At 51.0% G+C, this 447,626-nt stretch overlaps 5 protein-coding genes and 1 non-coding gene across 28 annotated transcripts; 3 read left to right on the top strand and 3 right to left on the bottom strand.

The window, feature by feature from the left end:
* Window positions 1–5,124: 5,124 nt before the first annotated feature.
* LOC121459744 (actin filament-associated protein 1) lies at window positions 5,125–121,384 on the bottom strand. 2 transcript variants are annotated; one of them, XM_041669726.1, is made up of 18 exons: window positions 121,256–121,384; window positions 77,574–77,705; window positions 77,129–77,223; window positions 68,943–69,051; window positions 64,369–64,580; window positions 61,693–61,872; window positions 49,337–49,438; window positions 48,713–48,794; window positions 42,581–42,730; window positions 35,794–36,005; window positions 31,450–31,595; window positions 23,713–23,830; window positions 20,648–20,914; window positions 18,585–18,699; window positions 14,765–14,929; window positions 13,208–13,398; window positions 11,710–11,874; window positions 5,125–9,267 (listed from the first exon to the last, which is right to left on the bottom strand). In XM_041669726.1, the coding sequence occupies exons 2-18, from the start codon at window positions 77,701–77,703 to the stop codon at window positions 9,241–9,243; spliced, it is 2,466 nt and encodes an 821-aa protein (XP_041525660.1). In that variant the 5' UTR covers window positions 77,704–77,705; window positions 121,256–121,384; the 3' UTR covers window positions 5,125–9,240. The 2 variants fall into 2 exon arrangements, with proteins under 2 accessions (XP_041525660.1, XP_041525661.1); XM_041669727.1 differs by lacking the exon at window positions 20,648–20,914.
* Window positions 121,385–129,650: 8,266 nt separating this feature from the next.
* Trnak-cuu lies at window positions 129,651–129,723 on the top strand. The gene has a single exon. It is a non-coding gene; the product is annotated as a tRNA-Lys (tRNA).
* A 3,552-nt stretch (window positions 129,724–133,275) lies between these two features.
* LOC121459804 (actin-binding LIM protein 2) lies at window positions 133,276–257,220 on the bottom strand. Of its 19 annotated transcripts, none has more exons than XM_041669809.1 (23): window positions 257,061–257,220; window positions 216,421–216,564; window positions 212,149–212,332; window positions 206,537–206,652; window positions 203,479–203,605; window positions 200,838–200,931; window positions 190,308–190,395; window positions 187,756–187,814; window positions 183,831–183,887; window positions 182,342–182,419; window positions 179,727–179,876; window positions 176,935–176,967; window positions 175,379–175,499; window positions 173,644–173,742; window positions 168,368–168,469; window positions 167,006–167,059; window positions 159,252–159,304; window positions 158,528–158,666; window positions 150,566–150,627; window positions 144,815–144,869; window positions 143,401–143,408; window positions 143,130–143,210; window positions 133,276–134,932 (listed from the first exon to the last, which is right to left on the bottom strand). In XM_041669809.1, exons 1-23 carry the CDS (start codon window positions 257,068–257,070, stop codon window positions 134,819–134,821), a joined length of 2,028 nt encoding a protein of 675 aa, XP_041525743.1. In that variant the 5' UTR covers window positions 257,071–257,220; the 3' UTR covers window positions 133,276–134,818. The 19 variants fall into 19 exon arrangements, with proteins under 19 accessions (XP_041525743.1, XP_041525742.1, XP_041525747.1 ...); XM_041669808.1 differs by lacking the exon at window positions 257,061–257,220 and adding an exon at window positions 228,934–229,022; XM_041669813.1 differs by lacking the exons at window positions 173,644–173,742; window positions 257,061–257,220 and adding an exon at window positions 228,934–229,023.
* A 15,786-nt stretch (window positions 257,221–273,006) lies between these two features.
* LOC121459210 (SH3 domain and tetratricopeptide repeat-containing protein 1-like) lies at window positions 273,007–316,073 on the top strand. Of its 3 annotated transcripts, XM_041668724.1 has the most exons (19): window positions 273,053–273,068; window positions 277,913–278,079; window positions 288,550–288,771; window positions 290,869–290,943; window positions 293,580–293,707; window positions 294,160–294,265; window positions 295,331–295,477; window positions 296,051–296,261; window positions 296,720–296,796; window positions 297,532–297,727; window positions 300,916–301,049; window positions 302,188–302,229; window positions 304,463–306,142; window positions 309,025–309,205; window positions 310,720–310,870; window positions 312,178–312,300; window positions 312,828–312,978; window positions 313,906–314,102; window positions 315,761–316,073. In XM_041668724.1, exons 3-19 carry the CDS (start codon window positions 288,597–288,599, stop codon window positions 316,016–316,018), a joined length of 4,032 nt encoding a protein of 1,343 aa, XP_041524658.1. In that variant the 5' UTR covers window positions 273,053–273,068; window positions 277,913–278,079; window positions 288,550–288,596; the 3' UTR covers window positions 316,019–316,073. The 3 variants fall into 3 exon arrangements, with proteins under 3 accessions (XP_041524657.1, XP_041524658.1, XP_041524659.1); XM_041668723.1 differs by lacking the exon at window positions 277,913–278,079 and having other exon boundaries at window positions 273,007–273,068; XM_041668725.1 differs by lacking the exons at window positions 273,053–273,068; window positions 277,913–278,079; window positions 288,550–288,771 and adding an exon at window positions 283,233–283,311.
* A 20,038-nt stretch (window positions 316,074–336,111) lies between these two features.
* LOC121459434 (serine protease HTRA3) lies at window positions 336,112–365,044 on the top strand. Of its 2 annotated transcripts, XM_041669197.1 has the most exons (9): window positions 336,112–336,626; window positions 345,682–345,781; window positions 348,375–348,597; window positions 350,635–350,829; window positions 351,364–351,396; window positions 352,817–352,931; window positions 361,628–361,676; window positions 362,986–363,081; window positions 363,998–365,044. In XM_041669197.1, exons 1-9 carry the CDS (start codon window positions 336,224–336,226, stop codon window positions 364,161–364,163), a joined length of 1,380 nt encoding a protein of 459 aa, XP_041525131.1. In that variant the 5' UTR covers window positions 336,112–336,223; the 3' UTR covers window positions 364,164–365,044. The 2 variants fall into 2 exon arrangements, with proteins under 2 accessions (XP_041525131.1, XP_041525132.1); XM_041669198.1 differs by lacking the exons at window positions 361,628–361,676; window positions 362,986–363,081; window positions 363,998–365,044 and adding an exon at window positions 354,313–355,008.
* Window positions 365,045–410,095: 45,051 nt separating this feature from the next.
* On the bottom strand, window positions 410,096–442,942 carry LOC121459393 (peroxisomal acyl-coenzyme A oxidase 3-like). The gene is made up of 18 exons (XM_041669096.1): window positions 442,816–442,942; window positions 436,709–436,864; window positions 436,143–436,376; window positions 435,773–435,847; window positions 435,268–435,357; window positions 433,670–433,813; window positions 431,105–431,193; window positions 426,446–426,542; window positions 424,402–424,584; window positions 422,833–422,955; window positions 421,387–421,507; window positions 419,379–419,501; window positions 418,741–418,854; window positions 417,125–417,240; window positions 415,846–416,020; window positions 415,174–415,241; window positions 414,451–414,537; window positions 410,096–411,950 (listed from the first exon to the last, which is right to left on the bottom strand). The coding sequence occupies exons 2-18, from the start codon at window positions 436,850–436,852 to the stop codon at window positions 411,831–411,833; spliced, it is 2,103 nt and encodes a 700-aa protein (XP_041525030.1). The 5' UTR covers window positions 436,853–436,864; window positions 442,816–442,942; the 3' UTR covers window positions 410,096–411,830.
* Between the last annotated feature and the right edge of the window lie 4,684 nt (window positions 442,943–447,626).

Below are 447,626 nucleotides of genomic sequence, written 5' to 3'. Positions count from 1 at the left end.
AGGCAAGAAGGACTGGTTCATAGATGTTGTGCAAAAAAAACCATGGTGTTTGTATGTTCCTAATTACATTTTCCTTTCCTTGAATTCTTCATTGGCTGAGTTCTTCAGGGGAATATAATCTTCAATGGTCTTGCATAATCCCTGCCCAAACTCCCCATTCCTCTGAGTCCCAAGATTCCCCATTTCTGCTCCATCACATATCTGCATGTAACTTTTCAACCCTAGGATAAACTGAGAGAGCCAAGGCAAGCAGGCACCAGTTGCAAGCTAAGGAAGACAGGGGCCTAGTGCTTCTTCTAACTGCAATTCTCTGATGTGCACTATACACACCCCATTCTTTTCTTTTCTTTTTTTTTTTTTTTTAATTTTTGAGACAGGGTTTCTCCGTAGCTTTTTGGTTCCTGTCCTGGAACTAGATCTTGTAGACCAGGCTGGCCTCGAACTCAGAGATCCGCCTGCCTCTGCCTCCCGAGTGCTGGGACTAAAGGCATGTGCTACCACTGCCCAGCTACACACCCCATTCTTAAAATGGGCCGTAAGAATCTATTTCTTACTTTTGTGGGCCCAGGAGAGGTAAGGGGTGGAAGGGAGAGGGAGCCCTGGTCATGGACGAGGTCAGAAAAGGGAAATGGTCCCTCAGACCCTCAGGTCACTCAAGGTCAATGGGGAAGCTAGGAAAGGAAGTCATAAACAGCTGAAGTGTGGCGCTCCGCTAAAGATTTGCTGATTGGGTGCAGCGGCGGGTACTGGGTGGAGACCATCCTAACCATGGTATTCTGATTGGGTGCAGCGGCGGGTACTGGGTGGAGACCATCCTAACCATGGTATTCTGATTGGGTGCAGCGGCGGGTACTGGGTGGAGACCATCCTAACCATAGTATTCTGATTGGGTGCAGCGGCGGGTACTGGGTGGAGACCATCCTAACCATGGTATTCTGATTGGGTGCAGCGGCGGGTACTGGGTGGAGACCATCCTAACCATGGTATTCTGATTGGGTGCAGTGGCGGGTACTGGGTGGAGACCATCCTAACCATGGTATTCTGATTGGGTGCAATGGCAGGTACTGGGTAGAGATCATCCTAACCATGGTATTCTGATTGGGTGCAGTGGCGGGTACTGGGTGGAGACCATCCTAACCATGGTATTCCGATTGGGTGCAGTGGCAGGTACTGGGTAGAGATCATCCTAACCATGGTATTCTGATTGGGTGCAATGGCAGGTATATGTCTTAAGGTTACTGAAAGGCTGGAGATCTGGACTCTACATCTTCCTCCTGTTAAGTCTGGAAGTTTTGATTAGATCACATGGCTAACACAGAAGGAAGCATTTGCTTCATGTTATGGCATCTCCTGCACCACCTGTCAGCTATAAAGCCAGAGTGCAGCTTCCACATAAAGGAATAAAAAGGCAAGATGGCCAGGACACCCACAGACAAGCGCCATCAAGGATCTCTGCATTTGACATCAGGGACCACCTGTCAGCTATAAAGCCAGAGTGCAGCTTCCACATAAAGGAATAAAAAGGCAAGATGGCCAGGACACCCACAGACAAGCGCCATCAAGGATCTCTGCATTTGACATCAGGGACAACCAGAGATGCTGCCATAATATAGAAGTGTCCCTGGACCATGCAGGATCAGGGCTAAGCACTGGCTGAAGTGACTCAGCCTTGGTTCTAGGCTGCAGGAGACAGGCTGTGGTAACGGACTGTGGGTTTCCAGTCTGTGTGGGCTAAGTGCTCCCTCTCTCCCAGTGTGTCAGGAAGCAGGAGTCCAGCGGCCTCTGGACCCTCCTCAAGATACACAAAGAAAGCTTGGAGTGAGTCCGTGGAGCTCATGGCTGCAGCCTGAAGTTGTCCTGTCAAGAGCTGACTGAGAACAGGGCAGCAGGGTTGGTGGGACTTGAACTCTGTGGAGCGCTGATGGGAAGGTGTGTGGGACTGGGTTTCTGTCCAGGGTGGCATGCTTATAAAGGAAAAAACTGGTTTTTAAAAGTAGAAAATATGGATATAGCATTGTGCAGAAAGCAAGCAAGAACCTTCAGGGGCTCTCTTGCTGGCTAAGGGGAAGTCAAACACCACTGATGTAACAGGAGGAGCAGGTCCTTTTGTTTTGTCCTGGCAGCCCACCAGCTTATACCCGAAATAATCACACAGAAATTGTATTAATTAAATCATTACCTGGCCCATTATCTCTAACCTCTTATTGGCTAACTCTCACATGAGTTTAACCCATCTCCATTAATGTGTATAGCCACTTGACAGTGGCTTACCAGCATGAGTCTAACCAGCATCTGTCTCCGGTAGGAGAACCAAGGTGTCTGCCTGTCTTTCCTTCTTCCCAGCATTCAGTTCAGTCTACTCCACCTAAGTTCTGCCATATCAAAAGGTCAAGGCAGTTTCTTTATTCAACCAATGAAAGCAACACATAGACAAAAGGACCTCCTACACCACACTGGTGGAGAGCAAGGAGCAGGAAGGGCTGCAAGCACCATGCACTCAATGGTATATTGAGTCCATCTCAAGACTCTCAGAGGAGACGCCACCTGCATCAAGGCTCTGCTGCAGCCTGGCTGGGGTCTGCTGGTCCCACCACCTCACAGGCTTTGTCATCTGTTGTCAACTGAGCATAACAATGTCCCCAGTAGAGGTCTCTTCAGCAGTGGAGGTAGAAGCTGAGAGTTCATGTCCCAGAAGCAAGGCCTCTGCATCTCAAGGGCAGGTCTCATCTGCAACCATTGTGAGCCCTGTAAGCCCGCTATAGGAACAGACTGTGATCTCACAGCTGTGGGTGGGTGTATGATGTGAGGTTCCCCTCTGTATGCTGTGAATATGTTTTATTACCATTAGTTAATAAAGAAGCTGCTTTAGCCTATGGCAGGGCAGAACAGAGCTAGGCAGGGAAAACTAAACAATGCAGTGAGAAAGACAGTAGAGTCAGGGAGATGCCATGTAGTAGCCAAAGGAGAAGGATGTCAGAATCTTACTGGTAAGTCACAGATTCATGGTGATACATAGATTAATAGAAATGGAACAATTTAAGATGTAAGAGTTAGCTAATAAGAAGCCTGAGCTAATAGGCCTAACAGTGTTGCAATTGATATAGTTCCTGTGTGATTATTCAGGTCTGAGTGGCCGGGAATGAAAGAGAAGTCTCTGCTTACAGGTGTACAGTGCGTGGGACACTGGGATACACCTCTGCAGGTCCCTTTGCAGGCTGTGATCTGAAATTGGCCCAGAGACAATCTAAGGTAAGCCTAAAAGATATGTAGCAAAGGGGATATGAGCCTCCCTCGTGGGTGTAGATTTAGGCGTGGTTTTTCTGAGCCTCTAATTTCCATTTTCAATTTTTCCTGACATGGCCCTGGGACTGGCCTGTCTCACTAGACCCCCTAACTTGCTCCTTGGAGACCCAATCAGCAGAATGTCTCATGTGTAGCAGTCAGTATCACATCTGGTAGAATGCTGAGACAAACATCCGCTAGAGGCAGTAGGCCATGACTCTGGACTGGTGAGTCTGCACATGGACATTTAATTGGCATTTCTAGAGGCAGACTGGACCTGGAGCGAGCCATTCTGTAGGCCAGCCAGACTCCCAGAGGGAAGGTTAGCACCCCAGGAAGGAGATGCCCAGTTCTACTCTGATTGGTGCTTCTTGGGAAGGTTTATTAAGGGTATTTGTGAGGGTGCTCTCCATGCTCCTGAACAGCTTGGGCACCCACCTCCAGCTCAAGAGGAATGCACACCTGTCCCCGCACACTGAGTTTTTATCCCAGCTGTGCCTCGCCCCTCAGGTTTTGACTCTCCAGTCTCTTCCCATGAAGAGAGAACCAGTTTTTTTTTTTTTTTAACAGTCTTATAAAACTGACATCTGTCGCAAACTTCCTGAGTCACAGACATCTGATAATCTCCTCTGTTTCCTGTGGGGGCTCCTGACGTGCATCTCTGATAAGCTCTGTGTCATTGGGTTACAGACCATACCCCAGAGCCAGAGTGCCCTGGGGGCCTCTGTGGCCCAGCACTCAGTCACCCTCTCAGTTTTAAACACTGAAGAGTCCCTTCATTCTCCAGCAGCACACCAGGACTCCAAACCCTGAGGGCTCGCTTACAAACAGGCTCAAAGACTCAGTGGCCAGCCCTGGACAAGGGAGGGTGGGCCCTACCTTCTCAGAGCTCGTAGAGCTCCAGGAACCCCCACAGACTGAATGCCCGTGGGGAATACTGTGTTCTCGCAGCCACCCTGGAGCCTGGGTCCTATCTCCAGATCCAGTGCAGTAAGACCCTCCATCACCTGTGATAAATGGCTGGGATTCACCCAATGCCATGAGTGGGTTGAGTGGGCCTCTGGGTTTGCCCATGTCCCGAACACCACCACATCTCTCACCACAGTCCCCAGGTGCTTGGACCCAATGGCTCTGGATCCAGATGTCAAGCCTGGTAGTAGGTCCTAGACTTAGCTCCTGCCTGTGGCCACCATGCTCCCCACTGGGCATTTCCTCCACAGTGTCGCTCAAGTTACTGACTACAGCCCCTGAGGCAGGCGGGGCCTCCCTGGGTTGGTTCCCACATCTGTTCTGCTCTCTGCCCACTAGCCAGCCATCAGCTGACAGGGTACCTGTGGAGGCCCCGAGAAGCCTGTAAGGCACCCTACTCCTCTCTACAGGACCTTTGACCATCTCCCCAAATCCTCCACAGCCCACCCCAGCCCTCCCCTCACCACCTGTCTCCTTGTCCCACACTGGGCAGCAAGCAGCTACTGCCCAGCTTACATAATCCCTACACCTCTCAGAACTCTACAAAGGGATTTTAAAGTTAGTCACCTCACCTAAGATTCCCTACATCTCTATGGAACCTCCACTGGAAGAGTACACCTGTGTTCTGCGGGCTCCCCGAAAGCAGTTTCCAGTTCAGGGGACTGGTTTCTGTTCCCAGCACTTGGCACAGAGCCGGGAGGTAAGGAGGTAGTGATAGTGTCTACTGAGTTAAATACTCAGGTCCACAGACCAAACTACTCAAAAGTATGCCCAAGGATCCTCTAAAGCAGAGGGATTTCTCATGTACAGCCCCTCCCACCTGTCTGGTGGCCTCTGATGTCCCCGGAAATGACGACTCAGGCAACTCTGGACGTCTTGGGCTGCACTGTGAGCCACGGTCAGGAGGACATGAGGCTGGGCCGCACAGCACAACTTTATTAAAACACAAACGAGTCCCGCCAATGGGCGTCAGTCGATGGGTACATACTTACAACAGTAGAAAAATCAGTTTGTAAAGCAGAAAAGTTGGATGAAGTGACTACAAAATGAGGGAAATGGGCTGAAAACTAGGGTTCTTTTCATTGCAAGTCTCTCTGCATAAAAATTTTTACTTTCTGAATTAAATACATTGAGCTGAACAATCAAAATATATTTACAGTCATTTCAAATGGGCTACCAACATAGTTAACTAAAAAAAAAAAACACTTTCTCTTTGCTTTGCCTGTGTCTTCCCAAGATTATTTTAAATATGACTTTAGTTTTTTTAAAAAATACAATAAGGAAATAATTACATTCATAACGTGAAAACATTTTACAACTTGGAGCCACGAGCAGTTCATTTGAAATACCTAGAATGTAAAAACGGGTTAAAATGGAAAGCAAACCATTGTTAGAAAATCAATTAAAAACATTATCACATTAGAAACACCTTTGGTCCCTAAGAAGTATGAATTGAAGACTCCACTTTGAAAGGATAATCCAATCTGGTGTGTGGGAAGTAGAGGTTTCCAAAGCCAGTACAGTTCCCAGCTACTGGCAAAGGGTGTCCCTTAAAAAGAAGGAGCGGGCTTCCCACACCAGTGACGTGGCCACACATGGCTTCAGCCTCTTCCCGGGGCTGAGCAGTATGTAGACAGCACAGGAGTGTTCTTGTTATCTTCAGTCTATTTCACAGTAGAAAACCTGCCCTCTGGTGTGGCTAGTAGTACGTCAGTGGGGACAGGACCCAGACATTCAGTTAATTTAAAAATATGTCATGGATTTGAAATGTTTCTGGTTTAAAATGACTTTAGAAGAAGGAAGGAGAGGAGGAGGAAGATGGCAGTCAATCATTTTGATGTGGCCACACCCAGGGAATGGACCTTGGAGGTATCCTGTGTGCTGGTGAGGTTGGGTGTGGGTGGAGGACTCACATGGCTCAGGTATCCCCAGAGGGTGGCACAGGGTGGTTATCAACAGCAGGGGAGGCTTGTCCCTTGTCTTTGGGAGGAGAGATCAGGGGCACTCCTGCTGCTGCCTGCATGTGAATTATAACTGGGGAACTGCCAGCCCCACACAGTGGGTGCTAAGCCTTCCTTAGTGGCCTAGGGGCCTGGGATATTGCTTTTCAAAGTGGGTTTTCCAAAAGTGCCAGTTCTCCAGTCCTTCAGTGTGGGCTTAGTGACAAAGAAACAGCCAAGAACAAACTGGGAAAGTGGCTGAATGAGGGGGATAGCTGGGCGAGGCAGCACCCAGTACCAAGGCATGCATAGGGAAGAGACAAGATACTGGCACGAGGCAGGAGAGCAGCAAGGATTCTGGGAGATTCTGAGTGCAGCGGGTCCATACCCAGCTCACAGGTCATCCTGGCTGACCCATGCTCACCCTTGAAGAACACTGGTACATGAGACTGTGCGAGAGTGAGTGTTCGCACCCGTGCCCCAGCCAGGGACCACAGCAAGCCCACAGGCCAGCGTGATGTTTGTATACAAAGGGATAGTGAACAGACACAAAAGTGGAGGGGACTATGAAAGCTGGTGACATCTTGCCAAACTGTGACAAAAGTAGACCCCAAGAAACACTATGGCCTTGGACAAAGAGGGATCCCAAAAGGTGGGGCACCTCCCATGGTCCAGAGGACCCAACAGCTCACAGAAGGAGGATGGCTCGGCCCTCTGCCCACCTGGTTCCACATGAAGCAGACCTATGCCATGGTTGGCTGGGGTCATGCCTGTGGCTCTGGGAGGGTCACAGAATGAGAGCACTGAGCATCCTGACCGGATGTCTCATGGGTGTCCAATATGTACATATATAAATTAAAACTATATTTATTGAACATATACAAATAAATAACTTATTTTGAAGCAAATGCTTTAAACTATCTTTCTGACCAAATCTAAGAACATTAAGGGGAATACAGGACAGCAGAACCCTGTGTTGGGAGCTTTGCCTTCCCTGGGACCTACTTTAGATGGCTCAGTGGAACTTACAGGATCCATGAGGGTAGAGTGAATTACAAGCCTAGGTTTCTCAGCACAAGACATAAACACCAGGACCTGGAGCTACTGTGTTCATCAGGACAAACCCATCTGGCATATTTGCTGGACATGGGGCTCTCCTAACATCCCCGCACCATTACAGACGTCCTTCTATGCTGGCCAGAACTGGATGTTAAGTTGGGCGTGTTCTCCTTGTTTTGGTAACAATCAGAGCCTGGCACAACTTTACTGGCAAAGCAGGCTGCCATCAGAGTGGCCAAAAGCACTGCTCTGAGACCCACAGGCAACAGATTATGGCAGGTCAAACTCTTTCCTCTCAGAGCACCAATGTCATGAGACGTGAAAAGGTCACAGCTCCCTGTGATGACCCAAGGGCTCCCATAGTTGCTGCTCGTGAAAAGGCTACATCCCTCTTCCTGGTCCTTCTCCACAGTTCCCTGGCAGAAACTAGTCCACACAGAATCCTAACTGCCCCGTGGAGGAAGGCACAAGAGTGAAGCACCGTAGGACAGTTGAGGAGGGAGGACCTCTAGCTGAGCAGCTTAGACGTCTGATGTGGTGTCCCTGTCCACTGGTGACCACCTTGCTGCTCTTTGGTGACTCTAAGACAGCTGCATCAGGGCTGAAGCACAGAGCATAGACCCTAACCATGAAGGCTGCCCAGAGACCAAGTCCAACCTCTACAGAGTGCCTGGGAAACTTTCCTCCTGTGTGTGCTGAGGACATTCTGCACTGGAGTGGGAAGGCTTGCCTCCGACATCACATCACCAGGTTCTTAGTCTCGGGAATAAGCCCATTGCCTGTGTATAATTGGCCCCGAATTAGTCTGCGGGGATGGCTAACTCCCCCTCACTGCCTTCAACTTCCCATGGTGGAAAGGTCTGGACAGTATCCTGGAAGCCCAAAAAGCCAGTTTGACTCTCAGACCCCTAGGATAGAGAGGCTAGACCCATCCGTGAGCTATAGGCTGGGCATATTGAGCAAATGAACTATCCAAGAAACAGTGCACAGAGGTAGGCACGGGAGGGGAGGAGACCCACCTAGTCAGAACCTGGGCACAGGAGGGCACCTGTGAGCCATGGCTTCAACTATAAAGGGGAGGGAGGTGCTCTGGAAGGATCTGTCTCTGTTCAAAGGTGGTCAAGACTTGACTATGGGTTCTTGAACCTGCTCTGTTTCCAAAGGAAGCTCCAGCCCAGACTGTTAGATCTACAGGCAGACGGTGACCAGTATACCTCTTGGGCTGAGGAGTTCCTGCCCGGCAGTAGGGGAGGCAGGGGTCTCAGGTCAAGGCGAAGGGGCAACTGCTAGCCAAGGACTGAAAAGCTCAGTGCTGCCTCTCAAAATACATCATAAAATGGGAAACAGGGCCTCTGAAAAGTCCCTAAAATCTAAGCTTATCATGTGATAAAAAGGGACATTTTCTTTAAAAGAAAACATTAGCAAAAAGAATGACTTTTCCATCCTGGTAACAAAAGTGTCTGCCCCCAAATAAAACCAAACCTTAAAAATCACTTCTCAGCACTATTCCTCATGGCTTTACCTCCAGTGACAAGGGGACAGGTGGAGGGGGGTGCTGCAGAGACACAAGGAGTTCATGCTACTGTAGAGCAGGACTCTCTGGCAAACAGGATGATGTATGGACTCTGGCCGCACATGGGAAAGGCTTGGGCCACTCTATCTCCCAGGGGCACATGGTCCATGGCTGCAAGCTAGGGTTGAGCTGAGAGCCTCAGAACCATACCTGCCCCGTCTGCCAGAGGGTACTTCAAAACAACTTGTCAACCCCTTTTGTTTCTGCTTTCTAACAAGCAAATCTGGACACCAAAGTCTTAAAGTAAATTTTCCTAAAGGGCACCGTCATACAGTAGAGAGCGTGCACGCACGCTGGCCAAGGGTCAGCGTCAGACTCAGTCCAAACTTCTGAAGTCATGCTCAGGCCACTTTGGGAGGCACACGGATGAGGCTGGTGGCAGTACGCAGTCTCTGTCTGGGTGCGGCTGGACTCCCTCTATGTCCCATTCTTCAGCTCCCACTCCTGGAGAAGAGAGGTGTGTGAGTACAGGTGATTTGATCCTGGCCACCACAAGCCACCATGGCCCTACACAGTGTGGGGGCTCAGTCACAAACAACAGAATGCAGGTTCCCCCTGAACAAAATAATTGTACAGTACATGCACTTCTGTATAGCCAGTCAGAGATAAACACAATCCAAGTACCTGGCAGGGGCAAATAGGGAATTGTGGCCTCTGGACACGGGACACTCATCAAGCTGAACAAGGAAGGGAGTAATGACTCCTGGTACATCATGGATCTCCAGGATACCATGTACTTAAGGACTTCATAGGACCTGAGTCTAGTTATGTGCAAGTTCAAGGTAGTCAGGTTCATAGAGACAAAAAGTACCATGGTGGGTACCAGAGGCATGGGAAGAAGACAGTGTTGGTCTATTGGGGACAAAGTCTAGGAAGATGAAGTTCTGGAGGTGATGCCAATGAGACACACACTTGGAAATGTTCAATAGATCAGGACAGCTTTGCTTATTTTACCAAAAGAAAGTGAAAGTTGGAAAGTGTGGATGGATGGGTGGGTGGATGAGTGGGTGAATGGATGTGAGGATGGGTGGGTGGATGGATGGGTGAGTGGATGGGTGGATGGGTGGGTGGGTGGGTAGATGGATGGATGGGTGGGTAAATAGATGGGTGGATGGGTGGGTGAGTAGATGGATGGATGGGTGGGTGAATAGATGGGTGGATGGGTGGGTGAGTAGATGGATAGATAGATAGATAGATAGATAGATAGATAGATAGATAGATAGATAGATGGGTGGGTGGATGGGTAGGTGAATGGATGGGTGGATGGGTGGGTGAATGGATGAATGGGTAGGAGGAGTGGACACAGTAGCTACCAGGGGTGGCAGCAGCCCCTAAATGCTATCCTTAGACACGGTTCTCTCAGCACCTATTCTCAGTCACCATGGAGATATTTGGGGAGATTGAGATGGGAAATCTGGCCAGGCATATCCCTCTAAAGAACCGAGCCACCAGCCAAGCCTGCAGTACCCCATCCCCCACACTCCACCCCCTTGTGCGTATTTCTGTTTTTGCCAATAGCTCCATTAGGGTTCTTATTTCTGCCAATGCGGTGCCATTAGTCATTAATTACACTTGAACTCTTGATTCTAGAAAAAGCCAAGAGACTTTTCAAACTAGTCAGTATGTCCCCAATCTGACCTCATGTCCAGTGGGGCCCCTCAGACACTAGGGGCATCCTGCTCAAGTCCACTCATGAGGCTGTGTGAGAGACTAGCCACAGTGACAAGAGCATCCACACCTCCCATCTGTGCACTGGCAGCAGCTGGGACCAGAAGCAGTGACCTCCCTCCTATGTGGATTGGCACTGGCTGGAGGTGGCTGTGTCTCACTCTGGCAGTCATAGATTTCATCTTTGTCATCAGAAGGGGATAAGGCTGAAAAGCCTGAGCCAAGGAATCATTTATTTTTATTTTTTACAGCATGGTTTGACTTCTCCCCACCTTCTCTGATGGTAAAGAAACTGGGAGGGGAATCGCACAGCTCCAGTCTAACATGGCTCAGGCAAAGTGGTCCTCTGCAAAGGAGAAGATGGCTATAGACTAAGAAGGCCTGAGGGATGCTCAGGGAAGCCACTGGAATGCCAGCTCAGTAACCTTCCCCAACTAAGGCTCCCCATGGAGCCTTCTAGAAAGCGTGCTTGCTGGGGAAGCACACACACTGAGAGGTCGGGCAAGCACAGTTCCTACCACCATTCCAGGACACCCTAAGAACATAGCACAGTCCTCGCCCTGCATGCAATCTGTCCTGCTGAAAGCAAAATGCTTCTTACTCCTGAGCAAGGGGCTCAGGCTGCTGAAGGACACATTGATGCCAGCTGTGATATCTTGAGACTCACAGGGCTCATGCTCAGTCTCTTCCGTCTTCAGAACAGAGGGACACTATCTGGACTCATGTCCCACCCCCAGGCCAACTCAGTTCAACCTACAACTGCTTCCGTCACCATGGATGAGAAGTGCTGGCTCTGGTCATCTGGAAATTATACTTTGAGAATCCCTACGATTTAATCATGGCAAAGGTTGTTGGTGGCTCCTCTCCCTAACTGCAGGAGAGGAGGGACGCTGGCTGATGGCCAGGGTGCTGGGGACAGCCTAGAAAGAGAAATACCTTTCTGGCTTTTATCTTTCTTCTTTGGAGAATCACAGCATGTAAGTGCTGGAAAGGACATTGTGGTCACTCAGCCCAGTCTGTGCTGCCCAAAGGAGGACAAGCCCAAAAGGATAGAGCCTGTCCACTTCTGAGGTGACCTGAAGCTCTGGGGGTTCCGGCTTGGTGGTTGTCTTTGAACCCCAGTCCCTAAGGATGCATGTGGGAACTGGAAGAGGCTGAGTACCAAGTGCAGTGGGGTTCACTTTGAGCTCAGGAATCTGGCTCAGCAGGGAGGCTCACCTTGGCCTTCTGCAGCACGTGCCCACGGCAAGGGGAGTTGCCTGAGGATGGTTGGCTCTTCTTCAGGACGGCTGCACTGTTCACAGGCAGGGGCCCCTCAGCATCACTCGTATCACAGCTGGAAATGGGAGAGTTTTCCAGAGTCCGATGCCGAAACACAGGAGACTGTTAATAAGAGGAGAGCCCTGTGTGAGGGGTGGTTCTCAACCACTGGTATTTCTCAGAGAAAACAGTTTGGTAAAGAAGAAATTGATTTGGAAATGGACAAAACTAGGAAGGTCCACCACAGACAGTGCCTGAGCACCTTTTGACAATGCATTTAATGGGGAAAAAAAAGCTGAGGCCAAGGGATGGAAAACTAAGAGGCAGGGTTCTGGGCCCACACTACTGCCCTCACCACCTCTCGCTTATCCATCCACATGGTGCTTCTTCCTAAGTTTGCAAATGCTTCCTGGAGTTGCCTGTTACCAAAAGGGTCAGGCCTTGTTGTAGAAGCTGCCAGGACCAGACAGCATTAGCTTGGGGTTCACAGGCAATGAGTGACCCCCAAATGGCACTGAGGGTCTGTGACCATTCTCACTTTTTCATATGCTGAAGAGAAATTTCTGGAAAGCTTAAAATGAATCAGCTTATCTCTTCAGTTAACTTGGACCTGGCTTTGGCTTGCTGGCTCTTCTACATAGGATTGCAAACTGTCCTTTGGGAAAGCATGGCACCGGGGAGACCATGTTATCATCACACAACACAGAACACCGAAAACACACTTGGGACATGCAGGATGTCGGCCCAGAACTCCTGTGAAGGCTACTGACTGGGGCACTCCCAGCTCAATGTATGGATAACATAGATCTTTCTTTGGACATCTTCAGAGGCAGCACTGACTCTGGGTGGAGGTGCTGTGCAAAGAGGGTGTCCTAGGGTGGCCAGGCAGTAGCTGTCTACAGCGGAAGCACCTGTAACACGCTACTCTTCTGAGGAAGAGGGCTGGTTATAATCACACAGAATGCTGCCACCAGTGCTAGGGGTGATGACAACCACAGTGCATAGTGACACAGGAGAAGGCAGAGCATGGCCCACCCAGTTCTGAGCCTCTGAGGCTAGGCTTACTCCTGGTCAGGGGACAGTGGGGACAAGAGAAAGTCTCAGTGGCAGTGTCAGCTGAGGACAAGGAGCCATGACTAAAGGTAAGGGCTCCAACTTGACAGGTGGCACTCTCATTCATGCCCCAGATTGAGGGGCAGAGACCGTGTTACTGTCACCGTGGCTTCTAGAGACCTGGTGGCATTGTCAGGGAGTGCCATGGGAATGAGTTCCTGCCTAGCAAGCTGGCATCAAGTCAGAACTAACCATGCAAAAGAAAGCCATGTCCTCCGCCTTTAAAGACTCTGGTGAACATAGAGGTCAGTGTCTCCACACACTGGGCACCACCCATGGTAGTGAGGAAACTGCCTGAGAGACCATGGGGCACTTCCCTGTGCTGTGCCTTCAGAACACTTACCTGTGGACTTGATGTCCCTGACCTGGGCTCAATAGCCAGTCCTAATGTGACGCCCCCGGCCAGGGCCTTCTTCAGGCTCTCCTTGACCTCGGTCAGCTCCAGCTCCAGGCTGACCCGCTCGGCCTCCCTCTGTTTGCACTCCTCCTCCAGCCTCTTCAGCTTGTCCTCCAGGGCCACCTGGGTCTTCCTGCCTGAAATCCCAGGGACACATGGTCACCTCACAGAGGAGCTGACATAGCTGAGTTCTGCCAGGTCTTGCCCACAGCCTGATCTCACTCAGAAGCCTGAAGGACCTTCCTGACACTCACTCAGAGGGCATGGTGTCCAAAGGGGCCCCTGACTGGGCAGCTGAATAAGGAGGTCTCAAATTCTACCAGTTGCATGTGGGCTACTGCACCTGCTGCTGTGGTTGGAAAACATAGCCCATGTCTCTGTAGGCCTCCACATACATTTCTCCAGGGCTTGCCAGCTAACTTATTTATTTGAAATTTGATGCAGTGACCAGCTGGGCAGAAAATGCACAGAGATGGACACTGAAGAAAACCAAGTCAGCGAGGTGGGCAAACCACAGGGCACAGGGAGCCTGGCCTCTGAGAGACACAGCTGGGGCCTTTCTGCATCTCTGTCCTGTGCTTTGACACAGGAAGTAGAGGAGCTGATCAACATGCACCACGCTCCCTTATGTCATAGACTTGGCTTTCCATGTCTCTCAGATAGTCTGATGTTGACACCCCGCCCAACCTGGTCCCACAGACTATCCTAATGGGCCCATCTGTACCTCCTTTCTTGGTCTCTGCTCCCAAAATTACTTCCCCAAACAGCCATAATTTGGAAAGAGTTCAACTCTGGTTAAGTAGGATGGGCAGATGTACCAGCCTCAGCCTGCACTGAAGCCTTCTGGAAGCCAGGGTCCCCTCTGGGCTTCCCCACCTGCTGGCATCTCCCTTCTCAGCTGGTAGAAGCTAAATCTGAAAAGTCAGTTGTGCCTCTGTCGGGGGGGGGGGGAGTGGTACAAGGGAAGATGGGAGGTCTGGTGAGGAAGGCACAGCCTGGGCCTGGGTACCACTCATCCCCAGACGTGACTACCCTGAGAGCTGTACCTTGCTCGCTGTCCCTCTTTCAGGATCACTAATACAGTCATTTCCCTGATCCCTAAAACCAGGTACAGCCTTGCTCTCCCAGGCCTTTCTAAGAATAGAGAGTTGCTTCTTCCTAGGCAAAGCTCTATGAGAACTTTCCAGCCCAGTGGCTGCTTCCTCCACGGAAGAAACACTGAGTCAGACAAGGGAAAAAAAAACCTGCCAACCTTCTTGGCCCTTAGCAGCTGAGGTTGAAATTGCTGGCATCTCACTAGGGCAGGTCACAGTTCCTGCCTATGATGGAACTCTTCAGCCAACTCTGTGCTGCCCTGGGCTCCCTACAAGGCCAGCACCCCAGGAGGGCAATATTACCTTGTGGCGCAAAGGTCTAAAGGTGAGCTGGATGAACTCTAGAGCTCCAGGGGACACAGGCACATGGACCATCAGAGCTTCCCACTCCCACTCCCACCACACACACCTGCATTCACTTCAATGGCGGCCCTCAGGTCCTTCCTCTCTTTCCGGAGCTGTGCTAGCCTGTTCCGCAGGGCCTCTTTCCTCTTCAGCAGCTCCTCCTCTTTGGACTGTAACAGCTTGGCATCTGCTTCCACCCGGTTCTTACCGTATTTGTACTGGTCAGCATCTAAATAAGGAGTACCAAGAGTTAGCGCATCCAGAGGGGTCAGACTGCCAAGGTCTGTTGCTTAGCGCTCTACCACAGAGCTGCTCCTGGCTGGTCTTGAGGAGAAAGGGGGGTTACGAGCAGGGACTCTACGTGCCTCAATTCCTCTAATACTTTGATCTGCACATTTACAAATGGAGAGGAATACTGGGGACTCCCTCTAAGGCTCCTCCCTCCAAGTGCTCCTCCCCTCAGCTTTCAAATAATTGTCAATAAGGCTCAGAGCAATGATTCTGGAACCTGGCCAGGCAGTGACCTGGACAGTTTTAACTGTCAGCCCAACACAGTCTACAATCATCTGGGAACAACATCTTAACGAGGTATTATCTGGATCAGCTTGGCCAATGGCCGTGTCTGTAAGGAAGTGTCTTGATTATTAGCTGAGATGGGAAGACACACCCCCAATGTGCGTGGCACCATATCACGAACTGGGCCCTGGAATGTGTGAGAGTGGAGGAAGCTGGCTGTGTACATGACCTCACGCAGATAGCCATGCATTTATTCTCTCTGCGTTTGAATCTGAGTGTGAGGTGCCTTGACTTTTCCACAGTAACACACTGTAACCTGTAACTGCAAGCCCGAAATTGTTTCTGTGTATTCGTTACAGCAAAAGAAATGAAACTAGAACAGCATATCTGTTATGGTCAAAAATAACCTCTATTGGGACTGGAGGGATGGCTCAGTGGTTAAGGGCACTGGCTGCTCTTCTAGAGAACCAGAGTTCGAGACCCAGCACCCACATGGCAGCTCACAGTCATCTGTAACTCTGGTTCCAGGGGTATTCAAGACCCTCTTCTGCTCTCCTTGGTCTCCAGGCATACACAGGGTGCACAGATAAACATGTAGGCAAAACACACAAAGTAAAATAGATTTTAAAAATATGTTCTAGAGTTTCTGTAGTTCTCCCTATGTGGATAGCCTCCCTGTTCCCACTTCTGTTTTACAAGAACGCCTCGCCCTGGCTGGAGGAAAGACATCTCCTTGGCCTGAGATTCTGATAGGGAGGGCGTCTCTGCTGAATGAAAAGACAGAGAGGCAGTCCATGGTGCTTGGAGACCTACTATTCAAAGGGCAATCTTGGAGTCCTGTGACCTAGGACAAACCTGTGCCTGTTTCTCCTCCTGTGAAATGGGATAAGAGCAGGTCATTCATGGGCGGCTGTAAGAGTTCAATTAATATTTACAAAGCACTTAACGTAGCTCCCCAGATGAATGCTTTATAAATAGCTGCTATAGTTAATGAATGAATGAATGAAAAATGAATGAGAGAATAAGTAAAAGATTCGGGGGAAAACCAGCAACCTGGCTGCCAGCACATAGCCGTTCACACGGCGCTGAACTCAGGCCCCACACTCCCACAGTCTGGCCTACAATACAGTTCCGGGCTACTGTGTGTTGTTGTGGGGAACTTAAAGCAGCCCAATAGGAATTTAGGGAAAGCCTCTCTGGAAAAGATGCTGAGGGGCTGGAGAACCTAGCATGACTGGCCAGAGCCTGCTGTGAGGCTTCCAGCATCTCTAGTCACAGTATCACTCACCAGATCTGGGGGCTGCACTCCCCCTGCCCCTCTGTCACCGTCCATCTACAGGTCTGTCTGTTTCAGAGTAGAAGCCATAGAGGGACAAGGGCTGTTTTGCAAGTCTTTAAAAGTAGATGCATTTCCCTAACACGGATAACTGTGTGTGAAGATGCCTGGCATGGAGCAGACACTCACAGGCAGCCCCCATGACAGCTAGAGATGACTGGCTCGCCAGCGGCTTTGCTCATACAGTACCTGCCCTGAGCTGGCTCTACCATAATTGACCACTTTCGTAGAGATTTGGGCATTTCCTATGTCTGGTCGACATCCCTTCCCTCACCAAAAAGACCCCCCCTAGACTGACATTGCCAGACTCACAACGCAAGGATAACCACTGTGTCTCGTGAAACCAAGGCACTTCCAGGAAATTCTGTGCCAAACTGTACAAACTCCCCTGTCTACACCAATACATCTCCCAACAAACCTACAGATGACAGCTTATAAATTTCCCCGCCGTGTAGTCCCCATGCAATCAACTATACAACCATAATGCAATCGGCTGAACTCGGCAAAAGCATGGGATGCAATTATTTTTCCCTTTTGTTTCCATTAGATGTCACCAAAGTTAATAAAACATTCCCTACTGAAGGTCCCACTAGATACTGGGACAAATCATCCATAAAATAAAGCAAGCAGAGCACTATGAGAATCGCCTGGCTGAAGGAGCCCGCGTGGGATTCAGATCTTGCTTAACAAGGCATTTTAGGCCGACTCATCCCTCTAGCTCCTGCACCTCCCTGAACAAACAACACTAAGAACAAGAGCATAAATACACCCAAGGCATCGGGGAATGAAATTACAAAGAGAGGGCCAAGGAAGTCTGCGACAATGAGGAGATAGCCCGACAGGCTCCTGACCTGCCTGCTTGAAATGCGGAGTTGAAAGCCGAGGCATAGACAAGCTCCTGTCAAGAATGCAAAGGTTCCCTGGGGCGGAAGCAACCAAGTGTTGCTCAAGTCCCATGGCTCATCCATGCTTTGACTATGGAAAAGGATAGCCTCTCTGTGCCCTTGTTCTGACTCTGAAGCAGATACCAGCATGGGCAGGGCTAAGGCCTTTTCTCTCCCGCACCAGGTGGGTGTGGAGGACTCCAGGTGAAGGTAGCTAGTTATCTACACTATCCCTGAGGCTGGTCTACCGAATGCATGGCTGCAGACTGGAATGCTCAGACAGGAATCCCGGATGGCATTGACTGGCCATGATTTGGCATGGACACTTTCCCTGCTTGGCTCAGACTGATGGAGGAGCTCCAGGACCAGCAGAGCCCCTTGCAGTCCCTAGGCCTGCGTTTTAAAGCTAGCATGATCTTCTCCTCATATCCCCAGCAACAAGCAGGGTGTCCTGAATAAACACATCCCACAAGCAGGCTGGCTGAATGGCTGACCACCCAATGCAATGAGGGCAGGGCAAACACAAACTCAAGAAGCTAGCACACTCAACTTTAGCTGCAGATGAAGGAGAGCTGCTGAATCCCAGGCAGGCTGTGTCTCCCTCTGTTTGGTCTATACAGTCGGCTCTGAAGTCGGAAGGCCTGGTCTGCTGTGAGACCTCTGGCTGTCCTGTTCTACTCGGGGGTACTTCCCTCACTGCACAATGGGGTGCATGGCACCTATCCTGGCGACACAGCTATCAGAGGTCAGCAGGGATGGAAGGTGCTGGTTGCTGTGACAGGTCACTTTGCTTTCGGTGCCCAGCACCTCCCTTTCCTCTGAATCAGCCCAGTGTTCAGCCACCTGCACGTCTGACAGATGAAGCGGCTGCCTTCAATTTATGTGACTTTGTCACTGGTGTTCTAGGGACACAAACAGAAGTCTCCTGGACCAAAGTCCCAGTGTCTCATGGTTGAATGTCATACCAAAAAGCCAAGCAACATTCACAGAGGCTGGGTTAGAGATCCTGGCCAGTGAGAGGGGGAAGCACATTACCCTACCTCCCAGCACACCCTCAAGCTCAGTATCTGCTACAGAAGTAGCCCAGCCAGCCTCAAGTTGACCAACTGCACCAAAGCAGGAAGCAAGGAGCCAGAAGGGGAACTCACTTGATGCTGTCCGTTTCACGCCACCTGCAGAATCCACTTTTTTTTGCTGGCTGCTTGGAACCTTCCCCTTTACGGAAATCCCATTAGATGCCACTGGAGGTTTTTTGCTCTTCAACTGTTGAAACACACAGAGAAAATTAAAAACAATCAAGCTAAAGCACCCTTTTACCTAAAGTTACTTCTTTTAGTCTTTGACTCTTAAGTGCAACCGACTAGCATGGTCAGAGGGCAAAGGAAACCAACTCAGTTTCCAGTCAACGGGCTTCTGTGATGCCCCTATGGGAAACTCCCAGCAATGAAGGCTGGACACCCAGGGCTACCAGAAAGTCTGTCTGCAATGGGAAGGATGCTATGTTTCTGCTGGGGCCTCAAGTTTTGGATAGAGAGCAGCTCTGAGTGACCATGCGCAGGTGTGCAGCAGAACCTTTGAGAGCCTGAGACACTGTGTCTAGCTAGAGCTAAGTTGTTTTTCCATTATTGGGCTATTTTTAGAGAAAGGGTCTGGCTGTGCAGGGAGGTTCTTGCCCTTAACTGAGCGATGCAATAATGGGGTACATAACCTCCTTTCAGATCACTGATGAATCATCTGAGGAAGGCTGCAAGAGACAAATATATCATAAATATATACAAGCCTTAGCCAGCTACAGGCTTAAAAAATTCAACAGTCCCTGCCGACTCTTCAAGGCACAGCTTCACACGCGGCAGGCAACACTGCATGCTGGGCAGTGAACTCGAGAGAGAGGAAACTTGACACCCAGGTGCTGTCATCCCCAACTCTCACTGCCTGCTTCTCCTTCCATTGGAGGTACAGTGTGGGGCTGCATACTGATCTAGCTGCAATTCTGGCTTGTCATTTAGGGGACCCTGAGCCTGCCCTTCAAAACTTCCCGAACCTCTGGTTGCTCGCTTAAAAATGTAAAGACACTGGCATCTTTCTAGGACTCCTGATGATACTGCACAGCCATGCACAAGATGGCAACCAGGAGTTCTCTGAGTGCATAGCCTCATCACCAACAGGTTCCCAAAGGAATGACCAGCCTGTTTGGAACAGAGACTAGGCTGGGTAACAGTGGGAGTGCCATGCCATGCATCATGTGATTCCTGACTAGTGAGAGGACACTCCACATGCACAGGTGGCATATTTACCGAGCTAACCAAAGACAGCTATGATACCAGCAAACCGACAGATACATAGGTAGGACTCATTGGCCAGAACTGGGCGGGGATCCTGATGACACTGGCAGAGGCCGGTGGAGTTCACACTGGTCACCCAGCGGCTCACACCCCTCTAACTCCTGGAGTCAGACTCTCCAGGGATAACATCTGAATATTTGTGCTACCACAGCAAGATCTCCGTGTCGGTTCAGACAAAGCAGTGTCTGGAGTGCAATAGTGAGTCACCACTACATGGACGCCTAGACCTTGCCTGGTGTCTGCTATTTTCTCAAAACTGAATGGAACGGACCGTGGAAAGCCTAGCCTCTTGCTTTACGTTCCCAGAGTGTGAGGCCGAGAGGACTCCAGGCAGAGCATACAGAATGCTTAGGTTAAAAATTGATGAAGGCAGTTCATATGTCTGCTCTGAAAGGCTGATGCATGTCACAGAGCATGGGCAAACAAGGGTTCAGTCAGAGCCCTGTCACACAGGTACAGGAGGGCACACGTCATTGTCTCCCAGACAACACACTGGCTCTCAGCGTGGTGCGGGCCATGTTTACAGACAGGAACTAACCACTCCCTGTGGGCAACCATTGCTCACTTATACACAAGGTAGAATATTCTAGAGAAACCTGCCATTCCAGAACCTTCTGGAAAGTTGCATGGCCTCTTTTCATAATCTTTGACGTAATTCTCAAAGTGCATTGGGGAATCCTCCAGGAGCAGAGGTGGGTGAGCCAGGAAAACTGGGAGCTGGTCCCAAATGGCTCTCCAGTCCCTCCGTGGCTAACTGTGAAGTAGGCTATGGCTGAAGACTGTAACATTTTGGTGTGTGGGAGGAGGTGAGTATATGGTCACTGCAGGTCCACTGGTGATGTCGGGGAGTTCGGGAACGCAATCTGTACCTGGGAGTGTGGCCCGAGAGACGCCCTCCCCACAGAAGAGGTGTTAGTGACAGGTGGGGAGCAGGGTGGGCTGCAGGAGGTGGGGGATTTGTAGTGGTTAGAGGACAGCCTGTCAGCAGGTGGCCGAGATGCCCTCCGGTCAGCAGGAGAGGAGCGAGCAAAGATAGTTGGTGATGGCAAGTTATCGTAGAGGCCCGCGTTATCATAAAGCACCTCTTCCGCCAGGCCTCTGCTCCCACAGCCAGGAAAGCCGCCATCCGCGTCCCACTGCAACACATACAGCCAGATGAGGACAGAGAAGATCAGCACAGTGAGATGTTAGCAGCCCCCCAAAGCTCTGCATGGCCAGTCACTCATACACACACAGGTCAGGCACAACCCCCACAACCACGGGCTGCTTCATAAGGGCCCCTTTGCCTTCGGAGTCATAAGAAAGGTTTCTCTGTCCTTAAATTGTTCGCAGAGTCAGTTGAAGAGTACTGAGCTGGCATTGCTAGCCCTAGAGACATGGAGTTTGGAAGTTCCCTGATGCACAGGAAATAAGGTCAGGGAGTTGGACAGCACCTGGAGCTCTTTGCCGCACGGGAAGGCACGTGAGATCACGATCAAGGGCCCTGGCGCTTGTTGTGGTTCGGACACACTGGTTTATCTATCACTTACTCCACTTAGCAAGCAGGGGAAATGGAGCCAAAGGCAGCTCACACAGCTGGGGAAAGGCAGAGCTGGGCAAATCAGGCTGCTGGAGGAATGTGACAGACATCAAGAACACCCTGAGTTCATCCGTGCTGCCTTGTGGCCGACAAATTCACCATCAAGGTCAGCGTGGTCTAAGTTCCACAGTTGAGCACCTGAGAAAGATTGCCATTGCCAAAAAAGCCTGCTGAAGACAGAGTCATGTAACCGTAGAATGCAGGGTGCTTCCGACTTGGATGGAACAATGGCATTACGCTAGCAGAGGAGCTGAACAGAGTTAACAGTTCAAAGCCATGTCTCAGGACACGGACTCCAGAGCACTGGCAGGAACCTATAAAGAAAGCCCAAACTCTTAACTACTGCCAGATCCCCCCAGGCTTTAAAGGTCTTTGTAAATTGCCCTGTATTATAAAAGGAAATATTAATTCATATATTCTGCCCATTTCAGCCTGTTTTTTTATGTTCTCCTGCAGCGCTCCTTCTTGCCAGACTATAATTACAGCCCTTTGTTATAAAAATAGGAAAGGCCTAAAATCCCAGGGCGGGGGTGTCCTCTGCAGCCACATCAGTGTCTATTTCTGTGACGCTGGGGACAAGCGCACAACCTAACACAACGTAGAAAAGCCAGGGTGGAGCGCTGCAGTGACAGCCCCACAGATATGCAACGGTCTATACTTGACTCTCATTTTCCTAAAATAGCAGGGATCAAGTCATGTGGAATACTTAGTAAACAGTGACGAAATCCCACAGAAGTTTCTAGAATAAAAGTGACTGTGTGCAGAGCCCTTCCCTCGCAAAGAATCAAAGGGAGTGCAGAATGAGCTGAACTTTTACAGGGGAAACAGTACTGACACTCTGGGCATTTGGTCATAAAGTGTGGACTTTATGGAACCCGGAAATGAAGCTTCCAAAATGCAGTCATGTAGTAACAGAGGCCTGCGCACAGGACAGGCTGAGGAAACCTGAGCAGGGATGCCATGTGGAAACAAAAGGGCAAGACGCACGCACACACACACACACACACACACACACGCGCACACACGGCATATGTCTCAGCTCCTAGGGCCCAGTGCATGTATGTAGGGAAGATTCCTCAGCACGGAGCTGTTTCTTTCCACATCAAACCATGGGTGAGCCAGGGAAGAAGCACTGAGGGTACATGAGCCAGCATGGTGTCTGAACTGCCAAGGGGACCCGGACATATGAGCATGGCATGATTCATCAAGTCCCTGCAATACCTTGCTCACCTCCTGTGTGTGTGTGTGTGTGTGTGTGTGTGTGTGTGTGTGTGTGTGTGTGTGTGGTGTGGCTGTGTGGAGGCCTTGTCTAGAAGGCAAGGCCTGCAGAAGGCTGCTGAGGCCACAGGCTGGGAATGGCAGCATACCTTTGAGATTAGATACCCTAGATTCTGGAGTACAGGAGCAGGTCCCACACAATGGTGCTGGGGCTACACGGATACAGGGAGGCCACAGAGACCAGGCCTCACCTTGAAAATTGTGCAATAGCAAGAATAGGGGAAGGGGCTGGGGACCATGATGACACACAGGGTGGGCTGAGAGCCCTGCTCACAGTGCTCACCAGACATCACTGTCCACAGGGCTACAGGGCCACAGAACAGAGGTCACCGGGAGGACTCCCAGTGCACAAAGGAGCCTGGCTCCTGCCATCAGAATATTGGGGAAAGAACAAAGTCGGGAACAGGAAGGACGCAAATTTAAAAGAAGGTTGAGAAACTCTTAAGAAATACCGGCTCCTCTTAGAACAAGTTTCTCACACACGCTCTCCCACACCTGCTCACTGCACAGGCAGGCACGGGTCAGGCCAACAGAGGTACACAGTGCCCAACCACCAGCCAAATAATAGAGGCCCAGCAGGGATCTGCTCATGATCTGGAAACATTGGACAAAACAGGGAAAAATAAAAACTAAGGCTAAATGGACATACTTGAGGCCTGCTTGACAGCGAAGCTGCCACACAGCATCCCCGCATTCGTGTGTGAGTGCTCCACGCCAGCACGCCTGCAGCCGCTCCAGGCCTCTGTCTGATGGCAGGGTGGCGGCTGCAGCCGTGCTGGGTGTAACTAGTCAGAGTAACGTAGACTGTTGTGTCTGACTGACGCCAGCTGTAAAACTGAACATTCTTCCAGCTCCGTCTATTTATTTTAACTTAAGTCGCCGGCTTCCATCTTGGGTGACGAGCTGTATGTGATGACGAGCTGTCCACTAGGGATCACGTGACCTGCTGTTCACGTCAGAGACCAGGGTTTGGGGGAGCAGTGGTATAATTCTCCATCTCAGTTCACTAGAATGGAAAACTAGGCACTCCAGGACAGAAGTAACTAGCAATTTGCCTTCTAACAAAAGGACACTCACCGAGCCGTTGACACAGGGAACGTCGTCATAGTGTAATGCTGTCCCGCTGGGGTGGGCGTAGCCATTGGAGATGCTCCCCAGGTATGGGCTCGTGGACACTGCCCGCCTGTTCATAAAGCTGAGAGGGAGAAATCATGGACATGCGAGTTAATCAGCAGGGCCTCTGTGAACCTTGATGCAACCAAAGGCCATGCCAGGGTCAGAGGCAGAACCCTTAGGACCTTAGGCAGATGCATATGTCATCTTCAAGGGACTGGGGACAATCCTCACCCAGAGCCAAGACAGGCTCCAGCACAGACAATGAACACCATGTATGGGGATACACAGCGGCATCTACAAGTGGAGCGGCCCAGACAGGTACTAATATCTTAACCACAGCCAGGGAAAGCATACACCCAGGGAGGGCACAGCAGCTCTTTCTGACGGGCTGGTCCTCTCACAGCAATGAACCAGTTTCAACCTGTCTATAGAGACTGGCCACTCCCAAAGGCAGGGGGCAGCATGGCCTCCGCCACTCCCTGGCCTGCTGTGGGACGTTCGTGGCTGCACAGCAAGCCCTCACTGAGCTCTGGCAGCCACACAGCATACTTCAGCTGCTCCCTGAGCTTCTGGAGGCCCAGAGAGCAGCCATGCTGAGGCCTCAGAATCCCGTGCTGCTGTGATGCGTGTGACATACATGCCTGGGTCTTGGTTCCCTAAAACCTTGGGATTTCCATTGATAATGGGAGCCAGCCGCCTTTGCCCATCCCATCCCTGGAAAGCCTGACGGATTTGGGGGTGGGGTGCGAGTGGATAAGGAAACAGCCTTATGATCAGAGCCAGGGACTTTCAGCTCTGAGAGGACAGGGTGGAAGAGCTCCTGGATGGGAGACACCAGGAAGGCACCATACCCAGAGGAGCAAACCCAGGAGGAAGCTGTATCCAGGCACGGGGTTCACAAGGGAGGGCACTAGATCCAGGGAAAGTGCCGCACGCAGGGAATCACCAGACCTAGAGAAGGCGTGTACCCAAGGAAGGTGCCACATCCAGGGAGGGCACTGTACCCAGGGAAGAGGTGGCAGCTCTTGTACCTCTCCTACCCAAGAGCTCCATGCTGGTGGACTCCTAACACTCCAGTGACATGGCAAACAAAGCACTTCCTAGGGTCTAAGAAGAGTCTGTGGGGTGTAAGAACCTCAAGTTAACATCTGCTCTTTAACGAGAATGGATTTGTGAGTGGGTCCTGGGGACAGAGCTTTTGATCTTCAGGGCCTGACACTGTGTCCTGGTGGACATTTCAGAATTGTCCTTCAGTGGGCCCCTGTTGGAGTCCACAGAGAACTGGGATGCCACCTGATATGAGAAGAGCCCGTACCTGGCAGCCAGAGGTGGAGAGCAAGAGTCTGCATGTAAAGAGAAAGGACTGTTTTCCTCTCCTCTGCAGGCACGCTCCCCAGAGAGCCAGACAGAGCACATTGGTCCTCCATCTGCCACCACCCAGAGGCATCAAAAGTCACCAAGAAAAGTCAAGCGAAGCACGGTGTAGGGCAGGCTGTATTCACCAGACTCCAGCTCCCCCCCATCCCCCTCCTTCCCAGGCTGTGTGGTGTCAGGACTGCTGGGAGGAGGGGAGGCTGCTCAGTTCCTCAAGTGTTCTACCACCCCAGTGTCCAGAGCACAATGAGGAGAGATGGGCCAGCCTCTCAGGAAGCTGTGCTTGTTTCTGGAGAACTGTGAAAACCCAGGAAGAAAGAACCAAGGCAGCATTTTCTCCTAAGTGGGAAACTAAAATCACACAAAGTTAACAAAAATGCATTTCTACCCAAACTTTGTTTCTCGAGGAAAGGAGCTTGGGGCAGCACAGCCAGCCACCTGTGTTGTGCTGCACACCCTAATGGCCACACTCTCACAGTGCACTGCTGCCCCCTGCTGGAAGAAGGTGGCAAGCATGGCTCCTCTGGCAGATGGAACAACTTAAGACTTCTTAGCTTATGAACAGTGATATAATTATTCTGCACTTAATCTACGTCAAATTAAGTGTAGGAAAGCTAAAGTCACAGGAAGGAGAAAACGCAAAAAGGAAAGGCTGACTAGCCGCTTAGGAGTTCCTGAATGTTTCACATACAAGTTTAAGGGGTGGATGGAAAGACTCAGTTGAGGGCTGTCTTGGGGGAAGGCTGGGAGTGAGGTAAACAGAAGCATGGCAGGACCCCCGGCGTGCCTGCACCCGTTAGTGCCGAGCATAGCCACTGCTGAGCACTCAGCGCTGCATGTGAACTCACACGCTGTTTTCCCTCCCCAGCAGGGCCCTCATCTTTGCTCCGCAATGTCAGGCTGCCCAGGGCTCATACTTATGCACAGATATCAGGAAGTATCAAGGACAGTCAGAAGAGCACAGGGTACCCTAACTGGGCACACTTCCACTTCCTTCAATGGGGATGCCCAAAGGACTTAAAGAGCATATACACACACTTCCTCATTGGTAGAGGCCTTCTCCACTGCCAGAGAAGCCTAAGGTTTACAGAGAGAGGCACAGGGCCGTAAGAGAACTCCTGCAGAGCCAAGAGTAAGCAGAGGGGCAACGATCCCCTCTAGCAATCTTTCCACAATGACTGACAGCCAAGTGTGTAAGTGGGAAAGAGCTGAGTTTACAACATACGAGCATCCCAGGGAACCTGTATGTAAACGCAGAGACCTGCAGGGACCTGAAGATGGTGGCTCTCTCAGACTGGCCCGCTTTAGTCAGACAGAAACATCTTTACCATCACATTCTTCTGAACCTGTGATGGGCAACACCTGTGAGCCGTGCAGGGGAAACCAAGGCACTGCCTTCTGTCACCTGACTCATGGTCTCTGGTCAGCTTCAGGACCTGTCCTCAGTGTCCAGCACCATCCACACTGTTACATGCCAATCTCCCAGGGGAGTCCTGTATGGTTTTTTTTCCTGTTTCCTGTTCCTTTTCAGAACATTATTGCCTTCCTTCCTTCAGGCAGGCACAATGGCTGATAATTCTCCTAATCATCTGGCGAAGAATCACCACACGGCTGCCAAGTTATAAAAGGCGAAAAATTAACGTAATCCCGGACTCTCTATCGCTTTGGCAAGTGGCCGCATTGTGAAGGCTGTTCCCTTGTTCAGTCTCCTCTCTCTTAAGTTTTTTGGCAATTCTTGGCTAGAAAACTAAAACATGAAAATTAACTTTATTGCTAGCTAACATCCCTAAAAAGATTCTAATGAGCTTTAAAGAAAAGATTCCTAAGCTAAGTTCATACGCTTTTTAAATGAAGAGTGTTTGATACAGCAACCTGCATTCCTTTCTCCAGGCTGTGGCCACCCCTCATTTGGTTTAGATTAAAACCCTGCTCAGTTATAAAGGAAAAGCTGGGTTTCTCCTGAATGTGCTGGTCTGTTTGCTGATTAGAGTCAACAGCAAGTGAGTTTTCCTTTGGGGATTTTAGTAACGTCCACATAAGTACAGATAACAACTATTAATATTTCAAGCTGGAGATCTCACAGTATGAGGCTCCCCACTTAAGTTCCTGCCTTGACTTCAGTGATGGACTGTAATATGAAACTATAAGCCTAAATAAACTCTTTCCTCCTCAAGCTGTGTTTGGCCATCATATTTTATCATAAAAACCCTAAGGTGTGTCTATACTCTGTTTCAAAAACTGGATTATTTGTTTTCTTAATGTTCAGATTTTTTTAGATCTATGCATATTCTAGATACTAAGCCTTTTGTCAGATGTTTAACTGGTGATGTCCCCTCCCCAATTCTATAGGCTGCCATGTTGCTAGAATGAGGGTGTCCTTAGCTGTACAATTTTTTTTTCATTTAAAATTTCTACAGGAGTCACAAACTTGCAAGGGACCAGAGGGGAGGTGGGGCTATCCCAAGGAAGGGAAAATAGGATATAGAGTTATAAAGGGGAACGAGAATAGGAGAATTAAATGAGGAGGGACAAGATAGGGCAGGGGATAAGAGGGAAAATGGGAGGGACAACTAACACTGAAGGCCTTTTAAAGGCCATTTGGAAACCTACTATAGTAGAAGCATCCTAAAATATATAAAAGGGATTTAAGCGGAGATACCATATAATGGGGGAGACAATGCACCAACTAGACATCTCATGCTACCAAGGAAAAGCCCCAGTTGCAGAAATGGGTTACATATTATTGAGTCATTGACCCAAGGGATCTCATAGCCACCCAAATGTTACAGGCTATTGCCAGTGATTTTGGTTATCTCCTCAACCTGATGGTAAGATCCTATTGCTGCAGATACCATTTCCTTATCCCATCAAACCCTCAAAAATTAGAGCTAGTGCCCAAAGAGAAGTTTCACCACTACTATCTACTATTCATAGTGCTGGAAGGTACTATACACACTATAGGAGGAGAAAAATAATCATTACTCTAACCCAGCTATAAACCCCATTGACCTATAACAGAAATTTGCATACTGGTGCAACAGTGGCATAAACTGACATTAAGGCCCACTCTAAGATGGAACGCATACCTACTAAAGTAGACTAAGAACCTAAGAGTGAACAGGTCCTAGGGGAAACCTGCAACAGTTATTCTGTTGAAAACATATAGCAATAAAATGATTCCTAATGAACTATTGCTAAACCCAAAGATCAGCGCATTGCTCAGCCCTCATCAGAGAGACCGCTTCTTACAGTAGATGGCAATTGACACAGATATGTACTACTGGACAATGTATAGAGAGTGAGAGACTTGGGACCACTCAGTCCTAAATGGGATGTTTTTATCAAACGCCCCTCAAGGTTTAGGGATATATGAAGAAGAGGAGACAGAAATATTGTAAGAGCCAGAGATGGTGGATGATTTCAGGGAAGCAGTTCTTCCAGACAGAACAGAATGTATGTATGAGCTCACAGAGACTGTGGCAGCACACACAAGATCTGCACAGGTTTAAATCAGACAAAATATCAGCATGGTAGAAAAGTAGACACAGGGCTCCCCCGTGAACCAAGAAGTTATTTGTACCAGGTGTGGTGGCACACACCTTTAATTTCAGCACTCAGTTAGCAGAGGCAGATAGGTCTCTGTGAGTATGAGACCAGCCTGGTCTATGTAGTGAGTTTCAGGGCAGCTAGAGCTATGTAAAGGGTCCCTGTTTCAATACCCCCATCCCAAAAGGAAGCTATCTGCAGTTGATTCCTGCTAAGAAAGGGAAAATCCATTTTCTTCAATAGAGTGTCACCAGGCGTACCAACCACATTCTCTAGCTGGCCCCATGCCTAGGAGTAGTTGTCAACACAAAAAGGATCCAGGTGTATCTGTGTGTGTATACTGTTTTGGTTATGATTTGGTAGTTTTTGTCTTTGGGGCTTTGTTTTGTTTTCTTGGTTTTATAATTTTGTTTCAAGAGAGAAATAACAAAGTTGAGTAGGTGTGGGTTGAAAGATCTTGGAGGAGTTGTGGAAGAAGAAAAAGTACAATCAAAATATACTGCATGAAAATATTTTTTAAATACTTTTTAAATGTAAAAAGAAGAGGTCAGAAACAGGAACTGATCTATGTGTCTGGGTGCATTTGGACACATCACAACTGGCCCAGGATGCTTTATTCAGACTTCCTAGCATTAAGGGACTCGTGACTGGGTCCAACTCTTCTGTGAAGAGTTCCTGCCCACTAGCTATTGAATTTAAAAGAAAATGTGAGAAGTGTACTCATTTTAAAACAACTGTCACGGGTTTATCATATTTTATCGCAGCGAATACATATTTGTATACATATGCATTTATGTTTGCATTTATGTATACATTTACACATATAGATCTCTGTGTGTGTATGTATGTATGATGCTTTTCCAACATAAATAAATTATTAAAGAAGGGGACATTGGTTTTCAGGTCTATAAATGTCTCTCTGAGTTCGGCAGCTGGGTCCCAGTCTTGCCTCTGCACCCACTGGCCACACTCTGCTCTTTGGGAGAGATACGTGAGAGAACACAGCCTCACAGGGATGGGATGCTGGGAGGTAGGAACAACTCACAGCTTCTCGTGTGGCTGTGGACAGTCTTCAATGCTACCCCATAATTTAAAGAGTGGCCGTCTCTTGGTGACCGGTTGTCAGATGCTCTGTATACTGACATGGAGGTAACAGGCTGACACTCTCCTAGGGAACAGCCCTCATCCTGTCACATGACCACTGTGTACATCAGAGTGGCCCCCCTCTGTGATCCCGCCCCTGTGAGCTGGGGAACCTTTGAGCTCCCAGGACTGGTATAAATGTAGAAACCACCCTCTGAGCAAGCTGCCCTTTGATGGCACCAGAGTTACTAATTGCTTTCCTACAGCCACAGGGGCAATGGGTCCAGTCTAAGGTTATGTATGTCTAAGAGGCCCAAAGTCTACCAGTTTACCTATTTTTTTTTTAAGATGTGGTCTCATGTATTCCAGGACAGTCTTCAACTCCCTCTGTAACCAAGGATGACCTTGAACTACAGATCTTCCTGCCTCCACCTACCACATTAGAGGAGTGCACCAATTTATGTGGTGCCGGGATTAAACTCAGAGCCTTGGGCAAGCTTAGGCAAGTACTATACCAACTGGGCTGCATCCCTAGCCCATTGCTTGTCTTTCAAGGTTAAAAAAACAAAACAAAACAAGAAATTTGGTAATGGCAACCATGGAACTCGTGAGCAACCTGCTGCCTGGGAGTCCTCCTTTTATCCACTGTGCAGTTCTGTGTCTCTGGCCACGTGGGGCTCACTGTGGTGATCACTCAGATCACCAGAGCAACTGAGTCCGCCTAGCAAAGGCTACCCCAAATGCATCCAGGATTCTCTACTGTCACCACCTGAGGGGGACATATGCCAGGGGCACAGTGCTGTGGAGAAGCCTGTTCATCACCACAGCCTGGACAACAAATCACATGTCAAAACATCACAGAAGGAGAACACACCTCAGGTGAGTATGGAAAAAGCCACGATCTTGTGGAACAGCTGGGGATGCTGAATGCCCAGTGATACTGAAGGCCAGCATGGACTGAGGATCCCACAGAAACTGCTGCTCCAAACCCCTCATTATTATTGTGATCAACAAGTGTTCTGGCTCAAACGTATGCTTTGCACAAAGTAGCATTATTTGTCACCACATAAATTTAGAAAGTGCCAAACCCACAGATTTAAGATCTTGGGCTTTGTTGGGCAGTGGTGGCCTGTGCCTTTAATCCCAGGACTTGGGAAGCAGAGGCAGGTAAATCTCTGAGTTTGAGGCCAATGTGGCAGAGAGAGTTCTAGCATGGCCAGGGCTACACAGAGAAACCCTGCCTCAAGAAAAAAAAAAGAAAGAAAGAAAAGAAAAACAAAAATAATCTTGGGCATTATTTCAGCAACACATAGAATCCTTTCTGTTTTCTAGAAGGCCCCTGCCACAAAGAAGATGGCAACAGCTACCCAGCTGCCCACAGAACAAAATCAGGACTATGACCTGTTGGTGCAAATAAAAACAGACACAGCTCCTTATTGTCTCTGACTACAAGGGCAGAGCTAAGTGACTGTAATGGACTGTCTGCCCCAGGAAGCCAGTGCTACCATCTTCAGAGAAGTTTGACAAACCTACTCTAGCAGAAATCCCACCAACATCAGAGCCACCAGGGCCAACACCCCACCAAGGAAAAGTCTTCAGGTGTGCTCTGGTCTGCACGCTCACCTGACACCTATTGTCAAACAGTAGAAGAATGTTGCTAGTTCAGACCTTCCACAAGCTATGCAGGAGTCTTACCAAAAGGTCTGTTTGGCCGTCTGTATAACATTTGCTGACATCTCCACGTCTATGTAGTCATAGTGCAGGGCTCCTGGGTCTGTTGAAGATCCCGTCTCTGCCAGTAAGATGCCAATCCATCTGCCCATGTCTTCAGAAGATGATGCCTGCCATGGGGAAAAAAAGCATGATTCATTTAACCAAAGAAAAAGAGGTGTGACAGGAAGGGAAAGAAAACATGGAGAGACACCATGTAGCTGCTGAAGGAGAAAGATGCCCAGAACCTTTACTGGTAAGCTGAAGCCTCATGGTGATATACAGATGAATAGAAATGGGTTAACTTAAAAAAAAAAAAAGGCTAGCTATGAATACACCTAAGTCATTGACCAAACAGTGTTGTAATTAATATAGTTTCTGTGTAATTATTTGTGTCTGGGCAGCTGGGAAATGAAAGAGCAGTCTCCATTTCCAAAATGGTGTGCCAATGTGAGTCAACTACTTCCACATAAAACCTGAGAGAACTTGGGAAGGAATTCTAGACACAAAAGAACAGAAATAAGCATGGTTTCTTGGTAGCAGCATTTTCTCAGGTGAACTCTGATTGCTAGAAGAAAGCAGAGGCATGATTCCTATAAAAGATAGCTTCCTGACTCATCATTAGCAGCAAAAAGTGTGTGGCTCCTTTAAGAGCTGGCTTTCTGGTTTGTGTTGGTGTGGTTATGAAGCACTTAAACGGGGTCTGTGAGCAGTGTGATACAAATTGCTTAATGGTGACATAGATCCACTGCATCCCTGGAGCTGGGGCAGTGAGCACGGGCTAAATCTCACCTGGGAGCATTTGCTAGTTTTTTTTTTAGATTTTTGTATTTTATGTATATGAATGTTTTTGCTTACATGTATGCACATGAGCCATGTGTGTGCATGGTACCCAAGGAGACCAGAAGATGGCATTGAATCCCCCAGAAATGGAGTTTCAGATGGTTATGAGCTGAAAAATCAAACCTGAGGATACGCCTCAGAGTGTGTTCAAAGACTGAGGGTGCATAGCAAATAAAGGAATACCATCAGGGGCTGAGGCCCCCTGAAATTACTACACACACAGGTAAATGGATAGTTACTGAGATGTGTGTAAGGAGAACTTTTCTAAGTAGAAGGAATTGAGGAATGAATGTCATCACTCAGCCACCGTCATCAGCAGAGGGACTGCTGCAGGCCAGTCTCCAGTGCTGACATAAGATAGTCTCAAGGGCTCTGTTCACATGACAGAGGGGGCATGAGGAGGCTTTCAGCCTGGAAAGGGCCCAAGGTGTCTACGGGGGTTTATGTGGGAAATGTCTCCCAGAGTCTCAGGCAGTTGAGCACTCCGGAGACCCCAGTTGGAGGCAGTGTTTGGGGAGGTTTAGATGCTGCAGCCTGGATGGAAGATGAGAAAGTATGATACTGGGGGCAGGCTTTGAAAGACAAAAGCCTCATAAACTTCCGGTTTGTTCTCTCTGCTTCATGTTTATGGTAAAGGAGGTGAACGCATAGTTTTCTGCTCCAATCATGCTGCTTGCTGCCATCCCTCTCCCCACATGGTGGGCTCTTGCTGCTCTGGAACTCTAAACCCAAACAAGCTTTTTCTTCTGTAAGGTGCCTTGGTCATGGTGTTTTATCAGAACAATAGAAAAGTATTCCGTGTTCCAATGAATCACATCACTAGGGAATACATGACACCTCCCTACAGGACACACTATACGTGATGCCACTTCCACCTGGCTCCTGCAAGGGTGCCAGGATAGCCCAACATCAGAAGGAGAAGGAACATTCCAAAGGAAGGATCTTCTATAATATAAAAGGGTCTGTGCCCTGAGGAGTATCAGTAGTATGAACTGGATGGCGTCACTGAGAAGCTTGGAGGATAAATAGCCACACGGTTTTCATGTATACATCAGGTACTAGGACTGTGCTAGCATAACTGGAAAATTCAGATTAAGACCTAGGCATCATGGGAGAGCATGGCACCAGTATTAACTTCCATTCTTGCCATCACTGTGGTTCTAGCAAAGTGGTGTCCCTTGCTTTTGTTTTTATTTTTATTTTTACAAACACACATTGAATTATTTAAGAGTAGAAGGGGGAGGAAATCCACAAAAGTGTGTGGAAATCTGTGTGTTGGCACATCAGGAAACACCACAGTGGGGGAAAACGAAGCCCTTCTTTGTACTGGTTCTGTAAGTCCAAAAGCATCTATAGATTAAAGTTAAAATCTCCAGCCTTCCTTGCTGGCCCACGGCACGACCACCAGTAAGGCTTGGGAACAGAACCCAGGTCACCTCAGCCCCACAGCCCTGTGTATGAGCACTGTGTCCCCTCAGGCCCACAGCCCTGTGCGTGAGCACTGTGTCACCTCAGGCCCACAGCCCTGTGTGTGAGCACTAAGTCACCTCAGCCCACAGCCCTGTGTGTGAGCACTGTGTCCCCTCAGCCCCACAGCCCTGTGTATGAGCACTGCGTCCCCTCAGCCCCACAGCCCTGTGTGTGAGCACTGTGTCACCTCAGCCCCACAGCCCTGTGCGTGAGCACTGTGTCACCTCAGCCCCACAGCCCTGTGTGTGAGCCCTGTGTCCCCTCAGCCCCACAGCCCTGTGTGTGAGCACTGTGTCCCCTCAGCCCCACAGCCCTGTGTGTGAGCACTAAGTCACCTCAGCCCCACAGCCCTGTGTGTGAGCACTGTGTCCCCTCAGCCCCACAGCCCTGTGTGTGAGCACTGCGATCCCTCAGCTCACAGTCTACAGCCCTGTGTGTGAGCACTGTGTCCCCTCAGCCCCACAGCCCTGTGTGTGAGCCCTGTGTCCCCTCAGCCCCACAGCCCTGTGTGTGAGCCCTGTGTCCCCTCAGCCCCACAGCCCTGTGTGTGAGCCCTGTGTCCCCTCAGCCCCACAGCCCCGTGTGTGAGCACTGTGTCACCTCAGCCCACAGCCCTGTGTGTGAGCACTGTGTCCCCTCAGCCCCACAGCCCTGTGTGTGAGCACTGTGTCACCTCAGCCCCACAGCCCTGTGTGTGAGCACTGTGTCACCTCAGCCCCACAGCCCTGTGTGTGAGCACTGTGTCACCTCAGCCCCACAGCCCCGTGTGTGAGCACTGTGTCCCCTCAGCCCCACAGCCCTGTGCGTGAGCACTGTGTCACCTCAGCCCCACAGCCCTGTGCGTGAGCACTGTGTCCCCTCAGTTCTGTAGAAACAGTTGATGACTTGGAAGACACCAGTTCAACAAGCTCTTTCTTGTCCTTCAGGAGAATGAGTTCACTCTCCATTACACTGGAGAAATAAACAAGCACCCGCTAGGGCTGCAGATATTCTGAAGCCATGGAACTTTCTTCTCTTTGTGGACTCAGTACTAAGCACCCCCACAGAGGTAACTCACACCCACTCCACTCTGGGCTCCTCTCTTTGGTTGGACACCCAGTCCAATTTTCATCCTCCTGTGTCAGCCCCTGCCTCCTCTCCCCTGGGACGCGGTTTGTTACACAGCAGCCACCAGGGGGCTCAGTCATCTTCTTGGTTCCCCGTGAAAACAAAATAACGAAACAAAAACTTACCATGAAAGCAAGTCTGGAAATAAGTACCACATTTAGAAATTCAAGACCTCGTTGACTGCCTGACTGGCACCTTGACCCTGGGCAGAGTCCCACACCCACACCACAGCCATTGAAGGTTTTGCTCTCCATGTGACAGACAGCCCACATGTCAGCCCACTGTTTCATGCCTAACATAGTCTCACTTCCGCTGACCTCATGGCATGAACGCACTGACATATACCCTGGGAAGCAAACAATCTTGACATCTGTGAATGCATGATGTGTGTGCGTATCTTAGTCATAACAAGGATAAAGGGGCGGGGAATAGGAAAAACAAGTCTGGATTCATGGCAGGTAGAAAATAACAAGACGGAAGACTGGTGAATTAGTTCTCCAAAAGCAGTCAAGTAGCCAGGCAGTGGTGCAGTGGTGGCACACTCCTTTAATCACAGCACTCAGGAGGTAGAGGCAGGTGGATTCCTGAGTTCGAGGCCAGCCTAGTCTACAAAGTGAGTTCCAGAACAGCAAGGACTACATGGAGAAACCCTGCCTTGAAAAACCAAAAAGAAGAAGAGGAGAACAATGAGAAGGAGAGAGGAGCCAGGCATCCTGTGCAATCCCTGACTCTCTCAAAGAGAAACCCAGAACAAAAAAGTACAAAACAGAATGGACCAAAGGAGGGAAGGGGCTGGATCAAAATGAGACCCTGCAGGGAGCCAGGATCTTCTGTAAAGGACCAAATCATGGTGGTGTTGGGAGAGCCTATGCACACATCTCTGAACAGAGGCCCCAGAGAATCCCTTACCTCTAACACGGCCACCTCCTGTCCATTGCGAAGCAGCCGGAAGGTCAGCGGGTGCTTGGAATCCAAGCCCGGAATCACTTCACAGCCACGTAGAGGGATGGAGACAATGTGGGTCTTCAGGTCGGCCCTGTCCTTATGGAAAATGAGCTTGCTGTCTTTCACTCGACACCAGCGCTCCCGCCAGCGGCTGTTGGAGAGCACATTTAGGTACCCTGCGGAGAGAGGATGCCACAGCTCAGTCTCCTGAGCAAGCCAAGGTACCAGTGAGCCCTGCCCATGTCCCTCGTCTGTGGTCTCTTTCAGACCAGGGAAGTGCCATGAAACACATGCTCACGCCCCAGGTTTTAAGTGTTACTAAAGAGAGAAGAACCATTATTAGACAGCCAGCTCTCCACAGCACCTGGAAGCGTTTCACTGGTGCAGAGCCATTTCGTGTGTAAGAACCAGTTTCAGGGGCTTGGTGTTTACATGGAAACCTGGAAATCACCTTGAGATAGTGACCGTGGATATGCGATGGCTAGAAGGCAATGGGTGGACTGACAGCTGCTTGCATGCAACGAAAGAGAAATCGCATGCAAACGATCTAACTGCAAACACTGTAAGCAGAGCATGGAAGACAGAGAAATAGAAGTATCTGAAGATGAAAATTCTCCAGGAAGTGGGAGGCCTGGGGAGTGGTGAGCTCCCCAGCGCTGGATGTGTTCCAGCAAGTGACGGAACGTGGCTGGTATGAGCTCCCCACCCACGGGCCTGAGGCCTCCTCCTGGTCTCTGTGTTCCAGTCCCCACATGTGGAAGCGAGGGCTTCATCTCCTGGGGAAACTAACACAGATGAAGCCGGACTGCCTGAGTCTGGGTCTGTGTGATGGTGTTCCTGGCATTACAGGCATGATAGTATCTTTAGTGTATCATATAGAGATGTGATGTCACACATGACAGAATTACAGGGAGAATTATCCCCGAAAAGAGAAAAATCATCAAACACAGGAAAATGAGAATTTGGGGCCATCACAAAGCACATTATTTTAGAAAGACTGAGACATGAGTTGGAGGGTCCACGGTGACTGTGGCCCCAGGGGCAGTGGCTGTTATGGCCTCCAACTGTTCCACACTGCAGATACCAACACTCAGAGATTAGGAAGGGATTAAACAGCAGGAAAGGGCAAGCAGCAGGTGAAAGGGAAGGAGGTGAAGAACACTGGGTGTCACTCAGCTGCTCTCAGCTCTTGCACATCGACACTCACATGTTCGGTGCCAGGCAAAGTTCTGTACATCTCTAATGAGGATTCTCTAGATACTGCTCAATGACTAACCAAATCTGCCAAGAGTGGTCCTCACCTAGGCATGGGTCTCCTGCACACACACACCCTAAAGTGCACCTCGTGGTGAACAAAGTTACTATTCGCATGCTAGTCGATGACTGTGAGGTCACAGACACAGGGACAGAAGCCTGTGGGCTCCAGAGCAGGGACTTGCTGCTCTCTTGTGTTCAGGCAGCTTTTAAACTTGTTCTCCAAGGGCTACCCGGGAAGGAGGAGGCACCCTCAGGTGTGGGGTGTCCTACCAGAGGCCACAGTCAGACCCGATACCTCCATAAAAGCAGAGGAGACAGAGAAGGAAGGAAGGTTATTTCCAGTACAGCTGCAGGTCTCCCTGGATCTTCAGCCTGTAGAACATTGCACTGATCCTGCTCTTTTTAATGTGTCGATGGAACTGCTCAGGTTTGCTATTATTTTAGAAGGAAAGCCCGGCATTAAAATGCAGTCGGATGAACATCTTAGCGGAACTGTAGCTCTCGGTGTTCTGACCACTACCTACAGCAATCAATCATGCCGAAAGTCATACGCTGGACTTCTGAGTAGATGTCACCTGTGTCAACAGAGCCTAAGTGTTTTCTGAGCACAAGTCCACAAACAGGATGGCAGGAAGCCCTCGAGTAACTTGATATACTCTGTAGGCAAGGCTCACACATGCATGAACTGTTTAACCACTGTTAAAGCGTCGCCCTCCCTGGGAGTGACAGCACATGCCTGTGATCCCAGCAAGCAGCAGGGAGGGTTGGGGAGGCCAGCCTGGGCTATATAATAAGACAACAACAACAACTAACCAATGTGGGTGTACATGAATATATTTCCAGCACTGACGAGGAAGATGTAGGAAGACATGAGTTCAAAATTAACCTGGATGGCACAGGAAACCCTACCTTAAAAAACAAACTAACCAACAATCACTAATTTAGGGCATCATGGGCTTCAGGAGGCTGCCAAATATGGAAAGTAGAAAGGACATGACTTGTGCAGGTCTGCAGGGCCAGCAGCTGAGCTGCTCTTGGCTGGGCCTATGCAAGGAGTAGAAGACACACAAGTATGGAAACCCCAGTGACTACACTGTAGAGAGCCTCAGACACCAGCCAGGGCAGGTAGCCTCAGACACCAGCTGGGGCAGGTGGCCTCAGACACCAGCCTGGGCAGATAGCCCTGGACACCGGGCCAGGCAGATAGCCTCAGACACCAGCCGGGGCAGATAGTCTCAGACAGCAGCAGGGGCAGATAGCCTCTGATAGCAGCCTGGGCAGATAGCCCTGGACACCAGGCCAGGCAGATAGCCTCGGACACTAAAGCAGGCAGGTAGCCTTAGCCAGTGCAGGCTGGACAGAAGTTACTAGGACACTGTGTCAATAGTGAGAATAGCATAGAGAGACTAGTGCACACCTGGGAACTCAGCAGCAACACCCCTGAACTGCCCACGACTCTGATTTAGGGCTCACAGCTGCGAGCTGCTTCCCCACGTGCACAGCTGTCGCGGGACACCGCCCACCATCGGCACAGACAGCGGCACTGGTTCTGCCGTGCTCTGTCTCCAGACAATCTGGCCACAGTCACCAGATGCTGTAGCTTTCTCAGCGTTTCAGCCACAGAGGAATGATTGCATGAGACAGGTCCTCCCCTAATTTAGACCATGACTTCATGGGACATTACCATATTTTAATACATTCTCAGGATTTAGGTTTCAAAGAGAGGGAGAGAGAGAAAGTAAGTTTCCCTGGATAACAGGCCTGACTCACATCAACAGGAAGCTCTCAGACATGTCCGTGTTTCTGTTTGTCAGCTGGCCTCTGTGGTATCCCACTTACTCAAAAAGGGGGTTCCCAAGTTTTGTTTTCTTGGGGAGGAAGCACGGAGATGAGCGAGAGCAGGCAGAGAATGGCGGAGCTCCCCGGGCAGGAATCTGGACTCAAAGAGTGAGTGCCACACTAGGTACCAACACCAGGGCCTTGCCAGCTCTTCAAGGGGATCAGTCAGATCTTCAGGCTGAAGCAGAAATCCGCCACAAGAGGGTACCAGAGTGCAGCCAGGACCTGAAGGCCTGCACTTCAGACTGGCATAGAAGTTGGGGGCTTCAGGGAACTATAACCCAAGCTTTACATAAACAATTACATGAGGGGTTTATTGTTTGATTTGATTCATTGTTTTTTGTTTGTTGGGTTTTTGTTTGTTTGTTTGTTTGTTTTGTTTGTTTGCTTTTGGTTTTTGGTTTTCAGAGACAAGGTTTGTCTTGGCTGTCCTAGAACACACTCTGTGGACCAGGCTGATCTCAAACTCACTGAGTTACACCTACCTCTGCCATCTGAGTGCTGGAATTAAAGGCATGCACCACCACCACCTGGCTTGACTTTTGTTTTTAATCGCACTCATATTAGAGTAAGGTGCCAATATAACTTTAAAACGGGGTAATTTCAGTTTAATATTTTGAGATTCTTTCTACTCCAAATTCTACAGAAAGCAAGGCAAGACTAAACAAGGTTCCATTAGGATTACAAAGCTAACTCTACAGGCTGAGATTCCACATTTTTTCCACCTGACCCTGGGCAGGGCTGGTGTATGGATGTGTTCAGTGGACTTCAAGACACAGCAGGTGAAGAAATGGACAATGACAGTAAGTGACATAGGTGCTGGGACTACACCGCTCACCTCCACTGACGTAGGTGCTGGGACTACACCGCTCACCTCCACTCTCACCAAAACCAGGACATTGCTGGAGCCCACGTCCCTGGTAAGCAGCCCAAATTTCCAAAGCAATGGCTTTACTACCATGTGCTGGGCCCCATGCTGGGTGATGGGGACACAGCAGAGCAGTGTCTGAATCTAGTAATGCAGTGGGAGGCTTGGACAAGACTAAGATCCCAGGGAGGTAGCAAGAGAAAGTCTCTATGTTTGTGCCCAGAACGGTGTGACTAGTGTCAGGTGCCTGTGCTGGGTTGACAGAAAGGAGGAGAACTGGAAGGAGCTCACACTTCAAGGTCTCACAGCTTGGCTTATAAAAGAACAAGAACCCCAGAACTACATCAGCCCATGGATGGCCTGATGAAAAGCACTTTGGTGTGGAGTCTTGGTGCATGTCTAGGGTACACTACCTGGAGGGCTATGGGAAGAGCTGCCCAGAACAACACTAATGCATCCATCAAAGGTCTCTCAGGAGGACAGAGGCAGAACCTGGGGTAGCCCAGCTGCATCTGCAGGTCTGCTCCCCAGTCCATGAAAACCCTGCAAGAGCACCCAGAAGGCCACAGCACCCCACCCACCATATCAACTGCAATCAGTTTACAGACAAGCACCGAGCTCGACCCAGTAACTCCAGGGAATTTTTTCTGCCTGCTCAGCTGCTCTGCCCTCCTGGCCCATCAGCTTAGCGCTGTCTCCCAGCAGCTGCAGGGGCTCAGCTTGGCAGGGTCAGTCCTCTGGGCCTGAGTCCAGCACCTTTCCTCTGCCCAGAGCCCTGCAGCTGCACCAAGGGGCTGAAAATGGCCATTGTTCCCTGTTCCCCTAGAGACACTTCCCCTGATCTGGCAAAGAGCTGCTTGGCAATTTTAGAGTTGTGTGGCAGAAGCCAGAGCTGTGTGCGGCAGATGCCTCGGGCCCCTGAGCGCAGGATCACCCAGACTCTGGAGAAAGTGACCAGCATAGAGATGAGGCACTGTGTGGCAGCAGCAGTGGCAACAGAGCGGCTTCTGGGGAGGCCTGCAAGGCTGTGCTCTTCTGATAGGACGTGAGTGACAGCAAGTCAGGAAAGGTTTCTGGGGGTGGAGGTCACCCATTCTGTTTTCATTGAGGTCACCCATTCTGTTTTCATTGAGCCCTGAGTCTCGGGGCAAGTCATGCCTCTCTCTGAGCCTCAGTGTTCTCTTTTACAAGAGGAGGATCCACAGCCTCACTTTCGTGCCTTGTTAATGCACAACCATTACTCCTAAAGGCATCTTTACCTCTAGTCAGGCCTTTAATCCCAGAACTCAGGAGAGGGAGACAGGCAGATCTCTGTAAGTTCAAGGCCAGCCTGGATTACATGACGTAACCAGGTCTCAAAAAAAAAAAAAAATTTCTATTTCTTCTACTTAGTAGTTGAAAAAAAAAAAAAACAGAAGCAAAATTCACTTTAACTCCTGACTTCGATCATCACAAGAGCTGATAACAAAAGCAGGGAGCAAGACTATGTCCCCAGGAGCCCCAGGAAAATGGAGGCTGGCCAGGAGTAGTGTGGCAGTATCCCCAGACCCTCCCCACTCTGTCACTGTCCTGTCCAGTTAACTTTACTGAGGCCAAATTCTCTCCTCATAGAAGGGAACGTGATGTGAAAGCTATCATCACCAGCTGCCCTGATTCTGTCCTCCTGTCCACAACAGCACTTGATGAGAGACAATCTAGGAATCTGGGGTGCACCGGGCTCCTGGGACCTGCAGAGGCTATGATTGTTTCCTGACTCTGTCCCAAGGGTGCTCAAAGGGTGCAGACAGGGCTGTAAACAGAGTGACTCTGAATGAAGGAATTACGCAAATGCAGATGGGAAGTAGAGTCTGCAACAGGAATACACAAGGACAGTTCCATCCCATTCTTGTGTTTACTTTTGTTTTTCTGATAGAGGGTCTTGCCATATAGCCCTGGCTGGTTAGTGCTCACTATACAACCTTACTGGCAGCAACCTGTATGCTTCTGCCTCCCTAGTACTAGGATAATAGGAATGTACCCCATGCCAAGATCTCTTTCTTCTAAAGAAAGGAAAGGACCTAATGGTAGAACACTAGCCTAGGACATCTCTAATACTGTAAATCAAAACAAAATCAAAAGACAAACACCTCTCTTTGCACTTACGAAGTTTTCCTTCTTGAAGGAACTCCACAATTCTCCTCAATGTGGTGGCTGGGGCCATTACAGTGATGTTGCTTCTGCTCTCATGGAGGCTGTACTCGATGGCCTGGCCACAGCCTGTCTTAGGTGCTTTGACAGATGGCGCCCTCCACCCCCATGCTTTCCCCAGGCAGCCACCTCTGGCTGCTACACAAACATTCTTTTGGTTTGCTTCCCTGTTTGGTTCCTCTCTTTAGCTCCTGGCCCAGAGGCCATGGTGGGCAGGACTGGCTTGGTTGCTGCTGTACACCGCATGCCTTACCGAATCCCTGACAAAGCAGCTCTCCCCACCCCCACAAACGGATGGAAGACAGACCGTGGGATGGACAGCTGTCTCCGGATCTACAACTTAAGTCTGAGCGAAGGAGACTCAGCCTGCCTTGTGCCTGTGTCCTAGTCTGGAAACACTGGAGTGGAACCGGGGAAGGTGTTATCATACAACAGAGAATGTAGTTTTTAACCTTGAAAGAACCGGGGAGAGCATTGCAAACCCCTGAAGATTCTTCCACTACTAAAAACTGAAAGTGCTTTTTGTAATTCAGAGGGCCCCAGAGCACACCCAGGGAGAGTCTGCTGCTGCTTTGCTGCCAGCACATGGCGGGGTCTTACCACAGGTGGGCACGTCCTCCTCCGCTGATGAGGTCTGCTCATCTGTGGATGGCTTCTTCTTCCCCAGACCGATGATCTTGGTGATTTTCTTCCCAGTGACCTTGGATACAGTCCCCTTGGCATCTGACTTGGAGGTTTTCTTCCTCTTCACTGTCAACACAAAAATGTGTCTTAACCATTCATATGCCGTGGGAAAATCACAGCCTTAACCACCAAGGCATTTCTTCCCCACAAACTGTTACTAATCGTGCATGAGCATCTGTGATGCTGGGGGTTCAGATGCTGGGGTCCCTCAGGAAGCCTGTAACTCCAGGGAGGATCAGGTATGTACATATGTGCACACACACATGTGTGCATTATCAGACACACGTGATGTACTGAAGGCAACAAAGGATGGCAAATAATGGCAAGAACCACGTGGAGATGGAAATGACTGGGAGAATGGCTGCGTGGTCAGACAGAGCCTGCCCAGGGCAGACTTTTGGCTGACTGCTCAGACATAGGGAATGAGTTCTGTCTGTCCCAGAGGGAGCAATGGCCAGGCAGGAAGATAGGCTGACACACACTGTCAGTGTGGGAAAGATGGCGTGGCCCAAGAAACCAAGGGAAGCTGGTGTCATTTCAGCAGTGACCTGGCTGACAAGGGGCAGGTCTCCAAGGAGGGAAGGGAAAAGTGGGTCCTCATTAGGGGTCTCTCTTGTCTATTTTAGACACTTCTCTGAGCTTCCGTGTCCAGAGCTCTCAGACTGGAGGTCTACTTTTCAGACCCCCATCTCTCATTTGACCAGGGCAGTGATGGCTAACACCTATCAATAAGTAAATCTAGAAACATTTTGTACAAAAAGAATTTTTGACTTCCCCAGCAAAACCAGAAGACCTGGAAATCCCGGCTTTGACATGCATCATCTTGGGGCAGAGTCCATGCAGCTGACAATGGCTCCAAGTTCTAACACAGGGCAATTCTCATCTCTCCACCCCAGGGAAGCTGACTGCCAACTGGTGTCCCGTATCTGCTCCTACTCGGCCATGTGGACAGCCCTCTCCCACCCTCAGACACGAATCCAGCTGAATCCCAGGGACGTGGCGCAAAGAAGTAAAAATGGATGTGGAAGGACACGCTCAGAGTTGAGGGACCGGATCCTTCTACTCAAGAGCAGCTCTGGGCAAAGGCTTGTCAGCCCGTCTAATCTCGTATGGGTGCCATGTGCTAGAGCCAGGGTGCAAGCCTCTTTCCCAGGGGTCTCCTCCACTGGGACACAGCCTCCCTGGGGTGCAGTTCTGCATCAAGACCAATACAGCATCACCTCACTCCCTACACACCCCGAGTACAACCCTTCAACCGTTTGTGGCAACCTCTTAAGCAACACAAACCCTTTTAGAAGGCGATGGGTAAGTAGTCTCCTTTTCCAAGAATGACTGAACCCCAGCATATCACATGGAATCATTTCAGACACAGAACATCCAGAGACGTGCGATACGCTATGGAATAATTCCAACTCCTCCTCTAAACAAGCGTGCTCACTTGCAAGCATCCCTCCCCATCCCTCCTCATTTCCACCTTCACTGCCTCCCTCCCCTAAGACCAGTGGGTGAATCCCTGCCTCTTCTCTGGTGTAAAAGCAAGTAGCAGTGTCTAAGGGAAAAGCTGCGATACTGTCTATAAGACGAAGCCATGAAGAATTTGGGGACAAACAATATTCTATACTGAATGTCCCTGCCATGGCCCCATAATTCTGACTCCAAGAGTATTTAGATATGGGAGTCCTAAGAAAGAAGGTTAGATGAGGTCACATGGTGTGAATGACTGATCCCCAAAGTAGTGTCCTTTTATAGACTTCACAGAATACCTGAAGACACGAGCCAGGAAGAAAGGTCCCCATGGACCTTCCCTGACTCTGGCCTTGATCCTGAGCCTCTGCAAAACCCTAGCCTGCAGTATGTGTTCTTACAAACAGACATTTTAAAACAGATTAAGGTCTCCTGAGATCTTGGGCAAAGTGAAGGGTCCATGTATCCCCTTTTCCATGCTCTTACACGCATTTACTTACAGAGTACTGAGAACCTATCCAACGCCTCGGTGGGAAGACCCAGCGCTTCCTACTCTACCAGACAGCAACCCAGGGCAGAGATCTGGGTCATTTCTACATCAGCCCACCCAAGCCACAGGGAGTGGAAGTGACAGTGTTTGGCTCCATCAGTGGCTTTCCAGGAACCTGTAGATGAGCTTCACTGTGTCCTACTCCCAGGCAAGGGGGAAGTGAGGAGACCAGAGACACTCTTCCCAAGGCTCTACCCTGAGGTAAACTTCCTACTCAGGCAACAGGACTCAGAAAGAACAGGATTCAGAGACTCAACATAACTGAGACCAGCTCCTGCCAGCAAAGTGCTTGCTGGACTCCAACCCCTAAGGCAGAGAATGATCACATCCTAGGTCATCCTTGGAAAAAAGGTCCCTTTTAGAGACATGACAGAAAAGCCACCATGGACACTTTGTGGCTATTCAGTGGGGTAAGGGGTAGCATTTAACATATTACCACATTCAAAAGTCAATAGAGAACTCTCAACACAGTGAGGTTACATGGCAGAACAGTGGAAGGGCTCAAAGAGCATAGATGACCAAGACCCTAGTGACAGACAGAAAGAGAACATTAATCGCTCAGTGTGTAAATGCCACAAATCTAGGCAGCCCACTTTCTCCTACAGAGATGGAAATGAAACTATTTTCTATCTAGTCTAAGGGAGGTAGGGGAGGGAGAGGTGACATCATCAGACCCCTGGTTCAACAGGTCCACCCACAGACACCCCGTTGAGGACTGTGTCTCAAAGGACACAGCACTGGGTGTGGGCAGCCTAGTCTAGGACTTTGATCATTTCCCCCACATCTGCTATAGGATAGTCACTGACTCCTCAGTGTTCATCTAGAATGAAGAAATGGGCATCTCTGAGCAGAGTTATTGCTTTGATTGCTGCCTTCTTTGGTGAGACCACAGTGTGTAGACAGCATGGAGGAGCTCGGGCTTCCTCTCCGTGACCACCACACGATCCATCACAAAGGGGACAAGCTAAAGAAAGCTTGACTCACATTTTCCCAATGCAAAGTAGAGAGAATAGTAAGGATCAAGAACAAGGGTAAGGGGGCTTAGGGTGCATCTGGACCATGAAGTTCTCTGACGAGCAACTATAATATGCAAAGCATAGGGTCAAACAAGAGGAAGATGTTTGAGCCAGGTCATCCGGCCAATTCCCAAACACAGAAAGCTGAGGACAAGAGGGTCTGGAGAGACCACGTGGCAGTTGAGAGTGTGTACTCCTCTCACAGAGGACCTGAGTTTGGATCCCAGCACTGACGTCGGGTGCCTCAACCTCTAACTCCAGAGATGCAAAGCCATCTTCTGGCCTCCAAGGGCACCTGCATGCACATGTGCATATTCTCTCACATAAATAATAAATCATTTTCTTTTTAAAGAGTGAACAGGAGATTCCTAGGGACAGATACAAAACCTACACGCACAGCCAATAGACACATTACTCCATAGACCCTAGTCACACAGGTTCATGGGGACTGGGGGACATGAAGCAAGAAAACTGACCTATTGGCTGAGCTGCTGCACCTCGGTAGTGAAACAGTAACTGGTGTGTGGCACCTCTGACGGCCCAGCTTGGGAGGCTGCGGCAGGAAGACTGTTTGAGTCCATGAGGCTGAGATTAGCCTGGACAAAGAGACAATCTCCCAACAACAACAACAACAACAAAAATTAGAGCCAAAAAGAAAGAAAGGAGCCAAACAGCAAAGCAGGAGCCACTGAGTATCCTACCTCTGGGAGAAGTTAAAGATAGCTTCCCACACTGAGGTCTTCATTACATATAACATAACTGGTACTAGCTCTTAGAGGGCAGGACTAAAATTACATCCGGACCAGACTGCATTGGAAAACCACAATGAAGAAACAGACAGTGTGACCTTCCGGAGTGAACTGTCACTGTCTGGGCTCCAGAGTTCTCAGAGCTGGGACACTGCTGGTGTGGCACATGATTCATTCCCAGGTAGGAGCCCTCCTCAAGGAGCCACACTGAGGAGAGCCCAGGCACCCTAAGCAAGGTCTCAGGTCCATAGAGGTCTGGATTCCCCAACAGACCCTCAAATGGCACCCATCACTTCAGCACATACTCAGGAAAAAATGTCCAGCCATGCAGATGGGGGACAACCTTTAGGAAACAGATATTTCATAAATGACTCGCAGGAAGAGCATGTGCAGAGCCTCCAAAAGCTCAAGAGCAGACGACCCTATAGGAATATGGGCAAAGGATCCGAGGCGACACCACACCAGAGAGATGCACAAGAACATTAGGCTGCTCACCGCTGGAGAGGCCACAGCTGCACACCACCATCTGCCGTACCAGAGAAAGGCTGCAGGCAATCTCAGGAGGGACAGCGATCCCAGGAGAATGTGGAGCCTCGCAGCCCCACTTCTGGACAGGTTCTTGGGAGACATGGATTTACATGTCCACACAAAGTCCTACCTGGGAGTCAGAATGTACTCACTGTCCCCACATGCCATGCCCGTGTGGAGTCAGAATACCCCCACAGTTCCCATAAATCCTGCCTGGGAGTCAGAATGTACTCACTGTCCCACCGTCCCCATATATTCTACCTGAAAGTCAGAACATTTTCACTGTGCTCATATTTTGTTCGTGCTTTAACAGATAAAGCTTGCCTGAAGATAAGAGTATGGAGCTAGCCACATGAGTTAGCCAGGCAGTGGTGGCACACACCTTTAATCCCAGCACTGTGGAGGCAGAAGCAGACAGATCTCTGTGAGTTCAAGACCACCCCGGGCTTCATGAGATTGAATCAGTCTAAAAGGGAAACAGAGCTCATGTGTTTGATCCCAGCACGAGGGAGGCAGAGAGAGGAGCCATACGGCTGAGCGGAAAGAGGACGATAAGGTGGGAGGACACAGGAGCTCAGAGCATTCAATCGGATAACTTATAGAGACAGGATTCCCCGTTTGGTCTGAGGATTCCATAGAGGTAAGAACTAGTGGCTGGCTGCTCTGCTTCTCTGATCTTTCAGCTTTTACCCCCAATATCTGACTCCAGATTTTTATTTTTAAGACCAATTAGAATTTGCACTCCACCATACAGTTCTGTATGTTCCACCTGGGAGTCAGTATATCCCACAAGTCACTGTATGTTCTTAGGAGCATTCACCTCCACAGGGAACGCTGTGCAGCAGCTCTCACACTGAGATATGGGAAAGAGACCCCAAAGATACACCCTGACCCCAAGTGAAAGCAGGAAAACAGGGAAGGAGGAGGCAGAGGCGACAGAGAGTGCAAAGGAACACCGGGGTGACAGAAATGCTCTCTTGACTATGTTACTTGCTGTAGCAATCCCAAGAATGGTTAAGTCAAAGCTGGTGTGTTTTACTGAAAGTCATCTGTATTGCTAAAAAGTCCATTAAAAACAAGAGACTTTACCCCCTGCACATCCATGTTCATAGCAGTTCTGTTCTCAGTAGCTGAGGGTCAGAAGCAACACAAGTACCACCGGTGGACAGCAAGATGCAGTCCACATAATGGAATATTATTCAGCCTTGAAAAGGAAGGAAAGACTCTCACTATAATACAATATAGACAAACCTTGAAGACATCATCTGGGTGAAATAAGGCAGTTGTAAAAGGGTAGGTACCACAGGATTCCACTCGCATGAGACCCCCAGTTTGTGGAATCCACAGAGATGGAAAGTTGAATGATGATTGCTGGGACTGGGGAAGAGGTGAGGGACTTGGGTTTAATGCAAACAAGTTTTTTATTTGTGAAGACAGAAAGTTCCAGATATGGACACAGGTGATGGCTACACAGTACTCTGTGTATGTTTAATGACCACAGGAAACTTTAAAATGTTGGAAAATTATGAATTCTGTGGTATATGTATTTCCCATAGCTTGACAATAATTTAGATACAGGTAGGATGAGAGAGAAAGGCTCTGGACTGTTGCAAATCAAAAGTCCTCCCTTGTGTTCTTGGGAACAGAGGGTGTGATGTCTGCATGGCTGAAGCACAAAGACTTCCCACACAGTCACACTTTTGGAGCTCAGATATTCTTGGCACATGTGTTAGAATCTCACCTTGCTCTTTTCCATTGCATGTGGTGACTCCATTTTCCACGATACCTTCTCCGTCGGAGCTGGGCCTCTCTGAAGACAATTTCTATAAGGACACAAGGATCACGTTATTCCCACCGTGGTCATGCAGACCTGGTGAGGTATGGTGGAAAGTGAACATTATCTCAAACGTTAAAGGACACATGGACCAAATTCTCAACACTCTGTAGACAGCACACCAGCACAGACCTACTGAGTGCTAGAGTTGGGCACACTGCATCCGGACCTCATTTAAGAGCAACGGATGAACCACGTCATTCACTCCTTTAAGTCCACATCTTCATCCTTCATTGGTAATACAACAAACCACAGAGTCTGTGAGATGATTCCTGATCAGTCCAGAGCAGAATTACAGACATGCCCACTGAAGTGCCACCGTTCTTGTAGAATGCTATTAAAACTAGCAATTATGAATGAAAGGATTGCGGTCTGAGGGGGCAGACACAAGGGATATCCTGGCTAACCAATACACTGCACATATGTATTGAGATGTCTCACCAATTCCTCATAAATACATACAATTCACATACACAGAAAATAAAAACCACTAACAAAACCAAAAGCTTCCTGAAAGCTGACATCTCTCACCTTCTCCAGTTCAGCCTTGTTCACAGGGGCACTGGCGCTGGGTGGTGGAGAACACTCTGGATCCACAGGGCCGCTGCAGCCACTGTAGGCTTCTTTGATCACCTGTGGGAGCGAGACACAGTATGAGCCTGCCCAGAGGCAAGGGGACCCAAGTGATGGACTGAGTCCTGTGTGGGCAGGTAGAGGTCTACAGTGTGGCAGGGGAACTCGAGGGTTCAACAGCACCTGGTGTTTGAACTCTGGAATTGTCCATTGATTCACGCATTTGCTCCCCAAATCACCTGTCCAGTCCTGGCACGACACTAACTGGGAAATGGAAGGAAAATATACTCCAGGTTCTCTCTGGAAGGCCCCTCCCACAGCACTGAGATGTCGTCATAAGCAATGAGGGTCAAAAGTGAGGGGCTGGAAAGGTCCTCAGCATTTAAGAATATGTACTGCTCCTGAAGAGGAGTTGGGTTTGGGTCCTTGCACCTGCCAGGCAATCCACAACTACTTGTAATTCCAGCTGCAGGGGATTTGACACCTTCTGACCTTCTCCAGCGCCTACACTCATATACACATAATTAAAAATAAAAACAATTTTTTTAAAAAAAAGAAGAGTATATCCAACAAACTAAAGAACTACAAGAACAAAGCATGATCCTTACACGAGAAGGTGTTGGCTACCTTAGAGTAAGAGGATTTGGGGACCATCCCAGGATGACACACAAGCTGTAATGATGTAGGAGTGTCTTCTGTCTATGTGTTGCTTTCATTGGTTGAATAAAAAAGCCGCCTTGGCATTTTAATAGGCCAGCCCTTAGGTGGGTGGAGTAGACAGAACAGAATTCTGGGAGGAAGAAGGCAGTGAGGCAGACACCATGGCTCTCCTCTCTGAGAGGGATGCCAGTTAGACTCATCCCGGTAAACCACAGTCAAGTGGCAATACAGATTATTAGAAATGGGTTGAATCAATATGGAAAAGCTAGCCAATAAGAGGTTAGAACTAACGGGCCAGGCAGTGTTTAAATGAATATAGTTTCTGTGTTATTATTTCGGGTAAAGCTAGCCAGGTGGTGGGAAGCAGCCCGCTGCTCCTCGTTACTACACTATAAGCTGAGTATCACAAGGCTTTGGCCATGTGAGCTGACAGGAAAGCTCCTGGGTGCAGAGGCCCTGCAGGAGGGAAAAGGGGTTTAAGGAGCCCCCTTCGGCCTGGGGAGGAGACAGTGGTAAAGAATGGGTGGTGGATGCAGGGGTCCAGGGCATGCCCCCTTCGGGCCTGGGGAGGAGGCTGAACTTGATCAGTGGGAGGAGAGATGGAAGGACCGCCATGCGAGGACAAAGGGCTCCAGAGCCGGCATGAATGACTCTGCTGCCTGGCTTTCACCTTGGCACAATAGTGAACTGTTCTGAGCCTGAACAGCCTCCTCTAAGGAGCGTTAATGTTCTAGATGCTTCCATTCTTCCAAATTCATGTTGAAGATTAAACCCCACAGCAGCAGCCTGGAATGGGGGAGGTTTTAGAAGGCAGCAGGGTCAGGACTGTGAAGGCCTTAGGCCTCAGAGAAGAGCATCCAAGCCTTCGCAATAGGACACAGCAACTAAGAACCATCTATGAAGCAGAGTACACAACCTCTCTGGTCCCCCAGTTTCCCAGCACCTGGATCATGGACTTCCCACCCCTACAACTATGACAGATAAATTCCTGTTTATGAATTGCAAGTATCTTGCTATGGACTAAAACCCTGAGATGCTACTTTAAACTGTCAGTTTGACACAAGGTAGAGTTGCTGGGGATGGAATCTTATGGAGGGATTGTCTAGATCAGGGGGGCCTGTCTAGGCAGATTGTTCCCATTCCATTCACTGAAGTGGGGTGCTCCACCCATTGTGGGTGGCACTATTCCTTAAATTTGGGTCCTGGACTTTGTAAGTATAGAAAGGGGCCTGAGCACAGTGAGCAGCAGCCATTCCTTTACACTGCTGTGGGGGTGATGTGAGCATCTACTTCAGGTTGCCTCGACTTCCCTGCAATGATGAACCTGGAAGCTAAAATAAGTCCTTCCAGCCCTGAGTGGCTTTTATCAGAAATAAAGACATTACAGACCAAGTCCCACAGACAATGCCCCAAACACAGTGTGTGTGAGTTCTTGTGGGAAGGAAGGAGCATCACACAGGAGAAAAAGAAAAACCGGTACAGGGAACATGGGTGAGCACTGTGAAGGAACTGAGATGAGGGAAGGGCAGTGACAGTACAGGGGACAGCGAGTCTGCGGGGTGACAGCGAGTCTGCGGGGTGACAGCGAGGATGCAGAGTGACAGCGAGTCTGCAGGGTGACAGCGAGTCTGCGGGGTGACAGCGAGGCTGCGGGGTGACAGCGAGGCTGCAGTGACAGCGAGGCTGCGGGGGTGACAGCGAGGCTGCGGGTGACAGCGAGGCTGCGGGGTGACAGCGAGGCTGCAGTGACAGCGAGGCTGCGGGGGTGACAGCGAGGCTGCAGTGACAGCGAGGCTGCAGGTGACAGCGAGTCTGCGGGGTGACAGCGAGTCTGCGGGGGTGACAGCGAGTCTGCGGGGTGACAGCGAGGCTGCGGGTGACAGCGAGGCTGTGGGGTGACAGCGAGGCTGCAGTGACAGCGAGGCTGCGGGGTGACAGCAAGGCTGCGGGGGTGACAGCGAGTCTGCGGGGGTGACAGCGAGGCTGCGGGGTGACAGCGAGTCTGTGGGGTGACAGCGATGCTGCGGGGTGACAGCGAGGCTGCGGGGTGACAGCGAGGCTGCGGGTGACAGCGAGGCTGTGGGGTGACAGCGAGGCTGCAGTGACAGCGAGTCTGCGGGGTGACAGCGAGGCTGCGGGGTGCTGCGGGGTGACAGCGAGGCTGCGGAGTTACAGCGAGGCTGCGGGGTGACAGCGAGTCTGCGGGGTGACAGCGAGGCTGCAGTGACAGCGAGGCTGCAGTGACAGCGAGGCTGCAGTGACAGCAAGGCTACGGGGTGACAGTGAGGCTGCAGGGTGACAGCGAGGCTGCAGTGACAGCGAGGCTGCGGGGTGACAGCGAGGCTGCGGGGGTGACAGCGAGGCTGCAGTGACAGCGAGGCTGTGGGGTGCTGCGGGGTGACAGCGAGGCTGCAGTGACAGCGAGGCTGCGGGGTGACAGCGAGGCTGCAGTGACAGCGAGGCTGCAGGGTGACAGCGAGGCTGCGGGGTGACAGCGAGGCTGCAGTGACAGCGAGGCTGCGGAGTGGCAGTGACTCCAGTAACCTCAGCTTGTAATTGTAGCGTTAACTAAGGAAATTGGCTGCAATTATACAAACAACCCTGAAATTGATGAGTTCTTCATTCTCACCAAAGCCTGCACCCCAGAGGCTACTAAGGCATGGCCTGGCAAAGCCCTATTGTCTTCTTTTCTCTTTGTTTTTCTCTGCCCACAGGAGAAGCATGTGGCAGCATGTTTCACCTATTCTTACCAGTCCTAGTGGAGGAAAGTGCTGTGTTTGCACATGCATCTGCCTATCCGTGTGCTCATGTGTGTCTGTCTGGATGCCTCTCCGTGTGTGTGTGTGTCTGTGTGTCTGCCTGTCTGTGCACACATGTGTGTCTGTCTGGATGCCTCTCCATGTGTGTGTGTGTGTGTGTGTGTGTGTGTGTGTGTGTGTGTGTGTGTCTGCCTGTCTGTGCACACATGTGTGTCTGTCTGGATGCCTCTCCGTGTGTGTGTGTGTGTGTGTGTGTGTGTGTGTATCTGCCTGTCTGTGCATACATGTGTGTCTGTCTGGATGCCTCTCCGTGTGTGTGTGTGTGTGTGTGTGTGTGTGTGTGTGTCTGCCTGTCTGTGCACATGTGTGTGTCTGTCTGGATATCTCTCCATGTGTGTGTGTGTGTGTGTGTGTGTATCTGCCTGTCTGCGCACACATGTGTGTCTGTCTGTATGCCTCTCCATGTGTTTGTGTGTCTGCCTGTCTGTTTGTGCAAGTGTGCCAATCTGACTCTGTGTTTGCTTTGCCTGCCTATGTTCTATGTGACTCTGTCTGTGGAACTCTCTACGTGCCTGCAGGCCCGTGTGACTCCGTGTGTGCTGTCCCCTGGAGGAGATGTGCATTCTCTTGACTCCATACAGCTCATCCCCCAGAAGGCAGCCTCCTCTCTCGTCTAGGCCTCCTGCTCCAGCCCCCTGCTATAGGCTGTCTTAAATGTATCCAGAGGCCATATGTGACAGAGGCCAGTAGGAGGAAATTGTTAGGTCACTGACTTGAAGGGGATAGTGTGCCCCTCACCTCCACCCACTACTCTCTTCCTAACTGTCCCAAAGTAAGCAGCTTCCTCTACCATTGGCTCTTGCCATGACTGTTGACCCTGCCATAAGCCTGAATGCAATGGAGCCAACTAACAATGGACTGAAACACTGAGCTTGCACTCCTTCAAAGTGTTTCACTCAGACATTTTGTCACAGTAGCAGAAAATGGACTGAAACACTCCCCCATAACCCTAGCTGTCCTGGAGCTCACTATGCAGGCCAGGCTGGCCTTGAACTCATAGAAATCTGCCTGCCTCTGCCTCCTAAATTGGGATTAAGGGTTATGTGCCACTATGCCTAGCAGCAAAAAAACTTTGAAAGTCTTATTAGAAGGAAAAATATGCAAATAAGGAAAAATGAAACTTGAGATTTTTCTATATTTTTTTAACTGAACCAAGGAAAAACATGAACAGAATAGAGACTGTCACTAAAGCGAAAACCATGTGGTAAAGTCCACTAGTCCTTTGCCCCAGAGTCAAAATAGAAAAGCATAGGAAAAGAAAACCCAGCTGGCATATGCACACTTCAACCTCTTTCTTCCAGACAGGCTGAGCCCTCCTAAGGAAGATGATGACACCTGGCTATCAACGCTGGTTCATGACAACGTCTTCCCAAGCTCCCAAGAGTCCACCTCACACACTCGAAACACTTGGAGTGCCAGTGACTCCCTTCTCTCCCAGCTAGAACTCAGGTCCCTTGTGGAGCAGAGCCATGTGACACACAGTGCTGGGATGGGTACGGGACATCCACCTGGGGCAGGCCAAGAGCACAGAAGGCGCCTTGGCACTGTGAGACGCTGTCTTCTCCTAGCTCCAGACCAACCTGTCCAGACCACAGAGAAAGCACCTGAGAGAAGGTAAGCATGGTGGCTCTTGTTCCCACAGGGTCCCCACCAGTGAGAGAAGTCCAGCTGCTTCATTCACTGTCCTCAGCATCTTCAAAAGGCACCTGTGGGGTCCCCTCCAAAATGACAAATGAGGCTCTGCCACTCAGGGTACTTAGAGACTTCTTAGCATGTGTCTATGCTGCCACTCAGGGTACTTAGAGACTTCTTAGCGTGTGTCTATGCTGCCACTCAGGGTACTTACAGACTTCTTAGCATGTGTCTATGCTGCCACTCAGGGTACTTAGAGACTTCTTAGCGTGTGTCTATGCAAAGGAGGTATGAGAAGTTCACCGTGTACTTAAGAGAACGGGATACGAATTGGAAAATCACAGCTCCTCCACACAACAAAATACTCTGTGGTGATTTTGTTTGCTTTTAACTCAAGCCCTCCACCCCAGAAGCACAACCTCTGCACATTTTTATGGAAACCTGATCATGCTGCTTCTGGGAATGCTGGCTCTTGTCTTGTGTTTGACCTCTGCACAGAGGCTCCTATCTGCATTCTCTACCATGCATGTACATTTATGTATCAGATAGGCACACACACACACACACACACACACACACACACACACTCAGGCTTCTGGCAAGCACTGTGGATGATGGATGTAACAGGCAGATAGGATACATGGCTCTGGTGATGCTTTTTGCAGAAGAGTGAGCAATATCCTGTGCTGGTCAAATGCTGCCTTGTGTTTATCAGACTTTGTAAAAGCAAGGACTTTCCAACCGTTATATTAAACCGATTTCTAAATGTCTCAGAACAAGCTTTGATAACAGTAGTTTTGGGTGATGAGATACTTGTCTTTGGTTATAAAACAATTCCTAGTAGAGAGTGGAAAACCGTTTCCATAGGGACTCACAGTGACAGAGAGGTCACTCAGTAGGAGAATGTCCTTAGAACATGTGAGGCACAGACTCAATGCCCAGGTAGGAGCCTGGGACCCTAAGTTGTGCTCTTGGGGCCTTTGCAATGTCTTGGGTCAGTGAAGGTAATATTGGGCCAGTCAGGGTTACTTGCCAAGACATAGTCTTAAAAAACAAAAGAATTTAAAAAAATAAAATAATAAGCAAATAAAGTTGAAAATAAGTCTTATTGGAAAAGTTTATTTATTACATAACTGAAAGAACTGAGACAATGAAGAAAGCACACGGTATTTCAACTTTACCACACAGAACAGCACATAAAACCACCATCCTCACCCTGACAACACAGAACAAATTAGAGAAACCAAAAAACCCAAAACCAAAAACACAGTCATAGTACTTTTCAAAGCCATCTGAGCATAGGGCTACCAAGAAGGCACAGTGAAGGAAACCCTAAAGATGAAGGGGTCTTGGAGAAAAGAGGCTCCCCGCAGCTGCCCTCCTGGCTGGCAGTAGATAGGGGAAGGGGAGAGCAGGGTAAGCCAACCAAACTCAACTGCCCAGGGCCTGCAGGAGCCAGTTCTCACCCTTCCCATCTTCCCTGAGAGGGTGAGGAGGGTCCAAAAGGTAGCCAGGGAGGAGGCACATGCTAACAAAGCAGCTTCATTCAGTGCAAGGTGCCTGCTTTGCCAAGGAATTCCAGATGCACAGCGAGTGTTCACCAGGACGGTTCCAGCTTCCAAAGTCACAAGCTGAGGCTGAGCTTGAAGCAGACAGGCTTTAGGTCTGGCAGGCTAGACTTAAAGAGATCCACAGGGTGCTCCAGAAAGCTGGCCACTTGTCCACAGCACACGAGAGACCTCAGTCCCCTTGCCAGTTCTCTAGTCCCCAGCCATGCCCTTGTGAACACCCAGCACTCATTCTGAAGGCAAGAGCGGCACGAAGCAAAGCAACATGGCCCCAACTCTACTGTGCCCAAGAGACTCACAGGACTCCATGCAACTCTGGGGAAATGGCAGAGGGCAGTCTCTGCGGTGTCCTTCCACTCACTCCAAAGCCTATACAGACTCCTCTTCAGAAGCAATCCCAGAGATGGCCCCAGTGTTGGAATGAGCAGACACTAAAATAGCTATGACAGAAATGCTGAAGCAGCCCATGAAGTGGAGGGTGGCGCACAGACAGATGGGACTTCAGACAGACGTGATATATAGAGAAAGATGGGAAAGTGCTGGAATGGAAGCTAGCATCCATGTTGACACGTGCATGAGGACACAGTGGGCCAGAAGCTTCCAAAACAGTGTGGACAGACGATGAGGAGCACACAGCTGGAGGGCCACAGGGGTGAGGAGCTGCTGCAGCACAGGGAACCCCAAGTCTGTGGGAGTACCCAATGAGAGAATGCATATAATGGAGCTGCCAAAGGAGGGGAGACAGGGCAGACATCCGTGGATAGGACAATGACCCAGCTGCTTCAAAGCTAATGAAAGACAGCAACCTTTGGACAAATGACAAAGACCAGGAAGGCTGACTCTCTGCACAATACCGCAGGGAGGGTCACCTGCTGGAAGTCCAAGAACAAAGCAACTTTAAAGACCCCAGAGGCAGTGGCATCAAACATGGGAACAATGGCTGTGGACAGGGTTGGTTTCTCGGGAAGAAGAACAAGATAGTGGCTTTCACACTACCTGGAAATCCATTTTCAGAAGGCCTGCACTGTAGGAAATAAGCTTTCAAACATTTTTGATTTAATTAAAAAAAATTCCTTTGTGTGCGCCTATGTGTGTTTATACGCACATGAGTGCAGATGGCCATGGAGGCCAGATGTGTCATATCCCCCTGGAACTGGAGTTACAGGCAGCTGTGAGTCACCTGGTATAGGTGCTTCAAACTGAACTTGGGTCTTCTGCAAGAGCAGTATGTGTTTTAACCACGGAGTTATCCTTCCGGCCCTTCCCACATTAAAACAAAACACCAAGTTCTTTGGGGCAAAGGGAAATGACACAAGATGGAGACTCATATCTAAGAATGAATGAAGAGGCCAGGCGTATACGCCACTGTTTCCCTTTGTCCCCTTCTCGGGTGGGAGAACCAGGAGATCATGGTTCTAGGCACAAAACAGAAGTTCCCAGAGAAGAGAGAGTTAAGCAGGGGAGGGATGTCTCAATCCTATCCGCACAGGGCAGCATTTGAGGCCTTTGAAAGATACAAAAAAATAAAAAAAAGGAAGAAGAAAGGAAGAAAGAAAGAAAGAAAGAAAGAAAAGATCTTTAGGCTCCCAACAAATCTGAATTATTCAGAATCTTGTTTTTAAAACCTCTATCACCTGTGGCTCAGCCAATAGGTAAAGGCACCTAGAGCATAAACCTGACAGCCAGATTCAATCCCAGGATCCCACAGTGGACGAGAAGTTACTGTGGTCCTTTGACCTTCAGCATGCACACCACAGCACGTGCGCGCGCGCGCACACACACACACAAATAATAATAACAATAATAATAATGGTTCTGATAAGGAGCTGATCTAATGTTGGATCTGGAAGAAACTAGACTATCTTAGGATCTGCTAGGCTGGACAATTAAAATCCTATGACGGAAACCCCTTTATTGCTTGACTTTCATTGTTTTATTGGCATATATTACTATTTATATGTAATAGATTTTTACCATAGTCACCTGTTGCCCTCTCTTCCCCTATCCGACGTCCCTTCTCTTTCTAACTAGCCCCTCTCCTTCCATATCTTTTTTTCTTGTGTCCTAATGAACATAATCAGGGTTAGCCACAGAAAGATGCACAGTAACTTACACAGGGACTGTCATGGTATCGGTGGTATCAGCGGTATCAGTGGTACCGCTGGAGAAGGCATCCCTTCTGCCCCAGGTAGCCATCAACTGCTTAGAGAGCCTCAGAAAACCAGCATGGCATCACACCCTCCCCACTGGCAGACCTCACCTAGAAATCCTCACGGAGAAGCAGGGCCTTGTGAGCCCCTCCACCCCCCTCTAGATCTTCCACTTCCCACCCCCTCTCTTCCACAATGTTCCCCAAATTTGAGGGGGTGATCCAGACACCCCATTGGAGCTGAGTGCTCCACAGTCATTTTGACTTCCATTTTGAGGACTTCTTAGGCTCTGGTACTGCAGAAATAATAGCACAAATGTTAAGGAGAGTAATCAATTCAAACTTTTCTGAAAACGATTATCTGCCTTGTATTATTTACTTCGCATGTAAGAAATGCACTAAAATTAAAATTCCTGCAATTAGCTTCCATTCATGAGTGGAGCTCTCACGCTATAATTAGTTAAGCACCTCGGCTTGGAAGCAGCTCACGCGCAGGGAAGGAGAAGTCAAGGTTATCTCGGTCCATCAGCATCTTGGAAGCGCGCTGTTTCACTTCTCTGTTTGCCAGCTCCTCGAGGACTCAGAGTGACTGCATGTGCTGCACTCAGAAAGGAGCTCAGCAGGCTGAGTGTCTAAGGCTGCAGGGTCGAGGGTGAGTAAGGACCGTTCACAGTTCAGGATGGTCCTACCAAGCTTTCCATAGGGAACAGTGAGCACCAGCCATGACAGCCAGGAAAGAAACTCAGAGAAAGAAACAGTCACCAGAAGCTTCTCACTCCACAACTGCCCTTGCTCCTTCAGTGAACAGACAGGCTAAGACCACGGGAAAAGGAAAAAAAGACAAGGGTGAGATGTCGGTCACTCGGTCAAACCAGAAAGCCCATCAGGCACCTGGATGGATCCCTGCAGAACAGGACAGCATGTGGCCTGAGACCCAACTTCTCCATTGTCAAATCAAACCACCAATAGTGGCCAGGAGATTCGGAGACCATGAGTGTCTGGGACAGTAAGTCTGAGGACCCAGATAAAGAAGCTGGGTGCAGCCTTGTGTGCTTTTCACGGCAGCGCTGTGGGGACAGTGAGATGGTTCCCCGAGGCTCGCTGATCAGCCAGGCTAACCTCTGTGAGTTCTAGGCCACGCAAGTGGGAGGTCCTGTCTCAGAAAACCAAGATGGATGGTACCTGAGGAATGTCATCTGAGCTTGTCCTCTGGCTTTCAAATGCACACGTCTCATACATCACTCACACTACACACACACACACACGCACACACGCACACACACGCACACACACACACGTACACACGCACACACGCACACATGCACACACACACACACACGCACACATGCACACAGAGGCAGCATGAGTCAATGAGATGGAGAACCCTCTGTAAACCCGGAAGGCTCCGAAGCTCCAGCAGCATGGTGAAGCTCTCAGTCTGGAGGCTACACAAACCCCCAGGAGAGATTCCTGAGCCTGAGGCTTGCAGGAGGGGAACATAGAAAAAAAAAAAACTCTCCCCAACTGCCTGGGTGTCACAAATTTCAGGAAAGTCACAGTCACTGTTGACAGAGTGAAACAGGCCATCTCTGTGTGATTATTTGGGCAGCCAACCAAGCATCTTCATGGGTCTGGAATCTGTGTGCTCCTAGGAACCATGGGGAATCGAGGTTCGTGGTTCCCCAGATATGGTGTGTGTTCATCTTCATTGTCAATTGCCAGGTTTTAGAGTCACCTGAGACACAACTGTGGGCATGTGTTTGGAGATGTTTCCAGATGGATTAATGAAGAGAGAAGACTCACTCTAAATGTGGGTGGTACCATCCCATGGGCTGGAGGCCTCTGGCCAAATAAAAAGGGAAAAGTGAACTGAGCACCAGCAGCCCTCTCTGCTATACCACCAAGATGGACAACAATGTCAGCTGTGAGCAGAGGCAAGCCCTTCCTTCCTTAAGTCGCATTTGTCATGGTTTGTCACAGCAGTGAGGGAAAGGGGTCTTTAAATTGCATGTCAGAGGAACCATGGTCATAGATGTCCAAGCACATGTCACCTCCTTCCAACCCTGTCCTCACCACATGCCATGATGAACTAAAACCTTGGGAAGACAGACATGCCCAGCTTCTTCCTAATGGCACGAGGAGCAGCTGCCATTACAGAATCACTGCCCAGGGCCATGGAACGTGGAAACTCAAAGGGATCACGGAATTGTATTTGCTTTAAAGGGGTGGTTTATGGTTATATGAGAAGTTCCCAATATTGCTGCTGTAAGTATTATTTCAAGATATTCTCTTCGCAAATACCATGACCAGTATGGGCATAGAACAGATACAATAGACAAGAGAACAAGTTCCAAGTTCCTGCAAGGCCAGGGTACGAGCTACCATGTCCATCTCCTTCAGAAGTAAAAACCAGACCAGCGTTTTAAGAGAAATTTAAAACTATAAAAGAGACTTTCCAAATTGAAAAAGAAACAGGTAGAAATCCCAGGGCTTAAAACTATGGACAATGCCCTAAGCTCCAACACAACACAGCCATGGTAGGAGGCACAGCATTTAAACTGCCATGAAGCTGTGGGGCAGAGCCCTCACGGGCTGGGTTAGTGCCATCAGTACAGCCCAAAAGAGGCTGCAGGTGGCCTCTCTCTTGAGGACAGAAAGAAGGTCTCATCAGAGGCCAAAGCCACAGCCACCTTGACTTACACTTTCGAGCCTCCAAAGCCCAGCAATAAACTACTGCTGTTTCAGGCCGCCCTACCTGGGGCATTTCAGCAGGGCAGCCTGAGCAGAATAAGACAGGTTCTGAGACCAAAATTAAAACGCAGCAGCAGAGGGACCAGACAGATCAGAAACAAGGAAAGTAAACTGGACAAGACCAAGAAATAAGTCAGACCAAAAGAGAATGAGGGACATAAAGAAGCCAGAGAGTACAAAGAAGGTCCCTCATTTAAATGTCATTTCTGGGAATGGCAGATGAATCAAAGCAATACTAAAAACAACAGCAGCAGGACAGATGGACAGCCTCCTAGGATGGACAGCCTCCTGCAGGTGGGAGTCAGGAGAGTGAGATTCTACCAATGAGTTCACTATCAAAAAACAAAACAAGGAATAGCTCTGTTGTTAAAGGCTGAGACTCACAACCAAAACTTCAAACACAAAGATGGCTTATTGGGTAAAGACATTTACTACAACTTAGGTTCAATCCCGGAGACCCACATGGGCAGAACAAAAAACCAGCTTTCACAAGCTGTCCTCTGCTCTCCGTATGCACGCCATGCCGTGTGTGTGTGCATGTGTGTGTGTGCACACTCACCCTGTGTGTGTTCGTGTGTGTGTACAAGATTAAAATGTAATTTAATTTTTTTTAAAAAAAGGCAAAACTCCCAGGTGAATCTATCTGTGTTTTTAACTAATTATCTATCAAATGAACTAGAGCCCATGAAGAGGTCTGGAAGTAAAAGGGGCTCGGTGTCATGGCAGCTGGCCTACCTTCAGCCACTGCTCAGCCTGCTCCTTGCTCTGGACGGCGAGAACCAGTGGGTCGGTGCCTTGCTGGGTGATTTTCAGCTCATGCTTCTTCTTCTTGCTGTCTCTCGGAATATAGGTGATGCTGCAGCCTTGAAGCGGCAGCTCCATCTGGGGCTGCTGGTCCTTGGAACTTTTATAGCACTGCAGGAAACACAACAGACCAATTAATGCAATGAGGACACGCTACCAGAAACAATGATGAAAGTCAGCACAACCAAACCTGCAGTGCTGGCCAGGGTTCAGGAGGCAATGGGACAGAAGGATGACGCAGCAGCCAGCTGGCAGGTGTAACATGGACAATCCGCTGCCTACCCACTCCTCCTGCATCTGGCACACACAGGTGTGTGTTCATTCAGCTGAGGTCTATGAAGCATCTAGGCCATTACTGAGAAGACATTGATCTGGCCCGTGTTCTATATATTAAAGCATCTTCATAAAATCACACTTATTTTTATGTGAATATGAGATTATATATAAAAAGACTATTAGATCTATTGCAACTGCAGAGACCTACTATGGGCAGCTACTGCAATGACGAAGATGCTTAGAGCTGGAGCCATGGCTCAGCCCTGAAGAACTCACACTGCCCTTGTTGAGAACCTAAGCTTGGTTCCCAACATCAGTTGGCTCACAACCACCTGTTACTCTAGAACTGTCTAGAGATCCTGGAAGAGGCAAGCCCAGGCTTCCTCCAGACAAGACTCTTCCAGGGCTGCCACTAAGAGCCTGAGGAAGGGTGAACAGGCAAGACTCGGTTCAAGTGAATTGCATGGGGAGCCCACAGGCCCTGGAGCTGGAAGGCCATACTGGGTGTGCCCTGAGAGGCTGACCTTGACTCTCTCAGCACTAGATACTGGCAGGCCCTGGAGAAGAAGGGTGACTTGGTCTCAGAGTCCCCTCAATGGAGGCAGCTCTCCCAGGGCTATCCATCAGCTATGGAATGGGTGCTTCAGTCTTGGGCAACTGCCTGGGTGGGTGCAAATTTGTCTGGTCATGGAAATAAAGGCCTAGAGATGGAGTCGATAAGGTTGGTAGCAGAGGTTCTTGGGACAGGATGGTCACAGGAGGCCAGGCAGGATGCTCAAGGAAGAAAAAGCGAGCTTTCTCTCACCTGAATAGTAAAGTCATGGTTTATTTATGAAGGAAAATAACACACATACACACACACACACACCACCACCACCACCACCACCACCACCACCAACAACAACAACAACAACAACAACAACAACAACAACAACTTTAAGTCAAGTGTGGGAGTGCTTGCCTATAATCTATCTCATCGTTCAGGAGATGGAAGAGGGAGGACTGAGAGCTCAAGGCTAGCCCAGGCTACATAATGAGTTTGAGGTTGACCTGAACTACATAGCAAGACTCTGTCAAAACAAAGCCAAAATCAAATAAAAAGCCAAGTTTCATCTTGCATTTTATCTCGCATGGTGTCCTCATTTTCTATTTATTTCTTCGACAATTAAGCTGTAGAAGTTATAACCATCATGGGGCAGAGAGAGGATCTCAGAGGAGGTCAAATTGCAGAAAAAAAGCAGGGGAGGAGGAAAACAGCAAATGGGTGTGGGACAGGGACCAGGAACCTGGGCCCCAAAACGCTGACCCTGCATCAGCCCTGAGGCTGCCTACATGGGGAATGCAACTTCTCTTTCACATGAGAGCTGAATTCATTTGAAAATGTTTTATATAGCATGTCACCATCTTGCAGCTATTGCATCAGATTATAAATAAGGGCTGTGTTAATATTTTCATGCTTTAAAATCCCCAATGGCATCATTTTTGGCATATCCTATGTTTGGAAGAAATTCAGGCCACACATGTGGAAAAAATATGCACTTTGTTTTAAAAAGCTGAGCAAAAACATGAAGCACATACCCTGCCCTCAGAGCCTACGCAAGTAAGACACCCATAATTCACCATGGTCTCTGTTACAGTGTTATCTGCTCCACTAAATGTGCGGAAACAGAAACTCAGATTTTCTGCTTTAATGACTCACTTTTGAGCAATTGCTTCCTGAGATTAATTTGAAGACAAAAGGCAAAAACCGTGCAGTAAAGCCCCTGACCTAGTGACCAGTCATGGTTTCTAAAGGAAGGGGGGGAGGGGGGGGAGGGTTGCAGGAACGCAGTCTCCAAGGCTGCTCTTTCTTGGAGATCCCTAGGGGACAGCACGTGTGGCCAGAGTTCTGTGCCTTCCCCACCCTGCTTCTGGACTTACTCCACCTTCCTGTTTGCCTCAAAAACAAAACAAAAGGAAAAACTTCTTTTGGCTTTCCAAAAGAATGTCCTTTCCCTCTGCCTTCCCCTAGGCGCCTCCACAGGCTCCAGGCCTCTGCTGTGACCTGGCTGGGAGGAATTTACTGACTCACTACAAATGAGAAAGTCTATCTTGCAGCTTCTGGCAAGTCTCAACACTGCTCATTTCCACTGACACAAGCCACAGGCCCAGCGGGATGGGAAGGACTTGGGTGTGGGGCAACCATGAGCCCTCCCTGCAGAGGTGCCAGCCTGGCTGGGCTGGGCCCTGCCCCTGGTGCTTGCCTCCCCTGTGGTAGCATCTGCATGCACCAGCTGCCATCCTGTACTTCAGGAAATACTGTCAATGGCACAGCCCCGCTGGGCTCCTCACCAGCAGCTTGGTGTCCTTGATGACACAGAGTAGCTTGGTCCACTGGCCAAACCGTTTCTTGCGCAGCAGGAAGGCGCAGATCTTGGCGTCTTTAACCAGGTCCATAGAGGCCTCCTCCGAAGGCCACTGGTGCCTGGTTTTCTTCCCTTTTCCGTCTTCTTCCTCTTCATCATACGACTCATAGGAACTGCTCATGGCATCAGAGTCATAATCTATAGGAGAAAAGGGCAGAGGTGAGGGGCAGACCTCACAACTCACCTCACGTGGACACATTTCCAACGCCTGTGAACTCCAGTGAGACGAATTTTCTCCCTGAGAATGAAAACTCCAAGACCCAGACAGTGGAAACTCAAGAAAATGCTTCAAATGCAATCACTAAACATGGAGATTTATTTTTAAAATCTCTAGACTTTCACATAGACAGGATGATGTCATGCTGATGGCAGCATTAGCTACACTCTGCTTCGGGTGGCCACTCGGGAACCTTGTCCATATAGGGTCTCTACTCTTTATCTGGCCTGTATTAAATATGCCCCAAGTCTGCCTGCTGACACTTCTACCCACAGACCCAGAACACTCAGGATCCACCAGAGGGTCACCTTGGAGCTGGGGTGGGATTTGTCCCATCTTTCTGACAGCATGCCCTTCACACAAGGACACATCAGCTCAGATTACAGTTTCTCCACACACCTCCTGCTCTCTCTTCCCTTGGGCTCTCTGCATAGACCACAAGCCGCCCCCATCTCCTCTCTCTCTGCTGACATAACGTGTGCTCATGTACTAGTATGGAGCTCAAAGTTTCTCCCAGAGAACACTCCTTGATATCAAAGGCCACATCATGGGCTCAAGGGTGATTCTCTGGTACTCGTGTGCTGAGGTCTGCAGGCTAACATGGCTGCATATGGAGATAGGGTTTTGGGGTTATACTTAAGATAAAATCTATTACCAAGTGGCTACGACCATACATGTGGAGTCCTAATTCCATGGGAGTGGTGAGAGAGGAGGGCAAGGGAAAGAGGGGAGGGAGAAGCGAGAAAGACAGAAAGAGGGACACTATCAAGACAGGACTGAGGACACAGCCAGAAGGATCTGAGATAGATCACCTGTACGATAAACTAAGAATTTCAGCATCCCACCCTCCAGGGACTGAGGTGATCTGTGGCAGCAGCCTGAACAGGCCAATGTAACACCCGACATAACACCAACATAACCATGAGACCCTTGTGACACCGCACACAGCCTAGCAGACTCCTCACGGTGCACACAGTCAGCCGTCCAGGTCAGGCTGTGAGCCTGGGGAAGTGAGACCATCTTGTCGCATGTGACAGCTAGGTGCACAGTCAGAGGTTCAAGCACACGTGCAGATCCTTCAGAGGGACAGTCGCACACTCAGGCCTGAGGTAGGCTGGGGTAGAAGTGGTACACATACACATCACCTGGGGAGTGGTAGCAGGCCCGAGTGTAGGGAAGGGACTATAAAGAGGATGCGAGACCACATGGTCTGAGAAGTGCCAAGGATACAGAAAGGAGGGTTTCAGTTTGTACACAACAGGCACAGAATGATAAACAGACCAGTTACCCCTGCTACCCTCAGAGCAGCAGCCTTTCTCTTTCATCTCTCCCCTCCTACACACCAGCTCCCAATGTCTGCATCTGCCCAACACCCCCTCTTTACATGGTGGCCATGTAAAGGAACATATCAATCTTCATTTTTATTAAAATTAAGGAATTAAGCCTTGAACACCCTCCCCCATTTTTACATACAGTTCAATGGCCCAAAGCCTACGACTGTGTGGGCATTGTACAGCAGGGCAGAGACAGAACATGGTCTCTGTCCCCAGTATGATGGAGGAGAGAATACCGCCTAGAGAGGCCCATGCTGTCAGATACAGGGAACTAAGAGTCAGATATATCAGACATTGGGAGAACAAGATTGTCACCCAGCCCCCGGAGAAGCTCCTGGTAGTCAGCCAGAAGTCTGAGGAAAGTGCCAGAAGCAAATGCACCCTGGGAAACAGCACAGTTTCCAGAGCATGTGGCTACTTGGTGTTGGCAATGGTGTGGAAGCCCTTGAGCAGCACGGGGCCGGTGGCGGTGGGCAGGACTGTTAGTCTGTGCTGCAACCCACCCTAGGAGCCTCACAAAGACAATTTGCTTTAGGGCGGAGTGTTGGGTGAACATGGACATTTAAAAAGTTTTAAGCAATTATTCTGCTTATTTATTGTGGAGACCCATATGCCATGGTACACATGTGGAGGTCTGAATTGGGGAATTCATTCTCTCTTTCCGCCATGTGGGTCCTGGGGATCAAACTCAGGTCATCAGATTGGAGGGCAGGTACCCTCCGTCAACCTTTTTATACTCTTTTCAATAAGTAAGTATATAACAATGAAAGGAGTTTTAGAGATGAGCGTAGGAACATAGGGTGTCACAGCTTGAAGCAGAATCAAGAGGAGGTAGAGGCATAAGAGGTCACACAGTCTTGCATGGGCCAATCAAGACCAGCAGTGGACACGGCCAGGCTTCTAGTCAAGAAGAATCATTCTCACACGTGTTGAAGAGCATGGGGTTCTCAGGGTTCACCTCAATTCCTAGAGCACCAGAGCTCAGCAAACATGCAGAGAACAGACAGTGGGTACTAGGAGATAGGTAAGTCAGCTCTGAGTGAAAGCCGGCTGAGCTCACTCGCTCAACCTGGGGCAGCACAGGAGGAGGCGAGCAGGGCTTCCTCTTCCTGATGACCAGCCCACCAGACTGGCCCAGTAGACTTCCCCAGGACTGTTCCCCTGCTATGGCATGTATGGGGTCACTCCCTCAAGAACCTCTGTAAGGCCTTCCTAACACTCCTTCTCTAATGGAATCGCAGCAGACACAGGCTCAGCCACCTGCCTCCCAGTCCCTACTTTACAGGAAAAGCACAGCCCCTGTGCCTCCCTGCTGAGGCCACATCACAAGTCACTGGTAACACTGAGGTGAGACACTTGCTCAAAGGGACACAGGATGACTCTGGTCACTGCGGCTTCCCCTGGTTTGCGGGCTCTGCTGTTGCACTGTCTTCTGGTACTGGCAGCACAAGTGTTTTGTCACAGCAACCTAGGAAGGGCTTCCCTACAGCACAGGCTACAGGCAGCTTCTCAGGGCAAAACTCCACAGGCCTCCAGGCAAAAGAACACTTTGTCTGTAGCATCCAAGGTGTGGAAGGCAGGGAGGTGGGGAAGGCTGGGAAATGCCCTCATAGAAGAAAGAAGTCCAAGACAGGAAAAACTTCCCTTTCATGTCTGCCAATAAACCTAGTGTCATCACAGTGGATGCTCAGAATCACCTGAATACATTCTGTCAAATTTTTTTATTTTCTATTTATTTATTAATTGGTTGGTTGCTGTTGTTTTGTTTTGTTTTTGAGACAGGGTTTCTCTGTAATCTCCCTGGCTGTCCTGGAACTCACTGTAGAACAGGCTGGCCTTGAACTCACGGAGATCCACCTGCCTCTGCCTCCTCCGTGCTGGGATTAAAGGTGTGTAGGTCACCACACCCTGTACCAAGCACTTTTTTTAAATAAAGGAGAAACTACAGCCTGTAAACTTCCAGGTGCCGGAGTCTACAGTAACCACCCTGCAGATCAGAGCAACCCTCTGGTTTCCAGGAGCGCCCAGTGGTCATGGTGTACACAGTGCAGGGGCAAGGGTCTGGGCTGGATGGAAAGGCACTTGTCCTCAGGCGGCACCCAGGCTGCTCTTGCGCTGGCTGCTTTCCCTTCCTGAGCCCCCAGCACTGTCACTGTCCGACATCTCAGTACATGCTGCTTTACTGAAACGTATCACCAAAGAAGAAAGGAAGAGAAAAGTGCCAAGTTTCTATGCAGCAGAGGCTTCAGGTAAGGTCACATGATTTCACAGGAAGACAGAAGAGGGGAGAAAACACGGCATGGCCTATTAATGCTCTGGAGACCTCACGACCCCAATCAGTAACCACTCTTTTTCCTACATAATCCATCTGTTCCCTGAGCACACACTGAGATGCTCCACCCAGCACCCTGCTGAGAGGGCACTAGTACCTGACACTCAGAGGAGAGGACAGCATTAGTAATGACACCTGAATTCCAGGGGTGTTAGAGAAGGTGCCAGTGTGCGTCTGGGTTTAAAAGGAAGACTACTGAGGTCGGCATCAGGAGCCTGAGGACCATGACTTCAACAAAAATTGTCCAGTAAAACCTGCTCGATTCATCACAAAAGAAGAGCCTGCACCCAACAGGCAGCCTGGGAGAAACCTCGGCCTGCAGGGCTGTGCTTTGTGAGGACCAAAAGAGGCCAGGGTGGGGCACAAAGGAATGTGCCACAGAACCGCTTCTCTCCCAACCTCAGGGAACCTCGTCAGCCCACACCTGGCTCTGTGGCACAAGGCACCTCTGAGCCTGACTAACCACAAGCTATATTCATTGCCTTCCTTAGGTCCCAGATCTATCGCGCCCACATTTCTGTGGTGATGTTTAACCCTGTCTCCTCCACGCCCAGTGCCTTGGCTCACCACCACTCCTGTGAATGAAGGGACCACCCTGGCGGGTGGCTGCCACTCACTTGAGGTGATGTATTCTGGAGCTTTTCCAGGACTCAACGGCACGGCTTCCTCATAGTAACCCTCTGGCAGAGAGGACGTTGGTAATGGCGGAGGCCCGCTGTCAGGAGGCTGAGGGCGAAAGGAAAACCATGCTGGATTAGGATGGCTGCTGAAAGCGATCCAGTATCTCCTCTAGAGAGAAGTTCAAGGTCACCAGGACCTGCACCACTTTTCCTCCTCATGTCCATCCCCCAGCCTCACCCTGGCTGGTCACAGATCACTCAGCTTCCACCAGTACCTGAAGGGAGTCCCACCTTCACCAGAGCACATTTCACCTGACTACTACTGGCACACAGTAAGCCATCAGAAGCCTGCCCCCAAATCCATCTTGGCTGACTGACACTTGCCCTCTCCAGCTGAGACAGGATCTATGTATTCCTCTTCACCCTCATAATGCCTGCCAGACACTCCATGGCTGAGTGCCCCCACAGACAGCACCAAACACAGAGGAAGTGTGTGCCCATTCCCAGGGCTCCTCTCAGGTTGGGCAATGGGGCGAAAGCAGTGCGGGTCCTGAAGCACCCCCCACCTGCCACTCTCTGGAGGCAGCGTCTGTTCTTTACTTAAACCATCCCATCAGAATTCCCTACGAGCTCTGGCTGTTCCACTATCCGCACCACAACTTTAGACCATCGAAGAGCTAGGAGTTTCTTAGCCCAAACCAGATCCTACCAGCCTGCAAGATGCACCCCAGATCCTCTCTTCCCGAACTTTCCCAGTCACTAATCCATGCCAGCCCCTTCTCTGCACATCCATGGGACACTGCTGATCCTCGCTCTTGTTGGTCCTTCTACCAAGAGAAAAAGACAGACGGAAAGAGGTCTGGTTGTCCAGGAACCATGCTCCCTGCCTGGCAATGCACTCCAGCTTGGCTGTTCACAGGTCCCAGAGGTCAGCCTGGACGGGAGCCCTGCAGGAATGCTACTGATTCGCCTCACGCTATGCGGACGCAGAGAGCAAGGCCTAGAATCTAAAGCATGCTGCTCAGAACCAGACTTGCTCCTGCCTTAGTTGGGTTTCCAGACACCCTGGCATCTGTTAAAGACCTTTTCTAACATTGCCCCTCCTCTGTGCAAAGCTGATTCACACTATCTATGTTCTGTGAACAATCAAGAAGTGGCAAGCTCCCTCCAGCTCGGACACCGCTCCACTGACATCATGGGCTTTGTTTTTATTCTTAGGTAAACCCTCCAGAATGTGACTCCATCACTTTCCACTAACTCTTAGTCTAAAAAATCCTTTGTGAGTGACTAATGGCTACTGCACACCCACCCTACCTCCTCCTCCTGCAGCTGGAGAGAGGAGTGATTCCCAGTTTGGCTAGCAGAATACTATTACCCAGCCACTTAGGCTTGTTCCCTGCAGAAACACCTCCAATCCCTCCTACCCCTACCTTGCTCCCTGGGTGGTCACCATCCTGCCATCTACCTACAAGCTAAAGGGCCACCTTTGTAGGCAGCTATCACTCACTGGAGGGGATTACTTCAGAGCTGTCCCAGGGCCCATGCTGGCTCACCCAAAGTCTTCCTGTCCTCCCTAGGGGACTGACCTAAGAAGGGTCCTGACATGCTGTGCTTGGCATTGGGTGAAGCTAGACATTCAGCCTGGAATACTGCAGCTGCTTCGCGCATGAGAAGGCAGGGACTCCACCTTCCTCTGAGCGTGGTCAAACCAACTGCTCATACCCCGGACTGTCTCAAAGAGCTGAGACAAACTGATGTTGGTGTGCAAACAGGTCAGACCTCCCTTCAAGGAGTGTGAGTAGGAAGGTGAGAAAGGCCGGTGTGTACTAGGTGGGGTGTGTGAACAGATGCAAACAAGCCATCGAGGTCACAGCCGTCAGAGACACACTTTAGATCTCACTGTCCCACCTCTAGAAACGCAACAGGAAGATCCTATGAGCCAGTGAGAAATAAAACGAGCTAAGAAGTTCAACAAACATTTCTGGAAAAATCTAAACAACCATCAAAGGAAGAATTCTGGCCAGTGAGATGGTCCAGCACATAAGCACACTTGGAAGGTGCCTTGGTTTGCTTCCTGTTGCATGATAAACACCATCGCCAAAAGCAGCTTAGGGAGAACAGAGCTTATTTCATTTGAAGCCTACAGTTCATCATGAAGAGAGGACAGAGCAGGAACCTGGAGACAGGAACTGATGCAGAGGCCATGGAGGAATGCTAATTACTGGCTTGTTCCTCATGGCTTGCTCAGTTTGCTTCCTTAAACTTCCCAGGGCCACCTGTCCAGGGGTGGCACCATCTGCAGAGGGTTGGAAATCTTCAACATCAATCATCAATCAGGAAAAAGGCTTAAAGGCTTGCCTACAATCTGATCTTATGGAGGCATTTTCTCAATTGAGGTTCCCTTTCCCAGATGACCACAACTTATGTCAAGTTAACCTAAATAAATAAATAAATAACAAGACAACAACAAAAACCCTAACCAGTACACTGTGCAAGCCTCAAAAGGCAAGTATGATGCCGGAAGCCCCAGAGGAAGGAGAGGACTTGCCCTCTGACCACCCAAGCATTCTGTGGCACTTTTACCACGTTCACACACAAACAATAATAATAGAGTATCTTTTCAGAAGGAATGATGCTTAGATGCACTTCCACACAACGCAGTGTGGCTAGGAGTCACTGAGCTGACAAACCCCATCAGCACTGATGAGTGGAAGAATATGGTGGCTCTGACCTCTTTCTAGATTTCTTGAGTGTTTCTCGTTAAGAAACACAAAGGCAGGTGGCTGCTCACCTAAAGTGCTAACACAAAGTTGCCTTTCTTACATGTGTCTGCATAGCTTACGTTTTTAATATAAATCTTAGCACTTTTGGCTATGTTTTTTCTGTCTTTTTTAAAATAAAATTTTTATTTGTTTATTTTATATCCTGGCTACAGTTTCCCCTCCCTCCTGTCCTCCCAGTGCCTTCCCCCCAGCACCACTCTGTTCCCACTCCGCAGTCCATTTCCCCTCTGCTTCTGTTTAGGAAAGGGCCATGTTGGATATCAACAAAACATGGCATATTGAGTTGCAGTAAGACTAAGCACCTCCCCAAGTATTAAAACTGGGCAAGGTGACCTAGTATGAGGAGTAGGGTCCCGAAAGCCAGTAAAAGAGTCAGAGGTAGTTATTCCCACTGTTAGGAGTCCAAATTATTTCATTTTCAATTATGTGTGTGTGTAAACATACATGTACCTTTGTGTGTCATGAATGTCAGTGCCTGCAGAGGGCAGAAGAGGGCATGGGACTTTGGCGCTAGAATTAGTGGTAGATGTAAGCCCCTCAGTATTCACCATCCAGATGTTGAGCAGAGAAGGGTGGGGGAGGGAGGAACTGAACCATCACACTAGGGCTGCCATGACAATAATGGACTAAACCTCTGAGCTGTACATAAGCCCCAATTAAATATTCCCCTTTATAAGAGTTGTTATGGTCATGGTGTCTCTTCACAGCAACAGAAACCCTAAAAAAACGAGCCTATGGGGGGACATTCTCATCCAGATCACAGAACCCTGCTGACCCAGCGGTGTTGTGAGGAGCAGAAGCAAAAACAGATCATCACAGAACTGACACAGGCAGCAGCCAGCACCAACACACATGGGGAATCCCTTTCCAGAGAAGTGCCTGCCCACCCAAACCTCTCAGCACTCGCAGCAAACCAAGCACAGCTAGTTAAAGAGCTGCACACCTCAGTGAGAAACAAATCCAAGAGCTGTCCAGAAAGCCCAGCTCTTCAAGGAGCTGGCTCTATTACGCTTATGTCTGCTTTGGTTTACTGTAGTTTCCCTGATGTGAGGCACTGGAATACATTCCAACTTTGCTGCACATTACATGTGTGCTCACTTGGCTTGAGAAGTCCCCACCCTCACATGGCAAGCTCAGGAGAACACCCAAGAACTCCCAGGAGCACTTGCACTGGCTGCTGAAGCATATCCATCCGGCAGAAGTCTGCAGTTCGCACGGCCTGCCCACAGTGGGCTGCAGGCATGTTTACTTGGAGGCAATTTGAGAACAAACGGACATTCCCTTGGCTTCTGAGAGCAGCATCTATGTTACAATGCTGACCCTTGGCTGGCATTAGGAAGCAAGTAATAAATAAAGGAAAGGAAGAAGCTGGGTGTAGTGGCACATACTTTTGATCCCAGCACTGGGGATGCAGAGACAGGCACAATTCTGCGAGTTTTTTTTTTCTTTTTTTTTCCTCAAGATAGGGTTTCTCTGTAGCTTTGGAGCCTATCCTGGAACTAGCTCATGTAGACCAGGCTGGCCTCAAACTCACAGAGATCCTCGTGCCTCTGCCTCCTGAGTGTTGGGATTAAAGGTGTGCGATACCACTGCCTGGCTTCAGATTTCTGTGAGTTTGAGTTCTAGGATAGCCAGGGCTACATAGTGAGAGCCTGTTTGAAAAGGAAGGGAGGGAGGATGGAGAGGGAGAGAGGAAAGAAAGAAGAAAACATAAGCTATATGCCATCTTCAAATGCTTTAATTTTAATTTACTTGAAAAACAGCAAGAGATGGTAACTGCAGAAAGCTGGCATATTAGGATGTCCCAAAGGACCAGAATTCTTATTTAAGTAGTCTTAAGTAGTAATGAACTTTGCTTCTGTTGTTGTGGTAAAATATCCTACTAGAGAACAACATGGAGAAGAATGGGTTTTCATTTGGCTTCAATTCCAGGTTCCAGTCCATCACTGGGAAAGTTGAAGTCACCTGGATGCTGCTTCTTTATGAGCATTACAACCATACATAGATCCTTCATCAAATTATCTCTCGATTGGCCCCTGCTTCTCTCTGAAACAGCCAGAGCCTCCACTGCCCACCTAACTCTTCACCACCTGCCAACCTCCCACAAGAAAGGCCCCATCAGCTCTGAGCATCCAATGGCTTTCCAGCTGAAGATTCCAGTGTTCCAGATTATTCCCTCAAAACAACATGCTCATTTTATCACAGCAACAGGTATTGATAGCAACAGGCAGAAAGCAGTATCCAACGTTACACGCCACAACAGGCAGAAGGCGATATCCAACATTACACACCACAAAAAGGCAAAAACCAGGGCACTATAGCAGTTTACGACATGGGAAAGGATTCTAACTGGTATAACTCACACACTATGCTGGGATTTATGTTCTTTTTTCCCCCTCAATGATCAGGACACATAAGCCAGAGAAACCCTTTCCCCACTACAACAGAAAGCAAACAAGGACAGACATCATGTTTCTCCTGATAAACTCACAGCTCCTGCCCATCAGCCTGCCAAGCACTGTGGCCGCCTCTGAACATTGCCCACCCAAGCCCCAGCATCTACCCACTTACACGTACTACACAGTTCTGGGTACATCTGGCTCACTCTTGGGTCTGTGCCCTCATCTGGGATCCCCTCTGCCCCATACGGTCTCCTTCCCATTGTATCCTTACCTCACAAGAGGCAAACTCTCCACAAAGTCAGTCTGTCAAGATTAGTGAGCTTGCCGAAAGCTAGCCCAAGGCAAACTGAACTGAGTTTACTGACAGACAAACTCAATTTTCACTAAACACCCTAAGAAAGGCATGTTGGAGTGTGTCTGTGAGCCCAGCATTGGGAAGCAGAGGCAGAAGGATTACAAATTCCAGTCCAGCCTGTTATAGACAGTGAATCCCAAGTCTTCCTGGGCTACAGACAGGGACCTATCTTTCAAAACCCCTCATAAAAATGTCCTAGAGTGTCTTAGCCAAGCCCTGAACTGTCATGGGTTGACACAGACATCATCCAGTTCTGCAAATGACCAGACTGATGGCCACACGATGCTAAACACTCATGGCCAGCAGACTCTTCTCTAAAGTATGTACCAAACTGTCATTGGGTGAACTGGATTGGAGGGGAAGTCCACAGAAACGCCATGGCTCAAAGTACTGACCCATCAGTGAGAACACTTCTTCTGAAACTGGCACCCAAAGGACTCCGTCCCTCCAGGAAGCCCATGGGACATGCAGTCCAGGTCAGAGCTGGACACTGCACAGGAGGAGTCATGCAGCCCCTACAGCCTCCGCCATTCTCCTGCCTGCGTCTAGGTGCACACTTTTCCCCCACAATTCTAAAATGCTCCCCAAGACACAACGTGTGACGATGGAAAGGAAGGCACGGTACGTGGGCCTGCCACAGAGTGAGTGCCACAGGCTCAAGACAAGTCTAAAGCAGAACATTTAAGCCAGAAAACAGTGGACCACTGATTTCCATCCAGCTTATATTTTGGAGAAACAAATTACCAGTAAAAAATACTAATGTTGTTGAATGAATTACTTTTGGTATATGAGTTCATGTAGCTAAAAATAGTAAATGACATAATAATAATAATAATAATAATAACAACAACAACAACAACAGAAAGTTTCTACAACAGGAAAGGAAAAGAAAGCAATAATTAAAAATAAGTTTATGGACCAGCAAGACGGCTCCACAGGTGAAGACAATACCCTCAAGCCTGATGACCAGAATTAGATCCCACATCCTGGATGGAGGAAAATGACTCCTGCAAGTTGCCCTCTGACCTCCATACCCACCCCCATGGCACACAGACGTGCTGGAGCCTATTAAGGGAACAGGTCCAAGCCTGGCAGGCTCCTCCCACCTGTGGCCCTTGGCCCATAACAGTTTCTGCTTTTCCTGCTTATCAAGTGATCTGAATAAGTCACATATCCTCAAAAACCTTCTCCAAAAAATTGGTAGTCACAGCCCTCACATGCCATAGAGCAGTGGCTCTCAACCTTCCTCATGCTGTGACCCTTTAAGATACTTTCTCATGTTGGGGTGACCCCCAAGCATAAAATTATTTTTCTACTTCATAACCGTAATTTTGATACTGTTAATGAACCATAATGCAAATTGTCTGTGTTTTCCAATGGTTTTAGGCGACCCCTGTGAAAGGGGCATCCCTTTGGGGGTTGAACAACCCACAGGTTGAGAACCACTGCTCTAAAGTGCTTTGAGAGTTTTAAGAAGCCTCACCAAGAGGGATTACATGAAATAACAGTTATCCCTTCATCTTTGGTTACCACATTCTTCCACCTTAGTTGTCTATAGCCAATCAAAAGCATTGTGTACAAAGTTCTGTAAATAACCACTAAGTTTTAAATCCCTTTTACTAGCGTACATGGTTATAATTACTGTTTATTAGTAGTATTCGTTATTGCCGTTAACATCTCACTCTGCCTAACCATAAGTTAAGCTTTTCAAATGTCTGTATAAACAGAAGTAAAGCCAGAGAAAGGAACAGCATTGTACAAGGGGCATCATGGGTCATAGCATGAGGAACAAACATGGCCGTGGAGACAGACAAGACATGATCCTGCATCTTCTGGTTCAGACCCTGCCAGAAAAAAAAAATAGATGACCTAGCCAGGCAGTAGTGGTGCACACCTTTAATTCCAGCACTCAGGCGGCAGAGGCAGGCGAATCTCTGTGAGTTTGAGGCCAGCCTGTTCTACAGGGTTCCAGGACAGTCAGAAAAGCACAAAGAAACCCTGTCTTAACCTCTATGCACCCCATAAAAACGTATGATAATCCCACACCTGACACAGCAAATGTAGAAAGAAGCAACCAAGTGACCACTTTGCCATCATTTGCTTGAAAGTCAAATTCCCCTGATTCAGCAAGCTGCAGAATATAAAGATACAGAAAGAGCTGAAGGGAGATGGCAATGGCATATGAGGACATCCCCAGTTTGGAAAAAATATATAGCAAAAAAGAGAGTCTAAACCCATTTGAAATACATAAACTCAACTGAGTGTACATTTTTGGAATGTGCACATTTTTTTTCTTGGGGGAAAAAGCAAGATTTCACCCTGGAGTACAGCAATGAATGTCAGAGGTCACACAGAAAGAGGGTGGAGTCCTTGGGCTCTCCAGGCATGGTTCTGCCTGCTGCGTCTTCTGATTCCCCTTCATCTGTCTTAACAGATCTCTAAGAACCTGTGCTTCCAGGGTTCTACAAAGAAACAAGAGCTCCTTCTCTAATCAGCAGCTACAGGACCCTGGGAACATACTCCGAAGAGCACCTCAGGCACAGAAAAGCCTTTCGCCTTCCGGCTTCCATCACAGGCCTGACAGGTACATGAGCAACCCAGGCCTCGGGGGCAGTGTGGATGGTGGGTAGGATGTCAACTCACCAGCCATGGCTGAGGGATCTCAGGCAGAGGCATCTGGGGAGGTGCTGGCAGGCTGTTGGTCTCTGCCTTCTGAGCATGGTCCTTCACTTCAAAGCCTGTAGGGATTAACAAAACCACAGATGCGGGTGAGGAGGAGGACACCAACAGTAGCCTTTCCTGAGCCCTCTAGAGAACGGTGCAAACATTTATTCTCTCTGGTCCTTTACAGTAATCCTACAAGGGGGCATCATAGTTCTCCATGTAACCGTGAAGGGTCTGCCTGTGACCAGGCCAGACAGAGAGGAAGGGGAGGGAGAGGTGGTGCAGAAGAATTTATGAAGTGGGTAGTGTCAGAGGATAAACGAAGGAAGAGAACAAATGAATACCCTTTAGAAACACGGAGGAATTAACAAGGGTTCGGAAGCCTAGGACTGGACCAAGGACACCGGCAGCCTGCAAGACTCACCCTTGGATGATGACTGTATTCGCAGCAGGATGTTGGTGAGCACGGCCTTTTTCTCTCTGACAGTTGACGTGAGGTACTCATGGTCCAGGAGCTCCAGAAAGAGACGAAGTTCAACTATTAATTCTTCCATTGCTGGAAAGAAAGGAGAGAGGAGGAAGGGCTCCTTAGGCTGAGGGTTTGCAGGTGTCATCCAGAGTGTGCGCTTCTCCCCATTGTCTCTCCTTCAGTCTGATCACCAGATGAAGCATTCTAGCACGAGAAGTGAGCTTGCTCAGCCAGGCCCACTGCAAACTCACGATCCTCTCACACAGTCCACTCATGGCTCCTTCACCCTCACTTCGAGGCAGCAAAGCTCAACTGGAGAAGAGCCAGAGCCAAAGTCAACAAATGGAGCAGCCCCAGAGTAGACATTATTCCATGTCAGTGCCTGATGCTGAATTTCAGTGCACAGAAAGAGACCAGAGTTCAAAACGTCAGTTTTCAAGTAGCCATCAGCACACAGGTTTCAACATGCAGCCCCAACTTGCTCTGCTGAGCTGCTTCCATCACCAGGACGACAGGGATGCTATACACACTACAGCAAGGATACTAGGTGTCAGGGCAGCAAAAGTTCAAGTTCGGGTGGTGAACCCCCCCCCCCATGCCAAGTCCTTCCAGCTAAAATGCTGGCAGACATTGACATTTTGCACAAGACTGGAATGCAGGGTTGTATCAGCAACTTCTAACTGATTATGTGAGCTCTAGGGCATTCCAAAACCCTTTGCAGGGTTGGCAGGCCCACAGGAGTTTCACAACTGTAAGACCCTATCTTCCTGCTGCTACAATGACAGGGCAAATAAACATAAGGGTGAAACTGCATGCATACACATGTCAAGCACTGACACGCAGCCTCAAGAACTGGCACAAAGCTTCAAGTGCTAGCACCTAAGCTCAAGTACTGGAACCTAGCCGCAAGCACTGGCACTAAGCTTCAAATGCTGGCACCTAGCCTCAAGCACCGGGCATCTAGCCTCATTAATGGCATGGTGTTCTTCACAGCTGGTGAAGGGCACTCTTAAAATATCCTTGACACTACTCAGGTAGTAAAAACCATTGCTTGTATCAAGTCTCAACCCTTGAGACTGGCCCGTTCCCCTGCTGTGGCTCAGGAAGCCCTTCTGGAGATGGCAGCATGCTGGTCTGGAGAAGAAACGACAGAGCCTGGAGCCACCTGTGTTACCTGACTTGAACAAATAACGGGCCAGCTACAACTATTCATTCACACTTTCTTTTCGTCTCAGCCACTAGCTGAAGCCTCCTGGGTGCTAGGCAGGCACTGAGCCACCCCCAGGTCTACCCAGCCAGCACTTCGCAGACGCCTCTCACAAACAAGCTAACTGCACTCATCACTTCTGAGGAATCAGTTGATAGTTGGTTTTTTCTTTTTTTTCAATGACCTTTTTGAGGTTCCATTAGGAATTTGGAGTCTGTGTCAGCCACCGTGAATGTGACAACCCCCAAGACTTTTTCTAATAAGGTTGGAGTGACTCTGAGAAACAGAGCATGTAGGTACCGCACAATGTCACCTGCACAGCTCGGGTACTGTACAGCAAGTGTGGGCGACAGACAACCTGAAATGTAGTGACCTCACAACATCTCCTGTGGTCTAGAGCCAGATAGCATCAGAAACTCCAGTCACCAAGCTTACGGTGCAAAGAGAGCCGTCACCATTTTCTGTCAAGGTCACTGAACGCCCTCCCCCCCCCCCTTCCTGGCTATCTAGTCAATCGAGGTTACTTCCATCATTAAGATGTCTTCCCCTCAGTCTGAATATAGATGAGAATCCAGCTGTCTTCCACTGAGCCCAATGTCAAGCACACCAGCAAACAGAGTGAACAATGTCTCTTTCTGCTTGCCTTGTTCTAGTAAATGAAGATATTTTTCCTAAACCTATCTGCTATGTGTTAATATGTGTTGTTGACTAGTGTTTAATGAATTAACAAGTATCTTTAAACTGCTAGCTATGGACCAGTGACCTAGCACAGTGGGCAAAGCCTCATCACCTGCTGAGACCCAGCTTATTCTTTGCTTACCTCTAGAATCCTAAAGCACAGTCCATACAGAAAGCACTGCAGGGACGGCATAGGGCAGCCACTGACAGCTCTTAGGGAAAAGGCAAGCTGTGCCTACTCAAGTCACTGTAAGGACCCTTGGCATCTTGTTCAGCTCTCAGTAAGTACTGGATATGTCTGGGTTGTCTATAAGACACCAGGGCAGAGGGGGCACAGTACTTTACAGGGACAACAGTCAGGTCTCACAGCAAAGGGAGACTGGGCTGGAAGAGTCGGGGGGCACAGTTGAAGCAAGGCCCCACTCTGACCTGGAGAGGCTGTCTGTGCACAGCAGTGAGAAGCTTGGACAATTGAGAGGTAACTCCTGGGCAAACACTGAGAATGCCTTTCTTAGAACACAGATGCTAAACACTTGCACACCTGACCACATGGCCTGCCTGGCTCACTAGGAAAGGCAACGGTTCTAGGGGGTCAGGGGGATGAGAGTGCCCATGCTTGTTGGGGCCACCTGTTGCAGTCCTGAGACAGCACAGCCTCACCATCTAGAGGTAGGAGGAGAGTCCTGGCCAAAGCCACTCAGATCCAAATAGGAGCCCAACCAAGGGTTACAGCAGGCACACTGGGAGGGGCCCTTCCAATCTTCCTTTCCTACCTTGACACTGAATTCTGCTCTCTGAAAAAGAGACATTAACTCTTTCGAGATAGCATTCAAAGAACCCTGTCACCACAACACGGAAGGTATGCCACCACAGTAACGTCCCTCAAGACCAACCCTCCCACTAAGCTTTGCTCAGCACTGTACAAATCGTTCTCCAAGACAGCGTCTGTTGGTAAGATGTTCAGCTTGCCAGTCCTAGCTCGCTTTCTATTGTGAGCAACACCATGACCAAAAGCATGGAGAGGAAAGGGTTTATTTTATCTTATGCCTTTCAGTCCATCACCAAGGGAAACCAAGGCAAGAACTGAAGAGAAACCATGGAGGAACACTGCTTACAGGCTCTCTCTCTCTCTTTCTCTCTCTCTCTCTAGCTTACTCAGCTACTTTTCTTATACAGCCCAGGTTCACTTGCCAAGGAATGGAAACCCCCACCTTGCATAAATAGCCCTACCTAGGAATGGCACCTCCCATGGTGGACTGGGCCCTCCCACCTCAAGTAGCAATTAAGGAAATGCATCATAGACTCAGTCAAGGGCCAATCTGATCTGAGCAATTAATTCTTCAGTTGAGAGTGTTTCGAGGACTGAAAGCCTTGCTCAAGGCTGCAGTCCACTCTTCCTGCTGGACCCTGGCCCGAGGACTGCACACACACTAACTAGTGGTCTCCTAAGACCTGAGCATTTTTCAAGCTCTTTCCTCAAGGGTCCCTCGTGATCTTATCATCTCCAAAACAGGTGGCAGAGATAAGATTAAAAGCAGCCTGTGACTGGCCTGTGGCACAGGCTGAGGAGGCTCTGCAGAGTGAGACACTTTGTCAGACAATCCAGTCCTGAAACCCAGCGCCCTATGCTAGATGAAATGGCAGTCACTGAACACAGACGGGGGCCAGGGATTTAAGAACTGCCAAACTCCCCACAAAAATTCCCCCCAAAATACCCTCATTCCAGTCTACTTGACACTGTACCAAGGGGCTCATAGTCTGTCTCTTCCCCAAGGCAGGGGGAGATGTGAGCCAGGAGCCTCAGGGAGCCTCTCTTTGCAGGAATGTCTAGCATGATGGCTGACTGGTACCTGCTCTGTGTGCTAGGTCAATTCCCTAGTGAATTTCTCATCTCCTTGACAGGCAGGGTCCCTGAGATGTGTCTTAAAGAGAAAATTGCCGAGGGAAAAATATGCTATCCCTTAATAGCAACTGTGGCTTCTGTGAAATCTTTAGAACTGAAGAGAAGCGTGGCAGGAGGCCAACTGGGACACAGCCCTTCCCTTGGGCAGTTCACACCTGGCAGGGCCTCTTCTGCTGAAGCGCATTCTCAGCGTGTGCTGAAGGGACCCAGCTCTCCAGTGGCAGGGAAGGGAAGCAGCCACCACCCGAGTGTGGCCAAGCATATTTTCCCTTATAGGGTTACAGTTCAGACTCCTCCAACAGCTTCTTCCAAACATTTCCCCAGGCCTCAGCATAATCTAAGGAGGCTGCTTACAGGTTGGCCTTGAGCTCCAAGTAGTAGCGGCCGAGCTTTAAGTTTCCCTTGGCTGGAAGACAGCATCTGATGATCTTTAATAATTGAGATGACAGCCATCTGAATGCCTGAGTGATTGTGGACGAGAGTCACTAAACCTCTTTCCTTTCCGTTCGCTAATCTGTAATGTCGGAATCTCAAGAGTCAGCTGCCCAGCCATGCTGGCTGGGAAGATCCCAGAGGCTGCTGGGAAGATCCTCAGTCCAGATACTGTTGGGAATGGAACCTGAAGCTCTCCTTAGCTCGTGTGTGAACAGAACCATGACAATGTGCTCAGCTTCGGGTAGATGCTGCAATAATTTTGGCCCTATCATCCATGTTGGAAGAAAGTCTATTTGTAGGAGCATGGTTATGGCTCTGGGCATTGTCCTTGGCGGGTGAGCAAGTTAGATCCAGGTCAGACAAAGTTCCCAAGGACTGGTGTGAAAATCCCCAGGACCCAGCCTTTCCAGGAAGTATTATAATTCTTAAGAGAAGTCCTAAGAGACAATACCCTTCCACTGGTTTGTAGAAAACTAAGACAGCCAGGATCTGAATGTGATTTCTGCTCACTATAGTGCAAGTCAGCTCACAGTAGCACAGGGGAGGACTGTCTGATTCATATGGAGAGGCACACGGAGCTCACAGGTCACTCAGGGGAGTGCAGACACGACATGGGAAGCATGGTATCCCCACCCCGCTTACATCTGTCCAGTTTAATCCACTCAGTTTAATTAACTAGTTCTCAAACACTATGCTCACAAGGTTGTATTCAAAATTGAAAGACCAACCAGATGCAGTCCTGGGTATCCACGCTCCCACAGTCCAGAGCCAAGCACAGCACAGGGAACCATAGCACCAGGAACAGGAGTGGCAGAGGGTTTAGAAAAAGTGGTTTTGATTTCTCTCCATTTTGAAAAGATAATTCCAGAATGAGGACTGAGGCTGTGCAGTGCTGGTGAAAGGTTAGAATGTGAATAGGCACAGCCAGATGAGGGGCGAGGTAACTACTGAGAGCGACCTAAGGACAGAACGGAGTGCTATGCTGCTTTTCATTTCCGTTTTCATGCATGTGCATGCTTGCATGTATGTGGGCACACATGTCTGGGCACATGTACATGTATGGTTTATGGAGGTTGATGTTCATTCTTATCCTTGATCTCTCTTCCAACTTATTCATGGAGGCAGGATCTGTTAATCAGATCAGGATCTTACTCATCTTATCTCTCTAGCTATATACTCTGAGCACCCGTTCTCTGTCTTCCCAGGCTAGAACAAAAGATGGCTGCCACACACATCCAGACTTTACGTGGGTTCTGGGGATCCAAACTCAGGTTCTCATGTTTGTGGGGCAAGAGCTTTAACCACTGAGCCATCTCCACAGCATGGGAAGGGCATATTTATGCTCTATTCGTTATAAGAAAATGTGACCATTACAGAACTAGAAACTCACTGCAAAGATGTCTGGGTACCAAAGCAAGGTGGACAGTATACAATCCCATACACTCAAGTGAAGAAACAAGCAAACATCACACACACACACTCACACACACACACACACACACACACACACAGAGAGAGAGAGAGAGAGAGAGAGAGAGAGAGAGAGAGAGAGTCAGAATTGTGACTACTATAATAAAGCAAGTGGGCCAGAATGTTTTGTGTCATCATCTTTGGCTAACACTGTTATAGTTGGATTTATTGTTATACTATTTGTTCCCATGCAATTAAAAACAGTTATTAATTTCAGGAAAACTTTGATTTAATGGGAAAACTTTGAATTTCCAAAAACAAAGTTATGACCATAAGAATTAAGTTGTTCACTATAAAGTGTTTATACTATGAGTCACCTAAGTGCACCAAGAACTTCAAATCAAATCACTCAGATCAGTCAAGGATCTCTTGTAGACTCTCTCCCACAGCCTAAGTAAGCTCAGGTCCCATCTAATCTCGCATGGTCACTCAGTGGGTCCTGAGCCCCCGTCTTTCCAGGATCAGCAAAGAAGGAACATAACAGACCAGGCAGTGGACCGAGACAAGATGGGGAGGGCATCAGTTACAGATTCCCTAAGAGATGAGCCAGAAAACGGGCATTGTGAACCACAGCACGCAGGGAATACGGATCTCCTCTAGTGAACCCTGTCAGTCATAGCAAAGCCCCCACAACCTCTCCCATCTGCACATCACTTCAGCAAAGACTAAAGAGGGAAACGTAAAACACCTAGGAGAAAACATTTAGAATTTTACAGTAGCCTCAGATTTCCAAGAACACCAAAAGTATCAAAATATATTTAAAAAACAAAATTTTTGAAAAAAAAACATTTTTTTTCAAATGAGAGACCACATAGAAGAGACGTGCCTGACAAAGTGTTTCCGCCACTACACTGAACACCAAGCACGTACAAAGGCAAACAGTCCAGCAATGAGCAGGCCAAGGAGTGAGACATTTTTCCATTAAAGCTGCAAAAGGCCTCTGAGTGTGTAGGAAGGTGCTGCAGTCCCTCATCGCAAATGCACAAACCAAATCACCGTGTATTCCTATAGTTACCAGCCAACTAAAGTTTAAATGACAGAAACACATTCCCCCAGTGGGGACAGGGAATCTTTCTTACTCCACTCCTAACCCTCAGAGGACAGTGTGACAGCATCCTAAAGTTAAAGATGCCCCCACTTGTGCCCAGGAACCCATGCCCAGGGACTTACACAAGACACATTACTGTACACATTCACACAACAATGTTGGCAACTTTATCCAAAACAGCCAAAAACCAAGTCCAACCTAAAGGACAATTAACAAGGCCCAAGGCCTCGTTAAACTACATTCAGTCCAGAATTACCCTCAGCAATAAAAAAAAAAAAAAAGTACACACATAAAACCCAGGTAAATAAACCAGGCGGTGGTGATGCACTTGGGAGGCAGAGACAGGTGGATCTCTGTGAGCTTGAGACCAGCTTGGTCTGTGAAATGAGTTTAAGGACAGACAAGGTTAAAGAGAAACCCTGATTCAAAAAACCCACAAAATACATAATACATCTACATACATACATACATATGTACATACATAAAACCCAGTTAAATCTCTCAAAAGAGCTACATGAAGGGAACACCCACCCATAAAATGAAATCCCAGTAAACACAATCCCAGACTCAGCCACTGCACCTGGCCACAGAGCCAGTCAGGGCTTCCCAGACCTAGGTGTAGGAGGTTGGCCAGGTGACTCCAGGGCTGATGATGAGTTCTGAACTCAGACTGAGGTTCTGTGAGCAGCAGAGATCTGGAGAAACCCAACAGGCCAAGGTATCCAGGTAAAACAGGAAACACTGTCCTATCTGGTAATATGAGATCTGCATAAATATAATTTTAAGAAAGGGCTACTGGCTGACAGCAATAAATGGATTAGGAACAGGGATGGGGAGCTTAGTTGGCTTCCCACAGGAAGAAGGCAGGCTCTGCTGCAGGTACCAGAGGGAGAAAACACACACTCAAACACAAAGGAAAGCATGGAGCCAAAAAAAGAGGAGTGAGTGGACTTTCTCATCTTGTGGGTGAGGAAAACGAGTTTTAAGAGAGGCAAAGAGCTCGCACAGATTGAAAGAACAGAAACCATCAGGTCATACCAGTTCTGTCTTCATCCAAAGATTCCAAGACCCTGATGAAATGCAGCTGGCCTCGTAGGGGAAGAGGCAGGAATGCACAAAGCATTGGCCCACGGGGCACAACATTTGGAGAGAGGCATGACTGCCTAGCCTGGGCATGGTGCATGGTACAAAGGTCAGGTGTTAGGGAATGACATCCTTTGTGGTTCTCTCGAATCCCATTGACAAGCTTCCTTCACAGTAACAAGGCTTCTAAGTCACAGGGACAACCAGGAGGTGTGTCCTATGCACACCGCTCTGGTTGTAACTAAGCAGACACGATCGCCTAGGGATGAAAGCCATGTGCAAAGGCACAAGGCCCAACACAATACATAAAGATTACTCACACTCAATATCCCTGCAAGGACAGGGCACACGGGCACAATCGACCTGGCACCACCTCTAAACAGAGGAACAATCACACCGAAAGCCACTCAGGAGAAAGAAACAAACAACCATGCACCCTGCAAGCCTGTGCCACAGCCACTGAACTAAGCCCATACTACAGCTGGCACCACCTGACCACGGGGACAGCAGGCTCTACGCAGGAGGGACACTGGCTGGCAACTTCCACAGACCTTCTGCTGCCTCCAAGGGAGACATCCAGATCCATGAGGACCTCCAGACAGCTAACCAGTTCTAGCCTGATCATGTGACTCTTCACTGCTTTATTAAATAAAAAGCCTACCCTAATTGAGTTCTTAAAGCTACAACTTTGGGGACTGGCGAGATGGCTCAGCGAGTATAGGCATCTGTCACCAGGCTTAACGACCTAAGTTCCATCCCCAGGACCCAAATGTGGAGGTCGGAAACTAACTGCTGTGAGTTGTCCCGTTCTCCTCACACATATGCAGCACACACACCCCTCCCGCTCACACGCACAGAAAATAAACGAATAAAAATACAGTTCACAAAAACTACAACAGAGGACGCGAGGGATACAGTGGAAGCAGAGTCTTCCAGAACCCTGAGACAGCATCCTGCTAAGCAAGCCTCTGTCACCTCAAACTCCCTCTACTATTTCCTGCCACATTTCCTGCACCCACCCCAGTCAGCCTTCCAGTTCAGAAGGCGGGAGAGGGCCACACAGTACTCTCTAGATGACAGAAGGAGAGAAGGCACAATCACAGCCCAGGAAGGCCTCCACATCGTCTCACAGACACCTTCCACAACCCAGGAAAACAAACGCATCAAGGGGTCACAAGGTCTGCCAGTAACGCCACAGGAGGTGACAGGACACAGGCTTTCTCTAATATATCTGACGAGGACACGCCTCTTTGCACTTTTTTGCCCTGATTTTGAGGGATGTTTAAGGGTGCAAGGATCAGCGATGGATAGAGGACGACTCACACTCCCTGTCTTTGCAGGAAGAGGGGAGATGAGCCTAAAGGCCCTGGCAACCCCTTCTATCTATCAATGACACCCGATCGTGTTGGGAAAACACCAGCTGCCTCCTGAGCTCTGTGCGGGCTCAATCACACTTCCACAGTAGGAAAGCCAAGGCAAAGGCATGGGCAGCACAACCCCTAAGAAGGGCAGACCTGCAGCAGAAGATAAGGGACCTTCCGAGTGCCACCTCCCCCTCCGTTCCACACCCACCCAGTCAGCGGAATATTCCACCAATCTCAGAACTGCTGGGTTTTCTGCAAACCAGGAAAAGAGCCTATACCACATCAAAGTTCCCTGCATATGTTCTGGGTTCACGGAAATAAACTCCGAAAGGGAAGGCCTGAAACCCAAGACAAAGCACATTATCCTAACACCGTGGAAGCACTGGGAAGGGGGCACAGAAGCAAAGAGAAACGCGGCCCCACGAGGCACTGGGAAGCGTGGCCAGTGATACCAAAGTCCACCCTCATATCCCTCAGGAGCTTTCTCACTGGCCCCTGCAGCTCAGCTGTCCACAGAGACTGCAGTTGAGCTCCTGCATCCTTCCGGCCCTTTCATTGGTCATCAGAAGGTGCTGAGCCCAGGGGCTGTGTCATCAGCTCTCTTCTGAGAACCAGAAGGAAGAGCCTGGGGCTCCTGACAGCAGGCGTGAGACAGCCTTAAAGCTCCAAGGAGGATGGGCCATGGCTCTCCTGGGAGTGGAGGCTGAAAGCTGGCATCTGTCTCTCCTCCTGGATCCCAGGCAGATGGCTTTCCCCCCTGAGTGTGGGAACAGGAGGCAGGGCGGTGGGCACCTCGCTCTGGGTAACATATGCCAGGGTGTTAATGGAAGCAAATTAGAGGCAAGGCTTGTCTCATGGCTGTGCTTCAGGGACTGGAGCTACTGCATTCGCAGGATGGGTGAAAGCCAGGTTCCTCTGGGATGTGAAACTCCGGGCCCTGGAAGTCCTGCTTACAGCTCTTTGGACGTAGCCTCGAGTGTACTCTGTAAAGCTGGGGTGGCCAGAGGCTTGACTGCGGACATTATTTTGTTAAATGTCCTATGTGTAGAGCTTGGCGCTGTCTTTCGACACAAACCAGGCCTTCAGAAAATCCTGGCAACTGCCACTTTCATTCCCGGTATAATCTTCTACGCAAAAGGAAGTTTATCAAGAGTTCCTCTCCACCCACAAAGAGCAGGTGGAAAGATTAAAGAGAGATAACATGCAGCCTGCCCTCTCCACAGTCACCAGCCAGTGCTCACTGGACCATTGCTCTGGCTGCCCCTCAGAACTCACATTAGTGCCCTGTGTGCTTTACAAGGAAGCTATTCCTCCAAACATGGCTCCTTTCTAACAGGAAGGAATTGTGATGCAAAGACAGCACCACTTCAAAAGACAGGAAACTTCATAAAGTAGCCAGGCTCAACAGTGTTAGGAACATCAGTAACATATATACTATACTAATACAGATGCAACACACACACGTGTACGCGCACACACACACACCATATGCACGTGCGTTCAATACCATCTACACAATGCTGCTTCCCAGGTGTTTGCCTCAGTTTAGACCCCTGCCCTGGATTCCAGCTATTTGCAAGAACCTTCTGTGGAGGACTCAGGCATAACCACTGTGGAATGCGGTGGCAATGACTAATCACAGGTGTGAGACACCCTGGGCAGCCTGGGGCGGTGATAAAGCATTACAGAAATAGGGCCTCCAAGGGATTAGGAACTATAGGAAAAGCAGAACTTTCAAGCAAGATGCTGCCTGGTTACTCAGAGCAGGAAGTCAGTCGGTGACTGAGGCTTACCTTCACTGAGGCAAAGCAGAGCTCGGGCAGCCCAGGCCATTATCCACCCACCATCCCAACCAAAACCAGACAAGTCTCCCTAGGCACCCCTTCCAAATGCAGTCCTCCTGGCCCTTCACCATTGCCCTAAACTGGCCCACCATCTGTCTATCCCCCTCCCCACCCACATCTCTCTCTCCTCCCTCCCTCCCTCCCTCCCTCCCTCCTTTCCCCTTCTCTCAGGTCGCTCTTGCAAATGTCCTCTTTTCCTCTCACCTCTGCACTCTGGCTTCACACTCAAATACCTAAGAAAATACACACACAGAGAAAGGGCCATGTTTGGGGACCCTGGGTGAAGGGCAAACAGAAAAACCTTTGTACTCCTTTTGAGACCTTTCCAAATGTCTGAATTATGTCAAAATAAACAAAGAGGGGGAAACCCACCACCCCTCTTCATGAACCATCCTCTTCTCTCCTGGCCAGGGACTCTTCCCATTAAGACCATCCATTTTTTTCCCCATGAAACACTAAGAAGTCTTCATCTCTCACTACAGTTTGGGTAAGGTTCAAGGGTGGTCCCGGGGGCTCATGTATTAGGAACTCTGCCCTCTGCATGGCTGAGCAAATGGACCTTTATGAAGTGGAGCACAGAGAAGGTTATTTCTGGCTCCTCCATGGTCGTTCTTTGGCTTCCAGTCTCATCCAAGTTATCCTACATGTTCCCTGATGCCGTTTGCTGGGAATTCAAGGCCACCTGATCACCAGCTTTCCGCCACAATACTGTGAGCGGAGGAAACTCCATAAAGGATCCAGGCATGACAGTGTCAGCAATATGAGGAGACACCACACACACATTTTAGGGATATATCCCCCACAGTTTGTCCCTTGCATAGTCTCAATTTCACAGTAATAAAATACACAGAAATGGAGACATTCTAGGGAACATTTAGAGTACTTTGATGCTGGGATAGAGGGTGGAGCATGCTGAGAAGATGTGAACATTCCCCTGGACCCAAAGTCTCATGAGCAAGGTCACACTACAACAGGTTCACAGGTACCACCTGATAACTAGTGTCTGAGAGGGGATGGCATTTCACCAGTCACTTATGCATCACAGAAAATGCACTACAGCAAACCAGAATTTTCCTGTTTGAAAAGGACGGGAACAAAAATCATCTTTTTTCCAAGAAAGACAGACATTGAAAAGGCCTTTATTCTACAGCACAAGACCTCATTTTTATCAATGGACTGCAAACTAATGAGCCTCTGCCTCTTCTGAAACCCCAGATAAGTGTGTGGTGGCTTCTGCTCATCCATCTGGACCCCCACAGGATCTAAGAACAGACAGCAGAAGCTGGACTAAGGAGTAGGTAACTGGGCCTAGCAAACTTAGTACTAGGAGGGGGTGGTGGGTGAGTGAGAGACTTGAAACAAGATGGAAAATAGGTTTCAACCAGCACAAAATACTAGCCGATTGTGGGCATCTGAGAGACTGGGATCTCAAGGGAAAACAAAGGGAGTCTATCTAGGGGAGCCAAGCTCAAGAATTCATCGTTAACTCTGTGATTAATAACCAATATGGCAGTGGTGGTGCACATCTTTAATCCCTGCACTTGAGAGGCAGAGCCAGGCAGATCTCTGTGAGCTTGAGGCCAGCCTGGTCTTCAGAGAGAGTTCTGGAACAGTCAGAGCTATATAGAAAAATCTTGCCTCAAAGATAGATAGATAGATAGATAGGCAGACAGATGATCGATGGATAGATAGATAGATAGATAGGCAGACAGATGATCGATGGATAGATAGATAGATAGGCAAAGGCTACGCGGAGAAGCCCTGTCTCAAAAAACCAAATCAATCAATCAATCAATCAATCAATCACTACTGTGGCAAAAAGCCTCAGATGTGTTTCGCTCTCAATGACTGTAATGATCTTCACACTCACATGCCTCCCTTCAGACCAGGCAACAGTGATGACCCAGAAATCTATTTGGCTGGGAACTTAGCCATCTCTAACAAAGTAACACTGAATAAGTCTTGCAGGAATAACATTCTCAGTGACTCCAATTATTACTAAGCCATAAAAACCTGCAATTAGAGAGAAGCATGAGACAACAGCCACATACCCAGAATGCACCCATCCTGCTCCCCATGACAACTGTTTATTGGCAAATGGTCTTTCCTGTCCAAAATGTTCATTCTTTTTCAGAGCCTGAAACTGAATGTTGAAATGACCAAGGCTAGCAAATAAAGATGGAACGTGCAGATTCCAGGAGCAGGCTGGAGAGGGGTGGTGAGGACTGCACATGGAGGCGGTCTCCACGGGAAGAAGACAGCTGTCACCAACTGCCACTGGCCCCTTTCCTTGACCCTACCCATGCCAGCCTAAAAAGCGCCAAGTGTGCATACCCCCCAAACAAATGGCTTCTGAAACAAGACCTTCAACCAACAGGGACCAGAGCCCAACTCCTAAGAGCCACTGAAAACCTGGGAAAGCCAGGAGCTGCGGTCTCCATCCCAGCTGCCATAAGCTGGCAATGGTGTAAGGGTTCACTGAAGCACAGGAGTGGATGGCAGGGGCACATGGCACAGCAGCCAGGAGGAGCATGGGCCACAGGCAGAGAAAGGGCTAAGCAACAGGTTGGATCAGAAGCCAAGAACACCACCGGCGCCTCTGGGGAGTTCGTGTCTCTACGCCCAGCTCTGCTTTCGTCAGACAAGAGCTTTGCCTGTGTTAAGCCTTGCAGGCTCCTCTGCTGGGAGTCCATCCCGGACCTTAGCAATGCCCTCCCCCGTGATAGCGAAAGTATGCTCTTCACAGTGAGAATAGCTCCAGAGAGGAATGCAGTGTGAGGCCTGCTGCGAGGAAGAGGCTGGAAGCCAGCTCACAAGGTGGACTGACAAGGAAACACACAGAGTGTGCCCAGTAGGGAGAAGGAAAACTAATAAAGCTAAGGGGCCTGCTACACCCCAACTTCTCTAAGTTAAACTGTATCACATGCCTACACTTTCCACCAGGACACTCTGACCAGGCCATCACTGGCTCCGTTATTTTCAGCTCCCATTTGTACAACCACACGCCATCCTCTCTCTGTCATTCCACAGTCTCAGCTGCAGAAAAGCTCCTACTGGAGTCAGAGTCATGCGCCATGATGCCACCTGGGTGTGAGGGAGGAGGTAGGAAGGGGATGAGAAGTGCCAGCCAGGGCAGACCCTGGGGTCAGGGAAAGCTGCTTTATCCCAGCCAGGCAGCATGCCAAACATGCCCTCCCCATGGGCCCCTGGGTGGCTAGACTGGATGAGCAAGAATGTTCCTGCAAGTTCTGTCATTTTCCTAGATACAGTGGGACAATTAAGACTGGAACTCTGAAATCTCAAAATGCTCCCAAATCCTAAACTTTCTAACTGATGCAGCTCCACTGTTCAGTTCTGGATCAGGAATGTTTGACCAGTGAAGTCAAAATCTGAAACCAAACCGCTATAATCTGAGGCCCCAACCACTTCAGTTAAGAGAGGCTCGACCTATAAAGAGGCAAATTCTGAACTCAACATAAACAAAGACAAAGCTCTTCTGAGGCACCATCATTCCCCAGCCTCTCACATCCCAGCATCCTGGAGATGCTGCAGCAGAACCCACCTTCTCATTCCCATCAAAATCCACCTAGCTGGGAGTGGAGACATGACCCAGTAGTTGAGAGTACCTTCTGCTCTTGCAGAGGACCCAAGTTTGGCTCCCAGCATCCACATCAGGTGGCTCATAACTGATTATAACTGCAGCTCCAGAGGATCTGATGCTCCTTTAGCTTCTGCAGGCTTTGTGCACACATAAACACACACACACACACACACACACACACACACACACATACACACACAAACTACTATGTTGGTCATTAAAAAAAACCACCTCAACCTTACTTATATACTTAAAAAAAAAACAAGCTTTTAAAAAAGAATACAGAGGATCTTTGGAAAGCTCTATTTCTAAAACTTGGGGTAGAATAAGTAAAATTTTCATGATTCCAAGAAAATCAACAATGCATCTTGACTGGCTGTAAAAAGAGCCATCTTTCTGAGCCAGGCATGAACGAGAACCCAGCTGGTTGGGGACAGATGATAATCAATTCTCAGCGGGCTCTTGGTCCCAGCTCACAGAGCGATGGGTGGAAGGAGAAAGCTATCAATGACCAGGCACCTGGCCACTTACTCGCCACACCATCTGCTTCTCCCCATGCAAATTTCAAATGAATGTGCCCTGTCACGAGACAGAGCAAGGGCTGCATCTGTCTTTCCAGTCCCACACAATGGTGACTAACAGATTCAAGTTGCACCTTAAACGGGAGCCTAACAAACCTTGATTCTAAACCAAGAATAAACAGAAACTCAAATCGATTTTTCCCCTTTTCTAAAGTTGTCATTTCCAATACTCCTTCTGTGTTTTATCTGTTGATAATATGTAGAGGAAGAGTTGAAGGGCCTTGAAAATGACTGAATTCTCGAGACCCAGGCCATGTGGACACTTCTAGCATGAGGGTTTCTTTCCCCATTTATGGTGCACAGTACAGTGTCCCCTCATTGCTACACAGAGGAAGGCCAGGAGCTCACCACACAGGGAAGTGTGGGAAAGCCAAGCAGCTGAGAAGCTTCAGGGGCCAGGGACGTGGCTCTTGGTATAGTGCCTCTGCTTAGCATCACATAGACTGGGTTCAATCCCAGCACGACAGGGCAGAAGTGCACCCATGTGACCTGCAGCAAAACTGTGCCTTGGCTGCCACTTCTCTATGAGTACAGAGACCTCCACCCACTACTGCAGGCTGTGACTCCCATGCTATACCATGTCGCAGGTGACCCACATCTTCCTCTCTGCAGCTGTTGTCTCTAGATTTCTACCCTAGGGTCACACCTTGAAGCTAAGCACCTGAGGAGAGTCAGTCACCCACAGTGACCTGAGGGGCCTCAACTTATTACAGTCCCTGATCACATGACAGCACCTGCCAAGAACGGACAGAAAAGTCAAGCCTTGCCCGGTCCATTCAGGAAGTCATTCAACAAATGGTTACGTGTTCTCTGTGCCAGGCAGTGACTATATAGTGAGAAATTTTTCCTTTTTTCTTGTTTTGTTTTGTTTTTTTGTTTGTTTTTCAAGACGAGGTTTCTCTGTGCTGCCCTGGAACACACTCTGTGGACTAAGCTGGTCTCAAACTCCGAGATTCTCCTGCCTCTGCCTCCTGAGTGCTGGGATTAAAAGTGTGTACCACCACTTCCCAGCCTGAGAAATCTCTTTTTCAAATAGAGACAGATCAACCAAAACACAGGAGCCGGCAAAGGCTACCGAGAAATACAAAGAGGAAAAAAGTCCCTGCCCTGTAGCTGTAATGGATGTTAACATGGAATGAAAACAGAGGCTACCAAGGGGGGATGGAGCTCAGCAGTTAACTGCAAGAACTGCTCTTGCAGAGGACCTGGAGCCAGTTCCTAATACCCACATCTAGCCCATCAGAACTGCCTGTAACTCCAGCTCCAGAGGAGATCCGATGCCTCCGACCTTCACAAGCACCTGCACGCTCATACACACACACACACTTTAAAATGATTTAAATGATCATATTTCTTTTTAAAGGAAGACACTGAAAGCTCACTCCTGAAGTCTGTAAGAAGACACCTTTCTCCCCTCCATCTTGCACTCCCCACAACCAGTCCAAAAGGTTGGGGAGACATCACATTTTCTGTTTAAAGACAGCTCGAGTTTCGGATGTCTGATAGGCATACTTCTGCCCTTTTAGGATGAGGCTCTGTAAACCATCTGGTCAATGACAGAATGTCATTTTTTTAAAAGAGGAAACTTTAAATGCAGGCAAGTGTGCATGTTTATTTAAGTGCTTTGTGCTCGCACACGAGCAGACTGCGCTAACAGATTTCTCCGTATTTGGCTGACTTTGCCGGTTGCCATAAACAGGCTTCTGCATCTTTTCTTAATTGTTTATAAATAGCGCCAACATCCGAGAATGTAAATCAAGGCAAGCTGTGCCTACACTTGGCGCGGCTGTGATGGTGGTACATGACAACTGCCAAACCCGGGAGAGGCAATCCACAGCCTGCGGCGGATGCCACAAAGCTGCCTTGCATTCCTACGACAGCCAAGGAGACAGAAGCAACTTGCTCCCCACAAAGATAGATGATTCCTTTGTTCGGCAGACAGACACTTGCTGGCCCCGCGTTGGTCTGCCCTGTCACACCCAGTGATATTCCATGTAGTCTGCATCTTGGAATCCCCCACAGGAACGTAAAAGCACTGCCGAGTCCATCTTACGGACACAAGGAATGGAGAATTGGATACCCTGCCCAAGACGTCAGGCCAGAAATCTAATCTGCAGCAAAGGCTAAGCCCCAAACACCTTCCTGATCCATCACACTGCCAAGATGAGATCCAAGTCCCTTCCAGGAGCAAGTCTAGGGACACCCTCCTAGTTTGCTTTTTGTTTCTGGTAATGAGCAACATGATCAAGGCTACCTGGGTGGGAAAGAGTCTATTTCAGCTCACAGATCACAGTCCACCATCAGGGAAACCAGAGCAGGAGCTCAAAGCAAACAGTGAAGCAGAGGCCATGGAGGAACACTGCCCAGTGGCTTGCTCCCCTGGGCTCACTCAGCCTGCTCTCTTATACATCCCAGGCCCACCAGGCTGGGCACCTCTCACAGTGGGCTGGACCCGCCCACATCAATTAACAATCCAGAAAGTGCTTTGTAGACAAGCCACAGGGACCCTCTTCCCAGATCCCAGATGTGTCATGGTGACCCCCGAGATTAGCTATTGCAGGGGCACTATGTGAGTCACAAAGACCAGCCAGAGTTCTGTTCCTCTGAGGACGCTGAGATAATCACCCCTGCTAGCACTCGCCATGCCAGGCCCAGCACTGCATCCTGCTCCATTCTCACCATGATTCTATGGCAGTGTTGTGTTTCATCCCCATTTCCTGGTGAGAAAACAGAGGCCCACGCAGAAAGGAAGTTATCCGTGAACACCAGTCAGGATCTTTTAACGAGCACTCAAAAGCAAATATTCCTTTAGTTACAAATGTTAACCAGACATAAAAGTAACAAGCAGCAGGGTCTGGAGGGATGGCTCATGGTAAGAGAACTGACTGCTCTTCCAGAGGACCAAGGATCAATTCCCAGCATCCACATGATGCTTCACAACTTCCTGTAATTCCAGTTCCCAGGATCTGACATCATCTTTTGGCCTGCAAGGGCACAGGGCATGCAAGTGGTGTACCAACATACCCAAGGGCAAAGCTCCCATACACAAAAATAAAACAAATAAGAATAATCTTTAAGAAGTAACACTATAGTAACAACAAAAATTTAAAAAGTATACAAATAGTGGCACTGCCCTTTCCCTATAACCTCTACCCACCACGCCCTGCTGAGTTTTCCTCAGGAGCCTTTCTGGGCATCTGGAAATAACTACACACACCTAAGCAAAGAGGATCCCTACATGACCTGCGCTCTGCTCACTGCCTCCTGCCTCCTTCAGTCCCGGAACAACGCAGAAAGATGAGGCTCCATGCCAGTGGCCCTTCCTCCCATCACTCACGGGGCTGCAAATGTTCGGCCCTGTTTCCCTACAGCATCTAGAAGCAATGGTTATCTGCGTCATCCAGATTCCTCCACAGGGAAGGATATGCTGTCCTGAAGAGCCATGCTGGGCAAAGCCATCGACTTCCTGTCCTGAGTAAAGACAGGTTGCCCATGGGTTAGTTAACACACTCGTGGGAACACAGTGTCCTAGACATAACTGCAGGCTCAGGCTCTGCCAGGCCCATAGCCCAGACAACAGTTATCTCTGCCCCAGCTGCTTCCTCCTGCCTTCACTTCCCGGCATCGATCCCTTCATCACCTGAAGACTCCACTTATGACAGCCTTTCTCCTCCATGAAACATCCTTAACACCCTTCATTCCTCTCTGTCTCCCCACTACCATTTCCTGAGCTCTGATTGTAATTATGCAAGATTAGAGGGTTCTTTGTACATCACACACACACACACACACACACACACACACAAGCACACACACACATGCACACACACAGAGTAAAGTGCACACACAGAGAGTAAAGACATCTCAAAGAGGGGAGCATAACATCTCAGCAAGCAGCCAATGTGTTAGCGGGTGTGCTGGGGTGCCTTTTTCAAGGCCACCCTAAGGTCACCCAGGACAGTGATCCACAGAGACCCCTGGTGAGTCAGGCTAAGACTCTTTACAATGAAGAGACTCACTGCAAAATCAGCAGAGGGTAGGTACAGAGTATGCTCAGGAAACCAGGAGCAAACTTCTGGACTCTTCTCACAGGGGAATCACACAGGACATACCTAAGTCTCTCCAGCAGTAAGCTGTGACAGCACACATAAGATATTCCAGCAGGACCAGCAGTGACTCGGAGTTCAGGGCTATCACTGGGGGCAGCTCACACTGGTGCCCTCTACACAGCTTGTACCAAAACTCCAGACTTCCCAAAAGAAAGCAAGTGTGGGTGAAAACTACATTGTCTACACAGCCAGCAGAGGCCCAGGGAATCCCCTCCCTCCAGTCAGATCAGGCACCATCCCCAATACAGGTTTTGAGACACAGCCAGCGGCCCAGAAGCCCCCCCCACACACACACAAACAGAGAGAGAGAGAGAGAGAGAGAGAGAGAGACCTTGCCTAGATGGGGTTTGCTGCTATGAGGTCTCTCCATTGCTCTCCTCAGGACCCTGGCACTCATGTCTGTTTGTACCTACAAGCCCTGTCTTCTTTACCTCATCTGTTTCCAGCCTTCCCTCAGTGGGTCTTCCTTAAGAACTAAGAAATGGTGAGCCAATTCTCAAATTTTTTTTCACACAGGAAAAATATTGAAATTCTGGTATTCAAAAACAATAAAAAGACATCAGAGAAATACAGAAAGGAAGAAGGCAAAACAAGAATGTCAGAGAAGAAATCAAAGCGTCACCCGGGATGGAAGAGGTGCAAGGACAGGTGAGCAGTGTAAACTCACCGAGGCTTCCAATCTTCCAAAGAAAAAACACTAGGATTCCATGGCGGGGGGGGGGGGGGGCCTTTCAATGACACACAGACCTCCACGCGTGGGACCTAAGGAGCCCGTCACAATTCCAGCTGCCAGCAGGACTCATCTTCATTAAATCCTCTGTATCTAAGACCACAGCCCTTTCTACCTGTACTTCTGACAACCTGCATTAGAAAACAGGATTTCAGGTGGCGTTCAAGTTCGGGAGAGAGGTGCATGGAGCTGGAGTGTGGAAGCCCAGAGTTCCAGCCATGAATCCATGCTCACAGCTAATCTTCTTATCCATGAAAGGGAGGAAAACACTGCCTGTCTCACAGCCGCAAGGGTCATATGAAGAAAGGGGGTGCATAAATTCTATCAGATAACGGAAAGTTGTCAGTATTAGAAACCACTCACGAAACCTTTCAGCAGTGCCTACCACGTGCTGAGTAATTGGGTCAGGCCTCAGACACACAGGGGACTGGAAGACCTAAGGGTCCCAAGCCCGGCTGTACCTTAGAGTATCAGTGAGGAAGGAATGACAGGTGAGGAGGAGGCTGTTTCAGTAGTTGAGACAGCTGGGGCCAGAAGCCTGGGTCTGAATCCCAGAACTACCACTTGAGAGTTCTATGACACCAGCGTTGATAACAATTAACTTAGCATTTGAGAACAGCCAGGCGGAGGGTTTTGTATGTTCCCAGCACCAAGAAATGGTATGTCCGTGGTGACAGCCCAGTTGTCATGCAGATCTGAATATTATACACACATGCTGCAATGTCACCTTGTTACACACGCACCTACAATTACCATGTGTCCATAACAAATAAAATGGAAGGCCTGGTGTGGTGGGACATGTTTGTGACCCCAGAACGTGAGAGGTAGAGGCAGGAGGATGGAGTTCAAGGGCAGCCTCAGCTTCTTAGCATGTTAGAGGCCAAACTAGACCACATGACACCTTGTCCTAAAAACGTCAAAATAAATGAAGACATAATTGTTTAAAAAGCGTTCTGTGGCCTTGGGCAAGGTCTCTAACTGTGTCATGCCCTCTGCTCCATACCTGTAAAGCAGGGCTAATGACAGTAGGGCTTGGTTCTCACGGCCTAGGATGACATTAAATCAGTTAAAACATCACAGTGGGGGGCTCAATTGCACCTGAAACATCTTCAAAAGCACAAGCAGGTTTAGAATTTTCCAGAATGAAAAGTACAAAGCACTGTCACAGACATTATCTTTTTGACCTTTGGAACACCTCCCTAAGACAGCAAGCACAACAAAGACAGAGGGCCTCCAGACCCCAGGACTTACCAGCAAGGAGGGAGTTACCTCCTCTCTCCACACTCAAGTCTCACACTGAAAGAAATGGCAACCCGAACTCGGAATAATAACCTAGAACCACCAGCCCACAGAACAAAACCACTCATTCACAGCCCTAAGACGCCTCTCTCTCCTGGACTGCCAAGGTCGGAATCCAAGGCTGGGAGCCTGGAGCACCATGCTCGACGGCTGGCAGGTCCATCTTTCGCAAGATCGTCCCATAAAATTAGTGTCACACTTTTCAAAAAGACAGTGTGATTTTTATAGAACCAACCACTCCACTTGGAAGGAAGGTCTAATAAAACCACAGAAGGAAAGCACACTCGCACAACGACAAATGAAGTTCATCTGTCACAGGCTCAAGTCCGAAAGCCCTCTGGGCACACAGCTGCTCTTCCGGGCTGAAACTGAATTGCAAGGGACAAACAGATAGACTTATTGGAAGAGATTTAAAAATGAAAATGCCCCATGTAAAAATTCCTTTAACTTGGATTTTTGGTTTTGGTTTGGTTTGGTTTTTTCTGGGTTGAATGTCATAGCTGGCTCCTAACACAGCACATACTCGTGAGATGTACACAGTGGTGGGACCAAGCCAGGCACTTCAGCAATGCAAATGACTGCAGCAATACAAGACACTTCACAAGGGAGGGCTGAATAGGCATGGATCACTCAGGTACAATCCCAACTCACAGGATCACTGCTTACAGCAGTGGCTCTCAACCCGTAGGTCATGGCCTCCCTTTGGGTCAAACTACCCATTCCCAGGGGTCATATACCAGATATCCTGCATACCAGATATTTACATTATGATAGATAACAGTAGTAAAATTACAGTTATGAAGTAGTAACTAAGTAACTTTATAGTTGGGGAATCACCACAACATGAGGAACTGTATTAAAGGGCTGTAGCATTAGGAAGGTTGAGAACCACTGGTTTATAGCAATAACAGACTTGACTCTAAGAATCTGGGACCCTAGAAATTTCAGGCCAAATTTTAGCCCTATTCCAAGCTCCACCAGTACCCTAGGCCAGCAGCTTCTGTAAGCCACAGGCAAACCATGTAGAAAGGAGGAGCAGTCTGCCCTTCTCACAGGACTCTTGGGGCAGAAGATAAGATCTTAAGTTTTAACCGTTTGTAAGAAATCACCATTGCCATTAATAGCAACAGGGTGAGATGACATCAGAGCAGTATCCTCCCCAGCAAAGGAAAGTGGCGTGGAACCATGCACGTAGCCAAACGTGGTGGTCCACAAGAGGCCTGGATGACGCTAACGCCCACCTCCCATTGCCTCACGCCTCCACGCGGTCACTCAGAAAAGAGGGGTTCCACAGAAGAGGCATCTTTTTCTGATGGTTTTGATGCTGTAAGAGGTAAATGGCTGTGGCACATTTTCAACACGGGGTGCACTTAGAGTTCATCAGAGCCACAGACAAGCAGGAGGTGCTGTGTCCCTCCCCGCTGGCTGGAGGATGATTGTCTCGAGACTCTGAGGATGGAAAGGTACAACTGACTGAGCCCAGGATCAGAGAAGTCTTGAGTCCCATGTTACTCATAAGGTAAGGCTGTGTCCCCAGCCAACAGGATGGAGAATCTGGGAATCGGGCATGTGCTGCCCATGGAAGAAGAGCCAGGACTGGCGTCATATCAGCACACTGGCCATGTTTGCCCTCTCTCAGCTGATGTCTCTTTCTGTGTTAGAGACTGATTTATTTTCATGAGTCTTTTAAATTTGTTATAATCTAATTTCCCACAATGTCACCCAATCTTACCACACAGTGAAACAATTAGATTTTTTTTTCCCCAGTAAATGCTTTAGTTAGCCTGTGTACATGCTCCCAGCAAAGGTCAAAAAACTCTCCAATGTCACAAAATGGCATTTAATTTCCTGAGCACAACCCAGAGAAATACAGGGCTGGAATCCTCAACACATCTTTAAAACAAACACACACACACACACACACACACACACAGCAACTGCACTTCCTATGCACTGCACCGGGTCTAAGCTGCCACAGCGCCTCTCCTTTCCAGACCACCCTGTTGTTCAACTGTCCTCTTCATAACACTCTTAACTGACACCAGGAACCTTAGAACAGCTGCATACCCACCATGCAACAGACCATCAGCACCTGCTTCTGGCTCACTGAAGATGCTCTTGCCCTAATGTGGGCCGCCAAATTCAGGAAGTAAATACAGAAAACAGTTCTCTGGCTATCTTGTCCTTTATCCTGATAGACACGAGTCTCAGTCAAAATAAAACAGGAACACAGAGAAGGCTGGAAAGATGGCTCAATACTAAAGAGCACTTGCCCTCTTGCAGAGGTGTAGTCAGAGACTGATGTTCGTCTTCTGACTGCTCAGACCCGAAATAATCACACAGAAACTGTATTAAAACACTGCTCGGCCTATTAGCTCAGGCTTCTTATTAACTATCTCTTACATCTTAAATTAACCCATTCCTATTATTTTGAATTTTACCACGAGACTTGTGGTTTACCGGTGGGCATCTCTCTCCTTCGGCAGCTACATGGCATCTCTCTGACTCCGCCTTCTTTCCTCCTCTGTCTCTGCTTGAAATTCCCACTTTGCTCTATTCTGCACTGCTGTAGGCCTAAAGCAGCTTCTTTATTAGCCAATGGTAATAAAATATATTCACAGCATACAGAGGGGAATCCCACATCCCAGAGGGCTCAGACACACATCAATCATCAATCAAGAAAATGTACTCCAGACTTGTGTATAGGCAAATCTTATTGTGGTATTGTTCCAACTAGGAGTCCCTCTCCCCAAATGACTTGAACTTGTGGTCAAGTTAATATGAAATACAGGAACACCTGATACACAAATGGTATACTTGCATACATGTGGCAGACATTCACACATAAAATATGAGTAAATAATTAAAGTGTCAGAGGAGCTGGAAAGGCAGCTCAACGATTAAGAGATCTTGCTGTTCTTACAGAGGACTTTGGTTGGTTCCAAGCTCTCACGTGATGGCTCACAACCACCTTAACTCGAGTTCTAGTTCATTCTTCTGACCTCCAGAAGCACCAGGCACATATGTGTACATACATGCAGGTAGATATTCATACACATAAAAATAAGTAAACCTTTTTAAAATTGAAGAATGAAAGGAGCCTTACAAATCACATACTCAGCCTCCCATCTACAGCTGAGCATCAATGCCCATGTAATAAAGGAACAGCCTGGCTTCAGGATAGAGTCAAACTCAGCAGTGAGGTACCAGACTGTGGCTTGGAACATGTGCCAGGACACTACACTACTTCTAATGAAGGAGGAAAAGGGTGAGCACAGACCATCCCTCTCATGCCACCGTCATTCAGCAGGTCACATGGCACCTGTGGAAAGACCTGTGCTTCCCAAACACTGCACCTGGCTGCATTTTATCACTGTAGATTTTACAGTATCACTTGAGGCTTTCCTTTACTCTGCTAGAACATGAAGTCAGATGTGTGCAGAGTATATAATACATACTGGTGTACTGGTGGTTGCTAGGTGCTGGGGACTCAACACTGACAAGAACAACAATCCCTGTTCAAGAAGAGGTGGTAGGCTAGAAAGGAATAAAAGGGAAAGAGGCCAATGAGAGAGTTAATAGAATGAGGGGGTGGGGCTGGATGAGGAGCACCCACCTGTGCTGGGCAGCACCTAGAGAATACCATTGAAGGGCTGCAAGGAAGCATGTCCCTGAAGTAGCTGAGGATGCTGCTGTCAGTTGGCTCCCGTGGTTCCAGGAATCATGGCTGTGATGGTTTGACTAGGAACGACCGCCAGAGGCTCATAGATTTGTATGCTTGGTCATTAGAGAGTAGTGCCACTTGATAGGGATTAGGAGGTGTGGCTTTGTTCGAGCAGGTGTAGCCTTGCTGGAGGGTTTTGACCCCGAGGGTGGGTTTTGAAGTTTCTAATGCTCAAGCCAGTCCCAGTGTCTCTCCTTCTTCCTGATATCCAATCAGATGTAGAGCTCTCAGATGCCTCTCCAGCACCGCATATGCCTGTGTGCTGCCATGCTTCCCGCCATGATGATAATAGACAAAAACCTCTGAAACTGTAAACCCGCCCCCATTCAATATTTTCCTTTCTAAGAGTTGCCATGCAGTGGTGGCACATGCCTTTAATCCCAGCACTCAGGAGGCAGGTGGATCTCTGTGAGTTCAAAGCCAGCCTGGTCTACAGAGCGAGTTCCAGGACAGGCTCCAAAGCCACACAGAGAAACCCTGTCTCAACCCCCTCCCCACAACACAAAAAAAGAGTTGCATGGTCATGGTGTCTCTTCACAGAAATAGAACATCAACTAAGAAAATGGTCATGGAACTCACAGCATAGCGTTCAGGAGAAGAAAGCAAAGCAATGGACCAAACAGCAGGCTGCCCATTCACGGAGGTTAAAATCAGCTTTTCATAGCAATGGCCCAACTATAAAAATCCTTTGGATATATTCATTTGAAATTTAAGTATCCCAGGACACAATATTTTAGTAGTAAATTAATGCTACCAGTTAAAATCTAAAATAAAATATGTGTGGTTCAAGAGCTAAGAGTGTGCTGTCGTTGACAAGTTTATTTCCTCTGACCTGTTTGGTTTTATTGCCAACTTGACACAACCTAAAGACACCTAGCAAGAAGGAATCTCATTTGATTGCCTCAATACAATTGGTTTATTGCTGCGTCTGTGAGAGGCTGTCTTGATTCATGATAGATATGGGAGACCCAGCACAGCATGGGTAGCACCATCCCTAGGCATGTGTGTCTGGGCTGTGTAAGAAAGACAGCTGATTGTGAGCCAGCCAGGAGCTAGGAGGCAGCATTCCTCCATGCCTTCTGTTCTAGGTCCTGCCCTGACTTCCTGCTATGATGGGTTTTAACCTGGAAGCATCAGCCAAACAAATGCCTTTCCTCCTCAGGTTGCTTTTGCTCGTGGTGTTCATCACAGCAACAGAAAGAAAACTAAAACCAATTCTCAATATTTATGTTGGAATATGACAAGGATGACGAGGGTGGTGGGGCCATGATACCATCAGTCACTGAGTGCTTCCAGGGCTGGCACTGAGCTGAGTCGTTTATATACATTTGCATAGAAAACCTCAGACAGTCCTGTTGGGCAACAACAGCTCGATATCCATTTCATAGGGGAAGCCAATTAGGTGTAGATAAACTTAAACATAGGCCTAAAATTACACAGCATTTGGTGAGGCTGAGGACCAGCCCTTGGCTAAGGAAGTACTGCTGTTTCTGAAACATCCCACACAGTCCTGTGGAGACAAGAGTGCAGTAAACACCTGCTGAGTACTTCATACTCGAGGCTATCCTGCACCATTGAAATGGTACGGTGGGCCTGCGAAACTAACTATCCACTTTCTCCTCCATGGAGAGAGGGGAGAAGGGTCAGAACAGAGTGAAGGTCAATGAGTACGCTTGTGGAAGATTCCAATAGAATGGAGTGGCAAGCTGTTCCCATGTTGTCTGCATGATGTTGGCATGATTTGAAAGAAGGCACAGCTGGAGAGAGGTAGCATCAGCAGCGCTGTCTACCGGCGACAGCAGTCCACCTCAGACCAAGGTCCTCAGCCTCTGTTGTACAACTGCTCCCTACACTCCGCACACAAAGATCCTACCTCAGTTGGCCTGGTATATAAACAAGAGTGCTTTTCCCAGAAACCCCAGAGGCAGTCAGGGTTGCAAGCCCTTGTCCCAGGCGCTCACACACTTGGCCCAGCTCAACATACTCATTGAGATTCTGAACACTAGAGAATGACTCAGACAAGGCAGCCTCTACCCTTGACAACACAGGAGTGTTTGCTCTCTTCTTTTGGATAAAGAAACTAAGATCTCCGATTTATGCCAAGCCAAACCAAATAAACTCACAGGTGAAGAGAAATTTGGGTGTAGACTTCTACACAAAATACTTCCTGTTTCTCCCTGCCAGAAGCCTAGGGACTAACTGAGCCCGGGGAATTCTGAGAGGAATTCTGAGAGGAAATTCATGTCTGAACCACATGCATTCATGTGCAGCTGCCTACACATACCCCAAAGCACACCAACGGTTCAGATCTCCCCTTTTAAAAAGAGGGGAGATGGAGGCCACAGCAGCACAAAACAAGACAGCTCTGCTTGGTCTACTCCCTCGGTGTCACTGCTGGCTCTGCTCTGAGCCCCGGGGACTGAGAAAGAAGGGCACAAAACAGAAAGTTGAGGATACTGTAGCTGCAGAATCCCCCTCAGAACAGAGAGGTTATTAAAGAAATTCCAGCCACCAACCAAGAAAGTAAGTGAAGAGCTGTTACTTTGTCCATTCTTAGGAGATGGAAAAGGAAGTAGAAACACACACACACACACACACACACACACACACGCACATACACACACGCGAGCTGAGAGAACATTTGTTTCACACCTGCATGTGTTTCGCAATTAGCAATTCAAGCCTTCATTTTGCAAACCTTGCAAGTTCTCCTGCATCGCTGATCTTTCTAGAGGTCCTTTGCTGTCAGGGACTGTAATGGATGGTGCTTGGGTTGGCTAAGACATGTATTAATATAAGAAGAGAGGGCTCCGGTATCTCCCTGGATGCCACCTCACCCCACCCCCTGCCCCCTGTGTTCCTTTCATTGTCTCAGCCTCTTGGCTGACCCGGCATTCCCCAGAAAGCCAACAAGCTGGCAGCCCTGTCACTGGCTGCTCTGAAGCCACAAAAGCCAGAAAGCACTGAGCCGACGGGATCCATCTGCCTCTCACAGTGTTCTACTTGTCATGCGGGTCACTCTGTGAACAGACTGGCTGAGGAAGGCTTTGGCGGGTTACCAAAAACTGACTCCTCTCTCTCCTGTCCTCCTTCTTAGGAGTGGAGACTGCCTGGAGGGCAGGGAGCTGAGAGGGCTGTTTTCTGAAGGGCACGGTGTGCATCCCTGCCCCTCCCCACTGAAGACATCCCACCACATGCAGGCAGGAGCTTGTGCCTCCTTCCCACAGCTGCACCGTGGGGCAGGTGTCTTAGCTTAGTGCAGCTTGCCGTGAAGACCTAAGTGGGCTGCCTCAGGCTGGACCTCACCCAGGGGGTCACAGGCATGACCACACTGTACCTTTCAGGTCTTCAGGTAGAATTACAGATGAGCCTTCTTCACGTTCTAGAAATGTTGTTGACACAGCTGTATTCCCCAGAGGCTGTGGAGCAGTATCACGGCGTATCTCACCTGCTCTCCCTGGGACCTCGCGGGACACACTGCTTCATCAGCTCCAGGTTCATTGAGAATAGAACCAAGAGGATGGGTAATAGCTCAGCAGTTCAGAGCACTTCCTGCTCTTGGAGAAGACCCAACTTCAGTTCCCAGCACCCACTAGTGATGCCTCATAGTGCTTGGAACTCCAGCTCCATGGGGACCCAACACCCTCTCCTTACCTCTGAAAACATTGCGTTCAGATGCAATGCATACACACACACACACACACACACACACACACACACGTTAAAAATAACTTTAAAAATAAAAACACCAAATGCACAAAAATTCAGTAAGTTTCCCAAAAACACCCCCTCTTATTAGAAGCAAGACATAAAGGATCTTTTGACTCCAGAGCCAGGACTTCAGCCAGTGTGGCACACAATCCCTGTGGGGCTGGGAGTCTTCCCTGACCTTAAGACTGCAAACAGAAATCTCTCACAAGTCTTCCAGCTTCCTCACAGAAAGCAACTTATGGATTGCCGGCGCTATCTGGAAAGCGCATAGGCCACTTTCCAAGGTTCCTTTAGCTGTGACTTAGACAGATCATTCTAATGCAGTGGGGAGAGAGGCGTGAGAAGGATTGCCTAGGGAGAGGGACAGTGACGCCAACTGTCACAGCTACATGCGTCCCTGAGAAAGGTGTGCTTGAGGAAAGGTGACATGAAGTCCCATCAAACACAGATATGAAAAGGGGTAGAAAGGACAATGAGTCCCTGGCCGAGAGGTGAAAAGCACATACTGGTCTTACCGGGGACCCGAGTTCAGGTCCCAGCACCCATGCCATGCAGCTCATAACCACCTACAACTCCAGCGCCAGACGATCTGACAGCTCTGGCCTCCTCAGACAACACCTACACTCATGTGCACACACGCACTCAGATGTATGCACGTGCACACACACGCATAATTAAAATGAATGACAAAGGCTTGAAAGACTGGAAAACTCAACTCATCTCTCATCCACCATGCACGTGGACCACGGTTGTTTGGTCTCGTCATTACCCTTGAATGGCATCCTGATGCCTCCGGAATAAAACGACGACATGTAACGTATATATACACGAACGGGTTTGGAGTGACCACGTTTTCTGTTCTCAGAGATAAATGTCCTCAAGTGCAACTGCCCATTCATACAACTCCCGGTTTAGCTTCTGAGAGACTGCCAACACGTCTTTGGAGGACCGCCCCACTTTTCTTTCCCACCAGCCCCTTTGACCCAGCTTCACACAGCATTTGCTCTTACTATTTTTTTTCTATTTTTTATTTTAGTGATTTCTTTTCTTTTTTCTTTTTTTTTTTTTTGGTTTTTTTCGAGACAGGGTTTCTCTGTGGCTTTAGAGCCTATCCTGATACTCTTGTAGACTAGGCTGTCCTTGAACTCACAGAGATCCTCCTGCCTCTGCCTCCAGAGTGCTGGGATTAATGACGTGCCACCACCACTGCCCAACTATTTTAGTGATTTCTAACTGTGGACAGGTTTGTTGCTGTGATTTGGGGTTTTTTCTGCAGTTTTAAACCCAGAGAGCCTCACACATACTAGGCAAGGACTCTCCCTCTGAGATAGACAGATCCCCAGCCCATGCTGGCTGTCTTTTGTATACTTATTGGTTACCTGCACATACTCTTTGGTGAACCACCTCTCCATTTTGTTTTTTAACATTTTCTAGTTAAATGGTTTCACTGTTGAATTTAGAGAGTTCTTTATGTGCTATATATACTAATCCTCTATCCAATACATTATTTGCAATTTTTTCTTCCCAGATGTATCTGCCCTTGTAGTCCCTTAACAAGCATGTGCATTTATCAGGGTTTAATTTCCCACTTAACACACAGAAGCCATCACTATGAGCTGCTTCCAGAGGGTGTGTCTCTGCATTACAAACTGTGCAGCTGAACCCTGAGCATTCGTTCAGGTCTTCACACTTTCTGCAGACAGAGTGGCTCAGTGTCAACACTGCAGAAGGAAAGGTCAGTGGAGGCAGTGACCGGTGCACAACTATCTAGTGTGATGTGCATATTTCACTTCAGCCTGCCTCCAAACGCTGGCTACCTGTCAGCCGTATGGATGAAAGAGGCCGCTGGGGATCAGATTTCACCCTGCTGTGTCTACTGTGTCACTTGCTGACCATGGAAGTTCCTTTACCCACAAGGGTACACTGCCTCATTGCTATCAGGATAAATGCCACTTGCCTCAGGTGGACTAAAAGCCTGGCAGGGAGAATGACAAGGCAGGGTGAGTATAGAAATCAGTGTCTCAACTGGAGCCACATAGAAGCTTCCTCGGGTTCTCTTTAGATAATCAGCAAAGAGAATACAAAATAGCCAAATTGTCGTTTGATTTTTAACTTGAGAATTTTTTTTCAAAACAGGGTTTCTCTGTGAAACAATCCTGGCTGTCCTGGAATTCACTCTGTAGACTAGGCTGGCCTCGAACTCACAGAGATCTGTCTGCCTCTGCCCCGCTCCCCCCCGCCCCCGCCGCCCTTGGATTAAAGGCATGCACTACCACCACCTGGCAGGGGAAAAAAAATGTTTTTTAAAGCATGGGAAGAGATGGTTTTGGAGGAGAGAGAGTGGACTGAAAGACACCTCACAACACTCATCCTCCTCACTACCAACTTCACCTACCTGGGCCATCTCTTTGACAGTGTGTAAAAAATCAGCAACACCTTGACATAAGAAATGTGGATTAGACAGGAGAGCTGTAGATAATTTCCCCCAAGAATCTACAGCACAAAAGTGACCCATGGAGCTGGCTCCAGTTCCTATAAAATACTCAGGCAAAAACTGATGTCATACATTTCATACGGGGGCAGTGGCCACTAGTGCAGGCCTAATATTTCAGAAAGACTTCTCAGAGCTGGGGAGCCCCAGGCACTGGTCCCCCTGCACTGACAGGTTTCTCAAACCCAGTGTCTACTTATCAGAAGTGCATTTTCAGGTCTGTACCTAATGTTTTTAAAATTTTCTCTAAATCTGAAATTCTCTTACAGGAAAAAAAAATGTTTGCACTCTAGAAGAGACAAGAGGGAACAGCTCATTCAGTGTGCTTTCCACTCAAGCAGGACACAGCTCCATCTCCAGCAAAAACGTGAAGATTCGGGCGACGGTGCTCTCTTACAATCCCAGCACTTGGGGATAGAGACAGGAGGATCTCTGGGGCTTGAAGGCCAGACAGCCTGGCCAAATCAGTGAGCTCCAGGTTCAATGAGGGACTTTATCTCTGAAAATAAATTGGACGACTCCTGAGAAACACCAGGGGTTGACCTCTGGTGTTCACATGTGCATGTGCGCGCACACACACACACAAATCCACAAATACATACACAATAAATAAATGAAAAAATCTAAGAGGAATTAAACTCAACAGTTATTGTCCATCGGGGCAATATGTCAATTTCACAGTAGTATTCAGGAGGTGCACAAACTCTGAAATTATAAGACAAACTCAGGTCCTAGTCTAACACGTACTATGAGACCCATCAAATTATTGTATTATCTAATTTTCCCAACTGAAAAATATCAAAGAATAAAACATTTGACCAGGGAAGAGGAAACAGGCAGTCACACATTATGAGAACAAAACAGAACCTGATAAAGGAAATCCATGTGTGCCAATCAAAAATTGTGCATGTGTGCATCCTTTGATTTCACACCTAGGAATTCAATCTACGGACATAGCCATGAAAATCCACGAGAACTACAAACAACACAGAACAGCTTGTTATCCCAGAAGAATGGGAATGACCTTTCCAGGATGGTCCAAGAAGACAGTGCAACTCTACAGTACACTATGAATGAACACACTCATCTATGGACGCTCAGCTGAATGCAGCCTTCTGGATGCATTCAAAAGGAAGTAGCAAAGGTTCCAGAGCAGCCAAGAAAAGGCCCTGAGAATACTGCTGCACTGCTTAGAGTCAAGGCATTGGCTTTATCATAGCTACAAAATCTAATACTGCCTCACAGGCAGAGCAACGCACTAGTCAAGATCAGGGGAAAGTGCTGTTGAAAGGGGCACTGTTGAAGGATGCGCTCAGAGGCAGCTCTGACTGGGACATCGCAGAGCCATGCGGAAAGACAGCTCTTGAAGGAGTGAATGGTGGGAAAGGATGAATGGGCAGAAACAGCACATGCCAGGACAGGGACACTGCAAAAAGCACAGGACACTAAGTGCTTTAGAAAAAGGTTGATGCTACCAGCTTGATTATGAGTGGATGAGGGTAACTAACTGGGAGTTAACTAACTGAACGCCAGCTGGGAGTCTGCACCCAGATTATGAGCCTTAAAGCAGACTTGAGATTCTACCCAGCACCTTAACAGTGGAAGAGACTGATGGATGCTAGACACACCACACACACACACACACACAAATCAAGCCATGTATGACTGTAGATCACTAATGGGAAAAGAGAAGACGGGAAGCTGTCTGATGCAGAGAGCCTGGTTTCACTCTGCCATCTTTATAGACAAAAGAATGTAATGCTGTATCTATTTTTAGGGCACTATCAATATTCTCGAACTCTGTCTATATCCGTCTGCCAGCTGCCACACAAACTCTCACACTCAGGGTGGCTGAACAACAGAAATCTATTTCGCGGTGTCAGGAAGCTGAGGTATTCAAGATCTGGCTCCTGGTGAGGCCACTCTTTCTGCCCTGAAGACAGACATCTTTCTCATGTGTCAAGGATGGAGGCGATAATGCTGTCTGTGTCGCTTGCCATCAGGGAACTGACCTCATCAGAAACCCCTCTCCACCTCATCTAGACCTTGATTAGCAGAGCCCCCACCTGCTAGTGACATCCATCACACTGGTGTTAGGGATTCGGCCTTAGCATGGGGATAGGCACAAGGTCCAGTCCCCGCCTTTCAATAATGCCTAAAATAGCAAAACAAAAGGAGCAAAACAGAAAAATGTGTCTGTAAGTGAACAACACACTGATTCCTTTATTATCTGACGACATACAAGGGCCAATCTATGATAAATGTCTATGATAAACGTCTATGCTAAGAAGAGTTGGAATCAGATAAATGAGAGTCAGTCTGGCATGGTGGTGCACACCCACTATACCCCCACTCGGGAAGCAGAGACAGGAATAGCAGGAATAAGGCCAGGTTGGCCTACATAATGAGTTAGAGATCAACCTGGGCTCTACAAGACCCTGACTCAAACAAAAAAAGGAAGTTGGTCATAAACCCATGTAACTCTCAGTCACACGATTGCCTTCTCACCACGTCAGAGTGTCTGTGTTCTTTTTGAAAATTATTGTATTTTCATTTTATGTGTATGAACGCTTTGCCTGTGTAGCAATTTGAATGAGAAATGTCTCCATCAACAGTCTTGGGCATTTGAACACGTGGTCCCCAGTTGGTGGCACTGTGTGGGAGCATTGAGGGGAACAGGCTTGCTGGAGGAAGTATGTCATTGAAGGCCGACTTTGAGATCTAAAGTCTTCACATGTGACTTCACGCTTGCAGCTGAGGTAAGGGAGTGAACTCTCAGCCTCCTACTCCAGCCACCATGCCCGCCACTTGCTTCCAGGCTTCCCTACTATAATGGACTCTTAGCCCTCTGGAAACCTAAATCCAAATAAAGGCCTGCTTCTATAGCATTGGTTCTCAACCTGTGAGTCACGACCCCTTTGGGGTTGAAGGACCCTTTCACAGGGATTACCAATCAGATATCCTCCCTATCAGATATTTACATTACGATTCATAACAGTGGCAAAAGTACAGTTATGAAGTAGCAATGAAAATAACTTTATGGTTGGGAGTCAACACAACACAAGGGACTGTATGAAAGGTCGCAGGATTAGGAAGGTTGAGAACCACTGTTCTCTCAATTGCCTTGTTCATGGTGCTCTATCACAGCAATAGAAAAGTACCAAAACTGTCTGCATTGTTAGTCTGTGCATCACGTTTGTGTCCCGTACTAGCAGGGACCAGAAGAGGATTTTGGGTACCCTAGAAGTAGAGTTACAGATGGTTGTGAGCCACCATCTGCATGCTGGGAACTAAATTCCATCCTCTGCAACAGCAGCAAGTGCTCTTAACCACTGAGCCATCTCTTCAGTCCCATGAACACTGTGTTCTCTTTCCAGCATCACTGAATCCCAGGCTGCACACATCAGGAAGAACCCTTCAGAGCCACAAACTTCACAGAAACCTTTGAACCAACAACAAAGGTCACAGAAGGAACTGCAATGAGGAGGTGACCATACTAAGGCTATATTTAAAATGTAGACATTTTACATGCATATTACAAAATAAAATAGCTCTTAAAGAATCTAACTACATCTTTGAGACCAGGATAGTATGTATGCATGTGCCTGTGTGTATATGTATAACCACATTTCTCAAGGACTATAGGAGTTTCGAAATTTTTGTTTAATCTCAGCACTTGGGAGGCAGAGACAGGCAGATCTCTGTGAGTTCAAGGCCAGCCTGGTCACAAAGCTTCACGTCACAAGTTCCATGACAGCCAGGACTGTTATACAGAGAAACCCTGTCTCAAAAAACAAACAAACAAAAAAAAAACCATAATAAAAACTTTATACAAGGATCTAGAGAGAAAAAGTTGGGAAATTCTTCCTGAAAAGGAATACACACAATGGCTCCCAGGGCACAGCGACCTCCCTGTTATTCCCAAACATCTATAGCAGGTGAGCTCAAGCTTGGCAAGCCCATTGTTGGGCTCTATTGGAGGTTCCCTCATGGAGGCTGACCGGTTACAACACTGGCCATTGCTGATTAGCTCAGCCTCTAGCCCCACGCTCCCCAGAGGCTGGGGGTGGGGCTGAGATTCTCCACCCTCATCCTGCCCTGAAGCTCCTGGCAGCCAGCCCCAAGCCTGAAGCCGCCTCTATCCTGTCATCTCACGGTTATGCAATCCTATGGCTCCAGTAATGCCAAGGTCCTTGGATGCTTTGGGTACTGAGACCGAGTATTAGAAGGGAAGATGTTCCTATCCCCTCCATCGCTCTGAACCAAGAATCGAAACAAGAACCAAGTCTGCATTTCTTACTCCGTAGAACTATCACAAGACTATACTTAGGAGGGTGGAGGGCAAAGAAGTAGAGAGTTGGGGGCAAGGGGGTGATCCAAATCCTCCCCTTCCACAATCACACCCTCACATGCTCTCCCTCTCTCTTCCTGCTCCCACTTCCTGCTTCTGTCCCTCTCCTCTCTCCCTCTCCCCCTGTTTCTCTCCCCTCTCCCCTCTCTCCCTCCCCTTCTCTGCTAAAACATTCAAAGTGATGGCCCCTAGGGATCAGAGCTGGGGTGGACAAGGGTAGGGTTGACTGCTATGTTTTTGTTTTAAGCTTTGAAGAACTTTTGACTCTTAAAACTGTGTGCTTGTGTAACTGTGTTTAAAATGGGTATTTAATGTTTAAACAAAAATCTGAGACTTGACCGACAAGACGATAGTACTAAGTGCGCATTCCTAAACTTTAGGGAGCCCAGCCACTTTGAAGACATGTGGAAAGCTGTAAATCCTCTCCCAGGAGAAACACACCCACACGCAAAACATTCGCACAGGAGTTCAGGGCATTCCTAAGTCCACCAAACTCGGAATCGATCTTAAACTTAAAAGTTTGGGGCTCTTTTTACTCTATTTTCTTCTGAAAGAGGTGAGGGTGAGACTCAGGGCATTGTGCACCCTAGACAAACACTCCACTGCTGAGCTACACCCCAACCCAGATTCCAGTTGATTATGGTTCCTCATAAAATTCCTTTCAGAGCAGAGCTGTCCTTTGCTACACAGGGATGGGGGCAGGCAGGGAATTGGACTTAAATGAGAAACCATCACAAAGGGCCATGCTTGGTCTTACACTCACTTGGTGGTCCTCTCGAGTGGCCCCTTGCCCGCCCCTTGCCCAGAGACACGTTGACTCCCCATTAAGGAGACCCAGGCATTATCTACTGGGCTTCCCTTGCGTCTTGAAACAGTGGATGTACCGACCCTTAGAGCGTGACTGACAGCTGAGATGGCTAGGCTGAGTTCATTCCAGAAAGAAGGGGTCCTCCCTCTAACCCTCGGGAAGGCAAGGTCCCAAATTCCCCACCTGGGTGTTTCTTCCACCAACAGAATCTCTCTAAGGACTTCTTGGCAAAACTCTAAGCTCAGCAGGCCACATCGGTGATCCAAAACAAACCCGAGCTGTAGATGGCTGATCTGTCTCTGATACTGTAAACCTCCACAGAAAGTCAGAACAATATGCCTTTGTTTTCGAAACAGGGTTTCTCCCCATGCAACCTGGCCTGAAACTCTCAATGTAGCCCAGGCAGGCCTGGAACATGACATCCTGCTCTGCCTCCAGGGTAAAAGGGTTTGCTACAAAAGCCTGACAGCCTGAGTTTGGTCCTCAGATCCTAGCACGGAAAGGGCAAACCTACTCCTGAATGTTGTCCTCTGGCTTTCATATTCCAGCACGTGTGCACATGCGCACACACACTACACACACACTCATATGTACAAACACAACGGAATCTCTGTGTCCCTGACAATTTGTTTAAAGTGTTGGTGCCTCAGTTTACACGTCTGTGAATGGACAGTAACAAAGTAACCTCACAGGATGCTGCAGTCAGAGGACCAGGTGACTTCAGTGGGCAGAATGACTAACCACCATAAACACCCATGCCCAAACCCTAGAACCTGTGGCTGTCACAATACATAACAAACTGACTCTTCCTGTGTAATCTAGGTGGTCAATCTCAACACATCAGCCTTCAGATCAACATTGGAAGTTTCTCTGGGTAGAAGAACAATATGCATAAGGGATATCACACATCTTTGACAGGAGGCCACAGTCTGATCTGAGGGTCACATGTGGCAAAGGAAGGGAGGAAGGGAGGGAGGGAGGGAGAGAGGGAGGGAGGAAAGAAGGAAGGAAGGAAGGAAGGAAGAAAGGGAGGGAAGGAGGGGAGGGGAGGGAGGGAGGAAGGGAGGAAGGGAGGAAGAGAGAGCTTTTCAGAGGGAATGATGGTCTGACTGATGGGGAAATGGAAACATACACCTATGGCTGTAAGAAACGTTTAATGGCCAATGACACATTGAGCCGGGAAGCAACTCTCTTCTAGAGCTGAGCATCGCTACCCTGACAGTTTGCGCTCGGGAACAGTGTGAGATGGAGTGTGTGTTCGTTGATGCGGTTAACTTTGTGGCCGTCAGAGCAGCAATAGGAAACTAAAAAAGAACATCAGCTGTGAGAGAATTAGAGTAGCCAGCAGTGTGGCGTTCAGTGACTTCCTTAAAGCTAGAGGCAGGGCTGGGGGCTAGGATTTCACGTAATAGCAAAGAACTTGCCTAGCAAGCCCAACCTCCTGGGTTCAGTTTCAGTGACACACACACACGCACGCACGCACGCACACACATATGTGTCATGTGCACACACACACCACAAAAGGCAGGGATGGCCACATTCCACCCAAAACAACAAATCTTGGCCTTCCTTACAGTCACCAATTTCTGGAATTCTGATTTGCCTAGGACACTACAACCTTTAAGTTTCCCAGAATGCACTGCCTTTCCTTTACCCTGCAAGTCCAGCAATACCAGTGTTCCCGGGAAATTGAAGCATCAACCCCCATAGGAAAGAATGGCTGTGCTCAGCTGGAGCACAAGTCTGCTCTCCTGCTGGACTGGGCCTGCTTCTTCCTGTCTGAGTCACTGGTCACAGTGCTGAGCCACAGCACTGTGCCTCCCCACACCACAGAAATTCTGTGTGTCTGTCGATGCCTCATAGGACAGTGCATGCTAGCATTCGCATTTTTGGACAGAAATTCTTTGAAGCCCACTGCTGAGTTTGCGAGCCTCTCTGTTCTCCTGTTAGAACACTAGAGCAACAAAAGTATTCATTAGAAGCTGGTGAAGAAATGTGGACAAGCTGACAGCTGGGACTGGGACACTGTACACCTTCCAAGAAGTCTTGGGGAGAGAATGGCCCAATCAAACCTCGTGTTACAAGAGCTGGACCCAGCCTGACACTTGCTCCTCACTAGTGGGACACTGAGTTGTAACAAGTGGCTGCTTTCCTGGCCTTGGCCTCTGACTGCCTTGACCTTTGCCTTCCCCAGTCTCCATGAAGGTCCCTTAGGAGCCAAAACATCAAGAAAAAAATCAGTCATTAAAAGGAGCAGCTTGTAAACCGGGTGGTGGTGGCACTCGGGAGGCAGAGGCAGGTGGATCTCTGAGTTCAAGACCAGCCTGTTCTACAGAGTGAGTTCCAGGACAGCAAGGGCTACACAGAGAAAACCTGTGTCAAGTAAACAAAAACAAAAAGGAATGTGCTTGTGGCCCTGAACTATTACAGAAACCATCAAAAGTTCAGTCTCTCTCAGTCTCTCTCTCTCTGTCTCTGTCTCTCTCTCTCTCTCTCTCTCTCTCTCTCACACACACACACACACACACTTGTTTTCACATGAACCACATAACCAAACTGCAATTAGAACTTGACGATTTCCCCAAAATGTCTCTCAAATGGTACCCATGATTCAGGATTTAAAACAGTGCTAAGGAAAGTTTCCTGACACCATATCCTGGACACTGCGTGTCTATAGAAAAACAGAGGAACTCGAGCCTTGATGCAGCATTCTCTTATAACTTTGGCAACATAGTATTTTAAAACTTAAAAAAAAATCCTCTATCTTGTAGTTGCAGTGGATCTTCCAAACAATCTCCTTGTTTTTGTTGGTTGGTTGCTTGTTTTTAAGCTATTGCTAAGACCTAATGCGCTTGCACAGATTAAGGAACTGAAGCTGAGAGAACCTGACTTAAAAAGCCTTGTTAGGGCTGAAATATAACTCAGGTCCCCTCCTGAAGAACGACAGAAAGCTATCCTTAATGCCACTGACATCTACATCCTGTCAACACACAGGAAGGTTCTGGGACCAACTGCAATAACAGACACAGGAACCTAATGATGGAAAAGGTAACCCAGGAAACCCTGGGTGGTAGAGACAGCACAGACCTAGACATACAGTCTGAGAAAAGCCACTCCTCCACTGTTATGGATCACAGAGGTATCAAACTCCAGAAAAAGGGGAAGTGACATCATGGTTTAAACCCTCCTGGCAGTCCCAGAACTATCCCAGACACTGTGGGGACAGATGGTCCCTAACCAACATGATGTGTTTGGTGATGGGTGAACACGGGCAAGAGGACCATACTGAGACTGTCCAAATCTAACTCTGCCCCTGTGCAGTCTCTCCACAGAGAGCCCTGTCGCTCCATCTGGACAGAAATCAACGTGGCTACAAACGAAAAGTACTCATCACAGTGAGCCTGAGGGGGCTAGGGTCAAGTTAAATATTTAAAAAGAAAGAAAGAAAACCGCAGAGAAAAATCCAGCGGACTTTAAAGACGCCTTATAAAGTAGACTTCCCCTGCACAGCAAGTCATGTGGAGTACTGAGGAGACAAAAGAGATTCAAGCTGAAAGGGGGATATATCCTGAGTAAATGTTGCAGTGAGGAGCATCACCCGTGGATGGAATTGCCATCATTATTTTCAATCCCTGTCATTATTGAAGTAGCTGAGAGAACTGTGTCCTTTCTATAGACAGACACCAGGCACTACACAGCGAATTCTCACCTCACCACATAGGCACACAAACTAGCATTGAAGGGTTGGTTTCTCCTCCGGAACTTCTCTTCCTAACCCTAAATGTCTGGTGACTCTTTTACATACAAATAAGATCAAATAAGACTTTCAACGTTTAGACAGAGCCCAAGATATCTACTCAGGGAACTCTCAAAGTTCCATTTGCTTCAGAGTCTCCCAGATAAAATCTCAGCTATAAACTGGGACCTGGATATGCACACAGTTGGCAGGCTTCGTGTGACAACAGACCAGCAGATGCTCTTGAAAACAGATCCACACCCAACGACTTCATTAAGGGGGAAATATGATACAATGAGGATGCAAACAAAACACAATTATAAAGGGCTTGCAAAGGGCTGGAGTGATGCCTTGGGGATAAGAGTGGTATGATGACTGAGGGGCAGCTCATGGTCAACAGTGCTGGCTGCTCTTGCAGGGGATTGGTTCCCAGCACCCACATCAGGAGGCTCACATTGGCTTGCAACCCCAGAACCAGGGGATCTGACACCCTCTTCTGACCTCTGACACCATTCCAGCGTGTGCACACACATACACACATATAGAGGGAGGTGTAAATCTTCAAAAAGGTCAAAAATTTAATTTTAATTTTTAAAAAAGTATGCAAGACAACACCTAAAAGTGCAAGCTCCCATCACAGACACCCAACATTTAAAAAAAAATTGTTACTTAATGTTTATGGGTGTTTTGCCTCCATGTGTGTGTGCACCACATGTACGCAGTGCCCATGGAGGCCAGAGACAGTGTTGGATACCCTAGATCTAGACCGTATGGGTGTAAGAACTCAAACCTAGATCCTTTGCAAAGCAGCCAGTACCCCTGACTCTGAGCCTTCCCTTGGCCCTTGAGCAGCCTTTGTTTAAAAAAACAAAAAACTGAGAAGCAAGGAAGTAACTTGTTCTTTAGACTACATTTTTCAAATATCTTCTGTATTTATACCTTTGCCACAGGCCAACTTCCCTCTGCTATATTTGGTTAGAAGAATGAAGGGTTTAAGGGCCAAGAATGTTCTTTAAAATTGTCTAGTTTAAGACCCTCAAAGGTGAGAAGGCTAAAACACAGAGAAGAAACTACCCAGGAACAGACAGTTAATCAACTTCAGGGCCAAAATTAGACTCAATAAACTCTGTTCAAGTACTCTACACCATAAAACACCCCAGTCAGGCAGGAAAAAAAAAATTAAATGGCTTTGGAGAGTCAAGGCTTTGTAGCTTTAAAACAACATGAAAATACCTGGATTTGTGGTGTAGACAAAGGACCTCTCATTTACCCTACCTCCTGCCTGCTCCGGGCTCAGAATGGGTCTGTGTCTATCACAGCATTTTTCAAGCTATGTCAGGTAACCACGTTTGGCCCAAACTCACAATGTCCCTTTAATTCACAGGGTAGGTCCTGAAGGACACAACTAATTCAGGAGGTCTCTGGGAGAAAGTACTGAGAGACAAAGGTTGGCAAGAGCTAAGCACCCAGAGGTGAGCTGCTGGAAGGCCAGAGACTAAGTGTGGATTTATAACGAGGCCACGATGGCTAGAAGCTTGGTTTTCTTTGCATCCCTGCTATTAGACATGGGCTATCTTTTAGAACAAATTGCATGTTGCTTATTGAAACTCCTTGCTCCAACTGCCGCCTGCCCTCTCCTCTCCTCTTCTCTCCTCCCCTCCCCTCCCCTCCCCTCCCCTTCCCTCCCCTCCCCTCCCCTCCTCTCCTCTCCTCTCCTCTCCTCTCCTCTCCAGAAAACCACTATCCTGATTTCAACACACACACACACACCACCACCACCACCACCACCACCACCACCACCACCACCATCATCATCATCATCCCTGAGATATGACAAGTGAATTTTAAAAGGATCCATCGGTAACCAATGAATGGCTTCCACTTCAGTTAGTAACTGAGGAGAGCCCAGCCCGAGGGGCAGCATCATCAGGTCCCCTCCCTAGACCTCACCCCAGGGCTGCCTTCATAAATCTGATCTCCAACTGTAACTGCTTTGGCTTGGTTCCCTGGGTGTGGATTTTCTTGATTCAAATGCACTCTGCAGCCCGCCAAGTTCTTGGGAGAGTTTCCTCCACTTGCCAGGCGCTGGCTGGGAGCTACAAAGTCAACTCTGGCTTTCCAGATTTTTTTTTTTTTCCAACGGAAGAAATCAAGAAACAGAGGGCAAAAAAGGCTTCCGTCCCTCCAATCAGCACGGCTCCTGGGTAAGAAACTCCATGGCTGAACTGCAGCTCCCAGCACAGTGACAGCCCCATGCTCCCCAGGGACCAGCAGGGTGAAGGGCACAGATCGGATCGTGGGCAGGCTACTTTGGGAGCACGCGCAGCGTGTTCCTTCCTCCCTCCCTTCCTCACCCCCCTCCCCACGGCGCTTCAGCTCACTGGGCAAGGACAATACCAATACATTGAAGAACGGGTGGCAGTGGTCCTCTTCAGGCCAACTGCGCCCAGCACGCACAAGGCTTGGCTCACATCACCGAAACACCAGTGTCCAATGTGCACCCAAAGCGGGGGCTGGGACTGGCAAAGCCTGGGTTGACAAGCCATGGGACACAGGAAAGACCCACACACACTAGCGGGGGGGACCAGAATCCCACGCGTGCATGTCCACGCTGTCACCCTCAGTAACACACGAACTCAGTAGTATCAATACAGGACAGAAACAGCCTTTCCACCCGCGAGCTTCCCCACACACAAAGTCCACGCAGTTACCTCCGGAGCCACCCACCACATAGGGGACTAGGAAGGAAAGGCCTCACACAAGGGTTCCTCCCAAGTCCCTCTCAGTGACAGTCAACCAGTTACAGATAAGAGGAAGGGCCAAAAGAGCCCACTCGTAGGGTGACCAGGACCTGGAGGCGCAGAGCCCTGGTGCCACCCGGCAGCGAGACAATACCAGGGCGCACGGACTCGCGAATGCTCGGGTCCATCTGCGCTGGTCCCTTCGGGGTCCCCGTCCCTCCAAAGCACAAGGCGGCAGCCACAATCCCTGCAGCGCTTCGGTCTGACCCGCTTCGGTCGACTGCCGAGCCAGGGACCACAGTCCAGTCTAGCGACTGCCCCAGAAAGTCCAAAGACGTGGTCTGCCCTTTGGCTATCCGATGCCAGGATCTATGCCCAATCCCTGGAAAACCACTCCTGCCCGCCAACTCTCTCCAACCTTGTCTGAGAATCTTGCAGAGCCTCGGGGACCCTACCTAGCCTTGGGGACTCACACAGTGACCCTACTTAGCCCCGGAGACCCTATCTAGTCCTCTATAGGGACCCTGCTCTCTCCGGGGAGACTCTGCCCTGTCAGGAGTCCATTGTCAGCCCTGTCTAGCACCCTGAAGAACCTCGGGGACCCTACCCTGCCCGGTCCTATCTGGAGACCCTGCCCGGCCTGGATACCCTGCCTGAAGACCTTGCCGGGGGACATCGTGGGACACCTGGACCCTTTTGGGTTCAAAGCCGCCGCCGCCTCACCTCAGGATCTAGTGGCTCGTGCACTCAGGGCGTCCGAGAGGAGCGCAGCCCGCGGAGAGACAGCTGCCTCAACAATGGAGCCCGGGGCGGGGCCCTGCGCTGCTCAGTGCTCGCCTCCCTTTCAGGGCCCGGCGCAGAGACAGCCGGTGTTGAGCTGTGGCCGGAGGACTCTGCGCAAGCGCGACAGGCCCCGCCCTTCACCAGAGTCCCGCCCCCCATAGCCTCAGGAACCGCCCTCTAGCCAATGGAGAGGGAGCTACGCAGAGGGGGCGGGGCCTGGAGGAACAAAGAGAGGTTGGGCGGGGCCGCGGGTCGGGGCCAGCGTCCGGGACCCTTCGCTGACCTGATTTAGCCGCTGGGCTCAGCGCCCACGTGGACTCGACTCAGCTGCGTCCAGTGCTCATCCCAAACCTAGAATTCTGGTTTCTAAAGCTGAGAGCCAGAGACCGACCTGTTTGGCAGAAAAGGAAACAGGCTCAAGGAGCAAGATCTCTTGTCATCCGTATTTCGATCCTCAAAAGTCTTGTCCGTCTTCTAATCACTCAGCAAACATTTACAAGCGTGTCTGTATCATTAAGAGCGGAAGGAAAGTGAATTTGGGTCCTCCCTTTAGGAGTTGTGCCAAGCAGGTCCGTTTCTCTGCCGCACTTTAAGAGCCCAATGTTAGTCTCGTCCCTTTCCTTCAGAGCTTTGGGTTTTGCAATCTCTCGCCAGGCATGACCCCTCCCCACCTATCATCCCCATTTATCCACGTCTTTCAAAATCCGCGCACGCCTTAGAGGATTCTTCTGGAAAGTATCCCTACAGCATCTCGGGTTCCCTTCTATCTCACCACCTGCCTCTCCTCCCCTCCAGGATTTCCCCTCTGCCCCACAGGGCAGGGCTACCAGGGCTGGAGCCAGCATCCTTCTCCCGGTATAAATACACTGACCAGGAACCTCTTCTACACACATAGTCACTGCAGGATCCAATCCAGCCAGCGGTGACCTCCACTAGATACCAGTTGAACTGCACAAAATTCACAAACTCCTTACTACCAAAACAGCTTCCACAGACAGTTCAGTCTGGCACACCTTGGGGAGCCGCCTCTCAGCACACGAGAGTCCAGACAGAGCCTCATACTCCGCCAATCAACAGGTGATCTGCTTGCCCAGGCACTGTGGCCTCTTGATCCAGCCCATTCTGAGAGAAGAGAAATTATCCTCAGGCATGGGTTTGATTAGTGTGATGGTAGGTGCTAATTGTCAACTTTTTGTGACAACCTATGAAGGGTTATTTCATCTCTGGGTGTACCTGTACAGAGAAATTCCCTAGATTCGGTTGAGGTGGGAAGACCGGCACTAAATGTGGGTAGCACCACTCACTGGGCCTGGTCACCGTTTGTATAAAGGAGCTGTCTGAGCTCAGGTATGATGTGACCAGATGCCTCCGGAAAAATAGCTAAGACACTTGGGGACAGCCTCCTGCAATAAGGGCCTGGACTGGGACAGAGCAGCAAAGTACATCATGCCCAAGACTGGGGGCAGCTATGTTTGGGAAAACAGAGGGGGTGGATAAAGGGAGTCAAAGAAGAGAGGGGGAGGGGACAAAGGGGTTAGAGAGGGCAGAGTGAGAAAGACTACAGTTGAGGTGGCTGTGACGGTCTAGAACGTTTTAAGAGCGGAAATTTCTACAGCCAGCCAACCCACTCTGTGTTACTCTATCATCCTGGCATCAAGAGGTGTCCTGTCCTCCAGTAGCTTCAGTCTGCCTTGTGTGAGCAGACAGGAATTCAGGGAGGGTTGAGGGGTGGCTGGTTCAGGCTGGAGTCAGGAAAGGGCTGGCTGCAAAGGAGTCCTCCAGAATGTCACACACTCTTCTGTCTGGAGTTCAAGCAGTGCAAACCAAGTTTTAGAACTAGTTTATCTAAGGTGACAGGTGGGGTTGACATCTGTATGGATTTCTGGCCGTCTTACTCCACAGCAATAAGATGGAGATGTGGACAGTGCCTCAGGCTCCAGACAAAAGTGCAGATATTTCCTTCGAGAGTGTATCACAGCTCATACAAAATGCCTTTACTTACTTCTTTTTGAGCCCTCTGCACTGACTCTAGTCTGTGCTGTACTGAGGCATTAATCTTTGTCCTGGCTCTGGGATCAGGTCACCTCTTTCTCCTTCATGCTTGGGCTTCCTCCTTCGCAACCGAGCAAGGGACAAGAAGGCCCCTTCCATGCATGTGCCTTGGCTTCTCTGAGGATCACTATGCCTTCTGTTAAACTCTCCATCCTTCCTCTGTTAAACTCTCCATCCTTCCTCTGTTAAGCTCTCCATCCTTCCTCTGTTAAGCTCTCCATCCTTCCTCTGTTAAACTCTCCATCCTTCCTCTGTTAAGCTCTCCATCCTTTCTCTGTTAAGCTCTCCATCCTTCCTCTGTTAAGCTCTCCATCCTTCCTCTGTTAAACTCTCCATCCTTCCTCTGTTAAACTCTCCATCCTTCCAAACACACATTTGGCCAAGGTTGACCTGGCATTAGTGGGTGAGCTATGTATGCTTCTTGACCAATACCCAGACCCTTGTACTAACTAGTAGTTTACTTATGGCTGTTCCACCACCACCCATCCCTAACGACGGCCACCACGTGCACCTGTCTGTGTTGCTGACTTTGATCCTGTGTGGAAGGTAGACAAGAGGGCCAGGAACAGCGGTGATAGAGGTGTGAGCTGAGCCACCGTGGCCAGCTTAGTTTCTTGAAGATAGCTTTGTCAGTTCTGATTCTTTTCAGATTCCAATGCAAATTGTCATTCTCTAATTACATTTCACATGACACCACCCCAAATCCAACAGGACTCCTGAGAACGATAGCAAAGTCATGGCATCATGCTCCAGTGTTCCAGGGAACAATGCAACAAATGGCTGTTTGTCTAATTCAAGCAATATGTGTGTGCTGTGTTCATTTATACAATTCCTTTTTTTTTAGAGTTTAAGGATTCCTCCAGGGGCTAGAGGGATGGCTCAGTGGTTAAGAATGCTTACTGTTCTAACAAAGGATCAGAGTTCAGAGTTCAATTGTGGTATTTTACAAACACCTGTAACTCCATCTGGGTGCTTCTCAACCTTTCTAATGCTACGACCCTTTAATACAGTTCCTCATATTGTGAGACCCCCAACCATAAAGTTATTTCATTTTTACTTTGTAACTGTAATTTTGCTACTGTTGTGGATCTTAATGTAAATATCCAAAACTCAGGATTTCTGATATGTGATCCCTAAAGGGGTTGGGGTCCAGACCCACAGATTGAGAACCACTGCTCCAGCTCCAAGGGCTCCGATGCCCCCTTCTGGATTCCATGAGTACCTGCACAGATGCACACATAAACAAAAGCTTTCCTAGCTAATACAACAGTCTATAGAGACGTTTATGAGATATACATGACTTGAAATCCCAACACTGAGGAAGCAAAAGTAGGAGGATTCCCAGTACTCACTGGTCAGCTGACTCAGTCTAATCAGTGAGTACCAGGATACTGAGAGACTTTGTCTCTACAACAACAAAAACAAAGGCAAGGCTGCAGAGAGATGAAAGAGTGGTTAAGAAAACCAGCTAGTCACTCTTGCAGAGGACCCAGGTTTGGTTACCAGCACCTACAAAGCTGCTCATAACCATCTGTAACTCCAGTGCCTTGTGATCAATGCCTCTTCTGACCTCCACAGGCGCCAGCATGCACACGCTGCACAGACATACATGCAAATACAACATCAACACTAATAAAGGTAAGTAAATCTCTTTTTACAAAATTAAATAATGACATCCAAAGTTGACCTCTGGCCGCCACACATGCACAGCCGCACCCACACTCACACATGTGTGCATGCATACACACAACATGTCACTTTGAGGGGCCTCTGTCATTCCTGAAGCCTGGTTCAGCCATGGGTGCCCAGTGACACACCAACCTCCCCACTCCGTTGGTCAGAGGTGTCCTTGTGCTGGGAACAGGCTTCCCAATTGGGACAGGACCAGGCAGTCCAACTCAGTCCTTTAACAAACAGGAGAACGGATTTCCCCGCCCCAGAATTCTGTCTGCTTTGGGAGGACAAGCCTAGCTTCTGGAAGGATTCACAACCGATGTAATTTGCCCAAATGGAGTGAAGGTGACCTATGGGCTTTCTTCACCTTTGAGGGACATCCAGGGAACCTGAAAGGTCAGAAGAGCTGACCCAAGCTGGGAGCAGGGCTGACCCCGAGCAGCCCTCAGAGGCCAACACATGGGGATGGGAGTACTCACTGCCGAGAGGCTCGGAGGGAAGGCAGAGTCAGCGGCTTTGGAAGGAGGCAGGGAAGGATGAGGCTGGGGTCAAGACCATGAGGCCATCTACCTAATAGAGGCATGGCTGTAAGAAGCCTCAGAGATGCTTGTTGTCCTCTGGGACTTGGGTCATCTCAGGTCTTATAAAATCACACGACAACACAGGCTCAGGACTCCACGGCAGGGTTTCCTGGAAGGAATGTCATTCGCCACCCAGAACACAGACACCACCCTCTTTAGGCGTGCCCATCTGTCCCTATAACTGCCTCACCCAGTTCACCTACTGATAGGAAATGAGGGCTCCTTCCTGTGCATCTTGGAAGATGTGACCTTGCAGGACACAGCCAGCTCTTCCTACCACCTGCTATGCAGGCAAATGAGGATTTTCTTCTAGCGAGAGACATAAAGATCCAGCAGCCATAGCCAGCCTACGGGGGCCCACAGGACCAACTCTGCTCAGGAGGGGACAGGCATCACTCCCAGACATTCAGCTAGGTACCCCTGGGAGTGTGCATGGTGCCTTTCTCAGGTCGCTGTGAGGGCCCCATTTCCCCTGAGAGGGAATGAGGAGCCGGCAAGCCACATGGCATGGCAGGCTAAGCCAGACCACACCCTAGTCCTTGAGATACAGACTTTAGGTGAACTAACAGGCTCACCGAGTTCCACCCAGGTGGGATTGGGTCCAGCTTTGAGGTGAGGATAGGTGGCTATCTTTGAAGACTGTTCTGTACTAAAGCAATTAGGCCATATCCTCCAGTTCAGTGGTCCCAAGACGCTGGACATGGAGATGCGTCTTAGTTTGATTTCTATTTTTATGATAAAACCCCATGACCCAAAGCAACTTGGGGAAGAAAGGGCTTAGTGGTTTGTATATCCTGATCACAGCCCATCACTGAGGGAGTCAGGGCAGGAGCAAGAAACTTGGAGGCAGGAACTGAAACACAGACCACGGAGGAAGGCGCTTACTGGCTTGCTCCCCAGGGCTTATTCAGTTAATTTTTTATGTACTTCAGGACCACCTATCCAGGGATGGCACCACCCACAGGGAGGGTCCTCCTGTGTCCATCAATAATCAAGAAAATGACCAATAGGCTTTGCCTACTTGCCGGTTGTATAGAGACATTTCCTCAGCTGAAGTTTCCTCTTTCCAGAATGACTCTCCCTTGTGTCACCTTGACAGAAATCTATCCAGCACGTGGTGGGTTGGCACCCAGGAAATGAACAAGCAGCCTCCATCTACAGTGGGTGCACTGGGGACCCTAGTAGGTATTGTCCCTGGTACATCTTCCACCTAAAGTGTCTTTTCCCTGCTGACTTAACAACAGCGGGCTCTGTTAGAGCACAGGCAGGCCAAACACTCAGGATGGCCCCTGGCTTGTGGTTTGGCTCTCCAAGCTTCTCCAGTTCTGTACCCTTGCCTACTCCACTCCTTCTTTCCTGACTACCCTCCCTCCACCATGGCCTCTGCAAGTCGTGGCTGCTGGCTAGATAACCCTTACTCTTGGGGCTTCCTGACATCCAAGGGAATGTCTGCCCGGGTGGACAGATCTCTAAGTTGAATAACATATCATTGCACCGAGTCATCTGGGGAGTCCTCTCTGCAGATAGCTCAGGGGCCGTCCTAAGTCCCATCTCTCTTGGGAAGGACAGGAGGTCCCAAGGCAGAGCATAGTGCCTACAGGGGTGCTGGATGAGGTAGGGATTTGAAGTGTCTGGGCTGTTCTGTTCAGAGGAGTCAGGTCTGCACAGAGGACAGATGGGCAGTCATCCCACAGCAGAGAACTGGGGAACTAGCTCTTGTAGAACAGACTGGCCTCGAATCTCAAAGATCTGCCTGCTTCTGCCTCCTGAGTACTGGGATTAAAGGCATGCACCACCACAGCCCACTAAATTGGGCTTCTTCTAATGAAGACCCACACCAACAGCCTCTGAAGGCACCAGTGGGAAAGAGAACTCAGAACTCGCACTATCTCAGCTGTGGATGAATCATGCTCTCCTTATCTCTGACTCTCTTCCCATCTTGGACCCAGACTGCCTGAGCTGAAGCCCCCTCTTTGTGGGAGTCATGTGATCAGCTCTAGCCAATGAGCTGTGACTAGAGACACCAAGAGCCTGCTGTGGACTTTCCATGCTCTCTTCCTGTCCTGGTGGTGTCTGAAGTTCTGTGCTCAGATTTAAGAATCTTGCCATAGGCAGCTGCCCTGGGTAGAGGGGTATAAAGGAGATTATGCAGGCTCTGATGTCTCCCTGTCTCATCTATCCTGGGGATTCCCAACATAGGTCCTGGTTAGTTCCAATTGAAAAGGTTGGAGCTAGGCAGACTTGGCCTCAGGCCTTAGGTATGACAGGATGACATTGTGAAATGTATATTTTGCTTTGTCTGTTTCCTTGGAATCTTGGATTTTTTTCTTTTGGTGTTTTGAGACAGGGTTTCTCTGTGTAACAGCCCTGACTGTCCTGAAACTCACTCTGTAGACCAAGCCAGTCTCGAACTCACAGAGATTCTCCTGCCTCTGCCTCCTAAGTGCTGGGATTAAAGGCGTGAGCCACTACCACCTGGTTTGTTGTTGTTCTTGTTGTTGTTTTTGAGGCTTATGATTAGGGTTGGTGGCTGAGGGCTACTGGACAGCTTCGACACAGGGTCAGTCACTGGAGAAAAGCAAGGGAGGGTAAGAGGCTCAGGACTGCTAACCCACTCCCAGGGAGCAGAGTGGCAGCCATTGCCCATGGCTATGATGTAAACAGCTGTGTGTAGGTAGCAAAGCCACAAACCAAAAAGGACCAGGTGTGGAAGCTGCCAACCAGTCAAGCCCAAAGAAGTATTCAGAGGTAGCACGCCTTGCCCTGTGCCTCTCCTCAGCTATGCCCTGACCCAGACAAGGTCCCTGACAGTACACCAGCAACACAAATGAGTTCCCGAGTCCGTGGTACCTCCCCAGTGAAAGACTTAAAGGGTCATGGGGAGGGAGAGATCATAGGAAGCCAGCCTGTGAGACAGAAGCAAGGAGAGCCACTGGTATGAGACAGAGCCCTCAGCTCATGGAACAGTGTTGGATCAGGGTTGCCCAGTAAATCTCTGGCAGGACTTGGGAGGCTGGTGGATTTTTGCTAATGGGTAAGAAGCCCTCTATGCTTTCTGGTGAGCAGAGGTCATGGGATTATAGTCTGCCAACTGTTGCAGGGGCAAATATGCTTTTGTTTTGCCTTTGAGGGTAAAAAGGTCTCACATAGTCCAGGCTGGCCTAAACTTCTTTCTGATCTTGCTGCCTGGCATTACTAGCACGAAGCATCATGTCTGGATGATGAGGGTCCTTGGGATTCAGGGACCCAGAGTTCTGATGGCAGCTGTCACCATTGCTAAAGGATGAGGGCCTCATCACACATCCTCACATCTGGAACAGACAGTACACTATGGATCCTGTCAAAGGACCAGCTGTGCAAATAGTTACATCTAAACGGGAACGGCAGGAGCCCTGACCTAGTGAGGACAGTGGCACTGGGGCTGCCCAGCCACAAGTCACATGGGACTACTTAGCTTCACACGGATTGCCATTTAAAATTAAATCACAATGGTCATATTTCATATTGATACGTGGCAGGCCAGATAGCATGACTCTAGAATGCTCCCATCATCACACAGAGGAATGGGGCCCATGCTGGTCTAGCATCACCACTCTTTGTGACAGTTTAGAGTAGGCATGGGAGGTGGTTGAGTGCCAACCTGGTCAGAAAACATCCTAGGACAGTCGTTATGTGTGTCCGGCTAGTGATGTGCAAGTCTGTGCCTGCAGTCTTAGAGCTAGATAAAGGGGCAATCAGTGAACTGATGAAGCACCTCCAGGGGTGCGGGAGCTCCAAAAAGTGCTGGAGCTGCAAAAATGAGGGCCTATGTTTCATCCCAGCACCCACATTTAAAACAAAACATAAAACAAACAAACAAACAAACAAAAAATCAGAAAAGGCAATATTGCTGTAATTCCAGCACTGGGGAGGCAGGGACAAGAAGATCCCCAGTGCTCACTAGCCAATCATTGTAGCCTAAGCAGTGAGCTCCAGGTCCTTGTAGTAATAAGGGCGGCGGGGCTGGGTCCCCAGCACCCCAGCCGCCCGCCCGGCTAGCTCAGTCGGTAGAGCATGGGACTCTTAATCCCAGGGTCGTGGGTTCGAGCCCCACGTTGGGCGCCATGCCCCGCTCCCGGGATGAAGCTCCGACCCAGGATGGACATAGGCTAGAATCTTCCTGGTAAGCGCACCTTGGGGTGCCATACATAGATGATTAGAAATGGGCTAAATTAATATGTGAGAATTAGCCTAGAAGAGAATGGGCCAAGCAGTGTTTAAATGAATACAGTTTGTGTGTTGTTATTTCGGGGCATAAGCTAAGCTAGCCGTGCGGGCGGCTGGGGTGCTGGAGTGACAGCTCTCCTCTTGGGAGCAGACGCCTCAGGGAGACGCCATACTCCCAGCTCCCAGACAGACACACACCATGAAGCTCGACCCAGGATGGACTAGGCTAGAATCTTCCAGGTAAGACCGGTGCTCACCGATTATTAGAGATGGGTTGATCGGGATATCAGAATTAGCCAGTAAGGGCTAGGGCTAAAGGGCCAAGCAGTGATTAAATAAATACAGTGTCCGTGTAATTATTTCGGGGCATAACCTAGCCGAGCAGGCGGCCGGGGTGCCGGGGACGCAGCCCCGCCGCCCTTATTACTACAGGTCCTGGTGAGAAATTCTGTCTCAAAAAACAAGGTGGAGAATTTGGGCTCAGTACTGCAAACCTGGTCAGGAGCCCTTGTCTGGGGAGGTCCTGTGGGAACCCTGCTGCTGTTGTTTTGTGAAAGGGGCATAGCATTGAGCTGCCTTCTAAATAGCCATGTTTATAACCATGGATTAATGCTGCTCTCAGCCTGCACCAGAGAAGCTCTTCTTTGTAGTGGGCTACCGTTAGTGCAGAGACTCAGACTGATTGCTCAGCTATACACAGGACATCAATGTGACCTCCTCTAAGGCTCTGGGAACATTGTGGGGGAAAGAGCAGAAAGAATGTAAGAGTCAGGATGGGAGGAGCACTAAGAAATGGTGTCTTCTGGACATGTAGTGGCCACTGCAACCATAGGCTCATGGCAGTGCTGGCTGTGTGAGATTTACAGAAGTCTGAGTCCATCACCATTCCAGCATGGATGGGGAGGTATTCTTTTGCCCTACCCCTCCCTGAGTAGCTAGAGGCAATTAATGATTGCTGCAGGTGTGTGTGTGTGTGTGTGTGTGTGAGAGAGAGAGAGAGAGAGAGAGATTCCTCAGTGAGTGGTGTAGCCATTGGCAAGTTGCTCCTACTCAAGTAAATACCCACCACACATATTCCCATCTCTACAGAGAGCAATGCAAGCAACACTAATTAAATATGGTAGAGAGCGCGTGTGCACGTGCACACACGCGTGCGTGCGCGTACACACACACACACACACACACACAGATATAAAGTAGAAACAGAAAGGTGGTTCCACTGGTAAGAGCACTTGCCACTGAGTCTAATGCCCTGAGGTCAATCCCAGGGCCCCCCATATTGGAAGGAGACAACTCCCCCAAGTTGTCCTTTATTCTCCATGCATGCAATTAGCATGTGTACCTCCCTCAGCATAGAAATTTATATTAAAAATTTAAATTCATTTTAAAATTTAAATTAATTTTAATTTATTAATAATTATATGTATTTATAATTGACATTAATAATTAATGTTAATTAGATTAAAATTTATAATAAAAAGTTATGAAGGTCAGTGAGGGACTTAGTGGTGGACAGTTGAGATTTGGCAGGAAGAAGAGGACATGAGAGGGAAACACATTATATGAATGTGCATGTGTGTGTGTGTGTGTGTGTGTGTGTGTGTGTGCATGCGCTTGTGCATGCCCATGTAACTGAGGAATAATAAATACAATTCTTAAAAATAACAAGATAGAGAGCAACCAGGAAACACTCCCAATGTCAACCTCTGGTCTCCACAACCAGGTCGTACCTGTATATTCATACACACACGCACACACAAGACTGTGGTACACACAGAAAGGTATGAGGAAGGTACTTGAGGAATCTGGGGCAGGCTGGTGACTTTGAGCCATTTCTAAGAGGAGCTGGGAAGAAGAGCAGGGCTTCCCTGGGAGAGAAACCAGTGTGCAAGACACAGCCATGCTACCCAGAAAGTGCAGGATAAGCAGAACGTGTTATGACATTCAGCTGCCCAGTAGGGACAGGAATGCCCAGGGACACTGAGGCTGGAGCCAGGCCTCAAGGCTGCTAGCCATTTGGCACTACTAGATTGCTGTTCAAAGGTTTTGCTCTTGATTGTGAGGTGACAATAGGGCACTTGGAAAATGAGTGGTAAGTGTTGTATGGACCACAATTCCTAAGACAGAAAGGCATACACCTGCACCCAGAGGTCTTTATCATACTGCCACCATACTTTCCTTGGCTCATCCAGTGACAGCAGTCCCCAAGGAGAGACACAGACAATTCTTGAAAGGTGGAATTGCCAAGACTCACTGAGGAAACAAGATGGTGATATTTTGTTTGTGTTATAACAAATGAAACTTGCCTGAGTGTAGAGCGAGCCACGAGTTAGCCATAGAGGCTGGGCAGTGGTGGCACACACCTTTAATCCCAGCACTTGGGAGGCAAAAGCAGATGGATGTCTGTGAGTTCAAGGCCACCTTGGGCTACAATAGATGGATCCAGTCTCAAAGAGAAACAGAAGCAGTGGTGGTTCACACATTTAGTTCCGATACTTGGGAATCACGTGCCTTCAATCCCAACACTTGGGAGGTGGAGACAGGAGTGAAATGGCTGGGGGGAAAGAGGAGTATAAGGCGGGAGAAGACAGGAGCTCAGGATTCACTCTGAGGTTTCGTAGGTAGGGCAGACAGTCTGAGGACTTGTAGAGATAGGATACCCTTTGGTCTGAGGATTTCCTAGAGGTTCTTAACTAGTTCTTAACTTGTGGCTGGCTGCTCTGCTTCTCTGATCTTTCAGCTTTCACCCCCTACTATCTGACTCCAGGTTTTTTTTATTATTAAAACCAATTAGAATTCACACTACAGAACCAACCATGAATGTACCAGCTTCTTGCTTGAATAGCAGCAGACCGCGGTACTGCTTAACACAGCAAGCATGGAAAAAAAAAAAAAAAACACCAAGATCATCAGAATTGTCATTACTGGTAAAAGATTAGAGAGTGTGACACATTTACCCCAGGGTGCCATCAGTACTCCTAAAGACCCCTGCTGACCTTTTCTTTCCTTCCAGCCTTTCCCCCAGCCCCGTGCTCAGCCATTTCCAAACACCAAAGCTTTCAGAATTTATGTCACCGTTCACAGCCTCAGCATCTTACAGCGCTGTTCCGTCCTGTTATGCTGCCGAGACCCTCCATCTTTCAAGACTGATCCCCAGCACCTTCTCTATAAAAGCATGACCTGACATCAGGGAGCACATTGGGGGCCCCTTTGGACCTTTACCACGGAACAGCAGTTAGTACCTTATCCTGCCTAGGGTAGGCAGATGACCCTGTTAGCACGATGTTGGCTCCCTAGGCTGACCAAGCCAGAGCTCCAGCCCTCATGGCCACCTCTGGATGGAACAGGAGTCCCTCCCAGGTGGCCCGTCCTGCTCCATGAACACACCCCCTGCCCATGCCTCTGAAACCAAGCATGCTTGAACACATTTTATCCTTTCACAAGTTACAGTGTGTCACCGTTTATTTTCCCAGGTGTCCAGGAATCAGACATGACATGACACCTCATGAGTGAGGAGGTGGGGTTTTCCAGTTGTGCTGGTCCGGACTGCTAAGTGGCAGGAAGCAGATTAAGTACCAAAAGTTCCCCTCCATGGCCCAGCCATGCTGGTGAGAACTCCAGCAGGAAACAAGACTCAACGTGTCCTGGGATGTGAGAATGTGCGAAGGACAGCCCAGAAGAGGGGACAGCTAGAGTCACTCAGGACCACAGTGTCCACACACCCTGTGGCTGGCATGTTCTTTTATGTCTGTCACCAGGGTCCTAGTTAGCTCCCACTTATGGACACCCAGGTTGGAAGAAGCGTCACCTCTACTCATCTCTCCTGCAGGACTCAGTGCCTGTGTCGGGGCTGCGTGGGACAGCATGGCTCCTGAACATGTGTGTTTTATGTTGTGGGGGCTACAGTGAGTGTCTTTACCGAGAAGACTGGTCAGGTTCCTGTGAGACAAGGCCACGGTGGGGAAACCTTTATTCCAGGGCTTTGGCCATCAGGGGGCGCTCTTCTCTTTGAGATTTAGGAAAACGACGGTGAGGAAAAAGGAGACGTACACTTCACAGATATTTACAAACGGCACTACTGAGCAAGTCTGTCTTTGAGGCGGTCTGTGTGATACATACAAAGGAGCAGGGACGAAGGGAAACAGATGGGCTCCTGCCTCTGAGGAACGCGGAGGACGGGAAGCACAGAGGCCTGCACAGAGGCCTGCACAGTGGGGGTGTAAGGCGGAGGCGATCCTCTTCAGAGGGACCGTAAAACTAAACTCTGCATATATGTCTTCTTATGTGTAAGGAAGCGATACTTTTTAATAAAATAAAAACTTCTGTGGAACTTGAAAGATATCATTTAGGCAACTAAGGGGGTGATTTTGGAAGGGCACAGTACACAGAGCACTAGTCGGGGGCACCCTGTCAGGTCGACATTCATTCCCCAGAAAAGATCCATCACAATAATGGCAAAACATCACAGTCCCACTGCCTCTCGGACATGGGCCTGGCTCCCCTGCCTCAGCCCGCCTGCATCCTGGTCATGCTCTGAGGAGTGTCACGCTTACCAGCCCTGCTGTGTCAGGGTCTGGCACTGGCGAGCCTTTCACCCGCCTCCTGTACACATCTTTGCCCAAGTGCCTAGCACAGGCGTGGGCACACCACACACCAGGGCACTGGAAAGGTGCTGGGGTGGCCGAATGCTCTGGCCCATCTCCTACGATAGCTGGCTGTGGCATTGCCCTGATCTCAGGTTGTGGCAGGAAGGAGCGAGTCAAGCTGGCACCTGGCCCTAAACTACAGGGGGTGCATCCTTGCTGCAGAAGGTACCATGCCTGCTGGATGCTCCTCGGGGCCTGGCCCCACCCGGCCTCCCTCAGGCACCCCGCCTGCCTCACTGACACAGAGAAGCAGAGGAAAAGTGCAGGAGGGGGATCTGGGAGAGGGGCAGTGGGGTCCTTCGGCTCTGCCCCCCAACAGGCTCCTGGAAAGACGCTGGCGGCTGTCAGAAGAGCAGGGCTTTCTTCTTGAGGTCATTCCTCTTCCACAGGGCCAGGCGGTCAAACTCTTCGATGCTCATCCCAAACACTTCTTGGAACTCCTCAGGTGACAGGTGTCTCTTCAGACAAGGGAAAACAGGGACAGTCAGTGAGTGGTGCTTGAAACTGGACTTGAGAAGAAGTTGCCTACGTTCTGAGAAACACTGGCTTCTCACCTGGACCTCTGTTGTAAAGGCAGCGCGGAGGCCTGGCCCCTTTGCATTCTGTGCCTGTCCTTTGGGTCCAGTTCCTACTTAGTTCTGTGCACAGGCTTAACCATGCAAGGCTACCCAGCCTATCTATGACCCTTGAGGACGATCAGTGCAAAGATAAGAGCTGAGGCTTCTAGGACAGTGTTTACTGTGTCCCACTCCAGACAGAAAAGGAGCCTGAATGTCTCCAGTCCTTGTTCTTAGCCTAGAGTTACCTTGGATTCCAGGAATAACAGAGACTCACAAACACATCCCCATGATAAAATCACACAGTCTCCCAACCCCAAAATTGCCTCACGGGAACCTTCTTGTCCCTCAAGCGAGAAGGACTTCTGACCACCTGGCAGAACCAGAAGTGACACAGTGACCAAGCAGGCCACTGCTGGACCAGGACTGAGCATGTCCGCTCCCCTCTCATCCTGGTCCGGTCCTCCAGCTGCTCCAGATCTACAGCTAGATCACGTCAGTGCCCGGGATGGCTGGAAGGCTTGCTCTCCATCTTCCCAAGGCAGCTGCAAACTGACCTTTGTCTCACTCCACCGCTGAGCGGTCATGCTAGGGCCAGCGGCCAAGTCTGGCCCATCATGACTGCAGGCTCTGCAGCTTTTGTCCTAGAAATCTGCATACAGCTTTGCAGCAGCAAGCCTGCCAGGCCAGCTCCCTGTGGCTCTTCCGTGGAGCAGGGCTGCTACTGAGGATGAGTGATCTCGTTGGCATGTCCAGGGCTTCTTTGCAGCGAAAGAAACAAAGCCCAGAGGGCAGTCTTGGTAGGGATACACAGGGACTGGCATGGGGCTGCCATAGCACCCTTGACTACCGATTCCCACGGACAAAAGTTCCCTGTGGCCAAGTTCAATAGCCATGCCCTGCAACAGGACTCCTGCCTGCTCAGAGCCTTTGGGCTGTAGACTCCTATAGGCTGACTCATTGACCGCTTTCTTTAATTGGGATCGCGACTATTAAGGCAGTATATTCTGTTCTACTCCCATCTCCCAGCTGAGAAAGCCAAAGGGTATGTGCTGGCTAGTCTTATGTCAGCTTAACACAAGCTGAAGTCATCTAAGAGGAGGGACCTCAATTAAGAAAATCCATCGGAGGCCGGGCGGTGGTGGCGCACGCCTTTAATCCCAGCACTCTGGAGGCAGAAGCAGGCAGATCTCTGTGAGTTCAAGACCAGCCTGGTCTACAAGTGCTAGTTCCAGGACAGGCTCCAAAGCCACAGAGAAACCCTGTCTCGAAAAACAAAATAAAAAAAAAAAAAAAGAAAATCCACTGGGTGGTGGTGGCACATGCCTTTAATCCCAGCACTCGGGAGGCAGAGGCAGGCAGATCTGAAGCCTGCAGAACATTTTCTTAATTAGTGATCAGTGGGGGAGGGGGGAGGGCCCAGCCCATTGTGGGTGGTGCCATCTCTGGACTGGTGGTCCTGGGTTCTACAAGAAAGCTGGTTGAGCAAGCCATGGTGAACAATTCAATATGCAACTCTTCTCCATGGCCTCCATAGCTCCTGCCTCCAGGTTCCTGCCCTGCTTGAGTTCCTGTCCTGACTTCCTCTGATGATAAACAGAGAATGGAAGTGTAAGCCAGATAAACCCTCTCCTCCCCCAAGTTGCTTTTAGTCACGGTGTTCCATCGCAGCAACAAAGCCCCTACCTAAGACAGGTGACCATGCAGCAAGAAGTCAAGCTGGGCCCAGGCCATGGCCCAAACCCTCCCTCGCCTTGGCTCTGACATGTGGTGCCAAACCAGTCATTCTGAGTCACTGAGCCCGACTCCTGAGCTGGGGTGTGCGAGGCTAAAAAATGTCAGCACCTCCGTGGGGCTTTGAGAGGAAGTCTGAACACCTGCACCATGGCCCCCCCTCCTGATGTTTTGGGGATTGGGTGGGTAGAGTCAGAGCTGATCAGCATTTAGTATTAGGACCAGCTGTGACTGTGTGCATGGGTTCTGGCTTTGCTCATGGTGGTCCCCAATAGTAAGAACAATCCTGATAGATCCCCATATTATAATGTGGGCTGTCCCTTGAGCACTCCTGGTTCGTTATTCTCACAGCTGCCTCACACACCAGGCTGAGGAGTCACTTCTCAGCCGAGTTTGGAGGTGCACACCTGTAAGGCTACCATTTGGGAAGTGTAGGCCGAGGGTCAGGAGTTTAATGTCATCCTCTAGTTCAAGGCCAGTCTGGGTCGAGACCCCATTTCACTACCCACACACCCTTCTAAGAAAATAGAGGAAAAGAAAAAAAAAACCACTTCATGTTCCTTGAGGCACACTCAAGTGACCTAAGATAATCCCCTAGGCCCCTCTCTTCCCCTCAGCTCAGCAGGGAGAAAGGAGGGAAGCTGGAGATAGGATAGGGTAGCAAGAAAGCAAGAGGGAGTAGGCCTGGCTAGGACAGTCTCCTGCCAACTTCTTTCCCCAGCAGGACCTCTTGACTGTTATGGGAAAGAAGGGGGCAGGTCCTCAACAAAGTAATGGAGTGAGGGATAACAGCTCTCCTGCCCGAAGCAGACACCCAGAACAGAGATAGGGACTCCCACGGTCCTCAAGTGCCCACCTTCACTGCATTCATCCCAAGGGTCAAACGCAGAAATAAGCCAACTTTTGACAGTGGGAAAATAAGATGCAGTGCAGTATCATTAAACCCAGAATAACATGAAGCTATAGGCCTCAAAAACATCAGGCCAAGTGCGAAGAGCCAAATGTACCGCACATGGCATGACTCCGCTGAATGAAATGTCCAGAGCAGGCCTGGAAGAAACAGAAGTGGATTGCTGGGGGCAGGGTGTGGATGAGAAGGGTGGGTGCCTTGACTGATGAAGGGCGTGGGGGTTTCCTTTCTGGGGGATGAAAACATTCTGGACCCAGATGGCGATGATGGTTGTGAAACTGGAAGGGTGCAGATGCATGAGTTGCACACTTCAAAATGCTAAAAGCAGCGGATTTTGCCACAATTAAAAAAATGTTGGCAAAAAAAGAGTACAGTTTCCACCACTTTAAAGCAAAGACACCAAAGGTCGTTGTAATGATCAAGAGCAAAAAATGATGAGAGATGGGTGTGGGGACACACGTGGGCAATCTCAGCGTTTGGTAAACTGAGGCAGAAGGATAAGGAGTTTAAGGCCAGCTTTGGCTATATAGCAAGTTCAAGGACAGGCTGCACTCTAGGGGATCTTGTCTCAGAATGGGCTAGAAAATGCTGTAATCTCTGAAAAGCATAAAAACCAAATCTTGTTACTGAAATTGTGTTGCGTGCTCTGAGTTTTAGAAACCCGGGAGTGGGTGATCTAGAAGACAGGCCTGGAGTCACACACATGCACACAGCCACGTTCACAGCCTCCACCAAGCCTCCCAGAGGTGGAAAGGAAACATGTGCCTGGTGAGACCAGGGTGACTTGATGGGCTGAGAAGGTCACTTCTAGACCACCAAGATGTAGAAGATACTGTGTTGTCTTACCAGAGCACATTGAGGCCTGCTCCCACTCCTCTGACTTACTGGAGGAGGCTCTCAGAGAGGCCAAGGGCACTAAGAGGAAAGGGTGCCTGGTGGGCTGGGATGAGACCAGTTTAAGAGGACCACCAGAGGTGGAAGTGCTGGGGAGCTGGCTTGAGGTTTTGGTCCCTGGTTTTGTTGGTTGTTGTTTGAGACAAGGCCTCACTGTGCAATCAATCCAGGCAAGAACTGAGCTTACTATGTAGTAAGGGCTCGCTTCAAACTCCTGTCATATTCTGTGGGATGCTCCCTGCACAGCCCAGGAGAGCTGGTTACAAGTGAGAGCATGGAAGGGACACACATATGATGGCTGGTATTGAGAAGGTGCATTGACTGGAGTGGTGAGGGTGGCAAGACAGCTGGCGGGGAAAGACCTTAGGCCAGTGGCCCTCGCCCCACCACATCCCCAGTTCCTGAGGTATTTGCTCATCTTGGAGGGGACTAGGACTTGATTGCCCAAGTTCTGTTGAGTTCCAGAGTGTGGGTAAGAATCAGAAGAGTTAGTGCCTGGCAGAGGATCTATTGTGTGTCTCCTGGTCTAGGGCCTCTGGTTCTCTAAGTGCCCTCTCTTGGAGGAAGAACTATGAGGTATAGCTAACTACAGGGACCCATGGAGCTGTTTTAGCTCAGCTTTTCCCTGGCCCCTGGCTCCTCAGGTGCTGCCAGTGCCAAGGACTCCAAGCTTCTTCCATAGCTACAAGAAGGGAGACCCTCTTGGTGCCTTCCAGAGAACGGGCCAGTCTCACTTCTGGGGGATATTGTTGTGTGGTAGGAAGTCCTAGGGCCTTCAGCACCTTTCTCCCTGGGTCACCAGCAACATCTCCAATTTCTCTAGGCCTTGACTCAAATGTCAGCTCTTCCTGAGGTAAGGGTGCCTGAATTGTGGTACCCAAGGTCACACAGAGTTCCCTGCACCAAAGTCCAGCTAACCTGGTTGACTCGGCTCCAGAAGGGCACTAGGTCTCTGCTCCTCAGGGGGACACATGTGTGACTGTTGTCCTCTAGCGCCCCTTCTGTCACCTGCCTCTGTCACCAGCTCCACAGTGAGCTCCCTGGCAGCTGGCATCCACAAGAGCCCCTGCCTAAGTCTATCTGTCCTCTCACACAGTCCTCAAGTGCTTCTCCGCCTGGATCAGGAAGAACCTAGGGGCCTGACCTGAGGACTCTGAACTTCTCATGGTCACCCTTGGCCATCAGGGTTCAAGGTGCTCTGTCCTCATCATACTGAATGGACAAGTTTGAGCAGGGAAAGGACACGTGAACCTCGGGGTCCTCGCTTCCTAGGTGGAGTTACCCTGGGATTATTGCACCAACAAACACAGGCAGTTAGCCTAAGGGTATGTGAGGACCAGCAGGGAAAACCCAGACCCTCTGCAGCAGCCTCTTCCTAGTCAGCAGACCCTGGGGGCCCACAGAAAGAACTCACAACCCCAACCCAGGAGCCACCCACCGTTGAGTGGCACATCAACGTGGCCACATAACCTTAGCTGCAGACAGGAGCCCCTCCAGCACCTCACCCGCCTTTCTTGATATACATTGTATATACCAATTCTTCTAAGCCCCAGGGCTGGGGGTTTGATCAAACATCGACTATATGTTACTGCAAAGGTGTTGGGGAGGCATGGTTATCATCCAGTTACTCTCTATGAGAAAATGGTTGCCCTAGAAAATGTGGTTGGGGCTCAGCCAATGTGTTGAAAGCTGTAAGAACCACAAAGGAGAGGAAGTAAGCTCAGCCTCTTGAGTTGCCACATCTCAGAAGTCCCAGGCCCAGGATTTGTGAAGCTCTCCTCTGAGCATGTGCCTTGGCATGTGTTCCGCACCTGCACATGTATGTTTGTATATGTCTGTGTGTTTGTGTGCATGTATATGAATGCATGTTTCTAAGGTATATGTCTCAATCTTTATAGTTGTGAGAAAATATAATGAGAAAAACAAGTTGAAGACAGGTTTGTTTGGCAATTCATCTACATACTGTAATTGATCTAGAAGATCCGCTAGCAGAGCGGCTACAAGTGCTGAATCCCATCTCCGCCTCTTGGGTACCATGGCCCTGGAAGCCATCTGGGTGCCTCGTGATGTTGTGAAAGAAGTGTTAAAATATGCCATGTGCTTGGAATGCAGCCGACCACACAGAAGGGACAGCAGCATTATCTGCCATGCTTAGCCATGTTCATGCTGTCTACGTCTGCCAATCAGGGCACTACGAAAGCACTTTTCTCCCCCAGCTGACTACACAGCCCTCCGTCCATGTACAGAGTCGTATACAACACTACTTCTTCCTGTTTCCGGAAATCATCATTTTGGACCACATCCATGGCCCTTCTCCATGGCAATCTAGGTATATGCAGGGGTATCACTCAGTTTAGAAGACGGGAGGCACACAGGTGGACACCTGCAGCTTAGCACTGTAGATGCTCAATTAAGTATCTCTGCGCCTTCATTTAAATGCTTACAACTGTCCAGCTGTGAGTGGCAACTCTATCCTAAGGGCCCTTCAGGAAGCCAGCCTTCCTGTGACTTCTTGGCCAGATGGGGGCAGAATCCCATGGACTGGCACAGAAAAGGTCTGTGTCAAATCTCAGGGGAGAAGCAGGTGTTCAACTGAGTATATAGTGAGTGAGCCTTCTTTACCTGAAAGACAACTCAGTTACTGTCTGAGTCATGTGAGAGAGATTTGTGGAAGCTTGTCCGCTCTGAAGAGATAGCAATGGGGACTTCCAGAAGGCGTTTCCCCTTCCCATTCCTCTTTTTGGCTTTATGGATCTTTACAAGTTATAATTTGGCTTCAGTTATAAAACTAAAGCTCTCTCCCATGGGGTGGGAGTGGGGGGAGTCTGTTACTGTAAAAGAACCCCACCACACCCCTTCCAGGGCCACATCCCTGTCCCCAAGCTGATGAGGAAGAAAAGACAGATGTGCCCGCCCCACTCTGGTAACTGCTCCAATTCCTGGGGCTGGCTGAGCTTGAAGGGGAAGTTAGCTAAGAGTCATACTCTTGGGTGTGTTCACCTGGATATGAAAGGTTTAATCCCCTCCCTAGGCTACAGTTGGCTTCAGCAAATACACAAGCAAAGCAGAAGTCACCTGAGACACACCCCAGCCCTACAGGGAACAGGGAGCCCTGGCAGGCTCTCAAGAGACTGGAGGAGCTACTACTGATGTCATCTGAGCTCCGAGCATCATCTAAGGGTGAAGAATTTAGTCCAAGAACCCTCAGTAAGTTACCCACAAGGACACACCTTTTAAGGAGCCAAGACACAAATCAAATAGGATCCCTATAGGCTGACCCTGATCCTGACCCATGAACTGCCAATGACCAGCTGCACTCCTTTATACAGTTAGCAGTACTCTTGGCCATGACCCCATCACCAACAAGCCCAGCTTCATCCAGAGAGCAAGACGTCCCACTGTGGACCATTGAAGCCAATGTCATAACTGACACCCAGGCAAGAACTCGTGAAGCCCACTCTCCAAGACCATAGGCAGAAACCTGCCCTTTAGAATCCTCCAGGCTCTCCGTACCCTGCCAATCTCATACAGCTTCCTAACCAACCTAGCTGTTGGCCCTTCCCATGAATGATATGCCCATCAAAATACACAAAAATGTTCCCGGGGCCTTTCTTGTTTGCAGTGAGCTCTGGCTCCAGGTTCCTTGGCTGGTATGATGGACATGTACCATGTGGACTGGCTGCTCTGAGTGACTACTTATTGGCGATCTTGCTGTGTTTTGCTATGCTGTCTTGTCCCCTCCCTGACCCTCCCTGCAGTGGACACTTGTCACCTGCCTGTTGCCCAGCAGCCTCTTTCCATCTCAGATGGCAGGTCTCAGTTTCTTCCAGGAACAACCTGGGTCTCCCCAGCTCAGGTGACACCAGCTGCCCCCTTAACTCCAGGTAAGCTGGTTGCTCAGGCCATGATATGCCCTGGGTAGAACTGGTTGGGTTAAGGGTGGGGTGGGGCAATGACTACCCAGAGGCTCAGTGCGGGTTGTATGAAGACAGATGAGAGAGAGATGGAGCTTAAGCTCTGGAGGGAGCTGGTGTAGAAGGAGCACAGCCACTGGATATGCAAATACTCTCAGTCCTAGATCCAGCGATACCCAAAAGGGCCCTTCAGTCACATGAATTCATTGCTTTCCAGTGTAAGTCACTATGGGTCAAGTACCCATTGGTCGAAGGGGGCACCACCTCCCCATGCAGCAGCCAGGTCACCTCATCTCTTTTCTGTTGCCCCCTCCCTGTGCGGAGGAACTACTGTTTGCCAGGGCCCGGGGAAAGGGCTCCAAAAAACCTCAGACTACACAATGACACAAAGCCACTCTGGGTTTTCATCATAAGTAGAGGTGAAGGCTCAAGGGCACATGACTGGCCAGCCGAGGAAAGCCAGTACGCCGCTACAATACTGTCCCTGCCAGGGTCACATCCCACAGGCTCTGAACAGCCACTTTACTCACACTGCCCTGTGCTGTCACCACGGTAGCACCATCTCCTGGTGTTTACGTGTGTGGGAATCTGATCTCATGGCCGAGCTCTATAGAGTCTCAACAGATACCTCCCTACCTTGCCTTACCTCCAGCCTCGTCCGGTCCACATCTTTGGGCAGTTTCACCCGGATTCGGTTGGTTACGATGAGGGAGTCATATGGGTATATCTGCCGGGAAGACACCACAGGGTTATCTCAGAGGCAAGAACCCCTGGGCTGGCCAAAAGGCAAACTAGTATACATACGTGTGTGGGTTGTGGACATACACATCTCATAGAGAAAATGCAACAAAAAGGAACTTTTAACCTGGGCAGGTACAGCGCGGTGGGTGAGGTCAGTAGTGCAGGAGGCCCCTTACCTTGTACTCTGTAAGAAAAGAGCAGAGACCACAGGACTGGTTTAGGAACAAAACATCCATGCCCGGGATGGGAGCAATCTTCTTCCTGGGCAGCCCCCACCCCCAGTTAGCTGGCCTATGCTTGGTCTTTGGTCTCCTGAACAGACTTCATGGGTCTTTCTCTGTTCTTGGACTTCAAGTTAGGGGCCAAAGGTCTCCCACAGAATACTGAGAGCAGGAGGCATGGCCAGGAGGCTGGAGGCCATACTGGAAGCTGGGTAGTGGCACTGTGCTCCTAGGCTGGGAGGTGTCTTTCCTAGTGTTCTGGGTTACTCTGAGAAAGACACCTATCTCAGTTTACCCAGCCGTGCAGTGGGTTCTCGAGGGAAAACTTTCTGAGGGGTGTTGTGGAGTCTGACATCTTAACCAATATGCATCCCATCACCCCAGTCCCTCCCCCTATTTTTTTAACGAGGTCTCACTGAATCTAGGCTAGCTTTGAACTTACTATATAACTGAGGGTGACCTTGAACTCCCGATTCCCCTGACTTCCTATCCCAAGTGCTGGGATTACAGTATGCACCATCCCGTGTGGTTTATGTGGGGCTGGGGAGAAAATCCAGAGTTGTACGTGTGTGAGGCAAGCACTCTACCACCCCAGCCACACCCTAGTCCCTCTTCATCATACTTTGTTTATTATTATAAACCGCCAAGCACTCTACACTCCCTCTGATAACATTTTTCTTTAGACTTAAGGTATCATCTTATAGAAGTTAAAGCGGAGCAGATGGCAGAAGCTCCATAGACACAGGAAGGGCCTCGAGAATCTTGGCTTCAAACCACTCTGAAAGGAAGATGCCTGTATGAGGCAGGCCCTTGGTCCTCCCACTTGGAACTCTGAAGTCCCGGATCTGAGGCTGGGGACTGGGACAAGCACTTTAAGGGCAAGCTGTGATGCCCTGGCGCTGCCATCTGTATATGAACTGGTATTCAAGAGCAGGGTTCTGCCAGCATTCCAGAAGGTAACAAGGAGGTGAGCATGGCCAGGTGCATGGCCCTGCTCAGAGTTGGGAGAGGAGCCATTACTGGCTGCCACATGACCTGGACCACTTGCACACATACCAGCAGACTCAGTGGACAAAGACCAGAAAAGGGGTTTGACCTACACTGTTCAGCTCAGACCCTGGAAGCTGCTTGCTTGGGACTCTGGGCCCTACTCCAAGAGATTCATAGAACCTAAAGAGCCATGACAGACCCCTGCAGCACAGGATAAGAGAGCTGAAGGATCAACAGGGATCCCCAGGGGATCCTTCTTCCATGGTGCAGAGCCTTCTGCCAGCAGGTCCCGGAGGGATAGTCTCGGAATGAGACTGGTAGACATGTGCTAGTGATTCTGGCCTAGACAGAGACCCACAGGGGTCCCCACTGTGTGTACCTCGCGTGCCCCAGCTGGCATCCGGGTCTGCTCCACAAGGGGCCAGGTTGGCATTCTGGAAGAGAGAAAGAGAGAGAGAGGCCGGCAAGAGGCAGGTTGCAGGGGGCAGGCAGCAGGGGGCTCAGAGACATCCCCAGTGCTTCCAGGGTCCTCAAACTGCTGGAGGAGAAGGGTGTTTGGCAGGTTAGGTGACAGACAGATGGTAAAGGTGAGCTTTGGAAAGAGAGTACCCATGCTCTAGGGAGACCCAAGAGTCATCACAATCCCACTGTGCCTACAAGACAGCAAAGGGGCACTTGCTGGCCACTTCTTCCTGGGGGCTATGCATCATCCATACTCTATTCCCAGAGTCCCCAGTGCCATGCCTAGCTACACAGCCCAGACTGCCAATGTCCATGCCCCTCAAAGCTCCAAGACAAGAGGGGCCTCTGCCTCTCTGCAGAAACCATAGGCATTCCCACAACTCTGGGATCATCAAGGATTCTGGTGTCCAGAAGTCCCTGGTACCCTGGACAAAGTGGCCTTGTTCTGACATTAATACCCAAGAAGTGACATTCTTGGGGGTAGGGGCTGTTACCTGCTGTCATTAATAAACTGTCATGTAAGCAGCATTGTGGTCGTTGAAGCTCTTTCTTTCTCTTCCGTCCACTTGGAAAATGCATCTGTACACGCTACCTCTGTCTATAGAGGTCCGCCACTGTAGAGTGCACCACCTGCAGCACCGCAGCACTGCAGCACCTATGTCTTGACTGACTCCTGCCCCACCATACCTGCCGTCTGTACCAAAACTGCGGGCTGAGCTGAGCTCCCTGAAGAATGCCTGACATTACCCCAGGCCCCAGCTCAGTCCAGGGGTTGAAACAGGGTCAGGGCTGCTGGGCAGAGTTTTTGAAACCAGGCTCAGGGATTGCATTTCAGCAGAGCACTGCAGGTAGAGGCACCGTGTGCTCCACCTACAGATACAGTTACAAGAGAAGCTGCTTCTGATGGCCCTTACGGCAGACGACAAGCTGGGGGGCAAGCTGGGAGCGGGCTACACATCCCAGAGGATGTGGAAGTAGAGGGACCCTGCACGCTAAAATCCTTCATCTGAAACAGAGAAACAGAGGCCCAGAGATATGACATTACCTTCTTCCTGCCTCAGAGCTGGATCCAGCAGGCTATAACTGGTGAGAGGGTGAGTGTCGGTAACAGAGGGTTGGAGCAGGCCTTTATTTAAAATCTTGATATGTGGTTTATCATGGACTTTTGGACATGGATTTGGATATTCTCTCTCTCTCTCTCTCTCTCTCTCTCTCTCTCTCTCTCGTTTTGTTTGTTGAGATGTCTTGGCTGGTCTGGAACTCTCTATGTACACCAGGCTGGTCTCAAACTCATAGAGCCCTCCCTATCTCTGCCTCCCCAGTGCTGAGATTAAAGGTGTGCCTTTAATCCCTACCAAGTCCAGTGGATTTGGGTCTAACACCACTGTAGTAACATGTGATGTACTTCAATGATTCCATCCTTGGGTTCAACTGTAATTTGCCTCTCTGGGTTTTAAGCCCTGCATCCTTAGCCAGGGGTCTTTGCATGAGTCGATAACTCTCCATGACCTCTCACCATTTACCCTTAGAAGTTTTTAAAAACAGCTCTTGGGAACATTGTCTCGGCCTCAGACTAGCACCTTAGGCACACCTGTCCATCAGAGAGCCTCTTGGCAAGTGAGGCCAGTCTGCCTGGTCTACCTTTGCAGCCACAGATTGACTGACACTGAGGATGAATGCTGCCACCTGGTGTTTGGAATCTTGTATCACAAGCAGTTGACCACCCAGGCCAATACCTCCAAGTTAGAACAAACAAGCTTCCTCAAGCCTTCTAGGTCTGAGGAAAGAGAGGAAAGATAGGAAGTGGGTCATCCTGCAAATTGAGGAACAGGAATCTTGGTCTAGAGCATAAAGAATGGAATCTATGCCCCGTGTGGCTCTACAGAGCACTCAGCGCAAGCAAGTCTTGGGCTAACCTGTATGTGTGGACCAGCAACAGAGAAACGCCCAAGACTGTACTGCCTGGTCCCACCCTGGTTAACTGTTCTGTGTTCTCAATGAGATACCTGGACTTTTAAAGGTGACGTGCTATTTGTCTTCCCCAACGGGGCACTTACCAGCTCAACTGACACATTCTCCTATCTTACTGCACCCTACAAAGTGGGAAAACACCCTCAGGCTTCCCAGACAAGGCTCAGAGAGGTCAAGCAACCTTGCTGAATTCACACAGAAAATGCACAGGACTGTAGGGGGATGAGTCCATGTGTTTTGCTTTCCTGAGACTACACTATAACCGCTAGTAGGAATGAGATCATAGCCGCCCACACTGGCGGCTGTGATTTTCCTGCTAAAGCCACGTAGGAATGAACTGTCTGACTCAGCAGATGCTGGTGCAGAAGAGGGCACGAGGGTTTGCTTTGAAGTCCTGACTCATGTGGAAACCATGCTACAGAGCTCGGGAAAAGATCTGACAGCTGGATCTGTTCTCATAATCACTCAGATATAAGAACCACCCCCTCCACCCTGGTGAGTTCTAGGAAATAAAAGCTCTGAAAGTTACATAACTTGCCTCAAGACGGCTGGGAGTTCGGGGCTGTCTAATTCAAACACACATGCTCTTTCCAAGACCACAGCTGAAGATCTATAGTCACATAACAGCCCAGCCCCCACCATGCCTCTCTCAGAGACAGGTCTTACAGAGCCCAGGTTAGCTTTGAACTCACTAACTATAGAGCTGAAGATGGCTTTAAATTCTGGTCCTCTTGTCTCTACCTCCTGACAGATACTTTAAAAATATAAAGTTAAATAGTTTGAGACAGAGTCTCACCATGTAGCCTTGAATATCCTGGAATTTTCTATACAGACCAGGCTGGCCTCTCACCCACTGCCTCTGACTCCCAAGTGCTGGGATTAAAGGTGTGTTTGGGAGACTCTCGTTTACTAGACCTATGTTTTATTTTAAGAACATGCAAAGCGCCTGTTGGCCTTGCCTGTGATTGCTGTGCTGTTTGGTACATTTACGTTTCTGAGATCTGCCATGGTTCAGTAAGCCCGGGAGGCTGGCACTCTCCGCATCTCTGCTCCCTCTTCATGTATCGTTTGTTTGAAGCTTAACTTCAGTTTGCCGTAGCATCTCTACTCCTGCCTCCCATCTGTGATTTTAGCATCTCTTTCTTCTCATTTCTAACGAAAAACACATTTTCAGTGTGTATCTTATAATGGCATGCTATAATACTATTTTTCTAACCAATCTGACAGCCTGGGTTTTTGGTTTGTTTGTTTTTTGTTTTTGTTTTATGCTGTAATCTAATGTCTTCACAGGTAACACCAGCATTTCTCCAAGTGGGGTTTCTTCCAGGGATCAGCCACAAGGACCTTCAGGTGCTCAGTCACCGTTATCTTACTGATGAGCCAGGTGGCACATGTCAATCATTTCTGCATCATTCACAGGAGAACCTGCAGCAGGCAGCTGCTAGCCTGCTGGACTATGAGCATCGTCTCCTGCGGTAGGTTTGGGCATCAGGACATTCTCATGACTCTCGCCATGTACAATGCTAGGGGTCACTAGGTCTGTGACAAACTCCTCTCAGATCAAGACTCAGGAGGACTTCTGCCCCTTCAGATGAGGGAAACTATAAAAGTCATGATCACAGCTACCCAGCCCTCACTACCGGGACACATGGGTGATGCTTTGGCAGCTTTTCTCAGATACTGTCATTTGTTTTCGATAGAATGTTCTCTGGGGGCCTCCATCTCTTGAATTTTGGTCTCACTGAATCTGTGCGTTGACTTAGACTGCTTCCCCCCCCCCCTCCCACACACACACACAAATCCTTTCTGATAGCAAAGCACCCAGTGCATGATTCTGGGGCACTGCGGGTCACCGGCAAATGTCATTGGGCAAGCACTGCAGGAACTCCAGAGAGAGGGTCCAGACTTGAACTGCCGGGCATGGCTATAAAAGGCTGCTCAGGTGAGTGAACAGCCAGACTTCTGCTGAAGAGACGGGGGAGCACACACGAGTATTAGAAGGAGTGAGAATGAGCAGGAGCAGGAGCAGGGGACAAAGGATCCCAGGGCCAAGTGGAAAGTCTTGTGAGGATGGACTCCACCTTTGAGGCTCTCAGCATTAAAGCCCAGGGCGCTCAGATCTGCCCACTCTCTATCCTATGTTCACATAAGGCCTGCCTCATGGTACTGCAGTGAGTTAAGATGATGTTCACAGTAGTTCCGGAAAGAAGATGGATCCACAAGGATCCAGACCACCTATTTACAAGTGGAGTAGGAGGAGCCAGTAGAGAACATGACCTCTGCAGACAAAGTTCATCGTTGCCACAGGCAGGCTGAGACTCTCCCAGGGGGTCGTCTTTTATGTGTTCTCACAGAGGGTTGACTTGAGACAGGCTGGGCATGCAGACAGTCTAGTGTCCTTCCTTCCCTCTGTTCACCAAGCAAACCCCAGAACTTTGCTTGAGCAGAGGGACATATTAGCTAGATCAAGCCAGGTCACTGGCACCTGAGGGCCCCTTGCTTAGAGAGCAACTGTTCCAGATAAAAAGAGAACATTCTAGAAAGACAGACAGGGCTCCCACGGCCCCTAGAGACCTGACTCTGAGTGGAAGGTTTGACATCTGGTGTCAGAGGAGTCCTGTGTGGTTTCTAGCCCTCTGCTGTCCCTGTGGAAAATAAATTCCATTGGAGAGAACTCAACGAAGCAGGCAACATGCAAGGTCCATTCCAGAACAGGAAGAGAGGTTAATGGGAGGAGAAGCCATGATCCTTTAGATTCCATCCATGCAGAGGCATCTGTATGGGGGACACCCTGAGGCTGGGTCTTGGACAGAAACACAGTAAATCAGAGCCTGATAAGATGGAGGAAAACAACAGCTAGTACCAAAGGATGCCTGCAGCCTCTGGAGATGCCTCCCTGGTCTTGGGAGTGTCCCATAGCCTTAGAGAGAAGCATATTTCAGACAGCTGGCCCTGAGTTTACATTTTGATAAGACCACGCCAGCACCACACACACACACCTATTTGATTCTCTTGATAAGTGAATTGTCTTAATTTATATACAAACTTCCTGACACTAGGCAAAGCTCCCTGGGTGATGGAGGTTCTCCTGGAGCTGTATGCCTATGTGAGGCCTGGGGGTTCTGGATCATTAGGACACCCCAGCTCTTCTCAGAGATCTTCTTTGAGAGCCAACATGGTTATAGGCGTCTCATGAAGGGCACCGGACCAGGGCACATGCCAGGCTCTCTTTGGGGTGGCAGGCTGAAGGTCTCCCGCACTTGCATTCATGGGTCTTGAAATTAGAAAGGCAATAAAGGACATGTTCCTAGTGACCACACGTTAGTGACATGGGATGGTTATGGCGCCATGGGCACAGAAACACTCTAACATTCCAGATTTGACTGGATTCAGCCACTAGAGAAGGAGGTGAGGCTGAAGAGCATCTCAAAGCAGTCCTAGTCACTCTGGGTGACCTATATCTCCCCCTGGCTTCCGGGGCACAGCAGAGAGAAGCCAGAGTATGGCCAGGTGCATCTTGTCACTCTTGATGAGGAAAAGGCTCCGGTGGCAGCACCTGGGGCAGAGCGTCAGGCAAAGGCAGATGGGCAAGCAGGATTCCTGTCTTTTTTGGCTGTCACAAAGCCATGGGGACAAGTGCAGGTAGGCAGCAAGTGATGGTTAGTGCCCCACAGGTGGGGAGGGTCCAAGTACCTACCCGGAGGTCCAGGCCATCCTTCCTGGGTCCTGGGAGAGTGTCGGGTTTGGAATAAGGGAAGCCTGTAACAGACACAGCACAGCCTTGTCACGCACTCAGCCCAGCCAGGCAAGGGCAGGACCCATGACTCTTCCAATAGAGATAGGACTAGGCGGCTGAGAATAAGCAGAGGCCCCTAAAGATAATCTGCCTGCCTTATTTGTGACCTTCTAGCCCCAAAACACGGGGGGGGGCATCTGAACCAATTATTAACACCAGAAACATTATTGAAATGGGGCCCAGCCCAGCTGGTACCCAACTTCAGGAAAAACCTCAGTATCACACCACCCAGGCCTAGCTCTTTACCCAGATTCAGACATCCTATGCTAGGTATGACTGTGGCCACCCTGCACTTTGACGGCCACCACAGGCCACCACTAGTCAAATGGGGCTGGGGATCTTTGAGGTTGGTGAATCTCAAATCCAAATAGTGATTCCTAGATTCTCTTTAAATGAAATGAGCCAGGCAGAGACACAGGGGCCCTTGATCCTCGCTAGCATGAAGCCAAATGTCATGGGAGCTCCCAGGAAGCCAGGGAAGGGGCAGGGGGGCTATGGGCCACACCCCCACAACATTCACACTGAAGTGTCCACTGAGGACTGACGTCAGCACCAAGGACAAAACTGCCACCTGTCCTGTCTGCCCTGCTGCTGAGCATGCCAGGTTAGGCATTACCTCGAGGTGTCCTGTGGGCTCAGAGACCCTCCTCCCAAGGGACCCACTGAGGAAAGTCAGGAGCCTATGACAGCTGAAGGGGCTAGATGTCGCTCTCCTCCAAGAGGAGGGTAGCAGCAATGAAGAACTTGTCTGTTGTGTGGATTCTCGCACAGATTCAGATCTGCTCAGACCCTACTGTATCAGAAGCCTATGATTCTGCAAGCCCCCCAGGCCCTTTGGATGAACAATAACAGCAAATGTCTCAACTGTGTTTCTGGCCCTCTAGTCAGGCACTGCACATGGCCTTCCCATGGCTCAATATTCAACCTCTCCCATGCAGTGGCAACCTTCTTTCCATAGGCCACATGTGTCTCCCACCTCCCTAACAACTGCCTTAGACAGGGCTGAGCAATTTTTAAAAATCATTTCAGTTTTAATTATGTGTATGTGGGTGGGAGGGGGGAAAGGGTATGAGCATGTTCAGTGCTGGTACCCATGGGTCAGAAGAGGAGGTCAGAGGCCCTGGAGATGGAGTTATGGGTATTTGTGGGTTGCTCAGTGTGGGTCCTGGCACCTGAGCTCTGCCCCCTGCAAGAGAACAACGCTCTTACTGAGCCATCTCTCCAGCCCTGGTCATACTTTTCCCATTAAGTTGGAAAGATGGGGGTGAAGAGATGGTGCAGGGTTTGATTCCCAGCACCCCATGGTGGCTCCCAACCCTTTTCTGGCCTTTGTGGGCACTGTGTGCACATTAGTGCACAGACGTACATACAGGGAAAACATTCATACACATAAAGCAATTTTTTTAAAGAAAGAAACTTGAGAAGGGGATTGGTGGCCGTGCCACCCCACCCTCTATGCCTAGACTTTTTCTCTTTCTGAGCTTTTGAGCCCGTGCATCTGTCATCTTCTTTCTGGAGAAGGCCCCTTAGTCGCTCTTTAAGGTAACAACTTCTCTCAGCTTTCCCCCACCTGAGAAGGTCCCTGTGCCTTCCATCCCGAAGTACATTCCCACTGAATGTAGAACTCACAGGCCTCCCGTTGGCACAGGAAGACACGCCACTCGCTTCAGGTCCCCGTTGTTTCCACATGGAGTCAGCTGCCACCAACTAGAGCTTCCTGTAGATGACATCGCTCTCCTCGCTGTGGACTTTCAAGATTTTTTTTTCTAAACCTTAGTGTTCAGAAGTTTAGAAGAACGTCTTGGTATGGACTTTTCTGATTGATCTTCTCTGGGGTTCACTTGGTCACATGACCTTGCCAGTCACATGACTTCTGCCAAGTCTGCCATGTTTTCAGCCATTGTCGCTTTTAATGTTTCTAACACATTCTTTTTTTTTGTTTGTTTGTTTGTTTTTGTTTTTGTTTTTCGAGATAGGGTTTCTCTGTAGCTTTGGTGCCTGTCCCGGAACTAGCTCTTGTAGACCAGGCTGGCCTAGAACTCCCAGAGATCTGCCTGCCTCTGCCTCCTGAGTGCTGGGATTAAAGGCATGCGCCACCACCGCCCGGCTTCTAACCCATTCTTTCTCCCCTTCAGGGAATTCACAGACATGAGCACTATTTCCAAGATCCCTGGTGCTTGCTTTCCTTCTCTCCGTTGTCCACACCAGAACGAAGATCCTGATGCCCACTGTGGGAATCAGTTATTCTGTCCCTGTACCCACACAACAGGTTTTTCATTATTTTACTTTTCAGTTCAATGCCAATTCCCAGTTGAATCCTTTTTGAAGTAATTTGTGTTTCTTCCATGAGATCTTTTCTCTATTCCAATTTTGACACAGCTGCTGACTGGAGCATCTCTATGACTGATGTCGTAGAATCCCTGTCAGATGATGTCAACACCAGTTCTCACCAGTGTTCTGGTCTGGGGACTCTTTCTCATTCCAATACTAACGCCACGGTTCTGGGTGCTGCAAATCATCTTTTGATTGAATCCTGGATATTCAGTTGCTGTGACAGGAGGTGGGATCTTGGGTAGTCTTACATTTTGGCACACCATGGTTCTGTTGGGTCCAGTGCGCGGGGACAGGCACTCAGACTGATTCCCATGATCATTGTTTTTCAGAGTGATTCATACACTACTCCATTCTTCTCGACTTGCCTGGGCTTGCTGGTGCCCACCACGATCACTGATAGAGCTCCCTGTCTGTTTGCCCCACCAGCTGGGAGGCAGAAGATGCTAGTGATAAACTCTGGACCTCCTCCCTGCAGGCTCCATCCCCATCCCATGACACTGCAGGGGTTGCCAGCCTCCTCCTCCTTCCCATCCTGTGGCTGCTTGCTCTGCTATAGTCCCCTTCTTTCAGGTATACTTAGCAGCGAAAGCTAGACAGGTGTGTCTACCACAGGTGTTCCTGTCGTCTGAGTTGCTATCTAGGTCTTGTCACATTCAATCTCTCTGAGGGAGGGATTGGCTAGTGTGTGATTTTTAAAGGTCCCAGAGTCCCATGTACAACAGATGTATTTAAAATCCCTTCACACATTCAGAGTGCCATCTCCATGCTCAAGAGCCTCTATGCCTTGGACACAAGGGAACTGAGGCCTAGGCAGATCAAATGACCTGTATAAAGATCAAATGACCCTTGTAGACCTTCTAGAGACCTGCATATCTGATATGGTCAGAAGCCTTCAAGAGTGTGTAACCAAATGTGGATATGACTGAGAAGTGGCTGTGCACAAGAAGGGACAGTTACAGAGGACAGAGGACCCCCAATGAATTCCCGCAGTGTGCTCGTGATCCTAGGTTATATCAGGCCCTTTAGGCACTGGACACCCTGCTAACTCCTGGGCTAGGCCCAGGCTTAGCCTAACCACGTACTCCTACACCAGCTCTCAGGCCACCCACAGCCACTCTAAAGCATGCCGCTGACTGTTCTTGAAGCTGGCTCTGTTCCTGGCTCTGTCCTCCTCCAGAGTGGCTCACAAGAGGTCAGGAAACCACTGAAGACTCAAGACATAACTGAGAGCCATAGGGTGTGTTCCCGGTGCAGTGGGAACTCACAACACTGGAGAACATTCTTCTGACAAATGACCAGCAAGCCACAGCAGGCCACCATGCCTTTGTTGGGGTTCAGTACATGACTGCCATTGCCTGCTCTGTGCCGGGTAGCTCCTCTCAGCTCTGGACAGCAGCACTCAATGGCCCTGAGCACGTGCGATTTAGGCTGTAGAAGCAGACGCTGGTGGAAAAGGCTTGAGCTGGCAGCTGCAGGCTCGCTGCAGCCTGGCATGTGAGTCTGAGTGTTCCACCTGGACGTCCTCATAGGACTGCACACCCAGGTGCCAGCCCCTCATCCTGCAGGTCTCCAGATCATTCTTGTTATTACATATAAGGAAATTTCATACCATGGAGGCTTGCCAGGGACCCAAGGTCACTCAAGTGTGCCTTGCTAGGGCTCTACCTGCTGGGCCCAGATACAGGTTCAGGGCTCTGTGTCCATTCCTCTTGGGGTTTCCTGGATGTATTAGTTGCCTTCAGTTCTTTCCTGAAAGCCATGCCTGCTCCCATCTTGTGTCTGGCTAGTCCCTCTCACACTATACCATTGTGTCTGTCTTCCTAGAGCTCTGCAGAAGTCAATCTCCAAACCTTCACATATGCTATGCATTGCCCAGATACCTCGCTAATGCAGATGCTGGCAGCCATCACCTTCTATTCATCTAGGTCCTAGCTCAAGGGAGAAAGCTAAAGTCCTCTGGGGCTGTCATTGCACAGAGTGGGGTGGGGGCTGGTAGCAATGACATGGTCACATGGTTTGCTAGCTCTGCCTCTACCCTCAGCTGGATCATCCCTTCCCAAGCATTTGTTGCTTTCAGGACCACATCTTGAGGCCTGCTGGACAGTGGCCTCCTCCCCAAGGACTTCCTATATTCCCATGACACATTTCCCAGCATGCCCTAGCAGTCGGCTTACATATGCCATCTGACTCGCCCCACCTCACTGCAATGCCACAGGACAGGAGGCCTTTTCTGTTTCAGGCCCTGCTCTGGTTCCGCACCTAGAACAGGGCTGGGACATAGAAAGTATTCAAGGTCTGTGTGCTCTGTGCCTGAACTACTCCTGCTCATCTGGACCCTGATTTGGCACTGGAAATGCCAAAGATCTTCCAGTTTTGATATCTGTGGACTCTGCCACCTAGGGGTGTCAGCCACAGCTCTACCACCAGGCGCTTGGCCTTCCCCCTCAGTACTCCAAAGAGACTGACAGGTCATAAGGAGCCTGCTCTGCATATCACAGGCAAGGGAATTTGGGGCAGCTTTCTCACCGAGAACTCTGCGGGGGGGGGGGGTCAAAGGGACAGAGAAAGTCTGGCCTACCCACTCTTCCTCCCTCCCTCCCTCCCTTCCTTCCTTCCTTCCTTCCTTCCTTCTGAGAAGAAGAGAGTCACAGAAACCTGTCCTGTAGCTGGCTGCTGCTGACTGGTTGAGAGGGAGGACAGTGAGCTAAGAAGCAGAGACTGGAACATTTCATCATTCCACGCTCTACAGGGGCCTCATGTTGGAGGGCACAGAGGTGACGGCAACGGTGAAGGCACAGGCCAGTCTGGGGTGAAGTGGCCTCTGCTGAGGTCTTCCCTGTACTTCCTGGATGCTAAGTCAAAGAGACTCATTTGTCTCCAAGCCCCAAGGCCACCCCGAACCCACTCCTCCCACCTTCCTCTCAACTTGGTGATGTAAAAGAAGGGTTTACTCTCTGGAAACTTTGGGGCCTTGCTAGGGACCACAGAAACCCTCTGGCAGTGTCTTCTACAGCCCAGGTACTTGAATTAAACCACTATCATGCCTGTGTCTGTGTGTGCACATTTGTATTCACATCTGTGTGTAAGAGACCACAAAAGAGAGGATAGGACAAGAAAGGTCATGAATGTGGGACCCAGAGGACATGTGTCCACAGGGTACAAGCTACGGAGGAGACTGGGGGCTTAGAGTCTCTCTGTAAGGCCTTCAATCCCTCTTCTTATGAGAAAAGCCAACCTTGTCCCCCTTTGTGCAGACACAAGACATTAAAGAGCACTTGCAGAGAGCCAGGAAGTTCCCGCATAGGATACAGAAGGAATGCAAGCACATCTCTAATAAAACACATGCCCGTTGATAGGGCAGTAGAGCCTGGCAGAGAACTGCTGCCCTGTGGGACTGTACAGCACCGCTGGGATGGAGGTAAAGGCACAGGTGCAATGCTAGACCCTGTGGGCTTCCTGCTCAAGAAATCTGAAGTCAGGACATCAGGGGGACGCAGAGGCAGGAGGATATAGCCATGGCTGTTGGCACATAACAGGTGGCATGGGACCAAGCACAGGTGGCTGGGTTCCCACAGGCCAGGTGTCCACATAACACCTACTTCCTGTCCACACCATTCGTGTTGGCTTGCTGCAGGGATTCAGCAGAGGAATGGGATGGCAGGCAAGTCCTTGTCACTGTGGGAGTGACCAGCGAAGACACCTGGAACAGCTTGCCTCACAGAGACAACCCCACTCAAAAGTGCCCAGGATGAACACTCTCATTCTGGCATCTGCAGATGAGAAAGTACTACAGGGGGTGGAGGGCACATGCACGGGCCGCACAGCATAGTGAGAGCAGAAGCGGGATCCTGAGAGGATCTGTAGCTGGGCTTCTTCCCACACTGCATCCCTGCTCCCTCAGTCTGAGCCACAGGCAGTCCATACATTCCAGTGGGAACTGCTGAGGGCACAGGCTGGCCAACACAGGGAGAGTCTGGGTGAGGTCATAGGAATGGACCAGGGCACTTCCCTAACAGAGCAAAGACCAGAAACTGAAAAGCACCATCCTGAAATACCAATATAAATTTTTGGCCCCCAGCTAATGCCTAGATGCCAAGACACCACATGGGGCAGTGAGAGCTAAGGGCAGCCCTATGCCCTGCTCTGTGGAGGGGCCTCCACTACTCAAGTACCACAAAGCATTCGTGCACAGCCACAGGAGGACAGCATCTGGGGCAGGGACTCTTGGGACAGAGGGCTAAGGGAGGGTATGTGGCCACTCCAGTAGGCCCAGGCAGGCACGTGGGATCTCCACCCTCCTCTCATCATGCCTTCAGCTAGCTCTTCCCCTAAAAGAACCTACAGGAGGACCCAGACCTATGGGACCCTCCCATGTTCACATCAGCCTGTGTGAACAGTCTGAGATCCTGAGGGAACAACAGTCCCATTGCCCATTAGTCACAGTGTCCGACTGGCTGCATCTCCACTCCTTTCTCTGCTGCAGGGCACCTCCGGTATGCAGTGGTCAGAGAGTGCCATCCATGGTCAGGAGGGATGGTGGGTGGGGACAGCCCGATTGTTCACTGATGGCCAGCCAAAGCCCTCTTGCACGCCCAGGGCCTAATGAGTCAGCATCACTGCTCTGGTCTCTCTCACAATCAGTCATCAGAGAGCCCAGATTACACTCAGAGTTGGTGCCACCATGACGCCAGGTGCTTGTTCCGCTTTTTCACACCACGGAGATTCTCATGATCTCCATTTCCAACCCTAGCCACAGAAAACAAGCCACCCCCACCCCTACTCACACACACACACACACACACACACACACACACACACCCGCCCCACGCCCCACTCAGCAGATACCAGAGACTGCTTCTGGGAGAACCTGAGTCTGCCTGCAATCCTGTGCTGGCTCTGTCTGCCTGTGACCTACAGCATCTCCAGTGAACAATGCAATGGGCAATTACTCCATTCTTGAGAATCACCCCAAGCCAGACTTCACAACACCCCCAAGGCTTGCTGTTGCCTGAGATGTCAGGCCATATCTCCTAGAATCTCCAAGTGCCTTGCTCAGGATGTCATAGGGACCAGGACAGTGCCTTGTACCAGTTCCAGGTCTGAACTCGCCCCCTGACCATGACCACACCAGCCCCCACCCACCCAGGGAAAGAGGCTCTGAGTGCTGTTCTCTTTGCTTTCTTGCCAGCTCGGAGAAAGCCACGAGGGGGCACTGTGAGCACACTAGTTAGCTGCGTCACTGCAGAGGTGGTGGGTGAGGCCAGGGCTCAGATCTTTCTTTAGCTGGCTTGATTCACATTTGATCGCTCTTTGGCTGATTATGGTTTTAATTTTTATTTTTGAGACAGAGTCCCCCTATGCAACTCAGACCGGTCTCAAACTCACAGCAATCCTTCTGCCCCATTCTAGGATTACGTGCTTTCTCTTGGTATTAGTGTTTTCAGGGAGGAAAGCTGATGAGATTTGGGGGCCCACTCAGTAGGGGCCCTTGGCTGGCAGTGTCCAGTGCACATCAGAGGAGCCACTCACGTGAGTAGAGGCTATCCCCAGGCATCCTCGGCAGAGGCTCCCGCTCAGCCCCGCTGCTGAGGGACAGAGATTGGCTGTCCAGGTCTGGAGAATTTGTTCTGGTGTCTGCATCCCCTTTGAGGAGCAGCCAGGTAGTCTTCTGCAGAGGAACAGAAGGTTATGGGAACACTGAAGTCATCGGCCATGGTGAACATACCTCACCAGAACCTTCTAGTAGCTTCTGTACATCTGCCTCACAAGCTGATCCCCGCTGCTTTTAATACCAGCCTTGCTATTAAGGGTGTCTCGTTCATACACTCTGCAAGTTCGTCAAGCAGCTGGAGAAATGGCCAAATGCTGCCCACAGCCTGCTGCTGTGATGCCCCTGCCCTCACATCCTCTCTAGCCGTTTTCACAGCATGACCACATCAAAGAAGTATACCAGTAAGGTCTCCTACCTTCTACTCTCTGGCCATTTATAAAAAGCACCCACCAAGCTGTTCTAGAACCTCATGTCAAATACACCAGAGTGTCCTGGGTTTGTTTCTCCTCAGTCCCACAGCCATGACCTGGCTGCACGGCAGAGCCAGGACACTAGCAGAGAGTGTGCTCATATTGAGTGCAGGAGGAGGCGGGTGGGGGCTCCCACCCTGGGCCTCCCAGGACCCCAGGGGCAGAGGTAGAGGACTGGAGCTCCAGCCAGAGGGGCCGTCCCACCCTGCAGGAGCGTGGCCCACCGCATTACCTTCCTGCTGTCCTGATCAAAAGTGCTGTCCTCCACCTCCAATCGCCTGGTGGCTGGAAGGGAAAAAATCCGTTTGTAAAGGCAGCTCACCATGTTTGTCCTGGGGGCCCTGCTTTACATCATGCTCCAAAGTCAAAGAAAACCAAGGAAAAGGACAACAGAATGAACGCCTTTCTCAGACCAGGATGCACTTGAGCTACCTCCTCAGGGACAGGGCCCAGAAGGTGGGAGTGTCCCGAGCAAAGTGACACCTCTTCGCAGTTCCAGCCACACCTCCAACCAGGAGAAATGGAGTCACATTTTCAGACGAAGTCACATTTTCACTTGGATTTGATAAGTATACCTTTTGACCTTGTGAGGGAGACCCTGAAGGGACAGAGGTCTCAGTCTCAGAGCCCTTGGTGCCAGCCACAGCTGCGTGCTTCTTGGGTATCACCGCTTCTTTCTCAACATGAACTCTTCAAAACTGGAATTTGGCCCATCTCACAGATGGTGAGACTGAGGTTCAGGGAGGTGACTTGCTCTGAGGTCATGAGCCAGCATGGGTTGAGGGGAGGGGGCTGAGAGTGACATGAACTCAGATAGTCAAAGTCCGAAGTCTCCCCCTGCCTGTTCCATTGAGCTACCTTCTGCCTGCCCAGCCCTGAACTCTGCCACTGGGAGGAGTCCACAAGAAACAGCCAAGAACACCAGTACACCTGGAGATGAGCCCACTTGGAGCAAGAGTTCACACCCTCATGACAGCCAAGAGGTTCTGGGCAGCATTCTGTCATCCCACTGGGCTGACCCTTTCCCAGGAGTAAACAGAGAAACCATGCAAGGCATGCTGGTATGTTCCAGGACCTGCCAAGACCTACCCCAACCCTGTGCACACAGCAGTGGCTGGAAGCCCAGGGGGTCCTCCCCAGCTAGGGCTCAGCTCAGGGAGGAGAGCAGGCGGGCTTCTTACCTGCAGCCTGCGGTGGGCTCAGCCCTGCCCGTCTCTTGGAGCGCCCTGCCTCCTGCACCACCAAGGACAAAACTGACACCAGGTCAGAGAGCTTGGACATTGGGGACTGGGCTACAGGACCTTGACAAGATAGGGCCAAAATTGTAAACTGAGTACTTCCATCCTAGATATCAGGACTCTGTGTCTCCCCGCCCCGCGCTGCCTGTCTCTTCCAGGGAGAGACCTTTTTTGGGGGGTGAAAACAAACCCTCTGCTTTTTCCACATACAGGAGCGAATTAACCACAGACCTGCTGGGGAGGTTACATAGAGGGACGCAGAGGGGTGAGCAGCATGACTCCTGTGACTCGATGGCTGTCACCGATCGTGGCTAACACACCAGCACTGACTCTCAGCAGCTGGCCAAGGGCACAGGGACAAACAAGCTATGGCCACTCCAAGAACTGATTTTTATGCCCCCACCATCTGTGCCAGAGACTCCAGGCGAGGGGCTCTTCAGGGTGTGAGATCCCACCCCAGCAACCCAGGCCGTGGGCTTTCAAGATTCCATATAGCCACGGGTAACACACTAGCCAACACGCTACAGCGTAGTGCTACGCAGGGCGCCAGGATGCTCCTCCGCTTGCTGAGAATGTTGTGTGGAGACTTGACAAGGGTCCTCTGTAAACACCACAAGCTGTGACAGATGTGTAGTGTGTCGGGCCAGAGCCAAATCCACCAAGTATTTTGCACTGTCTGTAGGTTGCTTCTATAACAACTCAGAGCCTCAGTTTCCTGATCTGTAAAATGGGAAAATGCCACTCTACCTTCTCCAATTCACAAGAATCAGGTGAGATGGTGTCTGAGAATACAAAGGCTGGTTTACAGCTTTGCAAGGCTAGGACTAGGCCAGAGGTCAACCCTGAAGGTAATCTGAAGGCAGCTCTTCCCTCCTTCCTCCTCTAATCCAGTTAAATCTGAACACTCTCATGTGATACACATGTGTCCCTCTGGCTGCCCATCTGTTCACTTCTGTCTACTCTCTTATCCTTCCACCCACCTGCTCACCTACCTACCCACCCAGACACTAATCCATGCTTCTGCTCGCGTATCTATACCTATCCACTAAGGCAGCCATCAGTTATCCAATTTATCCATCCATCCATCCATCCATCCATTCATCCATCCATCCACTAAGCTATGTATGTATGTATGTATATATGTATGTATTTATGTATCTATCTATCTATCTATCTATCTATCATCTATCTATCTATCTATCTATCTATCATCTATCTATCTATCTATCTATCATCTAACTATTCATCTATCATCAATACCCACCAAGCATCCTCCATCCATCCACCATGCACTAATCTACCCACCTATTTATGAATCCATCTCCCACACACCCATCCACTAAGCCATGCACCTACAACTATCTTCTATCCATCATGCATCCACTATCCAGCTCCCCCATCCCTGTATCCACAGCTCTCCAGTTATTCACCCCCACTCACCCATGCATACCCCTCTTTGTCTTCTTCTCCATTTCTTTGTTCACTGATGCATACATTCATCCACGCTGCCCTGACCTTATTATATCGGGCCTCTGTCACCTAGTCCTTCAGCCTCACCCCTGCGCCTGCCCTGTCCTGAGCATGAACACAAAACAGACATGATGTTTTTCAGCTTCAGCTGACTGACTTCATTCTCCCTGCAAGGTGTAGACATTATAGGGACTTGCCTTCGCTCACAGGACCTGCACACAAATCTGCCTCTCCACTGAGCAACCCATAGGAGATGCTCAAGGTCACAGCACATCTGATGTGCCTGGGGCCTCCTGGAGTGTCTTAAACACTGACCTCCAACACAACAGGGGACGCAGAAAGCAGATGGATGCACACAGCCCAGAGCTTCCATGGAAGCCACACAGCTTGCCTTTGGTGGCACCTACACTTCTATAGCTCTGGCTTCCAGGGGGCCATTGACTGTGCTCAGAGGCAGTCTGTGGCCATCAGACAGTCTCAGCTCTGGTCTCTCCTGAAACTCTGTCTGCCATCAGTACAGAGCCATCCCTCTCAAGCTCAGTGAGTGTCTACACACACGTTGATAGCTGGGCCCTAGTCACACCTGGTTGGTACTATCACTAGTAGGTGGTGTTTCTGTACACATGGGGAGGGGAAGGGAGGGGAGAGGCTCTGGGGCTTGGTGTCTCTCCTCAGGTCTCAGGGTTCCAGAAGGGAGGTCTTGCTTCTCTACTCAGGTCCAGACTGGGTTTCTGAGAACGAGACCCATGAGCAAGACTTCTCTTACCTTGCCCAACACATATCAAGCATCAACCTGTACAGTTTACATTGCTTTGGAATTATATTAGAGAGAATGACCGTGTTCACATGTGTGTGCATGTGTGTGTGTGTGTGTGTGTGTGTGTATGCATGCACACACACTGGGAGCAACTCTACAGATTTTCAGCTTCGTAGGGCAAGGATGTACTTGATCATATGATCTCAGGGCAATTTTATGGACTCTGCTTCACAGGGCAGGCTATGTTTCTCCATCCCTATGGTTCCAGCACTGAAGTAGAGCCAGACACATAGTGGATGCTCAAAAACCACGCCTCAGATAAATTAGTGAAAGCTTCTGGCATCCCTAGGCACTGGTCTTCTTTCTATGAAGTTGAGGGAATGGCATCTGTGTGCTGACTGCTACCAGAACTGACAGTAGCATCAGAGGAAGAGCTACAGAGCTGGCAACTCTACCTGCTGGCTTCTCTCTCACCCAGTGTCCCTCTTCCAGAGAAAGAGGCTCATCGTGTCCCCCAGACCACACAGAGGAGCTTCTCTGAGGCCCACAGGCCTGTGTCAAAGTGCTCTCTGGAATGACTGATTTCCTACACTCCTGTCCCATGTCCCTCAAGAACTTCTGCTAGGCATGCCCCACTGGGTACCAGATTTCTAATGCTCTTTATGGGCACAGAGCTACCTGATACCTGGTCTTTCATCATATCTCAGAAGACAACCCCAAACCAATGTGAGACTCAATCTTCCAGGGAAGAAACCCCAGAAAGTCACAGCAAGCCCTTATTCCCATCTTCAACCAGGGACCAAAGAACTGGGAACAGACGGGTACTACTCGGATGGTGACCCTGAGAACATGGGTGGCCAGGTCCCCTCCCCCACTCACTCATGTCTGTCCCAGGCTCATAATTGCTTAGAAATCAAATGTGAACCCGGTGAAATAGCAGTTCCATCCTGGACCTGGACAGCCAAACTGTCTAGGAAGTCTTTGAGGAAGAACCATTTGTCTTAGACAGTCGTAATGGTCACTGTACACTGTCAACCTCTGAGGACCCAGAATCACCTTGGAAGTGAACCTCCAGCCTCATCTACAAGGAATCGCTAGCTTCGGGGTATTCCCTTTGGGGAAGGAAGGGTGGTGTTGATTACGTTAACTGAGCGGGAAGACCCACACTAAACGTGGGTGACCATTCTCTTAGCTGTGTAGGAAAGAGGAGTCTAGCTAACACTGTCCTTCAACACGCTCTGCTTCCTGGTGGTGCCCGTGCTGTGACTAGGTGCTTCCCGCCACTGTGACCTCTCTACTGCGAGGAGTGGCACTCCTGAACCAGGAGCTGGAAAGAACCCCTCTTACTTTCATTGCTTTTGTCAGGCTATCTTATCACAGCAGCAGGAAAACAAACTCAACAGTCTAAAAGCAGATGTCTTCTTTCCTCCGAGAGACCGCCTCTGGAGAGCCCCTTCTGTCAAGCAGCTCTGCCATTTTCAGAAACTGCCTGAAAGCTCTGAGGCACAAGCCTAATTCCATTTCTGAGGAAATGAACCCTGAGGAAAGAAGCATTTCTCTTTGCTAAGTAGCTGGATGTGAACGGCTGTATTTTCACCCATAACTGCCTCCCCAAGGTGACAAGGTTGGATGTTGTACCTGTATGCAGGCATGTGTATATGTATGCAGCTGTGTGAATGCAGGTATATGTGTGCACACAGGTGTGCATGTGTGTGTAGGTGAGTTTTCATGTGAGTGTGTATAAGTGTGTGTGTACAGGCATGTGTGAATACAGGCATATGTGTGCACACAGGTATGTATGTGTGTGCAGGCAAGTGTGCATGCAAGTGTATGTGTGTGCACACACATGTGCAGGTATGTGTGTTTGCAGGCATGAGATTCCACTTTCACATGGCAACACAAGCAGTCCACAGCTTCTCTTGAGCTGCAGACCATCCTGAAGCTTCTGACTCAAGCAGCTGCCAAGACCCTGTGCCTCCTCCTGCCTGACAGGCACTACAAGCTGATCCTTGCGATGCCTGGTGGTATGGGGGGGGGGCTCCTTATCTTTTGCCCCTGCTTACTCCATTTTTATCACTTCCTACTTTCTTTCATCTCTTCTCTTCCTTTTTAAAGCCAGTAAACACTAAGCAAGTAAAACTTAACTCTTATAGAAATACAGTCAGTTCCCAAAATGCCAAAAAAAAAAAAAAAAGACAACTGCAGCTGATTGGGTCAGAAGTCAGCTGCACAGTCATGAGTGCTTCATGGACTCAAAAGCATCTTGCCTTCCACCCCAAGTGTCACCTCCACCCAGTGGGCACAGAGGCCCAGCTATCCTCATGGCTCTCAGAGCAGGACTGAGACTCTGGCATCAGAGAACACTACTATAACCAGCAGTGACCATGTCCAGTGACTTCAGAGTTGTACACTGTGAGCCAGTGCATCTGGGGGAAAGGCTTGGCTGCTTGCAACATGTTAAATATAGGATCTTAAGCTAATGGAACAGTCTTGTGATTCACTGTCATCTTGCAGGGGGTGTTTCAAGCTGGAGTGAGGATTAAAATACCGCTGCTCATGCCTAGATCAGGCTCCAGAGCTCCTCAGGGAAGGCTTGTGGTCAAGTTGCCTTGATGGAGCAAGCACTTGGAGGGGGTAGAACGGTGAGCAATCATGCTCACGCGCGCACACACACACACGTACACACACACATACACAGGTAGGCATGCACAGGGCATGCATCCAATGTCCTACCTGTAATCAGGGGTGGGGAGGCCTTATGAATACCAATGATCTCAGTGCATGAACTGGAAACCAAAGGCACCCCTGCACATCTGTATTTCCCAGGGGTCTTTAAGGAGCTTCATACTGCTAAAGCTCTCTAGTCACTTGCAGTTTGCACAGCTCACTGCATTCTGCATGAGTTTGCATTGCCGAATGCCTGGCCAAGGTGGTGCATGCCAAGATCTGCTTCTTTACAAAATCAGCGTACAGAATCCTGGACTTGGGTAACTAACTGTGTGGTTCCTTCACCCTGGAGTGGCCTGCAGACAGTGTCTTACGTCTAGACTACAAGGCTGGTGCCTGGGAACTGGGAACCTGATCTCCCCCAGGGGCTCAGGTAAAAGATTTGAACCCTAACACTCTGACTCAGTCTGACCCTATCAGACACAGTTGGTCAATTACATAAAGTGACTTTCTAAGGCGAGGTGCCAAGGCCAGCTCTGCCTGGACCATGGGTATTAACCACACAGTCTTAGTGCCTAGTGGTGGTGCAGAGGTAGCAATGGTTAATCAAGGCCCATAAACCAATCTTTTTCCCTGGGCTCTGGGTGGTACAGAACCCATGGTCCTCCTCCAAGGCTGTCCAGCATAGTGCTGCAGGGGTCACCTAATGGGTGTTCCTTTCTTTGGTTGGACCTTTTTCCCCGCTTTTAAGACTAGAGTTCTCTTCTTGGTAAACGGTGTCATAGTCTAACTGTCTCCACCCATCTCTTGGGGAGATATGTGCTCTCTGCTCGGATTCTGGAAACCAGGGCTTCAGTTTCCCTCTGTGAGGAGGAAAGACATAGCACAGGGCCTCTCTCCACACTGAGGAATAAAACCCAACACAGTAGGCCTCCAATAAGCTGGCTACCGCTTGTTAGTATGGGAAAGGGGTGCTTTCCTTGGCCATATCTGAAAAAGAACTGTCCATGCGGGAATCTCTCTTCCCTTGCATCTTAGTGATGACATAACAGTCCCCATGCTGTGCGGAGCCCTTTACAGTTTAGAACTGTCTCTACCCTCATGGTTCTGTGAGCAACTCATACCCAACACCATACGGATGAAGGGGCAAAGGGGCAGGAATGGTGGTGAGGAGGTGGAGGACACAGTGGGAAAGGAGTCTAGTTTGCAGATGAGGAAACTGAGGCTCATGGTGTTGAGGTGACCTGCCCCGCTCACCCAGAAATGCCAGTTCTCACTCTTCTAGAGTCCTGCTCCAAGGCCCAAGCAATCTTTTCCTTGCACTTCTGTCCCAGGTATGTTCATGTGGAGAAGATGTGGGGGTCAGAGGGATAGAGACACCCTTGCTACCAACCATCTCTAGCTCCTACACAATGCAAGGAACCCTATCAGCTGAGGGCAAGGCATCCTCTTCTGTCACAGATATTCCCAAAAGATGGGGCCTAAAGCCTCCCTAAATTGCAGCTGGTTCCAAGTCACTATTTTTCAAAGATCAGGCCTGAGTCAGGGCATGGGTGAGAAGCCCCCCAGTTCCTCACCATCTTGACTGGTAGCATCAAAAACACAAAATAAAGGTTCTTAGTTCTAGCAGCTGCACCGCAGCCCCAGGTGCCATGCATTAGCCTCTCCACATGTCTCCTCTTCTGTGAAAAGCGACCTCCCAGGCCCCTACTAGTGAGCATGCATTTAACGTTCAGCCAGCAGGGCCTCCCCAAGCCTCAGATCAGGACACAGCAAAGGGAGCATTCAGAAGCAAGAGGGTGCAACAGGCATGCAGGCAAAGCACGGCAGCAGAGCCCGACAGACCAACCATACCGTGCTGTTTGTAGATAGGGGGTTTCCTATAGATGTTATCTTTTACGCCAGTGTCTGGGAAGAAGAAGGAAAGAGAAGGAAAGAATGTGAGGGGAAGCAGGGAAGCAGCTGCAATGCTCTCCACCCTAGGGCTTCTGTCGGCTCCTGGCTCACCCAGCCTGGAATCACCCGCCAAGTTCACAAACAGAAAGCAGGCTAGGCTGAAGCCCCACACCTCCACCAAGCATCCCCTACTCTAGACACCACCTCATATGGGAAGGGGACAAGGAGAGAGGTGGACAGAGAAGGAGGCAAGCAAGAACCTTGGGGTGCTGGGGGAGCCCCTTTTCTCCACCTCGATCCAGAACAGAAAACGTTTTCTCAATATTTATGAGACTTGGAGAAAACCCAAACATGTCAGTTTGAGGGGACATGCAAACCCATTGCATTAGGGTTTTTTATTGTTTGGGGATAGAACCTTTTTGTTTTGATTATTATTTTTTTATTTTATTGATTTTTATTGATTTCTATATTTTTATCTGCTCCCCTCCCTGCCTCTCCCCTCCCCCTTCAACCCTCCTCCAAGGTTCCCATGATCCCAATTTACTCAGGAGATCTTGTCTTTTTCTACTTCCCATGTAGACTAGATCTATATAAGTCTCTCTTAGTGTCCCCATTGCTGTCTAAGTTCTCTGGGATTGTGGTTTGTAGGCTGGTTTTCTTTGCTTTATGTTTAAAAACCACCTATGAGTTAGTACATGTGATAATTGTCTTTCTGTTTCTGGGTTACCTCATCCAAAATAATGTTTTCTAGCTCCATCCATTTTTCTGCAAAATTCAAGCTGTCATTATTTTCTGTTGTGTAGTACTCCACTGTGTAAATGTAACCACATTTTATTATTTTTTCTAAAGATTTATCTATTATGTATACAGTATTCTGTTTGCATGTCTGCCTGCAGGCCAGAAGAGGGCACCAAATCTCATTACAAATGGTTGTGAGCCACCATGTGGTTGCTGGGAATTGAACTCAGGACCTTTGGAAGAGCAGGCAAAGCTCTTAACCACTGAGCTATTTTTTCAAGACAGGATTTCTCTGTATAACAGCTCTGGCTGTCCTAGAACATGTTTTGTAGACCAGGCTTGCCTAGAACTCAGATTAAAGGTGTGTACCACCACCAGGCAGAATCTTGTTTTCTAGTTCAGGTTGGCCTTGAACTTGTGCTGCTCCTGCCTCTGCCTTCTCAGTGCTGAACAACTGGTATGCACCACTACACCCTACTCCACGGAGTAACTTCTAAGGAAGCTTGGTGTTTGGGGATGCTCTGACAACTTTGGTGTGGCCACAATGGTGCATGAAGAACCAACAAGCACACAGGGACCTACCTGGGATGTGGAAGTGGCGTGGCGCCTGCTGATAGGTAGAGGAAGGAGGCCTGCTGTCGGAGAGCACCGAGAGACTTGGGGTGCTACGGCCACTTTCGCTGCCTCCAGACGGAAGAGCAGAGGCAGCAGGTGAGGGGCAAGAAAGCAAAGCAGACGGTTTCAGGCAAAAAGAGTTGATCTGCAGTGAACCCCCTCTCTCCTGCCTGAAGGAAGCCCACACCAGAGTCTTCCAGCGTGGGCTCTATGACTTCTGTCCCAATCTGCAGTGTACCTGGCCCCAAGAGGTGGAAGGGACAAAGGGGCAGTGATTGAAGGGCCAACCTCGTGTTAGTGTGTGGGTGGTGGGCAGAGCCCAGGATCCTGGGGTGTGAACACACACACACAGGCTCGCAGTTCCTGCCTCCCTGATGTAGCTTAGGCAGGAAGGTCCTGACTGCTTTGAGATCCCATCAATTAACTGTGAGAAGGGGACTAAGGTGTAGAAATGGGTCAAAAAGCATCCCTTACAAACACTTTGCCCATGTAGGAAACTGGGGAGTCAACATCCATCAACTTCCACAGTCCTTGATACAGGCTGTTTCTGACAAGCAAAATGAGCATCAGGCTACTCTGCTGCCTCCAAGTTCTGCCTCAGCAGGAGCTATGTTTTGTGTTTTGTGAAGGAGGCCAGATGATCAAATCACCCATCAGACACCTGAGTGGATGCCCCACCTCCCGCCAATGCAGAATGCGATGGATAGAACACGGTGGCACTGGACACGTGATGAGGAGCATGGCTCACAGCAGGACACCCCACGGCACAAAATGTTCCCTTCCTTTAGACGTGGGAAACTCTGCAGGGCTGTGCCTGATTGCCTGGCTAAGAAAGGGGTCTCTGGATGCAAGAACCATGCCTTTGAATGGCAAGATCAAGCAGCTGGATCCTAACACCAATGGACAGAAGCCAGGCCTGAGTAGACTGGAGACAACAGGAGCATCACAGACAGGCAGGGAGGGCCTGGCTGCAGGAGGGCCCAGTAAGTGGCCACCAAAGAAGACTAGTGATTCCTACTCTGGGCGTTTTCTCCTACCTGAGCATGGCCACTTAATTCACCTGCAAACACCAATGAGGATTTGGAGAAGTCAAAAGATTTTATTCTAGAACTGTATGGAGCCTTCTGTCTGGCTGCATCCACTGAGCTTCTGTTCTTCCTGGTAATAGCAGGGGTCTCACCCCAGGAAGATTGGAACCACAGTCTCCTATGCATGACACCATGACTCCACATGTCACTTAAGTTATGACAAACACGGCGGCTTTGAAAACACAACTGTAAGCCATCCACCCTGGCTAAAGACTGTCCCTACTGGATGGCATCCCTGGGCTGAGCCTCTGTGGCTTGGCCCTGTTGAGTCTAGAACCTCACATGACCAGGCCTTTCTTTCTTTTATCTAGACTTCATGGTCACTTCTGTTACCCTCGCCCAGCTGACGGAGGATTCTAAAATGTTCCAACATCCCTGCCCACTCCAGAGCTTGACCTTTATATAGTTCAATGTTCCCTGAAATGGTAGCTGAGGTTCATACATGTGGGTGCACTCACTGATGTGGGGGCTACAGTTTCTCAGTTGATCAGAGAGGCCAAGACCAAGGGAGCTGAGGCACAGTGTGGTAGCCCTGATGATCCACAAGGACCCTGTCACATTTACTAAAGTAGCTTTCAATACCAGCCACCTTGGTCTCTGCCTGGGACACTACCACTGAGCCTTCTCTGCCCTTTGTCTGACCTGCAAGGCCCTTCCCAGGCTCCATACTGTCTAGACCTTCCTGGTTCAGACTCAGGATCTGGCTGACAAAACCCTCAGGAGGGCAAGGCCACCACAGGCCTTTCTCTTTTCCGAAAACATGCTCCCTGTCTCATGTAACTGAGAAAACATCCTGCTGACCTCAACCCCATAGACCTGCCTGGAGCTCTGCTGTGGGCTTTCATGGTGTGCCCACACAGTGGGCACCATCTCTGTCACCTCCTGAGAAGGGCAAGGACTATGCTATGTGAGGTGGGCACACTGACTACTGGAAACCAACTTTCCCACTGGATCTCTGTGAGGAGGTCGCCGGGACCCTAATGTCACACAAGGACAGGCATGGAGGTTCCTTTGTCCAGGCTCATGCCTCTTTTTGAAGGTTTCATATCCAGGGTGTTTCTGACACCTCCGGTGGAAGGGGCCTGTACAGGACTGGGAAGCCCAGGTTCTGGTGTGGCCTATGACTTCTTTCAGTTTTAAGTCAATGTTTTACTTTGAAATGGTTTTAGATGGTTCTAGAAGATGCCACCCCTCCAGGACCTGGAACCACTGTGTCCTGTTAACTATACTCTATTTGAGTTTCACCCACTTTCACTTGAGATCTCTCTGTCTCAGCACCCGCCTAGGTCATCACACTATACCCGTGGTCACACTTTGACTTCTCCTAGCTGTGACCAGCATCCCTTGTCACAGATCCTGACTTCCTAGAACACTGGCAGGGGAGGGTGCTACAGAATGTCCCTCACCTGGGACAGAGAAAAAGAGGAGTTATAGATTTAGGGGGAAAGCACAGAGGTAGCATGTCATCCTTGTCACATCTCCCCCAGCGCACAGAACCTGGAGCTGGAGCTAAGGGCCGGGGCCTGGAAGTGATGCAGTTTGAGATCTTAGTCTGCACTCAGCTAAGTGGAGGGGTCCTATCTACCTCCACAGATTCTGTGCAGAACTCGTCCCCCATCTTATTTCAGTATAGATTTGTGGACATTGCATCATCTATGAGTCCAATCACTCATCATCTATTTTCTTGCTCCAACTATGGTTGCTATGGCTGCAGTTGATTCTGGCCTTAAAGATGCTGCAGCTGACTCTAGCCTGGATGCCATTACAGCTGGCTCTGGCCCTGAAGATGTTATAGTTGGCTATGGCCAAGATGCTGCCATTGTCTCTGGTTGAACTTTCCCAAAGTCACATTGGAGCAAGACTAGTTCACAGCATGTGCCAGGACCCTTTGACGACCATGGCCAAGGCATGTGCAGTTTCTACTTGGAGTCTCCTTGAGGCATCTACCATACATCCTGAGGTTGAGAGATCAAAGCTTAGAGACCTGTTTTAGAGCTGAAGGAGGGAGCCATTAGCAGAATGAGAAACGCCTCCTGGGCATAGTGAATGCTGGGGTTTGGGCCTGAGGCTCTGCCCCTAAGTTCTTCTGCTTCCCTTCCTTTGCCTGCCACTAGGGCTGTGGAAGTGCTTCCCGTCAGTTCCCAGAAAAGTGCCATCAGCAGCATGTGTCCCCTTGCCAACCTACACCTCCTGTCCTTACAGCCTGTCCCTTATCAAGCAAGAGTCAGGATGAAACCTTATACCACCCCAACCAAGGTCTGAAATTCCCACTAATGCGCTGATAACTTTCACCAGTCCTTCACCCGCTGCAGGTCTGGGGCAGTGAGGCCCTAGGCACTGAGACACAGCAGGAGGGGATGATGTCTGGGTTGAGTGGACGGTGGAAAGAGGGCAGATCAGGAGAGAGCTGGCACAGGAAGGCGTGTCTACCTGGGGCCCTCACCCAGCATCAGACAGTGTGGTGTTTCTACTGTGTCCCAAATACTGCAGAGCACCCATGGGGAAAGGAATTCTCCAGACCCTGGGCAGATGCCACACCTGTGGCTGTGTCCTGTAGACAGGGATAAGCTGCATGCCCAGAGGCTAGGAACAGGATGTTCCCCCATGAAGATCTCAGGGTCTGTAACTCATTTATCTCCTCAAGGAATGTTCTGGAAAGACACTGGAGAGCCCAAGGTCACAGCCTAACAAGGAAATCAATTTGAGGACAGAGTTGTGGGTTCCTGTTTCACTCCACTAAGAGGAGCAGCAATGACCAATGTCTAGCATGTGCCCTTGTCTTTGGTCACAGTCTGACCAGGAATCCAGATGTATAACAGACCTACCAAAGGCAGGGCCACGCAGATGGGAGGAAAACTGTCCAGCGCCATTGAGCAAAGGGAAAAAAGACACTCCCCAGAGCCGTCAGGCTCCCTCCAGGTCCCGGGAGCACCCCTCACTCTGAGACTCCCACAGACATATGATACGTGTGTATCAAGGCCCCAGAAACCACTCTACTGCTCTAGGGATGTGCCATCTGGGGCTGTACATCTTCACTGGAGACTCAACCCCTGCTAGAGACTGGGATGTGTGGAGAGCCCATGAAGGAGCAAGGAAGACATGATAGTGCCAAGGGCTCTTCTCAGTGGGGCCAGGGGTGAGAATAAAGATGAAGGAGAAGGGGCTGTTTACTGACTGCCAGTGACAGGACTTAGCTGTCAGCTGCTCCTGTGCCCCATGGAATGGAGCTTTCCATGGGTACCATTTTATGACTGTGAGAGACAGGGAACTTAATATATCGCCCAGGTACTCTTGAGAAAATCATTGCGATGTTTTCTAAGTCCCCAGATGTCATTTGCCAGTGCCTTTATCAGCTGGGCTGTGTAACAAAACTCGCAGTTCAGGGTCTACATCCATTTCAGTCTCTCATTTCTCATGATCAAAGCCCAGGAGTGGGTTTTGGTGTTGTTATTGTTTGTTTTATTTTGGTGGTATTTCATCCTGGCTTGTTGACCATCTCTCCACTGATGCCCAGGGCCTCCTTCTTACAAGGTCACCAGTCCCAGCAGATGAGATCCCACCTTGAGGCCTCACCCTACCTCTATGCTGCTTTCACTGTGTTTCTTCAAACACTGCTACATGGAGTCTTGGCCATCAATATGTGAACTTGGGGTCTACATAACTCAATTCTTAGAGTGGAGGAAAATACAAGGGTGTCCACTCTCCCCATGGAAGTCACATATATGGGTCTACAGAACATGGATCATGGCTGATTCTGCATTCTGGAAAGAGCCTGGGGTTAGAGTCCCCTGGGTTGAGTCCTGGGACAGCCACCAGGGGTCTGAGGCTGGGGACATCACCACCTCTCACTTCTCAGCTCCTGCTCCTGAAGGCTGATGCTATCGGATGCACTCCACCACATAGAGTTGATGGGGAAACGTGTATAATGTCTCTAGTGGGGCCCTAAGCGTGCAGCAAGATGTTCATTGACATGCTCTCTCCAGCTTCACTTTCAGTGACAAATCAACCCTGCTCTCCTTCCAGGAACATGGACACACTGACGAAATAGAGCCAGACACACACAACACAGGAAGAACACAGGCATGAGACACAGGGCTCTGGAAGCCATGCGGAGACATGGGACGAGCACCCCCCGCTGTGCACTGCACGCCTTACCTCGGAAGTAGGGGATGTAATGATGTCTGAACACGGATGTAGGGCTTGGGTGTTGGGACAGGGACAGACAGCTACTGGTACCAACACTCACAGTACCAGCTGCGGGCAACAGAGAGCAGTCAGTAACCCTGGGCTCCTCCACCCCAGAGCCACCAACTTGTCCTAGTCCCCACTTGGCCAGGGACATTGTCCCTCTGCTCTCCTGGAGCACCTGAAGAGGGTCACCCAGCAGGCTGTGGGCCATTTTTCTCCAGGTGGGGTCAGGAGATGCTGCCTCTGGGACACAGGGTAGCAGCCAGGGCTTGGGACACAGCCTCTGGTCCTGCCTGTGGCTCACTTTGGGGTGTCCTTGATATCAAGAACAATGGGAGGGCAGCTTCCAAAGGTCAGGGAGTGATCTGTCACCAGCATCCTCATGGCACTAGCCAGCTCAAATAGAAAGCTTGGCCCTGTAGGCTTTACCCCTGACCAAGCACTTAGCAGTTAGGCAGCCCTCTTGGGGATGCGAAGTCAGAGGTCAAGTCACAAGGAGCCTTAGGGGAAGGGCTATCCACACACCTACTATCTGTTCATTTTCTCATTCACTCACATATCTCCATTCATTTACTCAATCATCCACTCATTCATTCATTCACTCACTCACTCAGTCGCTCAATTCTCCCACTTATACATACACTAACCATCATTAACTCACTCATTCACTCACTGACTAACCCGTTAACTCACTCACTCATTCCCTCACTCAGTTGCTCATCCACAACCCACTCATTCATTCATTCACTCACTCATTCATTGACTCATTCTCATTCACACACTTATCCACCAGCCCAGCCACTCAGACACTCACTCACTCACTCTCCCATACACACTCACTCACCCTCACTCCTCACACTTGCTAAGCAGGAAGGACCAGATGTATTGCAAGGAACCGATGACAATGATTGCAAACAATTAAGTTGATTTTTCCACCGAATTTTCAAAACTAGGAGCTATGGCCCATAGGTGTGAAAATGGGTCATGCGCGGCTGGAAAGGGAAGAAGCAGGCTGGAAAAATCCCTCCAAAAGGCATCGCTTTTGTGCATGGCCCCTGTAGCTTCCACATGCCAGCTCAAAGCTGAGGAAGACAATACAAATTGAGGGGTGGGGTGGGTGGGTGGGGATGAGGCAATAGGATCGGAGGCCCTGTGCAGGGCTCTGTCCCAGCTTGGAAGGTCATAGCAGTCTATTGCCAGCCTCTTTATTAGGATGGCTGTCTGCAGGGTTAGTGAGTGATAGGTACAGCATTAGACACCCTGCCTGGCTGGTGGTGTAGCCACTGACTTTGACTCCTCAGATCAAGTCCTTCCAAACTCCTATGGGCTCACAACAGGCTGTGACTCGGTGTCCTGCCTCATGTGCTATTCCACATTCTGACTGTTCTGTTACTACCCCCAGAACCAAACTCTCATTGCTCCGTGTGGGCCCCAGGGCAGGATGTTTCTCAGGATGTGCACTGTGGATTTAGACAGCTTCTCCAGCCCCAGGGTGACCAGCTGCCTCATGGCTACCTGCTCCTAGGCATAGGGAAATCCTTTTCCTTATGGCTAAGTGACTCTCTATTAACCACACACTGGCTCCCGCCACCCCCAACTCAGCCACTTTTCTCAGTGAATAAAGCAGCTACTTTCTATCTGCAAACTCATTGAGAAGTACAGCCTCGTCAGGGGTCAAGGGAAGCAGGGTGGGGATAAATACCTGGGCGACTGTAGTGCTGGGGTGACCGTGATGTTGGGGTGTAGTGCCCGAGGCTGACGGAGCCAGCAGAGCTGGGGCTGGAGGTCCGGCACTGCTTGTAGGACCGATCATCCTGATCCCCCTGGGTGGGAAGACAGCGTGGGAGCACCTGGGTCAGAAGCGCTGCTTGCCTTTCATCTGCCCCACCGTATTTGCCCTCTAGATCCCAAGGGCAGAAACAACGCAGCCCGCAAACAGGGGCTCAGAGCACAGACAGAGCACATCCGGACAGCGAGGTAGGTCTGAGCCCTAACAAGCCCCCTTGGCCTGATCATGGGACCATTAGACATCCACCCTTCTTGTCCATCTGACCCTCTGGAATGGGGTGAAAGGACCCTACCTGCATTCTCCCTGTCCCATTCCCTCCCTCTTAACCATCCCCAGAACTCTGGACTTTTGGAACTGGTTGAGAACACACTGAAATGCTCCCTGTGTGTGAGGGAGGACCTAGATGTTCTGAGGCACCTTCTGAGGTGGGAGGGTACCCTCTGGGGCTCAGAAGCCAGACAACAAGGCCCACAAGCGCTGATGACACAACCCCTATCTCAGCAGGAAGAGGAGCTTCCGAGAGCAGCCAGAGCAGGCGACAGCAGCATGAGATGGCATGGCACCATGGTTCGAGGATCAGACTGCCCATCCCTCAGCAATGAAGTCTGGTGGCCTGGGTCATGCCAGCCCTCCTAGCCTCATCTCAACCCCAGATACCCCACAGCACCATGGTCCCCACAATGGCCCAGGTATGGTTTCTAAGAAAACAGGCTGAGGAGGTCATGGAGGGACAGGCAGGGGCTCTTGCCGTAGATCCTGCTTCTAAAGCTACAAGAAGTAAAAAGTATTCCTCAGTCTGAGATGACAAGAAAATCCTCACTCTTGGGATCAGCTCTCTGGGCTGGAATGGGACACTCCCCAAGGATAGGGAAGGTAGGAAAAAATAGCCCAGTTATTTGACATCTAGGCTCCAGTTTCCCCATTGGAAGCTATCTCTGGGAGATTCTCTGGGCTAAAGGAATTAGGTATAAAATGATGGTAGCCATGTCCAGCACAGAGAGAGGACTCAAAAGTGTGCTGTGCCACTATGCCCTCCCCATGGACTCTGTCACATGGCTGAGGGTCTGAGAGGCCACAATCTGCCCCACTGCTTCCGAGGCAAGAAGAAGCCCTGCAGTGCTATTGAGCCTATTTGACAGCACAGCTCTCAGAGAGTGCTCAGCCACAAGGTCCTGGAACTTCCTGTATATCTAGTTGGGGGGGATAGAAGTGGACCTCAGCTCACCCAAGGAAGTCATGACCCAGGCCAGGGGCTGCCAGGAGACACCACATCCCCTGTGTTGGTAAAGACCTGTCTGCACACACAAGGGGGAGCATGCAGATGAGATGCGATTATAAAAACAACCAGCAGGGGGCCCCGGTGAGGCATGGCTAGGGCCCTGTGGCCCTCAGGGTGCCATGCTGGTCATCTCTATAACCCTGCAGTTGGTAGCACCATGAGCACACGGGACACAGGCATAGGAGGTTACCTCAGTCGGCGTTGGTGAAAGCAACTGAGGCGACTGTGGACACAACAGAGCCGTCTGTTAGTGCGCTGTGCCAGGGGTTGCTTTGGGGTAAGAGGGCTGTTTGGTAACCACAGGCAACATAGGCACCCACATTCAGTGACCTGTGACGCTAGCTAAGAAAGAGCTCCACCACAAGAGATGGCTTGGTGCTGCTTGGCCCAGCGCCTTCCTCTACTCAGCCCACCTGATCCCATTCTTATTCTCCACAGAGACCACGAGTTCAGAAACAAAGCAGTTGGTGGTTGAGGGACCACTCTGGTAATACCCACTGGGCTCGACTCTTATTTTCTCTGGAGAGGACAGATGGGTGGGGGACAGCAGAAAGAGGGTGACTAGGGCCATGGGCTGGGAGAGAGCAAGGAGACAGAGGCTCAGAGAGGATGCTCCAGTCCTGATGTTTCTAGCCAATGGCTCCTCTCCGCTAGAAGGATAGCTCTTCCACCTCATTCAGGACACTCGGAGAGCAGGGGCCAGAGCCAGCTTTCCTGGGCCCCTGTGAGTCCTAGCTGAGCCTCACTTGGTCATGGTTTTCTTAGGTACAATTGGGAAAAATAATTCCCAGGGGCTGGGCAAGATACAGGGGCAGAAATGAAAACTCTGCTCTTGAGAAAGGTCCACAGGGATGAGGCAATGAGGCCATAATGAGCCACTGGGTATTCTGTATATAATCTACCCTACAAGAGCCTGAGGTTTTCTATGTTATGTTGCCCACAACACACCATCCCGGGCCTTGGGAGGAAGTGGCATTTTAGTGGGAGCACCCCTTCCTTCCCCAGGACAGCCTGGTACCGACATCTGCTAAAGCAGGTCTCACAGGCAGGATAGGCAGAAGGTACGAGCTTGTCGCCAAGCAGATACTGGAGAGGGTAACTCCTGAATCACATAAAGACTCTCCCAGGCGGTCCCACTGCCCTCTGAGGGACAGACCCTTAAGTCAGGACTACCTGTGGGTCACATGGATCTTGCTATGTAGTCTCAGATGCTGAAAGAAACCTCAGAGGTCTCCAGACCGTGTCCACAACTCTATGCCACACACAAGCGGCAACACTGTGTGACCCAGGGATATAGGACAAGGTTGTCAACAGTCTGTGGTCCTGTATATCACCACTGCCCACTAAATCCCTCCCACCAGGGCTTCCTGAAGCCAGTGCAGGATGCCAATGCTCCACTTAGGGAGAGCCCTGGTGGCATTCTGAAGCTGACCACAGTGGGACCTGAAGCCAGCTCTGAGGCCTGACTTCCATGTCCCTGAGGATCAGCCAAGGAAACAGTCAGTGCATGGTCTGTAGGGGAAAGCTTTGGATCTCATGGTCTGTAGGGGGGAAAGCTTTGGATCTCATGGTCTGTAGGGGGGAGGCTTTGAATCTCATAGTCTGTAGGGGGGAAGCTTTGGATCTCATGGTCTGTAGGGGGGAAAGCTTTGGATCTCATGGTCTGTAGGGGGGAAGCTTTGAATCTCATGGTCTGTAGGGGGGAAGCTTTGGATCTCATGGTCTGTAGGGGGGAAGCTTTGGATCTCATGGTCTGTAGGGGGGAAGCTTTGGATCTCATGGTCTATAGGGGGAAAGCTTTGGATCTCAGAGGGACACAGACAAGTTGCTTGGTCTCTGAGCCTCTTCAGTTCCCTGCTGCTCAAAGGCAGGATGTGGGATGTTGACATCCACATCCAGCTCAGGCACACGGTGGGCGGCACAGTAGCCATAAGGCCCGTGAACTCCCTCCTCAGACATGCACACCTGGATGGCCACCTGCCAGTCCCTTTGTTCTTCTCCGTCTCTGAGTGGCCCTCAGAGCCTGCAGGCTTGTCTGGAAGCTATGACCTATGCAGGGCCAAGCTGGGCAACTCAACACTATGAGATATGTACAATGCCCCAGGTCTTGGCTTTTACTCCCTGAGAGGCTTTGCTGAAGCCACAGAAAGGAGTCAAAGGAGCACATATTAGGAATAACCATTTTTCTGCCCCAGGTGGGCATCTTTTCTTTCTTTCTTTCTTTCTTTCTTTCTTTTTTTTTTTTGGTTTTTCGAGACAGGGTTTCTCTGTGGCTTTGGAGCCTGTCTTGGAACTAGCTCTGTAGACCAGGCTGGTCTCGAACTCACAGAGATCTGCCTGCCTCTGCCTCCCGAGTGGGTGGGCATCTTTTCTGAGCTCCACACACAGCCAAAAACACTCTAAGACCTCCTGACAGAAAGAAAATGAGACTCAGTAAGAGCTGCAGCACTCAATGGAAACAGGCAGCCTAAATAAGACATCACCAATCGATACTGTCTACTTTCAGACATCAACAATGGATGCTGCCTACTTTCAGGTATCACCAATAGTTGCTGCCTACTTTAAGACATCACCAATAGATGCTGTCTACTTTCACCAATGCCGGGAATCATGACCCATATTGTTCAACCAGCCTAGAGATGAACTCAAGGAGCCCACAGAAGAAGAGCTAGCCTGGGAATGTGGGCTCAAGCCCATATGGTCCAGAGAGGGAAAATGACATAGAGCACGTGTCATGAAAGCACTTAGTAGCCAGGAAAATGCAGACATTTTCAGAGTGTGCTTCCTTTACCTCAACTCTGCTCACCTCCAATCCACTCTCAGCCTCACTTCCCTGAGGGGGGCGTGGTTAGTTAGGAGTGCCTTAAATAAGATGGGCGTGTTATCTGGGGACAAAGAAGCTGAGAGCAGTGGCCATGACTAAACTCTGTCCACAAGAGCCAGCATCGGGGGAAGCATGCAACACATGGTGATGATCCATACCTCGCCATAGCTCTGCCTGTCCCCAATGGCCGAGTGGCTAATGTAGGGTGAATAGGAGATCATGTCGGGCCGGTCAATGTTATAGATTGCTTTGTTTTTGGGAAGAGCAGCCAAGTCCCTGTAGTCCAGGATCTCATCGCCAAGCTTCGCCTGATGGGAGAGAGAGCAGAGGAGCGGACACTGATGTCACAGGCCAGGACAGAGCAACTTCACAGCCAGCAGTGATGACGGTCCAGCAAGGTCTGAGCATACCCAGCCCCCAGGAAAGGTGGGACAGGGATGCAAGGCCCAGGACCTAATCACAGGAATAGCCTCGGGATCAGACACTGAGGTTGTTCATTATGCCCATAATGTGTTGATGAACCCATAATGTGCCTGACAAGGAGACTCAGGCTATGACCGAAAACCACCCATGGTACAGGTATACAGCACAAACATATATCACAGATGTACATGCACACAATCCACAGCTCACATCAATGCACACACAGGTATGCCTACACACATCAGGACACACAGAGAATGTGCCTCTCCGAGGTGATGAGGGCATGCACAACAACTAAAACTGCACCCACTCCCCTGTGATAACACACACCTGCCGGTTCACAACACATCCACATACTGGCATACCTACTTGCACACCAGGACTGACTCCCACAAAGTTTCACATGTGTGTGTGACACATACACGTGGCCACCTCTGCACTCATTCTCATTCTCTCTTCCCTCTTCTTAGCAGTTTTGAGCAGGTACAGAAACGGCAGCAAGATGTCTGCTCAGCATTTGACAGGGTGCTGGGACCCGGCCCACATGTGTTCACTGACTGTGAGATGTTGTGAGCCGCCATGCTGGCTCAGATGAGATTCATGTGGCTGCTGTTGTGCCTGCTTATTCCTTCCTTCCTGCCATCTTGGACAGTGAGTGTCCCACTGTGCCCATGCTCTCTGTGTGGTCCCACATATCTGTTCTGGTCCTAGGAGCACCTCCACTCTCTCCAGTCCCCAGCCTGGCTCTGGGCTGGTCCCTCCTTGCTCAGGTTCCATTTCTGCATCAGTCTTTGCCAGATCTCCTCTGCTGGGAGTCTGAGACAAAGCCTCAACAGCCACAGCGGACACTGAGCTGCATCAGTGACAGAAAGTCACAGCTCCCTGTGGTGGGGACACTCAGAGTGCTCCCACTTACAAGAGTCCAACGCTCAGAGAGGTTGGATAATTTTCCCAGAGTCACTCACCTAAGAAGGCATGGCAGCTGAATGATTCTAGAACACTTCCCCCATTGGTACTCCCCGTTGGAACAACTCTCTCAAACCGCAGCTGCATCAAGTGGCTCTCCTGATACCCCCAGGCATCTCTACCTCAGGCCACCCACATCTTTGTCTTTCCAGAACCTATCAGGCCCTCCAGAGCCCAGCAGCCCTCACCCATCTCTAGGAAGCCTTTCTGACTACTAGACTCACTCCAGGGCGCCCTGGGGACATTTGGCAGAGAGAGTCTTGCACTTAGCCTTGCACTATGACTGAAGGCCTAATGCTTCACATCTCTGACCATTCTTCTGGAGGCCAGGGCAGGTCTTGAAATACCTGAGGTCAAATGTTAAGCCAGGGCTTATGATCACCATGGACCATCCCATTGGGATGTTCTAGCTGTTTGGACGAATGGAGCTCAGGGGATCTTTCCCTGACCATCAGTTGATCTTGGTCTCCTCTGCCCCCATTCTATACATCCTGCCCCTTGGCTCCTGTAGTTTCCATCCTTCATCTGAGAGCTGTGCACATGCTATTCCCACTCATGGAGGTCTCACTTCCATTCAGGTCAGAGGGCTGACCTTCTGTGGACTGCATGTCCTCTCCTACATCCCCAGGTCAGGACTAGAGTTGTCTAGGACTCCACCAGCTTAGTCACATTTTGTCTAAAGCTGAGCAATCAGGCATCTGCACAGACTGGGTGGTGGGGTTGAATTCATCCCAGCTTACAAATGAGCTTTCAGAGGCCCACAGGGGACACACCTTGCCTCCGATGCACAGCCAGGCACTGGCTGAGACTCAGCACAAGTGTCCTTCCAGGGTTCTAGAACCCTCTCCCTCCACACTGGGGTCACAGTGACCCTGCACGGCATATTTGTCTCCTGCCCATCATGAGGCCTTTGATTCTCACCTGCCACGTGGCCCCTTGGCCCACCAAGGTCTGTCTGGTGCTATTTTACAATACCTTTCTCTTGGAGAGTTGGGCAGGAGCCTTCTGTGCACACGCGTGGACCTGCATAGCAGCTTATAGGCCCACATACCCTTCCTTCACATGACCTTGGCTGACTACCTAGAGACCAGCCATTGCCCGCCTGCAGGATGATAACCACAGCTATGCTCCATGCTTCCCTCTCATCACCAATCAGTTGAGGACAAATTCCTAGCAGCCTTGCTAGGCCACACAGGTGTGTCCAGGCCTCAGGGTTCAAGTCATTCTCCAGCTCTCTACCCATTTTCCCCCAAGGTAGTGCTGGGTGTCCAGCCTCACCCTTGGAGCCCACAGAGACCATCTTCAGCAGACTGCAGTCTCCACAGAACTGGCCCAGTCGTGACCCCACCACCACCCCACGGCACTCTCCATGGCCCTCACTTACGTAGATCACACGGCTTGGGGACCCCGACGTGCTTGATGCGGGCACGGAGACAATGCTCTCTGAGGAAGTCCTGGTTTCCTAGAACAGAATTGTACAGGTTGACCTGGAGCCACGCTGTTGGGCACCTTCTGGAGGCATCTCCAGGATATGGACAGGAATGACAGTGAGCTCGGCAGGTGGAATTTTCCCCCTTTTGTAGGTTGAGGGAAGTCTTGGAACAAATGCACAGGCTTGGAAGAACAACTGAAGACTACAATAAACACAGCAGGCCATTAGTGAAGATAAGGTCTCTACAACCCGTCACTCATGAAAAGCTCAGAATGCCCCAAGGGATGCTGGGGTGAGGTTATCATGTCTCTGAGGATGAAGGCAGGTGGGCATGTCTAACAACCATGGCATGCACCATCTCCATGATGTATGGAACCTCTGCTATTTTCCAATGCTTAGTTCCTCTCCTTGGACAAATGTCAGTCCTCCAGCCACACCCAGCAGTCACACCCTCCCCTCTGCTGACCCAGCCCTCAGGCCATCTCAGCTACTCCTTCCTCCCTTACCTAGGCTCAGCTCTGCCAGTACCAGGTGATGCGTGATGTCACTGCATAACCAGCTTCCTCCCAGTCTCTGCCCTTGACAGTGCCCAACCCTCCTTACATGCCCTCCTCCCCTCCCCTCCGTATCGCTAGCTCTAGCTCCTCCTTCCCCTCCCTCATACAGATCCCCTGAATGCCCCACACCTGGCTTTCATCCTTACAGGCAAGGCCTGTGCCCCTGGCCACTCTAGACCCCTTCTCCTGGTCTAGTTCCTTGCATGCCCGTTCTCGTGCCTCTTGCTCGTCTCATCTAAGAAGAACATATTTCCACCAGGTGTCCCTACCTCTCAGAAGATGAGAGCTCTGACCCCTCTGCCCTGGGTCTCATGTCCTCCCCTGCATATCTTCAGTGACCCACACCACCACCACCCCCCCTCACTTTTCCTCAGGAGGCTCTTTTTTTTTTCCCCCTCCGGAGTCTGCCATGCTCCTCTCCTGAGGCGGTTGACATCTGTCAAGGCCCTCATTGGTTTTCTTAAATTTCCCATGTTGAGGCCCTTTCCTGGAACCTCAGAGTGTGACCGTGTGGAGATGGGGGTCCTCGTAGAGGTCACAAAGGTAAAATGGGTCACTGGGTGGATCTAAGCCAATCTGCTTGGAGTCATCCTAAAAAGAGTTCAGAACATGAACGCACACACAAGCACGTAAGAAAACAAGATGCTGCCACCAACCCCAATCAGAGAGGCCTCAGGAGGAGCCAGCCGGCCGGCCATCACCTGCAGCTTTGATCCCTGCCACAGGGAGGCAGGGAATGTGTTGAAACCTCCAGGCTAGAGGAACCAAGCCTGACCTGGAGGAGGCCTCCCCTCCTGAGCTCCTCCTACACTTAGCATGACACCAGCAGGGACAGGCAGACACCAGGACCAGATGGGCCACACAAGGCAGCAGGGAGCACAAACCTGTGAGGCACAGGGCAGGGTGCCCGGGCAGGGCTGGCTGCAAACAGAGCTGTGCATCTAGAAGGGAGAGAGGAGGGATGGCGTGAAGCTTGCTCTTCGGATCCTGCCATCCCCTCTGCAGCTCCTGCGCTCTGGACCCCTCAGCACTGAGCTCTGCCTCCCCTCGGGGCCCTTGATTTCTCAGCACCTCAGCTCGGGAATACACTGACAGGTACCCCTCCCTGGTACCACAGCTTTCGAGGCTGACGGGAATGGGATCGCCTCATGGCACTGACTGTCCAGTCCTTAGTCACCACATACCTCAGAACTGCTCCATGCAGTGGCCCTCTCATGCCTGTAATTGGTGCCTGTAAGACGGGGCCTGCTCTTCTAGTGAGGAGAGGCCAAGTGGGTACTGTGCTCCACCGACCCTGGATGATGCCTGCCTGGCCCCTTCTCTGGAAAGTGGCAAGATGCCCAGAAAGGGGCCCGCTATTCCTGGCGTGCACTGCAGACCAATGTGGCATTCAGAGCATTGTCCCTTGGTCATGCCAGGGGAATATCTGAGCCAGCTCCACAGAGCTGGCAGAAATGACCGCTGCCAGCTCTCTTTGTGCCATGGGATCCAGCCACTCTGAGCAGAGATGATGAGAGCCCTCCTTAGACTCAGTGCCTAGCTCTGTGGGGGAGAGCAGAGGCCAGAACCTGACTCACCATCAGCAGAGGAGATAGGGAGAAGAGCTGGGGTGACTGTCACCAGGGTGAGAAGATGGGTATTATCCCACCCTCCACCATTCCTAACCTGTTCTGTTCCACAAAGACCCACAGTGAACTTCAGTGCCATGTTTCCCACCTGGCCTTGTGGCACTGCCTTGTTCCCACCCACAGAGGTAAGAATAGGACCTGTAACTGGTAGGAAGTCCATGAGCCTCATTCACTGCCCTCTCCCCAGTTCCAGGTATAGAAAAAAACACATGGTGGGTGCCAGATGCTGTGCTAAGGATGTCTTGATACCTGTGGGCATTGGGTGCTGTGCTGAGGATGCCATGATACTTGTGTGATGGAGAAAGGTCATTGACTAATAAAGGAACTGCCCTGGCCCATTTTATTGGTTAGAAGATAGGTGGGAGGAGAAAACAGAACAGGATACTGGGAGGAAGAGGAAGTGAGCTCAGAGACTTGACAGCTCTCCTCTAGGGAGCAGACGCCTGAGAGAGACGCCATGCCCCGCTCCCGGCATGAAGCTCCGACCCAGGATGGACTAGGCTAGAATCTTCCCGGTAAGACCGGTTCTCACAGATTATTAGAGATGGGTTGATCGGGATGTGAGAATTAGCCTGTAAGTGCTAGAGCTAAAGGGCCAAGCAGTGCTTAAAAGAATACAGTGTCCGTGTAATTATTTCGGGGCATAAGCTAGCCGGGCAGGCGGCTGGGGTGTTGGGGACGCAGCCCCGCCGCCGCTCCTATTACTACACTTGTGGGCATTGGATGCTATGCCAAGGACGCCATAATACCTGTGGGTTCTGGGTGCTGGGTGCTGTGCTAAAGATGCCACAATGCCTGTGGATCTGGGCAGTCATGACTACATCTCCCAATGTCCCCTGCACGTATTCTAGATGCTCAGGACCCTGTAAACAGTGGTTCTTGTCCACAACATCTTCCTTGCCTGAGTAGAGGAGGGACAGCGACACAGTTGGAGTGGCTTTCCAAACAGCAAGGAAGACCCATATTTCTTCCTGCTGGCCTGGCCCTGCATGGATAGACCAATCAGGAGCCAGGGTCTTAAAGGAGAATGAGTCCCCTGAGTGTCCTAGAGATGTCCCTAGAGATGTGACTATTAAGCCCAAGACAGGGAATCCATTTCTTGTCACTGGGTAGAAAGTAGGCTCTGCCTCCACTCAGTGGCAGATTTCAAGAGTCAATAACATAGGTGCCACCTTCATGCTGTGTTTCTCAGGAATAGTTTTCATAAGTCAGTCAGGCCTGCCTGGCTTCCCTTAATCGAGGGCAGCTCACACGCAGAGCAACAGAGTGCAGGAGTCTGACCCCTTCATCCTCAGGTCAGACCAGACATCGGCCAGTCCTGGGAAGCCCAGGCTGAATACCTGACAAGAAGTCAGCTTGTCTTAGGCTGCCCAGGCTCTGCCCCAAATGTTGACTGAAGGAGACAGCCTTCATATTAAGCTACTCACTTCTGTACAGACCAGAGAGCCCGGGATGTAGGGCCCACCTGCACAGGCCCAGGAAAACAAGGCTCCCTTATTCCCTGGTCTGGCAGCATCCATCCCTCAGGGCCTTCCATCTGTCCAGATATCACAGAAAATGAGGAAGGCTGTTGTCGCCTGCAGCTGGTATCGGGCAGGGCCATCCTACCCTACCTGGTCCTTGAAGCTGACTGTGGGAAGGGAGAAGAACAGGGTACCAGCTCTCTTTCCTAGCTCAGTCTCTGGTCAGGTCATTTCCCTGAGCACACGCATGCGTGAGAGTATATCTGGGGCCTCTGGGCAGGTCAGACTCCCTCTTCTGCTGAGTGGTTGGGCAGCACAGGGGACCCTGCAGGCAAGATGGTGTCAGGGTCTATGGTCACATCTCCACAGACCGTGACTGAGGGCGAGGATGCCCTAAGTGGCAGATGCATAGTTTGCAGAGAGCATCAGCACTGACGGAAACAGAGCATACAGTGTGCATTACTCATTGGCCTCCTACCTGGAAAGCCACAGCAAAGACTTAATAGGATGTCAGCGCAATGAGGCAGGAGGATGCACAGTCACAGGGGGGTGGGGAGGTGGGGAGGTGCGGGGGTGGTTATGAGCTCCTCACAGCCAAAGGCAGAGCTGCTGAGAGGATCCTGGACAGCGCCCTGCTAGCCACTGCCTCCCTGTGTTCCTCCCTGTTCTGTGTATCCCCCTGCTTCTGTTACAGCCAATCTTCCTCTCCCTTCTCCCCCATCATTTCCTTCTCCTGGGTTTTTCTTCTTCCTCCTCCCACCCCCCTTCCCTCTTCCCCTCCTCTTTCTGCCCTGCACCTTAACCACCCTGGAAATCACTGCTGCTCTTCTCCCAGGGCCTGGGTTTGAGCTCTCGAGCACCCTCTGAATGCCGCGCTTCCTTCCCACCCAGCGTGGCTGTTGTCTCTCCATAATCCTGGTGCCTGGCACACAGTAGGGCATCTATGGTGCTCAGGGCCCACGCCTTCTTAGAGGCTGACCTTTGCTCTCAGCCTCTAGGAGGCCATAGTTAACCTCATCTCAGCAGCAGCTGGGTTCAGGGAGGGCTGACCACACCTGATCATCTCAGGGTATGGGTGACCACGTCGGCAAGACCAACCTGTGCCCTAGGACAAGAGCCTCGGGTTGCAGGGGCTCAATGGATCTGATATGTGGGCTCGAAGAGTCACCCTCCTCCCTTGCTGGAGCCCCGGTGAAATCTCGAGCATGGAGCTTGCCTGGTTGGCGTGCTCTATGTGCCCTGTCCTGCATCTGTGCGGGAGGGTGAAATGCCTGTCTCCACAAGGAGAAGACAGAGGTTCTGCTTTGGGACTTGCTGTGTATTTGTATTCTGACCAATCTACCCTCAAGAACTTGCTCTATGGCAGGCAGGCCAGCTATCAGTGAGGGTGTAGGACCTGTTAAGCCCAGGCACAGTTTGAGCCCACAAATGTTCTGATGGCCATAGGGACTATTAGGGCTCTCCTAAATTGTCATGACCATCTGTGTTCACTGACTAGACAAGAAAGTCAGCAGGGCTGGGCCATCTGGTGTCCCTGGGACCCCATTAGACCTACATGATGGCTCATTGACCTATATGATCCCCTACCTTGTGGCCCTCTGTCCCCTGAGCCTGGCTGTCCTGCGATGTCTTGGAGACCTGGCTGAGAAGCATGAGTAGGCTGGCCTGCTCTAACCTGCATATGGAGAACACACCAGGAAGCCACAAATCTCACCAACCTTGCTCTTGTCTTCAGTCCTGGCTGCTTGCCGACATGCCGGGTGCCAGATAGAGGAGCCTGTGGGTAGATTCCCAGAGGAAGAGGTCAAAGAGCAGTTCTGGGTGCGGTGCCCACGCATGACTACCTGCTCAATACCCTTCAGACAGGCTCCACACCTCCTCTCCATGACACTGAGAGCAGCTTGGCTCATGTGGGGTAACGGCATGAGGGAAAGCAGAGAACTTCCCAATGTGGTCCGATTAGTTTTGTGGGCAGCAACACGGGTTCCAGGGAGCCTGGGCACACTGCCCAGCCTAAGCTAGCCAGACGGGTATTCTTGGAGGTAGCATCAAGTACAGAGGCAGGGGTAGGGAAGAAGCTCTCATGGCTGGGATACCATGAAAGTCATAGCACCACATTTGCCAGAGCTCTCTCTGGTCACAGCACCAACAACCTGCCAGAGACCACCTTCATGGAGAGAGTAGCTATGAGGAGCCAAACAGAAGACCTCAGAGTGGCTGGGAATGGTGGGGGCCCTACATAAGGCCCTGGCCATAGTCTTCAGCTCCCCAGAGAGCACAAAGAAGTGCCACTAGCCTGGTCAGACCTTCACTGCAGTGTGGAAAACCCATGCCTGAGAGGGAAGCCTGGACTCTGTGCCCACAGAAAGCCCTGGCAGGTCCCACTGCATTGGCTCAACATCCCAGACTCATGAAGGGGATCTTTGTTTCCAGAGATAAGGACACCTTCATGTGAGCACGTGTCCCAAGCCACTATGCCAGTGAGCCGTGCTTGGCATCGGCTGGCCCTCTAAGGGCTCCATTTACATCCACAGCGAGGCCTATGCAGAGGGCCTCCCACAGAGCAGCCACGGTGGCTGGCCTGACTCTCAGGATCTCCCTTGGGAACAACAGGCGACAGTAGGGATGAGACTGTCACATCTGACATCATCCCCAGTCAGGGAATGCCTCAGAAAAGGGAGGCCTGTCTCACACACAGATTGGAATGCCTCTCTGTGGTTACTCAGCATCAGTCTATAGACAGAACACAACAGATGCAGCTGCTACCAGCTCCGTCCCTGTCCCAGGACCCCAGGAGAAAGAGCAAGTTGCCAAAGAGATGAAATACAAACAAGGCCACAGATCGTGCCCACCCTATTGCTGGCCCCTGGCCCCCCAGTCATTCCAGTGTCCCATGGTCAGGTGATCTGAGATGAAATCAATCCCCTCAAGCCTCCCGTGTCTGTCTCTCCTGCTAGCCCTGGGCAGGGGTTGAGGGGTGAGCTCTCTCCTCTTGCTGCATTCAGTCTGGTGAGGACCAGATCACCAGGCTGAGCCAATCCTCTGCCACCTTCCATTTGAATGTAGGCTCCTGGTGGGCTCTCTGCTTTCCTAGTCACCTATTCACCCTGCAGCTCCAGCCTCTCGTCGTGGCCAAGCCAAACCCACACCTCCTCCAAGCAGCACTCCCAGCCTTCTCTGCTGGTGTATCTGGGATGTCTTGGCCTCACAGCCACTCCCTCTGACTAACAGCCCTGGAGGGTAGGCTGACCAAGCTCTTGCACCAGGCCCTGACTGAACATCTTAACCTAAATGATGTCATTCCCAGTAGAGTTTTGAGATGAAACTATGGTGCTTCTTTGACTTTCCAAGAGACGGGACCAGAAGGGAACAGACGTAACCTCCCTCTCAGGCCTGAAAGACTGGCGACCTCTTAAGCACCTGTGTGACCTGGAGCCACCTTCAGTTGGTTGCTCTGTCCCCCATACTGCCTCAGGGGGGTCAGTGACCTGGCAATGCTGTCACCTCTCTGCCACTCCTGCCATTTGTGGCTTCATTGTGTCTATACCACCATGCCCTCTGCTCGGCTGTGGGCCGCTCAACCTATTTTAGGGAATGAAACATTGGATGGGTCTAAAGTGAGACATAGCCAAGAAGGGGCTAAGCTCCACTGTTGTTTTCCATTTTGACACTTATCATTGTAATTTATTTTTATTTTATTGGTATTGGGGGGGTTGCCATGGCACATGTGACGTATGTGAAGGTCAGAGGGCACATTCCAACAGCCAGTTCTCTCTGTCCACCTTTACTTGGGTTCCAGGGGTGGAACTCAGGCCATCAGGTTTGTGCAGTCAGGGGCTCCAGCCATGAAGCCACCTCACTGTCCCTATCAATATGAGTTTTAATGGTGTGTGGGTAGGGTTCTAGGGAACACATCGGAAGGCTCCTTTCTCCAAATTTCCCTTTGCCAATGTTGTGAAGACGGCTCCTTTCCACCCTGCAGGAAGGAAACCTGGTCTTGCTGCAGTGTAGAAGGGGCACCAAAAGGCTCAGGTAGGGCACAACTAAAGTCTTTGAGTCCTTGTGTGCGATGAGGCCTGAGGGGCAGCGGTGGGACCTCGTGGCCTACTCTTTGGCAGCCTGATCTTACTCACTCGGGTTCACTGACATCCTCGATGGCAGTGTGGCTGACTCGAGATCAGAGTCAGTGTGTGATATGCCAGCTCCCAGCAGCACTGTGGGAGTTTTTCACCCCGAGCATAGCGTGCAATAGGCACATCCGAATGCTTACCTTGCAGGTACATCTCCTCGCCCTCTGAGAACATCTGGCCGCACCTGACGCATAGCGCACAGGAAGGGTGGTAGTGCTTCTCCCCGGCCTGGGCAAAGCACAAAGCAGGTAAGTGTTGCCACTGCGGTGGGTGCCCAGGGGGCTATAGCATGCAGGGTGGGTGTCCATTCTGTGCACACATCTGAGGAAGTGAGCACATCAAAGGCCCAGAAGCCTCTGAGATCAAAGATCTGCACAAGCTAGGGCGTATCCAGGGCCTGTTCAGAAGCTGGGAGACCTAGCTCCGCCTGCCTGATCCTTGATCTCTGGAGACCAGATGTGCAGTCAAGCACCCCTGGGTGTGACTGTGGACAGGTCAATATAAAAGGAGGGTCTGGTCCCTTTACCTCTGCATGGCCTAGGGGACAAGAAGTGGAAGCAAGGATTGGAGGGTGGGAAGGGGCAACTTCATTTCTCCAGTGATGGGAACAGGGAGCATAGATTAGGGTTTTGGGGTTTTAAGGGGGTTGTTTTGTTTTGTATCTCTGTACTCCTCAATTCTCTCAATTGGCACTTTCTAGTTTAGTAATTCTTTAAAAACCATTAAATTAGATTACAAATTTTAATCCTAAAACAAATAGATTACACTAATTGTAATTTCTTGCCTCTGGTTTACTTCTACATGGTGCCAAAAAGAGACCTAAAGTGCTGTTGCCACCATTCTCAGCAGTGAGCGCTGCTCCCAGGGTGTGGCAGGTGGGCCTACCGCTAGATGTGAAAGATGAAGCCATGTCTCACAGCAGCCTAAAACGGGAAGAGGCTCCACACCCGCTTCTGAACTTGAATCTTAATTGGCACCTTCCTGAATAAGAAAGGGGGGGGGGCGCTAAGAGCACCTTACCTCACTCGCTACCTCTGCCTGTTTTCCCTTGGAAAAACTAGGCCAAGGCCCCTGCTTATGGGAAAGGAGAATCAAGACTCTCTCCCGTGTGGGCCTTGCCAGCTGCTCTGCACTTCCTCCTGGCAATCAGCTCAGCTCCTTCCATCCACGCTCATGTCTCGGGCCAAAGGATCTTCAAGGCAGAGAAGAGAGACCCCCCAACCATGGTGGCTGACCCCAGTCAAGGCCCCTGCTCATGTTAACTCTGCCACCCGGGTTCCTCTGGACCTCCCAGCCTCACCAAATGGCCTTTTTGCTCCCAAAGCCACCTCCTTCATAGGAGTCTTCCTGATCCCCCTAATCTTATCCCTTCTGACCCTCACAACTTGGCGAATATCCAGGCTTTTTCTTCCCAGAACACACTGGGCTTTTCTGGCAGGGGCTGGTGCCTGGGCCCTTCCAGGACTGAACTGCTTCATGGGCAGTAGCCATACCCAGGGCCAACCTGAATGACAGGGTAAGGGTCCAGGTCATTTTGGTGATTACAATAGAGAACAGTGAGTGGGCAGGGGAATGCTGTGTTTTGAGTTCTGAGCAAAGGTTGAAAACCACTCTGTAATTTTAGAAAAGTCAGCTGATAGCCAAAGTTGATGTTCCCTAGTTCATGACCTTCCTTCCTTCCCCCTGCTCCCCACAAGTCCTCCCAGCAGGCCTGTGACAGCCCCAGGGTAAGCAAGCCCTGTGTCCACTTATGAATTTAAAGAGACATAGAACACTGATGGAAAGAGTTTCTGAGACACTAGGTTCAGGGCTGGAGAGATGGTTCAGTGGTTAAGAGAGTTTGCTGATCTTCCAGAGGACCTGAGTTCGGTTCCCAGCACCTATGCTGAACAGCTCACAATTACCTGTAACTCCAGCTCCAGATTATCCTATGTCCTCTTTAGGCATGCCACACATGTGACATACATGGAGATATAAACACATTGGGGAAATAGAGGGAAAGAGAGAGACAAAGCGACAGAGAGAGACAGACGGGATTTCTCTCTGTAACAGTTGCTGCCATCCATGTGACTTGCCACACTGCGCGTGCACACACACACACACACACACACACACACACACACTACTCAGTTCCACACATACTAGGGGTTCAGTTCCTTTATATAATACACTGTGGGTGCATTTCAGCCTTCACTGTCATAAAAGGCAGAGGGAGACTTGAGCAGGGCCATTTGGTGGGCAGACACAGCAGAGCTGGGATAGAAGCCCAGCAGGCCCCAAGTGCACACATTTCAGACTGGGCCTCCCAATCCTACCTCAAAGTCCTCGACTCCAGGGTGCAGATCACATATTCACATGTCCCCTCAACCCTCATGCCCTGAACAAAGACAGAGAGGAAGCAGACAGTCTGAACAGTAGAGAAGAACAGCCAGCACAGAGGAGCTGGACCCAGATTTATCGGGTCTGTTTGAGAGGGTGGTGACTGTCCTGGGGTGACTGGAAAAAGTCCACAGAGGCTGGGTGTGTTTGTGGGCATAGCTTGTATAGTGGAAGTGTGTCCAGGTGCACATGGCCGCTCCTCTCTGCATGTAAGTGTGCATATGGACACTCAAGTCTAAGAGTTTCATAAACAGACAGAGGACCTAACTACAAGATCCAAAACAGCACAACTGTCAAGAGAAAAGCTCGCACAGAGCCCTTATTAGCCTGGATGAAGACTTAGATTGGACAACCAAACCATAAACAAAAGAAGGACAATCGGAAAGCAGACTTCAGCAAGACCTGCCAAAAGCTCCCGTTCAGCAAAGGGCGCAGGAGGAGGCTAAGAAGACAAGCGGATGAAGGGGAGGATAGCTTTGCAAGACATAGATTCAGTAAGGGCATGGGATCCAGAATATGTAAAGAACCATTGCCATTCAATGATACACCACCCAGAGAAGAAAGGAACAGCCCTTTTTGCCTGTGGATGATGCTGAGGAAGTGTTATTGAGAGTTCTCGTCTCCCTGCTGCCAGATCCAAGTCAGGCTCCTAAAGAACCTGAACAGATATGGAAGCAAGCTCTTATGGGAGGGTGGGGCTTTAAACCATCTCTGAATATCTGAGGAACCACAGAGAACACTCACTGCCACAGGGCAGGAGGCGGATGAAGCCATGAATGAAAGGCCACATAATGTGCCTAAAAGAACAGTGAAACCAAAGGCAGCTGAGAGAACATCCTCAAAGACTAGGTGCCCACTTAACCATGGGAAGGAGCTTTCCTTCTATGACCACAGCCAAACACACCCTGGCCACTTCTGTCCTTACAGCTGTCAGTCCTGCCATAACCTGCCAGCCATCACCCTGCCCACCACTGAGGAAAGCCACCTAGAGATTCTTTTAGTACAGCCAGGGGAAGTAAAGCGATTGGAACCGTGATGGCAGCAGGAGAAAGGACAGCATTGTTCATTACCTCGGAGGACCACAGCTCTGTGGATGAGGCTCTCGTTCAGAAATGCCATACTGTGAGCAGCCATCTTGAGAGTGGCTGCCACGCAGGGAAGAGAGAAGGTTGGGAAGTGAACCCTGTTCACACCTGAGATGTCCAGTACTTCCTGTAGACCCACATGGTTTTGGAAACTCTGGTGGTGGTTGTGGAGGCAGTTTGGGTGGCGATGACCACCTTGGTCATGAAGGAAATGACAGGGACCATTGTATTGGTGGATATAGTGGCAGTGTTGATGATTCTAATGAGTTTGGTAATGATGGTGGTTTCGGGAGAGGTAGTCCTGGTTCCTCTGGAGAAGGCAGAGGCTATGGTAATGGCGGATGGGGCTATGGTGAGATGGCTATGACAGCTTTAACAATGGGGGACAGGAAGGAAGTGTTGCAATGGCAATAGAGGCAACTGTGTAGGTGGTGACACCTATGGAGGTGGAAATCACAAAACTCAATCTTCAGACTTTGGACCCATGAAGGACTCTGGAGGCAGGAGCTCTGGCCCTGTGGTGTGGAGGTTCCTAACACTCTGCCAAACCATGAAACCAAGGTGGCTGCAATGGGCCCCAGCAGCTGCAGTGCTACCGAAGAGGCAGAAGGTTCTAACCATTGTCCAGAAACAAAGTCTAGCTGGCCAGGAAGGCTAGAGATGTGACAGGGAACAAGACTGTGAACTCAGGACAGTACCTGTGACGGGTTGTGTAACAGGGTGTTTGCTTCTGTTCTGGGGGGAAGCATGTAGCTCTCAACAAACTGTTTTTGTTTGTTTGGTTGGTTTGGTCTGGTATTTTGAGACAGGGTTTCTTTGTGTAGCCCTTGCTGTCCTAGAGCTAGCTCTGTAGACCAGGCTGGTTTCGAACTCACAGAGATCCACATGCCTCTGCCTCCCAAGTGCTGGGATTAAAGGTGTGTGCCACCACCGCTGGCCTCCAAGTGTTTTAACGTCAGGTTTTTTCACTCAGTCAGTTGATTGACAAGTGTACTGGTTTGATCATGACACCAATTAGGTATGTCTTTAAAAAACAGAAGAAACTGGATCTCTTAAGAGCTTAGGAGGGCTTGCTGTGCTTCCAGAGGGGCTGAGTTCAGATCCTAACACCCATGTAACAAGCCGAGCATGGTTTCATGTACTCCTCTGGCCTCTGAGTGCAGGGGCACACAGCCACACACCTCTGCACATGTATGTAAATACACATGGGTGGGGGTGGGGCAACTTGGTTAGCCACTTCTCCAAAAATGATAAGAAAGTGATGGAGCAGAAAAGATGGTCAATGTCACACATCACTGCCATAGGGACTTGCTAACCAGCTCCTGACCTGAGCAGACAAGGTGTCTCATACCCAGCAGAGCAGCTGTACGTGTACAAGAACAATCAAGACCATGGGAAGCCTGTGGGGAATTGGATCCACTCATGGTACAAACTAGAAATCCACTGCATGGTGTCTAAGAAAGAGCAAAGACTCCTATGCCCAGTTCGCAGCAACATGGCACACGCTGGTCCTAAGCTCACACATGCCCTGTGAAGGAGGCAGTGCGGCACATCCATCCATAGGATGCTGTGTCTTAGACAGGAGGAGGTACCCACAGGTGCCACAGTGTGGACAGCCTAGAGGAGCCAGTCATGTAAGGTCAACTGTGTGACTCAGAAACACCCAGAACTGGCTAATCCACAGAAGCAGCCAGGGGCCAGAGGTGACCTTGCCTTGGCTCTTTGACTTGTGAGGACACTCAGGTACGTCAACCTCCCCCCCTTCTCTTGCTGCTGCTGCTACAAACAAAGGGAGCACAAAAGGCCAGTGGAGGTGACAGAGTCAAAGTATCTTTGCTGTTGCTGTCACAGTCCACGGTCACTGTGTTTCCCTTACAGTGAGGGGTCTTGTAGTCATCTATCCAAGCAGGGTTTCCCAGGAAGACCAAAGCATCAAGAGAAGGTTGCTTCAGCACTGAACGTCTGTGTCACTACCTCTGCATCCCCAGCCGGCAGATGGACTAACCCCTTGCCTATTTGGGGCTCAAGATGGCTCAGATTTGAACAGTGCATCAGAAGCCCAAAATGTTTTGGCAACGTGTGGTTTTAGAAAAATAGCTTATGCCTCCCAACAAGCAACTGTCATCTTTAGCAAAACAGACCAAGGCAGGCTATGGAGATGTGAGTAGCTCACAAGGGCACGAAGCTCCTACAGCCCCAGGAGGGCCAGGCCAGTAGACAGGGCTCCAAGGATTGTCCCCAGTAGCCCTGCAGAAAGGGTCAGTGGCACTAAAGTTGGGTAGAAGCCTCATGCCTTGAGACACTGCCTCTTCTCTGCAGGGTGGAGCAAGGGACAATTCCTCACATGGGCAGCAGAAATACGGATCTTCCTAACCGAGCCTCACATATCCGAAGCCAGTACCTTCTTCCTCAGACGCAACTTGATAAAGCAAGTTGTCTAGGGACCTGGACATGCCTCCTTCTGCCCCTGGGTTTTCCTTTGATTTCTCCAGGAAAGCAGAGCTGGACCTTCAGGTGGCTGCTCGGAGCCCAGGGCATTCCTCAGTCAGTCTCAAAAGTATATTTGCCTTTATTCTTGTTTATTTTTGAAATGTTGGGTTTGAACTCATAGTCTTACCTTTGCTGGGCAACTGAACTATATCTCAGCTTTTGGTCTGTAGAGACAGTCTCACTTTGCAGCATGGCTAGCCTTGAACTCGCAAATCCCCTGCCTCTGCCTCCTGAATACTAGAATTCCAGGTGGGTGCCACCTGGCTTGCAAATTCCTTGTGAATCTCCAAGACTGAATCCAGATTTTAAAAGTCCTAATTGCATGAGGAAATGAAATTTAGAAGGCAAAGAATCAAGGCCCAGAGCAGGCGCCAGGCAGCCCAGGAGTGCCTGATGGCTGCAGTTGTACTGAGTTCCCAGGGCTCTTCCACCTGAGTCCTTGTGGGAACCACTTGCTCCCAAAAGAAGAGCCAAGTTAGCACATGCCCAGCAAAGCCTCAGAGGTCTGGAGTCCCTTCCCAGACTCTGTCTCTGTCCCAGCGCTTAACCCCCTTACCACACCCTTAGCTCCTCACTTCTCAGGATCTGTTACCAACATATTACTCCCGCCCCGGGTTCCCCTGTCTCCACCTCCCATCTTGATCCTCACCATCATCGCCACTTAAGATGCCATCTTGGGAAGCCATGCCATATACCTACACAACCACCCTTAAGGCCCACCCAGGGACACATCCATGAAAGGTGCTCTGAGAGGGAACACAGGCCCACAGTCAAGTGTAAGTGCTCCTCGGGCACAGAGAGTTCTGCCAAACACACATGGGAACAGGTGAGGATCCCAGGCTACAGTGGTGCACACACTCATGTCTGTATGTGTGCTTGTGTGCCTATTCGTGTTGTCCATCTGTACATACGTGTCTATGTCTCTGTGTCTGTGTGCTTGCATGTGGCATGCTGTGTGTCTGTGCTTTCCTGTGTCTCCGGGTATTGTACCCATGTGTAAGTCTATGGGTTGCTTCTCTCTCTCTCTCTCTCTCTCTCTCTCTCTCTCTCTCTCTCTGCGTGTGTGTGTGTGTGTGTGTGTGTGTGTGTGTGTGTAAGTGAAGCACAAAAATCTCATTTCTAACCAGTGGATAGCTTAGGTGTCAGCATTCACTTAGGAGTGGTTTTATCGTTTGTTTTACATAAGTCTCTTGAATACACTTCTAAAATAAGCACACTGGTTACTGATTTTAGGGGCTTGAGATGTAATCTTCATTGCCTGTCTTCAGCTTTCAAATGCTCCCAACTATTTGAAAACACAGTTTCTCTGCCAGTAGTAAAGAGCACATGCGTATAGAGTGGCAAGGAACGTGTTCATGGGAATACAGAAGTGGGCAATGGAAAGCAACATTCCACATCACAGGAGATGCATATGGAAACAGACAAGCTTGTGTGGGTCCCTGACCCAGGCCAGAGCAGGACAGGCCTCGTCTCCTCACCATCCTTCATGGCAGGGACCCCGTTACCTCATGTTTGTGGGGCAAGCCTCCAGCTCACAGTGGAACACAGTGAGCCCCATAGAAATTAATGCCAGGAATGGAGAAGGAAAGAAAAGGGAGATGGGGGAGGGAAGAAGAAGTGAGGAAGGAATTAATTAGTGGTCTCAGTGGGGCCTGGGCTTCATGTTGCCATGGTGATAGCCATCGGTATAAAACAGCACTGAAAGTGGGGTCCACACCACGGTGTCATCAGGGTTAATAGAGTGGGGCCAAGTTATACCCCCATACCATGCTCATCCCCACCTTTGCAGAAAGAAGAAATAGGGCTTACAAGAGGGCTCGTTAAGGACTAGGCTCTGAGCCCTGCAAGGGATACACGCTCCTTCCACACCTTTCTCCTATACCCAGCTCCAAAGGACTCACTAAGGACATGCCTCATGAACCCTCCAGCAAACTGCCGCTCTCTGAGTGTTGACTTCAGCCACTCAGGTCTCTGCCTGTCAGCCAAGTGTGAGCTCTGCCTCCTCGCCCACATGCCACATCTGTTCTTACCTGTCCATCTCTGCTAATGCCCCATGAGCCCACATGGCGCAGGCTCCTCAGAACCGCTGCCAGTGATGGGAGCGACAGAGGACAAGAAGAGGGAGGAGTACCCTCCATCACCAGGAACGCACATTTTCCAGGCAGTACTGCTTGCACCAAGAGCTTAAGATGGCACTGTGCCTACCTCACACAGTCACAGCACAAATGGGGCTGTTGTGGAGGAGCACAGGAGGCTGCCACGTGGGCATCACAGAGAGGACAGCTGGGGGCTGAAAATGGTCTTGGGGTCAAGAGGAACCACAGGCACCTCCAGCAGCCCACCCATCTGGCTCAGCACAGCTCCTGCCAGCTCTGCCAGGCTTCCTACCTGCACAGGGTCTGTCCCCAGCCCTTCTCAGTGCACGAGCCCTGAGGGTGCCACCCTCGCCTTCAGCCAGCCTTCATATGCTTGTCCTTTTTTTCTTTCTTCCAATAAGTCCCTTGTTCTTGCAGCTCCCCAAGAGCCCGGTGTCACCAGCCGGGCGCCAGCCTGCCTGGCCCAGCCTCAGGCGGTGCCACTGCAGCGCTGCTCCCTTCTGCAGAGCTGGCTGTCTCCACCCGCAGCTCCCACCTCACACCCGCCAGGAGGATGCTCAGAGCTGTGCTGAGTCCGCGGCACAACGGCTCAGTCATGCCACCTCCAGTAACTACCACCACCACCACCGCAGCACACTCGCCCCCAGAAAAAGCAAAACCAAAGCATGCAATCCCTGGAAGCACTTTTCTCCTCCTCCGTGGGCTATAGAGGAAAACCAGGACTGCCCAGATCCTACCAGCTAGGGGAGCCCCTTTCCACAGTCCAGAGAGAGTACACAACAGTACTTCACAGCACCTAGTCCCTACTTCTGCACTTGGCTCAGAGACACAATAAGGGTGCTCACTCTACAGATGTGGTCATGTGCTTGCTCTCACCATGCAGGAGGAACACCAATGGCCTCACAAGGATGTCCCTCCCATGCATTATCCTGGGGCAACTCAGAGCTGAGGTATGGGACATGGCACATGTCAAAACACAAACCTCACCAACTCACTCTCAGCCCATCTCTCAGCACTGGGCCAGGTCTGCCCACCTAAACTAGCTTTTCTAGGTGAGTTTGCTGGGCTCTGCTATTAATTGAGTTGGGTTCCCAAACTGTGCTTTTAGTAGCAACAACAACGGCACAGCCAGACCCCAGATGCACCCACATCAGCCCACAAGGTCATGACTTGGTGAGACAAGATTAGGTTGCTATGCCCCTCAAGGTCTGTTCTCGGGCAGAGGTCAGGAGATTTAGGGCAGCCTTTGTCCAAATGAGGCTCTGCTGGGGGATTCCCCACACCTGGCTGAGCCTTAGAGACTTCTTCATTTCTGAGAAGGACAGCTGTAAGGTCAGCCAGGTGCACAGGTGCCAAGGTATTTGGGAGAGACAGGAGCCCTGGATCCATAAGAGAAGACAGGAATGATTTCCTGAGCTTGAGGTCTTCTGTGGGAGGGCAAAGTGCAGGCTTCGGTGCACTATGGGAAGGGACACTGAGAGTCAGGGAGGCCAGGTGTCCTGTCGAAGGGAAGCAAAACCACACAGTGATCACAGTCACAACCATCTCAGGGGCTGACGCTGGCAGATGCTCTTTTTAACAGGAGCCACTTAGGCTGTTTTAAAAAAAAACTCCCTGGACACAGAACTCAGGAGCAGGGAGAAGGAGGATCAGGAGTTCAATGTCAGCCTCAACCATGCAAGTTCAAGGCCAGCCTTGGGCTACATGAGACCATGATTCAAAAAAAGTTAAAATAAAAAATAATGAAAACAAAAGTCATCAGGGATGGACTTCCTATTCAGGGAGAGAAACAGGGAAGGATCCTAGGCAGAGTGAAACTCCTGAGTCCGTGGGAGGAAAAGGCAGGGCAGTGGTCAATGGGCATGGGACCAGGCAGTGGGATGGTCTTTTGTCCTCAGCCATGATTTGCCTGTATGATTACCAGCTGTGCTCCCCACACAGGGCAAGACTCACAGGACCCACAGGAGACAAAAGTCACAATCTTACTACACAACCCACTCAAACAACTTGAAGACCTCAGTGCAGAGGCAAGTGAGGTTTATGATAAAGAGGCAGAGCAGCCAGCCTGCCTCGGGGCTAGGGAAAGGAAGAGCCTTATGCCAGAGCCAGGTCGGCCAAGGGTGAGGTGGGAGAGGACCAGAAGACTCTAACCAAAAAGCAAGTAATTTATAGTGACTGCCACAAACTGTGCAAGTGTTTGCAGTTTTGATTCAGCATCCATGTTTCTGTGGACTTATCTGAACGAGAGTACAGAGATTGCTAGCATGAACTGAGCCTTGGGAAAAGATGTTCACTGTAGCCTTATTTACCAAGTAAATCAGAGTATGCCGTGTTTAACGAGGGGACCAACCTAGCACGTCTCAGGTCCCATGTGAGGAGGTGTGTGACACATGTTGGCCCGTGCATACATCTGAGTGAGCTGTGTCAGGCTATGGAAAAGAAGTGGGTCACAAGAGACACACACGGCGTGGCACCATTAGCAAGAATCTGTACGGAGAGGGAGGGGCTTGGATTATGCCAAGGGTTCCGGGCACAGGGAAGGGACAGCTAAAGGATTCGGGGCTCTTTCTGAGATGACTTAGCTCTTAGACAGCGCCAGCCCCGGCCGTGGGCTTCTCACCTCCAGCACGCGGCCTGTGATGTACTTCTCACAGCCGTCGCAGCGGATGCCAAACTTAGTGTGGTAATCAGCCTCACAGTAGGGCAGCCCATCCCTGCAATGAGACAGGCAGTCAGCACGACACGGGGTCACCCACTTTGTCCCCAACACGCAACAAAATTCGTAAGAGAACACGGAGGCCAGGCAGCTTCCTCCTGCTCCCAGGGACAATTCCTGGACAGGTATTTACCACCTGCTTTGCCAACTCATGGGAAATATGAAAAGATGAGACTGCCTCCTGCCTGTGTCTTCATGTGTGGCTGTACGATGGCAGCAGGAGTCAGTGCAGAGGTAGACTGTTCTAGAAGCTGTGCTCAGGAGAATGGCCAACTCTCCCGTGATGGGCTAGCCATCAGCCCACTGTCATGGGAAGACAGTGCAGACAGGCTATCCCCCAGCTTACCTATCCTCTTTCCCCAGCACTGTGAGCCTAGCAATAGATGAAGGGCCACAAAAGCAGGAGAGAGGGCTCGGAGAAGGGAATGATGAGGGAGGCATGGAGGATGTAGGTGGGACCTTTATCACTCCACTTAGGACGGGAAAGAGTTCCTGGGAGGAGATATAAAAACAGCCTTGGACTCAAATGCCACGTTCCAAGTGTGCCACTCAACATGTCTGAACCTCAGCCCCTCCCACTAAAACAGGATAAATGAGAGCGAAGTCTTCATAGGAGAAGGAGATGCTGGGGGTTGGCTTAAGAAAGCACTGTCAATGTCCGAGACTACTGCTGTTGCTAGCTGCGGCTGTCTTCAGCCACGGGCCACAGCTCACCAGGAGTTAGTGTGGAGGTGACAGGAGGGAGACACCTGCATACCCACTGGAGCTGCAACTATGGTGAACTCTACCTAGATTTCTGCAGCCATGACAAGCAGGCATCTTTGGGCTGTTGGGGTTTAGACTGGGTGCCACACTCCTTCCCTTAATACTGGGACCCTCGCAAGACCCCAGGGTAAGTGCTGCAGGGCTGGGTGCCCCCCTGTGACTGTCCTCCATTGATCCCAGGAGAGAGGACACAGACCTAGAGACCCCACAAGTTCATATATCTACAGCAAACCCAGGAAGTTCTTAGATTCCATCTCCATGGCAACACCAGTGTGCTCTCCCCCTCAGTTCTGGGATGGCTCTGGAGGCTGCTAAGTAACATGCTGGTGTGGGTGAGCCACCAACGCCCTGTGTGGGGTGGTACCTGATGGGGCAATTCTGCCATTTTCTTCAGAGTCCTGCACACCAGGCTCTGTCCGCCTGAGTCACACCCCACAGTATGACTGTGATGGAGGCTGGGGGACTCGGGCTTCGCAGACCCATCTGTCTGAGTGGAAGCCCACTTTGGCTTGGGAGCATCACTTTAGGCAATGTTTCATTTTGTGATCAATGGGTCACATGGTATTCTAACCAGGAACACAGAGGGGTCCCTGGTACTCTATTCATCCCCGTGTGACAGAGTATACTGTCGATCTGGGTGCCAGCATGAACACAGTGGCCTCTAGGACTCTGTACATGTCCTCCTGAACATTTGTATATATGCATATGTATGCATGCACATACATGTACATATGGGTGTGCACAAACGTGCATGTTTCTGTGCATTATTTGCACTGTGTGCATACATGTGTATTTGTGTATGCGTGTATATGCATACATGTGAGCATGTGTGTACATGCATGTGCGCATGCATATGTGCACACACACTCCACTCTATGCAATCTTACCAGGGGACCTTTTCTACCTAATCAATGCCTATATGGATTCCAATTTTGGAGCATGGAGGAGGACATTCCTGTGCTAGGGGCACTCTTTCAATCACCACCCAGCTCACTTCACCTGCACTTTCTGCCTCACCTCCCTGATTCCAGGGTTAAAATATATTCCAGTTTAGCTAAGCAGTGGTGGCACATGCCTTTAAGTCCAGCACTCAGGAGACAGAGACAGGTGGATCTCTGTGAGTTCAAGGTCAGCCTGGTCTAATGAGAGAGTTCCAGAACAGGCTCCAAAGCTACAGAGAAATCCAGTAGCTTTGGAAAAGCCAGTGTGTGTGTGTGTGTGTGTGTGTGTGTGTGTGTGTGTGTCCCAGCTCAAGACATGATTCCATGGCCTCTGGCAAATGCTGCCTCCTCCCCAGGCAGGCTCACCCCCTAACAGCATGCTGGGAGAGTACTGAGCCAATGGGTAGAGGATATCCCAGAGTCCATCTCTGCAGATCAGAACATGTGCCTGTAAGCTCCCATGTTCCCATGGGGACAGCCAGACTCATGAGTCCTTGCAGCTAGCATCTATCAGTTGTTCTGTGCTCTGCAGGTCATCCAGTGCCAGGAATGTCCAGGCACCAAGCAGGTGGTAACATCCTGGAACATAGGCAGGTGTTCTATGAGGCAGAGCTGGCAGCCCCATTCCTCTGCTTCGAGCCACAAGTCAGAGCTGGAGCTGCAAACCACTTCAGCATGGCTCCTAGTGAGGAAAAGGAAGGCGGCAGGGACCAGAGCAAGTCCCAGCCTTGGCTCTTTACCCAGGAGCAGGACTAATCAACCCACCAGGACTAGGCGCCCTGCTCCACCTGCAGCATTTGGCAAGGCCTTTCTGGGTTGTCTCTGTCTGCCACACTTACTTGCTGATGTACTCTGCATTGAGGAGTTTCCCACAAGTCTTGCACTTGAAGCAGCCCAGGTGCCAATGCTTGTCCAAAGCCACCAGGGCCTGGCCATTCTTGATTTCTAAGCCACAGCCCCCACAACCTGAAATAGAGAACAAACAGACTTACTGCAAGGCCCAGCAACCCCTCAGAATCTTAGGCCCCACACAATCACCCAGAACAGCCCTGGGGGACAGGTACAGACACAGAGGTGTGCTAAAAGGACCCTGTCTCACCGTTCCAGGGAGCCCTTGCACAGCTCGTGGTGAGGCTTGATCCTGTGTATGAGGAGCGCTGACACTAGGCAGCCTGGGCTGGAGAGTGGGTAAACCAAGGCGGAGATGAAGCTGGCTTTCTAAAAGATGGGATCCATCATAGTGCAGAACCATATCCTCACACCAGGGTGTGCTGAGTCTAGGCTGGCCTGGGCTTGGGGCAGCCTGCTTGGTTATGCACTGGCAGCTCCTGGTACAGGAACTTCCCACCCTTTGCTAGAGGCAGAATGTTGAACTTACACATAATATGTGCAATCTCACCAGAGGGACATGACCTCCCCGGAGAGATCTGAACCCCAGTCTTTCTTGTCACTCCTACTCCTGGCCCCACTTCCCCACCTTTCTGGCTTTCCCTCCTGGAGAGCTGAGTCTCAGCCTTCGCCTCCACTCCCCGCTCATCTCACCCGCCTGGAGCCCCCTCCTAGGGATTCCCTTTGCTCCACAATCCCCAGATCCTCCTCTGGCTATGAGGCCCCTGCATTTGGAATTCTCTTTCCTTCTACTCTCTGTGCTGTCCCCTCATCAGCTGGGAACTATCCCAGGCCCAGATGGCTTCTTTGGTGCCTGCCCTACTCATCTCTGCTTACTCTCTCCAAACCCCACCTCCACCCCTGCCACAAAGACCAGTCATTCTTCATGGTGCCAGTGTCTTGGTCTGAAGCTCTGATCAGGAGGCTGCCTGATGCCTCTGCCCTCCCACTGTGCCCACATAATGCTGAGGGCTCTGGGCCTCGGGTCCTGGCTCTACTTTGCTGAGCAAACTGGTCCCTCCATACAGGGAACTGCTGTAACAGGGTCTCTGCCACTCACTGAAGGATGTGTGGGCTCCTAGCAAAGTGGAACAGGCAGGGAGTGTAGGGAGAGTACGCAGGGGTGACTGTGGGGACATGTGCATCCTGCCTGCATGTATCTGTGCAAGGATGTGGTGGTATTTTTTATTATTTTTGGCTTTTTTGAGACAGGGTTTCTCTGTGCAGTCTTGGATGTCCTGGAACTCACTCTGTACACCAGGCTGCCTCAAACTCAGAGATCCACCTTCCTCAGCCTCCCGAGTCCTGGGATTAAAGGCGTGTGCCACCACTGCCTGGCTTATGTATGGGTATATTATGTGCTGTGTGCAGCCTGTGTGGGCACAACTGCTTCTTAATTTCCAGGGCTGGGAGCCAGGACCCCTGGGACACTGAAGTCTTGTCTCAGAATAGGCACAGCCTTTGCTCTTCTGTACAACCCCCCCCCCACCACAGCCTTAATGTTCTTTTAACCAGTGCTATCTGGAGCACACAAACACTGTACTCACTGGCAGTAACGACAAGGAAGATATCGGCACGTGCTCAGTACACACACACTTCGGGCTTTTGCTTGTTGACATAGGGTAGTCCATGCTGGACTCAAACTCATTATGTAGTTGAGGGTGACTTTGAACTCTTGATCTTCCTGCCTCCACCATGCTAGTTCTGGGATTACAGAGACACTCAGTTGTTCAGCGTTTTATGTGGTGGTAGGCCGCATTTTGTGAGCACCAAGCCAGTGGCTCCCAGGCAGGGATGATTCATTCCCAGAGGACTTTTAACAAGATCTGGAGACCCTTTTGATGGCTCCAATAGGGGCAGGCCTCTGTGTGTGCAATGTGGGATTGGAGGAGATGCTAGGCCTCTTGCCTAGCTCTGCACAGAGGCTACCCCAGAGAAAATGGCCCCAAATATCCATAGTGCTGGGACTGAGCAGCTTCTCTGGGTACACACAACAGCTGGCCTATGGGTGACACCACACCAGACAGAAGACATGCCTCCTGCAAAGGTGTCAGAGACCATCTCCAGGTGAGGCTCCTGACACCCAGGCACTAACTGCCTCCCAGCTGCTACGTAACCGCTGCCAAGTCACTTGTGTATCCCAAGGCAAGAGTGATGTTCTTTAGGGCTAATGATAGCTCTGACCCACAGAGAGCAAAGGCAAGCACAGGTTCCGGGTGTAAAGACTGTACCTAATGAATGAGGAAAGGCAGGTACAGACGACATCTACCAGAGAGCCTGGCTCTGCTCTAACGGTTAGTCCTGTGGCCAGAGCTGGGGCTGCGGCAGAGGTCCCAGGAATGACTGCCACTCTGTTGCCACCAACCCACCTGGTACTCCAGAGTAGGGAGTGGAGGACTATCTGGGTTCCTCTGCCTGGGATTCTGTGTCTCTGGGCCACCATAAAGCTGCTCTCAACAACCTCCCCCATGCCTGTCCCTGAAAGGTTTTAAGGAGTGTTGTCATGGGAACACAGTGCCTACTGTTGATGCCTCTGGTGCCCTGGCAGCCCTGCATGGCTCTGCCAGTGGCAGAGCAGTTCTGTGACAGAGACTGCCTATCTGCCAGTCATAGGACATCCTTAGCAATCGACGAGAGATCTACAGGGTTTCCCAGAGATATCTGTCTCCCACCCTGTACACTGCATATGGCTTGGCCATCAAGGTGGGCCAGGTCTTGTGCCGGCACCAAAAGGGAAGGATAGAGAGGAGACTGGGAAGGCTTCCTGGGGGAGGATGCCTAGCACTAGGTGACAGCAGAAGGGATGTGGAATGGAAAACCTGAGGAGGCTGTGATGGGCACAGCCTGTGCAGAGGTTCAGTGGCAGGAACAGGGAGATTACCTGCTGGGTCCCCGTTGTTCAGTGCTCTGTTACTGTGCTGGTCCCATAACGTCAGGCTCAGCCACTCCCCCATCCCCCCCACTCTTTCAGCTTAGCACCCCACCATACAGAGGCCTAGCCACACTTACTCCGGAGGCCTTGGGCCAGGTGAGCACTACTGCCCAGCGTCGTGGGCGGGGAACACTTCTGGCACACACACTCCTTTCCATTGAAGGTCACACGATCCCCGGGAGGAAATGGCAACCTGAAATGAAAGTGAACATCCTGTTGGCACCTCCGGTCTTTCTCTCTCGGTGTCACTCCTGACTCAGCAGATGGTCCTCTTTCTGGGAGATCAAGAACTTGACAGACTAGACTGGGCCCAGGTCCCAGCCTTGCTGGCTGGTCCTGCAACCTCCTCATCCTTTGGCTGACCTGGGTTCCCCACAGCTCATGGATGCCGGCACTTGTTGCCTGCCAGTGCTGTGGTCTGAAAGCTACCATGATGCATCTCCCCAGGTACAGGGGGACTTTAGGACTGAGTAGGAGTCACTGACAGTCTCTAATATGCTAAGACATACTCCAGCTGTTCAGCTTCAATACATTACACAGCCTCTCTGTGTTCCCCTTTCTCACCTGCAAGAGAAGACTAACGACACGCATCACAGGCTTGTCATCTGTAGTAATAAGAGCAGCAGGGCTGCGTCCCCGGCACCCGGCCGCCCACATGGCTAGGAGCTGCGCTGGGCTGCGTTCCCACCCAGCTCCACAAGGCTAGCTTTACCCGAAATAATTACACGGACACTGTATTCTTTTAAACACTGCTTGGCCCATTTCTATCTAGCCTCTTCTAGGCTAACTCTCGCACCTGGACTAGCCCATTTCTAATATTCTATGTAGCACAGCTAGGTGCGCTTACCGGGAAGATTCTAGCCTACGTCCATCCTGGGTCGGAGCTTCATCGCGTGCGTCTGCCTGGGAGAGGGGAGGATGGCGTCTCTCTCTGAGGCGTCTTACCTCACTTCCTCTTCCTCCCAGCATTCTGTTCTGTTTACTCCACCCACCTATGTTCTAAGCTATGAGCCCAAGCAGTTTGTTTATTACTTAACCAATGAAATCAACAGATTGATATATGGCACTCCCACATCAGCCATCCATTCAGACATCCATGGTGGAACGGGCTAGCCTAGACTCCAGGGCTGTGAACACCCAGTGGCCATTTCCCTACAAGCTCGAATTACTTAACAGAGATTATTCTAGAAAATGTTCTCAGTATAATCAGCGCCATCGTGCCATGGAACATCTGGCCAGTGTAAAATGTCCCCGGGGCTCTCATCTGCTACCCCACTTCCCATATCCCAGACAACAGAGCCATCCATTCGAGCCTTTTGTTCAGGGCCACACTGCCATGATCTGCCCATGTTGCCATTCCTCATGTCAACAGTTTGTTCTTTTTCAGGGCTGAGTATTACTCCAGCACATCTGTCCAAAGGCATCTATCTGGGTTGTTACCACTTGGAATTACCGACACCTGCCTCGTGGGACTTCCTTTTCCAGAGTGGAATTCCTGGTCACCTACTACGTGATTCTGTCTCTAAGGAAACTGCATCACTTCACGTCTCAGCCCTTGCCGTGTGGCCTGGCTGTCATAGCTCTTGCTATTACCCACCATTCTTTGTATCTATGCCAGCAGGCACAGCTGCCATTTTACAGTTGTTTTGGTCAATGTCCCCACTAGCTAATGGTGTAAATGAGGTGTGTTTTCTGTATCTTTTGGTCATTTGCATATGTTCTTTGGTGAAGCATCTGTTAAACCCTTCGGCTCCTTCTGGATGTTTCCTTTGGATTGTAGAAGTTCTTTACATATTTGGCCTATATAGGTTACTTCCTCGTTGCTATGACAAAATGTCCAAAAAAAAAAACATCTTGAGAGGAAGGATTTATTGCTCCATGTTTTATAGATTTTATGTTTTTGTCTGCTCTGACATAGAACTTCAGTCTATTGCCGAGGCTAGCCTCCTACTGCAAGCTCCTTTGAGATTCTGCTAATATCTTCCCTCCAGCCTGCAAAACCATCACCCTGTAGCAGGGCAGGCCTGCTGGGGTCAAGTTCACTTAGCTCTTGTGTGTCCAATAAAGACTTTTGTCTCTGTCTCTTTTTATGGTGCATATTTATTGATGCTCAGTATTCTCATGCCTCAGTGTATAACCCAATGGAGTTAGTGTGCCCAGGGCTGGGACACCATCATCACAATTGATTTCAGAACATTTCAATCACCATTTTTATCAACAAGGTCAGTCAACTCTGGGTCAGGTTAATCATCCTGCAGAATGGCCTCGGGCTGAGTCTGGCCTTCTTCAGGAGGACTTTGGCTAAACACAGCACGGGTGGATCTCATTTTCCTGTTGGTGCTTACAAACATCGTCTGTCTCCCATGTGATGGGGGAGGTCCTTCTGTCTATGTGTTGCTCTTATTGGTTAATGAATAAAGAAACTGCCTTGGCCTGTTGATAAGGAAGAAGTTAGGTAGGTGGGAAAAACTGGCTGAATGCTGAAAGAAGGAAGGTGGAAGGAGAGATGCCATGGATCCACCACCAGAGATGGACATGCTGAAACTTTGCTGGTAGGCCACACCTTGTGGTGATATACAGATTAATAGAAATGGGTTAAATTAAGATGTAAGAGTTAGCCAATAAGAAGCTGTAGCTAATGGGCCAAGCAGTGTTTTAATTAATACAGTTTCTGTGTGATTATTTCAGATCTAAGCTAGCTGGGACAAACAGCCCTCCTTCCTACAGATTGGCACCTAACATGGGCCCCTCCCTGCAACACTCATTCTCTTCCACAGACATGGTGTTTTATTTTATTTTTGGGGTGGGGGGTTCTGTGTGGCAGTTATATTTTTCCCGGTGTTTTTAGACTTTTTTTCTTGCATATCTTTAGCAGTGTGGCTGTGATGTCTCAATGAATTCTCACATAGGGTTGACTGAATATCAGGTTACTCTCCTTTTAGAGTCTCTGAGATTTGCGGGCTATAGGCTTCTAGATTTCATCAAATCTAGACAATTTTCAACCAATATTCCATAAGGACTGGTTTTTGTCTCCAATCAGGCAGACAGACAGGTAGACCAATAGAGAGGCAGACAGTGGCTCTATACCTACTCCTCTGTGCGCCAGTGTGAAAGTTTCTACTGCCATTTTTGGGCTTCTATTAATTTTTTGCATGTGGCTGATCACATCAGGAGCAGCATGTTTGGCTTCTAGATGGCCAGAAGTTTATTTCTGTACCACCATAGCTCTCCCACTCTGGGCACAGTCTCTGTTCAACAGCAACAGAGTGGACATGACTGTCCCCATGTCTGCATCTGCTGATATCAACCCTGGTAGTCTCCACAAACCTTTCTTCATGTTTGGATCGTCGTCTATCTGGGGTCTACACTTCTGAGTAAACACTGGATATGATAGAATTTATGCAGTTGGATGCAGGGTTCTCACACCTTCCTGGAAGGAGGGAGGACTGCCAGTCTTTAGGGACATCTCAAGGAGGCTCACCCTTCATCTGTGAGTGCATAACAGCCTCTGCTCCAGGGTGGACCACCCCGGCAGTGCCCAGCAAGGACCGTCCACTGTGCTTAGAACTCAGTGCCACTGGGAACTGTGTACAGCACAGCAGCCTGGCCATCCCTCACCCCACTGATGGCTCATGTTGACTGTCAGCTTGACTGGATTGAGAAATATCTGGCAGGCATTACACGACCTCTGGGTCTATCTGAGAGTGTTTCTAGGAAGGAAATCCATCTTGAATGTGGGCAGCACCAGCAACATTACGCATCCATCTAGTGTGGCAAAGTCTTCTGAAACCATAATGGGCAGGGTAGGGCAGAGAAGGGCAGGGCTCTTCCTTTTAAAGCATTTCACATGGGCATTTGTTGCCATGGAGTGAAGGCCTCTTGATGGTGATGTGGCTGACGTGACTAGGTGTTTGGCCTGAGACTCACATTCTCTCCCCTTGTCTCATACATCCTGCCAATACCACCTTTCCATTCGTCATCTCGCCCTGGCCAGGAAACACCTCGCTCTGTTCTCTGTGGTCCCCCGGAGTCAGCCTCCAGCAGGAAGCAGGACTGTGGCCCCAGCTCCGTGTGTGCTTGCTGAAGGCCAACTCTGTGTGGTGTCTAGTCTGGCTATGTGCAGTATCAGAGCCCCACCCTACCCTACACCCTGAACGGTGCTGCCAGTTGTCACTTGTGCTTTGGTAGATTGCCCAAGGTGGGCTCTCAGGGTGCGCATGGAAACCATTAAGGTATTTCTGGAGACCTCTGACCCAACCACACTAGAGAGCACACTGCAACTCTTCCACGGGAAATGTCCCCCACTGAGCTTCCTCCCCGATGTCTCCTGGTCAAAGGCTCCGTTCTGGCGTTGGGTACATGCTGTGACTATAGCTGAGTGCTTCGAAAGGACATAGGAAACACCACCCAGGCTGGACACAGCAACACTGGGAACAGCCAAGCACACTCTGCTCCTCACCCTGACCCGTGTTTGCTAGCCAGGGGCCTTTCCTGAGGGCAGGGGAGGGAGGTACAGGGACCCCAGAAAGGCTGCCATTGGTCAGAAGGCATGCCAGGGTGGCATCCAGACTCTCCATGGGGAGTCCACTTGCTCTATGCCAGGTACCAGGGACCAGAATCGGGTCTCCCAGGCCCTGCCGTCTCCCAGCTACCTGTGACAAGATCGTACCATGGTGTTGGGCAAGACACAGCTATGAACCAGAATGGGTCAGCATGCAGAGAGACAGGACAGAGGAAGAAAGAAGGGACCTACTGGGTGTGAGGGAAGAAGAAGGGAGAGGAGGAGGAAGGAGCTACCATACTCCTGCTTCCGGATGGAGACTGACTCTGAGGGACCATGGAGCTACTTATAGGGCCTGCTTCCCCTTCTGGAGGCGTCTAAGAGGCTGAGGTTCCAGGGCCAGAGTCAATGCCTGTGGAGCCCTGGGCCCAGCACCCATGGGCTGAATGGATGATGGAAAGAGGCAATGGCAGGAATTAGGAATAACAGGCTGAGAAGCTGGGGTCTTTCAGGATCAGGAGCCTGGGACAGGGAGGGGGAGTCCAGGGATGCTGGGAACAGGTGGCAGTGGTGTGGATCAGGCAGAGAGCAGTCATTTGTGGGGTTCAGAGCCAGGACGGTGGCTGGGTGGGTTTGAGGAAGGTACTGTGTGAGACTTCTGGGGATAGGGCCATGCCATCTGCAGGCAGGGACATAGGAAGTAGGGCCTTGGCCTGTGGGAGTGGGTGCACAGGGACAGACTGCCATCTGGGTAGGCGTGGCAGGAAGCAATGTAGACAGGAGTGGAGCTGAGACCAAGGCCAAGGGTGAGCTAGGGAGAGCCACCTTGGAGACCAGGGGTAAGAGGGTTTACCGTGGGGTTGGATGGAGGCAGCTGAGTCCTGCCAGGAGTCAAAAGATGGTGGAGCACAAGAGGGCAAGGCCCAGGGTAGGCCCAGGTGAGGGCAGTAAGGGTTGTGGTGGGATTGAGCCTGGGAAACTTGAAGACCCAGAGGAAGTGAACAGAGATGGTGTGCAAAGACCAGCCCTTGCTTCTGCTCACAGCCAGCTCTCTCTTGAACCTGCTCTGGATGACCCCAAACAAACCGCTGTACCTCCCCGTGCCTGATGTGGGAAGATGGAGTGGAGCCAGGGCTTGGGCCAGAAGGAAGGGGCAGAGGTCGCCAGGGCAGAGGCTAGGCCACCTACCTGCACACAGCACACACAAAGCAGTCAGGGTGATAGGTCTTGCCAAGTGCTGACACCACTTCCCCTTCAATGAAGCGGTCACAGCTGAAGCAACGAGTGCCATAGAGCCGCTGGTAGTCACGTGTGCAGATGTGTTCACCCTGTCGTACGAAGAAGCCACCCTCGGCCAGGTCACAGCCACAAGCTGGGGAGAAGATCAAAGGCTGGATTAGCAGACTGACCAACTCACGTTTCAGGGCCAGCAGATCTGACCCCACCTGTTACAAGGTCCTACAAATCCAAATGCCTAAGGTTACCCAGGATGGTACTCCAGGGACAGACACAGGCTTCGCTGCTAGCCTAGAGTCGTGTGTGTTTTTCTTGTAGAAGTTTCCAGAAATAGGCACTGAGGAACTGAGGGCAGGACCAGCTTCCCACCATTTCTAGGGCGTGAAGAGGCTCTTTGGCCTCTAAGACCTTGTGAGCCCCTTCAAGCTGCTTCAGTGTTAGAATGGGTGAGCAGGTGTGTGCGTGTATGTATGCACACGGCAGAGAGAGAGAGGGAGAGAGAGAGGCTGCTCTGGGTTGTCAGTGAGAAGACAGCTGAGCCCATACGTGGTCCCCTAGTCCACAGAGAAACTTCCCAGTGCCTCCCCCTGGTATCTAGTTCTCACAGGTCTCAGCCCCTGGCCCCTGTAACATAGCAAGGCCAGATCCAGAGCAGAAGGAAAACCCACAGGCTCACTGTGAGCCTCTAGTCTCTTGTCTGGACACACAACTCCCGGGAGCGGAGACTGTTGAGCCTAGTGGAGGAGCAGAGAAGACTGCGGGCTGTGGACCGAAGTATCTACTCTGGGACTGCTGGTGAGCAACAGCTGGCAGGCCCCAGGTCAATTTCTGGGGACACAGTGTGCTCCTCACTCACACTCTCCAGCCCCAGAAGCACACGCGAGTGAGCCATTCAGCATCTCAGATAGAATAGCCTAGAAGTTGTCACAACAATGCCATTTGCCGAAACACGGCTCCTGGTACAAAACAAGAGGGACCTTCCATGTCATGTACATGCATGTACATTCCTTACAGCCTATGGCGGCTAGATGCCAGCCTGGAGCCATGCTGGATTCCTTCTCCACACCCAGTCTGGGAATGAAACCCAAGGTTTAATCTTGTCCCACTATAGATCAAACAAATGTTCTTCTGTGAGAACAGGCCACGGGGTTGACAGATTTGCACAGGATTATACCGCTGTGCCTTGGAGACAGACAGTCACAAGTATTCAAGGTGCTGACTCTAGGCTGTGTCTGCTTGCCACAGCTGTGCCAACACTGGTCAGCCCTTGAAAGAGGAATGCGTGCAGAGACATAGAGCCGAGAGAGTCACACTATAACATAGGGAGACAGACAGGCATGCCCCATGCCCTGCAAGACTCCGCTGGCTCCTGGCCCTGCTGCCTCAGCTGCCTCCTGGTTTCTGGCTGCTCTGAGGATCCCAAGGTCACCCCAAGGCAGTGACATCCAAGACCTCTGCTCCTAAAAATAAAAAGTCCAAGTTCACCAGTAACTCAAGTCCCTCGTCGAGACAATGCGCCTCTATCATATTACAGTTAGAGAAGGATCAAGTTAGCAGAGGCCTGGAGGGAGTGGGGAGGTGTTCATTTTTGAGGGACACGAGGGTTGGCAGCAGCTGATGGGAGGGCAGGGTCAGGGTCACTTCTTGGAATTCGTTCTTTCTTGTGTGTAATTCGTATGTCTTTGTGTGTCTATGGAGGCCAGCGGACAACGCTGGACGTCTTCCTCGGCCGCTCTCCATGTTTTCTTTTGAAACAGGGGCTCTCAGATTCAGCTGCGCTGGCTGCCTGGTGAGCTCCAGGGAATCCTCCTGCCTCTGCCTACTCACCAGTGCCGGGCTAAGCCGATGCACACTCACACCTAGCGTTTTCTGCAGGTTCTGGGGTTCTGCATCCAGGCTGTAGATAGTGGCTGCTGCTCTCTGTAGGAAAGTCCCCCAGAGCGGACATGACCTTTTCTCTGGGGATGGGTGGTTTGGAACTGTGTGAGATGACAGAATAGGCTGGCCCTCCAGCCCCCGACTCACACCCGTTCTGTGGAGTCTGCGGCGCAGGCTTTCCTGGCCATGCTGGGAGTGAGGTGCCCATGTGATCGCTTTTTTTTCTCAAGCAGCCCCAGTCACAGTCCTGGGGTGGCTATCACAAAGGATTCTGGAGTTTTTTATCATGTGTGACAGTGGGGAAGGGGCTAGAAAGATGGGGTGTCATTGTGAGAAAGCATCAGGGATGCCCATGACGCCCTCAAACCTGGTGGCTCTTGGGACACCACTGAGAGCCATTGCTGGTGCCCTAGGATGAGGCCTCTGAAGGCTGGTGTCTGGCTCAGCTGAAGGCAGATCCCTCAGGGTCCCAGAATGAGACCCAGTAAGAGCTAGCCCAGGCTGTTTCCCGTCACTACCCCACAGGCCATGTTTCTCCTGTGGAGGCTGACCATCCAAAACTGACAGCACCAGGGGTGTTTTGGGGGTGGCCCCTTCTGCAGAAGATTCTCTTTTCAACACCAGGACTTACTTTATACGCTGTAGCTGGGCCAGGGGACCAGAGTGGAGCGGGTAGTGCTCCTCAAACAGAAGCCCAGGCACCTCTATAGGCTCAGGGGCCAGAGAGGACCTGGAATCAAACCCCTAGATGCTCCTAGTTCTACATCCTTTCTCTAAGGTCAGTCACCAGCCTCTCTCCCTTCCCCCACACACAGCTGTCTTGGTGGGGTCACCTCCCATCTAGGGCAGCTTTATTCTTGTCTGGCAAATTTCTATCTTCAAGGTACAGCCAAATGTACCTCCTCAATGGACTCCTTTCTGGAAGCCTCTGGACGCTCCCTATAGACCTCTATGTCCCAAGGATTTGACTACTATTCTTTCTACCCTCACTGAAGGTCACCATGATGAAGGCAGTGTCAGTCTCCAGACAGCCATGGAAATCATCACTGCCAAGTCAGAGGGCACGGGCATAGTACTTGCCCAAATTGCAGGGATGCATCCGTGGGCTCCAAAACACTATCCCTTTAACACTACCAGCTCTGTGAGACTATACGCCATGTCCAGTACTGCACCCTGTGAGTACTTTTTCTCACATTTCTTAGATGTTGGGGGGAGGTGTGCTTAGTCCCCAGCATGCACATGAAATGCAGGGCAGAGGAGAAGGTTTCAAACACAGACAGGTGTGCTAGAAAAGCTGCACACACAGGCACACCCACTGGAGAGGCCACGCACACAGGTGTACCCTCTGGAGAGGCCGTGTACACAGGCACACCCTCTGGAGAGGCCACGCACACAGGTGCACCCTCTGGAGAGGCCGTGTACACAGACACACACGCTGGAGAGGCCATGCACACAGACACACACGCTGGAGAGGCCATGCACACAGACACACATGCTGGAGAGGCCGCACACACAGGCACACCCGCTGGAGAGGCTGTGTACACAGGTACACCCTCTGGAGAGGCCGTGTACACAGGCACACCCTCTGGAGAGGCCGCACACACAGACACACACGCTGGAGAGGCCGTGCACACAGGCACACTCTCTGGAGAGGCTTCACACACAGGCACATCTACTGAAGAGGCCACACACACAGGCACACCTGCTGGAGAGGCCCTGCACACAGGCACACCTGCTGAAGAGGCCCTGCACACAGGCACACATGCTGGAGAGGCCCTGCACACACAGACACACATGCTGGAGAGGCCCTGCACACAGGCACACCTGCTGGAGGGTCTGCACACAGACACACATGCTGGAGAGGCCGCACACACAGCTTCAGGCCCTCTTCTTATCTTCTTGATATTATTTAAGTTTACTGTTTTTTTAGGCTACTTTTTATAAGCAAGGAAAAATGAGTGACTTTCATTTAGAACGTTAACAGGGCCACTGCAGGAGGGAGGCAGCATCAGTGCAGCAATCCCCCCTGAACACTGCTTGCTACAGATTTTGCACAGCCAGCAAAGGACGCTGGCACTCTGTGCAGTGCCCCAGTGGCTCCAGGATTGGCATCTCTGATTCTGGGCTAGCTTCATGCCTCCACCCCTGCAGACCCAGAGTCTCCCTATCTCCCTGGGAGTACTCCTTTGTCACACTAGACAGTATTCTGGAAAGACACAGGCTCAGGACTCTACAGATGCTCAGGTGTGGCCAGAGAGCTTTCCAGACTCAGAAAGCGAGAAGGGTGGCTGGGAAGCCCAGTTAGGGGTACTCTATGGCCAAGCACAAGGCCAAGTACACACTCACCTTTGCACACGAAGCACCTAATGTGGAAGTACTTGTTCTGCACGCGCAGCACCTCGCCCTTGCACACATTCCCACAGGTGCTGCACAGGATTGCCGTGCTGGCTGGCTTCTCCAGAGGGTCATGAGCAGCCTGGGGCTGCGATACTGCAGGGAGAAAGGAGCCAGGTTAAAATGAGGGACACTCAGCACAGGGAGAGCAAACAGGAGGCCTCCTGGCATGCCCTCACCCTCAGCACTGGGCCCACATAGCATGAGGTGAATGGTCATCCCCTCCTTCCCTCTGGGGTTAAGTGACATTCAAGTTGTATGACAGGTGACAGTTCTGAGGGCCAAGATCATTTGGTAAACCCACTGTGGGCTCTGTGGCTCCTCTACTTAGGGAGTTGTCGTATCCATACGGCTGCATACTTATCTATGATGTCCCAACATATCTCTGTGCACTCCTGGAGTAGCAAGGCAACCATTGTTCCCTCTGGAAGAGCAACTAACCCTTGTTATATTCATCCAGTACAATGTCGACACCCAGAGTCTCAGAGGGACATCACCAACCAGACATCTCAGTGGCCCTGCAGCCCTGGGACCCTTTAGCCTCTTCTTCAGACAGCTGCATCCCTCTGAGAAATGGTCCCACATTTCCTTCGGGTCCCAAAACACCAGACTAAACATTGTCAATAACCCGCAAGAGTCAACCACAGTCAGGTAGGCAGTTGAAGGAGGCATTGAAGACCACCAGTTCAAGAGCCAGGGTTGTGGTCCTAAGACCAGGCACATCCAGGCACCAGGAATGACCCTGTGGCCTACTAAAGCACCTGCAGATGCCAGCACATGGGATGCTGGGCCATGGTATGGAAGCCTCACGTCTGCCACTCAGCAGCCCTGTAACAGGGAAGTATCCAGGAGACTCTCAAGTTTTTACACTAAAGCAAAACTGAGTTTACTAGAAGAACTAAAGAGCCACAGGTCCCAGGTTGCCATACAGGGATCATGTGGGTCTGTGGCCAGAAGGAAGGGACTACCAGGCCCTGGCCTAGAGAGGCCACACACTCGGTTGATGCATAGACTTGCCACTCCAGCAATGGACCCAGATGTATATTGGGACATTATGGCCGTGTATGGGACATGGGGTCTCTGAAGTTCAGACAGGGAGTGAAGAGGCCAAGGAAAGGCCATTGGCTGTCCAGCATGGCCTAATATCATCAATGGACATTTCCTGGGTAGTCAGTTGACACATGATTAAGAAAGAGGTCAGAGAGACACAGTGTAGCTAGTCTTAGGGAGGAAGGACCATGAGCCATGAGAGCTGGCATCTTCAGAAACCAGCAAAGGTGACGTGAGGGTTCCACATGCAGCTATGGAAGGAACAGCCACAGCCTCAATTTCAGCCCAGCAAACCTGCCCAGCTTCAGTCCTCCAGTGCTGTTCACCTTCATTATTGCAGTCACAGGACACACACACACAGTGACAGTGATAGAGGGGACAGAGTGGAGCACACTAGCCATCTGCCCCTCTCCCCTTGCAATGGGCAGGACCTACCACTTGCAACAGCGGTCCACAAGAGTAATCTTAACCAGCTACTGTCTGAACCATCAAGCTGAGAACAATGTAGAGCCATGCCCAGGGACTACAGATGCAGGGTGGGGATCCATGGCCTATAGCCACGAGCCAGAGAACCCGGCTCCTTCCACCACACAACCCTGTGCCATAGCCAGCCATGCAGAAGGCAGGTGTTATCTCTAGTGACATCCTGGCAGCTAAACCACACCTTTGCAGCATGATCCAACAAGCCCAAAATGGGATTGCTCACCTACAGGGGCTGCCTGACCTCTGCCTCTGTCTCCCACCTAGGACTGGCCATAGAAGCCCCTAACCTGTCACTCAGACATCTATCTCGAGGTGCCACTTCAGCTTACCCAGGCCAATAGCTTCTGGGGGTTCTCTTCACCCTCCCTCTTCCACAGTACTTTTCCCACCTCTGTGACCTATGCTAGTCTGAAGACCTCAGTAACAGTGGTGGCCCCTCAGCAGCAGCATGATGCAGCCCACAGCCTTTGCTGTCACAGGCAGCTGGTCTCTATGCCCACATCCTCCCAGCCAGCACCTTGACCTGGCCATGGTGGAACTTCCATGACACTTGCCCCCTCTCCCTTCACTACTGAACTGGATCAGAAATATCTGCCCATACTATAGAAAGCTGGCAGGAGGCCAGAGAGCCAGGGCCTCTGACTCAGCGGGACTTTGAGAGACTCGTGTTGCCAGGGCTTTTGGCTATGTCAATGCTCACAGCTGTGCATGGCTGGTCCAGGGGGGGTCATCCGTGTGAGTCACTCTAGTCCTGTGTGGCTCAGAGATACAGGGTGGGGCAGTGCTCCAGAACGTTTATGCCCTCCCAGTTTGGGACACAAAGGACAATGGGCAGCATCTTCTCTTGATCAGACAAGGCCGGGATTATATGGCCTGAATCTGGCTCAAAGCCAAGGTGAGCAAGAAGTCATCTTCAGATTTTGGGGTCCCATAAGCCGTGGGGTGAGCTGGTCTGGGATACAGTCTCAGCTCTGCCTCTTGTGGGGTGTGACTTTGAGAGAGTTCTTGTCCATCCTACTCCACTCACCCCCAGCTCCCCACCCCCGCCTTTCCATCTGTCCTGCACATCCACCCACCCTCTGACTTCGATCTGTCCTTCCATCTGTCCTTTCCAACCACCCACCCTCTGCTCACATCCCTGGTCCTGGGGGAAACCAGGATCAAGGGCAGAAGGATTTGCTTAGCAACCAGCCCAGCAAACACTGATGTTTTCCATAACAATGACCACCATGTATTCAGGACTATGTGGGGGCTGGGTGTGGCTCAGAAGCACAGCACTTGCCTAGCCTGCAAAGACCCTGAATTCCATCCCCAGCACCAGTTCCTAAGTTACTGGAAATGCATCTGGTTTGAGGGTAGAGCTATATTAAGAGTGTGGATTTGCTGGCCCGATCCCACTCTGCCCACTAGAGCTGCCTGGAGCTGTGGATCTGGTAGTGGTGCTGCCCTCTGGTGGTTAGAAGGAGAGCTGAGCTAGGCCAAGAGAGGAATGCCAGGAAAAGCCTGCTAAGCATCCCTCTAGACTAGTGAACTGGTTGCAGATTTGACGTGCACATCTTTTGCCCCTAGTAGTATTCAGCCCTAGAACCTGATGCAGTTGTGGACTAGCAAGGTCAAGTGTACCCACGGAGAGGTAATAGCAAGCCTGCCCGTCCTGCTTGCTTCCTTCTCATTCCACCCTGTCAGTGCTTCTCAGAGTAGCAGGCAGAATCAGGCCATCTCCAGCTACTTGTGGACAACAAGACAGTCAGACAGATAGGAGGACATCAGGCAAGAAGAGTCTCCGACTGTCCCGTGCGGCATTGGGCATCTATGAGGGGAGGGGGAGACAATGACAGGGAGCTGAATGCTGGCAGAGGAGGAGTACTCAGGATGCAGGGATTTGGTGTGGTTCATCCAGTGACCCTAAAACCACGAAGCAAAGCTGAACAAGCTGTCCTTGAAGGTCAAAGACAGCCTGGCAACCAGGGGCACATAACTGTTAAGAAAAAGCAATCTTTTCAACTAATAAACTACCCGAACAAAGCCAACAAAGACCTAGGCGCCTCTGAGGCAGACATCTCTGTCCTTGCTTGGCTTGGGCTGGGCAGGGCACAGATTCCCCCTTCCCTGGCTCCAGGCCAGATGCTGTGAAGTCAGTCACCAGAGAACACAACAGTGTAACTTGTAGCCTTCTTTTCAGCACCCTCCTGAGGGGTCTGTTTAGCCCTCCTGACACCCCTGTGAAGCCAACATGGTGCTTACCTCACAAGCAAGAAACTTGAGGCCAAAAGCAGCTGAATAGGACATGGTCAGCCATGCCAAGACTTGGAAAGACCAATCAGGAGGGGGCAGGGAGGCAATCCTGAGGCTCATAAGAGGGCCAATAATCCAGGGGACCCAGAATTTTCAAATGTCTTTGGTGAGTCCAAATCATCCCATAGCTGTTTATCCCAGTGACTTTGGCTGGATACATGGCTGGGACCTGACTATGTCTGTCCCATCAGAGGGCCTCTCTCTGGGCTGCATTTGAGAGAGCAGGCATCACTCAAGGCCTGAAACCCTACATCTTGTTCCAACTTGGGAGGAAGGGGCTTCGCAGGACAGAAGGCTTGCTCCCTCCCAGGAGGCTGATCTGGGGCCTAGAATCAGTAGAGCCGAGGAATGAAACCCTTGAGCATCTTGGTCCGAGGTGAAGCATCCTGGCATCTCCCAAAGGAGCAGCTGATAAGGCACCCACACTCCCAGCTTCATCAGACACCAGCTTCATTTCTAGGCATCTATGCTCACTTTTCAGGGCCTGTCAATCTCCAGCGTCCCCTGCCAACCCCAGCTCTAGTTCACAGAATCACAGCTGGTGGTTTCTTCTGGGCTTCCTAGTCATTCCTGGATATGCACGGGCTCCTTAGAGCCTGAGCTGAAGGCCTCTGGGTCTCCACCTCCGCCTTAAGAGCAAACCCCTGTGCCCCTGCCTCTAGAAAGTTCTCCAGGATTTCCCCAGGCTGGCAGGCCTTCACACCTGACTGCAGGCACCTGGGCATGGCATCTGCATGCTAGAGGGTCACTGCCATCTGTCTGTCAACTGCCCCAGACAGGGAAGGCCTTGGAAGGAGTCAAGTGACTCAAAGCCTATCATGATGGACTTGCGGGATTGAGATGAGGCAGAAATCTCTTGTATGCCTCCAGCAGGGCAGCAGAGAAACCCCTGGGCATAGAAGGTGACTTAGCATTAAGCAGAACTGGATGCTGATCCCTGAGGAGCTACGGAGGGACCGTAAACACATGTCACCAAGGGAAAGCAGCCAATCTGGAAATGCTGCAGCCCATGATTTCCACCACAGTTTTCTGGAAAAGGCAAACCTGGCAACAGTTGGTAAGTGACTGCCGGGTGAGGTGGCGCACGCCTCTAATGCAAGCACTTGAGGCACACTCAGCCAGAGCTCTGTGAGTTCAAGGCCAACATGGTCTCTAGAGCCGGTTTAGGGTTGGGAGAGGGGAATGAACTGGGAAACTCTAAGAGCAGCCTGATAACACTGGAAAGGTGGAGGCATGTCATAGTATCTGTCTAAATCCACAGGACCTACAAAACGAGCATGGAACCTAATTCAGTCACAGACATGTTAATGGTGTATGTCAATGCTGTCCCAGAGGTCCTAATGCACATATTACAGCATTGCAAGATGTGACAACATGGAAAAGCCATGCTGGGAACTCTGCCCTTTCTGTCAATTGCAAGGAAATGCTACACCCAAGGCCTAAATACAAGTGTGCAAGATTGTTGCTCCGTAATTTCTAGATCGACTCTAATAGGTGGTTAACAACCTCTTACTGTGATAATAACAAGAAGTGTCAACTCAAGTGGTAGGGATCAGTCACACCAGGCTGTGACTACTTATACTTAAGCCCTGTGACAATGAACCCCCAGCGCCAGGGAGCCTTGTCAGAGTAAAAAGAACAGGTTATGGAGACCGTCAACTTTAACTCTATCTGTGAGGACAGCACCCACAGGACTTCACTGCAACTCACACCTCTTATCCCCACAGCTAGACTCCAGCTGGGCACCTGCCCTAGAGCCTGGAGAAGCCGAGAAAGAGTCGGCTGAATGATATTGGAGAAATGGCCAGACTCTCAAAGCCTGTTTGTATAAACCTGCAAATTGGGGCTAGTCTGAAGAATTCTGAAGGTCACACTGAGGTAGAGAAGCGCCCTGTGGTGTCTGACAGAGGTGGCATCTGGGGACAAAGCTCCCTCCTGGGCTCAGAGGCCAAGATGCTATAGGCTGGGTCAGGAAGGGATTACAGAAAAGGGAAACTATCTCTTAAGGGATCGCAATGCCTGCAACAGGGCCCACACACAGTCCTTGAAAGGCTAAGTGGATATTCTAGGTTCTCAAAGTCCTGCAGTCCCTCCTCATCAAACCTGGGGCGGCACCATGTGTCACATGTATATATGTTATCTCCAGCTTCTCCCATGGGATCCCGAGCAAGGATGCTGTCAAAAAGCTCTGCCTTGCCGTTCCCATTGCCCAGTCACCGGCCCATCCTTCAGTGATACCAGTCATCGGGAACTCTGCAAACTCTGCCAACTTCCCTGTGTAAGTCATGCCTGCAGGGCCAGTGCCGTGACCCTAAGGACATTAACAGTTCCCCTTTTCCTTCCTTAATTTTCCTGATCAACACTTCAGACCTTATCCAGTGCAATGAACCATACTGGACCTTGGAAGACCAGTATGGTCCAGCGAGCAAGGCAAAAGGTCCTGGTCCTGGACACGCTCCAGTGTGGACCCCACCTCACCATAAATGGCCAGCCACCTCCTATAGAAGAGGCTGGGTGTGGTCCCACCTAGGAGAATGACTCAGTGTGGGTCTGAGGCTGGTCTGGAAATCACTGGCAGAGATAGATGTGCCAGCGGGACACCACATACACACATGGCAGGAGGGGCTACATCAGGCACATGAGCTGTGGGGCAGCCAAACTCCTGTTTGACCTGGATGGCCAAGCACTAGCCGTGCTGAAATCCCTGAGTCTTTTCAACACTTTATTCCCTTGCATGGCCTGACTCCCATACTGTGTTCCATCCTTGCCTAAGCACCAGTGGTCCCTGGACCCTTGAAGAGGGGCCCGGACCTGGCTAGAAGTCAGAAGCCCAGGTTGATTATACTTTCTATTTTCTAGGGTAGGAGGAGAGGTAGAAAAGGCGGGTCAGCCAAAGCGAGGGTTGTTAATGGCTGTCACACTCTAGCGGCCAAGGGAGCTCTGGAGAGTCTTTCAGCTGCTGCTGAAACACAAACGGCTGCTCTGGGGTTCCTGAGTGTTCTTTGTTCTAAAGATACGAAGCGAGGTTTTTGTGACCAGGCATTTCTCGGTCCCGTGGCTCTGGTTTATCCACAGAGAGGGGTGTAATGTCTAAGTCCCTCTCCCTTTCAGGTGGTTCTGTGACAATGAGCTGGGAGGACGCTCTAGGTGGAAAGCCGATATCACAGTGTGGTGAACCCACGGTAGGCAGGAGAGCCTCTAAAAGTGACATGGGATGGAGGCTCGGGCTGGGAAGTACCTTCTGGGACAGGAGAAACCACACTTTGCATGCTGGCCTGGATCCCTGTGGGTGGTTGTCAACTGATCTGTCTGTGTCCCACTTCTGCCACTCATGCCCTTCCAGGGGCACATGGTGTCAACCAGTGTCTCAGGGCTGTGAAGACTCTGAAGGAGCCCTGAACACACCAAAATCCACGACAACCTGCAGAGGACAGCTTCATCTGTGTTGCAGGACATGAACAACACGCTATCATTGGGTGTAGATGCCCAGGGACAGGGTGGGAAGAGTACAGGGTCTCTGGTGGTTGTAACAAATCCCCCAGGTTGTAAGGGACAGAGGAAGCCCGGAGTATGTGAGGTCCTGAATGAATATGTATTGTTAACATAGGTATAGCCATGTCAGGTGCCAAAGTACCATCCGTGGGAAAAGGGCAGAGCCTTCCCTCCTGGCTCAAGTGAAAATGTTTTTGTTTTTGTTTTCTTTTAAACACTGCTTGGCCCATTATATCTAGCCTTTTCTCGGCTAACTCTCGCACCTGGACTAGCCCATTTCTAATAATCTGTGTAGCCCACGAGCTGGCTTACCAGGAATGATCTTAACCTGCGTCTGCCTGGAGTGGGAGAATCTCAAGTGAAAATGTTGATAAATGTGTGCAGAAAATGTCCACCAGGGGGCTGGAGAGATGGCTCAGTGGTTAAGAGCATTGCCTGCTCTTCCAAAGGTCCTGAGTTCAATTCCCAGCAACCACATGGTAGCTCACAACCATCTGTAAAGACGTCTGGCGCCCTCAACTGGCCTTCAGGCAAACAGACAGAATATTGTATACATAATAAATAAATAAATATTTAAAAAAAAAATGTCCACCATAGCTTTCTCTCCCCTAGATGCTTACAGCTCGGAAACTGTTCCCTATAGCGACTGCTCCTGTTGAGATTAGCTGAAGTCCCCATTACTTGTTCACCTCTCTATAATAACCCTGTTGCTTGGTTCATCCGTGGGCAATAAACCCACTTCTCTGTTCAACTCTATATAATAACCATGCTGAGTTTCTGGGGTGCTGAGCCTTCTCCATGAGAAAGCCCGGTCCACCTAAACCCAGCATTTCTGTCTGTCTGTGGGTCTGCCTTTTCTTCAAGTCAAGTCACTGGGAACTGTGCAGGACTGCACCAGGGGCATTGTGGCTGGGTACGACCCTAAGACGCCTGGATGAGCAAACATAAGACCTAGGTGCTGCTTTCTTGAAAAGGGGGTTTTGCTCCCCAGAATCATCCTCAGCAGCCCCATCCCTTGTCCACAGCAGCCACACTCAGGCCAGCCTCCTGCAGCAGATCCTCCACCTTCACACACCATGGAGTGACATACAGATGACACCATCTACCCAGGCTCACCCAACAGCCCTGCTGCAGAGGCTCTCCCCACCTGCCCACACCCAGATCTCAGACTCTAGCCTCCAGAGCTATGTTTCTGAAGTCACCCCGTCTGTGGCGTCTTTTGGCAGAGCTACAGAAATCTTAAACACCAACGTTGTAAGTGACAGAGTCAATAGTACCCTTGTGATCCATCCATTGCCATTCATTATGGAATGTCCACACGACAGTGGCTATACAGGGCTGGCCCATAACGGGGGGTTGATAGAAAGAAACAACTGAGATGGTCTCCTCCAGAGGCAAGGTCTGGGAAGAACACAGCTGAGAAGCAGCCTCAGCTGCTCCATCTGGCCATGGCTCCCAGGGAACACTAGCTTCAGCCCTATCTCTTGCAGCCTCAAGCAGCGGTCAACATCGTCAGCCACCATAACCTGCAGGATGGCATTTCATTGCCAGACAATTCAGCCTCTCAGGACCAAGGGCATCTGCTCTCACAGTGGCCTGCAGATCAGGGACATGTGGCCATCTGCCCCCACCCAGATCATCAGTGTCCAAGCCATGCAGAAGGCCTGTTGTGGCTTCTGCCCAGTGTGTCCCCATGTCACACCACCTTGTGCTTCAGCAGCAGAAGCAGCAGCAGCAGCAACTGCCCACACAGACTTCTCAAATCTAATAGGAAACAGGAAGTGCATCTGGGGCAATCAATCACCTCCTCACAACTGGTCCAGTCCTGGGTCATTCTGCCACAACCTAACTCAGGGATGCCAATATTTGATTAAACCGGCTCTGTTTCCCCGGATGGGCTCCTTCTCGAGTGGGAACCTGACAATAGGTATATCCTGGCTATAACTTAGCTGCTCCCAACTCCCCACCAGGCCTCTGGAGATAGGTGGCTAGCAGATAGCACCCAGTCTGGTGGGTGCAGTAGACCAGCTGTAAGCCTTCATGCAGCCCAAATGGTCCTGAAAGTCTTGGCCCTGAGTTCAACACAAAGCGATGAGGGGATAAGTGGCCCCAACTCAGGGCGCCCCTGAATCAGTAGCCCTAAAATGATCAGCTCAGGGCTGGAGAGGCAGCTCAGCCGGTTTAGTGCTCGCTCAGCTAAAATGCACGAAGCCTGGGTTTGGCCCCCAGCGCTGTATAAATTGGGTGTGGTGGCAAGCTCCTGTAAATCCTAGTCCTCAAGAGCATCTAGGTCATCTTCCAGTACACGGCAAGTCTGAGGTCAGCCTGGTCTATGTGAGAACTGATGTAGAAACAAATAAATGCACTGGATTGGAGCAGACTGGTCATCACCGGCACGGGCTCATTCAGGTCATGAGATGACACCCAAGTTTCAAATGTGCCTGCTGGGTGTGAGCACACACTTGGCACTCAGTTTGGCTTGCCACCAACTAGTGTCACCTATAGGTCATCTAAGGGATCTAAGGCTTAGAGGGTGCTGTAACCTACAAGGCCATACAGTTTGAGACAAACAGGCAGGGATGGGCCTTGATGCTCCCCTGAAGGCTGGTTCCCTAGCCCTCTGACTCCTTCCCCTTGACTTCTTGGCTCTTCTAGTGTCCTCTTCAGTGGGTCCAAGGAAGGCTGGTGTTGGGAAGGCATTTCCTGAGCAACTAATTAAAGCTGAGATCGGAACTGCTGGCTGGGAACCTGGAAAGCTGACCTATAACCGGGCTGAGGTTCTGACAGGCCATGCCTAAGAAGTAGGCTTCCGGGCAACTTGAGCATGCCAACAGGGTCCAGTCACAGAGCACGAGGTTAATAAAGGGTGGACAAGGGTACACCAACACGCCGTCACGGCATGCCAGCTTGACCAGTCCTGGCCAGGCCAGTTTCCGGAGACATGGAGACAAAAATATCTTGTAATTACATGAGTTCACTGTTGTTAGAGACCCAAAGAGAAGCAAGGGTTGAAGGACATGACAGTCCCCAGTGCCCTGTGCTGTTGGTGGCCATTCTGATTCTAGGTGCCATAGTAAGGTGAGACTACACAGTGATATCCTCTCCTAGTGTGGAAGCCACACCTGTCCTGGGAGGCCCTATCTTCACAATCAATGTCCAGAGTGCCTACAGAGCTCTAAGGAAGGGATTTATTCAGCTCAAGGTGCTTCGAGACATGGTTGCTTTCACCTCCAACCCTGGGAGGCTCCAACCCCTTATTTCCGACATTCTAGTGGAGGTTGGGTGCTGCTTCATTTTGATTGGCCTGTGCCTGGTTGGTGCTGTTAAATACAGTTAGAGGTCTGCATTGGAGACAAAGGCTTCTCCGCCTAGTTTTGAGCTGGCTACCAGCTGTGAGCGCTTTGAGAGCTTCCTGTCACACCTGTGACCGGTGGCTCCCCTGTCACCCTCCGAGTGGCACCATGGCTGCTTCACAGGGCTCTTCGCAGCACCAAGGGCTTCAGCGCTGACGAAGCCTGATTTCTCTGGGTTTCCCTCCATGGTTCATGCTCTTGGAGTCATTTCTAAGAAACTGTCGCCCAATCCAAGATAATGAATATTTATCTTATTTTTTTAATCTTAGCCTTTGCATTTCAGCTCTTTCTATAACTTTCCATAAATAGAATGGCCTCTCCCCTGCGCTGAGTGTCTCAGCAGATGCCGGCTCTCTGTAGTCTCCTCCCAGCTTCTTCTTCTGAGGAGCGGTGGTGTGGTTTGCAGTTGTCCCAGGGTGGGATGTGGTGCTGTGTTCTTGCTATTGCTGTCTGCTCATTGTGATGGGTAAGCTGAATGTATCCGCTCCCCACAGAGAAGACAGTCATTTAGGAAATGGACATGGTCACATGTCCCCAGCTCCAGCATCCGCAGTATATTCAGAATAGCATGGAAGCAGGGTACTAAGAACCAGCCACCAGGCCCAATCCAGCCAAACTGAGGCCAGGAGTGAGCACTCCTTCCTTGGACCATCTGGTGGAGTAGCCACTGATTTTTCTTTTGGGAGTGCAATATTATGCAAAATAGCTTTATGTTAACTTGGCATAAGCTAGAGTTATCTGAAAGGAGGGAATCTCAATTGAGAAAATGCCTCCATAAGATCTGGCTGTAAGGCATTTTCTTAATTAGTAGTTGATGGGGGAACAAGGATATGGGTTAGGGTCCTTGCTGTTGGAAAGACCCTACAGATCAGGGTCAGGCAGAGATGCCAGAGAAGGATGCCTGGATCCTACTCCCTAGAGATCTGCTAGGCACTGTGCCTGGTTCTCATAGGAGGGTGGGAGCATTGTTAATAGAGGCACAAGCCTGGCCAGAGATGGCTACCCTGAAGCCTGCACAACTGCAGGCCATTTCAGACCTCTATTCTGGGTCCAGTTCCTTTCCAATCTCCCCTTCTCTCTGGGCCCCCAGACCTGTCCCACCATGCTCACCCTGAAGGCCTTCCTACCAACACACAACCCTCTAGACTTAATGCCTTAATCTCAGAGGCATGACATCCCCATACCAGGAGAAAGGACGTTCCTATTATAATCCCTATTGACTGGCTTCCTTGGTGTAACTGTCAATGCAGTGGGGCCTGTTTACTACAGAACAGTCACAGTGGCCTTGACCCTTTCTCCCATATACTAGTTATCCTTTCACCAGCTGTGACCACCACAGTACTTCCAGACACCGTTAAATGTGTCCTGGGGAACAGCAAGACCCCTTAGATAACCACCACTTTAAAGAAAAGAAAGACTGATGGAGACAGAGGTTGGGGAAGGAGGGAGCAGGCACAGAGAACCCACAGCCCAGCAACTCCACCCCAAACATAGGTCAGAGGGGCTGGCCTTCCTTCCTGTGAGCCCCAGTTTCTTCATCTATAAAAAGGGGTCACCCACCTCCTCCCACACACTGTGAAAGTCCCCCGAGCCTATATATGATTGACATGATTGACACCTATAGGTGTTGGCTTTCACCATAACCACGAGACAACGAGCTGGATAGCACTCCCTTCACTCAGACTCCACCCTCCGAGCTCAACCATGGGTCTCAAGATCATTCTTTCTCGCTAGAAGCTGAGTCTTCCTCCCTGGCTGACTGGAGTGAACACACAGCTATTCTGAGCTTTACCTGACCCTCCTCCAGGCATCCCCATGGAGCGGCCTCCTCCGGAAGTGCCAGTAGCGCTCCTTCCAAGCCTAGGCCCAGCAATGTGGAGACTTCAGGTGGCATCTGGGAGAGTGGAGAGCCTCTAAGGCATTTGTGGCTGACACATCTCCCAATCACATGCCAGAGAGTCACGTGGCAACTACCACCCCCAAGGCCAAGGCAGGGCAAAGCCAAGCTCTTCCTGGAACACTGAAATAGCATCCTGCCACACTGCTGCTCCAGAGATGCACCTGTTTTTCAGTATCCGGAAAGGGAACTCTGACAAGGCACTGGCCGGGTGGCATAACTGCTAGCCCCTGGGTTTGTGCCAAGGACAGTGAGTTTACAACCCCTCAGGGCTCTAGGTAGAGGGGGTCACAGCCTGTATCAGTGTTCCCAGATGCCTTAACAGCACCACCAAGGGGCACAAATAAATGTTTACAGCCCTGCTTTCCAGAGCTGTTGGACTATTAAGAGACAGGGAATGCCAAGTGGGAAGAGAGATAACCTAGGCATAGTGAGCCTGGCCTCTGGTGCCCTGTATATGGAAATGCCAAGTGGAAAGAGTGACAGTCTGGGCATGCTGAGGTCAGTGCCCTGTGGGCAGGCTATCCCGGGGATGCTACAGGCTAAGCTCAGCCTGCCCATCCTGCCCACATGCCTGGTGCTCACTGAGAAAGGGAATGCATAGGGGACCGTGATCTCTACATCTGGTACTCATTTCTACACTCTGTCTGCATCTCCCCTATCATAGGAATAACTGCCATGGCCGGTGGCCTCAGGGACAGGAACAGGGACACAGAGAGGGGAAGGAGGCAAAGATTGTCACAGGTGACCTTCCTGTGGAGTCTGGCTCTGGGAATCAGTGATGCCCACACATGGGGTACAGATGAGCTCCTGAAGGAGGGTCTGTGAGGAAAGAGATGGAGAGGAGAGAAAGAAATCCCAGCCTTAGAGTTGAGTCCTGGCAGGGGGTGGAGTTATGTGTCTGCATCCTGCCCCATGCACCTTGTGTTGGAGAGAACAGGGTCCTCTGGAAGGTGGACCTCAGCTCTAGCTTTCTGAGTGGCACAAAAGACGGTGTGACATAGACCCAGGAGCATCCTTAAGCCTCCCGTGTGCTGAAGCACCTTGTCTCTGCTCACCAGTGGGGTGATGGGGCCCCAGGAGTTAACAGTGACTGCCTCATCGGCCACCATGCCTTCCCCACCAGTCATAGCACACAGTCTCCCTGCTTGTCCATTCTCAATTGTGTGACTGGGCAAGAGAAGCCCCACCTCCAGCCAATTGGCTTAAGCTAATGTGAAATCTGAATACTCCACTCTGAGGGTTAAGTTTGCTTGAGGGATGAGGGAACGTTGGCCTGGGCTTTGGGGAAGAATACTCCCCTGCCCCAGGTCCTCCAGGATATGCCCCATTTTCTTCCTGAGGCTTTGGGATGAGGATGTGAGGGAGATGTGCTGAGACACTATTCCTGCACTCCATGGAACCTTCTGTGCTAATGCAGAAGGTCTCAGAGAGACAGAACTTCTCTCCTCACATCTCTAAGCCCGGAGGGTGGAGTGAGGGGCCTCAGCCTCTTGCACTATGTCCTCCGTCATTGGCTAGTGGCTTTCAAACTGCTCACACAAATGGACCTGCACACTGCAAACAGCGCGCGCGCATGCGCGCGCGCGCACACACACACACACACACACACACACACACACACACACACACGTATATTTACCTGCAGTGGGTAGAGTTCAGCACTCTAGAACCCACAGCCTCTCACTATTAGGAGTGTTTTCCTGTCCTGTGACTCTGTACAAGCAAGTTCATGTGGTTGGTCTGGACCATGGCTCATGGGCAGAAGTGACCATGTGACCCATTCCCCTTCCAAGCCTGAGCAAGCAAGTCTGGTCACTCCTGCTATGCCTCTGTGACTGTGGCAGGACACATGAGGCAGCCTGTGGGCCTAGGAGGATGGTGAGAGAAGGAACAGAGGTCCCACACACCCAGCAAGAGCAGCTCTCCAGCCCACTGCACACCCTCACAAGTGGTAAGAATTCACCGTTGGGGCTAGAGAAATGTCTCGTCAGTTTAGAGCACTGGCTGTTCTTACAGATTACCTGGGTTGAGTTCCCAGCACCCAATAGTAGCTCAAAACCATCTGTAACTCTAGTTTCAGGGGATCTAAGCCTCTCTTCTGACTTCTGTGGGCACCAGACATCTACATGGTGCATATACATACATACTACATGCAAGCGAAACACTCATACACACAAAGTAAATAAGTCTCTTTTTTAAAAAAGAATTTGTTGTCAATGAATGCCTGTGACCTTGGACTGTTCTGCTGTAGGTATATCAGTGTCCTGGGTCACCTGAGACAAATCATTGCTGACTAGGTACTAAGTATAACAGTTCTAGGGATCAGAGGCCAAGTGAGGGGTCACCGGGAAGTTCAGGAGTAGGTAGGACCAGGCTTCTCTGGACATTCAAGGGGAGATTCCATCCTTGCCTCTCCAAGCTGCTATGATTGCCTGACTCCCATCTCAGCCTCTGGGGTGATTTTCCTTCCTTATGGAGCTGTCTGTACTCTCCCCTTTCTTGTAACTGTCTGTGACAGCACTTGGGGGGAGGGCTCTGTCACATGATCCTGGGCAGTCTCCTGTCTCAGCGTTCTTACCCACCTGTGATTCTCCTGTTTTCCAACTAAGATGACAATTGCAGGTTGCAGGGCTGGTTGGCTTGTTTGTTTGTTGGCTTGTTTGTTTGTTTGTTTGTTTTCCCAGCCTCCCATACTTAGTAATGGTTTGACTAATGCGATATTAAGTGTGTGCCGGTTCCCCTCAAAGCCACACTTGTCCTTATTGTGAGAGATGTGCTCTGCTGTTTCCTATTCAGTTCAACTTCTTATGTAAAGCCTGCTGCTGCGCGACCCACTAAACTGATTTCATGCCAGAGAATGGGTCGCCACCTGCAGTGCAGAACATTCTATCCCAACCCCCACAGCTGGCCTGGCAGGGTGGGGGCCACAGCCTGAAGAGCAAGATTTCAAGGGAAGAAGTGAGCCATTTACAAAAACCCACAGTAGAGCCTCCACCCCACTCCATCCCACCAGGACACTTTACCTACTCTCCATACTTGGCTTCATGCCAGAGTCCACGACTGCTGCCTGTACCCTACCAGCACATAGGTACCAGCTCAGACCCACAGGAGCCTGAGTTTCTGAGAGAGAAGCGTTTGCTGAAGGAAGCAAAGGCTTCGGTATCATGGTGTAGCTATCCAACTCATCTCTCTCTCTCTCTCTCTCTCTCTCTCTCTCTCTCTCTCTCTCGCACGTGCACGCTCTACTGATGGGCTGGGAAGTGTCCCACCCTAAGAATCCCTTATTTGCATTTTCACACAGCCCACCACAACCTGACGCCCAGTGTCGTGACTTCCACTGACTTCGGAAGTACACCTGAACTCAGGATATTTGCATATGCATAACGGGATGGAGGGGACCCTGGCCTAGACTTCAGATTCATTTGCCTTGCGTCGCTCTTCTGCAGTCTGAAGGTAACTTGACATCATATTTTAAATAATTTTGTGCACAAAAATGAAGGTGCATGCTGTGGAATTTTCCATTTGTGGCATCGAGCAGGAACACCAAAAGTTCAGGGTTTGGAGCATTTGAGTTTTGTATTTTCAGCTGAGGCATCCTCCAACTAGGCTAACAGCTTCACCTTTTTTTTTTTTCCTGGAACTAGCTCTTCTAGACCAGGCTGGCCTCACACTCACAGAGATCCGCCTGCCTCTGCCTCCTGAGTGCTGGGATTAAAGGTGTTCACTACCACTGTCTGGCTACATCTTCACTTTTGAACGTGGCTTAAAACAAGTAAATTCAGGTACCAGAAACACGACACCACAGAGATTTTTCAATGTGTCTTTAAAGTATATAAGACATCAATGGCTCTTTATGGACAAACACACTCGGGATCGGAGGAGCCTGAGACTTTGCCTAGGCTCTGGTAAGGAATGTCAGCCCTCTCTTAAGGCCTGGACCCCCGTCAACCTCCCTGGGAGACCCACATACTCTCAAAGCCAGGGAACAGTTCACTGCTGTCTTCTCAATCACCGCAGCAAACCCACTGCCTCAGCTCTGCCATTTCATTCTCTTACCCAGCACCCTATGACCTTTTCTTGGGGCCTATCTGCCCACATGTAGATCAGGGATGTGTCCCACTTGGGTTGCAGGAGGCTGAGGAGATGTGCCGGGGCGTGGCTGACCCTCAGGGCAAGCCTCTTCTGTCAGTTCCTGTCTATATCCAGGCCAACTGGCACAACGTCCCGTGAATAACAGGCATTGATTCCCCCACAGCTCCAGAGAGCAAAGGCACCAACTTGATGAATGCCAGGCCCGCATCTCCTCTGTGACCTAGGGAGGGCCTTTCCCCATTTCCTTCCGGCCTTGTTGGTCACAGGCCATCGGACTGTCCTTGGCCTGTGGCTGTACCACTCCCATGGCCATACCATGACCTCCTGGCTTTCCTCTTCTAGGGACAACAGTCAGACTAGATGGGGCCACCCTATGTCAAGAACTCATATTGACTGGATGTCTACAGCGGGGCAGAAGCTGGCAATCAGGGAAGCCTCTGGAGTGTGCCCCACCCCCTAGCATCCTTCTTCCTGCTTTCATCAAGGTGACCTTCAGGCTTGGATCAACCAGGGCCAGAGATCAGAGATCAGTACCTGCAGCACTCTCTCCTCACACTTTACTGCCACCACTGACCTCAATCCCTGCCCTCCTGACCTGGGTCCCCTGTACAAATGGCCATCTTTGGATATTCATGAGCCCTCCCAGAACAAGAGGAAACCCCTGATCTCTGCATTTTGAGAACTCAGCATGGACAGAGCCCTCCCTCAGTCCCACCCCCTTGCCTGTCCCCATGCTCCTTTGCTGTGTATGCCCTGGAAGTCAACCCACCTGTGCTCCTCCTCACCTCAACCAATGCCACTGCGGGACAGTGTGCCACACAACTCCCCTTTAGAGTAATGCCCAGGGCCCCTAAGGAACTCATAGATCTTAGCCACAGTGGAATAGAGCCCTGAACCTGGACAGTGGAGCTCCTCAGGCAGATGTCCTCCTCTATGTCCTGCTCTCAGCAATGCAGGGAGGGCCTGTGGAGCTAGGCATGGTACTACAGACAAGGTGTCCATAGTCTCATCTTACATGTCACTCATAGGCTAAGGACGTGGCAGGTGATAGACACGTAAGTAACCTGCTAGGCTGACTATGGTCAGTACAGTGTGGAGAGGGGAGGAGGTGAGCTCCCGGCTGCCTGAAGGCACGGAATACAAGAGGCAGAGGACCTCTCTAGGGAACGACAGTCACATCAACCTTCAAATGATAACAAGAAGCTGAAGAAGGCAAGGGCAGATGCTACAGCCCTGTAGCCAGGAGACAGCAGAGGCAGGAGGAGCCCAGGGGAGCCTTGAATGCAGGATAAAGGGGTCTCTTGTCTGTTTGGTAGGTGGTCAAGGTATTAAATGAGTAACATCTGAAGGGCTAGGGTCTACGCTTCCCCTTCCAAGGGCCTTTCTCTACCACACCCTGTTTCTGAGTCCAGCAACAGCTGCCCCAGGCAGGAAGCCATCACCCTGCTGCCCCCCAGCACACACCCTTCCCAGTCCATCAGCCAGGCTAAAACCAGAAGGGATTCCTCTCCCTGTGTGACAAGATGCAGTCCACTCAGCAGCTGCCATGACAACAAAGTCCACACTCCAGCTCCTTCTTGAATCAACAGGGCCATGACAAGCAACTGGACAAAAGGCAAACCAGGAATAGACGGGAAATCCACAGGCACAGGCCTCCGGGATCCCAGCACTAGGACACTGACACCTTCCTCTCTTCAGACCAGTGTCCTGCCTGGTCAGAGCATGGATGAAGCCCACAGGCCACTAGCTGCTGCACACAAAGTACACGTAGGCAGGTTCCAATGGGATCAGGCATCACAGAGCCCTGGCATCAGCTCAGACGCCAGTGCCCAGCAAGCCCCTGGGTGTGGAAAAGGGGCCTTGTGCCCCTTTCTGTGTAGGTATTCACTGGGATACTCTTGGTGAAGGCAGTTTGGCAGAAGGGATTGGACCATCCCACCTACAGGAATGTCCTTCCTCTTCTATCTCAGGGTGCATGCTGAGCCCTGCGAGGGAATTTTCACGGCAGCCAACACAAGCCTACAGACTCAGCCCAACCTGATGCCTCTAGCAAACAGATCTTGATTCTTCAAGCACATCAGAAACGTTAGGCAAAAGCAAAAGAACAGAAGGTAAAGATCATTCTAGAATAAAGGACAGAGGAAGGAGAAACATGACAGACAGACAGCCATGGTGTGGAGCCTAACAGGGACCTCCAAGGAAAGGAGGGGAAGAGGTCCAGGACACCGTGAGCAACCTGTCCTGAGATGGAGCTCACTCTCCAGTTAATAAATAGTTAATAATACCAAGGTGGTAGAAGCTGCCTGTGGCCCAGTGGATCATGGGGACCCTACTCTGCAAAGAATTGATGCATTTCTCATGGGACTGACTGCCATGACACCAGACCATCCATGTGACCAGATGCTAATGCAGTTGTCCAGCTCCTGGCTTTCTTTCTGCTTTGCCACCATGCAGTGACACAGCTGGACCCTCACCAGGTGCCAGCACAATGCCTCCTGAATTTCCTGCCACCGAAGCCATGAGCCAAATGAGATGTGCTGAGCAGAAGAGCAAACGTAACAAGACATCAGCAGCTAGTGTGCCCAATGAGATGGCTTACAGGGTGTTTGCCTTAATTTATTTTTACAATTTCTCTGCAATTTTTCTTTCCAAAAGCACATATTTTATATAAAAAAAAAAAGCGGGTAGAAAGTTGATGAAGCAGAAGCTAATTCTGCCAGAGAGAAGATAGAGCTCGCTTGCTCGCCCTTCAAAGACCTCTGCAAAAACACAGACAGCACAGAGCACAGAACTGGCTTCACAGCTGTGCGAACCTACCCCTTGCCTCAGTTTCCCCATCTGTCATAGAACTGGAAAATCCATTTTGTAGTCTAACTTCCTCATTGTCCGTCTACCTCTGGCACCTTCACCACACACAGCCAATCAATCATCTGTCTGTCTTAGCCACCCACCCCAACACACAGACAGACAGACATACAGACACACAGAGGCACACACACAGACAAACAGACGTACACAGATAGACAGACACAAAGACACATACACATAGAGAGAGATAGACACACATATATAGACACACAGACACACACAGAGACAGACATATAGACAGTCACACACGAAGAGACATACACACACACACACGACAACAACAATGCTTCCCACCTATGAGTTCTAAAGTAGGACTGAGTGGTATAGGTACCTGGCTCAACCTAGTGTAGGGTGAGGAGCAGAAACAGCCAGTCCGAATGAACTAGCATGTGGTTAGAGTATGGAGGAAGCACACCATGGGCTGCTGGGCGGGAAATGCGATAAGGGTGAGGTCGGCTCTAAAGGGAAGCAAGTGTCCCCTGAACCCAGTGCCCACCCCAGAGGCTGGTACCTAGGTACCAATTAGCTTCTGATTTGTCAGCTGCAGATTGGACACTGGGACACACAGTCAGATGTGGAAAGGCAAACACAGTTCCACTGTTCATCCCAGTGGAACAGTATCAAGTCTCAAAAGGAAGGGCATTCTGACACGTTAGCACTTGTGTGAACCCTGAGGACACAGGCTAAGTCACCAAAGGACAAGAATTGTGTGATTCTCAGATAAGAATCCCAGTGGGAAGAACTCACACAGATAGAAAGAAGACTGCTGAGGGCCAGGCCAAGATGGGAAAGAGCGGGCTAGTCTCTGGAGGATCTCACGATGCATGCCTGGACCTAACTGTATAGACCAGACTAGCCTGTAACTCACAGATAATCAACTGAGTGCTGGAATTAAAGGCATGTACAACCACACCCAATGGATTTCCGTTGCATAAGATGGAAAATTCTGGAGGTGGGAGGTAATGATGTTTATATTGACAGTGTACTGAGTACCCCTGAATACTCTAAAATGGTTCAGTGGGTGTTGCTGTGCTGTATCCATGATTTAAAAACAAGCAAGCATAGGACTTCCCACAGCCACCCTCTATACCTGGGGTAGTGGATGGCGACTGGCAGGGCTAACTAGAGAGAAGAATCATGCCACCCTGAGGCAGGTCTGTGGGTCAGCAATCCATCGTCCCCCAGAGTCTCTAGATTGGCAGATAATACAGTGGCTGTGGACTCTGACAACAACGTCCACTCTCCAAGCCATGAAGGTGCCAGGGACAGAACATGTGGGGAAGTGGCACAGAGTGCTTGCTCCCAAGCCGCTTAGTCACAATGCAGGGCACCGAGCAGCATGGCCATGGATCCATCTTGATTTTCAAGAGCCAGCAGCTAGTTTCCCAGCTCAAGTGCCAGCCACCCCAGGCTGCAAAGTGCTCAGTTGTCTCCCTGAGGCTGGCACACTGAGGCTGGCCATTGAGCCATTGCAGTGAACATCTCTCCATCCATTTGTTGGGAACCTGTACCCAAGGTGACTGTGGGGTGGAGGCCTTGAGTGGTAATGAAGTAAGAGCAGAGCCCTTAGGATGAGATCAATGTCCTCATGAAAGACACCTAGAGAGCTCGGTAAGAGGGCACCAGGCAGAAATGCAGTGTGCCCTCACCTTGGCCTTGGAGCTCTGGCCTATGCGTGGGGAGAATCCATGTTGAGCCTCCAGGCCCTCCTGGAGCCTGGCACTGCATTCCCAGATGTGTGCACGCCTGGCCCAGAGCTGTGCAACCATGCAGTTTCTGGAAAGTAATGGAGCCCCACCATGACTCAGAGGCTGAAGAATCAGGGAATCCAGAACTGGCGGAGGCATCCCCTTTCCAGGTGCGCCTGGTTAAAGTGAGTAGACAAAGAGGCCATGAAACAGAGCCTGGACAGACAGACAGACAGCCTGTGTCATCTGAGACAGAACAGCAAGGGGCAGCCAACAGCTGAGCCCTCCATACCCCACTTCCAGCACCCTCTCAGAAGAGCACAGCAGGGAGCTACCAGATGGGGCGTCATGAGGGGGTGGGTGACAGGGACAGGAAGGGAAGGCTACCCAAGACAGGGAACAGCCTGTGCAAAGGCGTGGCTGTGAGAAGGAAGAGAGGCCTGGGCGGAAATCTCCACAACTGAGCAAAGTGCGGCCAGGGAATGTGAGGTGGCAGGGAGGTCAAGGAGGGGAAGCCATAAGTCAGCCCTTAGCCAGGCTACTGTGAGCCTGCCACCCCCAGAAACAGTCCCACCAAGTGTCCAATAGTGCAGGTACTACAGAAATCAACATGGCAGTCCCCCAAACACCTAAGCACCACGGGTTCCCTGGGTGGCGTCCCCCACTAGGCTCACTGTCACAAGGTAGCCGCCCTAGCAGTCGCTATCCAGTGTCCGTCATCATGAACAAACACAGTGTCTGTCCAAACTGTGAACGCACCATCCATAGGAAGGACAGTCAAATGTAACAGCACTTGCCTGTAATCTCGGCACTCGGCGACTGAGGCAGGAAGATTGTATCTTTCAGACCAGTTTGAGCTACATAGCAAGACTCTGCCACAGAGAGAAAAAGGAAAAAAGGGGGGAGGGGGGAGGAAGGACATTTTTTCACCTTCTAGAACATGGACAAAGCTGGAGGACATTGTATTGGTTAAATAAGTTAGTGTTGAGATATAAATACAGGAGGAATCCATTTGAAGGAGACCCCAAAGGTACACATCGAGTACATAGAGACAGAACAGGGAATGCTGGGAGAGGTGGGGGCGGGGGCGAGGTCAGTGAGGACAGAGTTTTGCATGCAAGAGTTCTGGAAATGGACAAATTACTAATGGCAATTATAATTATTAATTACTAATTACAACTGGTCTCTTAAATGTGGTTTAAATAAACCTTACATTGTAAATATTTTACAATAAAAATCAAATCAAACAACTCACCAAAACAAAAGCTGCTCTCTACCTGAAGACAGGAGAGACTCTGGCTGAGCCACAGCAGGGCCCAGAAAGTAGAGTTGTTCTCAATGGGGACAGACTTGTCATGGAAGGAGGTTGGATGCTGGTAGAGGCTCAGGAAATGGGACTCAGAGGAAAGCAGGCAAGGTACCCAACCCGGGGGGAGGTTCAGAGACCCCTAAGAGAAGCTGAAGGAAGCAGACTGTGGCCACAGTCATTCCTGGGTGGCCAAAGGACCACCTGCTCTTTCCAAAACAAACCTTCCTCTTGCATGCCTTGCCCCTCCTCCCTTGCCCTGTGCTGATATTAAAGATGAAAAGGAAACCTTGAGAACATGCAGGTAAGGGCACAGCCACAGCACAGGTCAGCCCCCTCAGGGACAAAGTCACTCGGGACAACAGAGGGGACACCCAGATTTCCCACCCTCCAGGGTCAAGGGCAGGGGAATGGCAGCCAAGAGATGCTTTGGAAGCTGAAAAAAACAAAACAACAGCAAAAAACAAAGCACAGAGGAGGCCTGGGCAAGTGGACAGTGTCTTTAGAAACCCCACAACGAACAGCAGAGCCAGCGGCCCTGCTTGACCCCAAGCTCAGACAATGTCACCTCCTCTGGGCCTCCCCCTGCCTAGCCTGGCCCTGTTCACACAAGCCACTTGAGTCCTGGCAGACCAGATGTCACCAAGCATCAGCAGGTGGTGAAAAGGGCCCGGCCCTTGGGCCTCCGATCCAGCTTTACCTCTCTCCAGCCATGTGGCCGTGGCTCTCTCTTCCCTGCACGGTTCTGAGGATGCTCTGCAAAGTCTAATGAGTCTCCAATTTCGAACTGCTCTGAGATGTGTGCAGCCCTGTGCGGATGGAAGCTGTAATCATGGATCATAAACCCACAGGCCCAGGCCCGAGGCTCGACCTGCTTTAATTGATGGTTTCTTCCTGATCAGAGAACCACAGCCTCCCTGCAGAGTTCAGAGCTCGCCCTGCAATTCATTTCTGCCCACCAGAGTTCATGGGCACCTGGGGAGATGGCTCTTGCCAGACACACACACAAGCACATTGATTTGGGTCAGGCGGCAGATATCTGAACGACCCAGTCTTCCTTAATAGAGAAGAAGGCTTGTGCAGTGCCAGGCTCTGGCTCTTGGCCTGCGAGTTGGGGAGGCAGAGGTAGCTGGCCTCTCCCCTCAGCCCTGAGCTGCAGCCCCCAGGACAAGGTGGCCTTTGGGAAACAGGCTCTGTTCCCACCCGACTCTACAGAATTGAAAGCAAAGACTGGCGGCTCCAGGGTCTCCATGCAATTCAAGCTCCTCCCAGCATCTCTGGCTCTCATGTGGTTCTGGACACTGTGGTCGCCTGTCCTTAGCCAGGAACTCCCCCAGGGCAGGGACCCTGTGTCCTGTCACCACTGCCATATGCCCTACCTGGGGACAACACAGAGGGCCCCCAATGCCAGGGAGAGCACTAGTGGTGTTTACGATGACTTTCCACCTCTGGGTGTGGAAGGCGTATGTCCTGGTCACCAGACCTCACAATCGCCCTCAGTGGTCCTGATCCTGAAGGACCAAGCCTTGGAGCCATGGCTTCTACAGCCTCGGCAGCTTGGTTCATTTCCCAGGGTGCTTGCAGAGGCTGCAGCATTTGTGACTGGCTGTTGGCTCCTGGCAACTCCAGGGCATGGCTGTGGTCACATCATGGACAGGGAAGGGACCCTTGCCCATGACAAGTCATGTAGCCCTGGGCTCATGGTTCCTTGCCCCAGCATGCCCCTCAATTAGAGCTGTGGAGCCCCTGGCCCACAGCAGAGTCAGCTGGAGTGGCCCTCAACAACACTCAGGGCTGGGAAGAGACATAGCATGTGGCCTCGGTACCTGCTTCCCTCCCATCTGTAATGACAAATGCCCAGGTCCTCCCTTAATCACACCAGCTCCTAGTACTGTCCTCCTTCCCTCCCATCTTAAACACGATGCCACCACAGCGGTCCTTGTGGCAGGAGGGGCAGGGCTTGTGGAACATGGAGGTTCTGGACAGGCCAGCTGTACCAGCACAGCTCAGGGGACCAGGAATCTGCATTACTGGTGCTCAGGTCATTTGGCTTCTCATTATCTTCCTCACCTCCCCATGCTTCAGGGCTGGGGACCTCCCTAGACACAGCTTCTCAGGACCGGAGAAGTGCAGTGCCCAGCAAGGCAAAGACAGACGAGGAGCTCACAAGGACAACGGCACAAATGAAGCTATTCCACGACATCCTCCTGCAAGGGTGCCCTTCTCTCACTCTTTTGCCTGTCAAGCTTCTATTTGATTGTATACCACCCCCTCCAGGCAGCATGCCAGGATTTCATTGAGATAAGTCTCCACCCACAGCCTCCTTGAGAAGTTCTTTCTCACCATGTATAGTCAACATATTGTCTGTCTTCCTCAGTGGCTGGGAGCTTCTGGGGGAGGAACGGCATCACAGACAACTCTGGCCAGGGGTTGACACAGAAGTGACTCTACCAGCTTATCTACAGCCACTGTACTATACTGGCTGTGTTAGGGACCAATTGCCTAAAGGACACTGTGGGGGGAGGGGGCTACCTTGTCAGAAGGCAAGATCTGGAAGACATGCCTGCTGGTATCTGTCCCATCAGCAAGTGTCATGTCCTTCTCAGGCCCATGGATGGCAGACTCAGTTTAAGGGGAGCTGCTAGACATCAGAGAACCAGCTGACTGCCCACCTCAGAGAAATGCCCTGCTAGCTTAAGCTGCCCCTGGTCCCAGATCTGAGCAGAGCCCTAGTGAGACACACTGAGCCTCAGGGTGTGTAGGGAATTTGGGGTCAGAAAGAGGAGGGGCCTACCTGAGAGCAGACCACCAATGGGAGAGAAACCCCAGAGCCCCTGACATGGGACAAAAATCACCCCCAGACTCTAACTTAGGGTTAGATATAGTTTCTACGGTGCCAGCCAAGGGGACACAGGTCCCATTTCAAGTAAAAGTAAAGACTCACCTTTCCACAGTATGTATCAGCACCACAACACACCAGCACCACACACACCAGCACCACACACCAGCACCACACACCGACACCACACACCGGCACCACACACCGGCACCACACACCGGCACCACACACCGGCACCACACACCACACACCAGCACCACAGCACCAGCACCACACACCGGCACCACACACCGGCACCACACACCGGTACCACACACCAACACCACACACCAACACCACACACACCGGCACCACACACCGGCACCACACACCGGCACCACACACCGGCACCACACACACCGGCACCACACACCGGCACCACACACCGGCACCACACACCGGCACCACACACACCGGCACCACACACCAGCACCACACACACCGGCACCACACACCGGCACCACACACCAGCACCACACACACCGGCACCACACACCAGCACCACACACCCCGGCACCACACACACCGGCACCACACACCGGCACCACACACCGGCACCACACACCGGCACCACACACACCGGCACCACACACCGGCACCACACACACCAGCACCACACACCAGCACCACACACACCAGCACCACACACACTAATACAACACACCAGCACCACAACGGCTGAAGAACAGGCGCCCCCACCCCTGAGCACTGGCTCTGTCTGTGGAAGGGGCTGGAGAGAGGAAGGAGTCTGTACAGAAGGATAGCCCAATGCTGAGTGTCACTGGGAAGGTTCCTCCCTGACTCTGTGTCCTCCTATAAAATGGGTGACACCTCAGGGAGGTGAGGTCATGGCTCTGGTATCCATGACCCCTATGCCACCAGCTCACAGGCAGTTTGCTCCACCCATGAGAGGGACACTGTTAGTTACCTTAAATCTGCTACCCAGACCGTATTCCCCATTTTATTCCATCTGAGACCTCAGCGCACAGAATGGTGCTACCCGTGTTCAGAGTGGGTCTTCCCCCTGCCCATCAGTAAACCCAATCTAGAAACTCCCTCCCAGATATGCCCCCAGGTGTGCCCCCTGGGTGATTCTAGGCTCTGCCACATCAGCGGTCAATATCAGCCATTACAGACGGTTTCTATCACACACAGGGCTGCCTCCTCCACCGGCATTAGAGTTGGAAAAGCACTATAGGAGGGAGACGCACGTTCTTGGCCTGCAGATCTGATCCCCACTGCCCAGCCCTACCTGCCACATGACCTTAGGCAGGCGACACTTCCTGTCCACCTAGAGCACAATACTAGCAAATGGGAGTGGTGGCTTCACACCACTTGGCTCTGCGAAGGTTGGAGGTTGCGCCTGCACACGTCCCCCAGTGTACCCAGGGCCTTCGGGTGCTATAACGACACAGGCATCGATTGCTATGAGATAAAACAGTGGCTCCCTGAGGATCCGCCCAGTCAGCGGCCAGGGTTCTGAGGTTGCCACGCCCAGGGTATATTTAGCTCTCTGCTGAGGCCCTGCCAGGTGTGAGCATTCCATCTGACCAAGGGCACAGAACTTCAGAACGGCAGCAAATTTCTCATCAACAGCGGGGAATTCGCTCCCGCTCAGAAATCTCTCTTTCATTTATAACAGTGGATGAAATCATCACTAGAGATCACATCACACATGCACTGGGGTCCCTGGGCTGGCCACATGCCAGGTGTCACTCAGAGTCCTTGACTGCAGTGAGTGAATAATGCCCGGGATGGAAAGGCCAACAGCTGCCTTGGACTTCAGGGGAACATCCTTGAGACCAGTCTGGGCAAAGCCGTCAGTCACACGGAGTTAGAGGTAAAGGAAAGGTTGCCATAATGCCGTCATCTAGTGATGGATTCTCCTCTAAAGTGCTTGTTTTAAACGTCTAAGACACCACTGTGTACAAATGTATATCCTCAATTTTGCCTCTACCACCGGCCATGACTCTAACCTCATTATCATTTTAACGAGTGCATAACATCCCGCCCTTGTTCAAAAGTTCTCAGAGCTGTCCAGAGATTCCTGGCAGAGACAAGAACCTCTTGGGGCTCTAGCAAGCTCAAGACCATTTTGCTACGAAGACTAGAATGTTCTGGCCATTTGTTGATTTGGACACAACGGTGGTTTGAATCAGAATGGCCCCCCTAGAGTCATAGGGACTGGAACTCTTGGGAGCTGGCCTTGTTAGAGTACTTGTGACTTGCTGGAGGAGTTGTGTCACTAGGGGGTGGTCTTTGAGGTCTCAGAAGCTCCAGTCAGGGACAGTGGCTCACTGTCTCTTCCTGCTGCCTGGATATCCAGATGCAGAACTCTCAGCTTTCTCTCCAGCACCATGTCTGCCTGTATACCATCATGGCTTCCCACCATGATGATAGTGGACTAAACCTCTGAACCTGAAGGAGGGCCTAATTTAATGTTTTCCTTTATATGAGTTGCCGTGGTCATCGGGCGGTGGTGGCAGCGCACACCTTTAATCCCAGCACTCAGGAGGCAGAGGCAGAGATATCTCTGTGAGTTCAATGCAAGCCTGGTCTACAGAGTGAGTTCCAGAAAAGGCTCCACAGCTACACACACAGGGAAACCTTGTCTCGAAAAAAAAAAAGCAAACAAAAAGAGCTGCAGTGGTTAAGGTGTCTTCACAGCAATAAACTAACAAAACACATACTGAGTGTTCTCAAAAGGTGCATGTGTTGAAGGTTTGATCCCCAGGTGATCCCATGGAAAGGCAGAATCCTTCCAAGGAGAGACCTAGAAGAAGGTCCTTGGGTCACTAAGATTAAGCCCCTGTCTTCATCTCTTGTCCTATTGATGTGATGGAACACCTTATAAAAGCAACTCAAGTAGTTTCATTCACACATTAAAGTCTAGTCCATCGGGGGGTGGGGGGGGGAGGCTGCAGCTCAAGGCTGCTGGCCACATCGCATCCACAATTAGCAAACTGCGAGATATGAATGATCGATCATAGGGTCAGTGATCAGTCACTTTCTCCAATTTATACTGTCCAGACCCTCCCTGTCTAAGGTGGGTCTTCCCATACCCTCCAGCACAGATGACCCCCACAGTCCCATCTCCCTGGGGATTTCAGACAATTAATAGTAACTGGCATGGCCTTGGAAGCAGACAGTGAGGTCCCAACCTCTCTGCTTCCTCTTGCTGTTTCACTCTTAGACACATGTCCCACCATCACCATGGACAACCTATCAGGTGTCTAAAAGCAACGGACCTGCCCAGTGAGGGACCAGTATCTCTAAAACTCCAGATCCAAATAGGTACTTTCTCTTCATAAGTTAAACATCCTCGGACCTATTGTGAGAGCAACAGAAAACTAACAGAAAATTGTCTAAGAGGTCGAGTCATGGACTGTGGCTGTACCTAAGGAGGGGGATGAGTGTATGGGCTGAGGAAGAAGTTTGGAAGCCTCTGGAGGAATGGGCTAGAGGAGACCTGGGAAGCTGTTGGAGGAGCTTAGGGGGACCATCCTGGGGAGCTTAGAAGACCAGATGCTATAGTGCACAGTGGAGTCTCTGCTGAGGATTCAGACGGAATCGGAATTCTACCCGGAACCAGGTGAGATATCTCTCTTGCTATAGCTCAGCAAAGAATATGGCTGTATTTTTCAGTACCCTGACAGCATGTATGAGGAAAAGCAAGAAAAGAACAGGCTAGTTTATCTGACAGAAACCATGTCATAGCAACACGACACCACACTTTGGCATGGGCATCACTAGCTGTAGTGTGGTAACTGCAGGCTGTGTTTAGCTAGATTAGCAAGAAGAATGAGGAGCAAAGAGGAGCAGAGCAGAAAGATTTGGAAACTTCAGCTGGACCAGAAGGAGCCTGTATAAAGTTTTAGCTGATAGATATGACTCCTACAGGGCTCCTGAGGTCCTGAGGGACAGGGGAGTGATCACAGAGGCACTACGGTTAAAGAAACCAGAGACATAGAAGGCAAATCTGTCTTAGAGAACTTCCAGAACAGAATTCTTTCCTGAAAGAGCACCAGGGTGCTCTGTGTGCCCCAGCCCTAAGTTGGACCGACAAGGCATCCAGAAGTCACCTCAGCAGTTGTGGTCCAAGCCAGCTCTGACACAACCCCCACCTCACAGATCTTGGACAAGCCACAGGATGCTGGTTTCACAGGGGTGCACAATATGGGGTTATGGATCATAATGGCTTTCACTGGCATGACAGAGGAAGGCCCAGAAAGTCAGGCCAGTGCTACAGGACTGGAATTCCTAACAGCCTCTGAAAGAGTCCTGCATAGAACCATAAAGTGAAACTGTAGCCTGTGGTGTCCACAGTCCAGGACCTTACGGATGAAGAGATGCTGACGAAAGCTGCAGGTAGCACAGAAACCCATCAGAGAGAGGCCCTGGGTGCTACAGCCAGCAAGCCAGAGTGCCAGGGCTGCCTAAACCCTATGCACCCTTCTGCAGTGCACCTCAGATGCTGGCCATGCAGAGTTAGAATTTCATGTCTGTACTGTTGCGTTCTAGTCTTGTTTGGGGCCAATAACTTCTATTTTTGTATTCCTCAATTTTAAATAACAATGTTTGCCTCAGAAAGTACAATTTTCTTTTTAAAAAATTTCCAGGGGCTCACAGCTTAGAATATTTGAGTCTCAGAAACTTTAAACTTGGACTTTTTAATTTTTTGTTTTCCTGGTTTTTTGTCTTTGTTTTTGTTTTGTTTTCTTTTCAAGACAGGGTTTCTCTGTGTGGCCCTGGCTGTCCTGGAATTCACCCTGTAAATCAGGCTGGCCTTGAGCTCAGAGATCCACCTCTCGGCCTCTGCTTCCAGAGTGCTGGGATTAAAGGCGTGTGCCACTGCTGCCTGGTTGAATTTAGGCTTTTTGTTTGGTAGATTTTGTTGTTATTATTTTGAATTTGGACAAGAAGCACTGGGACAGATGAGACAGGCTGGGTCTTGGGAACAGAGGGACGTTGTCTGAACCCCGAGGTGGACATGAGGCTTTGCATCATGCAGGGATGCAGTTTGCTTTGGGGTTTGGAGGGTTGTTTTTCCCCCTAAGGCCCCAGTGAGGAAGGCTAGGTTTTCAGGTGGCACTATTGAGAGGTGGTGGCAGAATCTTTAGGGAATGTGGCCAAGGGAAGTTCCAGGCCACAGAGAGAGTGTCCTCAAAGCACGCAGTGGGGCACCAGCCTCTTCATTATCCTCTTTTGCTTTCCTGCCACAAGATGAGAAGAATTACTCTGCCATGTGCCCCCACCATTGTGCCCACACCCTACCAGAGGCCCCAAATCCCTGGGACTCCCGTGGAGGGGAGCTCATAGAAGCATTTTCTGTTTATCAGTGATGCCATGGGTCCTTTCTGGTGGTGACAGAAGCTGACAGTCACCTTCACTGTCTCCTGACTGTAGTGGCCACATGTGTGCTATCACAACCAACTGATCACAGAACCAGACATCAGAGTCTGGTCACCATCTGTGAAGCTGGGTGCTAAGGAGATTCACAAATCTGAAGAGTGACTTGGCACTCACTAACTATGCTCACGGGTTCGCGCGAGAGCCATGTATTACACTTTTAATTTAAAGGTTTTAAAAAATTCTGCATTTTAATTTCTAGCTCAGCAAATATCCTTAAGTGCAACCCACATAAAAGCACTTCAGGGTCCTCAGCAACGCTGGGCCCTGGAGCACCGGAAGCCTGAGAGATGCTGCTGGCATGGACCTTGGCCTTCATGGCCTGTGATTTCTGCCTGGGTGGACAGTAGATGACATCACCCTCCCTCTGTTGTGGCTTCTGATGCCCAGCCCCCAACCATACTCACAGCCACTCCTAGGCAGCACCTCCTGAGGCAGCACTTAAGGCTCAGTATGTTTCCCTAACTGCTTCCAAAGAGAAAGCCCTGTCTACCAGGTATGCACGTGGCAAGCTCAAGGCACACGGGGTTTTTAGATTTCGTGAACTAAGAGACAGATTCTTCCCCCTACGAGAAGTCATCCTCACACTCAGACTCTACCTACGACAGGAGGAGATGCATCCACCCCAGCCACAGACTGTTGCAGAACCTGTATTGACTGATGGTCTCCAAAAGATGTCATTTTCCTCCTCAAAATACCTGGAAATATTGTACTCATGTGGATAATGGTGGTTTTGTGGTTTGGATAAGATGCCATGAAGTTAAAATCGATGTCACTCAGGATTATCCAGGTGATATAACACCTGTCCTTATAAGAAGGAAGCCGGGGGAATTTACACACGCAGGTCACCATGGGAAGATGGAGGAGAGGGTTGCAGGCCCTGGCTTTAGGGACTGAAGTGATGAGGCTACGAGTCATGGAATGGAGATGGTCACCAAATCAGGAAGAGACAAGCTCTGACTATCCTAGGGACTGTGGGCAGCACAGCTACACCTGAAGTAGCTCCTGGCCTCCCAAGTCACGGGTGGACACACCTGTGTTATTCTGCTCGTTCCATATGGCTCCCAGGGACATCTAACAGCCAGGCACTGCCTGGACCTTGGCTCTAGGTTACAGTTTCCAGGTGACCAGGACCAGCAGGGAAGGCCCTGGTTTTAGGTCACCTCCCCTCACCATGAGCATCAAGAGCCAACCAGATCCCACATCTGAGAGATCAGCAGGACAGAGCTAGGCCCTAAGTCAGGGGTTTAGGGATGAGAGATAAGAGTCTCTGCAGCTCTGCTCCACCCTACCCTGAGAACACAGAACCACGGTGAAGAATCTCATCTGGTGTCTATCCTCAAAGGTGCCAAGGACACATAAGCCCCATGGGGGTGTTGGGAGGGCTTCCTGGCAGAGTGATGTTCAAATGGGCATTTAGGAGTGTGCAGGAGTTGAACTCCATCAAAGCAAGATTCCCCCATAGGGGAAACGGTTTGGGGTGGCTGCAAAAGAGGACTTGAGGGGCAGCAAGGCTGATTCTTCTGAGACATCTGCCCTGTTGGCTTTCCACATCCCATGGCTCATGACCCTTCCTCCACATTTGGAGCCAGCTGCCCGGAAGCTCCCCTCCTGGCTCTGCTTTGGTTATCACTTTTCCATCTCTTCTGACCTGCCTCGCACCAATGAAGACCCACCCAGGTAACCCAGAATCACGTCCCCACGGCGAGGTCCTCATTTAGTCACATCTGAACACTCCCTCTGCCCATGCAAAGCTGACACAGTGACAACTTCCAGGAATTAGGACAGAAGGCCCCTGGGAGCCAGTATCCAGCCCTCACATCATCTGAGAAGCGTATCAGAGAGTGTCAGTAGCAGCCCTGGGTTGCACAGCAGCCAGGACCTGACCTGAGTCTTCAGCAGGGAACTTCACAGGTTCAAAGGCAAGGAGGGAGGTGACAATGTGATAGAGTTGAGGGCTCCGTGGTCATGTGGAGCTGGAGCAGGCCAGAACTTGAGTGGAAAAGCAGCAGAGTCCAGCTTAATGGTTGGAGGGGCAGGGAGAAGGTGAACAGGACCAGCAGTAAGGACAAAAGAACTCATGTATGAAGGTTTCCAGAACATTTGGAACAGCTCTGAGCTTGAATAGGGGCAGACTTTGATTCCTGGAACTAAGGAAGCCTCAACCAGGCTGAGCTAGACCCACCTGGCTCTGCCAGAAACACTAGGTGGTAGCAGCCTCAAGGTGACTCCTCCCCTTTCCTCTTCCTCTTTCCCCTGTATCTTTCTCTTCCTTCTCTCCCTCTTCCTTCTCCATTTCTACCCCTTCCCTCTCTCCTCTTCTTCCCTCTCCCTTTTCTTCCTTCTTCCTCTCCCTTTTCCTCCTTTGTGTCTTCTCTCATCTCCCTTAACTCTCTGACCTGTCTCTTCCCCGTCATCCCTTCTCCCAGCATACTGTCCTGCACCCAGCAGGGGCACCTTCCTTCACTTTGGGGAGTTTTACTCGCCCCACACAAGACAGTGTGGGGTTTAAGCTCTCCCAACCAACCCTGTTCCTAGAGAAGTCACCGTTGAGGAGAAAGACCCCAGCTTCTTCATGGGGCTGTGAGAATATTACTATGTTCCCAGTGGGCTGCAGAAGAGTCAAGCCCATCTTCCCTCCTGATGCCCATCTGGAGGTCCCCTTCTGCCTCTCCCCCAACATTTTCTCCCTCTGGCCTCCCAGGGTCCCCTGCTAGTTAACACCTTCTTTCTGTACCCACTCAGAACATAAGGCAAGGCCATTAAAGACAAAGGACTGGAAAGTCACAAGTAATCTTGGTGACAGTGAAGGCAGTATTTGGGACTCTGCTTTTGTGCCTACTAAAGCACTAAAGCGGGAGTGGGGGACACAGGCTTGAAGGTGTCATTTTCCATGACAGATCTCGCAGACACTGAAACCCCAGAGAATCCGTTTTCTGAGAGACAGAGGAGCCAAGTCCAAGGCAGGACCCAGCTGCACCCACTCAGTCTTCCTCCAGGACAGGTGTCAAGGAGCCACCCCCCTACCAGGAACACTCTAAGAGGCTCAGAGGCTCTGGGAAAGAGTCTGAGGCCTGCCTTGCCCTAGGACAGACTCCTGCAGGCACAGTAGCTTCTATTCCAGCGTACTGACTGACATCACACTGCTGCCTCCCTGTCCCTTCCTGCTCCTGGGTGTGAAGATACCAAGGCCCGAAAAGCTCAACTCAGGAGATATGACTCACGCAGCACACGGGCCTCTGAGGACACAGCAGAGGCATCGCCTAGGCACTCCCTAGAGATCAGAGGTGTAAACAGATCCGAGCGGTGCTGGGCTAGCGGGCAGTCAAAGGAAAGACACGAAACATAGTGGCTTAGGAGGTAAGCTGATTTCAGAGGACGACTTCGGGTGTCCCCAAACAGTGCAGGGTGTTTCCGGTGTCCCTACACTCCTGCTCACAAGTATCCCCCAAAGCTGGTGCTAATTCTGCTCATAGGTGGGCAAACTGAGGCAAAGGGCAATTGGAAGAGAATACCTAACACGGAGGCCTGGAACTCCACTGTGCCTTGGGCCCCTATGCTCTCCACTGAGTACAAACTACCCTTGGATGGGGGACTCTTCAGCCATGGAGCAGATGGCATGAGACCCTCTGCTAGCACCCACATGATGCCTGCCTGGGACACACCTACTCACCATCAGCCAAAGCCCCCAGGCAGAGAGCTTCAGGGGCCAGTCCCTGTGCTGAGCCTAACAGCGAAAATAAGGGTCTTAGAATGAAAACCCACCGGCCACCTGCCTTAATCCTTCCTACGGAGCCAAATGGCAGTTACTATACATGCAAGTCAGGAGCCTCTTCCCGGTCAAGCTGTTAGTCCTTCCACATCAGAACCCTAAACAAATTGTGAAGGCCAAAATACTTCCCCAGAAAGGAGCCTGGCAACATCAGATGAGGAAGACTGACAGGCACAGTCACCTGAAATGATGCCGGCCTCAGAAGTTGACTTCCTGGCCAGGTGTACTCCAAGGGGCCCTTGTTCCTACACACAGGTAAGCTAAGTCACATGGAGGGGCAATTACTTGCCCAAAGTTGCACAAAGGGAGACCCTGGCAGGACAGGGCTGTGGGAACCAGAGGAGAAGTAGGCATTGTGACTACCCGCTTCAAATGGATAGTGGACTCTGGAGGGCCAAGGCCCTGAATGTATGCTGGTGGTATCTGAGGCAGGTGTCAGAGCTGTATATTCAAGGGACCAGGAGTTGAGATGACCTATAGGGAGGCATGTGAGCTGTGCATGGTAAGATCCCTCTCTGGTGGCCAGAGCTGTCGAAGTGTGGATCAATGAACCTAGGGGAAACTTCACAGAAAGCAGAGAAGGCTGCTGGAGATGTGTACTGGCAAACCCCATTCCTGGGAAGCTGGAGCAAGGCTCCCTGGCTCAGGTGAGAAGACAGGTACACAAATCCCTCTAAGAAGCTCTGAGGTAATGCCCCAAGGTCGGACCTGTGCACACAAAGCTCTTATTCACATTGCCAAGCAACAGAAACTGCCCCAGCTCATGGCAGAGCATACAGGTGGAGGAGGACCAGACACTATCCACTCCATCTGAGACACAGGGCAGCTGGGGCTGTGGCAGGCCCCTTGTAGCTCAAATTGCAGCCCATCCACTACCAATCCTGTGATCCCAGGTAACTACTGGGACCTATAAGGCCTCAGTTTCCCTCTGTGTGAGGGAACCCCAGCACTAGGCCTGTGAGGTACAAGGAGGATACAAGAGAAAGCAGATCCCCAGTCTGGCCCGAGGCCCTGAGGAAGTGCCCAGTGAGCACGGCTGCTGAGGTGACAGACAAGCCCATCCGTCCTGCCTGGGTGCTGTGGATACCCTAGAAGCCCCGAGCTGTGTGGTGGTGGAAACATTCCTGGAGTAAACAGAGATGAGGCGCTCCAGTTACTCCGCCAGGGACCAGCAGCCATGAAGCTCTACGCAGTAACTTGGTTGAAGCCCAGCAAGCTTGAAACAGCCAAGAAGCCCCCATCACAGCACATGATAGTAACCAAGTCCAAGTGACCAAGAGCTGACACTGCCTCTCACACTGTTTTCCTGCCATTGCTGTTTTACCTGCTCCTTGAGGCTCTGCCAGGCAGCTGGTAATGGTACTGAGTATCTAGCACCTTCAGTCCCCCAAGACCCTGATATACGATTGGGGAAATACAACAGAGGCAAGGAGCCTGCCCAGAAGGCAGGTCTTACCCACCTCCGATGAGGCTGGCATGGCCACAGGAAAGCACAGGAGGGGTATAAGAAGCCTGTGCAGAGGACAACCACAGAGTCTAGAGTAGGTGAGCATGGGGCCAGCATCCCTGAGGCCCAACAGCTGCCAGTGTCAGCCACTGTGGCCTGGCCTAGCCCTGAGAATAGGCCATGGTCCCTTTTAAAGGGTTAGTGACAGGAAAGGGCCTTCCTCAGACCTGACCCTGCTCCATCTCACCAATTCAGAGCTCTTCAGCATAGGGCAGGTAGTTTAGGAACATTCAAAGGGTCAGGGGACACTCCCTTTCCTGGGATATCAGAATGGGTTTCCCAAGAGTTCATCAACTTCAAACCTGATTCTAGAAAATACTAAACTACTTCATTAGCAGGAACTTAATTTGGGGTAGCTAGTTTACGAACTAACCTTGATCATCACAGGGGGCGGGGGGAGGTCAGAGCTTGAGAATACAGAGCATATGGAAGCGAAAAGTGCCAGTCTGTGATCCTCAGAGTCCTGGACAAATGTGACTCCGGACACATTTCAGGGTTGCAAGGGGTGGGGGTTCATCTCTGTTGCACCTTACCCACCGTGGGGTTGTTAGGGGAGATGGAACATAGTGTGTCTACCTGTGCTTAGCTCCACCCAGCCAAGGACAATGAGATGCCCCTCTGTGCTCTGTGCAAAAGGCAGTGACTCCTACAGAGTGAACAGCCGTTTCCCTGCAATCGTGGGTTTCCAAACCCATGTGCACTATTCCCAGAACCAAAGCAACACTGCTTCCTGCTCTTGAGTCTACATAACGTCACAAAGAGGAGCTGGGCAGTGAGTAGCTGTCAGACGCCGCCTCAGACACGCTGGCAATTCTCCTTCTCAGCCTTTCCTCCTTGTGTGGGAGAGTTGAGATCACATGCGATGTGCAGTTTCACCGTCCACTGTTTCTTTTTATTTTTTTTATTTATCTGTGCAATTGTTTTGTCTGCAAGTATGCTTGTGCACCCCCTGTGTACCTAGTGTCTGAGGAGGCCAGAAGGGAACATCAGATTTCCCTGGAGCTGAAGTCACAGAAGGTTGTGAGCCACTATGTGGGTGATGGGAATCAAACCCTTGTCCTCTGGAAGAGCAGCCAGTGTTAAGCCACCTCTCCAGCTCCCCTCTGCTGTTTCTTAATGAAATTGGCTTCCTTAAACATTTTTCCGCTAATGCTGAGAGATCATCAGGTCCATTGTTCATGCCTCCCACACCCACTTAGGATACGAGTTTCAAGAAACTGGTAGTTTCCTCATGGTTTTGTTTGCTGCAAAGTCTCGGAGCCTGGAGCAGTGAAGGCACACGGTAGGCACCTAGTAAATATTTCCAGGATTAAGGCATGATATCTGGCATTCTTCGTTCACCACCGTGGCTGGTGACCTGTTCTGCTATGTTAGTGGTGCCCAGGCAGACAGCTTGTGGCCACATGCTGCCCGCTCCTGGAATAGGAGGAGTGAATGCCACATTCCAAGTGTGTTAGATGGTTGTATCAAATACTCTCCTTGGTCCTAGAAGGGTACCTGTCCGTCTCCAGTCCTCATTGCCCCATGTGGGGGTGGGTATATCCGGAGCATCCTCAGGTCCCTTCCAGCTGCCTACACAGCATCCATGGGAGTAAAAGGTAGCTGAACCAGGCGCCCAGGACTCCACCTGTTGTGAACTGAATTTACATAGTATGGTCCTGACCACAACGCCTTAGTCTGTGGCTGTATGGGGGGATGAGGCTTTGACAGAGGTCACCAAGACAAAACTAGGTCACCCTTGTACCCTCATCCAACCAGCATGGTGTCCTCAGAAGAGGAGGAGAGAGGACACAGACACACAGAGGGACAACTCCGTAAGGACGTAGGGAGGGGATGCTGTCTACAAGCCAAGAAGAGAGAAATCAGTCTGTTGATGCCTTGATCTTTGTTGTTTGGGCTCCAGCAACATCCAAAAATAACTTTCTCCATAAAGCCCCTGGTCTGTGGCACCTAGTTACAGAATCAAATACATAGAGACACAGAAACAGACTTACAGACACACAGATAGACACACAGACACACACACACACACGGTATATACATTTATTTTTCTCAGCTTAGTTAGGCCTATAGTTACCCCCAGGGACATGTAGGTTTAACAAGTACACAGGCCTTACTCAAGACCCAGTGCCTGTTGGCAGAGCCAGCACAGGGTTCATCAGGTCTGAACCAGTTCAGATGCCTTCCCGGCCTCCTTATCCCACTGTGGTCACATGTGTTCCAATGCAAAGAAGCAACCTCTGCTCCCAATACCACCTTCCAGTCTCATCGTCTGAGGGCTATCACTGCACACACAGCTATAGAGATACCTCCAAAAGTTGGTAAAATCAAGGCACAGAGAGCTTCATGACTAATGTCTTGATCTGGATCAAGACCTGACTGCCATGGAACATCATCTCCTTGTACCTTGTTGCAGTGTTCTGTAAGCCTTTCCCTGGCCACTTGAGACCAACAGGCAAACACAGCCAGGGTGGCATCCACAGGCCTCAGTGCCCCACCAGAACCAGCACAAAGCAGCACTTTGCCGTCAGACCCCAGCAGCGCCCACTCTGTCCTCACCACAACTGGGAAGGCACCTAGCCCAGGAGGCTGTACGGGATACCAGGCGCACCATCACCTGCCTGTCTGGGCATGGTCAGGACCAGTATCACTCCATGACACCTGTCTGTGCCAGGTTCCAGAATGATGCCAGCCTTTCCCAGGGAGGCACAGGGGAGTCTTTCCCTGTTGACAGTGAATGTTTCTGAGCTGCCGGATGTACACTGCAGCCACACACTGGAACCTCAGCGCCTCTGTCCACTCTCCTCCACTGTAAATGTACCGTGTGTGTCATAGGCTCGCCAGAGCCAAGACATGAGAGACAGGTGAGCCAGACAATACTTGAGCTCCATTTCCAAAAGGAACCCAGGTCACCCAGCAATGACAACGACCGTCCACACTCCTGAGGGGCTGCTGTGTGCAGAGATTTCTCGCGTAGAGGGTAACCGAAGTTCCAGATGAGCAGGCCAAGACTGGGAAGACGCCCCAGTGCCAGGATCACCAGACACAGACCACAGTTCAAAACCCAGTCTCCTTGCCATAACAACCAGTCTTCCTCCCCTGGGGACAAAAACTACAAATGCAGGGAGTGGGCACCTGTGCTTCCTCTGAGGGCTCCTGATTACAGGAGGACGAGAAGTATCAATTATGGTCTGGAAACATGAAATTACCCTACGTGCACCCAGCCATTATCCCCACCACCATTAGATAAATGTCTGGAGGCCTTGCCAAGTCTGGGGATGGCCGCCCCATACGCCCCCAGGTAACAGGTTGGCTATCTCAGCAGGGCTCCCTCTTCCCATGCCACTCGCTCTTAGTTACTCTCAACACCCACTGCAGAAGTTCCTCCTTCCTTGGCTAGGAGGGAGAGGGGACAGTTTTCCGGGAGGAGGGATTCCAGGTTGAAAGCCTACAGTCAGCAGCCCCCAAGCTCCTTCCCTCCCTGCCCACTTTCTCCCAGAGGAAGTAGCTGGACATATTGCTTTATGCAATGTAGCCAAGGGCCATACTGCTGTCAGTAGCAACTTGGGCTTGGGGGAAGCGTCCTGGAATCAAGGTGCCCTGGGTTCAAATCTCTATCATTTGCCAGAGCTCAAGTCATCAAAGTCTGGCCATAGCTCCTGGAAATGGAGGCCTGCCCCTCTCTGCTAGGAAATGAAAGGATCAGCCCTTCCCACAGCCTCACTCATAAGGCTCAGATGGGTGCACCCTGAGGTGATGTGCAGACACTCCCGCGTCTGAGTCAAAGCCTTCCAGCTCTAGATCTCAGTTTCTCTCTGAGCACAGGCACCGCTGGTCTGAGCACAGGCACCGCTGGGCTGCAGGGATGTGGGATTTTCCAGCATCGCACAGAGGCTGTCAGATCCCTGTGGGTGGATGCAGCGGGAGAGGCAGGGCTGAGACACTCAGGACTGAGGGGCTGGAAGGACATCGCGCGCAGACAGTGCCGAGACTGACACACAAACAGGCTCCGGCACTCAGATCTGCAGCAGCGAACCTGGAGCGCTCAGGGTCTGCCAGACGCCACCACCCAGGCTCTGCGGGAACCGCGCAAGGGCGGAGTCCCCTGCTGCACAGCTCCGCCTGTCATCACACCTCTCTCCACGGTTAGGACTGCGATGACCCAGGGCCCCTTAATGGCACCCACGTCCCTTAACTGAAGCAACCTGGAACCCCCCCACAGAGAAGCAAGGAGTGGCGCCTGCCAGACATCTCTGCGCAGCTACCCTAGCTGGCACGGTGGGAAGGGTTTCTGGCGCACGCCACGGAACTCCGCAACCCGGCTCAGGGAGAGCGACTGAAGGCCGGGCTTTCGGGGCTGCACATCCTGGAGCAAAAGTTGGGTGGAGCCGCTGTACTCAGGGCACTGCAGTGCAGGTGCAGCCTGATTGCCACCCAGTCCTCGAGACCCTGCCAGGACTGCAGCTTGGAACCCACGGATCCCCAGTCGCAGCACTCACCTGCACTCATGTCAGCGGCAGCTCCTAGTAGGGCGGTCCCCGCTCTGCGACAGCCCGACAACTGGGCCCGCAGGTGCGGCGCTCACAGGATCCTTGGCGCTCCTGTGGCCAGAGGCTCAAAGCACAGTACCCTCAGCCCGCAGCGCCACCGCAGCTCGGGGCTCCCGTCCCGCCCCTAGCCCCGCCCCTCAACTAGGCCCCGCCCCTTGGCGAGTCGCGGGAGGGTCGCACCCTGGGAAGTGTAGGCGCCTCGCCCCCGCAGCCCGTCTGCGTGCCACCGCGGTTAGATGTGAGGACTACAAGTCCCAGTAGGCTATGCGGTCCGCGCAGGCGCAGACTGTCGGTAACGCAGGTGCCCTCCAGCACCTGCTTCTGGAGCTCTGCAGAGCTGTCAACACGGTCTAAAGGACAAGACTATGGCTCATTTCAGTACCGGGAGCGCGAAGAGGGAGGCGCAGGGAAAAAGGATCTTGGAGTAACTCTTCTGGAGTGATGGAAGGTCTCGGAACCATATCTTCTCTTCCTTCCCAGTACACAGAAAGGGGGAACTGAGGTGGGGCAGGGGGAGCGGGCCGGGGAAGCAGACCAGGAGCAGTATTTAATGACACACACCCCCAAGGCGGAGGTTCTAACGGGTTGGGATTCCTGCGCAGGTGTACGGACTCCTTGGGTAAGCGGTTGGCCACCTCGCCTTACGCCCAGACGTCGCTCTTACGGCTCGGCTGACGCTGGGTGATGCACACTGAGAAGACTCTGGCACATCCTACTCTCTAGCCATCCTGCCACAGGGTGACCGATACCCTTGTGACGTCAGGCGTCCAGAGGAGAGCAGGGCGTGAAAACAGACTGAAAGGAGAGCCTGCATAGGGAGGCACAGGTGGATTCTGCCGTGCGCTGGCGGTGACAACAGGTGGGCACAAGAGCTTGAGAGGAGACGGACTAGAGAGAAGCGAGAGCACGGATGCATAAAGCTCAGGGTGGGAGCATGCAGGATGTGGCACTGAATGGAGAGGCACAGGCCGGGGCATTTGGCCCGGATTAGGGCTGTTCAAAGTAATACTGAGACAGAAACAGAAATGCCTCCCCGGCGATCAGTATCATCCATCTATTTCAAAGGGGACCAGGAGGCCAGAGGCTCTGGTGAAACCTTGAGGGGAGCTGCACATTCCTCCACATCCTGTAAACCAGCAGACCCTGCTGGCAGCTGTGCTTCAGCAACAGGTGCCCACCAAGAGCACAAAGAGCGGGACTGACTCTGGGATCTTTTGCCCAGAAAACCAAATCACCCAGGAAGTTGCTAACTAAGGTAGGGCTGGCCCAGCAGCAACTTATTCATGCGCAGAATTCTGTAGGGCTGGATTTGACTTGTAGCAAATCAGTCGATTTGAATAGATTAAATTTAGACCTTTGTTCTGCGTCTGCAGGGTTATGACCCATGGATGATCCAGTCACTTGCTTTCTCTCAGTACCTCAGTTTCTTCACCTTTTAAGTCACAATACCCTTGGCTTAAATTAGTAATACAGAGAAAACTGTTCAAAGCTACTAGCCTAGAGCCAATACTGAATAAACAATAGTCAAGATGACAGTAAATGTGGGGTCAATGTGGGCTCATCACCCTCCCTCAAAGGATGGGCCAATTTCACTGGGGTCCATTCATGATTTCAGTCAACAATGACTTGGGAAAATCAAGTCCCATGATTCACTGTTACCAAGTCCCACTGCTGCTGTTTGAGTAGCCAGCCTGGAGAGGGCACCAAAGGCTTCAAAGAGGGCACAGGAAGCTCTCCACACCCTTAACAGCCGGACCAAGACCCTCCCACTGACCATTGAGACTCAGGGGTGTTGTAGGGAGGCCACTTGTTTGTCCTGGCCGCCCAGAACCAAAATAACCACTCAGAAACTATATTATTTAAAACACTGCTTGGCCCATTAGTTCTAACTTCTTATTGGCTAACTCTTACATCTTAGTTTAACCCATTCCTAGTAATCCGTGTATCGCCACGAGGTTGTGGCTTACCAGGTAAAGTTCTGGGTGTCTGTGTCTGGTGGGGCTACATGGCTTCTCTCTGACTCTGCCTCCTTTCTCCCAGCATTCAGCTTAGTTTTACCACCTAGCTCTGTTCCGCTATAGCTCTGCTATAGGCCTAAAGCCGTTCCTTTATTTATCAATGGTAATCACAACATACAGAAGGAATCCCACATCACCTCCCCTTTTCTGTTTAAATAAAAAGAAAGGTTTTAACTTTAACATAGTAAAATTACATAACCCATTTCTATTAATCTGTGCATTGCCACATGGCTGTGGTTTACCGGCTAAAGTTTCAACCAGCATCTGTCTCTGGTGGTTCCATGGTATCTCTCTGTCTCTGTCATTCATTCTCCTGGCATTCAGTTTCGTTTTCCTCACCTTGCTAAGTTCTGCCCTGCAGTCCAAAGCAGTTTCTTTATTTATTAATGGTAATCACAGCATACAGAAGAAAACCCCGCATCACAGGGGCAGATGCAGATCAGATGTGGGAGACACATTCTTGAATATCCAGCCTCCAGAACCATGAGACCTCTATTTTTAATAAACTACCTGTCTCGGGTGTGTTGTCACAGCAACAGAAGATGGACTAAGATAAGTCAGTCTCTCTTTCTGGAAAACCCTAGAGGGAGTGGAGCTTTTCTAGGCACCAGGGGAGGGATGGGTGTGGTCCAACCCCTGGGACTGCAGGCAACTTCAGATGCATCATTGGCCCGTGCCCTTCCAGGGAGGATCTGTCTGTACACCACTGCCTCTCATGGGATTTGCCTTCTTTGGGATTAGAAAACATTAGAAGACAAGAGCATCGACAATCTCCCTGTGTTCTGACTCACAGTTCTCCTAACTTGGAACTTGGGCTCTGGGGCAATCTCTTGTGTTATCAGTCCTATGTTAGAGCTGCTACAATATTCAAAGTCATGCCCAAAGCCAGCAAAGAAAGAGATGAGGTACACAGGAGACAGGACAAGATTGTCAGAGCCCCCAGTGGGCCATAAGGACATCCAAGGGTGCTATGTCACTCCTACCTTTAGGAGAATAGCCTAACCACTGATTATGGAATGTAGATTAGCACAGGACGAGGCACAGAACAAATAGACAGGTCCTGGCCTGTGGCCTGAGTATCATGAGTTCTGAGTATCATGAGCCAGTCACTGCTTTCTCTTGGGCAACAGGTTATCAACTTGAGTGTGTTCCTAGAAACATGAAGATAAAAGACAAGAGAAACAAATGAAGTTGATGCTCACATCTGAATCCGACAGTGCAGCTAACGAGCTCAGCCTGTCCTGCTATGTCTTGTAGGAAGTTTCTTAATGGTTGGGACCTCCTGAGACACATGGGCTGTAACTACAGTGAGGGCTCTTTCTTTTTCCATAAGTGCCCAGAGGACAAGCCCAGGTCCCTGCCATGCTGCATGGCCTTTGCATTGCTTCCAGGTGAAGAGCATTTGTCTTGGAAGTAATCACTTCCCTTTATTTAGACAGGGGGTCCCTGTTGGAGAAGGTCACTTGTTGGTTCCCAGCTGCCCAGCTAGCTTAGACCCGAAATAATCACACAGAAACTGTATTAATTAAATCACTGCTTGGTCCATTAGCTCTAGCTTCTTATTGGCTAACTTATATTAATTTAACCCATTTCTGTTAATCTGTATATCACCACATAGCTGTGGCTTACTGAGTAAAGTTCCCAGCATCTATCCCCTATCCCTAGTGGCTCCATGGCTTCTCTCTGACTCTGCCTCCTTTCTCCCAGCATTCAACTTAGTTTTCCCTGCCTAGCTCTGTTCCCCTATAGCTCTCCTATAGGTCCAAAGCAGTTTCTTTATTCATTAACCAATAAAAGCAACACATAGACAGAAGGCCCTCCCACCACCAGGTCCTCCACCAGGAAAGTAGGTGGAGCCCCCAGTGTCAGCCTCATGGAGACAACAGGTAGGATGACGGCCGATGTGTGGAAAGTTAAGACAGGAGAGCTGAGTCTGTTCATAGGGCAGAGGGGCCCCTTTGTCAGCCAGAGTTGGATGAACCACACATGGGGCCTTGGCTCAGGGCATAAAAATGGAGGATGAATGTAAAACTGTACCTGAGGGGCCAAACCAGAGAAGGAAGTTACAGCCAGGGCTGTTGTGCCTCTGTGCCAAACCCTGCAATTTAGTTACATTGTCTCAAGGGTCCTATCATCACCATTTTACAGACAGAGAACTGAGGCATTCGCTATTACTAAGTGCAGCCATTAGAATGTATCCAGACCTTTTGGAGAAGAGTGAGCCATGGGTCATCTGGTAATGTGCCCTCCAGAACCTGTCACTGCCTACAAAGAATGTAAGAATCTAAGAGTCACACGTGGAGTGAATGGTCAAAATGGGTCCTGTCTCACTGGCCCATACCTTCTGCTCTATCTCTGTCTGACAGGAATGTCCACCCTTCTTGAAAGCATGGGCTAACTCTTTGGGCTTTCTCTTTGTAACAGCCTCTCCTGAGCCCTGCTAAGTCAGGGCCCTCCACAACCAGGGCCATTCACGGCCATATCACTTCCAAGCCTCAACTTCTCTATCCTACCTGACTCCATCCCCAGCATCAGAACTGCCAGGTGACTTTAAACCTTCCTCATCTTAGTGTCCATGGTGCTCCTCCTGGTTTCTAAAGACTCTGGGGGTCACTAGCCCAGAGGAAAAGGGCCCGCTGAGCTGAGGGGTCAATGAGTGCCCCACAATGCCTCTCCATTGACACCCCCGACTCCATAAAAGAAGAGGCCAGAGCTATTAAGCCCATTTCATCCTCTTGGTCCTCTCCCGGGGTCTGAGGAAATTTCCCTTAAGGTGAGCCTGGGGGAGGTGACTCAAGGCAGCAAGGCTCACATGGGACCTGGTCTAGAAAGATGTGGGTCTGAAAATGTCACAGTGCTGAGTTCCTGCCTGTAAGGGAGCCATGGCAGAGCTAGACCTGCTCTCCAGCCTAAGCTGTGCTCCCCACATGGAGCGGAAGCATTGATCTGTTTCTCAGCCCAGGAGAGAAACAAATGAAATAGGCTGTCACTGTGGGCCTTTCCAACCACTCAATAATTTAAAGCCATGCCGTGTGAAACCAGGAGGAGGCCAGCAGCCAACTCGCTGCTCTGCTCTGCTCTGCTCTGCTCTGCTCTCACCGTGGCAGTCTCTATAACCTGGAGGTGGTGGTGCACACCTTTAATCCCAGCACTTGAGCGGCAGAGGCAGGTGGATCTCTGAGTTCTGAAACTCAGCCTGATCTACACAGTAAATTCCAGGACAGCCAAGGCTGCGCAGAGATACCACGTCTTGAAAAACAAAACAAAAAGCAATGTCCACACTTGAGCAGACAGCTGAAGCCAGCCTCGGCTCACCCGAGTTCTTCCTGGTGGGCAGAAAAAGGGAAGGATGCAGGATGCTGGCCGTCAGCTCGGACTGTCTCCACTGCTGCTGACATGAAGTGATGTGTAAATACAACAGCGTGTCTTCCATGACTGAGTCATCATGGCACACGGTTGCCCTGAGAGCCAGAAAGAGGCACAGCGTAAGGTTACATCTGAGAAATGGCACACACGAGGCACACTGTGAGCCACTGGATGGACTGGACTCATGCTGCAGAAGCAGAGGAGTGGGGAGCACGTGACAGAGAGGGTGCATAGCAAGCCCTGGATGAGCTGGCAATGAGGGCTGTATGACAAACACCACAGGCTGTGCTGAAGGCGCCTTGAACCCTTTAGAAATGTGTCTTCTCCCAAACCTGAAAGATGGAAGTTTGAAAGAGAGAGGGGAGGAAGGAAGGGAAGTGGGGAAAATGTATAGCTCAATTAAAAAAAGAAAAGGAATAGAAAAAAAAAAGATGGAATTCAAGGTCGGGTGGCTGGAAGGTTGCCCTTTCTGAGGATTCTTTGTTCAGGGCCCCTCTCCATGGCATATCAGGAGCACCCCCTCCTCTCCATGCTCTCCTCTTCCTCTGCATCTCCATCACATTTCCCCTTCTCCTAGGATGCTGCTGGGCTGGGTTGAGGCCCATCCTGGTCACCTCATCTTAACTCTGCCATCCTCAACAACCTTGTCCCATGTTGTGATGGCTAATACAGATGGTCAGCTTGAAAGAGTCTAAACCACCTTGGCACCTCGGCCCTGTGCACGAGAAGGAGTCGGTAACAGTGTGACTGAGGGAGGAAGAGCCAGCCAGACTGTGGGCAGTGCTGCAACAAGAAATGGAGAGGCAGCCCTGCACCGACAGTCATTTCTCTCTACTTCCTGGAGGTCGACACAGCTGACCAGCTGCTTCAAGCTCCTACTCCAAACCTTTCTCCCACTAGAGGTTGTATTTCTTAAACTGTGAGCCACCATACAGCTGCCTCCCTTACGTTGCTGCTTGGGGGTGGGGACAGGTGGATGCACAAGTGCATATGGGGGTCAGAGGACACCCTCGGATGCCAATCTTAAGGTGTCAGTCCTCCTTTTCTGACAGTATCTCTTGTCGCCCTAGAGCAGTGGTTCTCAGCCTTGCTAATGCTGCAACCCTTTAATACAGTTCCTCACATTGTGGTGACACCCCCAACCAAAAAATTGCCTTTGCTACTACTTTATAACTGTAATTTTGTGGTTACAAACCTTAATGTAAATATCTGTGTTTTCTGATGGTCTCAGGTGGCCCCTGTGAAAGGGTCATTTGACCCCCAAAGGGGGGCACGACCCACAGGTTGAGAACCACTGAGCTAAAAACTGTCATTGTCCTGACCCATGAGCCTCTGGGGGTCCACCTGTCCCCATCTCCCATCGCACCATCGCTGGCATTCCAGGCACACACCACCATAGCCAGCTTTTTACATGGATGCCAGAGGTGTAAACTCAGCTCCTCATCTTCTGAGACAAGCACTTTGCTGATGGAATCATCCCCCCAGCTCTTGGGTTGCTTCAATTGGCTATACTTGTCACGGCAATAAGAGAGTCACTAATGTCATGCAGACTTTCAGTGTGTGGACTTTGGGGAGCCACAAGTCAGACACGATTCAGCTCACAGCCATGCCAACATGAGAGGGCTTACTTCCTGAGGGATCATGGGATGGGGCACACAGGCCATCCTGGGTGGGGAGCCAACTCTGGTCCTGACCTGAATTATGGAGAAAGAACAAACACTAGGCTATGAGGGAGGGGACTACAGGTAGCCCAGAAAGTGTGTCTACATTGAATCCTGGTAAAAACCTTCAGATTGAGGGCTCACCACAAGGACAACACCTGCCCTGAAGCACTGCAGAGTCGCTAAGGCAAGGTTTCTCAGCCTGTGGGTCTTGACCCATTGGGTGCCCAACAACCCTTGCACAGGGGTTGCCTAAGACCATCAGAAAACACAGATATTTACATTGTGATGAATCACAATAGTAACAGTAGCAAAATTACAGTTAGGAAGTAACATTGAAAACAATTATATGGTTGGGGTCAGCACAACATGAGGAACTATACAAAGGTGGCAGCACTGGGAAGGTTGGGAACCACTACTCCAAGGCTTTGAGTAGGGAGAACCTGACCAGCTCTGATGAAGAAATGTTGTCCATCAGGGCTGGAGAGATGGCTCAGCAGTTAAGAGCACTGACTGCTCTTCCAGAAGTCCCAAGTTCAATTCCCAGCAACCACATGGTGGCTCACAACTATCTGTAATGAGATCTGGTGCCCTCTTCTGGCCCAAAGGCAGACATAGAGGCAGAACACTGTATATGCATAATAAATAAATCTTTTTTAAAAAAATAGAAAAAGAAAAGAAATGTTGCCCCTCTGCGAAGCAGGCAGAGCAGAGGCCAGCGTGGGAGGGAGGGGCACATAACTCAACCTAACATATGAGACATCCAGTCTCAGGCTCCACAAGGAACTCCGTGGTCCCACAAGAACTGTGGATGCTGCCCTGGGAAGGGTTAGGCAGGTGTACAGGCTTCTGCGGCAGGAGGAAGCAAGTGAGAACAGAACTAGGTCACCAGAACCAGATCCCCAAGGTCAGAATCCCCTGGACTCTGCCAGACACATGTCCCATTTACCAGCGGTATACCTACTCAATGACAATGAGGACACACAGCTCAGTGGCGTCTTAGAAGACAGCTGTCCCTGGCAGAGAGATCAGTTCTCGTCCTGGGACCTGAGAAGGACCTGTCTGAGTAGAGCCTGTTTGGTGTCACTGAGCAACTTCAAGCCTATGGTCACTTGTCACCCATCACAGGCTTGCAACCAATGGCTTTTAGGTGAAACAAGAGTCCCCCTCATTCACTTAGAAAATGGGTCTCAGAGGACATGTGTTGTGGAACACGGAGAAGCTGACCCTCAGCCCTTTCCTGCAGACTTTGCACTAGGCTTCACAGGTCCAGCTCCTTCTCCTAACATACCATGACATCCTCGTGATGAGTCCACCTGCCCCATAGTTTCATCAAGGCTATGAACAAGGTCAGTGACACCACTGGGCCATCTCCACCAGGATTATTTTTTACAGATATGTACTTGGTGTCCATCGGATTAAGACCATTGCTGTGGGGTTTACATTTGATACTCAAGACTTGTGTCAACTACTCTTGCCAGGTCCAGATAGGAAAGCCAGCAGGCTTCACCCACAGCCACGACCAATGCAATGTATGTCTCACGGGGAGGCTCCGTCTCCTAGCCTTTTTTTCCTTCCTGTCCCTTTATGCTGCTGAACACAGAAGTTTGGGGTTTACTCTGGGTCCCCAAAGTGTTATATATGTATACATATGTATAGCTTTATTATTAATATTTTTTAAAGTGTGTGTGTCAGTATGGTGCGTATGAATGCAGGTACCCAGGAAGACAAGAGGCATTAGATCCACTCTGGAGCTGGAGTTACAGGTGGCTATACACTGACCAGCATGGGCGCTGGGAGCCAAACTCAGATCCTCTTCCCGATCAGCATGTGCTCTTATTTGCTGTGCCATCTCTGTTTTAACAGTGTGCATACAGCAAAGAAAAACAGCGTTTTAATATCAATAAATAAAAACACTTTAAAACTTTAAATAAAAATTACACATAATTTTACAGGAAAATATGTGATGTCATCCACTTCCAGGGATTCTTGCTGAAGCTTCTCTAATAGAAGAACAAGCAAGACCCCAAGTTTATTTGCTGTACTCCCCTCTGGTGGGAGACTGCTCCACTGCTGCCTGCTGTCATGGAGCACCCTAGCATCTCAGAGGGAAGCCTCTGTCCTCACCCTACATAGGAACAGAACGGAAGGGACAGTTTCCTGCCGGGTTACTTGCCCATTCTGAGGTCTTGGTGCCTGGGTGTTCCTAGCTTGTGACCATTGTGTGATTAGGCTTTAGGATGGGAAGGGGACTGCTTGAGTCTCTTCTAATCTCCTGGCTGGTTACCTAGTTACCTGACTCCCAGTTCCTCTCTTTCTGGTGGTACCCCACCCAGCACACAGTTGACTCAACAGTAAGTCAACCCTGTGTCTAGCTCAGATGGTTCTGGATGGTCACAGGATGAACCCAGGCCATGAAGACAGAGCTAGACTTCATCAGCCATTACCCAGGGTCCCCTAGACACAAGTCTATCCAGGAGGGCGGACGACCCAAGCCTGGCAACTCTGAGGCCAGCTAGTTAAGTAAAAGATGATTTTGGTGATGCCCCCCTGGTCAGATTCAGGGCATCCTAGAAGAGTGAACCCAAAGCGCCCCTGGATCAAGTCAGTCCTGAGATCTACCTCTGAACTTCTAGGACCAATGCCAATGGAGACCTTTCTGTTTGAGTCATGTGAACTTGAACTTTGTTTGCCGTGAAACCCAACCTAAGCACATAGATGATCAGGTTTTTATACCACTGGAATGAATAAATGCCACCCAGCGTAAGCATCCTTGGCATGGCCTCTATCCAATGGCTTGAGGTTTGCTTTTGCCTAAGTGTGGAACATTCCACGGTCCCCCACCCTCTTGTTTGTTCCCTCTTCTGACAGACATACACAGGGAAGTCCCGGGACTCTGGGTGACGTGACCCCTCTCTAGAACTAGTAGGAAAGATGAGAGGTTCTGCTCCAGTTGGGGTTCAGAGAGAACAAAAGGCAGCAAGTGCCAGACAGCATTCCCAGCCCCCACTACCAAGGAAGAAAAGGAGGACATACCCATGATAGGATAATACCCAGACTCCAGTTTCTCACCCCCACCCCAGTTTTACAAACCTCACTGAGCCCGCGTAATCGTCCCTTCATTGCTAATATACTCAGCAATATTGCCTATGCATCATAGTAGACTTCTATTTTGCAGCGAAGAAGGTGTAACTTTTATCTCGGACCAGGACATCCATTTGTCTTCCCACCTCCCCATCGCTGGGAAACTGCGGCTATTGGAAACAGCCAGGTGGTGGTGGAGCATGCCTTTAAACCCAGCACTCCAGCACTCTGCCTCTTCCGAGGCAGGTGGATCTCTGTGAGTTCAAGGCCAGCCTGGTCTACAGAGCAAGTTCCAGGAAAGCCAAAGAAACTCTGTCTTAGAAAAAGAATATATATATCTGCAAAATTCTTTCACTTTCCTTTTATTTCCTTATTTATTTGTTTTGTATACACGTGTGACTGTGCATATGGGTGAAGCAGTCAGGGACAACTTGAAGGAGTTAACTCTCTCCTTTCACCATATAAATCCCAGGACCTGAACTAGGACCTGAACTCAGGTTGCCAGGCTTGGTTGCCGCCTTTACAAGCTAAGACATCTCACAGGCCCATCCTGCTTCTAGCTCTCTCCTTCTAAGCCCATCCCTGGGGGAAATGGGAAGCAGGAGTCTGTGTGGCAGATAAAGAGTGATCTCACCTCTCAGAGAACAAACTAGGGGCTTTCTTGCAAGAAGAGATAGGCAGACACTAGAGGGCGCTGCAATTCGCCTTTTAATCAAGGCAACCCGCCCTTTGTGAGGGACTCCCAGGGTCCTGATATCCCATTCGAGCCTCATTCTTCTCATCTTTAAAAGGGGGCATGACCCTTGCACCTGGCAAGTCAGCTATGAGATCTGCACGAGCGGGTACTGAGGAAACGCCCCCTGTACCTGTGAATGACAGACTACAGCCTCCAGTGCCCCTGTCAGGAGGAAGGGGAAGTAGCTGGAAGCTTTGCATGCTCCCCTACCTGTCCCTATTCGGAACATGGCACAGGGGCCTGACAACTGGGTCGGTCCTAACGCTGTCACAAATGATCCAGTCCTTAGACCAGGGCTGTTATCTAAACCTAAAACTCGACCACGACCAGTGGAGCCTGTTGGAGAGGGGGTGAGCGGATTTTATTGTTGCGGGGATAGGTGAATGACAGTGCTGTATAAAGTAGAAACACTGGGTACCGCGTCACACGTCTGTACTCTATGTGTTTAGGAGGCAGAGGCTTCCTTGAGCCTAGGAGTTCAAGGCTAATCTGGGCAATATAATGATACTCTGTCTCTAAAAGTGAGACAGTGAAAAACTCTTTCAAGAAAACAAAACAAAACCTTGCATGTACACTTTTTTTCTTTTTTTCTTTTTTTTCCTGTTTATTTATTTATTAAAGATTTCTGTCTCTTCCCCGCCACCTCCTCCCATTTCCCTCCCCCTCCCCCAATCAAGTTCCCCTCCCTTGTCAGCCCATAGAGCTATCAGGGTTCCCTGCCCTGTGGGAAGTCCAAGGACCACCCACCTCCATCCAGGTCTAGTAAGGTGAGCATCCAAACTACCTAGGCTCCCACAAAGCCAGTACGTGCAGTAGGATCAAAAACCCATTGCCATTGTTCTTGAGTTCTCAGTAGTCCTCATTGTCCGCTATGTTCAGCGAGTCCAGTTTTATCCCAAGTTTTTTCAGACCCAGGCCAGCTGGCCTTGGTGAGACATCCCCATTGTCTGAGTGTGTGGGTGCACCCCTCGCGGTCTCTCAGTACTAGGGAAGTTTACTGGTTTATATAGTGAGTTGGAGACTAGCTGGGGTTGTGTAGACTATCTCAACGAAGCCAGAGAGAGAAGGGTTCTCTGTATGCTGGATTGAGGGGTCCCATATACTACTTATAATCCTTCACTGACCCTGTATCCTGTCCCCTTTGCACAGGCGAGCAAATAGCAGGCCCAAGGGAGGGAACTTTCAGGCCACGTGACTATGGGTGCTGGCACTGGGATCCAGCAGCCGGGACCACCACACACTGCAGAGACACAGTAAAAAGAAAGCTGCTCTGCCAGATCATTCTGGATTCTGGAATGTTCTAGACAGCAATGTCTTTTGCCAAAGCTGTGGCCTGCCCACCCATCTTGCAGGGTCTGTGCTTGCCCATTCCTGCTTCCTTTTAAGAAACTGCTCTTACAGTTTCTTAAATGGGACACTGCTTCAGATCCAGTAGCAGTAGTGACTTTGACCATTGCTGTCCAGGACAGCGGTGCCCACACAGCCCCTCAGAGTCCAAGGCCAGGAGCAGAGGCACAGCCAGCAGGCCTAAGGGGAGGGAACCACCATTCCCTGTAAATTGCAATGTGCCCTGCCCCCTCCCTCTCCTGTTTCTTGCCCCACCTAACCTGTGGGCGGGCTTCCTGGGTCACGTAAGTGGCATTTAGGAGTGGTTGTATGACCATGACCAGAGGAAGTTTCCTGATCCCTCACAGCCTGCCCCCCACCACCTAATCGTGGGTGAGATAAGTAAGAGCACGAAGTTGGGGAGCTGTGGGGCCTTGACAGAAAGCTCCTTAGAGACAGGGCTGGAGTCTTCACAAGGAAGGCTTGATTGACTGATAGGTGGCATCAGGGCAGCCTAGGACTTCCTGAGAAGCTAGACTGGAAAAAGCAAAAATCCAGCAGGCCACAGGCAGGGGACAGGAAAACAGGCCTGACCCACCTCAGTCGGGAGTACTCAGGCTCAGAGATGGTGAGGGCCCTTACTGAGGTCACATAGTCCAAACGCAGTGCCAGGAATATACATGAGATGAGAACTGGTATTGGGAGAGGCAGCCTGAAGTTAGGCCTCTGACTGAGACTCTGTTCTTGCTTCATCAAGCAGCCTGTCTCCATCCCTAGACCTCTATCAAGGCCACCCTCACACACACACACACACACACACACACACACACACACACACACACACACGCGCGCGCGTGAGGAGGTCAGAGGACAACTTGAAGGGGTCACTTCTGAGACTTGTCCCCGATCCCTTTTAGCCTAGTGCCCGTTTGTCTTCCAGGTTTCCACCGGGAAGAAGTGGCAAGCCAGAACAGGATCATCCTCTTTAGACTGGGACACTAAACACTAAATCTGAGCAGCATCGATGTCCCTTAGAGAAACAGATGTTGTTCTGACTAGAGATGGGGAAACAAAGATGGTTGGGGGAGGAACTTTTATTATAGCCATAAAGGAATCAGTAATGCAGGTGTTTACAATATAGGCAGGGGAGGGGGATCCACCTCAGGTTGGTGACAACATCTGAAAATCTTTCCTGAGGAGCAGCATGAACAAGTGGGGTGTCCTGACAAGTACTTTGGTGGTAAAAACTGGACAAGAAAAAAATGGAGCTTTGCTTTACTTGTTTTTTGTTTATGTGTTTGTTTGTTTAAGACAAGGTCTCTCTGCAGAGCCCTACCTGTTCTGAAGAAGTTCAGGCTGGCCTTGAACTCATAGAAATCCATCCGCCCCTGGCAAAGGTGTGTGCCATCACTCCAGCTCTTGGCTCCAGATGTCCAATATGTTCTTTAAAGGCTAAGACATTGACTTTAGGACGTGTGCGATCGATCCATGTTTGAAATGAAGTCAGGCTCCACAGAGCCGGTCCTCATCGGCAGGTTATGTTGGGATTCTGTGCACTGGTTCTCCCTGTGAATTCCGAGCTCAGACAAGTTAGCCTGAAGGAGGTGAGTGTGGTGCAAGGGCTGCTGTCAGAAGCTCATAGGCAGAAGCAGAGAAGGGGCAGCTCATGGTGTGCCCCCTTAGGTGTGGCCTGGGGACAAGGTAGGGAGCAACTACCTGATGCTGCCACAGTCTGGAAGGTAAAGAGGGCACCTACTAGTGCCAGGAGTTCCAGAGGGTTCTGGCAGAAGCTTACTTAGAGAGCTTTAGGCCCAGTCTCTCCCATTGCACTCAACTAAACTGAAAGAGGTACCTGTCACCCTGCCTCGGAGCTGGGAGGGAAGGTGTGGGCCCTGTGAGGAGACCAGTCAGTTCAGGGAGGCAGAGCACTGAGCCTCTAAGTGTAAATGAGCCTTCTGGTCCTGCCCTGTGGGGTCAGGGGATTCATGGGAGCTGTTTGCTCTGTTGCAGTCCCCGCACCCCATTTGGGACCTTCCAGGATGGCATTCCCTCAAAGCAATTCCACTGCTAGAGTCAATCTGTGAGCCTGGAAAAGGGACAGCTTTGCAGACCTTGTTGATCAGGGGATACCCAGACTGAAGGCACAAGGGAGGCACCCGGCAAGCCTGGTGACACAAGCCTTTGGAGAGGTGGGGCGCAGGTTGGATTAACCTTTTCTAAGACCCCAGGCCTGGCCACTCTGCTAATGCTCTCCAGGACCACCAGTTTCTACCAGTTCACTAGGGGCATAGGGGGAGGGGATGATCTCCCAGCCACACAAGTTCTGCCATACCTGTCTATGCTAGGTGTCAGCCAGCAGCAGCCCTGCCTGGGTGGTGACAGATAGGTGTGAGAGAGGTCACCAACGCGCACTACAGAGCTGGAACACTCATGGCGAGGGTTGGCAGAATCCCAGGGCCTGGAGCAGCCTTGGAACCACAGGCATGCACACAAAGAATAGAGCAGAGAAGGAGGCAAGGCCTGGACAGAGGAACGGAGCCAGGGTCCCCTGAGGACATGGTATCATCATGGACCAGAGATTTGAGAGCAGGTCCCTTGTACATCCTAAAAAATTGCAAAGAGAATTGCCACACAGCTAGGTCCATTGGCACAGGTAAAAAAACAAAACAAAACAAAACCAAAAAAAAAAAAACTGAGTGGCCAGTTCCTGACAAACCCTAAGCCTGGCTGGCGTCAGGTGTTTCCTGCCTCCCTGCTGAGCTGGCTCTTCCCCCCCCCCCCCTACAAACAACAGTAAATAGAGAGTCAGAATCCGCAGGATGACTGATAAAAAACACAAGGGTGGGGGGGGGGGGATGTGCAAGCTCGTGCAAGCCCACACGTGAGTGGCGAGAGGCCAAATCCTCTGTGTACACTAACTCGTCCATTGCCCCGTGCTAAAATTCCTTGGGTTCTTTCATTCTGAATGGGAAGAAAGAGAAGCCCAGAAAGGTTGAAACACACACACACATTCTTGGCGTCACCCAGTCAGTCAGGAGACAGCAGCCTCACCTTGGCGGCTAGGGGGCCCTAGCGGGCAGGGTTACAGCCACCTGTTGATAACAGGAGTCATATTTAGAGCGGAGATTCACAGACTCACTTGCTGACAAGGATCATTTAGCAACTCTTAAAAAGAACCCAAGTTTGTCACCCTCACGAAGCAAGTGTAGGGGCCAGGACCTAACTTTAGGGACATCCACATTTGGGAATAGTTTCTCTAGACGTCACTTGGGGATCTACCCATCTTTGCTGTTGCTTTGCTGGCTCTACACGGGGCCTGGAGGCATACAGTAAGTGCTCTTCCAGTGCTGGCCAACTCCCGTGTCAGTCATCTCAGCCCCACCTGGTGAAAGTGAGCTAGACAACAGGGTCCTAGCACAGCAGTTCCTCTGTGAGCTGTCCTACTGCCCTGCCACTACTCTCTGTTGTCTGGGCTCCTCTCATACCCCTCCCCCCAGGTCTCCGCAGAGCTCCTAAACAGCTCCTCCACCCAGCAAGGGAATGCTGACCAAGAACTGACAGCTGATAAGGAGGAGGAAGGTCAAAAGAGGCTGGCCCTTTTCCAGCAGGGCGGGCCCAGCCGGCTGATGACTCAGGTTGCCTGATTGGAGACCAGTGGCCTGGGCAGGGCCTCCTGAGGACTGAGACTGTCATCCAGTGCAGGTAAAGGACCTGAAGGCTTCCTAGCCACCCCCTCCTCCTTGGCAGCATCTGCTCTCCAGGCAGGGTAAGTTCTAGAGGGTTCTGCTGGGTCTGCCCTGGGGACGGGGGGGGGGGGGTCTACAATCTGCTCACCTGTGAGAAAAGGTAAGGGCTATAGAGGGGGTGCTAGGGTGGGCAGCACTTGAACAGGTCAGGTCTGGTCTGGAGCAGCAGGGAGGACAGGTTCCAGGTGGCTGTGGTCAAGAAGAGGGACACTAGTGTCCTCCAGTCTGAAAAGTGTGTGGAACTGGGCCCTGTCAGGGTTGAAGTCAGGTCTGAGGTAGAGGGTGTGGTCTTCCCACACTACTCAGAGCCAGACTGGACCAGTGCCTTGTGGAGTAGCAAAGTCCCCGTGGTCTGGGGCCACACGTGTTGGGTGAGTGTCTTTGGGCAGCTCCACTCCTCTGAGCACCAGTCCCCTCATCTAGCCACTGAGGGTGTACTTCTGGGTGCCCAGACAGTGTCTGCATGTGGCCAGTGACCACTGTTGCTACTGTACAGTACCAGGCATGCTGTAGACAAGCAGGAGTCCTGCAGAGTCTGCGATCTGACGGCAGGATGCTGGCCACCTTTTAATGTTTCCCACCTGCTGGACACCAGCACCAAAGGCCAGGGACCCTGTGCTGTTCTCCCAAACTCCTCCATTCTCAACCCAGCACAGGCCTCTCCTCCCCAGGGGCTAAAGTTGCTGCCAGCTACCAGCCCCTGGGAACAGCAGGGCTCTGACATCCTCCCATCCCCCTCCCCTCTCAGGCCAGGAATGAAAGGTAGTACCGCTGAGTGAGTCTGTTGGCCCTTGGATTTTAAGGCTGCCCCGGCCTGGTGAGTGTCTGTACTTTGTTCTGAAGCTCAGAAGGCCAGCTCAGGCCCTAGAGAAAGGGGTAGGCCTCCTGAGAATCTGTTTGTCCCTGGGTGCCATAAACCCAGGAATGTCTCCTTCTTGCCCCCCAGGGCGCCTTTGTAACCTGTGTGTGTGCATTGTAGTAGAGGCATGGCCCCAGCAGAACTTTGTTCATGGTGAAGGGTGTGTCTCTGCCCTCCAGAAACCCAACAGGGCTGAGGCTCACAATTCCACAAATTTGGAACAAGATGCCATTTCAAAAGCCTGCCTTATTTTCCCTGGTGCTTCAGGACTGTAGGAGAATCCTAGTTTCTGTAGTGAACAGCAAGAGAAGGTGTGGCCCAAAGTCCTGTGCAGGTGCTGCTGTAGGAGGGCTGGGGTGTGACCTTCATCAGGATCCCATCCCCTGTGCCATCTCTGAGCCTCAGTCATTTGCCGTCCAAGTGTGTCTAGCCTTGTCCTCTGGTGGGGATTTAGAGACTTCAGTATTCGGAATGTGTCAGATGAAGGCAGGGTGAGAGTCCTGAACAGCCCTCTGTCCCCTCTGTTGGTGCCTCGTGTCAGGGTAGTGCAGGGATGTTAGCCTTTCTACAGCTGTGATAAACACCAGGACCAAAAGCAGCTGGTGTGGGGAAGGCTTTCTTCAGCTTACAGTTTGTAGTCCACCATGCAGGGAAGCCAAGGCAGGGACCTGAAAGCCAAAACTGAAGCCGAGGCCTTGGAGGAGTGCTGCTTTATCTTTTGTTTGTTTCAAGACAGGTTCTCATTATGTAGCTCTGACTGTCCTGGGACTCACTGTGTAGACCAGGTTGGCCCCAAACTCAGAGATCCACCTGCCTCTACCTGCTGAGTGCTGGGATTAAAGACCTGCCTGGTCTGCTTTTTCTTTCTTTAGACAGAATCTCACCATGTGCTCTAGCTGACCTGGAACTCATTATGTAGATCAGGTTGGCCTAAAATTCACAGAGATCCACCTGCCTCTGCCTCCCAAGGGCTGGGATTAAAATGTGTATGTCACCATGCCTAACCAGTTTGCTTTCTTATATATCATGTGACCACCTGCCAAAACCATCCACATTAATCATTTATCAAGAAAATGGTCCACAGAGGAGCCTACAGGCCAATCTTATAGAGGTATTTTCTCCATTGAGGTTCCTTCTTCCCAGCTGGCCCTAGCTTATGTTAGACAAACAAGTAACCAACACAAGGGGTTATCCACTCAGGATCTAGTGCAGATGTTAATACAGCTGGAGGCCTCTCCACATTCAAATCCCTGAATGTATTATTCTGTCCCAGAACCACTCTCCCGGCTTCAGTTTTAATAAGATCCACCATGCACTAGTAACCCATGGAATTATTTTTGTTTGTTTGTTTGTTTTGCCTATGTTTGTTTGTTTTGCTTACACGTCTTGGAGTGTCCCCCTGTCCCCCTGATTGTGTCTCCACTGAGGTCCGTTCTTTGTTCTGTGCTGGTCAGTGTCTCCTGAGAACACCAAGGGTGTCACGCCCATCTTCACAATGTCATCAGATGGTTTCACTCCAAAGTCCCCTGAACTCCCCTGTGACACCCTCTCTGCGGGCCCCATGCATCCTAGGAACCTGGTTTCTTTTCACCTGCAGAGGAACGGAGTGTGCTCTAGTGCCCAGGTGGCATGAGGTTGCTCCTGCCTCGCTTCCTGCCCAATGTGTCTCCAGAGCATACTTCGTGGGCATGCAGGGAAAGTCCTGGCTTTTGATCATTGCACTTGCTATGCAGTGTGGGAGGGAGTGTGACTTATCTGACACCAGGCTATTTCCAAGGTGCTGGGTGTTGTAAACAGCTGGGTTGGTTGGCACCTGTCCCCACACCGGAGGCAGCAATCTGAACAGGAGAATCCAGGAATGAGGCTGCTGGCCAAAGGTGACTGCAATTGTGATTGCAAGTCTTGGTGACCTAGTGGTGCTCTGATCTGGGCTACCTGCCAAGGATGTGGTGACGGATGTCAGTGCTGCTGATCTAACCTTGGCAGTGACAAAGGGGGCCTTGTCAGGGGCCAGTCAACATCTTGTCAAGTTTTAAGGTAATAGATAGGAATGGGGGAAGTCAGCCCTCTTTGGACTACCGTTGCTCAAATGTAGGTGTCTGGTGAGATCTGTTACCCAACTGTTTCTTGTCCCCACTGTCGTCCCCTCGGGGGTAAAGGAGGACTGGGACCATCACTGCAGATGTGTCTCACCATGGCGTGAGCTTGCCTCCACCTCCCTCCTCTGTCAGGTCCACTTAGGACTCGTCCACCTTGAGTATCACGCGGCCCAGCACTCTACACCCATGCAGCCTCCAAGACCCGCTCAAGAATCAACCAACTGAGTTCTAAAAGTCTTCCCTGACTGCAGAGCAGAGTGAATGCCCGCCCCACGTGTCCTCCTACCCCGTTCCACATACACAGTAGGATTTGCCTGGGTTTGTGGGATTGGGTGATGGGATCCCAGGACCCTGATGTTGGTTCTGACCCTGGCCCCTTGCTTTGCTGGTCATGAGTCTGTATGATAGGATTGCTCTGGTCCCCTCTAAACTGTCCTGGGGAGGTCACCATGTATGGTACACTTAGGGAGTAATTGTCAGGTTTCTTGTAGTCGGGGTAGGAGAGTAACATGTTTGTGGAATGCACTGAGTGGCCTATGTCGTGTCCCCTCCCCACCACCCCGTTTACCTACTGTCTGTGGTAGTTTGAATGCGTTTGGCCCACAGAAGCTCTAGGGAGTGGAGGAGGCTGGACGACACACACCTTTAATCCAGACCTTGAGGCTGGAGGGCACACCTTTAATCTTGGCCACACCTTCTGTTGAAAGTGTGTCACTGTAGGGTTGGGCTTCGAGGTCCTTTTCTTCCCTCAGTGTGACAGTCAACTTCCTGATGTCTGCCAGATGCAGCACCCTGGGCTCCAGGAGCATGTCTGCCTCCACACTGCCATGCTCCCCTTCATGATCGTAATGGGCGGAGCCTCTGAACTGTAAGCAAGACACTCTCAACTAAATGTTTTCTTTAAAAGAGTTGCTGTGGCCAATGGCATTTCTTCGCAGCAATAGTAACCCCAAGACACGGTCTCAATAACTTTTCTATTGCTGTTAAAAGACATCATGACCAAGGCAAATTCCAAATGAAAGCATTTAACTGGGACTTGCTTCCAGTATCAGAGGATAAATCAGTGACAATCACGGCAGGGAACCTGGGGGCAAAGAGGCTGGCGTGGCACTGGAGCAGTAGCTGAGAGCTTACGTACTGATCCAGGGCAGGGGCAGCTTGACACAGGCCTTGGTGTGGGCTTTTGAAACCTAAAAGTCCCCCACCCATGACACACCTCCTCCAAGGCCACACACCTCCTAATCCTGCCTAAACAGTCCACCCACTAGGAACCAAACATTCAAATATATACCTGTGGTCAGGCAGTGGTGGTGCACACCTTTAAACCCAGCACTCGGTAGGCAGAGGTAGGCAGATCTCTGAATTGGAGGCCAGTCTGGACTTCAGGGTGAGTTACAGGGCAGCCAGGCCACACAGAGAAACCTTATCTCCAAAAAACAAACAAACAAACAAAAACAAAACAAAAAATCAAATATATAAGCCTAAAGAAACCATTCTCATTCAAAGCACCATGCTTAGCTAGATTTAGGGCCATTATCTTATACCTTGTGTATTAGTCGGGGTTCTCAAGAGGGACAGAACGAACAGAATGAACATAAATTTTGTCAACATATAAAGAGAATTTATTAGAATGGTTTACCATCTGTAGTTCAGCTACTTCAACAATGTTTGGAGGTAGTTTTTCAGTCCACGAGGCTGGATGTCTCAAGTGGTCTTCAGTATATGCTGGACTCCTAAAGGCTTCAAATCCAGTGAGGGAACGGGCTTGCCAGAGTGGGCAAGAGCAGGCGAAAAGAACAAGCTTCCTTCTTCCACCTCCTTTACAGAGGCTGCCAGCAGAAGGTGTGGCACACATGAAAGGTGGGTCTTCCCAGGTTAAAAATAAATCTTTTTTTTTTTTTTTAAGAAAAAGAAAAATCCTTCACAGGTGTGCTCAGCCACCTGGGTTTTAGCTCATTGCGGCTGTGGCGAACTGACAGCCAAGAACAGATATCACGCGTTGAGCTGTCCTCCACCTGCTGCCTCATTTTCTTGCTCAAATTGTTCTAGCTGCATCCACTGGGACCTTTTCAAGTGAGTACCGTGTCCTCTTGGCATAGTCATATCACAGTGGGCACCTATTGAGCCACCAATAATTCATTCACCCATCTATCTGTCTGTCTGTCTGTCTGTCTATTAGTCTGCCTGCATTCCGGCCTATTATCTGCTTACCTACCTATCCGTGGTTGATTCATCAGTCCATCAGTCCACCAATTGTATTCTCTTGCCTCTTGGCACCTCCAGCCATTCCGTGACCATATGGAAATGCATTCAGTCACATTTCCTGAGCCCCAGCTGTCTGGGCATTCCACATCCAGGCCATTTCCACCCATCTACAGCCAAGATTTAGTCACTGGCCTATTGCCTGTCCTGTCCCAGTGCTGGGGGAGGAGCTATTTTATTTGTCTGGCCCCGATAGCTATCATTGCCACTTGACCGTGAACTCTTGTGGGTGGCTCGGCCACATCTCTGATGCTCAGCACTGGTCCGTCTCTACTCTTACCCGGCTGAACTATCATGAGTAGAGATAACAGCTTCCTTTGTGCCCCTGCTTCTTCATACCTAGCAGGTGCTGAGCCAGGCAGACCTGGAGGCTGAATTTGAGGTAGCTATCCAGAGGACTCATCTGAACTGTCAACTCCAGAACCTGCTCTTCTTCAGTCACCTCTGAGGAGAGTTGTGTATGGGGGTGAACAGTGGGAGATAGGTGTCTGTCTCCAGGTTGTCTTTTGTGTACGAATAGTATGAATAGAGGCGAAGGGCAAGCCCCTTCCTTTAGCAGACGAGAAGAGACCCCACAGTACACACCTGGCTTGGCATCAGAGCAGTGATCCCTCTGGTCACTCCTCCATTACATCACTTGGGAAACATCACAGCTGGGCTCCGGGGTTGTGAAGGGTGCAGGTGTGACTGTCACCTTGGGGCTTCCTGCTCAGAGCAGGCAGGGAGGGCTTGCCTGCGGATGCCCCTCTGTCTCTCCAGGGCCATACATGATGTTCCACAGGAGGCGGGAGGGAAATATAGGAGCCAAGCCTGATTCCAGGCTCCAGGTAAGCAGTCCCCTCGCACTTAGCTGGCACAAGAGCAGGACAAAGGAGGACTGGGTACATGCAGTTTGCTTGGTTGGAGAGATCAGGGAGGGGGCCTTTGGCATCCACAGCTGATGTTGAGCTTGCAGCTGAAGCAAAGGTAGCTTGGGGTGTGTGGTGTGGCAGGCACACCAACAGCACTAGAGGTTTAGCTAGGAGTGAAGAAATGGAAAGCGGCTGAGAGAGCAAGTGGGTCTGTGTGTGCCTCCGTAACAACCGAAGTGGGTCTGTGGTGTGCCTCCGTAACAACCGCAGTGGGTCTGTGTGTGCCTCCGTAACAACCGAAGTGGGTCTGTGTGTGCCTCTGTAACAACCGAAGTGGGTCTGTGTGTGCCTCCGTAACAACCGAAGTGGGTCTGTGGTGTGCCTCCGTAACAACCGAAGTGGGTCTGTATGTGCCTCCCTAACAATCGAAGTGGGTCTGTGTGTGCCTCCGTAACAACCGCAGTGGGTCTGTGTGTGCCTCCGTAACAACCGAAGTGGGTCTGTGTGTGCCTCCGTAACAACCGAAGTGGGTCTGTGTGTGCCTCTGTAACAACCGAAGTGGGTCTGTGTGTGCCTCCGTAACAACCGCAGTGGGTCTGTGTGTGCCTCCGTAACAACCGAAGTGGCCTCAGAGCTGTTGCCCCCATTTTAAGCCTGTGGCTGATGTTGGGGGGCAGGGCTGCAGAAATCCCTGCTTCAAGTCCTCCTGCCCACCTTAGAGGGCAGTAATACGGCCTGGGGACCTCAGTTTCCGGAAAGAACTCTTAGCTGATATAATTTTGTTTCTCACAGAGGTGCATGGGAAGTGTGTGCTTAGACTGGTTGATGTTTGCAGGACACTGCAGAGACACAAACTGGGTTCAGGGCTAGGCAGCTTTGACACAGGGAGAATCAGGCTAGGGTGCATCCCCAAGGCTGTACCCGTATGTAGACAGAGCTGATCTCTAAGAATTAGCCTGGAAATGAAAATATATTGAAGTCCCTCTTTCCTGTGCAAGGGGCTGAGGGTGACTCTCTTCACAAGCCTCAGTTTCCCCGTGTGCAGTCCTGAAGGATGTCAACTGCTGCCTTGTCACCCAAAAGTCTTCCTTTAGAACCACAAGAAAACAGATGGTTTACTGTCCTCTGTGTGACTGCGTCCACCCTCCCAGAGTAGAGAAAGCTTGCATTCCTGTATTCTACACAAGTCAGCTGCTCGCACCATCTCTTAGCCCCATCTCATGTCCTAACAGGGATTCCCCCGCACTGAGGCTTTGCATGCCCAGTCTGTCACAGGGGCCTAAGTGAGCCACTGGTATTCAGGACAGCATGACCCTATCTGCCTCAAGGCCTCAACAGAGCAGTCCACAGACCACACTCATAGGCCAGACCTGGTCCCCTGCTGTGAAAAGTGGTGGTGGAGAATGGTCATGCCTATCCTTGGCTACTTCTCTAATGCCCCATTATGATGGCAGAATTATAACAGACGTGACGGTCAGCAAAGCTAAACACATTTCTTCTCTGGGCCTTAAAGTATGCTTGTCTTCATGTTCTCTAATGGTCTTTGAGGCTCTGCTGGAGGCCTCTGCTCTACTGAGCTCAACATTTTTATAGTCCGTTACAGATTAACCGCAGGGCAGGGCGGCTAGCCTCTCCTAGCTGCCCGTGTTAGGGAGTGGGTTGCTTCCAGAGGCTTAGTCCTCTGGGATATACTTGGGCTTAAGTGGTTTTCAGAGCTCACCTGTCCTCTTGGAGACCCCTCACAATAATACATCTTTGCCTAGTTTCCCTCCAGAGTTTGGCTTAGAATCTTCCACTTCCAGGAAGTCCTGCTTCTGTTGTCTGCCTTACCTGCCCTCCAAGTCAGTCATGGCATCCTGGTATCAGAGTTGATACAGTGGGCCACCATGGTTTTGGGGCTTCAAGCCATAGCTGGATCCTGGTGGGCAGATGTGGACTCTCTCATTGGTAGAGCCTGGAGCAGAAGAACCTTGCAATGGTACACTTGTCTCGAAAGAAGCCTTTGAGTGTGCCACACAAGGGGATACTATGCAGAGGGTGTGGAATTAGAGCCTCAGAGTATGTTTGGGGAGAACAAGGACACTAGGTGAGAGGGCCAGGAACTTTCCTTTGTCCCCACTGTGGTTTAATGGCACCATGGCCTCCCCGGGATGGCTCTGTCCCCTGTCTTAGATGCATCCTGCTCTTTCATTTAATAGTCACAGGACAGTCCAAAATAGTAGCTGTGCCTATGACTTCATTAAATGTGTGCCTCATTGGCCTGGGTGGGCAGGGAGAGCCTGCCTCAGAAGGCGAGCTTCTGTCAGCGAGACCTCCCTGAGGAGGATAACATACCTTCCCCGTAGCTCCATCTGTGACTTCCCCTCCTGGGGCAGGTGAGGAAATGAGAAGAGCTGGGACAAGAGGTGCGACGGGTGAGGAGCAACTGGCTATGGGTCACTCTCGTGCCTAATGTATCTCAGTAGCGCCGAGGAAGTTATGTGATGAAGAGGGACGAGAAGTGGGGCCACTGCTGTTTGGCTTGGCTTTTAAAGCATGAGCCTGGGATGCTCTGGAAACCTCATCTCTCAGGGTAGGGCCTGATTTTTGGGGTTCCTAGGAATAGGGCCTGCTGCCTCTGTCTAGACATAGATACCAAAGAGTGAGGGGGTAAGGGAGAAAAGACCCTGGTTCCAGTGCTTGCCTATATTGAAGAACCCTGGGAAAGATACCTCTCTATTTGATATCAAACCTGTTGGGGTCACTGGGATGACAGTTGCACTGGGCTGTCACAAAGTCCCTTGGTGTGATCTACCCAAGGGATCAGCATCATGGCAATGACAACTTGAACATGCTACAGCCATGTCATGGATCAGAACTGTGGGAGCCGAGTGCCCCCCCCAACTCTACTTTTTGCAAAGGGGAAACTGAGGCTCAGGAAAGTGACAGGTTCTTCTGGAGGGATCTCAAGAGAGGCAGACTGGGGTTTGAGTGGCCCTCTGGAAGCCAGAGCTATGTGGTTTTGGTTTGTACCTCATAACTTGAGGATGGCCCTACTGAAGAGCCCTGGATCAGAAAGATGGTTCCCCTACTGGATGGCCCCGGAGTGCCCTGCACACACTGGGGGAGTCTCTCAGAAAATCCCCCTGGCCTTGGGCCAAGAGAGCAGCTTCTGAGACAAACAGGATACTGGTTTGGGCGCAGTGGGGACAATAGCCGGGAGAGGAAATACTTCCAGACCCATGTATGGGTGTGGGCTTGCAGGGACCTCTACTGACACAGCTTTCAGAAAAACAGGCCTAGTGGGAGGCTAGCATCCCATGGGTCTATGTTCTCTGGAGAGAGATGTGAAGCATAGTGTACCTACATCCTCAGAACCCCTCACAAATGGAGACAGGCAGGGGGGAGAGACCCACAGTACCTAGCCAGTGTGGCAGGCAGACCAGCCCCATCTTTCAGGGTGGGCTCTGCATGGGCCTGAGGTCATAGGGAAGTTCTCAGGATAGACTTCAGCCTGTGGGAAAGGGAAAGTGTCTACCCGCTCAGGCCGGTTCCAAGGCTGTAGTACCTGCAAGCTGAAAAGGAGGCTGGCCCGTTCCAGAATGGACCCGTTGGAATCAGAGGGCTGAGATGGTGCCAGGGGCAGAGTGAGAAGCAGGGCATGTGTATTTCGTGCAATATGCATGCAAACATATGTGTGAGGCCTGCGTACCCACACACATGTCTCTGAGGCCACCCACATATCTGCATGCATGTGTACGCATGTGTGTAGCAGGGAAAAGGGAACAGAGAGCTGGACTGGGGTTAGCAGGGCCTTAGGGCCGGCTTCCGGTGGACTTCCCCAATCTCAGCATTGAGGGTGTCCCCAGCCTTCACCACAGAGCACAAGGCTGGCAGTGAGCAGGCAGTGACAGGGCCTGGCTCTGGTCCACAAGGAGCTAATGATCAACCGGTCAGTGGAGAGCTTGGAGTACTCAGCCCGCCTTGGGTCTCCAGGCCCCTAGGCTCAGGGAGGAAGCAGGGCAGGAAACAGGGGGGCGGTGGCAGTACTGATCAGTCAGCCAGCCGGCTGTGGGCGGCCCCTGCCTGTCCAGGCCAGCTGGAGACAGACAGCCTGTGGGCCGGCCAGTCAGCAAGGAGCTGAGCCAGACGTGGCCACCTGGCACCTGCGTCCCTGAGCCTGGAAGGCGGTTCTCTGAGGAACCAAGTGCAGGTAAGGGGGGCTCCGGAAAGGGACATGGATTTTGTGAGTTGGCTGTGATTGGTAGAGCCAGGCTTTGCCACAACTGTATCTAAGAATAGTATTCAACCTTCCTCTTTCTTCTGGCTTGTTTAGGGTTGGGCTGTGCCAGAACCCTGCCAGGGAGCTGTTAGAGACTGGCACTCAGCACCCCAGGGTTCTTCTGCTAGACTGTCAAGATTGCTCAGATGAGACCAACAGCTAATTGTGACCTGGCCCTTGCGAATGTGTCCTTGAGGTCGGGACAAGACATGGGATTCAAAAGCCAGTGGGCCCCAGTATTGAACTCTAGTTTTTGTTCATTGCAGCCCATGACAAGAACGCCCATGCTAGTGTGGAGCTTGTGGCACCCCTGTGTCTGTGACCGGGCCACTGTGAGGTCACTCTGGGTCTCTATGTTAACCAATGAAATGCATATCTTGGCTAGGGTTACTGACTACTGTCTCTGGAGACCTCATAGGAGCAGCCTGTTTTAGGGCTCTAGCACTCCAGGGCTCCAGGACCTGTGCTCGGGGTGAGGGACCAGACTCCCGCCACCTGACTTACAGTCCCCTGCTTTTGGGACTGTGGCTGGGCCAAACCTTGTGTTCCACATCTGTGGCATGGGTGGAGTGAGGGTCATCCTCCTGGCTGAGGTAAAGGTGAAGCCTGAGGAGGGTGCTGAAAGGTGCCACCTTTACATGACCGTCACTAGGTTGCTGGTTTCACGGAACTTTTTGCAGCAGGCGGGATGCCAGTGTCTTAAGTGTGTGGAGTCACAGATGCCACGATGTGGGTGTGTGAAGCCCATTTCCCAGGAGAGAAACCTTCAGGCTGTCACCGTGTTTATGGCTGCCATAACAGACTGTGACAGAAATTGTTCTCTTAGGGTTTGAAGGCCAGGAGTCAGAGACAAGGAAGGGTACAGCCTCCAGAGCTCCCAATGCAAGGTCCTTCCTGCTTCTTCCAGACTCTGCTTGTGCCTGAGTGGCTCCTGCCTCTGTCATGTGCCCTCCTCGTCTGTGTGCCCTGGTCTTTGTAGACCCCAGGCACCAGGCAGAGGCTCACTCTAATCTGGCATGACCACCTATCTGTTGAGACCATTCTAATCCAACATCCAACAGGACTGAGGGTAGCTTCATCTGAAACCACCTGTTTCCAACCAAGTCCCCACCCTGTGGAGAACACTGCCACCTCCAGGCAAAGTCTCAATAGTCCTGCAAAGCCTAGTTTCAGGAAGTCCATTGATGGGTCTCCGGCCAGATCTTTTGAGACACAGGCAGGGCCAACCATAGAGGCTCCTCCGTCTAGCCTACAGTACTGATGCCGGCTGTAAGCCAGCGTGCTGTCTGCCTGCTTGATGTTCCTAACACCCTGAGTGGGTGTTTTCGTTCTCATTTTACGGGTCGGTAAACTGAGGCATAGAACATTTCCCCCACTGAGATTGGTCCTAGGTCTCTGTGTTCCAGCAGTAAACTAGGTGGGCGTTGGAGGTCAGAGCCTGCGGTGATGGACCTGGGGTCACCTCATGCTTCTGCCGCCTGGGCAGAAAGCAAAGGCTGGAAGGAGACTCCATACACCACTTTTAGTCACTTGAACCCAGCACGTGTACTTTTGAGGCTTTTGGACACCATCTGGGGCTGGGCTGGCTGGACTCCGGGTTGCTTCTCTTGCTGGAGCAGGCCAAGCAAGCCTGTGGAGATCTGTGTAGGGAGGAGGTGGCTCCACATTTGCAGACAGGGCCCACGTCCTCTTTGGGGCTCTTATGCCCCACTGTGATTGCAGTTTGGGGGCCTTCAATGAGTAGGTGGAAGTTCCCTCAGCTGGGAGTCCCATTTCTTGAGAAACACTTCAAGCCCAGTCCCAGGTCTGTGTGAGACCCCTGAGTGCCTCCCTGACCCAGGAATGAAAAGTTTAGTGGGCATCGGTCAGCTTCTGTAGTGACACTGGCCAGCCTGGAGGTAGGGACACCTGAAGGTCTAAGTGGCAGAGAGAGAAGACTAAGAACACTGGGGTGGGACATGGTGAGTTGTGGGGGGCAGTGATTGGAAGCCACAGACCCTATAGACCAGGGCCTCACTCAAGAGACTGGATCAAATACTTGGTTGAGGGCCCCGTTGTGTTACACCAGAGGGGATCAGAAGTCACCTACACCTTGGGCATGTACCTATCCTCACAGACCTGGGCAAGAAAGACTGTGGGCCTCTGCGGTGGTAGGAACCAGGGTGACAGTTTGGTAAACTAAGGCAGGGAAGGACACAAGTCCAGGCTCAGGCTGGTCTTAGGTTGTGGAGGGGGTCAGGCTGATAGGGCCAGTGCCTGAAGGATGGCCTGGAGGATCTCAGGCATGACCAGCTGGGACCGTGCCTTAGGACAGGGGACAGGAGGGCAGACTTGGTCTGTAATTCTGTCCCTGTGCTGTGAAGCTGTGAACTGGGCCATGCCAGGATCCTGGGGCCTGAAGTTGTTTGTTTGTTTGTTTTCCTTTGTGATTGAATGTTGAGGTAAACAGGTGTCTGTAGGGATCCAGGGTCCTCTTGGTACCCTTGGTATGAGATATCTCTTTCCTATCTGCATATCTCAGATCTTAGCCTTCAGGCATAGTTGGAGAATGAGAAGGATTTGTCCGCAAATAAACCTATTGGATACCATGAAAGGCAGGTGCTGGATGGGTAGGTCAGGGGCTCACTGAGGCCACTTCTCCTAGGGACCCAAGTCTCCTCCCTGTGAATCTCTCTCCTTTTCCAGCTGCCTACCCCCAAGGTTAGGTGACCACCTGCAGCTGACACTCCTTGCTATGTGACTGACTACCCAGCTGCTCACAGGCCTGGCACAGGTTAGGGGGCAGCAGTGTTTATTGCAACAACAGAATGGGGATCCTGCCACCCTTGATCTGTAGAAGGGAAGATGCCATGAGTTAGGCCAGGGCCAGTCCTCATGGTGCCAGCAGTGCCCATGGGGACTTGCATTGACTCCTCCCATTCCTGATTCAGCCATCTAGGGTTCTGTCACTCTGTGCCGAATCCCTGCTGGGGTCTCTGTGGGCAACTCCCAGGGAAAGTTCTCCCTCCCCCACAAGATGGCCAGCCTCCTGAACGCTACAGGGAGCAGCAGGTAGAAGGCTCTTGGGCTCACAGTCAGTATCAGTGAAGGGAGTTACAGATTCCTCCCCACCACTAGAAATGGGCATCACTCAGGTGGTGGTGGTACACACCTTTAATCCCAGCACTTGGGAGGCAGAGGTAGGTGGATCTCTGTGAGTTTGAGACCAATCAGGTCTACAAATTTAGCTCCAGGGCAGCTAGGACTATTACACAGAGAAACCCTGTCTCAAATAAAAAAAAAGTTTGTGCACAGTTTCAGCCTCAGTTTCCCCATTTGTAAAGTGGAAGTTCCATGGGCCTTGGCCCCAGGCAGTAGATGACTGGTAAGTAGGTGTGTAGCCTATGTCTCTAAACCTCCTAAAGCTAAGCCTGGCTGGCTGGCCTGGTTCCATGTGCTTGGGCAGTTCTTGGGGAGGGAGCAGGAACCAGGCCAGGCAGTCCTGATGTACCTAATGTACAATGAGTCTCATAAAGGTTCTGTTGCCCTATTTTGGGGGGAAGACCGGTCACAGCACCCCTGGCTTTTCTACTCCAGCCTCTCCTCTCCACTACACCCTACACCCTGCACAAGCACACACACACACACACACACACACACACACACAAAAAACCAGGCATGGCAGCAAACCCCTTAGTCCTGGGTAAAAGTTTGCTGGCACCTCTGCTTTCTGCATCGTAGGCCTGGGCTCCTGCCCATCCTAGTCCTGTGACCTATATCCTAGATCTGAAAGGAGCCCAGATGCCCCACTTCCCTGTCTACCTCTGCTGGGGGAGTTCCCCATCACAGATCAGTAGGCATGGGCCATTCATGGTAGCAGTTGGTGGCACATGTGGGCTCTGGTCGCACTCTGCCAGCTGGGTTTCTGGATCTGTATCTGGGTATCCCATGCCCAGTATGGGGTAAGAAAGGGTAGGGTCAGACTGTGGACTCAGTAAGAGGGTGCCCCCATGACTGTTCTGTCTACAGAGATGAAAGCTTCCGACCCTCGGCAGATACTCTGTCCTGAAGTGAGAGAGGCCTGTAGGCTGGAGTGTTCTGAACGACATTCAACCAACCTCTGCATAGGGCCCTTTGTCCTTTCTGAGGGTGTTGTGGCTAGCCCTGTCACAATTACCAAAGCTGAGAGTCTAGCCTGTGCTCCATAGCCCTGCCTGTGGCCCCTTCCATTCACTCACCTGCATCTGGTGCTCTGTGCCCTCTGATGGATGATAGAACCATTCAGGAACATGGCTGTCCCGTTACATTGTTCTTCTATCACTTCTGACACCAGGGAAGAGTGAGGCACAGTGACAGGTCCTGGGGTCACCAGTAATACTGAGGTCATGGGGTCTGGAACCCCATAGCCTACAAAACCGAGATCCCTTCTCTCCCCTTCCCTCCCTTCTCTCTCCTTTCCACCCCTCCCTCCCCTTTTCTCCCTTCTTTCCCTCTTTGCCTATCTCTGAGCTGATTCCCTCACCCCTAGCTAGATGGGGTGTGTGATCATCCCATTGAAAACCAGCATCCACAGGTGTCTGATGGAGGCCTGGGCTCATTCCTGTCCCCACAGCATCCTGTACATGTGTTGAGTCATCTACAAGGATGTCTGAGCAGCTGTCTCAGGTCGGACACTGAGCCATTTCTCAGGGACCTCCTGGAGAGCAAGAAGGGAGATACCCAGCACCCCACCAAACCTGTCTTGTCAGATGAGGTGCCTTTGATTTGATGTCCTTGTTGGTGCCCGGTTCTGAGGAAGCCTAATTCAGCTGTCTGACTGAGCTTGGGAGGAAGTTGTCAAGTGGAGCTCTGAAAAGTTGCTTGGGGGATTCACTAGGTGAAGGGTCTGGGTTCTCTGGTCAAAAATATCAGCCTCTGCACAAAGGCCCCACCATTGTAAAAAACATGGCAGACATGAGGGTCTGAAGAGGTGGGTGAGATGGCCTGAGGTGTAGGAAGAGCATGCAGAAACTTATGGGTCTGGTCCCCAGATCAGGCTGTGGGGTCACCTGTGGCAAACAAAGCTCACTGCCGGATCTTGGAGGTGCTGGGCACCCTGTATTGCCAGTCTTCTCTTCTCTTGACCTGCCTCTAACCACAACATCCTGTCACTAAGAGACCTGTCATCTGACCACTGTCCTCTCTTCACAGAAGGCCAACAACATGCCCAGCTCTTAGCCTTGAGGCCACTGTGTGTCATGAGGAGCTCCAGAGAGGAGGAGGTGACTGCTGAGCTATTCACCATGGGACGGGGCCCCGAGGAGCCTCCAAGAGGCTGTAGCCATGGGGACAAGATCCACAGTGTATGCGTGAGCATGCCCACTGGTCAAGAGAGAGCAGGGCCTGAGGAGGCTGAGGCAAGAGTCAAAGGTGGTGAGTACAGCTGCTGATGCCCATCTTATCCTCCTGTCCATTTGTCTACTGCATGTACTTCTGACTCCTCCATGCTGACAGAGCTGAGTGGGTACCCTGGTACTACTCACTGGGCCCACTGGGTTCAGTAAAGAAGGCCAGGCTTCTGAGCTGGGTGCAGTGCAGCTAGGCCCAGTGAGTCCTTTGCTGACCAGGGGCCTCTCTAAGAGCCTCAGTGATAGCAAAGTTGCCCTGGAGCCAACTTGCTCATCTAGAGAATGTTCTAGAAATACTCATGATGGACTGACTAGTCTATGCAATGCTATCCTGCTTTGTCCTCATTGGCTCCCTGCATTACTCAGAGTGGAGTGCCCTCCCATACGGCAAACCAAGGCTCAGGCTCTATAGTGACCAGGGCCAAGCCAGGACTGAAGTCTTTTCCTGAGGCTTGGTTTGTGCCACCTGCTGTGTGGCTACCCAGACACAGCTGGGCACTACAATGAGGAAGCCAGAGGGGCCACATCCCAGGAGGGCTCATTCTTATCATGGCTGTCCACAGGGTACTGCTAGACTTGGGCCTCAGTTTCCCCCACCTGAAAAACTTGAGAGGCAACCTTAGCAACCCCATGGGCCCCATCACTGCTGTCCTTGGGCCCTGACAGAGAAGAGAGAGGAAGAGGACCGGCCCTCCCATTTCTCAAGCTTCCTCATGCTGTATGACTGTTACTTGCTCAGCTGTCCGGTCTTTGGCCTCTAGAGCTAGCCAAATGCTACCTTCTAAGTCACTCCAGGTTGACACAAGAATGAATGACATACCAAGAGAAGGGAGCCCTAACCTCCCAGGCAGGCCTGGTGTGCAGAGGCTGGGTACCTGCTGATTGTAGACCTGCCATTTGGGCCTTCTGCCCCTGGGTGAGGAGGAGGAGGAGGAGCCTGGTGGTCTGGTACTGACTCAAAAACAGGAAATGGTCCTCCCAGGAAGGGAGGGTTGGCTGGGCTGGGGCCTGGGGAACCCACAGCTTGCCATGGCTCTCCTTTTCCTGGGCAGGAAAGCAAAAGGGAACATGCAGATAAGCAGGGAAGTCCTGAGGGTCACCCCCAGGCCACCCAGGGAGAGACTACCAGCTTGGGAAGCATTGTGGGCCATGTGGCCAGAAACTTCCCCTCGGGAGGCTGCTCTGTGGGTCCCAGAGATTGAACGCAAGTTGTCAGGCTCAGTAGCAAGCACCTTTGCCAGCAGGGACATCTTGCCTGCCCCTCTCCATGGTTAGGATACCTGCCACGCACACAGGTATAAGCTTTTGTGTAGACCCGATTCTTCATTTCTTTTGAGTGGACGCTTAGAAATTGGAATTACTGGGTTGTAAAGTAAACCCTAACATTGCGGCCACCACCATCACCACTACCACCACCATCACGACACACACACACACACACACACACACACACACACACACACACACACTGTGGCATCAGAATGGCTGTAACCAGGCTCATTCAGTGACTTCTCTCTTGAGGACCACTGGCAGCAAGGCTACGCAGTGGATAGGACATCCTCAGTTCTGAGTCCTGGAAGGGTGGGGGCGGAGCAGCAGAAGTCACAAGAAACAGAGTAAGCGACTCTGGTCTCCTCCCGTGAATGTTTCCAATGTGGCATTTCTCCGTGTTCACTGCTTCTCGCTCCGAGGGTATATATAGACATGACAATTTTTCTAAATTGTTTGAGAGCAAATTTTAGACATGCTGCCGTTGCATCTGGAAAGACATCTGGTAAGGGGGACAGAGTCAGAGATCTGAACTTGGAGAGTGGTCAGAGCCATGAGGTGTGAACGGTGTCCTGAAGCTGCAGGGGGTAAGACTGCATGGAGCTGCATATACCAACCGATGGCACCTTAATTCACTCTGAGGCCCTTATCGGGTTCCAGAGCATGCTGGGTCAGGACCTGTTTCTTGCGGCATGCTACCAGGCTCACAGCTTACCCCCTTTGGGGGGTTTTATGAGGCATGCCAGGTGACTGATGAGAAAGGAGTCCAGTGGGTGCCAAGCCTTCTTTCTGAAGGACCGGGTTGTTTGGAGAATCTCTTGCCCCTCTAATCACCTTGTCTGGTATGTTGCAGATGCAGCTCCTCCCCCCAGCATGGCTGAGCTGGCTGCTGAAACCCGTCCCCGCCAAATGGCAGCATATCCCACAGGTGAGCATCAGGGCCTGGGTCTCACAATAGACCAGATCTGTGGTCTGTGTCAACAGCAGCACAGAGGTAGGTTGGTAGAGTGGGTGGACCTTCTGCTCACCATGGTTGGCTGGCTCATTGCTTTGAATCTAGGGAAGCAAGTCACAGTGGGGGCACTTGTCAGGAAAGAGCACTTGTCCCATGGTTGGGAATTGAAAGAGAGAGGAGACTGTTTTTGCAATCTCCCTGCCTTCTTCAGTGACTCCCACTCAGCCCCAATTTCTTTGTTTTGGTTTCGTTTCTTTCTTTCTTTCTTTCTTTTTTTTTTTTTTTTTTTTTTTTGGTTTTTCGAGACAGGGTTTCGCTGTCCCTTTTTGAAGCTGTCCTGGAACTCGCTCTTGTAGACCAGGCTGGCCTCAAACTCTCAAGAGATCCTGCCTCTGCCTCCCGAGTGCTGGGATTAAAGGTGTGTGCCACCACACCCAGCTGGTTTTGTTTTTTGAGACAGGGTAGCCTCAAACTCAAGGTAATCCTCCTGCTTTAGCCTTCTGTGTGCCAGGATTATAGGCATGAGTCACCACACCCAGCTTTGGCCCTCCCCTTGAAAGCCAGCCCCACCACCTCCTAACACCAAAAGCTAAGGACTAAGACTTCAACACAGGGCATTGGGGAGGGATCATTCCACGTCACCAGGTAAGCAAGTGTAGAGAGTCTCAGGAGCACGCCAAAATCCACCCAGCCACCTTAACATTATCTGGAACAAGGCAAATGCAGGTTCCTGCTTCAGGATGCTAAGGATAGATAGGCCTTCGAACCTAAGCCTCTCCACACAAGAAAGGCTGGAAGGTCAGGGTCAGCCTGTGCTTGCCTCTGCACCCTTACACTAGCATCTACTGAGGACAGTTGGGGAGCACTGCATATAGCATTGGGCTAAGGAAGTTCCCTTTGGAGCCTCTCCGTTATCTCCAGTTGTGGGAGGCCTGAGCACCCGGCTCTGCAATTGAACTTTCTCTTTTGCTGTTATCCCCATCTTCCTCAGAGTCCCCCTTTGGGGTGCTTAGTGCTGCCCGCAGTCGCTTGGGGTGCATGAACCACTGGGCAATTGCAAATGCAGAGCCTGCCCTTGCAGGGAAGAGGGAGTTCAAAAGCGCTCACAGCTCAGGTTCCTTGTGAAACGTGAGATTCCGGAGCAGTGCTTCTCAGTCTTCCTAACGTCTTTACCCTTTCATACAGTCCTTCATGGTGTCATGACCCCCAACCACAAAATCATTTTGTTGCTACTTCCTAAGTGTATTTTTGCCACTGTGGTGAATTGTAATGTAAATACCTGATCGGGGGGGGGGGGTGTGATATACAATCCCAAAGGGGTCGCGACCCACAGGTTGAGAACCACTGTTCCAGACGCTTCCACACTTCTCAGACTCTGGACCTTCACCACTTGGGGTGAGAATATTGACATCAGAATCCCCAGGCCAGAAGATGCAGGCAGATGCTCTGGACTATCCCAAGGACGTGGGAACCAGCATCTCTCCTTCCTTCCCTCACACTCCTCTCCCACACCCCAGTATCCTCCGTGGAGAGAACGGCCCCTGAGAAGGCTGCTGCAAGTGACCTTGAGGGTCAGGGGGCCAGTTTGATTAGCATTTCCAAACACTGGGACAGATAAATTGGCTGCCCGGGAGCCTGGATTCTGGGGTGAGGCATTAGAGGAAATGACAGCAGAGGAAGGTCTAGCCCAGGTTAGGCACAGGGCACCGCAGGAAAAAGAGCTGAGACAGGGCGGAGGATGCTTTGACGTCTTGAAGCAGCAGAGAGGATCACACAGGGCCAACAGATTTTATTTTGGGGACAGGGTGGAGACGCTAATCACACGGGCAGCTTGCATTCAAAGTTACTGTGCTAGATGAAAAGGCTGCCACCTCAGCCACATTGAGACACTCTCAAGAGCCCTGAAACCCAAATGGTTGGCGGCCACTGCACGTAACATGCAGACAAACGGGGTATTCATCATGAAGAAAGACCCACTGGATTGTGCTACTCTACAGTTCTGGGAGCCAGGCCAGGTCATAGTACACAAGGTTCTGGATGTGTGGCTATCAGAACACCGTCTGAGAGAGGCCCGGGAGAGCTGGCTGCAGCTCAGCTGTCCCTTCCCAGCCAAGGCATCTTAAGGGTGGGGACTCTTGGTAGATTGGTAAAGGTGGGGGCGGGGCCCTTCTGAAGATGGGAAAGAGCCAGTATGGAGGCTTCAGAGTGCCTGGCATGCCCACAGTGGTTTGAGTTGGGCTCACTTCTGCAGCTGGGTTGTGGGAGTGGGAGGATGAAGGTAACAGTTACTAAGGGACCCTGGCTGAATGGGTACTCTTTGCTGGCCCACGGGAAGGATGGAACATGAATCCCCTTCTTCCTGTGCAGGGTAGGCACAGCTAGGGAAACCAGGACTGGAGAGGAAAATGGTGGCCCAGGGCCCTGTTCCCTACTTGAGGACACAGACAAAGAGTTGAGAGAATAAGGCTGAAGAGGAAACAGTCACTCGGGCCTTTACAGGCATTGTGGAGTTTGTTGTATTATAGACTCCTGCTGAGGGGTGGAAGCTGTGGGGAGCATTTCCCCCATCAGACCAGATAAGCTGCCTGAACCACTTTCTGCTCCTTCAGATCTGACCCTGCAGTTGTTGGCCGTAAGGCGGAAGAGTGGACTGCGGAGCCCCAGCCTGCAGCAGGCCCTGAGGAGCCGGCTCCGCCTGCTGGAGAATGACAGCCGGGAAGTGGCTCGTGTGCTCGGCGTGAGTCAACCCAGGGGCCTAGGGAGCAAGTCAGGACAGAAGAGGAAGGTGACAGAGTTGAAGAGTCACTCAGGACAGTGAGGGACAGCACTGGGCTGTGTGTCACCATCGCAGACTTGGGGTAGAATCATGGCCCATGTGAAGGCAGCTCCTTTAGCTACACGCTGGAAATTCTTAGACTTTTGTCTTCAGTAAGACGCTATATCACATAACCGCCTTCGCGCCCCTAGTACAGCCCTGGCCCTCCAGCTGCTCAACAAACTGTACCTCTGGGCTGCTGGCTCCAGGATTTGGATCCCAACTGACCACTTACAATAGGAAGTAGAGGACAGCCATAACGAGTTTTTGAAGTGTAAGGGAATGAATCCCGCACTTGCCATCCCAACCAGGGCCATGCACGTGTCCTCTGAGGCCACGGGGGACATTGTCACTCACTGTCTCTTCCTCTTAAGGAATTGTCAGCCAGGTTGCTGTCCATCCACAGTGACCAGGATCGGATCGTGGTGACGTTTAAGACTTTTGAAGAAATATGGAAGTTTTCCACCTACCACGCTCTTGGTAAGGCACAGTGGGCATCCACAGTGGGTTGTAGAGCCCCCTTTGGAGAAACCTAGCATTACATGTGGGACTCAGCTTTGGGGTCCCTCCCTGCATTTCTCAGAGGGAGGCTGGATGCACGCACCCAAGGACACCCTGGTACAGGCCTGTCTAATCGATAGCCCATGGACTATGTGCTGTCCAGGAAGGTTCAAATGTGAGCCAACACAGACTCATAAATTGACTTAAAACATGAGTTTTTGACTGGGTAGTGGTGCACACCCTTTAATCCCAGCAGAGTCAGGCAAACGGCCGAGTTCAAGGTCAACCTGGTCTATAGAGCCAGCTCCATCCAGAACAACCAGGGCTACATAGAGAAACCCTGTCTAGAAAAACAAAAAGCATGAGATTTAAAAAAAAAAATCAATTGTACAATTGTTTCCCAGTGTGGTTTTTAGGACTTTGTGGATGACAACGATGTATTCACACCTACAATCTCTGTGGATTCACTATTTCTCAGCCCTCCAGGCAGGCAGGGAGGAGTCACCAGAAGCTGCTGCATTGTTCAGTCTCGTATCAGTCAGCTTGGCCTTTGGATACTCTCTAGGTACCAGTCAGGGACTTTGCCATCCAGAAAACAGTAGCCTGTTTAGTTCCTGTCCTCTGTGTCCGCCAACATTTGTAAATGAAGGGTTCTCTCAGCATTTGCCCTGACTTTATAAAGGGAGTGAGGCCAGGCCTCCCAGCTAAACAGTCCTTGATAACAGGATGGATGGTCCCTATGCGGGCAGTGACACCCAGCATCCCACAGGCCTGCACATGATTGATGGAAGTGGGCATGGAGGACACTGGCATCACAGTGTGCAGAGCACTGCACTCTTGGTATCTCTGAACCCCAAGACACAAGGCCATATGAAGTAGTGAGTGAGTGGGCAGGTGTAACCCTAACAGCCCAGATAGTAAGATAGAGACCCACAGAATCTGGAGAAGAACCGTCTATCAGGGTCCTCTCTGGGTCTGGTATTTGAGGTCTTGGGGTTCTCTGCCCCTCCTGGAGCCTGTTGATAGTCAAACCTGGTCTTGCAGGCTTCACGCACCACTGCCTGGAGAACCTGCTGGTGGACCAGACCTTTTGGTTGCTCTCACCCAGTGAGGAGGAGGAGACGGCCATTCTCATGTATGTAAGCAAGGATGCCTTGAAGCAGACACACAAGAGCCTCCTCGCCCAGGAAGGTGGGCAGCAACGGTGACCATGGTTAGATCTCACGGGGCTGGGGACACTGTGGGGGATAGCTCTAGACACAGAGTGTCATGGGTGGGAGGCATGATGTAGCATAAGGTGCCCTAGACACTGTCACTGGTTAACAAAACTGTATGTGACTCTCAAAGAGGTGAGGGGTAAAGAGAATGGAGAGGAAGGGTTTTTGTCTATAACCCGGTGCTCTGAGCTTGTTGGCCTTATAGAAAAAGGGTCTTGAGTCCCCAGGAAGGAATCTCAGGGCTGCTTTTCTTTCCTGGCCATGGGTGTACACCAAGATGAGGCCAGGCTCCTTGGTGACATCGAAGCGCAATCCCATGTCTGTCCCTGAGTCTGAGCATGCCTCACAGTGTCAGTGGAGGTGAGGTTGGGACCTCCTTTGGGCCTCCACAGATGGGTATCCTGGGAAGAAGAGGGTGCAGTGGGCTCCTGTAGGGTCCCTGCCCTTACTGTGGGTCTCCTTGAAGTTAGGGCTGGCAGCTTTCCTGTTTGACAGAGCCATGACTGCCCCACTGGTCACCCTGTTGACCATGTCTGTCCTTTCAAAGGGCCCTTCTTTGTTCTGTGTCCTGACCACCGTGTGAGAATGACGCTGGGACCTCAGGGTGCAAGGAAGGGCTCCCAGGCCCTCAGGCGGACTTCGGGGGTCCCTCTGGGAGTGGCCATCCTGGAGACAGACTCATCTTCCCCCACGCCCAGCACATCCTCCAAGGCAGAAGCAGCAGAGGCCGAGCCAGAGCCCTTGACTCCATTCCACCAGTAGGTACCAAGCTCAAATCTCCATCCTGAGACCTTGGAACAGAGGAGGGGCTGCAGGAATCAGCTAAGATTTTTGGAGAAACTGAGGCCCAAGGTGGGGGCAGTTTGACCAGGCCACAGAGCAAATAGGATCCAGGAGTCGAAATCCAGATCCTTGCCTGGGCTGTGGGCCTTCAAATTGCTGGCCCCGGTTGCTCCAGGAGAGTGGCAGGGCACATGTTTTGCCAGGGGAGGAGGGTAGGGGGATCTTCATGGCTCATGGTAACAGGGGCGGCAGTGCCCCCTAGGGTGAGGCACCCAGCCTGGTAGCACCACACATACCAGCCGCACACCTGGCAGGTATGTGGAAGGGGCGGGATCCTTGTGCATCCTGAAGGGCTGCTATTCCTTGAGCATTCTATAGGGCACACCTGTCCCCAGTTTGAGACCACGGCACAGACCTCTTCTCCCCACTCCAGGTGGACTCTCAGGGTCCCATGGGATCCTGTCGATGAATCCATGGATAGACCGGGGACGCCTGAGGCCCAGCTGATGGGTGAGTATTAGACTTCCCTCCCGGCGGGAGAGGTGGCAGAAGACGGCAGGGACTAGTATTTTGGAAGTTTCTGTGTTTGTTCTGAGTGTTCCCTAAGTCAGAAGAGGACATCCTTTCTACAATACTCAGAATTAGCTAAAGCTCAGAGAAGTTTAGGGCCCAACTAAATTGCCCAGCTCTTCAGGAAATGTGTTGGGACTCTTCTCACACCCCGCAGAGCCAGGAATGTGAACTCATAGGATACCCCATTGAGACTGATTCATTGGAAGATCCTAGGCTTGGCTGACTGGTTGGCCTACAATCTGTGGGTCAGGATGGAGGGTGGATAAGTTTTCTGGCCCTGTCCTGGGTCTTCCTCATGAGGAACTGGTCCTTCAGGCTGCCCTTGGGGTGGGGATGGCAACAGATTTCTCTTCCCCTTGTGGAGCCTGCTGGTGTTGGATGGTTCCTGTGCCTGCTGCGTGCACACAGTCTGAGCTGCGTAAGGCCGAGTCCTATTCCTGAAGGCTGGTGGCCTAGGGCTGAATTCACCAGTGTCTCAGCCTTGGTGGCCCATCTGGTATGAGGATCAAATGGCCCCTCTGAAGACCACAGAGAGACCCAGCTCCTCAGACCTCAGGAGACAGGCTTCATTTCACACACCTCTGGCCAAGTTATGGACACCAACAGACTCCTGAGGGCTACCCTGTCTGTCCACAGGGCCTCAGCTCTGACCACATGGCCTTCTCCCTTCAGGATTTGGCCTGGCCTCTGCGGTAGCTGACTTCCAGGGCTCAGGGCCCGAAGAGATGTCCTTCTGTGTCGGTGATGTCATCGAGATCATCGGTGCCCAGGTGCCTGGCCTGCCCTGGTGTGTGGGCCGGCACGTGGCCTCTGGCCAGGTGGGCTTTGTGAGGACTGGCCTCGTCAGCATACAGGGCCCGGCATCTGAGTGAGTGGCAGAGGTCCCTTTCCTGAACCCCACACTGCTCCTACGGGGATGCTGCCACCTTCCATTAACCTCTCAGGAGCCACCTGGGCACTGTCCTGGGCAGCTCCTCCCCCTCCTCCACTGAACCTTATCAGCCCGTCCAGGCTGCCACCAGGGGGTCCTGTGTGACTGTCCAGGTGTCCATTCACAGTGTCAGCTCTACATGCTTTGGTGAAAAGTGTCCACTTGCTAGGTATAACCCCCTCACTGGGAGCATGCGGTGCAGCTGCTGAGCCGCTGTGGCTCTGGGGAGTGGTGAGTGAGTCTTCCTGCTGAGCCCAGTGCCCCCCCCCCCAGTGTGGGCCTCCCTGGCTTCTGACTGGATTCTTCAAGTTCCCAGTGACTCCTCAGCCAAGTCTGTTTCCTCCTCTGAGACACTTGCTACTATCTGTCTCAGCTTTGCTGGTGACAGACACAAAGACCCAATTCCCAAGGTTGCCTTCCCAGCTTCCAGGGGTACAGGCATTTTGAGGGTTCTCCATGTCCCCTCTTCAACACAAAGCCCTGTGAAGCTTCTGGACCTGGTTTCCATGGCCTCAGAGTCCTCTTGCCATCAGCTCAGCTCTGAACAGATGTGGGTAACCCTTCGCTGTCACCTGGTTCCCCGGGGGCCCTGCCAGCCTGTAATCCCATTCCTATTCATTAACCCCTGGCCCTGTTCTGTCTGCTTGCATCTGCTCCAGCCGAGGGGACCTCCAGAGGAGTGCTCTGGTCATTTCTGGATGAACTCTGTATAGATTTGGACAGTGGTGGGTGGGGAGTGACCGGGGAGTGTCCAGTGAGCCCAGCTGAGCCTACTGTTGGTCAGTTCCTGGTTTCCCCTGGACGTGGCCTGGTTAAGACCTCAGTTGAAGAGCCTAGAAATACAGGTGTATGCAGAGAACCTGTCCTCTGCTCCTGTCCCTTCTATAGCCATGCTTCCCTCAAACTGGACATGTTTCAATGGCCCTTTTGCCAATGGATCCCATAGCCGACTCTCAGATGCAGTTTCTAAGGCTGCTGCCATCCTTATGAGTCCCCTCCCTTCTAGCCCCTGATTTAAAGTGTCCCTGTCAGTCAGAGCGGGCAGACACTGGCTGGACCTGTGTACTGGTCATACTTAGAGCCGCATTTTCCAGCACCCCATCAGAAGGTCAGCACGCATGCGGAATAGGGACATAGCCTATCTATGCCCCATTGGGTGACCTCCACAGACTCTGCACCCATCTCCAGGGACAGAGAACTCTGGGCTCTCCCCTTCTGAGTTGTGCAGTGTTGCTTTATATGATAACCTCATTAGCTCAGGTGGTCCTTGGTCTCTCAATACAGAGATGGTGCGGCTCTCCAGGCAATGCATCCTCTGTCCCTGGCCTCTTGGCAGATGTGGGATCCTAGTGGCTTTGGTGGTTCTGGGCTGGAAGAGCTGGGTTCTGATCCATTTTCCCCTGTCTCCCTGGAGCTTTGGGGATGTTGGCATTATCTTTCACAGCAAGGGACTGTATCCACTTCTCTGTCACTCAAATATTTTCTGGCATTTCTCCTGCCTTAAACCTGGGGGCTCCCACCTTGGGAACAGCCCAGAGGTTCTTCTTTTTTTTCTCTCTTGATGTAATCTGAGACAGAGAAGGTAGGAGCAGACAGCAACATCCATCCCTTACCAGCTCATGGCTGAAGCCAGCTTCTCATCTTGGTTGCTTCGTCTCCTCTCTCTCTCTCTCTCTCTCTCTCTCTCCCCCTCCCCCTTCCATTTGTCTCCAGACCATCTGAGAATGAGTTTTGCAAGTCACAGACCTTTACCCCTTTGCAGTACTTGGCTCTTAAAGCCAGGATCTCAAGTATAAGCCCAGGGTGAGTGTCAAAACTCAAAAAATTCACATCTCCACCTGTTCACATCCTGTTTACAGCCAAAGATGACCGCCGAGAGTGGCTCACACTCCCTGTGTCACCTGCCTCGCTTTTCCCCACAGCCTTCAGAGGCCCAAGGAGGCCAAGGGCTGGGCTGGGCTGGGCTGTGGTTTCCTTGGTCTATAGAAGGTGCATTTTAAAGTTTCACATTCCCCTGCTAACTTAGTCCTACAGGCAAAATACCTCCCTCCCTCGCTTTTCCCTTTGTCCCTCTGTCCCTTTCTGTGTCCTCTTCCTGGCTTCATGGCCACATGAGCCCCGTCCTTGTGTTAGGTACTGTGGGAAGAGTGGTGGCTTCACAGGGAACGGTTCAAGTGGGGCTTATGAATCTACCCAGGCACTCACCTTCCCAGGACCTTTATAATCTAAATCTCTTTTAAAAAATGAGAGATTATTTTATTTTATGTGTGTGAGTGTTTTGCCTGTGTGTATGTCAGTCTATGCACCAAATGGGTGTTTGAACAGAAGCGAGCATCAGATCCCCTGGAACTGGAGTTATTTATAGATGGTTGTGTCTAGGAGCCAAACTCAGAGATCCTCTACAAGAGTAGCAAGTACTCTTAATTTCTGAGCTGTTTCTCCTGTTCACTTAGTCTTTCTTAATCTTGGACCTAACAAGGGTCCTCTTGGGTTTTGTTGTTGTTTGTTTGTTTGTTGCCGAGACAGGGTTCCTCTGTGCAACCCTAACTGTCCTGGAACTCATGCTGTTGACTAAGTTGGCCTCGAACTCAGAGATCCTCCTGCCTCTGCCTCCCAAGTGCTGGGATTAAAGGCCACCACCACCAGGCAGGAAGGCTTTGTGTATATTTGGTGTCTCCACTGTGGTTGAGTGGGCCCAGCAGTTAAATGAGGGAGAAGAAATGGGTCTTACTGTGAAATTTTGACTTTTGTTTTTAAAAAAAAATAAAACAAAAACAAACAAACAAAAACACCCTCCCAAGTTTAGCTGTAGAGATACATGGCTGCTGATCCTGTTTCCTGGATCTGGACAGCTCCATCCTACAAAGAAAACACAGCTCCCAGGGGGCAGTGTCCTCAGTGAGGTAGGAAATGCAGTGGAGTGAAGCCATCTGGCTCTTACAGGTGCTCAGCTGACCGCTGGCTCTGTTCCAGAGTCCTGGAATGACAGTAAACTCAGTTAACCTGAAGGCGAGCCTGAAGGCGAGCGACTCCATTGGCCAGGCTCCTTCTGCCCACTCTCCCGGGGGCCTCCTGGACTTTGAATTTGTTCTTCTAATTGTGGATTTTTTTTTCTGTCTCTCTAGTCTGGAAAGTGCACTTTTCCTTAGTGAGGAAGAAAGATCATTCTTCCGCAGAGAGGGCCATTTCTCAGATGAGGATGCTCGGCGGCTCCTGAGCAGAACATCTGGCACAGATGTGTGTACCACATGCAGCCTGGGTAGGTGCAGGGAGTGTGTGGTACCTCTGTTCTCTCTGTGAGCTGGGGAGGCATAAAGATTGTTCTGAGTCAGATTAACCTGGAGTCGTCCCAGGGCAGATTCCTGGAAGAGCAGGAACTTCTCTGAAGGGTGTGGTCCAAATGCTTTGCAGCTGGGTGGAGTCCAGTGGTCTGGTTAAGGCCACATGTGATGGTTACACTCTACCTTGCTAGGGCTGGGTTCATGTACCCAAGAGAGCTAGGTGCCTTAATCCCAAGAGAGCTGGATGCTGGTTGGATGCTTCTGGCTCTTTCTAAGCTCCCTGGGGGTTCTCTCCTCCCCTCCCTTTCCAACTACACCACCTCTCTTGGGACGTCCTCAAAGAAGCAGTGAAAGTCTACCAGGGAGCAGAGAAAGGCAAGCCAAGAATGTGCCCTCAGGGCTGGGTGCGGGCAACCCAGAAGGCAGTCCTGAGGCCCTAGCTGCAGAGGAAACCTATCTCCACTGTCAACAGGCACCAGGTGACACACCTGAACCCTTAGTTTCTGAGGGTAGGACAGCCTGGGGACCCCATTGTGATCTGACCAGAACCCTTACCAGCACATGGGGTTGGCTCCTCTGCCAGTGCCCGTCAGATTCCTTTTACCCAGCTCTAGACAGAATTGGCTCCAAGGTTGTTGAATCCCAGGGCCAGAACTACTAAAGGCTCTCCGCTAGACAAGCCTCAAAGTTTTGTCTGATGTTATAACTTCCTGGTTTTTATATGTTTTCTTCAGATCTTTTCCTTATTTTGTTGCTATAGCAATCCAGCAGGCAGTTAGTGCCAACCCAAGGAGGTAGGAATGAGGCTCCAGTGCCACCTGGGTGAAGAGCAATCAGCAGAGGAGAGACCCAGCCCAGTTTGTTCCGCAGCTGTCTGTGCCCCTCTTGTCATGGAGCTGACAAGGATCCCAGGCACCCTCAGTAGGATGTGTGGGAATGGGGACACCAGGGCTAGACATGTGCTCCATCGTTGCCTGGAAACATCTGAGAACATGGATTCTCTGGCCCTGGCCATTGTAGGCGCTAGTGACTGGAGAGCTTGCATTCACCTGGCCGCATGAGGCAGGATGCAGGGTGCAGGCGGAGGAGTGACTGCTTCTCTTTTCCCTTTCCTAGACTGGTTAGAAGAAGCTGAGGGTGAGCATCTGGAGCAACGAGGTAGGTACCGCCCTGCGGCTCAGGTTCCTCCACTCATGGCTGAGTCTACCAGGTGTGAACACAGGGCAGAGGCAGCAGTATGGGGGCACCATGGGCACTCAGCACCAATGCCATGCCTCTGCAGGATGTGGGGGATGTGGAATGGGTGCCCTGGAGCTCCTCTGTTGCACCTGTGGAAACCTTGGGGACCCAGATCTCTTCCTGTAGATGCATGGCCTCATCAGGACCTCCCAAGAAGGCTGGGCATCCCTCTCACCTTGTTCCAGCCCATGCTGCTGTGGGTTCCTTTTCAAGACCAGATGCAGTCACCCAGATTTTCCACTGAGGGCCCATTGGTTAGGGGTTGAAGAGAAAGTCCCCCACAACTTAACCTTGGAGGTCCCTCCCTCTTGGGGCCCATTCCGGAATGCCCTTCCCATCGCTCCTCTGCAGCCATCTTTTTCCCTAGAGGGTCTAAACAGAGGATCTAGAATTGTGAGCCCCTCAGGGTCCTGGGATTTTCCCCAGCAATGGACCCATCTAAGCTTAAGTGGGATTCAAGCAAGAGGGCCAGGAGGAGCCTGGCACTGATGGGATGGGCCCCAGGCTTCCTGCTCTGGGCTCAGCGAGCAGAGGCAGGTGAGGATGGAGCAGCTTTCTCCCAGGTAGCCCGTCCTCTGCCCAGGATAACCAATCTGATAGTCTCAGGTCTGTTATAAGGCTTTACAGAATAGTAAAGAGATAGATTTAAATAAAAATTTTAGATAGTGGTCTCAGGCTGGTCTCAAACACACTATGGAGCAAAAGAGAAACTTGAATACTTTTTCTTCCTCCTGCTTCCCAAGTGCCGGAATCGTAAGTGGGCACTACCACGCTTGACTTCAGATTGTGTGAGCATATTTTTATAAAAGATTTATTTATTTTTTATTTCTTTTTTGTGTCTAAGTGTTTGTTTGCATGTGTGTATACACCAGACATGTGTTCCTGGAGCCTATGGAGGACAGAAAAGGGCATTGGACTCCCCACTCTAACTGGAATTAAAGATGGTTATGAGATGACATGTGTGCAGGGAACCAAGCCTCTGGAGGAGCCGCAGGTGCTCTTAACTACGGAGCCGTCTTTCCAGCCCATGTTTTGAGCATATTTTAACTTTCAAACTTGAGAGCAAAGAGGCTCTTTTATCCCAGTAGAGGAGCTCCAGAGCCTTTGTTCATTCATTTCCTTCCAAATAACTCTGTGTTAAGCTTGTGTTTTCCCAGGAGAAACAAGTGTCTGCTCTGGCCCATGGAGGGGTGTGACTTTGGATCTGAGCCCATCTGAGGCCAAGGTCCTGCTAGCAGGTGGTAGTAGATTGTGCTCAATGGCCAATCTGTGACCCTTCCCTGGGGTCATTCCCCAAGGAGACTGTCCCTTTCTCGCTCTCTTTTTTTGTTTGTTTGTTTTGATTTTTCAAGACAGGGTTTCTCTGTGTAGTTTTGGCTGTCTTGGAACTCACTCTGTAGATCAGGATAGCCTTGAACTCAAGAGACCAGCCTGTCTCTGCCTCCTGAGTGCTGGGAGCAAAGGTGTGTGCCACCACCACACCACCACCCAGTTGACTGAGTGGTACAACTGAGGCCAGTAACCACAGCATCCCTATCCTCATTGTCATTGGTTTTGTCTACCTTCTCGTGTGTGTGTGTGTGTGTGTGTGTGTGTGTGTGTGTGTGTGTGTATTGTTGAGTATTGAACCCAGGCCACATGCATTCTGGATACACTGTTTGTCACTGAGCTATGACCCCTACAGCCTGGTTAACTTTGCCTATTTTATATGGCAGCCTTTGAGCCCATGCGGATTAGTTGTGCCAAGGGCTGTCAGAGATTTCATAGCTTCTAGAGTCTGAGGGATCTGCAGAATCACACACCTATGACTGGACTCTTGCTGTGGGCCAGGTGTTTAGGTAGCTTTCCTTTCTTTCTAAAGAGAAACCGTCTACAATTCACCCCTGTGCTCTGACGAGCAGGGCCTCTGAAAACTCTGCTGTCCAAGAGCAGGTCAAAGAGAGGGGGCTGCTGGGTAGGAAAGCTGACAAGAGCCAGCAGGACTGGCCCTGATCCAGCCTCCAGTGCTCTGGAATCCGGGTGGGACAGTGTCATCCAGAATCTGCAGCTAGGGGAATAGTGGGTGGGGCAGAGATGGAGGATGTCACACAGGTCAAGTTAGGACTCAAATTAGGCTTAAAACTAATCCAACTGCACCTTCTGTGACTTCTAGAAATGACTCTGCCTCGCCTGAACCCAGAACCACATGAGACGCTGCACATGGTAAAGGACATTCTAGAACGGTGCAAGGCTTGCCCCGACCACCCTGAAGACCCAATAGCCCAGAGCCTGGAAGCAGTGTCCAGCAGAGTGAGTTCAGCTGACAGTGAGGAGCCCCCCTTCTGCCTGGATCCTGAAGATGACTGGACAGATCCTGAGCCTCTGGACTCACTGCTGCAGGTCCTGAATGCCCCTGGTTACGAAGCCCACTTCCGGGGCCTGTATGACATCTCACTTCCCTGGCTGAGCACTGTCCTCTGTAGCTTTGACGATGAAGAGGAGTTGGCTGGACGCTTGGCACAGGCCCGAGGAGTTGCCAAGAAAGTCAATTTGGGCATGGCCTTGGCCAGGCTCTGCCTCCTGCTGGGGCGACTGTGTGCCCGGAAACTGAAGCTATCCCAGGCCCGGGTGTACTTTGAAGAAGCCCTGGGAGCTCTAGAGGGCAGTTTTGGGGACCTCTTCCTGGTGGCAGCAGTGTATACCAGCCTGGCTACTGTGTACCTAAAGCAGAAGAACGGGGAGAAGTGTTTACAGGTGGCACCCAAAGCCGCAGCCCTTCTCCTCGGGACACCGGGCCACGTGTGTAACACAGATGCCGAGCTCCTGAAGTACACACTGCGCAGGGCCATCTGTGGCCTCAGCCCGCAGGCCGAAGCCCGGGCCTGCTTCTTGCTGGCCAGGCACTACACCCACCTCAAGCAGCCTGAGGAGGCACTGCCCTACCTGGAGAGACTGCTTCGCCTCAACAGGGATGTGGGGACCCCACAGGCCTCATGGCCTGAGGACTGTTACCTGCTTCTGGCAGACATCTATGGCAGGAAGTGCCTGCCCCACCTGGCACTGAGCTGCATCAGGGTGTCCTCACTGCGGACTAGGTGCTCTTTGGCCGGCTCCTTGAGGAGCGTGGACCTGGTACTCCAGAATGCTCCTGGGCCAAACAGCCAAAGGAGGGCAAGCCACCACCTCCCCTCCCAGATTGCTTACTACCTCAGGCAGGCGTTGGCCTCTCTCACTCCGGGCATAGGACAGGCACTGTGTGGACCTCTATATGCCAGTCTAGCTCAGCTGTACAGCCACCATCAGCAGCACAGCCAGGCCATTGCCTTCATGTCTCAGGCTGCAGAAGCTGACACTGCAGCTGGGATCCACGCTGTCGTGGACCGCTTGGTGGCACTTGCCTGGTTGCACATGCTTTGTGGGAAGAGCGTAATAGCCATGGACATCCTGAAATCCATTTCAGATGCAGCCGTGGCCAACAAGGCCCAGGAGTGTGTGATGACCAACATGGTAGCCATGGCTCTGAAGAGGACGGGCAGGACCCGACCGGCTGCTGAAGGCTACTTCCGAGCTCTGCACATGGCCTACGGCCAGGGCCACCTGCAGAGCCAGGCAGTAGTCCTGGCTAACTTTGGGGCCTTGTGCCTACAAGCTGGTGCCCGCAGCTTGGCACAACACTACCTGCGGGAGGCTGTGGGGCTCTTCTCCCAGCTGCCCAGTGGTGTGTGTGGCCGGGACTTCACCCAGGTTCTCCTGTGGTTGGGCCAACTATGCACCCGCCGGGCCCTCTCTCAGCAGGCCAAGTGCTACTACGAGTGGGCCTTTCTGGTGGCTGTGGAAATGGACCATCTGGAGAGTAAGTACCACCCTTGTCCCCTCTTCACACCTCCTGGGGTCTGCGTGTCGTTCCTTATTCAGAGTTCCCTGGGGTGGGAGGCAGAGGACAGAGGCTATTTGTCCTCCAGGTAGTAGAAACCTGAAGATGTTCGCCACCATCATTGATGCAGCCTCTTCCTGTGCTGGGCTAGGTATAATGACATAGGGAGTGAGCCGAAAGTACCTTGCTCTAAGGACTCCACACCCTTGCCCCAGCACCGGAATAGAGGTTACCTTAGACAGAACACTGAGCTAACACAAGCCTGGGGTTCTGTGAACCAGACCTCCAGGTACATTGTCTGCAGCCCTGAACACCTCCCATGGCCTCTTCCTAGAAGTCATCAGAACCTTACAACAGATCAAATTCACCCACAGGGACCTTGTACAGGTGTGATCCCAGCCCCATCACAAGTGAGACCATGTTGTTCTTGCTGGGGTCTGGAGATGAACAGAAAATCGATGGCCGGGTAAGAATAGCCATAGAGAGAGTGATCCATATGCTCACAGGCAGCTCTACTCCAGCCTGTGGCTGGCTGATGTTTCTTTGGTCTGAGACCAGAGGACTGAGGAAAGGTTAGCCAAGCAGGGAGAACTGGGTAAGGCACAGGGTGACTGAATCCATGCACTTTGCAGTATTGAATGGGAAGCCTTGGCTGGGGTGCTAAGCATGTACCATGAACCCCAGCCCGTGGTTTGCCCCTTTACTAAGAGGACTGGAGAGCCATCAAGTGCAACTGAACACTCGCTGTGACTGTGGGGAAGACAGAATAAGTGAATCTGCCTGGAGTCTGTTCTCCAGCAGAGACCTAACCCACACTTGAGGTCTTACGGACACAGTCATGTAGAGGGAACAAAGGAGGAAAGCAGGGTCCAATAGGTAAGGAATTGGCAGGACAGATTCTGGTATGAAAGGGACCCAGGGAAGTCTCAGGTTACATCCTTCCTCTGTGGGCCGACTTCCACAGCCTCAACAACACGGCCACAGAGCCACCAACCCATCCTGCCAGGCCTCCCCAGATACCCCTCAAACTTGGACAGCGGCAGCAGAGGGCCTAGCAGTATGTGTCCCTCCTCCCCTGGGAGGCTGAGGGATAATGCCGGGGCCACAGGCCAGGTCATCGTTGAGCCAGTGTTGGTGCAGTGCGTCTTTCTGGAAAGTGTTCTGGTGTGTTGATGGGCAGTGGTTCACGGCAGTCTGTCCTTTCACAAGACTGTCAGCAGCGTGCACCCTCTTTTCTGGTTTTAGAAATTTGCAGCCTCTTTTTCTTGGTCAGGCTGGCGAAAGGTTTATGATTCTGTCGAGGTTTTCAAAGCATCAGACTTTGGCTTTGCGAGTTTCCTCCACCGCTGGCCTGCTCTCACCAGCATCACATCTGCTACGTATTAGCTCAGTAGGGTGGGAGTGGAGGTTTGAGGGTTTTCCTCCTCCCTCCCCCTTCTCCCTTCTCTTCTCCCTGTCTCCCTGTACCCCTTCTTTCCTTTCCCTTCCTCCCTTCTCACCTTCACCTTCTCCCCACTTCTCCCCCTCCCTCCCACCTCCATCAAAAGCATTCACAGCTATAAGTTTCCCCCTCAGCTCTGCTTTTCAACATCCTTTAACTTTCTATTTTATTATTATTATTATTATTATTATTATTATTATTATTATTATATTGTATGGGTGTTTTGTTTCATATATGAAATGTGTAGCTCATGTGTGCCTGGTACCCCAAAGGGTATCAGGTGCCCTGGCACTAGAGTTACAGGTGTTTGTGAGGCACCATATGGATGCTAGGAATCAGCCCAGGTCTTCTGCAAGAGAAACCAATGCTCTTGACCGTTGAGCCAAGTCTCCACCCCAATCATCCCTTAAACTTCTATGCTTTTCTTTCCCTGTGTCTCTTCCTTTAATCTCTGGCTATTCAGGCATGGGCAGATTACTTTCACATATCTGTGAACTCACCAAATTTTCTGATGTTATTGATTTGTTTGTCTGTCTGTTCAGCGGGACTGGGAACCATCCTAGGGCCCCATGCATGCTAGACCAATGCTCTGTAACCTTTCTGTATTCCCAGCCTTCTTTTGCCTTTTACAAAAGATGAGGTCTCACTAAGTCGCCCAGCCTGGCCCTGAACTTCTTTTGTAGTTCAGCTTTGTTGCTGTGCAGCTGAAGAACACCTTCCTTATGACTTCCATCCTTTTGCATTTACTGAAGCTTGGCCAGTGTGTGTCTTTAGAGACTGCTTCATGAGCCCTTAAGAAGCCCTTGAGGTCAGGCTGGCTTATGGCTTAGGCCTTCTGCCTCAGTGTTGATTTCCGGGTTGTCTTCACAGCTGGGGATGCCACATGGCTCCCAGCCCCTCCCTGGCTTTGGGATAGCCCAAAGAGCCATGGCTTGGAGCCTGGCCTCCTGAATGAAGCACAGGCTTGTGGGTCCTGGGCTAGGCTAAATCTATTATTCTTGTGGCAGGCTCCAGGCAGGATGCTGGCTGTGGACTATCCATGTGTCCAGTTGTATTGAGCTGCTATTTCCCTGGTCGCTAGGCTAGGGTGGAGGTGGGGAGAATGCGGTGAGACAGACAAAAGGTGTGGACCAGGGCAAGCACCTGGACAGGGAGGACCCTTCCCTGGATTGGCTGGAATGGCCAGCACTATCTGCAAGCTTCCCTGGTATGTCAACTAATGGCAACATCGTGGCATGCTATTCTACAGACTACATAGCCTGGCTCTGGGCTCAGTATTCTTCTTTTTGAGGACCTGACTCATGAAGTAAAGCAGAGGCAGTCATACACTGGGACCTTTAACCCTTCCATACACAGGCCCTGGGGTGCCTCCGAGGGGATGGAGCCAGGAGAGTGACATCCTGTCTCTGTCCCCGCCTAGGTCAGTTACAGGCTGTGCAAAAGCTGTGCCACTTCTACAGCAAGGTCATGCCCAACGAGGTGCGATGTGTCATCTACCATGAGTTCCAGCTGGCACTGGCGCGCAGGACGGCTGACAAGGTGCTGGAGGGTCAGCTCCTGGAGGCCATCAGCCAGCTCTACCTGTCTCTGGGCACCGAGCGGTAAGAGCACCAGCGTTGGGACACAAGGCCTGGGGGAGCTCCCCTGCCAGGAACCAGCCACATCCCAACCCCTCAGGGCCGGTATCATTCCACTCATGACATCCGAATCCCAGCATAGGCTTCTCTGGTGAGGGACTAGCCCTCCTACCCGCCTGTCCCCACTTTCTCAGTTACACAAGGGTCCCCGATACAGGCATTTCGAAGCCACCCATGCTATGGTTGCTGCTGTGAGCTGACCTCCACTCGCCCCTGGTCTTTAGTTGTCATTCTGGGGCCAGAGCAGCTGGGTGTCATTCACCTGCCAGACATATGGTGGTGGCCACATGTTCTTCAGGCTTCTCACCATAGAGGGCAGAGCCAACTTCCCTGGAGCCGGATCTCGGGGTCATGTTTAAGGTGTGACCAACATTGAAGTTCTGGGTAGCCTGAAAGCTGGCAAAATCCTCAACAGACACCTCCTCTAAGGCAGGGATACTGAAGGAGGGAAGAGCCCGAGATGCTCCTGTCCCAACATATAACTCACAGCAGGAGCAGCGGGCTAGCGGCCTAGAGCAACCCTTCTGGAGTATGGCCCTGGACTGCTATCCATCTCCCTGGGAGCTTGTTGGAGGTGCTGAGCCCAGGCCAGGCCTCAGGTCAGAAACTCAGAGCAGGGACAGTGACTGCTGAGAGCATCCTCTGTGCCACTGCCGTGTGTACAGTTTGAGAAACCCAGCCTAAGATGTGAATTCTGCCCTATGCCAATGTCTCCCTAGTACCAGAAAAGAAAGAGGCTGTGTCTTAGTTAGGGTTTGTTTATTTTTATTTTATGTGCATTGGCATTTTGCCATGGGTGCCAGGTTTCTTGGAACTGGAGTTACAGTTGTGAGCTGCCACGTGGGTGCTGGGAATTGAACCCCGGGCCCTCTGGAAGAGAAGTTCGTGCTCTTAACGTCTGAGTCATCTCTCCAGCCCCTAAAACACCATGACTACAAGCAACTTGAAGGGGAGAGGGTTTATTTCCATTTATACTTCCATATCATAGCCCCTCACTGAGAAGTCAGGGCAAGAACTCAAAACAGGGCAGGAAGCTGGAGGCAGGAGCTGATGCAGAGGCCATGGAAGGTGCTGCTTACCTGCTTTCTCCTAGAGCCAGAACCACCAGCCCAGGGATGGCACCACCCGCCATGGTCTGGGCCCTCACACATCAGTCATCAATCAAGAAAGCATGTTGCTGGCTTGCTCACAGGCTAGCCTGGCGGGGACATACTCTCAAGTGAGATTCCTGTTTCCTAATGACTGGCTTCTGTCAAGTTGCTATACAATTAGCCATTACAGACTGGATTCAGCCTGTGTATAGGGTTACTTACACAAAGCTGCCTGTCTTCCCTCTGAAGAATTCCCCTTGTCTTTCCATGCTGTGTTGGGGTGCCTGGGGCAGGACAGGATGCTCCCTACAGAGGATCCCCTCAGGTCCTGACCTTCCAGACCATTCTGGAGGCAGATTCTATTCTGACGCCTGTGTCTGACCCCAGGGCCTACAAGTCTGCTCTGGATTACACCAAACGGAGCCTGGGGATTTTCATTGACCTGCAGCAGAAGGAGAAGGAGGCGCGTGCCTGGCTGCAGGCCGGCAAGATCTACTATATCCTGCGCCAGAATGAGCTGGTGGATTTGTACATCCAGGTGCGCTCAGGGCCATCAGGGTGCACTGGCTTGCTCGTCACCACCTACCCCACCTAACTACCACTCATCTACCCCCAACCACCTGTCTACCCACCTAACTACCCATCTCACCCACCATCTACCTGCCTAACTACCCACTCATGGATACCCATCTACCCACTCACCTACCCATTTACCTGTCCACCAACCCACCCATCCACCTGTCTGCTCATCCACCTACCCATCCACAATCAATCATATATCCACCCATCTACCCTCTCAACCTACCCATTTACTCACCCATTCATCCATCTCCCTGTCCCTCACTCCTTGCCCACCCATCCACCTGTCTACCCATCTGTTCACTCATCTGTCCATCTGCTCATCCATCACTGTTGAGTACCTACGGGATCCCAGGGCCCACTCTGGCTCCCTCAGTCTCCTTCAATGCCCAGACTATCTGACAACCATCTGAGCTCCCTGGGCAGAGGGCGGGCTCCTCACAGTACCCATCTTTGGCAGTACATAGCAAGTGCTCAGTGTGTATAAGGATGCTGTGTCTGCGCTGCACAGAAGGACTTGCTTCAGTAGCTCATGGTCCATTTACTTCAAAACATGTTTATCATAGAAGCTGTGATGCTTCCCAAACACAGTGTGATCTGTACAGATAAGGAGCACAGGGGCAGCACTGTTCACGGAGGATCTAGAATCAAGGAAGGAGCCCAGGGCTCAGAGGGTCCCTGGGCTGTGGCTGGTAGCTGCTTGGAGAGGGCCGGCTGAGCCTGAAGGCAAACAGCTTTGAGTCAGGGTGGTGAGCTAGCGCCACCTGCTGGAAGAGAATACTAAGGTCCAACCTAGAAGCTAGAGAGTGAGTAGATTTAGTCTCATCACTGAGCAGGTGTTTGTTGGGCATCGTCAATGCACCAGGCATTGCAGGAATCCCTGGACACAGCAGGGAAGCCGCAGCCTCAGGCCCTGTCTTGTGGCACTGATGGGCGAGAAGGTGGGCATGGATGGGTTAGGAAGAAGCAGGATGTGGTGGCAGCCACAGGCAATGTAGGGGCAGGGAACTGTGATTCCAACATGGTGGGCAGGCCAGAGTCCAGGTCTCAGTTGTTCTATGCTCACCTGGGCAGCCCACACCTGCTGGACTCTTGGGCTACAGCTGAATCGACACTTCCTGGCTCTCGGGTCCTGAAGGTTGCTCTTCTCAGAGCCACAAACACACAGAGACTGAAAGACTGGCGCCTCCAAGTGTGAGGCCGCCCATCTTGGAGGCATGACCACCCCAGGTGGTACTATCTCCAGAGAACTTCTGGTTCTTACAGGTGGCACAGAACGCAGCCCTGTGTACTGGGGACCCCAAGCTGGGGCTGGAGCTGTTTGAGGCAGCTGGGGACATCTTCTTCAATGGCTCCTGGGAGCGGGAAAAAGCTGTATCTTTCTACCGGGTGAGTGGCCACCATACGCTTCCCACCTGGAGATAGAGAGTGGCGGTGTAGTTAGCTTTCCTAGAGTGATCTTTGAGTCCTCTGTAAAGCACAGTATATGCCTCATGCTAATATCTGAAGCAGCCCTGGTTGGGTAATCCTGTCTCCTTACAGATGCAGAAGCTGGGCTTCGAGAGGCCTAGGCATGTGTAAAAGGCCACATAGGGTGCCAGGAAAGACATGGCTTCTCCTCTGTCCTCATGGCTCACAGTGTACAGCTGACTCTGAGCTCACATGTCATGCATTTTAGTAAAGTACTTGATTGTCCCGCTTAAGCCCTGTCTCCTGGGCAGAGAGGCGCAGGCTGTGCTGAGGCTGAAGGTGTAGTTGACTAGTAACATCCCAGCCTGAGGTCTCAGGACAGAACCATCCTCGGTCCCATGAAAAGACCACACAGTGGAGGATGGTGGCAGTTCCTTGCACACATGTGGGCCCAGGAGGTATTGCATGGTGGGCACTGCAGAAACCTAATCTCAATATGTGGACAGGACCGGGCGCTGCCCCTGGCTGTGACCGTAGGGGACCAAGAGGCAGAGCTGCGCCTGTGTAACAAGCTGGTGGCCCTTCTGTCTGCATTGGAGGCACCCCAGGAGGGCCTGGAGTTCGCCCATGAGGCCCTAGGACTCAGCATCACCCTAGGTGAGTCCCCAGCCCCGTGCCCTGCCCTGCACTCCATCCTGTCCCAGGACAGTGAGCAGAGCAGACATTGCTCGGCATCTCCCATCTTCTGCGCAGGCTGGCTGAGGCCCACGGCAGCTCTGCTGAGCTGGCAGGATCTAGCCCTGGCCGAGCACAGAGCAGGCAAGGACATAAGGGCAAGAGAGCTCTGAGGCTTTCTCCTCTTGCTGCACCAAATGCTGGCCAGCTGCCTTCCACACAGGTGGACTTGTATATGCTGTCCTCTCCCATGTCCCTTCCCCCCTCTCCTGTCCTCACCTGTCTGCAACCTGTTGCTTAGTGCTAGGCTTCCTTCTCCCCAACACTGAGCCACTGACTGGGTGTCTGTGCTCCTCCCAGGAGGGAGCCCCGAGTGAGGCCTCAGGCCTGCAGGAGGAATGCAGCTGAACTCAGAGCACTGAGTATGGGCTTCATGAAGTGGCACTCGAGCCCACCCACGCAGGTTCCCTGTCTGCAAGGCTAAGCCTGGGGCTCTAAGCATGGCTCCCTAAAGTGCCAGACTGTGCTGAGCATATAAGGCAGCAGCCACAGCCAGTCACTGAGCCCTGTGCCTGAGAATGCATAGATCATGGACGGGCCTAACTGAAGGCACCCCCTCTCCCCAGGCAACTCCATGTAGACACAAAAGGGGGCATGTGAGCCTGAAGCTTTGCCAGATATGGAAACAGAAAGGGATCTACTGTCATTAGTTCACTTTACAGCTGACAAAATGAGTCTGGGGACAGGGAAGACGTAGCTAGAGCAGCCTGGTTCAAGGCTGTGAGTGTACACAGCTGCCGTGATGTGCTGTTGCATTTACACGCATGCTCCCCCACCCCTGACTGGCTCATGCCATGCCTGCCCCACTGGGCAGTGTCCTCACCCCTGCCCCTCCACCTGCATCCCCAGGTGACCGCCTGAATGAGCGCGTGGCCTACCACCGGCTGGCCACCCTGCACCACCGGCTGGGCCACGGAGAGCTGGCTGAGCACTTCTTCCTCAAGGCTCTGTCACTCTGCAACTCACCCCTGGAATTCGACGAGGAGACCCTGTACTATGTGAAGGTGTACCTGGTGCTGGGTGACATCATCTTCTATGACCTGAAGGTGGGCAAGAAGGGGCCCCACCTGGGGTCGAGACCTTGCTCTCCTGAGTGTGAGGTCTGCACTTACAGTCATTGCCGCCCAGCAATGGCCTCGCGTCCTCAGGGAGCAAGCCCCGGCTGTGAGAAACCAGCAAGGTCAGGATATAGCGCTAGTTTCTTGTGCTGGTCAGGCTTGGCCTTCTCAAGTTACAAGAAAAGGATACAGGGTTACCCTATACCAGTAGTGGAAAAGGAGTTAGGGTGCCTCCTGGATGTGGTGACCCCCCAAAAAAACATAAAGGGACAAGGACATTTATGAGCATTGGCCCCTGAGATTCACATTGCAGAATCCAACCCACATCCTGATGCCTCTTCCAGGAAGCCTAGCTGAGTACCAGCCTTTCCCCACAAGTCCTTATTGAATTCTGTGGCATTTTCAGTCCTTGTCATCTGCCTCACAGTGAAGGAAATTGAGATTCCAGAAGGGGTATACCGATCACAGGCTCCCTTTCTGAGTCTTTGCTAGTCACAGCTCCAGGTACATGTGTGAATCTGAGCTGCCACACATATGTGCAGACACACATGCTCCAACTCTTCCTGCTTAGCTGGGTGCCCTTTCCTCCAGAGCTTCTCTTCCCCCTGAGATGCAGTACCCCCATGCTTCCTCCTGTCCCAGCGATAGCCAGGAAGGAGTGGGCCATGTATGGAGCCCAGGGTGAGGAGTGCCCACCACCGTATATGGCCCACTCTGCTCTGTTCTCAGGTACTGGCTCTGTGGGCCTGGTGCAAGAGGAGATATTGGTAGATCTTGGACTTTTTTGCCAGCCAAGGGGACTGTCACAAATGCTGAACAAGGGGAGGCAGACTGGGTGGGGTCTCAGGAAGCCCTTCAGTTCACTCTTTTGGAGACCTCCGAAAGAAGTTAGGGTAATGGGAGACTCCTGGGGTGGGTCCAGAGGGAGTTTGCATCCTATTGGGATGCTGAGTTTGAGGCAACGATGCTCTTGATCTGGGAGAGGGGTGTATTATACCTCATCTTAGTTCCCAGGGAAATAGGCCACTTGTACAAACACTCTGGGGCCAGGAAACCCCCAGAGTCAGGGAGGCTCTGAAGTCCCAGGGGATCCACCTCCCTCAAGGAAGGTACCATACAACCCTCTGGAATGACTAGGGGCGAGGCACAGTAAGATCCAGGCAGCCAGGAGGCTCAGGAGAGAAGCAGAAGCCATGACAAGTCAAGGCCTGAGGTTCTGCAATCCTGGAGGAAGGAGGAAGCTCCAGAAAAGGGGCACAGATGTGTGCACAAGGTGGACCTGAGGGGCAGCCATAAAGCTGTTCCTGGTCTCCTGGATTGCTGGGGTAGGATAGACCTGCTGCTGCTCTGAGCTAGCCCCCAAGCTGGTGTGCCCTTTGCTGGGACAGTTTTTAAAAAATGATGTTCAAAGACAAGGACCAGAAAACTCTAGCCCTGTTGGAAAGAGGCTAAGTTATGATTGTGATGGGAAAAGATGGGATGCCCTCATAGCACCCTGATTTGGCCTATGGGTCAACCATTTTGGGTGGGTGTACCCTGGTGTAGTGTAGCCCTTGGGGGTTGCTCCAGGTACCCTCCCCACTCACCGCCCCCCCACCCCATGGCAGCGAGTCAGCTAAATCCCAGTCAAACACATCTATCTGCAGGATCCCTTTGATGCAGCTGGGTACTACCAGCTGGCACTGGCAGCGGCTGTGGACCTGGGCCACAAGAAAGCTCAGCTGAAGATTTACACACGCTTGGCCACCATCTACCACCACTTCCTCATGGACCGGGAGATGTCCCTCTTCTTCTACCAAAAAGCAAGGACCTTTGCCTCAGAACTGAACCTCCGCAGGACCAACCTGGTGCCCCAGCGCTTCTGTGGCCTGGCATCCTGGCTGGCCCCTGGCTACTCATCCTGACAACCTGAGAAAGACTTGTACAAGAGGACTTTATTTTTCGGGTGTGGGTGACTTATTTGGGGGGTGGGGTGCTGAAGAAAGGACCAAACAGTAGTAAATATCTTTCAGCAACTGCAGTATCTTCAAGGTGTGTGCTATGTGTCCCAGTGGGTGTGTAGGCACTACCCCCTCCCAGCTCTCTGACCCATTTTTCTGGACCCACTCTGCAGCCTGTGCCCACCTTGTCTCCAGTGAGGACTGAGCCCAGCAGGTGTTTTCAAGGCCTCCTGCTGGCTCTCTTGTGGTGTGGCCTTTGCTAGTCACTTACCTCAATCTCTGTTCCCTTGTCTATAAAAAGGTAAGGTCATGATTGTCCCTTGGCAGGGCCTAAGGTGGCCTTGTCTCCCTCTCTGCTTGCTCATGCATCTGACACAAGCTTGCGTCTTTCATCCTCCCAAGTTAAGGTCATGATGGCCCCTTTTGACAGTGGGAGATATGGGGAACCCAGAATATCCATGTCACAGCAGGTAGGAACTGAACCTCAGAGCCAAGTACAGGGACCACTCTGCCTGCCTACAGGGACGTGGACCCTTTGACCTCCAGAGCAGCTTGTGGACATCACCACCTCTGGTGATGTCAGGAGAGCCATGGGCCATAGGAGGAAGATTCTCCCTGCTCAGTGTCCCTTGGACCAGGCTTGTCTGGCCTGCAGAGTGCTGCCATTTGCTGCCTGAGAATGGCCTCATGGCCACGCTTCCTGCCATTGCCTGCTCCCCTCTGGCCTCTGCTGTCACCTAGTCCCTGAGACCTGGTGTCCCTCGAGTCTCTAGCCCAGGCAAGGTGCTTCAGACAGTTTCTTTACTAAGCATGGACACCAGGGCACGGGAAGGTTGGAAGTGGTCGGAAATGCTCCAAGCCCATGGCTTCCGGTGGTGTTGACAGTGTCACTGTCCTGCAGCCCCCCTGTGTCCCACAACACTATACTCTCCCTCAAATCTCTCTTTAAGACGAACACTGCAGGCAGGAACTGGGGTGTCCACTCTGAACAACTTTGCTGAAAACCAAGGAGAATTATCCACTTTTCAAAGGCTGAAACAGATGATCCTCCCTGTCTCCCCACCAGGGAGCAGCAGAGAACCTTCCAGAATCAGTTCCTCCCTCACCCAAGCCCCTTAACCGGTTGTGGACAGGATAGTCCCATTTCTGAGTGGGCTGGGCCACAGGAGGAGAGGAGGTAACCTTCTTGAAGATGAAAGGTAATAGTGACCCACTCTAGGCTCAGCCAGAGTCGTGGTAAATAAGACCACTTGGCTGAGGTCAGACCCTGCCTGCTGTTCAGCAAGGAGTCGTCCACAGCCTGGGGGTCCTCAGTTGCCAGCTGTCTCTCTTTGAGCCCAGGTTGGTCAGCCCTGAAACAAAGTGGCTGCCTTGGGGCTGAGGTGAGACTTGGGTAGCAGCGTGCTCAGGAGATTTAGGGTGTTCCCTGAGCTGGCCCTCCACAGAGCTGTTTCCTATTATGATGCTCATGATCCCAGGATACCCCCAACAGCCATACCATGCTATACCAAGGCTGAGTGACACTGGCCACTGTCCTAACCTCTCAGACCTTCTGTCTCATCATCTGCAACCAAAGAAGCCCTGCTTTGAGTTTCTCTGCATGATAAGGAGATTCAACACGGGCCCAGAGCAGGCTGCAGAATCTCTGCCGAGGCAGGAGTGGAGGATGGATGCTGAGGCTCTCAGGCTCCACGTAGGCCTGATGCACCCCTTAGAGCTCTTCCATCAGCTTGGGTCTAGGATATCCTGTGGCCTGAGGAAGGCTGCAGCAGCCAGCAGGCCCATTGCCCATGGTTCAGACTTAGATGGAGCCTAGTGTCTGCTAAGTCTATCCAGACACCTTCCTTCACACATGGCCTGACTTTGAGGCCATGGGGCTGTGTCCACTCTTTTGGGAGCACAGTCACTCTCTGCACCAGCTTTGTTCAAGGTAGAAAGATGCAGGCATTGAGGAAACCGAGAAGGCATGAGGGCAGGATCACCAGGACCCCCTGTGTGATTGGACCAGAGTTTCGGGTTGCTTTGCTGTGCAAAATGGCCTTCCCCACCCACTGTGGCATCTCTGCAAAGCCAGTCCTCCTGTCCAGACTCAGGTTGACAGCTTCCGTGTCCTAGGGAGGCAGGAATTCTAGGCTGATATCTATAGAGAGCAGGGGCATTGGCTCTTGGAGATCGAGGATGCCTCTATGACCCTGTCAGCAGGGTGAGAGCATCTCTGTGGGGACTCATCAACCTGGGAGTGGGGACTTCCAGATATGTCTGAGGACAGACACAGGTTCGCCCTAGGAGGAGGGCAGTGGGTGTGGATTCCTCACCCATGTTTCCCTGTTCCCAGAACCTCCATAGCTCCCTCGCCTGCCTCAGGAGGCCGGGAAAAGTACCGCTAAGTAATGAACTCACACTAGATACCCACTTCTAGACCAGAGGCCAGGATAAAGGCTCCACCAAGCGGTCATCATTCAGTAATGACTAGGCACACCCATTCCCAGCATGGCCCGTCTTGGGGCCAAGTGAGGCTGTACTAGCCCTGATCTCAACGGTTCACTCTGGAGGTGTGGATTCCCTTCCCCCATAGGGCATGGGGATCAGGGGCTCTGTGGGAACAGCTAGAGCAAGCACTGGAGAGGACTCAGTTCCATGTTGGCTTTCAGCCATGACAATGCAGCCACCTGAACTGAGAGTCCTACCACTGCCAGCAGGGGGCATCAGAGAAAACCACTTAAACCAAAGCGTGTACAGGGTCCTGGAGCAGTCATCCCCACCTCCCAGAAATGCCACCTCGGGGACCATGGCATCAGCACATAGGCCTTTGGGGTACAGCAACATTCAATCCACATAGCTCTGAGTAAGTCAGCCTCCCCTAGGTCCTGGTCCATCTCAGGAGCTCCGAGGCCCATCTCAGACATGATCATAGGAACCATGTGAGGGTGTGAACCTCGATGATTGTGTCACTTGTATTTTACTGCTTTTGCTTCAACAGAGGTCACCACACGTGGCAAACATTCTACCCACCATTCATGCTCCCCGTGAGCAGCTCACACTCACGGACTTATGGGCTCCTGCTTACCCGACATGACCCCATGCCGATAGCTCCTTCACAAGCTTTCCCTGCCATGCACCCCTCTTGTTGTTTAGTCTCTTCTCCCTGAACACCCCAAGAGTCGCAATCATAAGAGGCTGTGTGATCCCATCCCCCTGGCACTTTCCTCTCACTGCGATGCTACAGTCGGGTCTCATGTACTACCTGTGATGACCAGCTCAGGATGGCTCAGAAGAGCGCGATTCTTGCAGAAGCAATCTGTCAGGAGGTCAGGAGGCTCCCAGAGGCAGGAGATTGAGGTGAAAGTTCCAGCCTTCTGGAGAACTGGCAGGAAATGACGCTAAGCCTCCAGGGAGGCTGTTTGGAGGATTCTCCACGGGGCTGTCTTCTTCCCTGAAGTCCAGTGGCTGCTCTCCAGGCCGTAGGTCTGGGGTACATGAACGTGATCTATATTTTCTGAGAGGCTTAGAAGAGCCACCTAGGTTGGATTTCTGCCAGAGCAGAGCCCGCAGGCTGCTTGTGTCAACTGACATGGTGACAACTGAACTTTTCTAAATTCCAGCCTCAAACTTCTGAGGTGGGTAGCTGGAGGCGCTGCACTGTGGGGGTGAGGGGTGTCCCAGAGATGGTGGTGAACAGGCCCCGGGAGCTGAGGCTAGCAGGGAGGTGGCTGGGAAGGGCAGAATACCCCAGCGCAGCTCCCGTGTCACCTGCTTAGCAAACCTGAGCAGCAGGGCATGGGAGTGCGGAGCACACCAGCTCTGGGGACTCCAGTCACTTCTGCTGACTGTACCATTCCAGTCCACATTCTTCCAGTCACACCCGTGTTCAGTGTGCGGGGAGTGGGGGTGTCTCCCTGTTCCTCACTCCAGCAAGAACACAGAAAGCCAGTCAAGGCCACCTAGGAGTCTGCCTTGCTCCAAAAGCACAGATTTGTTTGCAAGGTTTTTGTTGTTACTCCAGGGTCACTCTCGCTCTCTGATGGGGTGACTCCAAGCAGAGAGGCAGAAGGAGGATGTTAAGTCAGGAATCCAGAAGTGGGGCAGGGGAGAAGCAGAGGAGCTAGGGTTTCAGAAGCTTGTCTGCAAGGTGAGGGGTGGGCTGCGGATCACAGTGGGGGATGGAGCAAGGCTTGGAGGGGTCACTCCCCTTGCAGAAGTCCTAGGGTCCTACAGGTCCCAGGCACAGGCAATAATGTCTGAAAACATTTCCCTTTGGTCAATGCTTCGAGGCATCCCCTCTCTCTTCACCCCTGCACCTTGAACTTCTGTATGCCCACCATCCCACATAGCCAGGATCCACAGAGTCATGGGGGTGCCACTGTGCCCCCTGTGTGCCCCCAGGGTCTTTCCCCCTAATCTGACATTTCCACAGAGGGACCCCTCTGGCCCTAAGTACTGCTGTACTCTTGTGAGTGGCTGGGTGGATTTCTCAGCTCCCTCCTCTGTGACTTCAGAAAGACCCGGGAGCAATGCTTCACTGGGTGGTTCTGAGGACCCAGACAAGCAGGGTTGCTTGCAACTGGCAGCTCCCAGATCCCCCACAAAGTCACCAGATCCCTGCCTGATGGAATGGGGCCAACGTGGATGAGGTCAGGATCAGAGTACGTATTGAGACCCAAATAGATCAGACAAGGGAACCCAAAAGGACTCAGGTCCTTTCTGTGAGTCACCAGCTCAGATGATTGGTGCAGAAGGGAGGGACAAACTAAATGCTGTCCGAGAAGTTATCCGGCAAACTCCTATGCTCCCTCCTCTGGGCAAGCCCAACTCTAATGTCCCATCTTCTGCACAGCCTGCTCTGGCTCCAGCAGTCAGGGACTCTCTCTCTCTCTCTCTCTCTCTCTCTCTCTCTCTCTCTCTCTCTCACACACACACACACACACACACACAGTCAAAGTGCTTCCAACTTCTCGGGCAGTGTAAACATATAACTTTTTAGTTCTGTGCCATCAGCCTCCTCAGTCCCTTCTATAATGGACACTGAGACTGGGCAAGAGTGAGGAATCCCCAGTCACATAGCTGCGGTTGCCCAGCCTACCCTAAACTTCCCACACCAGAGGGGCCAGCCCACCGCTTCTCACCAGCAGCCAGTCATAGCTGGAGTCCTGGGCTGCCACTTAGAGAACCCCCCAAGTTCTGATGCCCAAGTTTCGTGTGGCCTCCTCTGCCCCTGCAAGTTATCCTAAAAGGTGGCTCACACCAATGGTTGACCTGAGCTGCTCAGGCTCCTCGGTCAACTTCCTGCTGTCTAGCTAAGGTTGTCAAAAGGAACAGGGCACAGGTACGTGTGGGTGGTGGGGCGGGGCAGTTCTCTTCCTCCTCAGTACTCCCCTCATTGTGCAGGCCCTCTGTTGCCCTTCCCCACCTAGGCCTGCTTCTTTTCTCTGTTTAAGTGCTCACACTGATACACTGTGTGGGAAGCCCATCTTGCCTACTGTGGTCATTGTGACCTGGCTCTGTGGTCGGCATGGCTGAGAGACAACAGGCCCTGGCTTCTGTCTGTCTGTGGGGCAACGGCAAGGTGCAGTGGACAAGGCTTTCTGTGTCCCATACCCTTTACCCTTTAGGCCTGCTCCGGCCGTAAGTACCCCTTCCTAAGACCCCTTGCCTTAAGGGTCAGGATTTAGATCTCTATCCTTTAGCCCCATAACCAGGGTCTTCCATTTTGAATCTTGTTGCCAGGATCAATTCCTTCTGACCAGTCATGGTATCCTCATGAACACTTGCTGTTCTCTCTCCCTGACACACGGGCAGGAGGAGATCCCCATCCTCCATAATGCTTCCCACACAGTCACAAGCTCTCCAGGCCGGCCGGCCAATACACCCTTGACTACCTCTGAATGACCAGACTCCCTATCTGTGGCCAGGGGGGGTCACCTTCCTTTCTGACCCTTTGGTTACTCGGCTGTGAGATCCCAGTCTGTGAACAGAATTGTGTTCCAAGAGTATACGGTGCTCTCTGGGGGCTCCAGACAGGCCAGGCCTGTGTGTCACTATGTAGCAGGTCAGGGAGCAGTTCCCAGTCTGGTCACACAGCCCAGTTTCAGGCCAGAGTTCCTGATCTAGAGTAGAGCAGAGTGACTGAAGTGCTGCGCCATGTGGAAAACATGACGCCTTCCATGCAGACGGACAACAGGACAGAGGGCAGTAGACATCTACCTGGACCCTGAGCCACAGAAGAAGTTGAAGTTCAGTGAGGACTTAAAACGTATTGGACATTTGGAAGTTTCCCTCCTCCCTGGCCATCCCAGCTCCTCAGTGCTGTTCACACGGCCCCAGGACTCAGGATGTGACTGAGGGAGCCAGGGGCAAATGGATGGAGGCAGAAGCAGGCAGAGAAGTCCAGACTGCGCCAGTAACTCCTGGCTGACAATGAGTCTCAGGGCGTGCCTGTGGAGTGGGCTGCAAGGAGGGATTGATCAAGCCGGCTGCCAGATGGGAGGGTTTGGAGCGTGAGCAAAGGCTGGCCAGGGGTCACTGAGGGAGGATGAGAGTCATGCTGACGGAGTAGCAGGACTTTCTCTGGCTTTCGATCCTCTATCCCTGCCCATGGCCTGAGTGTGTCTGTCCAGCACCATGAATAGGAGTAGAGAGATGAAATGGCAGGTACCCCCATTCAAGACAACATTCCAATGGTGACGATCAAGACGGCCCCTTCAGGAAGCAAATAGACTGTGAGGAATGGGGGGGGGGGTACAAGATTGTCCGTTCACTGACTAGAGACACCCCCTCCTCATTTGCTCTAGCCAGGGAGCTGCCTCCCTGTAGTTCTCTTGCTGAGCTTAGACTGGGACGGCCCTGGGCTGGGCTGGACAAACACCAGGCAAGCGTCCCCTGTCCTTCCCCCACGGTTCTAGTTCCAGCCATGGACTACGGCCTCAGGCTCCGCTGCCCTGAGATCCTTAGCCTTGGGGCACACAGCCCCCTGCTCAGGTGTTTGTGTCATCCGCCCACCAGGTGGCAGCCACACAGACTCCACTGCCCGCCTATCTTTCCTATCCCTGAGGTAGCTTCCGCCTTCAAATCAGGACCACTTTGACTTTTTATCTTGAAGTAGTTGTAGATTTGCAAAACAGGTTAGACAGATCCTGCAAGCCTTTCTCCCAGCATCCCTCAAGATCACAGGCTCTGTAACCTGTAGGGACACCAGGGTGGCAGCCTTGCACTACTGCCTGTGACTCCATGTTATCACGTTTCAGTAGATTCCTGTACCCGCCACAGCTAAGAGACACATCTGGCAGCCACATGCCTCCAGCCTCCCTGGCAGACTTCATGCTTTTACCACCATTTCAAGCTATGCAATGAGATGACATACATGCTTCTCTCACTGAATCCTTACGTCCATCGCAGGCTTTGTGGGGACCAGTGATGCTCTTCTTCCCGTTGACGACAGCGTGGTCTGTGGCATGCTGGGGACAGACCATAGCCGCTTCAGCATTAATTTGGCACAATTGGCAAGTCTTTGGCAGTTGCAATGAATGTGCTGTGGGTCACCCTGTCCCAACTGTCATGCGGACAAGTCTTTCGATCGAATGGCTGGGATTCAGCAAACAGTCTGAGAAGCCCACGAACCATTCTCCACCATGGCAGCTCCACTTTAGGTTCTCTGAAAGGATTTTGTTTGTGATTGTGATGTGCATGCATGTTTGTACGTGTGTAGGCGTGTGTGTAAATGTACACATGTACATGTGTGCATGTGTGTATGCGTGTGAGTGTGCATGCGTGTGAAGGTCAGAAGTTGCTGTCAAGTGTCTTCTTTAGTCACTCTGTTTACTGAGTCAGAGCCTCTTCCCTGGATCTGGGACTGGCTGATTGAGCTGGTCTCTCCAGACAGCTTGCTCCAGGCACTAGCTGTCCCGCCCCACCATCTCCACATCAGGAGCACTGGGACTGCAGGTAGGCACCTTGCCTCTCTGGTCTTTTATGTGGGCACTGGGGCTCCATTCTGCAGCCCTCACACTTACACAACAAGCACTTTACCTACCGGATCATCTTCCAGACGCTCCTAGGAGGATTTTGACAAAAGCCAAAATGAGAAGAAAAACAAAACTGGTCCTTGCTTTCGGGTAACATTAGATGTAATTTTTTTGCTCCTTGTATCTCTAGCTCTGAATCATCCAACTTCTGGAAAATGAAAATACATTTTGCACTATATATTTTGTAATCAGAAAGAAGCAATTCTCTAAAAAGCACGTGATAAGACGGGCAGATTCTCAAGGAATCAAGCTTTTGTTTCATTTTTATTGTTTTTTATTGCATTATACATTTTTCTCTACTCCTCTCCTTCCCTCCCCTCTCCCTGTCTACTCTCGCCCATGACCCCCACGCTCTCAATTTACTCAGGAGATCTTGTCTTTTTCTCCTTCCTATTTGGATCTATGTACGTCTCTCTTAGGGTCCTTTTTGTTGTCTAGATTTGCTGAGGTTGTGGATCGTAGGCTGGTTTTCTTTGCTTTATGTCTAAAAGTCACTTATGAATGAGTACATATTATATTGTCTTTTTAGGTCTGGGTTACCTCACTCAATGTGGTTTTTTTCTAAATCCATCCATTTGTCTGCAAATTTCAAGGTGTCATTATTTTTTACCACTGAGTAATCCATTGTATAACACATCACATTATTTTTATCTATTCTTTGGTTGAGGGGCATCTAAGGTTGTTCCCAGGTTCTCGCTATTATAAATAATGCTATTATAAACATAGTTGAGCACATGTCCTTGTGGTATGACTGAGTATCCTTTGGGTATACACCCAAAAGTGGTATTGCTGGGTCTTGAGGGAGGTTGTTTCCTAATTTTCTGAGAAATTGCCATAGTGATTTCCAAAGCAACTGTACAAGTTTGCACTCCCACCTGCAGTGTAGGAGTAGTCCTCTTACCCCACATCCTCTCCAGCATAAGCTGTCATCAGTGTTTTTGATCTTGACCATTCTTACAGGTGTAAGATGGAATCTCAGAGCTGTTTTGATTTGCATTTCTCTGATGACTAAGGATGTTGAACATTTCCGTAGGTGTCTTTCAGGCATTTGAGATTCCTCAGTTGAGAGTTCTTTGTACTCCATTTTTTATTGGATTATTTGTTCTTTTGATGTCAAGTGTCTTGAATTCTTTTGTGTATTTTGGAGATCAATCCTCTGTCCCATGGTTGGTGAAGATCTTTTCCCATTCTGAAGGCTGTCATTTTGTCTTGTTGACTAGGTCCTTTGCTTTACAGAAGCTTCTCAGTTTCAGGAGGTCCAATTTATTAACTGTTGCTCTCAGTGTCTATAATATTGGGGAAATCAAACTTTTTAAGACAAAGGCTTTGTAGGTCTGTGAGTCAATCCATGAACACTCACACACACCATCCTGTAGGACCCCTCCCCCGACCCTTGTGAAGGACCCTTTCCTTGACCTTTTTTGTTGGACTCTTTCCCTATTCCTTTCCAAGATAAAGTGTCCCCTTTCCTAGTCCCCCATTGGGTACAAAACCTCCTTCCCCCTTTTGCAGGGGCTAACACTGCCCAAGAGAGCAGTTCTGTCCCTGAGGAAGGATGATGTCATCACAAAGGTATTTCCTGAGCACCTAGGGACAGTCGGGGGAGCCTGTGTCGCTGAGATGACATGGATGGAGATGAAAAGCCCTATCCTGTCCTCCACTCTTGGGAGGCTGACTTCATCTCCACTGCACAGTCGAGGTGCTAACAGTTTGGATGGTGGCATCACTTGCTTTAATGCTCAGTCTGGTGGTGACATGGCTGAGACTTGGGGGTGGTCTGTGAGCCCAGGTGTAAGACACTTTGCAAAGTTGACAACTCTGAATGTAGACCAGAAAACATGCCCCTATTTACCCTGGGTGTTTACAGTGGTGCTCGATAAATGTTCTCCGGGGAACCCATATTGTCTGACTCTGTTAACAGTGTCCTGCCTGAAGACAGGGAGATTCTGGGGATCATGGCAGAAGGGGCCAGGACCAGGTGTGTGAGGCCCATGAAGCCAGAGCAGACAGTAGTTAGCACGCTGAGCCCTGAGACCCTGACCCTCCAGCCCTGTGATTTGTGTGTCTTGTTAAGTCATCTCAGCATCTTGGATTTTCCACCTGCACAGGTGGGGTCGGCTTCTAGGCACCGCCTGAGCTGCTCAGCTGCATAATCAACCAGAAGGGAGGTTTCTCCTACAGTCTCAATGACTTGAGACCCTCCCGCCCACTATCTCTCTGAACAGGTGCCCTGGAGTATGTGTGTATGGGGCAGGGGTAGGTTTGTTCTCTGGGCCATCCAGGCATCTATGTGACCTATCCCACAGTACCGATGACTGACCACTCTGCATCTCCATAGAGACAGCCGGTGTGTACTGTGATTCCCCCCACTAAGGGAAAGGGCCTGCTGTGGAGAGAGCCCACAAGCCACAGCAGAGCTGCAGGCCAAGCTGTCTCTCGCGCGGATCTGTGAGGTGATCACCATCGTGTGGCTGAAGGTCTGCTTAGGGTCACAGTCCAGTGCTCTGTCCACCACAGCCAACTTCAGTTCAGCTATTGTGCGAGCGGCACAACGAGGCACTGATGCCTGGGGTCCCTACTGCCCGTCCTTCCCACCATGTCCCAGCTGGCAGAGTCCCTGCTGTCCCAAGGGCCGAGACCTGGTAGCCAGTGTTGGGTTCCTCCCTATTTGATAGGGTCACATGTGTGTCACATAGGAAGCCCTCTTCTTTAGCCCTCCCACTATCACCTCCCCCACCACACACACAAACAGCACTCAGAGCAACAGGAAATAAGGCCAGTGTGGATGACAGTTTCCAGATGCCACAGGGAGAGGAGCCTCCATTCAGCACTCACACCCCAACTCACCAGTGTTCACCCCTCTCAGGGGCCACCACTCTGCCTGCCACACAAAGGGCTCAGCCTTGACTGTTCTATGTGGCCCAGACAAGCCGTAAAGCAGTGTGTCTTGAGTTCTGAGAATCACCGGGGAACATGCCATCGGAGGGAGGGTTGCAAAGACGAACAAGTAAAACAAAGATTCCCTGATGGGGGGCTATGGTGGCTAGAACAGTGTGCTGGACGTACTTGGCCTGACTTTTTCAGGGGAGCCCAGGACCATGTGGGTCCAGAGGGAATGCCTGTCTCATTTAAGGAGTCACTACCAAGTCCAAACACATGAAGATGGAGAAGAATCCCAAGTTATGGCAGTGAAGAAGGTGTCACGCAAGAGCAAAGGCCACGGAGCTAAGAACAGCACAGATTCCTGGAGGACTCTCATAGAGCCAGGAAGTAGAGAACTAGATCCTGGGGAGCCATAGCAGACACAGAGAGAGGGGACAGACCTGAGTTACAGTTCCCAGAAGGCTTCAGGCTTGACCAGAGCATGAGCCAGTCATGGGGACCTTAGTCTAGGCTTGTGGGAAGGAGATGCCTCAAAGATGAAGTCACTTGCTGCCAGTGCTGTGTCTGCACATAGCTATTGTGAGGGCCCCACAGTGACCCCAGTCAGAGTCCCGCAGGCAAGGGGCCCTCTCTGACAGGGCAGCCACAGCAGATGTGTGGCTGGAGCTTCCTGCCCACTGAACAGGAAAATTACAGGCCGGGGCTGACGGGGACCAGACCCTGCTGCTGCCGGTGCAGTCTGCTGGCAGGAGCAGTTGGCCCTTGCGCCACAGCCTATGGAGTTTGTCACTGACCACATCATGCTAGGGCGCATAGGGTCAATGGGGCACTGGGTCTGAAACTCCAAGTGCCACCAAGATGTCCCTGGGGATAACTGTGGTAGCAGCACTCCTGTGACTACTCTGAGTGTCTATTCCACACAGCATGCGAACTCAGTTGACTGAACACACATAGGTTCACACTCCAGCCCCAGCCACCCTACAAGTTTCACTGGAGTCTCTTGTCAGCTCTGCCTCTCCCCACCTGGCCCAGTCTCACAGTCAGCCTCAGAGTGCGGGCCAGATGGTACACCTTCTCAACATGCCCCTGTCACCCTCTTCCAGGAAAAGTAGGCATTCAGCCAATGCTCCATGGGCTTAGCATGGGGCTGTTCACCCTCCTCCTCCCCTCACAAAAGAAAAAAAAAAACCCTGGCTAGGCCTGAGAAGAATCCTGCAGCCACTTGGGACAAGCCTGCCCAACCCTTGGCTTTGGGGTAGGAGTGTGAGTCCTGGGAGCCAGCGTGGCCCTCCACTGACCCTCAGTGAAGCAGAGGCTCCACCTCTTTGTCCTCAGTTCCCTATGTTCTGGCCTGCAGAATAAAGCAAGCAGGGCAGGGCAGGGCAGGGCAGGGCAGGGGGGTGTCAAGTCCATTCCCCCTCTCCCTGACACAAGCAGTGCACACCTCTGACCGCTGAGTGACTGTGGGCAGAGGCCTCAGGTACAGCAAGCTTTGCCCACTCTGAGCTCCCACTTCAGCTTCTGGCTCCACAGACTCAGGTCTGGGTTGGACTTTGACCATTGTCACTGGGCATGCGAGAGGCCCAGCACGCTGGCAGGGGCAGAAGAAGGAAGAGTCACAAGCTGAGTAGAGCAGCGCATGCGAAGGAGGGGGAAAGGAAGGGAGGGGAGGAGGCAGATGACATCATCCACACTGGGACATTGTAACCCAACATGTGAGAGCGCCTAAGTTTTACCGAAGAGAGGCATGCTTGGTTCACAGTTCTGGAGGCTAGAGCATCAGAAATGTGGCGGTGGTGTTTGACGGTGTCTGCCGAGGCCTTGTGCTATGTAGTGGTGCAGCACCGGGTATGATGTGGTGAGACAGAGGAAACTGCTGGCTCAGGACTCGCTTCCATTCGGAAGGCCACTAATGCCATCTGAGGGTCCCATCCCCGTGACAGCATCTATTCCTGGTCACCTCTCAAAGGCCCAGCCTCCTCATCCAATCTGACTTTAGGGATGACGTTTCTGACTGGTGACGTTTAGAAGGGCAGTCAGAATGCTGCAAAAGGACCGAGCAAATGCAGTAATGAGCTGGCCATCTCGTGGTCAGCACAGAGACATCTTTCTTTGGGTCACTGGTTCAACTTTTGTGAAACTCTACAATTACCCCAGAATGAAAATCCCAGAACACAGTGGCATCACTGGGGAAGGTGCAGTGGGGGGCAACAGGGGTTGCACACAGCCTTTGGATGTGGCGGAGAAGATGAGGCGGCTTGGGGAGAGGACAGCCACGTAGCATGGCCAGCACCAGCTCTCCCATCCCAGGAGAGGCGGTGGTGTGAAGGCTGCAACTTCTGCAGCCACATAGAGCAGGTGTGGGAGGGGTCAGGGCTGAGGCAGAAGGGTCTGGGGGAAGATGAGTCTCTGAATGACACCAGTGAATCAGAGGACAGAGGTGGATGTGTGTTCAGAATGGGGAGAGTTGGAGACCCGTGGTGCTGGCCAAACAGCTCTCTCGGCTTCTGTTTCCTATCTGAGGGCATGTGCAGCCCCGTATTCTCTCCACCATTGCAGGTATGGGAGCAACTGCAGTCCATCACCAGGCAGGTGGGGTGGGTTGTGCACACACGGGAACACTATCGGGCCCCAAAGCGGGGAAATCTGTCATAGGTAACAATATAGAAGAACCTAGACAACTGATCTGGGCACAGGAGGGCAAGGATAGTGTGATGTCACTCATAGGGGATCTAAGAAAGCTGGTGTCACTGCAGCAGAGAACAGAAGATGCTCACAGGGCCCAGGGAAGGGGAGGCAGGGAACGAAACACTGCTGGTCAAAGGACCCAGTGTTCAGACAGACAGAAGGTGTGGTCCTGAGACCTTCCACCCTGGGAATCATAGCCAGCAGTAGCTTCCAAATGCCCAGCTGTGGTTTCCAAGGTCTTATCAGAAAACAACGGGGAATGAGGCAATGACTATGTTAACACACCATTCACCCGGAAGGAAGCATTGCCTGTACGCTGCAGTGAACAGTGGTGGTTTGCTGATCAAACACAGGACTAAGCCTGGCACGTTGGCTCACACCTATAACCGCACGGCCCCTGAAGCACAAGCACTGCCAAGCTTGAGGCCAGCCTGTGACTCAATAATAATAATAATAATAATAATTTCTTTTTTAACTGCTATCTTCCCTGCTCAGTTGGCTGCTGACAGATCTGGGAATGCAAGTAGAGTTCAGTTGTGTGCCCACGGGTAAGTGTACCAATACACAGCACCCCATGGTCGCATAGACGGCCTTTGTCAAACTCAGTGGGTCATGGGACAAAAAGACATGAATGTGGAAAAGGGAGCTGTAGGAGGAGGGAGGTTGAGAGGGGTGGAAGAGCGATAAGGGAGGATGGGGCTAAAAGTAATCGGAATGCATCATATTAATATACGAAATTGTCAGAACAAATTTAACTAGTAGAAAATTAACAAGATCAACACTGAAAATAATGATTTTTAAATAAAGGGCATATAGGCCAGGGAGAAAGTAATGTGGTCAGGCCCCAGCTGAGCAGCCCCGGAGAGTGGGGCTTTAGAGGGATAAAGGAGCAGAGAGGTTGCCACGGAATGATGCTGAGAGGAAGGCAGTAGACAGGCTGTCAGGCTGGTGACCACTGGCAATTGGTGGCTCCTCCTTGCCTGTCCTGTAGCAGTGATTTGGGAAGGCAGATAGAGAGCAACTGCTCAGAGTTCTCCAGAGTGGAAGGGAGAGGAGGAGAGAGAAGAGAACTTGCAAGAACTTGCTAGAAGCCTACACACTGAAGTCTGAGCCACCCAAGGAAGGATGAACATAGGCTGTCTGGGAACCCAGGGTCAAAGTGGAGGAGGGACAGGACAGGCCTGGAGCATCCCAGAAGTGAACCTATTAGAACAGGTATAGAGGGACAGGGAGCAGGTGGCAGGAAGCAGAGAAGGAGCCAAGACCACCCAGTGGGAAAAGAATAATGTCAGCTCAAGGGCGCTGGAGAAGCCAGATGTCTGCATACAAACAAATGAGGCCAGGCCCCTTACCTCACTTCACACAACCTTGTTCAAGACGAATGGCGAACCCAAAAGCAAGAACTAAAGCCAGGATGCCTCTAAAGACACCGAAGAGAGACGTTGTGATCATGGCTGAAAAAATGACAAGGCTCAACAGATAGCTCAAAGCTCTCCTGAGTGCTGGGAATAAATGCCCGTGTCACCACACTTACCAATGAATATGCAGAGACATCTCTGCCAGACAGAGACACAAGTGACCAAGGACACACAGAAGACATGTGATATTGCCCGCTCCTTGGAAAACATAAATCAAAACCATGGGGAGACCCCACGTCACAGCTACTAGAATGGCAACAGAAGTTTTTTGTTTATAAAACTTTTTTCCATAAAAAAGTCTTTTTTTTTTAAATGGAAAATACCAAAAGTCGTTGAGGGTTTGGAGTAAATGCAGCTTTGTGGTTTTGGGTGGAAAGTGGTACCGATATGGAAAAGCCTAGTGCTCCTTAAACGGCCAAGCATGACACCACTACAAGGCTTAGTCATTCTGTTCCTAGGTATACTCTCGAGAGACTCAAGACTATATGCTCACGTAAGACTTCAGACAGGAATGTTCATGACAGCATTTTTTTTTCATGATAACTGAAAAGTGAGGGGAAAATCCATGCGTTGGCAGAAGACTGTACAAACATGTGTGGTCTAACCATGCAATGGAATATTATCTAGTCATGCTAAGGGAGAGAGAAGACTGATTCATGCTGCCGTGCTGATGAACCTTGACTCGTGATGTTCAGGGAGAGGAGGCAGACGGAAGACCACAACTCATATGATCCTATTCATGGGGGAAGCACAGAGCAGCTAACTTCACAGAGATGAAAATGTTCTAAAACTCATTGTAATGATAGATGTATATTTCTATGAAGATGGCAAAAACTGATCAGCCACACACTTTAAAAGGGGGAGTTGTATATGCAAGTAGGTAGATGTGTTTCAAGGGTTAAATGCTTAACCAGGGATGGGATTAGAGAAATGGGGGAAAGGATGGATGGGGAGGGTTAACCAAAACTAAGAAGATATGTGAAATCCATATGGAAATTCACCACACTAAAAGCTCATCTTTAAAAGCCGGGCGTTGGTGGTGCACGCCTTTAATCCCAGCACTCGGGAGGCAGAGGCAGGTGGATCTCTGTGAGTTCTAGGCCAGCCTGGTCTACAAGAGCTAGTTCCAGGACAGGAACCAAAAGCTACGGAGAAACCCTGTCTCAAAAAAACAAAAACAAAAAAAAAAACACCTCATCTTTAAAAATGCTCTTTTTTTAAATAAAATATTTATTATGTATATAGTATTCTGGGCACCAGATCTCATTATAGATGGGTGTGATCCATCATGTGGTTGCTGGGAATTGAACTCAGGACCTCCGGAACAGCAGTCAGTTCCTTAACCTCTGAGCCATCTCTCCAGCCCTAAAAATGCTCTTAAATAAATTCAAATGGAGGTACCCTGCATAGGTGGACAATGGTGCTCCTAGAAGACACAGATTATTAAATTAAAATCTCAGTGACAGATATGGGATGCCTCCCTATGAGCTGTTAGTCAGGGAGGCTGCAGAGGCTCCCCAAACAGCATGGGCTGTTGCCATTGTTCTTGACTTCCCACCATAACCAAATGATAAGACCCTATTGCTGGAGACACCACACACACTGGGCATAGGATACAAAAAAATAAACCTGGAACTGACTAGAAAACTTCCTCCTTGCTGTCTAGTTTTCAGAATGCTACAGGGTACTGTGCAGACTGCTGGGGGAGGAGAGACATTGGTGGTCTTACCCCTGCAACCACCCCTGCATGCTGCAATACTGACCTGTCAGACAAGGTGTGCCCACAGGCACAATATCGGCACGACTATTATGGGATTTACCAGCTGTTTCTGATAGAATCTGAAGCCTGTTCCATAAGAAGGAATTCAGGCCTGATACTGCAAACTTGATCAAAAGTCCTTGGCTGAGGCATTCATAGACCCTCGGTTGTTTTGCTGAATGGACATATTGTAAAACTTCCTTCTAAATATTTTTATATTTATAACCATAGGTTAGTGCAGCTCTCACCTTAATCGTAGGAGCTTCTTTTTGCGGTGGGCAGCAGTTCATATAGAGACTCATAATAATGAACCAGCCTGCCTCCATTTTAGGTTTGAAAGCCCTCTTACAGTAAAGACAAACTAGGCTCATTCCTATGTATGATTAAACCTGATCGTCAAGGATTGGGCTATGTCCCACATGTAACTTTAACTACAAATGATTCTGTACTGCCTGTTCCAGGAAATCACGTCTTTGTTTTAAAAAGTTGTAACGATTCTCTTGCAACCCTACCTTTGTTTCAAAAGGTTGTTATGACTACCTTGTTATGACCACCTTGCTATGTTCTGCTTCTGTAACCCCATCTATTTTTCCCACCAGCCTCCTCCACCTCTGGTTTGGAAACTCCCTACCCGGTGAGTTATAAAAACCTTGTCTTCCTCATGTCCAGTGCTGACCTCTTGAATGCCACCGTAGTGGGAGACAGCCCGTGTACACAAATAAAAACATTTGCTTCAATTAATTGCTTGCTTTAATTAATTTGGTCATGATGATTCGAGTCAACGGTCTGTCTCCTCACATCTTGGGGATTAACAATAACTGGTCAAAGATCATCAAATCCAGTCTTCACAGGGCTCCTAGAAACAGCTAGCTGCTGCTCCTGCCCTTCTCAGCACCCCCATGAGGGACTTCCCAAAGGAGGGGCTGGAGACAGTGCCTTGTATCATCACCCAAGCAGGGCCCACCCTGTGAGTCACTCACTAACATGGACTGAGGAACCTTATCACATGCCAGGTGTGGCCAGGGATGATCTTTGACGTCCCCCAAACCATGTAAGCTGTGACCTCATCTGATGATATCTGGGCTGTAGCAAGGGTAAGGTGCAAGGGTCTGGAAAGCCCAGGTTGGCCCTGCTGTTCTGCTATGACCTAGCAGGAGGGACAGTCTGGGGTGACCAAAAAGGAGGCAGACGCTGGCTGCAACCAGCTCCGTGCTGTTTCATGGTGAAGAGTTATGGCATATTGGGCAGGGAAACAAAGATTGATGAGACCAGATGGGTCAAGCCAGCCACCTACCATGACTCAAGAGAGAGCAGCAGGGGAGAGCCAGTCCAGAGACCACTCACACTGGTGGATGACAAAGTGCTTGTGCCTCCATCTTTCCTGAGAGTAGGAGGGGCTGCTCCTTCCCTGGCGGACCATGCAGAAGATGCCAGGGCCCTGGAGGTCAGAGGCCTGGGGTAGTGGGTCACTCAGACTGCAGAGACAGACCCGAGGTGTCCCTGCGACTGAATGAGACGCTATAAAGGGCTAGAGCAGCAGGGGGAGCCACTGCCCTGCCTTTGCAGACTCCCTGGAAGCTTCCAGAAGAACAAAGACAGAGCCCAGAACTACCTCCCTCCTAGAAGAGAAGCTACAGCTGGGGTTTTGCCTTAACTCCAAGCCTCAGTTTCCCTTTTGCACAGGGGACTAAAGCACTGTACACAGTCACAGTAAGGATCAGGTCAGGTGACCATTCAGGATGATGTGATTGAGAGGGGAAAAGATGGACTTGAGGCTTCAGACAAAATGGATGCAAGTGAAGCCCACTGTCTTTTCCCAGCCTCACTCCGAGGCGCCTGATAATCACTCACCTCTCAAGCAGGAAGGCTCGGGGAGCCAAATAACACATACAGAACAGCCTGCCAAGCAGCAGCCAGGACTTCTTATACACCGTGGAACATCCAAGCCACGAGCCTGAGACTCAGTTTTCACATTTGCACACGAAAAATCTGAAGCAAGGACTGGTCTACCCCTTTGCGGAGAGACAGCAACATCCCCTCCCCCCCTCCCGCCCGCCCTGACCACCACCACCATCTACGTGCTCATACCTGGAGCCCCACCTCCTCTCCCCAGACAATTCTGTCTGATGAGGCCACTCTGCTTCCTGGCCATTGGTCATTGCCTAGACCTCAAAACATGAGAGTTCCCAGGAACCAGAGTGCTCTTCAATCCTGTCTCCCCAGCCCTCCACCAACAGTTTTTCACAGACCCATAGAAGCAGAGGCGTCGCCACCCCACGCCACGCCACGCCACGCCGCACCGCACCACACCATGCCATGCCCTCCAGTGCTGCTGGGAAACTCCAGGCAGGTAGCAGATTCTTGACAGGACCCTCCACTCTGTTTTATTTTTCTTCTGAGTTGCAGACCAGGTTTTCCAGCCCCTGAGACTGTGTATTCAATCTAGGATCACCGATTGGGACAAGGGTGGGTGGGTGTGTGTCTGTTGGGTCCTCTGACTCCTGCAGTCTCCACTGCCAGGGACTTGACATCCCTGTGACCAGTGCACTCTGCGGCCTGGCCTGGGTCTGAAATAGCTTTCGGTGAATGCACAAGAAGGCACTGTGAGATGTGGGGGTGAGCTGATGTGGGGGTGAGCTGAGGCGTGGTGCTTCCTGCTCCTGCACTGCCTGGTACCTTGGTACTTCCAACCACCCAGAGGTGAGAGGTGCTCAGTCCTCCTTGTAGGAGAAGAAACTGAGGCACATCAGGCAGCAACCAGAGTTCTAGATCTGGGAGAGAGAATAGACCCCTAAGAGAAGGCAGATGCCCCCCCCCCCAAGCTGGGGGCATGCCCTCCAGTTGAAGATGAGAGGAGGGGGCACCCAGTTGTTTCCTAAGTATCTGTTGCAATGTCCCCAGGGGGAATGATGCAGACCAGGAGCAGTCTGGGTTTGGGGTCTTGCTGAGAGCTCTCCTGGTCAGGAGGGCAGAGGAGGGGAACCTCTATGGAGGAAGGCTGGGGACAGAATTCAGACTTGTTATGTCTCTGGGGTTGTAGTCAGATCCTTGGCTAGAACTGGGATTCTCCATGGCAGCTCCCATTCCCCAGGCCCTCACCATGGGCTAGCAGTCCTGTCACCCAAAATGCACGCCCCCACCAGGCAGGCCTGGAGCAGGAGGCGCCGGGTGGGTCCCCACCAGTCGGGGCGGGGTCCCGTGGGGCTGGGGCGGGGCTGACGGAGGGCAGGGCCGCCCCTTCCAGCGAGGGCGGGCGGCCTTGGCCTTTAAACGCCAGTGGACGGTCGGCAAAGGAGAGGTCCGGGTCAGTCCTCATACCATGTTCTTGCGCTCCCAGCCAGAGTGCGCCTGAGCCGCCCCGGCTTCGGTGTCCCCGCGGGTCTCGCGTTGCCGCCTTTTTACAATGCCGGCGCGCGCGCTGCTTCCCGCCTCGCTGGCCGCGCTGGCCACGCTGGCTGTATTGGCGCTGGCCCGGGAGCCCCCGACGGCGCCATGCCCTGCGCGCTGCGACGTGTCGCGCTGTCCGAGCCCGCGCTGCCCCGGGGGCTATGTGCCCGACCACTGCAATTGCTGCCTGGTGTGCGCTGCCAGCGAAGGCGAGCCCTGCGGTCGCCCCCTGGACTCGCCTTGCGGGGACAGTCTGGAGTGTGTGCGCGGTGTGTGCCGCTGCCGTTGGACCTACGCTGTGTGTGGCACGGATGGGCACACCTATGCCGACGTGTGCGCGCTGCAGGCTGCCAGCCGCCGTGCCCTGCAGATCTCCGGGACACCGGTGCGCCAACTGCAGAAGGGCGCCTGCCCCTCGGGTAAGGTCCATCAGAAATCCTAAGGCTTGTTTTGAGTAAACTGAGGCCCAAGGGGATTCTGCCCGCTCCCGGAGTACCACTGGGCAGCCTTTTAGGAACAGTTCAGACAATCCTCCAGCTTTCTAAATGGAGAGACTGAGGCCCAAGAGGTAAATGTTGTCCCCAATGACACAGAACAAGTTAGTATTGAAAACTAGTGTGGCAGCCTGGTAGTGTCTGGTGGGCTGTGGAGCTCTGGCCCAGAAACTCCTCTGTTTCTTTGAGTCCTCTACTGGTTTAGAAGGGAGCAAGTGATGAGCAGTCTTTTCTGGTCTTCAATTTCTGCTCTTTGAGTTTTATTTTCTTCTGTCTATAGCCAGGTGGTCTTAGGAGGGCAGTTTAGGGCTGCAGCCAGGATGTAACTCCCATCCTTGAGGCTACAAGGGTACAGTGTACAGGGGGAGAATCCTAGGTCAGCCTCCCCTGGTTGGCAGGTGGCTCTCGGCCATTTCTTACCTTACAATGGAACTCTGTACATTCAGGAAACTGCCAGAAAATATGCGTCTTGTCTGGGGCATTGTTTAGGATGCCAAGCTTTGCTCTTGGTGATGGGGACTCAGTGACTGATCCTTAATGCAGCTCAGCCAGCCCCAAGCTCATGCCAAATCAGACCCCTGTGTGTCCTTAGCCTGAGGTCAGAATGGGCTCTGCTGGTCATTCAGAGGACACCTGGGAACCAGACAGAGGGTCATGGGGCCACCTCTTGGGGAACAAGGCTGAGTTTTCTCTGTGCTGTGTGGAAGGCGTCCTGGAAAAACGCACTGGCATGAGCAGACCCTTGTGGGCGTGACTGTGACTGGACACACTGGACGGTGCCTGGAGCTCAAGCTGGATGGGGATGGGACTTGGTGGCTGTAAGCGTAGTGCCAGAGGCTGGCTTTGCCCTGTCAGACAAAGCTGTGTAGCCTTCTGAACACTCAGGTCCTGTGCCCCCAACAAGCTAGGGGGCTGAACATTCTTCCAGGGAGTAGGTATATAAGCCTGGAGGGGCTCTAGACAACCAGAGGTCAGAGAATGAGTGGCGGGCACTGCTCTTTCCTGGTAAGCATCTGCCTTCTCCCTAGGCTGGGTGACCACAGGTGTCCAGGCTGGAAAGTGTCATGTAGGATTGTATGGACCACATGGGTCAGCCATTTCTGGAGAGTTGGGAGGAGGATGTCCTTATCTTTTATGGTATTATAATGAAGTATGGGAGACTAGGCAGGTTATAATGAACAAACATTCATGTCTCAGAGTCTGGGACCTGGAAGCCCATGGTTGAGGCCCAGCCAGGCTCAGTAATATGGTGAGAGCTGTGATCCCTTAAAGGGGAGGTTACTGTATGTTCAAATGCCATGGTGGAGCAGAAGGCAAGGAGGTGGCGTGAGTGAGAGACCCAAAGGGGTGTGGCACCGTTTACAAAGGCCTTAGGCCCCATTCATAAGTGGGAGGATCGTATAAGGTCTACACCTAAATTTTGGAGGGGATTTAAGTTGGTATGGTTGGGATCACAGGCCACATGAGGGGCAGCAGCCCAGTGCTCTTTTTGGGTGGACACCCAGGGTGTGCTGGGTGCTGGTTCTGTGTGCCCATCTTGGCTCTTGCTGTCTGAGATGCAGATGGTTCAGGGTAGCCAGGTACCTGCCCCGTCTATTCTCCTTCCATCTTGGTTGTGTTTGGTGTACTCTTCCCACCCGGTCTCCCATGTGGCAGGCACTGGACTCTGGGCAGAGATGGGCAGGGATGGAGCGGGCTCTGTTCTTCACAGATTGAGCCATCTGTGAAAAATCCTTTCTGTGCTTTGCTGTCCCTTAACTGGTAACAGTGAATGGCATGAAGCAGATCTTGCTAGTGCACTTGAGACTTCTAGACCCTGGAAGGCACAGAGCAGGGAGAGAGGGGAAATTCAGCCTGGGGATCAGGCAGATATCCATCATGAAGAACGGCGGAAGTGGCTGAGAGTCTGTGGGTGCTGGCAGGATCCCGGGCTTCATAGACCCACATTGTTTCATTGTATTCTGGGTCCTCATCCATAAATGGTCTGATGACAGGCCTGGGAGAGACCCAGCGCAGCTCCAGTGCTACTTCCTCTACTGGGTGCACTATTGCTGTTGTACAATGAGGCCCCTAGGAGAGGTGCTAATTTGGGACAATGAACGGGGCTCACTGTCAAAGATGGGGCGGGTGGAGAGGCTTAGGCAGAGCAGAGACCAAGGTCTGGTCTAGAGTACTGGCCACCATCAAAGCTCAAGGTGCCAAGGAGCTGAAACCAGAGAGGGTGGTCCATTACAAGGGATGTTAACAAGCCAGGCTCTACTACCCATCCTCAAAGGACCAACCATAACAATGTGGCCACATCGGGAAGAGGAGCAAAGAGGCTCAGTGACAGCTCCCTAAGTCCGTCTAGGGATCCTGACATGAGATTTAGGTTTAAATAGAGGGACAGAGGTACATACAACCAAGCAGCTCTCTCCCATCGTTGACCCATCATCGTCTCTACTGCGGTCTCTCCTGCAAGGTGGCCTGATGCATCCCTCTTGCTGCCTGCAGCCTTCTCCTCCCAGCATGAGAGTCGTGGGGGATCCAATTTCTTAGGGTCCGTTGCCTCAGTAGTCAGAGGGGAGGGCCAAGTGTCCTTCAAAATGTCTTCATTCCAGTCAGGATAGCTACAACTAGACAGGGCCAGTGACCTTGAGCCTGACCTGGCTGGTCCAGGTTTGCTGCTTACTCCAGGGACATCATTCACAGAGGCACCCTGGGCTTCTCTGCCGCTATCTCCTGCGGCTCAGAAGCTCCACACACTAGAGCGAGTGCCGGGCTCACTCCATGCAGATGAAAGTTGGCCCAGGCAGCCTGGCTATCTCTAACTGGTCCTCCCAACTCAGCTGCCAGCTCCACCCCAGGACATTGATGTCTCAGCCTCTGTCACCACTGCACCTGTCATCGCCTCCTGTCTACTGTGTGTGTGGTCACTAATCAGCCTGACCACAAACCACAATGCCCAGATGCTCTGAGTTCATGAATGTCTTGGAGGCAGGGGGAGCGGGTGAGCCCCACTTGAGGGTGATGTCTGAGAGGGGGCCTCCTGGGGAACTGGGATCTCAGAATAGATTGGGTAGCAGAGGGAGACTGGCTTCTACCCTCCTGTATCACAAGACCCCCTCAGCTCCCCCCACAAGTACCTGTACCCTCAGGCCCTGTGTCTGCCACCTGACACACACACACACACACACACGCACGCACGCACGCACACACACACACACACACACGCACACACACACACACCTCCATCTTCTGCAACCTTCTCATCTTCTGGCCATCCTACTCTTTTTCCTCCTCCTACCTCAGGGCCTTTGCACACGTTCTGCTCACTGCCCACAGTTCCCTCCCGCATCCTTTTCTAGTAGGTTCCTCTTCCTGGCCTTTGATGTCCCAGCACCCCAGCAGCCTTCCCTACCACTGTGCCTCATGGCTCCGCCTATACCACCTGTCCATTGACCTGTCTGTTCTCTCTGCTTCTTGCTCACTCTGGGCCTCATGGTGGGGGTGGGTCCTGCACCTGGTTGCACACAGTAGGGGATGCTATATGAATGTCTGGGTCCATGGCTCCCTGTGGCTGTCCTGGTCCCTGTTAGATGGCTCCTGTAGGAATCACAGGAGTTTTTGGGTACCACCTGCATGTTAGAAAAGCATTCTCATCAGAAGGGTCCCTTTGCTAGGATGACCTGCTCTCGGGCTGGCTTCCTGGAGTCCATGTCCCACATCCAGCCCTCTTTGGAACTGGGTGGGGGTGGCTTGGGGCAGTTCCCATACAGCTTTAACCAGCAGCGTTTAATGTGCAAGACCCTGCTGGCCTCTCCTAGCCTGTTTATTTAAGAGCTTTGGGTGGCTTTTGTGTTCATTCTTCTTAGCAGCTTCTAGGGGCTCAGAGTTCAGCATCTGAGACTAACCAGGCAAGAAGATGCATCCTCTTTTGGCCCCTCTGCCTGCTGGGACAGCAGAATTGGACAGCCATGAGTGGGGGTTGGCAGGATGTCAGTGGCCTCATCCATGTATTTGATGATCCCATGATTGGATAGGATTGTGTGTCATGGCTGAGTACCAGGAGGAGCACCATGATCTGTGAGTCCAGAGGCTCTGTCAAATCCAGGTCCTTTCTTCATCTACCTCTAGGGCATGCAGAGGTGGCCATGCAGAGAAGCCGTGCAGGGATAATGCTGCCTAGACAGAGTGGCACTCACCTGCCTGCTGCCCCTAGTGTCCTACATCACCGAGAGTCTGTGTGTGCTCACTGGCCTGGAGGAGCTCTGGGCACGGTGAGGCAGAGTCTCCCTGGCAATGTCAACTACATGACAGGCCTGGGGCACCACAAGCTGTACCTGTATATTTGTGGCATCAGCATGGCCCATAAGCCACACCCTCCTCCAGCAGAAGCTCCGAGACCTGAATATCTAAGCCCTGACTGCTCAGTGGCCTCCCTTTCTGTCCCAGCTCCAGTCTCAGGCTCTTGCTCCCTGTGTCACTCACCTTTGCACTTGCAGTCCCTTTGCCAGCTATGCTGATCCCCCATTCCTCAAGGCCCAGGCCAGCAGGTCACCAACCCTACAGTCACACTTGGACCCTCACAGAGGGTTCTCTAAACCAGTGTTTTCCAACCCTCCTAATGCTGTGACCCTTTAGTACAGTTAGTACTTCACGTATGTTGTACCATATATATCATCCATATTATTTCATTGCTACTTCATAACTGTAATTTTGCTATTGGGATAAGTCATACTGTAAATGTCTAATACATTGTCCATGGGGGTCGCGACCCACAGGTTGAGAACCGCTGCTCTAGTGCATCCTCAGTGCTTGGGTACCCAGGCTAGGCTGGCCCTGTAGTGAGCAGCGAGAGTGGAGCACATAGCTTCAGCCTGGCCACAGCTTTCCTGTCTGGAGGGCTGATCAGCTCACTGCTTTTCCTTCTCCTAAAAGTTTCTCTGTCCCTAAGTGACCCATGGCCCCATGGCCACCAACATCAGCTTAAGATCCCTCTGTGGTTTCCAGGGACTCAGGCTGCTGTCCGTGGCCCTCAGACCCAGGTCCTGCCTAGGGAATGGCAGATGGGGAAAGCAATTGCCCAGCTTGGAGCACACATACCACACCCCACCTCTCCCTCATAGCTACAGCCCAGGGTACCAAGCCAGGTGCAAGGCATCAAGCCCAGCACACTGGGCACTGGGCACCAGGCCCTGAGTCGGGTTCACTAAGCTCTCTAATGCTGATAACCGTGGCTGCTTTATAGGTTGGGAAACAAGGCTTAGAGAAATCAGGTGGCCTGCCCAAGGCACACAGCCAGACCCCTAAACCTAGATACATCCCAGCTCTATGCTGCTCCTGGGCAGGGTATAACAGCTGGTTAGCTTCCAGGAAGGCCCAGCCTTGACCTGTCTCTGGCTTGGGGCCAGCCCAGCGCCTCTGGCTGTGAAATCCAGGCTCTGCTGGCTCGGGCAACCTCTGGAGGAGATGCTGCCTGGCCACCACTGTGCTGTGAGGCTATTCTCACTTAACAGTGATTCTCAGCTTCCACCTGCGCCTGAGTGGGGAGGGGCAGTACAAACTGGCGGGTGCGGTGTGCTCGATGCTGCCTTCAGTCGTCCAGTGCCGTCTGCACAGCAAACACGTGTCATGCATAGATTATTTGCCATCCCCGTTAGGTCTTACACCACACCAAGCCTGCAACTTCGGTGGAGGGATGCCACTGTGTCCCCGGTAAGAAAACAGAGGCACAGTGGACTTAGGAGACTTACGAGGTCTTCCTGCTAAGAAGTGGCAGAGTTGGGGGACACCGTGGAGGAGCCAGATATGGAAATCCGAGCCGGGATCCTCTACATGTCGACTGTGTGCTGGCTCTGGGCTAACGCACATAGCTGTATGTGTTGCACACTGTAGAATTCCAGGGGATGTGGGCACACACACAGATCCCTGTTAGTAATGTCGATGCAACCGTGCAGTGTGCAGGCTCTGGTCGGGTGCATGGTGTCCCCGTGGTGCGCCTCGGCCATTCACTTCCCATTCTGCGCCTTTGCTTCCTCACTCTTTCGCAGCAGTTTTGACTGTCCAAAGCACCCGCACCATCCTGCTGAGAGTCACCCACTGTCACTTAGGTGGGAATGTTGGCGTTGGAGCCCCGAGGCCAGCTTCTCTCCGGGGGAGGGGTTACTTCTTACAGCCCTTCCTCTCCCAGGAGGCCCCAGAACCTGGCCACAATGGCTGTGCTCCGTGTCGGGCTGCAAACAAAACTTCCGGGCCTTCAGATTCTGTTTATTTTTGAAAAACAACAAAAAACCCAAAAAAAGGCAACAGCTGAGTGTGTCAAGACTAAGGCCTTCAGAACTTGGCTGGGCCTGGCCTGGGGGTGGGGCTGTTAAGAAACCCCAAATAAATAGAGCTGTTTCCTGGCCCAGCCAAGCCAGTTCATGTGGGAAGCCTATGGTAGGGCCCTCCTGTGACTCACGGTGACTCATCTGAGAGTGGAGCCCGATTAAAGGGCCATGCCTGGAGGGCCCTGACCTAGTGCCGGGCTAGGCCTGCCATTCTAAGATAGCATTCATACTCACCCTCAGTTTTGGGAGCTGTAAAATGGACAGCAACTGCTGCTCTGGGGTGGGGGTTCCAAGCCGCAGGCTGGGCTGAGCAAGTTCTGTTTTTGTGGGGCTGGTGGCTGCATCCTCTTCCTCCCTCCTTCTAGGAAGCTCATGGGGTTGCCTGCCTGGCTGTGGGATGAGCCAAATAATGTCTCTGTGCTGGGGAATGGGGCCGTGTATAGTATCTCTTTGGCTCTTCTGTGGTCCTGAGCGTGAAGAGCCAGCCTAAAGCAGTGTGCTGTCCTGGGCCCTGCTCCAGGCCTTGCCATCTTCCCAGTTGCTGTAATTTCTTTAAAAACACTGTGAAGAGAAGTCACGCCATGATACAAGGCTCACATAGGAGGTTTATTGGAAGGGGAGAGAGAAGAGGCACAGAAGTGGGCACAGGGGGGCAGAGGCCGGTCCCTGGGGACAAGAGTGGCAGAAAAGAAAGAGAGAGAGAGAGAGAGAAACAGAGGGCAGAGAAAGAGCCGGGAGGTGGGCTTTATAAGGGAAAGTAGTGAACGTGCATAGCAGGTACTCTTGGTGGCTGACCATCCTGTCAGGACCCCAAGGGCAGACCAGTACAGATGCCTGAATACTAACACCAGTTACCTACCATATAGAGTCCTAGCTGACAAGGTCCTTTTGAAAGTCAGGTTCTCTCTCTGAAACGAGAAGTGGCCTAAGAGCTTGGAGCAGCACCACGGTGGGTCTGCTGACTGACTTGAGCCTCCAGGTCAGCGCCCAACAGCCTGGAGACACAGGGACTGGGAGGCCTTGGCTCCTGCCTCAGTTCTGCCGCTGCCCATAGTGGACCTGGCAGGCCAGGTGGGCAGAGCCTGGGGAGGGGTCTGCAGGTCCTGGAGGTGCCAAGCCCCAGGATGGACTGGGCAGTGAGACAGATGGAGTGTTCTATTCTCCATGCTGTCCACGAGAAGGGCAGTCACAGGCACGCGGGGCTTAGAGCTCAACCCACTTAGACAACTTTTCTAATTACTTCCTGCCCATCAGGGGCAGCAGATGACTTTGCCCATACAGGGTCCCTCTGTACACCCCATCTCACCCCAGGTTTTGTCTGTTCCAGCCCTGTTCACACGTCTCCATTCCCGGCTGGTCACTGTCCCTCACTGCCGGCAGCTGCCAGGGCTGGGTTCACAAAGGCCGTGGACAGATGTGACTGGCTACGCTGCACAGGAGGCCCGGCTAGGAGTTGTTTCATAAGCCTCCATTTCCCCACCTTGACATTTGCGGCTCCATTTCTCCCAGGTCGCCACTGTGGGAGTCAGGGACATTGCCAGGCTGTGTGTGGGGACAGTGCTGGCCCACAATTGTTCCAGAGCACAGGCTTTGGTCTGTACCCCTCTTACAGCTGCTGCTGTGGACATGTTTGTTTGTTTTTTTTCATCCTGTTTGATGGTGTGGAAAACCAGGTTTATGAGGTGGAGGCTCAGCCCCAGAGAGCCATGTAGAGTCCTTTCACATCACCAGGTACCAGGTGGCTTCCTGGGACAGGGAATATCACTGTTTACATTCTTATCAGTTCACACAGGATCTGTGAGGGGTCACCTTCAGTCCCACATCTCAGATGGGAAAGTCAAGGCCCAGAGAGGGTAAGCTACTTGCACAGGACCACAGCTAGAAGACAACAGGTCTCACTGAGCCCAGTTGTGTGCGACTCCCAGTCCTGTGCTCATGAGAGAGCCCATGAACCACCCAGAAGCAGTGCCAAGGAGCATGGTGTCAGAGGCCAGAACCTGGAGGCCTCAGCACAGGCTCGTGCCACCCACATGCCTCAGGCTTGTGGTCCTGGCAGGCCACAGCCCTGTTGCTGATGGCGGCAGGAATCTGAGCCAGTGATTAAGGTTTGGGGGATGTTTGTGAGCTGCCTGGAAGTAGGCCTGGGCTATAGCCAAGTCAGACAAAGGCGGGGTGCTCTATCCACCCAGGAATCTATAGCCTGGCCAATGAGGAAGGGCCTCACAGAGGCCATATGGGGTGGCTCAGGAGAGGAGGCCTCGGGGACTTTCACTGCGCCCTTATCTATCGGTACACTGGTCAGGCAAATCGTCAGCTCTGCAACATACTTCTGTCACATGGGAATAGGCAAGGGCCCAGGGGTGCTGTTCCCCAGCATCAGTCCTGTGCTTCCTGGAGCAAAGATTCCTGCTCAACACTGAAGAGTCTGGTGGGGAAAATGTGCAGGGGCTCAACTCCCAGAAGTCCTAGTTAACCATTCTCCAGGGCAGGGACTACCATCTCAGATGTCTGGGTATCTCTGCACTTCTGGGGGATGGGGTGCAGAGCATGTCGACATTGGCTTTGAGTCCAGGCAGGGGTCCCTAGCAGGGCCTCTTTCACCCTGGGTCTAGGGGCTGCTGGAAGCCAGCAGGTCTCACTGACACCTTTGGTCCTTGCTGCCAGCGCAGGTCTCCACCAGCTGACCAGCCCGCGGTACAAGTTCAACTTCATCGCCGATGTGGTGGAGAAGATCGCGCCAGCCGTGGTCCATATAGAGCTCTTCCTGAGGTACGTGGGGGCCTGAGTTGCTCTGCAGCTTCCCAGCCATTCCCAGCTGCCCTGCTGCCTACTGCCACCCAAACTAGACGTGATTCCAGCAGCCAGAGGCACAGGAACAGTGGGGGTAGGATGAGTAGCCACTATGGAAACCTGGGGGTTGAAGGTTAGCCTAAAGTGAGAACCCTAGGCGTCTAGGAGATAGAAACAGGGGACAGTCCACTGAGGTACCAGCCCAACAGGGCAAGTGGGTCTGAATCAGGCATGAGGGAGAATGTGCCAGCTCGTGGCTAGATGCGGAGGAGAGGGAGGATTGACTGAGTGGAGGTGGGTGGATAGGGAAGCAGTTCCGTCCATGGGAAAGGAAGCCGGCTGTGTGATGTGTGGCCTAGCATCCTGGCAGGATCCCTCTTTACAGACAGGGGTGGAGCCTCCTCCCTTCCTCCCACACCCAGTATTCTATCCCAGAGATGTTTGTGCTGGATGAGGAGGCCCTGCCTTCCAGACATACCAGCCAAGGTCCCATCACTCACATCCGGTCCTGAGGTCTCAATTTAGACCCCCTAGAGAGAGGCTGGTTGTGGCAGGAGCCTCAGGACTCTAGACAAAACAATCTCCACCCTTCTCACCCTGCAGCTGAGGAGAGAGAACCAGCTGGGATGGTGGAGCCAGACAGGAGCCCACCTGATAGGGATCAGGGGCGCTGGTGAGCAGCTTATTAGTCTGACTCTGGTATGGAGTTGCCTGGTTACTGATGTCAATCATTATCCCCTCCCTCTGTGCTCCATTAATAGTGGCAAAGTCTCACGGTGGCAAGGTGTGTGTGTTGGGGGGGGGGGCAGTCTATGGCAAGAGAAGAGGATAGACCATAATCATCCAGGGTCTAGCCAGAGCTCTGAATCACATCGGCTCTGAGTCTGTTTCCTTAAGCCATCCTGGGGGCTCCTGCTCTTGGAAGAGAGAGGTAAATGGGAATTCAGCCCCTGTGGGACTATGGGACCCTTCTGCTTGCCAGGTCCCTGCTGTTATTGACAACTTATAGACCTATTCCTCCCAACGCTTTTACACACACATACACACACACACACACACACACACACACACACACACACACTACAACCACATCCCACCTGGAACTGAGGTTTGATTTCAGCCTGTCTGACCCTGGAGCAGCTCCCTGCCATATCCGATTTTTCCCTGCCCTTGCCTTTGACCCTGGGGTGAAATCCAAGCCACATCATTGAGGAAATTACAAATGAATGTACTAAGAGGCTGTCTCAACCAAAGGGGGCTAAGGAGGGACTGTGTTTATCTAGAAAGCCTGGGGCACTAACCCTGAGCTGGTTAATCACAGGCTAAGGCAGCTGGGTATCAGTGATGTCTGGCTTGTGAAGCCAAAGCCTTAAGGGTGGGTAAGGCCCCAGTAGGGCAGATAGCACAGAATCTTCCAGCTGCAACCCTTGACCTGTGAAATCTAGGTTCAGGGCTTTCTTGGGCCCTGTCTGCAGTCTTGAGAAGAGCTGGGTGTAGCAACCCCGAGGCATGGCTGGTGGATGGAAACGCTGCTCTGCTCTGCTCTGCCTCCTGCCTGACTCCAGCACGTAGTACCACATCTCTGGACCTCAGGCTCCCCTGAGAGCTTCGTGCAGCCGTGGCTACCTAGGGCTGCGTTACAGAGCCCCACAGACTGCAGGATTAAACAATGAGCCTGTTGCCTATCCACCCTGGAGGTTGAGGTCCAAGATCAGGTGTCTGCAGATGTCTGACATCCTACCCAGATCCTAGGCTCGCTCTTAACTTCTAGTGGCTCCAAGTTTCCTGAGCTTGGAGTGCATCCTCCCCACCCATGTCTCCCTTGTGCCTCTTCCGGCTTCCAGTCTTCTCAAGGTACCGATGCTTTGCCATAGGGCCCCTACTCCATCAGAACGACACAGCCCTGCCACACCTGCAGAGATTCACTGCCAAATGAGGTCACTACTTGATCACATCTGTTTGGAGGACACTGACCCACATGAACTTGTCCCTGGCTTCAGGGAGCACTTAGAATGTTTGCTGCTTTCCCTGGCCTTGACAGGCTGAGGTGACATTTTGGAAAGACTGGCACACTTGGGTTCTTTCATCTGTTTAGTGTTTTCAGGACCTGTATACTTTTTTGTGTGTGTGTGTGTGTGTTGCCCTAAGGAAGGTCCCAAGCGGCTGACCTTTGCCCCCTCCTATCCTGAAAGTAGGGTCAATGCTCCTTAAGCAGACAGACCATTTCCCAGATGGGAAGACAGAGGCTCAGAAGGCCTACAGAGCCTGCCTGAGGGCAGCTAGGTCATGGGTGAGGTTGGACTAACAGTTAGTGTCCAGGGCCCTACTGTCAGGCATAGGCGCCACTGTGGGCTGGTGCGTGCTGGCATGTCAACAGGTACCGTGTCTCACTGCAGCAAACTGCAGATCAGAGATGATAGTCATATCTTTATGTCCATGAACCGGGTCTAGATTCAATGTTGCCAAGGACACATCCACAAGTGATAGCCTCAGTTCAAACCCAGGTGGTGGAGGGAGTGGACTCCCCCAGGCCAAGGTCTTGCCCTGAATTCCCCTGTACTTTCCTGTTCAGACACCCTCTGTTTGGCCGGAATGTGCCACTGTCCAGTGGTTCGGGCTTCATCATGTCAGAGGCTGGTTTGATTGTCACCAACGCCCATGTGGTCTCCAGCTCCAACACTGCCTCCGGCCGGCAGCAGCTGAAGGTGCAGCTACAGAATGGGGATGCCTACGAGGCCACCATCCAGGACATTGACAAGAAGTCCGACATCGCCACTATCGTAATCCACCCCAAGGTGAGTGGAATGGGGCGCCTTTGCCTGTCCCAGCAGTGTCCTCCCCAGACCACACAGCCGTACTATCTCAGCCTTCCCAGAGGATAGCCGTGATCTGAGACCCAGGGCCACTGGCCACGTCAGACTTGGGGCCTCGGAACTGCCCTTGCCCAAGGTTCCAAAACCAGGAGCAAGCAGGACACAGGGGCGAGGGGACAGCATCCACACCTCCGTACCTCTTTACTGTCCTAGCCGGGCCCATATCTGGAGTTCCCTGTCCCTGGGGGCTGACAGACCAGGGAAGTCAGTTTCTACCTTCCACCCCTGTGCCCATACTTCCCTTTATGGTCCCCAGTAGCTTCTAGAAGCCCAGGTAGACCAGTTAGTGTTCTCTCTGTTTGTGGCACAGCTCCGGGAGGGAGAACCCTCATTACCTATAATCTTACAGGAAGAAACAGAAACTTGGGAAGATTAGAATTCTCATCACTTGGAATCTGAGGGGAAACCCAGGCTCAGAGACATTAGATCACATACCTAAGATCATGGTCAACAGTGGCAGGGCCAGCCTAGATGCAAGGCATCCTCAAAATGGTTTTTATTACACGCAGTGGTACCATTGCATGGCTCTGGGATGGCCATAGGGCTTCCTGTGTCCCCTGCACCCACCATCAAACATGTCACTGTGCCTTTAGTGAAAGTCAGGCACATTGTTTCCTGTTGATATCTGTGAGTCAGCTGGTGTAGCTATGTGGAGCCTAGCCCTCCTGCATTCAGGTTCTCAGTGTCCATGGTAACAGTTGTTTGCAGCATTCACTACCAAAGTGGAGGATCCATAATGGACTACCCTGTGCAGACGCTCTGTAATCCTGAGCCCTGTCACGGGTCGAGTCTGGGTGCATCCCTTCTTCATAGCTCAAAAACCGAGGGTGGGTGGGACAGACTGAAGGGCTGAAGTGCAGGAACTCTTCACACTGTGGAGGCCCAACCCCAGCTTCTCTGTGACCAGCATGCAGCTCTGCTGCCGTCAGAGTGTCCAGGCTGGGAGAAGCTGTATGCTCACCCATGTGCAGCTGTAAGAAGCGATAGGGCCACACAGGGTGCCACAGCTCATCCAGAGATCCCTGGGGTTAAGAACAGAAATGCAGAGGCTGACCAGGGACACTGCCCCAAGGTGCCTGGTAGAGCGTGCCTGGCTTTCATTGGTAGCACAAGCATGGTGTGGGTGCCTCGGCACCAGCCCCCCCTTGGAGCCTCTGAAGCTCAACCTGTGTCCTGCAGTTCCCCAAAACATATGCACACGCATCTACCTTCTCAGACCGCAGCAGCCTTAGAGTTGGATAGCTGAGTTCATAGATGGATAGATTCGGCTAGCCCCGTGCAAAACAGTGTTCCGTTACCTAGTGTGTCAGAGTAGAGTGTTACCTTCCCTGGCCTCAGTTTCCCTGTGTGTCTATATTAGGATATCAAAGATTTCAAACTAGGTTTTCCAGAGCCTTGGTAGGGTTCTGGAAAGCTATATGCCCCTCCTTAGGGCACCTCTGTTGGGTGCAGCACACCAAGCCTTGGGTATCTGTAGCTTTCAGCTGACCTGCAGAGCAAACTGTCACCACTAAATCTCAGGCTTAGCTGGGCAGTAGCTCACGCCTTTAATCACAGCACTTGGGAGACAGAGGCAGGTTGATCTCTGTGAGTTTGAGGCCAGCCTGGTCTACAGAGTGAGATCTAGGTCAGACAGGGATGCATAGAAAGACCTGACAAGCAAAACCCTAACAAACTGCTGGACTCAAGGATGTCAGAGGCCAGGCCTCGGCCTGAGCTCTCTATGTGTGTGCTCCCCCATGACAGACATTTATGGCCTCCTAAGATAAGCCTTGGTTCTGTGAACTCCAGCCTCAGTGTCAGCCAGCTGCTGGCCTGGCTTTAGTTCACATTGGCGACTTGTCTCAGCTTGGTCTTGGGGCTGTGAATTGCCTCCGTCCTCTCCAAAGAGCAGCCTGTCAGGATCCCTCTCTGTGGTCTGAGCCACTGTCCTCTCTCACACCCCTCTTCTCCTTCCAGAAAAAGCTCCCTGTGTTGCTTCTGGGTCACTCAGCAGACCTGCGGCCTGGCGAGTTTGTGGTGGCCATTGGCAGCCCCTTTGCCCTGCAGAACACCGTGACAACGGGAATTGTCAGCACTGCCCAGCGGGATGGCAAGGAGCTGGGCCTTCGGGACTCAGACATGGACTATATCCAGACAGATGCCATCATCAATGTGAGTCCTGTGGGCAAGGCTGACCTCAGTGACCTCTACCTAGCTTGTTCCCTGTCCCATCATGCAGCACACTATCTAGGAAGACCTTTCATCATCTCATGCAGAGGTTTCACCCAGTGACTGCCTCCCAGAGATGGGGTGGCCCAGTCATACCCCTAGAAGGTCTTAGTCTGCCACACACAGCTTGGCACTTTACTAGGCTTAGAATGGCACACAGCCCCAAGGCTGGGTGCCTTGGTATGTACCCCCTCTGTGTGTTCCATGACTGGTTGATGGAACCATTCATGTCTGTAGAGACTACCAAACCTCAGACACTGCCTGTTCTGCAGGTGCCTAGCAACCTCTGGTGAGTTGTGGAGATACGTAAGTGCACAGTTTGTGCAAAGACCCAGAGGGTCAGTGAAGTAGCTACCTGCTGATGTCTGTGGGGATTGAGCATTGTCTTGTCATTGACTAGAGTCAGTGGTGGGGAAGGAGCTTGGGCACCATAAGGGGGTTTGTGGCACAGCTAACACAGTGTTTCCCCCTTTGCAGTATGGGAACTCTGGAGGACCCCTGGTAAACCTGGTAAGTGTCCACTAAAGTGGAGCATCTGGTTTTCTGAGGCTTTGATCACCCAGAGGCACAGGCTGGAGGTGGATGCAGCCCTAGGGACTGCATGTCCAGAGGTCAGTAGTGCAGCTGGGTTGCAGGCCCAGGAAGACCTGAGCACCAGGCCTATGCTGCCTGGAACCCTCGGGGACAACTGAAAACAGCTGCCAGGCTGGGACCATGTGCTCCATGGTGACAATGGGCAATGGGGGCTCAGATCAGGCTGATATTGCCCGGGACTCTGCTGTCCTCAGTTATAATTTAAGGTGGGAGGAGAGACCACCCTCATGAGCTATGTTACCCTCACTCCTTCCGGAGTCAGGCTCTGCTTCACCCTGGCTGAGATTTTCCCAGAACAGGGCGGTGGGCTCAGCTTGGATCCCAGACTCTGAGACTCAGTGTAGCCTGCCTCCAGGAAACCTATCCATACAGTGGGTAGTGTCCAGACTTGATGGGAAAACGCACTATGGGGGTACCTGAGGCGGCTCTGAAGGGATACAGGCCTCACCCCTGACACAGGCCAGGGAGGAATTCCTGGAGATGGGAGCATTTAGTGAGGGTATGGAGACGAAAGAATGGGGGAGAATGCCAAGGATAAGGCAAAGGTCACAGGGCACTGTCAGGGTGGGAGAAGACAGCAGTGGGGCAGCCTGTGGGCTGGGACTGTGTCTAGCTGACACTTAGGCCGCTTGTATAGGTGGCTGTCTCCTCCACACTCAGAATTTTCCAGGCAAACTGCTAAGGGGAGAGGTTCATGCAGTAGGGCCTGGGCTAGATTCTTTAGTTTCTGCCCTAGGCCCCAAAGAGCTTCTCTGACCAGCTGGTAGTGCCCTGGTTGGGTTGTCTAGGAAGAGCATCCAGCAGCCCTCCAATGGCCAGGCAGCTTTTAGGAGGGGTCCTGCCCAGGAGTGGGTTGCATTGACTGGGCCAGCTCCTGCTCTCTTGGCATTGGTCCTATGAATCTGGACAGGGTGGGGACCAAGCTCAAAAAAGATTACAGGCTGCTGCCCTGGCCCCGCTCATTGGTCTCTGCTTTCATGAGGAAGGGACAGAAGGGGCCCACGTCTCTGATGGGATTAGATGATGTCCTGAGTGCAGTGGATACTGCCTTCTAGGGCAGAGGGCTGGGGCTAGTAAGGCAAGCTCAACCCAGTAACTTCTTCCAAAGTAGAAGTCCCCAGGATTTGGAGGTTACACAGATTAGGTGAGGTGTCACTGACCCCAATGTGACCTAGAGAGCCATCTTTCCAGGGTTGCTGGGGGCTGCTTGGGCCATCTCGGTGGGTCACTGGCAGCCAGCTCTGCTCCTGGAAAGAGTGCTCTCTCAGCTCAGCAGCAGCTGGTGACTTGCTTGAATGCCTCCAAGTAACCCCCACATTCTGCCCACCCTGTTTAGGACGGTGAGGTCATCGGCATCAACACGCTCAAGGTCGCAGCTGGCATCTCCTTTGCCATCCCCTCAGATCGCATCACACGCTTCCTCTCCGAGTTTCAAAACAAGCACGTAAAAGGTAAAGAGCTCACTGGAGGGGCAGGTAAGGCGGGGCCCTCAGGACACAGCCCAGCCCCACCCAGCTTAGCCAGGGACCACCTGCAGGGGCTGTGGAAGCCATGTTTACTCCTAGACTGGGCCCTTTACCCTCCCAAGCCAGCAGACCCAGGACTCTCTCAGGGTCTTCCTCCTTGCCTTCCAGCTCAGGGCCACATTCATCTCCTCCTTCAGACAGTTTCTTCCCAGATCCCACCATCCGAGCTTGGACTCCCAGGGCTCTTCTTAGTTGGCAGAAAATTGTGTTTCCTTCCTGCTTCCTGCACGTCCACCCATCCATTCATCCCCCACTCATCTACCCACATCCAACCCTCCTATGCATTCATCTGTTTACTCATTCCCCAACCTACCCATTCATCTGTATGCCAATCCACCCATCTTTTCTATTTACTGTTCCTTCCCTTCATCCATTTACTATTTACTACTCACCTACCCACTTAGCTATTCCCCCACCAGTCCATCCATCCATCCACCTATCTACCACTCTACCCACTAATCTGTACATTTATTCACCTGCCCATTCATCTTCCCATCAATCCATCCATCGGTTCATACATCTACTCATTCATTCGTCCATCCATCCATTCATCCGTCTATCCACCTACCCTCCCATTCACTCATTCACCCATCCACCAGTCTGTCCATTCATCTCTATACCATTGCATCCATTTGTCCATCCTTCCATCTATCCACATGCTCACACTCTGTTCCCCCATCTGCCTACATATATGCCCATCCGTTAATCTGACCATTCATCCTCTCATCCTTCCATCTCCATACTCATCTGCTTGTACACACACACAGCCATTTATCCACTCTCTCACACACCCACCCATCCATTCATGCATCCATCAATCCACCCATCTGTGGGTTCATCCACCTGTCCTCTTTCCTCCTATCTATTCATGTTTCCACGCATTCACCTACCCATCCCTAAGTACCCTTATCAGCTGTTCAGTTGGCCTAGTAGAGCATCCTCTGTTCCAAAGGAGCAAAGTCCAAGAACCTAATCCATGGGAGTTACCATCTGCCAGCCCCTATCCCCTCATCCCAGTATAAACAGGAATTTCCCATCCCTCTCACCCTTATGGGTGGCCATCTGCATCCCTTTAGGGAGAGGACTTGTCAAGGAAAGCTAGTTCTCCAACTTTTTAGTTGGTGATCATGGCCACGGTTCAGAAAGGGGCCCGCTTCTGATCTTAGGCTCCTGGTGGCCCTCATCATTTTCAGTCCAATGAGCTGCCAGTTGCTGTGTCTCCCACATCCACCTCCTGGCTGATACCCAGGTCTGAGCCGGCTGTGCCGCCCACACCCTCTCACACTGCCTCCCTGTCTCTTCCTAGCCCTCTCACCGGCACTACACTAAGAGCAGGGGCCTGCCTCCTGCTTGCTCCTTCCTTTGCGGCCCTGCCAGCCACACACACAGACCCCAGTACAGCGAGACTGGTCCCATGAAGAACTGCAATTGAGGAGCCTCGTTCTGTTCCAAGTGGCCCTGTGTGAAGATGTCAGGAGCATGCAGAGCCTGTCCCTCCCAAGAATCCGAGGCACCTTCTGGTGACCAGTGGGAACTAGCCACCTTTTCTCTCGACTTGTAGGAAGCTCAGAATTAGCCCAGGGTTCCATCTTTGCTCCATTGGTTGCCTTGGCCCTTTCTCTAGTGACCAGGGCTTTCCCGTTTATCCTGTGTATGGGATCAGAGCTCCATCCACACAGACCAGCCTGTGGGTGACTTCGGTGTTGGACATGGCCCTGTGGCCTTCTGTCCCCTTGTCCCCACTTCCACTCTCAGATAAGAACTCACTGGGGCCAGATCTGCTTCTCTGTTGGACAGCAACTGTCCTAGTCATGTGTCCTAGTCACTTACCCTTGGTTCTGGGGACATGCTTACCCCATCCCTAGAGCTGTGTTATCACGTAAGGACAGATCCTACCACCGAACGGTCTGGTGGGGCTTAGCTAAGTAGAGTCTGTTGGCTTAAAGTCCTTCTGAAATTTGTGCTTATTTATGCTTTTCTTTTTTAAATAAAAACATTGGATGACCCAAACCTAGCCAATCTAAGTTCTTTAACACCTTCCTTTTATTAAATCAGAGAGGCATCTCTTTTCTCATCCAAGGGTTAGTGCAGGAGCCTGGGGAGCCTGAGGAGGGGGGCGGATTCCTGAGTGACCAGTGCAGTACTGTTCAGGGGAGCTGTCCCCTTGGCTGTGAATCAGAAGCTTCAGGGTAACGGGAAAGGCAGGCACACCCCTACCTCCTCAGGCCAACAGATTCCCTTTGAGGAACTTCCATGCTTGGTGGAGTCCCAGATGAGGAGGTGGCTGGACCTAGGGAGTACATGGGACCTGCCACAGCAGCAGGGGCTGGATAGGAGCTTGGGCTGGGCCCTGAGTCAGTGGCAGAGCTGCTGTGCCTCTCTGCATCCTTCCGGGGACAGCCCTGGGAAACTTGACAACTGAGAATGGGCTAGCCTTGGACCCAGAGGTCTGACCTATGCTCAGCTCCTTCCCAAGACTGGGCAATCACAATAGGCATATGACTGGCTGAGCTGCCCTGCCTACTCCTAAGTGTGCATTCAGCCTTCTGAGCTATTCCTCTAGCGGGCAGGGAAACCTGGAAAAATGGTTGGGATGATATAACATCTAAATGATGGGCCTGGGCAGGAAATATGGGGAGCAGAGGAGCTCAGGAGATGGGGATGTACCTATCCCAGCAGGATAGGTACTGTGGGCAGTGCAGGATACCCCAACGTTTCAGGAGGCCAGTGTGGGGGGTGGTACTAAGGAGACTTTCAGAGCAGGGAACCTACATAGGCTCAGTGTTGCGGGGCCTTGGGGAAGGAGTCATGGTAAGTAAGACATGTTGGCTGTTGGGTGGGCGTCAGTGGCTGAGAGGAGGCAAGAAGACATCAGGGCAGAGTCACCTTCTCACGGTTGAGTCAGGCTTTGTTTGAAGGTTGAGACATGGGTTTACTGAAAGGCAAGAGGTTTACCAAAAGGAGCCAGGGAGGGGCTTATTGCTGAGTGGGGAGGGAACCAAATGCCGGGGAGCGGTCATGACATTTGGCTGGGTTCCTGTGCCCTGACCTGAGAGAGATCACAGACAGACAAAGGGCAGCTTCCTTAGTGCTGATATTCCTGACACGGGGGCTCACAGACTGGGCTTCTAAAGTTCCCAGAATTACAACTCCAGGGCGCTGGGTGTGGGGACCCTCTGCGCCTCAGCACTTCTCGCCGTTCTCCACGTCTTTGCACCCTCTTTGGGCTCTTCATGGTTTTTCGGACTGTAGTATTGTTCTTGGTCATTTTCTTTCAGAGTCTCCCCTCTGTTGATCTCTGGAACTCTTTAGAGCTTTGGGTGTCAGGGTCTATAGCTCTCAATGGCCCTCTGGGGCTCTCAGCTCCCTTTGGAGCTACCACTCTGAGCTTCGGGGATCAGGGTCCATAGCTCTCAGGGTTCTCTGGGGTTCTCAGCTCCCTTTGGAGCTACTGCTCTGAGCTTTGGGTGTCAGGGTCTATAGCTCTCAATGGCCCTCTGGGGCTCTCAGCTCCCTTTGAGGCTACCGCTCTGAGCTTTGGTGTCAGGGTCTGTAGCTCAGGGCTTTCTGGAACACTCCTTGTTTTCTCTTTGCTGTTGCCAACTGGACTGGGAACTTGGGGGCGGGGGGTCCTGCTTTTTGTGCAGACAATTCAGCCCACTCTATCTGTGATAAAGATAAGAAGTAGGCAAAAGACCAGTCAGTTAGAAGCCTTTATAGGGGCTGAGGGATGTGCCCTTATATAGCAAGAAAGAGCATGGTAGGATCCTACCAATCACAGTACACCTTTCTGTCCACCAATCACAAGCCTCTCAAGAACACAGCTGCCTTTCTGCCAATCACAAGCAATTTGTGATTGACAGCTCGCAAAGTCACCGGGAGGTGCTGCCCCATCCCACCCCACCCCACCCTTGAACTTGTTGAAGACTGCCGCTGCCAGGGCTGAAGCATCTACGAGAGGGGTTGTGTGGAGGTCACCAAGGCTCCTCAAGGCTGGAGTGAGGCATCCCGGAACTGTCTGGAACTGGCCTGACTGAAGCGAGACCTCCTGGCTCCAGAGGCAGCTGTGGTTGCAGAGGTTCTTGCAGCTGGAAGTCCCTACCCCCACCCCCAAGGACTGTGGAGTGTGCACAACAGCCATACAGGCCGCCAAAGAAGGCTTTGCTTGGCTTATAGCCTCTGTTCAAGGCTGTGAGACAGAAGGGCTCGTCAGCTGTCATTCTGGAGACCTAATGGCCTGCTCCTAAACGCTTACCCTGTTTAAAAAAAGAACAAACCCAGAAACACTAAAATCTGGTTTTCTCAAGGAACTTGTACGGGAATTTTAAAGTCACCTGTGTCCCCTGCTTACCCTTGGGGCCAGGGACTCCTCCAACCTGCCTCAGAATGACACTCTCAAATATAAGAAGCCCTTGATGGAGATTTGTCCTTGACATTGTTTGGAAGTGTGTGTGTGTGGGGGGGGGGGGTTTGGCAAGTTTGGTTTAGTGGTACTTTCTGTAGCCACTGCTGTCTAGGTCCAGAACATTCTCAGGTACCCAACTGTCTCAGCCCTTTAAGGGACCCTCTTCCCTTCCCTATCTCGGGATTCTGTTGCTGATGCCCTGCTGCTCATTAAAGTGGGGGATCCTTGGGGGGCAAAGTGAAGATTCCCACCTGTACTAGTTTCTTTCCGTCTGTGCTATGTGCGCCTTACAGAGAGAGGTGTTTTCCCCACAGAGATCGGGATAGGAGGGCAGAGCTGACGGATACAATGGACTAGCCCTAGAGAGCCAACAGAACCCCACTACTCCTCCATACCTCAGCTCAGCAGTGTGCCTAAATACCCAGCCTTTGTGGTTGGGGCTGGGGTACTGCCAGGTGACCTACAATAGTTGTTCCCTATCTAGGATGTCACTGGCCTCAAAGATGGCCCCAGGATGCTGCTTTGCCAAGAAGACATCCCCTATAGGAAAGGGATGAGGCCCCACTCCCTACACCCACGGGAAGCTGAACTTGTGCTTTTTTAACATGGCCTTAGGCTACAGACCAAGTGGAGGTGTCAAAGGAGGGGCATCCTGGATACCCAAGCTTGGGAATCGGGCTTCATCCTGTCCTGATCCAGGTTCCTGGATTTAGGTGGCATCCACAGTGAAGTCCCACACTCCCCACCTCACCCCCCAACCTCTCCTTGCTTGAGCTGAATGTACATTGCTAACAGGACATTGAATGAGTGTCAGAGGCACTATCCCTAAACCCTACCTGCTGATCTCTCAGTGAAGTGCACTCCCCCATCCTTCCTGAGCCCTATGTCCTTCTGCCACCTATCCACAAGTCTCCAGCCCCTCCCTCCTGAGTAGATCTACCCCATTACTCAGCATCACCAGCCGGCAGAGCCCTAGTTCACTATAGTACTGCTCCTGCCACACCATGGACCCTCCCACAGGCCTCAGAACTGCAGTGGAGTGTGTCTGTGGTTCAGGTAGGATCCAGAACCCTTCAGCCCAGTTCCCCAGGGCATTGTTGCTGCTCATTCATCATTTGCTCTGGACAATGGATTGTTCTAGCATCATTTGCTACAAGGACTTTGCTTTGTCCACACAAATGGTTTTCCATATTTACCACAAATTAAGCTGTTCATCCTTGTCCTAGTGCTGCATGGCTTAGCGCCAGTGGCTCTTCCAGGAAGTCCTGAGATCAGGGGGTCTGAGCGCCTATGGCTCTTTCAGAAAGTCCTGAGGTCAGGGGGTCTGAGCCCTCTGCTCTTCCTCATCATCTCTGCTCTCCAAGCTACCTTGTTCCAGATACGGTTGAGAATCAGCTTGCTGGTTTGTATGGAAGGAAATCAAAAGCCAGATGGTGTTTCAATTAGTGCTTCAATGTGTCTGTCAAAGACTTTGGGGGGAATTGGGGTTTTAACAGTGTTGCAACCTCAGATCCGGGACCACAGCATCGGGCTTTTCTCAGCGTGTTATACAGAGTATACAGTATACTGGCCAATTTCTGATGGTCTGCTACCAGAATCTACAAGCAAATGTGACTTTGGTATGTTGAATACTTGATAACTCATGGGTTCTAGTAGCTTCTTGGTAGATGTCACTGGGTCTTCTATTGTAGAGGATTGTGTGGTCTATGAATAGAGACAGTTTTTTCCATTTTCCAGCTGAATGGCCCACCCTCATTCTCCAAATCGACCAAAATATTGAATAAAGTTTTGGGGAATGGCCTTCCTTGTCCAGTCCCTGCAGGAAGAGACATTCAGTCTTATGCCAGTAGGCTTACTGCTGGCTAAAGTTATTATTATTATTAATCAAGTTGAAAAGTTTCCCTTCTGTTCTGGCTTCTCATGGGTACACAATGTAAGGATTTGCTCAGTGCTTTTTGTGTGTCTGTTTAACTCATAGTATGTTTTTTTTCCCTTTTAAGTCCATAATATAACTAGAATTAGCTGATTCTTACTTTTTTATTTTTTTAAGCATTGGGAACTGAATCCTGGTCAAATACAGGGTAGGCAAGTGCTCCCCAATGAGTCATGTTCCCAGCCCTCATCTAACTTTGCATTTTGAGTCAGAGTTTCATCTCATGGCCCAGGCTGGCTTTAAACTCACTTTGAACCTCGGGTAGGTCTTGAACTTGCCACTCTCCTGGCTTAGCCTGTGGAGTAACGGGGGCGACAGACCTGTGCCACTAAGTCAGGCTGCTCTTTTTTTTTCCTTAGTTTTTTTGAGACACGGTTTCTCTGTGTAACAGCCCTAGCTGCTCTGGAACTCACTCTGTAGACCAGGCTGGCCTCAAACTAAGGAGCTCCTCCTGCCTCTGCCTCCTGAGTGAAGGCTGATCTTTTAATGTTAAACCATCCTGTACATTCCAGAACTAAATCTTTCTGTTGTGATGTATTGTATATTTGGTGTGTTGGATCTGATTGCTGTAAGCATTTGAAGCAGTTTTGCTTCTACCAAGACAAGAGGTTGACTTGGGACAAGAGTGTCTGGGATTGATCAGGGGACAACAGCATCACTTTGAGGTCCTCTGGATGTATCTGTAGAACCTGGTCTGTTTCTTCCTTAAACCACCAGCTTCAGCAGCAACATCATCTAGGTCTGAGCTCTTTGTGGGAATACTTTTAAGTATGTATCAACTTTATTACTAGATGGAGGGCCTCCGGCCATTCATTTCTTCTTGAATGAACGTAAGTGGGGCTTTCCAGACCCTGAGCGGTGGAATGCACGGACACAGCAGTGGAAAGCTCCCCTTGCAGCCCTGTGGGGTCTGAGGGTCTGCAGCCACACCTTCTCTCTAACTCTTGATGTTGGTAACTATCTGTCTTTTTCTCACCGTCACACTGGGTAACGATTTGTCCACTTTATTGATTTCAGAGGGTTGGAGTTTGGTTCACCAACGTCTCTGCTGGGCTGTTTTGTGGCTCATTGGTTCCTGTCTTTTTCCTTCCTTTGAGTTTCACCAGCCACTTTCTTTTTCTTGTTTTTAAAGGGAATCTGAAACCAGTGGTTTGAGACTTTTCTCTTTAAATTAAAAAAAAAAACAAATTATTGGGACTGGAGACATGGTACAGCAGTTAGTTACTGATCTTGCAGAGGATCTGGGTTCAGTTCCCAGGACCCACATGGCCACTGTCACTCCATTTCCAGGGGACCTTATACCCTCTTCTGGCCAACGTGGGCACTGCATGTATGTGATGCACATAATACAGATAAAATACTTATGTGCATAAAACAAAAGTAAATACATCTCTTTAAAAATTTTATTGTTTCTAAGGGAGCCATGTATGCCCTGGCATGCACGTAAAGGGGTAGAGGACAGCTTTGTGGGGTCAGAACTCTCCTTCCATCTTTATGTGGGCTCTGGAGGTCAAGCCCAAATCACCCAGCGTGTACCACAAGAACCTTACCTGCTGAGCCATCTCTCCCGCCTGAGTCCTTTTCTCTGATCTGGGTGTTCTGTTGTGCTTTTGCTTCTAAGATCAGCCTCTGTGCCCTGAAAGTTTTGCTTAGGGATTGTTTCACTGATGTGGTTGAAACTGTTCTCTTTCTCCTTGTGTTCTCAGTCACTTACTTCCTAAGCATTTGGGTTTCACAGGCTCTTCCTACTGTTGATTTCTGGTTTAATTCCACTGTGTTCAGAGAATTTTAGCAAATGAAAATCTGAAAGGTGTCAACATTGCTTTGGGTTCGGAACCTTTCCCGTAGTTTCACCACTAGAGCAGCCAGGGGTGGCGGTGGGGAAGGTGAGGGAGGAGAGGGTTTGGGGAGGCTCTTGAAAAGGGCACCTCACTGTGACCAGCGTTCTTTGGGCATCGCCAGGTGATGCTGCGTTTACATAGGGGGCAGAGAGGTACAAGTTTAGGCCCCAACAAGGCCAGTGGGGCCTCAGCAGTGGGGAACCTGGAGAAGCTGGAGTGAGGAAGGAGTTAGCTGGGGGGGGGGGGGACGACAAAGGTGCAGGGCTAAATGAAGGGAGAGAGGGACTAAAGCCACCTGCCAGGAGCAGATTAGAGCCAGAGAGCAGTCAGGGCAGGGCAGCCCCAGGCCCCTGGTTCCCCACCCTACTGAGTCTCCCGTAGATTCCTTTCTCAAGGGCAGTGACCATGTAGCCTAACGGAACCTCCTGTGCTCCATTTCCAGACTGGAAGAAGCGCTTCATTGGCATCCGGATGCGGACCATCACGTCAAGGTGAGTGCCATGGGTGATGACTCCTCTGTCCTGTCTTTCCACGAACTGCTTCCACATACTGTCCACTATGCCCAGCTGCTGGCAGGTGCTAGAGGGGTCAGACCCACCACCATTGCCTGATGGATTCCTTCTGTTCCTTCACAACTCTCCTTAGATGCCCCTTCCTCCAGGAAGCCTCCAGAATTTGCTTCCTAGGGGGCCCCATGATAAGTAATTCAAACCAGATGGCTTAAAACAACCAAAATAAATTACTTGAGGGTTCTGGAGGCGAGAGACTGAAATTGGGGGCCCACAGGCCTCACCGAGGTTCCGGGGTGCATCCTGCCTGTGTGTCTCGACTCCTTCTGGCTGTGAGCGCTCCTCAGCAGGCTGAACCCTCATCCCTGCCTGTCTCCATGTGGCTTCCTTCACCCTGTGTCTGAGCCCCAAAACTGCCAGTCACTGGATATGAGAGCTGCCCAGGTCCATGACATCATCTCGAGGTCGCTGACCAACCAAAATGGCAAAGACCTTGTTTCCAAACATGGTCATGTTCTGAGCTCCTAGTGGACACTTCTCGGTCTCCACAGGCCACTTATGTAGGAAAGCCTCCTCTGTTTGCACTCAGCACCTTCCTATGGCACCATGCCATCCCGCAGTGTTGGAATGACATGTCAGGTGTCCTCCCCACCCTGCCTGCCACCTTGACTGTGAGTTCCAAGGAGATCGCTGTGTTCCCACCCATCTCTTGGCTCTGGCCCTGGCAGAAGTTCAGAACAGGGCAACTGCCTGGAAATACAGGTGATAAAGGGGGTTGGGGAGGAGGGAGGAGGAAAGTCCAGCCCAGGGATGTGAAGGCTTCTCTACACTGTGAAGCTCTGTGGATACCCACCAACCACCCCTTGCTTCCTGCTTCAGTAGCTGTCAATCTAGGGAACAAATCTTCAGCAAACTGCAGTTGAGACCAGTATACCAACTCATCTTTATATTGCGTGCCTCCCCAGCCACCCGTCCACTTACCATCTGTCCAGTCTTCTCTGTCCACTCCCTGACCGAAGCATTCTCCACCTTCCCACCCAGTGCCTCCTGTCCTTCCACCCACCCATCTGTCCTTCCTCTGCCACCCTTTCTAACCTGTTCTTCCATCTAGCTATCCCCTCTCCACACCCACAGCCAGTTGTGACCACTGAGCAGCCCTATCTTGTGGGCTCAGGGTGCCCCAAGAGCACACAGGAGGCTGTTTGTCTGGCATGGGTGGTGGTGGAAAGGGAGAGCCACATGCCAGGGAGTTGGGCTGGAGGCAGGGGCTGACACAGAACTGCCTTTCCAGTCTGGTGGAGGAGCTGAAGGCCGCCAACCCAGACTTTCCAGCGGTTAGCAGCGGAATATACGTGCAAGAGGTCGTGCCCAACTCACCTTCTCAGAGGTATGCCCGCCAGCAGAGGGAGGGCTATGACACTCAGACACAAGGGGGGGATGTGCTGGGGCCTGGGCTGGGCCTTCTCACTGACCTTATGTGACCCACAAGCCTCCTGGCAAGGAGCTGTGGAGTCTGGCCTCTCCTCAGAGCCACGGGAGGGATGAACTGTCCCTGAGAGCATTGGCCACGCCTGTCCTTGGAGCAGAGGGATCTTTCCTTTGCGAAGCAGAGGCTAAAGAGTCCCTGCTTGGGCCAAAAGCTGTCTCCAATCCTCCCTCTCTCCAGAAAGTGCTTTGGCCTCAGTTTTCTCATCTGTAGAAAGGACCTGATTCTGTTAACTCCCCATCCCAGAGACTTTGTCACAGCCAAATGAGATGAAACCTTTGTTTTTTAAGAACTACAGAAATGTTAGACACAGACCTGGTATGGTGGCACAAGCCTGTGCCCTCAGCATTTGGGAGATAGATAGAATCAGAAGGATTGGGAGTTCAAAGCAAGCCTTAGCTAGATAGAGATCCAGCCTAAGCCAAATGGGACCCTGTCTCAAAAAAAACCGAAATCCAACCAAACAAAGCAATGTTAAGTATTGGAGCCTCATGAGCTGAGGCCATGTGCCCCATGTGGTCATTCCCTGGCTTCCTGGCCTCTGTCTCATCCATGCTGTGATGGGTAGGTCCTATCAGTGGTCTTGAACTATGGCTCTGGGATCTAGAGGGTCCCCACTGACATACAGATTGCTGTGGGGAGGTGGGCCTGCTCCTCCTTCTGCAGTTTGGACATCACTGGCTACCACATACCACTGGCTTTCCATTGGTGCTCTGTCTCAAAATTATTTTGTTAAACTGCTGCTGCTGAGCCCAGGTGAGCCCTACCTGAGCCCTGAAAGTATGTGCACGCTGAGGGTCTTTCTCCTGGTTGGCAGAGGCGGCATTGAAGACGGCGACATCATCGTCAAAGTTAATGGACGCCCCTTGGCGGACTCCAGTGAGCTGCAGGAGGCTGTCCTGAATGAGTCCCCACTCCTGTTGGAGGTGCGGCGGGGGAATGATGACCTCCTCTTCAGCATCACGCCTGAGGTGGTGATGTGAGGCTACCTGCCTCCAGTGCTGCGCCAAAGCCTACAGAAGGCGGAGTCACTCACTACCTTCATGAGATCAGGACGAACAGCTGCTGTGATCCTCAGCAGGGCCAGCAGGCTCCTCTCTGCATCGGGGCCTAACCAGGGGTCTGGATCTCAGCCTTGACCCTGAATTCCAGTTCCAATAGAGGAAGCACAGTGTCCCCTGGACCAAAAGCTCCAGATGTCACCTTCTGGGTTCTCTGGATTTAGAAACTCCCAGAAACTTCCCTGAAAGTCTGTCCTTGCCCCAGCTTCCTGCCTGTACCCTCAGGAAGGCCTGCCCAGCTCCCACTCCACCTCCTCTCCCCTATGTCCCAGTGCCTAGACCTCTCCCCTCACAAGGACTCTTCTGACCCCATCTGGTTCCCTCTGCCTCAGCACCCCCTCATGGTAAGACAGGGGCTGCTTGCCCTGCCACCTGGCATCCCTGGAGGTCAGGCCCTGCAGCTGTCCCCTGGAGAAGTCAGCGTCCTGACCTGCAGCAGGTAAATGTTCCCCACTGCTGAGCTGAGCCCTGTGCTGGCCCAGGCAGGCAGGAAGCAGAGTGTCATGACCACAGTCTCCAATTCTGAGAGCTCATTCTCCCAAGGTGACCGTGTGGTGGCCAAAGAGGGAGCTGGCACCTGCCTGAGGTGCAAGGACTGAGCCACTTCACCTCTACACGCAGTTCTGGGTGCACGGGCCATCCCTGAAGACTGCCACCCAGCAGCCAGCAGGTTCCTGAGGGCATCTTTGTTCTCCCTAGTGTTTCAAGTGTGTCTGTGAGCTTTGCTGTAAAATTACCCCCATTCCCCATGTTGCTTGTACTGTATGTTTCTCTACTGTACGAAATTAAAGTTTACAAGCACAGAGCTGTCAGCCAGAGAGCTGTTTGCATCCCGCCGACCGGGGTCTTTCTGGAGTTCCACACCGAGTACATCACTGGTGACAATCTAAGACATGTAAGCGGCCTTTCCAGGTTTATTCAGTGTCACAACTGTTGGGTGGCATGGAACACACCAGATGCCAGGGCTGCCGGCTGCTATGGGCAACCTTAAGTCAGGCCTCTGGGGACAGTTCCTTCACATCCAGTTTTGAGGTTTTACATTTCCCACCCTGACACTACCCAACTTCTGTTGCCATGGGAAACAATAGAAACTAGAAGGGCTGGTACCCGAGTCCCTCCCTGCATACTTGGCCATGTGGCTGAGCTCTGTCTCTGCCCGTCCTTTCTTCTTTCTGTTCACAACCACTACCCACAGCCCACAGTGATTGGAAGCAAGACTCAGTGTGAATTTTCCAAGAGGAAATTCTCTTTGGTGTGAGGCTTTGGGGTTGGAGACCCACAACCACGCTGTTCTGGACCATAGAGTTCAAAAGGATCTGGAACCTTCTAGCTCAACCCATACACAGGGGCAGGATCTGCACAGCTGGATGACCCAGGCTGCTTCCCTAGCATAAACTGCAGGCGTTTTGAGTGATCTACTCTAGGGCTCCTGTTCCCCAGCATCAAACAACCAGACCAGCTTCAGCGTCTGTACTGGGACCCCCTGGAGACAGAGGCCCTAACTTTTGGTAGCTGTGGAGAATGGCTGGCTGTGTGCTGTATACCTAACTAGAAGGGAAGATAGGTGTATACTTCAGTGCTCAGGCAGAAAGGACTAGAAAGGGGCAAAAAAGCAACTTTGTAAGGAGTATGCCTGCTAACCCACTTGCAACTCTCTTGACTTTGGGACACAGGCGCAGGTTACCACAGCATGGCTATCCCAACATCTCCCAACCCATGTCTTATCCCACCTTAGATGTCCATTGGCTACCCACTTCTGTCCACCCCTTGTCCCAGTACAGCCACCACTAGCATCTTCTGAGAGACCAGACCAGACTTCAGAGCCTGGTAGAGTCCATGCAGTGTTTGCCCCTCCCAGGCCCTGCTTGCTTCTGTGGAGACCCTGACACGAAGACATCACAGTTCACCATAAACATTTCAGACCCAGGTCTGTGTTCTGCTGTTCATATCATGAGTTAGTGCCTTCCATGTGGTAAACAGAGGCTTGGCTCCCCTCAATGTCCATCCCCACCTAAGCTTTAGCACCCCAGCTAAGTCTTCCTTTCTAGGCCATGTCCACCCCATAGCAGTTGAGAGAAAGGGGTTCACAGGGCCCTCCTCTCTCAGACACCAACTCAGCCAAGCTACGCTGCCCTGGGTCTGTCTGGACCCCCACTGGCTCTAGCATTGAGACCCCACAAGCCCCTGGGCCCCCCAACAGCCTGACCCAGTACAAGGTGTTGTGGTTACCTCAGTTTCCCCAGCTGTAAAGTGAAATTAATATTGTCCTGAATGAAAAGGCACACAGGGATTGCCTGGGCTCCAAAGGGCCCCCCACCAGTCTCCCCTTTTACTCTTCCTACCCTACCACTCCCTTCTCTGGCCTCTGGTTGACTTTATATAATATGGGAGGCTGAAAGTGGAGTCTCTGAGCTCAGAGGGACTGACTCTCTGGGTTCTGACCCAGTGGCTTTCAGCTCTGAACTACAGTATTCAGTGAGGTCATGGTCATACACCTCACAGCCCCTAGAGAACCAGGAGCCCTTAGAGAGGGCTCACCAAGGCCCTGTGTGGGTGGCCCTAGCAGTCCCCTTCCTCTCCCAGCCTTGGGAGAGTGGTCCCTGACCGCTCCCAGCCAAGTGGGCTGACCCTCAGCTGCTCAGCCAGCTGCAGTCTGTGAAAAACAACTTTTTCAAAGTCAGCCAGCTGCCGCCCGAGCATTGTGCAACCCTTTGGGTTCCCACGAAGCCCCAACAGCTAAGTTCCTACCCGCCCTCCACTATGTGTCCCATGAGACTATAAACAGGGATGTTCACAAGGCCACCCCATTCCAACTAGGAGCTCTGTTTGCAAATGGAGTAGTCAACTCGGGGCCCGACCTTCCAATGCCCTGCTGGATGTCGGGGAAACTGAGGCCCTGAGAAGAAGAGGCTGGTCTTCATGTGACCTGGCCAGGTTTGACCCGTCCCTCAGGTAGGTAGCAATGGCAACAGCTGCTACAGGACAAATGGCTCCTCAGTGAGGAGCACAGAGTGGCCTTGAACCAGCCTTGACCCTAAGGACTCATCCTGTCCTCCCCATCACATGGGTGGCCAAAGACCCAGCTGAGGGGAGTAGAGGCCCTGGGCTGTGCCTGCCCCCTCCTGGACCCTTGCCCCAGCCTCTGCAACACATGGTTACCACCCAGTCACCGACTCCCTCTGTCTTACCTACTGTCACCCCTCCTTTCTCACACAGCTCCCGGGCTCTCAGTCTTCAGGCCTTCCTGGATCCAGCTGGTGCTCTTTTCTAGTCCTGGCCTTTGTCCAGAGATTTCCCTCACTAAAACCTTCTCCAGATCCCTGGGAGTGGGACAAAGACATTTAGTGACAATCCTCTCAAGTACATCTTCCAGTGTGGTCACATTGAATAAATGTCCCTTTTCTGTTTTCCACCGAAGGTTGACTCTTTGAACTGACTGACTGATGATGGGTGGCTGAACCCGGCCTGGGCACAGGCTGTGACCCCCATGCCCAGTAACACCCGCACTGACACATCTGTGAAGACAGCACCCCCTGTGTTCTCATCAGCAGAGCTGGCCAGCGGCCTCGATCTCCAGAGGGGACCAGGATGTGCTTGTTGGACGCCCCCCATCCCCGTGCCTAGGTCTGACATGCAGGCAATGCAGGCTTTGCTCCCCAAACCGAGCATTCCTCTGGAACTCTGTGAACCCGTCTGCCCAGGATTCTGAGAATGCTCAGGTATTTTCCCTGTCAGGCTGCCTGTGGTCAGAGTCTGGCCTGCTTTGGATAGTCCCCAACCCCCTTTCTTAGGACACGTATGCAAGGAGCCAGCAATGGCTTTCATGTGTCTTCAAGGGTTATTCAGAAGGGGAGAAAGAAGTGTGTTGGCAAGTAAAGGCACCTGCCACAGCTACTGTGACTGGAGTTTAATCTCTGGGGCCCATACAGTGGAAGGGGACAACTGACTCCTGCAGGTTGTGTATGACCTCTGTATAACTGTCACGGCTTGTGTGTTCAGCATCACACACACACACACACACACACACACACCTCCTTGATTAGATGAAAGATGAAAACAAGTTGTGTGCGGATTTAGCTTGGGGTCTGTAGTTTACATCCTGTTGGGGACCACCTAAGGCAGGGTTCCTGTGCAGGTTAGACTCTGATGACAGGCAGCCTGCCTGGGAAAATGCTCGAGCAGTCTCAGACTCCCAATTTGATTGAGAATGGCTCATTATTTAAACGCTTGGTCCCCAATTGTGGAATGGTTTAGAAAGGATTGGGAGGGGCCACAGGGGGGTCTTAAGGTTTAAAAAGCATCTGGGACGCAGAAGCAACTGGATCTCTGTGAGTTCAAGGCCAGCCTGACCTACAGAAGTAGTTCCAGGACAGCCATGGCTGTTAAAAAAAAAAAACCTGTCTTGAATAATAAACAATATAACAAACAAATAAAAAAAGCTCAGGACATTTCCAGTTGGTTCTCTTTCTGCCTTCTCTTTGTGGATAAGGATGTAGGCTCTTGCTGATGCTCCAACACCATGCCTGCTGGCCAGCTGCCATAATGGTCATGGACTCTAATACTTCATAACTGTAAGCCCCAGTAAACTTCTACAAGTTTCCTTAGTCCTGGTCATCACAGGAATAGAAAAGTAACTAAGACGCACACATGCACACATGCGCACACACACACACCATGTACAGACATACAGCTGTGCACACACACACACTTAGGCTGTGCCCCTAAATACACCACATGTGCAGAGTCACACACATACAGAGCTGAGGGCACTAGAGACCCATCCGACACAGGTGCCTAGAGACGTCTGTTGATTTGTTGGACATCAACCATGAATAAACTGTTCTTGAATTTTCTCCATAGCAGTTGACAGATTCCCTGATAGCGTCACGGAAACCACTTCCTGGAAACAGCACAGGAGTCCACGGCAGATGGCTGGGAAAACAAACCCTGACCAGGCGCATGATGTGTTCACCCTGCCATGGTTTGACTGAGAAAGGCGCCCCAAGGCTTATGTTTTCAATGTTGGGGCCCCGGCTGGTGGAGCTATTAAGGGAGATGGTGCCTTGCTGGAGAAATTAGGTATGGGGCCAGGTCCTTAGGGGTGCTCTGCTCTTGGTCTCTCTCTGTCTCTGTCTGTCTGTCTGTCTCTCTCTCTCTCTTTCATTCCCCTCTCCTTCTCCCCACCCCTTTCTTCTGCCTGCCAAAAGGTGACCACGTACTTTTAGCAAGTACTTTGGAATGTCACTGAACATTGCCTTGAAAATCGTGGGCATAAGACATTTTACGTTATGTGTGTGGATTTGTTGTTGTTGTTTTGTTGGTTGGTTTTGGATTTGGTTTTTCAAGATAGGGATTTTCTTCACATAGTCCTGGCTATCCCGGAACTCACTCTATAGATCAGGCTGGCCTCTAACTCAGAGATCTGCCTGTCTCTGCTGCCCAAGTCAAGTGCTGGGATTAAAGGCATACACCACTACTGTCTGGCTCATGCTTTGTTGTTTTTCTTTTTAACCACAATTTTAAGAAGAAAAAAAAAGTATACCGGCCCAGCCATTAGGCAGACACCATGAGTGAGGGGGAACCAAGCTGTGATGGCAAGATAAGCAAGCAGAGGGCAGCCCTGCATGTGCTGGGCAAGAGAGACCTGGTCCTCAGGCTGGAGCCTGTGGTGGGGGTGGGACTCAGCTTGCATTAGGACCATGTGTGGAGACCAACCCCATGGCAGCATGCCTAAAGTCCAGCAGCATGAGGCATGCTGCCTAGGTCACTTTGACCCTGGAATCCAAGATGGATTTCCACCTTGCAAGGTCCATCCCACCCTTGGGCCTTGGTGTCCGTCCTTGGAGAATGAAAGGCTACATTCACCCCCTGATTCTTCCCAGCTTGCGTACACATACCAAGTCTGCTCTGAGGGAGTTGTCAGGACTGAACCCAAGGGACAGTAGAGAGGACCACACACTATCTTTGGCTACAAGGACTCTGCCTGGTGGGAGTGCTGTCTCAGTGTGATGTCTCCTCCAACCGAGGAAGCCTCTAACCTAGCCAGGCAGATAGGATGCTGTCTGGAGTGACATGTAAGCTGTCTTTGGATGAGTGGGAGGGAAGGTGTGGGCAGATTCTGAGCTGCTTTGGACTTGCATTGCTGTGAAATGTTGCTGTTGTACTACAGATGACTTCAGGGAAGGAAGGGTTTGTTTGGGCTCATGGTTTTGGAAATCTCAGTCCATGTCAACAATCCCTGTTGTACTGGGTCTGTGCACCTCAGGAGTGCAGGCAGAAGAGGTTGTTTACATCCTGGTAGCCAGGAGTGGGGGTAGTTGGTGTTTCAATTTCCTCTTCGAGGGCATACCTCCACTGACCTAATTTCCTCCCTCTAGGCTCCAGTTCCTGAAGGTTCTATCTCCCAGTACCACCAGAGGCTGGAAACCACGGGCTTTTGAGGAACATTTAAGATGCAAATCATAACACGCTTGAATTCAAATCCTGGACAAATTGCTTTCACAGGTCTTTAGATTTCACAGTTATATAATGGACAGTGATGCAGAGGGAAAGGGGATGTATACAGATCTCACAAACAGGAACTCGTGTTAAGTCACTGGAGGCTAGTAGAGCTGTCACGCTAAGGTGGTCCACATACGATGGCTGATGGCTGCCACCTTAGTGATGAAGCACCGAAGTGTCTGAAGTGAACTCCCTTCAACAAGCAGGACCCACCTGTCTCCCCCATACCTACCCCATCCCCACCCCACCCGGGTTTCTCTCCTCACTCCCCTGGCACCATGGTCACACTGGTGGGAAGTGGCCATTTCTCAAGATGAATGGTCACAGTGTTAATGTGCATCTTCATACTGGATGTGGAGGAGGCCTTGATGTTTCCGGTTCACCCAAGGGCTGGACTGGGATCCAGCCTCCAACCACTGGAAGCCAAGACTTTTGCCAGAAGTCCTTGTCACCCCAACACAGACCCACTTTGTCTTTTGGTGTCACAGAGAGGTTTGTTCATGGGTGGGATCCAAGCTGACCATGATCTTGACAATGTGTTTGCTTTCATTGCTGAACTTGACCTAAAAATAGACCCGCGTGAGGCAGCTGCCGAGGCCACGGTCCCGCCTGGCTGGTGGTGGGTCTGGGAGCTTGGAGGGCCTGAATGAGGCCTTGAGAGCAGCAGGTGTGTGCACAGCCCTGCCCATTGGCTTCCGTATAGCCAAGCTTTGATGAAGATCTCGTCTCCCCAGGACTAAATGTCACCTCCTCGAGCAGGCCTTCCTTTGACCCCTTGGCTGGAGGGCTTCCCAGCAGGCCAGTCACCCATGCACACAGACGGGCCAAGTCCACCAGACTCAGCTTTGCATCCTCAACACTTGGCCTGTGTGTCATGAACGCTCCGAGTTCGAACCTACCCGAGTCCTGCCTGGTCTCTGCTGATCTCGGGCAAGCTGCTCCTTCTCTCTAGGTCTGGCCTTAGGCCTGGAAAGCAGGTGGCAACCCTCTCAGGGGTGAGCACCCTCATTATACAGGTACCCTCTCCTTTCTGCCCCTGAGCCCCAACACCCACATGAGCTGCTCTCTCCCAGGAACCACTTGGACATGTAAGGAGCCATAAAAGTGCAGACCTTAGAGGCTTTTCTAAGGATTAAAGAGGTTAACTTGGGTGAAATTAAACTAACCTGCCTGGTTCTTGGTATTCCCAAATGTTAGCAATCATCATCACCATCATAACTATTATCATCCCTATCAGTGCTACAATCACATGATCACCAGCAGCACCAGGAGCACCACCATCACGGTCATCATCACCACCAGCACCAGCATCACCACCATCACTATCATCATCACCACCATCACTATCATCATCACCACCATCACTATTATCATCCCGTTATTGCCACTATCACATGATCACCACCAGCATCACCACCATCACCATCACCATCAGCAGCAGCAGCAGCAGCAGCATCACCACCACCATTATCAACACCACCAAGTGCCAGGAACAAACGGCACCCTTCAAAGTCATGCTCCCATTGACCTACTTTACCCAGCCAGCCCCCACCTCCTCACAGCCTAGTCCATTAGTGACTTCACTGAAGATGAGCGCCCTCATTACCCAGCTGTCATTCAGTAGCACCACAAGGAGTTCTGAGCCCTCAGCACATGACCCTTGTGTGGATATTCATGACTAAACCACCGCAGTAGCATTTTAGCAAACAGCCTAAATACCCGAGAGCTCCACAGCAGGGCACAGGCCCCACGGGACCCTCACTGGAGGACCATCTTAACCACCTATTCCCTCACACTTTGACCCCCAGGGCTTCCAGTTACAATGTGTCCCTCATCCTGTCTTGCAGCAAATTTCTCTCCTGAGTGTGGTAGGGTTCATCTCAGGCAGTCTCTGCTGTCTTTCCTGGCTCCAGTGTGTTGAGGTGTCTCCAAGAAATCAGGACCACTCATAGCACCCTGTGTATTTATACCATGATGAACCCTTAGTGTATAGCATCCTGCCCTATGTTTTTAGAAGGGGCTAAGGCGTGGCGATGTCACCCTCACCCTGTGCCTGGGTCCTTAAATGGTAGCCATGGGAAAGAAGTCACCCTGATTTCTCATTCTGAACTTCTAGCAAGTGGCCTGGAACTGGCTGTGGGACCCTGGTTCCTGCTTAGGGAACCACACTCTATCCATGCTTTCTCTGCGGCTACCTTGCTGGAGCAGGCTGTATCCACAGGCACCTGGCCCCACTATGCTCTACAAGGGCCACCCTGACGCCTCGTGGGTCTGGCTGAGACTGCACCTGGTGTGGCAGCTGCTCGATTCTCCCCTCCCAATTGGGAATGAAACACTCAGCTGCCAACCAGCTGTGCCCAAGCATCCGCACTCAAGCATAACAGCTATGTTTACCTCAGCAGCAGAGGCCAAGGCTGACACATACTGAACACCCTAGATGCCCTTAATCCCACCTCTGAGACCTTCTGGCTGCTTCCTTCAGCATGGTGATCTAGCGCTCCTTGCTTTGGGATACCAATTCTGGGCACAAGGAGCCCATCTAACCACCATTGCCATAGCAACGCCAGTGTTGACCACTCACATGTGGAAGGCATTGTACTGAACACTGATGTCCATGATATCATCAAATCCTCAAGTGACCCGGGAACCATATTTGCCTTCTATTTTTACAGAGGAGGAGACACATGCAGGCAAAGGTGCTTTCCTGAGTGTGTAACACGAAGATGGCAGAGCTGCAATGTGAGCCCCAGTCCATAGGATTCCAAAGCTGGAGTTGTATTGGCCACATCTGTCCTCAGCCCTGGCCTCCTGTACCATGAGTGGTGGCCCCTCTCTAGAACTGGGGCTTCGGTGCCTTTGCCGGGCAAAGACTGGCTTTGCTTGGGGATGGCCAGGTGCAGACAACAGTAAATACATATTGAGTAATGAATGCACGCTTGTGCCATCTCCAGGACTGGGAGGAGCTGACACAGACCTCCCGGACTCTGCCCTCTTCTTCAGACTTCACCAAGTAACTGCTCTGGACCCTAAGAGAAAAAGTGAGTGACCTCACCCACCTAGCCACTCTTGGGCTCCTCAATATAGGCCCTTAATCAAACGCTGCTTTTTGATAGGATGTTGGGTATGGTTCGGTGTCGCTGAGGGGTCAGAGGATATAGGAGCAAGACTTAGCCTGGAGTATGTCCTGTGATAGGGGAAGCAGTGCCCACGGTGGCTTTCTGTTACAGGTGGACAATGGTGTATGGGTGACACCAGCTTCCTGTGGTCACTAGAGGTGTGTCCCACACAGTGTCCAGAGAGACCTGAGTACAATGTGTGTGACTGGGCCTTTTCCACTCCCTGAGTCACTTCTCTCCCCAGTCAGGGCTTCCTGAGATCATCTTGTCCCTGGTCAACTTCTGGGGAGTCTACTCTAAGCCGATCCCAGAACCAGGAAGCAACAGAAACGCCACTTGGTTTCATGTCCAGTCTACTCCCTTGCCTTTACAGGCCTCCCTGCCAGGGCAAAAGAGGCCAGGGACCTAGATTGGGATAGGTCAAAGGTTTGTGAGGGGGCAAGCTCTGTGGGCTCAGTAAACCAGGGGCAGATTCCCAGGAAAGCCAGGCACTGAGGGCTGAGCAGGGTGAGAGGAAGTCCTGCACACCCCGGGCCTCCTCAGGGCCTCCCCACTGCAGTCTGCAGACAGGGTCCATGATCTGAGACACTACAGTTGAATTTCTTAATCTCTGTTCCATCGTTCATCTTATGAGCATTTTAAAATAAAGGACCCCAGCTGGAGAAATAATCCCCCCAACCCATCAAGGCCGTGGAAAGTGGGAAGCTGCCCAGGCCTTCCATCTCCACAGATGAGAATCACAGAGGGGCCTAGACCCCAGGATACCTCCCTGACAGAACTCTGGACAGGAGGGGCTGCCAGACTCCAGGAAGGAGACGTGTGGCAGCCGCCTTAGTGACACTCCTGGGCCCCATCCAGGTCACTCTGAAAAGATTCGGCTGCTAAACTCATCTGCCTGGGCCCCTCTTGGACCTGCTTTCTGCTCTTTCTGCATTTTTTTGTCCTTAAAAAAAAATAAAAACATTTACTGCTCTTCTCAAATGTTAAAAGTATCACATGTTCATGGCATAAAAGTCATATAAGCACAGAGAAAAAAATTAGGATTGCTCATAATGGAGCAAATGCCAGCATGTGCTATCACACAATGCACAGGGCCATCTGATTGCAGGCCTGCCTTGCCTGTTGTTTTGAGACAGTCAGCTTGCTGGGGTTTAACTGGGTTGGCCTTGAGGCTACAGGTAAAGGCAACCAAGATGCTCTTCTGATGACACCAAGCCTTTCTGTCCATGAACATGGGATGACTCTTCCTTTACATAGCATCTTGACTTTTCAGTGTTTTCTCTACATAGGCATCTATCCAAGCAGACGTCACCAGATTTCTGTCATAACACTCTGTGACATCCGATCTTTCCCTATACATCACTAACTATGCCATGTGCAGACTTCCTTTACATGCAGACATTACAGCAACACAGATAGTTGCTCCCCAGCACTGTATCCCACAGGCTTGTCATCAATAATGGGAGCAGTGAAAGCATGCCCGTCTTGTTCCCTGAAACTTCAAAAACTGTACAGTGAGAATTGGGCTGGTAAGATGGCTCAGGGGGTAAAGGTGCTTGCTGTCAAGGCTGACCACCTGAGTTTGATTCCCTGGGCCCACTACGGAAGGAGAGAACTGACTCTTGCAAGTTGTCCTGTGACTTCCATGCATGTGCTGTGGACCACATGCATGTACACACGTGTACACACACACACACACACTTCTTTAAAAAGCTCAGAAGATAGCTAGTGAACGCTCAGCCAGCCACCATCTCACATGAACTTGGCCCTGACTCAGTGTGGTGGCTCAGCCCTTATGCCAGGCACAAAGGACTTGAGTCCCAGGAGTCAGCTAAATGTCTGAGATCATAGCAGCGGCCCCTTGCGCCTATGCAACACCAGCCCAAGGATACAGAACCAGCTTCCTCCCGGGGCAGGTGTGTTTTACCATCATGGTTCACAGTGGGTTCCTTGGGACTTATTTTTTTACCTTATGGCCCCTGTTGGCACCCTCAGAATTCTGTTGGTAGATGCCCTGAGACCTCACCGACAGTTCCTCCATCTTTGTTTGTTGTTGAGATGACTGTTCTTGGCTGTCAGCTGGACTACATCTGTAATTAACTAAAACCCAAATGACTGGGCACACCTGTGAAGGATGCTTTTTCTTTTCTTTTTCTTTCTTTCTTTCTTTCTTTCTTTCTTTTTTTTTTTTTTTGACAGGGTTTCTCTGTCTGTAGCCTTGGCTGTCCTGGAACTCATTCTGTAGACCAAGCTGGCCTCACACTCCGAGAGCTCCATCTGCCTCTGCCTCCCCAGTGCAGAATTAAAGACATGCACCACCACTGCCCAGTGAGGGAATTTTTTTTTCTTAATTAAGTCATTTGGAATGGGAAGACCCACTTCTCATCTGGATCTTCTGTAGTAGGAAGATTCACCTCTAATCCAGATCTTTGAGGTAGAGAGATCCACCGTTAGTCTAGACCACCCCCCTTCTGCTGGCAGCCTACATGACGAATATAGAAGAAGGAAACGCCCTCGCTTTGCTTGCTTTCACCAGCACTAGCAAATCCATTCCTCCACTGGCTTTAGAGCCCACTTCTTTGGGATTCCAGTAGATACTGAAGACTAGCTGAGACACCCAGCCTCGTGGACTAAACTGGACTCTTGGACTTTCTGTTCGCAGCCAGCCATTGTTGGATTAGCTGGAATGTAAGTCGTTCTAATAAATCCCCTTATATATACAATAGAGGTATTCATTATAAATTCTGTTATCCTAGAGAATCCCGGCTAATACAGCTATGGCTCTTTAAATAAGACATTGCTGGCTACAGCACACCCAGACACCCAGAGATGAGCACTGATCCCAGAAGTGCTGCTTGGCAAATGCTTGATATGTGTGTGAACCAGAGCAGATCACAAAGAGGAAAAACAGCCAGTGTCCGAGGACCTCATCAAGATTCCTCAGCAGCAGCGATGCCCTCAGGGAAAGCTCGGAGATGTCCAGAGCTGCGGCTGGTTGTCACACAGTGATGCTGTTGGCATCCCATGAGAAGATTCGAGTTCAGCATTCTGCAGCTTGCAAGGTGGCCTTTCCCCAGGTTAGAGAGCCAGCAGCTCAGACAGTCTGGGTCCAATTGAACCTATGAGTCTCAGGACACTCAAGAAAGTGGGAAGCCCTGAGGTGGGGTCCTGTTCCTAGCCAGCCCACACCTTTCTTTCTTTCTTTCTTTCTTTCTTTCTCTTTCTTTCTTTCTTTCTTTTTCTTTCTCTCTTTCTTTTTCTTCCTTCCTTCCCTTCTTTTTTTGGTTTGGGTGCAGTTGAACAGGATGGTGGAGTGGGAGGGATGGTCTCGGAAACGGGGCCTACCTAGCCACCAAGGCCTACTAGGCAAGGATTCAGGCCTCCAACCCCTGAACCCCAAGTCCTGTAGGGTACTACTTTGCACTGAATTGGCGCTCAGAGAGAGAAAACCTCATGACAGGACGTCTGAGGCCACTGGGGTCTTGTAGGCCTAGCATGCCTGGGTGGGGCAGAGTAGAAGGCCATGGGGTCTTAGAATTCTAAAAATAAAAAATTCCAACTGGGACCCTCCTCCTGCAGCCTAGCGGTTGTCCCTCCTCTGGGGACACTTGAAGGCCCAGGCCACAGGTCACACAGGGCCTACCTCTGTGGAACAGCCTCCCACTGTCTTTATTTTCTAAATTCTCTGTGGCAACATGGGGTAGTCTCTCCGATACACATGTAATATTCCATGGGCTCTTTTCTAATTTTATTTATTCTATGTGTGTTTTACGTCCTCTATCTTGATCCCATTTATTTCCCTGTCCCTTCACATCCACCCTCCACCCCTGCACAACCCCCAAATGATATGAAATTTAAGAGAAAAGAAAGAAGAAAAAAGAAAGAAAAATAAAATAAAAGGGAAAAACTGTAGAAATCTCATCACAGAAGTTGCGGTGTGACACCATGAGTCATGAACCCCTTAGTCTGTATATCTTCACTTGCAAGTGTTCATTGCAAAGACATTGGTTTGGTTCCAGGTCTCTGGTTTCTACTACTCTGTCATTGCTGGGCACTCACTTGGGCTCCTTCTGGATACCCGGTTGTTGCCGTGGTGTGGAGATCCTACAGCTTAGGTCCTTTCACCTACTCCAGTAGATAATACACAGGGTGGGTGGTGGGGAGGGCTGTGTCGTATCCCTGGGTCTGAGCCTGGGCAGCTCTGCTCTCATAACAGGGTGATCTCCCCATGTTGCCCAGATACAGTGCAGGGCAAGCTTTCCCGTGTGTTGTTGCTGGTCAAGGGTTCAGCTCCCTCACCATCTCAGCCTGCTTCCTTCCTCTCTCGTCTCTTCAGGTACGCCTCTGTCCACAGGGACCTGAACCATTGTGACTCTCCCTCTCCCATGAACCACCATACCACATGTCTGTTCACACCAATAGTGTCCGTCTAACCAGTACTGCGAGGTACCAGGTGAGCCTGTGCTCTTCCCCCACAGAGCCCGGAGAGGATGGCCCCAGACGTGCACATAGGTCTCCCTGACCCACACAGGGCACCTTGGGGGTGTGCTGGGCCATGCTAGCTCATCAAAGAAAGATCACCACAGTGCCCAACCACCTGGCACTCCTGGCTGGTGCATTCGGCTGCATGGCGTGGGTAGAGGGTTTCTCTGGACTCAGGTCGGGGTCTGGGGATTAGGATTCTCCCAACCTGTGGCTTGCTGGGCCTCGCCCACCCCAGTCACATGGCTCATGGAATGGGGGGCTTCTCTGGACTCCGATCAGGGGCCAGAGGTTGCTGTGGGCTTTATATGCATTGATATCCACCTTGTTCAGCTATGTAAGATGGAAATAGGTTACATTTAAAATAAAAATGAAAGAATTGTATTTAACTGAATACTGTCTCCCCCACTAAAAATCAGAGTAGCCTACGAGTGCAAGCCTGCTAGCGAAACTTAGGAGCACACAGGTCAGCATAGGCCCACATCCAGAATGCAGATGCTAGAGGAATCCTGGGAGTGATGGCTCACTTCCTCCACCTTGAAAAGGGTCTTGGTCTTCCAGACCTCAGCCCCGTCCTCTGGTCCCCAGCACTGCCTCGTTAAGAACTCCAGGCAGCTAGGTCCTAGTAGTGACCTGGGGTAGCAGGTATGTACGTTGAAGCAGGCTAACAGTGCAGTGTCACCCCTAGAGTGGATGCCACCTTTGTAAATTAATGGGAAGTAAAAGTCATGTCATGGGCACAGTAAAAGTCACTTGGTTACAGCAAAATGCTCCTAGCCTGAGGTGTCATGTTGAGTGTCAGAGAGTGTCACGGACATACAGACTCAAACAAGCCTAGTCACGCCTGTGGAAGGAGGGTGGCCCATGAGGTGTGGGTCTAGGGTCAGAGAGGGAGAAGGCCTATGGCCAGCCAGTATGCAGCTCAGGGCCTGTGTCTCATGGTCTCAGACTCTTTGTGGCCAGATGAGATCAAAGCCTGTGAGTAAGGGACACATTAGTGTCAGCCCTGCAGCCAAGCATTGCCTGCGACACCCCAAGCCTCAGGCAAGCAGACAGACTTCAGAGCTGCAGCAGCAGCAGAGCCAGAGAATAGGGGCTTCCACCTCCCCACGGATACCAGAAGACACAAAATCAAGAAGGCTGCATGGCCGAAATCCATAGAAAGAACCACCATCCCATGGGGGTCAAAATGAAGGTGTCTTCAGGGGCACCCTGTGGCCTGGGTTCATCTTGCAGTCCTGGCAGAGGCCACAAAAGAAGACTATCCCATGTTGTGACACGCATGCTCACATACACATGCTGGTCTCCTGTGCACATATTGCTCACCTTTCTCATAGCTACACAGGCCCCGTCCAGTTGCCAACTGACAACATGTTTCCTTCTCCCTGTCCCTGAGCCTCTGATGTTCAGAATAAGGAATGAGAACTCTGTGTCCCTTTCAGCAAAACACTGGGGCCTAGCCAGGTGGTTCAGGACTTTCAAAGCCACCTCCATCCAAAAACCACAGAGGCTTTCTGCAGAGGTCTCCGAGGCCTGACGCATGGCCAGCAAAATGTTGTCAGAACATGCTGGGCCAGCTCACACATGGCAAAGTCAAGGACTGCATTCCCCAGGGTGCTGACCCAGTGATGGCCACTGTGAGGGCCCTGGGAACCAAATCTCTTCCCCATTGCCAACCCGGTGTGTCCAGAGACAGGGAGGGCTAATGTTTGCCACTTTTGCAGCTGGGGTGGTGCTGATGGGGTAACTGAAAACGGTGGATCCAGCCAGGCCTGGATCAGGATCAATATGCCCCCAGACACTAGGATACACGATCAAGTCATTGTCCTTATGGCTTCAGCTCCCTTGAGTTGACTTTCTGCACCAGGTGATCATGAGTCCACATGAACCCAGCAAATGTCACAGTGTCCATATCTGAGAGCCACCATGTGAGGACCTGCACCAGAGGAACACGGGATGGCAGGAGCTCCTGCGCTGTGGAAATAGTTGTGGGCGAATGGGCCTTGTGCCCTGGAATCCCCTATAGCCCACTCTCCTCCCTTTCCTGCTAGCCCAGGGCCACGGATGGCCTCATAGGCACAGGTGCTTTAGTTTCTGTGAGTCTCTTCCTGCTGGTATTGAAACAAATTTAATTGTAGTTTTCAGATGTGTGAGCACAAAGACGAGCATGGTCCTCTATTACACAGACATTATTATTTATTTTTTTAAAACATAATTTTTTTATTGATGCTTTGGAAATTTCACATCATGTACCCCAATTCCACTTACCTTCTAGTCCCCCCACATCCTCTTCCCACCCCTGAAGTGCCCACCAAAATAAAATAAAGAAATTAAAACAAAACAAGCAAACAAAAACAAGAACAAACAATCAAAAATAACACCTTCATTCTCCTTTCCCGCCTCTCCAATACCTCTTTACACATCCCACAACACTGGGAGCTCTGTGTCACACAGCACACCCTTCTGTCCAATCAGCTTTACTAGCAAATGTTCATTGCAATGAGTCACTGGGATGGCCCAAGGCCTTGGGTTTCTGGTGCGCCATCATCAATGGATCCTCACCAAAACTCTGGGTTATCTTGGGACCACCCCAGTCATGGAGATGCTGCAGGTCTTGTCCCACAGGACCAGTCCCTTCACTCCAGCAGGTCCTAGATGGGGTAGATTTTAGGGTAGGCCAACCCAAGGCCTGGCTGTGGGCCTGAGTGGTAGCTGAACTGGTGAGTCTGGGCCACTGGGGCCACCTGCCTCAGGCAAAGCGGGCAGAGCCAGCTCCCCTATGGCCATGCCATCAGGGTTGGTTCTCCCCCTCCTGTGGAGAGGGGTGGAGTCAGCATTCCCAAGTGCAGGGGCCTGCTCTCCTGTGAGGGTGAGGGTCGGGGAGAGCTCTTCTGCTGCAGTGTCCAGTGAGAGGCGGGGCCAGCTTTCCCTGGGCTGGTAAAATGCAGGGCCACCTCAGCAAGGGCCTCTGATTTCATCACACATGTTTCCTATGACCCCCTTGAGGTGACACAGGCCACAGACATCAACACAGACCCCAACTGCAGCTGGACCATGGACCCAGACACGACCCTTAGCAGCAGCTTGGGCCTGAACAATATCCTGGCTCCAGGGGGATGCACTGGTCACTCAGATCAGGATAGTTCAGGCAGCAGCTTGGCCCCGGTCACCAACAATGCTACAGGTTGTGGCTCTAACATTGGGTTTCTGTGCCGCCTTTGGTGGCAATATGGGACTCAGACTTCAGCACAAACCCCAGTCACAATAGGACCACAGACCCAGACATGGCCTTCAGCTGCAACTCTGGCCTGGACGTCACCCTGGCATTGGGTAGCAGCCCTGGCCACTCAGATCTGTGTGGCCCCGGCTGCAGCACAACTCTTAGACACCGGCATGGACTCAGGTGGCTGACCTGACCCTGGGCATCCACTCGGCCCTCAACAGAAACAGGATCCACATACATCAACCCAGATCCCGGCTGCTATAGGGCCCAGGCATGGCTCGCAGCAGCAGCCTGGCCCTGGATGACACCATGGCCTCAGGCAGCAGCACAAGCCACCCAGATCTGTATGGTCCCAGCCGCAGCATGGCCACCAAACACCAACAAGGTCACAGGTTGTGGCCCAGACCCGTGGAATCAGCATGGCCCTCAACGGCAACAGGAGTCATAGACATCAACACAGACCCTGTCTGTAGTAGGGCCATGGACCCAGACTGGTCCCCAGCTGCAATCCTGGTCCAGATGTCACCAGATGTCACCCTGGCACCAGGTAATATGTCACTCAGATCTGTACGGCCCCAGCTGCAGCATGGTCCTTGGGCACCAACATGGTCCCAGGTGGCTGAGCAATCACATGGCTTTTGGTTGTAACAGGAGCTACAGACATCCATTCAGATCCTGGTGGCTGTAGGGTCACAGACCCAGACACAGCCCTTGGCAGCAGCCTGGGACTGGGCAACACCAGGGCCCCAGATGGCAACACAGGTCACCCAGACCAGTGTGGTTTCATCCCGCAGACACCAACAAGGTGGCCCAGACCCCAGACTTTCATGTGGCCTTTGGTGGCAACATGGATCACAGACGTTAACACAGACCCTGGCTGCTATACGGCCATGGACCCAGACGTGGTCACTGGCAGCAGTTCAGGCCTAGACAACTCTATGGCGGCACAGGATAACCAGATCAGTGTGGTGCTGGTGGCGGCCCCTGGCCACCTACATGGCCACAGGTGGCAGCTTAGACATTGCCATCCTGTGGCCTTTGGTGGCAACATGGGCCATGGATGTCCACACAGACCCTGGCTATGGTAGGACCAGAGACCCAGACTTGGCCCTTGGCAGCAGCCCAGGCCAGACAACACCATGGCCCCAGGTGGCAAGCAGACCTCACACATCAGCCTACTCCTCACTGCCTTCATTTCTTCCTTTCTACTTCTTTCGACAGCACATGAACCATTCTGCTTCTCTATCCCATTTCTCCGCCATGTGTTTGCTCATCATAATGCAACTCACTTGCTCGGCGCCAAAAGGTGCCAGGCAGGCCCATGGGTGCCTTCCCTTCCTGGCCTGTGGCTGGCCAACCCCCATCTAAGCAGAACTTCATGGAAGGGCATGGATTTCTTTGATACTATTATTGTAGATAACTTTTCTTCTTATTTCGGGAATGGGGCTAACATTCCCATGGGCATCTTTTGCATAGTGTGCCTTCTGTTGCATCTGCTATGTCTCGGGTATGTTGTTGTGGGTCAGACAGGGTCCCCTGAGTTCAAATGCCACTATGAATAAAGAGTCTATGTCCCTCTATAACTTTATATTGCATCATTTCTAGATGGGATGGTGTCAGAGGATGGGGCATCTAAGCGGTGCCCCAGTTTGCTTTCAGTTGCTGTGATTAAAAAAAAAAAATGATTTTAACCAAAAGCAAATTGGGGAAGAAAGGGTTTGTTTGGCTTATGCTTCTAGGTCACAATCCATCACTGAGGAAAGAGAAACTTCAAGACAGGAGCCAGGAAGCAGGAACCATGGGAGAATGATGCTTACAGGATTGCTCCATCAGCTCATACTTAGCCAGTTTTTGTATACAACCCAAGGACCATCTGCCTAGGGACAGTCCTGCCCAAGGTGAGCCAGGCCCTCCTATATTAATCATCAATCAGTCTCTCATAAACATAGCCACGGGCCTATCTTCAACTGAGGCTCTCTCTTCCCACCTGACTTTGATTATGCCAAACTGACAATAAAAACAGGAGGTGATGAGGTCATGAGGGTGGATGCATATGATGGGAAAAACATCTGTATTAGACTGTTTTCCCTCATTATAGCGAAATACCCAAGACTGAAAACTTATTTATAAAAGAGATTTATTTGTTTTTTTTTTTCCGTTCTCAGTACTGGCTCAAGGTCAAAGGCAACATCTGGTGATGGCCTTCTTGCTAGTAAAATCTAGAAGTAGCTGAAGATATTATGGCTATGTGTGTGTGTGTGTGTCCCTTCTTGTTACAAAGCCACCAAGATAAAATCATGAAGCTCCACCCTGGTGTGTCCTATCCAATCCCCATCACATTATTATTATTATTAGATGTGTGTATAGGCATATATATGACATACTATGTATGGAGGCCAACTTGTAGAAGTAGGGTCTCTCTTGTATCCGCTACACCGTATTCTCCCAGCTGTCTTCAGGGTTTCCAAGTGGTCCTCTTGTCTCCATTTCACAGTAGGGGTGCTGGGATTGCAGATGCACACCACCATGCCCAGCTTTTTGTGCGGGAAAAGGTCATCAGGCTCGTGTGATGTACTTTTACCCACCGAGCCCCCTCGTTAGCCCAGCTGTGCACTATGAAGAAGGCTCTAGTGTATTCTTGCCCTGGCTCCACCCATGAAGACAAGACTAGAATGCAGCCAGCCACCTGCAAGTCAGGAAGAAAGGCCCCTGCAGCTGCATGCAGCTGCCACCTTTGTTCTCCAGCTGCTGAGCCTCCTGGTCTCTGACTCTCATCACAGCTCATACAGACCCAGCATGCACCCAGAAGCACCCCAAAAATGCAGGGCCAAGCTGTCCATTGGCACATGGTGCAGGGGCCCCGGAAGAGGTGGTGCAAAGCTGGAGCAAACTCAGGAAGGGAAAGTCAGAGCAAAGAGCCCAAAGAGAGGTGAAGGGAGCAGTCTTGGTGTCCCAGGCAGCCTTTAGGAGACAGAGGGACCCCTCCTAAGACCTCACTTGGTACTTGGTGGCCTGCAAACAATCTTCATCTATTAACCCCATTCTAACCACCCAGAAACCTTCAGGATTCCTTGGCTCCCCCAGCCACACATCTAGTAAATCAACACTATCTAGCACTGGCTTTGGGAAAACAGCTGCTTCCTTCCCAGGATTCCTGGCAAATCACTGTCCATCCCCCACCCAGCCATGCACAGGGGCCCACAGGAGAGGGAATTCCCCTCCCCCCACACACACACACCAACTCCACCAGGTATGCACAGTCCAGGCTACCTAGATCCATTACTGAAAGCATCGATGTTCATGCCTGCTCTGAGAGCCAGAATAGACAAGCTAGGCTTCTCGCCACCTCCTTTCTGGAAGGCATGGACTCCTTTGCTTGACTCTGGCAAGCACACTGGACTTGGCTGTGAGGTCCCCAGGGGACAGTGAGAAGTGAGACACTTCCCGACAGGGCCGTGGCAGGGGAGCTGATGCGTCCTAATGAGAACCAGAGGTGGCTGGCAGGCTCTCTCCAGCATCTCACAGTGTGTTGGTGCCAGACTGGAATCACAGAACCTGCAGCCTGCAGAGGGCTCTGACTTCTGCAGAAAAGTCTGGAGCCTGCCCCGAGCAGAGGTTCAAGGGATTTGCGTGTTGTGTCCAGGCCACCATGGGCCTCGGTTCTTTTGCAGACAGCTTGACAACTAGTGACGGGGTGACAACAAATGTGAGGACTTCTGGGAGCTACTAAGTGTTCATCGAGTCATGATTCACCTTGGTTCTCAGTCTTTTGTACAGACGAGGCGACCAAGGCCCTAGACTCCAAGGGGAGTCTCCAGTGTGCTTACGTTAACATCATAACCTGAGCCTTTAACATGGACCCCTCCCACTTCAAACCCAAAGTAGATTGGAGGGCAGGAATCTCTCCCCTTAGAGGGTGACCTGCAGCACTGAGGACTCTGAGGCTGAGGTCCCCTGGCAGCTTCCTCCTGACTCCTGGTCTCTTAGAGCAAGGCACAGCAGACTCTGGGGGTGGATTTAGCCTCACTGAAGCCATTTCTCTCTGTTGCTTTGGACCTGCCCTTCATCCACACTTCAAGACAAGAGGGGCTCTGCTTGGGACAGAAATCTCTAGTCCACTAGAGACTGTAAAGAGAGGAGACTCAGCTCCTGCCCCGAAGGTACAAAGGCCCAGCTTCTTTTTCGACACACTTTAGCTCCAGTGTACAAGGCAGGGGGCTCCAGACCCCAGAAGAACGCGCCAATCAGCTGGGTACTCAAGTCGGGGCTCTTCAATAAGAGGATCTCCCCACCCCACAGTGAGGTGCTGCTGGCATAGCAGCTCAGCCTGCCCAGGAAGAGAAGTAATTTTCCCAGTTCCCAGCTCTTAGCTTACAGAAGCCCTTGAGTACTGCAGGGTAAGCTCTCCCCTCTCCCTCTCCCTCTCCCTCACTCTTTCCCTCTCTCTCTCTGATGCCTGTACTGAAGACCAGGAACCCTGTCAGGGCTGTACTGGAGCCCACCATCACCCTCAGCCTCCTTCACACAGCCACCAATGCCTGCTCAGTCCTCCTGGTTTCTGTTCACTGCTGTTTCAGAAGCACTGTTCTATGCTTCTCTGTGCTGTGCAGAGAAATTGTTGAGTGAGCAGCTCTGGGTGGGGACAGCAAAGGCCTGGGAAGAGATGTTCCCAGCAGGCTCTTCCTGTGTGGATCAGGAGCTGGTTCAGCACACCCTTAGCCAAAGGCTTGGGTACTGAGGGTGCCGGTGCAGGGAGAGCTAGGGTCAGGTGTACTCCAGAGGGGTGGGCAGGGTAAGGGGCTGTGCGGCTGAAGTCAGCCCTGAAGCAGCTCCTACCGTCTGCCAGGCATGTGGCCTGGCATCCACAGCTCACCCAAGTCTAACAGCAAACACGGGGAACACGTGTGACAGGAAGAGACAGTGTATCCACGCCCTTTCCTCAGTGACAAATCAGCTCTTCACTAAATGATTTTCTAAAGGTAAACAAAGTCAATACTTAGTCCTGTTCGTGATGATGTGTAAAACCATAACTTTCCTTTTCTCACTCAGGGAATGCAGAAATGAGCATGGAATAAGACCTTTCAAGACAGTGTTTATTTTGATTCTTTTTATAGGGCTGGAGAGAAGGCACCATAGGTAGGAGCACATGACAGTTGCAGAGGGCCAGAATTTAGTTCCCAGCTCCCATGCTGGGCAGCTCATAACCATCTATGTAGCTTCAGTTCTAGGCGGATCTAATTATCTTTTCTGATCTCTACAGGAACCTGCATTCGTGTGCACACACATGCATGCACACACACACACATGCACACATACACAATTTAAAAATAAAATATTAAAAACTCTATTCATTATTAATTGTGTGTGTGTGAGTGTAGGTATGTGGGTGCCACAGCACACATGTGGAAGCCAAAAGATAACTTTCAGGAGTCCATTGTAGGCTCTAGGGATTAAACTTAGGTTGTCAGGCTTGCATGGCAAGCACTTTTACTGACTGAGCCAACATGCTGGCCCAAGAATAGTAGCAGGAGAAGGAGACGTCATGCATGAATAGAGATTTGGGAATTAGAGTGGCTTTGAGTTGCTACACTGGTTATGGTCCTTGGAAGGTAAGGAATAGACCCCTGCGTGACGGGCCTTTCCTACCCTTTCCTGCACACAGGGATTTCTAAATGAGAGTTTTGTAGCCAGCCCAACTGTCATTGAGCCTGAGCCTAGGAGGTGCACATTGTCAGGCTACAACCATGGCACCTCCCTTGACCTTCACTAGAGTCAGTGTAGTCTGGGCAGCATCAAAACAGGAGAGCCACCAAAGCTGAGGAAGATGCCCAGCACACCCTGTGTGTGGAACCGAATTGGCATTAAACACACATATAATAAAGTAATAAAGGCCATTGATACCTGTAGCAGGGGTCGGAGTGTAGCTCACTGGTAGAGCACTTGCCTAGCATGCACAAAGCCCTAGGCTCAATCCCCAGCGCCAGCACCGTAAAATAATTATAAGCATTAAACTAATTAATAATTAGTTAAGCAAAATTAAAAATCGTCACGGAGTTAAAGAGTTAAGAAAGGAGAGGCCACGGTGTATTGATTCAGTCTGCTGCAGATGACAGAGTCAGCCTGTCCTTTTTGGAGGCAAAGTGTTTGGGAGCAGCTGTGGAAGGAGGAGAGGATGCCATGGTCACCATATGAAAAACACTGATGACCAGAAATGCAGGGATGTTAACAGGAATATGAAAGTAGATGCCCAAATAATTCAATTTTAAAGGAAAGAGTTGTCCCCAAGATGGATAATTAGAGTTGGGGGGGGGGGGCGGGACAGTCTAGCCAGGGGAGTATTTAACTTCTTTGATGGAAGAGATCACATATAAAGAAATAGGAATCAGGGACTAGAGAGATGGCTCCATGGTTAGACCACCCACTGTTCTTGCAAGCTCACAACCATCTATAACTCCAGCTGAAGGGGATCTGATGCCCTCTTCTGGCCCCCGTGGGCACCAAGCCCTCAAGCGGTGCACATATGCACATGCAGTCAGAACACTCAAAAATATAAAATAAAATTAAAAATCTGGAAGACAAAAGAATTAGAACTCACAATGGCTCCACAGCAACTAGGCATTTAAACCAAGCTAAAAGGAAACATGTGTGTGTTGGGGTGGGGTAATGGCAGAGCCAAGGGACAGGCCTGAGCATGTAAGGATAGCAGTCTGGGTAAGTGACGGGGACCTTTCTCTACACAGAGTGCATGACATGACCTAGTTCTAGCCTCTTGGCTTGGCCTCTACCAACAGATCCTAAGGGAGCCCTCAGGATGGGGCCATGTGTTTCTAGGCTTTGCACACAGCCCTGCACAGCTGCACTGGCTGGATACACTGGCCATCCTGCCTTCTGCAGGGGACTCGGTCTTGCTCTGAACCAGATGTGAAGCCAGCCCTGATGTTTTTCTGTTTGAAGCTTGCAAGTATGAGGGCCAAGACCCATTTGTACTCTGAGAACAAGATAACATTCTGGTCAACCCCTGTCCCCTGGTGGGAACAAACATCTCTGGGAGTGGGGGAGGGGCAGAGCCCTGACTCAGCCCATCTTCCTTTGGCTTCATGGATCCATATTTCTGGCAGACTCTCCAGCTCCGGCAGCAGCTGACAGCTTTGCTTTCTCCTTGTGTCCCACGAAGACCCAGTTTCTTTGCTTAGCTCCACATCTGCCCTGATCCTTCTCTGTGCAGGCAGAAGCTCTGCCCTCTAGCCCACTGGTGCTGGGAGTACAGAGCTCTCTGCCAGGCAGTGTGCTCAAGCCTTGAGTGGTAACTATTGCTGCAGCTTCCCAAAGACACAAAGATCCCAGGCTGAAGGAAGCAGGAAGTGACGGGAGGGGGACATGGCAGGTTGTCTGCAGGGATTATCAGAACAGATGCCAGCATTTTAACAAGTATTTGTGGAGACAGACGCCAGACCTGATTCTGAACTGACTCTCGGCAAGTTTTAGTGATCTTAAGGCTCTTCCCCAGTGGGTCCTATTCTTCACCAGTGAGGAGCCAGCTAGCACTCTATAAACCTGGGCTTTGGAGCACAGGGCATATTAGAATTCAATGGAGGAGGAAGGAAGAGATGAGAGTTACCAAGGACCCCAACCCCCCTCCAGCACCTGAGGCTTCTGCTAGCCTCCAGGAAGGGATGTGATTTCAAGCCGAGGGGACTCGTGCCTGCCCCGGCCTCTGTGACCACACGCTTGGGCTGTGGAGGGGAATTCGTTCCAGGATCCAGATCTGGAGATCACCCACTGCTTCAGAGACCTGCAGCTCTTCCAGCGGGACAGACTTGCTCTGCAGGGACAGCTCTTGGCTGGCACTCAAGGCTCTCTGAGTTTTGAGTTATAGAGTTCAAGAGTTCACACTGGCTTCACTCTATCCCGCGTGGCAGTCTGTTTTAAGTTGGTTTATCCCATGTAAGGCTCTTAATCCTGAATTGAAAACGAAGCACCTACCATTTGGACTCTTGCTAACTGCCCACTCCAGTCTTGGAGGGAGGTGGGACAAAAAAACGCATTGGTGCAAAATCAGTCTCTATCGACTGTCTCGGTGGCTCAAGGGTCAGGGACACGGCTCATGATCCCTTGGGCCTGTGCTGGGTGTTTCTTGGACTGTCCTTGCTTCCCAGGATGGACTCCGAGGCTTGCCAGCTTTGTGTCACCTGAGAGTCATTGGAAAGGAGACTCTCAGGCCACACCCTCAGATCTACCAAGTTTGAGCCTGCACCGGAATGAATGCCTAGGGACGCTATGGTCTGAGCTCACTACCTTCAAGGGCTTAATTCTCACCTGAGTCTTCTTGAAAGGCTAAAAGCAACAAGGTTTGGGGATGGCCTCATACCAGCCAGGAGCCAAGTGACAGCTGCAGCCAGGACTGGATTTTTGTTTGTGCTGGACTTGGCCTCCAGTGATAGGCAAGAATCACGCACACTGCCCGTGCCTCAGTTTCCTCCCATGTAACGTACTTCAGGGAGGGATTCTACATTTTACACACACCATTCTCCCATGGGCCGTGCAGACAGGCTCAGCTAGGAAGGGCTGCGATCTTGAGCCCATGAGATTCAGAAGCCAGGTTATCTGTCTGAGCTGACTCCAGACAGATGGAGTATGACCTAGAGTGGGCTCTCTGTCCTCTCTGCACTTCTGCTGGCAGTGAGGAAGTCCCTGGGGGAAGTAAGGACAAGTCCTTCCCAGCGACACTCACAGTGGAACCTGGTCAGGACCATGTGCTTGAGACACTTGTTAAATTGAATGCCACAGAAAGAGACTTGCAGTCCAGGGTCACTTTGAGAGAACAACCAAGGCATAGTGGGTGTGGGTGATGCTCAGGGAAGTTTCCCTAGAGGAGGAGGCCCCTAAGCTGGAAACACTGAGAGGGGTAGGGAGATGGGGGCATGGGCATGGAGAAAGACATAAAGTCCCCCACCTTGGGTGGTGTGTTGGGTAGTTTTATGTCAACTTGACACAAGTTAAAGTCATCTAAGAGGAGGGAGCCTTAAGAAAATGTCTTCATAAGATCGGGCTGTAAGGCATTTTCTTAATTAGTGATTGGCGTGGGAGGGCCCAGACCATTGTGGGTGGTAGCATCCCTGGGCAGGTGATCCTGGGTTCTGCAAGAAAGTAGGCTGAGCAAACCATGAAGAGCAAGCCAGTAAGCAGCTCCCCTCCATGGCCTCTGCATCAGCTCCTGCCTCCAGGCTCCTGTCCTGTTTGAGTTCCTGTCCTGACTCCCTTCGATAGTGAGCAGTGATATAAAAGTGCAGGCCAAATAAACCCTTTCCTCTGCAACTTGCTTTGGTCACAGTGTTCCATCACAGCAATAGGAACCTTAGCTAAGGCAGGTGGCAACTGGATCCCCGTGAACAAGCCCTGCGGCAGGTGGCGAGATGGGGAGGGCAGGGCCTGTTGCCCAGTTCTCGCTGATGGACAAGGCCTTCACAGTCTGACATGCTGGTGCCCTCTAGTGATTCACTCACTGGAACACTATTACCAAGCAGGAGGAAGAAGGTTGGCAAGAAGGAAAAACCAGACCTGGGCTTGGGCAGGGTGGGATGGGAGGGTGCTTCCCTGAGGCCTGCAGGCAGATACATGGGGAGGTGTCCCAGAGGCCTCTGGGTTGGAAGGGCCAGGAGAAGGGTTTCATCCCATCATCTGGGAGCCTGGTGTGGGAAGCCATCTATTCCTGAGTTGGAGGACCTGAAAGTGCTTCCAGATGACTTGTGGATCCTCACAGGAGAGGCAGCAGCCTGGGAGTGGTGTCCTCTGAGCACGGTCACTCCATCCCTTCAAATGCTAAATGTCTTGGGTGACACTTTTCTTTTGTGGTCCCAAAGTCCAGAGGGCTGGATCTACAGAAGATCTAGAACATTGTCATCATGTTTGTGACTCTGAGCCTACATGCAGGCCTGGTAGATTGCCCCATTGGCTGCTTCAGCCTTCCTTCTCTGTTCCACTCAGAGTCCCGGGTCCATATGTCTACTCCTTGGTTTATCTTCAGTCTCGCTGCTGCTCACTGGCCTGCAGCCTCCACGAAAGCAGGACTCTTCGTCAGTCTGATTTGTGGCATTCGATGAGGTCAGACCAGGCAGGGGTCTATAGAGCATGTGTGCACTAGTCAGGATTCTCTAGGGGATGGAACCCACAGAATGCATGCATATCACAGGGGAATTTATTAGCCTGGCCTATGCAGTATGGGCTGGGTAGTCCAACAATGGCTGCACAGCAGAGAGGCTGAGAACCCAGTATTTGCTCAGTCCACCAGGCTGCATATCTCAGTGATCCTAATCGGTGCTGAAGGCATAGAAGATTCCTAGAGAACTGTTCGTTAGAGCACAGTGGAAAACCAAACAGCTGAAGAAATTGGGTTTGATGTCAGCAAAGGATACGGCAGTGGCAGCAACGAGGCAGATGGACACTCCAGGGAGGCAGGAGCGTCAGCATGGAGTAGCTTTTCCCTCGGATCTCCTTACATCTGGGCCAGCAGCAGAAGGTACCACCCTCATCTGAGGGTGTGTCTTCCTATTCCAAATAGCATAATCCAGAAAATGCTCACAGGTATGCCCTAAGGCTTGTCTTATGTCAGGTTAGCAGTCAGTATTAACCATCGTGAGGGCTACTGGAGATGGACATTCAAGCTGACAGAACTGGAACGGTCTTGAGCTGGTGACCCCCTAGGGAATGCCAGAGGGAGAGCAGGTACCCCAGCCATGCTCTGACCAGGCTGAACAGCTCTTGAGGGCACCATGGAGGAAGAGGGCTGGGTCTGCCATCTCATTACCAAGCCTCAAGAACCATTACAGACTTGGTTGGGTTAAAGAGGCATGGAGATGTGACCCAGGGGTTGGACAGGGAACAGTTCAGGATGGGGAGGAAGGGGGTGAACAGACAAGAGCCATGGTGGACGTAAGCAACACCCTGTACAAAGGTTCTGAACAGGCCCAGCTGATTCTCTGTTTGGGAAAGACCTTATGGGATTCAGGGCAGACATGGCCTCACCCTTTGCACAGTGAAGTCAAGCCAAGGGGGAGGCAGGGCTCTCTGGCCGAGGTGTCACGGAGCAGCTGTTGGCAAGCGTGTGTGGGGTGGGGCAACTGGAGGCGTCTAAGTCCTGGCCTCTTGTTTTGGTTTGGGGTGTGTGTGTGTGTGTGTGTGTATACACCCACATATGTGTATTAAAGAAAAACAGCTGTGAGGCTGAGAGAAGGGATGTTCTGAGAAATATCCGATATCACAGCCCAACTTGCAAACTTTGGATGAGGCCTCTAAATATCCCCACAAGCAGAGCCATCCACTGTTGTGGGATATTTGTACACTGTGTGGAAATGATTGCTGTGATTGGTTTAATAAAGAGCTGAACAGTCAATAGCTAGGCAGGAGGTATAGGTGGGACGTCAGGGCAGAGAGAGGAAGTGGGAGATAAATCTAGGTGCACAAGAGATGCCAACAAGGCACAGAGGGAGTCGGACATAAAGAACGAATGAAAGATTAAAAGCCCCAAGGCAAAATGTAAATTAATATAAATGGGTTGATTTTAGTTATAAGAGATAGTTAGGAACAAGCCTAAGCTACAGGTTGAGCTTTCATAAGTAATAAGAAGTCTCCATGTCATTATTTGGGAGCTGGTTGGATGGACAGAGAAAGACTCATTACAAACCACCAGGTTCTACATAGGCAGGTCCAAGCTGCCTTGCCTCTAGACCAGATACAGATCCCTAACCTGCATAATGCCAGTGGTCTCTGCAAGCTCAGGCAAGCCAGGAAGCTTGATCCCCACAGGCACCCAGCACACAAGCTGGCTCTGCAGGACCTGTAGGCCTGGCTGTACTGTGCCCACATACACGATAGTAGCTTGCAGGCAAGCTTGGCTACACTCGGAAGACAGACACAACCATACAGAGCCTGGATACTAAGCCTTACTCAGCAAGAATACATGGCTATGCAGGGGCCCCCAGTCCACAGACCTGGCTATACTAGACAGGAAGCTCTAACTGGGCCAGAGGTACACTAAGTCACATCAGGTCTGCAGACCCAGCTGTACCAGTCTATCTTACCAGGTCTTTAGACCCAACCTTACTAGGCAGACAGACTTGGCAGTACTAGCCCATCACATCCAGCAACACAGGGCCTGCAGAGCTGGCCCTCACTCTGCTGGGCAGGAAGACCTGGTAGTCCTGGAGAGGCAGACCCGGTCATACTTGACAGGGAAACTCAGTCTTACTGGACCTGCACACCTGGCCATGTGAGGCAGGCAAACCCGGAGGCCCATAAGTCCAGGCCCATAGACTCAGCTATTTGAGGTCTGTCCATACTGGGAGGCACATCTAGCTCCTCTAGGCATGCCGACATCGCCATCTGGGGGAGGAAGACCCAGCAATATCTGGCCTGCAGAACCAGCTGTATTTGGCCCACAGGTCGGCTCATACGAGGTAGGCAGACCTGGCTGTACTGGGTCCACAGATCCAGCTGTCCCCCCTAGAATTTCTGCCACCCTGAGCTTATGCCAAGAGTGAGGTCTGCCTCACCAGCTCTTGGGTCCCCTCCCTGTACCCATCTATCTCCATATAGTCTCCACATGGCAATCGCAGCAGCTGCAGTTTACTGAGCATATAGTAGGTGCTTAATGTTGTCTCACGGGTCCTGTTGACCAGATCATACGGTCCTATGACTCTCAACCTCTCAACTGAAACACACCCTGAGACAGTGGTGGTAGAGGAGATTGTTATTCAAAACTGGCCTTGGGAGACAAAGGTAGAGAGAATCTGCCTCATATTCCCTGTGTTCAAAGGGGAGGTAGCTGGGATTTTAGGCAGTGGTAGGTAGAAGACCCCACCCTTGGAGAAGATCTTTGTATTTCAAAAAGAAGAGCAATGGCACAAGTCTCTGCCCTATCAAGAGCTTCTTCAAGAGAAGGGAAAGTCGCCTGGAAACACCTGGAATGAAATGTCCAAATAGATGAGCTTTTGTATCTGTAGTGAGCAGCTGTAGGGGATTGTTTCCCTCGATGTTGGCATTTAATATGAAGCAGTTTTTTTTTTTCGTTTTTTTATTAACTAAATTTTTTCATTTATTTTAACATCTTGACCAAACGCAGCTTCCCCTTTCCCCTCCCATTTCCTCTCACTCCTATCTTTTGCCCCTTCCCCAATCCACCCTTCCTCCACCTCTGATCAGAAAGGGGCAGGCCTCCCGTGGGTGCCAACAAAGCATGGCATATCATGTTAAGGTAGGACTAAGCTCCTCCCCTTGTATTAGGGCTGGGCAAGGCAACCCGGTATTAGGAACAGGTTCCCAAAAGCTAGCCGAAGTGTTAGGGACAGGCCCCACTCCTACTGCCAGGAGTCTCACAAGCAGATTGAGCACACGACCATCACACATATGCAGAGGGTCTAGTCTGGTCCCATGCAGGCTCTGTAGCCGTGGGTTCGTAGTCTGTAAGCTCCCATGAGCAGGCCAGCTGATGAAGCACTTAGTTTAAGATTTGAAAAAGAAGCCTTTGCTGAAATAACTGCAGCTAGATGGCTGTCCCCAGCGCTGTGACTGTAAAGGCCTGGAAACTGGGTCACACTGGGGGTAGGGGAGAATGCAGCCCAGGGTTGTGAAGGGAAAGCACTTGGGGTACAGAGGTGCTAGGAGGGCGTTGACTGGTGTGCAAGGCCACCAGGAAAGAGGTTTGCTTAATGTATGTATGGAACTCTGAGGCCCAGCCAACACATACAGGAAGACCAAGTGCTGACTGACCTATAGGCCCCACAGCATGGTGTGGGAACTACGCCTGACACCCAACAGCAGAAGGGCAGATCAATAGGTACACAGTGAGGTGGTACAGTCAGAGAGCAAGAGCCCCGCCACCTGGTATCACATAATAACCGTGGAAAGGAGCAAGACACGTTGCTAACAGCAATGCCAGCCTGTACGGACTAGTCCCCAGGGCCAAGCAATGACTAGAGGACCAGCTAGACAGTCTCTCACTATAGGGCGTGCTCAGCTCTGGAGACTGGGAGCTGAGTGGTTCTGTGCAGCCTTCTGTGTAAGTACCACACACTGAACAGAATGAGAGAGGGACCTGGGGGTAGAGGTGGGCTGAGGGAGTGGGGACTGGGTGGCAGGGGCTAAGGGAGGGGAAACTAGGGTTTAGCTCCTATGGCCTTCTCATAGGGTCACTCAGGGAGAATGGCATGATGGGAGGAAGGCACAAGAATACAGACCAGACACATCAGGAAGCAACAGCTGGCAGGAGGTTGCTGGAGTTTCAGGCTGCTCAGGTATCCCTATGCCTGCCTCTGTTGTAGCAAAGAAGCCTCAGGCTGGTGGCACAAACACCAAGAACTATCAGCTCACAGCCTGAGGACCAGAAGTTCAAGAGGCAGGGGTAGGCGAACTAGTTTCTGCTGAGGCCTCTCTCCTGGCTTGCAGAGAGCCACCTTCTCAGTGTCCTCACAGGGCCTTCCCTCTATGTCTTTGTCCTGAACATCCTCTTTTTATGAGAACTCCAATGGGGTTAGATCAGGGCTTAATTTGGTGGCCTCATTCAGACTCAGCAAACCCTGTGGCCACTCAGATAGGGGCCTTGGCTTAGGACTTTTGAGTATGAATCTGAGACACAACTCAGCTTCTCTAAGAGTCCCCGTGGTCCTTAGTCTGGGAAAGGACATGGGCCAGGGCCCCACAGTACTGTGTACACAGAGGACTCAGGACTCTAGGAACCTTTACCCTCATCTTCTTTCAGGACAGTCTGTCCATACTGACCCTGCATGCATTGAAGTTCTGATGAAAAGGGTATCCTGGCAGTCGGGAGCCAAGGAATACCTCAAAGTCACTACAAATAAGCCAAACCACTTCAAGAAGAGCCACATCCAGATCATCACAGCAATAATTAACTCCCTGAAGAGATCGTACCAGCACAAGTTGTGACAAGATCGTTTACTCTCCCAGGCACCAGAGGATGGAGGAATTCTTCCCTCAGGCCTCCCATGTTCCCGAGGCTGTGTTTACTTTAGGGTAGTAAGTCTCCCAGTAAAATCCAGAAAGTTCCATAGGCTCACAGCTTTGAAGCTACATCACTAGGGCTGTGGCCCTGGAGTGAACTTGAACAGTTTCTTTGGGTCCTGCTTCCTTCCCATATAAAACAAAGCCACAGGGTCCCTTTCAGACTGAATGAGGTAACCCAGACACAGAAAGACAAACATGGCATGTCCTCACTCGTAAGTGGATATTAGCGGTAGAGATCTTTTGTATCTTTTGAAGAGATCTAGACAAGAAGTTTATAAGGCAGGATGCAACTAGTAGCATTAAGAAGAGGAGGAGAAATGGGACTAAGAAGGGTAGGATTCAGTTTCATATTGATGCACTGGTCAGAGGCATCAAGCTGTTTCTTACATATTAAAGATCCATCTGGAGTTGTTGGATCTTATCTCTGACCGTACCTGACTGGTTGACATAGATAGAAGCGACATTGCTCCCCAAGGAAGAGACAAAGACAAAGACCACCTATCTCTCTCTGCATCAGTGGTGAGCCCCAGTGAAGGAGAGATAGGTACGGGGGTTACAGGGAACTCAGTCAGTCTGTGACAGCCTGGTATAATTTCCTGACCCTAGGAAATTAGGATGGGCTCCTGGGTAGAGGTGAGAGTCTCTTGGATGATAAACATCCATATGTAAGAGCTACTTCAGACAGGTGTAGATAAGAAACAGAGGAGAGGGCTGGAGAGATGGCTCAGTGGTTAAGAGCATTGCCTGCTCTTCCAAAGGTCCTGAGTTCAATTCCCAGCATCCACATGGTGGCTCACAACCATCTGTAAAGAGGTCTGGCGCCCTCTTCTGGCCTTCAGGCATACAGACAGAATATTGTATACATAATAAATAAATAAATAAATATTAAAAAAAAAGAAACAGAGGAGAAAGAAAGTTTAGAGACAGACGATTTTTGGATGATTTGATTGTGCAGTGGCAGAAGTTGTCATCATTGACGATGCCAGTTTTGGCCATTTGTACTGTCTTGAGGCCAGAGTGAGGCTTTAGTAAAATCAGAGTCTGTGGAGGAAGAGGGGACAGGTAGAAAAATGAACTCCACTGGAGGGGGTTTCTATAAGCTCCAAATGGGAGCGAAGGACAGGAGCGACAAGGTCACGGAGACCTAGAGGGGGTTAATGAAGCTGTGGGGCTTAGCAGACAGCTCTGAGAGGGAGGAGGCCAGAAAACAGGGAGGATTCCAATAGCGGGGAGGAGTGAGTATCTTAGTAACTAGAGAGTTGCCCACATGGTGAGGCTCCGGATCATGTAGTGGGCTCCAGGAACCAGAGAGAGGACATTTACCAAGTAGGTGAGGAGAGAGGGATGTTTAGGGCAGGTAGAGGAAGAGGAGCTGAAGAATACGATGGTAGCAGAAGCCAGCAGAAACCAATGATCTGTACACATCTTAAGAGTTACAGCAGCAACCCGAGTCATTTAGAGATATTAAGTCATGGGTACGATGGGGTGAAGTGAGATCACTGCTGCGTCGGTCAGTCGGAGATCCTGGACCAGGCAGAATGTTGTTTTGTTTAACTGGGAGGTGCAGCACACAACGCCTGTCTGTGCTCTACGTGTTACCATACAGTTTATGAGCTTCGGGCAAGGGGCTGGAGATTGAAACACACAAAGACACACAGACAGAGAGACAGAGACATGGACCTCTAGTCACTGGTAAGAAGCCCTTTATTCAATAGCACCATGGAGGCTTATATACCCAACAGTCAGGTGGGCCAACAGGTGAAAACCTTATCCTCTGATCCTCAAGGCAAGGCAACATGTGCTCGTGAAGCAGAGCTGGTAAACAACTTTGACACAGCTTTTAGTAACTCAAATCAGAAGGGAGGGAGGAGCAGCTGGGGGCCAGGACTCCAAATAGTCCCAACAGGGAGGGTGGAAATTTTAAGGAGAAAAGAGGGGAGCAGAGGTTTCTTTAAGAGGTGAGAGAGGAGAGGCTTAAGTCCCCGGAGGCTTTGGAGAGAAGAACGTGGGTATTGAGCCTGCATTACATATTTGGTGACTTTTGCAGTTGAATGATGAGAGGGAGGTGATGTTTGAGGGGTTTGGGGTGTCCCATGCCCAAGGATATACCTGAGAGGCCAGGAAGGGGAAAGGTATGATAGATTGTGTGGTTTGGAGGAGAAGGAGGAGGGGAATGGCTGTCAAGCTTGGAGTCAAACGGATGAGGGGAGCAAAAGAAACAGAGGCTCCCACTTTGGCCAGAATGGGATAGGTTGGCACCACTAGGAAGGAACGGGTAAGGGGGTACCCCTGGAGATACAGCTAAGTGGTGGGGTTTGGTGAGCCTGGTAAGGCTGTCCCCCTACTCTGACAATAGAGGAACGAGGAGAGGTGGGTCCCCAGAACTCCATCAGGACTGAAGAACAGGGCCTGGTGTCCATAAAGAAGGAGATGGATCACCCTGATACAGTGATAACTACTTTTATGTCTGAAATGGCAGTGGCCAGGCCAAGGGAGCCTGAGCCCCCTCAGTCATCCATGGCCAGACCAAGAAGGTCAGATGAAGGGTGATCTGGGCTTGATGTCTTCATGCCATGAGGAACATGAGGACAGTCAACGCCCTGATGCCTTCTTGATGGCACCTTGGACATAGTCTGGGTAGTTTATGAGGGTTTAGACCGGCCCATGCCCAGTGACCCTCCTGACCACATTTGAAACAAGGACACAGAGATTCTCTGGCTTTAGGAGACCAGGGAGCCTGGTTTTGTTTTGGCCAACTGAGAGGCCTTAGCCATCATCAGATATTTTTTGTTTTCGGGCTTTTTCATCTCTCCCATGGTACACCTTGAAGGCCATGGTTAAGATTTCTATCTGTGGAGTCAGAGGTCCTCTCTCTAGATGTTGAAGTTTGACCTTAATAGCAGGAAAACTCTGGGAGAGAAAGCAGAGCATAAGGAGTTGCCTTCCATCTGGGGTCTCAGGATCCAGGCTGGTATATTGTACGAGGGCCTTTTGTAAGGTGGTCTAGGAATTGAGAGGGGTGTTCACGCCTTTCATGGATGACCCCTTGGATTTTTTCATAATTTACCACATTAGAGACTGGCCAGGAGGTAATTCACACATCAGTACCTAGCCAGGGTGCCTATTATAATCCCAATTCAGGATCCTGGTTAGGGACCACTCTAGCCCCAACTGGGTGGGTGTCATCAGTTTGATGGATTTCATCTGCATGGCTAGCCTGGTCCCAGACTTGCCTGTGCTCCTCTGCAGAAGGCTGTTGGAGAGAATCATATGTGCATCATGCAAGATAAAGTTGTAAGACTGGGTAATACATTGGATACCCAACTTGTTAACATAGAACAACACAGATAGTCGAGTACTCTACATTAATGCCACATACTCAGCCCTGACTAGGTAGGCAGCCTGTCACTGAGGCAGGAGAAAGGGAAACCAGAGAGGCTGGAGAGAAAGAGGAGGGGCTGTGGGCTGAGGCTGGCAAGAGAGAGGTTTGCTAGCGTGGTCAAAAACAGTGGAGGAACCATCTGGCATGGGCTTCATAGCTAGGAGTTTCCTCCGTGCACGGTTTATCCCAAATGGCATCACACTACATGGGTCCTTTAAGATTACCTAAGTATAGATTTTTAACCTTCAACCCCAGTGTTACAGACTTTTCAGATTTGTAACCTTACCCGATATACTTACAGATCTTGAGGTAAGATTTATACCTCAGCGGAAGTTTTAGAAAGTTAGAACAAAACCAAATCATATGAGATGAGCAGCAATGGTCCCCACTGGGAATAGTCAGTCTGTCCCTTTGTTTTGTTTTGCTCTCCTTCCTCTGTCACACAGCAGGTGGCTCACCTGAGATGGGACAGAGATTTTGGATCTTTGAACATGCATGCTTAGGTCTAGGGGAGGGGGAGCCATTCCCCAACTGCAGAGCCAGCTTTCAATTGAAGTGGGACAACAGTCTAAGGCCACTCATACCTAAAAGACACCCGAATTCCTATAAAACTGAATCCAGTAAGCTGAGAACAAAGAATGCTTAGAGATAGGAAGATTTTGAGCCGTAGACACAGAGGACACTGCAGGAAGGAGCTGAGAGATGAGGTGAACCAGCCAGGGAGGAGCGAGCCAGGGATGTGTGTACTGCAGATGGCCTTTGCTTCCTTTCCCTACTGGGTCCAGCTTCCAGCTCCTACTTTGCAACAAGTTTACAGATATATCAATGGTAACTTAAGAACAGGACATTTACACAGTGTGTGTGTGTGCGCGCGTGCGTGCGCGCGCGCGTGGGTTGAAGGCAGGGGACTAGACTCCCCCAAAAATAAATATACTGGACTTGGAGTAAAGAAAGAGAAAGCTTGAGTGTAGGGAATGGGCAGTCTCTTCTATTTCCCCAATCACTCACTGTATTTGTAAAGATCCCAACTAATATTAGGATCTAGGGTGCTATTAGGTGGTCATTTAGATTGAGTATAAGGAACACTGAGCCCAAGTTTCATTGCGAAAGTGAATAAATTTTGGGCCCTTCAGGTCAGGTGCCAGGAGTAGAGGCTGGAGGTTTTCTGAAAGGCATCCCAAGGGGAATGGGAGGATATGGAAGACATGATGGTTGAGAGAGAAGGAAAATATCACTGCAGCCTGTAGTTGTGAGCATTTCCAGACTCAGGAGAGACAAAATGAAGACCAAGTTGTTCAGGGGGTTGTCACCACACTCAATGGGGTGGGAGACTTATCACAGCTAAGCCAGGGGAGAAACTTGGTTCCTGGTACCAGGGCTTTCATAGAGGCCAGAAGGCAAAGATGAAAACTGAGCTCTAAGAGGGGGATCAACGGTCAAGAATAGGGTCATAAAAGCCACAGGAGCCTAGAGGAGCTGAGGGATTAGAGCAGCTCCAGAGGGAAGATGGGAGAAGAGGGCAGGAAGGGGTGAAATAACCCTGCTGGGCCCAAGGAAATTGCAGAGTTGCAGCTCTGAGAGTGGCAGGATTGGGTCAGGTGAGGAGGGCCAGCCATAGCCTTAAATATCATAGCTAGGGTACCTAAAGTATGCTTCTAATCAGTCTTTATAATAAAAACCTCGAGTCAGATATAGGGGTAAATGCTGAAAGATCATTAATCTTGGGAGCACTTGGAAGTGTCATGCCTTTAATCCCCATGCTAGGGAGGTGGATACAGGAAGGGATATGGCTGGGCAGAGAGAAGAAAATAAGGCAGGAAGGAGGAGTCAGGAGCTCAAGGCATTCAATCTAAGGATTCCTAGAGACAGTATCACCCATTCGATCTGAGGATTCAGGTAAGAACGAGTGACTGGCTGCTCTGTTTCTCTGATCTTTCAGCATTTACCCCTATATCTGACTCGGGATTTTATTATGAAGAACAATTAGAATTTGTGCTACAGGAACCTTAGTCTCCAAGAATACCAGAGGGATGTCAGACACTGAAAATGTAAATGGACTAAATATCGTAACTGTAATTCTTGCTAGATTACTGTTTTGTTATATGTAATCTTGCTATGTTAAAGTTAAAACTTACCTTTTTATTTAGACAGAAAAGGGGAGGTGATGTGGCATTCCCCTCTGTATGCTGTGAATACCACTGGTTAATAAAGAAGCTGATTTGGGCCTATTGCAGCAAAGAGTAGGGCAAGGTGGGAGTTCCAAACAGATAGAGGAGGAGAGAGTAGGTCTAGTCAGAGAGACACTATGTAGCCACCGAAGGAGGCAAACACTGACTGAAACCTTACTGGTAAACCACGAGCCTTGTGGTAAAATACTAAATACTAGGAATGGGTTAATTTAAACTGTAAGAGCTAGCTAGGAATACACTAGTTATTGGCCAAGCAGTGTTGCAATTAATAAACTTTCTGTGTGCTTATTTTGTGTCTGGACAGCCGGAAACGAACCAGCAGCCTCCACCAACAAGACACTCAATGGTCACATCCTCAGATTCAGAGAAATACCAACCAAAAGGGAAAATTATGTAATTGCTGCTCATGGATGGGATGCTGAGTGATCAATGAGTCAGATCTCAACAGTAAATCTGTTGAGTCAGTTGCAGGTGGACTGGAGATGAGGGATGAGGTCCCAGGGCAGCTCAGAAAATGAGGAGGAGCACAGGCACCAGGAGAGCCTATCCAAGTTATGGAACCAAACATAAACATTGCAGCTCGATAGAAAGGTATCCTGAGGGTTGGGAGCCAAGGAATACCACAAAGTCACCGTAAGTGTAGCAGTTCACAGCTCTGCTCCAGAGAAAGGTAATGCAAGTGTAACAACTCTGTTCCAGCAGGGGAGGGTTTCCCCAGGGAAGCTGTCGCAGCTCCAGAGAAGTGTTACAGATCTGCTCAGGTGGACAAAAGTTACAGCTCTGCTCTGCTAGGGGAAAATTTCCCCAGCAAAAGTGTTACAGCTTCGCGTAGGTCCTCTGGAGTCTAACAACTCTGGTCCACTAAAGGAAAGCTTCCCCAGCGAAAATGTTAACAGTTCTGCTGTGTTCCGCTCTGCTCCAATTATGGTCACTGTTGCTACAGCTGAACTCTGCCCCAGCAAAAGTGCCACAACACACAACAAATGTCACTTAAGAGATTTGCTGGGAAGAACCCAGCAGGGTGGCTGCCTCGAGGAAAGAAGCAAGAGAGAACTAAACAGGGTACAGAGCTTCATATAGGGTTTCTTGGGGGTGGAGCTATCCAGGTCCTTGGCATTGGTGGATTTTTGTGGTCTGATTCTGGGGCAAGTTCAGGAATTGTTGGGATTTTATGCTCAGAGAGTGGTGGTATTTCAAGTTCAGCACCACAGAGATTGGTGAGATTCTGCAGCCTGGCTCTGGGGCAAGCTCGGGGATTGGTGGGATTTCAAGCCCTGGTCCTGGGGTCAAGTCAGGGTCAGGGTGTTTTTTTCTTGGCCCAGGTCTTGGGTCTAGTCAGGGAAAGGGTGTTTTTTTCCTTGACCCTTTTCACCCTATGTTCCTCCTTTATTTTTTATTTTTTTAATTTTTTTGTCAGTTTCCTGCCTCAGATGAGCCTTGCACGTTAGTCAGTTGTCACTGTGACAAACAGGCGAGAGAGGTGAAGGAGGAGGGCTCAGTTCAGCTCAGGCTTTCAGAGCGGTCAGGCCGTGCTTGGCTGGTTCGGCTGTTCCTGTGATGAGGTGAGCATCACGGAGGACATGCATGGCATCCTCTAGCTCTTCATCCTGAGGTAGTCAGACAAAGAGAGGAGGGGGCCAGAGACAGGATCCATCCTTCAAAAGCATGCTTCAGTGACCTGTTTCTTTTAACTGGGTCCCACCTCCTAATGCTTCCCCCACCTCCTATAATGCTATCAAATTATGACATCATCAGTGGATCCTTCAGAAGAAAGAGCACTTGAGAGTCGACTGCTTAGCCAAACCCCTCTGAACTCTTCTGTATCAGGGACCTATCTTTCAATATGGTAGCTTTCAGGATACAACTCACATTCAGACAGTAATACCATGCCTCTACACATCCCCAAAGGCTAGCATTGCTGTCCTCAGTGACAAAGGTCAGGACATTGAGCAGAACCTCCTGCAGCAATTCAGGGTCCTCTCCAGTGCCGTCGTCACACTACACAGACTCTATGGAACAGAGATGCCTTTAAAGCCCAATGATATTGTTCATTTAATAGATCTAAAAGGGGCAGCAGCTTTTGGCTTCTCATTCCTTCTTGGGTTTTTTATAGAATTTGAACTCCAACAATAACAGGATGAAAAACGCATCTTCCCCTGGCCAAATATTTCATCAGGTCACATCCAATTCCAGCATTATTCTGCAGCCATCTACACCTCCTGCCCACCGCAGGTCTGGCTCTATCCCTCCTTGTGACAATAGAGCCTGCCCTCTGCTCACCACTAAACACCCCGCCCACAGTCACAAGGGGCAGCCCTAATCATGGGTAGGTACTACATACAATCCCTGCCCTGATGCAAAACAGCCAACCAGCAAGGAAGGAGGAAGATATGGTAGATACACACACACACACACACACACACACACACACACACAAGCTCAGGTCTCCCATGTGGAGGGTGAGTATGTATCCCCTGCACACTCCATAGTGAGACCACAGTGTACCTAGCGGATGGTGCTCAAGAGGTCTGCCTTTCTCTCCAGCATCTGGATCTACCCATATCACTTCTCTACCAATTATTTGTGCATTCATTCAACTTAGTCATTTACTTACCCATTCACTCATCACCTAGCTACCCACCCGCACATCCTTCAATCCATTCACCCATCAACCCATGTGTTTACTCATCTACCTATCCATTCACCCAGCCACCCTGTCAAGCACCACTGACTCATGTGTCCATCCCATCCAGCTACACATCCACTTACCTACCTACCCTTCATCTGTCCATCTGATCACCTGCCCACCCAACTTCTCCTTATTTACACACATTGCCCATGTGTGTAGCCTTTTGCTGGAGACAGATGGCTGACCCTCACCTCAATGGACTTCCACCCTGTGAGATCAGTCCCAAAGCAACCAGAAGATCAGCTTCCGTGTTTCTCCATGTTCTGGCGGGGGTATGTCAACAACTCCTCTTGGCTAATGGGTCACAGATAGGTATAGGAAGTGATAGACTGCCATGGCTCCGATGCTAAGTGGACAGCCAGTCATCCTTGTAACCCCGCAACCATGTCCACCCAAGGCTGTTGAGCAGGGAGTGGAGAGGTGGAGACATGTGTAAAGGGGAGGGAGCTGAGGTGTCAGGCCCTTAGGTGCTAATCTGGGCTAGAAAGGCTGTTTCCCAAAGATCAGTGTAGAGATGACTGTCAGCCAGAAACAGAACTGGGGACCAAGGCTACTGCTCAGGGCAGGCCTCAGGACACACAGCCTTCTTAGTGGGGAGAGCACATTTAGTGGGAACACATCCAATGGCAATTCTGGTCCTCGAAGAGGCTCAGCCCCATGGTGGGTAAGGGGGAAGCTGAGGGCACAGCTATGTGTACTAGGCAAGAAGAAAAATAGCACAAAGTAGAGCCACTCATCTCCCTCCACTTTGGTCTCCATTAGATCCAGGGATGGGCCCTCCCTGTCCCAGGACCACTGGCTGCTGACTTCCTCCCCAGATTTCAGGCCTGGAAGCCAGAATTGCCCAAGGATGTGGAGAAAACAGGCATTCCCCTGACCCCGGTTCAGTTCAGTGGGCCATGGGTCTTCCCTGTGTCCCAGATTGTGCTGGGGATGACACGCACTGTCTCAATCAGTCCCTGACAAGCCGGTGGGGCAGGACTCGGTAGTTTTAGTACAGAGAAAGTTAAGCGCAGAAAGGTCAACATGACCATAGCAAGGGACCGAGCTTGGATGTAGACCTGGGCCTCCTGCCCAAGCCACCTGCCCACTCTTCCAGGGGCTGAAAGGAAGGATGCCTACCTGGCCAGGGTCCTGACCTCAGAGGATGACACCATAGAAAAATGCTCCGAAAAGTTTAAAAATCTTGTTCTGTATCAACAAATTTTTAAATTGTGAATAAACATTAGGGCTTTCTGCAAACTAAATTAAAAGTTCTACAAAGTAAAGCAGCCAGGGAGGAGGTGGTGAGCGGGATTCATTCTGGGATTTTGTTTTCATACCCTGAAGCACCCAGCCCTGTAAGTCTATCCGTGGTCTCCTCCCGCAAAGCAAACAGCACACTGGTCCCTGCTTGACTGTATTAAAACACGCCTGTGAACCCCATCAAAAGGACAAGCATGCTCCACTCCGAGCCCAGTACCAGTGGCTCAGAACCAAGCCAGCCAGGAAGGAGTGTCATCTTTAGTGTCATGAGCCTAAGGATAAGCAGAGGGGCAGCTTACGTTCCGACTTCCCTTCACGCATGTCTTTCCTGATGACCTTCCCTTAACCACCATACTGGGAACTTCTCTGAGCATCCCATGGCGAACTGAGTCACTTTCCCGGCAGCTCCTAGGGTGAGGGCGAGGGGCAGTGGAGGAGGACGTGATATAGAAACTTGTTCACAGTCAGTCCTCGCACTTGCCTGGGAACAGGGCAGCTGAGCATTCCTGGGAAGCCATGAGAAACTCTGGATGGGTTCTCCCACAGAGCTGTCCTGGCCTCTAGGATTTAAGATCCAAGCCCAAGCCTGAGGGACAAGCCCTGATGTAAGTTTCAGTGATGGCAAGTGGCTGCAGAATAGGATCAGGACAAAGCAGAGATTGCCCCAGGATCACTGCTGGGGTGACTGAGAGGAAGGATACATCTGTCCCAAAGGCGTGGAGGCACCTCTGTGGGTGCCGGTGCTGGGCTTACCTGCTGTAAGCAGCTAGGTGCTGGTAGCTGGGGGCAGCTGCAGAGGAACTGGGTCCAGTAAGATACAACATTCACAAGCAGGCAGATAAGTTTTGCTGCTCACCGAAGGCAGCAAGCACAGCAGAAGGCAGGGCCCAAGAGCACTGGTACCCAAGGCTCAGTAAGGCAGCTAGGGGTGATGGGTTCTCTCTCAGACAGGACCACCTTATATTACACAGAGGTTCTGAGGACGCTCTGCTTTGGCACCATGTCGCTCACTGAGTTGAACAATATCTGGGGGGAAGGGCTACACAGCCTGGGGGCTCCAGATACCTCATCTTAGAGCCCTATACTCTCTCCACCTCCCACCTGAGACCTGCAGCAAGGAGGACGGATAGGTTGGTGAGGCCTTCAGGGACCGATGGCTCAGGGCCTCGGCCTGCAGCTGTCCTACTTCCTTTGTTCTGCGACACTCTCAGGCTTGTTTCAGGCTTTGCTCTGTGACATCCCAGAGACCGGCTCAAGTCTTGGGTCCACAGAGGTGACACAGCTGTGACAAGAAGCTCCTTAGAAGAAACAAGGCCACTTCCACCCCAGCATTGGAGTTGGTCTTTAAGGCTTACCCTTATCTCTGAGACAGTGACTAGAGGCCCTTGAAATTGCTATCTTGTTTTTCACAAGGTCACCCAAACCTACCAAAGAGTGAAGGAAAAAGAGGTTTTCACCACTAGGTACTGAAGTTAGTCTATACGCATGCCCCTAGCAAAGGTCAAAGAGCGTTCCAACATCACAGGATGGCATTGAATTTCCTGAGCACAACACAGGGAAATAGAAGGCTGGAATTCTTGAAATATTTGCCATAGGTCTGGAGACATGGCTCAGCAGTTAAAAGCACTGGCTACTCCTGGTAAGGGAGCTGGGTTTGATTCCCAGCACCAACATGGCAGGTCACAACTGTCTGTAATTTCAGTTCCAGAGCATCTGACACATTCTTCTGACTTCTGTGGGCACCAGGTAGGCATGTGGTACACAGACATGCATGCAGGCAAAATTCTCATATACATAGAATAAAATAAAAATCAACAAGTCTGAAGAAAGAGCCTTAGATGAAAAGACAACCTTCCTATAAAGAGATTTTCTCCTGGTGTTGGCCTATGAGCAAAATAGAACCTCCAAACGAATCCCAAAGAACCCTTTGGATCTGTGGACCAGAGAAGTCAAGTTCAACTGCCTAAGAGATTTCTGGAAAAGATCAGAGTTCTTCCTTTCCTTACCCTACTGGAAAGAGAAAGTTAGACCCAGAAGACTGGGAGCAACAGATGCGGGCAGATCTCTGAGTTCCAGGCCAGCCTGATTTATAGAGTGAGTTCCAGGTCAGCTTGGTCTACAAGAGAAACCCTGTCTCGAAAAACAAAAATGAACAACCAAAGGGGGGCTGCTAACATGAATGGTCCCACCTCCAACAAAGCGAGCGTTCAGGCCTGTGCAGGCTTCAACAAGCTAGCCCGCTGAGCCTATCTGACCCCTACCTCACACCATGGCCCTGCCAATAAACCCTGAAATGCATCCAAAGACAAATTCCTGCAAGTGAAAATGATCCTGGCCTGAGATGAAGCCCTGAGTGTGGCTTCCGAGGCCCCAGCACACATGCTCCTTAGGCTTTAGAGCTAGAAATAGTTCTGGTTTCTGAAGCTTAAGCTATCTTAATCAAAGTGAGAAAGCTACATCACAGGGCAAATGAGCAATGAAGGAAAACAATCCACAGAGGCTATCTAAGGTTTTCTGCTTTCCTTATGTAAAAACGTGTTACAGACAGCCAGGTATGCCGGTTTATGCCTTTAATCTCAGCGTTTGGGAAGAGGCAGGCAGATCTCTGTCAGTTTGAAGCCAGCCTGTTTTACCTCGCAAGTTCCAGGATAACCAGGGCTATGTAGACAGACCCTGCCTGTAAACAAACCAAACTAAGAAACAACCAAAACAAAATAGATACAACACTTGCGTTTAACCGTGTCCTTAGGCATAGAGAAAGCTCAGTGGGAAAAGGGCTGGCCACACAAGCATGGAGGTCTGGGTTCAGATCCCCAGAGCCCACATGTGTGTCTCCAGTCACATTGCTTCTACAGCAAGGTGGCAGGCAAGGAGAGACAGACGTTCGCCTGCTGTGCACAAGGCTCTACTCGGGGGAACAGTAATCCTCTGACCTCTACATGTGCACCAGGGCACATACATACCTGCACACACACACACACACACACACACACGCACCTAAGTATTTTTTTTTTTTTTTTTTTTTTTTGGTTTTTCAAGACAGGATTTCTCTGTGGCTTTGGAGCCTGTCCTGGAACTAGCTCTGTAGACCAGGCTGATCTCGAACTCACAGAGATCCGCCTGCCTCTGCCTCCCGAGTGCTGGGATTAAAGGTGCACCATTGCCCGGCTGCACCTAAATATTTTAAAAATAATCTAAGGACAGGTGTCACCACAGGACAGCAAGAACAAATGAGGATGGGTTGTGAGGCGAGAGGACATACAGGTGACACTCAGGCAATATCAAAGGCTGCTGCTGGGAAAGGCTTCCACCCCGAGAACATGAAGACTCCTGCCTCCCTTGCCAGCCTCTGACTGTGTGCTTCACAGATCTGGTGTGTGTGCATGCAACAAGGTGCCTTTCCTTAAGTGAGACTGCTGCACAGCTAGTAGGCACAGCTGGCCGCTGCTCATCCTGTCTCTGCCCTTGTATAGCAACTCAGTATCCAAAATCCAACTGCAACCCCTTTCTTTCTGAGAGTTAGCCAGAGCTAGCCACATGCAGGACATAGCAGGTCCGTATGTGTCAGTCACAGTGAGATCGGAGTGCAAGCCTCTAGACTCAAGTCTCTCAGGAAGAGGCTGATAACCTTGGAGGTCCATGTGGGTTGATGGGAGAAACAGCCACACCATCCTTTCAAGTGGGAAAAGATGCCCCCAATATGTGAAGAAAAGCATCCAATAGGCTGCGTGCTAACATGACACCCAGTGATGCTGGAAATCCTGGGGAGAGGCAAGAGGACCACACAAGGCAGGCCACTCCCACTGTTCCAACTTCTCCTGGGTAGAGGGAACCTGGTAGGAGCCAAAAAACACAGTGAACAGGCTCTGTGCCTTGTGATCGTCGCAACTGAGGAGAAGGTGTGAGGTCACCAAAAACACTTGTTTTCTTCTTCGAACTCTGCTGTTGCCCAACAGCGCCCAGCGATGGGCACTTGCTTCACAGCCAGAGACCTAACAGGAGAAAGCAGGGCTGCAATTTCAACAGTTTATTGCCAATTATTCAAGTTTTTACTGCTGTTTACAAGCGTTTTGTTTTTAAGGGACCTTTACAAGTCTGTCTTAACAATATGACCCCTGGCCACATGCCTGTTTCACATGCCACCAGCCTCACCCTCTGGCCTGAGGAGTGGAGTGCACGCATACGGGCAGAGAATAGGGGTACAGGCTTCATCCCTACAAGTCTTGTGATGCCTGCAAGCTAACAGGACAGCCATCAGATTCTGGGTGTCCAGAGAGCCAGTCTCTACCCAGGGACAAAGACATACCCAATAGGTACATATGAAAACACACACACGTTTTTAAAAAATCCATCAAGTCCACTTTGTGCCCACACATAAGCTCTTGGATGTGTGAGCATGCGCCAGAGTATGGTCAACCCACTAGTGGCCACTCTTAAAAGAACACTGACTCTCCTCCCCCAGAAGCCATAGCTGCTGATATATTTTTCTATCATTTGAAATCTGTAGGCACTGGAGCCATCAATGGAAGCTCTGCAGTCTGACTGCCTGACCCCAGGAACCATGTGACTTATCTTGAGCCAACACTTTACTGACTTTGGTCACTTCTGTGACATGCTGGTCAGTCTCCAATCAGACAGGAGAGTAAACCAAGCTCCCACACAAAAATATGGTCAGACAAACAGGTGGCTGAGATGACCATTGTGTGGCAGAATGGGAGGGCACAAACCCCAAGAGCTGGCAAGACCTAGGAAGACCTAAGACTTGGTCTTCATTGTTGGGAAAAGCCACAGAGCCAGGTGGAGGGGATCATCTGTGAACACATGGCCCTCTGGTTCCACAGGGTCTCCAGTTGGTGATCCCCAGATCCCACCCATGCCATTGGGTTGGAGCAGAACTCTGGAAGGCAGCTGAGCCAGGGTTGGGGAGTTGACCAAGAGCAAGGTGGTAAAGAGGCTCTTGGGCTTGGCAAGCACCTGGGGCGCAGAACAGCCCATCAGGAAGGCCAAGGTTACAGGATCCTTCCTCAGCTGGTAAGGATGGCAGCACAGCCCCCGTACCTTTTGGAAGCACAAAGGTCTGGCTGTAGCCAGGGTAGCAGGGACATGCTGTGTGGATTTGCTGAGGGACACTTGGTGGGGACGGATGGCACTGGGCATATGTTTTAGAAATAAAAGGACTGAAGCCACAGCCAACCAGTCACTGACACAGTGGGGATGTCATGGTGAGTAGGTTAGATGTCCCTACCACCACGCATTTCCTCAGTGGAGATGCTGGTGCCACCAAAAGACGTGGCATTTTACCCCCCCAAAAAAATCTTCAAATTATGTCCATGGTATAAAGCCATAAGTGGCAAGTAGAGAGAGTCATGGCCACAGCACAGAAGCGCTAAGGAATCAGAAAGCAGAATAGAGAAGAGAGCTTTGCAAAAATCTTCCAAGGACCCCAAAGTTCACCTGAGCAGAAGCCTTCATTGTGAGCCCTGACTTTACCTTCCTATTATATCCCAAGAGAGCATGGATAAAATCCTCTGTTGAAGTCCTAATGCCCTCAGGGAGACAGGTTATGCAAACTCCCTGACCCTGCACATGCGACACGACCTTTCCCCATTTGAGGATGCTTATGGCAGGCTGACTAGGATCACGGAAAAGGTACGATGTGCGTGTTTTTCAGCATGGGTATCTTGGTGTCTCCTGGGTTCAGGCCTCTGGATCAGCTGTTTCTGCTGTGGCTGCCTCTCCCACCATGGTTACAGCTGGGACTTCGGTCTGATGGTCAAGGGTTTGTTGGTAGGGAACTCAGGCCACCAGGTGGCACGCTCCAGGATCCCCTCCTGCTGCAGGATGGCTGTCCACAGGTTTTTATACAGCTGTAGGCAGAAGCAAAGGGCCTTCACTAGCCGAGGATAAGTGGCCAGCATGGTAGCCTCCAGTTTGTGGGAACAGGAAATTCCCCATGATCACTTTTTAGGAAATGCTAAGAAGATGCATGTTTAATTTATATAAAGCCTTTTATGTTTTAGTAGGAAGTAATTAAGGAAATTTAATTATAAAGTGTCATAAAAGCATTTCTGATAGGAACCATCCCCTTGTGAGATTTTCCTCCCTGGGAATGCTGTCTACAGTGACCACCCCAATCCACACAGGTTCCTTGCCCCGACCCCTACCCTCACCTCCCACGTTTGCCAGGATATGACCTGCCTTCTCTGAGACCTATCTCCAGCTGCCCTCGGAATGCGCAAGCCAGGAAACTGGGTCCCCAGTGGCCCCACTAGAGTCTTAGCTGTTCTTAGCCACAGTTCCTCAGTGGAAAATAGGCAGGGTGGGTGTTATCTAGGAGGAAGGTACAGACCTAGCCAGATCCTACACCTGCAGCAGACATGGACACCTAGGGCGGAGTCAGCTAGGGCAAAGCCACAACAGAGCAAATGGCTCAGAGGGACCCATGGCACACAGCTGCCCTTCTGCACTGCAGATCTGGCCTGCTCCCCCATGGGGGGGGGGCTTGGCCACAATTCACAATGCTGAGCACTGTGCTCTCTCAGATCCCCAGCTGAGTTTACACACAGGAAGACACATCTCCCTGAGAGAGTGGGTCAGAGCACCCCTTTCTTACGCTGGGGAGTATGTGCGGTTACTCACCCTACCAGGGGCCATGGGCTGAGCTGCGGCACTCAGAGCCAGAAGTCCCTCTCCATCTAGGGACGGCTCCTCTCTACCTCCAGCAGTTCCTGATCAGAGGCCAGGTGCCGCAGTTCCTTCTGCAGGCGACAGGCCTCTGCATGCAGTGTCTACAATGCAGGTCCTGCTGGCAGATGCCTGAGAGGCCTGGCAGCTTAGGGGTGGGGAGTCCAAGTGAGGCAAGCCTCACTCCCCGGTGCTCTCTCCACACCCAAAGTCCTTGGTCCATCAATTCAAACACCAGGGCCCAGACCTCTGCCCGAGACTGTCTCTGCTGTGCGTGGGCCACCTGGTAGGCTTCTCTGCACCTTGGGCTCTTACAAAAATGTGATCACACAGTTGGCCATCGGCCCTGCCTGCAGACGCTCCTGATGCACCTGGGAACTCTTTGCCCAGCCACGGCTCATATTGTCTTCCTGGATGCCCACCCCAATGTATACGTAGTTTGAGTGGGCCAATCTTGGGGTTCAGACTTCTGGGGCGGGCCCCTCATGGGCTTGTGAAGCCCTGAGTCTAGTGCTGCTTGCAGACAGCAGGCTTCATGCCCTTGCTATTGCTCTCCATTCACAGAAGGCCACCATGGTCCTGGGGTGGGGAAGATAAAAGCACCCCACAGTTCACTGCCATCAGACCTCAAGCACAGGGCTGGGACACTTTGCAAAGTCATGCTGCCAGAATAACAGGGGCATAACCCTACAGGTAGCAAGGTACTGTGAAATGCCAGGCTGCCAGTGTTTCCCTACACAGGCATCACCTTGTGCTAGGGTGTCACACAGGAAGCTACTTCTGAGCTGTCAGGGCCCCTGGCAGAAGAATGGGTGTTTGTGTGAGGGAGACAGAGATGGCAGGGCTCAGGGCAGGCTGAGTGAACAGAAGGGTACTCCAGACAGGGGTGCAGCCCATGTGAGGGCCTTGTGATGGGAACCAGCCCATGTACTAGAACAGAGGGTAGAATGGGGCTGGGGTTGGAGGTCAGAACAGTGCAGTGTAAAATGACAGGAGAGAAGCAACAGAGGTAGGCACGGCAGGGCAGGAGGGTGCAGCAGGGGCGGGAGAGTCCAGTTGCATCTTGGGTGCCTGGCTGCTGGCAGATGGGATGGCCCTGTGGACAGAGAGGCCCAAGCCCACTAACTGTTTCTAAACAAACCATTCTAAAATTTGGTAGCAAGTGGGCATGAGAAAGTTAAATGAGGAGTGTGGGGCTGTACGGGCAGGCACAGAGGGGCAGAGGCCCCCACGGTTGGATAGTCAGCTGGGGATGGAGGGCAGGCTAGGGAGAGAATCTGAAGATGCTCAAGGCTTTACAGCAGAGAAAGCAGATGGGGTCATGTCTGACTGAGGGGTCAGGGCCAGGGTGGCTAATGGTGTCTGTGACTGCGCTGCAGGGCCTATGTGGAGAGCAGGCAGGGAGGGTGAGGAGGCTGGGATCTCGGTCTTCACAGAGGACTATATGTCACCTCAGGGCAACAGTGAAGCTTCCTTGTTCCGTAGGGTAAAGGGCCAGCAGGCATGGGTACCCAAGACTACAGAGCTGGAGCGACGAAGGGCTGTGACACCACCTGATTTCTCTTGTCCCCAGAAAGCCCCCTGTGAGAGACAACTTCCAGGGAGGCACCCAAGACTGTTCACTACCTTAGGACCCTCAGACTCTGGTCAAGCCTCAGCAGCGACAGGGGTCACTCCCCTTACCTCACCATCAGCTTTGCCAATTGGGGAACTCAGAATAAAGTCAGGAGGGGCGATCACATCCACCAGAGCCACCGCATCGTCTTTCAGCTGTTGGGAAACAAAGTTTGTCCACTTGGCGACGCTCTACAGTCTCCAGGGCAACAGTGGAGTAACAGAAGCAACAGCCGGTTGCTACAGAGCCCTGGAAACCTGAGCAGGCGCACAGAGCTCTGAGGCCTCACCGGTCTGGGTTGTGGACTCCCTGGGCGTGTGTTTGCATTTTTCTACCGTGTCGCCATCCACTCAGGACAGCCAGCGTTTGCTCTTGCAGCGGGGCTGCGCAGCCGGCAGAGGTGACGAGTACAGCTTGTTAGTGCATCCCCTGAGGCTCATCCCCAGCCTATGGCCAAGCTGACAACTGCTATTCTGACGCAGGAAAGGAAGTCCAGAAGCCACAAGGACAAAAAGTGCTCCTGAGCTCCTGTGAAAGCTATCACGCCTGCAGCTGAGGTTCCGTGACCCCTGCTTCCTCACCCAGATGATTATTAAGCCCCACAGAGCAATCTGCTACGGAGACGCCCAAGGATTTTCTGGAAATGCAAACATTTTTTTTTTTTTCAGATAACTCCTGCCAAGCACACTGAAGTTTAAGTTAACGTGTAGGTGATGGGAGAGGGTGGGCAGATAGCTCAGGATAACGGTGGGGGCTGCACAGTGTGGACAGACAAAGGTGACGGGACTCACCTGCATACACAGGGCCAAGATGGCATCCTGCATTGCTTGTCCTGCTTGTTCACCAGCAAGGTAGCCACCTGCAAGCACAACCTTGTCACACACCCCTCAGCCCTGTGACCACAGCACATCAGAAGTGGCTTTCCCACTCAGCGTCATTAGGCCCTCGGGACAGAGGTGTCAGGGTATCACAGCACTGACCAGCCTACTGTGATGTCTCGGCAGAAACGTGCTGGCTCAGGGCCAGTTCTGAGGTTCCTTGTCCCTGGGCATGTGTCAGTCCTGGCTAAGAAGCTGTGAGGGCGGCAAGGCCCTGAGGCTTGGGGCTGGCATAATGCCACCATGGGAGGAACAAAGAGTACACAGGTAGGCAGGTGTCGGCCTCAGACTGCACAGGTGCCCAGACGCACTTCAGGTAGCTGTGAGGAGCTGGCATCCAAGAGGGGACATGGGGCTCTGGTGTGTGGGGCACACAGGCCTCTGAAGCCACCAGGGATCAAAGTAGGAGACCCCGCTGCTTGGTGCCACCTCAAGCCCACAGCAGCTTTCCTGTGGAATCTCAGCAGTGGTCTGTGTAACTGGGAATGTGCGGGTGACAGGAGCTACTTCTAGGATGCTTCTCACTGAAGAGGAAGGTACCTAGTCACTAGGCTGTCTCGGCTGAGCTCTAAGTTCCAGTCTCACCTTGGTAGAGCAGGGCCGTGTGCTGGCTCAGGGACCACAGGCCGTAGAGCATGCTGAGCCGCCTGAGCACAGGCTGCAGAGACAGAGGCACGCTGGAGCTGTGCGTGTGATCGTGGAATTGCTGTACCACGACGAATTCCAGGAAGACCAGGGCCAGGGGCTGGCAGTAGTACACCTGCAAACAGAAAAGGGACCTGGTGTCCTGGTGTGTGCTGGAGGCAGGCGTCACTACAGCTGTACAGCTAGATCTCGTCTGAGGAGGAACTACACAGAACTGCAGACTGAAGTCCATGTCTGAACACGCATCATAGGTCAGTACTGTGAAGCCAAGCAGCACGGAGACACAGCATGGTGTGTGTGTGCACACATGTGCACACACGTGTAAACACACACACACACACACACACACCTCTCCAAGTGAAGCTAAGCCCTACGAAGGGAAGGCTGTAACATTTACATACTCCAAGACAGCCCACTTTTACTTGGCCCCATGCTTAGCTCTCAAGAGAACAGAGGCCCAACAGGCTGTCACTATAGAACTGTGGTGCCAGCAAGCGGTTCCAGGGCATAGGACCTGTCCTCCTGGGTGACTAGGGAGGGTGGAGGGGCACAGGTTGTACTGGACAGGGCTAATGTTGCACTGTTCTCCGGGGTTTCTGAAGCACAGTCCCCCTGTTCCTATACTGCCTGTGAGATTGGCGAGCAGACCCAGGCAATATGGGATCCCCTCTCTAGTCACAGACTGATCGCCTCCTTAGGGAGACTAGCCACCAAAGACCCCTTGGGCGGCCTTCTCTGATAACCGATTGCTCATGACTGTCAGCACAGCTTTCCCTGCTCCCAGTGCACTACCTCACCAGACCTTTTAAATCCACAGAGGATTTCAACCCAGACAGGTGCTGCTTGACTATGACCCCAAGCACAGGCTGCTTCTGGGGGGTGGGGGACACCGAGCCAGGCGGCCAGAGAGCAGGAGGTGCTGCAGCCCTCCCCAACTGAAGGTGATGACGAAGTGCTAAGCAGAGGGGCGGGGAGGGGTGAGGGAAGGAGTGAGGGGAGGGCTTTTGAGGTGCTACCCCATGAAGGACCCTTCCACCCCACCCTCCACTCCGGCTGTTGCTGTTCTGGCTTCCAGCAGCCACCACATGGCCCTGTAAATGCAGCAGCCTTCCTTTCTCCCACGGGCAGCAAGGCCGCCACCTTTACAGAATGCACGGGCGGGGGACACTGACTTCTCACGCCAGAGCAGCTGGAGACGCAAACGGTGACGCAAACCTACCTGACTGTTGTTTCTTGCTTCAAAGTCACTGCCTGTAGACTTTTTCTCTTGAGAGAACTTCTGATGACTCCCATGGAGCAGGTAGCAGACAAGCCAGTGGTACGCTGCCAGGGGGGCTGCAGAGGGGACACAGAAACAAGTGGGAGCATCTGTCACCACGCCTGTCACCCCGGGGCAGACTGCCCTGCTGGCCGTGTGTGCCCAGTGGTCTTTGTGAGGCCAATAGAGGGTGGGCGGTTTTGCAGAAAGGGAAACCCAGTCACTGAGGGCAGCTGCCAGAGGCCCTTTTACCAGGTGGAGTTGACAGGGTGGGCGTGTCTGACAGCATTTCCACACTGCCATACAGATCACAGGGCCATTCAGCCAGCCAAGACACAGTGGCTGCTCTTTCAGGGGCACTGAGGTCTGCATGGGCATCAGAGTGCCCAGTTGCCAAGGATGGACAGGGCTGAGAAGGCGAGCACCTGTATTCCCATCCTCATCCACTGGCCAGCCAGAGGGCAGTAGGTTGGCCCTTGCCCTGCCAAGGCCTCAGTCTGGCATGCTCCCACTGGCAGCAGAAAGGCAGTTACAGAGGGGAGGTCCAGGGTGGGTTTCTGGGACCTGGCAGCAACTTCAGCCAAACGGCAGAGAGGCGGAAGGGGGGTTCATCCTTCCTGCCATACCTGAGCTGACTTCCCACAGTACTCAGGACAAAGGGCACTGGTGAGTGAGGACACACAGCCTTGGATGGAAAATAGGTTCTGACCACATGGCGGCATCCACGCTCTCCATACCCCACGGTAAAAAGGCCCAGGCACCTGGTTCAAAGGACCTGCAGATTTCAGGGACCAGGGAGCAAGGGGATCTCTTCTAGGCAGCTGGTTATGGCTCAGAGCTCCTGGGAAGGAAACAGGGGGTCTGGCCACACCAGGTGTGGGCTCATTTCCTCTGGTGTCACAGAGCCTGTTCCCAGGAAAATGATGCATAGAGTATCTGGCTGTGATAATCTCGTGGCTAACAGAGCGAGGCCACCCTGGGTTAGGGCAGGCCTCAACTCCAATAACAAGGGGTCCTTATGCAGAGACAAAGGATATCCTGCACCAACAGAGGCAGAGGGTAGAGTGTCACAGTTACAAACCAAGGGTGCCTGGAGCTCCCAGGATCAGGGAGAGGCGAGGAAGGACCACTTGATTTTGGCTGTCTACTTTTACACTGTGAGACAATAGATGCCTGGTCCTCTCAGTACCCAGACAGCCCCAGAACAAGATCCAGGCTTCAAGGATGGTCATCCTTGAACCTTAATGTTGCCCTTAGCACGTCAAAACCCTGGAGTCAACTTCTGGAGGTCACAGCCAAGGCTGGGATACTGCCCATCTATTCTAAGCTCATGTGGCTCGCTGCTCCCCAGTTCCTCCAAAGGACCAAGTGATGGGTAGCAGGAAAGGTGGGTGTCGCACAGACCTTTCCAAGATTTATGGACAGCAACAAAACCAAGGCAAGACTGCAAGCCAGAAAAGCACCTGCGCCCATCAGTGGTCACCCCAGCGTAAGCGCCACTGTCCCTCCCTGTGGCCAGGTGCATTCCTGGGGCGATGACAGGAAGAGAGGGGCAATGGAGCGGAGAATGTTAGTACCTGCTGAGTTCAACCAGTCAGCTTTGCTGGAGCCCGTGAACTTCTGGCCCAAGATTTCAGGATAGGCTTTCAGAAAGTCCACTATCTTGAGAGGGCGTGTATATGGAACTCCACCTAGGGTACACACTTCTGTGACTTAGGAGAAAGACATAGAAGCCCCCCGCCCCACCAGAGCCTGGCAGCTAGCTCAGCCACCTCTGGCTAGGTGCCTCTACTCTGTCTGCTCGGAAGCGCCTGTGCCACCAGGTGATAGCCTTTATTCACCCCGAAGATGGTCTACCTTTGCTTTAGCCTTTTATTTTTGAGATGTGTCTTTTTTGGGGGTTTTGGTTGGGGAGACAAGGTTTCTCTGTGTAGCACTGGCTGTCCTGAAACTCGCTCTGAGGACCGGGCTGGCCTTGAACTCACAGAGATCCTTGAACTCTGCCTCCCAAGTGTTGAAGGCATGCACCACCACCGCCCAATGAGACAATGTCTTGCCTCCAACTTTAGCTGTTCCTCACTGGCCTAAGTACTCAGACTATGGGACTGTGCCACCATGTCTGGCCCAAGGACACAGCCTGACCCAAGCTTGCAATCTCCAGAGTCTGAGAGAGTACCGTACCCCGCTGAGCTCAGCCTCCCACTGAGGTGCCTACCTTGAAGCTTGTGCTCCAGGATGCTAAGCAGGTAGTTGCTGGTTTGCTGTAGCAGGACATTGTTGTCACCTTCATAGGTGCAGTTTGGATCATTGTCGTTTCTGAGGTCACCGAGCCTATTTACTGCAAAAAAATGCCACGGTGTCACTTAAGAGCCTCCCCCCCCAGGCCCACCCAGCCAGGGGCAGGAAGTACTCGCCTCCCTGCCCCTTGGTCCACATCGGCTGGCTTTGCCCCAGTTGTTCCCCATCCTCAGGGAATAAAAGTCATCTCCAGGAAGGCTGTGGGATGGCAAAAGAATACGCAACACATGGCTGGAGGCTGTGAGGACCTAGGACTGTCACCCTACTTCCTGTTGGTATTACCTGAGGAATCGCCTAGCAGAGCTTCTCCAGAGTGTGGGGACCACTCCAGAGACAGGACATGGGGCTACTCTTCTATAGCGAAACGAAGCCTTAAAAAGCCAACTTCCAACCTGAGATTGCTCCCACCCTAGCACCTTCTCTTGCTATGTGAACAGTCAGAGCCTACGTGCACTTCATGAGATGTGCTTTGCCCAGGGTCTGCCTGAGGCAAGTTGTCCAGAACCAAACTCTCAGCCCTTCCTCTCTGGTGGAACACATTCCCTTTGAGGGAGATAGAGGACCAGCCCAGCCCCTCCATGCTCTAACTGACCCACCAGGTAAATGCCTAGGGGAGACCTCCAGACAGTTGACATGTAACCCTGATATGGCTCTTTCCGTTCCTGTTGACTCTGGTCCCTGCATCCTGACTGCTAAGTCATGAGCCATGAGTCAGTCACGTCTGCATCTATAGTCCTTTGAGAAGTAATTTCCTTATTTATTTAAAACCAGAACAAAGCTAAACTATTTACGTGCTTTTGTGAGTTATAGAAACAAATAAAAGCCCTACTAAGGACTGCAGAAAAGATAAAAACATAATCACAAATAACTGAGACGTGGCCATTGCGAGCTGGGGACAGGGAGAGACGGTGTGTGTGGGGGTGGGGGTGGGAGTGTAGGCTAGACCAGAGCATGCTGAGCTGCAGGGACAGGCTAGCGGGAACACGGGATCCAAAGTATCACAGGGGCATCGCCAGCTCCACGGCAGCCTGCGTCAGCTCTCGGGCCACTGAAGGGTTGGCAGGTCTGCGCAGTCGGCAGCAGCAGTGGCTGTCCGTGAGCAGCCACTGTCAGTCATTGCTGATGTGACGTCAGTGGCCGAGCATGGAGGTCAGAGTAACCATGCTAAATTAACAGTAGGGAAGTATTAGGGGGCCACGCCTCTGCTACAGTAAAGTTGGGGCTGTATATCACAGTGCTATAGGTCAGGTCCTCTAACCATTTACATGCCCTGACTCATTGAAAGAACCTATAGGCTGTGTGTATAAGTCCACCATCTTCTAATAAGAAAGCTAAGACACAGTGAGGGTAACCCGTCCAGTTACCATGAAGACTACACCAGGCTCTGACTGGGCCAGCTGGTGGTTCACCCGCAGCCATGTACTAGCTGCTTGCATGATGTGAACCTCGGCATCAGTAAGGCTCAACTTGCCGGGTTTCAGAACTACATTAAACCAGGCTGGTTCCCTACCGAGTTATCAGCCAAATGTCGCACTGAAAAAGACCTGCTAATTCCACACAGCTGCATGCTGGGATCACACGTTTCATACTTCCTTACCATCCCCAATTGTGACCAGGAAGCATGAAGCACCAGAAAGTGGGATCCGGCTAGGGCAGGGCTTGGTGGACTTGCACTGTGATAGACCAGGAAGTAAGTGTTTCAGATCTCTGTCATGAGGACTTGGCACTGCCGCCGCAGTGTGGAAACAGCCAGAGAAAGTGTATGAGTGGCTGTGGCTGTGGAGAGTAGGGGTGCATAGGAGTGGGTATAGCTGTATTCCAGAAGCATCTTACCAGAAAAACAGGCTACACTCTGTGGAACCCTGACCTAGCAGCCTATGGGAGGACGGAGGATGAAAAGCTGCCCCAAACTAACCCAAACTTACTGGCCAGATAGCCGTGTCCCCCACATGCCTCACGACACTCCTGGATCCCCCGTTGGGCTGTCCACGAGGCTAGGGGTTTGCCAGCCGATGACAGTATGTGGATCTCACGTCCAAGTTCTGCCTGTGGGAGAGAACCTGGTGAGGAGAGGTGAAGATAGACTCTGGCAATGCCAGTCGGGCCCTAGCTTCAACACTAGTGTCAAAGAAAGGAAACCCAGCTGTGACGAGAGGGGTTAGGGAGCACTTGAGAGCACAGGCAACATGGGCTCCATTGCACAGGTTCACGGCAGGTAAACAAGCACACGGCAGCTGTGTATGGAAATACATCTCAAGGGCAGCAGATCCACTACAGACCGCTGGAGCATGCCTATTAGACACAGCTCCTACAAAGCTAATGGATGCATACTGAACATGACCATCTGCAGAGAGGGCCACCAATCAGGGGCAGAGATGGGCACAACACTGCACAAGCAGTGTGGCCGTCTGAGGAGAGGGAGGCCTAGGACCGCGGTCATGCAGATGTTTGGTGATGGCCTGGCAGCCAGACACTCCTGGGCCTTCCTTCCTGAAACTCAATCTCCTTCACACACATCCTCATTTCTTCTTCACTGAGTGCAATGCCCGCTACACAAAATGATCCATTTGCTCAGAGGTGTCCGTCTCAGCTATGGACAGTTTCAGTTGCCACTGTGCATGGATGTGTTTAATCAGAAGGAAAACAGATAGGAGAACAGTGTCAACAGGCAGGTTCAGACTCACTAGGAGAGCACGATTGGCCCCTTTGTGCCAGCAGCACCCCTCCGTGGCCTGCTCCCTTCCAGGGACCCATACCAGTCTGTGCAATGCCCCAAGCTCTCACTCCGGGTCTGTGCTGAGCATCCCAATGCCACTCCTGACAGGCTGTTCAGGATAAAGTAGGTACCCACAGTCTGCAGCTTCTAATCTGCTCCGAGACCCACGTCTTTTGATTCACATCTGATTTTCACTCAGGGGGCAGCACAAGGAAGGGCCAAACACCAACCCATAGGCTGCCAACAGAGAAGCCGGCAATGGACTTCCCGTGCAGAGCAGCTGACCCAGTGGGGTTGCATGCTCACTTCTGGCACAAATCCTGGTCTGTCAGCTCAGAGAGTAGATTCAGACCTCCGTACAGTTGTTTATGAAAAGACAAGAGCCAAGTCGTCCTCTGAGGGCGGCGATGCGGAGTGTGAAAACCACTCTGCTCTCAAAAGAAGCTGTGAGTTCTGCTCTGCCAGCACCCATCTCTAAGAAACGGGGTGATGGATGGAGCCCCAACTGCAAGTCACTGGGCAAGCTAAACCCCAAGCTGGTAGGGCAGCTGAAGGAACTCACACAGGCTCTGTTCGCACAGCCAGCTGCTTTTGTTTGGCCCCAGTTCTGAAACGAGGCTGCCCAACCTCGGCAACAGCAAACCAGATGCCTTACCTGCTTGGCACCGTATTCTCCCTTGAGCAGGTCTTCCTGTAGCTCCATCAGGTATGAGAAGATTGTCTTTAAGAAGAGGTCCAAGGCAAAGGCAGCTGCCAGGTATGGGAGTAGGCGCCATTGCTGAGGGAAACAGACACATGGCAGGTACTCAGAGGGGTTGGCCCAGTCAGCCAGTCTACCACTGGTCCTGGGAACCCAGAGTCAGCTTCCTTAGAAATGAAAGAAACCCATTGCTGGTGCCAGTTCAGCCCAAGACGGGCACCAAGTTTTACGCTTATTTTCTGTGTGCCAATGCTTTGCCTGCATGTCCTACACAGGTGCACCTCATGTGCACCTGATGCCCAAGAAGGTCATCAAAAGGTATCAGATTCCCCAGAAGCTGGAGTTACAGATGGTTGTGAGCCACCATATGGGTGCTGAGAATCAAACCCAGGTCCTCTGGAAGAGCAGCAAGTGCTTTAAACCACCAAGCCTTCTCTTCAGTCCCGGCCCCATACTCCTTGAACCCATGAAAGGTGATCAGTCACGCTGGGATGAAGACTCGACATCAGCACCCGACACACACAGCACACACCCACTGCCGGACAGACATGGATGGGATGAATGGATTAGAGGGGACAGGTGGAGCCTAAAGGGACCCAGTGAGCTACCGTCATGGCTGACCCATGTGTGCAAAGTGTCAGACAGTGAGCCAGCTGTTTCCATGTGACAGCGCTACAGCATTTTGCAGTTCCAGGAAGTGGCAGCACCAGCAAGGACCTGGGTCAGAGCTCCTTAGCTGCTGGGCTTCCCAGAGTAGTCAATACGTCATTGCAATGGGCACAAGGACACCGGCACAGTAGGGTACATGAGCCACCCAGGCATGGAGGAACTTTTTATTTTTAATAGTCACTTCCTAAACAGCCCGTTACCAATGTAAGAGGGAAGCGAAGAGAACGGGCAATTCTGTCTCATTTCCCCAGACTGTCAGTCAACACCTATTTAATGCAGCTCTTGGCACCAGACCTAAGCCAGATTTAGCAGCCAGGTCACCTACCTGACCCTTGACCCCATAAAGTGAGGCTATGACTGCCCCTCTGCCTACAAAGGGCACCTAAGCAGGACATGCAGTGGGGATCACAGGTAGCTGTGATGCACCCCTTCCCACTCATGGTCTCTGTGCCTTGCCCCATTGCTGCCTCAGAGGATGCAAGGCTGGGTACCACTTCTATTGCTTTAATGCCAGAGTGTTTAAAGCTCACTTGCTGCTCCCAGAAATGACTTCCTCGGGGCCATTTCTTAGGGATGGGACAGATGAGTCAAAGAATGTAGCCAGACCCAGAACAGCATCGCCTGCCCAAGCAGGGTATCTCATCTGTTCATTGGGCAGACTTGTACCTGCCACCATAGACCTTGGATCTCCTCTGCCCATCCTTTTGAGCATACATGTTTTTTTTTTTTTTTAACTAAAAGCCACCCCACGGCTCTGGTGCCTGGCAGGTGCAATCTTGCCCACTGTCCTATTCTTAGGGCAGTCCCTGAGGCCAAGAAGAGCAGAAAGCAGGGGATGATTCAGGTGGCCAGTACCTGCAGTGGATAATCAAGGACGGGGATTTCTTCCTCATCTGTGGGTCCGAACTGACATCGTGTGGCTGAGAATCGGAGCGCTATGGTCACTGCCAGTTTCAAGTTGGTCACAGAGAAGCCAATAATGGCGATGCGTCCTGAGGACAGGGGGCCCAAGGATGCTCTGAAACGCCGCCGGCCATCCTGGGGAAGAAAAGCAGTGTCTAATGTCAGCCAGACATTGTGCAGCCTCCAAGAACGTCCCAAAGACGAAGGTGTACCCCAGAGAGGAGAGGGCTCCCAACTTGCCCAGGGAGGGAGCTCTGAGGAGAGGAGCACTGTGACTGAGCTGTGAACTGTCCACCTGAGGGCCTGCCTTTTCCTGCATGGGCATCAGAATGCACGGTGGCCCAGCATGGGGCTCCACATCCACCAGGCACTCTGCTGGTGCAATGGCTTCTGGGGGCCCAGTGTTCCAACCTTACTGTCAACAGCACAGCCATCCTGCTCGTCACTGTTTGGCAGGAGCTGTGCTCAGGTCCCTTGGTGGTACTGTGGGACAGCCTGATGTCCTTGCCCCCGTCCCCTGCTGCCACTCTGGGGTTACTGCTTGGGTCCTTCTTCCAAAACAGTGTATTGTGGATAGGACAGTCACCCAACAGGGAACATCTGTCACAACCTCGTGTAGAGAAGACAGTTTTGCTGGCACTAAAAATGTTTAAATTTGCTAGGCGATGGTGGCGCAGGCCTTTAATCCTAGCACGTTTGAGACTGAGGCAGCGGCAGGCAGATCTCCGAGTTCCAGACAGGCCTCATCTACAGAGTGAGTTCCAGGATTGCCAGTCCAGGAACGTCACAGAGAAATCAAAACAAAACAAAAAAAGTTCAAATCCAGTGGCACCCCGAGGAGCAGAGGGAATGGTGGCAGCTGCTCACCTGTGCCTAGCAGCATGATTTCTGCACCTTCTCTCTAATGATCCCATTTTCCCCTGGTGTCAGTAGACAGCTTTTCCTTATCTTCCTCTTTCAGCAGCCTCTCTCTCTCCAGCTGGGGACACTTGTCTGTCACCTCTCTGAGCCCTACTGTGGTAGGCAGGCCACTCACCTTACCAGAACCTTCCACTGCTTCTTTCTTCCAGGTCTTTCACATCTTGGTAAATTTTAATTGGTTGTTTTCATATTATTCTGTGCCTTATGTGGCTTCTTAGCTCACAAGGTTAATTTCTCTCCAGTAACTTTTCTGTATGCGTTCTTGCTTTCCCACCAGACGAAGGGTGAGAGTTGTCTGAGGAATGTCCTTCCTGGGAGTACCCCCGGGGCATCTCCTCCTGGAGTTCTGTTCCCAGGGTCAGCCGCCTGACTGTGTGCTCACCACTCCCCAGAGCTGTGCTGTGGGATGCCCCATGGCTCATCTCCATCCTACAGTCTGACCACTCTGGTTTTCACCACATCTGGTTATCCCAGCTATACACAGCTTTTCAAGTGACCCTCCTAGCTGCTATTAGTGAAAATGGCCCCATAGGCTCATTTGTTTGAATACTGTCCGTGGAACTGTTTGGGAAGGATGGTCCTGTTGGAAGAGGTGTGTCACACTGAGGGGGCAGGCTTTGGGTTTCAAAACACTCACACCATCCCTGGTGTGTCTCTCCCTTTCTTGTGAACCAAGATGTAAGCTCTCAGCTGTTCCTGCTGCCATGCCTTTGCTTGGCCCCCAGACTCTAACCCTTTGAAACCACATGTTCCGAATTAAACACTCTTTTATAAGTTACCTTGTCCATGGTGTTTAATCACAGCAATGGTAACCAAGACATCTATATGATCTGGGAGAGCAGTCCCCTACCCAAGAAGACATGGATACCTAGGTATAGCCAGAAAATGCTGCCAGATTCCGGCCACCCCTACCCACCAACACTGTGGCTAAGCTCCTTCTCTGTTGAGGGCACCAAACTCAACAAAGACTGGTGGTGTGTGAGGTACCTAGGGCCAGCTTCTCCTGGGGTGATCTCCAACACACAGGGACAGACACTCGAGAAATTCTGTCCAGATACCAACAGCCCACTGGTACCTTAAAGGGGGTGCTGTAGGTGCCCTCGGGGGTGACATTCCCAGTCCGGTCCAGGAGGTTCTGGCGAGGAATCCGAACTTTGTGGAACATGGCAAATCTGTGCAGGGAAAAAGGTGGGCTTACATCATGCAAGTCCCACAAGAGCATGTCACATGCTTCCTGGGCTTTCTTCCTCTCCCTAAGAGCAGCTGAAGGTAACATCACCCCCACAGACAAGGTACATGTGTAATGGGACCATGTGTGGACCATCACGGCTGAGCTCTTTATTCCCTGGGATGGAGGTGCTCCCATGTCACTGGAAAAGAGAAACTCCATGCCCACTACCCACTGGTGCACAGCAGCGGACACACACCTGACATGGGGACTGACATCGCTGCACCCCAGACTTCAACCTCAATTCAGAATTCCCAGTACAGAGGGATAAAACCAGCACATGGTGGTTAAAAATGCTAAATGAAGCCGAAGAGCCTACAGCCCCATCCACTGATTGGGAACAGTGGTCTGCTTCCCCTGAGCAGCTAGGAAGAGGGTCCACCAGGCGTTGCTAGGGACACCAGGCACTGACAACCCAAGACATTTTGCAGTGGTTTAAGGAAGAAGTTTGTGGAAAGCTACAAATCTATGTCAACTGCAAAATAAAACACACTTAAAAACCTCAGTGGTTCCTATAGCAGCGAGTCTGGTGGCTGAGATGCTCTGCAAACACAGAGGACCTCATCGGTCACCAGCAACCATCTGCCATGACAGGAGGCAGCCTGGGGCTCCTTACCCGCATCTGACCTCCTTTAGCCCCTGGCTGGAGGCAGCCTCCCTCCACCTGAGTTGCCCTCACTGAACAGCAGGCAAAAACAAAGTATTTCAAAAAGGATACACCCTGCTCAAGACTACCATGCTTGCTACAGCTTTACCTGACCCAGATCCCTGCTGACCTGTGGCCTTCCCCACCTCTTCCCTGAGAACCATGGGTCTTCCTCTGAGGGAAGCAAGCTGCCATCTCCTCTAGGAAGTCAACATGATTTCCTGCCCATTCTGCAAAGATCACAAGGCAGACCCCTCATCTCCAGGACACCAATGGGTAGTCCTACTCAGAGTGATTACTCGGTTGTCCCTGTTCCCCACTGAGCTGGTTTCCTGCAGCAGATTCTCGGAGCGGTTATGTTTTTCTACAAGTCTACAGTGCCTGGTCCCTACCAGGAACTTAGTGAAAAGGAACAGAGGTGCTGGGGTAGGAGGGAATCCTCCAAGGTGAAGGAGCCCCAAAGACCATGTCCCAGGAAGACACAGCAGCCCTTCCCAGTACCCATAGGACAGAGCTAAGAAGAGCCCTTGGGTGACAGACCTAGATACAGTGCACCCAGCTAACAGAGCACACTGTGTCTGGCAGCCACCTGGCCTGTGCCCAGCCTGCAGGCCGCACACAATGCCCCATTTTTAAGAAAACCCAGCCTGAGTGCCAAGCCCGAGGTGCTCCATCTGTTTACGTGAAAGCCAAGGAATGCTTTTCAAGTCCAATGTTGTCAACGGAACGTACTTTTTAAGGAGTGGAAAATCTTCCCCCTTTCTGCCACAGAGGTAGAACGAGTCTGACACACTGGTGCTTGTGAAGTTCCCACTCTAGTGTCGGAAAACCTCACACGCGCTCTTTGGGTCACTTTTCTATCCACAGAAATGGTCAAAGGGGTCCAGCTGGTGGGTGATGGGCACACCACAATCGTGGTCTCCGGAGGGCAGGGGATACGTATGCAGCAGAGTGCGACAGTGTGACACAGGAGTGTGCGGCACAAGGCACTCACGTGCATGTATGTGTGATATGGGATGGGTGTGCGACACGGGGGATGGGAAGGTCAAGCAGGTGGGGGGGGCATACAGATGGGGGCCGCGGAGGCTTAGCGTGTGTGTGAGTGTAAGAGAACAGCAGGACGGTGACACGGGACACCTTTGTGACCTAAGGCCAGTGTTACAGGGAAAGATGAGTGGGGGCTAGCGAGAGTGTCGTACGTACGTAACGCAGGACACGCATATAACACGGGATATGTGGGATGAGTGTGGCAGGCGTGCTGGAAGGGTGTAGAGTGTGTGTATGTCATATAACCTCCGCCCTGGGTGTCCTGCTGAAAATTCCAGCAACTCAACTTCCTTCTCTGCCCCCCCGCCTTGAGAAGACCAGTGCAGCCCCACCTGGAGCAGATCCTAATCCAGGGCTCCTCAGCCTCTTCAGGGAGGACTCCCCAGACCCAAAGGCCCAGCCTCATTATGATAACTACCGTGGGCACCTTGGGGTTGGGCTCAGTGTCTCCTGGAAAGACCCTTGTCTTTAGAAGGTTTGATTGGAAGTGCTCCGTGCAGCGAACGCTGCTCTGGATTCCTAGGTAGTCCTGACACCTTCGGGGAATCTCACAAAAGGACAAAAGTGCACTTAGAAATGGACCCCAGTTTAAAAGCAGCACTACAATTTAAGAGAGAGAGAGAGAGAGAGAGAGAGAGAGAGAGAGAGAAAGACAAAAGAAAGCAGCACTAACTTACAGTGCTGCTCTTTGAATTGAGGCCTAACACCAGCAGAGCGGCCACTCAGTCCTGGAGCTCTGGCGTCCTCTGCTGGTAGCCTGTGGTCAGTGCAGGCAGGAAGCTTAGTTTAGTTTCTTCCAAGGACTCAGTGGCCAAGCATGACAGAGAGGGCATAACAGGTCACTGGACTGATTTGCTTTGCTGGAACAGCTGCTCAGGCTGACCTGCAGCGTTTCCATGGTGACACTCAGCCAAGCCTCTGCCATACCTGTACGCCGAGGCTTGTGTTAACGTCTGATTTGGTGCCTGTGAGACGCGTCCCAGGACACTATCCATTCCCTAAAAACGGGAGCTGCCTTGATGGGCCAAGTTCAAGCTATTATATCCCAAAGTTACTCTAACTGTTCTAATCTGTAGACCAGGAAGAACAGCAGACAGAGGGCCTGGGACCACTGGCTATATGTTACAATACTCCACCAGCACAAGCCAAGGTCAGCCAGGCTGCACACAGAGCACTCAGCTGGGGGTGGGGGGTGGGGGAGGGGCGAATGACAGCTCTGTGACTTCTGAGCCCTGATCTTTCTCCTTAAGCTGATACTGCTAGGTACTGGTGCTTCTGGCCCCCTCTACACCGCCTGAGGCCGGCCTGCAGAGTCAGGAGGCCTGAGTCCTCCCCTGGTCCTGCCCCAGCCTTCTGGTGATGGGCAGACAAGGGAGTGTCCAGGATAGCCTTAGGAAGTACCTGGTACAGGTCAGGATCTCTCTTGGGAGGTGGCTAGACTCAGTAGCCAGACACACCAGCTGCCTGAGGTGACGCTGAGAGCCTAAACACACAGAACTGAGGTAGACAAACACACTTAACACAGCACAGGACTCAATGCTTGGGGATGCCCTATTTGGCCTCTTAACAGTCAAGTTACCTCGTGGGCAGAGAGGGGTCTAAGTGCACTGGGCCAGGCATCCTGTAGCTGGGTGGAATGTGCACACACTGACCCCGGGTGGAACACAGGAAAGCGGCCTGGGCTGCTGGCAGCTCCCTTGAAGGCTAGGCATAGAAGAAGCTGGACTAGAAATGGTAGGGATGGCAGTGAGCCCTACTCTGTTAGATGCCACTCAGCTGCTGCCAACCTGGGTCTCAAAGACAAGACGCTCAGAGGCACTGAGAACTGATGTGGGATGTCCTTCTATATATGTGTTGCTTATACTGGTTGATGAATAAAGCTGTTTCGGCCAATGGCTTAGCAGAGCAAAGCCAGGCAGGAAATTTGAGCAGAGATAGAGATAGAGAGTAGGTGGAGTCAAAGAGACACCTGTAGCTGCCGAAGGAGACAGACGCCGGAACCTTACCACAGTCCCACAGTGATACACAGATTAATAGAAATGGGTTAATTTAAGATGTAAGAGCTAGTTAGGAAATGCCTAGGCGACTGGCCAAACAGTGTTGTAATTAATATAGTTTCTGTGTGATTATTCAAGTCTGGGCAGAAAATGAACGAGCAGTCTCTGTTTACAGAGAACCCTTGGGAACTGGCTTCACCACTGTTCCTCCACCTGGGACATGATAAACCTCGAGCCACCCAGCTGTCCCACCATGGGAACTCAGCCTGGTTAAGGAATTAGCAAAGGTCCTTCCGGGCTCAGCCTAGTTCATGGTATTCACTCCCATCTGAGTGCTCAATGCACAAGGCTACAGATCAACCCTGCTTCCAAGCGGCCGTAGGATGGGGGTCAAAGGCACTTCCCTGACCATCGTGCGCCCAGCACTTTGTCAATTGCTGCCTCAGAGATTCAAAAGTGAATATTCATGGCAGACTCCACAGTGGACAACTAAGGCCGACCACCAGGAAACCACAGAGGAAGGAAGGGCCTGAGGTTTCCTCAGGCAGCAGGGGGAAGCCCTAGACTAACCTGGGAGCTTGGAGAGCCACACTGTGAGAAGCTGACCCACAGAGTGCTAGGACAAGGCAAACCTCTCAGAACTGCGACCATGCAGACCATGGCTGCTACTCAAAGAAGTGCAGTGGTGGGGCCTACCATAGCCAAGCCAGGCCCTGAGTGAGTGTGGCACTGGCAGCCATCTCCAGCCTGTGGCCTAGGAACAACCCTGGAGCCCCAGGGAGGTAGCATCTGTCTGATGACGTCAGTGGCACTCACCCATTATCCAGGCCATTCTGCCCCAGCTTCTTCCCTATGTCACCGACCATCACCCCTGGCATGGGAAGCAGAGTCTTCGGGTCCCGAATCTGTACAAAGCCATGAGGAATAACAGCCAGTTAGTGTTTCAGCGGACAAGGTGGCATGTCCAGACAAGACAACCATTTTCAGGGGCAACTCTCGATAGCTCTGGGTCATACCGGGTCCCCTGGAGTGATATGTACAGGTCTGGAGATGGAGTTTTCTGTGGAAAATGGGCCTCTGCAGCTGACATAAGGCAGAGCCCTCAACACAAGATCACCTGGACTTCTAGGTGGGCCCTAAATCCATGGTAGGTGTCCTTACAAAAGGAGACAGACTCAGAGAGGGGCAGAAGCTGGCATGACATGGTGACCAGTGGATGAAGCCAGCAGCTGGGGATGGCAGGAGTGAGCATCCTGAGCCATCAAGGAGTACCCTGAGTCCTGATTCCAGCTCTTGAGCCCAGTGGCTCTCCTGACTTAGACAGGCAGCACAGGGTGGGGTGGGGGACCACACTGTTTAGGGGAAGTGCAGAGATCCTGTCCATGCCTCAGACAGAGGACCTGCAGGATACTCCAGTATAACGTCAAAATGGCTGCGCACACATGTGCTGTGGGAAGGCCAGCCAGGACATGACCCAGAGGGTGCCCACTCAACAGTCCCTACAGGAATGCGGGCACGACTAGCTAGACTCCTGACCCAGGGGCTCTGCCAAAAAAGCCAGGTTTCATTCCGCATGAAGCAGGACTGCCAACCATAAAGCAGAGGCCCCACTGCCTCCCTTCCCCTCAAGGGGATGGGGTCAGTGTCTAGAGATGCTGTTGTTCTAGATGACAGACACTGATGGCACACAGTAGTCAGGACTAACCACGGCTCTGCCTACTCACCCAGAAAACACATCTAATTCCAGAAGGCCAGAAGCCCTTGGGTGGGACAGTCCAGGGTACAGTATGGGCTTAGCATGTGGGAGACCTTGGGTCCAAACCCCAGAACCAAGGGGGAAAAATAGGGAGGGAGAGTGGGTTGGTTGAATCGAGGCACTTTATACGAGTCACTAGCTTTTATTTTGTGGATCTGATTTTATTTAACTTTAATATATATATAATAGTAAGGCTAAAGCTCAACCATAGGCATCTTTTAATTTTCTATAATCTTTCAGTAAAGATTTAGACACAAATATTTTGGAAACCTTTTGAAATAAATGCCATAAGAACTGAACAAGTGGAGAGACAGTAGAGATGACCAGGAAATGTTAAGGTTTGGATTCCAGTCCCCAGAGCTAAATGGTCTTCAGCCCATGGTGTGGTGGGGAGGTGGGATACGGTGTGTCTTTTAAAGGACAAAGTGTGTCCCTTAAAAGAGGTTACTGAGACCCTGGTCACCTCCTGTTTCTTCTCATTTTGTCCCCAGGCACAGCTTATTCAGCTTCACACTCCTGTCAGGATACCTGGGCTGCCATAGGCCTACAGCAGCACCAGAGCCAGGAGGCCATGGCCGGACGCCTCAAAACTGAGACTATTTAACCCTTTCCTCCTTTTAAGTTACTGTGTTAGGAATTTTGTTACCGCAGCAGAAAGCTAACATAGGAGCAACTAACAGGGCAAAAAACAGTTGGCAGTGTTCAAACAATCAAACTAACAAGGCCACTAGTGGGGCCTGGAGGGGTGGCTCAGTAGTTCTTGCAGAAAACACGGGTTTGGTTCCCAACACCACATCAGGCAGCTCACAACCAACCCACTTCCAGCTCTATGGCACCAGACGCCCTCTTCTGGCCGCGACAAGGACTGCATGTACACGGAGCACAGTACTCAGCCATACACATAAAACAAAAACATCTTTTTTAAAAAATACATATATATGGCTGGTGCCAGTTTCCAGCTCATCTGGAAAAAAATTCCAAAGTGAAAAGCAAAAATACCTAAGGCCATGCTTAACTCATAAATATTAATTGTGCAAATTCACCTATCCATTTCCCATGATATGTGCAAGACTATCAATCCTGCAGGCCAGCATGGACTGTGCCCTCTATACAGGCGCTCTGCAGAAGAGGGATGGTGAGGTGCCCTGAGTGCAGATGCTCTGCTGGAGGGGGATGCTGAGATGTCACTGAGTGCGGATGCTCTGCTGGAGGGGGATGCTGAGATGTCACTGATGTTCCCTGAGTGCGGATGCTCTGCTGGAGGGGGATGCTGAGATGTCACTGAGTGCGGATGCTCTGCTGGAGGAGGATGCTGACTTACCACTGAGCTCCTCTTACAACAGTTGTTGATTCTGATTTTGGAGACAGAATCTACTCCGTAGGCCAGATCTGCCTCAGTCTCCTGAGCGCTACTGACGTGTGACATGGTGACAGGCTGCCGGGTGCTTAGCACCACTCAGAGACTCCAGCAGCTTTGCAGCCCTGTGGTCTAAAATTGAGACATGCTACAGGAAGCCAGTGCCTGCACAAGCGTCTTTAACAGCAGTGCAAGTCTGTGCTTGACAGCACCGTACCTGTGGCTGCAGGTAACTGTCTCCCTGGGCACAGCCCCACCCAGGGCTTACCTGCACCAGGAAGGAATGCAGTCCATGGCACCGGCCATCCGGCATGTAAAGCTGAGCAAACACCACTGCATGAGTTGCTGTCTTGCCCATGTTGCCCACCCAAAATTTGGCAGCCTCGAAATCCGGGGAATGTAAGATGAACTCCTGTGAAGGGAGATGGTGGCTTTCAAGTCAGCAGCCGAGGCCAGAGAATGGCTTTTCCTCGCAGCGGGCTGACACCCAGGCTCCAAGCCTCTGAGCCAACAGCAAGAATGGACTCAACATTGTCTTTCCTGTGCGGGCCAAGCTGACTTTATTTTTGTCCCAGGATCACCATACAGAGGACATGGAAAATGAGACTTGGTCTCTCACACGATGAACTGCTGGCTGGCACTTTGCCAGCGGAGGCTGACACTGGCCACATCCTGCCAGCAGAGGTGTGCCACGTTCTCTCCCGAAAGCTAATGAACAGGGCCTGCTTTCCCTTTGTTGCCCTGACTATGGGCACCTGCAAAGAGCATCAGCCTTGGAAAGAGACTTTGGGAATGGACAAGGGAGGCATAAACTGGTGCATGAGCTGGGGCCACACGTCCCTGGCATGGATGTGAGGCAGCAATTGCCCACAGCCTAAGTATGGCCCCGGGGTCCTTTGCTACCAATCAACACAGGCTTCCCACCCACAGAAGTCCCATTGAAGCCACAGGCACCAGAGTACAGTGGGAGCAGACAAGGCCAAGGAATCAGAAAGACCAAGAGCAGGTCAAGAAGCAGGCAAGAAACCATGAAGATCTATGTGCTGGCAGGTATGACAAACTGCACGGAGGTCCCTTCCTCATTTGTCCCTACCCTGGCAGGGCTGCACATGGTACGATCCATCCCATTCCACCACACAGCAGTTCAGGCTGGAGCCCACAGTCAGCCATGTGGGCGAATGGGCAGTGAGCAAGAGCTGAACACCGAGCTTCATTTCTGCACGCGGACCCTCTCAATCACACCCCAGCTAATGGAGAGGGGCAAGGCTAATAACAGCACACAAAGGAAGGTGGTGGCAGAGCACGATCCTCAGACAAGGGGAGAAGGGGGCTTCCACACCCCATTCAGCACTGACCATCCACGACATTGAAGAGCCATGTCCCTCCCACCCTGCATACTAGGAACTCCTAGAGAGGACAGTAATGGCCTGTCCTCACAGTGTCTCCCAGCAGAAGGCGGTGTCCACACAGAACAGTGCCCAGCAATGCCCTACCAGTGGGCAGCAAGGGTATCACAAGGAGGCCAGAAATGTGGCAAGTAGCTAAGATCAAGGCAGCAATGGGCAGAGAAGGCTGTGCAGCCACCAAAAGCCCTGTGAGCATGCAGGCAAGGCAGGCCCCAGGGTTGAGGCTGGGAAGAACCACTCTCCTTTGGAACACTTCACGGAGCAGGAGTATCTGACCTTCCATGTGTCCCCATTCACTCAGCACGGAAGGCGAAGGCTTCATGCCTCAGCACAAGGCATGCTCTCAGAGGCATCTGACAGAGACCTCTGGTGAGTGTGTAAGGGGACAACATGGACAACACTCTTGATTAATTATTGTCCACAACATTTCATGTGCTCCACAGGGGAGTCCAGAACCTACCTGGGTGGCAGGATCGTAGTGAGCTGTCGTCCGCATGGCCTTGGTGTTGCTCCCATGACTCAGTTCAGTCAGAGCAAAACAGCCAAAAATCTGAACATTAAAGCACAAAGTGACAGCAGGTGAGAGATGCGTTCCTGTGTGTAGTCCTTTCCACCATGACCCCTGGAAGACCAAAGCCAGGAGCCCGGGCACACTTCTCCCTGCCTCTGCAGGCAGACGATGGTACGACTGAGCTACCCTGCTGCACTGGATACCACTCCCACCTGCTGGCAGCAGCCTGGCTTGGGTATAGGCTGCGAAGACTTTTACAGCCAGAGGAGGCCATGGGGGCATTCAGGCAGGCAGGAGAGCTAACTCCACAACCAGACAGAGAGGATAAGGCAGAGCGCCAGCCTGAGGGCACTTAGAAAAGCAGGGCCTGGCCTCCCAGGGCTCTCCCATGGCCTGCCTGTCCACGGGTAAGTACGGTGATGGTGCTGGTCACGGCTCACTGTGGCCGACTCACCTCCAGGTTAAACATCTTTTCAAGGTACTTGAAGCGCAGCTCAGAGGCAGAATTGAACAATGCGGATCCAAACACCTGAAATGTAACACAGATGGGGGTGGGGGGGGGGGTGCAGCCAGCCTCTCCAGGCTCAGGGCAGGCACACCTCACACCTACCCCACACCCTCCTTACCTTATATCCCTTCCTACTGAACTACTGAATGAATATATTTTATCCAAGAACCCATGGGTGTAAATTTGCACCAAAAGCCAAAAATCTTGTCACTGACCCTAAGTTCTGAATATTTTTGGAACCAGGTGGCTGTGGTTTGTGTCTGATGTGTGTGGCCTTGTATGGACATGGGTTCCCTGCTCTCTGTCACACACTCACCAAAAAGTGGAGGACACATTTGGCAGCCAGGGACCAGTCGTACATGCCCAGGCTGTTAAGCAACACTGGGACCTTCATGAAATTCTTCAACAGTTCATCCACGCGGAAGAAGTCATACTCGAAGATCCGCTTACAGCGAAGGAAGTTCAGTTCCCGTTGCTTATCTAGAGGCAGATCAGTCCCAGGGGAGCGGGCAAAGAGAGGGTCATTCTCCAGAGTCTTGAAGATGGTTTCCTGTAAACACAGGGCACAGGGTGTCAACTTGAAGGCCAAAGGTGAGGTTTCATGTGCTCTTACACATTTGGTTTCTCTCAGGGTCATGGTTGCCTGGCACCTAGTCTGATCCACAATCCCCCAGATGAAGACATCCATCCCAGCTGAGAAGAGGACATAGGAATTCCAAGATCTTGTCCAATCCTTCCTTCTGGCATCCTGGGGCCCATCTTTGGGTAAGAGGAGACAGACCACACTGTCCCAAGAACTATCCATACCACAGAGCTATGAGGGCCGGAAAGGTCACTTCCGTCAGGGAATAAAGACACAGCCAGACTTCACGTGGCCCTCACCTTGAACTCGACCACATCCTGGTCGTCCCAGAAGAGCAGCAGCTCCTTGGAGCTGAAGGAGGCTCTTGCTCGGTAGACACTAAGAGGGCCCTTGGGGATGTCCGGCCATAAGGCACTGTCTCTTCCTTCTGCTGTAGATCCCATGGTACTGTCAACCTGCACGAGAACCAAACCTGCCGTGTGACGCCATTGCGAACAGCTACAACATGTCAGAACAAGAGCAAAGCCAGTGGCTCTAAAGCAAGAGTAGCCAAGTGGTAAAGCATCAACATGGAGACACCGATGTCCAAAAGAGAGGGTGAGGCAGCACCCCCCTCCTGGACTGCACTCCTGAACAGACAGCGAGGACACAGGCAGAGCTGATCCATCTGCAGAGGCAGTGGAAAGAGGGCCAAGATAAACAGGCTGTGATAAACCAGGTAGCTGTGGACAGTCCAGCCTGAGGACACTGTGGTCTTTGGAGTAGGAGGAAGTTCAGGTCCCTCATGGATCATTAGGCCCAGAGCCAGGGAGCTTTCCCTCTGGAATCTGGCTGCTTACAACACACGATGTCCCTGCTCACCTGGACACAGGCCCACTGGACACAGAAGTCGAGACTACTGTCGGTCTGTACTCAGTACTTAGGCATCCCACTGACAGAGCAGGTAGGTGCTTTTCATCAAAGAACTGTTCTGGAATTCTCTGGATAAACTGGGTCCTCTTCCAGAGACCCGACTCATCATGGCATACAGGCAAAGGGCCTATGCTCTGGCCAACAAGAATCCGAAAGCCAAATCCAGGCAAGGAGACCCAAACACCTTTGGGATCTGCTGAGGTGACTGTTCAAATGGTCTAGGACTGGACTTCAGGTGGTGGTCACAGTGCTGGCAATGCTTTCCTGTGACAGGAAAAGCAGGGGCATAGCATGGCTGAGCACCTGCCCTCACAGATCAAGTCCTATGAGACCTTCCCCAACTCTGAGCCAAGAAGGTGGTCCCCACAGAAACATAAGCCTCTAAATCCAAGGCCAGAGGGAGGAAACACAGAGACAAAAGCAAGGGCCCAAAGGAGAGGCGAGGGAAGGACAACAGAATGAGTTTTTGGAACAAAAACTACGTCTTGGTAAAGACTGACAGGACTGGAAAACTTCCACCATCTGTTCTCAGGAAAAGAGAAACCTCGGATTCTGGTCAGGAGACAGAGGGGATATCGGGACCCATACACCAGGGGCACTGTAGGAACACAGAAGCAGGAGTCAGCTCACAGAGGCAGTAAGGGGAAAGAGGCCATGGAGAAAACTCCCCGTTCCCCACATGAGCTACAGTGGTAGAAGGCACAAGGTTAAAAGGGAATGAAGAGGTTAAAACAACGAAGTCAGGGCTGGAGAGAAGGCCCAGTGCTTAAAAGGGCTTACTGTTCTTGCTTAGGCCATGGATTTGGTTTCTAGCACCTATCTGAGCTTGCAAGTGTCTCCAGTTCCTGGGCATCTAACACGTCTCTGAACTCCTTGGGCTCCGGCACACATGTGGTTCACAGACACATATTCAGGCACACGCATACACACAAAGATAAATATTAAAACAAGCAAACAATGAAAGACGCCTGCTACTGGGTTCGAGACAGACTTGTGACTGGTAAGAGGCAAGAAGACTCCAAGAAACAAGGCCAGTGGCAGGGAGCAGTGGTCAGTTTCCACAAGACTTTTCCCTGTTAGGGGAACACAAGCTGGGCACTGCTGCTTGCTACATATTCTTGCTCCAAGCACATTGTTTCTAATGCAGACTATTAGAACTAACTACAGTGCAAGCAAAAACGGCTTCTACCAACCCAGCCCCAGCTTAGGAAAAACACAAGACAACTCTGTAGATTGGCACGAGTCGTGACCCCTTTGTGGGCCAAATTACCCTTTCACAGGGATCCCCTAAGACCACCAGAAAACACAGGTACTTACACTATGATTCATTAAGAGTAGCAAAATCAGTTAGGAAGTAGCAATGAAAATAACTTTATGATTGGGAGTCACCACAACATGAGGCACTGTATTAAAGGGTCACAGCATTAGGAAGGTTGAGGAGCAAGGCTGTAGACAGGGAGCTAAGATTTTGGCAGCTGTAAGGAGAGATTAATTTAATTAATAGCACCTGGAACACCTCCACGACCCAAATGAGCTACCTGAGGTAATCAGCCTCCTGGCAACACTGGCCAGTAACTCATGGCTAGCAGCTAACATTAGCAACAGAGCCATCAGCAGGGAGAAGCAATGGGGGCTGTGACCACCTAACTGGGTGGAAAGCAGAGGAACAGCCACAGACGAGTTTAGTTTGACAATTCCAGTCCACATAAGCAATCTCCTCTGCCTTTACCGTCTATGATGGTCGACCTGGAATCTCATAGAAATCTTATTTCTGGGTGCACCTGAGGTTGTTTCCAGAGACATTTAACTGAAGGAGGACCCAAGGTAAACATGGAAACATCATCCCATGGGCTGGGGTTCCAGATTAAATTAAAAAAAAAAAAAAGAGGGGCAGGCAAGATGGCTCAGCACTAAAGGCATCTGCTGTCAAGCCTGGAGACCTGAGTTCAATCCTAGAGGCTCACATGGTAGAGGGTGAGAACCAACTCCCCTAGTTTGTTCTATGATCCCCCCCCCCCAACACACACACATGCACATACATGCTATGGTAGGCACAAGAGCCTCTGCCCCACGGTATAAATTAATAAAACAATTTTTAAAAAAATATATAAGGGGTGAGGGTGCAAATGGCTCAGTAGGTAAAAGTGCTGGTCATCAAGGTTGATGCATGGAGTCTGAGCTACATGAGAGGACAGAACCACACACACACACACACACACACACACTACACACATGGTAGGAGAGGACAGGATCCAACCACACACACACACACACACACACACACACACACTACACACATGGTAGGAGAGGACAGGATCCAACCACACACACACACACACATACACACACACACACACACACACACGATAGGAAAGGATAGAATGGATGGGACATCCTCTCCTGTCCTCTGCAGGCACTGTACCCACATGCTGTATACACATACACACAGGTGAACACACACATAAAATAAGTATGTGTGTTGTTGTTGGTTTTTTACTCTTTACTTATTCTTTACTCTTTGTTCTTCTGGTTCTTTACACTTTGGAGGCCCGCCACCCAGCTCCCAAATAAATCCCACACAGAGGCTTAATTCTCACTTATAAACGCCCGGACTTAGCTTGGCTTGTCTCTGGCCAGTTTTTCTTATTTTAAATTATCCCATCTACCTTTTGCTTCTGGGCTTTTATCTTTCTCTATTTGTGTATACCATTCTTGACTTCTTTCTCCGTTGCTTGCTGTGTATCTGGGTGGCTGGCCCCTGGTCCTCCTCTTCTTGTTCTCTGGCTCCTCTTCTCTTTCCAGAATTCTCCTATTTATTCTGTCTGCTAGCCCCGCCTATCCTTTCTCCTGCCTCGCTATTGGCTGTTCAGTTCTTTATTAGACCAGTCAGGTGTTTTAGACAGGTAAAGTAACACAGCTTCAGAGAGTTAAACAAACGTTCCACAGCATTAACAAATACACCTTAAAATAATATTCCACAACATAAGTGATATATATTATATACATACACACATATCTCCTATACCTGCCATGGGTTATACACCTGTAACCCCAGCACTTCTGAGGCAGAGGTAGAGGCAGAGGCAGGAGGATCTGGTGTTAAAGGCCAGCCTTGATTACTTAGTGAGTCCAAGGCCAGTCTGTGAGCCACATGACACCCTGACTTAAAAAAACAAAACAAACAAAACAACCCTTGCACATGCTGTCACTTGCTTCTTGTCTAGCACGCCACAGAAATTCAGTGAGAAGCAGCAGTCTTTTCAACAATTCTGGAGCGCCACATAAAAGGACAAGGTTCTCACATACACAAAAGTTATCTCCCCATTCACAGATCTACACATACAAACTAGACCCACCAAATTCTTATAAGATGACAGAAGAGCCAATTTCTGTCCTCTTAGATTTACAAAACACTCTTGGATAAGGCATGTGATGGCTAATTCTGATCACCAGCTTGCCTGCATCTCCAGTCAACTAAAACACAAGCCTCCGGTCATTCCTGCGAGGGATGCTCTTGTTCAGATCATCTGAAGCAGGAAAGCTCCTTTTGGTGGCACTGCCCAGATAAAGGGAAGGAAAGTTTGCATTTTGCCTGCTTGTTCCCACTCTCACTGGCAAGCTCACCTATCTTGTTGTGGAGGCATTCCTTCCCCAGTATTAGAACCAGCTTCCTCAGGATTCCAACAAAGACTAAAGACCAGGAGCTCCCCAGAACTACAACCCCAAACTGGGACTGCTGAACTATCTAGCCTTGTGGACAGAGCAGCTACTGGATTCTTGGCCTCTCAGAATGAGACAGCCATTGTCATACTATCCAGGTCAAATCCTGTAAGCCAATCTAATAAATTATACACACAGTTTACACAAATATATAGATACAGATACGAATACATATCGAAAGGACGTGAGTCAGCACAGGACACACAAAGATCAAGTTCTCAGCACCAAGGAGATGTATTTGTAGCAGAGGGACAAAGACAGGGGACAGGAGACAAGGGAGGTGGGAGAACAGGGGCAAGGGAGGGGGAACGGATATTTGCCCCAGAGTGACAAAAGACTGCCTCTGGATAGAGAGGACAGATGTGACTCATGGGCAAATGGCAGTTTGTAAAGGGAAAAGGGAAAAGCCTGTGTTAGGATGAGGTATCCAATTAATTTTAATTGGACAGGCTAATCGGGGTTGTCAAAAGGGGGCTTTTGATTGCTGGACTTTGATACGCTGATAGCTGGACCTTAGGGTCAGCCTCAGTAGAAGGAAGTGGCCAAATAAGGGAATAGACCTTGGTGGCTAGCGCTAGGAATAAACCGGTTTTTAGCAGCAGGGAGAAGGGTAAAAGGCAAAACCTGTTGGCATCATGTGTGCCATGCTTGGGCCTGCTAGAGCCCTTCCTTTATATCCATTCTCTTAGTTGTTTCCTTTCGAGAACCCTGACTAATACAGGTCATCGTAGGCAACAAGAGAAAGTGTGTTTCATCTTAATTACAAACACCTGTGGCAAAGGAGCAACGTGCTATGCAAGATCCCAGATCCTCATCAACTCCCAAAAGTCCCAGGCCCCCTGAGGTCACCACCACAACTACACCGTGCTACAGCTGTCACCAACAGCCCGCAGAGCCAGGCTGTCTTGGCTCCAGTCCCAATAGATACAGTTTACCAGGCCAGTGACCTTAGCCAGTTGTTTTGCCACCTGCTTCTCAGAAGCAAGGATATGGTCACACAGGACAATGTCTGCCTAGGAGGTTCCTGGGACGCAAATCCAGCACTTGAGATGTTTCCTGCACTAAACAGCAGCTTCGATATCATTGTTCTCTAGTCTTTCCCTCCATTTAAAACATGAGGCCTTAGTTTTGGCCTGAAGTCCTCTATGTACAGCCCCAACAGACCAGAACCAGGCAACACTAACACTACACACTGCGTTATCAGACTGAAACTTTTCAGACTGCCTGGGAGATTCCAGTCCACCTGGCCTTATGTGAAGATTTCCTCTGTTTGAGTCTTCAACAAAGTAGCTGGGGACTCCACCTTCACGGGTCTGTTCCTTGTCTCTGCTTCCACTTTAAAAACTCAGTTTCATGCTGGGCATAATGAATTGTCCTACTGTTCTGACTACTGCCAAGACTCTGTGAGCCAGGAGGATCGGGTTCAAGGCCAGCCTGGGCAATTGTGACCAGTAAGGAGAATTAAGGTCTCGGGGATAGATCAGTGGCAGCCAGCCGGCTTCCTAAGATTTTGCTAGGTCTAGGCTTCACTGCACCTGAGGAGAAGCTTGAAGAGTATCCTGCCCAGGCCCAGTGGGGAGCAGTCCATAAACACTACAAACAAATTCAATCTACAGCTAACTCTACTCAAATTCTGTCTTAGGATAACTCCCTGCGAAGGGACAGACTCTAAAAGCTGCAGTCACCTCTTTCTCGTACTAAAGAACATGACCTCGGGGCAGGGTGCAAACTCCCCAGTCCTGTCCTGAACCTCCCGAGCCCCGCATTTCCTCACCGCCCGGATCCAGCTTGGGGTCTGCCGTGCTAGTCACCCTGGCGTCCTACGCACACTGTTGATCAGGAGTGTCCTGGTGTCTGAGGGCGGGGCAGGCTGGCGCCGCCTGCTCGACCTCTTCCTACACATCCTGGAGCGTGACGTCATCCCTCCAAGCCACTCTCCGCCCTCTGCCCCAAGTCTTGGCGAGCTGGTGTCACGTCATCACTCTGTGCCGACCCGTAACCAAGGAAATGCGGATGCCTGCCAAGGCACTGCTCAGATGTGTTTCTGGGTTTGGAGTTACAGGGTTTCGTCCTGGTCGCCCTCGACCGGGTTAGAGCCCTCGAGCTTACTCAGAAAACGCCCTTAGCCGAGGTCAGAGCGGTCCTGTTTTGGTCCAGGCTTCTTGAGACTCTGGGGGGGCACTTCCGGGGAGAGTGAGACCGCGGCTCTTTTAAGATACACTTTATCCAGAATTGTTACTAGTTTCCGAAAGGGACCTCCTTACCAGGAACTCCTAGAATAGTGCTCCTGAAAGCAACCTCCAGGAGCATTCCCTAGTACATTTGTGCCTGCACACATTACACACATAATAATAGTAGTGTCTGTGGCAGTGGAGTTGGATGGGTGGGGGAAGGAAAACCGTTGGCTGTCAGTTTTGTGTAGGAGCGGTACCATTGCAGTAGGTAAGCATGCAGGGAAAACTCACAAAGCATATTCCGCCTCCCCTGGCCACCAAGGGTGCACGTCGTCGTCCTGTCCTGCCCCTCCCCCGCCTCCACCCTCACAATTCTCCAGTTCTCTGCCTCTGCCAAGCCCTTCTTCTCGGGACTGCCTCAGCGTGTTTGGATGCCATTGTTTCCGTCTTTATTTAGGTCTGCGGTGGTTGGGTTAAAGATTTGTCCAGTCCATTGTAAGGCTGAACTTTTTCCTGCAATACCAGCACCAGGGAAGCCGAGGTAGGAGGACAGTAAGTTTCAAGCCAGGCTGGCTGACAAACCAGGGTATTGTGAACTAAATAAATCAGTCTGTCATTCTCAGCTCTGACCTGCTGTTCTTCAAGAAAGCTTCAAAAGGCTTGGTAGCTTTTGCCCATCCAGCTCCTCCAAACTTTATGGTCCCCTTCTGAGTCTTAGGACATTGCCTAGCCTGTGTGTGACAGAGAACTTGACTGGACATCTGTGTTGAACCCGGGTGGCAATGAGACTGCAGGATGGTGGCGAGAAGAACTAGACCCCACCTTCCTCAGGCTCGGGCAGCGCTCAGGTCATCAGAAGGAAAGGGTTTTGTCCTTGCCTCAACAGCTGCTTCCTGATAAGACTGACAAAGGCTGCAGGGAGACTAAGGGAGAGAGACCTGGCAACCAGCAGACCCCACCCTTGCTCCCTGGTTACTCACTTTTGCTTCCACTGCCCTATCATGCTATCCCCCTTTTCTGCCACTTGTTCTGTTGCTGTCACTGGTAACAGTGAGTATTGGCACATTTTTGTTTGGTGGTGGTGGTAGTGTATACACACTTGACTGTACATTGATAAAGTTTGCACGCACACTCTGGATACTTGTCTCTTGCCATACCTTCCCTGTCACCACCGCAGGGAAAGTGACAGTCACCACAACACTCAGTAGAGAATGTGGAGAGGATTCCGTACCTACTGTGGCTGGCGACAGCCCTGTCGCGACCATCCACACCAGCCCCCTTCTAGTTTTAAACTGTACAGCAGCGGGCAGCCCGAAGGGCGCTGGGTTTGAAGATGCACACACAAATGTTGAAGTTCAGTCATTGTGGATGCGCCTACTGTGAACCAATGGAGGGAGGAGTCCCACTGTAAATCTTACTCAATCCAACGGTTGTCAGCCTGAAAAGAAAAGCAGACTCACGCTCTCAGGAGTCAAAGATCTCCTTTGGGACTAGGAGAGCATCGCAATCCAGCCATGAATGGCCTGACTGACCACAGCATAGCTGATGATCAAGGGACCTAAGGGAATGTCACACGAACCATGTTACAGGGACTTGCTGCAGGACTTGGCATTAGCTCATTGGTGAAGACATACATTTAACTGGATTTCTGCAATCTGAGGCAATCTTCTCTCCATAAGCCATGCTACAGGCAAACTTGGGTAGAGAGGAGGGAAGTGAAAAGCCTTGCCTTTCGATATGGAAGGCATAGGAACCATGAAAAAGCCCAGAGTGTCAGGGCAAGTATGGTTAGTCTCTTGGCCAAGATTCAAAAGAGAAGGAGAAAAAAACAAAACAAACAATAACAACAACAAAAAATGCCAAACCACAGATCTGAATTCAGTGAGTTCTTGTACCCCAGGACAAAGGTTGCAATAGAGACACGAGGTCAGAAATGGAAACAGAATCAATTTAATAAGAAAGGGAAAAGAGCTGAAGAGATAGCTCAGCAGTTAACCAGATCCCCTTATTTATGAGCACTTTCTGGTAAGTGCCCCCCCCCAAAAAAAAGAGATCCAAGGAGGAATGTGTTGCCTGCCTGCCCAGTGGCACCCTCAGAGGGCAGACAGAAAAATTCTTCACCTCCACTATGGCCACACTGGTCTCAGACCCCTGTCTAGCCTTGCTGGTTTCCTTTCTCTAAAGGGTAGGACTTGCATCTCCCAGGAATCCTTGCAGGAACTTCTCTGCTCTGCAGTTCTCTGGTCACACTTCCTAACCTTGGGACCTGCTATGTGCCATAAAGCATCCTAGTGCTGTGATGTGCACATTAACAGTACCCCTTCTAGAGGGAGGGGTCAGGAAGCTGTGATGTGCAGGTTAACAGTGCCCCTTCTAGAGGGAGGGGTCAGGAAGCTGTGATGTGCACATTAACAGTGCCCCTTCTAGAGGGAGGGGCCAGGAAGCTGTGATGTGCACGTTAACAGTACCCCTTCTAGACGGAGGGGACGGGAAGCTGTGATGCTGCAGGTTAACAGTGCCCCTTCTAGACGGAGGGGACGGGAAGCTGTGATGCTGCAGGTTAACAGTGCCCCTTCTAGAGGGAGAGGAGAGGAAGCTGTCATGTGCACGTTACACAGTGCCCCTTCTAGAGAGCAAACAAGATCGGGTATAGGAAGACAGAGCACAACAGCAGCAGCAGGATCTGAGAGGTGTCTGGTTGGTGCACGGAGCCCTGTCAGGGGAGGGACAGTTCAGCTGACTCCTAACGGGAGAGATGATCTGGAAATGTATAATCTAGAAGAAAGGCCCCAAAGCTGGAGTGAGCCTGGCTTGTTTGAAGAATCAAAGACAATGGGACAGGACTCAGCAGGTGGAAGAAGAAGGTCAAGAAGTTAGGTTGGAAAGGGAGGTGGACTGTTGTTGTACCGAGAGGTGAGCCACAGCAGAGTAAACAGACACCCAGTCCAGTAGGATAGCTTTCCAAAAGAAACCTTCCCAGGACACCAGCCCACATCAGTCGGATGGGTCTTCCTCTTCCTCAGGCGGTGGCTTTCAGATTTCCAAACTTTGTTCCAAACCTAAGCCTGTAGGTTTCTCGGGTCTCTTTCATCCCTTTTTGACGTGCAGCAGTGAAATAGGAATGTGATGACATACCTATAATCCCAGCACTCAGGAGGAGGAAGCTGGAGGATCACTAGTTTGAGGTCAGCCTGTGTAAAAATGCAATTGGCCTGGCAGGCGTGACGGTATTGTTTTCATATATGTATAATTGTTCATTTGTCTGTGCCTGTGAGCATGCACATGTCCATGAATGCAAGTGCACATGGAAGCCAGAAGACGGCATCCACGCCCTTGGAGCTGGAGTTACAGGTGTTTCTGAGCTGCTAGATATTGAACTGGAATCTGAACTCCAGTCCTCATGATTCAGCAGCAAATGTTCTTTTCTTTTGTTTTTATTATTTATTTATTTTTATTTTCGAGACAGGGTTTCTCCGTAGCTTTTTTTTTGGTTCCTGTCCTGGAACTAGCTCTTCTAGACCAGGCTGGCCTCGAACTCACAGAGATCCACCTGCCTGTGCCTCCCGAGTGCTGGGATTAAAGGCGTGCACCATCACCGCCTGGCTTTTGTTTTTATTGTTGATTGTTTTGTTTTTCAAGGAAGGGTTTCCCTGTGTAGCCCTGGTTATCCTGGAGCTCACTCTGTAGACCAGGCTGGTCTTAAACTTGGAGACCTGACTGTCTCTCCCTCCCAAATGCTGGAATTAAAGGCCTGTACCATGAGGACCTTGCAGAGAAACGTGCTCTTAACAGCTAAAACATTTCATCATCCCCTAGGAGTGAAGATAGTCTTAAAAATCATTACTCTCTTCTCATTTGGCTATCAGACCATTGAGAAGATGGTCCCCAGCTAGGCCTTTAAACCCAAGATTCAAGAAACAGAGGTGAGCAGATCTGAGTCTAAGGCCAGCTTGGTCTACATAGTGAGTTTCAAGTCCCTTAGTTATACAGGAAGATCCCAGCTTGGTCTACATAGTGAGTTTCAAGTCCCTCAGTTATACAGGAAGATCCCAGCTTGGTCTACATAGTGAGTTTCAAGTCCCTCAGTTATACAGGAAGATCCCAGCTTGGTCTACATCGTGAGTTTCAAGTCCCTCAGTTATACAGGAAGATCCCAGCTTGGTCTAAACTGTGAACTTGTGCTCCTAGGTGTGTCATCACCATCATTTAGTTCCTATTTCCCTGCTCTGTGTCAAAACAGCGTGAAAGAGAGCCGAGAAACCTGCAGGCTTAGGTTTGGAGCAAAGTTTGGAAATCCAGAAGTTACCACCTGGGGAAGAGCAAGAGCCATCCGACTGATGTGGGCTGGTGTCCTGGGAAAGGTTCTTTTGGGAAACTATCCTACTGAACTCAGTGTCTGTTTACACTGCCC

This window comes from Microtus oregoni, unplaced genomic scaffold (assembly GCF_018167655.1).
Source record: "Microtus oregoni isolate MIOR12 unplaced genomic scaffold, Mior012 000019F_ref0000042, whole genome shotgun sequence".
NCBI classification, from domain to species: Eukaryota; Metazoa; Chordata; class Mammalia; order Rodentia; family Cricetidae; genus Microtus; species Microtus oregoni.
Note: the sequence above shows the minus strand (reverse complement) of the source record. Positions and strands in the feature narration are given on the sequence as shown.

What these genes read in the sequence shown, in the direction of transcription:
- LOC121459744 (XM_041669726.1), bottom strand. Translation starts at nt 77,703, where the DNA reads ATGGAAGAATTAATAGTTGAACTTCGTCTCTTTCTGGAGCTCCTGGAC. An exon ending in CGTGAAACGGACAGCATCAA is followed by an intron (nt 14,930 to 18,584) that starts GTGAGTTCCCCT and finishes CTCCTTATTTAG; the next exon opens with ATGCTGACCAGTACAAATAC. An exon ending in ACGTGCTGCAGAAGGCCAAG is followed by an intron (nt 9,268 to 11,709) that starts GTGAGCCTCCCT and finishes TCTCTTCTCCAG; the next exon opens with GAGTGGGAGCTGAAGAATGG.
- LOC121459804 (XM_041669808.1), bottom strand. Translation starts at nt 228,958, where the DNA reads ATGGGGATGCCTGGAGGAGGGTCAG. An exon ending in ACAGGCAGAGCTATGGCGAG is followed by an intron (nt 176,968 to 179,726) that starts GTATGGATCATC and finishes TTGTGTCCACAG; the next exon opens with TCGCCTCAGTTGCTTTCACC. An exon ending in ACGCCACTTCCACATCCCAG is followed by an intron (nt 167,060 to 168,367) that starts GTAGGTCCCTGT and finishes TCTTCTTCCCAG; the next exon opens with ACACTGGCGTAAAAGATAAC.
- LOC121459210 (XM_041668723.1), top strand. Translation starts at nt 288,597, where the DNA reads ATGAGGAGCTCCAGAGAGGAGGAGGTGACTGCTGAGCTATTCACCATG. An exon ending in TGAGGCAAGAGTCAAAGGTG is followed by an intron (nt 288,772 to 290,868) that starts GTGAGTACAGCT and finishes GGTATGTTGCAG; the next exon opens with ATGCAGCTCCTCCCCCCAGC. An exon ending in TGAGCATCTGGAGCAACGAG is followed by an intron (nt 302,230 to 304,462) that starts GTAGGTACCGCC and finishes TGTGACTTCTAG; the next exon opens with AAATGACTCTGCCTCGCCTG.
- LOC121459434 (XM_041669197.1), top strand. Translation starts at nt 336,224, where the DNA reads ATGCCGGCGCGCGCGCTGCTTCCCGCCTCGCTGGCCGCGCTGGCCACG. An exon ending in CTATCGTAATCCACCCCAAG is followed by an intron (nt 348,598 to 350,634) that starts GTGAGTGGAATG and finishes TTCTCCTTCCAG; the next exon opens with AAAAAGCTCCCTGTGTTGCT. An exon ending in ATGCGGACCATCACGTCAAG is followed by an intron (nt 361,677 to 362,985) that starts GTGAGTGCCATG and finishes CTGCCTTTCCAG; the next exon opens with TCTGGTGGAGGAGCTGAAGG.
- LOC121459393 (XM_041669096.1), bottom strand. Translation starts at nt 436,852, where the DNA reads ATGGGATCTACAGCAGAAGGAAGAGACAGTGCCTTATGGCCGGACATC. An exon ending in TGCATTCCTTCCTGGTGCAG is followed by an intron (nt 431,194 to 433,669) that starts GTAAGCCCTGGG and finishes GGCTTTGTACAG; the next exon opens with ATTCGGGACCCGAAGACTCT. An exon ending in CAGAATGGCCTGGATAATGG is followed by an intron (nt 426,543 to 431,104) that starts GTGAGTGCCACT and finishes TTCCCTGCACAG; the next exon opens with ATTTGCCATGTTCCACAAAG.